Below are 575,504 nucleotides of genomic sequence, written 5' to 3'. Positions count from 1 at the left end.
TAAGCAGTACTGTAACGCAGGAGCTCTGCTCCAGGCAGGTTCACACTGGAATCAGCCAAACCAAAGAAAGACAGTGGAGCAACAGACAGGGGATTCATACCAGTTTATTACTCCAAGCAGCAGCCGGCAAGGAGAAGTGAGGAAAGACACCCGAACCCGTTAGCCAGTGCCCACTTGATTTATAAAGAAGGCATTTTGCCAAGGAGTAACTTCATAAGGTTACGTTGAGTTTTAGCATTATCATATCAATGTCACATAGCACACGCGCATTACATGTTTATGAGTATAAGCACAAATGTTTATACTTTGCAGACTTACATAATGATGTGCAAGCATAGTAAAAACTGTTTTCAGGCCAGGAGCCTGGGAAAAATTATCTGGAAAAGAATAACAAAAATCCACCTTGCACACACTAAAATCCATCTTACATACAAGTACATATTTTGTTTCTAGTGCTCTGAAGATTGGAAATGAATTTGATTTTTTCTAGGAATGAAACACAGAATGTTAGAGATGAAAGGTTGGGGATTATTTAGCCCAAATTGAAGCCCAGATGGTAAACTACCTTGTTTGCAAGTAAGTGACAGAGCCAAGACTTAAACTCAGTTATTTTGACTCCAAGTCCAGTGCTCTACTGCTTAAAATAAGCTAAACATAGGATTTATAACTTTTTCTTTTATTTTATGGAATTCAAAAAAAAATATTGGTGCTCTCAGAAAAGTATTGAAGGAAAAACAATTAGCTTGTCAGCATATTTAGAACCAGATCTTAGTTTCAGTACTTAAGACATGCCTGACCTTGGGCAATTCCCTTTAATCTTTAGTACATATTTTCTCACCTATAAAACCAGGGAGTTCACCTGGATGAGCTTTAATACCTTGCAAGCTCTAACACACTGTGATTTGTAGGAAACCATATTTACAAAGTTCTGCACTGTATCTGCAATTGAGACCTTGGGTTCATTTCTGCTGTAAATAATAGCTGTGCAATCCTGGACATGTCGTTTAATCTCTCAGTCTGTTTCTTCATCTGTCAAATGTGTATGAAACTATCTGACTTTCCTAGTTTACAGGTTTCTTGTGGAAAGAGTAACAACACAAAATATATAGAAAAAGAAGGTACTACAGATCACTTTATAAGCGTCGGTAATTATTGCTGCTGAATAAGTTTCATACAATTGACTTGCAGCTGAAACCTATGCTTGGTCTCCCCCGTTAAAATGGGAGCTCCTTGAGGAGGGGGACTGTTCTTTTTGTACCTCCAGTGCTTAGTAGGTAGTCGGTGATGCCACGTGACGCAGTGGATAAAAATATTGTACTTGGTAGATTAAGACTTAAATTCACGTTCTGCCTCAGACACTTATTGGCTGTGTGATGCTAAGTAAGTCACCTAACCTCTGGCAGCGTCAGTTTCCTCCTTTAAGGAAACCCTTGGTACCCGCAACATGCCAGACTCCAAGACCTTGTGCTTTGAGTACAGAGGTAGTGAATGGGTAGAAAAGACAAGATCTGGCCTCTGAATGGATGAGGGGGGTTAGAGCCCGCCCCCGCCGCCCCGCCTCCAACCAATGACCCAGCCCCTTTGGAGGACAACTGTCACGGCCTCTTCCCCGTGTCCTCCCCTGCGTGGCGTGATGTTCGCTTGCGGGGCGAGGAGTGGCGCGGGGAGACTCAAACTTCCTGTCCTGCTCTCGAACAGGTTCGGGCTGGAACCGGAAGGCCCGATTCTGGACAGACTCAGGGACCGAGGACTGCTGGCCGCCCAGGACGAGAAGCTGAGAGCGGGGATTGTCTGCGTCCCCTCCAGGTCAGCAAGTGGTGACTGCCGCGCGGCCGGCCCAGCCCTTGCGGAAGCGGGCGGCGCCACTCCGGGTCTCTAAAGGGAAAGTGGGAAAGGAGAGGAAACTGCCGCCCTGGAGATCCCTTTCACGGGAGTCAGCCCCGCTGTGGAGGGGCCTCTTGTCCAGGCCGCGGGGGCCGCAGCCTTAGGCCTCGGGCCTCTTCCCCCGGAGGGCCGGGGAACACCATGGAGCCCCGAGATGTCCGAAATCTCCGGCGAGGTCTCTGGGGCGACGCTGGCTTATTATCCTGATGCGCACCCGGCGTCCCCCTCCCTGGACTGAGCTCCTGGTCCGAGGGCCCTGGAAAACATGGAGGCGGGTGGCCGTCCCCGCCTGGCAGGGGCCGCGTCCAATCTGGACGTGTCATCCCAGGCTGTCCTCGACCTCCCCCCGGGTGGGGGTCCAGCGAGGGGAGATCCATGCGGGAGGGAGGGCAGGCCCATCGTAGTCATTCCGGGAACGGGAAAGGAAGGGGCAAGGGTGGCTGGAGGCTTAACCTTGCTTCCTACCTTTTGGACTCATCGCCCCCACTGATATATTTAATTTATTCCAACTCCACAGCCCGTTAGTGCGTTTTGTTCCACCTCCAACAAGAAAAAAATATGAGAGGAACTATTAATTTTGTTTTTTTAAAGAAAGTTCCCCATAGATTCCAAGGCACTAAAAATTTCAGCCCATTTTATCAGTTTCTTATTTTAGGGCTGGAAGCTAATCTTGGACAGTTTTAAATTAGGAAAGTTGAGTATCTTGGTCCTTTTTTTTTTTTTGATAGAGGTGGTTTCTTAAAATTCAAATGAATAATCCCCTTGGTGCAGTGGCCACAGCATTGGATTAGGGCTCCAGCTCCGAAGTACATTAACTGGGTGGGTAAGTCACTTAGTCTTTCTGGGCTTGTTTCCTCACCTGTAAAATGAGGGGGCAGATCAAGGTCCCTTTCTGCTCTAAAGTGATGATCCTAAAAATATCTGTGTTATGTTTACCTATGTAATAAATACGGAGAATAAAAGATAATTTCTTTAGTTTTAAAAAAGGGGCTTTTGTTTTGTGATTGAAAGAGACCATTCTACTGCCATTCTGTAGTATAATGGAAGGTCAGTGTTTTTGGACTCAAAATGCAAGCTCCTATGAACTTTTCTAGGTAATAATTAGAGTCAATGGCTTTTAGCCATTCCCCTCCCTTTTTTCATCAATAGCTTTTTTGAGTAGGTCAGATTGGAGCTCTTGTAATGGCACCCATTGTTTCCTCATATTTATCCTTCTAATTTGGGTATTGATTTTGAACTTTGCTGTCACTATCCTGTGGACTGCATACAGATGGATGATTTGGACTGATTCTCACATCTGAAACTAGTTTCTTTTTGCTAAGATAGAATAAATTTCAGTTTTTGTTATATTCTTCACTGTTTGATATAATTCAAAACCATATTAGCTTTCTTGGCTATCATATCATGCTGTTCATTTTTTGTCTAACCTTGCTGTCCACTATTTGTTTATTAAATGATCTGCTGCTATCTGGCCATGCATGCTTAATCTTATACTTGTGAAATAGAGTAGGGGTTTTTTAAACCCAAGTGTAACACTTATATTTATTCTCATTAAATTTCATCAACTGAATAAACAGTTTGATCCAGTGTTCTACCCTTTTTCAATATTTTTGAATCTGGACTGTGTCATCCAATATTATCTTTATCTCTGTAGTTTTATATCATCTGCAGATTGACAAGCTTGTCTTCTCTTCCTTTATCTAGATTATTGTCAAAAATGTTAAACTGCTCAGAGTCTAGTATAAATTCCCTAGAACATTCACTGGACACATCCTTCCAAGTTAACATTAACTTTATTTTTTATTGTTAACAATAAACATTTAATTAGCATTCTTTGGATTTGGCTATTCAGCCAGTTCTGAATCTTCCTAATTGCAGTATTATCTAGGTCCTATCTCTATTTTGTCCACAATAATAGCAGAAGAGACTTTATACTTGACTGAAATGTAAATAAACTATATTGATAGAATTCCCTTCATCTACTAGCTTAGAAACTCTGTCAGAAAAAATGAATTAAGGTTAGTCTGGCACATCTTGTCCTTGATAAAGTCATATTGGTTTTTTGTGATCATTGTTCTTTTTTAATATATTCACTAACCATCCCATTAATAACACATTCTAGGCTGGAAATATGGCAGAATGCTTTCTGGTTGACCGTTGCTATAATAATGATGCTAGAGAGGAGACAGTGGAAGAAAAGGGAGGGGAAGAGGACTATGAAGAAAAAGAGGAAGATGAGGATAACTACCTTACCTAGGAGGCTATGGCTGTGTTTCAGATACTTAAGGACATAGATTACCCCTTCCTAGAGGGCCTTTATATTGCTGCACCAAAGACAATCAAGCAGCTCTTGTGTTCCCCTTCAAATTACTGTTGGATATTGTGGAATGAATGTTCACACAAATATATCCTTCGTATAAGGAGTCATTCAGGGATGGAGCCAAGATGGTGGAGTAAAGAAAAGGACTCCCTTGAACTTTTGCCCAAACCCCCCTAAATACCTGTAAAAAATGACTCGAAACAAATTCTACAGCAGCGGTACATGCAAAAAGACAGAGTGAAAGAAATTTCCAGCCCAAGAAATTTCCAGCCGAAGACAACCTTGAAGGTCAACAGGAAAGATCTATTGCACTAGACTGAAAGAGGAGCACAGGCCAGGCCCCAGCAAACCCAGAGCAGACCTCAGTGGACTGAATCGCAGGAAGCTGTGCTGATTTCCACATGTCTCAACCCACAGATGCCAAAGACAACTTAGAAGGTCTTTAGGAAAGGTCTGTCAGACCTGGGTGAGAGAAGAGCACAGTCTAGCCAGGCCCCACTACAGCTGTGGGGCAGTGGTGGTGGGGTGGTAACAGCGGTGGTGGCTGCTTCCAAAGTTCTCAGCCCACAGATGGCAAGGAGCTTGAACAACTGATTAGAAGGAGAGTGCAATGGTCTCTTTACTGGGGCAGGATTCTGTTACTTTGCCTATACTCAGATCTGGGTGGCAGTCCTGGGGCAAGGAGGGGCACTGCCATACCAGAGCTTGTGGCAGCAATGGAGAGGGAACGCTCCTCACAGTTCCAGGGCAGAAAAGAGTGCTTATGGTCACTCAGACCTGAGCACAGGCCAGGATTAGAGTAAACATCTCTCCTTAAATCATCCAACCTTGGAAGAACTGAAAACTTACAAGTTCCTAGAAGTATCTCTGAAAACAGCTGCACAAAACCCCTGAAGCTTCGGACAATACACCCTCCACATTGTAAGCAGAGTTCTACCTTAACAAAGAATTAAAAGGTCAAGTAATATGCTGGGAAAATGAGCAAACAGTGGGAAAAAATTCAGACCAGAGACTATTACTTTGGTGACACAGAAGATCAAAACATACAACCAGAAGAAGACAACAAAGTCAAAGCTCCTATATCCAAAGCCTGCAAGAAAAACATGAATTGGTCAAGAGATCAAAAAGGAGTTTGAAAATCAAGTAAGAGAAATAGAGGAAAACTTGGGAAGAGAAATGAGAGTGACGCAAGAAAATCATGAAAAATGAGTCAACAGATTGCTAAAAGAGACCCCAAAAATACTGAAAAAAAAAATAAAACCTTAAAAAATAGACTAGACCAAATGGCAAAACAGGTCCAAAAAACCAATGAGGAGAAGAATGCCATAAAAAGTAGAGTTGGCCAAATGGAAAAGGAGGTCAAGCCAGGGTAGATACCTGCGGGATCTGCAGGGCAAACACAAACAGAAATTACAAGTATGCATTATATAGACAGGGTATGTCTTCCACACACTGCTGTTACAGATTTCCTCCTGGCACCCTCAGGTACCTGCATGCTTTAATTAGCAAAATTCCAAAGCAAACAAAAAATAAAGTTCTCTTAGGGGTGTGTTCTCCCCACACTGTCCCAGCACCCCGCTTCCAAGTCTTGAGGGGCAGCTTGGCAACAAAGCCAACAGGGTGGGGTCCTTGGGGGTCCAAGGCACTTCCTTCCACCCACCATAGACCAAACCATCCCAGGAGAAGGCAGCAAAAAAGCACACTCAGCAACTTTGCTGCAAGGTTTCCATCTTGCCCCAGGGCTGAACTCCAAGCTCCTGGGTTCCTGGTGGTCCTCGTCCTGCTGCCCATTCCTGGCTTCTGACCAAATGCTGATGCAGGCAGCTCCCTGCTCTCACCTTTCCAAAGTTCTCACGCAGGCAGTCCTCCACTCTGGCTGGGTCAGTGTGTCAGCAGCCATCTGCTTTTTCTCTTCACCAATCACTGCTGTGTAAAGGCAGTTCTCTGCACCTGTTTCAATGCTCCATATACAATTCAATCTCAGAACATTTACCCTTCGGGAACATTCAGGAGCCAGGCTAATCTGCTCAAGCCCTAGCTCTGGCCATCCCCACCTTCCTCAAGCCTCTTGTTTTCCTCCCACAGCCTCTACTCTGGCCTGTCTCCTCCAGAGTTCTAGTGCGGTAGGGAGGGGCAAGAGAAGGTTATGTCCCAGAGCCCCTGCTCTGGGCTCCTGGGTAACCGCTCCCCTCACTGCCACCCACCTATTCTCTTTCAGGCCTCTGCTGTTCCTGGGGATCCATGGAACCATAGCCACCACAAATATAAAGAGCAACTCAGTAACTGGGACCCATCCAACCACTATCTTAGTACCCTAAAACTCCATACTTTCCTTTTAATCTGAAGATCATGCCGACCATACCATTTTTATAACAACAGTGTTGCTAGCAGCTACTGTGGCTGTGTAAGACCAATAACACTAGCACACAGAAGGGCTGCCAGCACAAGTTCTTTGATCTGCTTTTCTAAGCAAAGCAACTTTGAGTTAATGATCTCAGTTTAATGAAACATACATATATCATTCAGTTGATTCAAGGGGAAAAGATCAGCCCTCTGAACTTCAAGGGAAATACAAACAAAAATTACAAGCATACATTATATAAACAGCAAATAACACAAACTAGTCTATCCATAGCAATACATAGTTACCAGAGAAGTACCAACATCTGGGTTATCGAAGGGGGGGCACACTATTTCAATGGCATGTCCAGAGTCTTTTCACCAACACTCTTTCAATGAGTGTGCCTCCAGGGGCAGCTAAGTGGCACAGTGTGTAGAGTACCAGCCCTGGAGTCAAGAGGTCCTGAGTTCAAATCCAGCCTCAGACACTTGATACACTTACTAGCTGTGTGACCTTGGGCAAGTCACTTAGCCCCAATTGCCCTGCCTTCCCCCCCAAAAAGAACCCAAACAAATATTGAGTGTGCCCCAAAAGTCAAATGCCAACTTTCCTGTACATATACCTTGTTCAGGGGAGCTGGGGCCATCTTAGGATTTACAATATGTGAAAGTTCTTCAATCACTAGCACCACATTATATACACTATTTCAAATCAATGACTTCTGATTTCCTTAGTGCTAAGAAATACTCTAACACAAAAAGATCCCACTTTACCTGCCCCGTTCAAACAAAGGCAGGGCTCATGAAAGGCACTTGATAGCCTTAGCATCCTAAAAGAGAGAACAAAAAACTCCCACTCTAATTACCCTAACAAGAAGGAGGAAGGGAGAGAATTTGGAACTCAAAGTTTTAAAAATGGATGTTAAAAATTTTTTTTACATGCAACTATGAAATAAGATATACAGGCAATTGGGTATAGAAATCTATCTTGCCTTACAGGAAAATAGAAGGGAAGAAGATAAGAGAAGGGAGGGGGGTGAGAGAAGGGAGGGCTGATTGGGGGAAGGGGTAGTCAATGTACTCTATCTTGGGGTGGGGGGAGGAGAGAGATGGGGAGAAAATTTGGAACTCAAAATGTGGAAGTGAATGTTGAAAACTAACTATAAATTTAAATTTTTTTTTATTTTGTCAATCAGAAGTATTCATTTTTTTCCCTCTCACTTATCCCCGCCCCCATTAGAAAAAGGAAAAACAACATGCTTGCAGTAAGTAAGCCTAGTAAAGCAAAACACAGTTTTGCGCTGGCCTTGTCAAAACTACATGTCTCATTCTGCTGCATATTAGTCATCCCCCCTAACCCCCTGTCAGGAGGTAGATAGCATTTATGTGCTCAGTCAAATGAAGACCTGTTGGAAAGGCCAAGGTCTCCCACTGCATCCAAGGCCATCTCCAGTCATCCTGATCTTTATCTGGCCACTGGACCCAGATGGTTCCAGAAGAGAAAGTGAGACCTCCCCCCTTAGATCCATTTCACTTGCAAATCATGGCATCACCTTCCTAATGTCATTGTCCTCTTCAAGAACAAAGGACAAACAGCAGATGAGGAAACTAAGTCAAACAGTGAAGTGACTTGCCCAGGGTCACACAGCTGGTGTGTGTCTGAGGCCAAATTTGAACTCAGGAAGATGAGTTTTCCTGACTTCAGACCCAGTGCTCTATCCATGGCACCACCTAGCTGCCCAGAGTATTTACATGACCCTGTTACTCCTTTTCTTTAACCTCTTAAGACTTATTCTGGAGAGAAACATTTACTCCAAACTTAACAGCTCATAGGGTTTTTTTTTTTCCATTTTCTCTATGAGAGTGAGGGATGGGACTAAGCAACCCCCAAAGTACCTCCTGTCTCTAAATTGATGATCCAATGAGCAACTACAGGACTGGAAGAACTTCCATAGAATGTGGAGTTGAGCTGAACTTTGAAGACAGCTAGGGATTATAGAAGACAAATGTGAGGAGGGAGTGCATTCCAGGAGTAATGGAGTCGACAGTGATCACTCAGGTGTAAATTTGAGACCCTTATGAAACTGGGAGAGGTCAAGAGTGAGGATGAGATTTTGGGTACAGGTGTGCATCTCAGCCTTGCCCCTTTGTTCTGGGTTTGCTTGTTCCCCTAAGACAAAGGATACAAGTCATAATAGGAAATCTGCTCATTAGAAAGTAAGAGTAATCTCCACCTTCTTTAAATCTTTTGCCTACATTGTATAAATTGACATTTTAAAGTTAAAAACCTCTTTTCTAAAATCAAAGTATCTAATAGCTGCTGCCTTTTTCTACCTTGATTTCTTTGTGTATGGTTCTGTATGCTGTTGACAGATTAAACCAGGCCACATTTCTACCCACTTCTGTTTTAACAGACATTAAGTCTTCACTTATCCTCTCCAGGCTAAGCTTACCTCCTTACTACCTATTTTCTCTGGTTCTTTGCTCCATCAATCATTCCCATCCCTCTCATCTTCAATTTCCCCTTCTTCTTTCCTCTATATCAACAATGATGCTTCCAGGTTTCTCTTAATCTAAAAAAAAAAAAGCCCTAGCCTTAGCTCTGATAGCCCGTCAAATTATTATTATTATTTTTTTGGCATTAACCTTCTTCCTGCATTTGACACTTTGGAAAACTCCCTTTTTCATGATACTCTCTCCTGTCTCGGTTTCTGTAATACTGCATTTTTATGGTTCTCTAGCTTTATCTTCCCATACCTTAAATGGTGTTTTCCTCCAAGTTTCTGTGCATGCACCTAATGTCTTTCTACACCCTCTCTCAGTGATCTTCAGTGACTCCCAAGTCTACATGTCTCTATTCCTAACAATATTTCCATTTGCCTGTTAAGTATCTCCAATTGGGTAAGTCATTAAACTTAATCTCATCAAATTTAATGTGTCCAGAAGTGAACTTATCACTTTATTTCTGGAACTTGCCTTTTCTAGGGATCAGGATGGCAGTAGAAAGTGGACCTGTGATTTCCTTAATATAGGGAGTTCCCACATGAGGAAAATCCTTCTAGGTGGTCACTTTATCTACAACATGTATTTCTCCCCCTAACATCCTTATACTGATGATGCCACTATTCATCCAGTTCTTCAGCCTGATAGCACTGACATTAACTTGGACTCTTTCCTCTTCTTTACCATACACGTCTATGATCAGGCACCAAATACTGACATTTCTACCTCTGTAATATTTGTTACATCTATCTGTTCCCTCCTCTTCATATACACTGCAACCACCAGTTATATCTGTCATCTTGTATTACCAGCATAAGGGTGGGGTTGCACCCTTTCCCCAATTAATGGCCCAGAGACCTCAATTGAATCAGTTAGTCAGTGGAGTGCTGGTTGTTAATAAATTTTCCTATTAATATGTGAACAAGTGCATTAATATTTTGAAATAGGAACATTTGGCTGAAAGACTCAGGCACACCTTGGGCCTATATATAAAAATAGCAGTTAAGCTGTGAGAAGGGCAGATAGGTGGCACAGTAGATAGAGTGCTGGACCAGAAGTCAGGAAGACTCATCTTGAGTTCAAATCTGGCCTCAGATGGTTACTAGCTAAGTGACTCTGGGCAAGTCACTAAGCCTTGTTTGCCTCAGTTCCTCATCCATAAAATGATCTGGAGAAGGAAAAGGCAAACCACTCCAATATCTTTGTCAACAAAACTTGAAATTCGGCATGAAGAGTCAAACACAATTGAACAAGAACTTACAAATTTAGGGGCAGCTAGCTGGTGCAATAGGTAAAGCACTGTTCCTGGAATTAGAAAGATCTGAGTTCAAACCCAGCCTCAGACATTTACTAGCTGTGTGAGCCTGGGCAAGTCACTCAACCCTGTTTGCCTCAGTACCTCATCTATAAAATGAGCTGGAAAAGGAAATGAATTGCAAACTGCTCTAGTATCTTTGCCAAGAAAGCCTCTACGGGGTAATGAAGAGTTGGACACAACTCTTCCCTAAAGAGGGAATTATGCTGAGCAAGTTAGAGAGTTTTTTCCTCCCTTGATGTTTTTCTCCCCCGACCCCTCCACTTCCCTCAAAGCTGCATCTTCAGTGACTACTCTTGCTCCAAGCTGAGTATGTTGTTCCCTACTGGTCCAGTCTCTCATCCCAGCTGGATGTACTGTCTGCTATTGTTGTAGTCTCTCTCTTTGATGGCATGGTCATTGAGGGGGAAGAGTAGAGACTGAATCCTCAGTCATTCAATCGGTAAACATTTGTTATGTGCCAAACACCACAGTAAAGAGCTAAGGCTACAAAGAGAGGCAAAAGACAGTCCCTGTCCTCAAGGAGCTTACAATAGAATGGAGGAAACTACATGCAAACAAAAACATACCACCAAGGTATATACAAGATAAAGAGGAGACAATTAACAGAGGGAAGACACTAGGATTGAGAGGGGTTAGGAAAGGCTTCCTCTAAAAGATGAGATTTTGGTTGGCACTTCAAGGAAGCCAAGGAAGGCAATAGGCACAGTTGAAGAGGGAGAGCATTCCAGGCTTGGGGGTCAAGCAGAGAAAATGTCCAGAGCCCAAAGATGGAATGTCTTGCTTGTGAAATAGCCAAGAGGCAAGTCTCACTGGACACTATCAACTATAGAAACAAAGTTCTCAAATATAGCACTCTATAGTGGCAAAGAACTGGAAACAAAAGTGCGTGCTCATCGAATGATGATCTTGGACTAAAAAATAGAGAGGAACAACAAGGGCACTCGCTAGACAAGGGAGAATCAGAAAAAATGGAACTCAATATCCCAGGGTTTGCTAAACCAGAAAACTTAAATTGCTTAGGAAAGAGCTACCTATTTGACAAAAACTGCTGGGAAAACTGGAAAGCAGTTGCACAGAATTAAGGTTAGACCAGCACCTTACACTGTATTCCACAATACATACATCTGACCTTAATATCAAAGATCATGGTATAAAGAATAAGGCAGGTGTCACAGTGGATGCAGGGCTGGGCCTGGAATAATAAATGATGTTAATACAAAGGCCACTAAGAGGAAGCATAAAAAAGTAACTGAAAAACCAAAATGTTCCCAGAGAATAAATAATGAAATACAAGCCTCTCTTTCAAGGAGAGGCAGGAGATGACAAGCAGACAATATTGTACACATGGTCAGAATGGTTATTTTTGTAGGAGTTTCCGCTGAACTTATTCTTTGTTAAAAGGGAAGGTTTAATTTGGAAGGGGGAAGATGGATGTAACAACAATGTTGCTAGCAGCTATTGTCGAGGTGAAAGACCAACAAGAGCACACAGCAGGGCTGCTGGAACAGGTCCTTTGATCTGCTTTTCTTTTTTTTTTTTAACTTTTAATCTCTTTATTGTTAACCAATGAATGTTATCCAAAATAATATATGTAATCGTAGCTTAATTGAACAACACAAAATCATGATGCTAGACTCTCACTAAGGGCAAAAAGCATAATGTAAATTTACTTTACCAAATGATTATTAATGTGTTCTCAACATGGCTGCATGAGCATGTGCTCCCAATGGCAAATGAGAAGCTATACTGCTTTGATCATTATGAAAACTCAAATTACAAATGGTTGTTCCTGTGTTAGAAAAATTCAGACAGCTTTATAAATGGATTGGATCCATCCATTTTAATTCAAATCTATATATTATAGATTATTAACTGCAACTATAACCAGTAATTTTTCAACACTGATATTAAGCTGACACATCAATGTTGGTGCATTTATTTCAAGGGGGAAAAAGAAACAGAATCCACTGGAGGCACAGTATTTCACCTGCTATGGCAAAATTTTGGAAAACTGGAATGAATGCTCATGCTTCAGTGCACCAAATTTGGGATCTATCAAGGTCCCTTTGAAGTATTCCGGTTCACACTGTAGAAAGAACACTCTCTTCCACAAAGCAAAGCTTTGAAGCATATGCACCATGTTTGCACACCAGTCATTTCAAAGTTAACCAGCTACCTTTAATCCCACAAAAGCTGAAATATATTAAATACAACTTTTCCTTATCACAATGCCTGCCCAAATTATTCCTTTTTGAAGTCAGCATAAATTAAAAAAACACAAGAGAACTTTTCAGATATAAGCTGAACTTACTGTGCATGGAAAAATGTTTAATAAAATGGCAAAATTAACAGATAAATGTAAGTTTGAGTGCATAATACCAAATGGAAGGTAGTTGAACCACCCTCAGAGAAAATAAGGCTTTTTTCCCTCCTTAACTCCAAATATGGGCACTTTACAATGTAGAAAAACAATTCAGACATGTTAGTTTTTAAGATTACTTCAAAAGGATGTAATTGGAATTAATATAAACTAAGTATAACACACAAAAACATGATTAACAATTCAAATGTTGTCATCTCATTAACAGACTTAGAAAAACAAACATAATGATTCAGATGCTAAGTATGCCTAAATGATTATGAAATAACTGTGCCAAGAAATTGAACTATAAATTTTCTTCATCTAATGCAAGGGCAGCATTTCCCCTTCATTCTCTCTCCCTCTTTCTCTCACAGATACAGACACACACACAGAGGCAGACACACACACTCTCTTCCCAAACATGCAACACCCCTCCAGTAAGAGTATACCAGTAAGAGCTTACCAACAAAAAGGCAGTTACACAATGAGCAGTACAAAATCTCCCAAAGAAAAAGGAAACCTTTTTCTGAGGAAGCCTCTTTTGTGATCTAAAAGAATCACTATGAATTATTAAACTTACAGCTTCCACACTCAACTTTATATGGTGTTTGAAAGACCAGTCATCATGTATATAGTGGTGAGGTAGTATACTACTGTCCCCTTCTTTGGGATTGATGTTTTCATATGCTCCATTGCCAGAAAGGTCCAAGTTTTTGTCAATGCAAATAAATTATTAGTAAATATATACTGTTCTTTAGTAAGCCATATCTGAAGAACAATATTATTCAAGCCTTTCAGTAGTCTATTATTTGCAGGTGGTGTTCCATCCATAAGTTCTCTTTTAGAAATACTACCTACTATGTAGACCTTTGTGAACTAGAAGGCAAGGAAAGCCATCAAAGAATGACAGGAGATAAAACACCACGCAATTTATGCAAGAAAGAAGAATTTAGTAAAAAATAAGCATATCTAACTTCTAATTATGTGAACAAAGTGGAATTGTTTAAAAAATAAACAGCTGCACACCACTCAGATATGGTCTTTTATATGACTTGTTTGCATTCTTTATACTTTGGGCCAAGGCTCCCCACTTTGTCAACTGCCCTCATTCATAAAAGATTTAAGGTCAATGATTTGTATAAAGGCAGAACTCTGGATATGTGTATAGTAGGAGGTGTAAAAGGCATCAAAGGAAAAGTGTGAGTAGATGAATGACTAGATGAGTGAAGGGATGTTGAAATACATCAGACAGTAAGGTGAAAGGGAGAGAGGAAAATGGAGTGTCCTACCTATACATTCATAAGTCCCCACTGCCAGAATTTTTTTAAATTCTCAAAGTGCTAAGATCAAACACACAAATTTGTCAGTCATTACTGTTAGTGTTAATCTTCAGATGGAAAAACAGTGAAAATGGAAAATGTGACAGGTGATGGAACATGCTTCCTCATTCCTCAGCCAAAAAGAAAGAGAGAAGAAAACAAATACCAAGCATAATGTCATACTGCCTTAATGTTGAATAGATTCTCTTAAATTTGTCTTTTTAACCACCGCAAACTGGTATAAGCGCTTTAGCAAGGTGGGATGCAATCCATCAAATCCGCAAAGGCCTGCTTTTCTCTGTTGGTGGTTCAGCTTATGAAGAACATATATGCAAAAATAACAGCTCTCACATTGCTTCAAATTCATCAATACATTGTTTTGTATTGCCTTGTCGAATCTGCCGTAGAGTCTTGTATTTGTCACGGCCTGCTTTAACATTCTCAGCATGAAGTACATCATTTTGTGTTTTCTTTGTTTCATCTCTGGCTTGGGCTAATTCTGAACTTAAAGCCTGTAACTGCTTCTTCACACGTTCATTTTTCTGTGTTTCTGTAACACGCTCTTCTTCACTTCTATGGTTCATAACACCATCATTAGACAGTTCAGCACTAGCTTCAGCATTATTCTCATCATGTTCATCATGTTCATTCTCTGTTGGAGGAATGACTGGTGGTGGGGGAGGTGGGGGAGGTGGGGGAGGGGCAGACATTACAGTTTTAAGTTCTTCTTTGGTCTTCTCCAAGTCTTCTTGGGCTGCAAAAGCTTTGTGTTGCCATTCTGAAGCTTCCTCTTCTTTTTTCTTCTTGGCTTCTTCTAGAAGTGCTATCTTGGCAGTGAATTCAGCAAGTTCTGCTGCTAGCTGCTCTTGATTTTTCATCTGGTCAGCCGCCTGCTTGGCTAGAGCAGCCTTGGCTTCCTCCGCAGCTCGGCGCTCCTTCTCCAGCCATTCTGCTTCCTCTTTTGCTCGCTTTCGTTCCTGGTCCAATTCTAGGGCTCTTCTAGTCTGTTCTTCTAGTTCTTTCTGAGCTTTCATTGTCTGTTCTTCAATTTGTCTCAGACATTCCATCAGCTCTTCCTTTTCTCACTCTATTCTCTCCTTTTCTTTTTCTGCTATTTCCCTCTTCTTTTTTTCATTTTCTAGTTGTGCCCTTTCCAACTGCTTCTGATGTTTCTCCTCTCTAGCCTGAGCCTTCATCTGTTGTACTTCGATTGTATCAGGCTTTCTTCTTCGCATGTAGAGCTCATGGTTTCCCATGCACAAAGCTAAAATCCGTTTATTGATCCTCAGACGAGGTGCATAAAATACAAAATCAGGTGCCTTCTTATCGATTGGCTTTATGACAAACTTTTTGTCATTAAATGAAATATTTCTGATTTCACTCCAGGGAAAACCAATTTTAGGCGTCAACTTGTCATCATGTTCATAAATGTTCAGACCCAGAGCATCAACACCTAGCCATAATTCTGTTCCTTTTTTATTCTTTATTTCAAAATAGTTTACACCATACATTTCCAGATCTTGTGCAATCTTTAGATATTCCATCATTGAATCTTCCCTTAACATCCCTCTGCGCTCTTCATGCCAGTTTTGTATTCTTTCTTCCCACTGTTCTTTTGTCAGTTTGTGCTGTTCCAACACCTGTTGAGGTAGGAGTCTGTCATCAGCCAGGTAGCCTGGTTTATGAATTTCCTTATTATGATCTCCATATTTAGATTGGACAGCATAGGAAGCCAAAAGAACAGCAGTTTCAGGGGGGCAATATATTTCATCATTTAAGATTGCTTCTTTAACTTGTAAGAAGAAAAGTCTCTGTGTCATTTCTTGAATTAGTTCTTCAGACACATCTTCAGGAAAAAATTTAGCTCGAAACTTGAACTGCAGAGGATTTTCTTTTCTTACATCTTGCTGTGTTACCTTTTTATTTAGCTTAAGCCAAGTTGAATAGCCTTTACTATCCACATATTGCAGCCCAAAAAACCAGACTTCATGCAGGCCAACTGTTTTCACCACCTGGTCAAATAGCTGTTTGCCAGTTGTATTGGGCTGGATAGCAAATTCCAGCTCCGCATCCATAGTAGTTACTCTTACATTGATTGGTTTCGGCATTTTTACTTCTCTTTGTATCTTCTTTTTGTCTTTAGCAGCTTTCCAAGTTCAATGGATCTGGTGCGCCCGGCGGCGCCAGAGGCGCGAGGGGAGCAAGAAGCGCGAGGGAAGCGAGGGCAGGCGGAGCGCTGCCCGGACTTCTCCGCCAAAGCTCGGCACGAAGCTCCGTAGGCTAGGCACAGACACCCTCGGTTCGGGTCCCCGGGCCGGCGGGGCTTGGGAAGGGATTGACACCAACTTCGTTTTCCCCTCCCCCTTCGCTGCTTGGGGGCGGGGGGAGGGAGGCCCGAGAAAGTCGAGGCTGGACGAGGGAGTTGCTGGTTTTGTCCCCTTCCCGCAGATGAGGGACCTGGCCACCAGAGCCCGGAGGGGGCGGCGGTCCCGGGTTTGAAATGAGTGCTGGGCTGCCGGAGAGGAGACGCTCCTCCGCCGCCACCGCAGACAGCTCCGCAATATCTTGATCTGCTTTTCTAAGGAAAGCAACTTTAAAGGGTTTACAATCTCACTTTAATTAAACATACATATATCATTCACTTAGTTCAAGAGAAAAAGCCAGCACCCTGAACTTCAGAGCAAACACAAACAAATGACAAGCATGCATTATAAACAGATTAACAGACAGATTTCTGTCTGAGCAAATCACGATAGTTACCAGAGAAACACCAACATCTGGGCTTTTCAAAGCTAGGTCGGGGGTATGGGGGTGTTGCTTCAATGACTTACCCAGAGTCTTGTCACCAACACTCTTTCTATGAGTGTACCCCCAAAAGTGAAACACAGTACATATACTGTGTTCAGGACCCTGAGGGCTAGGGTCCTACCATCCAGGGTGTGGGAAAGGTCCTCAACCACCAGCACCAGGGTCTAGGAAAGTTCCTCAATCACTAGCACCACATATACATTGTTTCCAGTCAATGACTCCAGATTGCCTTAGTGCTGAGAAACACTCCAAACCAAAAAGGAATCCACTTTACCTGCTCCATTCAAACAAAGAAGAGACTCATTAAGGGCACTTGATAGCCTGAGCATCCCCAAAGAGATTACCTGACCTGATTACCATTATAATCATCTTTAAGGTGCCTTGATTTGCTTTAAATCTGGCATCCTATAAGTGATCCAGGCTCTATCAGAGAGGCAAAGTCTCATATGAGATGAATACTAGAGCTTGCTGTTTTGGGCCCAGAAACTTGTTCACTGGCTGATGATATATACCACATTAAAAATATGTGTGTGTGTGCAACAACACAATAAAGAGCTTGGAGTCCGAGCCCAAAATCAGAAAAGGCATTTATTATTCTTTCTCATGAGAAAGGACGCCACCCAAAGGGTAGAGGTTGGGGGCGCTTTAATTATATTTTTACATTTATTCGGTCTAAATAAATGGGTTCATCCCCTGAATAGATTACAGCAGAGTACAAAGGACTCAGATGGACACCAGTTCTTTTATAGACCTGCCCTTCGAATCTTTTGCCAAGCTCTTCATTGGCCACATACAACCCCCTGACTGCTTACATCATGCCCTCCTCAAATGGCTTGTTTAAGCATGTGTACAAGCCTCTGACCTTTCACCCGACCAACGTGAAGCCTGGTTTCTGCTAGATCAGAGCTCTGATTCGAAGTAGTTCCAATCAGTAACCTGACTTACATTCTGGTAATGCTGGGGGAGGAAGGGGGAGAGGGACACCTTCAACTCTGTGGAAACAAAACTGTCCCCCCTGTTTCTTACATAAGATATTTGGAAACAGCAAAAAAGAGATTACCTACTCAAAGTCAACACATTCATCTTTCATTCCATTCTGACCAATATAGCTTAGTTAACACTAAAATCAAGGAAGGAAAGTGAGGCATAAGGTCACTTGAAACAAGGCATACCAGTCACATTGCTGTCCTAATAATGCAGTCCAGGCTTTATCGTATCTTTGTGTCATGAAAAGAATTCAAATTTCTCTTATGCCAAGGGATTTCTTGTTTTTGTTTTGATTTTTGCAGGGGTTAAGGCAGGGCAATTGGGGTTAAGTGACTTGCCCAAGGTCACACAGCTAGTAAGTGTCTCATGTGTCTGAGGTCGCATTTGAACTCAGGTCCTCCAGACTCCAGGGCCGGTGCTCTACTGACTGCACCACCTAACTGCCCCGTACCAAGGGATTTCTTTAAGGGAATTTCCCTCTAATCAAATGACCTAACTGAAAAATGCAGAGAGCACACAAGAGCATATGCATGACAGAATTCATCCCTATAAGAAATCAAGAAATATGATGACAAAACCTGTTTCCTGAAATATTCCTTCCCCATTTCACAATAGGAAGATCTCTTTATTTCTAAGGCTGATAAAACTCTTGGAATAGTTTGCTGAAATAGTGCTGTGTGTTTTCCAGAGTACTCCGGGGGAAAAGTACTCTTAGCAGCGGCAGTTTGAAGTAGAAGAAGAAGACTGACAGAACCATGAAAATAAAACATCGTTAGTGAATCACTAATACTCTTATGGAAGGCTATATTTTGGGGACCAAAAACAGGTGACATCCAGTCCTATTTTGTGTTTTAAGACTTTTTCCACCAACTATTGAAAGGTCTTCTTTGGAGACACTAATGTCTTCCCTGGCCCCATTTCCCCTCCACCCTGCCTCTCCCCTGGGTTCTCCCTTTTTATAAGAATTTCAGTTAAAATAGTTACTCCACAAATGGAAGTACTAAGCGACTGAAAACCCTAGATTGAAATTTTGACCACTAAGTGCAGTAACTAAAGCACAATATAGGAAAAGGAGGCCCAAGGACAATGTGCCTAGAGTACTCCATTCCCAGTGCATTGTGTGTGAGTGATCTAAACAGAGTTGGCAAGATCTGTGGGTGATATGGTTAAGTAGAGAGAGCAGTTATTCAAGATTAGAAAGTCTACTAAAAGTTCTTTTTAATGTGCCATAGTTGGCTATAACTGCAGGAGGTGCAGTCGGCACGGAGTTTTCTTCTTTCCACTGAGAAGTAATGGTCTTTAGCTGTGTGTAGTAGAATTGGATGCCCTAAAAGGAACAAGAGGGAAAAAAAATTAGCATCAGTTCAAGTGGTTCGTATGTGTTAAGTAATATGTGTAACTAAACCTCATTGTACTAGATGCTGCAAAATTATGAAATGTTTGTATAAAATAATCAGAACAATTGAGAGAAAGTTATTAAAAAGTGATATCTACTTCCTCCTTCTGGAAATTTGTTAAGCATGTAACTGGCCATCCAAACCCAAGAGCACTTTTGAATACTTGGTCATGGGTAGAATGTGTTTTTTGGAAAAATGAGCATATAGGGAGAGTATACTACTAGAGAGGCACAAGCTTAGAAAATACATGTGGCCCTGGCAACTAACACTTATGAAACTATAGGGCTCCCTTGTCCTTTCCCTTCTGATGCTGCTCTTGTGCTCAGTGTCTCTTACTGATCAGGTCACTCAGTGAGACTCACTGGGCTTGTGCTTCTCTGAAGCTTAACGCACAAAGTTCATGCTCATCAGAGCTCTCTTCTGCCTCTACTACCTGGGCTCCTTCCCTGCATCATGTGATATCAACTGTTAGAATAGCTCTGCTGGGCAATGGGGTATAGAAATCCATCTTGCCCTACAGGAAAATAGAAGGGAAGGAGATAAGAGAAGGGGTGGTGTTGATAAAAAAGGAAGGGTGACTGGGGTAATTAGAATGCACTCAGTCTTGGGGACAGGGGAGGGGAGAGAAGGGGAGAAACTCTGGAACTCAAAATCTTGTGGAAGTTAATATTGAAAACTAAAAAAAGTTAATTAATAAAAAGAAAATGAAATAGAATAGCTCTGCTGTAAGAGTTCAGAAGGGATTCTCCCCACAGGCAGAAAAATCCATTTCCTCTCCTCTCAGAGCAGAACTATGCCAGCAGCAGCACATGGTGTACGATGAAGTAATAAACACACACACACACACACACACACACACACACACACACACACTGGGCTAGGGGAGTCATACAGTCTGGCTATAGACTGACTTTTAATGGGGACACTGACAGCCTTTTACACAGGTTAATTGCTGAGTCCTAACTTCTCAGAAAACTACTATGATGCAATGGATTAAAGTTTTTTTATCTCCCTGTTCCTGGGTATGAAACACTAGTTCCCTAAATGCTAACCATATTGAAACATTTCTGTTCTTTCCCATGCAGACAGCAGCTGCAAATGCAAAGGCAGGTTTTCCTTGCCACGATTTCTTATCCTTAGATGGTCTTGCCTTGCGTAGACCTATCCTCAAATGGCCTTGCCTTGCAGAGGCCTAAGAGGCTGCCTTGCAGAGGTCTAAGAGGCCTAAACAGGATATAGCTGGCTCTCCACATGGCTCTCCACAGAAATGATTTCCTCTCAAGGGCTCACATTGCTCAAAGCTTTCTCTTCTCTTGATTGCTTAATTAGAATATATCTTGATTGTTAAAAATGGTCACTAGGAATGTGACTGATTGTTGGCTAGCCCAATGGTTTAGCTCCCCTCTAATTCCATCAGCAATGATCAGAAAACTTCTTCAAACCCCTAAAGGGGTAAGAAAGTATAAGTCCTGCTTTATATTTCATTTCAGATCTTAACACCTTCTACTTTCCCTGTATTGTCTGTGATTTCATCACCTGGGCTTAGGGGAAATCAGGTGTCCTGATCAACTCTCCCCTTTCTAAGCATATATGATCTCATTTAAGCACCACAACAGCCTTGTGATATAGGTACTATGTACCTGTACATCCCAAAAGTCTTAGTGCTGTTTCAAATAAGCTTTAAAATGAACTAAGACTTTTGGGACATCCTACATTATCAACCCCATTTTAAAGATGAGGACGCCACCTGCCTAGGCTGCAGTGCATCTCTGCATCTCTGGGAATAGAGTCCCATGAACAATCTCTGCTAGGCCATGGTCAGCAAAAGAGTCCAGAAGGATTCCAGGTGTTGTCAGGGGTCACAGAGATGAGCCCCAGATGCCTAGCTCAAAAGGTTGCTTAGCACAAAGCAGGAAATTCTCTTAAGAAACAAAGAAGCATTTTGTCCCAGATCTTTCTGGCTATTGCTGTAGCACTAAGGTCTATGGCGCCCTCTACTGGGGGGCTTTCAACATGGCTAGTTATTCCACTAAGCTCAAAGGCAGTCTCTTTGGGAGTCATACCAAACTGTTGGAGCCTCCCATGGAGGGGAGGCCACACACCTTTGACTGAAGCAATCAAGTAAAGTGGGGGAGATAAGGTTGGAATTGTGTGCTGGAGAAAGGGACAAATATGTTCCAACAGAAATAGGGGTGTGGTTTGAATCAGGATCAAGTGAACTTAGGGGCAGGGCTGGTCCAAGAGGCCTTGGGATTCTTTGGAGTAGCAAAAAGGAAGGAGGTGAGATATGCAGACTTAGATGTAGGAGTGGAGATTCAAAGAGGGAGGACAGAGACGAGTCTGATCATGTCAGTCCCAAGGAATCATAGAGGTTGTCAGAAGAGACAAAAAACTCTCTATAGTCTTGTGTTTAGAAGATGCAAGAAAAAAGAAAAGGGAGGGGAAGAGAAGGGATATATTAAAGGAAAATAGGGAAAAGATGGAGGAATGTGTTGACACCTAATTGGGTTGCTTAAGTAGAACCACATACAACCTTAGAAGAGACGGGGGAGCAGGCCTTCACGTTTACCTAAACTGGTCCAAAGGGGCAGAGTAAATGCACAAATAATTTGGTACAGAAATACATTCAACTCAACAGAGATACAGATAGTAATGGGGGAAAAGGTAAAAGTGGATTTAGGAATTATTTTTCTTCAATGGAATGGTAGATGAGAATGTGAGAAAATAGATTTCTGTTGTTTTTTTTAAATAGAGATGCCATTTCACAGATGCAAAATGTTCCATGCATTTTCAGGTGAAATCACTGTATTATTAATGCTTACAATAAGTAGTATTTTATAGTGCTTTATAGTTTGCAAAATAATTTACAAATATCTCATTTTATCTTCACAACAACCCTGTGAGGTAAGTGCGACTCTCATTCTTATTTAAAAATGAGGAAGGTGAGGAAGACAGAGTCACAGGGCTAGCATCTGAGGCTGAATTTGAACTCGAGTCTGCTTGCCTTCAGGTCCAGTACTCTCTCCACTGTATTTACCAGATGCCCTTTAAGTAAATTAAGTAAAACATCTATTATTTTTACTGAATTTACTTGTTTTACTTTGTTACAAAGACCTCTCATGAAGTGGGAGTAAGCTGTAAATTTAATGTAAAAACAAAACACATCAGTAAAACTTTCCTTAAAAAGCTTCAATGACTCCCTATTGCTTCTAGGATAATATACAAACTCCTCAGCTTGGCATTTAGTTCAGGTGTCTCAATTTCAGTGGCACCTGCACTGCTGTCAGTCAATTCTTTGTGCTCAATTTACCTCATGTTGTACTTTGTATAGTTGCTGAATCCCCTTAGTAGAATATAAGCTTCTTGTGGGCAGGTATTATTTTAATTTTGTCTTTCTATTAGCAGAACCAGTGCAGTTCCTTGGATATAGTAAGTAGGTGCTTAACATGTTTGCTGAATGAAATCATCTTTGAGAAATTAAATATTGAACTAAATTTATTGGTTGAGGGAACCAGAATATAATATTCGTTCTAAGTATAAAGAGAATTTGTTGGTTGGAACTGTTATTGGATGTCTTCAACAGATTTGTATGAAGTGATGCAGAGCAAATTGATAAACAGGAGAATTTTATATGTACATATGCACATATATACGTATAATTACTGTAATGATGAATAGCAAGCCCTTGTACGATTCCATCCTCCCCCCAGTGGGAGAGGGAGAATATAGATTTCTGTTACTTTAAAAAAAATAGAGGTATTGTTTCATCGATATGAATTGTTCCATGAATTTTCAGATGAAATCGCTGTATTATTAATGTTTATAATAATGACCAGCATTTATATAGCACTTTATACTTTGCAAAATGATTTACAAATATCTCATTTTATCATCACAAGAATCCTGTGAGGTAAGAATTACTCTCATTCCCATTTTACAGATGAGGAAAGGGAGGCAATAACTTGCCCAGAGTCACAGAGCTAGTGTCTGAGGTTAAATTGAAAGGTTGGGTCCGTGGGGGACTACTACTCAAGGCACTCCATATACGAAGGTACCTAAGCAGTCAATCAACAAGGAGTTATTAAGGGCTTACTAGGTGGCAGAGTCTGTGCAAAAACCAGTTCCTGCCCTCAAGAAGCTCACAGTCTAATGAGAGAGAACAAAAGCACAAACAAATAAGATACAGGCAGGATAAACTGGAGATAATCACCGAGGGAAAACATTACTAATAAGGGGATTCAGGGAAGACTCCTTGTAGATGGAGGGATTTTAGCTGAGACCTGAAGGACACTATGGAAACCAGGAGGGGGAGGGGAGGAGGAGCAGCATTCCAGGCTTGGGGGACAGTCAGAGAGAATGCCCAGAATCCCCAGATGGGATGTCTGATTCCTGGAACAGCAGAAAGGCCAGTGTCACTGGATCTTAGAGTATGTAAGGTATAAGAAGGCTAGAAAGGTAGGAGAGGGATAAATTATCAAAGACTTTAAAAGTCAAAACAGGAGATTTTATAGTTGATCCTGGAGGTCCTAGGGAGCCTCTGGTGTACATTTAGTGATTGGGGTGAAGGTGACATGATCAGAATAGCACTTTTGAAAGAACCACTTAAGATATGAGTGAAAGATGGATGGCCTGGAATGGAGGGAGACAGAGAGACCAACTAGAAACCTATTACAACAGTCCAGGCATCAGGTTATGAGGGCTTGCACCAGGGTTGTGGTTGTGATTGTTGGTCCTTTATTCTCAAAGAGGACCATGACATCAGGGAGGTGATGCCATGACTTGACAAAATATTTCCAGAAACCTGGGGCATACAGTCCCCTAAATACAGTTGGCATCAGAGGAAGAAAGGATACACAGAGGGAACTCATGTGGCTAAGACATATGGCAGCCACTCATGCTTCTGAAACTTCAGGCTTATAGGAGGACTGATGCCCTGAAACCATTTTTGCCAATCTCAGTCACATAGTCTCTGCCAGTCTCCATTGGACTCTGCTAGACATTGCTTCAATGCTTGGCTATAGTCACCCCTGCCCTCAGTTTGGGGCTGAGCAGACGTCTTGGTCTTGCATATTGCTATGCACTTTTGCAAAGAACTGGAACCCAAGGGGAGTCTTGGGGATTGTCATCTCCTGACCAGGATCTCTAGAGGCCAAACTCTGCTTCTCACACAAACATGACTTGATTTTGCAACTGGTCTCTTCTCACAGGCTATACATCGCGTATACTCCCTATGTCTACTTCCTTCTAAAATAAGCCATTGCTGTTGGGGGAATCAAATATGAAAACTAATGACCAAAGGAGGCACAGATGTTCTGTAACTGCTTTTAATTCTGAAACTACCAAAGAGCTCACATAGGTTATCTCAACCACAGTTAATTTTGAAAAATATAAAAGAGCCCTGACAATGAGAGGTAACAGCCACAATGAAGCAAGTTTGATTTACAGCAGGGCTTCATCACTGTAACATGAGTCCTGCAGGTGGTTTTCTGAGCTCAGAGACCACCTGGGGCTGGTGTGGAACAATTCTGGGATTGTGCTGCAGCAGAGTTTATCCAGAGGGTGAGAACAAAGGATTGTTGTTATGCCAACCTCAAGGCACAGCTTGCTTGCTGGGCCTTAGCTCTGGAAAAGAGGGTCTCTCCTAATAGTGATAAGAAAGGAGTAAAAAGAGAGGGGTGATCTTGACATGAGGATCCTGAGAGAGGGGAGAAGTGAAAGGAAGAAAGAGACACCTCCTAAACACCTCTTACTCACTTGCTGTACTCTCCAAGAAATACAAATGAAAAGGTGAAGAGTAAGACTAAGTTGTTCCATAGCAGACTTTCATTTACACTGATTCTGAAGCCTGATTGCTAGCAGATTCACTCCTCTTCTCTCAGTCCTTGCTGCTTAATAAGTGGATGGACAAAAGGATACTGGCATATCTATTTCCTTTGCCAGTCCTTATCAGAGTTTGCAGACTCTTTCCCAAGCAAATATATTGTTAAGCTGTGACTAGACGACTCAGGATCTGAAAAGGACTAAAGTCTTAGAACTTGGAAATGGTACCACTCCAAAAACGTAACCTTTACATCTCACTGTCTGTTACCTGCTCCTTACATCCTCTAATTTCATCAGTCAACCCAGGGGACGTGCTTGAATTCACTGGCTGCTACAAGTGTAAATTAATACAATAAAAAGCAGCAGAGCCCAGATTAATTGTAAAGCACAATTTTGGTCCCTGAGAAGAGACAATGAAACATACTCCCCTCCCCACCTCTCCTCTTGGCAGTATGTTGTCAGAATTGGCCTTCGGGTTGGTACGTTTTCCTTTACCATTTTTCTTTGTTACAATAAATGATCAGCTAGAACTTTCCCTGCAGTTTTGGGGATGGAGATGGCAGGGTTTGGGTGAAGGAAGAATTAAGTCGGTTTTACTGAGAAGTATGAAGGTATCTTAAGATTGTTTTTGTTATGATGTTAGGCTGAGGTTTGCAAACATGAATGGGGCACAGTTTGACATCTTTAAAACCTTGACTCAGTTCAAGAACAATGAGATGCCAAAAGGCAGCATGGTAGAGTGGGAAAAGCCCTGAATTTGGGGTCTGAGAGCCATGGTTCATAGCATTATAGATTCAGACCTGAAAGGTTAAGTGACTTGTTCAAGACGACACAGACGGCAAGTGGCACAGCCACTTATCAAACCCAGCTTCCACAGTGTTATTTGCCACTGCACCTGTGATGTTAGTTAAGTCTTTTATGGCCTCAGTTTCCCTGTCTGTTAAATGCAGGGGTTGGAATAGATAGGTAGATGATCGTGATAACTAGCATATATGTAGTGCTTCAAGGTTTGTAAAGCACTTTATAACTTTGATCTCCTGCTATCTTCCCATTCTTGGGAGGTAGAAACTATTATCCCCATTGTTGAGGTGAGAAAACTGAGGCAGAGATATATAGGTAGATGATTGATGAAGTGTGTTTACTATATTCCAGGCACTGTGCTAAGTGATGGAAATACAAATACAAGTAAATAAGACAGCCCCTACACTCAAGTAGTTTATATTCTATGATTCCTTCCTGGTCTAAATCATAAGAACTGAATAGGAGAGCCTGTGGGGAAGAAGGTATGTACATATTCTCCCCACTGGGGCTTCTTAGAATCCTCGAACCTGTTTTTTAAAATATTTTGATATTTAAATCAAACTGTATTAACTTTATTTCAATTTAATATGTTTTCTTTGTAACCCTATGTATTTTATTTTATCCTTTTTAACATATTCTGAGAAAGGGTCCATAGGGTTCACTAGGTTGCCAAAGGTTTCTGTGACACACAAAAAGATTAAGAACCTCTGTCCAGACACTTTAATATCTAAAAAGGAAAAACTTTTGGGTTTGCAAAGTACTTTTCAAATATTATCCCATTTGATACACACAAAGAAACCCTGGCTGGTAGGTGCTAGTGATGCTTCAGCCCTGGGAAACTCCCCACCCTGAATTTACTTGTACCTCTCCATAGGGCCAAGTCCCTGAGTTGCTTGGGACAACCAGCCCTTCCCAGTTAAGTCAACAAGCATTTGTTTGTGGTCTAAGGTCAAACCTCTAACCTAGCTCAGTCCTTCATTATCTGACTAGCTCAAGGTCTCTTGCCACCCTTAATTCCATGCAGAACCTTTCCACGCGGCCCAGGTCTCTGACCTTCCGGGTCCTTCTCTGTTACCTCCTGCATACTCGAGCCTAATGGCCCCTCCAATTCAGATCTTTCCACAAATCTTTTTTCTATAAACGGAGTTGGTCCTGCCCACCAAAGGGCGGATTCTTATAATCGCCCCCACCCAATCGGTGTTCTAATAAAACCTGAAAGAAGGCTTTGAATTCATTGGAGGGAGGATCTGCATCACCTGCCCTTGAATTTCACGTCCCAGTACCGCTAGACCTCAATCGTGTTAATTACTCGTCCATTTCACAGGTAAGAAAATCCGGGTAGAGAGAGATGGAGACTCGACCTGAGTCATAAGCGTTAAAGGTTATATTTCAATTCAGATCTTCCTGACTCCAGGTCCAGGGCTCTTTTCCACTGCCACCAAGGTGCCTTTGAAAGAGTAAGAGCTTTAAGTGGGGCTGCTAGAGCGGCTTCTTTTAGGACAGAACCAGACCCCTTCTAAGTAGGGAAAGTGTGGTGGCCCGAGGACTTTTGCGCATGCGCAGGAGGTTTAAGCTTCTGTTAGAGACCTCCGAGGTCCTCCCCCTAACGCCCCACTGTCCTCCCAAGAGGACCTTCTTCCTGGTGAGTGACCGCCTCAGCTTCGGAGTAAGGGTCGCCCAGGACCTGCGGGTAATTTAGGGGAGCGAGGGAACTAAATAACTATATTAGAGGAGGTGCAAACCCCGAAAAACGCTGTGGGGAGGAGGGGGCGCCAATACTGCTCCCCACCCCGCTCCTCTACTCCCCCCCCCCACTCCGTGTAACCTAAGGTCGGCACCACCCCCCTCATGCCTTCTGGTCCCAGGTCACTCGTCTGCCTCTATAGGTCTGCCGTGGGTATGATACTCCTAGGAACTGATTAGAACTGGAGCTGAAGGGACCTTCTAAAGACGGCCATCGCATCTAACCCTTCCCATCATTTTACCGAGGAGGACACTGAGGCTCAGAGGTTAAATAACTTGCCAGCGTCAGAGAGGTTACCCAGAATCACACTGGAATTTAATTCAGGCCTTAGGAATCCCAAATTCTTCGTTCTTTGCCCTGCAGCAAACCAAGTCAACAAGAATTCATAGAGTGCTTACCATGTGCCATGTCTTAAGTGCTGGGGCTATGTGCTTGCTCTTAAGGAGCTCACAGTGTTGTTTTGGGGGAGACAGCATGCAAAACAACTGACAACTAACAGCTAATTTTGCAGACCAAAGGCAGTACTATTTAGGAGGACTTGCAAAAGGTGGCCCTTTAGCTGAGACTTGAAGGAAGCCAGGGAAATCAGGAGGCAGAGATGAAGTTGGAGATGTGCCGGGCTTGGGGGAACAGCCCCAAAATGCAGTGGGGTGATGATAGTGTCCTGTCAGATGAACTGCTACGAGGCTAGTGTCAGTGGATGTAGGGAAGGGAGTAGAGTGTAAGAAGACTGGAAAGACAGTGACGGGGAATTCCTCAACCCCAGGGCTCCTGAAAACCTCCTAGAGAATAATTCTGCCCACCTTGATGCCTTTGATTGGTGGTCAAAACAGGAGGCCAGGCTAGAGAATCACAAGTTTAGCATCAGCTGATCATTTGCCGGCAGCCCGTCCAAGAGATACTCATGTAAGGCTTGCCACAGCCTTTGTTATTCAGTCATGTCTGACTCTCGGTGACCCTAATTGGGGCTTCTTGGCAAAAGTACTGTAGTGGTTTCCCATTTCCTTCTCCAGCTCATTTTACAGATGAGGAAACTGAAGCAAACAGGGTTAAGTGACTTGTATAGAGTCATACAGCTCTGAGAAGAACAATTTATCACCAATTAGGAGTCAAGAATTATGGAACTTCATAATGTTAGGATATTTCATTGTCAGGCTGGAAATGACTTCATGCCAGCCAGGAAACAGGCTTTTTCTTTCAAGTATGTATGATTGCCAACTTCACTCTCCACTTCCTCTCCCACAAGAAGCTGCTATAACTGGGCATGCTGGACATTGGTAGGTCAGAATCACATTGTTTATGAAGCAACAAAAAATGATTTTTACTTTTCATTTAAAACTGTTATCTCCTGTGTCAACCACACTGGAACTGAAAGCAGGCTAGAGATAGAAGAGTCAGGAAGCAAACAAAAGTTTAATTTCAAAGTGAGAGAAGTGGATTTCAAGCAGTGACACATTGTCCAAGCCTGTCCCTAGTGGGGCGAGCCTGAGTCAGTGTGTGGAGATCTTAATACTTATACCTGTGGCTTAGCAGTAAGCTGTAGCCCTGACAATGTGGGATAACAGCAACAGTGTGACAAGTTTGATTCATAGCAGGGCTTCATGACCAGAAACAGTTCTGAGATCATCCAGAGGGTGAGCACAAAGGATTGTTGTTCTGCCAAGCTCAGGGCACAGCTTGCTTGCTGGGCCTTAGCTCTGGAAAACAAGGTGTCTCTTAATATCTTGACACCTGTGTTATATACACATTATTTTATTCCTCTGCCAGTGTGAGTTTATTCAAATGGCAGAGATGGAATAAAATGGAATAAGTATCTATTAAGTGTGTACTATGTGTCAGGCAGTATGCTAAAAGCGTTTCAATTAATATTATCCCATCTGATCCTCTCAAAAATCTTGTGAAATAAGGTGCGGTTATTATCTGTATTTTACAGTTGAGGAAGCTGAGGGAGACAAGTTAAGTGCCCAGGGTCACACAGCTAGTGTCTGAGATCCCATCTGAACTGAGTTCTTCCTGACTTCAGCCCCAATCCTGTATCCACTGTGCCATCCTATCTCTAACAGAGACCTTTTAGTACCAAGCATCCACTGTACCTGATCTAAGAAATAAAAAGACTTCCAGTATACATATACCGGAAGCATACCAAGTGTACCAGCATACTTTTTCTTTAACCAATGAGGCAATATTACAAAAAGATTGAGTATTGCGTCTTCTTGGAGGAGATAATCAATATGCATCTTGGAAAAAGAAAGAAGGAGAAACTAGAGCAGAAAGCAAATTTGAAATTTCATGTGGAAGGGATAATATGGTTGTATTCTTGTCGATGCTACTGTCGCCCTTCCATGATTCAGATAATCTTGGTGTTCAAATATAACTTTTAAATCTTGATATTTGCATTATGGTTTTTTAAGTCCACATTAGCCCTGTTTGGTAGGAACTAGGTGGCACAGTGGATCGAGTGCCAGCAGTGTCAGGCCTGGAGTCAGGAAGATGCATCTTCCTGAGTTCAAATCTGGCCTTAGACACTTAGTAGATGTGTGATCCTGGGCAAGTTGCTTAACAGTGCTTGCCTTAGTTTCCTCATCTGTAAAATGGGCTGGAGACAAAAATGGCAAACCTCCAATATCTATGTCAAAAACCCGAAATGGAGTCACAAAGAATTGGACGCCATTGAAAGGACTGAACAATGAGCCTTGTTGGGTAGGTGGTGTACCCGGTTTACCATTGTTCAAAAATAACCAATAAGTCACACAAAAAAATGCATAACTTCACTTGGGATTAAAGAGATGCAAATCCACTCAACCCTAAAATATTATTATATACCTATTAAATCAGCAAAAGTAATTTTAAAAAACTCAATGTAATTGAGAATATCATTGAGTCAGAAGGTAATCTGGCAGTATGTAACAAGAGCTGTAAAACTTTTTCCTATAGTTGACTCAATAATTTTCCTTTAGGAACACATCTCAAGGAAATAACCAGAAAGGGGGAAAAAAACCATAATTAGTACAATAAAGTTCAGAATAGCGTTATTTGTAATAATAGTAGTTGATGTCATAGAGAGTGAGGACTAGATAAAAGATAATGAAATATTATCTTGCTAACAGCGCTCAGCATTCCCTTTTCAAAGTGTGAACACCTTTCTCTGAGTGAATCAGAAAGGAAATGTGATTGGCTGGGCTGGAAATGGGTCATGCCCCTGGGGGCTTTAAATAGAGTTGGCATTTCTGGAGTTCTAGCCTAAAACTTCCTCCAGAGGAAACCAGTTAGAGGAATTGGGGAGTGGGGATGATTACTGTCTATGTAGATGCATTACATAGCTATGGGGGAACTCTACAAAGAGAGACAGTATCAGGGACCTGCAGTTGTGAGTTAGTTGACCTAACCACGAGTATTTCCTACATGTGTGCCTCCTTACATTGTACTTGGACATTTCTGCCCACCCTTTCCGTTGACTCTGTGTGTGTGTTTGTGCATGCATGTGTATGTATGTCTGTGTGTGTACACACAGACACACACACATATTACTGAAAGAGTTTTAATTTGCCTACACCTTTACGTAAATGCCTTTGCTAAGAGCCAATAGCGTTTATTGGCTTACTGCTGGGAACATTCATTGGGGGTTCATAAAGTATAGTGTCTAGGTACCCTAGAACCTATGGGAATAACAGCTGCCTTTTGGGGAATCCAACCCACAAGTAACATGTTGGGGAAGTAGCCCAGACAGGGTGCAGCAGTAAAAGATTAGAAGCAATCCAGATGTCCAAAATTATGGCTTACTAGCTTATACTTTTTATTAACATTTTACATACATTCACTCATTTAACCTATAAAATAGCCCTGTGGGGTAAATAGTACTAAGTCTATTTTAAAACTTAGAAAATAGGCTCTTGGGCATTGAATGACTTGTTCAAAACTAATAAACCCTGTTTTTCCAATTTGACTTTCTCAAATGTTCTTTCCATTATCACAATGTGCCACCACACTGGATATTATATAGTTGAATCCTAGGAAAAGTAGTGTTAGGATGTGAATTGTCTTGGACAATGTGTGCTTCTGTACTAGTGCCCCAGGTTTAGTGGGGGAGTGTTTTGTAGCTCCTGTTTTTACTATGCCAAATAGTGAATGCCTTTGACCTAATTGTGATAAATGCCTTGTTGAATGCATTTAGCTCAGAAGCTCTAATTTCAGCAATGTGTACCTGCATGGTGTCTGAAGCTTGGTGTAATTGTGCCCTGGTGTTGAAGGCCAGAGCTTAACACATTGATCTTATACCTCATTTCTGATATTGGAAAACATGAAACATTCATGATAATCTGAAAGATAACAAAAGGAGGTTTAGTTCAGTCTTAGCAAGGGAGGACATTTTGAAGGACACTGTGTTGATTTAACCAAACACATCTGCCAGCAGCCGTGCCAGTGTAGGATGAAGCAATGAAGACTCACCCATGTGGAGATGCTGATAACTTTTTACACAGGTTAATTGCTGAGTCATTCTGACTTCTCAGAAAACTACAATGCAGTAATGGATCAACATAGTAAAAATTTTTTTCTCCTTGTTCCTGAATATGGAACACTTGTTCCCTCAATGCTAACCATATAGACACATTTTTGTTCTTTTCCATGCAGATAGCAGCTGCAAGGGTGGGTCCTTGCCATGTCCTCTTATGCTCAGATGGCCTTGCCTTGCATAGGCCTAAACAGGATATAGCTGGCTCTCCACACACATCTATGTTGTCCATGCTGGTCCACCAGCCAAGCATCAGAGAGCAGGGAGCACCTTATACTGGGGACACCAGGGTGCCTCATTAATGGCCTGAGCCAATTAAAAATTCAGATTAGTTGCAATACCTTAAAAAAGAAACTAGCATTACCCACAGGGAGTGGGCCTTCCGATATTGCTCTTATCACATCGTGGGGAGTACAACCTGTAAGCGTGAACCAGAGGCAAGGGAGTAGCCCCAGAGGTACTACAAATATTTAGAAACTTTCATGTGAAACAGAACATTTGTGGGGTGAGAAGAGGAGGGGGCATGTAAAACAATGCTTTTTTTTAGTTTTGGAGATTATACATGTTCATTCTCAAATGTTAGTCTTTAATAATGAAAGCTAATTATATGTAAATATATGATATAACATATATGAATATGTATACATGTATATGTGCGAGAGAGACATACAGAATGACACTGAGACCAAGTGATTCTGTTTTGGAATAATGGAATAAGCAGCAAATCCAGGGAAAAGAAGCACAAAGGAGACTTGGATGCTGCCTTCAACAAAGTTTCTAACTCTCCTCATATGCTACTGGGATCTCCCATACTGGTATCTGAGTTTGTTTATGCAGGGAAGAGGACTTACCCTCTGGGAAGACAGGATTTCCTTTTATGCAGCCCCATGCTAACTGAGGCTCACATGTGAGCCCCACTCCTGTTTATTACCTCTTGTATTTGACAATTGCCAGTGACTTGGCATTCCTCTTGCTTGTGGTGGTTGGATGGAAATGATGTGAACCCAGAAACAAGACATTCTGACATTCTCAGAGTTGATTTTCGTGTGGGGATACCTCTGAACCAAATCAGTGTCATCATCAAGTTGATTCTGCCATAGTGTTTCTTGCTTCATCCCTTTCAATGTCCATACAGGTAGCACTCTAATTTAGGCCCTCCCCACCTGTCTGCTTTAGACTCCTAATTTGTCTTTCTGCATGCAGTGTCTCCTCAGTCCAACCTCCACAAAGCTGCCAAATTGATTCCTTAAAAGTTCAAATGTGATCATTCCACTTCTCTCTGAAGACACGACAGTGGCTCCCTATTGTCTCCAGAATCAAGAACAAACTCCTCTGTTTGACATTTAATATCCTTTACTGTCTAGGTTCAGTTTACCTCTCCAGACTTCCATTAATCCTTCTTCATGAACTATCTGGCCCAACCAAACCAATCTGGCCTGTTTGTTGTCCTTCCTACACGAGATCCCATTGTCATGCCTTAGCAGAGCTGTCCCCTGTGTCCTCCATGTACTCCTTTCCTGCCTTGGCCTGGCATCAACAGTTTGCTTAAATAAACCAAGTTGGAGTTTCTTTAATTGCATGCCAATATCTTTGTTTTATTTTCTTTTTCTAGACTTACATTTATTTTGATCTTTGCTCCAACGAGTTAGGTGAAGCTGACTTTACACAGACAGCTAATTCAGATAGGAATGCAACATTTGTAACCAGTTGTTACATATCTGTTAAAATAAGCTTCACTTTTGTGATGTGCTGTGCCTGCTGACTCCGTACCCAAAGCAAGTATTCGTGGTACATAGGCATGATTTTTATAGACATTAATTTTCTAACCAGGTAGCAGGACCAGCTTCAGAAGAAAATATCATTTGGGGGTTTTCAATTGAGTAAGCTTTGAGAGGACCAAGAGCTGCAGTACCTGTTTGAGTAAATGATACATATGCTACTTAAATCCAGTTGGTAACATAGACACATTCTTAATGCATTTCTTTTATTCCTTTAATTAATCAATTTTTTCAAACTCTTCTTTGGTTTTAAATTTTTAGGAAGCTCTGAAGATAGATCTTTGTAGGCCTACTGCCTGAACGCAGTGATGCGTGTTCATAGAGTTGTACTGAATTCCCGACCTGGTATGTATTTGCTAATGATTAATGCACAGCTCTGGCTACTTGTTACTTCTTAAAGAGATAGAAGTCATAACAACAGTTATTGGCCTAAAATGCAAAAAAAAAAGGTGATAGAGAATAGTGTTATGTTAGAAAATTGTCCACAGTGGTACAGAGCCCAAAGCACATGAGCAAACATCCACAAAACTCTTCTTTGTATTCCTTGCCCTGGAATCATTTGCAGTAATTAGAATGATACTAAGTAGAATAGATTCTTTTTAATTGTTCTTTTTAAAATTTATCATTGATACTTAAAGTGTGTTTTCCCACTTCCTATAGAAAGTATCGATCTACTTCTGTACCATTTGTCTAACTTTAATCACAGAAGCTTAAGCCTAGAAGGGGTTCCAGAGGTCATCTAATTCATCCCTTCACAGGCTTTATGTATTCTATAGGCTGTCTATCAATTCATATTCTTTTATTGAGTTCTCTTTGTGGAGGAGGGAAGGCAGGGCAATTGGGGCTAAGTGACTGGCCCAAGGTCACACAGCTACTAAGTGTGTCAAGTGTCTGAGGTCAGTTCCTCCTGACTCCAGGGCCAGTGCTCTACTCACTTCAATTCATATTCTCAAAGACCTTCAGAGAAGGTTAGGTCTCTTGATGGATCAATTTTTCCTATTCTACCCTGACTGACTATAGAATAGTCACTACAGTCTTTCATGTAATAGCCTTCCTTATTGCATAGTGTCAAGAGCATTAGATTTGTAATTAGATGACCGGGTTCAAATCCTGGCTCTACCACTTTTATAACTTTGTGATCTCAGGCAAATCACTCACCTCTTGGGACCTCAGTCTCTGTGTCTATAAAATTAAGAGATTGGACTAGAATCCCCAGAAATTCTCAAAGTATGGTTTGGGGCCCCTTGAAGGGTTTCAGGTCAAAACAGTTTCCATAATAGTACTGATATGTGTTATTTTCTCATATGGTAAAAACCCATAAATATAACCCGCAAAAAAGATCTGTCAAGTTCCAAAATGTCAGTCACTAAACATATACTAAGTGCTTACTATTTGCTAGGCAATGTTCTAAGCACTGGAATACGAAACTGTGAATCTCCATTACCACTTCCTTAAAAAAAAAGCATGTAAATAATTCCATTGATTAACTTTCAAAACTGGTCTGCTTATTTGTGCTTTTTTCTGAATTTCCTCCTTTTCCCTCTTGTGCACATAAAAAAATGCTTCAATGGGCCTCCTTTTGTTGGGGCGAATGATTATGGCTAAACACCCCTAGCCCCAATGTCTTTCAACTTCTCCACTTTCCCTCAGTTCAAAATGAAGAGAGAATACAGTAGGGGAAAAAATGGACTAGTCAGGAGACCTGGGTTTGAGTCTTGGTGGTGACAGTAATTGCGTGACCTTGGTTACGTCAGTTAACTTTTCTGAATTTCTGTTTTCTCATCTGGAAAATTAGGACAATACTTTCATTACCTACTTCACAAGCTTACTATGAGTTCTTGTTATTGTTATTATACTTTGTGTTTCATCAGCAGATGCACAGAGGATGATTGGATTTATCTGTCTACATCTCACACCAAGCTTTGTATAAATTCAGTTTTTCCTCAGTTGCTTTTTGCTGTTGCACAAATTCTTCTGACATCTTCCTGTGGCATTTTGCCCATGAGTTAGCCTGACTCTCTGCTTGACAATAAAATTAACGGTTTGCTAACCAGTGTCTTTTCTGGGCTTTTTCAACCTTTGTGTTATAGGATTATTTTACTTCCATTAAATTTCTCAAAACAGAAGTCATTGTAGACAATTTTATTTTGGAGTTGCCAACTTATTTAAAAACATGGTTCATAGTTGCTGTAACCATATATACTGATTGGCCTTTAACTTTTGGCCTTTCTTCTAATTTAGTGTTTACTTTTTCATTGTTTTTTATTTTTATTTTCAATTCCAAATTTTCTCTCTACTCCACCTATTGAGAAAGTGAGACATAGGTGGTAAACTGAGAGACAAAGTTCTGATCATGATTTATTAGTGAAACCTGAATTTGTCAGTAAACAGAGTCTAAGCCTCCTTAGCTAGCTAAGACCCTGAAGGAGGGGGACAGCCCTCTTTTATAGAGAAAAAGAGGAACATCGCAGAAATAGAAGGTGGCATCATAGATGGGGAACACAATATGATTGGCTACGGAGCCTGTAGCATCATAGGCATGGAGGACAATATGCTTGGCTGGAGATTGGGAATGCAGGTCTAGAAACAACCCCTCCTTCTTCTGAAGTCCATCTGCATTCTGCAAGACTAGCTAAAGGTTTATAGATACCATGCTTTGCAGTTTGTAGTTTGCAGATACCAAACTTCAGAGAAGGGCAATGAGAGATAGCAGTACTTGCATCCTGCAAATACTGCCAGAGGCACAAAGATAATAGGTTATTTTTAATTAAGGTTATTTACAGGAAAGCTGAACTTTTAAACTCACTCAGAAGGGAAAACTGAACTTTTAATTCTATGAACTTGTGAGCTTGAAGAGTAAGAAAGTGACTTGGGTAGTTATACAAAACATAGGCAGTGTTACAGATATGGTAGCAGCCAAGGATGGTTTCCAGACTCTGAGAAATTTAGTTGATATCACTTCAGAGAGGTGAGATGGTTGGGCAGTATCTTAGTTGCAAAGGCTTAGCAAAATAGTTTTATTTTAGCAATGTCATTGAAAGAGTCAGAAAGTAAATTGTATTTTGAGAATGACTGATGGTGACCTGATGAAATGTAGCCTTGTTAAGCATGGAATCCCTGACTTCTTGGAAGGCTGAATTTTCTACTTTGATTTAAACCTCTCATGATATCCCCCCATTATGAATGTTGTTGTACTTCACTAGTTTAAGGGAGTTGATATACTGAAAAACTTATCACTGAAAAGGCTATATAATGAGGTGTTAAAATTGTCAAAAGGTGATCCCTTTATAAATTGCAAATTAGTCCCTTGAGTGAATCAGAAAGGAAGCAACAGACATATTCAGGCCTTAACTCTGAGTAACCTTAAAACTCAGTTCAGTGAGTCCAGGAGATAGATTTGAAGAGTAGCCCAGTTCCTAGGAGACATGGAGCTGGAGATGGAAGCTATGAGAAACCACATGGAGGTAGGAGAATGGAAGCAGAAACAGAAGCAGCCACCACAAAGAAGGGGACAAGGATTCTAGAGGCATTTGGGCTGCTTATCATGAGGCATGTAGGGACAGATTCTCTGTTGCTGAAACCTCTCTCTTGTTTCTTGATTCTGAGTCATGTTTTCCAACATATTTTTTGTCCATCTTCCCAATACCGAACCTTTGCACTGGAGTGGCTGCGTTTCTTTAATATGGAGAGTCTTATCAAGTTCTTTGTAGAATTTCTCAACCTTTTGAAACTGATGTTGTTGCAAAGGTACAATTATCTTCTCAGTGGTCTTTTGGGTTATGTTCCTCTTGAGCACTGGAATGGAAGATGACCAGATGTCTCCCAAAATGATGTTTCCGGTTGCCTTTTGAGGTACATTGAAACCAACTCGCTAATTTTCAGTTCTGAAAACCTGCCAGCTATCCTACTTAGGTTTAATATCCTGATAGCTGTTGGTTTCTTTTATACTTACAATAGAATTATTGATATTCATTTCCTCCAGTAGTAAAATGACTTAGTCACTGGACAAGGATTTTACATGTTAAGTGCTAACAAATTAATATTGACATGTGTGCTAAAAATCATGTTTCTTAGCATCTGCTTCCCAACCACAAATTCTTCTGTACTTCTTGTTTACTTTTAGAATTCCTCCTTTTTAAGGATTTAAACTCTCATATTTTGTATGAGAAATTATCGTCCTTATAGATAAGGATAGGAAATTTTTCCTACACACAGTTCAGTATGAGAGACAGCACTGATATAATGAATAGAAAGAAGGCGGGCCACAGAGTCAGGAAGAATTCGGTTTAAGTCTTAAATTTTAAGTCTTGAGAACTGAAACACAAACTTTTTTTTAACTTTCTAAATCCTTCTATAATTCTAAAACAGGTGGTTAGGTGGTTGAACAATGAAAGGTTTAATGATAAATGTCTGATAGCTGAGTTATGTAGGAAAATGACACAGATATATAATACCAAGAACGACTCCCCCATAGATCAGCGGTCAAAGATGTAAACAAATAATTTTCAGAAGAAATATTGCAAGGTATAATAGATCATTTGAAAACATGCTCCAAATAAACATAGAAGGAACCCAGGTGGTAGAGTCAGCAAGACCTCATTTCTAATTGTGCCTTGAATGTTTATTAGCTGTTTGACCTTGGGGCCTGTCACTTAACTTCTTAAAGCCTCAACTTGCTCTTCTGTAACATGCGGAAAATAATAACACCTTGCTCCCAAAGTTGTTGGGAGGACAAAAGGAGATATACTGTGTAAATAGCTTTTTGCAACCCTTAAATGACAATATAAATGTAGTTATTTATTATTACTAGCTTTATTATTATATAATTAGTAATCAGAGAAATTCAAATGAAAGCAGCTCTGAGGCTGAATTTCACAGCCTGCAAATTGGGGGAAGGAAGGGATAAGCATTTATATAGTACTTGGCACTGTGCTAAGCACTTTACAGATATATCATTTGATTGACTTGGAAAAGCTGACCAAAAAATGGGAAACAGTTGATTTGTGTTGGGTCTTTGGAAGACAGGCACACTAATATACTGTTTTTAGAGCTGTGAATTTGTCCAGCTATTCTGGATAACAGTTTTTAATTTTGCAAGAAAACTGTCTGTATTGTCCATGCCCTTTGACTCAGTGATCCTAATTGGGCATATATCCTATATAATCCTTTAGAAACAAAAGTTTAGTATGTCCCAAAATGTTAAATGCATCACCCTGCGGATTTCAAAGATCAGAAACAGTGAGGGCCCATCAATTGGAGAATGGTGTCGGAATATAATGAAATATTATTGTGCATTAAGAAATGATTGGTGTGTCTCTGGGCGCGTTTATAAGTTGTGGAGTGAGGATAAGGAGCTCTCAATACGTAGGTTCTTGATCTTTTAACTCAACATTTCTGAGAATGCTATTTATAAATGCATAAAATAAAATCCACAGTGTTACAAGGGAAACTCTGGTAATGGGGAATTCAGAGAAACATGGAAACGTTCATTTCATGAGCAATGTGAACTGATGCAGGACAAAATATACAGCATGAAAAGAACAGTATAAACTAGGACCACAGTGATATAGATGAAAAAATTAAAAGGAAGTTGGACAGTGAGTAATTGAAAAACCAATAAAGATTCCAGAAAACAGATAATGAAACATAGTACCCTCCTCACAGTAAAGAGGGCCTAATTTTATATATTCTCAGATGCAATCTCTCTATCAGATGTTTTTGCTTAACACAGGAGAGTTGGAGGTGGGGGTCTGGGGGATTTCCAAGAAAAGACTTTGAGGAAAATTCAATAAGTATCAATAAAACTTTGAAAAATATTTGTGACATAGGAGAGTTATGGGGTGGGGGAATTCCAAGAAATGACTGAGGTAAATACAATAAGCATCAATAAAACTTTAAAGAGATTTGTCAAAAGATTTCTGGGTCACACTGGTTGTAAAATCTGTAGTTTCAAAGGAATATTTTTGAGAATATCTGCAGCAATTCAAAAATAATTTAGTCTAAGTAGGTCTTTTAAAATTGTTAGGAAATGCAACTCAAAAACAGGCATTATTCAGTTCAATATGCACTTATTAAATGCCTTCTAAAACACTGGGGATACAGATTTTAAATAAAACAGTTCTTGTCCTCAGGGACTGCCTATAATTTAATGGGGAGGGGAGGAAGTATAATGGGGGTGCCAGAGTGAGCAACAGGGCAGCACCAGGGGGTACTTAGCGTGGAGGCATCATGATGTTCCATGGATTGGAAATTAAGCAAAGCTACTGGTAGAAAATGGAGTTAGCTTCAAAGTTCTGAGCTCTCTATAAAGGAAGGCTTTGGGAGGATATTATTGCTTTACCCTCCAGCCCTGTAATCAGAGGGGAGAGGCAAGTGAGGGAGTTGAGAAGGTGTTTTCCAAAACTGTGTCAGTTTGCCTGGTGGTGAGATATGAGTTGATCAGCTTCTTCTGGGGGAGGTATGATGTCCTATGGAGTGGAAAGCAGCAGAGCTGATAATGGGAAATGGACATTTGAAGTGAATAAGGGAATGACTGCTAAAGGGAATTGTTTAGAAAATAATAGCTAAAAGAACGATTATTCAAAAATATTTTTATTGCCTTTTCTTTATCCATCATTATTTTAGGAACACATGGTGTCCCAGTGGCAGAGAATTTCCGTATGGAAGAGGCTAATTTACCAGATAAATTGAATAAGGGACAAGTAAAAGTCCGAACTCTTTATCTCTCTGTGGATCCTTCTATGGTAAGTAGTGCTTGAGTGTCCTTGGGTTTATCAAATACTATGTTATGATGTTTGATTGTTTCTAGGTCTTGCACGTCTGAACTGTTCCACTAATTAGCTTTTCTATTTTTTACATCCAATACTAAAAGTCTTTGGATGAGTACTGCTCTGTAGTTTAAGATCTGGCACTGCTATTAACCTCTTTTCATTCCTTCTGTTTTCATTCTTTCCCTTGAGATTTTTAACCTTTTGTTCCTTCACATTTTATTGTTTTTTTCCTACTGTTTTTGTTTTTCCAGCGTATTAAATTGAATGAAGAGACTGTTATTGACTTTATGAAGCCTTTTCAGCTGTCTGAAGTGGTTGTTGGAAGAGGTGTTGGAATTATGGAAGAGAGTCAATATGAAAATTTGGCTAAAGGCGATTTTGTGACATATTTTAATTGGCCGTGGTAGACTAAGGCTATTTTAGAGGGAAATACCCTTGAGAAGGTAATTTGCAGTAAATATTGCATATATATATTTCCTATAATTCTCAATTCATTTTTTCCTTGGCATTTGATTCTGCTTAATAGCAAGATTGTCTTGATAATGAAATCTTGGTACTGAAATCATCCAGTTTCTTCTGCCTACTAAGTCATTAAATGCAGCAAAATCCATACCACCAGTTAATTGATTATTTTATCTTCCAGATTCCTTTTTATTACCTGAAAATTTATATAAAGAATAAGTTATATAAAAATTAACCATGTTTTCACTGAAAGTATAGTTAATGACTTTCATTTACTATCTGAATCACAGGTAAAAGAATTATGCTTAAAATTGTAGTCAAGGGACCTTTGTCACTTCATAGTAATAACTAGGGACTTTATGGTGGTATGATTTGAAGGTTTGGGGGAAATTCTCGCCTCCTCCTAACTTCCCACTCACCAGTTGGCCTGCTTTACGACTTGAACCTTTCATCATTAGTTAAAAGCAGCTGTTAAAATATACATATGTGTTATTACTACTAGTTTACAAGCATTAGTGTGGCACATCTCAACTAGAATTTTTTCTAACAGGTGGAGATTTCTAAAAGACTAATTTAGAAGACAGTTAAGTTTTGAAAAGAGAATACAGGAAAAAGGGTCAAGAACTTGGCCTGCTGCTGACTGGAGGATTGTTGCCGCTGAGAGCTGAGCATCTGGAAGGCATCATGGAAACAATGAATGTTTATAGTAAGGAAAGGTGTTTAAGGGGCAGTAGGGTGCAGAAAGAGCAAGGAAGAGGTCTTACAGTCATACTTCACAGTTTTGCCCAGTGCTGGCCCTTATGATAGCCACTAACAATTTTTGCATTACCTGTCTTACAGGGTTGTAAGGAAATTTCTTTCCAAACCTTAACGTGTCATTATACAAATGTGAGGAGGTATTATTATTTCATTGTGGTGATTGATCTACAAATCAGATCTTAGTTGGAAGGAACCTTGAAGGTTATTCAGTTCTCTCCCCACTTTTACAGATCACAACACTGAAACAAAGGAAGACTGAGTTACTTTCCCAAGATCACATAGCTAATTACTAGAAGAGTTATGTAGAAAAGCAGATGAACAAAAAAAGTCTTCAACAGCTAAAGCAGAGACCAAGACCTTTCACATTCATGGCACTATTTTGTTGATGAAAGAATTATCGTAGTTTCCCTTCCTTCCCTCCTCTTTTTCTCCCCACAAAAAAATAAAATCAAAACCCTTGTAACAAATATGCATAGTGAAACGAAAGAAATTCCTATATCCGCCTTGTGTATTTCGCTGTGTCTCAATGTGTGTCACTCTGTGTCACTCTGCACTCTTTTCCTGACCTTTCTGTCAGGAGGTAGATAGCATTTTTCATGATTGTTCCTCTGGAATTATGATTGGTCATTGCATTGATTAGAGTTTTTAAGTCCTCCAAAATTTTTTTCAATATTGTTATAGTTTAAATTATTATCCTGGTTCTGAACACTTCACTCCGCATGAGTTCAAGTAGTCCCAAGTTTCTCTGACATTCGTTTTTTTATCATTTCTTATAGTACAGTAGTATTTCATTATATTCATGTGCTGTAATGGGTTCAGCCATTCAAATGATGGGCACCCCTTTAGATTTCATTTCTTTACCTCTACAGAAAGTGTTACTATAAATATTTTTATACATGTAGGGCCTTTTCCTTTTTCTTTGATTTCTCTGCCACTAGTAATGGTATAGCTAGGTTAAGGGGAGTTTACAGTTTAATAACTCTGGGTATTGTTCTCAATTGCTCTACAAAATGTCTGTATCATTTGCTCTACAAGTGGCATGTCAGTGTCCCTGTTTTCCCACATTCACATCCTTTGATATTTTGGGGGTTGAACTTTGGCTTGAGGCTTTGATTAGAGATTCCGTATTCTAATGTTGCCATTTTTGTTTGATAGAATGTATGAGTATTCCAATGAGGAAAACTCCCTCTACCGATGCAGATTGGCAACTGTTTGGCCGCTGAATGTGAGAGGTTTTTGTGGTCACTGAGAGGTTACGTGACTTGCTCACAGTTACAGAGCCAATTGTGATAGGCAGAACAAGGTCTTCCTGACTTCTGGTCCCAACTCTTTTCCATACTACTTTCATTCCAACTTTATACTTTAGTTCCCTTAATGTATAGGTACTTTACCATAACAAAAATTACACAGGGTTAATTCTGTCAATGTTTCCTGTTTAACTTTTAATAGAAATCCACAGTGTGATATAAACTATGGGAATATTTTATTTTAGGTAGACCCACGACTTGTAGATGGACACCTTTCTTACTTTCTTGGTGCTATTGGTATACCAGGATTGACTTCTTTAATTGCAATTAGAGAAAAAGGTCACGTAACCATTGGTTCCAACCAGACAATGGTTGTCAGTGGAGCTGCAGGTGTTTGTGGATCATTGGCTGGCCAGGTAAACTTTTCTCATGATTATTTATTTGATTTTTAGAAAGAAACATCTGTAACTGAAGTTTCAATATAAAACTAGACAGGCACAAGTATAAGACTGAGAAGCATATGTAATGTTTTGTCTAAATATTTCTGATAGAAGTGTGGTGTATCAGTAGTCAACTATGTTACTGCTGTTATTAAAAATAAATATACTGCGATTTGGCAATTTGCTTGGGGCTAGTTCTACATTTATGAAAACTTAGAGAAAAAGACTTAGGTGTAAATGACTAGATACTTTCGTGGAAATAATGAGAAAAAAACCACCTCTCTGAGATTTCATATCCTAATGAAAAAATCTGTTAAATAACTTATCTGACTTTTAAAAATTCCAAATAAAAGGTAAGTCATTGGGGACAAGAATATAGAATTTAGGACAGACATACTCAGTTTAATGTTATTCTAAATATTGTCATTTTACAATAACATCCTACTACATTATAACCAAACAACATTACAACATTGTGAAACTGTTACACCATAATTTGGTACAAATCAAATAGCTGGTAACAATCTGTGCTGATGTTTAGTCCCCATTGGCTGTAACCTTTGAACATCAGTTGAGTTATTTCTTGTTGGTGGTGACATCAGTGATACTGTTATACACCAGGTAATTGGTGACTTCCTGCTCTTGTTTTATATATATATATGTGTGTGTGTGTGTGTGTGTGTGTGTGTGTGTGTGTGTGTGTGTGTGTGTATAATGTACATATATATACATACATACATACACACTTTGCTTTTGTTTCTTGAGGGGGGAAGGCAGGGCAATTGGGGTTAAGTAACTTGCCCAAGGTCACACAAGTGTGTCAAGTGTCTATGGCTGTATTTGAACTCGGGTCCTCCTGACTCCAGGGCTGGTGCTCTACTCACTGCACCACCTAGCTGCCCCTTACACACTTACTTTGTTACTCAGTCAGCAGTCAAAAAACAATTTTGTGAAGTTGTGTGTGTGCTCTAATAGAACAATCTGATAGTTTATTATTGTGTTCTGCAGTGTAGTCATGCTTAGGATCTAATTTGTGTCCTTTACAGAGTTACAGTAACAACAGTCAGTCAAGAAGCACTGATTAAGCACCTACTAAGTATCAGGCATTAGGGATACAAAGACAGAAGTAAAACATGTTGCCCTCCTAGTAGAGGCCACATTGCATACATTCATAAATATACACAGAATAAACACAAGGTAGTTTTGGGAGAGGGAGGGCATTAATGGCTCCTAGAATCAATTTAGTGAATCTTGTACTTTGGCTGAGTCTTGAAGGAAAATGGGAATTCCAAGAGATAGTGGGGAGAAAAGAATGCATTTCAGGCATTTGGGGGCAGCCAATGCAAAGGCAGTGGATAGAGCACCAGGCTTGGAGCCAGGAAGACTCTTCACCTTCCTGAGTTCAAATTAGGCCTCAGACAGTTATTAGCTATGTGACCCTGGGCAAATCACTTATTCTGTTTGCCTCGTCTATAAAATGTAAAATGTAAAAAATGTAAAATAAAATCCTCATCTGTAAAGTGAGCTGGAGAAGGACATAGCAAACCCCTCCAGTATCTTTACCAAGAAAACCCCATATGAGGTCACAGAGAGTTGGACAAGACTGAAAACGACTGAACAACAATGATGGAAAGTCATGGAAACAGGAGATGGAGCATTGTGTGTGAGGAGCCACAGGCAGGCCAAAATGGCTGGACCATTGAGTGTGTAGAAGACAGGAAAGGGGGGGCAGCTAGGTGGCACAGTGAGTACAGCACCGGCCCTGGAGTCAGGAGGACCTGAGTTCAAATGCAGCCTCAGACACTTGACATATGTACTAGCTGTGTGACCTTGGGCAAGTCACTTAACCCCAATTCCCCTGCCAAAAAAACAAAAACAACAACAAAAAAGAAGACAGGAAAGGTAGGAAGGGGCCATTTTGTGAAGATCATTAAGTGAAAAACTGAGGAGTTTTTATTTGATCTTGGATGTAACATGGAGCCACTGAAGGTTACTGAGTTTAGATATGGTGTTGTCAGGTGGGTGCTTTAGGAAAGTCACTTTGGCTGCTTTGTGGAAACTGGAGTGGAGAAGAGAGACACATGAGGAAGAGAGGCTGCTACAATAGTCCAGGCAGGAGGTGTTGGTGGCCTGAACTAGGATAGTAGCAATATGAATGAAAGAAATTTCTAAGAAGTAAAAATGACAAGATCTGAAACTGACTGGATATATGGGTTTGAGTGAGAAGGAGGAACGTGTAATTAGAGCAAGGCTAATGGCCTGGGATAGTACTGGGGAGTGGAGGAATTTGAGGTCATGAGGAACACGAAGAATAGGTTTAAGAAGAGTAAGGCATTGTCAGACTCTGAAAATAAGTGACCAAAGGGCCACAGGGATCATGCACCAACTGTTCGCACCCTGAAAATACCAGAGAGCTCACAGAGGTTGTACAGCAACTGTGAACTCTGACCAAAAAGCCACAGAAGGTTATAGCAAAAGCTTTATACCAAGAATCAGTCTGGAAAACAAAATAAAATAAAACCAAAGAGCTCACAGAGGTTATAGACAAAAAGCCTTCTTTATTCCAGTGGAGGAGGGAAAGTGGACATATGTGCCAGGGTCTCCTCTAAGACCAAGGCAGCAAGGCTTAGCCTGCTTACCTATAGTTGTGGCTAGACAAAGAATGAAGCAGTGAGATGCGACCACAGTAGTGAAGTGTGCCAGTGACAATGAGGTGAGCTTGCCCAGTGACAAAAAGTCTATTCATAGCAGAGCTTCATGACCAGAACATGGTTCCTTTAGGTGCTTGTCTGGGCTCACGGACCACCTGGAGCTGGTTTAAGCCAGTTCTGTGATTTAGCTGCAGCAGAGTTCATCCAGAGGGTGAATGCAAAGGATTGTTGCTATGCCAAGCTCAGGGCACATCTTACTTGCTGGGACTTGCCTCTGGAAAACAAGGTGTCTCCTAATAGTAAGAAAAGAGAACAGCAAAAATAGTCTTAGGGTGGGGCCCCTGACAGCATACAGACAGATGGAATTATAAGAGATTAGAATAAAATAGGGAAATGTCAGAGTTACTCACCATGGAAGTGGAATATTTATGGTAATGGCAAGATGAAGTCTTGTATCAAGGTCTGTATAGCTGAGGTAGAGTCAAGAAATGGCTCATGGGAGTTAAGTAGATTGAGGAACTGGGAGGTTACTCAATATCAATATGCATGTTGAATTCCTTAATATAAAGCATGAACTTGGATGGAAAAGGAGCCAAGGCACTGAATACATTGAGAAAGGAGGCATGTCCTAGGGCTTGGTACATAATAGACACCTGAAACTGAGTGATAACTATGGATAGTGACTCTCAAATGAAGACAGTTTGCTGAGTGATGGTAGAGGGAGAGTATGAAAGCATCCATGGGGAACAAGAAGTATTCCATCTCTCCTTCTGGGCCCAGTGAGTTGGGGAGTGTGAGAGAAGGTGCAACCCATCCTAGAAAGAATGCAAGTGATGAAGTATCACTGAGTGTCAGGCCTCACTGAGTGCCAGAAGACGGAAGCATCATGAGAGAAGAAGACCTAAGACAGAGTGATTTGTTAATTATATGGAACAAGAATTCTAGAGGATGAAATAGAAGAGCATATGGAGCTAGATGTTTTGTACATAGTGTTCAACATTTAGCTTTTTGCCAATCAACAAGCATTTATTAAGCCCCTACTGTCTTCCAGGCACCATGCAGAGCTAGAGATACAATGACAAAAATGAAACAGTCCTTGCCCTCAAGGGAGGCATTCTATGAAATGAGATAATCTAAACCTTTTCACATTAATTCTTCCAAGTTAATGAATTAAAGTTGTTTCATCATTAGCAGTAAGCTTTTATTGTCTCTCATGCTTGTCATAAAGGATATGGAGGATATAGTAGGAAGAAAAAAGAATTACATTTAATCATGCCATAGAGAAAGAAAGGCATACATGAGGTAGGTACAATCAAATGATGACTGATCTTGGGATGTTCTCCAGGTTTCTCAGAAAGAAACAGAATTGTCTTTGCTAGGCTTTGATTCTTTCTGTCCTACGATCACCCAATTTCTACTTACTGCTCCCAACATTTCCAGTAGGAAAGCTAGGAGAGTAAACTGAAATGACTATAAGTGGATAAACATTTTATATTTATAGAGCCTTAGTATTTCATCATTCATTATCATAATATCACTTTACTAGATACTTTAGCATAATTTCAAGTTAAGTGAATATTTGAAGATGAGCTTGTTTCCTTAGAATTACAGAATTTCATATGACATTTTCTTCCTGTTTAGCAAGTTTCACCTCCACTCTATATATCCACTTGCTTACTACTTTAAGTTCATAAATACATGTCATGGATGGAGTCTTCCCCGCCCCAGAAAAAATATCTGAGTTACTATTAATGGAATAGTAAAGGCTTTTGTTTCATTTTGGCTTCCAAGGATGATTTCATTGATACTTATTCTATGAAAACATTCATACTTTTCATAAAGCAGCTCATAAAGAAAAATCTATTTCTTCGGTGGGATAGTAATCAAGTTTCTCTAAATAGATGAATCAGAACGGCCATGTTATCCTGTGTGGCCAGATTTCTCAGTACAACAAGGGTGTCACTTATCCTCCCCTACTGCTGTCTGAAGTAGAGTCAATTCGGAAAACAAGAAACATCACAAGGTATTCTTTCTTTTCTTTATTTACTACCATATTAAAACCATTTATGCGTATACTATGTGTGTGTATAAGTATATACACATATAGATACGCTTTTTTACCTAGAGATGTTCTCCCATTCAGTGCAATCCAGTAAACATTTATTAAGTACCTACTATGTGCCAGGCATTGTGCTAAGTGCTGAGGATACAGTTAATAAAAAGAAAGACAGTTCTTTCCTTCATAGAGCATACAATCTAATAGGTGGTAGACAGCAGACAAAAGGAGGTAGGAAAGGTGGGGGAGGGGGCCTTGTATGGAACGCCAGGGAGCATCTTGTTCCCTGGAGTTGAGACTAGGCCAAGAAGCAGAGGCAAAATGAAGAGAAGAGCTGAGAGCCTAGCTTCTGCCCTCTATCAGGAAGGCACGGGGAAGCATTTGGTACTTCACCTGCCAGCCCTCCTATCAGAGAGGGGAGGAGACTGAGGGAGCTATCAGAGCTTGATTTAGCATCATGGTAGTGAGATTAGATGCAATGACTTTATCCTTGGAAGGGTATTTTGTTCCTTAGAGTTGAAACCCAGCAGAGTAATGGTATGTGTTTAAAACTACAGTAAATAGGTTTCGTTAACTCAGATAATGATTTTGGCATTGACTCCCTGATGTCTTTCATTTGCATAACATTTGTCTAAACCACATCTGGCTGAACTTAGTATGATTAAGCCATGACATTTGTTAGATGAAAAGATTTGAGAGACTTGTGAAATTATCTGATCCTACTTTTCTCCTGTTTTAGATTGCTCTCTTTTATTTTTTTATAGGGAAACATTTATGGTGTTTGATTACAAGGACAAATTTGAGTCTGGAGTTCTACAACTGAGCCAGTGGTTTAAAGAAGGAAAATTGAAGGTAGGACTTGATCCTGTGTCCTTATCAATTGATTCTTTTTATCTCATTCCTCAAATGTAGTGACCCTAAATTTCTGTGTAGTTTGAAAAATCAGATTGTTATCCTGGGTATAGTTAGTTCAGATTATATAGCTGTGATAAGTGTCTAGTTGCTTGCCACAGTTAATTTAAATAAAAACCAGTTTGATATGAAGATTATACTACTTTGTTTCTGAGGGGATTCCACAGTGCTGAGATAGGATTGGAATAAAGATCTATAGCTCATGGACTCTCAAACCACAGTCCATGGATCTCTAGGGATCGCAAAACCCTTTTAGAGTGTCCTTCAGGTCAAAATTATTTTCATAATGATACTAAAATATTATTTAACTATTAAAATGCTCCTCCATTTCCCAACCATACATCCTTTTGAGGCCAGATTTTCTTCATATACTTTAACCCAAACAATGTATCACAACGGATTGAATGTGGAAGCACAGAGGAGAGTCAAGCTGTTTTCTGTTAAGACAGATAGTAAAGAGATTTGCAAAAATATGTAAAACAATGCTGTGTTACTCTAAGTTTTTTCCTTTGGAAAAATAGTTATTTTTCATCAAAAAGGTCATGTAAGAGCTTTATTGTGATTTTTGGATGAATAAATATTTTTAAATACCCATTTTATTTCTAACTGGAAAATACTAATAACTACAGCCCAAGTAAAGAAAAGCTTTGCAATTTTTAAGAGTGTAAAGAGGCCCTGAGACCAAAAAATTTGAGAACTGGTATTTTGAGAACCAGTGTTATCAAACTCAAATAGAAGCTGATCCCTACAGGCTACATTTTCGCTTAGAAAACCAAAAATTAATATATCCATGTTGTGTTATATTTTTCCATTTTGTTAAATCTTTCCCAATTACATTTTAATCTGGTTCAGGTGAAGTGTTGGAATTGTTGTGGACCACCTGTTTGACAACTCTGATCTAGACCATCCCGTTCATCATTTCTTACAGCACAGTAGCTGTGGATCACCATTTATATACCACAACTCATTCAGCAATTATCCCATTTGATAGACAACTTCTCAGGTTCCTATCTTTGCCACTGCAAAAGGAATTATAAATATGTTTGCAGAAATTTATACTTTGTTTTTCTTAGTACTAATTTCTTTCTTAATCAACCTTTCCTCTGTTTCCTCTTCTTCCCTTTCCATCTTGTTTACAATTTAATGAAAAGCAGTACTGACAATGTGAGTGTGCATGTGTAGCCTTCCCTCCTCTGATCAATCAATACAGATGAAAGTGAGGTTCAAGTATGTAACAACAATGCTACTTTCCAGTACTTTGGCTGTGTAAGACCAATAACACCAGCACACAGGAAGGGGACTAGCACAGGTTCTTTGATCTGCTTTTCTAAGGAAAGTAACTTTAAGGGGTTTACAATCTCACTTTAATTAAACATACATATATCATTTACTTAGTTCAGGGGGAGAAGTCAGCACCCTGAACTTCAGAGAAAGTACAAACAGAAATTACAAGCAGAGGGGGGTGGAGCCAAGATGGCAGCTGGAAAGCAGGGACTTGTGTGAGCTCCCCACCAGGTCCCTCCAAAATCCTATAAAAATGACTCTGAACCAATTATAGAACTGTAGAACCCACAAAATAACACAGGGAAGCCGGGCTGTAGCCCAGGACAGCCTGGATGGCCTCTGGGCAAGGTCTAGTGCACGGAACTGGGAGCAGAGTGAAGCAAAGCCCAGTGTGAGTCGCGCCTGGACCAACCAGATGTGGAGTGGTGGTGTGGCAGAGGTGGCTGTATTGAAATAGCTCTCAAAACAGCAGCGCATCCCCTCAAGCTTGGAACAAAGTACTATGTATTCTACAAGCAGTCATACCCTGACGAAAAACTCAAGGGTCAAGTAGTTGGCTGGGAACATGGCCAGGCAGCAAAAACAGATTCAGATTCAGACTCAGAATTTGGAATCTTTCTTTGGTGACAAAGAAGACCAAAACATACAGTCAGAAGAAGTCAGCAAAGTCAAAGAGCCTACATCAAAAGCCTCCAAGAAAAACATGAACTGGTCTCAGGCCATGGAAGAGCTCAAAAAGCATTTGGAAAAGCAAGTTAGAGAAGTAGTGGAAAAATGGGGAAATGTGAATGATGTGAGAAAACCATGGAAAACAAGTCAATGACTTGCTAAAGGAGACCCAAAAAAATACTGAAGAAAACACCTTAAAAAATAGAATAACTCAAATGGCAAAAGAACTCCAAAAAGCCAATGAGGAGAAGAATGCCTTGAAAGGCAGAATTAGCCAAATGGAAAAGGAGGTCCAAAAGACCACTGAAGAAAATACTACCTTAAAAATTAGATTGGAGCAAGTGTTAGCTAGTGATTTTGTGAGAAACCAAGATATTATAAAATAGAAACAATGGAGTGAAAAAGTGGAAGACAATGTAAAATATCTCATTGGAAAAACCACTGACCTGGAAAATAGATCCAGGAGAGAGAATTTTAAAATTGTTGGACTACCTGAAAGCCATGATCAAAAAAGAGCCTAGATATCATCTTTTAAGAAATTATCAAGGAGAAGTTCCCTGATATTCTAGAGCCACAGGGCAAAATAGAAATTGAAAGAATCCACAGATCGCCTTTTGAAAAAATTCCAAAAAAGAAAACTGCTAGGAATATTGTCACCAAATTCGAGAGCTCCCAGACCAAGGAGAAAATATTGCAAGCAGCCAGAAAGAAGCAATCTGGGTATTGTGGAAACACAATCAAAATAATACAAGATCTAGCAGCTTCTACCTTAAGGGATTGAAGGGCTTGGAATATGATATTCCAGAGGTCAGTGGAGCTAGGATTAAAACCAAGAATGACCTACCCAGCAAAACTGAGTATCATGCTTCAAGGCAAAATATAGACTTTCAATGAAATAGAGGACTTTCAAGCTTTCTCAGTGAGAAGACCATAGCTGAATAGAAAATTTGACTTTCAAACACAAGAATCAAGAGAAGCATAAAAAGGTAAACAAGAAAGAGAAATCACAAGGGACTTACTAACGTTGAACTGTTTTGTTTACATTCCTACATGGAAAGATTATGTGTATGATTCATGAGACCTCATTATTAGGGTAGCTGAAGGGAATATGCATATATATGTGTGTGTGTGTGTGTATATATACATACATATATATATATATATATATATATATATATATATATATATATATAGAGAGAGAGAGAGAGAGAGAGAGAGAGAGAGAGAGAGAGAGAGAGACAGAGGGCACAGGGTGAATTGAATATGAAGGGATGGTATCTAAAGAAATAAAATAAAATTAAGGGATGAGAGAGGAATATATTGAGAGAGGGAGAAAGGGAGGGATAGAATGGGGTAAATTATCTCACATAAAAGTGGCAAGAAAAAGCAGTTTTGTAGGAAGGGAAGAGAGGGCAGGTGAGGGGGAATGAGTGAATCTTGCTCTCGTCAGATTTGATCTGAGGAGGGAATAACATACACACTCAACTGGGTATCTTACCCCAGAGGAAAGAAGAAGCAAGAAGATAAAAAAGGGGGGACAATAGAAGGGAGGGCAGATTGGTGAGGAGGTAACCAAAAACAAACACTTTTGAAAAGGGACAGGGTCAAGGGAGAAAATTTTATAAAGGTGGATGGGTTAGGAAGGAGCAAAATATAGTTAGTTTTTTACATCATGCGTATTGTGGAAGGGTTTTACATAATGATACATATGTGGCCTATGTTGAAATGCTTGCCTTATTAGGGAGGGTGTGTAGGGAAGGAAGAGGGGAGAGAATTTGGAACTCAAAATTTTAAAAGCAGATGCTCAAAAAAAAGTTTTTGCATGCAACTAGGAAATAAGATACACAGGCAATGGAGCATAGAAATTTATCTTGTCCTACAAGGAAATAAGGGAAAAGGGAATGGGAGGGAGTGGAGTGACAGAAGGGAGGGCTAACTGGGGAATGGGGCAATCAGAATATATGCCATCTTGGAGTGGGGGAGAAGAGTAGAAATAGGGAGAAAATTTGTAAAATTGTAAAAATTTCAAAAAATTGTAAAATTTCACTCTTGTGAAAATCAATGCTGAGAAGTAAATATATTAAATAAATACATAAAATTTTTTAAAAAGAAATTACAAGCAGAAATTATATAAACAGAGCAAAATAACACAAATCAACAGACAGGCTTCTAGCTATCTGTCCAAGACATTACATACATAGTTACCAGAGAGAGAAGCGCCAACATGAGTGTACCCCAAGCAAAATGCTAACCTCAGAATGTATAGATACTCCTTCAGTATCAGAGGGCTTCACAACCATGTGACTCAAACTCATGTGACTTAGGCTTTCTTGTGACTTAAGCAGGTCAGCAAAGACTCTCAATTCAATCAAAGACTCTTGATTCAAACAAAGGACTCAATCAAAGGCACTTGATTACCTTAGTGCTGAGAAGCACTCCAAAACAAAAGACAACAGAAAGTCCCACTTTATTTGCTAATACAAAGTATTAGCTGCTCTACACAAACCCAATTATGTGACTATTTGTCCATCCTCCTTCTCCTTTTCCCCACATGCTATATTTCTTTTCTCCTTCCTTTCCATTGTTCTTTTAAGATCATCTTGACTCTGTTTGCACTTCAACATTTCTTCACAGCTTTGTCTTTTCATAATGCTTGGAAATCCTCTATTTTTTGAAGGTTGATTTTTCCCCCACAACATTATAATTAGTTATGCCAGGCAAATTATTCTTGCTTCTAAGCCTGTATCATTTGACTTCTGGAATATCACTTTTCAAGCTCCTACCCCTTTGCTATGAGATAATTTTCATTTTCTTCTTTTTTTTTAGTCTTTTGACTTTGTTTCATTACTTGTTACTGACTCATGGAGTTATTAACATCTATTTGGTCCATTCTCTTTTACTGGGAATCTGTTGCATTGACAACAAATTTTATGCTACTTGTGCCAAGATTTCCCATTCTCTTTCCAATTTTTTCTTTCATAGATTTTATTTCTTTTCCAATTGTTTTCTTCAAATGCTCTCATTTATAAAAAAATATTTTGTCCTTTTTTTAAAAGCTGTAAATTAGTTTTTTCAGGAATTCTAATTGAATTTTTGCCCAAGCTGTGTTTTACTTTGAACCTCTGCTTATAGACATTTTGGAGTCATTCTTTTGTTCTGGATTTATGTCTTGAGCATCTCTGTTGTCATAATAGCTTTTTATACTGTGATTCTTTTATTGTTTGCTCATTCTTCCAGGTTGCTTCCTGACTTTATAGTTGATGTTAGAGCCAGCTTTGCCTCCTTTTGTAGGGAATGTCTGGGCTAGTCCTGCTGCTACTTTTTTGGGGACTAAGTTTTTCTAGGGTCTCAGGGACACCTCAGGTTGGGGACCTGCAAGTTTTCAGTGTTTCCTGGGTCATCATCATGATCCAGGGCAAAGTTTGATCTCTCTTTCACTTGTCCAAGCTCTGCACATTCCTTACCTGGATGTGGGCCTGAGCAACATATACATGGAGTTTCAGTAAAATACTCTTAGCCTCTCTGCACTGGAATGTTCCAGGTAGTGTGCTTCTGATCAGATCCCCAGTGTCTGTAGACCTCTGTCTGACCTGGGCTTGAAGAATGACTCACTTTACTTTTTTCTTGAATGTCCCAATCAGGATTCAGTCTGGTATATTTTCTTTTTCTTTTGTTTTTAAAAATTTTTATTATTAGTTCCAAATTTTCTTCTTCCCCTCTCTGTCCACTGAGGAGGAAAGAAAAATAAAATAGTCAAGTCTGGTATATCTTCTATGTCTCTTTAGAAGAGATAGAGGAGAGTTCTTGGGGAGCTCACTGTACTTCTTCCTCCTACTCCACCATCTTTCCTCTCCTTCTGGTAATGACCTTTTAGTTACCTTACTATACTGATAGCCCTGATACTCAGTGTGGATTGGTGACCGTTCTGGCAGTGTTCTCATCCGTGCTGTGGCCCAGATGTTTCCATCACCCAGTCTGATACTTGGTCCTTCTAAAGTAGGGAGGCAAAGCCTAGGATTTCTGATCTTTATTCTCCTTCATATTTTGCCACCTTGATACTGAATTCCTTCAGGTGGCAGTAGAAAAGGAGAGAAAGAAGTGAGTGCCAGAAAAATTTCAAAGAAAACTTAATTTCATTGCAGGATTTCTTTTTTTAAATTTCTTTTGTTTTAATATCAAATCATTTCTGAATATACCATTTACCACTCTCCTACCCAGTGAGCCATGCCTTGTAACAAAGAATAAGGAGGGAAGAAGAGAAAAGCAGTTCAATATAACCACTCAAGACCCAGTGAATATGGTGGTGTAGACAGTGTTCCACTCCCATAGTATCTATCTGTATAGTTACAGGGGGCAGGTGTGTCAAAGAAAGTATTTTAGATAGAAAAGATTTCTTAATAATCATCTAGTCCAACAATTTACTTTCAACAAACTAGAGGAGGGAAGAGAGGCCAGACGTTAGAAGGAACCTGGGTTAAAGATAAATCAGTTAATTTCTTAGCCATTTGGGAAAAAATGGCTGACTCAAAGTGTGGATACACCCCTACTTTTAAAAATTATGACTTAATGTAAAAATCCTATATTATACAATAGAAAATAAGTACATAATTATTCTTTCTAAAAGTTATCCTTACAAGGTTATAGAGCAGCCAAGTAGCAAAATAGATAAGAGGACCAGGCCTGGAGTTGGGGAGATTCATCTTCATGAGTTCATATTTGTCCTCTGACACTTACTAGGTGGGTGATCCTGGACAAGTCACTTAATCTGTTTGCCTCAGTTTCCTTGTCTGTAAAATGAACTGGAGAAGGAAATGGTAAATCACTTCAGTATCTTTACCAAGAAAACCCCAAATGTGGTCACAAAAAGTTGGGACACTGCTGAGAATGACTGAACAACAACAAAGATTATGTTTTGTTTGCAGTTGCTTTGATTTGGTAGTAAATTTTTAAATTATATTTATTTATTTAGCAGAGAATCTTGGGGGCAGAGTATGAGAGGGGGAAAGAAGCAAAACCATAATGTTAGTTGATGGAGAAAGACAGATTTCATTCATAAACGTATGATTTTATTGATCTTGCTTTTATAGATCATATGTTGCATATTAGAAGTATACCTTTATTTTTCAAGGGGAAAGTGCTAAATAGTTATACCTTGCAAAGTAAGGAAGAAAATTAATTCCAGTTATTTTGATTTGTAGGTCAGAGAGACAGTGATCGATGGCTTGGAAAACATGGGAGGTAAGATGATCAGAAATTCCTTAATAATTCAAGTGTAAGTTCTTGCTCTGAAACAGTACTTTTACAGGCATTCCTTTCTTTCTCTGTGCTACATGTCATGTTTCTATTTTTTGGGAAATGTTACAGTAATTGGAACAAAATATGAGCTTATCCAACCTCTACCAAAGATTCGATTTAAGGATACTTTAGAGGAATATCTTTCTTTACTGTGTCTCATTTTATGATCTTTCTTGAGTTCTTTAAATAGTTTGTGCACAGCTTATACATTTTACAGAATGAATGGGGAGTACTTTTCCCAGTTTATATATTGCAGAGACTGGTGAAGATTTTTAATATTTATTCCCATGAAAATACATTTTTTTGGTCCCCATTTGCATAGTTTTCAAAATTCTCTTGGGCTTTTCTTTGGTGAATATGCCCGCACATACGTAGCCATTAGAATTTTATTTAAGAGTTGCATTACTTAAACAGTTTTTATTTTTGAAAATCTTTTATTTTCCAGTATAAAAAATGAATTATATTTACCTTAGAAGAAATCCATGTTGTCAGTATTCTAAAAACAGCTACTCTTCTGAATACCACATTTACCCAAAAGCCCTTAGTCTTTTAAGTTAACAGATTTTTGTTTCATTTACTCATCTTGTGTAATTATTGTTATTTATATTCTTTATAAGGGATTATTTCAAAACTTTTTTCACTTATTTTCCCTGAACTTATAGTGAATAAATATAGTTACTCACAGATGAACATTTTACTTCAGGTACTAATGTTTAAGTCATTTCATACCTTCATTTGCACTAATCTGTGTGCTTCAAAACTGATATAATCATTTAGGACATCATTCAGAATTATAAAACTTCATTTCGCTGTATAGATATATAATGTTATTTTGAGCTATTACAACAGTTATTTATATAATTAGGGCTATTATACAACTTACACTAATTCTTCAATATGATTCATTTTTTCTTTTTTAGTTGCCTTCCAATCTATGATGACAGGTGGCAATATTGGGAAGCAAATCGTTCGTGTTTCTGAATAAAAATCTCTGTCCTTTCATTGGATTACACATGAACAAGAACATCAAACAGATTTCTTTTCAACTTGAACAAGAAGGATTTCAAAAATCTGTTAATAGATTTATAAGATCAATTAACCTAACTTTTATTTTGTCTCATTATAGTTCATAATCTGCAGCATTGGTGATAGCTTCTTAGAAGCTTTAATGGTAATTGTTTCTTTCAACTTAATATACCTTATATATAACTGATTATAGTGTAACAAAAGATCACCATGATCCATTTTTCATTTTCTTTCAGGAGCTAGCATTATATATCATATTTGTATTAGGTATTTTGAATCCACAGAAAATTTTAGTACTGTTTTTTAATATTCAGAACAAAATAACAGTTGAGAAATTACTTTGTATTAGAACCTTATCAACATCCTTCTCAGGTAATTTTTTATTCAGCTCTAATTATTGATTTTTGCATCTGTTGGGAACAAAGTTCTTGCTACTTTATAACATTATCATTTAGACTTATTGAAAATGTCAACATTGACGGTATTTAGATGGTTCATTTGTGTTTTGTCTTAAGGAAGGGAAACAAACTCAAGTCTTTAAGTCCTTTAAGAACTGTATGAAGGTGTGATTGGAGTATAAATAAAGATACTTTCCTTTTGAGCCTGATTATGTTTTGTAACAGTTGCATCTCACTAACTATACTTTACCTGGGCCCCTACGAAATTAGGGAAGCCACATTTTGCCTGTATTGTCATTAAAAAAGAAAAAAAATCTGACAGTGCACATTAATTTTAGACTAAGATTTATGACACTAATTCCTCTGCTATATCTCTTTAGCAATCATCTTGAGCTGAGGGGTTTTCAAAGTGTTTGAAATCAGGAAAAGTACATGAATTATCAATACTTCTTCTTTGGTTACATTTGGGAACAAGACACAAAACTGCATCTGTGGATAATAGAGCTTATATTTTTAATGCATGCTAAACTCAAGCTAAGGTTTTGTGATTTGGCTACAGGTCACTCAAGAACTATCTAGTGCCTTCTTCAAAAACAAATGAAATGACAGGTATTGAGAAGATAAAGGGAAAGCAGAAATACTTACATTTTCTTTCACTTCTCCCCCAGTTTGAAAAGAACTAAAAGGGCTTTTGGAAGGGGGACAGAATCTTCACAGGAACGTCTGTAAAATGTAGTGAAGTGGTATACACAAGTCTTTATGTAACACACATATAAATCTGTATCTAATCCATTTATAATTTTTACAAATTGGAAATAGTTAATTAAAATAGTTACAGGTGCACAGGTGTGACATTGTTCCCCCGTTTCTCTCTAGGTTCTCTTCCTAGGCTGGAGCTGGTTCAGTCTTCCCATTCCTACCCATTCCAGCAGGTTGGGGTGGTCCTTCCAAAGGGTTGACCATACTGTTACTGCTAATCTTCAAGGTCCTAACAATAGTCCTTCTGATGGGGAGAGGATACACTCCTACAGCTTGCTTTGCTTCTCATTTATACAAAGTCGTCAAAATGACACAGTTGAATGTTCAACACCAAATATTTACTAATCAAGAAAGCAAAGCATAAAAATATCATAAAATGATATTTTCAACAGAAGAAAAACTCATGAAAAATCAAAATATAACAGTATATCTATAAACTGGGACACATTCTTCCACCAATGCATACGATGTCCATGGGGGAAAGTGGGCACACAAGCCTCACAGTGAAGTGTTGTAAAGAAACTCATGTTCCCCGAGCAACTTAGGCCTCTGGACTGCAGATCTTAAACAGTCCGTACTTCACCTGCTATGCCTACTCCTCTTCTGGGTCTCTCGACCCTCCTGATGGATGAAGCCACTACTCTGTTACTCTTAGGCAGTAAAAGCAGCACTAAGCTTTTCTTCTGAACAGGTGCATTACACTCTCTCAGTGAAATGGCAGCCCTAACTCTATAGTCTTCAGCTTTCTAGATGTACTCCCTTATGCTGCTGTCTGGGCTCCATGCTAAAGAGTAATTCACACAAACCCAGCCAGCTCTTCATACAGCTGGATTCTGCTATCTCCAATCAGCTCCCACTGACACCTTCAGGGGCTGTTTGTCTTGTCAGCCTGAAGCTGCTGCTTTTATTTTCTGATGCCCCTCCTGCAGCTGCTTTCATGTATCAGTAGGCAGTCTCTGCCCTGCTTCTGTTTCTCTTTCTTTTATCAGCTTATCTCTTCAGGTGGATGTTGTCTTCTCATTCTTGTATCTTTCCCTCTCTTATCTCCCTCCCCCCTTCCCCTGCCTGGTGCCTCCCAAATCAAGATTCCCTCAGCAATAGTGACTCATCTCTAACTTGGGTTGGGAAACCCAAGATCCACATTGCTATTGAGTATTCAGCAAGCAATTATTGCACAATATTTCTGATATAATTTAATGGATTGTATGGTGAATATTTAATAAACACCTATCTTAAGCATATCATTTTACAATGCAGTAGGCGTGCCATACTCTTATGTCATATTACACTCTTACTCAAACAGCTTATTCATGAATAAGAGGTACTAAACCTCAAAATTCAACTTTTAAGTCACCATGTAAAATGGTGAATAATTTTCACTTTGAATTACTAACTTACATAATTACCAAGAAAGTGTAAGCTTTTGGGCAGTTCCAATATCTCTGTTTTTGTCAGTGTCTAAAAGGCATGATTCCTGCAATGTAGTAGGCTATTGGTAAATGCTTATTATTGTTGAATATAAACCCCAACATGTACTTGAATACAAAAAAAAGAAGTAATAGCTATTGAGATTCATTCTGTGCCAATCAGGGCCCAAACAATGACCAAGTAGCGTTTAGCCTGGGACCTATTGTTGGATAATCTATGATAGCCAGAGTGATTGGCCGCTAAGGCTGGTCTTTAAGAAAAAACAAGTTTCAGAGATTAAAATTGGCATTCCCTTTGGGCAGGGCACCCACAGGTAAGGGTGTGATTGATACCTTATGTGGATAGAGGGATGGGTAAGGAAAGAAGGAAGTTCCAGTTTAGTACCCAGTAGGCAGCTCGTTTTCTACTCACCCAGGTTGTTGTTTGAGGCCAGAAATAGACTTGATATGGATTAAATGAAAAAGGAGCAGTAAGAGAAGTACACATCTAAGATGACTGAGGTTTCAAATACAGGTGCCTAGGAGGGTGTTGATGCTAACAAGGGAAATACATAAGTTAGGAGGAAGTAGAAGTTCTGGGAGAATGATAACTTTTGTTTTGGATTTAATGCTGAAAGGGACTTTAGCAAAAATCTGGCTTCACATCTGTTTTATAGATGAGGAAACTGATACTGAGAGAGATTAACATTCAGGTGGAGATCCACAAAGGCAGGCCACTGGGCAAAATATAGTCCCAGTGATCCCACATTTTAATCTTACTTGACCTTAGGGTACTGTATTCAGCCAGACTGCAGGAGAAGGTGAGGTCTCCTTTAGACTAATCCCATTACCTGAAGACTATGGACAGTTCTTTTACCCTGACAGACCTCTAGTGCAATTCAAATTTGTCCTGGGCCTTAGGCCCATGGAGGAAGGGGGCTGGCACATGGTCCAAGGGCACATGGGGGCATAGGCAGACAGTGGGGGTCAGACACAGACACAGACATGTGTGGGTCTGAGACCACTACTCACATTAAAAATACACAGAGACCATTCTTGAGAAAAGGCAAAAAGAGTTTATTACTTTCTCATGAGAAAGGACACACCCCAGCGTGGCCCAAGATGATGCCAGCAACTATGTGTGTTGCATACAGCTCAAAGCAAGTTACATAGACCCTAAGGCAGAGTTCCCCCACCCCCTACTGGCTCCTCCTCATTGACTGTGTTTGGAGCTCACATTCTAAACATGGAATTTCCTCCCCAGCAACAGAGAACAAAGAACAAAAAGGCAGGAATGAGACCAGGGACTGGTATTCAGCAAAAAGGGAGTAAAGGCTAGATAAATGGGACCTTGCAGGTGTCTGTACCCTGATGTTATTTCTTATCTCCACTTTCTCAGCAGAGCAGCTTCTAAAAACATAGAAGGGGTGCAGGGTGGGGGTGAATGGTAAGAGAGGTAAGGTCTTATCCCATGCTGAAGGGACTTCACTATTTCAGCATTCCACTCAATCCTTCCTCTTCTCTTTAACCTTCTGAAGACCCCTCACAACATTATTGATAAACTTCTTCTATCATGTTTTCCTTGTCGCCTCCTTCACTCCCCTACTCTCTTTCTCAACTGAATTCTCCCCCTTAATCATCATCCCTTTAAGTAAATATGGGAAGGATTGATTGATGCATTGACAAATCAAAGGGGCAGTCCCCTTTATGTACAAAGGCCCAGAAGAAAACAATAATGCAATTGTCCCTTTAAGATTCAAAAAGTCTTTTCCTATACAGCTGTCTAGCAGGGAACATCATCAATGAAGTCCTCTGGTCCTTGCTATTTGTTCCAGCCATCTCCTGCACAGCATCTCAACATCTTCTTCTTGTCTTCTTGTAGGAACAAGCTTTCTGTTCATTCTCCTACAAAAGTGACCTTAGCACAATTTTAGACTACCATTTCTAATCCTCATAACACTGATCGTTTAGAGAAACACAAAATTGGAACCTTGGCCAATTGTCATGTTTAAGAAATTCACATCAGAACCCAGTCTCTTACACTTTACATTAATCTATTATTAATTTCCTCACCAGAAGGATGAGATTTCACTTAAAGAATTAAAAACAAGCTCCAGTACACACATAAATATATTAAATAATCAATTTTTAACACAGTACATATAAAACATTAAACTTTTAGTCATGCCATGATTCTTTTGATGGCATTTACAAAATAAACCACAAGCTATTATTCTTTTTTAGCATTATTAATTGTAACAAAACTTTAGACAAGCACGACATTAATCAAATAACAAAATACCATTCCCACAAGCCCTTGACCTAATTGTCTCCATACCATTACCAAGAATTAAAGGACCCTAACTCATACAGGAACACACACAGGAACACTAGTCCCAGTCCTATAGTAATCTAAATGTTTTATAATCAATTATTTGAGTAAATTTGTTACAAAACCTTTGATTATAGATAATTTCCACTATGAGATTAGGGACTTACAGTAAGGGAACAATATTTGCCCAATTTCCTGTCAAATCCAGGCAGAAATTATGTGAAACTGCAAACTGCATTTAGCCAGGCTTATAGTCTGCCAGGTTTCAGTTAAGGAATAGAGTCAAGAGAGTCCCACATCCGCACATGCAGAACAATGGCTCTCTCAGCCTTCCCATAAATCATACCTGCATAAATCATACTTGCCCCTCACATGGCTGCTGGCATCATGGATCAGTGGCTCAGACAGCCTTTCTTGATATTCACTCCTGGAGTTAGACTCAGACACAGTTATCAGTCCCATTAGGTCTTTGAATAACAAATTCCAATAATCAGTTTAAGATATGACTGTAGTCTCACATTGCTTAAGGAACACCTCCAAAGTGAGCCCTAACTAGCTCTCATGCATTTCCACCTTGTTCATAAGGCTTTGCTGAGTTGGTGCAAAAGTCCTTAAGTAACACAAATTCCAGAGTATTATCAAGAAACTAAATTCCTAGTTATGAGAATCCCTAAATATCACAAAGTTCCTTAGTCAAAAGATGTTGTAATAGAATCTTACATTAGTGACAGGAAGAGACTGATTACAAGAAAAATACTACTGCTCTTAGAATCCTTTTAAATGAAGGGAACATCTTAAGGTGAGTCTTAAGTAGTTTGCATAAATTTCTGCACATGTTGTAATTCTAGACAAAAATATTATTAGATTTCCCAGTAAGATAACACAAAAAAGCTCATATCTTTTACTACTTGCTCTGACCATAGAAACCTGCTATAGAAGGAAAAAGGGCAGGGACATGTGACATACCAAATATGACAGGATAAAACATCCTTCGCTTTATTTAAATTCAGATAGAGTCACAGTTCTCCAATCTTGCAGTACCTGTTTCTCCTCATAGCCAGACTCAGGAATAGTCAGGTGGGAAACATTGCTTTCCAAAGGAACACAATGTGGAAACTGAGCCAGGAGGATCCCATCCTGGTTTAAGGCTAAGGTTGTTGCCTCAGCTTTTTCAAATGCAGACCTCCACCTGTTAACAGTACAGGATCACATTCCCTCTGAGTAGCTTATCTTGTGGCATTTCTCTCAGATACTGATTTAATGCAGACAACTATACCCAAATTCAAGCTCAAAACAGATTAGTTATGGTCCCAACTGCCTTTCACCTTTGTTTCAACAATCCAGCTAGCAGCTTCTCGGGGGAGGGGGCTAAGATCCACTAACAGCCAGCACCCAGAAAGTTGCCAGCACACTGCAAAAGCACAGGTTCTTTTGATCTGCTTTAGTAAGGAAAGCAATGTTAAGGGGTTGACAAGCTTACTTTAATTCAGCATACAAATATCATTCACTTAGTTCAGGGGGAAAAACCTGCACCCTGAACTACAGAGCAAACTACAAAGTACAAACATCGACAGACCTTGTCTGATCCAAATCCCAATACAGAGTTACCAGAGTTTAACAAAGTCTCAAAATCCGGGTTTACCAGCTGGAGGGCTCCTTAGCTACAGCTGCCCAGAATCTCCACACACCACCAAGAGAGTGAGCCCTGCGCAAATGGCTCTGTCTTCTCTTCTTAAAGCACTTCAGACTTCATCAAACGTCATCTGAATGACCAGAACTTAGGCTCCTATGATTGGCTCTGGAGTTAGCACCTCCCCTCAGTTAGCCCCACCTTGGGCCCCACTTCAGTTACCAATCCACGCCCACACAGGTTTTACACCTAATAGGGGTTTGGGCCTGGGGCTTAGCACCTAGTAAGACTCAATGAAATACACTGAATTACTTAAAGGAAACAAAAGCCAAACTCTTCAAGGGTACTTGGTTGAACTAAACACTAAGAGCCCATTTTGCTTACCAACACAACCTTACACAATAAGTCTCACTAATCACAGCTTAAAGCCAGATACAGTTGCTTTTACTTTCATAGAGTTGCAATAAGCAATAAAGATTTACCAGGACTTACATATGTGAGGCACTCCATTAAACATCTTTCCCTTCTTAAACTTAAACTTATCCTGGTGTAAAAGCCAATTGTTAGAATCCTTGCTATCTATTGTACATACACTTGCAACTTCTCAGCAAGCTAAGTTCATTGTTTAGGATCTACGTAAATCAAACAAGTTCTCCTCCTGAGATGTGTGACCTTGCTCATACAGATAGTTTCCAGGGGCCTTGGCAGTTTTACAAAATAAGGAGAATTAAGATGGACCCCAGGAAGGGGTTAATACTGATGCCCTTTGCCTGCTGACTCCCTTGCATACAGGAGGACTGTTCTGAATTGGCAGAACCAACTTGATAAGGCTTTACCCAGTCTTCTTTCCACATACAGTAATCAATTAATCATTTTTGGTTTTAGCATTAAAACAATAATCAACAAAAAAAACAAACTGCTCTTAACTGTAAAAAAAAAATAAATTTCTGGATCATTAAAAAATAATGAGAATTATTTATAAAAGGATGGGCTGTCTTACCCTAAGTATAGACACTGCCTGGCAGGCTTCTCTACCTTTGGCCTCTTCTTCTACTTCCTACATTCTTCTACCAGAATGGCACTAGCTTCCACTGCCTGTACACATTCTGGCCAGCCCCATGTGACACTGAATCTAATACTTTGCTGAGGAACACCACTGGCTTCCATCACTTCCCCCACTTATTCTTTTTTTTTTAATTTTCATCCTTTTTCCAGGTGAGGGAAAATAAATCTCTCTCTCTCTAATCTAATAAATCCTTTAATCCCAGATCAGATTTTTTGATCACCAAAACCTTTCCACATAAATGAAGATAAAAAAAGAAAACTAAACATACTTTTGTAAATACTTGATTTAAGCAATAACCCCACCTTAATTAACAATCTCACAAATTTCCTAAATGATAGCAAAACAATTTTAACTGAGAATTCCCTTTAAATAAAGACAGAATTTGGTAATTTATGATTTCTTAAAATACAATACTTCAAAATATTATAATACATGGTCAAATAGAATGACTTAAAAGTTTCCTAACTCATTCACCATTTTTTACAGGGCAATTCTTAACCTGACAACATTTAGATTATAAGAGTAATTGCTTTTCTGACAGCACAGATGATACAGTTTTTTACCAAATCATGCAATAAAGGAAAATTTTAGAAATACAACAATACCATAAACAATTATCATCTATTTAAACTTTAAAACCAAAACCAGTTAATTACTGTTCTGGGGGCTTCAACCTTAGTCAGATGTGTTCCCAAATTGCCTTACACAGAGAATCATTCATCTTCTCACCATTGACATAAACTTCACATCAAAGAAAATCCACATAAAGTTAATGAATATGAAGCAATTCAACTTAAAACAGTTGACATTCAAATAGCATTTGTTTTATGCCAAGTATTGTGCCAAGCACCTTTACAATCATGTGATCTTCATAATATCCCTAGGAATGAATTCTACCACCATCCCCCTACTGAACAGTAAACTAAAGTAAATAGAACTTTCTTTGGGCTATATAGTTAATAAATTTCTTAATGCCAAATCACAATATGTACTTTAAAAATTATACAAATATACATTTCTAAGTTCAATACCCTTGGCCCTTTAAAAAGGAATATTTTCCACAAATTAATATATTTCTTCAATATTTCCATACCCCAGTCACATTCACATTTTTCCTGGGAAAGTTTTACAAACAGTTTGGAATCAGCTATTATAATAAGGTCAGTTTAAAATGTGCTGGGCCAGTATTCTAACTACTACATTTGTCCCAGGTAAAAAGGAAGGCTAAGGAATTTGTTTTTCTTAAGGATGTTATTATGAATGTTATGGTTTAGTTTATTGAACAATGATGTAAGCTGTATGGGTATTTTCAGAAATGCTGTAAGATATACTGAGTATGTTTTATTATGTCGTGAATGTTATGCTTTAGTATCCTGATTGTGATCACAAAGTATAGTGCCTCTATTTGTTCCAGGATCCATGGCCATTTAGATTTTAAAGCCAAGGATCCTGGAGGGGTGGAATGTAAGGGCAAGCAAAGTGAGACATTTTGTTATCTTTTTGTTTTGGAGTGCTTCTCAGCACTAAGGCAATGGAATGCCTCTGATTGAATCTTACCTTTGTTTGTAACATGGTCCACACCCTTTTGCTAATTAGATCATGAGAGGTGTGAAACCCTCAAGAGGTGTGAAGCCCTCAAGAGATGTGAAGTGCTCTGACATTGAAGAAGTGTATATATACTCTGAGGTCAGCATTTTGTTTGGGGCTCACTCATTGGAAGAGTGTTGGTGTGGAGACTGTGGGTAGCCATTAAGGAGCCCCATGGCTTTGAAAACCCACATTGGTGCCTCTCTCGCTCTCTCTGGTAACTGTATATGTGTTGCTATGGTCAGACAGATAGAAGCCTGTCTTTTGATTTGTGTTATTTTGTTCTGTTTATATAATTTCTGTTTGTAATTTGTATTTGTTTTGAGGTTCAGGGTGCTGACTTTTCCCCCTGAACTAAGTGCATGATATATGTATGTTTGATTAAAGTGAGATTGTAAAACCCTTTAAGTGGCTTTCCTTAGAAAAGCAGATTAAAGAAGCTGTGCTAGCATCCCTCCTGTATACTGGTGTTATTGGTCTTATACCCCCACAGCAGCTGATAGCAACAGGACCTAAACTCAGTTATTTTGACTCCAAGTCCAGTGTCTACTAGTTAAAATAAACTAACCATTGGATTTATTAGTTTGGCTACTAGTTACTTTATGGAATCCAAAAAAGTTATTAACACCCTCAGAAAAGTGTTGAAGGAAAAACAATTAGCTTGTCAGCAGATCTAGAACCAGAGCTGACTCTCAGTACTTAAGATGTTCATGACCGTGAGCAATTCATTTAAATCTTTTAGTGCCTATTTTCTCATCTGTAAAATTCTTGAGGGGGGGGCGGAGCCAAGATGGCAGCTGGTAAGCAGGGACTAGAGTGAGCTCAGTACCCGAGTCCCTCCAAAAACCTATAAAAAATGGCTCTGAACCAATTCTAGAACGGCAGAACCCACAGAACAGCAGAGGGAAGCAGGGCTCCAGCCCAGGAGAGCCTGGATAGTCTCTGGGTGAGGTCTATTCCACACGGAGCTGGGAGCTGGGAGCTGGGAACGGAGTGGAGCAGAGCCCAGCCTGAGCAGCGTGGACCATCCAGACCAGAAGCCGGGCGGAGGGGGCCCTAGCGCCCTGAATATGTGAGCTGCGGCAGTTACCAGACCCCTCGACCCACAAACACCAAAGACTGCGGAGAAGGTTAGTGGGAAAAGCTGCGGGAGTGGAAGGAGTTTGCAGTTCGGCTTCCAGCCCCGGGGGCAGCGGAGGTGGGGCAGCTACAGCTGTTGTTACTTCCGGCTCCAGGCCCACCTGGTGGGAGGAATTAAGTGGCGGATCAGAGCAGGGGTGCAACAGCCTGCTGAAGATCTAAGCCTAGTCTGGACTGGGGGTCCTTGGGGAAGGAGGAGTGCGGCTCTGACAGAGCTGGCACCTCCCCCCCAAACGTAGAACATAGAACTCGTTAGTCTACAAGCAGTCATACCCCACTGAAAAACTCAAGGGTCAAGTTAGTTGGTTGGGAATATGGCCAGGCAGCAAAAACGCGCCCAGATTCAGTCTCAGACTTTGGATTCTTTCTTTGGTGACAAAGAAGACCAAAACATACAGCCTAAAGAAGACAACAAAGTCATAGAGCCTACAACAAAAGCCTCCAAGAAAAACATGAACTGGCCCCAGGCCATAGAAGAACTCAAAAAGGATTTGGAAAAACAAGTTAGAGAAGTAGAGGAAAAATTGGGAAGAGAAATGAGAAGGATGCGAGAAAACCATGAAAAACAAGTCAATGACTTGCTAAAGGAGACTCAAAAAAATACTGAAAAATACACTGAAGAAAACAACACCTTAAAAAAACAGACTAACTCAAATGGCAAAAGAGCTCCAAAAAGCCAATGAGGAGAAGAATGCCTTGAAAGGCAGAATTAGCCAAATGGAAAAGGAGGTCCAAAAGACCACTGAAGAAAATACTACTTTAAAAATTAGATTGGAGCAAGTGGAAGCTAGTGACTTGATGAGAAATCAGGATATTATAAAACAGAACCAAAGGAATGAAAAAATGGAAGACAATGTAAAATATCTCATTGGAAAAACCACTGACCTGGAAAATAGATCCAGGAGAGATAATTTAAAAATTATTGGACTACCTGAAAGCCATGATCAAAAAAAGAGCCTAGATACCATCTTTCAAGAAATTATCAAGGAGAACTTCCCTGATATTCTAGAGCCAGAGGGCAAAATAGAAATTAAAAGAATCCATCGATCACCTCCTCAAATAGATCCCAAAAAGAAATCTCCTAGGAATATTGTTGCCAAATTCCAGAGCTCCCAGATCAAGGAGAAAATACTGCAAGCAGCCAGAAAGAAACAATTTGAGTATTGTGGAAACCCAATCAGAATAACCCAAGATCTGGCAGCTTCTACATTAAGAGATCGAAGGGCTTGGAATGCGATATTCCAGAGGTCAATGGAGCTAGGATTAAAACCTAGAATCACCTACCCAGCAAAACTGAGGATCATGTTTCCAAGGCAAAATATGGATTTTCAATAAAATAGAGGACTTTCAAGCTTTCTCAGTGAAAAGACCAGAACTGAATAGAAAATTTGACTTTCAAACACAAGAATCAAGAGAAGCATGAAAAGGTAATCAAGAAACGGAAATTGCAAGGGACTTACTAAAGTTGAACTGTTTTGTTTACATTCCTACATGGAAAGTTGATGTGTATGATTCATGAGACCTCAGTATTAGGGCAGTTGAAGGGAATATGCATATGCATATACATATATATATATATATATGTGTGTGTGTGTGTGTGTGTGTGTGTGTGTATGTTTATGTATATATATATATATAGGTGAATGTGTATGTATGTATGTATCTATTTGTATATGCATGTATGTGTATGTATGTGTATATATATATGTGTGTTTTTTTATATATATATGTGTTTATGTGTATGTGTATATATATATGTGTATGTGTATATATATATATATATGTGTGTGTGTGTGTGTGTGTGTGTAAGAGAGAGAGAGCAGACACAGGGTGAGTTGAAGATGAAGGGAAGATATCTAAAAGAAAAAAATGAAATTAAGGGATGAGAGAGCAACATAGTGAGAGAGGGAGATAGGGAGAGATAGAATGGGGTGGATTATCTTGCATAAAGGTGGCAAGAGGAAGCAGTTCTGTGGGAGGAGGGGAGAGGGCAGGTGAGGGGGGAATGAGTGAACCTTGCTCTCATCAGATTTTGCCTGAGGGGGAATACCATACATACTCAGTTGGGTATCTTACCCCACAGGAAAGAAGAGGGAGGAAGATAAAAAAAAAATAAAAGGGGGGGGATGATGGAGGGGAGGGCAGATGGGGGTGGAGGTAATCAAAACAAACACTTTGGAAAGGGGACAGGGTTAAGAGAGAAAATTCAATAAAGCGGGATGGGTTGGGAAGGAACAAAATGTAGTTAGCCTTTCACAACATGAGTATTGTGGAAGGGCTATACATAAAGATACATGTGTGGCCTAGGTTGAATTGCTCGACTTCTTAGGGAGGGTGGGTGGGAAGGGAAGAGGGGAGAGAATTTGGAACTCAAAGTTTTAAAATCAGATGTTCAAAAACAAAAAAAGTTTTTGCATGCAACTAAAAAATAAGATACACAGGCAATGGGGTGTAGAAATTTATCTTGCCCTACAAGAAAGGAAGGGAAAAGGGGATGAGAGGGGAGGGGGGGTGATAGAGGGGAGGGCTGACTGGGGAACAAGGCAACCAGAATATAAGCCATCTTGGAGTGGGGGGGAGGGTAGAAATGGGGAGAAAATTTGTAATTCAAACTGTTGTGAAAATCAATGCTGAAAACCAAATATGTTAAATAAATAAATTTAAATTAAAAAAAAAGAAATAGAAAAAAAAGAAAGATTTCCATCAAAAGAAGAAAAAAAAAACAAAAAAAATAGTATTTCAATTACAGTATTAAAATAAAATGAAAAGCAATCAAATTTAAAAAAAAATTCTTGAGGTTTCATGATGTGTTGTGATGGGAACTGTCTCACCAAATTCAGAGTCAGGCAGGCTTTTATGGAGATTGCTGCCTCTGAATGAAGTGGGCTAAGTTCCAAGAGGAACCATCAACTTCAGAGAAAGCAAGACAGATTTTTATAGGGTAAAGATGTAATTACATAAAAGAAATTATGAATGTTAAAAAGGCAGGAAGAGTTTGTTAAGGGATTAAGTATTAAGGGAAGGATCCCAGCCACAGTGGAACTGTGTATGCAATTACTCACAATGCATAGAGAAAACCCCATTTGGGTAGGTATGTACATATGATAATATGTAACAACAATGTTGCTATCAGCTGCTGTGGGGGTGCAAGACCAATTATACTGTTGAGGGTAAAAAAAAAACCAGGGATTCAGGAATCCCAAAACTAAAGTTCCCAGGACTGGAGTTCCCAGTTGAGGGGGAGTGCAGGGAGAGCTTAAATATGAGACTGGGGGTGAAACATGTCAATTAGTTGTTTAGCTGTAGGATTAGGGAATGGTTATGGGGTGGTCAGTTCTTAAAGGAACATGCACTTTCTATATCTACTATGTAGGCATATTACCCAGAGTTCACTGGGAAGTAGTTCAAGTGAGGGCAATTAGGGGGAGTGGTTTTGACTGTGAAACACCACTAAGTTAACTAGCAGTCAGGGCTTGACCAGGAATATCTAAGTGGCTTTCATCAAATGTCTTGTTAGACAAAATAAATGTAAGACAGTGTACATTTGATTATATCTAGGATACATATCAGTAAGGCCAGTAAGTAGTGAATATTGTCGTGACCCAGTGCACAGCCGATTATCAGTACACAGGGAGCAGATAGGCACAACTGCCTACAATATCAGGAGGAAAGATAAGTATTTTGCTAGGGTATGCTGCCCTTCTTTGCTAGAGAGAAACTGCTAGGGCCAATGCTTTGAAGCTAGGGAGAGATGTGATTTTAGAACTGGATGTGGTTTTAAAATTGGGGTTCAGGCACAGGCACCCAAGCAGAGGCTATTAGAATTAGGGTTCAAGCACAAGCACCCCATCAACACCAGCACACAGGAGGGCTAGCACAGGTTATTTGATCTGCTTTTCTAAGGAAAGCAACTTTAAGTGGTTTACAATGTTACTTTAATTAAACATATATATATCATTCACTTAGTTCAGGGGGGAAAAGTGAGCACCCTGAACTTCAAAGAAAGCAAAAACAGAAATTAGGAGCAGAAATTATATAAACAGAGCAAAATAACAGAAATCAGCAGACTGGCTTCCAGCCATCTACCCAAGATATTATATACATAGTTATCAGAGAGAGAAGCACCAAATCTGGGTTTTTTAAAGTGGGTGTGGGGAGGCTCCTCAATGGCTACCCAGAGTCTCCACACCAACACTCTTCCAATGAGTATGTCCCCAGTGCAAAATACTAACCTTAGAGTATATACCTTAGAGTATATATACACCCTTTTCAGGGCCCCAGGTCTTCACACCTCTCATGACCTAATTAGCCAAAGGGTGTGGGCCTTCCTACAAACAAAGGCAAGACTCAATCAAAGGCATTTGATTGTCTCAGTGCTGAGAAGCACTCCAAAATCAAAGACAACAAAAAGTCCCACTTTGCTTGCCATTATATAATGATATTATAATAAGCCTCTCTAAGTCACAAGTTCACCTAAAGGACAGCTTTTGGTATTACTGGGAAAGTGCCTACTTAGGGAAAGTCCCTTCTATTGTTTTTGGATCCACATCTTGCTTGGGCATCCTGGTGGTGCTGCTTTCTGATTGGCTGAGTGTTGTGATCCTGTCTGAGGGATGTGATTGTGGTTGAGTACATGGACACACCTGCTGTTTCTGTAGCAAATATGAGGAATGGATGTGGGGCTGGTGGGTAGCTAGAGGCATTGGCTAGCTAGAGGCAGTGGCTAGGTAGAGGCAATGGCCTGGATCCTATCACATGGACACATTTACTGTTTCTGGGAGAAATAGGAGTTTATGGACACATCCATTTTTCTAGTGACCATTGAGGCACACTTGAAGAATTTAGGATATTGGGTAGGGGGAGGAGTGGCTAGGTAGGGGCAGTGGGCCTGCTGTTCAGTGGGGCCTATAAGGAAGATAGAATATTGGGGTTGGGGGCAGCTTTATTAAGATTCCATCAGAATGAGGGAGTTCACCTGGATGAGCTTTAATACCTTGCAAGCTCTAACACACTGTGATTTGTAGGAAACCATATTCACAAAGTTCTGAACTGTATCTGCAATTGAGACCTTGGGTTCATTTCTGCTGTAAATACTTAATAGCTGTGCAATCCTGCACATGTCGTTTAATCTCTCAGTCTGTTTCTTCATCTGTCAAATGTGTATGAAACTATCTGACTTTCCTAGTTTGCAGGTTTCTTGTGGAAAGAGTAACAACACAAAATATATAGAAAAACAAGGTACTACAGATCACTTTATAAGCGTCGGTAATTATTGCTGCTGAATAAGTTTCATACAATTGACTTGCAGCTGAAACCTATGCTTGGTCTCCCCCGTTAAAATGGGAGCTCCTTGAGGAGGGGGACTGTTCTTTTTGTACCTCCAGTGCTTAGTAGGTAGTCGGTGATGCCACGTGACGCAGTGGATAAAAATATTGTACTTGGTAGATTAAGACTTAAATTCACGTTCTGCCTCAGACACTTATTGGCTGTGTGATGCTAAGTCACTTAACCTCTGGCAGCGTCAGTTTCCTCATTTAAGGAAACCCTTGGTACCCACAACATGCCAGACTCCAAGATCATGTGCTTTGAGTACAGAGGTAGTGAATGGGTAGAAAAGACAAGATCTGGCGACTGATTGGATGAGGGGGGTTAGAGCCCGCCCCCGGCGCCCCGCCTCCAACCAATGACCCAGCCCCTTTGGAGAATGACTACCAAGACGTCTTCCCCCTTTCCTCCCCTCTGTGAGGTGATGTTGTTGTCTTGATGGGGCGAGGAATGGCGGGGGCGGGGAGGCTCAAACTTTCTGTCCCGTGCTCGAACAGCTTCCGGTCTGGACAGACTTAGGCACTGAGGACTGCTGGCTGCCCAGGACGAGAAGGTGAGAGCGGTGTTTGCGTCCGCTCCAGGTCAGCACCGGGTGACTGCCCCGCGCTCTGGTACAGCACTTGCGGAGGCGGGCGGCGCCGCTCCGGATCTCTGAAGGGAAAGTGGGAGGGAGAGGGAACTGTCCCCCCGCCCCCCCGACCCCTTTCCCGGGAATGAGGCCCGCTGTGGGAGGGCCTCTTGTCCAGGCCGCGGGGGCCGCAGCCTTAGGCCTCGGGCCTCCGGGGAATGCCAAGGAGCCCCAAGATGTCTGAGGTCTCCGGCGGGGTCTCTGGGGCGACGCTGGCTTATTATCCTGGGGCACAACCGGCCTCCCCCTCCCCGGACTGAGCTCCTGGTCCGAGGGCCCTGGAAAACACGGAGGCGGGTGGCCGTCCCCGCCTGACAGAGGCCGCGTCCAATCTGGACGTGTCATCCCAGGCTGTCCTCTGCCTCCCAGTCCCGGGAGTAGGTCCAGCGACGGGAGATCCGTGCTGGAGGGAGGGCGGGTCCAACGCAGTCATTCCGTGGACAGCAAAGGAAGGGGCAAGGGTGGCTGGAGGCTTAACCTTCCTGTCTTCCTTTTGGACTCAAAGCCCCTGCTGATCCACTGCCCCTTAGTGAATTTTTGTTCCACCTCCAATAAGAAAAAAATGAGAGGTGCCGTTAATTTGTTTTTTTTTTAAAGAAAGTTCCCCATAGATTCCAAGGCACTAAAAGTTTCAGCCCATTTTATCTGTTTCTTATTTTAGGGCTGGAAGCTAATCTTGGACAGTTTTAAATTAGGAATGCTTGAAGTTAAGTATTTTGGTCGTTTTTGTTTTGTTTTGTTTTTTGATACAGGTGGTTTCTTAAAATTCAAATGAATAATCCCCTTGGTGCAGTGGCCACAGCATTGGATTAGGGCTCCAGCTCCAAAGTACATTAACTGGGTGGGTAAGTCACTTAGTCTTTCTGGGCTTGTTTCCTCACCTGTAAAATGAGGGGGCATATCAAGGTCCCTTTCTGCTCTAAAGTGATGATCCTAAAAATCTCTGTGTTGTGTTTACCTATGTAATAAAAATGGAGATTAAATTGTAATTTCTTTAGTTTTAAAAAAGGGGCGTTTGTTTTGTGATTGAAAGAGACCTTTCTACTGCCTGTCCGTAGTATAATGGAAGTTCAGTGTTTTTGGACTCAAAATGCAAGCTCCTATGAACTTTTCTAGGTAATAATCAGAGTCAATGGCTTTTAGCCATTCCCCTCCCTTTTTTCATCAATAGCTTTTTTGAATAGGTCAGATTGGAGCTCTTGTAATGGCAGGCATTGTTTCTTCACATTTATCCTTCTAATTTGGGTATTGATTTTGAACTTTGCTGTCACTATCCCATGGACTGCATACTGATGGATGATTTGGACTGATTCTCACATGTGAAACTAGTTTCTTTTTGCTAAGATAGAGCCAATTTCAGTTTTTGTTATATTCTTCACTGTTTGATATAATTCAAGACCATCTTAGCTTTTTGACTATCATATCATGCTGTTCATTTTTTGTCTAACCTTGCTGTCCGCTATTTGTTTCTTAGATGATCCGCTCTCTAGCCATGCACGCTTAATCTTATACTTGTGAAATAGAGTAGGGTTTTTTAAACCTAAGTATAACACTTAAATTTATTCTAATTAAATTTCATTAACTGAATAAACAGTTTGATCCAATGTTGTACCCTTTCTAGATATTTTTGAATCTGGACTTTGTCATCCAATATTATCTTTATCTCTGTAGCTTTGTATCATCTGCAGATTTGACAAGCTTGCCTTCTGTTCCTTTATCTAGATTACTGTCTGAAATGGAAATTGAAAATTCCCTTTAAATTAATAAGATCATTCACATAAATAGGTTCAGTTCAACTCCCGGCCATAACCGTTCTATAACCCCTGAGTGTTCTTGGCTTAACATTCCAGGAACTAGCCATTCCTAGGTCACGTCGACCCGGAGGGTTGGCTTCCCTCCCTGCGAAACGTGATGTTATTAAAGAAAACAAGTACCAAGCCTCAGGCGGATGGGACATGACTGGGCCAGATGTGTACTGAACAAACCATGAATAGCGCACGCGCCAAAAACCTCTTGGCTCCAAGCCTTCTTTGTTTAGAACAGTATAAAAATCTACGTCCTGTAAGCCCGCTGAGCCTCACCCGCGGGAAGGACGCTTCGCCTGGGAAAACTCTCTACACAATTCAAGTTTGCATGGGCTGTAACGGGGCTCCCAGCCATTGATTGACTTTGGAGGTTCCCTTGAATTGGTGATGTATTCTCTTCCTTTACCGATTATCTTGATTGGTGTTGTGTTATTGGTTATTCTCATTATTGTATGTTTTCTATGCAAATTCAAGCTATCTGTGCCTTGCCTTTTCTAAATAAATTTCCATTTTCTATTTTCCTGGTGTGTTGGGGAGTGTCATTTATAGGAGCGAATCCGAACCTCATTGAATCGTATTAACACAAAATTGGCGTCACGAACAGGATTCGCTGTATAAATGCCTCTTTTTAAAAGAAATGTCGAGCCCCGGGCTCCGGTAGAGGTCCCAGGTTGGGAAGACCCTCCGTTTTCCTCGCTCGCAAAAACATGGTCGCAATGTACAGGACCTAGTGAGGATTGGGGGAGCAGGGTGAGGAACGGAAGGCCCTCACAATTGACTGCATGTTTATCTAGTATTCCAATTGAAAAGGGGAAGGAAATGAGCGGGGTATGTAGAAGAGGGTGGGCTCTTCTGACTGCATATAGGATAGTATGTTTGGAATTAGACAAGAAAGAAGAAGAGAAGGCACAAATGGAAAAAGAAATGTCTGAATTGCAGGGTCGATTGTCTATGTTACAGTGCCAAAATTTTATATTGGGAGATCAAGCTAGGAATTATCAAAATGTAGCCGAGAAGGCTGCTGTCCGAGTGGCACAGTATAAATATAAAAATAGAAGAGGAAAGGTGAATAACAAGAAAGTGCATGCTGTAATCGCCGCAGCAAATATGAATTGGGACCCTGATACTTGGGACGGCGATATTTGGGATGAGGATGATGATAGGTGGGAGGAGGTGATAGAGGAGGACATTCCAGACGTTAAGGATGGGGAAGCTCGACCGATAGTTAGGCGAAAAGCCAAAAAGGAGGGAGCTAATCCACCTAGGGTGACTGAGATCACAGAAGATTATTCCCAGAGAGAAATCACTGACTTGCTTAGTAGATTTTCACAGCGATCGGGAGAGCCTGCAATCTTTTGGCTTGTGAGACTGAGTGACGGGGGAGCTGGAGGAGTGTGGCTAGACCCCAAAGACTGTTTAAAATTTTTGAGTTTAACCTCTAATCCTTTTGTGCAACAGGCAATACATGACCATAGTCAGGTGCCATTGGGCCAAAATGATAGTACCTCAATTTTAGAGCTGGTAGCTCAAGGGTTCAGGACCCAATATCCTGATTCCTCCATGTGGCCGAATGCAGCTCGCCCATGGTATACTCTTAAGGATGGGATCCAGAGATTAAAGGAGGAAGTTATGAAAACTGCTGTTGTAGTGGGGGAAGCTGACACATATACTGATACCCCTGTGATTGCTGTACATCGGGCTCCCATTGTCAAAACCGCCCCTCCAGCATATAAACATCTGATTTTGACTCTATTAGTAGCTGCCACGGGAGAGTCTTTAGGACAAGTAATTGACAAACTGTCCCAATTGGGAGACCTTGGAGAATTTAGGGACGTGGGAGAAACTGCTTCAAGGGACTGGGGAAAGCCCTGATCCAGTTCACAGAACAGGCTAAGCCAGAAAGAACTATTTTTAGCTCTTCTAAAGGCTGGAGTGAACAGGGAAGAAATAGATGGAATTCCCACTCCCGAATTAGCCCAGTTGTACAAGAAAAAAGTGAAAAACGCTGGTCAGGTTTCAGCTCTGAATGCCGTCACTCCTAGTGCCCCCCCCCCCCTCACTATACCCTTCATTGGACCATTTTAAAGAGGAATAGGAGAAAGGCCAAACCCTACGTGTCCATGCTTTACATACCGATTACCAGCCTCATGTTCCAATAACTATTTTCTGGAGGAATGGTTCGACCACCAAAGCAAATGCCCTAGTGGACACGGGGGCGGAGGCCACTTTAATTTATGGAAACCCCTCTAAATTTAAGAAAGGAATTCCTATAACCATATCAGGATTGGGAGGCAATGAAGTACAAGCAAAACAAGTTCAATTGGAAATGAAAGTAGGGAATTTTCCAAAAAAGGAGTACACGGTAGTCATAGTCCCTATTCCAGAATACATCGTGGGGATAGATATTTTGAAGGGGATGACTCTACATTTACCTGATGGCCAGTACCGATTTGCTATCCGGACCCTAAAAGTATATGTTACTGTAGGAAAATTGATGATACCTCCTGTTGTAGTTCCTACTCCATCTCAAATAGTAAACCTAAAACAATATAGAATTCCTGGAGGAACGGAGGAGATTAGTAAAACTATACAGGAGAATATATACAGGTTGGGGTAGTGATTCCCACTACCACTGCATGGAATAACCCAGTTTGGCCAGTCAGAAAATCTGATGGCTCATGGAGAATGACGGTGGATTATAGACAACTCAATAAATTTACTCCACCTTTACACGCTGCTGTACCAGATACGATATCCTTAATTGAAAACATACAAGCCTATCAAGGTTTCTGGTACGCGGTAATAGATCTAGCTAATGCTTTTTTCACTATACCCATAGACCCTAGACAATGGGATCAGTTTGCATTTACATGGCAAGGCAGGCAATATACCTTTACACGACTCCCACAAGGCTATGTACATAGCCCAACTATTTGCCACCGAATTGTAGCTGAACATTTAGATGAATTAAAATGGTCCGATGTGAAAATAACTCATTATATTGATGATATCCTAATACAGGCAAAGAATAAAGAAGTGGTAGAGGAAAGATTAACCCAACTAATAGAACATATGAAGGAGAAGGGATGGGAAATTAATCCCGATAAAATTCAAGGTCCAGCTCAAAGTGTGAAATTTTTAGGAATAATTTGGAATAAAGGTCATAGGGAAATCCTCCCCAAGGCCAAGCAAAAAATATTAGACTTTTCACCTCCTAGAGACAAGAGGGAAGCTCAAAAGTTCATTGGGCTGTTTGGTTTTTGGAGAAATCATATTCCCCATTTAGGCCAGGTTTTAAAGCCATTATATAAAGTTACCTGGAAGAAGTATACATTTGAATGGGGGGAAGCAGAATCGAAAGCTTTTGAGGAAGCCAAAATAGCCATTCAAACTGCCCTGGATCTTTGGCCTGTACAGCCAGGGCCAATGGAGTTGCAAGTTACAGTCTTACATGGATATGCTGATTGGAGTTTATGGCAAAAACAACAGGGCAGGAATGTTCCTTTAGGGTTTTGGTCACGGAAACTGCCACCTGCTGGCCAAAATTACACTCCCTTTGAACAACAATTATTGGCCGCATATTGGGCACTGGTAGAAACAGAACACTTAACTTTAAATCATGAAGCTATATTGAGGCCAGCCGTACCCATTATGAGTTGGATAATGGGGACCCCTGCCTCACATAAAATAGGACATGCTCAAGAATCATCAATTATTAAATGGAAGTGGTATTTGCAAAATAGAGTTAAGACAGGCAGGCCAGGTGTTTCTGACTTACATGAGAAGGTGTTAGAATTACCAAAACATTCAAATGATATCAACATACCTAAAACTTATGAACAATCGCCTGTCTCTTGGAACAGCAGGTATGATTTGCTATCCCCTGAACAAAAGAATCATGCCTGGTTTACGGATGGGTCGGCCAAATATATAGGATCCAAAAGGTGTTGGAAAGCTGTAGCCTATAATCCTTCATGCAATACTATTCTGGAAAGCTCTGGTGAAGGTCGGAGTAGCCAATGGGCCGAGTTAGTAGCTGTCCATCAAGTAATTCAAAAGGAACAAGGTGGTCAGTGTCATATATATACTGATTCCTGGGCTGTAGCCAATGGCCTAGTAGTTTGGATGCCAATTTGGAAAAAACATGAATGGAAAATCAGAGACAAAGATGTATGGGGGAAGGAACTATGGGAACAAATATGGGAATGGTGTCAATGTACTAACGTATCTGTGTTTCATGTAGATGCCCATGTAAATCAAGATTCTGTGGAACGTGAGTATAATGCTCACGCTGATGAATTGTCCAAACTTCAAGGAAAAGCTCTAAAGGTTACCCCCAGAGAGGAGGAAAGCGATAAACAATTAGGAAAATGGGTCCATATCACCGCAGGACATCTTGGCGCTCTTGCATCTTACAGGTGGGCATTAGACAGAGGGATTAATATACCTCTGGACCTATTTAAGCAGATAGTACAAGATTGCATACAATGTCAATTATTCGCCCATCGGCCTGTACCGAAAAGGATCACTGGAGAATTGGCTAGAGGGGCCTTACCTGCTCAAATTTGGCAAATAGACTATATTGGACCATTACCTGTTAGTCAAGGGTGTCAATATGCCTGCACTTGTGTGGACACCTACTCTGGGGTATTAGTTGCTTGCCCCTATAAATGGGCTACCCAGAAAAATACTTGCAAGACTTTAGATATTATTTCCCTTTATTATGGGGCTCCCCTACAAATACAGAGTGATAATGGTACACATTTTAAAGGCAAAGACATAGATGAGTATTGCAGATATAATAATATAGAATGGATTTATCATATACCATATTATCCCCAAGCTGCTGGTTTGATAGAAAGGATGAACGGATTATTAAAAGAAAAATTGAAGAAATTGAGTGAGAACTATGATTTGAAAAGATGGAAAGAAAATCTGTTTGAGGCCTTAAAGCAACTAAATAACAGGCCTCTGACGAATGAGGGTGGGACTCCTCTTTCAAGAATGATGACTCCTAACTTACAGATAAGGAGGATTTCATCTCCTTTGACTATTCAATGGTGGGCCTTAGATGAGAATGCCAGACAGCCCTGGCGTGCCTCTTTAGGCTCCGCTGGGTATGTATATGTACTCATGTATGTACACATACATACATATGTATGTATATGTAACTCATGACATCCACATTCCCCCCTTGGGTCAACAACTGTGTTCCACAGGAGTGGGAGTTAAGCTCCCTGAAGGATACTATGGACAATTGTCCTCCAGATCTGGTTTAACTCTAAAAAACCAAGTTCATGTCTTGGGTGGGGTTATAGACAGTGACTATAGAGGTGAAATTAAAGTTTGCTTACATAACTCTCATGAAAACGAACCTTTTGAATGTAAAACCGGTGAAAGAATTTGTCAGCTAGTAATATTACCCTATTTAAATGGTTCGTGACCCTATTTAAATGGTCAATGGATCTCCTGACTCCACAGGAAGAGGAGATCAGGGATTCGGGAGTTCTAATAATAATGACATTTCTTGGATACCAGAAAAGGCAATTCCTGGTACTAAAGTTTGGATCAAGAAACATCAATTTGATAGACCAAGGCCAGCTGAGCTTATAGCACAAGGAAATACTAACACTGCCATCATAGTATACCCTGGTGATGATAAATGGTATCATGTCCCACTAACCCAAATGTTTTTGCGAAATTAAGTGTTTTACAGTGCTCGCCTGCTGTATGTTGATCAAAACATGGACTCCGGGCACCCAAGTACACGATCGCCTTCAAGGGCCAGTGGTCTTGCCGATATCCTATATGTCCTGGGATTATGACTATAATGAGACATCAATGCAGGATGGCTTTAAATGTCCCCCCATATCTTGGTGCAATTATATGAATTGGTCCTACCCAGGAAACGTAGAAGTCTGGGCAGCTCCTAGCCCCATATTCCAGCTAATGAAGACCAATTTGACTACTGTCAATGTAACTGTCATTCCAGCACCAGGAGCAAATATCTCCTGCGCCATCACGAACTTGCCATTTAGTACTCACCTCTCTTTTAATCAACAATGGCCATCATTAGACACGACCAACTGGACTAATGTGTACTTTGAAGCCAGGACCTTTACTATTTACATGCCAGAAATGAACAACAAGTACCTATATTGTCATAATGCTACCCCGATATTGGATCGGCGGAATAAGAAATGGTATAATAAATTAATATGGACCAGACCAGCTGCTCCAGAGTCCCCTGGAATAGTTCGTGTTCCCAAATCATGTATTAATGCTTCTATCTCACAACACAAAATAGTGTTTCATTATAATGTGACTTTTCCCCCTTTAGCAAATTGTGTTAGAAGAAAGAGGGCCTGGTATGATACATTGCTTGGTAGCGCGGGAACTGGTTTGGGTATAGTTAATTCTGTAGACCTTGAGGCCTTGGCCAGCAGACTGCGCAGTGCTGGACAAGATGTTTCTCAAGCTGTAAATGTACAATGGTTACCCACAACGATCCTGCCACACCAAAATACACTACAGTATCAAAACCAATTTTTGCAAGTCTTCAATGATAGTACCCTTGTTAATTTAGACCTTATGGAAAACATTAGTATGTTATTTGATTGGACTGAATGTTCCTTACAAAACCTATATACCCTCATACAAAAGGAAAATGCCCAAAGATTACTACAGGAAGGTAACACTCAAATATGGAACAATATACTTGACTTGTCAAAAGTATGGAGAAAGCCAAAACCTGAAAATATCGAATGCACCCCGTATTGGTGCACTGGGACCATTGTACTTTACCGAGTTAAAACCTGGACTGTCATGTGTCAATTTCATGTAATACCTTTTGTCTTATACAAATATTTTGCTTTACCTCATATCTATGGAAACTATATAGATTGGTATAATGTAACTCATACTTTATCTGATTGTATTGTAACTGATGGAGGGATGGTTTGTGGAATGATGACTCGGCAGATGGAACCCTGCCTTCTCTCACATTCATCCAATCTGTGCGATCTGACTCTATTTCCAGTGAATAACTTTTCTATGATATGTGAAGTATCTACCCAACATATTTGTATAGCCTCCAATAATCACACTGATCTTCTATCTGTAGATGTTACTGCTATTCCATTTTCCGGTTGTCTATCTAATGTGTCCTTCCTACGTTGGCGAGGAAATAATTTCTATTTTTCACCGGACACTGATATAGTTACAAACTTTGCTTGGGTACCCCAATCTTTGCCTCTACCCCATGTGTCTCTATCCTTATATCCCCTTATAAATATCTTGAATCAGTCAGCTGAAATCAAAAAGTTATTAGAGTCCAACCAACGCGGGTTAAATGAACATCGAATACGGACTCTTATAACCGCTGGAAGACTAGTCGAAGCTTCACATTTAGTGACCTCAGATACTAATCATCATTGGTATGATTTTCTTTTTAAATCTTCTACTGCTACTATGTATTTTAATTCCTTGGCTATTCCCATACTAATACTTGCTTTGTTCTTTTTATGTCTTTGTATATGCAATTATTATATGTATATCAAAATACGCACTATATACACTCATGTCACACCTTTGCCCTTCACCTATTATTCTCATGATCTTAAGGCCAAATGAAATGGAAATTGAAAATTCTCTTTAAATTAATAAGATCATCCACATAAATAGGTTCAGTTCAACTCCCGGCCATAACCGTTCTATAACCCCTGAGTGTTCTTGGCTTAACATTCCAGGAACTAGCCATTCCTAGGTCACGTCGACCCGGAGGGTTGGCTTCCCTCCCTGCGAAACGTGATGTTATTAAAGAAAACAAGTACCAAGCCTCAGGCGGATGGGACATGACTGGGCCAGATGTGTACTGAACAAACCATGAATAGCGCACGCGCCAAAAACCTCTTGGCTCCAAGCCTTCTTTGTTTAGAACAGTATAAAAATCTACGTCCTGTAAGCCCGCTGAGCCTCACCCGCGGGAAGGACGCTTCGCCTGGGAAAACTCTCTACACAATTCAAGTTTGCATGGGCTGTAACGGGGCTCCCAGCCATTGATTGACTTTGGAGGTTCCCTTGAATTGGTGATGTATTCTCTTCCTTTACCGATTATCTTGATTGGTGTTGTGTTATTGGTTATTCTCATTATTGTATGTTTTCTATGCAAATTCAAGCTATCTGTGCCTTGCCTTTTCTAAATAAATTTCCATTTTCTATTTTCCTGGTGTGTTGGGGAGTGTCATTTATAGGAGCGAATCCGAACCTCATTGAATCGTATTAACACACTGTCAAATATGTTAAACTGCTCAGAGTCAAGTATAAATTCCCTAGAACATTCACTGGAGACATCCTTCCAAGTTAACATTAAATTTATTGTTTATTGTTGACAATAAACATTTAATTAGCATTCTTTGGATTTGGCTGTTCAGCCAGTTCTGAATCTTCCTAATTGCAGTATCATCTGGGTCCTATCTCTCTATTTTGTCCACAATAATAGCAGGAGAGACTTTATACTTGACTGAAATGTAAATGAACTATGTTGGTAGAATTACCTTCATCTACTAGCTTAGAAACTCTGTCAGAATAGATGAATTAAGGTTAATCTGGCACATCCTGTCCTTGACAAAGGCATATTGGTTTTTTGTGTTCAATGTTCTTTTTTAATATATTCACTGACTATCCCATTAATAATACATTCTAGGCCAGAAATATGGTGGAATGCTTTCTGGTTGACCATTGCTATGATAATGATGCTAGAGAGGAGACAGAGGAAGAAAAGGGAGGTAAAGAGGACTATGAAGAAAAGGAGGAAAATGAGGATAACTACCTTACTGAGGAGGCTATGGCTGTGTTTCAGATACTTAAGGACATAGATTACCCCTTCCTAGAGGGCCTTTATATTGCTGCACCAGAGACAATCAAGCAGCTCTTGTGTTCCCCTTCAATTTACTGTCAGATATTGTGGAATGAATATTCACACAAATATATCCTTCCTATAAGGAGTCATTCAGGGATGGAGCCAAGATGGTGGAGTAATGAAAAGGACTCCCTTGATCTTTCGCCCAAACCTCCCTAAATACCTGTAAAACATGACTCTAAAAAAATTCTACAGCAGTGGTACTTGCAAAAAGACAGAGTGAAAGAAATTTCCAGCCCAAGACAACCTGGAAGGTCAATAGGAAAGATCTATTGAACTAGACTAAGAGAGGAGCTCAAGCCAAGCCAGCACAGGCCAGGCCCCAGCAAACCCAGAGCAGACCTCAGAGGACTGAATCGAAGGAAGCTGTGCCAATTTCCAGACATCTCCACCCACAGATGCCAAAGACAACTTAGAAGGTCTTTAGGAAAGATCTGTCAGACCTGGGTGAGAGAAGAGCACAGTTTACCCAGGCCCCACAACAGCTGTGGAGCAGTGGTGCTGGGGTGGTAGCTGAGGTGGCGGCTGCTTCCAGAGCTCTCAGCCTACAGATGGCAAGGAACTTGAACAACTGATTAGAAGGAGAGTACGATGGTCTCTTTACTGGGGCTAGGGCAGGATTCTGTTGCTTTGCCCATACTCAGATCTGGGTGGCAGTCCTGGGGCAAGGAGGAGCACTGTTATAACAGAGCTTGTGACAGCAGTGGAGAGGGCACCCTCCTCACGGTTGCAGGGCAGAAAAGAGTGCTTATAGTCACTCAGACCTGAGCACAGGCCAGGATTAGAGTAAACATCTCTCCTTAGATCATCCAACCTTGGAAGAACTGTAAACTTACAAGTTCCTAGAAGTATCTCTGAAAACAGCTGCATAAAACCCCTGAAGCTTGGGACAGTACACCCTCCACATTGTAAGCAGAGTCCTACCTTAATGAAGAATTAAAAAGTCAAGTAATACGCTGGCAAAATGAGCAAACAGTGGGAAAAATTCAGACCATAGAATATTACTTTGGTGACACAGAAGATCAAAACATACAACCAGAAGAAGACAACAAAGTCAAAGCTCCTATATCCAAAGCCTCCAAGAAAAATATGAATTGGTCTTGGGCCAGGGAAGAGCTCAAAAAGGAGTTTGAAAATCAAGTGAAGTAGAGGAAGACTTGGGAAGAGAAATGAGAGTGACACAAGAAAATCATGAAAAGTGAGTCGACAGCTTGCTAAAACAGACCCCCAAAAATACTGGAAAAAAAATAAAACCTTAAAAAATAGACTAGACCAAATGGCAAAAGAGGTCCAAAAAGCCAATGAGGAGAAGAATGCCATAAAAACTAGAGTTTCCAAATGGAAAAGGAGGTCAAGCCAGGGGAGATCCCTGTGGGATCGGCAGGGCAAATACAAACAGAAATTACAAGCATACATTATATAAACAAGGTGTGTCTTCCCCACACTGCTCCAGGTTTCCTCCTGGCATCCTCAGGTACTTGCATGCTTTAATTAGCAAAGTTCCAAAGGAAACCAAAAATAAAGTTCTCTTAGTGGTGTGTTCTCCCCACACCGTCCCAGCACACCGCTTCCAAGTCTTGAAGGGTAGCTGGGCAACAAAGCCAACAGGGTGGGGTCCTTGGGGGGTCCAAGGCACTTCCCCCCACCCACCATAGACAACTCCACCCTCCCCCTGGGTCCCAAACCATCCCAGGAGAAGGCAGCAAAAAAGCACACCCAGCAACTTGGCTGCAAAGTCTTGCCCCAGGGCTGAACTCCAAGCTCCTGGGTTCCTGGTTGTCCACATCCTGCTGACCATTCCTGGCTTCTGCCCAAATCCTGATGCAGGCAGCTCCCTGCTCTCACCTTTCTGAAGTTCTCACGCAGGCAGTCCTCCACTCTGGCTGGGTCAGTGTGTCGGCAGCTGTCTGCTTTTTTTCTTCACCCATCACTCCTGTATAAAGGCAGTTCTCTGCACCTGTTTCAAGGCTCCATATACAATCTCAGAACATTTACCCTTCGGGAACATTCAGGAGCCAGGCTAATCTACTCAAGCCCTAGCTCTGGCCATCTCCACTTCCCTCAAGCCTCTTGTTTTCCTCCCACAACCTCTAGTCTGGCCTGTCTCCTCCAGAGTGCTAGTGGGGTAGGGAGGGGGAAGGAGAGGTTATGTTGCAGAGCCCCTGCTCTGGGCTCCCAGGAAACCACTCCCCTCACTGCCACCCACCTATTCTCTTTCAGGCCTCTGCTGCTTCTGGTGCTCCACAGAACCATAGCCACCACAAATATAAAGAGCAGCTCAGTAACTGGGACACATCCAACCACTATCTCAATCCCCTAAAACTCCATACTTTCCTTTTAATCTGCAGATCGTGCCGACTACACCATTTTTATAACAACAATGTTGTTAGCAGCTACTGTGGCTGTGCAAGACCAATAACACTAGCACACAGAAGGGCTGCCAGCACAAGTTCTTTGATCTTTTTTTCTAAGGAAAGCAACATTGAGTTTACGATCTCAGTTTAATGAAATATACATATATAATTCACTTAGTTCAGGGGGAAAAGATCAGCCTTCTGAACTTCAAGGGAAATACAAACAGAAATTACAAGCATACGTTCTTTAAACAGCAAATAACACAAACCAGTCTATCCATAGCAATACATAGTTACCAGAGAAGTACCAACATCTGGGTTATCAAAGTGGGGGGGGGGTGGCGCTATTTTAATGGCTTGTCCAGAGTCTTTTCAGCAACACTCTTTCAATGAGTGTGCCCGAAGGGGCAGCTAGGTGGTACAGTGAGTAGAGCACCAGCCCTGGAGTCAAGAGGTCCTGAGTTCAAATCCAGCCTTAGACACTTCATACACTTACTAGCTGTGTGACCTTGGGCAAGTCACTTAGCCCCAATTGCCCTGCCTTCCCCCTCAAAAAGAACCCAAACAAATATTGAGTGTGCCCCAAAAGTCAAATGCCAACTTTCCAGTACATATACCTTGTTCAGGAGGGCTGGAGCTATCTTAGGATTTACAATATGTGAAAGTTCTTCAATCACTAGCACCATATCATGTACATTATTTCAAATCAATGACTCCTCATTTCCTTAGTGCTGAGAATACTTCAAAACAAAAAGATCCCACTTTACCTGCCCCATTCAAACAAAGGCAGGGCTCATGAAAGGCACTTGATAGCCTTAGCATCCTAAAAGAGAAAACAAAGAAGTCCCACTCTAATTACCCTAACAAGAAGGAGGAAGGGAGAGAATTTGGAACTCAAAGTTTTAAAAATGGATGTTAAAAATTGTTTTTACATGCCACTGTGAAATAAGATATACAGGTAATGGGGTATGGAAATCTATCTTGCCTTACAGGAAAATACAAGGGAAGAAGATAAGAGAAGGGGTGGGGTGATAGAAGGGAGGGCTGATTGGGGGAAGGGGTAGTCAATGTACTCTATCTTGGGGTGGGGGGAGGGGAGAGATGGGGAGAAAATTTGGGACTCAAAATGTGGAAGTGAATGTTGAAAACTAAAAATAAATTTAAAATTTTTTTTTATTTTGTCAATCAGAAGTATTCATTTTTTTCCTTCTCACTTATCCCCGCCCCCATTAGAAAAAGGAAAAACAACCTGATTGCAGCAAGTAAGCCTAGTCAAGCAAAACACAGTTTTGCACTGGCCTTGTCAAAACTACGTGTCTCATTCTGCTGCATATTAAGTCATCCCCCCCACCTCCTTGTCCGGAGGTAGATAGCATTTATGTGTTCAGCCAAATGAAGACCTGTTGGAAAGGCCAAGGTCTCCCACTGCATCCAAGGCCATCTCCAGCCATCCTGATCTTTATCTGGCCGCTGGACCCAGATGGTTCCAGAAGAGAAAGTGAGGCCTCCCCCCCTTAGATCTAATTCACTTGCAAATCATGGCATCACCTTCCTAATGTCATTGTCCTCTTCAAGAACAAAGGACCAACAGCAGATGAGGAAACTAAGTCAAACAGTGAAGTGACTTGCCCAGGGTCACACAGCTAATGGGTGTCTGAGGCCAAATTTGAACTCAGGAAGATGTGTTTTCCTGACTTCAGACCCAGGGCTCTATCCATGGCACCACCTAGCTGCCCAGAGTATTTACATGACCCTGTTACTCCTTTTCTTTAACCTCTTAAGACTTATTCTGGAGAGAAAACATTTACTCCAAACTTAACAGCACATAGGGTTGTTTTTTTTTCCATTTTCTCTATGAGAGCGAGGGATGCAACTACAGGACTGGAAGAACTTCCACAGAATATGGAGTTGAGCTGAACTTTGAAGGCAGTTAGGGATTATACAAGACAAATGTGAGGAGGGAGTACATTCCAGGAGTAATGGAGTCGACAGTGATCACTCAGGTGTAAATTTGAGACCCGTATGAAACTGGGAGAGGTCAAGAGTGAGGATGAGATTTTGGGTACAGGTGTGCGTCTCAGCCTTGCCCCTTTGTTCTGGGTTTGCTTGTTCCCCTAAGACAAAGGATACAAGTCATAATAGGAAATCTGCTCATTAGAAAGTAAGAGTAATCTCCACCTTCTTTAAATCTTTTGCCTACATTGTATAAATTGACATTTTAAAGTTAAAAACCTCTTTTCTAAAATCAAAGTATCTAATAGCTGCTGCCTTTTTCTACCTTGATTTCTCTGTGTATGCTTCTGCATGCTGTTGACATTTCTACCCACTTCTGTTTTAACACATATTAAGTCTTCACTTATCTTCTCACAGGCTAACCTTACCTCCTTACCACCTATTTTCTCTGGTTCCTTGCTCCATTAATCATTCCCATCCCTCTCATCTTCAATTTTCCCTTCTTCTTTCCTCTATATCAACAATGATACTTCCAGGTTTCTCAATCTAAAAAAAAAAAAAAGCCCTAGCCTTAGCTCTGATAGCCCGTCAAATTATTTTATTATTTTTTTGGCATTAACCTTCTTCCTGCATTTGACACTTTGGAAAACTCTCTTTTTCATGATACTCTCTCCTGTCTTGGTTTCTGTAATACTGCATTTTTATGGTTCTTTAGCTTTATCTTCCCATACCTTAAATGGTGCTTTCCTCCAAGTTTCTGTGCATACACCTAATGTCTTTCTACACCCTCTCTCGGTAATCTTCAGTGACTCCCAAGTCTACATCTCTCTATTCCTGACAATATTTCCATGTCAAGTATCTCCAACTGGGTAGCTCATTAAACGTAATCTCATCAAATTTAATGTGTCCAGAAGTGAACTTATCACTTTATTTCTGAAACTTGCCTTTTCTAGGGATCAGGATAGCAGTAGAAACTGGACCTGTGATTTCCTTAATATAGGGAGCTCCCACATGAGGAAAATCCTTCTGGGTGGTAACTTTATCTACAACATGTATTTCTCCCCCTAACATCCTTATATTTGTTGATGCCACTGTTCATCCAGTTCTTCAGCCTGTTAGCACTGACACTAACTTGGACTCTTTCCTCTTCTTTACCATACATGTCTATGATCAGGCACCAAATACTGACATTTCTACCTCTGTAATATTTGTTACATCTATCTGTTCCCTCCTCTTCATATGCACTGCAACCACCAGTTATGTCTGTAATCTTGTATTACCAGCATAAGGGTGGGGTTTCTACCCTTTCCACAATTAATGGCCCAGAGACCTCAATTGAATTAGTTAATCAGTGGAGTGCTGGTTAATAAATTTTTCTATTAATATGTGAACAAGTCCATTAATATTTTGAAATAGGAAACATTTGGCTGAAAGACTCAGGCACACCTTGGGCCTATATATAAAAATAGCGGTTAAGCTGTGAGAAGGGCAGATAGGTGGCACAGTAGATAGAGTGCTGGACCAGAAGTCAGGAAGACTCATCTTGAGTTCAAATCTGGCCTCAGATGGTTACTAGCTAAGTGACTCTGGGCAAGTCACTAAGCCTTGTTTGCCTCAGTTCCTCATCCATAAAATGAGCTGGAGAAGGAGAAGGCAAACCACTCCAATATCTTTGTCAACAAAACTCGAAATTCGGCATGAAGAGTCAAACACAATTGAACAACTTACAAATTTAGGGGCAGCTAGCTGGTGCAATAGGTAAAGCACTGTTCCTGGAATTAGAAAGATCTGAGTTCAAACCCAGCCTCAGACATTTACTAGCTGTGTGAGCCTGGGCAAGTCACTCAACCCTGTTTGCCTCAGTACCTCATCTATAAAATGAGCTGGAAAAGGAAATGAATCGCAAACCGCTCTAGTATCTTTGCCAAGAAAACTCCTATGGGGTAAAGAAGAGTTGGACACAACTGAAAAAAATGCCCAAAGATGCTCAATGACCAATCTGTAAAATCAGTCCAGAGGTGGAAGTTGGAGCCATGCCCTAAAGAGGGAATTATGCTGGGCAAGTTAGAGAGTTTTTTCCTCCCTTGATGTTTTTCTCCCCCGACCCCTCCACTTCCCTCAAAGCTGCATCTTCAGTGACTACTCTTGCTCCAAGCTGAGTATGTTGTTCCCTACTGGTCCAGTCTCTCATCCCAGCTGGATGTACTGTCTGCTATTGTTCTAGTCTCTCTCTTTGATGGCATGGTCATTGAGGGGGAAGGGTAGAGACTGAATCCTCAGTCATTCAATCAGTAAACATTTGTTATGTGCCAAACACCACACTAAAGAGCTAAGGCTACAAAGAGAGGGAAAAGACAGTCCCTGTCCTCAAGGAGCTTACAATCGAATGGAGGAAACTACATGCAAACAAAAACATACCACCAAGGTATATACAGGATAAAGAGGAGACAATTAACAGAGGGAAGACACTAGGATTAAGAGGGGTTAGGAAAGGCTTCCTCTAAAAGATGAGATTTTGGTTGGCACTTCAAGGAAGCCAAGGAAGGCAATAGGCACAGTTGAAGAGGGAGAGCATTCCAGGCTTGGGGGTCAAGCAGAGAAAATGCCCAGAGCCCAAAGATGGAATGTCTTGCTTGTGAAATAGCCAAGAGGCAAGTCTCACTGGACACTATCAACTATAGAAACAAAGTTCTCAAATATAGCACTCTATAGTGGCAAAGAACTAGAAACAAAAGTGCGTGCTCATCGAATGTTGATCTTGGACTAAAAAATAGAGAGGCAGAACAAGGGAACTGGCTAGACAAGGGAGAATCAGAAAAAAATGGAACTCAATATCCCAGGGTTTGCTAAACCAGAAAACTTAAATTACTTAGGAAAGAGCTTCTTATTTGATGAAAACTGCTGGGAAAACTGGAAAGCAGTTGCACAGAATTAATGTTAGACCAGTACCTTACACTGTATTCCACAATACATATATGTTACCTTAATATCAAAGATCATACTGTAAAGAATAAGGCAGGTGTCACAGTGGATGCAGGGCTGGGCCTAGAGTCAGAAATGATGTTAATACAAAGGCCACTAAGAGGAAGTATAAAAAGTAACTGAAAAACCAAAATGTTCCCAGAGAATAGATAATGAAATACAAGCCTCTCTTTCAAGGAGAGGCAGGAGATGACAAGAAGACAATATTATACACATGGTCAGAATGGGCATTTTTGTAGGTATTTCAGCTGAACTTATTCTTTGTTAAAAGGGAAGGTTTAATTTGGAAGGGGGAAGATGGATGTAACAACTGTTGCTAGCAGCTGTTGTGGAGGTGAAAGACCAACAAGAGCACACAGGAGGGCTACTGGAACAGGTCCTTTGATCTGCTTTTCTAAGGAAAGCAGCTTTAAGGGGTTTACAATCTCACTTTAATTAAACATACATATATCAGAGCAAACTTCAGAGCAAACACCAACAAATTACAAGCATGCATTATAAGCAGATTAACAGACAGATTTCTGTCTGATCAAATCACAATGGTTACCAGAGAAACACCAACAGCTGGGCTTTTCAAAGCCAGGGCAGGGACATGGGGGTGTTGCTTCAATGACTTACCCAGAGTCTTGTCACCAACACTCTTTCAATCAGTGTACCCCCAAAAGTGAAACAGTAATCTTCCAGTACATATACTCTGTTCAGGACCCTGAGGGCTAGGATCCTACCATCCAGGGTGTGGGAAAGGTCCTCAACCACCAGCACCAGGGTCTAGGAAAGTTCCTCAATCACTAGCACCACATATACATTGTTTCCAATCAATGACTCCAGATTGCCTTAGTGCTGAGAAACACTCCAAAACAAAAAGGGATCCACTTTACCTGCTCCATTCAAACAAAGAAGAGACTCATTAAGGGCACTTGATAGCCTTAGCATCCCCAAAGAGATTACCTGACCTGATTACCGTTATAATCATCTTTAAGGTCCCTTGATTTGCTTTAAATCTGGCATCCTATAAGTGATCCAGCCTCTATCAGAGAGGCAAAGTCTCATATGAGATGAATACTACAGCTTGCTGTTTTGGGCCCAGAAACTTGTTCACTGGCTGATGATATATACCACATTAAAAATATGTGTAAGTGTGTGCAACAACACAATAAAGAGCTTGGAGTCCGAGCCCAAAATCAGAAAAGGCATTTATTATTCTTTCTCATGAGAAAGGACGCCACCCAAAGGGTAGAGGTTGGGAGCGCTTTAATTATATTTTTACATTTATTCGGTCTAAATAAATGGGTTCATCCCCTGAATAGATTACAGCAGAGTACAAAGGACTCAGATGGACGCCTATTCTTTTATAGACCTGCCCTTCGAATCTTTTGCCAAGCTCTTCATTGGCCACATACAACCCCCTGACTGCTTACATCATGCCTCCTCAAATGGCTTGTTTAAGCATGTGTACAAGCCTCTGACCTTTCACCCGACCAACGTGAAGCCTGGTTTCTGCTAGATCAGAGCTCTGATTCGAAGTAGTTCCAATCAGTAACCTGACTTACATTCTGCTAAACCTGGGGGAGGAAGGGGGAGAGGGACACCTTCAACTGTGTGGAAACAAAACTGTCCCCCCTGTTTCTTACATAAGATATTTGGAATCAGCAAAAAAGAGATTACCTACTCAAAGTCAACATGTTCATCTTTCATTCCATTCTGACCAATATAGCTTAGTTAACACTAAAATCAAGGAAGGAAAGTGAGGCATAAGGTCACTTGAAACAAGGCATACCAGTCACATTGCTGTCCTAATAATGCAGTCCAGGCTTTATCGTATCTTTGTGTCATGAAAAGAATTCAAATTTCTCTTATGCCAAGGGATTTCTTGTTTTTGTTTTGATTTTTGCAGGGGGGTAGGCAGGGTAATTGGGGTTAAGTGACTTGCCCAAGGTCACACAGTAAGTGTATCAAGCATCTGAGGCCAGATTTGAACTCAGGTTCTCCTGACTCCAGGGCCAGTGCTCTACTCACTGCACCACCTAGCTGCCCATACCAAGGGATTTCTTTAAGGGAATTTCCCTCTAATCAAATGACCTAACTGAAAAATGCAGAGAGAACACAAGAGCATATGCATGACAGAATTCATCCCTATAAGAAATCAAGAAATATGATGACAAAACCTTCCCCATTTCACAATAGGAAGATCTCTTTATTTCTAAGGCTGATACAACTCTTGGAATAGTTTGCTGAAACAGTGCTGTGTGTTTGTGGTCACTCTTCTAAACACAATAGTTGAACAAAAAAAAGATATTTTTCCAGAGTACTCCGGGGGAAAAGTACTCTTAGCAGTGGCAGTTTGAAGTAGGAGAAGAAGACTGACAGAACCATGAAAATAAAACATCATTAGTGAATCACTAATACTCTTATGGAAGGTTATATTTTGGGGACCAAAAACAGGTGACATCCAGTCCTATTTTGTGTTTTAAGACCTTTTCCACCAACTATTGAAAGGTCTTCTTTGGAGACACTAATGTCTTCCCTGGCCCCATTTCCCCTCCACCCTGCCTCTCCCCTGGGTTCTCCCTTTTTATAAGAATTTCAGTTAAAATAGTTACTCCACAAATGGAAGTACTAAGCGACTGAAAACCCTAGGTTGAAATTTTGACCACTAAGTGTAGTAACTAAAGCACAATATAGGAAAAGGAGGCCCAAGGACAATGTGCCTAGAGTACTCCATTCCCAGTGCATTGTGTGTGAGTGATCTAAACAGAGTTGGCAAGATCTGTGGGTGATATGGTTAAGTAGAGAGAGCAGTTATTCAAGATTAGAAAGTCTACTAAAAGTTCTTTTTAATGTGCCATAGTAGGCTATAACTGCAGGGGGTGCAGTCAGCACGGAGTTTTCTTCTTTCCACTGAGAAGTAATGGTCTTTAGCTGTGTGTAGAATTGGATGCCCTAAAAGGAACAAGAGGGAAAAAAAATTAGCATCAGTTCAAGTGGTTCGTATGTGTTAAGTAACATGTGTAACTAAACCTCATTGTACTAGATGCTGCAAAATTATGAAATGTTTGTATAGAATAATCAGAATAATTGAGAGAAAGTTATTAAAAAGTGATATCTACTTCCTCCTTCTGAAAATATGTTAAGCATATAACTGGCCATCCAAACCCAAGAGCACTTTTGAATACTTGGTCATGAGTAGAATGTGTCCAACTCTCTTAAAGAGAACCTGTGGTTTTTGGAAAAATGAGCATATAGGGAGAGTATACTACTAGAGAGGCACAAGCTTAGAAAATACATGTGGCCCTGGCAACTAACACTTACAAAACTACAGGGCTGCCCTTCTGATGCTGCTCTTCTTGTGCTCAGTGTCTCTTACTGATCAGGTCACTCAGTGAGACTCACTGGGCTTGTGCTTCTCTGAAGCTTAATGCACAAAGTTCATGCTCATCAGAGCTCTCTTCTGCCTCTACTACCTGGGCTCCTTCCCTGCATCATGTGATATCAACTGTTAGAATAGCTCTGCTGGGCAATGGGGTATAGAAATCTATCTTGCCCTACAGGAAAATAGAAGGGAAGGAGATAAGAGAAGGGGTGGTATTGATAAAAAAGGAAGGGAGACTGGGGTAATTAGGATGCACTCAGTCTTGGGGACAGGGGAGGGGAGAGAAGGCGAGAAACTCTGGAACTCAAAATCTTGTGGAAGTTAATATTGAAAACTAAAAATAAGTTAATTAATAAAAAGAAAACGAAATAGAATAGCTCTGCTGTAAGATTTCATGTCTGAAGGGATTCTCCCCACAGGGAGAGAAATCCACTTCCTCTCCTCCCAGAGCAGAAATATGCCAGCAGTGGTGCATGGTGTAGGATGAAGTAATTCACACACACACACACACACACACACACACACATCAGGCTAGGGGAGTCATACAGTCTGGCCATAGACTGAGTTTAAATAGGGACACTGACAGCCTTTTACACAGGTTAATTGCTGAGTCATTCTAACTTCTCAGAAAACTACTATGATGTAATGTGTTAACAAGAGTAAAAGTTTTTATCTCTCTGTTCCTGGGTATGAAACACTAGTTCCCTAAATGCTGACCATATTGAAACATTTCTGTTCTTTCGCATACTGCAGCTGCAAAGGCAAAGGCAGGTGTTCTTGCCATGTCTTGTTATCCTTAGATGGACTTGCCTTGCATAGACGTATCCTCAAATGGCCTTGCCTTGCAGAGGCCTAAAAGGATGCCTTGCAGAGGTCCAAGAGGTCTAAATAGGATATAGCTGGCTCTCCACAGAAATGATATCTTCTCAAGGGTTCACATTCCTCAAAGCCTTCTCTTCTCTTGATTGCTTAATTAAAATATATCTTGATTTTTAAAAATGGTCACTAGGAATGTGGCTGATTGTTGGCTAGCCCAATGGTTTCGCTCCCCTCTAATTCCATCAACAATGATTAGAAAACTTCTTCAAACCCCTAAAGGGGTAAGAAATTATAAGTCCTGCTTTATATTTCATTTAAGATTGTGTGAGGTAGTGAGAGAATAAAGTGTGAAGACTTCACAGGGTATATGTATATGTGTATATATATATATATATATATATATCTAAAATGTTTGAGAATCAATATTTAGAGAAGGGGGAAATGGGATAAATTTGAGTCTGTGGGAGTCTGATTATTTAGCCTTTAGGAATGTCTTTCTCCCCCTTCTTCTTTAGATTTATAGAAGTCACCTCAGCTGTGAATGGAATACAAGATTGTGAAAGCTTCCCTATGAATAACTCATGCAAGGCAATATTCACATAGAGATAGTATAAATTTAGCTAGGATGTGAACCTCACCGGGCCTAAGTTTCATTTTCCTGTAAATCATATGATTTCGGGGAAACCAGATGATATTCCCCTCCCCCCCTCCCCTAGCCTACTTACAAATGGCCATCTTAGCATTAAAGTTTTCCTATAAAGTAATTCTGTAGTTTCTGTGCTTCTATTGGGTAAAAACTTATTCCTGGCTAGATTGTGAGGCCACTCGTCTCCGCAAATGGGGACAGGGGTCCAGCCTCTCGGGTGGGATTTCTTAGAATTGTTTGTACAAGGGAAATATCTCCCTGCTTGCCTCCCCCTACCCTTGCCTCTCTTCACTGCTATCTCTGCCCTGGTAGTGAGAGATACCCAATTCTCGAGACCTGATCAAATAAAGCTTCTGTTTGTTTTCTGCCTTGAGAAACCGAGATATCTCTGTTTTTTTCACTTGAGCCAGTGGTCTTTTGTCTCACACAAGATCTTAACACCTTATACTTTCCCTGTATTGTCTATGATTTCATCACCTGGGCTTAGGGGAAATCAGGTGTCCTGATCAACTCTCCTCTTTCTAAGCATATATGATCTCATTTAAGCACCACAACAGCCTTGCGATATAGGTACTATGTACCTGTACATCCCAAAAGTCTTAGTGTGGTTTTAAATAAGCTTTAAAATGAACTAAGACTTTTGGGACTTCCTATATTATCAACCCCATTTTAAAGATGAGGACACCACCTGCCTAGGCTGCAGTGCATCTCTGCATCTCTGGGAATAGAGTCCCATGAACAATCTCTGCTAGGCCACGGTCAGCAAAAGAGTCCAGAAGGATTCCAGGCGCTGTCAGGGGTCAGAGAGATGAGCCCCAGATGCCTAGCTCAAAAGGTTGTTTAGCACAAAGCAGGAAATTCTCTTAAGAAACAAAGAAGCATTTTGTCCCAGATCTTTCTGGCTATTGCGGCAGCACTAAGGTCTATGGCGCCCTCTACTGGGGGGCTTTCAACATGGCTAGTTATTCCACTAAGCTCAAAGACAGGCAGTCTCTTTGGGAGTCATACCAAACTGTTGGAGCCTCCCATGGAGGGGAGGCCACACACCTTTGACTGAAGCAATCACGTAAAGTGGGGGAGATAAGGTTGGAATTGTGTGCTAGAGAAAGGGACAAATATGTTCCAACAGAAATAGGGGTGTGGTTTGAATCAGGATCAAGTGAACTTAGAGGCAGGGCTGGTCCAAGAGGCCTTGGGATTCTTTGGAGTAGCAAAGAGGAAGGAGCTGAGATATGCAGACTTAGATGTAGGAGTGGAGATTCAAAGAGGGAGGACAGAGACGAGTCTGATCACGTCAGTCCCAAGGAATCATAGAGGTTGCCAGATATAGTCTTGTGTTTAGAAGATGCAAGAAAAAAGAAAAGGGAGGGGAATAGAAGGGATATATTAAAGGAAAATAGAGAAAAGATGGGGGAATGTGTTGACACCTAATTGGGTTGCTTAAGTAGAACCACATACAGCCATAGAAGAGACGGGGGAGCAGGCCTTCACGTTTACCTAAACTGGTCCAAAGGGGCAGAGTAAATGCACAAATAATTTGGTACAGAAATACATTCAACTCAACAGAGATACAGATAGTAATGGGGGAAAAGGTAAAAGTGGATTTAGGAATTATTTTTCTTCAATGGAATGGTAGATGAGAATGTGAGAAAATAGATTTCTGTTATTTTTTTTAAATACAGATGCCATTTCACAGATGTGAAATGTTGCATGCACTTTCAGGCGAAATCACTGTATTATTAATGGTTATAATAAGTAGTACTTTATAGTGCTTTATAGTTTCCAAAATGATTTACAAATATCTCATTTTATCTGCACAACAACCCTGTGAGGTGCTACTCTCATTCTCATTTTACAAATGAGGAAGCTGGGGCAGACAGAAATTAAGTAACTTGCCCAGAGTCACAGGGCTAGTGTCTGAGGCTGAATTTGAACTTGAACTTGAATCTGCTTGCCTTCAGGTCCAGTACTCTGTCCACTGTATTAACTAGATGCTCTTTAAGTAAATTAAGTAAAACTTCTATTATTTTTACTTAATATACTTGTTTTACTTTGTTACAAAGACCTCTCATGAAGTGGGAGTAAGCTGTAAATGTAATGTAAAAACAAAACACATCAGTAAAACTTTTCTTAAAAATCTTCAATGGCTCCCTATTGCTTCTAGGATAATATACAAACTTCTCAGCTTGGCATTTAGTTCAGGTGTTTCAATCTCAGTGACACCTTCATGGTTGTCAGTCAATTCTTTGTCCTCAATTGACCTCATGCTGTACTTTGTATATTTGCTGCATCCCCTTAGTAGAATATAAGCTTCTTGTGGGCAGGTATTATTTTATTTTTGTCTTTCTATTAGCAGAACTAGAGAAGTTCCTTGGATATAGTAAGTAGGTGCTTAACAAATGTTTGTTGAATGAAATCACCTTTGAGAAATTAAATATTGAACTAAATTTATTGGTTGAGGGAACCAGAATATAATATTCGTTCTAAGTGTGAAGAGAATTTGTTGGTTGGAACTGTTATTGGATGTCTTCAACAGATTCGTATGAAACGATGCAGAGCAAATTGATTAACAGGAGAATTTTATATGTACGTATGCACATATATATGTATAATTACTGTAATGATGAATAGTAACCCCTTGTGCGACTCCATCCTCCCCCCCCCCCCCAGTGGGAGAGGGAGAATATAGATTTCTGTTACTTTAAAAACATACAGGTATTGTTTCATCAATGTGAAATGTTCCATGAATTTTCAGATGAAATCACTGTATTATTAATGTTTATAATAATGACCAGCATTTATATAGCACTTTATACTTTGCAAAATGATTTAAAATATCTCATTTTATCTTCACAAGAATCCTGTGAGGTAAGAATTACTCGCATTCCCATTTTACAGATGAGGAAGGTGAGGCAGTAACTTGCCCAGAGTCACAGACCTAGTGTCTGAGGTTAAATTGAAAGGTTGGGTCAGTGGGGGACAACTACTCAAGGCATTCTGTATAGGAAGCTACCTAAGCCATCAGTCAACAAGGAGTTATTAAGGGCTTACTAGGTGGCAGACTGTGCAAAAACCAGTTCCTGCCCTCAAGGAGCTCACAGTCTAATGGGAGAGAACAAAAGCACAAACAAATAAGATACAGGTAGGATAAACTGGAGATAATCACTGAGGGAAAACACTACTAATAAGGGGATTCAGGGAAGGCTCCTTGTAGATGGAGGGATTTTAGCTGAGACCTGAAGGACACTATGGAAACCAGGATGGGGAGGGGAGGAGGAGCAGCATTCCGGACTTGGGGGACAGTCAGACAGAATGCCCAGAATCCCCAGATGGGATGTCTGATTCCCAGAACAACAGAAAGGCCAGCGTCACTGGATCTTAGAGTATGTAAGGTATAAGAAGGCTAGAAAGGTAGGAGGGGGATAAATTATTAAAGACTTTAAAAGTCAAAACAGGGGATTTTATAGTTGATCCTGGAGGTCCTAGGGAGCCTCTGGTATACATTTAGTGATTGGGGTGAAGGTGACATGATCAGAACAGCACTTTTGAAAGATCCACTTAAGAGCTGACTGAAAGATGGATGGACTGGAATGGAGAGAGACAGAGAGACCAACTAGAAACCTATTACAACAGTCCAGGCATCAGGTTATGGGACTTGCACCAGGGTTGTGGTTGTGATTGTTGGTCCTTTATTCTCAAAGTGGACCATGACATCAGGGAGGTGATGCCATGACTTGACAAAATATTTCCAGAAACCTGGGCATACAGTCCCCTAAATCCCCTTGGCATCAGAGGAAGAAAGGATACACAGAGGGACCTCATGTGGCTAAGACATATGGCAGCCACTCATGCTTCTGAAACTTCAGGGCTACAGGAGGACTGATGTCCTCAAACCATTTTTGCCAATCTCAGTCACATAGTCTCTGCCAGTCTCCATTGGACTCTGCTAGATATTGCTTCAATGTTTGGCTATAGTCACCCCTGCCCTCAGTTTGGGGCTCAGCTGACATCTTTGTCTTGCATATTGCTATGCACTTTTGCAAAGAACTGGAACCCAAGGGGAGTCTTGGGGATTGTCATCTCCTGACCAGGATCTCTAGAGGCCAAACTCTGCTCTTCACACAAACATGACTTGATTTTGCAACTGGTCTCTTCTCACAGGCTATACATCGTGTTTACTCCCCATGTCTACTTGCTTCTAAAATAAGCTATTGCTGATGGGGGAATCAAATATGAAAACTAATGACCAAAGGAGGCACAGATGTTCTGTAACTGCTTTTAATTCTGAAACTACCAAAGAGTTCACATAGGCTATCTCAACCACAGTTAATTTTGAAAAATATAAAGGCATCTACACAGCTTATAATCAAAAATGCTTTCTTCATTCTGTTGGAAGAGGGAAACTAGACAGACCTGCCACAACGTCCTATAGGACGAGACCCACTTTTCTGAGGCCAACTCTCAATACATATAGCAATGGTGACAAAGGGAGCTGGAGCCCTGACAATGAAAGGTTACAGCGACAATGAAGGAAGTTTGATTTACAGCAGGGCTTCATCACTGGAACATGGGTACTGCAGGTGGTTGTCTGAGCTCAGAGACCACTTGGGGCTGGTGTTAAACAATTCTGGGATTGTGCTGCAGCAGAGTTTATCCAGAGGGTGAGCACGAAGGATTGTTGTTATGCCAACCTCAGGGCACAGCTTGCTTGCTGGGCCTTAGCTCTGGAAAACAGGGTCTCTCCTAATAGTGAAAAGAAAGGAGTAAAAAGAGAGGGGTGGTCTTGGCATGAGGATGCTGACAGAGGGGAGAAGTGAAAGGAAGAAAGAGATACCTCCTAAACACCTTCTACTCACTTGCTGTACTCTCCAAGAAATACAAAGGAAAAGGTGAAGAGTAAGTTGTTCCATAGCAGACTTTCATTTACACTGATTCTGAAGCCTGATTGCTAGCAGACTCTGTCCTCTTCTCTCAGTCCTTGCTGTTTAGTAAGTGGGTGGACAAAAGGATACTGGCATATCTATTTCCTTTGCCAGTTCTTATCAGAGTTTGCAGACTCTTTCCCAAGCAAATATATTGTTAAGCTGTGACTAGACCACTCCGGATCTGAAAAGGACTAAAGTCTTAGAACTTGAAAATGCAACCACTCCAAAAACATAACCTTTACATCTCACTGTCTGTTACCTGCCCCTTGTATCCTCTAATTTCATCAATCAACCCAGGGGACGTGCTTGAATTCACTGGCTGCTACAAGGGTAAATTAATACAATAAAAAGCAGCAGAGTCCAGATTAATTGTAAAGCACAATTTTGGTCCCTGAGAAGAGACAATGAAACGTACTCCCCTCCCAACCTCTCCTCTTGGGAATATGTTGTTAGAATTGGCCTTTGGGTTGGTACATTTTCCTTTACCATTTTTCTTTGTTACAATAAATGATCAGGTAGAACTTTCTCTGCAGTTTTGGGGATGGAGATGGCAGGGTTTGGGTGAAGGAAGAATTAAGTAGGTATTACTGAGAGGTATGATGGTATCTTAAGATTTTTTTGGTTATGATGTTAGGCTGAGATGTGCAAACATGAATGGGGCACAGTTTGACATCTTTAAAACCTTGATTCAGTTCAAGAACAATGGGATGCCAAAAGGCAGCATGGTATAGTGGGAAAAGCCCTGAATTTGGGGTCTGAGAGCAATGGTTCATAGCATTATAGATTCAGACCTGAAAGGCTAAGTGACTTGTTCAAGACGACACAGACGGCAAGTGGCACAGCCACTTATCAAACCCAGCTTCCACAGTGTTATTTGCCACTGCACCTGTGATGTTAGTTAAGTCTTTTATGGGCCTCACTTTCCCAATCTGTTAAATGCAGGGGTTGGAATAGATAGGTAGATGATCGTGATAACTAGCATATATGTACTGTTTCAAGGTTTGCAAAGCACTTTATAACTTTGATCTCCTGCTATCTTCCCATTCCTGGGAGGTAGGACCTATTATCCCCATTGTTCAGATAAGAAAACTGAGGCAGAGATATATAGGTAGATGATTTATGAAATGTGTTTAGTATATTCCAGGCACCATGCTAAGTGATGGAAATACAAATACAAGTAAATAAGACAGCCCCTACACTCAAGTAGTTTACATTCTATGATTCCTTCCAGGTCTAAATCACAAGAACTGAATAGGAGAGCCTGTGGGGAAGAAGGCATGTACATATTCTCCCCACTAGGGCTTCTCAGACTCCTCAAACCTGTTTTTAAAAATATTTTGATATTTAAATCAAACTATTAATTTTATTTCAATTTAATATGTGTCCTTTATAACCCTATGTATTTTATTTATTCCATTTTAACATATTCTGAGAAAGGGTCCATAGGCTTCACTAGGTTGCCAAAGATTTCTGTGACACCCAAAAAGTTTAAGAACCTCTGTCCCAGACACTTTAATTTAATCTAAAAGGAAAAACAATAACTAAAAAGAAAAACACTTTCGGGTTTGCAAAGTACTTTTCAAATATTATCCCATTTGATACACACAAAGAAACCTTGGCTGGTAGGTGCTAATGATGCTTCAGCCCTGGGAAACTTCCCACCCTGAACTTACTTGTACCGCTCCATAGGGCCAAGTTCCTGAGTTGCGTGGGACAACCAGCCCTTCCCAGTTAAATCAACAAGCATTTATTTGTGGTCTAAGGTCAAACCTCTAACCTAGCTCAGCCCTTCATTATCTGACTAGCTCAAGGTCTCTTGCCACCCTTAATTCCATGCAGAACCTTTCCACCCGGTCCAGCTCTCTGACCTTCCGGGTCCTTCTCTGTTACCCCTGGTCACTCCAGCCTAATTGCCACTCCAATCCAGATCTTTCCACAAATCTTTTTTTCTATAAAAGGAGTTGGTCCTGCCCACCAAAGGGCGAATTCTTAAAATCGCCCCACCCAATCGGTGTTCTAATAAAACCTTGAAAGAAGGCTTCGAATTCGTTCGAGGGACGATCTTCATCACCTGCCGTTGAATTTCGGGTCCCAGCACCGCTAGACCTCAACGCTGTTAATTACTCGTCCATTTCACAGGTAAGAAAATTGGGGCAGAGAGAGGGAGACTCGACCTGAGTCATAAGCGTTAAAGGTTATATTACAATAAAGATCCTCCTGACTCCAGGTCCAGGGCTCTTTTCCACTGTCACCAAGGTGCCTTTGAAAGAGTAACAGTTTTAAGTGGTGCTACTAGGGCGGCATCTTTTAGGACACGACCAGACCCCTTCTAAGTAGGGAAAGTGTGGTGGCCCGAAGAGTCATGCGCATGAGGTTTCAACTTCTGCTGGAGACCTCCGAGATCCTCCCCCTAACGCCCCACTGTCCTCCCAAGAGGACCTTCTTCCTGGTGGACCTTCTTCCTGGTGAGTGACCGCCTCAGCTTCGGAGTAAGGGTCGCCCAGGACCTGCGGGTAATTTAGGGGAGCGAGGGAACTGAATAACTGTATTAGAGGAGGTGCACTCTCCGGAAAACGCTGGGGGGTTGGGGGGCCCAAATACTGCCCCCCGCTCCGAGCCTCCACCTCTACTTCCCCGTCTGCCCTCTGGTCCCAGGGCACTCGTCTGCCTCCGTGGGTCGGCTGTGGGTATGATACTCCTAGGAACTGATTAGAACTGGAGCTGAAGGGACCTTTTTAAGACGGCCATCGCATCCAACCCTTCCCATCATTTTACCGAGGAGGACGCTGAGGCTCAGAGGTTAAATAACTTGCCAGCGTCAGAGAGGTTACCCAGAATCACACTGGAATTTTAATTCATGCCTTAGGAATCCCAAATTCTTCGTTCTTTGCCCTGCAGCAAACCAAGTCAACAAGAATTCATAGAGTGCTTACCATGTGCCAGGTGTTAAGTGCTGGGGCTATGTGCTTGCTCTTAAGGAGCTCACAGTGTTGTTTTGGGGGAGACAGCATGCAAAACAACTGACAACTAACAGCTAATTTTGCAGACAAAAGCAGTACTATTTAGGAGGACTTGCAAAAGGTGGCCCTTTAGCTGAGACTTGAAGGAAGCCAGGGAAATCAGGAGGCAGAGATGAAGTTGGAGATGTGCCGGGCTTGGGGGAACAGCCCCCAAAATGCAGTTGGGAGATGATAGTGTCCTATCAGAGGAACTGCTAGCAGGCTAGTGTCACTGGATGTGGGGAAGGGAGTAGAGGGTAAGAAGACTGGAAAGACAGTGATGGGGAATTCCTCAACCCCAGGGCTCCTGAAAACCTCCTAGAGAATAATTCTGCCCACCTCGGTGCCTTTGATTGGTGGACAAAACGGGAGGCCAGGCTAGAGAATCACAAGTTTAATTAGCATCAGCTGATCATTTGCAGCCCATCCAAGAGACACATATGTAGGGTTTAGCACAGCTTTTGTTGTTCAGTCATGTCTGACTCTCAGTGACCCTATTTGGGGCTTTCTTGGGAAAAGTACTGGAGTGGTTTCCCATTTCCTTCTCCACCTCCTTTTACAAATGAGGAAATTGAGGCAAACAGGGTTAAGTGACTTGTCTAGAGTCACACAGCTTTGAGAAGAACAATTTATCACCAATTAGGAATCAAGAATTATGGAACTTAATGATGTTAGGATATTTCATTGTCAGGCAGTAAATGACTTCATGCCAGCCAGGAAACAGGCTTTTTCTTTCAAGTATGTATGATTTTACAATTGAGGAAGCTGAGGGAGAGAAGTTAAGTGCCCAGGGTCACACAGCTAGTGTCTGAGATCCCATCTGAACTCAGTTCTTCCTGACTGCAGCCCCAGTCCTGTATCCAGTGTACCATCCTATGTCTAACAGGGAACTTTTAGTACCAAGTACCCACTGTACCTGATCTAAGAAATAAAAAGACTTCCAATATACATATACTGGAAATATACCTAGTGTATGAGCATATTTTTTTTAACCAATGAGGCAATATTACAAAAAGGTTGAGTATTGTGTCTTCTTGGAGGAGATAATCAATATGGTTCTTGGAAAAAGAAAGAAGGAGAAACTAGAGCAGAAAGCAAATTTGAAATTTCATGTGGAAGGGATAATATGGTTGTATTCTTGTTGATGCTACTGTCGCCCTTCCATGTTTCAGATAATCTTTGTGTTCAAATATACCTTTTAAATCTTGATATTTGCATTATGGTTTTTTTAAGTCCACATTAGCCCTGTTTGGTAGGAGCTAGATGCCACAGTGGATCGAGTGCCAGCAGTGTCAGGCCTGGAGTCAGGAAGATGCAACTTCCTGAGTTCAAATCTGGCCTTAGACACTTACTAGCTGCGTGACCCTAGGCAAGTCGCTTAACAGTGCTTGCCTTAGTTTCCTCATCTGTAAAATGGGCTGAAAACAGAAATGGCAAATCTGCAATATCTATGTCGAAAACCTGAAATGGAGTCACAAAGAATTGGATGCCATTGAAAGGACTGAACAATGAGCCTTGTTTGGTAGGTGGTGTACCCGGTTTACCATTGTTCAAAAATAACCCATAAGTCACACAGAAAAATGCATAACTTCACTTAGGATTAAAGAGATGCAAATCCACTCCACCCTAAAGTATTATTATATACCTATTAAATCAGCAAAAGCAGTTAAAAAAAAAAACCTCTCAATATTAGTGAGAATATGGTTAAGTTAGGAATGTAATCTGGCAGTATGTAACAAGAGCTGCAAAACTTTCTCCTACAGTTGACTGAATAATTTTACTTTAGGAACACATCTCAAGGAAATAACCAGAGAGGAAAAAAAACCATAATTAGTACAGTAATGTTCAGAATAGTGTTATTTGTAATAATAGTAGTTAATGTCATAGAGAGCAAGGAGTGGATAAAAGATAATGAAATATTATCTTGCTAACAGCGCTCAGCATTCCCTTTTCAAAGTGTGAACACCTTTCTCTGAGTGAATCAGAAAGGAAATGTGATTGGCTGGGCTGGAAATGGGTCATGCCCCTGGGGGCTTTAAATAGAGTTGAGCATATCTGGAGTTCTAGCCTAAAACTGCCTCAGGAGGAAACCAGTTAGGGGAATTGGGGAGTGGGGGTGATTACTGTCTATGTAGATGCATTACGTAGCTATGGCGGAACTCTACAAAGAGAGAGGGACCTGCAGTTATGAGTTAGTTGACCTAACCACAAGTATTCCCTACATGTGTGCCTCCTTACATGGTACCTGGACTTTGGTGCCCATCCTTTCCATTGACTGTCTGTGTGTGTGTGTGTGTGTATATATGTCTGTGCATATACACACGCACACACACAAACACATATACTACTGAAAGAGTTTTAATTTGCCTATGACTTTATGTAAAAGCCTTTCATTAGAGCCAATCACGTTTATTGGCTTACTGCTGGGAACATTCATTGGGGGTTCATAAAGTATAGTGTCTAGGTACCCTAGAACCTATGGGAATAACAGCTGCCTTTTGGGGAATCCAACCTACAAGTAACATGTTGGGGAAGTAGCCCAGACAGGGTGCAGCAGTAAAAGATTAGAAGCAATCCAGATGTCTAAAATTATGGCTTACTAGCTTATATTTTTTATTAACATTTTACATACATTCACTCATTTAACCTATAAAATAGCCCTGTGGGGTAAATAGTACTAAGTCTATTTTAAAACTTAGAAAATAGGCTCTTGGGCATTGAATGACTTGTTCAAAACTAATAAACCCTGTTTTTCCAATTTGACTTTCTCAAATGTTCTTTCCATTATCACAATGTGCCACCACACTGGATATTATATAGTTGAATCCTAGGAAAAGTAGTGTTAGGATGTGAATTGTCTTGGACAATGTGTGCTTCTGTACTAGTGCCCCAGGTTTAGTGGCGGAGTGTTTTGTAGCTCCTGTTTTTACTATGCCGAATAGTGAATGCCTTTGACCTAATTGCGATAAATGCCTTGTTGAATGCATTTAGCTCAGAAGCTCTAGTTTCAGCAATGTGTACCTGCATGGTGTCTGAAGCTTGGTGTAATTGTGCCCTGGTGTTGAAGGCCAGAGCTTAACACATTGATCTTATACCTCATTTCTGATATTGGAAAACATGAAACACTCATGATAATCTGAAAGATAACAAAAGGAGGTTTACTCAGTCTTAGCAAGGGAGGACATTTTGAAGGACACTGTGTTGATTTAACCAAACACATCTGCCAGCAGCCGTGCCAGTGTAGGATGAAGCAATGAAGACTCACCCATGTGGAGATGCTGATAACTTTTTACACAGGTTAATTGCTGAGTCATTCTGACTTCTCAGAAAACTACAATGCAGTAATGGATCAACATAGTAAAAATTTTTTTCTCCTTGTTCCTGAATATGGAACACTTGTTCCCTCAATGCTAACCATATAGAAACATTTTTGTTCTTTTCCATGCAGATAGCAGCTGCAAGGGTGGGTCCTTGCCATGTCCTCTTATGCTCAGATGGCCTTGCCTTGCATAGGCCTAAACAGGATATAGCTGGCTCTCCACACACATCTATGTTGTCCATGCTGGTCCACCAGCCAAGCATCAGAGAGCAGGAGCACCTTATACTGGGGACACCAGGGTGCCTCATTAATGGCCTGAGCCAATTAAAAATTGAGATTAGTTGCAATACCTTAAAAAAGAAACTAGCATTACCCGCAGGGAGTGGGCCTTCCGATATTGCCCTTATTGCATCGTGGGGAGTACAACCTGTAAGCGTCAACCAGAGGCAAGGGAGTAGCCCCAGAGGTACTACAAATATTTAGAAACTTTCATGTGAAACAGAACATTTGTGGGGTGAGAAGAGGAGGGGGCATGTAAAACAATGCTTTTTTTTTAGTTTTGGAGATTATACATGTTCATTCTCAAATGTTAGTCTTTAATAATGAAAGCTAATTATATGTAAATATATGATATAACATATATGAATATGTATACATGTATATGTGCGAGAGAGACATACAGAATGACACTGAGACCAAGTGATTCTGTTTTGGAATAATGGAATAAGCAGCAAATCCAGGGAAAAGAAGCACAAAGGAGACTTGGATGCTGCCTTCAACAAAGTTTCTAACTCTCCTCATATGCTACTGGGATCTCCCATACTGGTATCTGAGTTTGTTTATGCAGGGAAGAGGACTTACCCTCTGGGAAGACAGGGTTTCCTTTTATGCAGCCCCATGCTAACTGAGGCTCACATGTGAGCCCCACTCCTGTTTATTACCTCTTGTATTTGACAATTGCCCGTGACTTGGCATTCCTCTTGCTTGTGGTGGTTGGATGGAAATGATGTGAACCCAGAAACAAGACATTCTGACATTCTCAGAGTTGATTTTCGTGTGGGGATACCTCTGAACCAAATCAGTGTCATCATCAAGTTGATTCTGCCATAGTGTTTCTTGCTTCATCCCTTTCAATGTCCATACAGGTAGCACTCTAATTTAGGCCCTCCCCACCTGTCTGCTTTAGACTCCTAATTTGTCTTTCTGCATGCAGTGTCTCCTCAGTCCAACCTCCACAAAGCTGCCAAATTGATTCCTTAAAAGTTCAAATGTGATCATTCCACTTCTCTCTCAAGACACGACAGTGGCTCCCTATTGTCTCCAGAATCAAGAGCAAACTCCTCTGTTTGACATTTAATATCCTTTACCGTCTAGGTTCAGTTTACCTCTCCAGACTTCCATTAATCCTTCTTCATGAACTATCTGGCCCAACCAAACCAATCTGGCCTGTTTGTTGTCCTTCATACATAAGAACCCATTGTCATGCCTTAGCAGAGCTGTCCCCTGTGTCCTCCATGTACTCCTTTCCTGCCTTGGCCTGGCATCAACAGTTTGCTCAAATAAACCAAGTCGGAGTTTCTTTAATTGCATGCTAATATCTTTGTTTTATTTTCTTTTTCTAGTCTTAGATTTATTTTGATCTTTGCTCCAATAAGTTAGGTGAAGCTGACTTTACACAGACAGCTAATTCAGATAGGAATGCAACATTTGTAACCAGTTGTTACATATCTGTTAATATAAGCTTCACTTTTGTGATGTGCTGTGCCTGCTGACTCCATACCCAAAGCAAGTATTCATGGTACATAGGCATGATTTTTATAGACATTAATTTTCTAACCAGGTAGCAGGACCAGCTTCAGAAGAAAATATCATTTGGGGGTTTTCAATTGAGTAAGCTTTGAGAGGACCAAGAGCTGCACTACCTGTTTGAGTAAATGATACATATGCTACTTAAATCCAGTTGGTAACACAGACACATTCTTAATGCATTTCTTTTATTCCTTTAATTATTCAATTTTTTGAAACTCTTCTTTTGTTTTAAATTTTTAGGAAGCTCTGAAGATAGATCTTTGTAGGTCTACTGCCTGAACGCAGTGATGCGTGTTCATAGAGTTGTACTGAATTCCCGACCTGGTATGTATTTGCTTATGATTAATGCACAGCTCTGGCTTACTTCTTAAAGAGATAGAAGTCATAATAACAGTAGTTGACTTAAAATTCAAAAAAAAAGGTGATATAGAATAGTGTTATGTTAGAAAATGGTCCACAGTGGTACAGAGCCTGAAGCACATGAGCAAACATTCACAAAACTCTTCTTGTATTCCTTGCCCTGGAATCATTTGCAATAATTAGAATGATGCCAAGTAGAATAGATTCTTTTTAATTGTTCTTTTTAAAATGTATTATTGATACTTAAAATGTATTTTCCCACTTCCCACAGAAAGCATCAATCTACTTCTATGCCGTTTGTCTAACTTTAATCACAGAAGCTTAGACCTAGAAGGGGTTCCAGAGGTCATCTAATTCATCGCTTCACAGGCTTTATGTATTCTATAGGCTGTCTATCAATTCATATTCTTTTATTGAGTTCTCTTTGTGGAGGAGGGAAGGCAGGGCAATTGGGGCTAAGTGACTGGCCCAAGGTCACACAGCTACTAAGTGTGTCAAGTGTCTGAGGCCAGATTTGAACTTAGTTCCTCCTGACTCCAGGGCCAGTGCTCTACTCACTTCAATTCATATTCTTATAGACCTTCAGAGAAGGTTAGGTTCCTTGATGGATCAATTTTTCCTATTCTACCCTGACTATAGGATAGTCACTACTGTCTTTCATGTAATAGCCTTCCTTATTGCATAGTGTCAAGAGCATTAGATTTGTAATTAGATGACCGGGTTCAAATCCTGGCTCTACCACTTTTATAACTTTGTGATCTTAGGCAAATCACTCACCTCTTGGGACCTCAGTCTCTGTGTCTATAAAATTAAGAGATTGGACTAGAATCCCCAGAAATCCTCAAAGTATGGTTTGGGGCCCCCTGAAGGGTTTCAGGTCAAAACAGTTTCCATAATAGTACTGATATGTGTTATTTTCTCATATGGTAAAAACCCATAAATATAACCCGCAAAAAAGATCTGTCAAGTTCCAAAATGTCAGTCACTAAACATATACTAAGTGCTTACTATTTGCTAGGCAATGTTCTAAGCACTGGAATACGAAACTGTGAATCTCCATTACCACTTCCTTAAAAAAAAAGCATATAAATAATTCCATTGATTAACTTTCAAAACTGGTCTGCTTATTTGTGCTTTTTTCTGAATTTCCTCCTTTTCCCTCTTGTGCACATAAAAAAATGCTTCAATGGGCCTCATTTTGTTGGGGCGAATGATTATGGCTAAACACCCCTAGCCCCAATGTCTTTCAACTTCTCCCCTTTCCCTCAGTTAAAAATGAAGAGAGAATACAGTAGGGGAAAAAATGGACTAGTCAGGAGACCTGGGTTTGAATCCTGGTGGTGACAGTAATTGTATGACCTTGGTTACGTCAGTTAACTTTTCTGAATTTCTGTTTCCTCATCTGGAAAATTAGGACAATACCTTCATTACCTACTTCACAAGCTTACTATGAGTTCTTGTTACTGTTATTATACCTTGTGTTTCATCAGCAGATGCACAGAGGATGATTGGATTTATCTGTCTACATCTCACACCAAGCTTTGTATAAATTCAGTTTTTCCTCAGTTGCTTTTTGCTGTTGCACAAATTCTTCTGACATCTTCCTGTGGCATTTTACCAATGAGCTAGCCTGACTCTCTGCTTGACAATAAAATTAACGGTTTGCTAACCAGTGTCTTTTCTGGGCTTTTTCAACTTTTCTGTTATGGGATTATCTTACATCCATTAAATTTCTCAAGAAAACAGAAGTCATTGTAGACGATTTTATTTTGGAGTTGCCAACTTATTTAAAAACATGGTTTGTAGTTGCTGTAAGGATCACCAAAAACCTGGCTAGCTTTGAAAGTAATATGTTTAATTTAATATATACTTAAAAAGATGAGCAATCTGTACATGATGGAGATTCAGTTTCACATACAGTCCTGTTTTACTGCATATATGGAAGTGCTGATTTTAGAAGATGTTTGTAAAGGTCAGAATAAAAAAAATGAGGAAAAACTGCAATTGAAATCTGATATACTCTCTTCCTTCTATTCATTTCCAGGCCCATTTCATTGTCCATCTGCAGTATCTTTCCAAGATATATGTACTGATAGAGCAGCTATGTAGGTTCTCCATTCTTCTAAATATCATAGTCTTAACAATAGGCAGTCTTTTCAAAAAATAAAATGGTCATTTCCTCCTTCACTTGTACAGAAAAGTGCAGCAAAACAAAATAAATCAACATAGGGGGCATTCTTTATTTGCTTGATCTTCCTGTGAACTCTTTCCCGATTATAGATCTCATGTAGGAGACCCTGCTGTGTTCCAGGAATTGATGTAATCAGCACAAATGTCATCCATAAATAGAATTAACTAGAAGATCTTACCAAGTTGTAGGAATAAATTTCATACTCTGTATTTTAGTCAAAAGCCTTTCAGAAACAGTTTTTATTAATTTAGACTATCCTAATTTAGTATTTCTACTTAAAAGGAAACACAGCCACCTTACAACTCTGAAAATCTCAGCCAAGCAATTTGGGAGTTATAGCATTATTGTGATAATACATGTAACTCCAAAATGAGATAAAACAATGTTATAGTGCTCAGGTAAAGTTCAGTTAATATTTTGCTTCATGAAACAGAACAAGTGTTATGTAATTTTCTGCACATCCTTGAGGAATTACGTTCTTAAAATCATTTCAGCCCTCTTTGACCATTGCCTTTAAGGATTCGCCTTTTCAGCTGATCGCTGTTGTTAGGCAATCCCTCTGCACTTCTCTTATCAACTCACTATCCTACTCTCCTCAGTGACTCTTCCAAACCTTTCCATCCCGCCTTAAACCTCTCCTGGCTTCCCCTCTCCAGACACTGTTAGCTGAGAACCTTTCCTCACACTTTACTGAAAAAATTGAGGCTGTTTGTGGAGAGCTCCCTCTTCTCCCTTCCTCCTGGTATTACTCAGATGCCTTCTGCCACTACCTCTTCACCCTTGTCTCATGAAGAATTGAACCTACTCCTTGCCAAGGCAAACACCTCTGCAGGTATAAGCAATGCCATTCCATCTAGTGTCCTCTAATAAATTGCCCCCTCTGTCATTCCCCAATCTCTATCTTCAATTTCTCCCTGTCTATTGGCTCTTTCCCTGCTGTCTACAAACACTCCTGTGTCTCCTCCATCCTTAAAAAATCCTCATGTGATCCTCCTATCCCCAGCAACTCTCATTTCCTATATCCCCTGTCTTTTGTATCTAAACTCCTTGAGATGGCTGTTTACAATAGGTGCCTCCAACTTTTTTCCTCTCAGTCTCTTAATAACTCAATAATCTGGCATTCGACTTTATCTTTTCAATTTCATTTGTTGTCTTCGTCCTTCATCCCTCACTTCACCCACCTGAAATTCCTTGCTATAGTGTAAGATGATGTGCTATTCATTTCCTCCAGTAGTAAAATGACTTAGTCACTGGACAAGGATTTTACATGTTAAGTGCTAACAAATTAATGTTTACATGTGTGCTAAAACTGTGTTTCTTAGCATCTGCTTCCCAACCACAAATTCTTCTGTTCTTCTTGTTTACTTTTAGAATTCCTCCTTTTTAAGGATTTAAATTCTCATAGTTTGTATGAGCAATTATCATCCTTATAGATAAGGATAGGAAATTTTTCCTACACACAGTTCAATATGAGAGACAGCATTGATATAGTGAATAGAAAGAAGGTGGGCCACAGAGTCAGGAAGAACGGGGTTTAAGTCTTAAATTTTAAGTCTTGAGAACTGAAACACAAACCTTTTTTTTAACTTTCTAAATAATTCTATAATTTTAAAACAGGTGGTTAGGTGGTTTAACAATGAAACGTTTAATGATAAATGTTTGATAGCTGAATTATGTAGGAAAATGACACAGATATATAATACCAAGAACGACTCCCCCCTTAGATCAGTTGTCAAAGATGTAAACAAATAATTTTCAGAAGAAGTATTGCAAGGGATAATAGATCATTTGAAAACATGCTCCAAATAAACATAGAAGGAACCCAGGTGGTAGAGTCAGCAAGACCTCATTTCTAATTGTGCCTTGAATGTTTAGTAGCTGTTTGCCCTTGGGGCCTGTCACTTAACTTCTTAAAGCCTCAATTTGCTCTTCTGTAAGATGGGGAAAATAATAACACCTTGCTCCCAAAGTTGTTGGGAGGACAAAATGAGATATACTGTGTAAATAGCTTTTTGCAACCCTTAAATGACAATATAAATGTAGCTATTTATTATTATTAGCTTTATTGTTATGTACTTAGTAATCAGAGAAATTCAAACGAAAGCAACTCTGAGGCTGAATTTCACAGCCTGCAAATTGAGGGAAGGAGGGGATAAGCATTTATATAGTACTTGGCACTGTGCTAAGCACTTTACAGATATATCGTTTGATTGACTTGGAAAAGCTGACCAAAAAATTGGAAACAGTTGATTTGTGTTGGGTCTTTGGAAAACAGGCACACTAATATACTGTTTTTAGAGCTGTGAATTCATCCAGCTATTCTGGGTGACAATTTTTAATTATGCAAGAAAACTGTCTATATTGTCCATGCCCTTTGACTCAGTGATCCTAATTGGGCATATATCCTATATAATCCTTTAGAAACAAAAGTTTAGTATGTGCCAAAATATTAATTGCATCACCCTGCGGATTTCAAAGATTAGAAACAAAGTGAGTGCCCATCAATTGGAGAATGGTGTCAGAATGTAATGCAATATTATTGTGCGTTAAGAAATGATGAGTGTGTCTCTGGGCATGTTTATAAGTTGTGGAGTGAGGATAAGGAGCTCTCAATACCTAGGTTCTTGATCTTTTAACTCAGCATTTCCGATAATGCTATTTATAAATGCATAAAATAAAATCCAGAGTGTTACAAGGGAAATTCTGGTAATGGGGAATTCAGAGAAACATGGAAACGTTCATTTCATGAGCGATGTGAACTGATGCAGGACAAAATATGCAGCATGAAAACAACGGTATAAACTAAGACGACAGTGATACAGATGAGAAAATTAAAAGGAAGTTGGACAGTGAGTAATTGAAAAACCAATAAAAATTCCAGAAAATAGATAATGAAACATAGTACCCTCCTCACAGTAAAGAGGGCCTAATTTTATATGTTGTCAGATGCAATCTCACTATCAGATGTTTTTGCTTAACACAGGAGTGTTGGAGGTGGGGGTCTGGGGGATTTCCAAGAAATGACTTTGAGGTAAATTCAATAAGTATCAATAAAAATTTAAAAAATATTTGTGACACAAGAGAGTTAGGGGGTGGGGGAATTCCAAGAAATGACTGAGGTAAATACAACAAGTATCAGTAAAACTTTAAAAAACTTGGTCAAAATATTTCTGGGTAACACTGGTTGCAAAATCTGTAGTTTCAAGGAATATTTTTGAGAAAATCTGCAGCAATTCAAAAATAATTTAGTCTAAGTAGGTCACTTAAAATTATTACGAAATGCAACTCAAAAACAGGCATTATTCGGTTCAATATGCACTTATTAAATGCCTTCTAAAACAATGGGGATACAGATTTTAAATAAAAGAGTCCTTGTCCTCAGGGACTGCCTATAATTTAATGGGGAGGGGAGGAAGTATTTATTTATTTATTTATTTACTTGCTTACTTATTTATTTATTTATCTATTTATTTATTTTTTTTTAGTTTACCACACACGGTTCTACATAATTTTGAGATCTAGATTTTCTCCCCTCCCTCCCCCTTCCTCCCCAAGACGGCATGGACTCTCATATAACTACCATGTATAACTTTGCATTGAATTAATTTATATACTAGTGAAGTTGTGGAGAAGAATTATGACCAATGGAGTGAATCATGAGAAAGAAGAGACAGAACCAAAAAAAAAAACCAAAAAACCCAAAAACAAAAACAAAAGAGAAGAAAAAAGGCGAGCATGAAGTGTGCCTCAATCTGCATTCAAACTTCACAGTTCTTTCTCTGGATGCAGATAGCTCTCTCCTTCGTGAGTCCCCTGGAGTTGTCCTTGCACCTTACGTTGCTGAGAAGAGCGAAGTATGTCAGGGTTGGTCCTCACAGAATCCATATATCTGTGGTTGTGTACAATGTTCTCCTGGCTCTGCTCCGCTCACTCAGCATTATGTCGTGTAGGTTTTTCCAGGTTGTTATGATGTCCGTATCATCCCCATTTCTTATGGCACAGTAGTATTCCATTACCTTCATATACCACAGCTTGTTCAGCCATTCCCCAATTGATGGGCATCCCTTTGATTTCCATTTCTTGGCTACCACAAAAAGAGCTGCTATAAATATCCTTGTACATATGGGTCCTTTTCCCGCTTGTGTGATTTCTTTGGGATACAACCCTAGAAGTGGTATTGCTGGGTCAAAGGGTATGAACATTTTTATAGCCCTTTGGGCATAGTTCCAAATTGCTCTCCAAAATGGCTGGATCAGCTCACAACTCCACCAGCAATGTAACAATGTTCCAATTTTCCCACATCCTTTCCAGCATTTGTCATCCTCCTGTTTTGTTATTTTAGCCAATCTGACAGGAGAGATGTGGTATCTGAGAGTTGTTTTGATTTGCATTTCTCTAATCAGTAGTGATCCAGAGCATTTTTTCATATGCCTATAGATAGCTTTAATTTCTTCCTCTGAAAACTGCCTGTTCATATCCTTTGACCATTTCTCAATTGGGGAATGGCTTGTATTCCTATATATTTGGCTCAGTTCCCTGTATATTTTAGAAATGAGGCCTTTATCAGAGAAACTAGTTGCAAAGATTTTCTCCCAATTTTCTGCTTCCCTCCTAATTCTTGTTGCATTGGCTTTTTTTGTACAAAAACCTTTCAATTTAACATAATCAAAATTATCCATTTTGCATTTTGCAATGCTCTCTATCTCTTGTTGGGTCATGAATTCTTTACCTTTCCATAAATCTGATAAGTAAACTATTCCTTGCTTTCCCAAATTACTTATAGTATCAGATTTCACTCCTAAATCATGAACCCATTTTGACTTTATTTTGGTATATGGTGTGAGATATTGGTCTATGCCCAGTTTCTGCCCTACCATTTTCCAATTTTCCCAACAGTTTTTGTGGAATAGTGAATTATTAGCCCAGAAGCTGGCCTCTTTGGGTTTATCAAAGAGTAGATTGCTAAACTTGTTGATTTCTCCTACTTGTGTACCTATCCTATTCCACTGATCCACACCCCTATTTCTTAACTAGTACCAGGCAGTTTTGATGACTGCTGCTCTGTAGTACAGTTTAATATCTGGTATGGCTAGGCCACCTTCTCTAGCATTTCTTTTCATTAATACCCTAGATATTCTAGACCTCTTGTTTTTCCAGATGAATTTTGTTATTATTTTGTCCAGCTCAGTAAAATAATTTTTTGGTAGTTCAATTGGTATGGCACTGAATAGATAGATAATTTAATTCTAAAGAATGAGTGGGCCAAAGAACAAATCAGAGAAACAATTAATAACTTCATTCGAGAGAATGACAATAATGAAACAACATACCAAAACTTGTGGGATGCAGCACAAGCAGTTCTTAGGGGAAGTTTTATATCCCTAAATGCCTACATGAATAAAATAGGGAAAAAGGAGATCAATGATCTGGGCATACAGCTGAAAAAGCTAGAAAAAGAGCAAATTGAAAACCCCCAATTAAATACCAAATTAGAAATACTGAAAATCAAAGGAGAGATTAATAAAATTGAAACCAAGAAAACTATTGAATTAATAAATAAAACAAAGAGCTGGTTTTATGAAAAAACCAATAAAATTGATAAACCTTTGGCAAATTTGATTTAAAAAAAGAAAGATGAAAATCAAATTACTAGTATCAAAAATGAAAAGGGTGAGGTCACCTCTAATGAAGAGGAAATCAAAACAATAATTAGGAATTATTTTGCCCAACTGTATGCCCATAAATTTGACAACCTTAGAGATATGGATGAATATCTACAAAAACATAAACTGCCCAGGTTAACAGAAAAGGAAGTAAAATTTCTTAATAACCCCATCTCAGAAAAAGAAATTGAGCATGCCATCAATGAACTCCCTAGGAAAAAATCTCCAGGTCCAGATGGTTTTACATGTGAATTCTATCAAACATTTAAAGAACAACTAATTCCTATACTTTGTAGCCTATTTGGGAAATAGGTGAAGAAGGAGTCCTGCCAAATTCTTTTTATGACACAAATATGGTACTAATACCCAAACCAGGTAGAGTCAAAACAGAGAAAGAAAATTATAGACCAATTTCTCTAATGAATATTGATGCAAAAATTTTAAATAAAATATTAGCAAAAAGATTGCAGCAACTCATCACGAGAATAATACACTATGACCAGGTAGGATTTATTCCAGGAATGCAAGGCTGGTTCAATATTAGGAAAACTATTAGCATAATTGACCATATCGACACCAAAACTAGCAGAAACCATATGATCATCTCAATAGACGCAGAAAAAGCCTTTGACAAAATACAACACCCATTCCTATTAAAAACACTAGAAAGCATAGGAATAAATGGAATCTTCCTTAAAATTATAAATAGCATCTACCTAAAACCATCAACAAGCATTATCTGTAATGGGGATAAGCTAGATGCATTCCCAATAAGATCAGGGGTGAAACAAGGATGTCCATTATCACCCCTATTATTCAATTTGGTACTAGAAACTTTAGCTGTAGCAATAAGAGGAGAAAAAGAAATTGAAGGAATTAGAATAGGTAAAGAAGAAACTAAATTATCACTTTTTGCAGATGATATGATGATTTATTTAGAGAATCCTAGAGAATCAAGTAAAAAACTACTTGAAATAATAAACAACTTTAGCAAAGTTGCAAGATATAAAATAAACCCACATAAATCCTCAGCATTCCTATACATTACTAACAAAGCCCAACAGCAAGAGATAGAAAGAGAAATTCCATTCAAAGTTACTATAGACACTACAAAATATTTGGGAGTCTATTTGCCAAGACAAACCCAGGGCCTATATGAACATAACTATGACACACTTTTCACGTGAATAAAATCAGATCTAAATAAATGGAAAAATATCAGTTGCTCATGGTTAGGCCGAGCTAATATAATAAAAATGACAATTTTACCTAAATTAATCTATCTATTCAGAGGGGAGGAAGTATAATGGGGGTGGCAGAGAGAGCAGCAGGGCAGCACCAGGGGGTACTTAGCATGGAGGCATCATGATGTTCCATGGATTGGAAATTAAGCAAAGCTGCTGGTAGAAAATGGAGTTACCTTCAAAGTTCTGAGTTCTCTAAAAAGGAACGCATTGGGAGGATATTATTGCTTTACCCTCCAGCCCTCTAAGCAGAGGGGAGAGGCAAGTGAGGGAGTTGAGAAGGTGTTTTCCAAAACTGTGTCAGTTTGCATGGTGGTGAGATACGAGTTTATCAGCTTCTCCTGGGGGAGGTATGATGTCCTGTGAAGTGGAAAGCAGCAGTGGGAAATGGACATTTAAAGTGAATAAGGGAATGACGGCTAAAGGGAATTATTTTAGAAAATAATAGCTAAAAGAACGATTATTCAAAAATATTTTTATTGCCCTTTTGTTTATCCAACATTATTTTAGGAACACATGGTGTCCCAGTGGCAGAGAATTTCCGTATGGAAGAGGCTAATTTACCAGATAAATTGAATAAGGGACAAGTAAAAGTCCGAACTCTTTATCTCTCTGTGGATCCTTATATGGTAAGTAGTAGTTGAGTATCCTTGGGTTTATCAAATACTATGCTATGATGTTTGCTTGTTTCTGGGTCTTGCACGTCTAAACTGTTCCACTAATTAACTTCTCTATTTCCTACATCCAATACTAAAAGCTTTTGATGAGTACTGGTCTGTAGTTTAATTTAAGATCTGGCACTGCTATTAACCTCTTTTCATTCCTTCTGTTTTCATTCTTTCCCTTGAGATTTTTAACCTTTTGTTCCTTCAGATTTTATTGTTTTTTCTACTTTTGAAAAGCAATTCTTTGGTTACTTTAGTTATTTAAGTATTCTTGTGATTTTTGTTATTTTAGCCTAACTGCAAGCTTTCCCTAACCTACCTGTCTTAACCTAACCATCTTTCCAATTCTTTAGGCCTATATTTATTACTGTAAAGTGTTTTTTGATAGCTGGGCTCTCATATTTTATTCATTTGATGCTTATTTTAATAGACTTTTTCTCTTTTCTTGTTTTGTTGGTAATGTATAGGAAAGCTGATGATTTTTATGGATTTATTTAATAGTCTTGTACATCTTGAAATTGTTGATTATTGGCTGTGTAGCTTCTCTAAATAAACTATTATGTCATCAGCAAAAAGCGACAATTTTCTTTCTTTTGCCTATGATTGTTCCCTTAATTTCTTTTTTCCTATTGATATAGCTAGCATTTCTAGATGTATATAAAATAGTCTCGATAATGGACATCTTTGCTTTACCCCTGATCTTACAAGAAAAGTCTCTAATTAGAGAGCCTCTTAAAAAGAATCCACAGTTATTCTAAAAAGTTTTGGCCTACTGGCCAGATTGTAATATGCAGCTGGACATACAGCCTAGAGATTTTCCATCGGTATATGTTTGGAACAAATGCTGCAAATCAGCAGCAAATTGAACAGGGTATAACATGCTATGTTCCCTTTGAGAAACCCCACAGTATTTTTTGCCTTTTAGTTTTGTTTTTAATGGCTCCAATGTTTTCTAGGAGAAAAAGGTCAATATTTTTAAATACCGCTGAGGATACAACCATCCTTCCATTCACTTAGGTGTACAATCTCAGTGTCATTGTACATGCCTCACTCTCTTTTACCTCACATCAATCAAGTTGTCAAATCTTGTCATTTCTGAATGTACAACCTCTCTCACATTCCCCCCATTTACACAGCTACAACCCTGGTACAGGGCTTCATCCCCTCATGGTTAGACCATTGCAGTAGTTGAAAGTCTCTCCTCACTCCAGTCCATTGTTCACTTAGGCATCAAAGTAATCTTCCTAGCACTCAGATCTGATCCTTTATTCAGTCAACTCCAGTGGCTCTCCATCACCTTCAGGATTAAACATAAAGCCCTCTGTTTTTTATTTTTTTTATTCATTTTGCTCCTCTGTTCTTCATTCCAAGAAAGCATTCCCTCCTACCTCCACGTCCTGGTGTCACTGGCTTCCTTCACACTCCATCTAACACCCTACCCTCTACAGGAAGCCTTTCCTCATCCCCCTTACTGCTAGTGCCTTCCCTCTAGTAATTATCCGTAATTTGTCTCTTGCTTGTTCAATTTGGTTTTCATTTCGTCTCCCCCATGAGCCTGTGAACTCCATAAGAGCAGAGACTGCCTTACCATTCTTTGTATCTCCACTGCTTAGCATAGTGCACTAGGGCAGGGCTGTCCAACCTTAGGTTGCCTTAGGGCCTCAGTAAAATAAAATAATTATTCAAGGGCCGCACCCAGAATAAAAAATACAGTGCACTAATAGAAAGTGGGGAAATGCAGTTCATCAATAGGACAGGCGAAGGCAGGAAGGGCTAAAGCAAATACAGAACACAAAGAGACAACACAATAGCATAAAGGTAGGTGCATACTGATTAGTCTGCATTGTACAGATGGAATGCATCCCACAGATCAATTGAAAATTCCGTGTGATATGTTCCATCTGTAATAACTGCTTTAAAACACCAAAGAAAATTAACATTATATATTAGCGATGGAATTAAAAAATCTAAAACACATTCCATGTAAATTATTATTTTATTTTGTTGCTCGTGAAAATTAAAACCCACAGGCAGGCTGCATAAAATCACATTTCATTTATTTATTTGTTATATTTTAAAAGAATTTCTCTTTCTATCTCTTTCTTTTGTTTTTTTTTTTGAGGGTTTTTTTGTTTGTTTAACCTGCTTTTTACAAGACCTCCCTGCCATAATCCTCTGTTAGCTGCCTTTGTTTTCATCTACTCAGCATTTCTTTTCAGTACCCAAGTTTATAGGTGAATTCCTGTGCATAGACAACAGTCTTTTTATTGTAAGGTCCTTGAGGACAGGTACTGTCTTTTGCTCTTTTTGTATAACTAGTGCTTTAGCACACTGCCTGGCACCTAGTAGGTGCTTAATAAATTTTTATTGAATTGAATTGAATCTTTTTGGACAAATCCCATTTTAGAATCGTTTCTCTTTGGGCTGTGAGAATTTCATTCATAACTCTCTCCCTGTCCTCCTGGGCTGAAGCGTTTAACCCCATGAGATCTTACCTTTGTTTCCTGTGAACTCTTTAAACTCTGACGTTCCAATTTAGGGTACATAAAACATACTGTACAGATTTCCTCTCCTCTAACATAAACTCTCATAGGAAGTGGTCACTTCTACCTGAGGTGCCATCATTTCTACCTCAGCAACCAGTTTCTCCCTGTAAGTAAGAATTAGATTCACAATAAAAATTCTCCTTGTTGGTTCCCCCACCTTTTGAAGAATGAAATTGGCACTAAGGCAGAAAGTTATTCTTAGCTTCTCTGCTTGATAATTGAAGTCCTCCATCACTAATATATCACGTTTCTATGCCAGGCTTGTGATGTTTCCCGGGCTCCTCATCTGTCTCTTCTTTCTGTCCAGGTGGTCTCTAGTGTTCTCATACTTAAATGTTTTATGTGTTTGCATTGATTAGCCACCTCGTAACTTGTATGATCTTATGAAAATTGTTCCTCAGAGGTCATTATGATAAATAGCACTGAGCTCAACAGACAACTTAAGTAATTCCTAGTTAGGTATGTTTTATACGCCTCCTTTGGTAATGTTGCTAAAATGGAAGATCTTCATTGATTTCTGTTGAACTGCCTGATGGAACAAATCATGCAGCTTTGAGCCATTGTCGCTGACATTCTTTTCCTGTCTGTTTGAGAAAAACAAGTCTTTTATGTTTATGTATTATGGTTTGTCACATTTCAGAGAAGCAAAGAGAACCCTTGTAGCTTGTGGCTTTGGTTACCTGTATCCTTTACAGTTTTTTTTTAAATCACAAATTTCAAAACTACTTCAGAACATTGTGTTCTCTATTAGTATTTAACTTCTTTAGAAATTGTTCAGTTTGTTGGTAGAGCTGGTGGGGATATGATTCTGCCTCCTTCTGGGGACTCTTGAAGCCACCCTTTAGTTGTGGTGTTCATTGTTAACATTGATGACTTTCCCTTTAATAAGAATGACATATCAGGAAATAGCCATAGGTAATCCACTTCAACATAGCTCTTTCTAACTGTGGAACTAGCAATGGGTTCTGAATTGAAAACAGTATGTCTTAGTCAGAGGCAAAAGACTGAGTAATAGGGAAGAAGGACAAATATGAGAAAAATAAATTTTTTTTTGCATTTTTGGGGAATGGAAGCATTTATTAGATAATAATGCTTCATGGTTTCATTAGGGTTGTGACAAGGATACTAAAAATCCTCTGTATCTTTTAAACAGGCAGTTTATAATATCTCTTTAAACAGGATTTTTTTAAGCATCTTTTAAAGAGAGATATTTTTAAATAGGCACTAGCTAATAGGAGAGAAAGGAAAGAAGATAAAGTTCTCTTTTTTATCTCAGAGGAATGATTTATACTTAAGACTATTTTATTTTTGCTCAACACCATTCAATATATTTCTTTTTAATGATTTCTAGGTATATACATATATAGAGAGAAGTATTTTCAGAATTCTCTTAATCAATGTTTTTGTTTTTCCAGCGTATTAGATTGAATGAAGAGACTGGTGTTGATGCTATGAAGCCTTGGCAGCTGTCTGAAGTGGCTGATGGTGGAGGTGTTGGAGTTATAGAAGAGAGTCAATATGAAAATTTGGCTAAAGGCGATTTTGTGACATATTTTAATTGGCCCTGGCAGACTAAGGCTATTTTAGAGGGAAATACCCTTGAGAAGGTAATCTGCAATAAATAGTGCATATATATATATTTCCTATAATTCTCAATTCATTTTTTCCTTGGCATTTGATTCTGCTTAATATCAAGATTGTCTTGATAATGAAATCTTGGTAATGAAATCATCCAGTTTCCTCTTGCCTACTAAGTCATTAAATGTAGCAAAATCTATACCACCAGTTAATTGATTATTTGGTCTTCCAGATTCCTTTTTATTACTTGAAAATTTATATAAAGAATATGTTATTAAATACAAAAAAACTGAAAAAAAAGAATACGTTATATAACAATTAACTATGTTTTCACTGAAAGTATAGTTAATAACTTTAATTTACTGCCCAAATCACAGGTGAAACAATTATGCTTAAAATTGTAGTCAAGGGACATCTGTTACTTCATACTAATAACTAGGGGCTTTATGGTGGTATGATTTGAAGGTTTTGGGGGAAATTCTCACCTCCTCCTAACTTCCCACTCTCCAGTTGGCCTGCTTTATGACTTGAAACTTTCATCATTAGTTAAAAGCAGCTGTTAAAATATACATATGTGTTATTACTACCAGCTTACAAGCCTTAGTATGGCACATCTCAACTAGAATTTTTTCTAACAGATGGAGATTTCTAAAGGACTAATTTAGAAGACAGTTAAGTTTTGAAAAGAGAATACAGGAAAAAGGGTCAAGAACTTGGCCTGCTGCTGACTGGAGGAATGTTGCAGTTGAGGGCTGAGCATCTGGGAGGCAGCATGGGGACAATGAATATTTGTAGGAAGGAAAGGTGTTTAAGGGGCAGTAGGGTGCAGAAAGAGCAAGGAAGAGGTCTTAAAGTCATACTTCACAGTTTTGCCCAATGCTGGCCCTTATGATAGCCACTAACAATTTTTGCATTACCTGTCTTACTGGGTTGTAAGGAAATTTCTTTCCAAACCTTAAAGTGTCATTATACAAATGTGAGGAGGTATTATTATTTCATTGTGGTGATTGATCTACAAATCAGATCTTAGTTGGAAGGAACCTTGAAGGTTATTCAGTTCTCTCCCCACTTTTACAGATCACAACACTGAAACAAAGGAAGACTGAGTTACTTTCCCAAGATCACATAGCTAATTAGTAGAAGAGTCATATAGAAAAGCAGATAAACAAAAAAAGTCTTCAACAGCTAAAGCAGAGACCAAGACCTTTCACATTCCTGGCACTATTTTGTTGATGAAAAAATTATCGTAGTTTCCCTTCCTTCCCTTCTCCTTTTCTCCCCACAAAAAAATAAAATCAAAACCCTTGTAACAAATATGCATAGTGAAACGAAAGAAATTCCTATATCCGCCTTGTGTATTTCGCTGTGTCTCAATGTGTGTCACTCTGTGTCACTCTGCACTCTTTTCCTGACCTTTCTGTCAGGAGGTAGATAGCATTTTTCATGATTGGTCCTCTGGAATTATGATTGGTCATTGCATTGATTAGAGTTTTTCAGTCCTCCAAAATTTTTTTCAATATTGTTATAGTTTAAATTATTATCCTGGTTCTGAGCACTTCACTCTGCATGAGTTCAAGCAGTCCCAAGTTTCTCTGACATTCGTTTTTTCATCATTTCTTGTAGCACAGTAGTATTTCATTATATTCATGTGCTCTAATGGGTTCAGCCATTCAAATGATGGGCACCCCTTTAGATTTCATTTCTTTACCTCTACAGAAAGTGCTACTATAAATATTTTTATACATGTAGGACCTTTTCCTTTTTCTTTGATTTCTCTGCCACTAGTAGTGGTATGGCTAGGTTAAGGGGAGTTTACAGTTTAATAACTCTTTGGGTATTGTTCTCAATTGCTCCACCAAATGTCTGTATCATTTGCTCTACAAGTGGCATGTCAGTGTCCCTGTTTTCCCACAGTCACATCCTTTGATATTTTGGAGGTTGGACTTTGGCTTGAGGCTTTGATTAGAGATTCCATATTCTCATGTTGCCATTTTTGTTTGATAGAATGTATGAGTATTCCGATGAGGAAAACTTTCTCTACCAATGCAGATTGGCAAGTGTTTGGCTGCTGAATGTGAGGGTTTTTTGTGGTCACTGAGAGGTTACGTGACTTCCCCAGAGTTACACAGCCAATTGTGACAGGCAGAACAAGGTCTTCCTGACTTCTGGTCCCAAGTATGCTCCATACTGCTTTCATTCCAACTTTATACTTTAGTTCCCTTAACGTATAGGCACTTTACCATAACAAAAATTACACAGGGTTAATTTCTGTCAATGTTTCCTGTTTAACCTTTAATAGAAATCCACAGTGTGACGTAAACTATGGGTATATTTTATTTTAGGTAGACCCACGAGTTGTAGATGGACACCTTTCTTACTTTCTTGGTGCTATTGGTATGCCAGGATTGACTTCTTTAATTGCAATTAAAGAACAAGGTCACATAACTGTTGGTTCCAACCAGACAATGGTTGTCAGTGGAGCTGCAGGTGCTTGTGGATCATTGGCTGGCCAGGTAAACATTTCTCATGATTACTTCTTTGACTTTTAGAAAGAAACATCTATAACTGAAGTTTCAATTTAAAACTAGACAGGCACAAGTATAAGATTGAGAAGCATATGTAATGTTTTGCCTAAATATTTCTGATAGAAGTGTGGTGTATCAGTAGTCAACTATGTTACTTCTGTTATTAAACATAAATATACTGCGATTTGGCAATTTCCTTGGGGCTAATTCTACATTTATGAGAAACTTAGAAAAAAAAAAGACTTAGATGTAAATGACTGGATGATTTGGTGGAAATAATCAAAAAACCCCCACCTCTCTGAAATTTCATATTCTAATGAATAAATCTGTTAAATAACTTATCTGACTTTTAAAAATTCCAAATAAAAGGTAAGTCATTGGGGACAAAAATATAGAATTTAGTACAGACGTACTCACTTTAATGTTATTCTAAATGTTGTCATTTTACAATAACATCTTACTACATTGTAACCAAACAACATTACAACATTGTGAAACTGTTACACCATAATTTGGTACACATCAAATAGGTGGTAACAATCTGAGCTCCTTTTTAGTCCCCATTGGCTGTAACCTTTGAACATCAGTTGGGTTATTTCTGGGTTCCTAAGCATTATTTCTATGGAACTACCTGCTCCCTGGTTGTTTTACCTGATATATTTTTTCAGAACCAATGAACGGTCTTCGAGCTTGCTTTTAAACATTTCCACAGTATTTGTAGTTTACACAGGTGAATGTAATAAACATATCTTCAATATGAGAACTTGGATGTAATTTTTTCTGAATATTTTTTGGCATCTCTCAAGTTCAGAAACACAGGTTCACATGTAGCACTATGATGTGGTAATCATCTGATGATTCCTTTTATAAAATCTTATCTACGATGTCTACTTGTAAACTCAAAGACACTCCATGTTCTATTTCTGTCTTCATGATTTGTTTTAAACATCGCATTGTATCCTGTATCATTGTATCTCTTTAAGTCTTTCAGTAGCCTTTGGGCAAAAGTTTAAAAATTCTAACCTGACCTGAACTGTTGTGAATGCCAGCACCTTCTTGTAGCAGCTTACTGCTTTTCCACCATTCTAGGTACTGTTATAAAAATACCAAACCAGGGGCAGCTAGGTGGCGCAGTGAGTAGAGCACCGGCCCTGGAGTCAGGAGGACCGGAGTTCAAATCCGGCCTCAGACACTTGACACATGTACTAGCTGTGTGACCTTGGGCAAGTCACTTAACCCCAATTGCCCTGCCAAAAAGCAAAAAAAAAAAAAAAAAAAGGATCCCAAAAAAAAGAAAAAAGAAAATACCAAACCATTTAATTTTCAAACTTTTATTCTTATAGATTGGGCGTTTGGAAGGCTGTTCCAGAGTGGTGGGAATCTGTGGAACAGATGAGAAGTGCTCCTTCTTGGTCTCAGAACTGGGCTTTGATGCTGCAATTAATTATAAGAAAGGGAATGTGGCAGAACAACTCCGTAAGGTTTGCCCCTCTGGAGTGGATGTTTACTTTGACAATGTTGGTGGTGACATCACTGATACTGTTATACGCCAGGTAATAGGTGACTTCCTGCTCTTGTTTTATATATATATATAAAGACATATATATATACATATGTATATATATATGTACATATACATAGATACACATATAAACACTTACTTTGGTTTTGTTTTTTGAGGGGGGAAGGCAGGGCAATTGGGGTTAAGTAACTTGCCCAAGGTCACACAGCTAGTAAGTGTGTCAAGTGTCTGTGGCTGTATTTGAACTGAGGTCCTCCTGACTCCAGGGCTGGTGCTCTACTCACTGCACCACCTAGCTGCCCCTTACACACTTACTTTGTTACTCAGTCAGCAGTCAAAAAACAATTTTGTGAAGTTGTGTGTGTGCTCTAATAGAACAATCTGATAGTTTATTATTGTATTCTGCAGTGTAGTCATGCTTAGGATCTAATTTGTGTCCTTTACAGAGTTACAGTAACAGTCAGTCAAGAAGCACTGATTAAGCACCTACTAAGTATCAGGCATTCGGGATACAAAGACAGAAGTAAAACATGTTGCCCTCCTAGTAAAGGCCACATTGCATACATTCATAAATATATACAGAATAAACACAAGGTAGTTTTGGGAGAGGGAGGGCATTAATGGCTCCTAGAATCAATTTAGTGAATCTTGTACTTTGGCTGAGTCTTGAAGGAAAATGGGAATTCCAAGAGATAGTGGGGAGAAGAGAATGCATTTCAGGCATTTGGGGCAGCCAATGCAAAGGCAGTGGATAGAGCACCAGGCTTGGAGCCAGGAAGACTCTTCACCTTCCTGAGTTCAAATTAGGCCTCAGACAGTTATTAGCTATGTGACCCTGGGCAAATCACTTATTGTGTTTGCCTCATCTATAAAATGTAAAATGTAAAAAATGTAAAAAATTCCTCATCTCTAAAGTGAGCTGGAGAAGGACATAGCAAACCCCTCCAGTATCTTTACCAAGAAAACCCAAATGGGGTCACAGAGAGTTGGACAAGACTGAAAACGACCGAACAGCAATAATGCAAAGTAATGGAAACAGGAGATGGAGCATTGAGCGTGAGGAGCCACAGGGAGGCCGGTACGGCTGGACCACTGAGTGTATAGAAGAGAGCTCTATGTAAGAAGACAGGAATGGGGGCAGCTATGTGGCGCAGTGAGTAGAGCATCGGCCCTGGAGTCAGGAGGACCTGAGTTCAAATGCAGCCTCAGACACTTGACATATGTACTAGCTGTGTGACCTTGGGCAAGTCACTTAACCCCAATTGCCCTGCCAAAAAAACAAAAACAACAACAAAAAAAAAGACAGGACAGCTAGGAAGGGGCCATTTTGTGAAGATCATTAAGTGAAAAACAGAGGAGTTTTTATTTGATCTTGGATGTAACATGGAGCCACTGAAGGTTACTGAGTTTAGATATGGTGTTGTCAGGTGGGTGCTTTAGGAAAGTTACTTTGGCTGCTTTGTGGAGACTGGAATGGAGAAGAGAGACACTTGAGGAAGAGAGGCTGCTACAATAGTCTAGGCAGGAGGTGTTGATGGCTTGAACTAGGATAGTAGCAATATGAATGAAAGAAATATCAAAGAAGTAGAAATGACAAGATCTGCAACTGACTGGATATATGGGTTTGAGTGAGAAGGAGGAACGTGTAATTAGAGCAAGGCTAATGGCCTGGGATAGTACTGGGGAGTGGAGGAATTTGGAGGTCATGAGGAACATGAAGAATAGGTTTAAGAAGAGTAAGGCATTGTCAGACTCTGAAAATAAGTGACCAAAGAGCCACAGAGATCATGCACCAACTGTTCACACTCTGAAAATACCAGAGAGCTCACAGAGGTTGTACACCAACTGTGAACTATGACCAAAAAGCCACAGAAGGTTATAGCAAAAGCTTTATACCAAGAATCAGTCTGGAAAACAAAATAAAATAAAACCAAAGAGCTCAGAGAGGTTATAGACAAAAAGCTTTCTTTATTCCAGTGGAGGAGGGAAACTGGACACATGGGCCAGGGTCTCCTCTAAGACAAAGGCAGCAAGGCTTAGCCTCCTTACCTCTAGTTGTGGCTAGACAAAGAATGAAGCAGTGAGATGCGACCACAGTAGTGAGGTATGAGAGTGACAATGAGGTGAGCTTGCCCAGTGACAAAAGGTCTATTCATAGCAGAGCTTCATGACCAGAATATGGTTCCTTTAGGTGCTTGCCTGAGCTCAGGGACCACCTGGAGCTGGTTTAAGCCAGTTCTGTGATTTAGCTGCAGCAGAGTTCATCCAGAGGGTGAATGCAAAGGATTGTTGCTATGCCACGCACAGGGCACATCTTGCTTGCTGGGACTTGCCTTTGGAAAACAAGGTGTCTCCTAATAGTAAGAAAAGAGAACAGCAAAAATAGTCTTAGGGTGGGGGCCCTGACAGCATAAAGACAGATGGAATTATAAGAGATTAGAATAAAATAGGGAAATGTCTGAGTTACTCATCATGGAAGTGGAATATTTATGGTAATGGCAAAATGAAGTCTTGTATCAAGGTCTGTATAGCTGAGGTAGAGTCAAGAAATGGCTCATGGGAGTTAAGTAGATTGAGGGACTGGGAGGTTAGAGTATTTATGGGAATATCAATATGCATGTTGAGTTCCTTAATATAAAGCATGAACTTGGATGGAAAAGGAGCCAAGGCACTGAATACATTGAGAGAGGAGTAGTGTCCCAGGGCTTGGTAGGTAATAGACACCTGAATCTGAGTGATAACTATGGATAGTGACTCTCAAATGAAGACAGTTTGCTGAGTGATGGTAGAGGGATAGCATGAAAGCATCCATGGGGAACAAGAAGTATTCCATCTCTCCTTCTAGGCCCAGTGAGTTGGGGAGTGTGAGAGAAGGTGCAACCCATCCTAGAAAGAATGCAAGTGATGAAGTATCATTGAGTGTCAGGCCTCAGTGAGTGCCAGAAAATGGAAGCAGCATGAGAGAAGAAGACCTAAGAATCAGAGTGATTTGTTAATTGTATGGAACAAGAATTCCAGAGGACAGAATAAAAGAGGTGAAAGGATATGGAGCTAGATGTTTTGTAGATAGTGTTGAACATTTAGGTTTTTGCTAATCAATAAGCATTTATTAAGGCCCTACTTTGTTCCAGACACCATGCAGAGCTAGGGATACAATGACAAAAATGAAACAGTCCTTGCCCTCAAGGGAGGCATTCTATGAAATGAGATAATCTCATCCTTTTCACATTAATTCTTCCAAGTTAATGAATTAAAGTTGTTTCATCATAAGCAGTAAGCTTTTCTTGTCTTTTATATTCTTAAATACATGTCATGTCTCTCCCTCCCCGCCCCAAAAAATCTCTAAGTTACCATTAATGGTTTTGTTTTCTTTTGGCTTCCAAGGATTCTTTCATTGACCCTTATTCTATGAAAACATTCATACTTTTCATAAAGCAGCTCTGTATGTAGTGACTATAGAGAAAAATCTGTTTCTTTGTCAGGATAGTAATCAATTTTCTCCAAATAGATGAATCGGAACAGCCATGTTATCCTGTGTGGCCAGATTTCTCAGTACAACAATGATATGCTTCATCCTCCCCCATTGCCGCCTGAAGTAGAGTCAATTCTGAAAAAAAGAAACATCACAAGGTATTCTTTGTTTTCTTTGTTTACTACCATATTCAAACCATCTATGCATATACTATGTGTGTGTATAAGTATATACACACATAGATATGCTTCTTTACCCAGAGATGTTCCCCCATGCCAGTGCAATCCAGTAAACATTTATTAAGTGCCTACTATGTGCCAGGCATTGTGCTAAGTGCTGGGAATACAGTTAATAAAAAGAAAGATAGTTCTTTCCTTCCCGGAGCTTACACTCTAATAGGTGGTAGACAGCATACAAAAGGAGGTAGGAAAGGTGGGGGAGGGGGCCCTGTGGGGAACACCAGGGAGCATCTTGTTCCCTGGAGTTGAGACTAGGCTGAGAAGCAGAGGCAAAGTGGAGAGAAGAGCTGAGAGCCTAGCTTCTGCCCTCTATCAGGGAAGGCATGGGGAAGCATTTGGTACTTCACCTGCCAGCCCTCCTATCAAAGGGGAGAGCAGACTGAGGCAGGTCATGTCTATCAGAGCTTGATTTAGCATCATGGTAATGAGATTAGATGCAATGACTTTATCTTGGGAAGGGTATCTTGTTCCTTGGAGTTGAAACCCAACAGAGTAATGGTATGCGTTTAAAACTACATGAAGCCTAGCAAATAGGTTTTGTTAACTCAGATAATGATTTTGGCATTGATCACCTGATGTCTTTTATTTGCATAACATTTGTCTAAACCACATCTGGCTGAACTCAGTATGATTAAGCCATGACATTTGTTAGATGAAAAGATTTGAGAGACTTGTGAAATTATCTGATTTTGCTTTTCTCCTGTTATAGATTGCTCTCTTTTATTTTTCTATAGGGAAAGATTTCTGTTGTTTGCTTATACAGACAAATTTGAGTCTGGAATTGCACAACTGAGTCAGTGGTTTAAAGAAGGAAAATTAAAGGTAGGACTTGATCCTGTGTCCTTATCAATTGATTCTTTCTATCTTATTCCTCAAATGTAGTGATCCTAAATTTCCGTGTAGTTGGAAAAATCAGATTATTATCGTGGGTATAGTTAGTTCAGATTATATAGCTGGGATAAGTGTCTAGTTGCTTGCTACAGTTAATTTAAATAAAAACCAGTTTGATATGAAGATTATACTACTTTGTTTCCGAGGGAATTCCACAGTGCTGAGATAGGATTGGAATAAAAATCTGTAGCTCATGGACTCTCAAACCACAGTCCATGGATCTCTAGGGATCACCAAAACCCTTTTAGAGGGTCCTTGAGGTCAAAATTATTTTCATAATGATACTAAAATATTATTTAACTATTAAAATGCTCCTCCATTTCCCAACCATACATCCTTTTGAGGCCAGATTTTCTTCATATACTTTAACCCAAACAATGTATCACAACGGATTGAATGTGGAAGCACAGAGGAGAGTCAATCTGTTTTCTGTTAAGACAGATAGTAAAGAGATTTGCAAAAATATGTAAAACAATGCTGTATTACTCTCAAGTTTTTTCCTTTGGAAAAATAGTTATTTTTCATAAAAAAGGTCATGTAACAGCTTTATTGTGATTTTTGGATGAATAAATATTTTTAAATACCTATTTTATTTCTAACTGGAAAATATTAATAACTACAGCCCATGTAAAGAAAAGCTATTTGGGGTCCTCTGCAATTTTTAAGAGTGTAAAGAGGCCCTGAGACCAAAAAGTTTGAGAACCAGTGTTCTCAAACTCAAATAGAAGCTGATCTCTACAGGCTACATTTTTGCTTAGAAAACCAAAAATTAATATATCCATGTTGTGTTATATTTTTCCATTTTGTTAAGTCTTTCCCAATTACATTTTAATCTGGTTCAGGTGAAGTGTTGGAATTGTTGTGGACCACAAGTTTGACAACTCTGATCTAGACCATCCCGTTCATCATTTCTTACAGCACAGTAGTATGGATCACCATTTATATACCATAACTCATTCAGCAATTCTTGCATTTGATAGACAACTTCTCAGGTTCCTATCTTTGCCACTGCAAAAAGAGCTATAAATATGTTTGCGTAAATTTGTAGTTTGTTTTTCTTAGTACTAGTTTCTTTCTTAATCAACCTTTCCTCTGTTTCCTCTTCTTCCTTTTCCTTCTTCTTTACTATTTAGTGCAATGCAGTACTCGACTATGTGAGTATGCATGTGTAGCCTTCCCTCCTCTGATCAATCAATACAGATGAAAGTGAGGTTCAAGTATGTTACAACAATGCTACTTTCCAGTACTTTGGCTGTGTAAGATCAATAACACCAGCACACAGGAAGGGGGCTAGCATAGGTTCTTTGATCTGCTTTTTTAAGGAAGGCAACTTTAAGGGGTTTACAATCTCACTTTAATTAGATATACATTAACTCAGGGGGAAAAGTCAGCACCCTGAACTTCAGAGAAAGCACAAACAGAAATTACAAGCAGAGGGGGGTAGAGCCAAGATGGCAGCTGGAAAGCAGAGACTTGTGTGAGCTCCCCCCCAGGTCCCTCCAAAAACCTATAAAAATGGCTCTGAACAAATTCTAGAACTGAAGAACCCACAAAATAGCAGAGGGAAGCAGGGCTCCAGCCCAGGACAGCCTGGATGGTCGCTGGGTAAGGTCTATCGCACGGAACTGGGAGCAGAGTGGAGCAGAGCCCAGTGTGAGCTTTTATCATGCTTTTATAGATCATATGTTGCATATTAGAAGTATGCCTTTTTTTTCCAAAGGTGAAAGTGCTAAATAGTTTACCCTTGCAAAGTAAGAAAGAAAATTAATTCCAGTTATTTTGATTTGTAGGTCAGAGAGACAGTGATCGATGGCTTGGAAAACATGGGAGGTAAGATGATCAGAAATTCCTTAATAACTCAAGTGTAAGTTCTTGCTCTGAAACAGTACCTTTACAGGCATTCCTTTCTTTTTCTGTGCTATATGTTATTTTTTTTGGCGGGGGGGAAATGTTACAGTAATTTGAACAAACCATGAGCTTATCCAACCTCTACCAAAGATTCGATTTGAGGATACTTTAGAGGAACATCTTTCTTTACTGTGTCTCATTTTATGATCTTTCTTGAGTTTGTCAAATAGTTTGTGCACAGCTTACACATTTTACAGAATGAATTGGGAGTGCTTTTCCCAATTTATATATTACAAAGACTGACGAAGATTTTTAATATTTATTCCCATGAAAATAGAATTTTTGGTCCCCATTTGCATCGTTTTCAAAATTCTCTTGGGCCTTTCTTTGGTGAATATGTCCGTATGTACTTAGCCATTAGAATTTTATTTTAGAGTTGCATTAACTTAAACAGTTTTTATTTTTGAAAATCTTTTATTTTCCAGTATAAAAAATGAATTATATTTACCTTAGAAGAAATCCATGTTGTCAGGATTCCAAAAACAATTACTCTTCTGAATACCACATTTACCCAAATGCCCTTAGTCTTTTAAGTTAACAGATTTTTGTTTCATTTACTCATCTTATGTAATCATTGTTATATATATTCTTTATAAGGGATTATTTCAAAACTTTTTTTCACTTATTTTCCCTGAACTTAGAGTGAATAATATAGTTAGTCACAGATGGACATTTTCAGTTCAGGTACTAATGTTTAATGTTTCACACCTTGATTTGCACTAATCTGTGTGCTTCAAAACTGATATAATCATTTAGGACATCATTCAGAATTATAAAACTTCATTTCGCTGTATAGATATATACTGTTTTTTCGAGCAATTACCACAGTTATTTATGGCTATTATACAACTGATACTAATTCTTCAAGATAATTCATTTTTTCTTTTTTAGTTGCCTTCCAGTCTATGATGACAGGTGGCAATATTGGGAAGCAAATCGTTCGTGTTTCTGAATAAATATCTCGGTCCTTTCATTGGATTACACATGACCAAGAACATCTAGCAGATTTCTTTTCAACTTTAACAAGAGAGATTTCAAAAATCTGTTAATAGATTTATAAGATTAATTAACCTAAACTTTTATTTTGTCTCATTATAATTCATAATCTGCAGCATTGGTGATAGCTTTTTAGAAGCTTTAATGATACTTATTTCTTCCAACTTAATATACCTTATATGTAACTAATTATAGTGTAACAAAAGATCACCATGATCCATTTTTCATTTTCTTTCAGGAGTTAGCATTATATATCATGTTTGTATTAAGTATTTTGAATCCACAGAAAATTTTAGTACTATTTTTTAATATTCAGAATAAAATAATAGTTGAGAAATTACTTTGTATTAGAACCTTTTGGACATCCTTCTCAGGCAATTTTTTATTCAGCTCTAATTATTGACTTTTGCATCTGTTGGGAACAAAGTTCTTGCTACCTTATAACATTATCATTTAGACTTCCTGAAAACGTCTACCTTGACTGTATTTAGACTGTTCATCTGTGTTTTGTCTTAAAGAAAATAAACAGCCTCAAGTCTTTTAAGTCCTTTAAGAACTGTATGAAGGTCTGATAGGAGAATAAATAAAGATACTTTCCTTTTGAGCCTGATTATGTTTTGTAACAGTTGCATCTCACTAAGTATACTTTAGCTGGGCCGCTGAGAAATTAGGGAAGTGTATTATGAAGGCAGAATTTATAATTTCAAAGAGAATCATATATATGTCTGAAAGGTTCAGAACCACAGGATATAAAGAATTCTCAAGGTAGGAGGCAGAAGAATTAAAGCATGTATTTAAGCTCCAGAGTAACAGACCCACAAACCAGCATCCCCATTTTGATATTTGGATCAAAAGCCTCCAGGCCCAATAAGTCCGCCTCACAAGAGTAACTAGGAGGCCACAGAGAAGCATGATGGTATAAAGCAAAATCATATACATGCTTCCCCTCTATAGTAAAAAGATTACCCACTGGCGTCAAGTCCTTTCTCAGCACTCCTTGATGCACACGTAGGTCAGCTCTGCTACCGGCAGCTCCTGCTTCAGCTGCGGCTGTAGCTGTCTCTGGCTCCAACTGAAGCTGTTTTTAACAGTCCGGCTAGGAGCTTCTGTGTGGGTATAAGATCTGCCCACAGCTTCTGCAGGCATGCTGGGAAAGCACAGGTTCTTTCAATCTGCTTAACCAAGGGAAGCAAGGTAAAAGGGTTGACAAGCTTACTTTAATCCAACATAGGCCCTCCCTGGAGTTAGCCCTACCCCACCAAGCACCCAGGAAGGCTCAATGAGATAAACTGAGTCACTCAAAGAAAACAAAGGCCATTCTGCTTACAGAAAGCCACATTGTGCCTATACTGTCATTAAAAAAGAAAAAAAGTCTGACAATGCACATTAATTTTAGACTAAGATTTATGACACTAATTGCTCTGCTATGTCTCTTTAGCAATCATCTTGAGCTGAGGGGTTTCCAAAGTGTTTGAAATTAGGAAAAGTTCAGGAATTATCAATACTTCTTCTTGGTTACTTTTGGAAACAAGACACAGAACTGCATCTGTGGATAATAGAGCTTATATTTTTAATGTATGCTAAAGTCAAGCTAAGGTTTTTGTGATTTGGCTACAGGTCACTCAAGAACTATCTAGTGCCTTCTTCAAAACTAATGAAATGACAAGTATTAAGAAGATAAAGGGAAAGCAGAAATACTTATATTTTCTTTCACCTCTCCACCAGTTTGAAAAGAAGTAAAAGGGCTTTTGGAAGGGGGACAGAATCTTCACAGGAACGTCTATAAAATGTAGTGAAGTGGTATACACAAGTCTTTATGTAACACACATATAAATCTGTATCTAATCCATTTACAATTTTTAGAAAATGGAAATAGTTAATTAAAATAATTACAGATGCACAGGTGTGGCATTGTTCCCCCAATTCTCTCTACGCTCTCTTCCTAGGCTGGAGCTGGTTCACTCCTCCTATTCCTACCCATTCCAGCAGGTTGGGGTGCTCCTTCCAAAGGGATGGCCATACTGTTACTGCTCATTTTTAAGGTCCTAACAATAGTCCTTCTCATGGGGAGGGGGGACACTCCTACAGCTTGCTTTGCTTCTCATTTGTACAAAGTAGTCAAAATGACACAGTTGAATCTTCAACACCAAATACTTACTAATCAAGAAAGCAAAGCACTAAAAAAAAATCATAAAATAACATTTTCAAGAGAAGGAAAAATCATGAATAGTCAAAATATAACAGTATACCTTTAAACTGGGACACATTCTTCCACCAATGCATACAGTGTCCATGGGGGAAAGTGGGCACACAAGCCTAGCAGTGAAGCGTTATAAAAAAACTCATGTTCCCAGAGCAACTTAGGACTCTGGACTGCAGATCTTAAACAGTCTGTACTTCACCTGCTATGCCTACTCCTTTTCTGGGTCTCTCGACCCTCCTGCTGGATGAAGCCACTACTCTGTTACTCTTAGGCAGCAAAAGCAACACTAAGCTTTTCCTCCAAACAGGTGCATTACACTCTCTCAGTGAAACACTATAGTCTTCAGCTTTCCTGATGTGCTCCCTATGGTGCTGTCTGGGCTCCATGCTAAAGAGTAATTCAGACAAACCCAGCCAGCTCTTCATACAGCTGGATTCTCCTGTCTCCAGTCAGCAATCAGTGACACCTTGAGGTGCTGTTTGACTTCTGTCAGCCTGAAGCTGCTGTTTTTATTTTCTGATGCCACTCCTGCAGCTGCTTTCATGTATAGGTAGGCACTCTCTGCCCTGCTTCTGTTTTTCTTTCTATTGTCAGCTTATCTCTTCAGGTGGATGTTGTCTTCTCATTCTTATATCTTTCCCTCTCTTATCTCTCTTCCCCCTTCCCCTTCCTGGTGCCTCCCAAATCAAGATTCCCTCAGCAATAGTGACTCATCTCTAACTTGGGTTGAGAAACCCAAGATCCACATTGCTATTGAGTATTCAGCAAGCAATTATTGCACAATATTTCTGAAATAATTTAATGGATTATATGGTGAATATTTAATAAACACCTATCTTAAATATATCATTTTACAATGCAGTAGAAGTGCCGCACTCTTATGTAATATAACACTCTTACTCAAACAGCTTATTCATGAATAAGAGGTACTAAACCTCAAAATTCAACTTTTAAGTCACCATGTAAAATGGTGAATAATTTTCACATTGAATTACTAATTTACATAATTACCAAGAAAGTGTAAGCTTTTGGGCAGTTCCAATATTTCTGTTTTTGTCAGTATCTAAGAAGCATAATTCCTGCAATGTAGTAGGCTATTGGTAAATGCTTATTATTGTTGAATATAAACCCCAACATGTACTTGCACACAAAAAAAGATATAATAGCTATTTACATTCATTATCGGCCAATCAGGGCCCAAGCAATGATCAAGTAGGGTTTAGCCTGGGACCTAGTGTTGGACAATCTATGATAGCCAGAATGATTGGCCGCTAAGGCTGGTCTTTAAGGAAAAAAAAAGTTTCAGAGATTAAAATTGACATTCCCTTTGGGCAGGGCACCCACAGGTAAGGGTATGATTGATACCTTATGTGGATAGAGAGAAGGGGAAGGAAAGAAGGAAGTTCCAGTTTGGTACCCAGTAGGCAGTTCATTTTCTACTCCCCCAGGTTGTTGTTTGAGGTCAGAAATACACTTGATATGTATTAAATGAAAAAGGAGCAGTAAGAGAAGTACAAATCTAAGATGACTGAGGCTTCAAATATAGGTGCCTGGGAGGATGTTGATGCTAACAAGAGAAATACATAAGTTAGGAGGAAGTAGAAGTTCTGGGAGAATGATAACCTTTGTTTTGGATTTAATGCTGAAGGGAACTTTAGCAAAAATCTGGCTTAACATCAGTTTTATAGATGAGGAAACTGATACTGGGAGAGATTAACATTCAGGTGGAGATCCACGAAGTCAGGCCACTGAGCAAAATACATTCTGAGTGACCTAATACTTTAATCTTACTTGACCTTAGGGTACTGTATTCAGCCAGACTGCAGGAGAAGGTGAGGTCTCCTTTAGACTAATCCCATTACCTGAAGAGTATGGACAGTTTTTTTACCCTGGCAGACCTCTACTGTAATTCAAATTTGTCCTGGGCCTCAGGCCCATGGAGGAAAGGGTTTGGCACATAGTCAAAGGTCACATGGGGGCATAGCAGACAGTGGGGGTCAGACACAGATACAGACATGTGTGGGTCTGAGACCACTACTCACATTAAAATAGAGACCGTTCTTGAGAAAAGTCAAAAAGGAGTTTATTACTTTCTCATGAGAAAGGACAGCAAGTATGTGTGTTGCATACAGTTCAAAGCAAGTTATATAGACCCTAAGGCAAAGTTCCCCTACCCCCTACTGGCTCCTCTTGCCATTGACTAGGTTTGGAGCTCACATTCTAAACATGGAATTTCCTCCCCAGCAACAGAGAACAAAGAACAAAAAGGCAGGCATGAGACCAGGGACTGGTATTTAGCAAAAAAGGAGTACAGGCTAGATAAATGGGACCTTGCAGGTGTCTGTCCCCTGATGTAATTTCTTATCTCCACTTTCTCAGTAGAGCAGTTTCTAAAAACATAGAAGGGGTGCAGGGTGAGGATGAATGGTAGGAGAGGTAAAGTCTTATCCCATGCTGAAGGGGCTTCACTATTTCAGCATTCCATTCAATTCCTCCTCTCCTCTTTAACCTTCTGAAGACCCCTCACAACATTATTGATAAACTTCTTCTATCATGTTTCCTTGTCGCCTCCTTCACTCCCCTACTCTCTTTCTCAACTGAATTCTCCCCCTTAATCATCATCCCTTTAAGTAAATATGGGAAGGATTGCTTGATGCATTGACAAATCAAAGGGGCAGTCCCCTTATATATAAAGGCCCAAAAGCAAACAATAATGCAATTGTCCCTTTAAGATTCAAAAAGTTTTTCCTATACAGCTGTCTGGCAGGGAACATCGTCAATGAAGTCCTCTGGTCCTTGATATTTGTTCCAGCCATCTCCTGCACAGCATCTCAACATCTTCTTCTTGTCTTCTTATAGGAACCAGTTTTCTGTCCATTCTCCAACAAAAGTGACTTTAGCACAATTTTAGACTACCATTTGTAATCCTCATAACCCTGATCATTGTTACAAACTCAAATTGGAACCTTGGCCAATTGTCATGTTTAAGAAATTCACATCAGAACCCAGTCTCTTACACTTTACATTAATCTATTATTAATTTCCTCACCAGAAGGATGAGATTTCACTTAAGGAATTAATAAAAGGCTCCAGTACACACATAAATACATTAATCAATTTTTAACATAGTACATATAAAATCTTAAACTTTTAGTCATGCCATGTTTCTTTGATGGCATTACTAGTAAACCACAAGGCATTATTCTTTTTTAGAATTATTAAATGTAATAAAACTTTAGACAAGCATGACATTAATCAAACAATAAAATACCATTCCCACAAGCCCTTGACCTAATTGTCTCCATACCATTACCAAGAATTAAAGGACCCTAACTCATACAGGAACACACACAGGAACACTAGTCCCAGTCCTATAGTAACCTGAGATGTTCTATAATCAGTTATTTGTGTAAATTTGTTACAAAATCTTTCGACTATAGAAATTTTCCACTAAGAGTTTAGAGACTTACAGTAAGGGAACAATATTTCCCCAATTTCCTGTCAATCCAGGCAGAAATTATGTGAAACTGCAAACTGCATTTAGCCAGGCTGATACTCTGCCAGGTTTCACTTAAGGAATCGAGACAATAGAGTCCCACCTCCCCACATGCAGAACAATGGCTCTCTCAGCCTTCGCATAAATCATACCTGCAGTTCATACTTGCCCCTCACATGGCTGCTGGCATCATGGATCAGTGGCTCAGACAGCCTTCCTTGATATTCACTCCTGGAGTTAGACTCAGACACAGTCAGTTATCAGTCCCATTAGGTCTTTGAATAGCAAATTCCAGTAATCAGTGTAAGATATGACCATAGTCTCACATTGCTTAAGGAGCACCTCCAGGTGAGCCCTAACTACCTGTCATGCATTTCACCCTTGTTCATAAGACCTTGCTGAGTTGGTGCAAAAGTCCTTAAGTAACACAAATTCCAGAGTATTATCAAAAAACTAAATTCCTAGTATCACAGAATCCCCTAAATATCACAAAGTTCCATAGTGAAAAGTGTTGTAATAGAATCTCACATTGGTGACAGGAAGAGACTGATTACAGGAAAAAATACCACTGCTTTTAGAATCCTTTTAAATGAAGGGACATCTTCAGGTGAGTCTTAAGTAGTTTGCATAAATTTCTGCACATGTTCTAGTTTTAGATAAAAATATTATTAGATTTCCCAGTAAGATAACACAAAAGAGCTCATATCTTTTACTACTTGCTCTGACCATAGAAACCTACTATAGAAGGAAAAAGGGCAGGGACATGTGACTTACCAAATATGACAGGATAAAGTATCCTTAGCTTCGTTTAAATTCAGATAGATTCACACTTCTCCAATCTTGCAGTACCTATTTCTCCTCATAGCCAGACTCAGGAATAATCAGGTGGGAAACATTCCTTTCCAAAGGAACACAATGGGGAAGCTGAGCCAGGAGGATCCCATCCTAGTAGGAGGCTAAGATTGTCACCTCAGCTTTTCCAAATGCAGACCCTCCACCTGTTAACAGTACAGGATCACATTCCCTCTGAGTAGCTTATCTTTGTGGCATTTCTCTCAGATACTGATTTAATGCAGACAACTATACCCAAATTTAAGCTCAAACAAATTAGATATGGTCCCCACGTGCCTTTGACCTTAAACAGCAAGTCTCACTAATCACAGGTTTAAAGCCAGATACAGTTACTTTTACTTTCATGGAGTTGCAATAAGCAATAAAGATTCCCCGGGAGTTACATATATAAGGGACTCCATTAACATCTTTCCCTTCTTAAATTTTACTTGTCCTGGTGTAAATGCCAATTGTTAGATCCTTTGTATCTATTGTACATACACTTGCAACTTCTCAGCAAGCTAACTTCATTGTTTAGGATCTACGTAAATCAAACAAGTTCTTTTCCTGAGATGGGTGACCTTGCTCATACAGATAGGTTTCCAGGGGCCTTGGTAGTTTTACAAAATAAGGAGAATTAAGATGGACCCCAGGAAGGGGTTAATACTGATGCCCTTTGCCTGCTGACTCCCAAGCATACAGGAGGACTGTTCTGAATTGGCAGAACTAACTTGATAAGGCTTTACCCAGGTCTCCTTCTTTCCACATACAGTAATCAATTAACCATTTTTGGTTTTAGCATTAAAACAATAATCAACAAATAACCAAACTGCTCTGAACTGTAATAAAAATAATAAATTTCTAGATCTTTAAAAAATAATAAGAATTATTTATAAAAGGATGGGCTGTCTTACCCTAAGTATAGACACTGACTAGCAGGCTTCTCTACCTTTGGCCTCTTCCTCTACTTCCTGCATTCCTCTACCAGAATGGCACTAGCTGCCACTGCCTGTAACACATTCTGGCCAGCCCCATGTGACACTGAATGTAATACTTTGCGGAGGAACACCAATGGCTTACATCACTTCCCCCACTTATTCTTTTTTTTAAATTTTCATCCTTTTGCCTGGTGGGGGAAAATAAATCTGTCTCTCTCTATCTCATCTGCGACTAAAGGACTTATTAGAAAACCTTGGGCCTGTTTGCTATCCTTTGCCAAACCTAGGAATGAAACTTAAATAAAATTTTAAAAAATTCACAGTGGGTCTGGACATAATGTCAGCAATATCAAATTGCTGCAACAGATTTGCTTACAAATGGAAATTTAGTAGGCCTAAAAATCATGCAAAGATTTTACAAAATATTTCTTCAGAAACATATTTCCTTTTCTCAAAACAGCTTACAATCTATCCTGATATTATTATTAATTCCTAAAAACTAACAATTCTTAAATTTGATCACCAAACCCTTTCCGCACAATTGAGGAGAAGGAAAAGAAAACTAAACATACTTTTGTAAATACTTGATTTAAGCATTAACCCCAACTTAAATAACAACCTCACAAATTTCCCAAATGATAGCAAAACAATTTTAACTGAGAATTTCCTTTAAATAAAGACAGAATTTGGTAATTTATGATTCCTTAAATTACAATAATTCAAAATATTATAATATATGTTCAAATAGAATGACTTAAAAATTTCCTAATTCATTCACCATTTTTACAGGGGAATTCTTAACCTAACAACATTTAGATTATAAGAGAAATTGCTTTTCTGACAGCATAGATGATACAGTTTTTTTACCAAATCATGCAATAAAGGAAAATTTTAGAAACACAACAATGACATAAACAATTATCATCTATTTAAACTTCAAAACCAAAACCAGTTAATTACTATTCCGGTGGCTTTACCTTAGTCAGATGTGTTCCCAAATTGCCTTACACAGAGAATCATTCATCTTCTCACCATTGACATAAACTTCACATCAAAGAAAATCCACATAAAGTTAATGAATATGAAGCAATTCAACTTAAAACAGTTTACATTCACATAGCATTTGTTTTATGCCAAGCATTGTGCCAAGCACTTTTACAATCATGTGATCTTCATGAATATCCCTGGGAATGAATTCCACCACCATTCCCTTACTGAACAGTAAACTAAAGTAAGTAGAACTTTTTTTCAGACTACATAGTTAATAAATTTCTTAATGTCAAATAACAATATGGGCTTTTAGAAGTATACAAATATACATTTCTAAGTTCAATACCCTTAGCCCTTTAAAAAGGAATATTATCCACAAATTCAGTATATACATTCCAGTACCCCACTCACATTCACATTTTTCTTGGGAAAGTTTTACAGTTTGGAATCACCTGTTATAATAAGGTCAGCTTTAAATGTGCTAGGCCAGTATTCTAACTACTTTTTTTGTCCCAGGTAAAAAGGAAGGCTAAGGAATTTGTTTTTCTTAATGATGTTGCCAGGAATGTTATGGTTTAGTTTTACTGAACAATGATATAAAACTGTATGGGTATTCTCAGAAATGCTATAAGATATACTGAATATGTTTTGTTATGTTGTGAATGTTATGCTTTAGTGTCCTGATTGTGATCACAAAGTATAGTGCCCGTATTTGTTCCAGGATCCATGGCTATTTAGATTGTAACGCCAAGGATTCTGGAGGGGTGGAATGAAAGGGCAAGCAAAGTGAGACTTTTTGTTGTCTTTTGTTTTGGAGTGCTTCTCAGCACTAAGGCAATGGAATGCCTCTGATTGCATCTTGCCTTTGTTTGTAGAATGGCCCACACCCTTTTGCTAATTAGATCATGAGACATATGAAAACCTGGAGAGGTGTGAGGCCCTCGAGAGTTGTGAAGTGCTCTGACCCTGAAGAAGTGTGTACATACTCTGAGTTTAGCATTTTGTTTGGGGCTCACTCATTGGAAGGGTGTTGGTGTGGAGACTGTGGGTAGCCATTAAGGAGCCCCATTGCTTTGAAAACCCAGACTTTGGTGCCTCTCTCTCTCTCTCTCTGGTAACTGTATATGTATTGCTATGGTCAGACAGATAGAATCCTGTCTGTTGATTTGTGTTATTTTGTTCTGTTTATATAATTTCTGCTTGTAATTTGTTTGTATTTGCTTTTTCCTCTGAACTAAGTGCATGATATATGCAGGTTTGATTAAAGTGAGATTGTAAAATGCTTTAAGGTGCTTTCCTTAGAAAAGCAGATTAAAGAACCTATGCTAGCAGCCCTCCTGTGTACTGTTATTATTGGTCTTATACCCCCACAGAGCTGATAGCAACAGAACTTAAACTCAGTTATTTTGACTCCAAGTCCAGTGTCTACTATTTAAAATAAACTAAACATAGGACGTATAAGTTGGGCTACTAGTTACTTTATGGAATTCAAATAAATTATTAATGTTCTCAGAAAAGTGTAGAAGGAAAAACAATTAGCTTGTCAGCAGATCTAGAACTGGAGCTTAGTTTCAGTATTTAAGATGTTCATGACCTTGAGCAATTCACTTAAATCTTTTAGTACCTATTTTCTCATCTGTAAATTCTTGAGGTTTCATGATGCTTTGTGGTAGGAACTGTCTCACAGAATTCAGAGTCAGGCAGGCATTTATTGAGATTGCTGCCTCTGAATGAAGTGGGCTAAGTTCCAAGAGGGACCAGCGACTTCAGAGAAAGGAAGATAGATTTTTATTGGTAAAGATGTAATTACATAAAAGAAATTATGAATATTAAAAAGGCAGGAGGAGTTTGTTTAAGGGATTAGTAATAGGAGAGGGATCCCAGCTACAGTGGAACTGTGCATGCAATTACTCACAATGCATACAGAAACCCCATTTGGGTAGGTATGTACATATGATAATATGTAACAACAATGTTGCTATCAGCTGCTGTGGGGTGCAAGACCAATAACACTGTTGAGGGTAAAAAAAAGCAGGATTCAGGATTCCCAAAACTAAATTCCCAGGACTGGAGTTCGCACTTGATGGGGAGCGGCCCTCAAGGACCCGAGTATAGAGAGGGTAGGGCTGTGTGCAATGAATTCATGATCTCAAGCATTCTTTAAGTTAAGTTCACAAAGATTTGTTATGCTTTACAGCGTTCAGAGTTCTTAGGGATCTTGAAACCTTAGAGGGATATAAGGAGAGCTTAATATGAGATTTGGGGGTGAAACACGTTAATTAGTTGTTTTGGGGTGGGATTAGGGAGTGGTTAAGGATGTGTTCAGTTCTTAAAGGAACATGCACTTTCTATATCTACTGCACAGTCATATTACGCAGAGTTCACTGGGAAATAGCCCAAGGTTGGGGGCAATTGGGGATGTGGTTTTGACTGTGAAACATCACTAAGTTAACTAGTGGTTAGGGCTCGACTAGGAATATCTAGGTGGCTTCATCACAATGTCTTGTTAGACAAAATAAATGTAAGAGAGTATCCTATATCTAGGATACATATCAGTAAGGTCAGTAAGTAGTGAATATCGTCATGACCCAGTACACAGCCAACTATCAGTACACAGGATGCAGATAGGCACAGCTGCCTATAGTATCAGTGGGAGAGATAAGTATTTTGCTAGGGCATGCTGCCCTGCTTTGCTAGAGAGAAACTGCTAGGGGCCAATGCTTTGAAGCTAGGGAGAGATGTAATTTTAGAACTGGATGTGGTTTTGGAATTGGGGTTCAGGCACAGGCACCCAAGCAGAGGCTATTAGAATTAGGGTTCAAGCACAGCACCCATCAACACCAGCACACAGGAGGGCTGCTTGCACAGGTTATTTGATCTGCTTTTCTAAGGAAACAACTTTAAGTGGTTTACAATGTTACTTTAAACATACATATATCATTCACTTAGTTCAGGGGAAAAAAGTGAGCATCCTGAACTTCAAAAGAAAGCACAAACAGAAATTACGAGCAGAAATTATATAAACAGAGCAAAATAACACAAATCAGCAGACTGGCTTCTAGCCATCTACCCAAGATATTATATACACAGTTAGCAGAGAGAGAAGCACCAACATCTGGGTTTTTTAATTGGGGTGGGGGGTGGTTGGGGCTCCTAGATGGCTACCCAGAGACTCCACACCAACAGTCTTCCAATGAGTGTGTCCCCAAAGCAAATGCTAACCTTAGAGTATACATACACCCTTTCCAGGGCTGGAGAGCTTCACACCTCTCATGACCTAATTAGCAAAGGGTGTGGGCCTTCCTACAAACAAAGGCAGACTCAATTAAAAGGCATTTGATTGTCTCAGTGCTGAGAAGCACTGCAAAATCAAAGACAACAAAAGTCCCACTTTGCTTGCCATTACATAATGATAGTATAATAAGCCTCTCTAAGTCACAAGTTCACCTAAAGGACAGCTTTTGGTATTACTGGGAAAGTGCCTACTTAGGGAAAGTCCCTTCTAGTGTTTTTGGATCCCATCTTGCTTGGGCATTCCTGGTGGTGCTGCTTTCTGATTGGCTGAGTGTTGTGGTCCTGTCTGAGGGATGTGATTGTGGTTGAGTACATGCTACATTCTGTAGCAAATATGAGAAATGGGTGTGGGGGCTGGTGTGTAGCTAGAGGCATTGGCTAGCTAGAGGCAGTGGCCCGGATCCTATCACATGGACACATTTACTGTTTCTGGGAGAATAGGAGTTTATGGACACACCCATTGTTGTAGTGAGCAGTGAGGCACACTTGAAGAATTTAGGATATTGAGTAGGGGGAGGAGTGGAATAGGTAGGGGCAGTGAGCCTGCTGTTCGGTGGGGCCTATGAGGAGGACAGAATATTGGGGCTGGGGGCAGCTTTATTAGGATTCCATCAGAATGAGGGAGTTCACCTGGATGAGCTTTAATACCTTTCAAGCTCTAACACACTGTGATTTGTAGGAAACCATATTCACAAAGTTCTGAACTGTATCTGCAGTTGAGACCTTAGGTTCATTTCTGCTGTAAATACTTAATAGCTTGTGCAATCCTGCACATGTCGTTTAATCTCAGTCTGTTTCTTCATCTGTCAAATGTGTATGAACTATCTGACTTTCCTAGTTTGCAGGTTTCTTGTGGAAAGAGTAACAACACCAAATATATAGAAAAAGAAGGTACTACAGATCACTTTATAAGCGTCGGTGATTATTGCTGCTGAATAAGTTTCATACAATTGACTTGCAGGTGAAACCTATGCTTGGTCTCCCCCGTTAAAATGGGAGCTCCTTGAGGAGGGGGACTGTTCTTTTTGTACCTCCAGTGCTTAGTAGGTAGTCGGTGATGCCACGTGACGCAGTGAATAAAAATATTGTACTTGGTAGATTAAGACTTAAATTCACGTTCTGCCTCAGACACTTATTGGCTGTGTGATGTTAAGTAAGTCACATGACCTCTGCAGCGTCAGTTTCTCCTTTAAGGAAATCCTTGGTACCGCAACATGCCAGACTCCAAGATCTTGTTGCTTTGAGTACAGAGGTAAGGAATGGGTAGAAAACACAAGACCTGGCTTCTGATTGGATGAGGGGGTTTAGAGCCCGCCCCCCGCCGCCCGCCTCCAACCAATGACCCAGCTCCTTTGGAGGACGACTGTCACGGCCTCTTCCCCGTCTCCTCCCCTCCATGTCGTGATGTTGTTCGCTGGGGGAACGAGGAGTGGCGGAGGAGGCTCAAACTTCCTGTCCCGCTCTCGAAGAGCTTCCGGCGGGAGCCGGAAGCCCCGCTTCTGGACAGACTCAGGGACTGGGTACTGCTGGCCGCCCAGGACGAGAAGGTGGGAGCGGGGTTTGTTTGCGTCCGCTCCAGGTCAGTACCGGGTGACGGCCGCGCGCTCCGGCACAGCACTTGCGGAGGCGGGCGGCGCCGCTCCGGGTCTCTGAAGGGAAAGTAGGAGAGGAGAGGGAACTTGCCCCCCGAGACTCCTTTCCCGGGAGTCAGCCCCGCTGTGTGGACCTCTTGTCCAGGCCGCGGGGGCCGCAGCCTTAGGCCTCGGGCCTCTTCCCCCGGAGGGCCGGGGCGCGCCAAGGAGCCCCAAGATGTCCGAGGTCCTCCGGCGGGGTCTCTTGCGCGACGCTTTCCGTATTAACCGGGTGCTCACCCGGCCTCCCCCTCCCCGGACTGAGCTCCTGGTCCAAGGGCCCTGGAAAACATGGAGGCGGGTGGCCGTCCCCGCCTGGCAGAGGCTGGGTCCAATCTGGACGTGTCATCCCAGGCTGTCCTTGGCTTCCCCGCCCCGGGTGGGGGTCCAGCGAGGGGAAACGGGTGCGAGAGGGAGGGCGGGCCCTATCTCAGTCATTCCGGGGACGGGAAAGGAAGGGGCAAGGGTGGCTGGAGGCTTAACCTTCCTGCCTGCCTTTTGGACTCATCGCCCCCACAGCCCCTTAGTGCGTTTTGTTCCACCCCCAACAAGAAAAAAATAGAGAGGTACTGTAATTTTGTTTTTTGAAGAAAGGTCCCCATAGATTCCAAGGCACTAAAAATTCAGCCCATTTTATCAGTTTCCTACTTTAGGGCTGGAAGCTAATCTTGGACAGTTTAAATTAGGAATGCTTGAGCTGAGTAGTTGGTCCTTTTTTTTTTGATAGAGGTGGTTTCTCTTAAAATTCAATGAAGTAATCCCTTGGTGCAGTGGTCACAGCATTGGATTAGGGCACCAGCTCCAACGTACATTAACTGGTGGGCAAGTCACTTAGTCTTCAGTGCTTGTTTCCTCACCTGTAAACGAGGGGGCTGATGACCTTGAAGGTACGTTTTCTGCTCTAAATTGATGATCCCATAAATATCTGTGTTGTTTTACCTATTTCATAAGTATAGAGATTAAATTTTAATTTCTTCAGTTTTAAAAATTTTAAAATATTATTGAATAGGGACATTTGTTGTTGAAAGAGACCACTCTAGTGCTATTCTGCAGTTTAAAGGAAGGGTCAATGTTCTTGGACTCAGGAGAGCTAAATTCTAGTCCTAGTTTGCCTCTAGATTGCTGGGTGACATTTGATAGGCAGCTGCTTAATCATTTCGAGTCTTAATTTTCTTATCCGTAAAAGATCCTATTAAAAGATGATGATTGATCCGTCTCCCCAATTCTAGGTTTGTTGGACAAAACAGGATAGGTGGACTTTATGAGAGCCTTTGCAACTTTGAAATTTAGTGATTCTGACAACATGGGAGGATCAAGTACTCCATAATTATCAGTAGAATTTATTAATCTTTAAAGTACTACTCCATAGAAAGATTCAGATATTATCAATTTGCTATATTATCGTGTTTTCTTGCTTTTGAAAATATTTTGCCTGCAACGTGCACTACCATCAGTAGGATTTGTGTCTTAATCTGTTAATAAACCGTTGCTACATTCGTGTGGGCCAACAGTGTACAGAGAAGGGTGAAAGGAGCAAAGATACAGACTGGTTGTAGTGTTGGAGAATAGTCCAAGTGTCCTCTTAAATCAGGGGGCAAACTACTGGTATAGCTTCAGATTTTATGTTAGTAATTTAAGAAACACATTGCTGTATATTAATATGTGACTTAAGCAAATGTTGAAATTTATTTTTTATGTTGAGGACCATTGTTGACTTATATATTATTTTAATGCCTAATGTGTTCTGGTAGGCATTGGTGAATAGAAGATTGAGGCAGTTTCCTGTCCTCAGGAGCCCTACTTTGGTGAGGTACATTTCACACACAAGTGAATACGATGTATATACACAATAAATATAGAACACAATGGGGGAGCACTAACACTGGGATAATTAGGAGAGTTCTTGATGGAGGTGGCCCTTGAACTGGAAGTCTTGAAGGAAGCAAATGGCAACCCAAAAAGTAGGGAAGCAGAAGAATATCCCAGGGAGAGGGGGCTGCTCCTGGTATAAGGCACAGGGACAGGAGTGTGCATGCTATATATAGGATGATCAAATAGGACTCTTAGTCTGAAAAGTAGACTGTGGGAGGGAGTAGAATATCAATCTAGGAAGAGACTGGAGCCGGATAGTCAAGGAACTTGGTGGAAAAAGTGAACAAATACAAAAAATACAGAAAATAAAATGGCAGTGGAGAGCTACGAAACTTCTTGAGCCAGAAGGAATGACTTGCTCTTTAGGTTGACCTGTGCTTTAGGAATATCAGCGTGGCAAGCTATTTGGAAAATGAAGAGGAAAGAGATTAGATGTGAGAACACCAATTAAGAAGCTAAAATCATCCACAGCTGATCACAGCTGAGACTAAGATGGTTGTGGTGTAAGGGATGGGATGAGGGGAAATGAGAGCAAGAGGTAAAAAGAATTAAGGATAAAATCAACAAGACCTAGCAACTACTTGGATATGGGGGAAGGATATGTGTGAGTAGAATTGGAAAAGCTAAGAATGATTCCTATATCTTGTAAGCCAGGGTGATTGAAGAATGTGCTCTCAACAGAAAGAAGGAAATTAAGACAGAAGTGGGTTTAAAGGGAAAGATTCTGTTTTGGACATGTTGAATTTGTGATGGCTGTTGACATCTAATGTTTGACAATTGGAGAAAGGAGAAATATGAAGGCTGCATGTATAGATTTGGGAGTCATAGGTATCGGGAAGATAGATTGTTGAATCCTTGGAAGCTGTTTGAGATCACAGTGAGTGCAAAGATAGAAAGGAAGAAGTCCAGGACGACCCACAGGTGTGTCCAACATAAAGGTAATTGGACATGATGCGTAAGAAGACCCTAGAAAGATCCATTGGACAGATAGGAAGAGAAACGTAACAGAACATTTTTACAGAAATGCAGGGAGACTAGTGAGTAATGCTGTGGAGACATCAAGCAGGGGTGATATTGAGGAATTATTGAGAAAAAAGGAGGAAAAGCCTTTGAGTTTGGTAATTAATGATGATTGGTAACTTTGGAGATATAGTTAGTAATTGGAGTTCCAGTTGAGCAATGAGGCCAGAACAGAATTGCAAAGGGATTGAGAAATGAGTGAAAGTATAAGAAGGTAGAGCAATAAGTGTAAACTGTTATTTTCTGAAGTTTGCGTGTGAAAGGGACAGTAGCTTGAGAGAATGATAGTGAAAGGTAGCCAGGTGTTATCCCAGTTTTATAGAGGGGGATATAGATGTAAAGGTCACATAGCTTATTGCAAGTAGAATCTTAATCTAGATGTAGTGCTTTCCATGGCTATTGGACTCAGTTTGTAACCTTGGTTATTTGGATCATTTTAAATAAGAAATGTGCTCACTTTATTTGACCTGGTTCTAATTTTATTTTATTAACTAATTGGATTCTGCAGTATTTTATACTTTTTTTTAAATTCAGTATAACTTCAAAGTTACGATATGATACATATTACCATTTTCCAAAGGTACTGAGTGCCGCATAGAGAAATAATTTGTTCAGGTCCCAGGTCAGATTCTGGTAAGAGACCTTAGATTTTTTGGCAAAGTACTATTTTTTTTTCAGTTTACTGTTACTTGATGATAATATTGATTAAAATGAACAAGAAGCAGAATTATATTGTAGGAAAAGGATCAAGTTATCAAACTTTAGTTACTGGCCTTTAAGAGAACAGAAAAAAGTTAAGTTAGAATATGCATAGCTTTGGTCTTATATCTCTAGCAGTACTGGTATAATTTATTGGCCTTCACCATGTTTCTATTGTGTTTATAGCTATTATGGCCTTTTTGGGTGGGTGTAAAGGTAGAAAGTAGGACAGGTATTGGAATTAGGCTCAGGTGGTAGGAAAGAAGTTTATAGGTAGTACCTGTCAGCAAGCTATTAATAGCTACTCTTGAGAACTAAGCAGTAGGTGAAAAACAGCTATGTTTTAGTCATAGAAAGTGAAAAAGGAGGGAGAATGTTGTAAGTTCAACTCTCCTTGTTAAGAATCATATTGTACATAAAATTGACTACTATGTCTGGTTTAGATTCATTAATAAGTGAAGATTTTGTTATTTTGTAACTCGAACAATAGATTAAAAATTCATTGTTGTGTTATCATTGTATCAGACAGAAAGGGAGAGCATGGAGGGTTGGAATCCTGCTGACTAAGGGCATTAGAGTTGGTTGTGCCTAGCTCAGCAGATGTTTTTGGAGGAGTAGATTTCATAGTGAAAGGGCTGCCATATGGCCTTCAGTTATCTGATCAGCAGATGTATGCTTTAATTTTTCTTAAGTTCTCTCTCATTTTTAAAAAAAATATATTCATAGATGTAGGGAAAACTAAATTAAGTTGACTTAAAGATTTTGGAAGTTAGGATTGAATAATCCAATGGGTTTCTATTTCTGCTGTTTTATTCTTCTTTGAGATTCAGTTCAGCGTATATTAAGCCAACTACTGTGTAGCAGAGATATAAAGACAAAATGAAATAATCCCTGACTTTGAGGGACTTAGATTTTACTGAGTATGATAATTTGAATAGGGAGGAGAACACTGACAACTTTGGAATCTGGAAAAGGTATAAATTATAGCAAGAGTATTTTGAACTCTTCCATCTGACGCAATATCAAATGCTAGCAGTTGGAATAAGACAGGAAAAGAAAATAGAATGATAAACAACAAAATGAAGAGGTCAGAAATATCATTATTTGCAGATGACATGATAGAAAACCCAACTATCCCAAAACAACAAATTAATCAAAAATGTGTTCAATAAAGTTGCAGGCTTTAATAGATATACTGATGTTATATGTTGGGATCTGTGATGTCTGTTGTTGTGGATATTAGCTGCAGTGATGCAGATTATACCCATACATGCTTGCATTTCCTGTTGACCCTGAGAAAATACTTTCAGTACAGGTTAAGATAATTTTTAAAAATCTAATTTAAATATCTGGGAATTAAGTACACATACACACAGTGTAGTCAGTGCATTTTAAAGCTTATTAATCTAAAACTCAAATTAATAATAATGAAGATAATAGTATTGTTAATTTGAAAATCAGTTCATTTTACCCTCGTTAATTTGGCACAGCTAGCGAACACAGAAATGAGACTTTTGGGGACACCTTATAATTATGTGTGACTGAACAAGACACAACTTGTAAAACATTAATGTATTTAAGGTAATATCAAGCAAAATAGCAATGATTCTTCATAGAGATTGGATAATATGTGACAACAATTGTACACAGAAAAACTTGGTTAAGATTTTTAGGGGGTTCATGGAGGAGGTACAAAAAGCCAGTGAATATAGACTTGTACTTCTAAAATTAAGGCATTGATTAACTATATTGTACATTACCATAATGGGAAGCCATAATACATCTAAGATAGGTAAGTATGAAGAATATAAAGAAAGTTAGGAAGACCTTTATGAAATCATGCAGAGGAAAAAAAAACTAACTACCATGACAGATATGCATTGTGATCATACAAGTAGAAGAGCAAAAAATGAATATAGAAGGGGCAGCTAGGTGCACAGTGAGTAGAGCACCAGCCCTGGAGTCAGGAGGATCTGAGTTCAAATGTGGCCTCAGACACTTGACACACTTACTAGCTGTGTGACCTTGGACAAGTCACTTAACTCCAATCGCCGTGCCTTCCCCCCCTCCAAAAATAAAACGCAAACAAGAATATAGAAGACAGAAAGCTGATGAACTTAAAGGGAACTGAGAAGTTAGAAATAATTATCTCGTTATTAATTTAAATGTAAATCTCCCTAAAAAGTTTATTATGGTTCATTGAATAACGTTAAAACAGTAATTTTAAAAATCGTTATCCAATGGGCCTAGTTTATACATCTTTTTTATATTATATTTTTATATTAAAATTATATTTATATATATATTATATTATATTATATTTTTATATTAAAAGAGTTAACTTTTTAACTTTAGGATGCATATGTAATGTTAATGGAATAGGACGAATCTTTCCCATCCATTACTAGGCTTTTGTGACCTGCTTTGAACTCTGGCCCAGCTCACAGCTGTGATAACACCTAAGTCACATGGAGCCTGAGTCAAGGGGAGCCCATGGTGGGAGGAGCTTGTCCATGGAAAAGAGAGTAGGAAGGAAGAACGAGGCAGAACTGAGGGAGTGAAGCTAGTGTGAGTGAGAGAGGGAGGAATTTCCTGGGGGAAACTTGTTTTGTGGGGAGGTCTAACAGAAAGAAATGCTTGAGATGTCAGTGCTCCCTGGATTGGTGTTGTGTACAAACTTTTTTGTTACCATGGTAAATTTTGCCTTCTGGTATCTGAATAAATATTTTGGTTTTGCCTGTAATGAAGAGAGTTTTATTATATTTTGCAAATCTACCCTGGAAATACGTATGCATATTCATAGCAGCTGCTATGGGTATCGCATTGGAGTTACATTTGGTGAGGAGTATAGGATAGGAGAGAATCCTGAATCTTTTGTTGGGCTTGTGGGAGAATCTCTCGCAGTGCCTTATTCCATTGTATGCCTAAGAATTCTACTCTTTGAGCTGGTCCTTGAATCTTTGCAGGGTTAACTTCCCACCCTTTGCTTTTCATATGCTCAATTAAAAGCATCAAACTCTTCTCCACTTCTACATTTTTCCCCTGTATTATAATATCATCTGTGTAGTGGATAAGCTGTATACCAGGCAGTTCTAATTCATCCAAATGCTCAGCCCAGCCACAATCCTGTGACAGATAGTAGGGTTGCAGATATCCTTGTGGCAAGCGGTGAAAGTGTATTGTCTGCCCTGCCAAGTGAAAGCAAACTGGTCCCACTGTTTAGAATCTGTTGGGATAGTAAAGAAAGCATTGGCTAAATTGGTAACTGCATACCAAGTCCCATCATATTTCTGGATCCTTTCTATTAGGGTAACAGTATCTGGAACAGCAGCATACAAGGGAGGAGTCACTTTATTTGATTATTTATAATCCACTGTCATTCTCCACATCCCATCTGACTTTTAGACTAGCCAGACAGGATTATTCCATCAAGTGGTTGTAGGGACTAATACTCCTGCCTCAACATATTCTTTTACAGTATTGGTGATTCCATCTTGTCCACCTGGCCTGCGATACTGCTTTAAAGTAATTCAGAAGGTTCAGGTAAAGTGACTGGGTCCATTTTTATTTTATCCACTAAAACTGCATTAATTCCTGTCTTCCTTACTGCAATTGATATCTCCCCTCAGGCAAATTTAAAGTCATACCTCTCAATATATCTATCCCAACGATGTATTCAGGAATAGGTGCAATTACCACTGTATATTCTTTCTTAGTTTACTTTCTGCTGGTATATTCAGCCCCTCCCAGTTCTGTGATAGTAATAGGGTTCCCTGTTTAAATTTCAGGGTTTCTGTATAGAAGAGGTCCTGCCCGTGTCTATTAATGCCCTAGTTACACTGTTGATCTATTTTTCCAGTGTATGGTTAAACTGATATGGGATCTGTAATCCCCTCTGTGTACTTCTTTAATCTGAGCTGGGGCTTGGGCAGTTTCCTATTCTCCCTGCAGTTGGGACAACTTGGATACAATGGTTCAGGAGGATCTGTAGGGCAGTTCTTACTTCCCTATTCTGCCTAATAGTGAGTCCCTTTTCCGGTCTAATATTAAAATCCCTTTTCCATGACATTTTATATAGTTCATTAATTAGAATACCATCTATTCTTCCATAATCTATCCCTGCTCTCAATTAAAGCAGTAAACATTCTCTCCTTGTTAATCTATTCTGACTTTGAATCTGCTGGCTATTTGCTCTTCTCTCTTGAGGAAATTTATCTTTTCCCCATTCCTCTAAGTCACCTAACTGTGAAATCTTACTCAGCACCTCTGAAAGAGGGGTGCCCTATTTCCCTAATTAGTAGAGTCAGAATTATGTGTTTATAAGTGGGAGGAGCAGCCTTCACTATTATATTTCTATGAAGAACTGCTAAGGGAGTGCTGTATATGTGTCTGCATCCCCCACCATTATTACAGTTTCATTACCTCTTCCTTTAACTTTCTCAAAAAGTCTCTAAGTGAATATCAGAGTCTGTCTCCACTAGGCCACACATAGAGTCTGTGCGGTACATTTAGTATTGCATCCCTCAGGCAGCTAACTAACAAATTAGTCCCATTGTTATCTCCTTGAATATGGTAATTCCTAAAAGCTTCTTATATAAAGGATTCCGACTAATACCTATGAATGTCAAACAATCTGTGTTATCTATCCACACTCTTCTAGCCCCTTCCCTGATTCTGGCCATCCAAGATACTGAGTCTCCAATTTTTAGGGTGAATCAACTTAATATGTCTGTAACTTCCTACTGAGTAAAATCCTTAGTAACTTCCTTAAATACTGGGGGGGGGGGGGGGGGGGGGGGCGGGGGAGGATGTCCAATTTCTAGAGTATTGGAGGAGTGTCCAATTTCTAGAAGCCTCCTTATCTGAATTGGCTTCATCTTCCTCGCTTTGTCTTCCTCCCAGGTATCTGGGTCCCAATCAGGCCCTGCAGGTGCAAAGCTTGCATACACCTTCCTCTTGTTAACTTTTGTTTTTCCAGAGCTAAACTCACAGCTGCCTTTTCTGCTACCATCTGATACTTTCTAGCTTGCTCTTCTAAAGGAAAGTTCTGACACTGTAGCATATAAAGCTTCTCATGCAAATCAGCTAACTCCTTTTCCGTCTGAACTTTTTCCTCTAGCAATTTGTCTCTACTTTTACGTATAACACAGTAACTTGTTAATAACACCCATCCTCTTCTACATATCCCTGCCATTTCTTTCCCCGTTCTATTCCTTGCAAACATCTTTCTAAATTTATGGGTTCTCCCTTCTGTAGCCTCGGTTCCCCGTTTTCACAAAGTCCTGTGCTTTTAGCCCATTCTCTCACCAGGGAGGAATAAAGTAAATCCTCCCATCCCAGGATACCGATTTCCTTCCCTAGAGCCTTCCTGTCTCCAAGCAGAGGTTTTATATTTTGCGATCCCATCCTCATTGCCAAATTAACGCCAATGCTATACTTATAGCAGCTGCTATGAATATGCATACGTATTTCCAGGGTAGATTTGCAAAATATAATAAAACTCTCTTCATTACAGGCAAAACCAAAATATTTATTCAGATACCAGAAGGCAAAATTTACCATGGTAACAAAAAAGTTGTACACATCACAATCCGGGAGCACTGACATCTCAAGCATTCTTTCTGTTAGAACCTCCCCACAAACAAGTTTCCCCAGGAAAATTCCTCCCTCTCTCACTCACACTAGCTTCTCTCCCTCAGTTCTGCCTCGTTCTTCCTTCCCACTCTCTTTTCCAGTTGGACAAGCTCCTCCCACCATGGGCCTCCCCTTGACTCAGGCTCCATGTGACTTAGGTGTTATCACAGCTGTGAGCTGGGCCAGAGTTCAAAGCAGGTCACAAAAGCCTATTAATGGATGGGAAAGATCTTCCTATTCCATTAACATTATACAATATACTGGCCATTCCTCCCCAGTGTTCAGTTTTCACTAGGTGCAGAGAGTAGAAGCCTGTCCTAGAAGCCCCAAAATCAGTTTCCATTAAAACCTAATGAACAGAAAGGGTAGGAAGTGCTTCTTAAGTATCTTTTGGCCCATTTTCTGAGTTCTTTTAGGTTTGGGACTTACTCCCTTGATTTATTTAGAAGGGCTGATAATAGGAAGTAGGCAGGCAGACAGGCATGCTTAAATACCTGGAGACTCAAGATGAAGTCTAGAAAAGCACAACTGCCTATTGCTGCCAAGTAGGGACGTGTTCAGCTGTATTGGTAGAACCACTCAGTGGTCTCAGGAGCAGACTTTATTTTAGTGGTAGCTAATGAAAGAAGGAACTTGGCAGTATGTCAGGTAATACATAGGATAGGAAGTAAGTACAGGAGAAAGAGGACAAGGTAAGATAGAAGAAGCAACTGAAAGGTATGTTGCCAAGGTGGATTTTTACTTCTTTGGATTAATTTTTGTTTAGATATTGCATGCAAAGGTAAGATGGGGGGAAGAATGTGAAAGAGAGTGAGAGTGTTGTGAAAGGCAAACTCAGGGAATCATGGTTAATTTATGTGAGGAAAAAATTAAAAGTGTGTTTTTCATATCCATCTTGTAAATTGTTATTTCTACAGGTGGGAAAAATAAGCTGATTTCATAAAATAAAGTACTTTTATTCGAGTTCTCCCTTGGGATTTATATACACTGAACATTTCGCTTTTGCGGCTAATTCACACCTTTTTTCATCCTGCGTAGTGACAGGCCATTCAAACCAATATGGACTCACAGGCCCAGTCTCTGAAAGAATTTAGCCTGTAAGAAAGTAAGAATTTAAAATAATAAATTGGAGATACCGCATATAACACTCGTACTGTACTCTGTCAGGTGATCAGTGTTTACTGCTATGCCCTCATCATCATGATAGTGGGTAAATGTGGGAAGCACTAATGAAAGTTTGTGTGACTTTAGAAAAAGTGGGGAGATTTTTCAAAAGCTTGTTTGCTTTGTTGAGTTTGGTTGAGAAATTGTGATTTTGAGCGTTGTTATTTACCAGGAATTCTGAGCTGATTATGTTTTTCTTTTCTATTTTAGGTTAAATTGATTAACTGCCTGGCGAAACTTAGCTTAACTACAAGAAGATTGTTATACCTCTGTTGGGAAATATGAGAATAACAGGAGGTGGTCGTTGACTCTGAGTTGAGCTTTGTAACTCCCCTTAATGGTTATAGGATTTGGAAGCTGAATCAATGTTATCGGATGAGTTAGAGTCCAACCAGAGGTGAGCGTAATCGACTGGGTTTATCTTCCTTCTGTGGACCATGACTTACAATTAATCTCAGTTTATTTGCTTTTTTTGTTACAAGAGGATTTCTTTAGGAATTCTGAATTAGTGCTCTGGTCATGTCTCCTTCTCAAAGTATGTTTATATTTGTATAGATTGGAAATTATTGTAGGTAATTTATGATGACAAAATTTACATTGTTAAGAAGTAATCATGTTGCCAGGAACATACCATACCTTCTGTATTCCAAAAATATTTCAGGTACTACAGAAATGTACCATTTTTCTTTGTTTTTTATTGATGGGCATGGACCTGTTGTTGCGGCTGCCATCCCTTCTAACCCCGTACTTAATAAGATCCTTTCTTTTTAAATTTAGTATTTTATTTTCCCCCAGGTACATATAAAAACAATTTTTACGTTTGTTTTTAAAATTTTGAGTGCAAATTTTTTCTCGCCCCCATTGAGAACGGCAAGCAATTTGATATAGGTTATATGTGTGTAGTCATGCAAAAACATATCCATAATAGTCTGTTGTGAAAGAAAACAGACAAAAGCAAACTGAAGAAAAATAAAGTAAAAGAAATATGCTTCAATCTGTATTCACACTACCATCAGTTCTTTCTCTGGGGATGGATAGCATTTTCCATCATAATTGTCTTGGATCATTGTATTGCTGAGAATAGCTAAGTCATTCACAGCTGAGCATCTTATAATATTGCTGTTTACTTTGTATATAGTACATTTCACTTTACATCAGCCCATGCAAGTCTTCCTAGGGTTTTTCTGAGAGCATCTGCTCATCATTTCTTAAGTACAGTAGTATTCCATTGTAATCACATTCAACAATTTGTTCAGACATTCCCCAGTTGATGGGCATCCCCTCAATTCTAAATCTCTACCTTCCAGAAAAGAGCTCCTGTAAATATTTTTTCATATAGGTCCTTTCCTTTTTGTTTTTAGTCTCTTTGGGATACAGACCCTAGTAGGGGTATAGTTGGGGTCAAAGGGTATGCATGGTTTTATAGCTCTCTGGGCATAGTTCTAAATTGCACTATAGAATGGTTGAATCAGTTCACAACTTCACCAACAGTTCATTAATGTCCTCATTTTCCAACATCCTCTTCAACATTTGTCATTTGCCATTTCTGTCCTATTAGACAATCTAATAGGTATGAGGTAGTACCTCAGAATTGTTTCAGTTTGCATTTCTCCATTCACTAGTGAGGTAGAATATTTTTCCATATAGCTGTAGATAGCTTTGATTACTTGATCTGAAAACTGATTATATCTTTTGATCATTTATCAATTAGAGAATGGCTCTTATTTTTATAAATTTGACTCAGTTCTCTACATGTGTGAGAAATGAGGACTTTATCAGAGAAACTTGTTTCAAAATTTTTTCACAGTTACTATTGCTCACTATATTTCCCTCCATCTTATTCCCCTGCCTCCATTATTCTTTTTCTCTCTCTCCCTTTCACCCTGTCCCTCTTCAAAGTGTTTAACTTCTGACTACTCCCTCCTCTAATTCTGCCCTCCTTTCTATCACATCCCCCCTCCCACCCTTCTCTTCTCTACTTCCCCTTCTACTTTCCTGTAGGGTAAGATGGATTTCCATACCCAGTTGAGTGTGTATGTTACTTCCTCTTTGAGCCAATTGGATGAGAGTGAGGTTCACTCATTTCCCCTCATCTCCCTCGTCTTCCCCTCCACTATAATTGGAGGAGTTTGGGGGAGAGCTTAGGTGACTCCCTGCTTTTTACTCTGCCATTTTTGCCCCACCCCAATAAGATCTTTTCTACAACCTACCAGCTTTTCTTTGAAGACTGCAAATAAGGGGAAACCTGGGGCAGCCACTGCAACCTTTTTAGTAAAAACTATGTAATAAATACTACACATTATTTTCAATGGTACCCTGCTTTTTGTGGTTCCTTCTAAGTTTTCTTTTGTTTTTTGCTGTATACTTTTTTCTCTCTTCCCACCCAAGAAGGCTACAATTAAACACACATACACCACACACACACACACACACACACACCTGTACACCATACTATACATACTACTTTTAATCAGTTCTTCTCTGGAGTGTATAGCATCTTCTTTCATTAGTCCTTTGTAGTGTTTGTGACGTTCAAGATGAATTAATCATTCAGTTTGGTTCTTAGGACACTATTTCTGTTACTGTGTACATCGTTCTCTTGATCCTCCTTATTTCACTTTTTGTTATTTTATGTAAGTCCATGTTATGCTAAAATCAGCCAGCTCATCACTGTTTATAGCAGAGCAGTATTCCATTATAACCATATACTACAACTTGTTTAGCCATTCCCCAATGGAAGAGCATTGGTTATTTTAGCCAATCTGATAGGTGTAAGATGATACCTTAAAGTTGTTTTAATTTGTGTTTCTCTAATTAGTAATGATTTAGAGCATTTTTTCACATGACTTTATATAGTTTTGATTAGTTTTTATTAGTTTCTTTGAAATATTTGACCTTTTGTTCTTCCAGATATCTTCATTGAAAAGCTGCCTGGTTCATATCCTTGACCATTTATTAATTTAATTCCTATTCTTATAAATTTGACGAAGTTCTTTATATATTTGAGGATTAAGATCTTTATCAATGAGCCACTATCTGAAAATTTTTTCCTAATTTTCTGCTTTCCTTCTAATCTTAGCTACATTGGTTTTATTTGGACAAAACTTTTTAAATTTAATATAATCGAAATTATCCATTTTACACCTCACAATGCTCTCTATCTCTTTTTTATACATAAATTGTTCCCTAACAGGTATTCATTTTCAGTACCCCTTCATTGAATGCTTCCTCTCTCTTCTTCCCCTTCTAGCTGCTGGTCCAGTTGTTCAGAACACATCCATACCATTGGGACAGAGTCTGGTGGAATCTGAACCTAAAGACATCACTTGTCTGTCCCTGCTGCCTGTTACTGAGACCTCAGAATGCAGCCGGCTCGTGTTACCAGGTAAATTTACCATCAGAAATGGATGAACAAAATGGCCATTGGGATGACAGAATCAACTGATCTATAAGCATGTTTTAAGTCCTTAGCATATGCCTAGTGCTCGTGTTGAGGACTGGGCATTGGAATGGGCTTGTACTGTTCCAGAGTGCTCATGGACTGAATGGGTATAGTGCAAAACCTATCTCTATGTAAATGATGGATAGATAGGGGAAAATGAAGAAAGATGAAGAAGCAATTTGGACCTTTTAAGTCTGGACTTGATATTTAGATCTTTTTTTTTTGCCTTGGCACATGGCACTTTGATCACACGTACAGAAGTATGCTTGTTCTTTCTGCCCATGAGGAAGAAGAAATCTTATAGCATTAGATAGTGCCGTGTGATACAGAATCTACCTGGGAGCTCTCCAAGCTTTTTCTAGATACCATCTACTTGCTTTTGGACTCTGCCTATGACACGAAGGGGGAGGAGGCAGATAAATGGACAAGGGAGAGAAGCATTTGATAACTCACCCCCAAACTCCTCCAAATTATAGTGGAGGGAGGTGAGGGGAAATGAGTGAACCCCACTGTCATCCAAATTGGCTCAAAGAGGAAGTAACATACACAACTGGGTATGGAAATCCATTCTACCCTACAGGAAAGTAGGAGGGGAAGTAGAGAAGAGAAGGGTGGGAGGGTGGGGTGTGATAGAAAGGAGGGCAGATTAGAGGAGGGAGTAGTCAGAAGTTAAACACTTTTGAAGAGGGACAGGGTGAAAGGAGAGAGAATAAAATAATAAATGGGGGTGGGGGAATAGGATGAAGGGAAATACATTTGGTAGCTATTTCATGTTTGACACAGGAAATACCTCCTTGGAATCATAGAATGTTAGAGCTGTAGGAGTCCTCAGAGAACATGTACTCAAGGGATTCCCAGCCTTTTGGAGCAGAAGAACTTCTTTTTAACATTAAGAAAATTACATGATAATAGTTGTAGCATTACTATTTGTTGACATTACATTACATTACCAAAAAAAGGTAGTATGAATTCAATAATGCTTTTAAATGAATTTGTAGTTTATTAATCACATCTGCATACTTTAAAAATAGTAATATGTATGAAGACATTTATGTAGTCTATAGAAGATAAGTTTGCTTACTTATACTGAGTCAAGCATTATTAAGCACCTAATATATGCTAGGATCTGTGCTTAAGCATTAAGGATATGAAGAAAGGCAAAAAACATTCCCTGCCCTCAGGGAGCTCACATTTTAATGGGGGTGACAACACTCAAATGACTGTATATACCAGATAAACTCTAAAATGCTATATAAATGTTAGTAGTTGTTGTTGGCTGACCTCTGTGGTACAAACCTGACCATTGGAGACGGCGTTGATTAAATGTATGTATTACATAGACCAAGAGGAATAGCTGAATATATTGGTTGACACAGTGAAGATTCAGAGAGAACTCTACGAACTAAATTAATCAGCTCAAACTAAGTGGATAAAATGGTAATAGGGAGTAAATGTTAATTCTTGTACTCCTTGGCTTCTTAGCAGGTGTTTTAGGGGGCTTTAGTTGACAGTAAGTTTAATATAAATAATTCATAAAGTAACTTGCAACCTTAAAGCACCAGACAAATACTATGCTTTGTTGTTTTTTATCATAAATGAGCAATGTGAGATGTGACTGTCAAACTTGGGCCTGTGTGACTACATTTAGAAAAAGGGAAGTAATAATTTCATTATACTATGCATTGGTCAGATCACACTTGAGTCATTATATTCAGTCTGGGCACCACATTTTAAGAGAGACATTGACAAACTGAGTAGGTTAGAGGGTGACTAGGAAGGTAAAGGTCAGGAACCCTGGTCATGTGATTCATGGTTGAAGGATTTGAAGTATTTTAGACTGGAAAAGGCTTCTGATAGCTGTCTTCAAATAACTGAAGGCTACAATGTAAAGTATGGATTAGATTTATTCTTTGTAGCTTTAGGATCAGTGACTAGCAACTTCCAGGAAAGCAGATTCAGCCTAGTGTAAAGAATTTGCAGACATGGAAGGAAACACTGATGGAAACTCCAAGTCAGTGCATGTTTTACACAGACACTGGATAACTGTTAAGAGATGTCGTGGAGGGGGTTCCTCTGTTATTTGGGGAGGCTGATCTTTTAAGGCCCTGCTCAACTGAGCCTATGAACTTTTGTGTTTCTGATACCTGAAAATTTCCAAGCATTAATAAGTATTGATTGTATTTTGAAGTGTCAGGACTATTGCCTAAGTTTTTGTTTTGATTCTTATAAGCACTCGGTTTTTTCCTCTTAGAAGAGGAAAAAGTTCTTTCCAGCATTTAATAAAGATAAACCCTGAGGAAAGTATGTTATGCGACAGGTGGCTGTTGTGGAAATCCATTTCCTGCCACCAAAAAGATGCCCCAAGAGTAGTGATGTCTATAGCTTTTATTTACTTGTATAGGTTTAGTGAATTCAGGTTTTAACAGGGTGTCTCGATTTCATAAACTTCCATTTATTTCCTAAGCTACCACTGCCTTTTCTGGCTTCCATCTAGCAGAAGTTTATTACCTCCTTTTTAAAAACTTGGTTGAGATTTTTTGGGAGATGAGACTTTTTATGAAACGGCCTTTTGATAAGTTGATACTCATTGGACTGAATGTGTTTTGTGGGGGAATGAGCAGCACTGTTTAATTTGGAACTTTAATTGACTACATTCTGTAATAATCACGTTTTGTCATAGTTAGGGACTCTGTAAGTGCCATTTAGTCTACTCATTCTGTTAGCCATTCGTGTTTGTAGCATCATGTCTTTCCTTTTTGAGCCAATTTTCTCATTTTGTGACAGAGATGGTTCCTGTTCCTGGCCTATTCCAGAGGAGTGATTAGAGAATGTTAGATAAGAATTAAGTGTATTACAGTCCTGAGCTCCTTGGAAATAGATTCTATGTAAAGTGGTAGTATTTTCTCTTTACTAGATGATACTCCAAATCCTTCCAGCTCCTGTAAGGAGGTCCCTTCCTCTGCTGTGTTGAGAAGCCTCCAAGTGAACCTGGGCCCTGACGGAGAGGAAACAAGGGCACACACTGTACAGAAGTCCCCTGAACTTCTGTCAACTCCAGAGTCTCCTAGCTTGTTGCAAGACCTTCAGCCCAGTGACAGTACTTCTTTTATCCTTCTTAACCTAACAAGAGCAGGTACTCTTTACTCTTTCCTAGGCTGTGCTTCTAACAAAAACAAAAAGTTTTGTGAATTTTGAATATGTGTCAGATGCCACAATGAAGGAAAACTTTATTCCTACTTTGTATCTGAGAAAGCATAATCTGATTTATGGCCCACTGACTTAGCATTTAATCTTAGCCTCAACGCTGATTTTCATGTAGTTTTGGTCAACTGGTTAATAACTGTTTCAATCAAAATGGGAAAGATTTCAAGAGATTATCTTAGCCTATCCTCTAATTCTAGTTAAAGCTTCATGTGAATCACCCTAAACCTACAGAAAAATTCTGCATTTTTCCTTAGTAAGGAGTCCAGTGGTTATGTCCTTTGTTAAAAATACATCTCAGGCCCTCAAGTTTTTTAAAGGAAGGATGTTCTTATTACCTAAACAAGAGAATTTGACTTGATATAAAAAAAAGTGAAGTTTGTATTTCCTCACTGTGCTTCTAACACTTTTGTCTTTTCTAGGCCTGGGCTCCTCAGCTGAGCACTTAGTATTTGTTCAGGATGAAGCAGAGGACTCTGGGAATGACTTTCTCTCCAGTGATAGTGCTGACAGCAGCATGCCATGGTTCATCCGGGTTCAGGAGTTGGCCCATGACAGTCTGATTGCTGCTACTCGGGCACAGCTAGCAAAGAGTGCCAAAGCCAGCAGCAATGGTGAGAATTTTTTGTTTCTGGCTCCATTATACTACATACAGGGGTTTTGACTTGTGCTTTCTTAATATCAATGGACCTATAAACCAAATTATTGTATTTGTCAGATAGATGGTTTGGGGGTTAGGGTGGAGTGTGTGTATTGCATGTGTGTGTGTGAGAGAGAGAAAAAGAGAGAGAGAGAGAATGTTTTTTATTATTTTAATCCTGTCTTCTATGAGTACATTCATTGTGACAGGCTTATTTGCCAAGTCAAGTAAATGTTTTCTCCAAAGTGAATTCCAAATTTCAAAGCTATCGATAGTAAAAAGTGATATGGTTCTACTTATTAGGAACTATATATAAGAACAGTTTGTGGGTTCAGACTCTTATTAAGATAGTTGTTAATGGGAAGACTTGGTGGTTATATATTTCTCTGAGGAAGAAATGCCATATTTATCCTGAAAAAAAATAGTTTCTTTCCAACCAAAGAAACTAACTTTACATGAAAAATAGGAATGGGGAGACAGTTGAATTCCTATTAGTTTTGACCTCCAGTGTTTTCATCTTCCTTTTTTATGTAATTTTGGTCAGTGCTTTCATTACAGCTGCAGAATTAAATGCCTGAAAGCTCTGCTCTCACCTTCTACATTGTTGTTATTAGTTGTACTCTGTAGAAAATTACATGGGTTTTGCACTAATCCTGAAGCATTTTGGTACAGGGTTGTATTTTGTGAATAAAGAATACAGGCTAAAGGAAGAATAACAGTCGTCAGCTATCAGATTCAGACTATATACTTTTGAGTGAGGTAAGGAAATTGGTAGCATGAGCATGAGACGTGAATCTGTTAATAGTTAATCTGTTTCCACAGCTGTTTTGAATTAGATGAGACTATGGAAGTATCTAGTCCAACCTCTTATCTAAAATCAGAATCATATCTATAGCATTTCTCATAGTAGTCAGTCCTGGGAGGTGGTTTCAACAGTGGTAGCAGAAGCTTCAGGAGTTCTCAGCCCAGAGACAATGAGGGGTCAGAAAATTGATCAAACTGATCAAAAAGCGATCATGGGTGACCCTGAGCTGACATTGGGAGCAAGACCTTGTTGCAGCGCCAATACATAGGTCTGGGTCACAGTTGTAGGGTGGAAAAGAGCACTTCTGGTTCATTACAAGGGAGCAGTGTCCATGGTTGCCATTCCAAGGCAGAGAGGAGCAGTAGTGCTTGAGGCTGTAGGAGAGCAGGGGACCTGTTGACAATTCAAAGCCAAGAGGAGTGCTAGCACTTGGGCTTATAGGGAAGCAAGGGCCCTACCTGGGTAAAGACCAGAATGTAGACCAGAAGTACAGGGGCCACACCTCTGCATATCATACCACCTTCGAAGCACTGAAAACTTAAAGGACCCCCCACCCCCCCCCACCCCAGCTAGCTTTGAAAACAACAGCTCAAAAAAGCCTAAAGCTTGGTACATTGCCTCCCTACCCCCATGTGAACAGAGTCCAACTTTACAGAAAGTTCAAAGTCAAGAAATAGGCTGGGAAAATGAGCAAACACCAAAAAAAAAGAATTTGACTATTAAAAGCTACTATGGTGGTAGGGAAGACCAAGACACAAACTCAGAAGACAGCAATGTGAAAACAGCTACAACCAAAACCTTAAAGGAAAAAAATGTTAATTAGACACAAGCCCAATAAGAATTCTTGGAAGACTTAAAGAAAAAGATTAGTATGGTAGAGGAAAAAATGGGAAGAGAAATGAGAGTGAGGCAAGAAAATTATGAAAAGAGAATTAACCCTTGGTAAAAGAGGCACAAAAAAATACTGACAAAAATGACGTGACATCTTAAAAAACAGAATTATCCTAATGGTAAAAGACACAGAAACTTCCTGATGAAAAGAACTCCTTAAAAAGCACATTGGCCAGATGGAAAAGGAGGTTCAAAAATTCACTGAAGAAAAGAACTCCTTAGCAGAACTGGCCAAGTGGGAAAAGAGGTATTAAAAAATGGTCTTATTTGAGGTGTAACTTATTTAAGAAAATGATTCCTTAAAAATTAGATGGATAAGTGTAAGCTAATGACTCCATGAGATGTCAAGAAACAATAAAACAAAGTCAAAAAAATTTAAAAATTAATAATTAAAAAAAGGAAAATGCAAAATATCTTTTTAAAGAACAACTGACCTGAAAAATAGATTGAGGAGAGATAATTTTTAAAAATTAATTTAATTTTATTTGTTAAATATTTCCCAATTACATATAAAAATAATTTGTTTGAAATAATTTTTTAAAAGTTTCGATTTCCAAATTCTCTCTCTTACTCCCAGCTCTTCCCCCATCTTGCGAAGACAAATAATTTTGGTGTTGATGATACATAAGAGATCGGGCAAAATATTTCCATATTATCCATGTTGCCAAAGAAAACTCAAGGAAAATAAAACAATAAAAATAAAAGAAATAAAAAAAGCATGCTTCAGTCTGCATTTAGAGTTTATAAGTTCTCTCTCTCTGGAGGTGTATGGCATTGTTCTTCTTGGGTCCTTTGGAATTATCTTGCATTATTGTCTTGATCAGAGTAGCTTAGTTTCTCACAGTTGATTGTTTTCTCGTTATTCAAGACAGTTAAAAGGAGTATGTAGACTGAATGAGTATGAGTTGATTATTTGCAGATGATCTCAAAAAAAATTAAAGAGTGAGAAAGAGGAATGTACTGGGGAAAGGGGAAGGGAGAGGAAGAATGGGGAAAATTATCTCACATAAAAGAGGCATGTAAGGAAGAGTTATACAGTGGAGGGGAAAATGCAGAGGTTGGGTAATGCTTGAACTTGAACTCTTATCAGAACTGGTTCAAAGAGAGAAGAATATATACACACAGTCGGGTATAGAAATCGATAGGAGTAGAAAGGGACAATTGATAAATGGTCAAGGGATTTGAACAGGCTTCTTTCAGAAGAAATCAAAACTATCTACTGTCATGAAAAAATGCTCCAAATCACTATTGATTAGAGAAATGCAAATTAAAGCCACTCTGAGGTACTACCTCACACCTATCAGAAATGACAAATGCTGGAGGAGATGAGGAAAAATAGATATACTAATGAACTGTTGGTGGAGTTGTGAACTGGTGCAACCATTCTGGAGAACAATTTGGAACTATACCCAAAGGGGGCTATAGTGCATATACTCTTTGATCCAGCAATACCACTACTAGGTCTGTATCCCAAAGAGATTAAAAAAAAAGGAGTGTACCTATATGTATAAAAGTATTTATAGCAGTTCTTTTTATGGTGCCAAAGAATTGGAAATTCCTCATAAATTGGGAAATGACTGAACTAATTGTGGTAGATGATTGGGATGGAATATTCTTGTGTCATAAGAAATGATGAGAGTGATGTTTTCAGAAAAACCTGAGAAGACTTATATGAACAACAGAACCAGGAGATCATTGTACACAGTAACAATTATGTTGTAATGGTAATCAAATGTGAAAGACTTAGCTACTCTGATCAATGCAATGATCCAAGACAATTCCGAAGAACTCATGATAAAAAATGCTATCTACTTCCAGAGAGAGAACTGATGAATGAGTGGAAATTGTTGTATAATTTTCTCACTTTAATTTTTTTTGGTGACATGGCTAATATGGAAATAGTTTTTGTATTATTTCACATGTATAATTGATATCATATTGTGTGTTTTCTCTGTGTAGGGAAGGAACTGGAGAGAGGGAGAGAATTTGAAACTCAAAATCTTAAAAAAAAAAACCGCCATGAGGAAAGAAAAAATTTTAAGAAAAAATAGAAGTGTTTTTTTTTCTAATCTCTCCCTGAATGCCTCCACTAGCTAGGAATTTACTTTCCCATAAAGCAACTTCGTACATTAAAAAAGAATAGTTCTAATTATTAGAAAGCTATTTTATTTTGAACTGAAATTCACCTCCCAGCAACTTCTACCTTTCAGTCCTTGAGCCCCTCCCAAGTCTTTTTTTTTTTAACATCACTTTCTCCTAGTTCCTCAGCTGTTCTTTATATAATTTCTAGACCCATGACTATCCTGGTTACCTTTCTCTGAATGTGTTCCAGTTTGTCAGTGTTCCTCTTAAAATTTGGCACCTAAAACTGACTGTAGTATATTTCAGATGTTATTTGACCAATGTATATTACAGTAGGATTATTATTGCTTCTTATTCGTGACTTTTGCTATTGAACATTGTTGACTGCTATTAAAAAAAAAAGACAGCTCTACCTTTTCTTTTTTCGTACACTTCTGTTGTCATTGAGTCTTCAGGCTTCTATAGAGACAGATTATGGTCAGATTATGCGTAATCTGTTTTATGTCATGAGCAAACATAGGTATTGAGCCTGCAAAAGAAAGAAAACTGACTGTAGTCTGCTTTTTTGTTTGTTTTTTAGTAGTTTACTTTGCACTAGTTTATAGTAGTCTTGGGAAAGAGGTGGCAGAATGGTACTCTTATTTCTGATGTTGGTGGACAGGTGGGGAAAAAAAGATGGAGGTGTGATTTGAAGTGTTTCCTTGGTAATAGTGTAAACTATATGTAGAGAGATAGTATTTAAGGGGTATCAGGGATTAAAGCATCTAAGAGAAGTCCTGTTATATTTACTTTTCTTCTCTGGTTCTGTCATTTGTTTCCCTGTTGTAGGGGAAAATGTTCACCTTGGTTCAGGTGATGGGCAGTCTAAAGAATCTGGGTCCCTTCCTCACCTTCCTCAAGAGGAGAAAAGGCTCCAATGCACAGTTGAAGGCTGTGAGCGGACATTTGTGTGGCCAGCACATTCAATACCACCTAAAAACCCATAGGTAAGTAAATTTAGATAATTCACCTGAGGCCAAGGAAACAGAAGATTTTGAGTGGATGTGCTCAGCACAATATGTTACAAGCAAATATGGGCGCTAGCTGCTTCTTGCTAAATTTGTTTTGCTTTCCAGTGGAAGGGATTTCTTACTCGTTATGTATGGTGCATAAATTTTGGTTATGGAATTCAGTGTATTTTACTTTGAGTATCTATTTCAAGCTGACTAGGAAAGGCAAAGAGAACTGATAACTCAGTAAGTGGCAGAGAACAGAACTTCCATTTCCTGATTCTAGCAGATGAACCCACTTGTTTCCTTCTAAATAGGAATGGAAATCTTGGTCCTTTTTCTAGTCCTTTTCTCTGTGGATTGTACTAGGGTAGAAGACTTAAATGGTTCAGTTCTTTTTTCCATTTTAAAAAGGGGAAGACTAGTTGGCTTGGCATTCACAGTGATTGAGCACCCATTGGCTTTAGAGTCCTCTTAGAGCCACAATGGTACCAAAGATACTGCTTCCAGACTACAGACATATACATAAAAGTAGCATAAGACACCAACCCCAGATGGAAAATAAGTACAGACCAAGTGCTGAGGTGCTGGGGAACTTCCATTGGACTTCTCCAAGAGAAAAACTTCTTTGGGTGATTATTTCTAATTTTTTTTTTTCTTTTTTTTTTTTTTTCCAGAAATGACCGTTCTTTTATTTGCCCTGCTGAAGGCTGTGGGAAAAGCTTTTATGTGCTTCAGAGACTGAAAGTGCACATGAGAACTCACAATGGGGAGAAGCCCTTTGTGTGTCCTGAGCTGGGATGTGGCAAGCAGTTCACCACTGCTGGAAATCTGAAGAACCACCTTCGGATCCACACAGGTGTGTGCACCTGCCCCTTAATTGGCCCACGGGTCACCTCCTGAATGAGGCCATTGAAATCTATGGGGCCCCTTCCATTTAGGCAACTGAATATATTCAGGCAACAGTTCAGCAAATATTTACTGTGCATTTTCTGTGTGCAAGGCCATGTGGCAGATACAAAGCGATGTTATCATTATGTACTGGGAGCTGGTTGGGAAAAACTAACAGGCACTATTTGAGTCAAGCAACAGAATTCATTGAGCAAGCTTGTCTTGCATGTGCAGAAATAGAATACATAGGCCGTGCCTTTGGGGAATTTATCCTTTTTCCTCCTCTAGTTCTTTATTCGTTTTATTTTTATTTTCAGTTCTAAGTTCTCTCCCTTCCCTTACCCCTCTCCCACTCACTGAGGTACACAGAGTATCCATCACCATGTATGAATGATCATGTAAATCAAATGTCTGTATTACCTGTGTGAGGAATATCCACTTTGATGCGCTCCTCACAACTTCCCCAAGGGCACAAGAAGAGAAGTTAGATATAAGCATGGAAAGTAAGGCCCAGAGAAGAGAAGTGATGGGGCCAAGTACAGGATAGCCAGAGTTAGGTCAAAGGTTGACCTGCCCCTTGCTTAGAGGGTGACATCTCAAGCCATCTGGCTCAACATACCATCTTCTCACTGCACCTTGACCACAGGTGCCATTGTCATCTCAGTGAGATTGCTTCTCTCCCCCTTACAGCTTGCTTTCACTTTGGTTCTCCTGTAAGAGTTGCTGTTGCATCTGGTAAACAGCAGAGAGAAAAGTTAAGGAGCACTTTAAAAACTGAATTGTGGCTACTGTTGCCACTCCAGTTGGCTTCCCAGTCTCCCTTTGCTTCGTTTTGGTTCAGCATGGCAATTCAGAAAAGATAATTGATATTTTCTGAGGGCAGTTCAGACTTACCACCTTGGAAATAAGTTCTTTAAACCAAAATATTTAGAGTTATGTTCTCTATAAATGTAGTAAGTATTGGCATCTAATTATTAGCATTCCTTGATAAATTTAGTTATTGAGTGACTGCAATGTGCATGGCATTGTGCTAGGTATTGGCAGTTATAAATCCTGATCCTTAAGGAAAATATTTAGTATGGCTATATAGAGTATTACCCTGGGTGTTTGGGGGGGGTTACAGAGAAATATGGTATTCTGGTATTTGAAGAATTCTGTTAACTAGCTTGGGGTAGAAATCATATACGTATTGAAAATTAAATTATAATACCAAGGTAGTTACGTGCTAAACAGTATACTTATTGCTTTCCCCTTATTGTCTAGTGTATTCTTCTACCCTCCCGTCTCTTTCCCCTCATCAGAGCCTCAGAATAGAATCAGTCCATTCCCATAACCTTTGTTTTCTTTATTTAACTATCTTTGAATACATTAAACTTCTGAAAGAACACTTGTTCTCCCCTTTAGAATGTTAGTATTACATCATCATGCAGTTCCTTCATTTGGCACAGGGGTGGGGAACCTGGGTCCTCAGTGCCACTTGTAGCTTTTGTATGGTCAAGGCAGTATTCACAGTGCCAGTGGAGGCATAGTCTGAATCATGAAATATAACAGACTCTCTCCGTGGAAGACAGAACCCAACCAGGACGTTTATTCAAACACCAGAAAGCCAGATCCATCAAAGCAGCAAAGAAGCGTATACACATTATCACTGCAGGGAGCCCCACCATCCCCAAGTCTTCCCTCCTCTCTAACTGCTCTGACCAACTTCCTCTCAGCTCTGCTCCCCCCTTCCTGTTCCACCCAGTCAGCAAGCTCCTCCCACCACAGGCTTCATGTGACTTAAGCAGGTCACTTGGGCCTATTAATGGATGGGAAGATCTTCAGATTTACATTACTATTACAGCCTTCTAGGTCCTTGAGTGCAGCCTTTTGACTGAATCCAAGTTTTACAGAACAAATCTTTTTATTAAGGGGATTTGTTCTGTGAAGTTTGGATTCAGTCAAAGGGCTTCACTTGAGGACCTAAGAAGGCCACATGTGGCCTCGAGGCTGCAGGTTGCCCACCCCGATGGCAAAATAAGTTTGCCTTATATTTTAACATTCCTACTTAGATCAAATATTGGGGAGCCACAGTCAGGATTGCACAGGACTTAGCAGCTGCAACATTAAAGGATCGGAGGTCATAGAACATGATATTCTGGAAGGCAAAGGAGCTAGGAATACAACCAAGAATCACTTTCCTGGCAAAATTAAGCATAATACTGTGAGGGAAAAAATGGTCATTTAATGAAATAGAAGGATTTTAAGCCTTTGTAAGGAGAAGACCAGAATTAAGCCAAAAAAATTGATCTCCAATATCAAGACCCAGGAGATGCCTAAAAAAGTAAAAAGGGAAAAGAAAACATAAGGGATTCAGTGGAGCCGAATTGTTTACATTCCTGCATGGGAAGATGATACTATAATTCTTAAAAATTGTACCACTGATAGTACAACTAGAAGGAATACACATAGAGGGGATGGGTGAATTTGAGGGAATTGCATAAAAAACAAGGGATGAGAAACATGAGTATACTTGGTGCAGAAGCTTTCTCACACTCTGGGCTCTCTATATACAGTTCTAGTCGCCATCTAATTGGCTAGAGCCCACATGTCTGATTGGCTCAAGGCAGAAGCCCTTGAGATTGAGGCTGGGAAACTGAACAACACAAATACAAAAACAGCAAAAAACTGCACTTTGCTTGCCCTTACACCATAGACAGAAGCCAAACATTGTAGAGGAGGAAAAGGGTGAAAGGAGAGAGGACAAATAGGAAGAAAAATAGGATGGAGGGAAATACGCAGTAATCATAACTGAAATCTTCCATAAAATGGAAGCTGATAGAGTGGATCAAAACCCAAAATCCTACAATATGTTTTCAAGAAACACACTTGAAGCAGAGACAGAGACACAAAGTAAAGGTAAGGAGCTAGAGAAGAATATATCATTTTTTAGCTGAAGTAAAAAAGGGATAGCAATCTTGATCTCAAACAAAGCAAAAGCAAAATTAGACCTAATTAAGAGATAAGGAAACTACATCTTGCTAAAAGGTACCATAGACAATTAAGTAATATCAATACTAAACATATGCAAGTAGTGTAGCATCCATATTCTTAAAGGAGAAGTTAAGTATGTTACAGGTTCATGACCAAACAGATGGAGAGAATTATTATGAAATATAAAGTAGATAATTTTGATAATATTAAAAAGCTTTTGCACAAACAAAACCAATGCAACCAAGATTAGAAGGAAAGCAGAAAGCTGGGAAGCAGTTTTTACAGCAAGTGTCTCTGATAAAGGCCTTATTTCCCAAATATATAGAGAACAGAGTCAAATTTATAAGAATGTAAGCCATTCCCCAGTTGATAAATGTCAAAGGAGATGAAGAAATCAAAGGTATCTGCGGCTTTTTCACACAAAGAAGTGCTTTAAATAATTTTTGATTAGGAAAATGCACATTAAAACAACTTTGAGGTACCACCTCACACCTATCAGATTGGCTAATATGAGAAAAAAGGAAAATGATAAATGTTGGAGAGGATGTGGGAAAATTGGGACACTAATGCCCTGTTAGTGGAGTTGTGAAGGGATCCAACCATTCTGTAGAGCAATTTGGAACTGTGCCCAAAGGGCTATAAAAATGTGCATACCCTTTGACCTAGCGATATCACTTTTAGGTCTGTGTCCCAAAGAGATCATAAAAAAGGGAAAAGAACCCACATGTACAAAAATACCTATAGCAGCTCTTTTTGTGGTGGCCAAGAACTAGAAATTGAGGGGATGCCCATCAAGTTGTGACATATGAATGTAATGGAATACTGCTGTTCCATAAGAAATGATGATCAGGCAGTCCTCAGAAAAACCTGGAAAGACTTTTTATGACCTGATGAGTAAAGTGAGCAGAACCAGGAGAACACTGTACACAGTAACAGCCACATTGTTTGAAGACTTTGGTAGACTATAATCTCTTACAACTCAAGGATCTAAGACAACTCCAAAAGGTTCATGGTGGAAAATGCTGTCCACATCCAGAGAACAGAACTATGGAGTCCGAATGTAGATCGAAGCATATTATTTGCTCTCTTTTTTTGTTTCTTCTTTCTTGTGGTTTCTCCCGTTGATTCTAATTCTTTATAACATGACTAATGTGAAAATAGGTTTAATAAGAGTGTATGTGTAGAGCCTATATCAAATTACATGCTGTCTTGGGGGCGAGGAGAGATGGGGAGAAAATTTGCAACTCAAAATCCTATGGAAGTGAATATTGAAAACTAAAAATAAATAAATAAATTTATTTAAATGACAACAACTCTGAGGTACCACTTCACACCTATCAGATTTGCTAATATGACAAAAAAGGAAAATGATAAAATGTTGGATAGGGTGTGGGAAAATGGGGAGACAAATGCTCTGTTGGTGGAGTTGTGAAGTGATCTAACCATTCCGGAGAGCAATTTGGAAGTATGCCCAAAGGGCAACGAAACTCTGTATACCTCAATACCACTACTAGGTCTGTATCCCAAAGAAATCATAAAAAAATGGAAAAGGACCCATATGTGCAAAAATATTTATAGCAGCCCTTTTTGTGTTGGCAAAATATTGTAAATTGAGGGGATGCCCATTAGTTGGGAATGGCTGAACAAGCTATGCTATTGGAATACTATTGTGCAGTCAGAAATGAAGAACAAGCAGATTTCAGGAAAACTTGGAAAGACTTGTATGAACTGATGCAAAGTAAAATGAGCAGAACGAGGAGAATATTGTACACAATATAAGCAACATTGTATGATGATCAACAATGAATGACTCAGCTCTTCTCAGCAACACAGTGATCCAAGACAGGTACAAAGGACTTTGTACAAAGGTACAAAGGAAGGAAAAAAGCTATCCACATCCATATAAAGAATTGATGGATTCTGAATGCAGATAGAAGCATATTTTTTAAATTTTATTTATTATTTTTAGTTTTCAACTTTTTATAAGATTTTGAGTTCTAAATTTTCCTCCCTCCCTCCTCTTCCCTCTCCTGAAGACAGTATGCAATCTTATCTGGGCTACATAGGTATAGAAATTTGTAAACATATTTCCACATTAGTCAAAGAAGAATCAGAACAAAAGTGAAAAAACAAAAAACCCAGTATGCTTCGATCTGCATTCAGATTCCATAGTTCTTTCTCTGGATGTGGATAAAATTTTCCATTGTGAGTCTTTTAGAATTGTCTTAGATTGTTGCATTGTTTAGAAGAACTAAGTCTATCAAAGTTAGTCATTGCATAATATTGCTGTTACTGTGTATACTGTTCTCCTGGCTCTACTCATTTCACTCAGTATCAGTTCATGTAAGTCTTTCCGGGTTTATCTGAAATTTCTCTGATCATCATTTCTTATGGGACAGTAGTATTTTATCATTTATATACCACAGCTAATTCCCCAATTGATGGGCATCTCCTCAATTTCCAGTTCTTAGCCACCACAAAAAGAGCTGCTATAAATATTTTTGTGCATGTGGATTCTTTTCCCTTTTTTGTGATCTCTTTGGAATATAGACCTAGAAGTGGCATTGCTAGGTCGAAGAGTATGCTCATTTTTATAGCCCTTTGGGCATAGTTCCAAATTGCTCTCCAGAATGGTTGAATCAGTTCACAATTCCACCAACAGAGCATTAGTGTCCCAGTTTTCCCACATCTTCTCCAACATTTATCATTTTCCCATTTTGTCATGTTAGCCAGTCTGATAGTACATGTGATGTGATTGAAGCACTTTTTTTACTTTATGTGAAAAAAATTTTCATGGTTGTTTTTTTCCTTTTGATCTATTCTTTCACAATTGTGACTAGTATGGAAATGCATTTTACATGGTAGCATAATGTATAACCTCTGTCAAATAGCCTACCATTTTAGGGGAAGGGAGAGAGAGAGAAAAATTTGGAACTCAAACTTTTGTAAAAATGAGTGCTAAAGATTATCCTGACATGTAATTGGGGAAAAAATACTATTTTTAAAAAATAAAATAACTACAAAAAAGTAAAAAAAAAAACAAAAACCCATGCTTTTGAATTAGGTAAGGAAGGTGGATAAGGGAGCTGCTGGGAGATGATGTAATTTCTTCAAATTATGGGATTAAGACGGAAGTAGAGGCCCTGAAGAGAAGGGAAGATGTTTGGTAAAGTCACTTTAAGTAGTATAATAATGAATTCCCTAAAAGAAAATACTGAAAGCTGAGTAGCTTTGAGGAATGAATTGAAACTAAGTAGCATGAAGAAAGGCTTAAAAATGGAGCGAGTCACCTGGCAACACTGAATGGCTTAGAGAAAAGAAACATGGATAAATGTGCGTTTGTTGTGTGTGTTTTCAATGTTTGAATTTCCTTTCCTTTCCTTTCTGTAGGTGAGAAGCCATTCCTATGTGAGGCTGAAGGCTGTGGCCGTTCTTTTGCTGAGTACTCCAGCCTTCGGAAGCATCTCTTGGTTCACTCAGGTAGGGTTGTCTTTTGTATTTTGTGTAGCAGTACAAAACCTTAAGAACAGGTGGAAAATCAAAAGAACAGGTGGAGGTTAAGAGGGAAATCTGCCAGAAAAACAGCGAATGTTTTTAATGTGAATAAGTCTTTGATCTTGCCATGATGAAGTAAAGAAAGGCTTCTTAAGATGTCTTGGATTTGTCAATCAGGATGAAACATATTTCCAGAAATTTGGCTGAAATTATTGGGCCTGGCCATCTGCTCCAGACTACTCAGTGGGAAGAGGAACAGCACTAGTTGGCATTTATTCAATTGGTGTGCTATTTGTTCATACCCAGTTAGGCCTGAGTCCTGCCCTGAAGGGGCTGGTGTTCTCATTCTTCCAGTGCTTGCACACATGCACAGACTGATGTGATCAGTAGCAACAGCAATGTTACTTCCTGGTAAGGAGCAGTGTGATGTGCTAGCCTGTCAGCATTCTCGATTGCCACAGATTCTTGTGCCTCTCACAAATGGGTCTACAGGCCATATTCCAGGAGGTGTAAGATGATAAATTTGCTACTCAGTTGTCTCCCACAGGAGACAAGTCTAGAACCAATTTTATTGACCATAAACCAATAAACTGTCTCTTGTTCTGGAGCTTAAGTTCCCTCTAACCTTGTCAATTTGCTCCTTCCGTGCAGATGATCTAGTTCTCCCTGCTAAAGACATCTTTCACAGTATATGGAAATACTCTACAGCATACAGGCAGAAATGATGATTTTTTCCCCCCACCCCAGAAAAGATCTCTAAATAACTGAAAATCAGGTACAACCCAAGGGAAAAAAGTTTTCTCTCATTAGCGGGAATAATATTCCTATATTGTAACTTCTTTTACCAGAGTTTCATTGCCAGTGAACTTAGTTTATTTAACCCTTTTTCTCTGGGCCTTCATTCATTGGTCTCTACTCTAGAGTCTCTCCTGCTGTCAAAAACATAACTCCTTTCACTGTCCCACATGCTTTACCTGGTCCCTGTTTCAGGCATGAAACCCCATCAGTGCCAAGTTTGCGGAAAAACCTTCTCTCAGAGTGGGAGCCGGAATGTGCATGTGAGGAAACATCACTCAAGGATGGGAGCAACAGGAAATCGAGAGCGAGAGCAAACAGGTGAGGGCAATGGGTGTGAAGGAGCAAAGTCATTAATGTTTAAAGAGCTAAGATGCTTGCACATGTCTAACTGATTTTGTGTTTCTGATTCTCTTTTGGTTATAGCAGGCTGGTCTCATATTTGGTAGTATGACTGGAATCCACTTTATGGCTCTCATTTTACTCTGGGGTCAGGTTCCTTTTCTGTCCTTTAAATTTGCTATTCCTTTTCATGACTTTTCTCTTATCAATAACTGGGCAACACGTCTTATCCTTCATACAGTTAACACTAACAGGTATATTCCTCTGTGGTTACCGTTTGCCCAAACTTTTCATCCTTGTTTCCACTGACTGGATGAAAGGAGGATTGACATTCTTGAGGTAGATCAGCTTGTCTGTCCACATGAGAACAGAAGCTCTTTCTTCCCCAGAGGAAATGAGGAATGGACATAGCCTTGAGGGACTTGATCCATTTCCCACTGGTCTTACAGCCTTCTCTCTCCCTGCAGCTGAGCCGCTAATGGGTAGCAGTTTGCTTGAGGAAGCTTCAGTACATAGTAAAAACCTGGTGTCTTTAAACTCACAGCCCAACCTTGGGGTAGAGTCTTTGCACCTGCCAGATACTAACACCATCCTGGGAGTAGAGGAAGGTAAGACAATGAACTTTCTTGTGTCTTTTAGGGGAGAGAAGGCCGAATGGAGTTGTGTCCAAAGTGAAAAGTCTGTTCTGTGTATTGGAGGCTGTTGTGAAACAGCTGAACAGTATATACTCTTCACACTTAGGATGTGTGAGATTTGGGGGCAGGTGTAGATCTTGAGCCTGATGCAAGGTCTGCCATTGACAGTGTCACAGAAGGCTTTTTGCTTCTCCTGTGCCATGGATGAAAACCACTGAAGTAGGATGTGTATTCCGGGCATCTGGACCTGTTCTTTTTGGTTAGGCATTTCACGAATTTTATTTAGGAATAAAGCTAAGCAGACTGTGAGACTAGGATGTGTAGGTGTTCTTCAGAGGGTGGCATGGAAGGATACTATAGGCTAGAATAGATTATTCATCATTTCTCTGCCCTAGAATGATTTCAGACCTTAGTGTACTCTTGAAATAAAGTTCTATGTAAACTTTACCTCTTTCCCTTTTGGTGCAGTGACAAGAGCTCTGGATCTGGAATTAGTACCTGGCTTTATTTAAATCCTGGCTCTGCCACTTACCCGTGCAATTATAAACAAGTCTGCACCCCTCTCTGAGTCTCCATTTTCCTCATTCATAAAATGTAGCCATTGGACTAGATCTTTTAAAATGCTTTATAGCTTAAAACTTGTGATCCTTTCAACCTAGTGCTCTGCCTCCTCAGGGTTGACTTGGAAGTGGATCAGCTTTGGGGCCTGTGGAATTGAAGTGAATTTCACATAGCCCTAAATGCTCCTACATTTTAGGCTAGCTAGTATTCCCATCTTCAGCCTGTTGTGTGTGTAGAAGGTATAGTCCTTTCTGTGGTCAGTGATTTTCCTCTTTATGATTTTCTGAGTAGTTTTAGGTCATAACATTATCACTAATAATAGCTCACAAATATATAGCACTTCATAGCTTACAAAGTATTTTTCTTATAGCAGTATTGTGCTTCTAATGAAGTGGCTGCCTTCCCACCTTTTCAGGAATATAATCCCTTCACGTTTGCCAAGTTCCTGCCTTCTCTTTTTGGATATTTATAGAATGCTCTGCCTTGGACCGTCTTCTCTTCTGTGATTTCTTGATCTCTTATATCAGATCCAAAGAAAATCTTTTTCCATCTCCCCAAAGGCTTATCACACAGTCTTATACATGGCTTTCTCTCTATTTGACATCTGTTTTCAAAGCTTCCTACGATGTAAAATGATATATTCCTTGCCACTCTGCTAAAGAAAACATTCCCTTTGATCTTAGCATTATGTTTTTTAGTCAAGTACTCTTCTAATTTTATTTTTTTCATGTTTTATTATTTAATATTTTAGTTTTCAACATTGATTTCTACAGTATTTTGAGTTACAAATTTTCTCCCCATTTCTACCCTCCCCCCCGCACTCCAAAATGGCATATATTCTGATTGCCCCATTCCCCAGTCAGCCCTCCCTTCTGTCACCCCACCCCATCCCCTTTCCCCTTAATTTCTTGTAGGGCAGGATAGATTTCTATGCCCCATTCCCTGTATATCTTATTTCCCAGTTGTATGCAAAAAGAACTTTTTTTTTGAGCATCTGCTTTTAAAACTTTGAGTTCCAAATTCTCTCCCCTCTTCCCTTCCCACCCACCCTCCCTAAAAAGGCAAGTAATTCAACATAGGCCACACATGTATCATTATGCAAAACAATTCCACAATAATCATGTTGTGAAAGACTGACTATATTTCCTTCCATCCTCTCCTGTCCCTTTATTCAGTTTTCTCCCTTGACCCTGTCCCTTTTCCAAAGTGTTTGCTTCTGATTACCTCCTTCCCTATCTGCCCTCCCTTTTATTGTCCCTCCTTTTTTTATCCCTTTCCCCCTACTTTCTTGTGGGTAAGATACCCAATTGAGGTGTATATTATTCCCTCCTCAGGTCAAATCCAATGAGAGCAGATTCACTCATTCCCCCTCACCTGCCCCTTCTTCCCTTCCAACAGAACTGGTTTTCTTGCCACTTTTATGTGAGATAATTTACCCCATTCTATCTCTCCTTTTCTCCCTCTCTCATATATTCCTCTCTCATCCCTTAATATGATTTTATTTTTTTAGATATCATCCCTTCATATTCAACTCACCCTGTGCCCTCTGTCTATATATATGTATATTCCCCTTCAACTACCCTAATACTGAGAAAGGTCTCATGAATTACACACATCATCTTTCCATGTAGGAATGTAAACAGAACAGTTCAACTTTTTAGTAAGTCCCTTATAAAGTCTCTTTCTTGTTTACCTTTTCATGCTTCTCTTGATTCTTGTATTTGAAAGTCAAATTTTCTATTCGGCTCTGTTCCTTTCATTGAGAAAGCTTGAAAGTCCTCTATTTTATTGAAAGTCCATATTTTGCCTTGGAGCATTACACTCAGTTTTGCTGGGTAGGTGATTCTTGATTTTAATCTTAGCTCCATTGACCTTCAGAATGTCAAATTCCAAGCCCTTCGATCCTTTAATGTGGAAGCTGCTAGATCTTGTGTTATTTTCAATACTCCAATTGTTTCTTTCTGGCTGCTTGCAGTATTTTCTCCCTGACCTGAAAACTCTGGAATTTGGTGACAATATTCCTAGGAGTTTTATTTTTGGGATCTTTTTCAGGAGGCGATCAGTGCATTCTTTCAATTTCTATTTTACCCTCTGGCTCTAGAATATCAGGGAACTTTTCCTTGATAATTTCTTGAAATGATGTCTAGGCTCTTTTTTTGATCATAGCTTTCAGGTAGTCCAGTAATTTTCTAATTATCTCTCCTGGATCTGTTCTCCAGGTCAGTGGTTTTTCCAATGAGATATTTCACATTGTCTTCCATTTTTTCATTCCTTTGGTTCTGTTTTATGTCTTAATTTCTCATAAAGTCACTAGCTTCCACTTGCTCCAGTCTAATTTTTAAGGTGGTATTTTCTTCAGTGGTCTTTTGGACCTCTTTTTCTGTTCGGCTGATTCTGCCTTTTTAAGGCATTCTTCTCCTCATTGGCTTTTTGGAGCTCTTTTGCCATTTGAGTTAGTCTATTTTTTTAAGGTGTTTTTCCTTCAGTATTTTTTTGGGTCTCCTTTAGCAAGTTGTTGACTTGTTTTTCATAGTTTTCTTGCATCTCTCATTTCTCTTCCCAACTGTTCCTGTACTTCTCTTGCTTGCTTTTCCAAATCCATTTTGAGCTCTTCCATGGCCTGAGACCAATTCATATTTTTCTTGGAGGCTTTTGATGTAGGCTCTTTGACTTTGTTGACTTCTTTTGGCTGTATGTTTTGATCTTCTTTGTCACCAAAAAAAGATTCTATAGCCTGAGACTGAGTCCGTTTTTGCTGCCTGTTCATGTTCCCAGCCAGTCACTTGACCTTTGAGGTTTTTGTCAGGGTATGACTGCTTGTAGAGTAGAGAGTACTTTGTCCTAAACTTTAGGGGCTGTGCTGCTGTTTTCGAAACTACTTCTGCTCCACTGTCACTGTAAGCTCTGCCTCACCAGCGCTCCTCCTCCCCCAAGAACCACCAACTGGGATTGTGACCCAGATCCAAGCAGGGCAAAGCAAGAGAACCTGCCTCTGCCCCAGCAAAGCACTCCTTGCACTCCCGCTCTGATCCACCGCTTGATTCCTCCCACCGTGTGAACCAGGGACTCTGGAAGCAGCCTCAGGAGCTTCCTGCTGTTGCTGCTGCTCTGCCACCACTGCACCACCTCTGCCACCCCCAGGGCTGGGGCCAGACCCCCTCACCCAGATCCAACTTTTTTTCCACTAACCTGCTCTCTGTGGTCTTTGGCGTTTATAGTTGAGAAGTCCGGTAACTGCCACAGCTCAATGTTGCAGGGCCCTCAGGCCTCCTCTGGCCCACTCCCGATCTGTTCTGCCATGGCGTGGCCCACACTGGGCTGCGCTTCACTCCCAGCACTTTGTGAGAGACCCTTCCCAGCAACCATCTAGGCTGTCCTGGGCTGGAGACCTGCTTCCCTCTGCTACTTCGTGGGTTCCACACCTCTAGAATTTGTTCAGAGCCATTTTTTACAGGTGTTTGGAGGGATTTGGGGGAGAGCTTAAGCAAGTCCCTGCTTTCCAGCTGCCATCTTGGCTCCACCCCCTAAGTACTCTTCTTTCATATAGAAATTTTACCTAAGGTCAAAAGCCAGTTTCTCCACTCCTTGAAAAATTTATCCAGCTGCCAACAAGCATTAAGTGCCTGATGGCTGCTTACAAAATGTAGAAGACCTAGTCAAAACACTTACAGTGTAGCTGGAGAGAGCAAGACTTACATAGATAAAATGGTTTTGAGCCATATTAAATTGTGTGGTACAGGTTATGAGTCTGGGTACAGGTCAGGAGTGGGAGGTTGGTGTGAATTGCAAGAACATTAGCTGAGAATCTTTGTGTCTGACAAGCTTTAGCTACCATTTTATGTAAAAGATAGCACTTAGGTGAGGTCTCTCATGAATCTGCAGGGCATACATTGTGCCTGGCAGGTTCGGTTCCATGATGAACAAAAAGGTTTTTGGTTTCCACAAATGAGGCTGATGGATAATTAAAGCACAAAACATGGAAATTGTGTGGATATCAGTTTACCAACCACAAAAAAGGCAAAAGATTCAAGGAAGTGGAGAAAATACAGCACAAGTATTGAGGTCTGCTTAGGGTCCCTCTGAATCTTTTTAAGTGAAGTTTTCACTCCTACATAGCCCTTTAATAGAGGATATTTAGTGGTATCTTAGGTGACTTTCTTAAAGGGCCATTTCTGATGCTGATAGTGCTTATCTGGGCAGCTTTCCACAGTCTGCTCTTGGCATATGCTTTATGCTCAGCTGTATCAATTTGCATTTTAAAAATGTATCCGTCTGTTACCTAGATTTCCTATCTTTTCTATTTGGTTTATAATTAACATTGATCTAGAATTGGGATGTCATACCAGCTGCTTCATTTTACCGATGAGGAACTGAGGCCTAAAGAGAGGTTCAGGGTCTGCCTTTACTCCAAGTCCCCCGCTCTATGCACCATGCCCTGCTGCTACTTTGACATTTGTATATAATTCCAGAACTTAAGGGTTCAGTTTTCATTTAAGCACCTGCCAAGACTCAATTCTTTTTTTTTTAAGGTAGGCGTCCTTCCTGGCTTTTCCTCAGTCCTTTTCTGAATCAGGTTTATGTGTGGGTTCCATTCTTTCTCTAATAATACATTCTGTTGTTCACAGAGGTGCTTGCAGAAGGAGCTCCACGTTCCTTGTCTTCAGCACCAGAAGTGGTTCTGCCACAGTCACATCACTTGGTGCCCATGTCTACTGGGAGACAGTCATATGAGGTTTCTGCCTTATTACAGTAAATCTACAGGAGGTAAGACTGCTGAGAAGTGTGTGGTACCTATTTACCTAATTTCTTAGTATCTTGTCTGATAGATATGGATATTAGTTGGAACTCTGACTTGGTACCACCACAGAGGTACAAAAAAGTGGGGAGAACCTTGATATTTTTAAACTTCAGCCCTGGAGAGCGTGGCACACTGGACAGTCTTTTCTATCTTTGGCTAAGCAACAGCCTAGCTTTGAATAGACTCTGCCTGTCCATCTAAGAGGCAGTGTTTCCTGAAGTGGAAGGTTTGGCCAAGCAGCATTATCAGAATTGGCATTTTTCATTCTTTGAATTTAGTATTTCAGTTCTCTTGTCCTCTCACAATTCCGTATGTTGTGAATGTTTTACTTTGTACAAGAGAAAATATCCAGGGAGAAGTTGATTTATACATACCTCCAGGGAGCAGGATAGGAATAGAAGGCAGTAATTCAGAATAACCAGAATTGGTCAAGATTTTATTGGAGGGTACCCAGAAGTGTATATTTGGGGACATATTCTGACTGGTTAAATGGGTAGCTGTTACTCAAAGTAAGAGATGAGTTTATTAGGGAGGTGGTTTTAGTTCATTTTCATTTTCTTCTTTTTTTTTTTCACAGTTACTAAAGCAAGGTGGTATATCAGAAAAATGGACATCAGAACGAGTGTTGATTCTTGGAAAAACTAGCTATATGCTTGAGTCCCAAGTGCACACATTGGAGTACAGGATGCTTTTAGCTTATGGTCTGACAGAACCAAAATGAAACTGCGATGCAGGCTATGATTCTGGCCCTCATTCATCTTCCCCTTGCACACAGAATGAATGTGGGAGTGATGATTGCTTTGGGGCCTCTTCACACTTACCATCTGTTGCAGAGGAGGAATAAAGCACTGAATGTGAACTGGTGAACTGGGTAACTGTCTGTCCTCCCATTGCATTTTGGGGCTGACTTCTCCTGAAGGTGAATTTGATTTAGAAGCATCAGTTAACATGGGCTGTTACTGTTGATTGGAGGAAGACTTTTTTTTTTCCCATCCTGCCTCAGCTATCTATTTCACATGGATGAATGAATACAGTTCTGCCTATGAGACGACAAAACTTCTCCAGGAAGCTGAGATTTCGAGATGCCTTGTTGCTTTGGGGGAAGGGGTGTTATCAATTCTAAGTGACCTTCCTTTTGGTCACTTAGCAGGAGTTTTCCCCCTGCTGGGCTGCAAATATAAAATTTACTTGAATCCCCCTTGGCCCTAGGGCTGAGATGCCATCTTCTCCTACCCACCTCCACTTGGTCACTTTGCCCCATACTGTTTTCTTAGTTTCTAAAACTTATGGTAGCATGTTGAAGATTTTTAATTTAAAAATCAGATGATGAGCTTCATTTGTTTTATCTTTAAATAAACAAACCAACAGCCTAGTTCTTTTTTGTCTCCTTGTTCGGGATGATACTTATCTTCCTTCGCATGGGAATAAATGCCATAATCTAACTTCCCTTTTGGAAGGGCACACACTTAATTTATCCTCAGGGAGCAGTTCAACCAAGTAGAATCTTTGAGCGCTGAGACTTGTTTGTGAGGTCTGCATCTTAGGTTTCTAATCTGTAAAACAAGGAAACTGGATAAGATAACCCAACAGTCTCTGAACTTGGGTTGTAGAAGGAGAATTGGAGGGGACCTTAAAGGTTATCTAGTCCAACTCTCATTTTACAGCTGGGGAAATGGGCCCAGAGATACAAGATGACTTGCCTTTGCTTACCCAGGTAGTAAGTAGCAGAGCCAGAATTTGAACCCAGGTACTCTTGACTCCAATTCCAGCCCTTTTTCTGCTGAATCACTACTTCCCTTGGAAGATGTAGGGAAAGAGGCTTGGAATGATTTGTTCACAGTATCAATTCAGGGAATTTCTGAAGTTCTTCAGAGATGGCTTCTAAAAAATCAGCCATAGTATTCATATTCTCCCACTTTGATAGCATGGAGCTGAAGACCAGGTCTCTCCTGTGCCTGGAAGGGCATAAGGATGGAAAAGAAGTACCTCCCTGCTGTCTTGGGCATATAGTTGTGGATATTTCTGATATTCTAGCTCCCCGAAAAGAGAGGGCACTTGGGAGTTGTGCATATTAAGACCTGGTTTTGGGCCAGGTGTCTAGCCAAAGATGGGTCTCCAACCTTTCTTTCCCCCTTCCCCAGTTCCCTTGGCAAACATAATCATTCCAATTTCTCTTCAGGTGATTTCCATATCTGTATTTTTAGCCTTAAGCTCTCAGCAGCCTGCCTAGAGAAGGTTTAGGTTACAGATCTAACCTGCACCATTCCTAAAGTTTGCTCTCTTTTTTCTGTTACATCTGCTGCAAGTGTAAGATTGCAAACCTTTAGGCTGATGAAGGTTGAAATTGTCCTTCACACTTCCATAGGAAAAATTGCCTCTTTGATCTGTTTCAAATTACCTCCTTTGCTAATCCTGGGAGCCATGAGTTTGTGAAGACATCCATGCCCGCTACTTACCTACTGCCCCAACTTTTCTCATACAGTGCCCATGCAGGCTCTTTTCCCATTTCCTTTTTAATAGGTATCCATTATGTGTAAAGCTCTAGGCCGCTGCAAAGATAAGCAAGACAATTTGTCCCCTTGAGCTAGCAATCAAGTTGGAGAACTAAGACATTGATTTTTAGTTGTTTAACTGCATAAGAGGGGCACAAAGCACACTGAACATTTGGGGAGGAGAGAGCACTTCTAGCTGGGAAAAGGAAGTAACGTTCAGCAGGTTGAAATGGTGGGGAGATTATTGCATTTGGAATGGTATGAACTAAGACTCCAAGACAGGAAAAGTAATATGTATTCAAAGATGCAATGTACTCTTGTTTGGTTGAAGCATTAGAGTACCTGTTTAAGAAAATTATTTGAAGCTGGAAATGGATGTTACAGTCAAGAGGTGAAGGACCTTGAATATCAGTCTTACAGGGTTTAGGCATCACCTGTTGGCAATACAGGACAGCCATTAAAAGTTTTTGGTGGAGGAGCGGGATAAGATCTATGCGTTAAGAAGATTAATCTGTAAATGAGGGCTAGATTGAAGTTGAGCAGATAACGATCATAGGTTTTGAGTGTAGGCAATAGTGCTGCTCTTGGTAGAAGTAAAATCAGGAAAGGTTTTAGGAGAAAATGTTTTGGATATGTTAATTTTCTGGTATTGCTAGAGGTGTCTTTCATAAATCCTTCTTGTGTCATGGAGGTGACCTTGGGTTCTCAATGGCTGTGCCAAGAGAATATAAGTCTGGAAAGTGCTGCCATGTTGGAAGGGCTTCAGATATGATCCTGGCAGCATACTTTGTATTTCTGAGGCCCAGTCTAAGTACACAGCAGCTTACCACTAGTAGGCTGGTCAGAATTCAAAATGGCCCTCAGTCTCATGCTGCAGTTTCCTTCTGCTTTTGCAGTGATGGTGGCATTGGTAGAAAAAGGAGCAAAAGTTTCCAACAGTCAGCAACACCTTTTTTATACAAAAAAAATTTTCCTGCCCCTACCCTTTTGAAAGATAGTATTTTATTTTTTCCAATTATATGTAAAAACAATTTTTTAACATAAACTTTTACAAAATTTTGAGTTCCACATTTTTCTTCCTCCCCTCTTCCTAAAATGGTAAACAATTTGATATAGGTTATGTGCAATCATATAAAACATTTCCATATTAGTCATATTGTGAAAGAAGAAATAGACCAAAAGGAAAAAACCACAAAACTCCATCAGTTCTTTCTCTGGATGTGAATACCATTTTCCTTTGGAATTGTCTTGGATCACTGTATAGCTGAAAGGAGCTAAGTCATTCATAGTTGATCATCACAAAATGTTGCATATACTATGTATAGTGCCCTGGTTCCGCTCATTTCACTTTTCATCAATTCATGTAAATCTTTCCAGGTTTTTCTGAAAGCATACTGCTCATCATTTCTTGATTCCACTGTATTCATATACCACAGCTTATTCAGTCATTTCCCAATTGATGGGCATCCCCTCAGTTTCCAGTTCTTTGCCACCACAAAAAGAGCTGCTATAAATATTTTTTACATGTAGGTCCTTTTCCCTTTTTTAATGATCTCTTTAGGATACAGACCTAGTGGTATTACTGGATCAAAGGGTATGCACAGTTTGATTGCCCTTTGGGCATAGTTCCAAATTGCTCTCTAGAATGGTTGGATTAGTTCACAACTCCACCAGCACTGCATTAGTGTCCCAATTTTCCCATATCCCCTCCAACATTTAGCATTTTCCTTTTCTGTCATATTAGTCAATCTGATAGTTGTGAGGTGGTACTTCAGAGTTGTTATAATGTGCATTTCTCTAATCAAAAGTGACTTAGAGCATTTCTTCATATGACTATAGATACATGCCCCTTTTCATAGCACTCTATGCAAATAATTTTCTTGGCTCATATTTTGTCAAATAAAGTTAAGAATTTATTCATTTTTATAACGAATCTCAAGCATACTAATAATGTAACATTGATAAAATCATTTACGATTTTTGCAGAACATTAAAATAATATATGATAGATGGGCTTGTTTATCTGTAAAATTTTTCCAACAGTGGTATATTGATGGGTATTATTACGCAATTATTTTTCAACCAACAATCAAGACATTTTTAGCAGCTACAGCAGAAAACTTATACAAATAAAAAGTTAGGAACTGCAGTAGAATTTATATTGCTTTGCTTGATAAGCCAAAGGATTCTTTATTCAGCATAGCCAAAACTTACTATGGTTTTCAGATAAAAACCACTTAATTTCAACATTCAGAACTACTGTAAGAGAAGTCTTAACCATTTTGGGTTCAGGTGAAGAAAGACCAAATGAATCATCCTATTTGTCCATGGGCATACGGATTCCTTATCAATTTATATTTAGAAACAAAATGATTCACTTCTTGTAGATTGGTCAAGTAGTAAGCAGGTCTTAATTTTTAAAAACTGAGAAATAATGTTAACATTCAAAAATTTTTTCTTTTTGAGAGTATGAATTTAAGGACTGTGCTCTAATATTTAGAGTACAGTTTTTCAGCAGTGTCCATCAAATATTCAAGTTTCAGGTGGAAATTTTTGTTATAAAATGAATTTCTTTAATCTTTATTATTATCCCTAAGGAAAAATGGCAATTTCTTATATTAGCTCAAAAAGTCTTCTAAGTATACTTTGTAATGAGAAAGCCACCATGCTTTATGATAACACATAAATGCCCTATTATCTGATTTCATATCATCACATGATTTTACAAAAAGCCATCCTTTTGCTATACTTTTTTTTTTGGAGGGGGGGAAGGCAGGGCAATTGGGGTTAAGTGACTTGCCCAAGGTCACACAGCTACTAAGTGTGTCAAGTGTCTGAGACCAGATTTGAACTCAGGTCCTCCTGACTCCAGGGCCAGTGCTCTACTCACTGTGCCACCTAGCTGCCCCAACCTTTTTTTTTTCCATTTAAAACACAGAGTTATATTGAAATTTTATCTTGTTGTGACAGTGCTATCTGTAGATTTGTCAAGTTGCAAATCTTCTCTAATATCAGTTTCAACAATATAGGGTGCCCCCAAAGTGTCTCAGTGCAGTTTTTAAACTCTTAATAGTTTTAAAAACTGTACTAAAACGTTTGGGAGACTTATGTGTGTGTGTCTGTGTCTGTGTGTGTGTGTGTACATAATCTCCAATTAAATGACATTAACTACATCCTTTACTTCCAATGCAAAACAGACTTTGGTTTCTCAAATAATTGATGACAAAGGTCTTCAAAAATAGAGGCAATTATTCTTCTGACCCATATTCTCTGCAAGAACCATTCAAAGCTATTCAGCATATAATATGCCAAATATCATTTCAACAGCTGCAGATAGTACCAATATTTCTCCTACTCAAGGAAGTATTTTTATACTCTCTAATTCTGGAAGCAAACTTATCTGGCTTTTTAAAAAGTTTGTTTTTGCTTATTAAAAGCATCTAATTTTTTCTCTGGAAAATAATCTTGCTAATATACTTGGTATATCCGTTTTCAAGATATTTCAGTTTATTAGATTTCATTCACTTTGTAGTCAAAACATTCGTGCGAAAAGCAAATGGTGCTCTTCCCCATCAGTAACAGTACTTGTGAATCCCAGTGATAAGGAGTGTGGATTAGATTTTCTGAATTCGACCTTTTTTACTTTGTTTTTCTGTATTTTGACTATTTGTCTTTGTTGTCCTCACTCATACTAGTTTCAGCTGCTCTAGCTAATTTTCCCTTCAAATTGGTTATGCATTTATTCATCATGAAGGGATGTTTACACTTCAGAAATTAAAGACAATAAAAATTGATAGATTTAAATACTGAAATTTTCAAATGATTATAATCATTCTTGAATTACTTCAATTTGTTTTTAAGTTGCAGAGGCTCGGGTGTTTGTTTATTGAAACGAGCTTACTTGCCAAAATGAATGATGAGAAATATAGTTATTATTATGGTATGTTTCAATTTCCACATAAAGACTATTAAACTTCAATTTTACATATTTTATATTTAAATGAAACAAACAGTATGGAAACAGAACTCAACTGTGTCATGAGCATACACTGACAGTGCTGCTATCAATGATACACAATAACTCAAATTTGCCTCATTTGTGCATGAAGGATTTAATGATTACTGCACTACATTTAGTCACTTTGAACAAATTTGCTGTTACTCTTGCCTTCTGACTTTGACTCAAACTTTATTCTCACTGAAAAACGTGGATGTCCATTCCTTCACTTCCTCCCCCAGGCCAAGGCCTTGTACTCTACAATATAGAAAACCTAATTTAAAAAACATGGCAAGAGAGCCAACTAAGCAAAGTTTTTCCAAGGGCATTTAAGGATGAAAGAGGGCAACAAACAGCCAAAGGCTGGACAAGACAAAGATTTTTTATAACAAAGTCTTTCCACTGTCAGGGATGATGGAGCCATCACTATGAATTCTAACATCGCAGGCCTATCTAAAGTTACATTATGCTCATGGAGGAAATGGAACTTAAGAAACATGTCATTAAAAAACAGCTGGCCTGGACCAAGTAAGTATATACAGAAGACATCTGTGCCACAGAGGCAACAGCTTTGAGGGAATTGAGGGAGTTATTCTCAAGGTATCTGAAGAAGACTCAGGCCTTTCTACTATTAAAAGGTGTCCAAGAGAACTACCAGCCCATGTGCCTTTCCGTTCTATACAAAATTTCTTAATCAGGTACATCAAAGACATCCTTGTTGAGGCTCTCGGAAAGCCATAAGTTGGCTTTTATAAACAATATTTCACAGTAGACTATCTTTGCCGTCATGCAACTCAACGAGGCAGTGAATGACACACCATCACTGTTTGTTGTCTTTTATAAAAAACAAAAACCACTTGATTTGGCAGATCGAAACACCTTAAAGGCTCTCCAACAAGGTGCCCTCCTAAGCATATGTCAGGATTTCACAAGATTCCTTACAGCAACAGAGAGAATCGCAGGTAATGATTCTCCAATAATTTTTGTTCAGTCGTTTCAGTCATATCTAACTCTTGGTGACCCCATTTGGGGTTTTCTTGGCAGAGATCCTGGAGAGGTTTGCCATTTCCTTCTCCAGCTCATTTTACAGATGAGGAACTGAGGCAAACAGAGTTAAGTGACCTGCCCAGGGTCACCGACCTAGTAAGTGTCTAAAGCCAGATTTTAACTCAAAGATGAGTTTTGCTGACTCCAGGCCTGGCATTCTAACCACTGCACCATCTATCTGCCCCAATTATCATAACAAATGATAAAAGGGAGATGTGTACTGACCAAAAGCCTTCACCACTGGCATGAAGGTCTAGTGCAGACCAAAACAAGGAAGGATTTCCTACAGAGATGCTATAAGTGTCTGTTTGCATATGACATTGTACTGATTGTATCAAGTTCCAGAACATTGCAGTCTTCTAAAGGAGATCTGTAATCACTAAGGAGTTTGGCCTATTATGCATACGGGAAAAGCCAAGTGGTTGAAGAATGACTTTTACTTAGACAATCAAGTATTTATTAAGCGCATATTATGTGCCATGTTGTACTTGGTGCTGGAGATGTAAGTAAAAAGAATGAAGCGATCCCTAATCACAAGGAGTTTACATTCTAATGGAGGACACAAGCACATATATATAGAGCATAAACATAAGGTGACTGAACAGTTAAATGCAAGGGAGTTTGGGAGGAAGGGCATGAGCATTTGAGGGTGTCAGGAAAGGCTTTAGGCTCAAGATGGTGTTTGAGGTCTGTACGAATGGAAGACATGGGCGGTGAGGTGCCGAAGAGGGAGTATATTTCAGGTGTGTGAGATGGTCAGAAAAAACGGCACAGAGATAGGAGATGGAGTGTCACGTGAGGTTACAGAGAAGAGGCCAAGTTGGCCAGATCACAGAGGGTGGGAGGGGGATATATATATATTAGATACTGCAAATGGATGAGATTTGCCCAAAACTGGCCAGGAGAAGGAAGAGACCTTTGGGAAATAAGTAAGTTTTAATGATCTCAAGCTTCAACCTAAAACAAAAGCCCATCTTTTTAATACCAATATTCTTCTGGTGATTTTGTATGGCTGTGATTAATGGAATATGGAAAACTAGGCTCTCCACAGAACTGAAGGTGGGATGACCCAAAAGGCAGCAGAGACGTGCATGGTAGGCAACAACATGCAGCAGCATGCTAAAATGCAGAGTTATCAAGGCAAAGCATTCTAAAGGATATGATCAAAGAAACACATGGTTACAAAAGGAGAAGGCGGGGCTGCATGGTAAAAATGAAGGATAGTTCATAGGCAGACCTGTGTGCTCCCCCAGTATCTTCACAGAATCAGAAGCACTCAAAGAAAGTTCAAGTACATTGGGCAGACCCTCAGTGGAGAATTAACAGGAGGAGCCTGATGACGTGTGAACAGGAAGGCCATGCACAGATGGACTGCAAGAGCACTTGTACCAATGAGATCACACATCACTGAAGTCCCGGAGACAGACATGTTCAACGAAGTTAGAGATAAGAGTTTGGAGTTTGGAGAAAGGTTGGGGCTAATTTTAGGAGAAGAGTAATAATTAAAGCCACAGTAGTAGCTGAGTTGGTGAAGGGAGAGTATGTTACGGACAGACATGGGTTGAAGACAGAAACCTAGGGAACACTCCCATATACCAGATAAAAGGAGACACAGTCAAGGTTAGTGGGATTGGAGCAAAACCAGGAGGTTAAAGTGTCAAATGGTCTGGAGAAGGGGAAGGGAGTGTGTCAACAATATAAAATGTAGAGTTCAAGGAGAATTTGATCTGACTAAATTCAGCCAAAAAGGATGAGACTAAGAAAGGGTTAATGGATTTGCCATTTTGAAAGATGACGTTCAGAATAATTGTGGGAACAGAAACAAGATTAGAAGGGACAGAGGAATGAGTGAGTAGCAAGGAAGTGGAGGTATAAACAGAAGCATAGCTTCCAGGAATAAGAAGATGAGAATTCCACTGTCCTGTGCTCAGGTCTAGGCCCCACATTTTAAGAAAGGTAGACAGTAAGCAAAGTGGTGAGGGTCTTTGAGCCTTGAGTGTTCAAGGAAGTAGGGACGTTTAGCCTGGAGAAGAGAAGGCTCCGGGAGACAAGAAGATAGCTATTTTCCAATCATCTAAAAGGCAGTCATTTGAGAGAGTAGCCTTTTTCTGTTTGGCCCCAGAAGGCAAAACTACGAGCAATGGGTAGAAGCAGGAAAGATACAAATTTGGGTATGATGTAAGGAAAAATTTCCTTAAAATTAGAGCTGCCCCAAATTAGAATGGGCTGCTTCAAAAGGCAGTGAGTGACCCCTCCCTGGAAGTTTTCAAGCAAAGCTTATAGTGGGGATTTTCCCTCCAAGAATAGGTTGAACTGAGGGATCACTGCAATCCCTTCCAATTCTAAAATTCTGTGATTCTGTGATTTTCAGTAAGCCAAGCAGTGAGAAAAGAGGAAAAAGGTAGAATGGGGGGGTGTGGAGTGAAGTGGAAAGGTGTGGAGGTTTTGTTCAGGCTAGGAGAGATCTGAGAATGTGTGAAGGTAGAAAGGGCTGATCTGATGGAGAGGAAAAGATAAAGGACGCAAGAAAGAAAGAAGATGATGGCTCAAAGTCCAGGAAGACGAGTAAGTCATCACTAATAATGAAAAGCAGAGGTTCACATGTTGAAAAAAGGGTTAGAATAGGTGCTTTCTAAGGTGCCCCACAACCATATGATTTTAAATATCAACCCACAGGCCCACAAGTAAAACAATGCTCCAAGAGGGCTCAGTCTCTTCCTAGCCTGTCCTCTCACAAAACACCAACCTAGCAGCTTAGAATGATCAGGCACGTTGTTCGGAAGTATCTGGCGATTCAAAGGGCAGGTCCATCAAATCTTCCTCCAAGGGAGTGTGTTTCATTTCTTCCAGGGAGTCTTCTGAATCTTGCTGTGAACTACTACTAGACAGCTCCTTGCTTTCCTGGTGGCTGCAGAATAAATGTTAGCATTTAGTTGGGTTTGGGATGTTTCTTATTTTGAAGGGGTTGGGGAAAGCCATTCCCAAGGGGAAAAAATGGAAAAGAGATTATAGCTTAATATATCATGCAAAACTGGGCTTGAAGACTGCTCTTCCCCCTCCTCTTTTACAGCTAATTCAGAAATCAAACAATCAAAACAAGCCTTTTTAAAATGTCTCCCCAGTGTCCGACACTGGGGATACAGAGACCAACAATGCTCCCCTCCCAAAAAAAAAAGTCTACAATTTTTTGATTTCAGGTGAACTTCAGGACAAGTGGGGAATGGGGCTGAAACTAACTAGACAGGTACTAGGGAGATAATTTATCTTGTGTAACCTCATACAGTAAACTGGTCTGAAGGAGTTTCCTTTCTAAAACAAGTAATTCCTTTTCTCTTTTCTTTCTATACCCTTTCACTTGGTGATCTCTTCACTTCTCATGAGTTCCAGTACAATCTTTGTACATATGACTCACAGATCTCTATCCCTAGTCTTTCTCCTGAGATTCAGGCCTGCATCACCAACTGCCTACTGGACATTGTGAACTAGATTTCCTCTAATCATCTCAAATTCAGCACGCTCATTATCTTGCCTCTAAAACCCACGCTTCTTCTGAATTTCTCTCTTTGGATCAAGGGCACCGCCATCTTTGCAATCATGCATGTCTGCAGTCTTGCTGTCATTTTCAATTCCTCCCTTTCATTCACCCTACATAAGCAGTTGCCAAATCTTGGCATTTCTTTCTCCATGATAGTCTTCCTTTTTTTATGCGAACCGACAATACCCTGGATCAGGCCTTCATTGCCTCTCACTTAAGACAACTTACAACTGCTTCCTAACTGGGCCCCCTGCCTTGAGTCTTTTCACATGCTAATCTATCCTTTGCACAGCTGTCAAAGGAATTTTCCTAAGCTCCAGGTCTGACCATGTCTCTGTCTCTCTCTCAACACTCACACACATACACACACACATACTCTCTCTCACATACACACACACTCACACATACACACACACTCTCACCCCCACACCCCCACACTGTCTGTCCCTCACACCCACACCCAAACACACTCACACTCACACACACTCTCATGCACACACTCTCACATACATACACTCTCACACATACACACACACACTCTCTCTTCTCCCTCACACACACAGACACACACAGACAGACTCTTGCCCCAGTCAATAAATTACAGTGGCTCCCTATTACCTCTAGATTCAAATTTAACCCTTCCGTTTACATTTACAGCTCTTCACAACTTGACTCCTTCCTAGCTTTCCAATCTTACACATTACTCTCCTCTACACATTTTATGATCCAGCCATACTGGCCTAACTGCTGCTCCTTGTACACAATCCTCCATCTTTACTCTCTGGGCCTTCATGCTGGAATGCTTTCCCTCTTCATTTCCACCTCTTAAAGCCCCCAGCCTCCTTCAATACTCAGCTCAAATTCTACCTTGTGCATGTCTTTCCCAGCACCCCGGCTCCTACTACCTTCCCCTCTAAGACGCCTTCCCTCTCCTTGGTATACCTCCTGCATACCTGTTTGTGTATAGGTTTTCTCTCCCTTTAGAATGGAAGCTTCTTGAGAGTAGGGACTATCTACTTTTTCTTAGTATCTCTAGCATTTGGCACAGAGCCTAGCTCAGAAGCAACCACTTAATAAATGCTTCTTGACTGGCTGATCTTGGAATTAGATGTAGTCAGTTGGTTAACATGACTCAAATTTTAACTGGTTGAACCTAACCTAAAAGGGTGACACTGAACTTACGGCAGAACTTTAAAAAACAGGGCATCAGATAGATAGTTTAAAATTCTTGGAAGCGATGCCAGACAAATGAAGGTTATTAATTTCAAAATGTAACTAAGGAACTATCAAGCAGAAGTTTATACTGTATCCTAACAGTGTCAACCTCCTGGGCCACCAGGTGACAATTCAATATAAAGAAAGATTAGAAAATGGATACCTGGGGGAATCAGTTACTTCCTCTTCTTCTTCACTCCATTCCAAGTCATTGGCATCTTGTCCTTTGTTCCTCACAAAGTCCTCCTCTAAACCAACCTTCCGTAATATGTCTCGGTATCTGCGCTCTGCCTCTTTCCTGGCACAGATCTGTATAAGGAGAAATTAGATATTTGTAACTTGTGGCCCCTCCTCCCTCTCCACCTGGTGTTTCATATACTAGTCACCCTGAGTAATGGGCAGGGATATTTTGTGGATAAAAAATGCCTCTTAGACCTTAAGAGCAAAATCGTACTTGGGAGCTCTGCCCCTTTCTTGGAGAAATGGAATTTAAAGGCTACAATGGGGATTGCTACTGAATTGGTTTGAAGAATAAAATTAATTTAAAGAAGTTAAGAAATCTGAAATTGTTTTCAGTAATTTTTAGCACAGCAGGTGGGGGCTGGGGACCATAATAATATACTTTATCCAGGTTTCAATTAGCCAATTAGATACTCTTTGGGGCATGTGGGACCATCTGAGTGCCCAGCAATCTGAAACAGGCCACTGGGGAAACCCAGGTCGTATCTCAATTTCTTGGGCAAAAATGAAATCTTAAGATCTGGATAAGATCTAGCCTTTAATAATCTTAAGATGGCCAATATCATTCCTAGATTTCCCAAGAGAGTCTGGGCTGAACTCTCTGGCTTCTCCAAAATTGCTTGGAACAAATCAAGACCAGCAGAGTGGGCCTTGTAACAATCCTGTCTTGACTATCCACATACCACCTAAAATGGTTATTGCCTTGTCTGAGAAGGATTCTGCAAGATGGCTCTGGTGCTCAGGCTGCTTGAACTGATCCCGGAAAACTCCTAATCCTAGAAGAATCTTGGAGCTACATGGGGAGCAGATAACCATTGTGGAATAAGTGAAATGTCCTTGGTGCCATTTAACGTGAACTCTAGACTGTAATAAAAACACCAGTAGAGAAGTCACTATTTAAAGTGTATCTTTTTACAGTCCTCTGTGAGGGACACCATTACTAAGAAGCATGCTTGTACAAGGTATGGGGATATTATTTTTTGAATGACAGCGGGAATAAAATAAGGCCTCCCACTCACATCTTCCCCCTGAGGTTTGAGCTAATCATTTCACTGCTGACACCTAAACGTTGGAGGATCACTTAAAAACATTCCCCCAGAAGAATATCTGATCCGAGCAGATAGACAAACGGCAATCTCCTTCTTGTCAAACAGGAACTCTACCTGAGTCACTTGTTCAAAGAGATAAGGTCTATTCTGAACTCTCCTCTTCATTTCCTCCAGTTCCTTCTTATATTCTTTTGTTCTTTTTTGGTCATTGAGCCTGAAATGAACAAGGTTTTTATAAAACATTCCATTTTCTTGCAAACTAGAAAATGCTTAATTCCAATTGGTGTTTCAACAATCTGGCTAGCAGCTTCTGTGGGGGTGTAAGATCCACACACAGCCAGCACCCAGAAAGCTGCCAACAGCACAGGTTCTTTTGATCTGCTTAAGTAAGGAAAGCAAGGTGAAGGGGTTGACAAGTTTACTTTAATCCAGCATACAGACAGCATTCACTTAGTTCAGGGGAAAAAGCCAGTACGCTGAACTTCAGAACAAAATACAAACAAATTACAAATATTAACAGACAGACCCAATACAGATTCATAGTTACCAACATCTAGGTTCAGCCCGGGAGCTCAGAACAAGGGCTGGCCCAGAGTCATGCGCCACCACTGCTGTAAGGAGGAGCTCCAAAGAACAGACAGCCAACCCCTGGTTTTTATATCTTTTTCAGCGTCAGGGGTGAGTCACACATGTGACTCACCCATGTGACCTAGAATCGTCACAGAGAGGTGGACTTAAACCCACATGGTCTAAAAGCCTCTGCTGTCCCAGACATGTAAACTAGGCCCTCCCTGGAGTTAGCCCCAGTTTGGGCCCCACCTTAGTTGCCAATCCACACCCACTAAGGTTTTACACCTAATAGGGGTTTGGGCCTGGGGCTTAGCACCTAGTAAGACTCAAAGACACTGAATTAATCAAAGGAAACAAAGGCCAAACTCTTCAAGGGCACTTGTTGAACTAAGTGCTAAGGAGCCCATTTTGATTACCAACACAATTGGGTAGAACCATCACCCCTAAGTTTCTGTCTACCTTTAGCAAAATAACTCATTTTTTAATAATTCATTTTCTGATATAACTAGATTGTTATATAAAATATTCAATCATCTTGTTAATTCTACCTGGCTTTTTTCAAGACTTACTGTTGCACGTTTCCCAGTGCTGGTAGTCAGTCAGACAGTCAGTCAATAAGCATTTATTAAATGCCTACTATGTGACAGGCACTGTGCTAAGTGCAGTGGAGACTATTACTGCCAAGACACCTGTGTGCTTCCTGGGGGATACTAACCAATTCTCTTTCAGCTTTGCTTTGTACGTCTCCTTTAAGCTTTTATGGGGATCCATGGCTTTCGCTCGTGAGGTCACAGATTTATACATAGCTTGACATTTCTTCCTATGTTGCTCCAGCCAGCGGGCACTCTCATTGTCTTTATCTTTCTTTTCTTCAAGGGAGCATCTAAAGAGAGCAAGGAAGAAAGTGAGACAAAGACTGACAACTTCAATCTGCTATATATTTTATATATACACAGCCATATAGATATACACACCATGTCCCAGAAGTCTTAGGGCAGTTTTAAGCTTTAATGCAACTTTCCTCTATAATATAAATGTATGTATATATAAATGCAGCTTTTGCCTAGATCTTTGAAGGTCTTTACAGGAAAATGAATCGCTGGCTCCTATGAAAAGATATACTGGCCAAACCCTGGCATTTGTAGACTGAGTTACAAGGTCCTTTGGGACCAAATACACTGACTTATAGCTGTGAGATACCAGAGCCAGTTACTCTAAAGTAATACCCATGGCTGCAGAAACTTGGAGCAAATCTAGATTCCTGCCAAGATTCTTGCCTACTAGAAAGCAAAAGTGTTATCTTCAAAATATTCAAAACAGGAATGGGGTTGAGTCCACTGGACTTTGTAAATGCAAATGTACCCACCTAAAGAAAACAGAAATGAGGCCTCCAAGGAGGCCTGCCTCTGGGCACAGGCCTGCCTTTCATCCCTTCAGCTACACACTGGAGAGCTTCATTTAGGTCTTTTAACATTATGTGGACACCAGGCAGCACTCAGGTTATTTCTTATCCACTCTATTTCCTAGTTGGTATTTTTGACCCCGCTTCTTTTTTTTTTTAATTTTATATAATTTGTTTTCAGTTTTCAACATTCACTTCCATAAGATTTTGAATTCCAAATGTTCTCCCCAACTCTCCCCTCACCCCACCCCAGGACAGCATGCATCCCGATCACCCCTTCCCCCAATCTGTGCTCCCTTCTATCACCCTACCCCACTTCTCCCATCCCCCTGCCCTCTATTTTCCTGTAAGGCAAGATAGATTTCTGTACCCCATTGCCTGTACATCTTATTTCCCAGTTGCACACAAAAACAATTTTTTTTAACATTCATTTTTTTTAAAGCTTTGAGTTCTCCATTCTTTCCCTTCCTCCCTCCCCACCCACCCTCATTGAGAAAGCAAGCAATTTGATACAGGTCATACATGGGTAACCATGCAAAACACTTCCATAACAGTCATGTTGTGAAAAACTAAGCACATTTCCCTCTATGCTGTCCTTCCCTCCATTTATTCCATTCTCTCCCTTGACCTGTCCCCCAACAAAAGTGTTTGCTTCTGAATATCCCTTCCCCCCAATCTGCCTTCCCTTCTATTATCCCCCTTCTCTTATCCCCTTCCCCTCTGCTTTCCTGCAAGGTAAGATAGATTTCCATATCCAATCGAGTGAGTGTTATTCCCTCCTTAAGCCAAATCCGATGAAAGTAAGGCTCACTTATTTCCTCTTACCTCCCACCTGTTCCCCTCCATTGTAAAAGCTCTTTCTTGCCTCTTTTACATGAGATAATTTACTCCATTCCACCTCTCCCTTTCTGCTTCTCCCAGTACATTCCTCTCAACACTTACTTGTATTTTTTATGCATCATTCCTTCATATTCAGCTGCCCCTATGCCCTCAGGTATGCTGTGGCATTCTATGATTCATGGCTATATAGTATTATCAGGATTCTTGCCTAAATTGTACTCACCTTCACACCAATCAATCGATAAACATTTATTAACCATCTACTATGCTCCAGGTGCTGTGGGAAGTGCTGGGGATACATAAAGGAGCAAAAGACAGTCTCTGCCCTCAAGGAGCTTATAATCTAACGGGGGAGAAAACATTCAAACAAATATATATTCAACTCCCCTAAGGTTGCAGTCACCATCCCTGTGACTTTTTAAGCCAAGGCACCCCTTTGTGGCCGCCACTTCTCTATATGCTTAGTCTTCACCTTTTAGAATGTGAATTTCTTGAAGGTAGGCAGCTAGGTGGCGCTTTGGATAGAGGGTCTGGCCTGGAGTCAGGAAGACTCATCTTCCTGAGCTCAAATCTGGCCTCAGACACTTAGGAGCTGTGTGACCCTGGGCAAGTCACTTAACCCTGTTTGCCTCAGTTTCCTCATCTGTAAAATGAGCTGGATAAAGGAAATGGCAAACTGCTCCAGTATCTCTGCCACAAATGGGGTCACAAAAAGTCTGACGTGACTGAAACAGCAGAACGACAATAGCAAAAGAGACTGTCTAACTTTTGTATTTGTATCCCCAACGTTATTGGGCATATGGTAAGTACTTAATGAGTGCTTTTCCATTCATTCACATCTAACACTTTCCAAATCTCTTCTTGGAAAAAGTATTCAAGATATATAGGGATGAGGCTCCTTTTGTTCCTTAATCCTGAACCAAATTTTCCAACATATTTTTGCTGTCCTCCTCTATGCCAACCTTAGCACTGAAGTCACTGAGTATTAAGCACTTAGTGTTGCCACAGATTGGATGATCACATCGAGTTTCACCTTCCGCAGCTCGTGTTGTCATATAAGCTGCGAATATCTTCACGCGGTCTGAGCCAGTTTTTATAAGGATTTATAGTACTTTACAGGGATTATCACAAAATTATCAGATGACCAGTGATGCATAAAGCATCAAGTCTTTCCTCATGGCACATTTTAACTCACGCAGGAAGGCTCAAAGTCTACACAGGGGAGAGCAGGGGCAACAAGAGGGATTAGGGAAAAGGATACAGTCCGTTCAGTCTCATAGCGGGGTGAGGGGGTGGGATGGGAACACAACTGATTTGCAGTCACCAGAGCCTCAATGCAATGGTCTTCGAACCACAGGAGGAGGAAGATCAGAGCCAACAAAGGTACCTTCGGACTCGGCACATGTCCAACTTGACCAAGCTCTGTCCTTCCTAGTCCATGTTCGGAACAACACCTCATTCGACCCTTACAACATCCTAGAGGGCAGGTGCTATTATCGTTCCCCTTTTAAAGGTTCAGAAACAAAGTTAAATAGAGGTTAAGGGACTTCTTCAGAGTAACACAGCCACTAAGTGTCTGCGGCTGACTCCAGGTCCTACCAGCTTATCCACACTTACTGGATGAATGCCTAAGTTGTACTCACCTTCACACTCATCAATCAGTAAACATTTATTAAACACTTACTGTGTGCCAGGCACTGTGCTAAAAAGTGAGGAGATAAAAAGAAGCAAAAGACAGTACGTGTCCTCAAGGAGCTTACAATCTAATAGGAAAGACAACATGCAAACAACTATACACAAAGCAAGATACATACAGAAGAAATAGGAAATAATTAACAGAGGGGAGGCACAGAGGGGTTGGGATGGGCTTCCTGTAGAAGATGAGATTTCAGTTGGAACTTAAAGAAGCCAGGGAAGTCAGCAGGCAGAGGTGAGGAGGGAAGGCATTCCGGGTACGGGGGATGGCCAGAGAATATGCCTAGAGCCGAAAGATGGGTTTTTATTTCAAGGAACAGTCTGGGTTCACTGGAATCATTGATCAATTTCCCAGCGTAAAACTAATTTTTCTTCTGTATCAGTATCTCAGAAGCAAAGGCGTGAGGATCTGATGTTGCCATAAAGCCAAGTTTAGAGTCATGTACAAAGACTCACGGAATAGAGAACAGTAAAATTCTACCAATTCTATCTAACCTTCTAAATTTCATCTTGCTAACTGTGGCTAAGTACCCCAGCAGTACAGGCTGGGGAGTTTGGGCCATATGGGATGTTACCTCTCACCCGGCTTAGAATGTTACACTGCCCCACACAAATGCCAAAGGCTTAACTACTCACCTGACAGCAGATTCCCTTTTCCGGGTGGCATCTGTGATGTGTATTGGAAGGGTGTTAGGAGAGAGGGAGGCAAGAGCACTCAGAGAACGGCTCCTTTGTAATGGAGCCGTGGGTGACTGTGGAGGATTCTAGAAGAGATTAAACAAATGTGATTGGAACATAGTACAGGATTTGTCTCTATCCATCCCAAAATTCATTCAACAAAGATGTCCAAATTCCCAATTGGTATCTTCAGTCTCTCTAGAGCTACTCTAAACAGGGCCTTAAACACTAGGCTAAATGCCAGAAGGACCCTGGCCTCGATACCAGAATCAAGGTGGGAACAGCGAGATCCCCAAATTTCTGAGCCCCTTAATTTCTAGTGCCTGGTAAGACACGATGGAGTTAACTGCTAAATCTGACGGCCCTCTCTCAGTCCTGATGCTTCTTTCCTTTGCTTCAGCACACAACACTGCTGACCCACCAGTCCTGCTGGGCACTCTCTTCTCCTGTAGTACCTCTGACACGACTGCCTCCTGGTTTTCTTTCTGCCTTTCTGATCCCTTTTCTTCTTTCAAAGGTTTATCATCCTCCTCCTATCTGCTAAATATGAGGGTCTCTCTCTCTGGCAATTGGGGTTAAGTGACTTGCCCAAGGTCACACAGCTAGTAAGCATGTCAAGTGTCTGAGGCCAGATTTAAAGTCAGGTCCTCCTGACTCCAGGGCTGGTGCTCTACTCACTGCACCACCTAGCTGCCCCTAAATATGAGTGTCTCTCAAGCCTCTGTTGTTGGCCCTCTTCTCTTTCTAAATGCACTTAGCCAGCTCATGGATGCCTGTGGGTAGAATTATTACCCCTATCCAGATGACTTCTAAATCTGCATCTCTAGACATGGTCTCTTCCCTGAACTCCAGTGCTGTATCTCGTATCTCTCTACGTGGATATCCTTCAGGAATCAGACTCAATGTATCCCAAACATCATCTTCCTCCCTAAACCCATTTTTCTTTCCATTTCTCTGTTTCTGTCTTTCTTCCATCCACCTAATTTTGAAATCTCAAGAGTCCTGACTCTTTCTTCTCCCTCACCCTCCACATCCAATCAGTTGCGAAGTCTAATTGATGCTACCTCCATAGTATCTCTTCAATCGAGTTCATGTCCTCATCACCTCCTGTAGGACTACTGGTAAATCCTTCTAACTAGTTTCCCTATTGCTAGGCTCTTTACAATCTTACCCACTTTGCACAGCTGTCAAAATAAGCTTCTTAAAGCACATATCTGACCTCAAGCAAAGGCACAGTGGCTGCCCTGGGGTTAGGTCTTCAATAGTACTTAGAGCTAGAAAGACAAGGACCCTAGGTAAAGCCTAGAGTTGCCCCAATCAGGGCCTTAAATACTAGACTAAATGCCAGAAAGACCAGAGCCTCAGACACCAGGCCTGACACAAAAAGATATTTTCCTACTATCTCCTACTATTTTGGGATTAAACTCCTGAAACAGTGTCACATTTGAGTTTAGTAAGGATTCTAGGGCCCAGACCTTTGACTTTTACCTCCCTAATGCCCCTTCCTGCCTCCCTCTAGGTGTCACTGCTAACCCCGGAAAGTAGATGCAACCAATGGGTACCCGTGGCTAGCAAATCTGCAAGTCCTGTGTGTTGGCATTCAAAATGGGCTCTTAGCACTCAGTTCAACCAAGTGCCCTTGAAGAGTTTGGCCTTTGTTTCCTTGACTAAATTGAGAGTCCTTGGTGACCTCCTTGCCTCAGGGGAGGGCCTAGTTTACATGGGTTTGAGTGGCATGTTTGGGACATCAGAAGCTTTTAGACCACGTGGGTTTAAGTCGCTTCTTTGTGATGATTTTAGGTCACACGGGTGAGTTGCATGTGTGACTCACCCTTGACCCTGAAAAAGATATAGAACCAGGGGTTGGCTTTCTCTTTCTCAGAGCTCTGAGCCACAGGAGGAGTGGCACGTGACTCTGGGCCAGCCATTGTCGAGCTCCCCGGCTCGTGAACTCAGATGTTGATGCTTTTTGGTAACTATGAATTGTGATTTGGCCTGTTTCTAATGTATCTTTGTATTTGCTCTGAAGTTCAGGGTGCTGGCTTTTTCCCCTGAACTGAGTGATTGATATTTGTATGCTGGATTAAAGTAAACTTGTCACCCCTTAACGTTGCTTTCCTTAGTAAAGCAGATCAAAAGAACCTGGGCTTTGGCAGCATACTTGTTGTTGGGCTTGTGTTGGTCTTTCACCCCCACAGCAGCTGCTAGCCCAGGATCCATGGCTATTTAGATTATGTAAAATCACGTATCCTGGAACATCCTGCTCTTCTAATTCTAATGATTCAGAATCACCGGTCCTCAGACTGAAAGCTCTCTTCCTCTACTACCTCTTTCCATACTGTTCCACCATCTAGGGCTCTCCTATCATTCTCTAATCTCTATTAAGTCCCCTAGAATCCTGCATAATGTTAAACTTCCCTTCATTCTCCATGCCTTCTTCTCACACTTTTCCTATCTTCTGGCACCTATAAAAAGCTGGCTTTTTCTACAAGACCTAAATTCCCAACTGTTTCCACTTCTAGTTAGATTTTCTCTCCTGTCCCCTAACATAATAGGCCATGAGGAAGAGCTGGAATAGTATCTGCTCCCTGCTAACATTTCCAGACTCTCCCTTTCCCAGTGTAACTCTTTGAGGTTCACGTCTTCTGTGTCACTCAGTCCAGACTGTGGTTGCCATGATACATCAGCTTCCACATCACTCTTCTCTCCTACGTGCTTACACTTTCACCTTGGCTTCTGTTGCCTCTTTGTTGGGCCTCTGTCGGTGGTGGAGATTGGCAGTTCTCAGCTGGAATGGTTTATTTCGTGTAGCCTCTCGGGTCTCCCTTTTTTGAGCAGCTTCTTTTTGGAATGCCCTGTGAAGACCCTCAAAGTCAGGGACACTGGGATTCACCCTTGGTTGGAAATTGAAGTCTGTCTGCATGAAACTGAGTTTTTCTTGCCGTGTTCGAGTGGATATTCGAGACTTTGGATCAGTGTATCTATTAGAAGTGATGGGGGATGAGGCTGTCTGAAGGAGATCTGCAGCCCTTGTCTGGATGCGGAGTTTCCTGCACAGTTCAGCTTCTGTGGAGGGGGGGAAAGCAAATAAAAAGGCTTGTGCAGGAAGGGGCAGGACAGGAGCTTCCATGCCCAAGTTATGCACTAGAATATTAAATGCTCAGACCAGAGATAATGATTAATAAATCCCCCAGGATTCCCTGGCCCCAAGCCGAGTTAGTTACCCTGCTCCAATAAGGTAAATATTCACCCATTGGAAACAATATTTCCTTGAGTTTACGTATAGTATCCTCTTTCTAAAATGCTCAAAGTACTTCCTATGTAATTTTGCTGACTGTCATAATCTTGTGATGCAGTATGTCAGATGGCTTTCCCCATGAGTGAGGAGTACAATCAGGGCTTGATTTCATACTTCTGGATTGCAAATATATATACTCAAATATTCTGGTTCACAAGAACTTCAGCTATAGCTTTGTGAGAAAAGTACCAGCTAAGTGAGCACAGCAATTACTATAAAAACCTGTTCCTGATATAGATTCCTCTTTACTTCTCACAGTACTTTCTAGCAGCATATTTTCTATTATTATGCTGACTAGGTAAAACAGCCACGCTTACTATAGGAGGTATTCTGCTTGTACTCACTAGTAGCTCAGAGGACTGTGCTCCCTCTGACAGTGGGGAGGCCAAAGATGCTGCTACCTCATAAATAACTGAAATCCATTATAATTATTTCTCTGAGGGCGTGCCCAGATCTTTTGAATCCTGATAGTGCTGTAAGGCTCTATTCCTAAGACCTCTACATGCAGGAAAAGAGCAAGAAGCTGGGGGATCAGGAGGTGATGCAGGATCCCTTGGAAGATACTGTTTTACCTTTGAGCTTGTCACCCAGGGCTGGCTCCAAGACTGACTTAGGGATCTTCTTGGTGACTTTTTGCTTTGAAGTCTTTGCTTGAGTCATTGCTGCTGAGGCTCTCTGTCGAATGGCTTCTTTTTTCTGCTCTTCCTTCTCCAGGAAGCTAAAGGGCTTAAGGGAAGACAGGAGCAGTTCTTTCCTCTTCTGGATCCCTGCTCGTCTGCGGGCCTCATTCCGTTCCATGATTGCCTGATAGAGGGGCAGATGGACATGAGCGGGCACTGGCTGGGCCTGGAACTGCTTCTGGCACTCAGCTTCCTCCTGCTCCTGCTTCTCTGCTCGCTGTTTTCTTAGTTCAAATGAGGCACAGGATGGCAGACACCGGGACTTCTTACTTGCCTCCCGCACTGTCATGTGAAAGGGCTCGGGGGTAGTGACGAAGGGGACCCAGGCCAGGGTGCTCTTGGGTGGTGGGCAGTGGCCAGAAGCTAAGGAACTTTCTTGACCATACAAGTTTTCTTGTGTAAGGTCACTCAAGGAGCTGGACTGCTTCAGGCTGTCACATCTGAGGGGGAAAAGTCAAGGGTTAACCAGTCTGTTTTTAGAATTTGGGATAGAGGGAAGCGAGTCTCTGTCCACCCTGGAGTCAGTGCCTAAGACCCAGAGTGGAAGGCTTCCCTATGTTCTCTTTTCACCAGACTTCTAGTCTTAGGTTCTACACTCTGCATCAGTGACAAGGGACACTCTTCCCCTTAATTTCTGGTCCCTTCTCTTGGGTTATACAGGCCATCTCGGTGTACGTAATATCCTCTCACAACAAAATTGATGGCTACCATTTTTTACCCATGCTGTTTTCTCTTTTTGGGGGGTGGGGAAGTAGCAGTCTGCTTAGATGTGCTATGTTTGGGGAGAGGTATTCTTTTCTCATATCTAGTCATTTAAGTTATTATAATGTATTCAAAACCCAACTAGAACATGTGAGGAACTGAGTTACTTGAAATTGCAATATTTTAAAAGTACTTTGACACGATATGCTTTATATCTCTAAGTTCATTAAGGGATACCTTTGTCCTTTTCTGGACAATTGAGGCTAGGTTGATAAGTCTATCTAAGCTGTTACAATGCCTATTGGGATTGACTGCAATCAATCAACAAGGAGTTATTAAAATATGACGACTATGTGCCAGCCACTGTGCTAGGTGCCAGATACAAATATATAGAATGAAACAGTCCCTCCTCATGAATCTACATTCCAACAGGGAAGACAATAGGTACATATAAAATATATGTAGAATAAAAATAAAGCTAATAAATACATATATGCATATATACATGCATACGTACATATTTAACTACTTTGTGTGTATGTGTATAAATACACACTCGCAACAGTTAAATACAAAGTTGGGAGGGTAATGGTAGTGGAGGGTATTAGGAAAGGCTTCACATAGGAGCTGATGCCTGAATGACATCCTAAAAGAAGAGAAGGTAAGGAGGAGTGCATTACAGGCATTAGGGACAGCCAGTGCAAAGGCATGAATTTGGGAGATGAAAGGCCAGTCTGGCTGGATCAGAGAGCAGAGGAGAAAGAGTAATGTCCATGGAGGTTAGGGCCAGACTGTAGAGAACTCTAAAAGCTAAACATTTTCCCCTCCTTGGACTGAACTCCATTATGTCTCTAGAAAACCTCACTTTCAGGAAACTTGTCATCAGCTCGGGGACACACACTTCAACTGTACCCAGAGTATCCTCTGGCCCTCTGACTGGAGGGCTGGAGGGAGAAGCAAAGACTGCCTCTCAATGCCTCCTTCTATAGTGGGCTCCTAGGCCAGCCTTCTCTTCATTTCCTACCAATTGTACTTGTTTGGACTAGACTCCATCATGCCCCTGTGCCAGTGCCTTTTCCCCTCCCTGCCCTCTCCTTTTCAGCTTCCTTCTATGTGTTGTCTTCCCCCATTAGATTGTCAGCTCCTTGAGGGCAGAAACTGTCCTTTTTCATTTTTGTATTTCAGTGCTTAACACAGTGACTAGGCACATATTAGGCATTTAATAAATGTTTACCAAGGTTGTGTTTTATCTTGGAAGCAGTAGGAAGCCATCAGAACTGGTTAAGCAGATGAGCTGCACAGTCAAGTCTGCACTTAAGGAAAATTACGTTGGCAGCAGTGTATATGATGGATTGGAGAGAGAACAAACTGGAGACAGGGAGACCAGTGAGGAGGCAGCTGCAACAATCTAGGTAAGAGGCAATGATGGCCTGAATTGAGGTGGTACCTACATGAGTGCAGAAAAGGAGCTGGATGTGAAAATGCTGTAAAGGTAGAGAGAGCAAAGTCTGACTACTGACTGGATATGCAGTGTGAGTAAGGATGAGGAATCCAGGATAGCGCTGAGCTTATCAACCCAAGACGCGGGAAAGATGGTGGTTGGCTATGTGTGATGTGAGTAAGAATGAGGAGTCTAAGACAGCACTGAGATTATAAACCTGAGATACTGGAGAGATGGTGGTTGGCTATGTGTGACGTGAGTAAGAATGAGGAGTCCAAGACAGCGCTGAGATTATAAACCTGAGACACTGGAGAGATGGTGGTTGGCTATGTGTGACGTGAGTAAGAATGAGGAATCCAGGATAGCGCTGAGATGATCATCCTGAGACATTGGAAAGATGGTGGTTGGCTATGTGTGACGTGAGTAAGAATGAGGAGTCCAAGACAGCACTGAGATTATAAACCTGAGATACTGGAGAGATGGTGGTTGGCTATGTGTGACGTGAGTAAGAATGAGGAGTACAAGACAGCGCTGAGATTATAAACCTGAGACACTGGAGAGATGGTGGTTGGCTATGTGTGACGTGAGTAAGAATGAGGAGTCAAAGACAGCACTGAGATTATAAACCTGAGACACTGGAGAGATGGTGGTTGGCTATGTGTGACGTGAGTAAGAATGAGGAGTCCAAGACAGCACTGAGATTATAAACCTGAGATACTGGAGAGATGGTGGTTGGCTATGTGTGACGTGAGTAAGAATGAGGAGTCCAAGACAGCGCTGAGATTATAAACCTGAGACACTGGAGAGATGGTGGTTGGCTATGTGTGACGTGAGTAAGAATGAGGAGTCCAAGACAGCACTGAGATTATAAACCTGAGACACTGAAGAGATGGTGGTTGGCTATGTGTGACGTGAGTAAGAATGAGGAGTCCAAGACAGCGCTGAGATTATAAACCTGAGACACTGAAGAGATGGTGGTTGGCTATGTGTGACATGAGCAAGAATGAGGAAGCCAGGATAGCGCTGAGATGACCATCCTGAGACATTGGAGAGATGGTGGTTGGCTATGTGTGACATGAGTAAGAATGAGGAGTCCAAGACAGCACTGAGATTATAAACCTGAGATACTGGAGAGATGGTGGTTGGCTATGTGTGACGTGAGTAAGAATGAGGAGTCCAAGACAGCGCTGAGATTATAAACCTGAGACACTGGAGAGATGGTGGTTGGCTATGTGTGACGTGAGTAAGAATGAGGAATCCAGGATAGCGCTGAGATGATCATCCTGAGACATTGGAAAGATGGTGGTTGGCTATGTGTGACGTGAGTAAGAATGAGGAGTCCAAGACAGCACTGAGATTATAAACCTGAGATACTGGAGAGATGGTGGTTGGCTATGTGTGACGTGAGTAAGAATGAGGAGTACAAGACAGCGCTGAGATTATAAACCTGAGACACTGGAGAGATGGTGGTTGGCTATGTGTGACGTGAGTAAGAATGAGGAGTCCAAGACAGCACTGAGATTATAAACCTGAGACACTGGAGAGATGGTGGTTGGCTATGTGTGACGTGAGTAAGAATGAGGAGTCCAAGACAGCACTGAGATTATAAACCTGAGACACTGAAGAGATGGTGGTTGGCTATGTGTGACGTGAGTAAGAATGAGGAGTCCAAGACAGCGCTGAGATTATAAACCTGAGACACTGAAGAGATGGTGGTTGGCTATGTGTGACATGAGCAAGAATGAGGAAGCCAGGATAGCGCTGAGATGACCATCCTGAGACATTGGAGAGATGGTGGTTGGCTATGTGTGACATGAGTAAGAATGAGGAGTCCAAGACAGCACTGAGATTATAAACCTGAGATACTGGAGAGATGGTGGTTGGCTATGTGTGACGTGAGTAAGAATGAGGAGTCCAAGACAGCGCTGAGATTATAAACCTGAGACACTGGAGAGATGGTGGTTGGCTATGTGTGACGTGAGTAAGAATGAGGAGTCCAAGACAGCACTGAGATTATAAACCTGAGATACTGGAGAGATGGTGGTTGGCTATGTGTGACGTGAGTAAGAATGAGGAGTCCAAGACAGCGCTGAGATTATAAACCTGAGACACTGGAGAGATGGTGGTTGGCTATGTGTGATGTGAGTAAGAATGAGGAATCCAGGATAGTGCTGGGATTATCAACCTGAGAAATTGGAGAGATGGTGGTGCAGAAACAGGGAAGTTTGGGAAAGGTCACAAGTCAGTTTTAGATATGTTGAGTTTAAGATGTTTCTGGGACATCAAGTTTGGATTGTTGAACAGGTAATTCATGATACAGGATTGAAGCTCAGGGGACAGACAGTCAATATGGGAGTCATCTGCATTAAGATGACAGTTAAATTCATGGGAGTTTATGAGCTACCAAGAGTGAGATTGTATTACGGAGAAGGATGCCCAGGAAAGAACTGTGGGAAATACTCACAGTTAAGGGGTATGATGTGGATGATGAGTGAGCAAAGGAGATTAAGAAAGAATGGTCATACAAGTAGGAAACAAACCAGGAAGAGATTTGTGTCATGAAAACCCAGGAAGGAAAGAATATCTAGGGAGAGAGGGTGGTCAACAGTGCCAGATGCAGCAGACAGGCAGAGAAGGATGCGGGAAGACTGAGGGAAAAATCATCAGAACTGGCAATTAAGAAATCATTGGCAACTTGGGAGAGATTTGAGTTGAATGATTAGGTTGGAAAGCCAGACTGCAAAGGGGGAAGGAGTGACAGCAGGGGAAGTGGAGACAATGAGTACGGAGAACTTTCTTGAGTCTGACGGAGAAAGGAAGGAGATACAGGATTGAGGGGAGAGTAGAGTCAGTCTAGCGAAGGCTTTGTAAGGGTGGCGACTTGGGCACGTTTGAAAGCAGTAGGGAGGGAACCAGTTGATACAGAGAGGCTGAAGATTAGACAGAGAGAAGATAACTGAAGATCTAATCTGCGGGAGATGACAGCAGAGGATGGAGCCAGGTGCACGTGCAGAGGAGCTGGTCTTGGCGAAGAGAAGGGCCGGCTCTTCATCGGGGCCTGGAGGAAAAGAGGGGACAGTGGGAAATGATGTTAAGGGCTTGGGATGAAGAGAACGGAGAAAAGGAAGAGAATGGAGGAAAGGAAGCTCATGGCAAATGGAGGAAGGGAAGAAAGGAAGCATTTACAGAGTACCTACTGTGTGCCAGGCCATGTATTAAGCACTTTACAAACTGTGTCTCACAGGATCCTCACGATGACCCTGCAAGGTCAGTGCCGTCATTGTTCCCATTTTACAGCTGAGGAAACTAGGGCAAACAGAGGGAAATGACTTGTTTCAGTTCAGTAATTTTTTAGTTGTGTACAACTCTTCGTGACCCCCTTTGGGGTTTTCTTGGCAAAGACACCAGAGTGGTTTGCCATTTCCCTCAGCTCATTTACAAATGAGGAAGCTGAGGCAAACAGGGTTAAATGAGTCACTCAGGGTCAAATAGCTAATAAGGGTCTAAGGCTGAATTTGAACTCCGGTCCTCCTGACTCCAGGCCCAGGCTCTACTCACTGCCCTACTGTGCAGCCTATAAGGAGGAGATGGGGGGCAGCTGGGTGGCGCAGTGGATAGAGCACCGGCCCTGGAGTCAGGAAGACCCGAGTTCAAACCTGGCCTCAGACACTTGACAAGCTTACCAGCTACGTGACCTTGGGCAAGTCCCTTAACCTCAATTGCCCTGCCTTCCCCCCTCCAAAAAAAATGAGAGGATAGGAGGGGGTTTTAGTAGAGAATTGGCACATTTCTATCTACCTAGAAGTACAGGTCTGCGATGTGGGAGGCCAACACACATAAGTGTCACAAGCAAAATGGGGCCGTGCTGAAGAACTGGCAGATGAGCTCTGGGAAGAGGACCTGGTGTGGTGAGCCTCTACGAGGTCCCCCTTACCCGGCACTGCTCTCCCCACTCTAAAGAGCAGGCCTTACTTGACTTACATAAAAGGCTCACGACACTTGGCCTGTCGTCTCCGTCTGTTATTGTCTTGGAAAAAACACTCCAGGTCTTTATCCTCTACAGAGGATTCATCGTCCAGCTTTGCCCGATATGCTGAGCTTCTTCTCAATGAACAGCGTCTGCTTTTTTCTTTCTGTGCCTGCAAAATCTCATAAAAATAATCATCCAAGTCGGAGCTAGTCACGTCTGTCTCAGCCTCTTTGTGGAGGAAATCCTCCAGTTTTCCTGCCCTGTGCAAGGCAATTCCATTCTCCTGCGGTTCTTCCTCTGTCTCTGTGTCTGAGGATGCTTTGGGGTGGAAGACCTAAGGGGACACAAAGATGGCTGTTTAGCAAAGCCATAACCTTAATTCAGACCTAGCATGCTCTCCAAAGAATGTCTCCAAAGCCACTCTGATGTCCAGATGTCCAGCCCACTCTGTTGTTCTTTATAGTTCTGTCTCTGTTAACGTGCCCATTTAGCCCTTAATCTTTGCCTTATACCTATATAATGCCATGGGCATTGTGAAATCTTAGTTTAGCAGTTTGAGATAGAGAATAAACTTTGGCTAAACCTTTAACACCCCATTCCCTTCACCTACTTATTCCCCCTTAAGGAATGAGCTGGTCTACTCACAACTCCCAAAGGGTACCCCTGGCCTCTCCTAAGAGCTGACATTTATATAGCACTTTAAAGTCTACAAAAGGCTTCACATGCTTTATTGGATCTGATCTTCTCAACTCCCCCAGGAGGCAACTACTGCAAGTATTATTACCTCCACTTTACAGATGAGGAAACTGAGGACCATGGACCATTTGGCTAATCTACGGAAGTAAAATTCTAACTTGGTCTCTCATGACTCTGATGCTCTTTCCAGAATTGGAATGGACCTTAGAAATAATATGATAACAGTAATAATCAACATTTTATATGATGATTTTAGGTTTCAAAGTAATCACCAAAGTACAAGTACTATTCCCATTTTAAAATAGCAAAACTGAGGCTTTGAGAGGTTAAAAGACTTGGTCACTGTTTCACAGCTAGTAAGTGCCTTAGGCAGGATTTGAATTCAGGTCTCTTGACTTCTAGCCCAGCATTCTTTCCAATCCACCAGGTTAATTATTTTACCCAAAGAATCATGTAGACATTTGGAGTTGGAGAGAACCTCCAAAATGATCTTGTCCTACCTCTACCTGAACAGGAATTCCCTTTGCAACATTCTTCTCTGTTTGAAGACTTCCCATGGTCTCCCAAGGCAGCCCACTGCACTTTTGGACAGTTTTAATTATTAAAGTTTTTCCTTATGCTAAGTCTAAATGTGCCTCTGAAATTTTTGCCCCTTTGTCTGAGGTCTATTCTCAAGAGCCAAGCTGAACAAGCCTAATCCTTCTTCTCTGTGAATGCCCTACAAGCCCCTCATTTGTCACAGACCTCTAACAGGTGAGGGGAGTTGTCCAGGGTCACAAGGCTAATGAGTAACAGGGTCAGGTCCTCTAGCATCTGGTTCCTTGTGTTTTTTCCATCCTATCAGGTTTCCTTCCTATTAAGGCCATGCCCTTGGCACTGACCTTCGGTTTTACATGCCTGCTCTTCTTTTTATATAATTAAGATTTTTTATTTTTAGTTTACAATGCTCAGTTCCACATAATTTTGAGTTCCAGATTTTCTTTCCCCCCTTCCCCTCTCCCTCCCCAAGATGCATGCCTGCTCTTCTTATGCCAGCTACTTAATAATAGCTATTAAATCACTAGTATTTATAGAGTGCTTTAAGATTTGCAATGTGGCTTACAAATGTTGTTACATTTTATTCTCACAACAGCTCTGGGAGGTAGGTGCTATTAAGTAACCCTAGCTCCATTTTATAGATGAGAAATACAGGGCAGATTAAATGACTTGCCCAGGGTAACCCAGTGATTACGAGTCTGAGACCAGATTTGAACTCAGATCCTCTTGACTCCAAGTCATTGTGGCCTCCTAACTGCCTCTATTTCCTCCAAACATTTCAAATTTTCTCACATCTAGGAAATGTGAATAGAAAGATTATTAACAACATGATAAGATTTTTAATCACCATATTTATATCTGGAGAGGACTTTCGAGATCACCATTGTCAAAAGTGGATTTTTGGGAGAACCTGACTTCGTTTTATGCTGTTAATGATATTTCTTTTTCTATGTGATATTGAATGTACTGAATGTTTCCTTCAATACCTACTTTCCTCCAATCATTCTTACAGTTACAAAATAAAACTCACAGGACTTTGAACAGTTCCTAAGAACCTACCCATTTCTCTTTATTCTAGTGAATAAAGCACACAGCAGGAACTCAACACATTGTAATTAACTGACTGATAAAGAAAATACAGTTTTCTTTGGTCTAATGTAAAGAGCTTTGATGCTCAAGACCTTTGTAACAGTTTTCTTTTGCTAAAAACATACCTTTTCCTAAGTGCCCTACCTTATCTTCCCTGCTTTGTAAATCTTCCTTGTGATCTACCTGATTTTACCCAACTCTGTGTCATGTAGCTCAGGAGGCTACCACACACATACGCACACACACCATCTGTGAAATTGATACACATGAGATACACATATCCATTACTTAAAGATGAATTATGTCACACTTGTGAGTGAATAAACTGTGTCTAACCTGTGCTGGCTGATTTATGTAGTGGGAAATAGGTGCAATTCAGGGAGCAGACTGAGATATATTTTTTGGACATGCTCAAATATTTTGCTTGACCACTGCCTATTTTTTTACAAGAATTTTCTTTTTCTTTGTTTAAATGGAGGTAGAGAGACAAAATAGATTGTTGTTAATTAAAAAATTTAATTTAAAAACCAGCTGAGAGAATGATTTGCTCAAGGTCACACACAAAGGGAGTAACAAAGCCGGTATTTGGCTCCAGATCATTATTCTATAAGCAGTGTTTTTTTCAAGACACCTTTCCTCTACCACTCCAGGCTGCCTTCTTGTAAAAGATGGGAAGCAGGTGTTACAGTGGAAAACGAATCTGACTACTTCATATTTCTTCCCCCAAGTCGAATGTAATCTTTTTGAGGGAAGAGACTGTTTTTCCTTTTGTTTTTGTATCCTTAGAACTTAGCACAATCCCTCTCACACAGTATTTAATATTAAAATACTTGTCGGATTGGACTGCACTGGATGGGACCGTAAGTTAGGCAACCTGGATTGAAGCCCCAACTTTGCCACTGATAAGCAGAGTACTCCCCCTGCCCAACAATTCCCCTCCATGGGCCTTTTTTTTTCTTCCCTGTAAAATGAAGGAGGATGCTTTTGCTTGACTATGCATACTTATTAACAGGTTTTTTTTTTAAATAATTGCTTTCAGGGTTTTTTGTTTTTGGTTTTTTTTTTTACGAGACAATTGGAGTTAAGTGACATGCCCAGGGTCACACAGCTAGTAGGTGTCAAGTATCTGAGGCCGAATTTAACCTCAGGTCCTTCTGACTTAAGGGCCAGTGCTCTATATACACTGCGCCACCTAGTTGCCCCCAGGTTGTTGTTTTTTTTAACGAGTTTTTAGGATCTTTTTTTACATCACCATAATTTCCCCCAGCATCCCTCCTTCTCACAAAAGGCCATCCTATATCAAAAATAGGGTTTTTTTTTTCCAGTGGGGAGGGGGAAGGAGGAAGTAGCAAAATAGACTGTTTAATTTGAAAAAAAATTAATTAAAAAAATGAGGGGGAGTGGGTTAGATGATTCTATTCTACGACCCACAGGCAGTTTTGACAACCTATGAAATGAATCAAACTGGATCCAGTTACACCCCGCCCACCGCCCTATCAGGCCCCGCCCCTTCTCCTCGGGCCGCCCCGCCCACCGGTCTCTATGGCAACGATGAAGCTGGTCTCCTTCCCCACAAGGTTCCAGTTCCATTACCCAATGCTGGTTCCTTCCTCCCTCTGCTGTTCTTCCTCACCTGGCTGCCTCGCTCTCCGCATTCGCGGGTTGCAGCAAACCTCCCCACGGTCATCTTCTCAACGAGACGGCAGCGACGACAGGGACAGCAAGCAGCGCGGCTCGCCGTGCCAGTTACGCCAAGGTCTGGGTCCACCCTCCCTGCTTGGTACTGAAAGCCCATTGGTCAAGTCCCTCAGAGCCAATTCCCTTCTCCGTCCGACTTGTTACCCTAGTGTCATCCAATGAGCATTACCAGAGCTGCCTTCTGATTGGTTGAGCAGAAGCTACCGCTCTCCCCCACTCTTCTCTCTTCTTTCTCTTGCAGATTTTTATAAGCTAAGTTCCAGAAAAGAGTTCAGCGATTGGTGGGTGGTGTCCCGGAAGCATTCTGGGACGGCGGAAGGGGCGTGACCGCCACGGTCACAGCAATGGCGGCCTGCACTCGCTTGACCCGGGCTTTGGTTGTCCCTGGAACAACCTTGGGGGGCCCGCGGCTACCCGGGCTGAGATGGTTGAGCGGCTCGGTCGGGCCGGACCAGGCCCTCTACGATGTGGTGGTGGCCGGCGGGGGCATGGTCGGGACCGCCATGGCCTGTGCCTTGGGTAAGAGACCCCCGGGCGGTGGGGGGGGGGGCCAGGGCAGCCCGGGCAGGGAATCGGAAATACCTTCCATTGGAATGCTCAGCAAGGAATTGTTTTTGAAGCATTCCCTTCCCCCCCCCCCCGCTCCCCCCACGTACATTATCCCATTTGAGCCTTGCGAGGTAGATGGTGCAGTCGTTACAATGCCTATTTTACAGATTAGAAAACCGAGACTCGGCGAACTGCCCAGAGTGACGAGTGTCAGAGTCAGCATTAGAATCCACGTCTCCTGCTTCCTTTTCCCCATTTTGCCAATGAGGACATTGTGCTTCAGAGAGCTGCAACGTGAATTGCCCAAGAGACTCAGAGCCAGCTTTCACCCCCGATCGCTGTTCTTCCATCTCGCTGCATCACCTGCCCCTACGGTGTGCGTTGCAGAGTAACATTCAGGCCTTTCCTGGGAACGCTCTCTTTTTCAGAGTCATGAAGTCATACTTATTCAGAGCTGGAATGAACCTTAGAGGTTTTCGTTCGGCTAGATCTCATTTTATACATAAGGACACAAAGGCCTAGAACTTGTTCTTGGTCACACATACGGTTAAGTAGCAGAGTGGGCTTTGAAGGAGGACTCCATGATTTAAAATCCAGCATATTTTCCACTGTGCTATTATATCTATTTCCAATCAGCCAATCAATCAGTAAACATTTTTTATTTTTTTGAGGGGGCAAGGGAGGACAGTTGCGGTTAAGTGACTTGCCCAAGGTCACACAGCTAGTAAGTGTGTCTGAGGTCCCGATTTGAACTCAGGTCCTCCTGACTCCAAGGCCGGTGCTCTGTGCCTCTGTAAACATTTATTAAGCGCCTACTACATGCTAAGTGCTGGGGATACAAAAAAAGGCAAAAGAGTCTGCCCTCCAGGAGTTTACGATCTAATGAGGGAGACAACATGCAAACATACATAGAAAGCAAGCTATATACGGAATAAATTGGAAATAATTAACAGAGGGAAGGCATTAGAATGAAGAGTGGTTGGGATAGACTTCCTGTAAAAAATTAGATTTTGGTTGAGATTTAAAAGGAAATCAGGGAAGTCAGTAGAGAGAGGAGGGAGAACTTTCCAGGTATGGGGGACAGCCAGAGAAAATTCCCAGGTTCTCTTGAACAGCCAGGAGGCTAGTTTCACTGGATAGAAGAGTACATGTTGGGGAATGAGATGTAAGAGGACTGGAAAAATGGGAGGGGGCTAGGCTATGAAGGACTTTGAATGCTATACTGCATTTTGTATTGGGTCCCGGATCCTGAGAGTCACTGGATTTTAGTGAGTCATGACAGACCTACACTTTAGGAAAATCACTTTAGAGAATGGAGAGTAGGTTGGAGTGGGGAAGAAACTTAAGGCAGGCTCTCCATTAGCAGGCTGTTGTAATAATCCAGGTTGGAGTTGATCAGGGTCTGCACCAGAATGGTGGTGGTGTCAGAGGAGAGAAGGCAGTGTATTTGAGAGATCTTTCAGAGGTAAAAGGGACAGGCCTTGGCAACAGATTGGATGGGGAGGGGGGTGGTAGTGAGAGATACGGAGGAGTCTAGGATGACTCCTAGGTTGGGAGCCTGTGGGACTGGGAGGATGGTGTTGCCCTCTACAGGAATAGAGACGGTAGGAGGTGGGGACTATTTAGGGGGATTAACTTATGAGTTTTGTATTGGATGTAATGAATTTAAGATGTCAACTGGACATCCAGTATGAAGTGTCTGAAAGGCATTTGGAGACGAGAGATTGGAGGTGAGCAGAGAAACTGGGGCAGGCAAGGTAGATTTGAGAATCATTAGTATAAAGGTGGTAATTAAATCCATGGGAGCAGTTGAGACCATCATGTGAAGTAGTACAGTAGGAGACTAAGAGGGCCCAGGACAGGATCATGAGGGACACCCCTGCTATAGATAGTCTCTTAAGTTCCCCATCATCTCCTTTATCCAAGTAGCCTATAAATTACAATTAACTGGAATTAAAAGGCTTCCACCAAGAGTGTGTTAAAGAATGTAAGCTCCAACCAGTTTGAGATATTTCATTCTTTATACTCTTGATGGTAGCTGGCAAACAGTAGGTGCTTAATATGTATTGATTTGTTTAAGGGTGAGCTGGTAAATGTTTCAGTAACATCACTGTTATACATTTTTAAAATCAAAAATAAAAATCCATTGCTTAGTTTATCCCCTTAGCTCTGACTCAGTTAATAGCAAGTTTCTGGGAAACAAGTTGAAATCCCCTTTAGCTTTTAACAGTAGTAAAATTGGAGAATGTTGCCAATGGAGAGTTTGCAAAAAATATCACATCCCACTGAACCAATGAAAACAACTCTCCTGAGCTTGTGGCTTATGGGATTGTGTTTAGATCTGGAAGGAATCTTGGAGGCTGTCTAGTCTAACCCCCTCATTTTACAGATAAGGGAACTTCTGAATTCCAGAAATGGGAAGGAGATTGCCCACATTTACCACACAGGTGGTAAATAGCAGAACACTGATTCGAAGAAAGAATTTTTAGCTCCAAATATAGTGCTGCTTCTGCTCTACCACACTGTTTGGCCATACTGGCTGGGTCAGTACTCAATATTTTTCATCATGTGATCCTTGAAAGATGATGGGTGGGATAGATGGTGGTCTCCTTGCACTCCTCCTAAAAAAAAAAACAAAAAAAAAACAAAAAAACCCCAGCACTTTAAAAGAAAAAAAATGTGCTTTGTAGACTTCATTACTATCTGAAAGGTATTTGAAGTTCTGTAGCTCTGATTTCCTCTGAAGGATAACATATAGACCTGAACTTTAACTTCACCGTTCCACCATTTTTTTAGTTATGCAAAATGTCCCTTCATAAATATCTTGACACTTTCTTTTATTTTTCTCCTAACCCTTCCCACTTTGATCCTGTTCAAATGAATATTTCCTATCCGTTAAGAGTCTCATGATTCTTCTAGAGAAGTTCATTTCGTCTTCCAATTTAATGACAGTTTTTAGTTTTGACACTTTGTGATTCTTTGGATTGATATAGTAGAAAGAATCCTGAATTTATGGTCAAAAGACCTTGTTTGAAAAAATCTAAGTTCAAATTTCAGCTTTCCTCCTTATGTCATGTGTGACTTTGGGAAACTTGGGGAACAAGGGTCTTTTCTGAGCCTATTTCCTATTTCTAAAATGAAAGGCTTAGACTGGAATCTCCAAGGTAGCCTCCAGCTTTAAATCCTATGATCCTGTAAATGAGATAGAGCTTGAGAACCTGCGTTTGAAGAATGACCTTGCCACTTGGCTACTTGTGCAAGTCACTGGACCTCTTGAGCAAGTCACTGAACCTCAGTAGGCCTCATTTTCCTCATCTGTAAAATGAGGTTAGACAGAGTCACTTCCATTATCTCTTCCAGCTCTATCTCAGTGATCATTGTTACTCTTTTCCCTTATTTCTGCATTTCTGTGACACTAATCACCTTGGTATATATGTATTTTACATTCCACTAATTAATTTCACATTTCTCTGTAATACTAATGTACATTAAGTTTAACAAACATTTATTATGCATCTAGTCACTCAACCAACCAACAAGCATTTATTAAGTGCTTTCTGCGTGCAAGGTGTCCCCTGTCCTGGGATTATGAAGAAACACATTCCCTGCCTTCAAGGAGCTTAGATTCTAAAAGGGGAGACAACTTGTACATAAAAGGTATTTACAAGGTACATGCAGAGTAGATGGAAGGTGGCTGTTGTGTTTGTCCTTGGTTCTGGAAGAGGACCATGATATCAGGGAGATGATCACATGACTTGCAGTTGACTTTGTTGAGTGAGGGAGGGCTGTGCAAGGTCACCAGCCTCACTTACTCCTCCAGAGCCATCTGGGCCCAGTGGAAGGTAACTTTAGAGAGGAAGGGATTAGTACTGGAAAGGAGCCCTGTAGGCAGGACATATGAGCTGTGTCTTGAAGGAAGTCAGGGATTCTAAGAGGTGGAGATGAGAAGGAAAAGCATGTTAGTCATGGGGGACAGACAGCACAAAGAATATCGAGGGAGACAGAAACTGAGAAACAGCAAAGAGGTCAGTCTGGCTGGATCATAGAGTTTCTGCAAGGGAGTAATGTAGTAGGAAGCTGGCTGGAATGATGAGAAGCAGAGTTGTGAAGAGCTTTAAATGCTGGACTAGTTTATATTTGATCCTCTAGGAAATTAATTGAGAGCCTCCATAGTTAACCTGAATGGGTATGTACCTGCGTTTGATTGGGCTGATCAGAGAATGCAAATCACTTGGGCTGCTGTAAGGACTATGGCTTGAAATGGGGTGAGACTTGATGGATGGAGATCCAAGTGCTGGCTATTGTGGGTTAAATGGGAAGGAGGAGTTGAGGATGATCCTGAGGTCTAGTATATGCTGGGCCTGGAGTATGGAACACAAATTCAAATTCAGGCACTAGCTGTGTGACCCTGTTTGCCTCAGTTTCCTCTAATGTAAAATGAGACAATGATAGACCTACCTCCCAAGGTTCTTGTGAGGATCAAGTGAGCTAATGGTTATAAAAGGCTTAACACAGTGCCTGGCCCATAGTAAGCATTCTACATGTGTAGCTGTTAGTTGTTAGGTTTATATGTTGCAAAATTTCTCAACTATTTTAGACACAGAGCACTTGTGCTTGAAATATGTTGGCAGGACACAAGTTCTGGCTTGCAGTCTCTAGACATATGAAATTATCCTTGAGATAAAAGAGTGAAGGGGAAATTTTGGAGCAAAGTACTGAAAATGCTGCTTCTTTTCATAGAGGAAATTACCATACATAGTAAATATTTTGTTGCATTCATCATATTTGTACGTAGTGTACATTTTGGTACACTATTTTAGTGTGTACTGTATGCAAGGTGCTTAATAGACAAAAATGAAAAAAATTCATAGTATTTTGGAGAAATATAATGTTGACATTTTCTATGAACTCCTAGTCACATTGTTTCAAGCACAGTTTGGGAAACGTTTGTGACAGTGATTGCTTTTACTCTGAGACACGTCATTATCCTGTAGTGGAAAGGGCCTGGATGTAAACTATCTTAAGCCTTTTTTTACTGTTTACATATATGGAAATCAAAGCTATGGAAACATTAGAAGAAATTACTCTCAGCACTCTGGTGTGCTTATTTGCTTATGGAATGGCAACTCTATTAGTGGTAGTGTTGGGGTTTTTTGGGTCAGTCTTGTGATTTCATCAATTTTGACAGCTCGTAACTTGAAAACTCCCCCCACATATATATCTTCTGGATTGTAATCTTACAGAGTTTCCCAGAGTCACACAGCTACTAAGAGTCAAAGGCAGAATTTGAATTAGGGTCTGGTTCCAAAGCTCTTTAGCTACAATGCCTTGTCAATATTAAAGTGCTTTAAAAAAAAATCCTGGTTTTATAAAACTTTTGGAAGAATTTCAGACTTTAAGTAAAATTTCAGTACTAATGTTTTGGTGTTTGAGCTAGGTATCTTATATTTAACACTGGCATTTTAATTTTAGTAATTTGGGTTTTCTTCTTTATCTGATAAGAGGGAGAGTGTGGAAAGATAATTCCTTTTGTAAACTAGTTCTTAAAGTGTTTTTTAGAAGGTAAGTAAGGCTTGTTTACATAAGGCTATTTACATACAAATAATGTATATTATATTATGTATACAATAATATATAGATAATACATTTCTTACTCACATTGTGACTTTATAAACTCTAGGATTAACAAGTTTGCATTTTTCCTTAACTTTTCACATAGCTTGATCCCTTACAGTCTTGTTTTGTTCTCTCTCCTTTCCTCAGATTATAGCTCTCATTCACTCTATATCTTATATTTGAATCAGTCCCTGGTGGTCAAACATTGAATATTTCTTATTTATCTGATTCTTAAATATAAATGGTGGTAATAATTCTCTGAGGACTTGTAGTACCTGATGTCTCAATAGTTTTCCTTTCTTCTTTCTTTCTCAATGCATTCCATTTGCTAGATTGAATTTCCTATTGTTTTCTTTGAAGATGGGGGAAAAAAAGGAATTTGCTGACTTAGAAGGTTCATTACAATTGTGGGCTGGGTGGTTCAAATGGTTGAAATTTGAAATGTACATGCCTGTTACTGATGGGGATAAATGCCATCATGAATGACTTCTGCATAGAAATCAACTAGGACTTTTGTCTAGTCTTGAAGGAAAGTAATTATTCTTAATCTTCCTACATGAAATAAAATGTTGACATTTTTCAGGACACAACGTTCACTTTCATGACAAGAAAATCCTGTTACTAGAAGCAGGTCCAAACAGAGTTTTTGAGAAGTTGCCGGAAACTCACAGAAACAGGGTCAGCTCCATCACCCCTGGCTCAGCAACTCTCCTTAGCAGTGAGTACAAGATGCTTTTAGTGCTTTGGTATTGTGGTGAACTCATCCTTGCCAGGGTCCTGACACGTCGTTGGAATCATCAGAGAGATTTTATTGCTTCTTTAACTTGTTCTGAATGGGTAATACTAAAAGATTATGAAATAATTATGGTGTCAGTGTCATAAGCAAAATCTTAATTCAGCTCCGTGTGTGTGTGTGTGTGTGTGTGTGTGTGTGTGTGTGTGTGTGTAGATCAGAATCTAGGTGTATGTGTGTATATGCAGCTTTTTACTTCGGTGGCTGTGCTCTCACCAGTGGGCATTGCCATCTTCACTGCACAACATAAATAGTCCATTTATTCTCCTGTTCTTCCATAGAGGTTCTATCCAGTGTGCTAGAGGCCTCTTAAATTTTTCTACATTTTGTGGGTACTGGTACAACATTTGGGAATCCATTTGTTATCCCTCGCTCTCACTACACAGCTGGCCCAGTTAGTTTTCTGATCATACATTTCTGGAATAATGTACCTCTGTGTCCTTGAGTCTTTCTGGTGACCTTTGGGTCATATGTAACTTTGGTTCTTCAGTTTGTTGAACAGAGAATCTTCATTATTAACATCAAACTGGGCATAAAAAGAAAGATATTTTCTTGATAAAGGTGTTCGCCATTGTAGAAAGTGGCTTATGTTCAAATGGAAGGGAGATTCCTTATAGATGGCAATTTACTCCAAACTCCCCTGTTTTGGGGTGAAATCTTGAAACGTTAGGAGCCTCCTCAGTAGTACTGGTGAATACTCAAAAGCTGTTGATCTAATAAAATAGTGAGGAAAAAAACAAATGGATAGAAAATGCCTTTTGTTCAGACTTTGAAATGGAAAGTAATTCACACACATGAAATTAATTAACAAATTATATACTTCATGCCTCAAAGGAATCAGTCAGTTAATAAACATTTATTAAACCCCTACGAAACAGTCTTTTCCCAGCGGGTTTATAGTTTGAAGGAGATGGTGAAGAAAGGTGAAAAAAATGAGTTTTTTTCCTTCTTCTTCAGCATTCTTGTTTATTCCATAATTTTAAAAAAATGTCTTTTATCCTGCAATCAGCAGGGTAGGTAGCCTAGCCCTAAAAGATTGTTTTCATGTTTTTCAGGGTTTGGAAGTATGTGAGGGACACTGATGAAAACACATTCCATCTAGTTGTCAGATCAAGAAAGGATAGGAGAAAAAAGGCAACAAATGTCTATGGGTAATAGGAAGGGAAAGGGGCAGACCAGAAGGAGAATGGGACCTGGTCATTGATTGAATGTCTCTGTTCTTCACATCTTCCTTTCTTTTCTAGGTTTTGGTGCCTGGGATCACATCTGCAACATGAGATACAAACCTTTTCGGCGGATGCAGGTGCCTCAGTCACTGCCTCCGTGAGCTGGCTATATGTCTTTCATGGTATTAGTATATTGAGGAACAAATGGAATATGAACTAGTTTTGTTGCTTCCTACATTACATAAATGTTAGCTTTTAATTGGGTGGCTAGGTGGTGCAGTGGGAAGAGTGCTGGGCCTGGAGTCAGGGAAATTTATCTTTCTAAATTCAAATCTGGCCTCAGACACTTATTAGCCATGTGACCCCAGGCAAGTCACTTAGCCCTGGTTGCCTCAGTTTTCTCATCCGTAAAATAAGCTGGAGAAGGAAATAGCAAACCCCTCCAGTATCTTTGCCAAGAAAACCCCAAATGGGGTCACGAAGAGTTGTCTGCAACTGTAAAACACCTTAACAACAGCTATTAATTATAATTCTGTTAGTAATAATCAGTACTTCAAGGTTTGCAAAATGCTTTGCATACATTATTTCATTTAATCTTCACAACAAAACTCTCGTGCGGGTACTACAGATAGGATCCTTATTTTACAGATGAGGAAACAGACTTAGAGCTCATGTGACTTGCCAGTGCTTACACAGCTAGAAAGTGCCAGAAGTAGAATTCCCACTCCAAGTCTAGCACCCTTCAGTGGTATAGGTGGGCTCACAAAGGTAAGCAGTTCCAGGGGAATTTCTAGCTCATTATGTATTTCCTTACTAAGGAAGGACTTTTGAGAGGTGCATGTGGGGATAAGTATCTGTGGAACTGAGGCACTATATCTAGCATTTCTGCTTAGGGAGAAAAACTTCATTTTTATTGGCTTTGTTTTTTCTGTATATTTGCTTTTTGGTAAACGTTTTCCCTTTACCTTTCTAGGTTTGGGATGCCTGCTCAGAAGCTCTCATAATATTTGATAAAGACGGTTTGGATGATATGGGATATATAGTGGAGAATGATGTCATCATGTCTGCTCTCACCAAACAATTAGATGCTGTCCCTGGTAAGGAACTAGCTTCTTTCATATTTTCTTATGTCTGCTGGAAGGTGAACTATCTGTTACTGCTCCAACACCTGGTGGAAAAGGATTTCCTGTTAGCAAATACTACTCTCCAATTGAGTATCTCAAAGCTATCTCAGACTCAACTTGTCTAAAACACAACTTACTATCTTCCTTCCCAACCCTCTCATCTCAACTTCCCTGTTACTGGGGAGGGCACCACCATCCTTCCAGTCACGTAGGCTCACAACCTGGGTGTCCTCTTTGACGACTCCTTTTTTGTATTCAACCTGTGATCAGATCTTATCTTCACCGCATCTCTTGATCATGTCCCGTTTGCTCCACTCCCATGGCCTCTGTCCTTGTACAGGCCCTCATCATCTTCTGCCTGCACTCTGGCAGTCACCTTCTGGTCATTTGCATTCCCACTCAATTATTGTTTCTTTTATTTCTTTGATGATACTTGCTACCATGGATTCATATTTTTCTAGTCTGCGAATTGTTTCTGCCTCGAAGGCCATAAATTCTGCTTTCACGATTCTTATTTTTTTTTTACACCATTCAGGAACATCTTGCTCTCGTTCTATGCTCTCTTGGGAATCCACAGGGTCCTCTGCCACATCAGGCGTTGATTCATTTTCCTTTGCTTGCAGTATTTATTCATAGATGTCTGAAATCCATTTAGCTGATCTGGAGGCCATATTCCCTTCCATTATTAATGACTTCCCTGATGGTTTGTCTGTTCATGCTCAAGGTCTTTAACTGAATTTTCTGCTTCCTGAGATCTCTGACAATTTCAATCTCTTTTCCTCATGTTCCTCTCTTGCTCACTTTCTGACTTCTCCTATTTCATCTTCTCTTGGGGCTGGACCTCAGAGCCCTCTCAGTCCTCCCCCACAATGGGCAGTTCCCCTCATCTGCTTCCTTCTCTGCCCACAAGTGACAGCTTGGACAGACCTGCTGCTGTGGATGCTGGATTCCTTTCTTTAGTGTGGTCAGCAGTAGCATAGCTGCCCGTGCTGATGACTGGTATCTGTTCCCTCTCTACCTCAGCTTCTTAGCTGAGCTCTGTGGCAGTACAGAGTGTGGCCACACTGCTGGTCTATCCAGAGTGAGTTTCTGCCTTTTGGTTTTCCCTGGAGAGGTTGTGAGCTCATGCAGCCAGAGTGTGTTGGTGGCGGGGAAGGGAGAGGGAAGTGTTAGCAACTAGCTTTCTCTGCACTTGGTTCATCAGAGTTTTTACCCCATTAAGATTCTTAGTGTCTTTGAGCTTGGAGAGTGCTACATTTGCTTTATCTCTTGCATGTAATTCCTATTGAGATATTTGAGAGGTGATGGGAATAGGATAAAGTATCTCATGACCTGTCTTATTAGTCCTGTTATTTCAGCCTTCTACTTGGTCTCCCCACCTCGTGCTTCTTCCCACTCCAAGCCTTCCCCAACTCGGCTGCCAGAGTGGTTTTTCCTAAAATACAGATCTGACCATGTCATACCCCACTGCTCCCCCCGCCAAAAAAAATCCATTGGCTCCTTATCATTTCCAGGACTAAAAATAAAGTCTTCAGTTTAAAGCCCTTCATAACCTGGCTTTTTGCTCCTTTTCAGTCTTCTTATATTTTATTCCAAGTACTCTACAATCCAGCTACATTGGTCCTTCTTGCTATTCCTTACACAGAACACATACCTCGTTTCCCACTTCTTTGTATTCTTTGACTCACCTCTAGGCCTAGAATGCCCTCCTGCCTTACCTATGACTCATAGCTTCTCTGCCTTCCATCAGGATATTCAGCTCCAGTCTCAATCCTAGGAGCCCTGTTTTGATCATGGTGAGTTTGAGATAGCTGTGAGTCTTCCAATTTCAGATGTCTAAGATACGGTTGTTGGTAGGGGACTATCTATCTATCTATCTGTCTGTCTGTCTATATCTTGTATAGTTATTTACAGGCTGTCTCCCTCATTGGAATCGAGTACCTTGTGAGCAGGGACTGTTTTTGCCCTTTTTTGTATACCCAGAGCTTGGCAAAATGCCTGGTATATAGTGAGTACTTAATAAATGCTTCTTGATGGAACTGTCATGCCTAATTTTGTATGATCTGCAGCTTTGATAAGCATGCCATCTTATTTAATGATAGTGAATCGTTCTGACATCCATTACTTCATTTGATGCTTGTAACAACCTTGTGAAGAAGGTGTTCTTATTATCCCTGTTTATAGATGAGGAAACTGAGGTTCAGAGAAGGTAGATGACTTTTCCAGGGTCACGCATCCTTCTTACTGGTCACTTTTTCTAGATGTTTACTCCACATTCTTTTAATAATACATCCTAGGATTTTATCAGAAATCAAAGTTAGGCTTCCTGGCCTAGAATTTGCAGGCTCCTCTCTCTCCCCACTTTGGAAAATCCATAAAATATTTGCTGTTCTTTAGTTCTGCAGCCCTTCCATTTTATGTGATCTTTTGAATATCACTGACAGTGGTTCATTGACCCCATATGCCAGTTCAGTACCCTTGGATATAGTTCCAGTGGACTTAAAGACTTGGACCCATCTAGGGCAGCTAAGTGCTTTCTTACTTTCTTCCTTCATACATGGAGTATCAAAGCCTTACTAGCCATTTTTATCTTCTCCAAAAGGTTATTTTCATTTGCAGAACAAGAGTTGGGTTGTTGTGTGTTCTTCCTTCTGTACAGTTCTTCGTTGTATCTGCCGCCAGCAGTTGTCCTTTCTCTACTCTAATCTTCCTCTTTTTTCTAGTTAGCTAAAAAAAAAAAAACCAAAAAACCCCTAGCTTTCTTTGCCATCATGAACTTGCTTTGTGCCTCAGTGCTTCCGATGTTGTTCTTATGGGGCGATGCCATGTTTTTGTATTCATCCTCAGTTACTTCGCTTTGCTTGCATCTGCTGTGCATATGTCTTTACATCCATTTGGTTGAAGATTTCCTGCTGTATCCAGATTGGACTTTTTAGCCAACTCTTGCTTTTTCTCATTGGAATTAATTTCTCTTTGGCTCTCTAGAGTTTCATTCCCAAGAGCTTCTATACCTCCTGAGCTGACTCCCCCTTTAGGATTTTAGTCCATGGGATCTGATATATCCTTTCTCTTAATCTTTTGAAATTTCTCTGGAAATTTAGAGTGCAAATTAGACTTTGATTTTCTTATTCTTTACAATAGTTATAAGATGGAGCAGTCATTTCCACCCAAGGTTCCCATCATTTTTACTTCACTAACCAGTTACTTCTCTTTTAGTTATTTCTAGAGAGGCAGTTTCCTTTATTGATTGGCCTTTGGAAGGAAGAAATTATTACTAAGGCAAGCTAAGAAGTGATTAGCTTGGGTTGTGACCACTGTCTGTCTAATTGTAATCTTCTATGGCTACCATATAATGCCTTCATGCCAGGCTTGTCATCTCTTCTGAATTTGTCTGTTCTCTTTTTTTCTGTCCATACGGTTTATAGTATATTGATGGTAACAGTCTTTATTTCTCACTTCATTCAGCTATACTCATACAGTTGCCTACATACTGCTGACATCTGTTTTTTGTATTTCATTCCATGATTATATTTTCTTAATGTATAAAACTCCTCTTCCTATCTATCCCCCATCCTTTTTACCTTTGTTAACTACTGTTGAATAAGGTGTACTCTTCCAGAACCTGCAGTATTGTCATGGTTCTCATCAATTCTTGGTGATACTTTTGAGGTCATATTTGCCTTCTTGTATTAATATCTCTGGTTTGTCTCGTGTGTTACTCAAACTTTGGGAATTTGTGATCCCAGTAGATGGGCCAAGGGCCCAGCCAAACTGGGGGGACCCCACTAAGGACATTTTCTGCATCTCACAGCCACCCAGATCCTAAGGACTCAGCCCTCATTGCCCAAACCCCACCGGGGCTGAACATCCCCAGTCAGTTGAATGATGACCTCCCTTCTGTCTAGGTCATACCCACTGTACTGTACTCTGACTCCCTGAACTACTGTCTCCTTCAAAATAGTTATTGGCCAGGAACGTGGCTACTCACACTGCTTGAATGACCAGAGAGTTACCATGCACACATGCATACCTACAGACATATACATGTACATATAAAACATTATTATATATAGAAATTATGTTGTTTTCTTTTCTTTTTTTTTTTTTTTTGGCTTTTTTGGGGGTGGAGTAGGGCAATTAGGGTTAAGTGACTTGACCAAGGTCACACAGCTAGTAAGTGTGTCAAGTGTCTGAAGCTGGATTTGAACTCAGGTCCTCCTGACTCCAGGACTGGTGCTCTACTCACTGCGCCACGTAGCTGCCCCAACTATGTTGTTTTCTAAATCAATTTTCTAAGTCTGCAGGAATCCTTATGTATGGTTTAGTGGCCTTCATTTCTATTTGAGTTTGATGTCATGATCTCATTTGGGGTTTTCTTGACACCACTAGTCTAGAGTATTTACATATAAAATGTGTGTGATCCCTCTGAGCATAACAGTGCTTTTTAGATGAATTTGTCAGAGGAAGGCCTTTGCCACACTGCTGCTCCTCAGTTCTCTCTGTTTTAGCATCCTCAGCTATCCTCAAAGCTGTACAGTGCCAATGGATACTTTTTTTGGGCTGTATTACCTTAATTTCCAACTTACTGTGATACACTTAATGGACTTTCTTTTTAAAAAAAATCTTAATAGGTTTAAAAAAAAACAACAAAACCATTGTGAATCCAAATTCTCTTTTCATTATCTTTATATCCATTTGGTAGTTTGATTCAGTGCCTTCACAACTCAGAATATTCCTGGTCTTGTTTTCTGTTACCTCTGAATTAAATCCTCCAACGGTGATTTTTTTGTGTGACCAGACTCTTTTCATGACCATAGCCTTTATGGGGTCAGTCATTAATCCATAAGATATTTTTTCTAAAAACCTTATCAACAAGTCCCACGTCTCTCAGTCTTCCTGTTAGGATCCATCTTCACTTTGTAATCAAGTCACTTCCCCAAACTGGGTGAGAATACCTTTCAAGTCCTTTTACTTGTCTTCCAAGGTGTCTTTGAATTCACTACTTGGAATTTTTTTTCCTTCTGTATTTTCTTTATTCTTGGTGGCATTGGTTTTTCTTCAGCCTTTTTTTCCTCTCTCCCTTTCTTTCTCTGGTACTTCCCAACTGAAGGCAACTTTGTGGACATTTTTGGTGATGCTGTGTCCATCAGCTTCTGCTCCCTGGTTTTATTGGATGTGTCAGAGAAGGGTCTGGCTGCCAATGGCACTAGGAAACTTGGTCTGGCCCAGATTAGCCTTAGGCTCCATTATATGACACGGATGCTAGCCCCTTGCTTTAGTCCTTATAGGTGGCAGTGTAAACCTTTGGCTCTTGCCTCTTTCCCTCTACCTGGCCCTTGTGTTGCTGTGCTGTCATCTGGTAGCTCTCAGGCATGTGTCTTTCCTGGTCCATAGTTTCAATGACTTCTGTAATGTTGTTGATGCCTATGTCCCCTCATTCCCTCTTTTCTTGCCTATAGCTAAGAGTTAAATATCATGATTCTGATATCTTAGAACATTACTTTTATTTTAATTGTGGTTTTTATCTGCTTTCCTCCTCAAATCTTCACAACCACTGAGAGGGCTGTGAATGTTGTTTTTCTCCTCACATTACCTTGTATTTATTTGTCTGTGTATATTATCTGTTTCCCTTCCCTCGAGGGCAGGGGCTCTTTCATTTCAGTCTTTGTGTACGCAGCAGAAATGCTTAACATGTTTGTTGAGATCACTGTGTGCTGCTCTCCTGGTGTTTTTTATTTCTCTTTTTTCTCTCTTTCAGATCAGGTGGAGGTTATCTACAGAAGCAAAGTAATCAGCTATACCTGGCCTGGTCCGTTCTTTGATGAAGAAACCAGTCCGTGGGTTCAAATTACTTTAGCTGATGGCCGCCAGCTCCAGACCAAGTTGTTGGTAACTAAAGCTGTATTTTTCTGTAGGATTTGTACTTGTCCGTACCTTACCCTGTGGTTTTGGTTCTAAGCTGCTTACTGTGGATTAAATTGGGTTGCCAAGGATTAGAACTGAAGAGGAAATGTCAGAAGGCTGGGAAGCTTGTGCTTCCCCAGCTCTACAAGGAAGGAGATGGAGTACAGGACCCAGAAAGATGGGAAGGGGCCAGGTTTTGAAGGCTTAAAAGCCAAACAAAGGATTTTATATTTGATCCTGGAGGTAATAGGGAGTCCCTGGAGTTGACTGAATGGGAAGGTGACATGATTGGACCTGATCTTTAGGAAGATCACTTTGATAGCCCCTTGGATGATGGATTGGAGTGGGGAGATTTTTGAGGTGGGGAGACCAACAAGCAGGCCATTGCAGTAGTCCAGGAATGAGGTGATAAGAGCCTGCACCTGTGTGGTGGCAGCATCAGCAAAGAGAAGGGGGCATATAGGAGTGATGATAGGAGGTAAATATGATAGAAATTGGCACATGATCGGATGTGGGGGAAGAGACTGAGAAGTCCAGCATGACACCTACATTGGGAGCCTGGGGCACTGGGTGGTGCCCTTTGAACGTAATAGAGAAGTTAGGAAGAGCAGAGGGTTTGGAGGAGAAAGATAATGAGTTCAATTTGATTTTAAGGTTTGTATGAGACGTGAAGTTTGAATTGTGTATTAGGCGCTTTGAGATGCAAGATTAGAGGTCAGGAAAGAGGTTAGGGCTACTCAAAGCAATCTGAAAATCATGTGCATAGAGATGATAGTTGAATCTTTGGAGCTGATGAGATCAAGGAAAATAATGTAGAGGGAGAAAAGAGGACCAAGGTTAGCAGTTGTGACTTCTTCCTGCATTGCTTTTACCTGAGGGTATTTGACTATATTTGTATTAAATGTAACCTTTGTTGGAACTCTTGGATTCTGAGTGACCCATTATGTAAGATCAGCGCAGACACCCTTGAAAATGACTCGGTTGACTCTTGTTCCCATGCAGATTGGTGCAGATGGTCAAAACTCAGGGGTGCGGCGTGCTGCTGGAATCCAGAATGTGTGTTGGCCCTACAATCAGTCAGCTGTGGTGGCTACTTTGCACTTAAGTGAGGTAAAGTTTCCGAGCTGTTTTCTGGGAACTGCTTGAACTTGAGCAGTATGAAAAGTCCTTATGAGGTCTTTTTACTTCCTGTTACAGCCCACTGACAACAACGTAGCATGGCAAAGATTTCTTCCTTCTGGGCCCATTGCCTTACTGCCGGTAAGAGTCCTCATTTCTTCAGTATCTTTCAAAATTTTGCCTCCTAACTTTGCTGTAACTCCCCTCTCCCTTACATGTGTCCTTAGCCTTTTTCTGAAACTCCAGGAAATGAGCAAGAGATAACACTTTTTTTCCCTTTTCCTGTCTGTATTTTCCCTTGACGTCCCAACTTATGCTTGAGAACCCCCAGGGATTGATTGATCGACCTGTTCCTAAGCTTTTATGTTAAGTCTTGTTGTATTTGAATCAGCTCTCAGACACTTTGAGCTCCTTGGTGTGGTCCACATCCCATGAGCATGCGACAGAACTGGTCAGCATGGAGGAGGAACATTTTCTAGATGCCATTAATTCTGCCTTTGTGAGTACTGGTTTTTTGATTTTTTACTTTTGGTTGTAGTGACACCTGGTAATGAGATAGATTTTGGTCATGAGAAAAGGAGGACCCATAGTTCCCCATTTCTCTTCTGTGTGTTCTGGTGTAGTATGTAGGGGACCTCTGTTCATTTGTGGAACTTAAGAAACTTTGAATTCTAGTCATGACTTTGCAGTCTCCTGGGGCTGTGGCCTTGGTTAAATCATTTCACTTCTCCTCAGGGCTTCAGTCTTTTAATCTGTCCGAAGGTTGTTAATTGGACCAGACGATCTCCAAGGACTCTTTCAGCTTGGATGTTTTCTGTCTCTTTACTTGATGGAGAGGCAGAAATGGAAACTCAAGGCAACTTCCCTAGTAGCTGATTGGCATCAGCTTAGTGGTTCTAGTGTATTGTGTTAGGATCGTCTAATCTGAGAAGATTTCAGCACTAGCCTATTCTCATTTAAGGCTATACCATCTTACCACAGTTTTGAACATTACTGTGGTTATCTGGGTACCTGAGTCCCCGAAGCTAAATCACCTGAATGTGTCTTAAGGGGTTACCCTGATTGCCCATTATCTTCTAGACCCTATAAGGGTATTGGCATTGGATAGCATGTGACAGCCGTGAGAAGGCAGGTTTTCCTGGCGTCTGAGATTCCAAACTGAACCCACTAATGAATTCAAACCAGTTTAACAATGAAGTATCACGTAATAAAAGCAGAGAGAAGTTGGAATACATTTCAAGATGACCTCTAGGGCACCTTGCTTTTTCTTTCAGAAGGAGTTATTCTTGTACTAGGTCTAGGGTCATTTCACTGTCTTTACCTTCTAAGTGTGGCGTTTGGGATAATGACCAGTTTGGGCCTTTGTTAGGTTGTATTGGCCTCTGTGCCTAAAGATCTCGTCAAATGGCCATGGAATTTTAATGCCTTGACACTCGCTGACCAAATTCCAACCTGTGTTTATTTTGCTTTTTGCTGCTGTTCAGTGGAGTGATGCCAATCACACAGATTTCATCGACACTGCTGGATCTGTGCTACAGTATGCTTTCACACTTCTGCAGCCCACTAACTCCTCAGCCCGACAACTGCCCCCAAGTGTTGCTAAAGTGGAACCAAAAAGCCGAGCACTATTTCCACTTGGGATGGGACATGCTGTTGAGTACGTCCGACCCCGAGTGGCACTCATTGGGTAAGGATAGAAAGAACGGAACTGAAGCTCTCCCTCTCGCTGAATGAGATACTGAACCTGCTTTCTGCTTTCTGTGTAGGGATGCAGCGCACAAAGTCCATCCCCTAGCGGGGCAGGGGGTCAACATGGGATTTGGGGATATTTCCAGCTTGGTCCATCACCTCAGTACAGCAGCATTTAATGGAAAAGATCTAGGTAAGGATTCAAAGTGGTCTCCTCTGGTGTTAAGAAAGGGCGGGAGGGCAGGTAAGCCCACTGGTGTGAATTGGGTTTACTGTGGGACAGTATAGAGCATTCCATTCCACTCATTCCTTTTTCCCCTTAGGTTCCTTGAGCCACCTCACAGAATATGAAACAGAGAGACAGCGGCACAATGTCCCTCTTATTGCTGCCACAGACTTGTTAAAGAGGCTTTACTCCACCACTCTTTCTCCTCTGGTGCTTCTGAGGACGTGGGGCCTGCAGGCAACAAATGCTATTCCTCCACTCAAGGTAAGAAGTGCCACTGCTCGCACACAAAGCTCTAACTCTCTGGGGACTTGGGTAGACCTAGAGGGCTGGGTCATCTAACTGACCCGGACCCATTTTCCCATTTGTACAACGGGAAGGAGCCACTTCCATAAATTGGGTAAGGATGCTGTGCTGTTAGTGGGAGCAGATTAGGAGAGAGAAAATGTGTCCCTTTCTTCTGCTCAGTCTTATTTAGGCCAAACACACGATCAGCTACGCCTTAGAGAACAGTAACACTGGGCAGTATTTATATGGTGCTTTAAGGGTTGAAAGACACAGGTGTCTCATTTTATCCTCACCTTGACTCTGGGAGGTAGGTGCTGTTATTATTCCTATTTTACAGATAAGGAAACTGAGGCAGACACAGGTTAAGTGATTTGCCCAAGGTCACATAGCTAGGAAGCGTTCCACAGCCCCACTTGAGCTCAAGCTTTCTCCTCTCCACTTTGCTACCTAGCTACTGCTTAGGAGAGGTGAATTGGCCATTGTATAAAGCTCTTCATGGTGACCTGGAGGCAGGACTGAATGGGCTGGAAAGCCTTTGTATCCCTCTGGCCCCTATGTGCACCCCTGCATAAACAAGAGGCTGAACGATGAAAGAATCCACGCTGGCCCTTTGGTCTGCTTTCCTCATGTGGTTACATCATAGCTTTGGTTTCAGCACAGTGGGTGTGTTCTCTTTAGCTCCTGCAGGGTTATAGAAGTGTCCCTTAAGAGCATCTTTTTGTTTTTTTCTGCACACCAGGAACAGATTATGGCCTTTGCAAGCAAATGAATACCCTACCTCCTGGTCCCTGTTTGGAGGAATAAAGCAGACATAGACCAGACAGACTGCATCAATCAAATAAATTATTTTCAAAATGTAATAAACTTGCTTTTTACTAGAATTATAGTTGTTGGGCTTTTTCTTTCTTTGATGAAAATAATTTTAAGTGCAAGGAATGTTTCTGTGTGATGGCAGCTGTCTTAATAGTGGTCCTGTTAATCCAATTGGGAGTACTGGTAAGTTGCTATGAGCAGAATGAATTAGTAGAAGAAAAAAATGTCAAAATCAAATGAAGACTGGTGGAAAATAGCCTTTTATTATTAAAATAGACACCAGAGTGCTGCCCAAGTAGCTTTGTTTTTTCTGATAATCATTAGCCACGGGCAGTATTTCTGTTTTTCACACCATATTTCAGCTTGAGTTGAGAAGTGCATACATCCAGTTGACATTTTTAATAAAATTAGGAATTTGAAAATTAACATTAAAATTACATATAAATTATTTTAAATTTTGCTCTGGTTGTGCTGAACTTTCTAAAGAGAAAGCCAATTCTTGTTAATGTTGGTTATCACGTCACATCAAATTACAGCTTTATTTATGGTTCCCTCTCTGGGAAACCACATCAAAACAATAAATAATCTCATTGCACGGGTTGGAGGACCTCTTAGAACCAGGTCAAAAGGAAATTATGATTAGCAGCAAAAGTTACACTCATGTTGACGTACAACACTCCCTCAGCATCTCATGTGCAAGTATTAGAGTCTAAAGCTCCTGAGAATAGCAAGAATGAAAAAAATGCATCTTTTGTAGCCCTAGGCCCAGGTAACTACTTCCACCCTGCTTAGACCCCAAGTCAAGGGTTAAAATCACTGAAGAATTTATAAGGAAGCAACTGATGTAGTTCTTTAGTTCTCTTTTTCCTAGGGGGTGCTATTCAAAGCAAGACCCAATTAGTAGCCATAATTCCTTAGAATTAGAAAACTTTTCTATCAAGCTTTATAGATTGAAGACATTTAAAGGGTTGATTGAAGGACTGGCACAAAGTGTTTTGGGAAACCATGACAGAGAGTCAAGTAATCACTTTAAAACCTAATGATAGTATCCAAGATTTTGAGAGTCAAAGGACTAAGTTGCCACATCACTTCAGATTTTTAAAGGACCATCATTTTGTCTCTCCAAGTCATCTTGCCTGTTATAGTAAAATTGTCTGATGAAAAGATTTTAAGAGAAAAGAGAAAGGTATGTTGGCAAGTGCTAAATTTTTCTTTGAAATGACCAATATTTGTGAAAAGCTAAGTGGATGAGCTTAGCCTTTGAGGAAAGATCAATGAAACATCAAAAACAATCTTACAGGAAAGCCTTTCATTAGGTTTAAATTCAAATCTTTAGTCCACGTTCTGATATGAAACCAATTTACTTTTATCCAAAAGCCCATTATGAGAGATACAGAAAACAAATTCCTGGAAAAATGCTTTAGTTGTGTTTTAGTAATGCATGCAACAGAACCATATGCCTAATTAACATTATAGGAGGTCTAAAATGTGCCAAGGTCAAAATTAGTCAGTAGAGAGTTGTTGCAAGGAAAAAAAGGAGAATTTTTTATTTTTACGGGTTTTTTTTGTTTTTTGTAAGGGGGAAGGCAGGGCAATTGGGGTTAAGTGACTTGCCCAAGGTCACACAGCTAGTAAGTGTGTCAGGTGTCTGAGGCTGGATTTGAACTTGGGTCCTCCTGACTCTAGGGCTGGTGCTCTACTCTCTGTGCCATGTAGCTGCCCCTTAGCATTGTTTTTTAAGGGAAGAGCCAGTGTGAAAATGGACCACCTATAAAGCTGATATAATTAGAAAATTAGGTGATCCAGAAAAGAGATTGGGGAATAGTTTTCTAAGAGCAAAAAAGGAATTGTTTAAATATATGAATGGAAGAAACCAGGTAAGAATCAACGGGACTCTCTTAATGACTGTAGGGCTTAAAGAGTATACCACTATAGAATGAAAAAAAAAGATTCTTTCACCTCCACACTAAACTCATTATGTTCTAATTTGCACTATATTTACTTTAATATACATCTTATCACCCCTACTATATATAAGCTCTGTAAGGGCACAGACTCTCTTACCTTTATATCTCCCTTAGCACCTTTCTTGATGCATTACATCAGCAGTACACAGCAGATGTATAATAAATGCTTGTTGGATGAGGGAGGATGGATGAAAGACTGGTTGAATTTTTTTGAGGTATTAGGAAAATTGCTACTCCTAAACTGCTCTCTGAAATGAATAGGTTAAGTGTGCTAGATTCTATAGCTCAGCATGTTCTAAAAATGACAAAAATCAATGTAGGTATGAAGCACTGGGATCTGGTGGCGTCATTCTGAATTTTGAAAATGACAATGTTGGCCAAAATGTGTAATCTGTTGTTACAGACGACTTCTGCCATTGTACTGGATGATTGAGAGTGTGACCTCTGTTCATAAGGATGCTAGAGAGAACATAAGGAAGACCAGTGAGACTCACTTCTACCCTGGGGAAATTGGTAAAGGATGGATCACTAAACAGAATGAATTGAGGGGGAAGGCAACTTGGTTTCTATGGAAAGAAGTCATGTTAAATCTAACAGATTGTACCCATGGGTTCCCCTTTATTTGCTCATTTATCCCCCTCAATGGCAGCTAAATGGCTTTAGTGGATAGAGTGCTGGGCTTGGAGTCAAGAACTCCTGAATTCAAATCCAGCCTCAGATACATAGTAGCTGTGTGACCTTGGGTAAGTCACTTAACCCCTGCTTGCCTTAATCCACTGGAGAAGGAAATGACCACTCCAGTATCTTTGCCAAGAAAACCTCATGAAGAGTATGGTGCAGGAGGTCATGAAGAGTCAGACATGACTGAATGACTGAACAATAAAACTCCCCTCAAAGATACATCAAGTACCAAGACATAAAGGGGAACCAGTGAATTTGAGTCATCTTTCAAAAAGACTTAGACAAAGCTCCATGCCAAACGAATCATTCTAAGATTTAGAAGTGATTTTCTGACTTGAAAATTGGAATAGAGAGAGAGAAAATGGGCACTTTTCTAAATGCAGAAATGGGGGGGGGGAGAAAGAAAAGGGGAGGAATTAGGGATTGGTGATAGTATTGGTTTTAGCATCTTTGTAAGTGATTCAGAGAAGTACACAGTGTAATCTCTAAGTTTGCAAAAGAAAAGGAAGCAACTGTAGAGCAAATGAGATAATATATGGGAAGCAGTCTGCAGACCTTACAAAGGTAGCTATTGTTAATCATACATGAAGACATTAGTGGACAGAGATGTAGCTGATAGGTTTTAATGTGGACAAGTATAAGGTAGTGCACTTTTGGATAAACAGTTCAAACATACAAAAAATTAAGAAGTCTTAGCGACTGGATTACTACCCGTAAGTGGGCTGTAATGACTTGGGAGACCATAAAGATTGCTCCCTGAGAATGCTGACCCCAATGTGTTGCTGTAGCCAACAAGGCAAACGATGTCGAGAATCATTCATAAAGGTACTGAAAATCAAACAACAGACTGTCCTATCCTTCCACTAGAAAATCCATTCTGGTAACACCATAGGCAATTCTGGCTGCCGCCTCAAGAAAGACCTGGTAAAACTATAGAAGAACTGGAGAATAGCAACCAAAATAAGTGGCATGTGAAAGACTAAAAGACTGGAAGACATGATTAAAATCTATAAAAATTATGAAATGCTGTGGATGAGGTGAATACACAAGCTTGTTCACCATATATGGAAATACTAGGATAGGGTGCTATCTTTTAAAACTTTTGTGAGGTAAGTTTAGGTAACAAGCATATAGAATCAGAATTTTAGAGCTGAGACAGGAGAGAGATTATGACTCATTACTTACCCCAAATAGAAAATACAGATTTTTAAAAAGGTTTGCTCCACTGTGATGACTAACCCTGATAGACTTTGCTCTTCTCAGCAACACAAGGTGCAAAGACAGCTCCAAAGGACTCATGATGGAGAATGTCATCTACATCCAGAGAAAGAACTATGGAGTCTGAATGCAGATTGAGGCACACTTTATGCCTGCCTTTTTTTTTCCCCTGTTTTTTTTTCTTTAGTTTTTTGGGGTTTTTTTTAGTTCTGTCTCTTCTTTCTCATGATTCATTCCATTGGTCATAATTCTTTACAACTTGACTATTGTGTAAATAAGTTCAATGCAAAATTAAATGTAGAAGATATATTGGATTCCATGCTGTCTTGGGGAGGGAGAGGGGGAGGGGGAAGAAAATCTGGAACTCAAAATTATGTAGAACCGAGTGTTTGTAAACTAAAAATAAAAAATCTCAAAAAAAAAAAAGAATGCCCCCCCCCAAAAAAAGGTTTGCTCCAACGTGTGCATCATAAGAGCCATAAATATCTACTAAGAGTAACTGAAGCATCCCTAGTCTTCAAGATTAACTTTAAGGAAGAGAATGACGTCTGACAGCATGTCCCTCAAGACTGCTGTTGCCAACAAAATATTATGTTGGATGGACCAAATATAGCCATTAGGAAGTACCCTAGCTTAAAAGATGTGATGAGACAAAAGAACAATCTATCCTTGGTGCACCGCTAAGCTTTTCTTTGGAACGAACAATCAGCATCCATGAATAATCAGGTGGATGGGCTCAGCCAGAGGGAAGATAATTTCTGTGTTCCTAAATATTGCACTTTGCATGTACTGGAGAAAATCATGAGACTGCCCATGAGACTGTTTTATCACAGGAATTCCCCATTCTCCTCACTAAGATTCAGAATGGCCAACCCAAAGTACTCTGCTTGGATAGAGGTTACTGACCAGAGTTATAATGGTCAGGACTATACATGATTTCAGATATGATGGTAAAGAGATTTTTTTTTAAAGGCCTAAGGTTCTACCCCACTCCCCCCCAAGCAAAAACAAAACAAACCAAAACCCCCCAATTGTTGTTAAACATGTTATGGGATTATAAATAAATCATTTTAACATACAGAATAATTGGAGCTTTTCAATAAAGACGAGAATTCCAAAGGTTGGTTTTTCTTTTAGTTTTCTTTGGTCCCACACGGTTCTCCAGAATTTGATTCTGAAGACTAGTGCTAGGGATGCAGAGTTGACTCTTAGGGTTTGTTCCTGGGATCCCAACCCAAGGGTAAAATTCCTAATCTACCTTTTTTGTCTGATGGGGCTTTTCACAACACAGAAAGAGGTTCAAATGCTTAAGACTCTGGTAATGGCTCCAAACAATCAGAGAGGTCAGGTGACAGCTCACATTAAATGTGTATAATTAATTAAACAAATCATAAGGATCCAGGTCAAATCTCATCTACTAATTTCGCTAGCTCCTCATGGAGGTGGCTGCTTGGCTTTGGTCCATGGTATTCTAGACTCATTGAGCAACATGAATGGGCCATCAATCCTCCTGTAAAGGTCACTGATTGGCATTTGTAGACCCTGTAGGCAGTACTGGGCCTCAGTGGGAAAGGTCCAGAGACTGTAGTAGATGAAAGGTAGCACCCAGGGACCAGCCAGTCTCTATGTTATTCACTTTCTTTGTGAGCTGTGGAAAGAAGAAAAAAAATCTAAGCATTTTCCCCTCATTTTCAATTGGTAAATTTAACACTTAAGTAAAGTGCTAATTCTCAGCTAAGGAAATCCAGTTGAATTATAGTATGCTGAAAGCCAGAACAAATAGCCACTGTCTCTCTACCTTTAGAAACTGCTTTGTTTCTGAGGCTGTCCTAGTGATATACAGATGCCAATTCTGAGGCTGTCCTAGGGTTTGAATTCACTTCTTAGTAAAGGCAGGGCTGTGGTTCTTTTTGGAATCCATAAAAGGCAAACCTGGAATAGCCCCAAAACTCCAGAGAGGTCCTAAAACCAACCAGCCCCTCGAGTCATCCTGTAATGAGATTATCTACAATTGGCTTGGATTTATACCCTAGGGGCTGTTTCAGAATTAAAATGGCCTCTGGGAATAAGTATTCATTGTACCCAGTCCAAATTCTGCCCATAGTATAATCTGTAAAGAAAAATGGATCCCAGCACAGGTAGGAATGGGTAAAGTTCTTATATTAATGATCCATTAATATTAATACTATGTTCTTACTTATGAAAATAATTAATGTATTAGTTATTAACAGTTCAATAGTTTAAGGGTTTTGTCAGCGTGGGTACTTCCTGTAATGATACAAATTTAAACCCCTTAGTAGATGATCTTCCTCAGATGCTATTGCTGAAAAATTAATCGCTGGAACCCAAACCCGGGTTTTCTAACTCTGCTATGCTACAGTTGTCTCTCTTTATTGAGACAGTCGTGGGATAAAGTAGAAAGATCTGACGTATGTGTAGTCGGGCTCAAATGCTATTGGCCATGATAACATTCCTATTAGAGAACCAGTCGTATGTTCTTGTTGTTACTTATATGACATGATTTAAAGAGTCCAGGAGAGGACCCCTTCTCCAAAATATCCTTACAGATGCCTGAAATTTCACCATTAAAGAACTTTTGTTAATTTAAGTATTAAATTTGTGTTAAGCATATCAAATGCAACTAACTCCTTAAAGGGAAACACATTAAGTCACTAGAACTTTAGTATGAATAATTATATTAACTTTATTCCATGACACAATAGATATGGCACTCTTAGTGAGTCGGCAGCTGGGGCATTCACGGGAGGAAAGGCGGGGAGCAAAGGGGAGACTGAGAGCATGGAAGAGATCATTTAAGCTGATACACAGCTTACCTGTGGCCAGTTCTGACTACCAGAAAGTTTTTGGCTCCCTACTTCTCTCTACTAGTCCTTCGCCATCTGGGGGGCTCTCACCTGTAAGACAGTGCTGTCCATGAAGCCAAAGCCATCTTTTAATAAGGCTGTTATGTAACTGAGATCCATACACAGGAATGGACTGCCCGAGATAAAGTGTTCCTGGTTATCACACACTAGCAAGAAAAAGGGGGCTATTAATATTACTAGACTAGTTGATAGGCAATGTAAGTTCGCTTTTAACATTGCAAGGGTACGTTTTTATTGCATTTAGCAAAGCGCTCCTAATGAAACTTCTTAATGCTTCACTTGAAATTAAAGCAAAGATGGGAGTTCTACATATTCCATAAAACCCACATTCAAAGGGTCACTCCCCTCCCCCAACCTCCCCCTCCCATATAAAATCAAAATTCACTGAAACTGGAATCTCCTCCTGCTCAGCTAGAATTCTATCCTGATTGACTGAGCAAACCTGTGACATCTCAGTGAACCAGGCCTATCTGCTGTTAATCACACCACTATACCCTATCCCCCATAGATCCTAGTTTGATGCATCTCGCAGACTTAGTTCTAAGTTCCTCGTTTGTTACTAATGCTGGTTGGCTTCTGGCGCAAACAACCAGGCAGCTTCTTAAAGGTTCTATTTTGGAACCATTTGAAGAGGATGGATATTTTTAGTTGTTAAGAAGGAGCCTGGCATGACAAGGCCCATGTTTAGTATCAAGCATGGTGGTACAATAACAACACTGACATTCCTCACAAGAAGGGTTAAGAGTTTTTTTTAGTAGATTGTGGGCCCAACATTTTAGAGCTAGAAGGGACCTGGTAGATCATCCAGCTCGGCCTCCTCCCTCTGACACATGAAGGAAGGAGGTTAAGCAACGTGCCCAAGGCAGCACAGATGACTAAAAATGTTTTTCTTCCACAAAATCATGTTTCCCCAGATTTCCTTGCAGCTTATAAATGTCTTATAAACCTTTGAAAAAACTCATATACAAAGAGAAAATCAGTCTTCTGGTGAAAAAAGAGCTGAAATGCTCTATAATATTTGGGAACTGGGTTTGTCTTTTCTCTAAGGTTTGTTTAAGGTGTCCTATGATGACACTTACCTTCCCTGGCTTTTTTTTCAAAGTCTTTCACTTTTAAAATGCCTCCCTTTTCATAATCTGAAATGGAAGAGAAATGTAATTGAGGACAAAGAGACTTCCTATATTGGCATAGGCTCCTGTGAGGCTCCCAAAGGTCTTCTGATCATGCTCCCATATGTAGTCAAGTGGTCAGCGTGAGAAAAATGAAACACGCATACCCTGACAAAAGCATTGGGAAGAATTTCTCTCTTTCTCCTTGCCTCCCCACAATCTTCTCTCAGGGGTAATATTTTGAATGGACTTACCAATCATGCCTGTGTCAACAGCTCTATCATAATAATAAGAAAAGGCATAGAAGGAGCTTTTGCGGATCTCATCTGGCTGGTGAAGTTTTCCTTGAACCACCTGAAGCACTTCAGAATAGCAGGCCTCAAACCCTGTCTCCCCTGCCAAGATAAAAGACACAAAGGAGTAAGCTTAGAGAGATGATGAAGAAGGGACATTAGCGTAGAGAGATCTGCAGAAGCTGATGGGGAGGAAGCAGTCAAGACAAGCAGAAAGAAGGTGGAAGATGACAGCAGGGCAGCCAAAGTCCAATTTGACATCCATCAGTCTATTCAATGTCTGCATACAAGGTGCTGTGCTGGGAGGTTCCAAGGATGAGAAGATGAGTAAGAGAGTTCCTGCTCTCAAGGAGCTTATAATCCAGTAAGGAGGAATAACTACAAGGCAGAATAGGAAAGTACTTTCAGACAGGTATGATGGAGGAGGAATCGGGAAATGTTTCCAGAAGGTGGTGGCATTTGAAAGAAATGTCAAGGGAAAAGGTAACAGCAAAGACGTAGAGGCAGTGAAGTGTGGGCTATGTTTGGGGGAACAGTAAATAGTCCCATTTTGTCACAGCAGAGAGTGCAAGGGGATTTTGGAGCTGCCTTCCAAAGAAAGGTTCTTTATGGTACGTGCTTGTTCCATAATCCAGAACTGTGGAACAGACACAACTAAATTCCAACTGTTGTTTCTAGAACCATATTTCATAGTATTTATACTTAAGTACTCAGAGTACTTCCCCACTGAATCCTGTCACCCTTAAAACTAGAAGATCTGTAACTCTTCTTTGATAGATCCAAGGTCTTGACTGTTGCTCATTCCAGGTATTCAATTAACTTTAAGCCCCAGCTCTAAGAAAACACTTAATATGAATCATCCTTCCTACGCTTTCAATCTGACATGCGACCATGATTTATGTAGTTCAGCACTGACTGCATCAGGAGGCAATAGTAAGGTTTCATTTTGCTGAGCGCAGAGACCTTGCGATGACACCATCCCTGAGAGATATAGAACACTTGGCCCTAGAAATAGAATGGGCCACAGAATGAGGCCACGGGTTAGGCACACCAAGATGTGTCTAGAGTGAGGTCCTCTGCTTTAACATGTCTCTCTACAGGACGGGAGATTGGTTCTTATAGGAAAGACAAATCTAAGTCCTGGATGGCTTAACACAAAAGCCATGCTCACCTTCTCGTCTGCCACCATATTTATATTTCACTCCCCCAAAATCCCATTCGGCCTCCAGCCACCTGGGTAGACAGGAACTTCGGAACGTCTGTCCATCAGTGGCTAAAAGGAAACCAAAGGAGTTCTGAGTGAGACAGGACAGGAAAAGATGGGACGGCGAACGGCCATCAGGTTTAACAAAAAGTGGTTGCAAGATAAGTCCTGTTTCAAGAGAATCAGATTCAGTATGGCTGAGTCTTTTAAGACTCTCTGAAGGAACTAAGTATTTCTGAGTTAAATTAACAAAGGACCGTGGCAGCTAGTGGTACAGTGGGTAGAACACAAGGCCTGGACGCAAAAAGATCTGTGTTCAACTCTGGCCTCAGATACTTATTAACTATGTGGCCCTGGGGGCTGACAATTTCATGCCCCTCTGCCTCACTTAAATCCAATTTATGCTGCAGTTGAAAGGCATCACCCACAACATTTTACTACTTGTGTCCAACCTACGGCAGAACTTTCTGAGTTTGTATTGGTATGATCAGCCACAGCTGGACACACCGTACATCGATCTCAGCATTGTGATGTCATTTGGGTCCTCTTGGAGCACATGGACAACAACGTGACCCTGAGGACATCCCTTAACCTCTATCTGCCTCAGTTTCCTCATCTATAAAAGGTGTCATAACAACACCTACCTCGCCCAGGGTTGTTGTGAGGATCAAATGAGATGATGACTGTAAAGCATGTAAGGTGTCCGGCTCGCAGTAAGTGCTATATAAACGCTTATTCTTTCCCTGCTAAAAGCTTTGATGAATTCCATATACAAAGCACCACCCATTCATTCTCCAATCTTTCTACCTTTCCTCCATCACAAATCAGCCCCTAGTTTTACTATGTACGCATAAGAAAACCTCACCTATTTGTTGTTAATTATTTCCATCAAACCATGATATTAGGCAAAGCCAAGTTGTACATTCACCACTCATCTGATTTTTATCTTGGGCAACAGTCAAACAATATTAAACTAGGACTTTAAGACATTATAACTGGGTTTAATTATATTAATGACTATTGTGAAACAGCACCAGTCAGGGCAATAGTATACGATGTATTCTACACAGACTTTCAAATGCCAACCCAACATTATCCATTTGGGACAGACGATTGCCAAGATAGGGGAGGGCCAATATCAAGGAAGTTAAATGTGTATCATTCTAAACCAGCCCCAACACAGCAATGGGATCAAATCAAACCTTCCGTGTCCAGGGCTCCCAAGGTTGCAAGTCTAGCAGCTTTTAGTCCAAATCCTAAGTAACTGCCAAAGAAATGAAAATGAAAGATGAAACAATTTCTTCTCTGTATTGTCCTGTGTCTCTCTCTGCAGAACTGTTTTCTCTCACACTATATAACAAAGAGAAGAAGGTATTCTTCCCTGTCAACATGTTTTCTGGATCTTTCCTTTCGGAAAAAGAGAGAAGTTTGGTTTCTGTGGCCGATGGATCATTTCTGGACAATCAGTCTTTGAGACAGTTAGCCAGTGATGGTGACATAGGATGAGAGTTCCTGTGTGATTCGTACTTAGGGATATGCAGCAAGAACTTTTCTTTTTTTTCTTTCTCTTAAAAATACCATTCATATGCCAGTCAAAAGATGATAATGATTCTTCAAATCTCATTTATGACTCAGAATTTTTTTTTATTATTTTAGCTCTTACCTTACTACGTCCTATAATTCCAGTTTCTTAACCAAGTTGAATGCTTTACTGGATGGCCAGCTCATACTACTGGGCTGTAAATACTGGAAATATCATTCTCTAAAAACTTTATTTCTTCCCAGATACACACACTGTTATGTATGCATGAGGACAAGAAACAATTATCCTCTTAGGACCCTCTGGTTTTGCTAAGAAGCTTCTTGAATTACAGCTCATAGGCTGTATGAAGACCTCACAATACATCAAGCAAGGAGAGAATGAATAAAGGAAAAAACCCACCAACACATGTCTTGAAGCTGATCAAATGAAATAATAGATATGAAAGCATTTTGAAAATTTAAGGACATTATACAAATGTGAGATACATATAACTATTCTACCCTGTCACCTTCTTCACCTATGTGTGTAGAGCTCATACGTGCTGTTGAACATCTCAAAGGATGTGAGATAGTCACTGGGGGTTTGTTCCAGGGTTTTCTACAAATCAAAAAAGTAAAAAAAAAAAATCATTGTTCAGTATTGACTAAGTAGGGTCACTAACTTTCTCCCTCCAATCAGACGGCAGTCACAGGTTAAACTATGTATTCTATGATGAAGGCATGAGAGCAGCTAAATGTCCTGAAGAGGGACTGTGATTATGGCAAGCTCATCCAGGTCTAACTCAATCAGTTCCTCTAGGGACCCACCTTCTTCTGAGTTAGGGACACCTGAAAGTTAAGCTGCTAAGAACAGGCCTTTACCTACTTGATCCCAAAGCAAATCTATAAGAGGTGCTAATAAAAAAGAGCCATAATAAAAGCTACTCACCTTAAGTTGAGGCAGGAATGTGATTTGGGTGGAAGCACCTCCCAAGTCCAGAGTCCCAACAGTCTTTGGGTTTTGACCATATAGTTGACCTGCGGATGACAACTTACTCTGAACAACTAATCCCAGCTGGCCCCTAAAACTGCTTGCATCTTCCATCCTGCTTTCTCTATCTGACAAGCACTTGTATAGTTAATTAACTAATGAACCTTCTCTTCTTGGTACTAAAACCTGCTCTCTTGATAAGGAAGTATGGAACCTTGGAAGTAGTAATGGAAAAATACCTATATTTTAGTGCGTGATGTAGATAGAAAACAGTAATTAAGCATAGGGGAAAAAAGGGGGTTTCTTGTCAAAACCATCACTGACACTAATCTGTAGACTGCAAATGCAGACAAGACAAAGGAAGTAGCTTTCACCTGCGACCAGATTGGTGGGAACCAAGGTGGGAAACCAGTTGGAACCTTAGGGTGAGCTGTGGAACTTATTACCTGTCAGAAAATTCACAGTGACCCAGGCTAATATTCCTAAAACAAAACAAGATGATTAGACTCTAGAACACATTTTATTTTCCCCCTTTCCCTACCACTACCATTTCTATGCCAATTTCACTTTCCGAACCACATACCTCACCTCCCACTCTCCCCCATTTCCCCTTCCCTATATTCCATTTTTTCAAGTTTTTCCAATTAACTCATTTTCTCCTCTATTAAATCCCTATCGCTCTTCTTTCCAATCATATTCTTTTCTCTTTTCCTAGAATATGCACCCACACTTCTCCGCACCTTCATAGGCTCCATCCATGATGCTAACACTGTCTTCTGGGACCAGGAAAGGTGATTTTTTGAAGATCTCCTTTACCTAGGAGGACAGTAATTTGTATTTCCTGAACCAGTTAAACCGATCCCCTTATCATGTGTATTATTAATAGGCTCAGAAAAATACCCCCTCTATTTTTCCAATTTAATGAGACTTATTCTCCCCAGGAGGATGAGCTAGATAAACCAACACCATCTCCTTGGGTGAAAAAAAGGCCCATTTCATGAAGGTCCTTTATAATCTGAGACAGACTGTACTGTTTAGAGGCTTGATCATTGACTAGTCTATAGAGGTACTGCAATCTATATCAATGGAGGAGCAAGTACTCACAGTAACAAATTTAGAGATTCCTGAAGTATTAAGTACTATTAACAAGTACAGAATTGAACAATGGAAAGATTGTCAAGTTTGTTTGCAAACGTATTGCAAAAAGAGCAACAATAAAACAATAAAGAAAACATAACATGGAGGGAAAACAATTGCTTAAGAAAAAAGGGTTTCAGAAATTACTTCCCAGAGCAGAGCCTGGGCCTTGTGATCAGGCAGGAGACGAAGGCCTGCGGTAGCTTTTAACACCACTGGGGTCCTCCTCCAGTGACTCCGGGGGACGGATTCTTTGGCTATCTCTAAGAGTCTTTGAACAGTCTCAGCACCCTGCAAAAGAGAAACTCAGTCAACAGAATGTGCAGATGGATTGGCTGGGACTGGCTTCTTCTCTAGGCACTAGAGTTGGGGCACCGATACGGCTCTGGTTTGAGAATATGGGCTAAAGAAGTAGAACGAAATGCAGAACTGGGACCACTTTGAGAGGGAGAACACAAAAGGAAAATAAAGCTCCTATACTCTGCCAGGGTGCTATACTTTAACCAACCTCCATTATCATCATTACTTTTGTTATTATTAGCAACAACATGAATCTGTTTTTCTGCTACTAAGATCACTTCTGACATAGTGGCTTTCAATACATCCTAATTTTCTGGTACCTTCTCTAGTTCAGCATTGCTGGTCCACACATTTTTCCCAAACACCTTCCTTTGACTCTGGCTACCTCTTCTTGACGACAGTGAACTAGAAAAAGTAGACTCTTCTTACTCAGAACCACAAAGGGAAGGACCTAAGAAATAAATCTATTTCGGTCCACTCTTCTGTTTTACAGATTATGAAACTTTGGACCAGAGAGGTTAAGTCATGGAGATAAGAGAGTGGTAGAGCTGAAACAGGGACCTGAGTCCAGTATTATTTCAACTGAACCATGAAAAGTGAACTTCTGCCCTAAGCTTGTCATCTGAGATATGACTTCTCCAAATTCAAAGATCTTTAATATTAGATTTTTCTTTACATGGCATTTGGAGGCTACTTAAATGTTTATTTCTACTACTAAAACTTTAACTCTTGTCTTGCTGTACTTGATTTCAGTGCAGACCCTGACACTTGTGTCCCTGCCTTCAAATATGAAAATGTAACCAACGCAAACTTCTCTATTCCCCCCCCGCCCCAGCTCCTTCCATGGTTCAGGGGGATCAATGGGTTAACACTAGATGGGAACAGTCAGTCAGGAGATCTGAATTCTCACCCTTGCTCTGCCATTAACCAGCTCAGTGACTGGGGGTAAGTGGTTTCACTTTTTTGGCCTTTAGTTTCCTCATTCATAAAATGAAAGAGTTGGACGAGCTGGTCTTCATGGGCTCTTCAAGCTCTAACATTTTGTTGATTCAGTTGAGCTTCATTTACTTTAGGTTGCATGGTAATCCATGTTTAAACACGTCTTTATGTCTTTGATAAGTATGTCTATTTTTAGCTACTAAAATTAAATCAGTGACTTTGATCTTAATATATCAAATAGTAGTAATATAGGAAGCAGCTTTGACTTTCAGAGGACTTTTTCCCCCTAGCCTCTCATGTAAACCGTGCCTAAATCCTATGGAATTTGCAGTGGGGAAATAACATCCTAAGAGATTAAGTGAGAAATGAAAACCAAGTATATGTGGGATCCAATCTCAGCAACGAATAGCAGGAAATATTAAAGCAGCAGTGGTGGTTGTAAAGCTGGGAAGAATTCAGACTCCACATATTCAGGGAAAAAGGCCTCACCTGCTTTGGTTGATCTGCAAAGGCAGAAAGGCCTGGCTTCACTGACTCAAAGACTTCCCCTTCCAGTGTTGGAAGATGTTCTATAAAAACACAAATTAGGTGAGACATGGTTGATCCCAAAAGAAATGAATGCCTCCTTCGGTTCAGTTTGTGGACCATCGTATAATCTCACCTTCCCACCCATTTTCAGAGACTCTCTCTCCCTTCTTACAATCATCCTGACTAGCCTCTGACTAACCTGTCATTCCCTCAACTGGCTTCTCCAGCTTCTATTTCTCTCATTAAGCACTAGGCTCCCATTTCAAATGTAACAGTATAACCTACTTCCCTCAGGGTGGTAGTACAGTAATAGCATGACTACTCAGAAGAAATCCTTAAGCTTTAAGACAAAGCATTTCCTTCTAGATACTATGAGCCCTGGAGTGTAATATGCTTCCAGTGAAGGGACCACCAGATTATAACTGTGCTTTCTGGACATGTTTCAGATTCAGGTGGTCCAGCTCTCTCCCTCTGAATATCACAATGAAATTAGCACTAGATATAGAGCTATAATCTAAAACATTCCCTGAAGATACCATCCTGCAGTAGCCGTAAGATATAATTAAGTCTCATTCATACCTTAATTTAAATTCCTGGCAAGAGCAATGCCAATCTAGATTTATAGACTCTTTCAGCAGACAGTAGCTCCACTCACCTGATATTTTCTGCACAAAGGTGTAAACATGAATTCGAGTTCCAGTGCTTCCTGCATCAAACATGATACCATACATGGTGTCCATGCCAACGTCGAGGGGACACATGGAGGACAAAAAGACACCTTCAAACCAAGTCTGGTCTCTGTGGAAGATAGTGCCGCAAACACAGGAAACTAATACGGAAAAGGCTGCAATCAGGGACGTGGCCATTTTCTCTTCAGGATCTAGATGGAAAAGAGACCTTCAGCAAATCATAGGGACAAAGATATACATGGTTAGCAGTTAACCTTATTTTTTATAGCTGTGCAGAAAAAGCAAGCCCATAATAGAAGCCCTGCCTTTGGTACCTAAGGTGTGGCTGGAGGAAGGAGTACAGCTTATACTTCTCAGATTCTAATAACTGGCAGAGCAAGCTGGACTAGGGCCAGTGAAGGCTTTTGTACCTTTCCTTAATGACAGCTGATTCTGAAAGGGAAAGGAAGCTTAAATTGCTTCCTTTTTTGGTTTTAATTGGAGGTTGTCTCTGCTACCATGCTCTTTTCTTCCTGGGTCAAGTAGAGTTGTACTTGGCATTCTGGCAATAACTTTTATTATTTCTTTTTATGATCCCAAATGAATTTTTAAATTGGACTTCTTGTGGGTTGGTAGAGATAAATGTTTAATTTTTCAATGGTAAACTCATTTGACTTTCAATGATCTTAAAATAGGGCCATCACACTGTATTGACCCGGAATCAGAGACTGCCTATGTTTAGCATAAAAACAACCTACATTTGCACATACTTTTATAATTTCCAAAGCACTTTGACATAATATACTTCATTTTATTTTTACCAGTAGCCAAGGAGGCATTATTTTACAGATGGGTAAACAGATGCAGATTTATTGCTATGCCAAAAGCACCCTCAACAAGTAGGTGACAAATTCAAGGCTGAAAGACAACTACCTGGATTCCTGTCAGGCACACTTTCCATGATTCACACTGCCTCAGTTCATCACTGACTAAAAGCTCCCTCTAGCTTTTCATGTGTTTTTCCAGAAGGCAAAAGACTATGTTTTAAAAATAACTTGTTAATATTCTCAGAAATATTTATTTTTTATTCATTGTTTCTGTATTTGTTTCCATTGTGTTAGAAAGCAAGCTCCTTGGGGGTAGGGATGGTTTCCTTTTTTTAATCTGTATCCTGAGCATACAGCACAATGCCTGACTGGATGAAAATGCTGCCAAAATCCTGGAGTGATATGACATAGGGTCATTTTGCTATAATTACAGCTCCAGAAAGATATAGCATAAGGTGGATCACAGAATCACAAAATATTGTTAGTCACACAGTATTAGCTAGTCACACTATTACTGTACTACCACCCTGATGATACCATGAATATATCTTTTGACATGTAGAACACAGATCTGGAAGGAAGCTAGGACATTGAATTTGCATCTTTGAAACGTGGGGTTAAAACTTTGTCATAGTTCTTGGAATAATGTAATCTGTTCTACCTGGGAATTTACTAGTAATTTTTCTTATTGGTAGGACTGAATACAATAAGCGAGTATCAAAGGACCCACAACTTTTCAAGTGAGGTGTTATAGCTTGTTTGCTGCAAGATCGTTTTTGTTTTTTGTTTTTCAGTAGTTTTTAGTCAGGTCTGACTTTTTGTGAGCCCAGTGGGGTTTTCTTGGCAAAGATACTGGAATGTTTTGCCATTTACTTCTCCAGTTCATTTTACAGATGAGGAAACTGAGGCAAACAGGGTTAAATGACTTGCCCAGGGTCACACAACCAGTATCCAAGGCTAGATTTGAACTCATGAAAACGAGTCTTTCTGACTCACGGCTTGTATCCACTGTCACCTAGCTGCCCCATTGCAAGATTTAGTATGTCATTTATTCAGTCTCTAAAGGAGGATGGGGCCTATTATTGGTGATCTTTACGCCTAGTACAGTTGATGAAAGTCAGATTTCTTATTTAAGACTTAAGGATTCCACTCTTGTTATTTACACGTTTATTCTACTAGTAATACACTGTCACAGCACCTGATTCTGGTTTAATGTACAAATTGCTTTTTATATTTCTCTCCTGTGAGAATCAAGGTTATGATTTGAATTCCAATTCCATATTTTCTGCTACACAGATCTCTTTTCTTTCTACTACGGCTATTACTACGATATACAATCTGAGTCTAGCCCACTGATTTTTCAACCTTTTTTGAAGTTTGACACCCTACTTTTTATATTTAATATTAGTTTTTTAATATTCCCAACTTAAAATTTATGCACACCATGGTTTCTGCATATTTTTAAAACTGAATTGAGTTAAAGGAAATTTTGTTTTTGAATTTAATTCACATCACACTTGATAAGTGGAGGTATTTTGAGGTATCTAAACCCTTCACCAGGGATTGAAAATCATTGATGTAAACCAAGAAATCTATGACTTCTATTATGGATTTCTATCACGAAATCATGAATAAGGGCCACAGTTCACTTTTATAAAGAAAATTTCCTCTTAGGAAATATGCAACTGAAATCTATTAGCAGCTTGGAAATACTGATAACAGGAGATGCTGAACATCTAACATTTAACTCCTCTCCCTCTTCCATCCATGTTTTGTTTCTTCACTCTCTTATCATTCCCAACTCCCTTTTTCCTTTGATTGTTCAAACTGAGAAACGGCTGAAAACAGAAATTTCATTTTCAGAGTCTATTAGGTTTATTTTATATCTGATTTTTCATCAACTTGGGCCTTAGTCAGTGACTGCCAAAATGATTAAATTGAGTCACTTTTCTCCTCTTAGAAAATAGGTTTAAAAAAAAGCCACCGGGCGTCTTCCATTCACCTACTCAACCAACATTTTTTAAGCACCCTGGGGGTGCTTGGATGTGAAGAGGGAAAATTAGTGCACACACCCATTCTTCATAAGGTATCAGTCATGTTTGCAGCTCATTCTGGCTTCTGAAAAGCCTTTCTGGCTTTAAACAAACATTTCCTTTCGTTCTCAAAATGCTCCAATAAAAGCAAATGCATTCCAGGTATCAGGTATCAAGTAATGAAAATTGCACAGTCATTCACCAGGTGTTCAGTTTAAAATCAAACAACACAGCTAGCAAAAGTGAGGAACTTTTGTGACAGAATTTCCATGTCCCTTCTCTTTTCTTGCTCTATATCCTAAACTCCATTCTCCAATGCTGTTTTATTTTAAAGAATAAATAGCTACTGGGGAGTGCTTTGAAAAGTTTACTGATCTTTAGAGAAGAAACTCATGTAACTAAGTAACTCATAGAATTTTCTACCCATTTGGTAGTATTATGAGCTGATTCCCTGCCCCCCCCCACCTCAGAGAATGACAGATTAACCATCTATGACATTTAAATACTTATTACAAAAATGTCAAGGAAAGGCATGCTCCATCAAACGTCAATCCTAATAATAAGCTGAGGTGATGACTTGATCATGAAACATCTGCTTACAGGAGATAATTAAACGCTGAACTTTATCTATTCCAAACATAATTATGATTTTCTGGTAGTCATATAGTACTGTTGACAGTAACAATTAATTTGAATTAATGTATTTGTTAAAAATTTTGTAAGCACCACAAAGGATAATCTTGTTTGCTTTTATGAAACAGTTTCTATTAGAACACATAAATTCAGACTTCTAACCTGACATTCTTTTCAATAGTCTTTCTCTCCCAGTCTCCTGTTTACATCAGGAACTTCCTTTGCTTCAATTCATTTTACTTCAAACTGGCACATACTCAGGCCTCTTTTGTCTCTCCTTCTAAAGTCTTCTTAGTGTAAGCTCCTTGAGGTAAGGAACTCTCATTTCTGTACCTGTAGCACAGTGCCTGATATATATATATACATATATATATGTGTGTGTGTGTGTGTGTGTGTATAGATATATATGTATATATGTATGTGTATATATATATATATATATATATATATATATATATATATATATATATATATATATCACTTAATAGAAATGCTTACCGAGTCTCAAGTATTTATACTTCTCTAGAAGATTTCTCTGCACTCAGATTGCTCAAGATCCTGACATGCCCTTGTCTCTTGCCAATCTCTCCCAAGGCCCAGAGGACCCAAAAGCACAATCTTTACAATTAGGAGCTACTCACCCACTCTGTACGTCTGTGTCTTTCAGAACTTCTCTCTTCTATGCTGTTGCCCTTTGCTCCTGCTGTACTTCTGTTCCCCAATCACATTCACCTTTGGGCTTGTTTGCAATTCAGTACTGGCATTTTGCTAACTCATCCTGTCTTTAAGTTTTCCTCCTCTCTCCTTCTCTCTTTCTTCCACCTTTCCTCCTTCTTTACCTACCCTTTCCCTAAGTCCAGTTCAGGTATCTTTGCCATATTTATATATGTGCAACTAATAACATTTTGGCCTATGGAACAAAAGAAGCTTAAGCCTAGGAGCTGAATTCTTTTCATTTTCTGTAACATGAATTCAGAGAGCTGTGCAATAAGCAGGAGAAGTAGGTGGGAGCAAGGGTGTAGCATTAACTGAAGCCAGAGTTGTAACTTCCTGAAACTACATCTGAGGCAAATTCAGTTTGCGGGTGGGGTGAGGAGGTTGCCCCATGCAGTCGAGAGGACAATGGGAGATCAGAGAGGGCATATTGGTAAAGAGGTCAAACGGGGAGGATGGGAGAAGTGTGAAATTATGTTCTTCCAGGGACGAAAGGTGTCTCCGTAAGGCCAATATGTAAGTGAAAGATCTTTCCTGCCCACTGAATAGGCCTCAGGTGGGGCCAACAAAGGGAGGCGTGATTAGAGGAAAGCCCACACCTTGTGATGGTGATCAGGGATTAAAGACTCTTTCCACTCCCTCAATAGACCTCAGGTGGGGCCAACAAAGGGAGGCCTGATTAGAAGCAGTCCCACACCCTTTTAACTAACTAGCTGTGAGGCCCCAGGCCCCATACATTTTTGCTAAGTAGGCTCTGAGCCCTCAGGGCTCTGAACCGGGTATAGGAGCTCTGAGATTGGTGTTTTTTGCCTTTGGGGGCTCAATCATTGGAAGAGTGTTGGTGTGGAGACTCTGGGTAGCCATTAAGGAGCTCCATGGCTTTGAAAACCCAGATGTTGGTGCTTCTCTCTCTGGTAACTATGTATGTATAACTTGGGTCAGACAGCTAGAAGCCTGTCTGTTGATTTGTGTTACTTGCTCTGTTTATATTTTCTCTGCTTGTAGTATCTGTTTATATTTTCTCTGAAGTTCAGGATGCTGACTTTTCCCCTGAACTAAGTGAATGATCTTTGTATATTTAATTAAAGTAGATTGTAAACCCCTTTAAGTTGCTTTCCTTACAAAAGCAGATCGAGAACCTGTGCTAGTAGCCTTCCTGCATGCTGGTGTTATTCGCCTTACACAGCCACAGTAGCTGCAAGCAGGACTGTTGTTACAGTCTCCTAGAAGAAAAACATGCTCCACCTCATTTCTCCACGTTGGCACCCTTGGGCAAAGCCCTATTTATCCTGTACTACTTAAGAGTTATCTGACCAGTGCTGTCTCCAATCCCTACTCCACATTTATATAATCCCATGAAAAGCAACATGGAATAATAGAAAGCCAGCCTTGGAATCAGGGAGATCTGGATTCAAGTCTTGCTTCTAACATATTAGCTATGTGACCATGGGTAAGTCACTTTATCTCTCAATGCCTCAGAAGATGATCTTATAAACTGTGCAAGAATTTGCCACCTTCATTAGTAGAGGGAGTTGGCAAACTGGGAGATGAAAACACCAATGAAATCACAGTGTGGGCCAAACCTCCAACATAGCTCTAGACAAGCATTTGGTTGTGATCTATTCATCTTCCTAATTGTTATAAGCAAAGCCCACCACTTCCAGAAAAGATATAATATTGTACTGTCCTGATGAATATCTGGTCCCTGGAGCTAGATGGCTTTGGAGGAGAAAGAGGCTGGTGACTTTGCACAGCCCTCTGTCACTCAAATCCGAATCAACTGCAAGTCATGTCAGCATTTCCCTCGTGCCATGGTCCTCTTCAAAAACAAAGGACAAACACAACCTGTGAGAAGACTGAGAAGCTGCCCATTTAACTTGGGATTTACTGCCTAGATCTCTAGATCTCTCTCTCTCTCTCCTTTCCCCAAACCCAGTTCACTCTGAAGCTCATAGATGGGGCCACAATAGGCCTCTGCACAAGCTCCACTTAATGGCTGTATTTTGTGCCCTCCTGGCTTACAATGAATATCAATGGTAACTATTTCTCTTTGGAACTGCAACCCTGAGGGTCTTCCCCTCCTAGCTTGATATTTTTTTTTCTTTTTTCTAATTAAAAGGGCCATCCCTTGAGTCACTTAATTCACTGAATGGCCATTACCTCTCTTTAAGTGAGTACCTCAAAAGGCCTTAGCCTAAAAGGGCCAGGGTCTCCCATTGCATCCTAGGCCATCTTCAGTCATCCTGATGAATATCTGGTCACTTCATTATAACCTGGAAAGACTTATATGAACTGATGCTGAGTGAGGGGGGCAGAACCAGCAAAACATTATATATGATTAGACACATGGTATCTGTAAGGACTGACTTTGATAGATTTGGCTCTTCTCATCCGTGCAAGGTTCACAGACAGCTCCAAAAGACTCATGATGGAAAAAGCTGTGCATATCCAGAGAAAGAATCACGGAGTCTGAATGCAGATTGAGGCAAAGTATTTGCTCTCTTTTTTTTCCCCCTCCTTTTTAGTTTCATTTCTTCTTTCTCATGATTCATTCCATTGGTTATGATTCTTCTTTACAATTTAACTATTATGTAAATAAGTTTAATGGGAAGGCATATATAGAACCTATGTTGGATTACATGCTGTCTTAGAAAATTTGGAACTCGAAAACTTGTGGAACTCAGTGTTGTAAACTAAAAAAGAAAAAATCTGGTCACTGGATCCAGATGGCTCTGGAGGTGAAAATGAGGCTGGTGACCTTGCACAGCCCTCCCTCACTTAAATCCCTCACGTCATCATTTCCCTAATGCCAGGGTCCTCTTCTAAAACAAAGGATAAACACAATATTGTACTGTATTTCAAAATGTTGAAGTTACATTTGTCAAACAATTAGGGAATGGATAAACAAATTGTGGTATAACAATGTAATGGAATACTGTTATACCCATAAAAATGAGAAACAGGAATGATAGAAAAAAGGGAAGATTTAGATGAAAATGATGCTCAATGAAGGTAAAATCAAAACAATATTTACACTTACAACTATGTAGATAACAATAATAGCAACAAAACTTTAAAAAATTTTCAACAAAATGGGGAAGAGTTTAGAAAAAAAAACACAGAAACAAATAGGACAACCTTGTTACCAGCTTGTTGAAGTTAATACTACACATACATCTAAAAATAAACGACAACAGAAACTTATGGTCACTAGTCAATAAACAACTTTTAACCATTATTATGGTTTAATGGTTAAATTCTTTTGTATTAAGTGTTTATTGATGGCTATTAAATGCAGAATAAAAAAGAAACAAAATAAAAATATTTAGGTTAATTAACATCAAATTGGCCACAAAATTCCAAAGGCATTAATGCTGAAACTATCTGAAACCCCAGTCCCAAAGCCCATTGGTATGGGATGCTTTCCTCTCTGGGGGAGATGAATACCTTGCTTTGCATGATTGGTGGGGCAGAGTTGGTGAGCACGAGAGAGAGCTTCAGCCTTCTTCAGTCTTCTCTGGGACTCTTCACACCTGAGTTGCTTTCAGTACTCCTGGCTAAAACCTTGGAGAGGGTAGGTGGAAGATACCAATCCCACTTCTGGTTGCTGAAGGAAAAGACTCTGGGAAGAAGCTGCCATAAGTGGGGTTGGTGGTTTTATCATGTTTCTATCCCCAGTCTGCTACACTAGAAGACACTTAGAGAAGACCTAGGATTCTCTCCCTTGGTTGAGCAGTTACCTGACTCCCAATGAGAGAGCTCCTTCATTCTGTATTATTTAGTATATATTCTCCTCTGTGTATGTTTTTCGATTTGTTTTGCTATGATTTGGATAAATGAGTTTCTTTGCCATTGGCTATGTGTGTTCACTGTGGAACAGGTATTTGATGGGGAGTCAAACCTTGGATATAAAGCCTGAGGTCCATCTTCCCCGCATTTATTGAAACAGTATCAGAAGTTAGACTGAGCTTGATCATCTCCCCTGGACTAATAATATTTAAGGAAACAGACAGATATAATTCTAGGCTGGTACCACCTTTCTCTGAGGAGAGTGGTCATCCTCTGGCCCTAACCTCCTGCTTCATTAGAAATTAAAAGTCTCCCTTGGAGAGAGATGGGGGGAAAAGAGGTTAGAGATGTCAATGCTGCCTCCCTTTGAGCCACACAACACTCCCATCTACATGTGGAACAATAGGTCCTGCCACAAGTGAAGGCTTCTCCACATAATGAAACCTAAAAGCACATACTACTTGGCATATATCCCTGAATACCAAAGAAAGCTGGTTTTAATAGAGCAAAAATTAAAAATTAAACAGTTAAGTTAAAATGTAACTAAATTTTAAGTTAAAACATGGGAATAAAAGTTAGCCAAATGTTTACTAAGGGATAACATAATCAAACAAAAGCGGAAACGATTCTAATAAGGTAAATTTAAGGCAGATCCCAGCACAAAGGAACAAGTCACTACCTCTAGTCTAACTTATAATTCTAGCACACAAGATTTCCAAAGCCTTGTGATTCTTCAAGCACTGAAGAAGGCCCAAATCAGTGCTGCAATGGTGCCTGGGTTATGTCTTTCTGGCCTGGTAGTCCAGAATTGGAGGCAGGTCCTCTTGCCCAATGAAAAACTAGCTTATACTTAGGAGTCACCCCAAACCAGTTAGTGCCTGCTTCAGCTGTTGCTATATTAGCTACTTCATGGATTTATAGGGAAGCCCTTTCTATTTAGATCTACCCCAAAGAAGCTATCAAAATCATTAGATGTAGGAAAAAATAATTTAGGACCTTTAATAGGGAACAATTTTTGCCAGAGTCCCAGGGAATAGAGACAGGTTGGTATAGGGCACTAGATTTGGAGTCATGTGATCTGGGTTCAATTTACAGCTTCCCACTTACTACCTGGATGACCCTGGGCAACTTACTTGACCTCTCTAGGTCTCAGGTTCCTCTTTTATAAAAGAAGAATATTGAACTAGATGACCTTTCAGGTCTCTTCCAGTTCTAAATCTGTAAGAACCACAATGGAATGGACAGTCCTGGAAAATCAGGACAAATTTATCTTTAGACTAAGTCTGTGGTTACACCCAAAGTTAACCTTATTATTGAGGATCTATAGGTGTGGAATATTGCATATCCTGCCAGGCTCAATACATACATAGGTTGGTTGTGCAACCAATTAAAAATTGCTTTTAAAAAAACTCTTTATTACAAGCTATATCTGGAGTTATAGCAAGTTACAGTGGAAAGAAGAGGGATATATTGGGAAATGAAGATGAGGTAAAAAACAAAATATAAATAAAAACTTAAAAGAAGCAAAAAAGCCTGCAGGAAATCTCATACGCAAATGGAAGAGGCAAGAATGCTTTAGTATTTTCCACTGTACTTTTTCTTGAAATAGGTAATCCAGGCCTTTTTTTGGCAAGGAGAAAGGAGTGATATATAGCTAGCATCTAAATAAGCAGCACTTCAAGGCCTGCTTTATAGATATTATGTCATTTTATTCTTACAAACAACCCTGGGAAGTAGATACTATTATTATCCCCATTTTACAGATGAGGAAACTGAGGCAGACAGAGGTTGTAAAGCCCAGGATTATAAAGCAAGTGTCTGAGGTGGGATTTGAACTCAGATCTTCTTTACTCCAGATCCAGTGCTGTATTTATGCCCCCCACCTTGCTGACTGTCATGGTTTTCACGGAGCCCAATGATTCTTATGTTCTCTCTCCTTATTCTATTTTCTAGGCCAGTTGTTTTTTATTTTAGGTACCTAACATTTTCTTCTATTTTTCAAGTCTTTTTTTTTTTTGTTCTAATGTTCCTTGTTATCTAGTAGAACTGTTTGGTCCACTTTGATTTTTAGGGAGTCAAGATTTACTATATTCTCTTCTAGGATATATATTCTACTGATTTTTTTCTTCCAGTGCTCTTTCATTTTTTATCTTTTCACTCATTTCTTTTTCTCAGACTCTGCTTACCATTATTATGGAGTTATTCTCTTCTTCTGGATTGGACTCCTGGACATCTTTAGATCCCTAATATTCTTTTATCAGTATCTATGTCTCCTGTTTATTCATCTCCTACCTAAGTTCCTGAATTGGAATGTCAGGTCAGGGCCGGGATTTTTCCCTTCCTGCTCTCTTTGGTGGAGTGGTTGGGCCTAGTTTGGTTCTGATATTGATTACATGGGTTATTGCTGCCAGCTTCCATAACGACTGTTGTGTCTATCCTCAGAGTGTTGGTAGGTTTCACCTTGGATCATAGGGCTTCAGAACTAGATTTTCAGGGCTCTTTGGTGCATTTCAGATCAGAGTCCCAGTCTGAGTTAGGCTATCCTGGTCTGGGTGCTCCTGGACTCTAGTCCAAGCTAAAGGATTCCAACCACCTTTGTCTGTCTTCTAGTCTAGGTGTCCCTGGAACATTTCTAGTCCAAATTGAGAGGCTTCTTTCTCTTTTTTCTCTGTGTTTATTCAGGCCTTTCTGGAAAGGCCCTTTTCCAATACCGGCTGGCCCTCTGTATAATGCTGAGAGAGATGAAGGCATTTACTGTAGTGTCTCTTTGGATTTCTCAGTGTTCAGTCTGGTGCTGTTTTAGGTGTTGGAGTACTTTTGAGAAAGCTGGGTTCCTCTGCTACCCTTTACTTGGAGACCTTTTAAAAATATTTTATTTAGTCTTCTTCAATGACCAAAAATATAATATCTTTCCCTCCTATCATACTTACCTCCATTGAAAAAGTAAAAGAAAACTGTTGTAACAAATACACACAACCCTAAATAAATTCCTGCACTGTCCTTGTTAAAAATATGTGTCTTTACCTGTACCCTGTGTCCATCATCTCTCTTGATAGTTGAGAAGCATGCTTTCCTCATAAGACCTCTGGTTGGTCAATGCATTGGTCAGAGTTCTTAAGTCTTTCAAAGAAGTTTGTCTTTACAAAGTTGTTATTGCCTACGTTGTTTTCCTGCTTGTGCTCACTTCAGTCTGCATCAGCTCATACAAGTCTTGCTAGGTTTCTCTGAAACTGTACTTTTCACCATTTCTTATGGCAAAGCAAATATTCACTATATTCCTATGCCATAATTTGTTCAGCCATTCCACAATTAATGGACATTTCCCTATTTTCCAACATATAAGAGCTGATATAAATATTTTTGTACACATGGGTTCTATTCTTCTTTCACAGATCATTCAGGCCTAGTAGTGGTATTGCAGAGTCAAAGGGTATGAAAAGTTTAGAAACTTCTGGGGTGTAGTTCCAAACTGCTTTCTAGAATAGATGAACAAATTTATACCTCTACCAATATACTTAATATACCTGTTTTTCCCACAGCCCCTCCAACATTTGTCCTTTACTTTTTTGGGGGTCAACTTTGTCAATGTGATGGGTGTGAGATATAATCTCAGCTGTTTTCATTTGAATATATCTAATTATTAGTGATTTGGGGCATTTTTTCATATGGTTATTGATACCTTGGATTTCTTCATCAGAAAACTGCCTGTTTAGTATCCTTTGACTATTAACTGGGAAAATGGCTCTTATTCTTATAAATTTGAATCCATTCCATATATATCTTGGAAATGAGACCTTCATGAGAGAAACCTGCTGCAAAGATTTTTCCCTAGTTGCTCATTTTCCTTATAATTTTAGCTGCACTGAGTTTTCTGGGTAAAAAGCTTTATAATTTTATGTCATAAAATTTGTCCATTTTATCTTCTGTGATTCTCTCTATCCCTTGTTTGGTCATGGCCTCTTTTTCCTATCCATATATTTGAAAGGTAATTTTTTTCCTGCTCCTCTATGAGGTCATGTATTTTATGTAAGTCATGTATTATCCATTTGGATATCCATTTGGAGCTTAACTCAGTCGATGTTGTTTCTCTGAACCATCTTAGCTAGAAGCCTATTTCTAGGGAAGCACTATTTCTAAGCATTACCATTCTACTTTTACTTTACACAGAAGCATAATGGAAAGATCACTAGATTTGAGTCCCAGTTCTGACACCTACTAGTTGCATCATTTTGAGTAAGTCACACATATTCTTTGTAGACCTTAGGTTAATCATCAACAGATGTATAAATGGGATTAGGGTTAGACCTACAATTTCGTTATTGTAGAGAATTTCCAGGTGTGGAAACTCCTTCTACCGATGCATATGGGCACCTTTAATCTTGGAGAGTTGCCCAGAATAATGACAAGTGATTTGCCCAGGGTCATACTGCCACCACATTTCAGTGGCAAGACTCTTCTTAAGTCCTTCTTTCCATCTACTATACCATGCTGTTTCTGAATAAATAAATGTGAGATATCATTATGGTGCTGTTTCTCTATTCTTCAGACAATATTGAAACTGCAGTCATCAAGCAACTAGCACTTATTAAATACCTACTATGTGCTAGGTGCTAGGGATAAAAAGATAAAAATGAAAATTCTTCCCCTAAGGAACTGCATTTAACGGAGGGAAGGAGTGGCAGGAGACAGCACGTTCACTTTATGTACATCACAGGTACTAAAGCTACAGTCATGGTAAAATGGAAGTCCATGGCGTGGGTAAGTTATGAGTGAAACATGGCAAACTGGGGCATCTTGACACACACTTAAGTCAAAATTTTGAAAAGAACTACCTAGTGAATATTAAGTCAATCATAAAAATTGTTAACTTCTTCTCTTAAATGTCCTGAAACATGGAATCACTTGTGGTTTTCTATTTTCTATCAACTTCTCAAGGTTTTAGTTGCTTGAGTTGAAGTCATAAAAACTGAAACTCAAGAAACATCCCTCTTGGGCAAATATGAGCACAAACTCACTTGTTTCTGGTAAAGTTAGACATATTTGGGGATAGTTAGAAGGAAAATAAGCACATTTCTTGGGTCAATACCTTTAGGAAATAATACATAGAAATCTAATGAAAAAATTAAATACTGAGAAGAGGTTTAGCTAGAGCAAGTAAAATAAATCAGTCGGAAATTTCTATGACAACAGAACAGGAATTGATATGATACTTTAGGTAAAAAACTAAACTGAAATTTTAAAAATCACTCCATTTCTAGAACACATTTCTAATTACAATAGTTGCATTAATAACTTGGTACTAAAGGCATTTTTAGAAAAGGGCAAAAGAGCACTACACAGTTGCCACTGAGTTTTACAAGTTGATATAATTTTAAATTTTTTTCTTTTTATGGTGAATTCAATACTAATCAATAATCACAAACATCTCAAGAGGGGAAGAACAGAGAAGACTTCAAGAAACTGTTAAGTTCTATCACATACAGTCTTTTAAGTTTTTCAACATATATCAGTTTAACCAGACAGTAAAAAATTACTTTTGACTCCTTCTGCACCTTAAGATGGTTTTAAAAATAATTGAGAAATTCATCAATATAAACATGTTTCAAATGCCAACAAACCCGAAAACCTAACTGTGGGAACGGCTAGGTATGGGGGTGAGGAGGGAATCAAAAATAGGAGCACAAAAATCAGAGATTTAGAGGTGAAAGTGACTTTATTAGTCACCTAGTACAATACCTCCAATTTACAGATGACAAAAAGCCTCCAAAGGTGAAATGACTTGCCTGAAGTCCTATGGGTAATCAATGGCCAAGCAAGGATTCCACCCCAGTCTCTGAGTTCCAGATCCAGTGCTTTTTTCACTGCACAATACAGGATGCATTATCACCGAAGGTCAAGCTCTTTCCTACAATTAAAAGTATTTCCTTCAGTTCACATCAATTAAAACCATGGTTGGACAAATGTTAAAGAGCAATTTCCTGGGTCCTGAGAATATCTGTGTGCAGCACCGTTGGAATGAGATCTAAGAACACGTGACCTCATTCCCCATTGTTCTTGGCTTGACTCAGTAGCAGCAGCAGCAGCAGCAGCCACCACCGCTAGGCAGGAGGAGGCTGCTCCAGAATTTCGCTTGTTTCTTCACAGGTTCCATAGCCTTCTCTCAAGTCTTTACACTGCCTGCGCAAAATCTCCTACACAGATTCTATAGAAGAGGATCATAAAAATACAAGACATGTGTCAAATGATGATACTGCCTGTACCCCTAAGTTGGTACCATTTCTCATGGCATGTCTGAATGTGAACCTGAAAGAATCAGGTTCAAGTCTTGCCTCTGACACACATTAGTTAGATGACTAATGGGCAAACTGTATGTCAGTCGCTTAATTTCTGTGACCAAGCAAACTGTTCTTAGACTCTAAACTACAGGTGAGATGCTCATTTTCATTGCTGGGGAGTACTCACAATGGTGAAATCACAAGTTAAGGCCAAAAAAAAAACTGAAGGAAATCATAATGTTTTTATACTGAAAAATATACACTGTTTTGAAATTTTATGCTTAATCAGAAAAATGTGGGCAAATGAAAAAGACTGATTGGAATTACTGTCATAACATAGCCATTACACTAGTTCTGGGGGAGGCGAGGAAAGTCTGAACTAGAGCTGTGTATATTTGAGGGAATAGAAGGGGATGTGAGAATTGTGGAGGGAGAACTGACGAGAATTGGCAAATGACTTGGCTCTAGGAGGTGATGGACATAGAGGGAGGCAACATGACCCAGAGAAAAGAGTGTTATTTAGAGTTAGATGACCTTCGTTCAGATCCCGGTTCTGCTATCCACCGTCTGAAACCTTGGGCAAATTACAACCTGTCCAATCCCAGTTTCTTGCTCCCTCCAATCAGTTCTGAGCTTCACAAACATTAATCCTCCTAAAGATGTCATTTTGATCACATCACTTCCTCACTCCCCCCATACTCTGAACGGATCCTCAATACCTCCTTCATAAAGTATAAAGTCTTTAGCCTCACATTAAAGATCTTATCCTACCCTTTAGCTTTTCTTCCTCAGTTTCCTCACACAATCCCTCTGCTGCAAACTGGTATGCTCACATGAACATTTTGCTCAATAGGTTTCCCTACGAGGAAAATCTTCCCCAATTTTACTGAAATTCTGTATGTTACCCAGTTCTACCACACCCCAAGGGATAACAGAATCTTAGATTTAAGGTTGGAAGTGATCTTAAGGACTATCTAGCCCATCCTCCTCTTTATTTACAAATGAGGAAACTGAGGCCCAGAAAGCCAAAGTGATTTGTCCAAGGTTAAATAGGTAGCAACAAGGCTGGCATTCAAATCTAGGTTCTTTACCTCTAAACTTAGCGCTCTTTCCAATGACCATGTTGCTACCCACTTCCTTTGCAAAGCCTTCTTTGAATTTAAAATAGTTATTTTAACTTTTTCACTGCCGTGGTTTATTTTTAATCCCTTTTCATCTTTTTTGCTATGTTTAATAGAAGTGGCAAGAGTAGAAATCCATGTTTAAAATACATACTTAATGAGAATTCTTCTACTTTTTCTCCATCATATATGTTATTAGCTTATGGTTTCAAATATGTATTTTATCATATCATGGAAAATTCCTTCTACTCCTATATCGACATTTAAAAACATAACTTTGTATTGCGTTTTATTGAAGGTCATTTTATATAATAAAATCGTGTCTTTATTTTTTCTTGTTAACAAATTTATAGTTTTTGTGATATTAAACTACCTTTTCATTGCATTTATACATTCTACTTGGTCACAATTGCTCTTTTTATAAATATTGCTGTATCTTCCATTCCAGAAATAAATTTGGAACTATGCCTCCAGAAGCTATTAAACTGTGCATACTTTTTGATTCAGTGACACTGCTATTGGGTATATACCCCAAAAAGATCAAAGAAAGAGGAAAAGGATGCATATGTACAAAAATACTCATAGCGGCTCTTTTTGAGGTGGTAAAGAACTGGAAACTGAGAGACTACCCATCAACTGGGCTAATGGCTAAATTAGTTATGGCATATGAATATGATGAAATACTACTGTATTATAAGAAATGATAAAGGGGATGTTTTCAGAGAAATCTGGGAAGACTTATATGAACTGATGCTGAATAAAGAGAGCAGAACCCGTAGTGCAATTTATAAAATAACAACATTGTAAAGATTGTAACAGGAGTATTGTTTTTCTTGCTTTCTCAATAGGGAGAGGGAAAAAAAAAGTGAATTTTCATTTAAAAATTATTTAAAAAAAATAATGCTGTATTTCATTTGCAATTCTTTTAATATTTGTATGCCACTAACATTAATGATAATAAGCAATAATTCCTTTTTTTAGCTTTGTTCAGTTTGAGGACCAACACTCTATTCTCCTGCTAGGAGTTGGGGTAATCTGATTGTTGTAGCATTGAATTTATTTACCTTTGATATGTCTACAGGTGTTAAATCATGTTTTTTTTCCTTTTAATTGTGTGTATCCTTTCTATTATGTTTTTCTTTGACAACTTCCTGAAATATTTTTTTTAAGTTTTCTAGAATATCACAATCTACCCCTTCAGTGCTGTAAACCGGGTCTGAGTATCTTGCTCTGGCTTTGTGTACAATTTCACCTTCCACTGTATTATCTATTGTTCGTTGCTTCTTTGGATTTCTGTGAGGTTTTTCCATTGGCCATTATTTCCTCTTGTTCAATTTCTTTGAATGTGTTTTCTATACATTTGAGCGTGCCTCTCATGATATTTTGCATAGTTTCTTTTTCCATCTCCATTGCTTCTGGAACTGTAGCTAATTTGCCCACACTCTACAATTAAAATTTTAAAATATTTATTGTACCACTATTCTGTTTTCAAACCTAAATCTTGGCTGTTTGTGTTTCTGTCTGATGTTTTTATGTAGAGTCTGGCTTCCTTCAGTACTCTGACCCTGACTCTAAGTCTAGTCTTCTTCCTCCCTTTACTGCGCTTTTTGGTAAGTATCAGTCACTTAGTGCTTATCATGACAAAAACCTAGAGAGAAGAGAGTGTCCAGAAGAGGATGATTGACAGTCACAGGCTAGAGAGGTCAAGGAGGATGAGTGAGAAAAGGACATTTGATTTGGCAATTAAAAAATTGTGTTGGTAACCAAAACTGGGCTCCTTAGCACTTAGTTCAACAAATGCCCTTGAATGGTTTGGCTTTTGTTTCCTTTGAGTAATTCATTGAGCCTTACTAGGTGCTAAGCCCCAGGTCCAAACCCCTATTAGGTGTAAAACCTTAGTGGGTGTGGATTGGCAACTAAGGTGGGGCCTAAGGTGGGGCCAACTCCAGGGAGGGCCTAGTCTACACGTCTGGGAGAGCAGAGGCTTTTAGACCACGTGGGTTTAAGTCCGCCTCTTTGTGATGATTCTAGATCACGTGGGTGAGTTGCATGTGTGACTCACCCCTGACGCTGAAAAAGATATAAAAACCAGGGGTTGGCTGTCTGTTCTTTGGAGCTCTTTGGCGCAGCAGTGGTGACGCAGCAGTGGTGGCTCGAGTGACTCTGGGCCAGACCTTGTTCTGAGCTCCCGGGCTGAACCTAGATGTTGGTAACTATGAATCTGTATTGGGTCTGTTTGTTGATGTTTGTAATTTGTTTGTAATTTGCTCTGAAGTTCAGGGTGCTGGCTTTTTCCCCTGAACTAAGTGAATGATATTTGTATGCTGAATTAAAGTAAGCTTGCCAACCCCTTCACCTTGCTTTCCTTAGTTAAGCAGATCAAAAGAACCTGTGCTGTTGGCAGTTTTCTGGGTGCTGGCTGTGGGTGGATCTTACACCCCCACAGAAGCTGCTAGCCAGATTGTTGAAACAGAAATCACTGGTAACTTTGGAGAAAGCAATTTTGTTTGGATGAGGCTCCAGAAAATGAGAAGAAAGTGAGAGGAAAGGAAGTGGAGACAACCATTATAGTGAGTTTTCTCAAAGAGTTTAGTCACAAAAGGCAGGAGAGATAAGGAATGATAGCTAGTAAGTATGACCAGGTTAAGTGAGGGTTTTTTGAGGATTGGGGAGACATGGGCATGTTTGTAGGCTGTGGAGAAGCAGCCAGAAGACAGGAAGAGACTGAAGATAAGTGAAGGAGTGAGGAAGAGAGAGGGGGTAATCTGCTGAAGGAGATGGAATGGAATGGATCATGTGTACAGGTAGAGGGGTTTGCCTTGGCAAGGCCACCTCTTCATGTAAGACAGGGGTGAACAAGGAGATAGTGGGGGAAGGCATCTGAGTGATGAGATGAGGAGGATGGCAGAAGGGAGAACTCTTGTCAAATGGTCTCAGGTTTTTCAGTGAAATATGAGGCAAAGTCCTCAGCTTAAGGGAGCTTTGGAAAGGATGCTGTGGTGAGAGGTATAGAGAGTCAATTAGAGAAGAATAAAGAGGTTGCCTTGCTAGGGTGAGATCCTAGTTGAGATTATGTAACATAAATCTGTAAGGTAATCAATGACAAAAATAACTTTAAGGCACATTGCAAATGTGACATTGCAAAGAGTGACTTCACATAACACACAGATGGTGCTACTTATTCTATTTGGATTAACCTGGCTAAGAAGACAGTGGAATCTTAGAATCAATAAAGCTTCCTTTGTGCTGTTAGAGTCAAGGACTGGTGGGATTATCCCTGGTCCTACCCATAAAATCCTTGATGAGACCAGTATTAAGAAGCATCGACTCATATGTCTGAAGGGTGCATCAAGGCTGAAAGAAAGGAAAAATCAAAAGGCAAAATCACCTGAAATATCTCCTAGCCCCATCTGCCTATATAACTTTAAAGACTGCTAACAGACTGAATTCAGGGATGATACATTAGGTGAGACCAAAGTCTCTGAGATAAATCGAAAGGAAGCCATGGAAAACCTTATATAGGAAACCTAACACCATGAAACGCTCAAAAAGCAATTCATAATTAGGCACACATTTTAACATGCAAGAACTAGCTACCTGTACCAGCTCGCTGACCACTATGGTACCTTGTGCTAATGTAATTTAGAGGCCAAATGGGCATGGGTAAATACTAAAGCGTATATTTAAGAAACTGGCATAATATGTAACACGCACAGAATCCAGACATCCAGAGAGCACAGGAGTGCGTACACTATATTCCTTTAAATTAGTTAGTAGTGAGGCCATTTCACACTCAGGTACTAGCCATATAACTTGTTTGGCATTTTGTATTTATAATGTGACTTACAGTTATTTTTATGGTTACCGATCACAACAAATCCGTGAAGTAAGTTTAGTTCCTGCTGTGATCATGATCCATTTCACTTCACCCAACATTTATTAAGCACTTGCTATAAGCACCATAATAAAAACATGTAACATTGTGGGGAGGGAATGTGAAATGGGCCTTGCTCTCAAGGGACTTAATATACCACTGAAGTAGAACTTGTCTGCCTGGAGATTTTGCCCCCCTAGTCTGTCATTCACATTATCTTGCTCAGGAGCTACACAGATTGTGCAGAAAGAAAGTTACATAGAGGAGTCAATACCACATTGGGTATGTTTTGAAGTCTTAACAATGTGTACAATGAAACGAAAATTTCACTAAAAAAAGACTTCAAATAAACATAGTAACTCCTGAAATTACTACTTACTAAATAAATACGGTCTACTGATTTCCTTCTCCTGCTGGAGAGGAACCACGTCATTGTGGAAAGAGTGCTGCACTGGAGCATGGAAGCCTTGGGTCCAAATTCTGCCTTTGACACTTAAAGAGTTAGGCAAGCCGCTTAATCTGAGCCTCCACTTCCTCATCTATAAGACAAGGACAGTGATACCAATAGTATCTATCTCCCAGGGATGTTGTGAGACTTGTATTAGACGTGTGTATACACACACACACACACACACACACACACACGCACACGCAAACTTTAAAGTACTACAAGAGTGTACTGTTTTGTTCAGTGGTGTTGTTTGCACCATTTGGTTCTACGGCAGAGATATGGAAGACTTTGGGTTTGGGGCACTTTTTAAACTGGGCACATTTCTACATAGTTATAGCTGAGCTTCCTTGTCAAAATAATAATCACAAGAATTCTGTGAAGCATGATAAATAGTGTAAAACACTGTCACTGCACAGGGCAATAAGAGCTAGCAGCATTAAGGTTTACAAAGCACTTTACATACGTTGTCTTATTTGATCTGCACAACAGCCTGTGAGGCAGGCGCTATTATTATGTCCAATTCATTTACAGATAAAACTAAGACTGAGAGAAATTACATGACTTGCCCAGGGTCACGTGGCTAGAAAATATCTGCCGTAGGATTCAAACCGAGGTCTTCCTGACTTCAAGTTCACTATTCTGCTTTATATATTATGACCCTTAGCTTCCACACACATACAGACAAACATACAGAAACAGATACATACACAGAAATTCCAAAGGCATGGATTCTATATGGAGATGTCCTTCTTTTCTGTTACAATGCTCTAGAAATAACAAAAGTACATCCTAATTTGACTAATTCCAGGCAAAAGGTTGTGGGGTTCTTTGGGGCAAGTTGGATGGTTCAATGGTTGAAAATGCCCTTTGGCTGAATCCAAACTTCACAGAACAAATCCCCTTAATAAAAGGATTTGTTCTCTAAACCTTGGACTCAGTCAAAAGGTTGCACCCAAAGGACCTGGATGGCTTCATGTGGCCTTGAGGCTACAAGTTCCCCACCCCTGGTTCAACCCATAGGTCCATAGGAATGCCTGATAAAATACAGAAAAACGAACTCTGGAAAGTCAGAATGGGAGCTAATCAGGGTAACATAAGACACAATTGACAGGTTTCTCAGGGGGAAATGTAGTCATTAATATATTTCTCTAAATGCAAAAATTGAAAGATAAAAATATATATGTTAAAAAGGAAATAGGAGGTGGTTCAAAGTCAAAGTGAGCAGGTTGGAGACATAGATTAGATCTGTTTAGAAGACCAGATCTCCAAACTTTTTTGATCACGCACCCCATCCATAAAAAAAATTTGTGAGTACCACCCAATAATTAAATATAATCATAAAACTTAAAATTTAAATTTAAAAAGGATCATATGAGGGTGAAATAATATTTGATTCTAGAGTCAATAGGAGCCACGGGAGTTTATTGAGCAGGAAAATGACATGAGCAGACCTGAATTTGGGAAAAATCATTGACACCTGTGAACCTGCGGCCTTCTAGGTCCTCAGGTGCAGCCTTTTGACTGAGTCCAAGTTTTACAGAACAAATCCTTTTATTAAGGGGATTTGTTCTGTGAAGTTTGGATTCAGAGGGCCTCACTAGAGGGCTTAGAGGGCCACATGTGGCTTTGAGGCTGTAGGTTCCCCACCCCTCCATTAGAGTGGAGAAGGGTGAGGTAAAGAGACTAATAAGGAGGTGATTTACAACAGTCTAGGTGAGACAATTCCAAAGGACTCAAGATGAAACATGCCACCTACCTCCAGATGGAGAGCTAATGGACTCAAGAGTACAACTCAAATCATATTTCTTTCCTTCCTTGACAAATGCAGGAATTTGTTTTGCACGACTATACACATTTGTAATGGGTTTTATTTCTTCTCAGAGTAGGAGGAAGGAGGGAGAAAATTTGGAATTAAAAAAATTAAACTGAATTTTAAAATAGTCTAGATGAGAGAGTATGAGGGCTGAACTGTGGCAGTGGAGAAAACATGCAAGAGCTACGGAGGTAGCAAAGATAAAAAGTCAAAGATAACACCAAGATCATAAAATTGAGTGACTGGATAGGGGTGCCCATGCCAATAACAGGGAAGTTACAACTGATTTGTCACCTGCGTATGTTATGAAATTCATGAGGTTTCATCCAAAAGAACAAAGGAGTGGGGGAGATCCTACTTAGTAGTTGCTGACCTGGAAGGTGGGCTAAGAGCTGAGGGAAAAGAGTGAGTATGCTTGTGTGGGGGTGGGGGAGGGAAATAGCATCTGAAGTTTTGAAATGGCACTTGTATGGCTGACGTGCTGTGGCAACAGCACTGATAGAGGCTGGGTTATAATCACCCTGAGGGATCTGAAGCCAGGTTCATAAGTGGGTAGGCTGGTTTATTGCTCTGGGGAAGTGAAGGAGTGTTGTGGGTTAAGGGTCGGTGTTGTGTTGGCGATATATTACCACTAGTTCTGGCAGGGAAGGTGGGATGTGGCTGAACCATGTCTCTACCCTCTGATTAGAAGTATACGATTAGTTAATTAGTCATAATATGGCTCCTTCGGGATCATGCCTTGTTCCCCACTATGGAGGTCACTGGCCTAGAGGCATGAGCATTTATTACGTCCCCACTACATGCCAGGCAAAGTGGATGGAATAATGGACTTGAAATCAGGAAGACCTGAGTTCATATTCTGCCTCAGACACTTAGCTGTACGACCCTGGACAAGCCACTGTCTCTCCCTCTCAGTTTTCTTATCTGTAAAATGACGGCAGCGATGACCTCACAAGGCTGTTGTATCAAATGAGATAACATTTGTAAAGTGACTTATAAACCACAAAGTGCAATATAAATACTAGTTATCATTATTATGTGCTGGGGATATAAAGAAAAATGAAATTTTATTTGAAATCAAGACTTAAGCTAGAACAGTGTTTCAATTTTTTAGTCTAATAAATATTGGACTGGAAGTCATAATATGATAGGTCCATTAATGACTAACTAAATGACATTAGGTATGTCTTTGCCTTCCTTAAGTACCTTCGCTCAAAAATTTGGATTCTTAGTCTGTGCCATGTTTTTGGGATACATATGTAGTCCTCCTATGAACTATATTTCAGAGACATAAGGAAATGAATATACAATCTGTAAGAATTTTTTACAACTTGTGAAAGAAAGGGCTTATATAAGCACAAAGTAGTATTGTTTAAGCACGAACAAAGCCTTTATATTGAAAATCTGTGGGTTCTATGTGTTGAGTGTCCAGCATTCTGTTCAAATGCAAATGTCTGGAATATTCATTTGACCAGAAACAGCTACTAGGACTCCCTAGGTCATAGGCGCACAGGACTTAACTAGAAGTGGCCTTGGAGATCACTTAGTTGAACCACCTCATCTTATAGATCACCTCAGGAAGTTTAATAACTTTATACTGAATTTGGCTCAAGCTCCATGTCTCAGCAAGCCCAGGCCTGCCTTCAGAATTGTGATCTTACTTCTGCTGATTCAGGTCCCTACTCTTGTTCTCGATTTTGATAAAAGCGGGAGCCCTTGCAACAACCCTCTGGATTAGTCAGGAAATTCTGTTCTTCAGCTGTATGTTGAGATTAAATCAATCAACTCAAGGGAGAGAAAGTGGTATTGAGAGGCACTCACCAAACATCTGGCTGTGTGTCTCTTCTTGCCTCTGTCTCAGAGGCTCCCTTTCTTCCCTTAAGACATAGTTCAGACTCATATTTTTTTGCATCTAGCCAACGTGCAAAAATTTATTTAGCTGGACTATACGTTTCTGCTACAAGAGTCTTGTTTTTCTTTCTTTTTCAAGGCGAGGGGAAAGGGAGAGAGAAGGTGCTCCCAGGAAAAAAAAAAGATGCAATGATTTCACACATATAATTGAGAGCACATTTCTTATCTTCTCAGTGGGCGGGGGAGGGGCAGGAAGGAGAGAATTCAGAGCTCACATTTTAAAAAAAAAGAATGTTAAAAATAAATCAACAATAAATTTATTTTAAAAAGAAAAAAAAAGGTGCGACTCAGAAACTATCTTCCGCAGGAAGCCTTTCCTGATCCCCTCAATTTCCAGTACCTTCCTTCTCCTTGTACTCAACTTTGGTATGTTTGTTATGCAAAAGTATTTACGCTTTATAGGATCTTATGTGAACTTGTCTCCCTCGTTAGAACGTAGGCTCAGGGCACGCAGGGATTGTTTCATTCTTTGTGCTGGTGTTCCCGGGGATCGGGACACGGTCGGGGCTTAAGAAACTACTTATCGATTGAGCAGCACCCTCTGCACAAGCTGCCCGGCACACAGGCACGCAGCCTCTTGCTCACAAATGCCTCGATCTGGACCACGTTTGGGCAGAATGAATGGGGAGGCAGGGAGTGAGTTATCCAGGAAGCACCGCAGCCTTGCGGAGAGGCCGGAGCTATGGGGAGAAGGGCACTGCAAAGACGCCCCTAAATGCAAAGCCGGGGCACACTGATTAAGCGGGAAGCGGGGGGAGGAAGCAAGGAGGCAGGCAGGGGCTTCTGCTTGGGGACCTGGCAAATGACAGTTCAGGTGGACTAACGGACAGGGACTGGGACACACACACACATACGCTCAAATAGCGGAATCCGCTGCCTCAGAGCCCGGGTCGGGCGCTGTCCACATCCCAAGTACAAGCTGGGTCTCCCGAAGGACCACCCCCAGCCCCACCTCGGGCCGCCGACCCCACTTCCCGTCACCCCCGCACCGGCAGGCCTGGAGTCCGGGCCCCGCGAGGAGCGACCTCCCCCTCTCCAAGGCTCTCAGCCCCCTTCCCCTCCTCGGCGGCCGCAGTCACTCACCGCGTCCCAGGCTCTTCCCGCCAGGCAACCTCCAGCTCAGCGCTAGCCAGGCGCCCACCCCCCCCCCACCCCGGTGCCCCCCCTCTTTCCCCTTTCTTCCCCTCCCTCCCTCCCCCAGATCTCGCCGGCCCCGCCCCCGGAGACACCGACCCCCACCCCCACCACGGGCGGCGGAGGCGGAGGCGAGGCGGCAGCGGCGGCGTCCGAGCGCTGCGTCATCCCCCCCGCCCTCCTCGCCCGCGCCGAGCGCGTGCACGTGCGTCCGTGTGTGCGTGTGCGTGCGCGTGCGCGCCTGCGTTCGGCGCGTCCTGGGCAACTGCTCTAGGCTAAGCGCCGTTTGGCTTCCTTAGCGACAGACTAGAGTCGGCGACGTTAAGAGAGGTCCTGGTGGAGGCTCTCCTCGGAGGCCTTGTGAGGCTATATTTGGAGAAGAGCCAAGTCGACCAACATGGCGAAGGGGAGAGGGAAGCAGAGAGGCAGAGGGAAAAAAGGCAAAGAAAAGAAAGAGAAGTAAGGAGGCACCCGCGAGGCCCGCCCGACTCTGGGCCCTGCCTTTCTTGGGGTGGGAGTAGTGACAGGAGGTAGGGGCTGAGGAGGGGAAGCTTCGCTTTGAGTTCTGCTTGTCTCTCCAGGGATTCCGAGGTGGGGGGAAGTTCCCACCCTGGGGACCTGGGCACCCGCTTCAGGTAGTGGGGAGGACCTGGAGCCCGCTCGGAGCCGATCGTTAAATTTTCAGTGAGAGCATTTACACCTCGAAATCGACAGACCGCTACCAATCAGCGCTTGATTTATCGTTTTGTCGATTGTGTAGACTTAAAAAGGTGATGGAGAAAATGTTCATAGTGCGAATAAAACTTAAAAGTGCTGCCCTTTGTGGCGGGGGAGGGGTAGAGCTAGTTGTTAAATATTTACCGGCACACTCCTAAAGAAGCAGGAAGTTAGAGGAGGGGTGGTCTCTAATGTTTTCTATATTCAGAAACGACTCTTCAGAAGGTATTGGGGTGTAAGGGATTACAAATCACAAAACGTTAGAACCGGAAAAGACAGAGATAAAAACCCAAGCCCAGGTTTTTTACTTAGGCAGCTAGGTGGTGGAGTTCACATTCGCTGGTGTTCAAGTTCAGTCTCTGACACTTGCTAGCTGTGTGACCCTGGCCCGGTCACTTCCACCTCTCCTTGCCTCAGTTTCCTCACTTGTAAAGTAGGGATAATAACAGCACCTACCTCACGAGCTTGTTGTGAGGATCAAATAATGTTTGTAAAGTGCTTTGCAAACCTCAGAGCACTACAATGCTAGCTGTTTTTAATTATTGTTACAGATGAAGAAGTGACTTACCTAAGGTCACATAGTTGAATGGGACAATTCAGAACCCGAATTTTGAACTGGTGAGACGTCTTGACACTCAGTCCTGCGAAGTCATTTGCCAGGGTCCTTAACTTTTTTGAGGGGTGCCATTTTGGCAGCTTTGCAAAGCCTATAGACCCTCAAAATATTATTTCTAAACACATACTGTAAAACACATAGAATTACAAAAGGAAACCAAATGTTTTTTAAAAAGTTATCAAAATATTTTTTAAAAAAAGCTTATATCCTCCAGGTTAAGAAACCCTCCTCTTGTTATCCAAACTGAGTGAAGAGGTAATTGTTCAAATGATTTTAAAGGATCCTAAAACAATTTTTCCATTTGGACGAGGATTATCTGGCCATTTGTAGATTGGGTACTTATTTACAAATCTGCAAATTTCTGCTTGTAGGCCATAGCAACACGCATTTGATATGATCTAATAAGAGTTTACAATTATATCTCTTTAAGGTTTGCATTATCACATTTAATCCTTACATTAGTCCTGTGGGATAGGTGCTATTAGAGGCTTGAAAGTGCTTGTTAAATGACTCACCTAAGGTCACAGGGCTAGTAAATAGTAGAGGATTCAAAGAGTTTGAGTGTAGGACTTTATCTGCTCTGCCAGTCTTACCTTCCCAAACCAGGAGCTTCCATGTCATATGACGACATTTGTTTATTGATTTATTTTAAAATAAAAACAAATTTCTGAATTGGCCAGATCACATATATGTCATACACACATGTATGTGATATATGTATATACACACATTCTCACAAACATAGGTGGATGAAATAAGCATTTCTTAAATGCCTCCTATGCCAGACACTATTAATCCCTTTATAAATAATATCACATTTGATATTCAGAGCAACTCTGCGCGAGGTAGGTTCTATTATTATTCCCATCTTACATTTGAGGAAACTAAGGCAAACAGTTAAGTGACTTACATGTATGTATATGTATTGATATGTGTGTGTACACACACACATTCATGCATATACATACCTCATTCTATGCTCAGCCTTTTACCTCTTTATCATGAGATGGGTAGTATATTTCATCATTCGTTCCTTAGAATTGTAGTCTGTTGTTACTACTCTGATCATAGGTCCTAAGTCTCGGAAAGTTGTTTGTTTTTAGAAATTGTCATTGTATAAACTGTTCTGGTTCTGTTCATTTTAGTCTATATCAGTTCATGCATATCTTCTCAGGTTTCTCTGAACCGCCTGTGTGGGTCAGAGACCACTACTCACATTAAAAGTAAATAGAGATTGTTCTTGAGAAAAGGCAAAAAGGAGTTTATCGCTTTCTCATGAGAAAGGACACACCCCAATGTGGCCCAAGATGATGCCAGCAAGTGTGTGTGTCTTGCATACAGCTCAAAGCAAGTTACATAGACCTGATGTAGAGTTCCCCTACCCCCTACTGGCTCCTCTTCCTATTGACTGGATTTGGAGCTCACATTCTAAACATGGAATCTTTTCCCAGCAACAGAGAACAAAAAACAAAAAGGCAGGCATGAGGCCAGGGAAAAGGGAGTAAAAGCTAGATAAACAGGACCTTGCAGGTGTCTGTCTACTGATGTAATTTCTTATCTCTACTTTCTGAGCAGAGCAGTTTCTAAAAATATAGAAGGGGTGCAGGGTGAGGGTGGATGGTAGGAGAGGTAAGGTCTTGTCCCACACTGATGAGGGGGCTTCACTATTTCAGCATTGCATTCACATCCCTTCGTTATTCCTTATGACACAATAGTATTTCATCACATTTGTATACCATAACTTATTCAGTCATTCCCCAATTGATGAAAACCCCCTCGGATTTCAGTTCTTTGTCATCTCAAAAAAAGCTACCATTATTTTTGTAGATACTTGAGAGTTTGTTCTACTTAGGTCTGGTCCCTCCCTTAATAGACTCTTTCTCCAATTCCCCTTTCCTCAGATTCCCTCCTGTTTCTCTACTGAGTAAAATAGATACACAAATGAGTGTTATGTGTGTATTCTTTCATCCTTTGACCACTTGATAGGAGAGTGAGGTTCTAGTGTCAGCTGCTTCCCCCATTGCTTCTTTCTTATTTGTATGGACTTCTACCAGTGCATCCTGATTACAGGAGATAATTTCCCCAAACCTTCCTTTCCCTTATTCCCTTAGTGTATCCCTCTTACAGCCCCCCCTTTCCTTTCTTCATTTAAGATTACCAAGACATAACTAAAACACTGCTAGGCCTTCTGCCTAATTAGACTTCTTCTATGACTGTTATGATGGTAGATTTCATATTTCCCCATATTAGAATGCAAACCATTTATCTTGCGTTGATCATTTGTGTTTTTCTTAACTCTTGCGTTGCAATTTCAAAGTTTCTACACAACTTTTTTTTTTTATGGAATTCTTGGAAGTTCTCAGTTGTTTTTTGTTTTGTTTTTTGGCCTGTAGGATTGATTACATTCAGTTTTGCTGGGTAAGTTATTCTTGGCTGGAAACCAATGTTCTTTGCCTTCTGGAATATCATATTCTAAGCTCTCTGATCCTTTATTGAGGTGGCTGCTAAATTGTATGTGATTCTGACTGTGGCTTTGCTCAGTATTTGAATTCTTTTTTTATGACTATTTGAAGTATTTTTTTTTTTGACCTGGAAGTGCTAGATCTTGGCTATGGTGTTCTTGGGAATTTTCATTTGAGGGTTTCTTTCAGGAGGTGACCAGTGAATTTTCCCCCTACTTTGCCCTCTAGTTCTAAGCTTAGCCCCTTTTTGTCTAGCTCCCTTTTTTTTGAACATAGTTTTCTTAAATTTTTTTTCTCCTTGATCAGTTTTCCAGATCAGGTGTTTTTACTATGGATTTCTTTAATTTTTCTTCTGTTTTTTTTTTTTTTAGCCCTTTGACTTTGTTTTAATATATCTTAATGTCCCATGGAGTCATTGTTTTCTCTTTGGTCTATTTGAATTTTCAGGGAGTCTATCGCTTGGTCAAGGCTTTGTGCCAAGCTGTTAATTCCCTTTCTTGCCTAACTCTTTTATCTTTTCCAAGGTTTTTTTTCCTCTAGTGCTCTTATTTCATTGATAAAAGACATTTTTAACTTTTTATTTTAAACTCTTCATTTCTTCCATGACGTGTAGTTGAATTTGTTCCTAAGTTGTGTTTTCCCAAGGCAATATTTGTAGGTGTTTTAGAGTCATTCTCTTCTGAGTTTGTATCTTCAGTATGCCTATTGCCATAACAGCTTTTTGTGGTAGCATTCTTTTTCATTCATTCATTCATTCATGCTCATTCTCCCAGTCTTCTTTCTGATTTCAGACTTGATGTTAGGGCCAGGTTCTGTGCACTTTTGGAGGGAAGAACCAGACTGGTCCTGTTGCTGTTTTCTTGAGTATTGTATTATTCCAGACTCTCAGAGACAGATCAGGTTGGGAATTTCGTCTGATTGAGAACAAAGTCCCCATACCAGCTCCCCACACCACCCACCTTTCCCACCTCGACTCTGCAAAATCTTGACCTGGGTTTGGGTCAGAGCAACAGGGGGCTGCTGCTTTTCTCTTTACTGGTTATGGAATCTTGCATATATCATTCAGTCATTAAGCCTTGTGCCAAGCGCTATCTGGGGACACAATGATGAAAAATGACACACCTTACCTTAATACCCTTAATAAGCTTATATTCTATCTAGGTGACAGTGATAATGCACGACACATAACATAAATAAGTATATACAAGATGTATACAAAATAAATGTCAGCTTTTGGAAGAAGGGCATTAGTTGCTGGGGTATTCAGGAAAAGCTTCACCTGGAAAATCTCTCTTGAGCAGTTTTGAAGGAAATGAGGAAATATGAGGGATGGAGTTTACATAAGAGAGCATTTCAGGCATGGGGAAAGAGACCAGGGCAAAAGCTTGGGAACAGATTGGGAAGTGTCATGGGTGAGAAGCAGCAAGATGATCAATTCAGCTAGGGTGTCCAAGTTAATGTTCCTTATTTCCACAACGATGCTATCTATCTATCTCCTCCTCTGCCATCCCCTTTTCCTTTTTTCCCCCCACTATGGTTTCTTTTTTTTTTAATTTAATTTTATTTATTTAATATATTTAGTTTTCAGCATTGATTTTCACAAGAGTTTGAATTACAAATTTTCTCCCCATTTCTACCCTCCTGCCCACTCCAAGATGGCGTATATTCTGGTTGCCTCGTTCCCCAGTCAGCCCTCCGTTCTGTCACCCCATTCCCCTCCCATCCCCTTTTCCCTTCTTCTCCTGTAGGGCAAGATAAATTTCTATGTCCCATTGCCTGTGTATCTTATTTCCTAGTTGCATGCAAAAACTTTTTTTTTGAACGTCTGTTTTTAAAACTTTGAGTTCCAAATTCTCTCCTCTCTTCCCTGCCCCCCCCCCAAGAAGGCCAGCAATTCAACATAGGCTACATGTGTATCATTATGTAAAACCCTTCCACAATACTCATGTTGTGAAAGACTATGTTTTGCTCCTTCCTAACCTATCCCCCTTTATTGAATTTTCTCCCTTGACCCTGTCCCTTTTTCAAAGTGTTTGTTTTTGATTACCTCCTCCCCCTATCAGCCCTCCCTTCTATCATCCCCCCTTTTTTGTCTTCTTCCTCCTCCTTTCCTGTGGGGTAAGATACCCAATTGAATGTGTATGGTATTCCCTCCTCAGGTCAAATCCGATGAGAGCAAGATTCACTCATTCCCCCTTACCTGCCCCTTCTTCCCTTCTTACAGAACTGCTTTTTCTTCCCACTTTTATGTGAGATAATTTACCCCATTCTATCTCTCCCTTTCTCCCTCTCTCAATATGTTCCTCTCTCATCCCTTAATTTGATTTTATTTTTTTAGATAACATCCCTTCAAATTCAACTCACCCTGTGCCCTCTGTCTATACATATATACACACACCTACATATATACATACATACACACACATTTTTATATATATATATACATATATATGTACATATATACATACACATATATATGCATATTCCTTTCAGCTACTCTAATACTGAGGTCTCATGAATCATACACATCATCTTTCCATGTAGGAATGTAAACAAAACAGTTCAACTTTAGTAAGTCCCTTGTGATTTCTCTTTCTTGTTTACCTTTTCATGCTTCTCTTGATTCTTGTGTTTGAAAGTCAGATTTTCTATTCAGCTCTGGTCTTTTCACTGAGAGAGCTTGAAAGTCCTCTATTTTGTTGAAAATCCATATTTTGCCTTGGAGCATGATACTCAGTTTTGCTGAGTAGGTGATTCTTGGTTTTAATCCTAGCTCCATTGACCTCCAGAATATCATATTCCAGGCCCTTCAATCTCTTAATGTAGAAGCTGCTAGATCTTGTATTATCCTGATTGTGTTTCCACAATACTCAAATTGTTTCTTTCTGGCTGCTTGCAGTATTTTCTCCTTGACCTAGGAGCTCTGGAATTTGGTGACAATATTCCTAGGAGTTTTCTTTTTGGGATCCTTTGGAGGAGGCGATCTGTGGATTCTTTCAATTTCTGTTTTACCCTGTGGCTCTAGAATATCAGGGCAGTTCTCCTTGATCATTTCTTGAAAGATGATATCTAGGCTCTTTTTTTGATCATGGCTTTCAGGGAGTCCAATAATTTTTAAATTCTCTTTCCTGGATCTATTTTCCAGGTCAGTGGTTTTTCCAAATGAGATATTTCACATTGTTTTCCACTTTTTCATTCCTTTGGTTCTATTTTATAATATCTTGATTTCTCATCAAGTCACTAGCTTCCACTTGCTCCAATCTAATTTTTAAGGTAGTATTTTCTTCAGTGTTCTTTTGGACCTCCTTTTCCATTTGGGTAATTCTGCCTTTCAAGGCATTCTTCTCCTCATTGGCTTTTTGCAGCTTTTTTGCCGTTTGAGTTAGTCTGTTTTTTAAGGTGTTGTTTTCTTCAATATTTTTTTCAGTATTTTTTTTTGCATCTCCTTTAGCAAGTCATTGACTTGTTTTTTATTGTTTTCTCCCATCATTCTCATTTCTCTTCCCAGTTCTTCCTCCACTTCTCTAACTTGCTTTTCCAAATCCTTTTTGAGCTCTTCCATGGCCTGAGACCAGTTCATGTTTTTCTTGGAGGCTTTTTATGTAGGCTCTTTGACTTTGTTGACTTCTTCTGGCTGTATGTTTTGGTCTTCTTTGTCACCAAAGAAAGATTCCAAAGTCTGAGACTGAATCTGAATGTGTTTTCGCTGCCTGGCCATGTTCCCAGCCAATTTACTTGACCCTTGAGTTTTTTCAGCGGGGTATGACTGCTTGTAGAGTAAAGAGTACTTTGTTCCAAGCTTCAGGGGATGCGCTGTTGTTTTCAGAGCTATTTCTATACAGCCAGCTCTGCCACACCAGCCCTCCTTCTTCCCTAAGAACCACCAATCTGGACCTGACTCACATCTTAAGCAGGCTCTGCGCTCCCACTCTGATCCGCCACATAATTCCTCCCACCAGGTGGGCCTGGGGCTGTAAGCAACTGCAGCTGTAGTTCTGTGGCTGCACCATCCCCCGTGCTCCTGGGGTGGTGGCCGAACTGTGAACTCTTTTCACTCTGTCCCTGCAGCTTTTCTCACTAACCTTCTGTGTTGTCTTTGGTGTTTGTGGGTTGAGAAGTCTGGTAACTGCCACAGGTGACTGATTCAGGGTCCTAGGGCCTGTTCTGCCCGGCTCCTGGTCTGGTTGGTCGTGCCGCCGCCCACGCTGGGTTCTGCTCCCCTCCACTCCCATCTCCATGCACGATAAACCTCATCTAGCGACCATCCAGGCTGTCCTGGGCTGGATCCCTGCTTCCCTCTGTTATTTTGTGCGTTCTGCAGTTCCTTGAAATGCTTTTGTTTGATCCAAGTAAGTGCAGTCTCCTGAAGTGATTGGCTAGCTACTCTTTTCCACTGAGAAAGGATTAAGATGTCCATGGAAAGGACCCTTTTTCCTTTTACCTTTGGAATTTCCCAACATCAGGGTCTTTTCCAATGAGTCCCATCTTCTCATAATGTGTCCAAAGTATTTAAGCTTCAACTTTAGTATTTAACCTTCTAGTGAATAGCCTGAATTAATTTCTTTTCATTATTGACTGATTTGACCATAAGAACTACTATGGCAGTAGGTCAGTCATGAAGAGATGATTTTAGTAGCCAAATAACTAGAGTAGTTGGGTGGATATGAGGGATAATGTGGAGGTAGAAATGACAATATCTGACAACTGATTATATAGTAGGGCAAGAGTGAGGAGTCAAGGATGACATTGAAATTGCAAACCTGTATGACTAGAAAGATAGTAGTGTTCTGAATAGAAATAAGAAGGGGTAGTGACAGTATGATGAGTTCTCTTTTGGACATACTGAGTCTGAGATGCCCATGGGATATTCGATTTGAAATATCACATAGGCACTTGGAGATATTGGATTGGAATTCAAAATACAGGGCTTAATATGTAGGAAAATTAGGTAGTTCCTGGAAATCAAAGGAGGAGTCTTAACAATAATAACTAATAGTATTTATAATGCTTTAAGGTTACCTTGTTTGATCCTCAAAGCAACTTTGGGAAGTAGGTACTATTTTTATCCCCATTTTACAGAGGAAGAAATCTTCCTGACTATAAGTCTAATACCCAATGTGCTACACCACTTAACAGACTTCAAGGAAGGGAGGCAAACTTATCAAATATTGTAGCTATGTCAATAAATCACAAAAGATGGGGACTAAGTAAAAGGCTTTGGTAATTAGTATTAGCAGGTCACCTTCAAGAGAGCAATTTCAGTTAGATGATGGGGTAGAAGTAAAGGATTAAGGAAATGGGTGAGTGGAAAATTGAAGTGTAGCTCCTCTCACGAGCTTCCAGGGACTAATGAGAAATTCTTTGGAGAGAAAGAGTTGACAGATCAAGTTAGTTTTGGAATGAGAGGATGAGATCTTTCAGCTGAACAAAGTTTGGAGGCACTGAGATGGGCAGAGACTAAGACTACAGGTGGTATACCTGAAACCAGAGAGTAGCCCCCAGAGAACAGTAGTAGATATGCCCTCCCTTGGCTGAGAAGGTGGGCCTTTGAAGATGTCTTTCTTTTTCCTTCTCATGTTCCTCCTTTCTCTCTGCTGAAGTGGAGATTTCCCCCCTAGAGTTCTCTGCTTCCTTTTTGCAACTCTTTCAATGTCAAGGTCTGATTTGTTTAGATAGTCTCTTCTCCGTTGATTTGTTACGTATGACTGGAAATGATGGCTAAGTGTGCTAAAGACTTGGGGGTGGGGTAGGAGGGGAGATAATTCTATGAAAGCCTTTTTTATTTCACAGCTATCAATGTCTCAAGATGGCTTTGGATTCAGGTCTTCCTGACTCCAGGCCCAGCATTCTATCCACTGTGTCACCTAGCTGCTCCAAATAATAAAAACATTATTTTGGGAAGAGGTCCATGGGTTTCACCAGATTGCCAGAGATTCATAACACTTAAGATATTTAATGTAACACCAATGTTACTAGTAGCTGCAGTGGAGGTGTAAGACCAACAACACCAGCACACAGGAAGGCTGTTAGCACAGGCTCTTTGATCTGCTTTTCTGAAGGAAAGCAACATAAAGGCATTTACAATCTCTCTTTGATTAAACATACGTATATCATTCGCTTAGTTCAGGGGAAAAATTCAACACCCTGAACTTCGTAGCAAATACAAACAGAAATTACAAGCAGAGATTATATACACAGAGCAAATAACACAAATCAGCAGACAGGGCTTCTGTCTGTCCATAGCAATACATACATAGTTACCAGAGAGAGAAGCACCAGCATCTGGGTTTTCAAAGCCGGGGGAAAGGAGGGGAGCTCTTTAATGGCTACCCAACGTCTTGTCTGCCCAAATCATGTGAACACTCTTTCAGTGAGTGAGCCCCAAAGCAAAATGCTAACCTCTAAGTATATATACACTTCTTCAGGGTCAGCCCACAGAGGGCATCACAACCATGTGACTCAAACTCGTGTGACTTAGGCTTTCTTGTGACTTAAGCAGGTCATCAAAGACTCTTGATTCAAAGACTCTTGATTCAAACAAAGGCAAGACTCCATCAAAAGCACTTGATTGCCTTAATGCTAAGAAGCATTCCAAAAGAAAAAAAAATAGCAAAAAGCCCCACTTTACTTTCCATTACACTTAAAAATGCCTGGTTTAGAATGAGTTTGTAGTAGACTCAGCTGCCCATTTTTTCCTACTTTCTCCAGAAATCCTGAATTTGGATTGGAGAAAGTAGTTACAGAAGCTTGTCCAGGGTTATGAATTAGTAAGAAGGGAAAGGGACAAGAGATACAAGGGAATCAGTGAGCTGGCTGACTGGAACCAGAGGCTTTCCCTTTTAATTTCTTCTTTTTACAAATAAACTTCTTACTTGTTTCTTTAATTTTTCTCTCTCTGTGAATACATGCTCTTTTCAGACATTTTTCAAAATCTAATGACCTAATGAACAATTATATTGAAATAGTTTTAAAAATATTTTTAAAAAGCAATTTCACAGACTCTTCCCTGTTAGGCCATTTCTGCTGCCTCCTAAAACCACCATGCTCTGTAACTTTCCTTCTGTAGTTCCCCCCAGTTCAAATAGAGTGCTGCTCTCTGCCTTACTCCCACTCCTCCCATTCAGAAAGGGATAGAGTCAAAAAAACATCAGACCACATTATTTCTGCATCTTGGGCCATCTAGGGAACTTTTGAGCTTTTTGATACTTAACCTACTCTTTCAACAATCCGGCTAGCAGCTGCTGTGGGGGTGAAAAACCAACACAAGCACAACAACAAGAGTGCTGCCAGCACGCTGCCAAAGTCCAGGTTCTTTTGATCTGCTTTACTAAGGAAAGCAATTTTAAGGGGTTAACAAGTTTAATTCAGCATACAAATACCATTCACTTAGTTCAGGGGAAAAATCCAGCACCCTGAACTTCGGAACAAATACAAACAAATTACAAACATTGACAGACAGACCTTGTCTGATTCAAATCCCATTACATAGTTATCAGAGTTTAACAAAGTCCCAGCATCCGGGTTTACCAGCTGGAGGGCCCTTCGCTACAGCTGCCGGAGTCTCCGCATCAACACACCACCAAGAGTGAGAGCCCCCGAGCAAAGAGCTCTATCTTCTCTTATACCGTTTCAGAGTCATTAAATGTCATCTGAATGACCAAAACTTAGGCTTCTATGATTGGCTCTGGAGTTGGCACCTCGCCTTAGGACCCTGGAAGCTTCACACCCACATAGGCTTAGCACCTAGTAATTAGGGGTTTGGGCCTGGGGCTTAGCACCTAGTAAGACTCAAAGACACTTAATTAATCATTTTAAAACAGTAAGAAAGTCCCAACTCAATTGATGTTACAACTACGCGTTACTGGATTATATTTGCCAAGTGAGATTTTTAAAAAATTATGACCTACAGAGAAAATATACTAATTATGAATATACCATTCTCATTCAGGAAGCCGGCAAAAAGGGATGAAATAGAATTAGAGAGAGCCAGGGCTAATGCTGCCCTTTGGGAGGCCAGACTGGAAGTCTCCGAAATATCCCGGGATGGATATCGTGAGGCTGTTCGGAGATTGGCACAATGTAATGAGGACTTGAAGAGGCAGCAGTACAAAATGGAGAAAGATACAATGGCTGTATTAAGCTACATAAAGAGGCAAGATTTAGACAAAGACCTTATGGTACGTAGAAAACCTCTTGAATCTTATTTTACTGGATATACGTAGTACTTTTGCTGGTGGACTTAACTTGCATTTGCTAAAGAACTCTTCCCAGGATATACAAACACAGCTTAAATGCCATCTACTGGATAGCCCTTTCCTGATCTCCTTAGTTGTTAGGGCTTTCTCCCTTCTTCTCCAGTATGCCATAAGCATTTATTTGATAGTTTGCAGTGAAAGTTATGAAATTTTTAATGTATTTTGCCTGAATCTGTCTGTACGTTAGCCGTTCTCCACTCCACTCTGGCTGGTGAAATTGATAAATCCTTTAAAATTCTTTATTTTTAAATATAAAATACAAATTTGCTTCCTGTTATTCTTTGTTTACATAAATTTGTGAGTGTACATTTATGTTTTGCATAAGTTAGAGAAAAAGCTCTCAAAATCAAGAACCAGGTCTCAGTTCTGCACTTTTGAGGGCATCTTTTGATGTTTTTGGGGAAAGATCACAAAGCCTAAAAACACCTTGAAAATGTAGGGATAAATATTAACCACATCAATGCTGTTGTTGGATGTTGGGAAAAGAAGCCTTTTTTGTGCCTGAGTGCTGCAATGTCCTCAGCCAATTCCCATTGTTAGTAAAGTCAATTTATTATAAAAGTATTAGTAGAGGTGAAGAAGTTAGAAGAATTATAAAACTGAGATTAAATATTGACAAATTATTTAGGTAGCAACCATATAGGACATCTTCAACGAATGCAGAACTTGTACTGTTCGATTTTAAAGTGACATTTTAGATCAGCCATAAAATAATTTCTAAAATTCTTGCGAACACTCTGTGTCCTACAAAACCTTTATTTGTATACATTTACCAGTAATAATTGGATATTAGTTTATACTTATCAGTGCCAGCCACATTCCCATTTTCTTTTCTGTATCAATAGCCTTAGAAACATAAATATCTTTAGCAGATTACCGACCTTTCCCACAAACATAGATTTCCATGAAGACAGAAGAAACAAAGACTAGAAAGAAAAAGCACAGCATAGTGTATTGCATTCATCAAGATTAACTAACTTTTGTCTAGTCTTATTGGTGGTCCCATTATATCCCAGAGACAGCTTTTAAATAATCCAGAGAAAATTAGGAACTTTTCCCAAGAGTTAGGTTCTAAGAGTTAGATATGAACTATGACAAGAAAGAAATATATCTTCCTTAAGGGTAGGAAAAAAAAAAACAACAACCCCACACTAAATATTTCTGTAACCCTTCAGTATATCACTGTATTACCATGTAGTAAAATATAAAATAAAGGATAACTGAATCATTGGGAAAGGTGGTATTTTCTTCCAATTTTTTTTTTCAGTTAGCCCTTGCAATATGTGTTATTTTCTGGTTTTGGTCATTTGATGGATGTGAGCAACCTCAGAGTTGCTTTAATTTGAATTTCTCTGATTATTAGTTATTTTGAATGTTTTTATATCACTGTTAAATAGCTTGAATATATCTACCTTTGGGTATTACCTTTTGATATCCTTTGACCATTTGTCAATTAAGAAAATGGCTCTTTTTCTTATAAATTTGAATCAATTCCTTATATATCTTGGAAATGAGACTTTTATTGGAGAAACTCTCCTACTAAAATGCTGATCCTTTTTCCAAATACATATCTTTAGAAAACTGGATTTTCATCATATACTTCAACCAAAACAAGATAATGCAATAGATTAATGTAGAAGCAGATTTGAGAATCCAGTTGACTTCTTTTAACTAAGACATTTGTTGGTCCTCTTCCAATGACTTAGTGGCTTTAATTGCACTTGAAAGTTAGACTACTTAGTCAGGATACAGTATAGAGCATTTTCTTCACTTTCATAATTCTCCATTTCTATTTTAATATAGATTGAAAAACTGAAACAACAGTTATTAGATGCAAAGGACAAATCTGAGATTGATAAGGAAATTCTGGTGAGTAATTTGTACCCAGTGACTGTATTTCTCTAGTGGTAATGTTTCTGATAGTCTCCGCAGTCCAGAGCACAGTTGAGAACCTGAAATGGTAAAAAAAAAAAACAAAGAGGACATGGAACAACTCAAATGATTGTCACAAAGGCTATGCATTAAATCAAATTCATGTATTTTATGCATTCAGAAAACCTTCATTTAGATGGAGGCAGTGTATATCAGTGGAAAGGATCCTGATTTTGGATAAAAGGGTTTACTTTTAAATCCATGCTCTTCTACTTTTTACCTCTGTGACTTTAGCAAAGTCATTTAACCTCTTGGAGCTTTGGTTTCCTAATCTGTGAAATGAGAACATTGGGCTAGATGACCTCCACAATCCCATCTCTAAGTCTAGGGTCCTGTGACTCTTATTCTACTTTGTTGTTGTTGTTCATTCATTTCAGTTATGTCTGACTCTTTGTGACCCCATTTGGGGTTTTCTTAGCAAAGATGCTGAGGGTAGTTTGCCATTTCCGTCTCCAGGTCATTTTATAAATGAGGGAACTGAGGCAAACAGGGTCAAGTGACTTGCCCAAGGTCACACAGCCAGAGTGTCTGAGGCCAGATTTGAACTAGTGAAAGTTCATCTTCTGATTTCAAGTCCAGTGCTCTATCCACAATGCCGCCTCTCTGTCCCGTCTTATTCTACAGGGACTTCTGATAACGTTTATTTAGTTTGTGACCCTGCAACAGAACAGATAAGAAGTGAAAAAGTAGGAGACTAAGAGTATGCCAAAAAAGGCAGAAATAAACAAGCGGCAGCTAGAAGCAAAATAAAAGAAAAACTAGAAAAAATAAACATGAACTATGAAAGAGCAAAGAAACATGCATTCCTAAGAACAGGACAAAAATAACCCTAAATATTTCTATAACCCTTGAGTGTATTACTTTATTGCTGTATAGTAAAATATAAAATAATATGCATAATGATAATTGAATATATCCAGAAAGGGTTAAATTATGTATATCAGGGGTCCCTAACCTGCAAATCAGAATCTACCAGTTGTTTTCAAAGACCTCCATGTAAGCTGTAAGCTGATTGTTAGCACCATCCCATTCCTCCTCTTCTAATGGTTTTTTGTCAGCACTGGAATTTCTGACAGTGTAGAAATAATGCTTGTAGGCCTTAACCAGTGAGACTGCATCTAGCCATGGAGAGCTTACTGATTAGCTCGGTGATCAGAATGGGTGAATGCCTGTCCATACACCTAACAAATACCGTAAGAACCAGTATATAGAGATTCCTTCACTATCAGTAGCTTGTTATCTCCTTTATACCTCTCACCCCTGTCCTTGGTAATCTCACCACTTCCTCACAAGAAGATTAATAATCCTTGATGCATAATGTGCACTGATTCACAAGACAAGTATTCTAAAACATAGTACATTTTAGAAAAATTTCCAGCGAAAATAGTTAACATTTTTAAAAATGTCAGTGCATGTAGAAGCAAACTCCATTTGTCTGGAAAAATCACTGGAAGCAACATCTCAAGCAGTACTCACACTTAAGTATGATTGTTTTTTTTGAACTATACTTTGCCTAATCAAACATGCAGTATGATAACACAAACTAATATTAGAGATGTAGTTGAAAAATTTCAAAATTTTAATGAAAAACCCCAGAGATTTCTGCAGTATATTCTAAATTTAGTATAGATTTAATCCAATCTCCTACTAATCTCTATTAGTAATCCTACATAATGAGAATTAATAAAAACCCTATGAGAATACTGATGGTCAAGAAAAGAGTGACTCTGCTGTACTTAATGAGACATAAAAATATATTTTATTTTAACTTACTCAAACATTAAGTACCTGCACAGTACAGTTGAACTCTGCTAAACTCTGAGGGAGACCAAAAAAATTAAATAAGACAATATATGCCACCCTCATAGAGCTTAAAATTTAGTAGAAAAGATTTTCAGCACAAAGGCTAAAACAGAAGAGACTTTCAGTTTTAACTCTCAGTTAACTGGAAAATTAGAAGGATTTTCTCCATCTAACTGAATTATAATATCTTGATAGATATTCTCTCCCGTTAGACATTCAATCTCTGTCCCAGCCTCCAGGCCTAGGTTCAGCTTTTTCAGGTGCAAAAATTACCTCATGTGCCATTTTTTAGAAGTTCTTATTATACTGAGCTTCAATAAAATATGATGTGTGAACCCACTGATCTTTCTTAATACTAAACACTAACACTTTACACTAATTTTTTCTTAATTTCTTATTTGCAGCAAGAACGCTACTCTGTGAAAATTAATGAGTTGGAGGGGCAATACAATCAAAAAAACAAAGAAATTGGCTTAATTCAGATAGAACTGAAAACAATAAAGCAGTTCCAAAGGAGGAAAACTCAAATAGAGAGAGAATTAGAAGAGGTAAGATTTCCTTTTTAAAATCATAACCGTATTTTCATCATTGTTTTAAAAGTTTGATTTTATAAGGGAGCAAATGACTGTCTTTGTCACCTTAGAGGCCATCAGATTGAAAGAAAGAGAGCAATCAACTGATTTATCATTTAGCAAGCATTTATCAAGTCTCAAGGACTGTGCTAGGTTTTAGAGACATAAAGACAAAAATGAAAGCATCATTGTTTCTACGTAGAGCTTAGTGCTGGATGGAAAAGCTCTTGCTACTATTTTGCACAGATTGATGGGCCATATATTTTGTAATAACTAATATAATTTATAAAAAAAATTTAAAGTCCATACCTTTCCATATATCTGTACAGTAAAAATCATGGTTTAATCTCAGTCAGAAGTTGCACAATTCTTGAAAATTTCATAGAAGAGGCTATTTCTGAGGGGGGAATTGTGGCACCCCTATCATCCCAGCTACCAGATTGCTGAGACTGGTGGATCTTGAGTACTAGAGTTGTGAGCTGTGGTGGGCTATACTGGTGGGGTGTCCACTCTCAGTTTGGCATTAATAGGGTCAGTCCCCAGGATGTTGGGGTGGAGAACCAGGTTGTCAAAGGAGGAGAGAAGCAGCATAGGTGGGAAATAGAGGAAGTCAAAGCTCTAGTGCTGATTGGTTGGTGAGGTGGAACCTGTGAGTAGCCCTTATGCTTCAAGGCTGGGTAAGCTAGGGAGACCTGTTCTATTTTTTTGGTAAGTTTTTTTTTAATTTTAATCTTAAATAAAAAATAAGAAAAGAAAAAAAAAATTGCCAGGTACACAACAGACCATAAGAAACGATTCAATATAAAACAATAAATTTCCACTTCAAGAAAACCTATATAATAAATACTGTACATTGTTTTCAAAGTTGCCTGGCTTTTCTTTGCTTCCTTGTTGGTTTTCTTTTGTCCTCTGCTATGCACTTTTACTTTATTTTTTTCCACCTCCCTTCCCCTCCTACCCTAAAGAAGGCATCGATATACATATATATAATGTATATATACACACATAGACTTAGATATCTAAGCAGACTTATGTACACTTATATGCTTATATACGTATATGTAAGACTGTACTGTGCTCATTTCCACCTGTCATCTGTTTCTCTGAAGGCAGAGAGCATCTTCCTTCATAGGTCTGAGTCTTTTCATGTTTTTCTACATCAACCAGCTCCTCATTTACTACACTGCAGCAACATTCCCACCCAATCACATCCTACCTGAGAGATTATCCATGAAAGTTTTTTCCTATTTTTTCTGCATTCCTTCTGTTCTTGGCTACATAGGTTTTATTTATATGAGAAAATTTTAATTTAAAATAATCAAAATTATTCTTTTTGTACCTCAGCAGTGCTCTCCCTTATAATGTAGTTTAAGGTCTGACACTGCTCAATCTACTTCCTTTACATCTTTTTTTCTGGTTTCTTTGAAGTTTCTCCACAAAAAAAGACAGAACATCACCTCAGAGCAGCTAGGCCTGTGTGAAGTGCAAATACCTCCAGGCTGACTCTGGAGAATCAACAAACATCAAGCCCTAGGGGCAACTGGGTAGAGAGGCAACCTCAGCCTTAAGAACTTTCCTTTTGCAGACTGTGTTGGGGGAGGCGGGGAAGGGGGTCTGATGGCTAAGTGGGAGAAGATTGAGCAACCTTTCACTATCAAGGGAAGTCAAACACAGCTGTGCTGACCAGACTGCTAACCAGATTATTGACTGGATATGTCAGACTAAGGCTGGGGGGAGAGGGAGTTATTAGCACACGTTTGGTGGTAGTGAGGAGCAAAGAACCTGTTGTGTGGGATGAAAGACCCTCACCAATTAAAAGTTAATTTATAATAAGGAGCCATCTCAGGGTGGGAACAGAAATGAATTTTATTCCATTCTCGAGAATAGGGTGTCCTCTGCTAGCACAGAGCGGAACCAGCAAAGGAGGCAAAGTGCAAGGGACAAAGCACCAATAATTATACCTAACACAAGAGAATTCCCGCCCACTTCTGACCCTTCTCACCATTGGCTGGGAGGCAGGCTTACAATCTGAGCACAAAAAACTAGACAAAGAACCAGGAGATCGAGGCACAGAAAGTCCAATTCCCATTCCCTTAGTTAATGATTACAACTGAGGTGACATCTATAAATCTAAAGAAGGAGAATAGGATAAGGGGAGGGGGAGACCCTCTCCATTCTTTTACAGTACTTTTACAGTAAAGGAAAGCAGGTCACAATGACCCTATTCTTGCTGAGCAAATCTTTAAACCAGAACCATAAGAAAGAAACAAAAGTTTCAGGGTACACTTTGCCAGAGGCTGAGCCATCAGACTCTCATGGCCTCAGAATTTTTCCACTTCCCTATTTCCCTATTTCTTGATTTTAAATATTTCTTAGTATAGATATAGATATATATTTATACATATCTTCCCTGTGAAGTCTTCACATTTTATATACCCACACTCTGTTGACTGTGGGCACTTGAAGGAGAGCAGAGTCCCTAGCTCCAGTTCTGAGGCAGAGAGGATGGCTGTAGTTTGCAGCCACTGGAAGGGACCACAGGAAGCAGGATCATTTGTGGGACATTGTGACTGGAGCTTAAAAAAGCCACTTTTTTTCTCAATGAGAACCTTTACCCTATGTGTATCCTCCTGTTTCAAATGTGTTTCTTGTAAACAACATATTGCAGGATTATGGTTTTTAATCCATTCAGCTGTCCTCCTCCATTTTATGGGAGAGTTCATCCTGTTCACATTCACAGTTATGATTACTATTTGTGTCTTTTTCTTCATCTTAGTTCCTCCCCCTTTATTGCTTTTATTTCTCTCTTCTCCCTTCCACTCCTCACAAGAGTTTGCTTTTGACTACTGCCTTCCTCAGTTTACCCTTTCTGTTGATTTCCCTCCCTTATTTTACTCTTTTCTGTTTGCTACTTCTTCCCTCCCTTCTGACCCCCCCCCTTCTTTCCCCTTATCCCTCCTACTGCCTGGAGAACAATTTGATTTCTATACTTCTCAGAGTATGTTATTCCTTTCTTGAACAAAATCTGATGAGAGTAAAGCTCAAATATAGCTCTTCTCCTTCCCTTCTTTCCCTCTACTATACTATGTTTTTGTGCCTCTTCGTGTGATGTAATTGACCATTTTCTACTACCTCCTTACCTCTTCTCCCAGATCCATCCCTTTACCTCCCTTAATTATGTTTTTTATCATTATATCAGTTATTTTATACTGACATCCACAGTCTATGTATATTCCTTTCAATTGTCATAATAACTGTTCTATTCTCAAGATTGACATATATAACATATATAAAACAATATAATCCTATATATGGATATAAACACATTTGCTCTTATTGATTAACAAGGTTTTCCCCCCGTTTACCTTTTATGTCTCTCTTGAGTTTTGTATTTGAAGATCAAATTTTCCATTGAGCTCTGGCCTTTTCATCAGGAAGGTCTGGAATTCTCTTATTTCATTGAGTGTCCATCTCCTTACCTGAAAAATTATGCTCAATTTAGCTGGGTAGTTGATCCTTGGTTGTAGTCTAAGCTCCTTTGCCTTTCGGAATATCATATTCCAATTTCTCCTGTCATTTAATGTAGAAGCTGAAAGATCCTGCGTGATCCTGACTGTATTTCTACGATATTTGAGTTGTTTCTTTCTGGCTGCCTGCAGTATTTTCTCCTTGACTTGATAATTCTGGAATTTGGCTGTAATATTTCTTGGGAGTTTTCAATTTGGGATCTCTTTCAAGGGGTTGATTGGTGGATTATTTCGATGACTATTTTGCCCTCTGGTTCCAGGACCTCCGGGAATTTGTCCTTAATGATTTCTTGGAACATACTGTCCAGGCTCTTTTTTCACCATGGCATTCCAGTAGACCAATAATCTTAGATTGTCTCTCCTGGATCTGTTTTCCAGGTCAGTTGTTTTTCCAGTTAGATATTTCACATTTCTTTTATTTTTTCATTCTTTAGATTTTGTTTGACAGACTCTTGATGCCTCATGAGAGTCATTAGCTTCTACTTGCTCAATTCTCATTTTTAATGAATCATTGTCTTCATTTTGCTTCTAGGCCTCCTTTTCCATTTGGTTTATTTTACTTTTCAGGCTGTCATTTTCTCTAATTAGATTCTGAATCTCCTTTGCCATTTCACCAATTTTATTCTTTAAAGGTTTTCATCGGTGAATTGTTTTTTTTTTTTTCCATTTTTTCTTTTACCTCTCTAATTTGATTTTAAAATCCTCCTTGAGCTCTTCCAGGAATGCTTTTTGGGCTTGAAACCAGTTTACATTCCCTTTTAGGTTTCAGAGGTGGGTATAGTATCTATGCTGTCCTCTTCCAAATTAGTATTTTGATCTTCCTAGTCCTCAGTTTCCTAGAGTTCTTCTTCATGTTGGTTAACTTTTTCCTGGCTTTAAAGTGGATTTCTGCTTCTGGGGTTCAGGGGCTCTGTCCCAGGCTTCTTGTTCTAGGAATTGTGGGCGTAGTTATTAGCTTGTGTGTTGTTACGGCCTCTGGCTTCATGAGGTGTGGGGGAGGGGTGGTTTGGCTGCTGGAAGTCTCCTCTTCCCTTAGTGCTGTGGTATACCCTTTTCTGCACTGATGTCTAATGTCTGCCACCTCCCCTGGCTGGGTGAAGGCACCTCTGGGGTCCTGGTGTGGATGATTGCTGGCTCTGCCCCCTGAGCTCAGGAACTTCCACTGTTCTACTGAGGTTGGGCCTTCTGGATGCCTCTCTTCTGTACTAGTCTCCTTCCCCCATCACGATTAGGGCCCTCTCCCTAACTTCTCAAGCTAAAAGACTACTGAAGCCCCACTTCTGGCTCTTCTGTTTCAAAGTTTTTCCCAAAGGAGTATGTATTATCTGGGTTAGGGAGGAAGGGAGCTATGAGAGCTGTTTACCTGGCCATTACGGCTCCTGGAAGTTCAAGAAGGCATGTTTCAAAGCTTTAGACTGCTGGTTGCAAGCCTCAGGAGTAGTTGTTCTTGCAGCCTCAGGTGCTGTGCTGCTTCCTCCTGTAGCTCGGACAGACTCCCATCCTGGGCTGGGAGACCTGGGGATCACCACCAGTTTTGTGCCCAGGGTTCTCCCAGCGTGGATGGCTGGCCGATTTCCGCAGCTGCTTCAGCTTTGGTGTGGTCTGGTGCAGGTTCATGTGCTGGGCGCTCAGCCTACAGATCCTCCTGTCGACCCTGAGAACTCTCCTGGCTTGGAAATTTGCCACACTCAGTCTACTAATGGCTTCTAACTCTCTCAAAGCTGCTCAGATTCACTTTTTTAGAGGTATCTGACAGAATTTGTGTGAGAGCTCCTGTAAGATGCTGCTTTCTCGTAGCCATCTTGGCTCCCCCCACCACCACCATTTTCCTTCCTCAGTGAGTTAGTGCAGGGCTGTCCAAAATGCGGCTCTGCGATTTATGTGACCCACCTACAAGCATAGAAATTTACATAAATGCTTTAGTAAAGAAATCCTAGCTACCACAGAGCTTTCACTAAAATGGCAAATCAAAATACATTGTCTGTTGTTTCAATACAAACCTAAAGTTGGACAGGCCCTGAGTTAGTGCATTGCTGGCTCACAGTCTTTCTTTCCTTCCCAACTCCTTCCCCTTCAACGTACATATTGATACTTCCTCAAACACCCTAACTCCTAGTTCCTCAACTTACTCATCTCTCATGACCTACTGTTTCCACTCTACCTCAGCTGCTGGATAGAAATGAGCTTACCCTTGATCTTACCATCACCCACAAGTATTCTATTTCCATATTCTTGAACTCTGAATTCCTTTGATTATAATCTTTTATTGTTCCATCTTTCCCTATCTTTTTTATTAAGATTTTTTATTTTTTAGTTTACAACACTCAGTTCCACATGTTTTTGAGTTCCAGATTTTCTTCCCCCTCCTTCCCCTCCTCCCAAGACGACATGGAATCTGATATATCTTCTACATATACCTTTGCATTAAACTTATTTACATAATAGTCAAGTTGTAAAGAAGAATTATGACCAATGGAATGAATCATGAGAAAGGAGAAACAAAACCAAAAAAAAACCAAAAGAGAGCAAATAGTTTGCCTCAATCCATATTCACACTACATAGTTCTTTCTCTGGAAGTAGGTAGCTCTTTCCATCATGAGTCCCTTGGAGTTGTCTTTGGAACCTTGTGTTGCTGAGAAGAGCAAGTCTGTCAAAGTTAGTCATCATAGACTCAATATGTCTGTGGTTGTATATAATGTTCTCCTGGTTCTGCTCTGCTCACTCAGCATTATATCACATAGGTCTTTTCAGGTTATTATGAAGTCCATATCTTCCCATTTCTTATAGCCCAATGGTACTCATTACATTCATATACCACAACTTGTTCAGCTATTCCCCAATTGATAGGCATCCCCTTGATTTCCAATTCTTTGCTGCCACAAAAAGAGCCGCTATAAATATTTTTGGACATACATTTCCCTTTCTCTTAATGAAGCCTAATCCTAGGCCATCACCCCTGCACTGGCTACACTCTCCTCTCTTCCCTGTCAAGACCTGTTTGGAACCAGCTTAATTCTATATTGTCCTCTATGCGTGAATCTCTTGCCCTCTTATCCTGTTATCAGTCGTTCCCTGCCAAGCTGGGGCCTTAGACTACTCCCACCATCCGGTATTTTTGTTCTTTTTTATGTGCTGTTGAATGAGAGATCAGAAAGTAGTGCTAATTTATATTTCATAGTCTCTACTTGGACCCTCATTGTAGTAAAGCAGTCTTTTTTTTTGCATCTCTGTAATTGATTCATTATCAGACTCTTCATAACAGCTTTAAACCTTTTCATCTCTCCTCATACTTCCCTTGGTTTCTCCTTCTCCCATGCTCTCAGCTGAGAATCTTCTTTATATTTCACTAAAAAGAGGCTATTTGTTGAGAGCTTCCTCTTCTCCTTTCTTATATCACTCAGATGCCTTCTCCTACTATCTCCTCCATGGCCTATTTTACATGAAGAAGTGGTCTTTCTCAGGGCTGACCCCTCTACATGCATAAGTGATCCCATTTCTCAGAATATTGCCCCCTCTGTCATCTCCATTCTCTCATTAATCTTCAATCTCTCCCTGTTGATTGGCTGCTTTCCTATTGCCTATGAACATTCCCATATCCCCCCCATCCTTGAAAAACCCTCACTTTATCTGTTCATCCCCTACTATCATCCTATATTTTTCTTCTTTTTCATAGCTAAACTCCCTTTGAAAGTCCTCTATAGGGGCAGCTAGGTGGCACAGTGAGTAGAGCAGCAGCCCTGGAGTCAGGAGGACCTGAGTTCAAATCCAGTCTCAGACACTTGACGTACTTACTAGCTGTGTGACCTTGGGCAAATCACTTCCCTTCTCCCCTCAAAAAAAAAAAAAACACAACCCCTGTAAGCTATGCCTCCATTTCTCCCCTCCCATTCTCTTCTCTCTATAGCCTGGCTTCAAGTGTCATCATTCAACTGAAACTTCCCTCTCTAAAGTAACAATGATCTCTTAATTGACAGGTCTAATGACCTTTTCTCAGTCTTCCTGTAAACATCTTAAACTCAACATGTCCAAAACTGAACTCGGTATCTCCCCAACCTTCCGCCCTGAAGCCCTCCTTCATTTTGATCTTCCCCATTGCTGTCGAGCACACCACCATTGTCCTAGTCACCCAGGCTCACCTCATAGCCAATCAGTTTGCCACGTTCTGTTGATTTCTACCTTTCCAACATCTCTCGTAAATGTCCCCTTCTCTTCTCTGACATCACTACACCCTGGTAACAAACTTCACGACCGGACTATTGCAATAGCCTTCTGGTTAGTCTTTCTGCCTTGGGTCTTTCCTCACTCCAGTCTGTCCTCCATCGAGCTATCAAAGTGATCATGTCACCTTCCCTTTGCCCTTCAGCACCCCCCCCCCCCATTCTGTAAACTCTGTCTAGTGGCTCCTTTTACCTTCAGCATCAAAAATAAAAATTTCTGTTTGACTTTTAAAGCCCTTCATAACCTGGCCCTTCTTATCTTTCTAATTTTTTTTTACTACTTACTCCTCCCCTCCACATACTCTACAGCTGGCCTCCTTGCTGTTCTTCTCAGAAGAGACTCCATCTCTGCTCCATGCATTTTCATTAGCTGCCCCCTACAGGCCTGGAATTCTCTCCCTCTTCTCCTGGCTTCCCTAGTTTCTTTCAAGTCTCAGCTAAAATCCTGTCTTCCTCAAGGTGCTTGTCCCAGTCGCCATTAATGCCTGGTGTCTTCTATGATTGTCTCCAGTTATCCTATCTTGTATCTATCTTTTTTGTTGTTGTTATGTGCTGGAAATGATTTTTAATTAATTAATTAATTTTTAGTTTTAGTTTACAACATTCAGTTCCTCAAGTTTTTGAGTTCAGATTTTCTCTTCCTCCCTCTCTTTCCTCCTCCCCACCCAAGCGGCATGCAATCTGATATGGTTTTACATATACCTTCACACTAAACATATTTTCACAATAGTCCAATCTTGTATCTATCTTGTTTGTACATGGTTGTTTGCATGTTGTCTTTCCCAATAGAATGGGAGCTCTTTGAAGTCAGGGGCTATTTTGCATTTTTTTGTATTCTCCGGTGCTTAGCATAGATCCTGGCTCATAGTAAGTGCTTAATAAATATTTGCCTGTTTACTTGTTGACTCCTTTCAGCATTTTGAGATATAGTTCAATGACTTAAACTCCTTGAAGGCAGCTAGGTACTCCCTCTTTTAAAAATAATTTATGATATACCTTGTCAAAGTACAACTGTTTACACTAAAAATTAATTTCTCCATACAATTTTTACCTAAAGGTATACTGGTTACTCTTTGTATCAATTTTCATCCTCTTTGTTAATTTATGTATTGTTATATAGTTTTCATTTTGCGTAGTCATAGTATAGAGACAGTTCTGATTCTACTTCTTTCAAGTTTTTCTCTTTCCAAATGTCTTTATATTCTTCATATTTTAATAGCACAGTTACATTCCATTATATTGATATGCTCAAAGGGATTTGTGAGCTCATCAGTTTGGTAATTCCTTACAATTATGCGAATTGCAAGTGTTTTATGAGACTCATAGACTATGTTTTCCCCCCAAATTCACCCAGTACTATAGTAGAAGCCTTCTCACTTTCTCTTGATATTGTTAGAGTACCAGTGGTACACTATGACTATCCACTCATCATATCTCATACTATGTGACTAGCCCATCTTCTTTTGCTGTCATATGATTTCCCTGATATGGGAAGGAGAAGGAAACAGACATTTATTCCCTACTGTGTGCCAGGTTCCGTGCTAAACACTTTGCAAATATCTCATTTCATTCTCACAACTATCCTTGATAAGATATCTAATCCATTTGAGTTCCTTGTCAATTATATGTTGCAGCCTACTCATGTCTACCTCTCCATCCCCCTGTTTGATTCTTATCTTCAATTTTTCAGAGACAGGGGTGTTCAAGTCTTACTGCCATATAGCAATACCAGTAAAATGTTAGTATAGAAAAGATGGACCATTACTTTCATGGAAAGCCTTAGGTAAGTAAAAGAGCTTTTCAGTTTCTACTCTAATTGATGGAGAAGGTGGGAGGTGTCACACAATGCTGAGCATGATTTTTAAATTTGTCTTTGTTTTAGGGTTTCCCATGGCCAAGATGGCTAATTTGGTTTGCAGAAAACAGAGTTGGTTTATTGCCATTCTTAGAGTCTCTCTAGCATGGTACAACCTCTAAGAGATAGAACTCCATTAACATAGCCTTTAAAAACAAAGGGTAACCTCCATGTCATAATGAAGCACTAAGGCAGAACTTTGTATATATTGATATAACATTTTATTCAGCCATCCTCCAAGTGTTGGATGTTATGTTGTTACCATTTTTTTTTGCAATACAAGTAATACTGTATTTTTAAAATCTTTTTTTTCCTCTATAATGACAATTGTAAGATATAGTCAGTAAAAGGATGTGTTTATTTTTGTGGTTCTTGTTGGAGTACGATCATGGCAGTGTATGAATGGGGCTTAGCCTACAATCACACCAGCATTGAATCATATAACTTTTTTTTTTTTGGAGGGAGGAAGGCAGGGCAGTTGGGGTTAAGTGACTTGCACAAGGTCATTCAGCTAGTAAGTGTGTCAAGTGTCTGAGGCCAAATTAAATTGTATCACTTTTAAGTATGTTTGTAGATTTTAGATTGGAATGGTATTTCAGTATAGTTTTACGTTTATCTAATTATTAGTGGGGTAAATATTTTTTGTGATTGTTAATAATTTAGGTACTTTCTTAAGTAAATTATATATTGATATCCTTTGACATCTGAGTCTTCCCATTCTTTCCAGTTATAATTGCACCCTTCTCTCATACTTTTGACTTGTTGGTTCCAGAGGGAAAGGTGAAATATGCCTTTCTCCTCCCCAGTGCCACTTCCAGACTCTCTCTCTACTGCCATCACTCAGCAGTCTTTTCTCCTTTGAGCTTCACATGATCCAAATTTATCACCTAGTCTAGATCCTGGTAATTGTATCTACAGCCTGGACATTCTCTTACCTTTCTTAATGAATTCAGGGCCTGGCTTAAATCTCCCTCTCAATCCCAATTCTTACCCTTATACTAGGGAACATCCACATACATGTTGATATTCTCATAAGCACCCTAACCTTCCAGGTCCAAGCTAATCCAGTCTCATGACCTCTACTTTACTTTAGCTACATGCAGGTCAGACCTTTGAGTTTGCCATTGTAAACAACTGTTTTCATTCTCCTTGTCTCAATCTACACTTTGAGTCCCTATTTCATTGTGATCTTCTGGAATTGTGGTTGGTCATTGTGTCCAGAATTTCTAAGTCTTTCAAAGTTAGTCTTTAAAAGCATTGTGGTTATTGTGTAAATTGTTCTCTTGGGTCATCATCCACTCATCCTAATTATGAATTTACTCCAAGGCTTTATCAAACTAGATCCTCCTCTTTCTTATTTCACACTTTCTTACTTACTGACCTCATTATCATTTCTGTGCAAATGACTCTAAGATCTATATATCCAGATTTAATTTCTCTCCTGAGCTCCAGTCCCACATCGGTAACTGTCTATTGAATATATCAGTATGCCCCAAAAGAACTCATTATTTTTGATCCAATCCTGCCCCTTTCCTGAATTTTCCTATTTTTGTTGAGGGCGCCACCATCTGATTATCTGGGTTTGAAACTGGTGTCATCTTGATTTCTCACTTCTCATTCACCTTGTATATCTAGGCAGTTGCCATTTCTTGTTATTTTTTTCCTTTTTTTAAAATAAGGTTTTTTTTTATACTTTCTGTTTCATCATAGCATCACCATAGTTATCTCAAATAAGGCTCCTCCCCCCCTTCTAAAAGGCCATTCCATATGACAATATTTTTTAGAGAGGAAAAAAAAAGTTAGTATAACAGATAGATACATTGCAAAGTCTAAAAACATGTGCAATGTCTAATACTTGTGGACTTCCCATCTCCATGAAGATATAGTTTGGGGTGTCTTTTTATTTGGGTCTTCATCTTTACAATTTTGTTACATTTATTTTGATTTTTAAGTGTGTTGTTCTTTCTATTTACATTGTTGTAGTTACTATGTATATTATTTTCTTGCTTCTGCTTACTTCATTCTGCATCAGTTTATGTAGATCTTTCCCATGCTTCTCTGTTCATCACATACATAATTTCTTATAGCATAGTAATATTCCATTACATTCATGTACCACAATTGTTGGTACTTCCACAGTTGGTTGGTATTCCACAATTGATGGGATGGGTTCTACTTGGTTTCCAATTCTTAGCTATCACGAAATGTACTGCTATAAATATATTCAAGCATATGGGAACTTTCTTCTTATCAATGGCTTGGTTCCTTGGGATATAGCCCAGTAATGGATTCTTTGGTTCAAAGAGTATAGACATTTTGTCATTTTATTTACATAATTTCAAATTTCTTTCAAAATGGTTTTACCATTTCACAGTTCCGCAACAGTATGTTAGTTTGTGTTTCAGCTGATGCGAAAAAAAAAAAAGCAGGGATAGCAATCATGATCTCAGACAAAATTAAAGCTAAAACAGATTTAATTAAAAGAGATAAACAAGGAAATGATACTATGATAAAGATACTATAGGCACTGAAGCAATGTTAATGCTAAACCTACATGCACCCAAAATATATTATCTTAAGTTTGGGGGGGGATTTATTTAGTATTTTATTTTTCTCCAGTTACATGTAAAAACACTTTTTAACATTTGTTTTTAAAACTTTTGAGTTCCAAATTCTCTCTCTTCCTCCCCTCCTCACCTTCCCTCACCCCGCCATTGAGAAGGCAAGCAATTCTATATAGGTTACGCATGTGGAATCATGCAAAACATATCTGTAACAGTCATGTTGTGAAAGAAAACATAGACAAAAAAACTCAAGAAAAGTGCAAGAAAGTAAAAAAATTATGCTTCAATCTATATTCATTCAGACACAATCAGTTCTTTCTCTGGGATGGATAGAATTTTCCATCATAAGTCCTTCAGAATTTTTTTGGATGGTTGTATTGCTGAGAATAACTAAGTTATTCACAAGTGATCATCTTACAATATTACTCTTACTCTGTACACAGCACATTTCACTTTGTATCAACCCATGCAAGTCTTTCCAGGTTTTTTCTGAGAGCGTCCCGCTCATTATTTCTTATAGTACAATAGTATTCCATCATAATCATGTACCACAACTTATTCAGCCATTCCGAATTGATGGGCCATCTCCTCAATTTACAATTTTTTACACTCAGAAAAGAGCTGCTATACATATTTTCACACGTGTAAGTCCTTTTCCTTTTTGTTTTTTATTTATTTTGGGATACAGACCTAGTAGTTTTATAGCCCTTTGGGCATAGTTCCAAAGTGCTCTATAGAATGATTGAGTCAGTATATAACTCTACCGACAGTGCATTAATGTCTTCTTTTTCCCGTAACCCTCCAACATTTGTCATTTACCTTTTCTGTCCTATTAGCCAATCTAATAGGTATGAAGTAATACCTCAGAATTGTTTTAATTTGCATTTCTCCAATCAATAGTGAGTTAGAATTTTTTTTATATAACTACAGATAGCCCTGATTACTCATCTGAAAGTTGATTGCATCTTTTGATCATTTATCAATTGGGGAATGACCCTTATTTTTATAAATTTGAGTCAGTTCTCTATATGCTTGAGAATGAAGCATTTATCAGAGAAACTTACTCAGATTTTTTTTTCACAGTTACTGTTGCTAACTGTATTTTCCTCTATCCTATTCCTCCTACCCCATTTATTCAATTCTCTACTTTCTCCCTGTCCCTTCTCAAAGTTTACTGTTCTCCTGGCCTGTGCTCTGGCCTGGTGAGTGACCAGAAGCACTCTTTTTTGCCCGAAACTGTGAGCACGATCCCCTCTGCACTGTGGCCACAAGTTTTGCTATGCTAGTGCTTCTCCTCACACTAGGACTGCCACCTAGGACTGTGACCCAGATCTAAGTAATGGACAAAGGAACAAAGTCTTGCCTCAGTGCTAGCAAAAAGACCCCTATAAATCTCTTCTGACCAATACAACACCTTACTGTTTGTGGGCTGAGAGCTCTGGAAGCATCATCTGCTGTTGCTGATTTAGTCACTCCCAAGGCCTGCTACTGGTTTGCTGTGGCTTGGGCTGTGGTTATGTGTCCTGTGCTGAAATGGTGCTCCCTCTCACCTGGTGTGACAGACCTTCCTGCTGACCTCCTGAGTGTCTTTTCATCCAGTGATTCAGTCACCCTAAAGGCTTGCCCCAGGTTTGCTGGAGCCAGGTCTGCACTGGCGTAGCCTATGCTGGATTGCATTCCTCTGTCACCCCAGTGCAACAGACCTTTCCTACAGACCTCCAAGTGGTCTTGGGCTAGAAGTTTGTTTCACTCTGTCTTTTTGTGGCTTCTGCTGCTCTAGGATTTGTTTAGAGTCATTTTTAAAGGTATTTGGAGGGGTTGGGGGAGAGCTCAGGAGAGGCCCTTGCCTTTACTCCACCATCTGGCTGTAGAGACCTGAACATCTAACTTTTTTAAAGGAAAGTTAAATGAATTATAGGTAGAAATAGATAACAGTACTGTAATAGTGAGAGACTTTACTCTTCTCCTCTTAGAATTAGAATAATCCTAACCAAAAAATAAATAAGACGTCAAGGAAGTGAATAGAATTTTAGGTAAGCTAGGTTATGATAGATATCTGGAGAGAACTGAATGGGAATAGACAAGGAATACATCTTTTTCTCAGGATACATGGTACCTTTATGAAGACTGACCATATATTAGGTCTTGCAAATTTTATAATTAAATGTAGAAAAGCAGAAATATCAAATGTATCCTTTTTGGGTCACATTGCAATAACAATTATATTGAATAAAGGACCATGGAAATACAGAATAAAAACTAATTGGGGACTGCAACACCTTAATTTTAAAGAATGAGAGTTTTAATTATTTATTTTTTTTAGTTTACAGCATTCAGAGTTCCACAAGATTTTGAGTTTTAAATTTTCTCCTCCTCCCTCTCTCCTCCTCCCCAAGATGGCATGCAATCAGATATAGGCTCTACATATACATTCATATCAAACATATTTTCACATTAGTCATGTTGTAAAGAAGAATTATAACCAATGGAATGAACCAGGAGAAAGAAGAAAACAAAAGAAAACAAAAAAGAGAGAGAGCAAATAGTATGCTGTGATCTGCATTCAAACTCTGTAATTCTTTCTCTGGATATGGTTAGCATTTTCCATAATGAGCCTTTGGAATTATCTTACAATCTTGCATTGCTGAGAAGAGCCAAGTCCATCAAAATTAGTCATCACACAATGTGCCTGTAACTGTATACAGTGTTCTCCTGGTTTTGCTCCCCTCATCAGCATCAGTTCATATAAGTCTTTCCAGGTTTTTCTGAGTCTGCCTGCCTCATCATTTCTTATAGCCACAGTAGTATTCCATTGCATTCATTTACCACAAATTGTTCAGCCATTCTCCGGTTGATGGACATCCCCTCAATTTCCAATTCTTTGCCACCACCAAAAAGAGCTGCTATAAATATTTTTAGACAATGGGTCCTTTTCCCATTTGTATGATCTCTTTGAGATATAGCCCTGGAAGTGGAATCAGAATGGGCAATGAGGTAATAAAAATATCTCTTTTTGTAGACAGTATGATGATATATTTGGAAAACCCCTGAAGTCTCAACTAAGAATGTTGAAACAATAATTTTAGCAAAGTAGCAGGACAAAAGGAAACCCACATAAATCATCACCATTTCTATATATCACCAACAAAACCATACAAGAGAGATAATAAGAGGTGCCCCATTTAAAATAACTGTAGGCAGTATAAAATAGCTAGGAGTACAACTGCCAAAATAAACCCAGGAATTATATAAACAAAATTATTCAAAAACTTTTCATACAAATAAAATCAGATTTAAATAATTGGAGAAATATCAATAGTTGTGGGCAAGCAGGGCCAATATAATAAAAATGGCAATTTTACCTAAACTGATCTATTTATTCAATGCCATCCCAATTACCAAAAAATTATTTTGTTGAGTTAGAAATAATAAAAAAAAATTCATTTGGAAGAACAAAAGGTAAAAAGTTTAGCAGTACCAGATTATGAATAAACAAGAGATAGAGAGCATTGCAAGGTATAAAATGGATAATTTTGGTTTGCATTAAATTAAAAGGGTTTTGTACAGATAAAATCAATGTAGCTGACATCAGAAGGAAAGCTGAAAATTGGGAAGAGATTTTTATAGACAGTTTCTCAGATAAAGGTCTCATCTCAATATATATAGAACTTTGTCAAATACGGAAGATACAAGTTATTCCCCAGTTGATAAATGGTCAAAGGCCGTGAAAAGGTAGTTTTCTGATGAAGAAACCAAACTAAATATAGTCATATGAAAAAATGCTCTAAATCATTATTAATTAAAGAAATGCAAATTAAAACAACCTTTACACCTATCATACGGGCTAAAATGATACAAGGGGAAAGCAACAAATGTTGGAAGGGGTATGGAAAAATTGGAATACTAATTCACTGTTGGTGGAACTGTGAACTAATCCAACCATTTTTTTGAGAGCAATCTGGAATATGCTCAAAGAGTTATTAAATTGTTTATACTCTTGACCCAACAATAGCACTATTAGGTCTGTTTCCCAAGATGATTAGGGAAAAAGAGAAAGAACTGCTATGTTTTAAAATATTTGTAGCAGCTCCCTTTGTGGTGGCAAAGAATTGGAAATTGCAGGGATACCGGTCAACTGGGGAATGGCTGAATAAGTCATGGTATTTGATTGTGGTGGACTATGCTCTAAGAAATGATGAACTCGTTGATTTAGAAAAACATGGGAAGACTTGCATGAAATAATGAACAACAAATGAGCAGAACCAAGAGAACACTGCATACAGTAACAGTGGTATTTCTTTAAGAACAACTGTGAGCAACTAAGTCATTTTGAGTATTATAAATACTCAGATTAACTACAAAGGACCTATGAAGGAAGATGCTATCTGCCTCCAGAGAAAGAACTGATAAATAGATGTAGAATATGATTCTACATACATATAATATTTGTGTTTAATGGTAGCCATCTCTAGGCTAGGTGGGGAGGGAGGGAAGAAAAAATATAAAAAGTGAAAAGCAGAGAACAAAAGATAATTTAGAAGGAAGCATAGAAAGCAGAGTAGCTTTGAAAACAATGTGTCATACTTATTATATAACTTTTCACAATAAATAGTGTGAAATGTAAATTTATGGTTTTATAGTGAATCTTTTTATATTGTGCTGTGTACATGGAAATGTTCTTTTTTTGGTCTTTACATATTTAAGTTCTAAATAATTTGAAAAAATAAAATTTAAAAAGAATATATGTCTCTTACCCATAGCTCTTACCCAGAGCTATGATCTATTTCTCTTCTAATTATAATCATTAATAATAAGGTTGTGTACCATTTAGACTGTATTGTGCAACATGGTGTTGGTCTAAGCCTAATTCCTTCTAGAAGGAGTTTTTTCCTATGCAAATAGGGAAGGTATTAAGAGCTTCTAATGCCAAGCTGAGGATTTTTTTTTATTTGAACCCGAGATAACAGGGAACCACGAGAGTCTACGGAGTATGAAGGTGAAATGTGGGTTTTGAGAAGGTCACTCTGGCAGCCGAATGAAAGATGGCCTGGAGCAGGGAGAGATTTGATGCAGGGAAAACTACCAGAAGGCTATAGCAGTAGACCAGGCACTGGGTGGTGGGGGTGATTCAGGGTTAGAGATTGGAAAGGTAGGAGTGGCAAGAGGATCAGGTGGCAAGGGACTGAGTGTAGAATGGAACTGGTTCACCAAAGCATTAAGTCGAGAAAGGAGGAGAGTGCAGCAGTGCAGGGGTGTTAGCCTCGAGAGAACTAAAGGGTAGAGGGATTAGAGGTCATGGTGAGGATGAAGAAGAAGGTTAGGCATTGTAAGCAAAAGGAATGATGTAATGAAAAGATATTATGGTCAAATATCGGGATTTTGGAATTCATGAATGTGGAAGCAGGACACTTGTGAGTGATGTCCATTTTTGTGTGTAACTGGGTAGAATGGATATGTAGGTCGTGAAATCTGAGTAGACTGAGGAACTAGGAAGATAGGGTTTATAAGGCCATAGTAGCCTATGTATTGAAGTCTCCTAGTATGAGAGCAGGAGTTGGGGTGGAGAGAAAGATTGTGAGTCACACACTGGATTCACCGAGGAAAGAAGTAGAGTGTCATGGAGGGCAGTAGGTAATTGATGGAGTGATAAATTTGAAATGAGTCAGCCTATTTATTCAATGAACCCATTGATACTTCTAGACCTTCCTCTACCACCATCACTCAGAATTTCTCCTTTTTTCAGGTTCATTCATTCCAGGAAAATCACTTTAGTGGCTGAATGGAGGATGGATTGGAGTGGGAAGAGCCTTGAGGCAGGCAGACCCACCAGCAGCCTATTGTAGTCTAGGCATGAGATGATGAGAGCCTGCACCAGAGTTATGTCAGTGTCAGAGTAGAAAAGGGACATATTTGAGAGATGTTGCAAAGGTGAAATTGGCAGGCCTTGGCAAGATATTGGATATGGGAAGTGAGACATAGTGAGGAATCCAGTATGACTCCTAAATTAGGAGCCTGAGGATCTGGGAGGTTGGATTGCCTTCTACAGTATTAGGAAAAGTAGGAGGAGGGCAGGCTTTAGGGGAAAAGATAAGAAGTTCAGTTTTGGACATATTAAGTTTAAGATGTCTACTGGATGTCCAGTTTGAGATGTCCAGTCAGTTGGAGATGGGAAATTGGAAGACAGCAGAGAGGTCAGGGCAAGATAGGTAGATTTGAGCATCAGGTAGATTTGATAATTATTATCATAGAGGTAGTAATTAAATCCATGGAACTGATTGGACAACTAAGTAAAGTAATTTAGAGGGGAGGAGAGCAGAGGGCCCAGAACAGAACCATCTATGGTCTAACAAAGGAGTCTAGAAGGAGTGATCAGATGGGGAGAAGGAGAACCAGGAGAGAATGGTGTCCTGAAAACCTAGAGAGATAGAAGTATCAAGGAGGAGAGGATAGTCATTGTCAAAGGCTGCTGAGAGGTCAAGAAGAATGAGTATTGAGAAAAAGCCATTGGATTTGGCGAGTGAGACAAATGCCATTGGTAACTGGACAGAGCAGATTCAGTGCAATGAAAATTTCTGAAGGCAGATTGTAAGAGGTTAAGAAGAGAGTGAGAGAAGAGGTAAGTGGAGGCACTGATTGTAGGCAGCCTTTTCATACAGTTTAGCCACAAAGGGCAGAAGAGATATAGGATGATTGTCAACAGACATTGAAGGATCAATTGGCGAGTTTTCACATGAGCCTTAATGGGAATGAGCTGTAGACAGGGAGAGTTGAAAATAAGGGATTATAGAGTGGGGATGACAAGGGCCAGTCTGTTGGAGGAGATGGGATGGAATGGGATCGTTTGAGCAGGTAGCTGGGCTAACCTTGATAAGGAGTAGGACCTCCTCATCTTGTGAGACAGGGGTGAAAGAGGAGATTGTGGCAGAAGGCATGAATGATGGGAGATGAGAAAGAGGGGAGGAGAAGGAGCTCACAGCGAATGGCCAAATTTTTTTTCTGTAAAATATGAAGCAAGGTTTTCAGTGGAGAGAATGGGGTGGAGCGGGGGTGGGGGTGAGGGAGAGGGAAGGAGAGAAAGCCATAGGAAATCTGAGGAGAGATGAAAATATTTTCCAAAAATATTCAGTCCTTTAACTACTCCTTCCAAGGATTCTTCTTTCTGCCCACTCAAAGATTACTCTAGGGATACTTCTGTTAATTGAATTAGCAATCAAAGACTTCTTCCCCCCCCCTTAATCTGATATTACCCTAATCTATTTAGTAGAAGGGAGTTACTGCTCTTAAATGAAATAATCTAGGCTAGGACCTCTTGCCAAATCCAATCACCACTCTAATTCTCTTTAGGAGAGAACAGAGTTCTTCCAGAAAGATTTTGGACTTGGGTACTGAATAAGTACTGAAAGATTTTCTATTCAGACGTACCAAGAACTTTTAAATTATTGTGCTGCTTGTTGTTTGTCCTTCATTCTCGAAGGAGGACCATGACATCAGGGAGGTGATGCATGACTGCAAGTGAATTAGATTTAAGTGAGGGAGGGCTGTGCAAAGTCACCAGCATGACTGGAGATGGCCCTGGCTGCAGTGGGAAATCTTGGCCTTTTAAAGCTAAGGTCTTTAACAGGTCTCAGTTTGAGGTAATGCCTTATTCAGTGATTAAGGCTAGGTAAGTGGGGGGGGGGGGGCAGTGCCAGGGAGGTTTAGTTTCTTCTTAGCCTTTTTTCTCCAGTGTCTCTCCTAAAATGCGGTAACCGGAGCTCCATATGTGACACTCACTTACTATGAGCTAAGATCTCTCACTTAATACAAGTTCTTTTGATTGTTATAGTGCACAGTTGACTCATAGAAAACTAAATCTAGAACTCATTACACTTCTTCTCTTGATTTCCTTCAGCTTTCTTGGGCTTAGTAGCCATCTCTATGAAGCTAATTCTAAGATTGTATGTATCTAGCTCTAGTCTCTCTTCTGAGCTCCAGTCTGATATCAGCAACAGCTTACTAGACATTTTCAGTTGCATGACCTATAGGCACCTCAAACAACGTATCCAAAATAAAATTACCATCTTTCTCCCAAAATCCACCCCTTTTCCTAACTTCTCTAGTTTTGTCAAGGGTTACCACCATTCTTCCAGGCACTTAGATCACAACCTTAGACTCATTCTTGACTTTTCACTGTCTTCATTCCCCGTGTCAGTAGGCAGCATGGTGCAGTGGAAGGATAGACAATTTAGAGATAGATGACCTGGGTTTGAGCCCCCATCACAGGGGTGGGGAACCTGCAGCCTTGAGAGCACACGTGGCCTTCTAGGTTGTTGGTCATGAGGTTTTGACTGAGTCCAAATTTTACAGAACAAATCCTTTTATTAAGGGGATTTGTTTCTGTGAGATTTGGATTCAGTCAAGCCTGCACTTGAGGACCTAGAGGGCCACATGTGGTGTTGAGCCACAGGTTCCCCACCCTGCCCCATGTTATTGGTGTGTAACCTTGGGCAAGTAAGGCTCTAAGCCTCAGTTTTCTCATCTGTAAAATAAGAGATTGGAATAGATGACTTTCCCTTCAAAGCTCAGTTGGTAAGATTTATTGATTTTTCTTCCACAGCATCTCTTGTAACTGCCTCCTCTCCACTCATACCACCAACAAAAATTCAATCCTAATTGGTCATATGACTATCGATAGCTTTGATTTCTTCTTCTGAAAATTGCCTGTTCATATCCTTTGACTATTTGTTACCTACCATTTTAAAAAAGTTTGTGTTAAATTTAACACGAGTTAACAAAATTGTCCTGCTTTTTTCTGTGTCCCTTTCTGAAATTCTTTTTATTTTCTTAGGTATAAAAACATTACATTGATGTTCTTCTTTCCTTTTTTATCCCTGTCTCTAACCATCAGACCTTTACCCTGTAACCACTAATCACAAACAAAGTAAATACTGGGTCTGTGATGTTTACTCATTCTGCCTCTAGTTAATTAGCTATCTGACGAGATAGGGCACATACCTTTTATTAGTCTTCTTAAGTCATGATTGGTCAGTGCATTGATAAATGCCTTTTTACCCAGTAGTGGCCATATGTCATATGTCATGTCATACATTGGATAATAGTTTTTTTTAATCCGTTTGCTTTTTACTTCCTATTTTGTTAGGTTGATCTGTGTGATTGTCCCTGGTCTCACTGAGGAGGCCCTGTAAGTACAGTGCCTTCTGAAAGTATGGAAAATCTCACAATTTATATGGAATCCTTTTTCCATTTGGACTCTGTGCAGCTCATTCTTCATGGCAGTAGTGAGCATTATTAATGAATACATAGCTTATCTCTGTTTAATGCTTGACTCAGCATTGGAAATTTAGAGGCTCACTGAATAAAGTTACTTCAGTCATTATATCTTATCAAGGAATTGTGTGTGATCTTAGAATGTGATGGGAGGTGTGTGAAGGAGGAGGAATCTATAAGGATTCATTTATTGAGTCAAATAATTTTTCATTATAAATAAATAATAAACAAAAGGATTTTGTATTTTCTGTATTTTTAGTCACTTGTATTACTGCTAAGATGGTGATCTGTTATAGAAAATCATTTGTAAAAGTCTTCCTGTTTTCCTTTCATGTCATCAAGGACAGCTTCAATACTTGAGGTCTCATAAAGAATTTATAGACATGAAAGAAACTTAATATTAATTAGTATAGCTAGTGTCCTTGCAGTTGCCTTTTTTGGTGAAAATAACATTTGATTTTTTTCCAATAGTTTAATATTTTCCCTTTTTGGAGATATCATACAAATAGATCCATTAGTTTCAGGAAAACCCGGGAAGACATATGTGAACTGATACAAAGTTAAGTGAGCAGAACCAGGAGAACATTGTGCACAAGAACAGCAATATTGTGGGGGCAAGCTAGGAGGTACCATGGATAGAGTGCTGGCCTGGAGTAAGGAAGACTCATCTTCCTGAATTCAAATCTGGCCTTAGACACTCTGGGCAAGTCACTTAGCCCGGTTTTGTCTCAGTTTCCTCATCTGTAAAATGAGCTAGAGAAGGAAATAGCAAATCACTCTAGTATCTTCACCAAGAAAACCCCAAATGCAGTCATGAAGGGTTGGACATGACTGAAAAACTGTTGAACACAGCAACATTATAATGATGAACAACTGTGAAAGGACTGATCAAAGTGACAATTCCAAAGGACTCATGATGACAAGTATTGTCCACTGCCAGAAAGAGAATGCATGAACTTTTGAGTGCAGATTAAAGCATAATTTTTAAACTCCCTCTGTTTTTCTTGCCTTTTTGGGGGTTAATGTGGCTAATATGGAAATGTTTTGCATGATTTCATATGTATAGTTGATACCATATTGCTTGCCTTCTCAGTGGGTGAGGGAGAGGTTGGAGGGAGAGAGAGAATTTGGAACTCAAATTTTTTTAAAAAAAAAGAATGATTATAAATAAATAACGAATTTGAAATGTAAAAAAAAAAAAAAGGTAACGAAAAGAAAATAGACCCATTAGTGCTTTCAGAATTGTGCCACCTTCAACCAAGTTCTCTTCTGTGTTTAGGCGGTTCCATCCAGCCACTCTTTCGAGCTTGATTTTATTAAGTGCAATTTTCCCTTCCTTAATATGGTATATGTAGTACTGAGATATTGAGTCTAAATGTGATTGTTCCATTCTCATAGATGATGAGAACAGATCACTTTAGAAACACTGGCAGATCTATTACATTTTCTATCCAGTTGTCTTCTTTCTTTCTGTTTTATCCATAAATGTTCTTGAGATTCCCTAACTTAAGTGGATCTTATATTAGGCTTTCTGTAGACTCATTTTCCTTTCCATTGTTTGTTGCTACTTTGTGAGATAAATACTGACGTGTTGAGGAAATGTATTATTGAAAAAGCAGTAGATTGGTCATGTAGCAAGGATTAACAGATGGATAGAGACAATGCTGCATGGGTATCCAGGAAAGGTAAATGGGCCTGGAGGAAGGTCTCCAACACACTGGGTATACCTCTCTCCAGGATCTGTAGGAGTACATGAACAACAATTATAATAATAATAATTATTACTAACAGCTGACATTTATATAGTGCTTTGTACATTTTTTAAAGTACTTTGCAAATATTGCAAAATCTCATTTTATCCTTGCCACAACCCTGGAAGGGAGGTGCACATTATTCCCATTTTACAGATGCAGAAACTGACTTGCCTAGGATCACACAGATCTGAGGTTGGATTTGAACTCAACTCTTCCTGGTTATGATAGATAATAGTCGAGGGAATATCTGTGTCATCAAGATCATGTATTCACTGAGATATTGAGATTTGGAAGTGTTGCTCATACTCTTATGTTCTTCTGTCCTCCTTTCCCATAAAGCTTTGCAAATAAGTTTGCAGAGACAGGGCTATCCATGCTTGTCTTTCAACCTGGTAAGGAAATAAGTGTTTACTGGATGAAGTCATTTCTGGACTCTTTGGCTTCCTTCTTGTGTCACCTGCTCTGCATTAAAGGTGGTGTGATAAAGTGCAAAGAGTATTAGCTCTGAAGTCACAGGACCTGGGTTCAAATTTGCCTCCGATGCTTCCCACTATGTAACGTTGGACCAGTTGCTTAACCTGAGCTTAAGTTTTTCCCACATAAAATGTGGAGGTTGGATTAGACAGCCTCTGAGGTCTCTTTCAACTCTAGATCTTACAGCAAATCACAAAGCATTGTTAATTGGGACCACTGCAGATTAATGCAGTGTAATCTCAGCTGGGCCTTCACTAATGCATGCAAGTCATATTGTTTTGTTTTGTTTTTCTTAATCATGTTTTAGAGACTTCACAATTTGCCTGTCTCAACATTTCTTTGCACCTATCTTAAAGGCAGAGGAGAGGCAGAATGGTATAGTAAAAGGAGCCCTAGATCTGGAGTCAAAGGACTTGGTTCTAACCTCAGTTTTGATTCTTTGTATGACCTTGGGCAAGTCAGTCTCCTGGGTCTCTGTTATAAATACATGAGAGAGTGGGATTAAATGGCTTTTGAGGCTATTGCTAGCTATAGATCAATATTGCAAGCTCCTGTGAACTTTTCTAGGTAATAATAATCAGACAATGGCTTTTAGCCATTCCCCTCCCTTTTTTTTGTTTGAATAGGTCAGATTGGTGTTCTTGTAATGGCCATCCATTGTTTCCTCATATTTATCCTTTTAATTCAGTATTGATTTTGAACTTTGCTTTAACTAACCTATGGACTGCATACAGATGGATGGTTTGGATTGATTCTCACATCTGAAACTGCTTTCTTTTTGCTAAGGTAGAGTCAATTTCAGTTTTTGTAATATTCTTCACTGTTTGATATTATTCAAGACCATATTAGTTTTTCTTGGCTACGGTATCATACTGTTAATTTTTTCCTACCCTTGCCGTCCGCTGTTTGTTCTTTACGTGATCTGCTCTCTAGCCATGCATCCTTAATCTTGTACTTGTGAATTGTTTTTTTAAACTTGTTTTACACTTGTATTTATTCTCATTGAATTTCATTAACTGAGTAAACAGTTTGACCCAACATTCTGCCCTGTCGAAATATTTTTGAATCTTGATTCTGTCATCTGGTATTAGCTTTACCTCGTAGCTTTGTAGCATCTGCGTATTTTGACAAGCTTGCCTTCTATACCTGTATCTAGGTTATTGTCAAAAATGTTAAACTTCTCAGAGCCAAGCATAGATTCCCTAGGAACATTTACTGGAGACATCCTTCCAAGTTAACATTAACTTTATTGTTTATTGTTACCAATAATCATTTAATAGCATTCTTTGGATTTGGCTATTCGGTCAGTTCTGTATCTTCCTAATTGCAATATCATCTAGGTCCTGTCTCTCTATTTTGTCCACAAGAATAGCAGGAGAGACTTTATCAAACACTTTACTGAAATCTAAATAAACTATATTTATAGAATTCCTCTTATTTACTTAGCTCAGAAACTCTGTCAGGAAAAATGAATTAAGATTAGTCTGGCACATCCTGACCCTGATGAAGTTACGTTGCTTCTTTGTGATCACTGTTCTTTCTTAATGTGCTCACTAACTATCCCTTTAATAATGCATTCTAGGCTGGGAATATGGCCAGTGCTTTCTGGGTTGGTCGTTGCTGTGATGATGATGCTAGAGAGGAGACAGAGAAAGAAGAGGGGAGGGAAGAGGAAGTAGAAGAGAAACATAAGAAGAGAAGAGGAGTATGAAGAAAAGGAGGAAGATGAAGATTATTACCTACCCAGGAGGCTATGGCTGTGTTTGAGAGACTTAAGGACAATAGACTGCCACTTACTTGAAGGCCTTTTAAATTGTTGGACCAAAGACGATCAAGCAGCTCCCATGTACCCCCTCAATTTACTGTTAGATATTGTGGAATGAATGTTCACACAAATATAGCCTTCCTTTAAGGAGTTCATTCACCCACTTTACAGGAAAACAATAAGAGAGAGGGAAAAACTAGGTCATAAACTGATGTTGTGTGGGCCAGGAGAGTAGAATCTCATGAAGCGCTGTACCCAATGTAAAGAAGCAACTCTTACTTCTCTCATCAGTCAATGAATCTCATTAGAAGTTTGCCTCATAGAGACAATAATTTCTTCAGTATGGAGGAGAATTTTCCATGACTGTGTAAAGAAGAATGAGATGCTGTCGTTCTTCTCCCAGTTCACATCTTCAGGAGATCCTAGAACTTGAGTTAAGCCCTTTGCTCCCAAACATAGAGCCTATCCTTGGGGCAGAGGAAAACATTCACAGACCAGTCAGCCTGCCTCTGAAGTCTAAGGAGTGTATACTGGAAAAGCTTTCAAAGAAATTGAATAAAGTCACTGCGATACTGACAGAGCTTGAGGAAGAGTGTTCTGGTCATTTCTGGGAAAATGGCCAGCAAAAGCAGCAGTAACTTAGGTTGCAACTTCTGTCTGACCCTCTCAGATTTCCATCCATTGGTCACTGCCTTTTTACAGGCCTATGAGGATGAACTGTCAGGGCAGTGCTACCACATAGCCCCCTGTGTCAACCCCTGTGGCCTATTATTCCAGTCTGTGTACCAAACTGGCCCGCTGTGACCAGGAGCTCAAAGCTATCACCAAGTCATTGACCACTTCTAAGAAGATAGTGGAGACATCAAAGAGGCAACAAATAGAGAAATACCATTGGGGTAGGAACAATTGAATGATAACTTTGTTCCTAAAAATGGAAGAGCTCAAATAGAAACCAGGTTTTTCAAAGGGACTGTATGGAAGCACAGTGAGAAGAACGGCAGAAGCTAAGGGGCTTTCACAGAGCTCTTAGGACTTGACTGCTACTTCTGGATTGGAATGAGAGCGTAAAGCCTTTAGATATGAGGCAAGGTTTTTCAAACTGTCATCAAGGAATGAAAGCAGGTATAGTTGACTATAGCCACTTTTCCAGAATAATGAATGACTAATGTTGGACAAACTGGTATTTCAGTAAGCACTTTTCAAAACCATTTGCTTCCTAACCTCCCCCATTATTTCCATTCAGTTGAGGGTGCCATCCTCCTTCTAGTCACCCAGATTCACAACCTAGGAGTCCTTCTCCCCTCTTAACTTATGCCTCACATCCAGTCACTTGCCAAATTGATTCTATCTCCACAACGTTTTTTGTATCCATCCCCCTTGTATCTGCTTAAATCACAACTACCCTAGTTCTTCGATGTCACCACCTCAACTCAACTATTAAGATAGTCTTCTAATTGGTCTCTCTGCATCCAGCCCCTTCTTTCTACTTAGTCTTCCACGCAGCTACCTGACTGATATTCCTAAATTCCAAGTTTGAACATTGGACTCTTAAGCATTTAGATCCCTTCCCAGTCTGCCTCTAGGGTATATTTCCCAGCTGATTATATCTCATTCCCTTTCATGCCTACTGGGCTCCATCCAGACTGGCTTTTGTTTGGTTTGTGCACATTGCATTCTATCTTCTCTATCCAGACCTTTGCCCTGGCTATCTCCCATGCCTGAAATGCTCCCCCTACCCCACTTCCAACCTGTTGGAACCTCTAGCTTCTTGCAAGGCTCAGCTCAAGTGTCACTTTCTTCAAGGATCCTTTTCTGATTCCTCTAGTTGTTAAAACACGAATAATTTATATTTTTACATATATTTGTGTTTACTTATATATGAATATATTGTATTACTTCTCCCCCACCCTCCATAGAATGTCAGCTTCCTGTAGATAAGGGATTGTTTTATTTCTGTCTTCGTATCTCTGGAGCCTATTACAGTACCTGGCACTAGGTAACTAGGGGTTAATAAATGCTTCTTGATTTATTGATTTGTCTCCCTGGTAGCTTTCTGATGATGGATGGTATAGGTATAATTTAACAGTACTTGTCTCATCTTTTTTATTGTTATTTCACATCTTGTCTCCCTAGTTAATAGTATGTACCTCTAAGGCAGAATGTCTTTTCCTTGTATATCTCACGTGTGCTGACACACACCACATAGAGTGCCTGCCCCAGATATTAATATACAAAGCTGTTTACAGTCATGTTTTCTGTCCCCAGAACTGTTCAGACTCCCATAGACAATACAGTATTAACTAGAATAGTGTCTGGAATGACGTAAATATAACCTGCTTAGAGTTAACCTGATATACTGGTGGAGCACAACAATGCACTGGATGGTCTTTGAAAGGAAGAATATTGTCATATGACTTGCCATATCTTGGTGTCTTTCTGTTACCCAGATCATCACAAACATGTTTTTGATAAAAAGACTTCATTAAGGAGGGTAAACTGTACTATTCTTACCTGTTTAGCATTATAGGCCTATCATACATCACCATCGTCCCTCACCTATCCTGTCCCTCGTTTCCCAGGCTCACAGAGTCAAGATAATTTGCTGGACTGAGTTTAAATCCTGCCTCTGATTCCACTTTTGTGACTCTGAGCCTCATCTAAACCCCTTGAACTTTAGGGTAATTCTTTAGTGAATGGTTGCAATCAGCATAGGTGGAAGGAGTTCCCACACCAAAGAAATCAGAGATTATGTATATGTGTATGTATATACGTATACACACACGCACACACATAAAACCTCTCTTTGGCACTCTGTAAGATCCATTATCTGTTTTATATATATAGGTACCTCCCTGATACAGTATACACATTCCTTTTGTGTTTTAGTTTCCTGAAAAGCTGTAACCAAAAATACTGATGACCTGATGATGAAGCTCTCTAAAAAGTGCGGTGGGTTATGAGAGCCCCCGTAAATCGCTGGGCCTAGTCCTTTCCAGCCCTGTTGGACTCAGTAGGGCCTTGCCAGCATTTGCATTCTGATGCTGTAGCCTTCAAGGTTTAAATTTTGGTCTCAGAGATAAGGAGATGTAGTCCCTTCCTATTGTTGAAGAAGAGGTGTTGGTTTGGAATGTTGAAGATGTTGTCACATATACTTGATATGTATGTCCAGTGGCCTTGTTGGACTGCTTACCTTCCATTCCGAGGGTTTGCTCACCGGCAGGGAGGGATGTGTTAATAGGGGGATAGATTTAAGAGCTTGAAAGGACCTTAGAAACTGTCTAGTCCGACTCCCTCGCTTTTATAGGTGAAGACCCAAGGCTCAGCAAGGGTAAGTGACTTTCTGATTCCAAGTCTGAACCTTTTGTCAGTATCTCATGCATTTATAAATGACTAATATACAATTATGAAAAGCATCAATAAAACTTACAGAATGTGCAAAGTAAGTCAGTTTTGATGAAGCTCTGTGAAGGAAGAACTAGTGGAGAGTAGTGTGTGTCTAACTAGAGACAGTTAAAACTGACCAAATCTTTTTTTTTTTTTTTGCTTTTTGGCAAGGCAATTGGGGTTAAGTGACTTGCCCAAGGTCACACAGCTGGTACATGTGTCAAGTGTCTAAGGCCGGATTTGAACTCAGGTCCTCCTGACTCCAGGGCCGGTGCTCTACTCACTGTGCCACCTAGCTGCCCCCAGATCTTTTTTTAAAAAACGGTATGTGAATTGTGCTGGGAATTGAAGCAGAACTCACCAGCCCAGTCTGTTCTCTTTTTTGAAAATTTAGACAATATTTGTCCTCTAGTCATGTGGCATCTCTCCCACTTTGCAGTTTCCTCAAAGATCACTGACAGTGACTGGCTCAGCAATTACATCTACCAGTCATTTTAGTGTCCAAGGTTCAAGTTCATCCGGACCAAGTGACTCAAATTTATCAAGGACGACTGGGCGCTCTTATCTTAGATATTTGCTCTCTTATCCCCATCTCAATTCTTCCTCTCAAGAGAAAACAGAGGTTCAATAAGATTTGAACATCTCTGCCTTTATTACCTGTCATTATTCCATCTATGTAGCAGTTTTCCCCAATATAGCTTAAAACCCCACCTCCCCTCCCATCTTTTGTTATCCTTAGCTTTCCTTACCAGTTTTTATTCATTACAAAGCTTTAATATTTTGTCAATGTTTTCTTTAATTGATTGCCTTTTGTTTTTATATCACATTTTTTTTCTGACTGTGCCTATAACTTCTCTCCTATCCATTGAGCCTTCCTTTGCAACGAAGATTAACAAAGAAAAATAAAAATGAAACAGTTCAGCAAAACTAACATACTGAGACTGACTGTGTCCTGCCTTTTTTATGGAACCATGCCACAGTTTTATATTCATTTTCTGTTCCCTTCTCTTGCTTCTACTGCATATGTCAGTGGATCTGTAAGCTTATCAATGTGGGTACTCCTAATGTTTCAGATTGTAGTTCACCTATGTCCCCTTACCCTGTGCAATTCTTGTCCATGGTCTTTCCATAAATTTCCTCCCAGGAGTCCACTCAGTATACAAGGGGATTCTCTGAGTTCCCTTGTGCATCTCATATAGAGCATGCAGACTGTCCACGTTTATCTCTCATTCTGCCTCCATAACTGGCTACCTCTTTTTCTGGTCATGCATCTCTGTGATGACATTCTTTATAAAAAATAAATTGTTTCTGATATATTTTGTTTTTATATCATCTATTTTTCTCAATATATTTCTCCCCAGAGCCATGCCTTATAACAAAGAATAAAGGAGAGACAAAATTGGTTTAAACAAAACTAACCAGAATATTGAAAAAAGTCTGACATTAGGGAGTGTCCTACATCCATGGTCCCCCACCTTTGCAAAGAAGCAAGGGAGGTAACTTCTAGTTTCTTTGGGGCAAGCGTAGTCATTAAATTAACAGTGATTCAGTTTTGATCTGTTGTTGCTGTTCTTACCCTTTCCTTGGTTGTCATCATATATATTATTTCCTTGGTGCTATTTATTTCACTTTGCATCAGTTCATATATTTCTTCAAAGACTTCTCTATTCATCAATATAGCAGAGTAGAGGGGCAATAAAGCATAGTGTATAGACTGCTGGACTTGGAACTAGGAAGACCTGGGATCAGATCCTGCTTCTGTCACTTACTGTGTGACTCGGGGCAAATAATTTAATTTCTCTGAGGCTCAGTTTCTTCACCTATAAAATAAGAGGGTTGGAAAGATGACCCAGGACCTTATGACCTTCCAGGTCTAAATCTATGATCTTAATGCTTCATTATGTTCATGTCCCACAATTTATTATCCAGTCAATAACTTTTCTTCTAGTTCTTTGCTACTACAAAATAATATGCTATAAATATGTTGGTATATTTGACCTTTCTTTTTGTCATTAACTGCTTTAGGGTATATGCCTAACAGTAGTCTCAGAGTCAAGTTAGTTTCCTGTCTTTGTATAATTACAAATTGCTTTCCAAATGGTTGGACCTATTCACAGCTCCACCATCATGCATTAGTGTATTCATCTGATGACATTTTTTATGCCTCTTCTTGGCATCATTCTTGGTTGGTAATGTGTTGAAAGCTGGTGATGCCTACCCCTGTGTCATTTTGTTGCCCTTTACCTTTTATTCTTCAAAGACTGTGGCATTATACATCTTGTTGTCATATAGCATTGCCAGAAGAATACTTTAAAAAAGCAAAATAACAAGCCTTTCAGGTAGAAGCTTGGGGTCCTCAAAAGCTATACACAATTTCCAAAAGTCACCAAGCCCACTTTATATCTTGTCCAATTCAGAATATAGGCCATTGCTCATGTCAAGTATTTGTCTAAGATATATGAACTGATGGACCAACTCTATAGATTGTCTGCTCAACCAAGTATCATAGTGTGGACAGCAGGTGTTCTTTGTTATTTTCCAGTGTGCGTAATAATAAGGTTGAACTGTACTGAGTAATCATAGATCCCATTTAGGAGATGCCACATTGATCTGGGGCTTGATGCTCCAGCATATCAGTCCCAGGATATTAGCAATGTTATCATGTGCAAATGGGACCTCACTCTGTATGGGGGATCCATCTTCAATTTGGAATCTACTCTGGATTCCTTTCATGATGTTGGCAAATGTCTTCAGTGAGTACATAGCTCCATTTTGCGCCTTGATATTTGTAATTAGAGGGTCAGACAAAGTTATCTTTTGTTATGTTAAGGAATCTTATATGATTTTGGCACATGCCAAAATGAGCCCCTTAAATTTTTTTTAACTCAATCAAATGTTTCTTTATAGATAACAACCACAGTGAGATCTTGTATTCTCTACCTCTTTCAGTCAGTTGTATGACTATTCAGATGTAGTCTGTTGTATATTATTTCCGAAATCCTTCCTATTTCCTTTATCAAGAATGTTATCAATGAAGGTACAGATCATTTTCATAAAAATATTGTAGAGATGAGAAAGTAGATATATCAGTTAGTAGCCACTGATATTCTTTCAGTTGTCTATTTTTTGTGGGAGGGGTGTACAAATAAGGCCCAAGCTTTTTTATTCCCCAAGTCTTTGATATCTTCCCCTGTTAAAAATAACATGATAATGAGTCTCTCATTGGCCTTGAAACTGTGCTTGCTCCAGCTTGGATTCTCTTTGTATTTGATACAGTTTAACTGCTTTTTGTTCCTGCCTCCTTCCTTCCTCTCTTCTCCCTGGACCTTTCAAATATTTTATTTTATCGCATCATCCTCAAAATCAACAAAGATGGTAAAAGATAGGAATAATCAATATTGGAGGGATTGTGGAAAGCCACGCTCGCTAAATTCCCACTGTTTGTGGAGTTATATTCATTCTAACCATGCTTGAAGGCAGTTAGTAATTATTTGAAGAAAGTGATTAAAATATCCATATATTTTGACCCAGAGATTCCACTGATAGTCATATACCCAGCTAGGTAAAAGATAAAAATGAAAGTGCTGTATACACCAAAATACTTATAGTGGCCAAAAAAAATGGAGACAAGGTAGAGATACACATTAGTTGGTGAATGGAAAAACAAATTGTGTTACTTGACTATAATGGAATATTATTGTCTATAAAAAAAATTACGACTATGAAGAATACAGAGAAACATGAGAAGACCTATATGGAAGAAAACAAGTATTTATTAAGTGCCTGCTCTGTGCTAGCCCATGGTACCAAGCACCTTGTAAGTATTTTCTCATTTGATCTCCACAGTAACCCTGGGAGGTAGGGGCTATTATTATCCCCATATTATGGTTGAGAAAACCAAGACAGACATTGGTTAGGTGACCCAGGGTCACAGCCCTAGTAAATATCTGAATTGACCCAAAGTGAAGTAAGCAGAATCAGGAAGACAGCATATTTAATGACTACCACAATGGAAATTAAAATGACAAAAAAATCAAACCTGAACTCTAAGGAATGATGGTGACTGAGGGAGAGACATGAAAATGCCCCTCCATCCCTTCTTTATAGGTGTGAAACACTGCATGTGATATCACATTTGGATGATACATTAGGTAGTTGAGCTAAATTGATCACTATTTTCCGTTTTTCTTTGTTATATGGTTGAACCTCTTGGAAGGTAAGCGAGGGTTATATTGGGGAATGAAAGTGACATAAAAACAAAAGGTCAATAAAAGTTCTAAAAGTCATTTGGCAGTGGAAAAAGGCTGTTATGTTTTTTTTAGGTCTTTTTCATCTTTCTTTGTTCTCATTTCATCTTTAAATATCTTCCAGATATTCTCCACTTTCCTTTTAAGATGAGATACTGCTTATGTTTTCCTACAAGCCTCCTCCACAAAATTTTTCAAAAATTAACTTTGCTGATGCCTTTTGTCTTTGAAATCACATCCATTTCATGCCCATGCCCTCCAGACTGAACCCTCCATTAGGACAAAGAAAACCAAGTAAAAACATCAATGCAGAAGTTTTGTAAGATAGTTTGTATAATATTTCATCCTAGAATTCTCTCGCTTCTTGGTTGTGGTAGAGGACATATGTTTTGTTATTTCTTCTGGAACTTCTCCTCCCCTCCCCGCAATATTTAGAGTTGAACTTCCTTTCAGGGATATTTCATTTATTTTGTCATAGTTGTATACGTTCTTCTCTTGGTCCTGCTTATTTTGTTCTGCATCATTTCATTAAATCACCCCCTGTTTCTCTCAATTTGTCATTTCTTCCTGTATGCTAATTAACTTGTACTGTACACAATTACATACTATAGTTTTTTTTCCCCAGTAATTCTCCTTTTCTTAAAATTTTAGAAGTGAGTCTTTATTCCAAACCAATATTACCTTGGCTGCCATGTCTCCTTTATCAAGGAGATCCAAGTATTTGCTGGATAAGTAGGTTTTAGGTTTTTTTTTTCATCTCATTATTATGGAGATTAATTTACGTGAATTAAACTTCTCTAGGAAGTGGTAATAGTCTATGTTTCTGTATTCTTTTATCCATTTTCTTGTTTTTTGGCCTTAAGAGCTTTTAAAAATAGGTCATGCTGGAATTGCCTCATTTGTATGACACATCTTTTTATTTTTATTCTTCTGTTATGATGCTGATTTTGATGCTTGTTTTCTAGCAAGTCAGTGGTCTGACTCTGTACAGACAGCTGATTTGGACAGGACTCCTGCCTTAGTAACCAGTCAGTTGAAGGCCACTCATGTGGATGAGAGATTAAACTTAAACTTTTACTTACCTTCAGAGGGGAGCACTAGGAGCAATGTGTGGCATTTGCAGAGGTGGATTTAGGCTTGATGTAAGGGATAACATGCTAACAATCAAAGCTGTCCAAATGTGGAATGGTTTCCCTCGGGAGACAAGGCCGGACTACCACTTGATCTTGTAGACGGCATTCTTGGCTAGGTATGATTTGGATTTAAATAACTCTGAGTTCATTTTGAACTCGTACTTTCTCTGATTTTGTGATTTCTTAGGTCTCTTTCAAATTCTAAGTAAGATTCTGTGATTCAGTTTATTTCAAAGAAGCAGTTTAAAAAGATGAATATAATAACATCAGGCCATCTGAATGATCTGAAAATCTTACCATGGCTAAAAGTTACTTTTAGTCTCTAAAGCTGATAGCTCAAGCCAGTCTATGTAATGAAATCTAGAGAAAAAAAATGAATGAATGACTCAAAAGTTCTTTGAATATCATCATTGAATGCTATCTCAGGTTGAACACAGTTGCAGTACCTGATTTTTAAATTATGTACATGTTTAATACTCAACATTCAAGGGCATATTCTATATCTTTTTTATCCCAAAGTGAGATTTGTGAAATCCCAGAAGTTGTAAAAGGATATAAATGAATCTTTCCCCTTTCATATTCAGGATCAAGAAATTTTGGAGAATGTTTTAACTTCTTGAGTAAGAATTTTACAGATACTATACAGAAACCAATCCTGTTTCAAAATTGACTATTAATTTTGTTCAATTGTAGCTAAAGGACACTTTAAGAAATTCAGAGAAGAAACATCAAGAGGCTCTTCGAAGGTTAGAAGGCAGATTTTTTGAAGAAAAGGTATAGAATATTAGCATCTGTTTAAGAAATTAAAGTAGAACAAATTCCTGCTCCCTGTGTATGTACTTAGGTAACTGTTTTGTTTTAATATCTTTGTATAAATTATATCTAATATCATATAAATTTAGTAAATAAATATGTCCGGTTGATGTGTCCTGTAGAGAGCTACTGCTCTCTTTTCTTTTCTCTGTTCCTTTCCCTGCATTTCTCTTTTTTGAAAATTATTTGGTTAATGATAGAGGTCTTCCTGCCTTCTCTTCTCACCTGCTATTAAGTTATTCAATAGGTAAGAGTACTCTTGACCTGATTAGGACTGTTTTTTTCTCCTCTCCCACAGAATGGCTAGACTAATTCAGCTGCTAATTTTGTTGTACTCTGAAATTTTTTCCCCCCCAAAATCTAAAACCTTAATGTATGTTAGCATTTTTACCTACAGCTTAGTATGTAACCAACTCTTTCTTTCTGTTAGTGCGATTAGAAAAAGAGGCTGAGAAGAAGGTAGTCATGCTGGCAGAGAGAGCCCACCAGGAAGCCATTGTGTAAGAGATTGTTTTTGTCCAGCTGATTTTTCTCTCTCTTTTCCAGTTGCTTCTTATCTTTTATTTTAGTTTCGTTTTTTTTTCTAGGTCTGTCACTTTCTCATTCTTTATACTTGACTTTCTGCATGCATTTTTCTATCTGTTAATTTCTTTTGCTATTTCTCTCTCATTTTTGCCTATGACAGTCATTTATAAGGACTAGGTCAACTCGTAAGGAGTTTTAAGGTCTTCAGCTATTTAGTATTTGTAAAGACTTAAACGTTTTCTTGATATTCTTCTCTTCGCTTTGTCTGCACTGATGTCAGAGGTGAAGCAATCATTGGCCTAGTTTGGTAGCCCCTTTGTGTGCTTCTGGCTTTTCTTAAATTTATACTTAAAGATATCAAAAGATTCATGATTTCATCAGTATTCCCACTACCAATAGAGATTAAAACCCTTCATGTTTAAGGTTCATAGGTTTAGAGGTGGACTGGATCTTAGAGGCCTTCTAGTCCAACCTAGTTATTTCATAGATGAGGAAATTAGGCTCAGAGTGACTTACCCAAGGGCATACCACTAGAAAGTGGCAGTCAGGGTTAGAATTAAGGCCCACTGATTGCAGATTCAGTGGTCTATGTAATATTCTGTTCTTGTGCCTCTCCCTCCCTCTCCCCACCCCCAAAGCCTCATCATCTTATAGTCAGTCTACCAGTGATATGATTCTTCAAGCTTGTTAGGTTGGTGCTCAGAGGACAGGTGCCAGACTTCCTCTCATCCTTTCCAGCTCAGTAGGGAGAGCTTCAATCAGCAAGCATTGATTAAGTGCTTACTGTGAGCAGGGCACTATGATAAATTATACTGGGTTTACAAATACAAGTGAAGAGGAAGTCAGAGTTTATACTGCCCTGGCATAGTCTCTGTGTCCCCGAGGCTAATTCTGCTCCACAATGAGGTGTTAGTGCAGGACTTTTATGGAAATTTTCTTAAGCTACTGCCTCCGAATGGTGATGTCAGAGCAGTCCTGGATTTGATCTCATGCCTATCGATCTGTTGCAGTCAGTTGAACAATGCTGGGAGAGCTGTATTTAAAGAGAATGTTCGTCTTCAGAAGGCTCTTGCTTTCCATGTGAAGGAAGCCAACGAACTACAGATGAACGCAAAAAAGTTGCAAGAGAATCAAACTTTGCTCCTACAACAGAAGGTTCTTGCTCCTATTTATATCTCAACTTCACCTTTTATTAATAATGGGTTTATGTTACACAAGGATTCCATAACATTATCTTGGTTATTCAGCTCCATCTTCATGATAATCAGAAAACAATGATCAAACTGCAATTTGCTGTGCTAGGAATTGCACAAAGCAAGTTGGAAATATCAAATTTCAGTTCTCTAGAAGAAGGTGTTAAGCCAGGTGATAAGCCTGGATTACAAGACTAGGAAGTTTGAAAGGGATTCATGTAACATAGAATACAGGAATGTCTAGCTGTGCTAGCCAGTCCCAACTCTGGTTTTGTCACTTTGTCCCAGTGAACCCTAAATACCTGAGACTGGGGCAGCATTATTGGTAGTGGCTTCAGAAATACTGAGGAGGCTTATGTTGTTATGGGGAAGATAGCAATATAAGGTCACACCAGTCTATTGACTCTTGAACATGTAAAAGCTAAAACCTGAACTGACCTGAAGGTCAGTATGTTTGTCTACTTCCATGACACTTTGAATATACTATCACAGGATCATAGATTTAGAACTGGAAGGAGGCCAGTCCAACTCTTTCATTTTACTGATTTAGGAACCTTGAGTGGTTAAGTGATTTGCCTAGGATCACACAGCTTATGATTGACAAAGCAGGAATGTGAACTTAGGCCCTCTGAAACCAAATCTCGCAGCCTTTCCACCATAGTGTAACGCATTCAGTTCTCTTAAATTTAATATTGATTTGTAAATCTAGATGCCATTTCCCCTCTCCTATTTTTAGTATCTTTGTGCCCTGTTTATTATGGTAGGATTGCTTCTAGGTACAGGCATTTCCAGTTGGGAAAGTTATGAGACTAGGAGTTGCCAACATAGGATCTACAGAAGGGTCTTTTAGCTTTCCGATGGCTCTTGATCACTCCACCTTCCTGGTTACGGACCACCATCAAGGACTCACCCGACCTTACACAGTACATGAGACTAGCTCTTGTTCATCATTATAGAGCTTAAATAAGTCTTAGCAACTTGTAATGTGGGTATAGGTTCTTGAATTTTCATAAACATGATGAAAAAATTACTCATAATCTGGGTCAAGGTTACACAGAGAAAGGGGAAGAATTCTAGATTAGGAAGGGGAGGGAAAATCTCTATTTTCTGATGTATTGGGTAAGTTGCACAATAAGACAGCTGGCCTATAAAACTTTGAAGGTCTTTTCTGGTATTAATGTTCTAAAATGGGATGTAAGGAAATACAGTGCCTCTTTCTAGTAATTTCTTTTTCAATGTTGGCCATGTACTTAGTAGGTACTTAGCAAGTATTTATTTAAATGAATATGTTTTCCTTTGCCGGCAGGCCAGCTCAGGAGTTGTCAAGAACTTAATATATCTAGATAGCCATTACTTAATTCACAGTAAGAATTGAAGGGAAAGGAGCAGGGAAGGTTTCAGTTGCTTGTGGGGCATACATACCCAGGGATGTTTGTCATTGTGCCCAGTAGTTAAGAGTACAAAGATTTTAACTCCAAAGCCCCAACCTTATGAAGTGATGGTAACTAATGAAAGCATTTTTGTGGTAACTAATGAAAGTATTTTTGAGTTTTGGACTAATTCAGGGAAAATAAAAAACCTGAACTGTTTTTCATTCTGCTTTAGGAAACCAACGAACTGTTGGTTAGGGAAAAGATTATGCAAATTACTGAGCACAGAGACCAGATTCAGTGTCTTCAGAAGAAAGTGGAAAAACTGGAGACAACCCTGGGTTACATGACTGCTGAATTTGAGACTGAAATTAAAAAAATTCAGGAGCAAGCATTTATAGAGAACCAGGCAGGCCGGGTGGAAATCGACAAACTGGAACAGGTTCTTCAGATGAAGGACAGAGAGATGAATCGAGTGAAGAAGTTGGCCAAGAACATCCTGGATGAGCGAACCGAAGTGGAGAGGTTCTTCCTTGATGCTTTGTACCAAGTGAAGCAACAAATCAGTCTTAGCAGGAAGGATTACAAGCAGATGGCACAAGCAGCTTTTAATCTGAAAATGAGAGAGGCTTATGCAGGAAGAACGGAGTATCCCAGAATCCGGACATTTGATGGCAGAGTCCACAGCACCAATAGTGTAAACCAAGATCTTAGGGAGGCAGAGAAATGGTATGAATAATTCTTTAATATAACATCCTATGTGCTATTATATATTTGCGTACTATAGTTAAAAGATTAGAATTCTTAAAAGTCCTCTTTAATTATATCTAATTTAAGAACATGCCAGAGTAGGAAATATGTGAATACTGAAGCCTGTTGTGAATCATGTAGCAGGATTAGTTATCTTCTTGGTTGAAAATTTAAATCCTTATGCTCCCTTCCCTTTGTGATCTGTACGCCAGTTTATTAGAATGAATTTTCTTGGAGGATGGTCTTTAAAAGACTCTAAGTGTTCCAACACTAATTGTAAGAGAAAGCTTTAGAGGCTATCAGTAATCATGAGCCTAACTTTTTAGTTAGTTACTAGTATATGCCAAACTTCTTAACCAAATGTCCTTTCATATTTTATATCTGCTTCAAGTGAAAAACAGCACTGTTCTGTCACTTTGTCTTAAAGATAAGGTGGAGATCCAGGATCCCAAACATTATATAATTCTTTTACCACCTTCTAATACGTAGGAATTTGTGATGGTACTATTATTACACAACAGATTCATGGTTATATATGCCTTCCCTTTTATTGAAACAGCAATATGAAATGGTCCGTGTCTCAAGGACCTTACAATTTAGTTGGCTTCCCAGCTAAATATAAACAAAAATAAACAGCAAGGTAAGATAGCAACACATGTTACAAGATATCAGAGGCAGGCTAGGGTGCCAGAGGAAGAAGTCTTGGGTAATTAATTTTGATTTTCATGTTGTAATGTTTGCTTTTTATACTGCTTTAAAATTTTTATTATGGCATGTCAACTATTACCTCTTTTTAAAATGAACATATTTTGATTCTGTTTCCAAAACTGTTCAGATATATGAACAAGAAAGAAGATACTGAAAGCAGAAAATAACTGTGACTGTAAATGATTATACATGTAATCAATTGTATGCTTCTTTTATTTACCCAAAAGCAAAAGCCAGATTAATTTTAACAAGACAGTAGCAAAATTATCCTATGTATTTAACATGAATTTTTTTTCCTGTTTAGTGTTTTTATTTACCTTTTAGTCAGTGTATATATTATTCTCTTCATTCTGTTTTCTTCTCTCTTTATCACTTTCACATAAGTCTGACCATATTTCTTTTTATTCTACATATTTTTCATCCTCAAAGAACAGCTACTATGATCCAATAGAATCCTTATGAAAGAAAAATCAACTCCCATGGGAGGCTGAGACTAGGGAATCTTTTGAGCTCTGTAATTTTGAGCTGCAATGGGCTTTTCTAGTCTGGTGTGTGCCCTAAGTTCAGCCTTGACAGGATGTGCACCTGGGAGCTGGAGGTGACTAGGTAGCCCAAAAAATGATGGAGAGGCTCAGGTCAGAAACGGAGCAGGCCAGAGCTCCTGTGCTGACGATGGTAGAATTGGACCATGAGTAGCCCCTGTGCTTCCAGCCTGCGTAAGATAGGGAAATCTAGTCTTTTATTTTTTTAAAGAAAAAAAGCAGTCAAGAAGACCCTTCCTCCCTCCCCTCCCCCCACAAGCGTGTTGAATAAAACCCCAGTGGTAAACGTAAGGGAAATAGATGAGTAGGCTTGTGATAGTTTGTGGTCTGTTTTGGTGGAGAAAATATCCACGTTGAAGAGATCACAGGTCCATATCAATGCTTGAGTATATAGCACATTAACATTCTGTCACATTCATGTATTAAACAATTTTGCAATCATTGGACTTACCAGTTTCCAGTTTTTTGCTATTACAAATAGTACTACTAGGAATATTTTTGTGTAGACAGGACCTTTTTCTCTTATCAACAGTCCCTTCTGGTTTAAGCAGTGGATCAAAGGACATGAACATTTTCATAACTATTACTGTAATAATAATTTCATTTCGTTCCCCAAAAGATCAAAACAGTTCACAGCTCCACAGGCAGCCTATTAGAGAGTGAATTGTTTGTTTTTTTCCTAACCATACCAACATTGAATTGATCGTTTCATACTGTCTTTGCCAAGTTAATGGGTTTAAGGGGATATCTCAGGGATGTTTTGCATTTCTATGATTATTAGTGATTTTCAATACTTTTAAAAGTAGCTTGATAGTCTAATTTCTTCTTTTGAAAACTGCCTGTTCATTCTTATCTTTTGGAGATTGGATCTTTTGTAAATTTGTGCCAATTCCTTAGAGATTCTAGTTCTCAGAATTTTATCAGCAACATTTTTTAATGTAAAGATTTTTTATCTAATCTCTACCTTTGATTCTTATTCTGGAAGTATTGCTTTTAAATATGCAGAAGCATTTTATTTAATCTATTCAGATTTATCAGGTTTTGTCTCATGATTTCCTTTAGATAAAAGCTAGCTAAGCATTAGCCTTATCAAGAATTAGCCTCATAATTCACAGTTATGAAAGATATAACACTGCATTTCCATTTTAAATGTTTTATCGTGTAACTTTACATTGAGGCAGCTAGGTGGCGCAATGGATAGAGCCTAAGGCCTGGAGTCTGGAAGACCAAAATTTAAATCTGGCTCTCTACACTTTCTAGCTGTGTGACCTTGGGCAAATCATTTAACCTGCCTTTTGCCTCAGTTTCCTCATTTGTAAAATGGGGATGACAACACCTCCTTCACAAAGTTGTTGTGAGGATCAAATGAGAGAATATATCTGTTAAGAGTCTTGTAACCTTAAAGAGCTACTCTGTAAATGTGCTTGTCATTGATTTTTCTTTATATTGAGATCATTGATGTATTTAGAATTTATTATGGCATGTGAAATAAGATAATGAATAATTCTTTCACCAGAGATTTTCATGTTTTGAAGTTTATCATAAACATTTTGTTCTAAATCTTGTTTATGTAATCTGTTCTATTCAGCCGCTTTTCTGTTTATTTGTTGTTTTAAATCAAACATTGGATAATTTTGATAATTAGGACTTTAGAGTGTAATTTTAGCTCTGGCAATGCATCTCCATCCTTTCTTACCTTCCCACTCCCACCCCCTTTCCCAGCCATTATTGATAGATATTCTTTACCTTTTGTTCTTTGATGTGAATTTTGGTGGGTTTTTAATCTCATTTTGTGAAATATTCTACTGGTATTTTGATTCCTAAAAATCTTAAATCTATATATTAAATTTTTACTGTCATTTTTATTATATTACTATAATACAACCATGGACACTAAATACTTCTCCAGTAATTTAGGTTTCCTTTGTTTCTGTGAAAGTTGTTTTGTACTTATATACATGTACATATATAAGTATATGCGTATTTTGGTAAGTTAATTCCCAGATAATAGATATTGTTTATTTTAAATGGTACTACTCTTTCTGTCCCTTTTCCTGGCTTTTGTTAATGATATATGAAAATGCTGATAAATTTTGTGAGTTGGTTTTATATTGTACTATTTTACTCATTTTCTCAATTAATTTGTTTGATTTCCTTGAGTTTTCTATACAAAACAGCTTCTCTTTCACAAGATAATGTTTTAGTCTTCTCTTTTCCGGTGATTATTCTTTTAATTTATTTTTCTTGTCTTATTTTTGTAACTAACATTTCAAGAACCATATTAAATAGCAGTGGTGAGAGAAGGCTTTATATTGTGTTTTTTGTTGGAAAGCTAACATTGCTTTTGGTTTCTAATAAATGATTTTTTCAAATATGTTAAGTAGAATCCTGCCATTCTTATCCTTTTAAGTGTTTTTATGGTAAATAAGTAGTTTATTTAATCAGAGGCTTTTTCTTCCTCTCTATTATGCTAAATTATTTTTCCTAATTTTGACCCATTTTTCAGTTTCTTTATAACTGCAACTTGAAGTGTAATGAATTTTAAAACTATATGGCTGTATTCTGTCAGTATTTTATTTGATATTTTTATATCAATATTCATTAGTGATATTCTTTAGCTGATGCTTTTCCATTTTGGGCATCAGGGCTGTATTTTTCTTATAAAAAGAAGTGGATTAGAATGCTTCTCAGTTTTTGAAAAAAGTTTATATAGCATAGGAATCCTTTGTTCTTCAGCTGTTTGATACAATTTGCTTGTTAATCCCTTCTAGTTCTTTTCCCCCTCTTTTTTAAGGAATTGTTGAGGGGGAAAAGAAACCCAGGGCTGCAGGGATCCCAAACCAAAGTTCCCAGGGCCAGACCGCCTAGAATGAATTCGAGGACCCAAGCATTCTTTAAGTCAAGGAGGCAAAGATTTATTACGCTTTACAGTGGGCAAGAGTTCTTAGGGAACCTGAAACTATAAAGAGGTTCAGGGGGAATTTTTATAGAAGCTTTTAGGGGATTAAAGAGGGGAACATGTCAGTTGGGTGTTTTGGGGTGGGATTAGGGAGTGGTTAAGGCATGGTTAAGGAGTGTTTGGTTCTTAAAGGAACATGCACATTTAGTATCTACTGCGAAGACATATTACCCAGAGTTCTCTAGGAAATAGCCCACAATGGGGTAACTAAGGGCATGATTTTTACTGTGAAACGTCACTGAGTTCACTGTTGGTTGGGGCTAAAGAGGAATCTCTACATAGTTTCTCATCTAGTATCTTGTTAGACAAAATACTATGTCTGGGATACATGTTAGAAAGGTCAGTAAATAGTAAATATGGTTATGACTCAGAGTACAGTCAGTTATCAACATCTGGAATCAATCTATAATTGGGCATAGCTGCTCACTGAGGAAGAAGCACAGATAAGTTAGTTGGGGCACGCTGCCCTTTAGCTAGAGAGAGACTGCCTGGGAGAGAATATATTTTGAGAACTAGCTGTTATTTGCTAAGGCATGTTGCCCTTGAACTGGAGAGAGACTGCTAGGACCAATGCTTTGAAGCTAGGGAGAGATGTAATTTTAGAACTGGAGTTCAGGCACAGGCACCCAAGCAGAGGCTAAGGAGAAATGTGATGTTAGAATTAGGGTCCAAGCACAAGCACCCCATCAGAATAAGATCATTTATGTGGTACAATAGAAAGAGAACTGTCCCTGGAGTCATAGAACCTGGGTTACAATCCTGCCTTTGCTGTTTAATTCTGCAAATAACTATGTATGAACAAATTATAATTTCTCCTCTTGAAACTATTTCTAGTGATTACACTTTAACCTTGAGGTAGCTACATGACATAGTGGATAGAGTCCCAGGCCTGGAGTCAGGGAGACTCCTCTTCCTGAGTTCACAACTGACCTCAGACACTAGCTGTGTGACCCTGGGCAAGTCACTTCACCCTTTTTGCCTCAGTTTCCTCATCTGTAATATGAGCTGGAGAAACAAATGGCAAACCACTCTGGCATCTTTCTCAGGAAAACGCCAAATGGGTTCACAAAGAGTTAGACACAACTGAACAACAATAGTTTTTGACTGATTGACTCAAATGGAGTAATCTCTGGCCCTGAAGAATTTACACTATATTGGGGAAAACATTATGTACATAGAAAATTAAATACAAAATAATTTCCAAGGAGGGCATTAACAGCTGGGGATAATGGAGAGACTGTCTAGTAAGGAGGAAAAAGCTCAGGCTTTGGAGTTGGGAAATCCAGGGATCAAATCCTGGTTAACTTCTCCTGGCCTTATTTCTTCATCTGTAGAGTATTGGGGAATTCCTCAAACCCAGAGGTCCTGAAATCCTCCTGGAGAGTAATTTCTTCATCTTGGTCTGTTTGATTGAAGGTCAGTAAATTAAAAGGCAAGGCTAGAAGATTTAAAAGCTTAATTAGCATCAGTTGATGGGCATTTGCCTAGCGGTTAGGAACTCCAGCAGAACTAGGGGAGATATATACACACGTATCTATATATTTATCTAAAAGGATTAGGGTTAGAGTCCAACTTGTTAACCTTGTTGTCAAAGTTCAGGTTAATTCTGGTGAGGATGTTTTCTTTAGTTGATCCCATCAGAATATCCAGGTAGGACTTGAAGGACTCCTTCAAGATAGATGATAGAATCAGTGGGTTTATCTTGTTGCTGAATAAAAAATAGTTGTCTTTGTTTAGTCATGTTCCACTATCCTTGACCCTATTTGGGGATTTCTTGGCAAAGATACACCAGTGGTTTGCCATTTCCTTCTCCAGCTCATTTTACAGGTGAGGGAGGAGATTTCTAGGTTCTGGCAATAGAGAGTAAGGAATGAGACTCCAAGAGCGCAAATGGAAAGTCTTTGGCCCAGGGCAACAGGTAAAAAGGTGGGGGGGGGGGGCGCGGAAGGGGGGAGAAGAGAGAGAGAGAAATAGAGAAGGGAAGGAAAGATTGAGGAGGACCAGTGTAAGCATCTCAAGGCTGTTTCTTTATGTAAATGTTTCAGGTAACCTGGATTTTGCCTTAATCACAAAGAAGTCAGGTGTGCTAGAGATAATATAATTGTAAATTAAGGTGAAGAGCCAAACCTTTGCCTGAATGTTAGAAATTTGCCAACTAGGGGTTCAGAATGATAGTGATTTATTCCTGATTTTTCATGTAATATAAACTCTGTAAATTAGCAAAGCATAGCAGAAACAGCTAAGTAGCAATGGATAGAATACTGAGTCTGGAGTCAGGAGAACCTGATTTCAAATCCATTCTCAGACATTTACTAGCTATATGACCCTAGGCAAGTCACTTAACCTTGTTTACCTCAGTTTCCTCAACTGTAAAATTAGGTTAATAAACATATACCTCCCAGGGTTGTTATAAGGATCATTTGAGATAATTTTGTAAATGTCTACATAAATACTGGTTATTATTATTAGGATGAGAGCACTTCGACCTGAGGGACCTTTAAATTGCCTTTAGGATTAAAGCCAGCCAGTTATTCTAACCGAGTATTATTTTTGCTGTGGATAGACCATCTGGTTTTGGAATCAGAAAAACTCCTCTTCATGAGTTCAAATCTGGCCTCAGACACTAGCTTTGTGACTCTAGGCCAAGTCATGGCAAACCACTGCAGTGTCTTTGCCAAGAAAATCCCCAAAATGGGGTCATAAAGAGTCAGACACGACTGAACAACAACAACAGCATATATATCCCTCTTTTTCCTCACCTGTGAATCATGCTTATAATAAATCAATGAGAACAAAAGCAAATGACTTGAGCAGAAGTGTGACAGAGTCAGAATTAGTGTAATACATTTTTTGAAAATAAACTTTATTTTTTCAATTAGAAATGTTTATTTTTTCTCCTTCTCACCCTTGTCCCCTCCCCCCATTAGGAAAAGAAAAAGAAAAACTATATTCTTGTAGCAAATAAGCCTCCTCAAGCAAAACGTTTTGCATTGACCATGTCAAAAATTTGTATCTCATTCTGCCTATTAGTCATCCCCTCCTCTCCCCCTCCTCCTCTGCCATGTGCTCAGACAGGCCTCGACCTGTTAAAGACCTTAGCTTAAAAAAGACCAAGGTCTCCCCCTGCATCCAGGTCTGTCTCCTGATCTATATATTGCTGCTGGACTCAGATGGAGTGAGGTTGGTGACTTTGCACAGCCCTCCCTCACTTAAATCTAATTCACTTGCAAATCATGGCATCACTTTCCTGAAGTCATCATCCTCTTCAAGAACAAAGGACAAACAACAGATGAGGAAACTGAGGCAAACAGTTACGTGACTTGCCCAGGGTCAGCTACTGCGTGTCTGAGGCCAGATTTGAATTTAGGAAGATGACTTCAGGCCCAGCGCTCTATCCACGGCGCCACCTAGCTGCCCAGAGTCTATTTATACAACCCTATTATTCCTTTTCTTTGACCTCCAAGACTTCTTATTCTGGGGAGAAAACATTTCCTTCAAACTTATAGCACATAGAGTTTTTTTTTTCCATTTCCTCTTTAAATCTGTCTTTAAATCGATGACCCAATGAGCAACTACAGGATTGGATGAACTTCCATAGAATGTGGAGTTGAGCTGAACTCTGAAGGCAGCTAGGGATTGTACAGGACAAATGTGAGGAGGGAGTGCATTCCAGGAGTAATGGGATTGACAGTGATCACTCAGGTGTAAATTTGAGACCCTTATGAAACTACGGGAGAGGTCAAGAGTGAGGGTGAGATTTTACGTACAGGTGTGCGTCTCAGCCTTGCCCCTTTGTTTCCCTGAGACAAAGGATACAAGTCATAATAGGAAATCTGCTCATTAGAAAGTAAGAGTAATCCCTACCTTCTTTAAATCTTTTGCCTACATTGTATAAATTGACATTTTAAAGTTAAAAACATCTTTTCTAAAAGCAAAGTATCCTAATAGCTGATGCCCTTTTCTACCTTGATTTCTCAGTATATGCTTCTGTATGTTGCTGACAGATTAAACCAGTCCACATTTCTGCCCACTGCTTTTTTAACAGACGTTAAGACTTCACTCATCCTCTCCAGGCTAACCTTACCTCCTTACCACCTATTTCCTCTGGGACTTTGCACCATCAATCATTCCTATCCCTCTCTTATCTTCCGTTTCCCCTCTCTTACCTTCTTCCTTCCTCTGTATCAACAGTGAGGCTTCCAGGTTTCTCTTAATCTAACAAAAACCAAAAAAGCCCTATCCTTAGTCTTGATAGCCCCTCAAATTATTGCCCTTACTCCCCCTTCCCTAACTCAAGATGGTAAACGTCTAAGAGGAGTGGTTTTTATTGATTGCTTCTGTTACCACCTACTTACTTTATCAGCCTTTGCACTCCTGGCTTTTGTCTTCACCATTGTACTGACATTGCTTTCTCCAAGGTAACTAGTGACCAAGATCTGGTCTTATGTTTTTTTAGACATTAACCTTCTTCCTGCATTTGACACTGTGGAACACTCCTTTCTTCATGATCCTCACTCCTCTCTTGGTTTCTGTAATACTGCTTTTTTATGGTTCTTTAGCCTTATCTTCCCATTCCTTAAATGATGGTTCCCCCCAAGGTTCCGTTGTCTTTCTCTCTTGGTGATCTCCAGTGACCCCCAAGTCTATTCCTAACAATATTTCCATTTCCCCGTTAAGTTTCTCCAATTGGGTATCTCATTTGAATTTCAAATTTAATATGTCCATAAGTGAGCTTATCACTTTATTCCTGAAACTTGCTTTTCCTAGGGATCAGGATAGCAGTAGAAACTGGACCTGGGATTTCCTTAATATAGGGAGCTCCCACATGAGGAAAATCATATAGGTGGTCACTTTGTCTACAACATATAGTTCTCCCCTAACATCCTTATATGTTGATGATATCACTGTTCATGCAGTTCTTCAGGCTGATAACATTGACATCAACTTGGATTCTTTCCTCTTCTTTTCCATACACATCTATGATCAGGCACCAAATACTGACATTTCTACCTCTGTAACATCTCTTACATCTACCTGTTCCCTCCTCTTCACATCCACTGCGATCACCAGTTATGTCTGTCATCTTGTATTACCAGCATAAGAGTGGGGTTTCCACCATTTCCCCCATTAATGGCCCAGAGTCCTCAATTGAATCAGTTAATCAGTGGAGTACTATTTGTTAAAAATTTTCCTATTAATATGTGAATAAGTCCTTCAAGATTTTGCAATAGGTTATATAGTTTCAACCTTTGGATAAAGACAGATGATGCCACAGAGGAAACATTTGTGATTGGCTGAAAGATTCAAATTTGTGATCGGCTGAAAGACTGGGCCTATATATGTAAAAATAGCAGTTAAGCTGTGAGGTGGGCAGCTAGATAGAGTGCTGGACTAGAAGTGGGGAAGACTCATCTTTTTTTAATTATTTTTTTTTATTTTTAGTATATAACACTCAGTTCCACAAGTTTTTGAGTTCCAAATTTTCTCCTCCTCCTCCCTCCCCCCCAAGGCAGCATGTAATCCAATATAGGTTCTCCATATACTTTCACATTAAACTTATTTACACAATAGTCAAGTTGTAAAGAAGAATTATAACCAATGGAATGGATCACAAGAAAGAAGAAACAAAACCAAAAAACAAGGAAAAAAGAGAGCAAATAGTGTGCCTCAATCTGCATTCAGACTCCATAATTCTTTTTCTGGATGTGCACAGCTTTTTCCATCATGAGTCTTTTAGAGCTCTTTTAGAACCTTGCGTTGCTGAGAAGAGCCAAGTCTAACAAAATTAGTCATCACAGATACTGTGTGTCTGTAATCATGTATAATGTTCTCCTGGTTCTGCTTCCCTCACTCAGCATCAGATCACGTTAAGTCTTTCCAGGTTATTGTGAAGTCCATCTGTTTCTCATTTCTTACAGCACAATAGTATTCCATTACATTCATATACCACAATTTGTTTAGCCATTCCCCAATTGATGGGCATCCCCTTGATTTCCAATTCTTTGCCACCACAAAAAGGGCTGCTATAAATATTTTTGTACTTATGGGTCCCTTTCCCACTTGAGTGATCTCTTTGGGAAACAGCCTTAGAAGTGGTATTGCTGGGTTAAAGGGTGTGCACATTTTTATAGCCCTTTGGGCATAGTTCCAAATTGCTGTCCAGAATGGCTGCATCAGTTCACAACTCCACCAGCAATGTAACAGTGTTCCAATTTTCCCACATCCTCTGCAGCATTTATCATTTTCCTGTTTTGTCACGTTAGCCAACCTGACAGGAGAGATGTGGTACCTAAGAGTTTTTTTGATTTGTATTTCTTTAATCAATGGTGATTTAGAGAATTTTTATATGACTATAGAGAGCTTTAATTTCTTCCTCTGAAAACTGCCTGTTCATATCATTTGACCATTTTTCAGTTGGGAAGTGACTTGTATTCCTATAAATTTGACTCATTTCCCTGCATATTTTAGAGATAAGGCCTTTATCAGAGACATTGGCTGTAAAAATTCTTTCCCAATTTTCTGCAGGAAGACTCATCTTGAGGTCAAATCTGGCCTCAGATGCTTACTAGTTAAGTGACTCTGGGCAAGTCACTAAACCCTGTTTGCCTCAGTTCCTCATCTGTAAAATGAGCTGGAGAAGGAAAAGGCAAGCCACTCCAATATCTTTGCCAACAAAACCCCAAATTTGGCATGATGAGTCAAACACAATTGAACAACTTACGATGTTAGGGGCAACTAGGTGGTGCAATGCTTAGAGCGCTGGTCCTGGAATTAGGAAGACCTAAGTTCAAACCCAGCCTCACTTACTAGCCATGTGACCTTGGGCAAGTCATCTTGTTCCTCATCTGCGAAGTGAGGTAGAGAAGGAAATGGCAAACTGCTCCAGTATCTTTGCCAATAAAACTCCATATGGGGTCATGAGAAGTTGGACACAACTGAAAAAATGACCAAAGATGCTGAATGATCAATCTGTAAAATCGGTCCGGAGCCATGCCCTAAAGAGGGAATTATGCTCAAGTTAGAGAATTTTTTCCTCCCTTGATGTTTTTCTCCCCCTACACTTCCACTTCCCTCAAAGCTGTATCTTCTCCAGTGACTACTCTTGCTCCAAGCTGAGTATGTTGTTCCCTACTGGTCCAGTCTCTCATCCCAGCTGGATATACTGTCTGCTATTCTCTCTCTTTGATGGCATGGTCATTGAGGGGGAAGGGTAGAGACTGAATCCTCAGTCATTCAATCAGTGAACCTCTGTTAATGTGCCAAACACCACAGTAAAGAGCTAAGGCTACAAAGAGAGGCAACAGACAGTCCCTATCCTCAAGGAGCTTATAATGTAATGGAGGAAACTACATGCAAACAAAAATATACCACCAAGGTATGTACAGGATGAAGAGGAGATAATTAACAGAGGGAAGACACTAGGGTTAAGAGGGATTAGGAAAGGCTTCTTGTAAAAGATGAGATTTTAGTTGGCACTTCAAGGAAGCCAAGGAAGGCAATAGGCAGAGTTGAAGAGGGACAACATTCCAGGCTTGGGGGGCAACCAGAGAAAATGCCCAGAGCCCAAAGATGGATTGTGTTGCTTGTGGAATAGCCAGGAGGCCAGTCTCACTGGATCCAAGAGTATGTGTTTGGAAGTAAGGTGTAAGAAGACTGGAAAGGTAGGAGGGCACCCCTTATGAAAGGCTTTAAATGCGAAACAGAGCATTTTGTATTTGGTCCTGGAGGCAATAAGGAGCCTCTGGAGTTTATTGAGTAGAGGGGGTGACTACTTAGCTATTGAGGAATGTCTTTTGGTCTTATAATATCTGTTAATTGTTTATTATCTTGGATATTTTATAATTTTTAAGATTTTTCCATTTGATTGTTTCACTTGTTATCCCAAGCAATTTTGTTTGTGCAGAAGTTTTTCAGTCTAATATAATCAATTTTATCTGTTTTATCTTCTCCAGTTGCCTCCATTTACTTAAGAATACATGAGAGGGGGGCAGCTAGATGGCGCAGTGCGTAGAGCACTGGCCCTGGAGTCAGGAGGACCTGAGTTCACATCTGGCCTCAGACACTTGACAAGCTTACCAGCTGTGTGACCTTGGGCAAGTCACTTAACCCCAATTGCCCTGCCTTCCCCCCTCCAAAAAATAAAAAAAGAAATTAATGAATACATGAGAGGTATGTGATCTTCTCTTCTAATTATTTATTTGTTGTTGAGTTGTTTTCAGTCCTGTCCGTGCTTTGTGACCCCATTTGGTTTTTTTTTTTGGCAGAGATACTGGAGTGGCTTGCTGTTTCCTTCTCCAGCACATTTTACAGATGAGAAAACTGAGGCAAACAGGGTTAAGTGACTTGCTCAGGGTCACACAGCTAATAAGTACTTGAGGCCAGATTGGAACTCAGGAAGATGAGTTTTTCTGACTTCAGGCCCAGCACTGTATTCACTTTGCCACCTAGTTGCCCAATTTTTTTTTTAGCATGATCTTTGATATTAAGGTCACATATATGTATTGTGGAATATAGTGTAAGGTGCTGGTCTAAGCTTAATTCTGTGCAACTGCTTTCCAGTTTTCCCAGCAGTTTTCATCAAATAGGTAGCTCTTTCCTAAGTAATTTAAGTTTTCTGGTTTAGCAAACCCTGGGATATTGAGTTGAATTATTTCTGATTCTCCCTTGTCTAGCCCGTTCCATTGTTCTGCCTGTATTTTTTAAATCCAAGATTGGATGGTTTTGATGACTATTGTTTTATAATATAATTTGATGTCTGGAAGTGTGCCATTCCTGCTTTGTTCCCTACCTCTTTTTGTTGTTTCCTTTGATATTCTAGATCTTTATTTTTTACAAATTAATTTTGTTATTTTATGAGTTTTATAAAGTGTCCCTTTGATAATTTTGTTGGTACAAAATTAAAAGTATAAACTAACTTTGGTTGTATTATCACTTTTCTTATGTTGGCATAGCTCAGCCATTCCTTCTCATTCCTTAAGCTATTTAAATTGTTCTTTATGTCTTTGACAGTGAGTCTCTTAACGAGGTTAGATAATTTTTTGAGGTCATTTCCAGCCCAATGATTCTGTTTAAAACATCTGTTGATTTGTGTACACCTCATAATAAATACATTTAGCACAATGGTTATGAAATCCTTATTTTCTACTGCCTCAGTATTTTTAGAGATTTTTACATTTTTCTTCAGAAGCTTCCTTTAGCTGGTTTTACCTTGCACTAATGTTTTTATTTGTAATTATTCAGGACAAACATTAAAAAAGGAATGGATGTGGATATTGGAGACTTGACGTGGGAACAGAAGGAAAAAGTGTTGAGGTTACTCTTTGCAAAAATGAATGGTTTTTCTGCAAGGTAAGTCCCTAATGCTTCAGATAATGGTAATAGTTCAAGATCAAGTTATGTCAGCCCCTGGAAACCAAACAAGAGTAGGGAGCATGAGCTGTGTACTGTCATTTAGGGGTGAAGTTGGGGATAAAGTATCTGGGTTGTATTCAGGAGGCTTGAAAGAACTGTAACAACTTTTAACGCCCCCTCCCCGCCCCCCAAATCAGGGAGACAGAGTAAATGTACAGAAAAATTAAAAATTAAGAGAAAACTTAAGTTTAGATATTCCAAATATCTAAATATCTAAAGATGTAACTTTAATAAGAAAGGTAATAACCTTTCTTATATATTTTTCTTTCTTTTATACGTGTGTGTGTGTGTGTGTGTGTGTGTGTGTGTGTGTGTGTGTGTCTGTGTCTGTGTGTGTGTAGTAAGTCAGGATTTTTGCCCAGTTGGTAATAAAGATAAAAGACGCAAAATAACCTTAATTTTGTGTGTGCGTGTGTGTGTGTGTGCGTGTGTGTTTATTTTTTAAATAGACAAGAAAAATTAAGTTTTAGTATGGGTACTTTGTATCCTTAATTTTCACAAATTTAGTTTCTTCCAGCGTATCACTTAAATCATACGATTCTGAGGCTTAATAATCAAACATTTCTTCAGTTCTTCAATGGATCTCTGACCTTATTTATGTAGTGGTGTAATGGCAAGCAAAGTGGGACTTTTTGCTGTTTTTTCTTTTGGAGTTCTAGTTCTTCTCAGCACTAAGGAGTGCCTTTGATTGAGGCATGTCTTTGACCTGCTTAAGTCACAAGAAAGCCTAAATCACATGATTGTGACACCCTCTGACCCTGAAGAAGCCTATATATACTAGAAGGTTAGCATTTTGCTTTGGGGGCCACTCATTGGAAGAGTATTGGTTTGATTTGGCCAGATGAGACTCTGGGTAGCTGTTAAGGAGCCCCCTGCTTTGAAAACCCAGATGTTGGTGCTTCTCTTTCTGTCAACTCTGTATGTATTGCTATGGACAGACAGAAGCCTTGTCTGCTGATTTGTGTTACTTGCTCTGTTTATACAATTTCTGCTTGTAATTTCTGTTTATATTTTCTCTGAAGTTCAGGGTGCTGACTTTTTCCCCTGAACTAAGTGAATGATATATGTATGTTTAATTGAAGTGAGATTGCAAACCTTTAAAGTTGCTTTCCTTAGAAAAGCAGATCAAAGAACCTGTGCCAGCAGCCCTCCTGTGTGCTGGTGTTATTGGCCTTACAAGTCTATAGCAGCTGCTAGCAGCATTGTTGTTACAAGTGGTAACCCTACTAGTGTGATTTACAAGCCATACATATCTTCCTATCCTACGTGGTGCTTACCACTGTCTTCTCATATATCTCCTACGGATAAACTATACAATCACTAAGGACTTCCCCTCTAGGTATTTAACAATTTGGTGGCACCAAAGTAGCAGTGGGGCTGTCCATTTCTTATTCTTCCTTAGTCTTGAATCTGACTATGGGACTACCTCATTTTCCAGTCATCTTTGATGATGTCTTTCAGGCCCAAGTCAGAATAAAATGTAGTTGGGAAATGTTTAACAAAATAAATAAAAATTCAATATAACATAGATAATGTTGATTTGTGGTTTTCTAAGTCATTATGTGACCTGGACCATTTCTGTTTGAATTTGACACCACTGTTTTAGACTACTTCTTAGGTGCAAATTGTTATTAATAATATGCTGCATGGGGCAGCTAGGTGGTGCAGTGAATAGAGCACCGGCCCTGGAGTCAGGAAGACCTGAGTTCAAATCCGGCCTCAGACGATTGACACTTACTAGCTGTGTGACCTTGGGCAAGTCACTTAAACCCAATTGCCCTTCCCCCCTCCAAAAGAAAAAATTAGAGCTATAATAATATGCTGCAGCCAAAATGACTAATATGGAAATGTTTTACATGGTTGCACCTGTATAACTTATATCAGAGGCAGCCTCCTCAGCTGAGAAAATGAAGGTGAAAGCGAGATGTGGAAGCATGGATGAGAGATTTGGAACGGCAATAGAGTGTGAGATAGGTAATCAGTTGGGGAGTAATAAAAAGATTACCTTGCGACAGTGAGGCCAGTAGCCCAACAACACATATCTAAATCCAGTTCAGTTCAGCTCAACATTAAGCACCTAGTCTGTCTAAGACACTAAGCTAGGTACTGGGGATAGGAAGACATAGGATGGTCATTTCCCCCAAGGAACTTAAGTTCCACTTGAGGGATGCAGTCTGTACCCATCTGATCATTGAGTGGGCAGTTACTTTGCTGCTGAGGAGGGAACTACTTGCATTTAGTAATTAAACACAAAGATCAGTAATGGAATTATTGACTTTAATTTTTTTTAGATAACATTTTGGGGAAAACAAAACAAAAACCAGTGAAACAAAAAGCAAAACAAACTCTGAAGAAAAACATTTTTCTCTTTAGGAAGAAAGTGAGAGTGGGAGAGTAGCAAAGGATGGGAGTCTGTTTCCCAGTGCTGTTGTTAATAGCTTGAATGGCTCCAGTTCTGTATCTGTTTTGTGTGGCTTCTACAATTTGTCTGTTGTCTTTGTCTTCGCTCTCAGCCTTTGCTTGAGTGTATACATTGTGGTGTTGCCAGCTTGCCCTCCTGTCTGTGCTACTCCTGATCCAGCGCTTGGGCCCTGGTGTAAACCCCTGCTTTTCCAGGGGGTTCCCAGCATGCTCATACCCACCTCCCATGCTTGATCTAGCTTCAGACTTCTTTCATGTTATTTCCCTTTATACCCTCTTTATTTTAGCCAAAGTGGCCTATTAGCTATTCTTTGAACTTACTGTCTCTGTTCCCTTATGTGGAATCACCCTAAATGTATTTTTTTTGGCCTCAGTGATTTCTAATCCATCCTTCCCTCTCATCTCCCAGGCTCTAGTTTCACTTTTCCTACCTTCCCAAGTTCAATTGTATAATTAACCAGTTCAACTACTACACTTGAATTGCTTGTCCCTTTTCCTATCATAGCTTATTTTTTAAAATTATTTTTAGTTTTGAACATTCACTTCCATAAACTTTTGAGTTCTAAATTTTCTCCCCCTCCCTCCCCTGGTCCCTCCCCAAGAAGGTGTGCAATCTGATATAGGGTATACATATACATTCATATTAAACACTTTCAATGGCTTGTTCTTGATAAACCCCAACCATGGATTATTCCTACCATCCACCTACACACTTGCTTTTGCTGAAGTGTTAGAAGAAATCACAGAACTTCTCTCTAATTTATAGTTTCTCTTAATCTACAGAGCCTCCTCTTTTGCCTAAAAATCCATCTGCCTCCCTATCCTTAAAAAAAATCTCACACCTCAGTAGATCCTTCCATATTTTCAAGCTCTTGTCTTCTAAGATCTTCTCTCCTCCCATTCAGAGGCAATCTCTCAGAAAAAGTTATCTGCTCTTGTTGCCTCAACTTGCTGTCTTCTCAATCACTTCTCAACACCCAGCAGTCTGGCTCAAGCTTATCATTCAACTGAAACTGCTTTCCAGAATTACTAATGACATCTTTTTTTTTAATTAATTTTTTCAATTAACAAGAATTTATTTTCTCCCCCACATCTCCCTGCCATGAACAGTAACAATAAAAACCAAAAACATTGAAACATATGCATTGTCAAACAAAATAAATTTCCACATTGCCCATGCTAGAAAACATATGTATGTCTCATTTGTCCATCACCTCTTTGTTGGGAAGTGGGCAGCATTCTTCAATATCAGTCCCTTGGAATTATGATTGTTTATTGAGTCGATCAGAGTTCTTGAGCCTTTCAAAGTCGTTTATTTTTAGTGTCGATGTATTATTCTCTTTGTTCTATTCCATTGTGCATCATCCAGGCCTTCCCAGGTTTCTCTGAAAACATCTTTTTAATAATTTCTTACAGCACCAATAGTATTCTGTTACATTCATGTACACTATTTTTGTTCAGCCATTTCCCAACTGATGGGCACTGCCACCCCGCCCCCGCCCCAGTTTCAAATGGATGCTATTTTCCCAGTCTTTATCCTCTGTGCTCCATTTGACACTTTAACATCTGCTAGTTTTTTGTGGTATTTGTTTCCCTTTGTTCTTGTTTGTCTGACTCCTACTTAGGGTCCTTTGCTGGACCACCTTCCACATCCTACTCTCTTAACAATGGCTGTGTCCTGAAGGCACAGTGTTGGGACACTTTCTTATTTCTAAGCTCTCTCCGGGACCTCATCAACTCTCCAGGGTTTAATCATCTTGTGGTTACATAGATGACCCCCCCGAGCTTCAGTCTTATTTCGCCAATAGTCTATTAGACATTTCAGTGTCCCATAGGCATCTCAAACCATGTCTAAAAGAGAACTCATCATCTTCTTCCCAGCCCACATCTCTTCTGACTTTCTCTATTTCCTTCCAATCACTGAGATTTGTAACCTCAGTCTTCCTTGACTCTATTCTCATTCCATATATCCAATTAGTTGCCACACCTTGTTTATTCTTCATCCACAATCTGACCCCTTCTCTTCACTCATATGGCCATTATCCTAGTTCAGACTCTTATTACCTCTTATGTGGGCTTTTACAATAGCCTTCTTTATTGATCTCCCTGCCTTCAGTCTTTCACTTCATCCTCCAAATAGTTACTGGGGGGATATTACCAAAGCACAAGTTGAACCATGTCAGTTCTTTGCACAATAAACTCCAGTCGCTCCCTATGTCTAAAAATCAAACACAAAACTCCTGTTTGACCTTTAAAACCCTATATAACCTGTCTGTAGTCTGGCCGACCAGTCTTATTTATTTCTTACTCTACTTCACACACTCTGCATTCTAGTCAAACTAGGCTTCTTATTGCTCCTCACACGTTAACATTCTATCTCTAATCTCTACCTTTGCCCAGGCTGTACCCGGTGTCTGGAATGCACTACATCCCTCACCATCAGCTCCAGTGAAATCACAGGCAGGTCTGGTTAAAAAAAAAAACAAGAACAAAAACCCAGCTACTTGTGATTCATAACTCTAGTAGTCTGGCTGTCTGAAAATCGTGCTTCATCTAGCAGTTTGCGAATGTAGCTGAAATACAGAGCATGGAAAAAGACAATGAATACCATCTGTTTTTTTTTTCCCTTTGTAGGAAACACACAAAATCATCAGTCCCTCCAGTTCCAGACTATGTTACTCTCACCACTGAAAACAAAGACACTTTGGGGTAAGATCTTCGATGCCAGTTAGCAAGGATTTGTTTAAACTGGGTGCTGGATTGGATGAAGAAAATAGTGAAATATTCAACTGTGTTCGTATTTGAACTAAATTCTGCTGTGTTTGCTGACTTGAGTTTAACTTTATTTCAGGGATGACTGCAATGTCCAGGATCAGACCTTCATCACCCAGCAAGTTCCGCTCACAAAATCTAGTGGCCTTGTCCTTCCTGATATTCAAAAAGGACCAGATCATAGTGTATCATAATAAGGTGTCTGTAATCTGATCAATTTCATATCCTTTTAACCTTTCCTGGTGGAGGCACTCACATACATTTCTTCTTTTTCTGGACAGGGAGCTCTTATGAACCTATGCTGAGAAATAATAGCTCATTTATGGGAGCAGGGAAATTTTTTTAAGGTATGGCCACACTAAAAAAGGAACACTGTTTACATAAGATAAATTATACCTCCCTTGGTGTGACATGTAGTTTTGGCTTGGCTGTTTATTTTAAAAGACACAAATGCACACATCCTTATGTGGTAGTAAATATAAACTACAATTGGTTGAGTTAGTGCAATCTCAAGAGTCCCTGTGACTTTTTATTTAATTTCACATGAAATTTATACAGTATAACCTTCTATTATTACCCGGCCTATGAGCTGTTGGAATGAAACATATACACACCTAGATTTATGCACATTGCCAATCAAACCACACAATTTTATAAGAGGATAAAACAAGTGGCAGTCCACCTTTCCAAATATAGATCTTCATTACCCTGATTAAAAGATAGCACTTCAGAAGAGATGTTCCTATTGTGCCATATGTGTTTTTTAAAATTAAGGCTCTAGATGATTTAAAGTGATCTCATTTGGTCTGATGTTCTATTTGGTTAAGTCAGCAATAAGCCTACTATATACATGATACTTGGCATTTTACAGTATCTGCCAATCTTTAATTTACCCCAATGATTTTCGTCAAGACAGTTTAATTGGAGTAACAGAGAAATAAGTTTCTTATCTTTAAAATGAGAGGGTTAGACTAGATCATCTTTAAGGTCCCTTGATTTGCTTTAAATCTGGTTATCCTATAAGTGATCCAGCTCCTATCAATTCAAAGTCTCATATGGGATGAGTACTAGAGCTTGCTCTTTTGGGCCCTGAAACTTGTTCACTGGCTGATGATATATACCACATTGAAAGTATATATAAGACATTTGGCATCAGCAAAAAAGAGATTACCTACTCAAAGTCAACATCTTCATCTTTTAGTTCCATTTTGACCAATGTAGCTTAGCTAACACTAAAATGAAGGAAAGTGAGGCATAAGGTCACTTGAAACAAGGCATACCAGTCACATTGCTGTCCTAATAATGCAGTCCAGGCTTTATAGTATCTTTGTGTCATGAAAAGAATTGAAATTTCTCTTATGCCAAGAGATTTCTTTAAAGGAATTTCCCTCTAATCAAATGAGCTAACTGAAAAATGCAGAGAGAACATAAGAGCATATGCATGACAGAATTCATCCCTATAAGAAATCAAGAAATATGATGACAAAACCTTCCCCATTTCACAATAGGAAGATCTCTCTATTTCTAAGACTGATAAAACTCTTGGAATAGTTTGCTGAAATAGTGCTGTGTGTTTGTGGTCACTCTTCTAAACACAATAGTTGAACAAAAATGTTATTTTTCTAGAGTACTCTGGGGGAAAAGTACTCTTAGCAGTGGCAGTTTGAAGTAGAAGAAGACTGAACCATGAAAATAAAACATGGTCAGTGAATCACTAATACTGTTATGGAAGGTTATATTTTGGGGAGCAAAAAATAGATAACATCCAGTCTTATTTTGTGTTTTAAGACTTTTTCTACCAATTGTTGGAAGTCTTCTTTGGAGACACTAATGTCTCCCTGGCTCCATTCTCCTCCCCGCCCCGGGTTCTCCCTTTATATACGAATTTCACAGTTAAAATAGTTACTTCACAAATGGAAGTACTAAGCAACTAAAAACCCTAGATTGACATTTTGGCCACCAGGTGTAGTAACAAAAGCACAATATAGGAAAAGGAGGCCCAAGGGCCATGTGGCCAGAGTACTCCATTCCCAGTGCATTGTGTGTGAACTATCTAAGCACAGTTGGAAAGATCTATGGGAGACATGGTTAAGTAGAGAGAGCAGTTATTCAGGATAGAAAAAGTCTACTAAAAGTTCTTTTTAATGTCCCATAGTTGGCATCACTACAGCAGGCGCAGTTAGCATGGAGTCTTCTTCTTTCCATTGAGAAGTAATGGTCTTTAGCTGTGTATAGAATTGGATGCCCTAAAAGGAACAAGAGAAAAAATTAGCATCCGTTCAAGTGGTTCCCATGAATTAAGTAACATCTATAATTAAAACTCATTGTACTAGATGCTGCAAAATTGTGAAATATTTGTGTAGAACAGCCAGAATAATTGTAAAGAATATCACTGGCCATCGAAACCCAAGAGCACTTTTGAATACTTGGGTCATGAGTCCAACACCCTTAAAAAGAACCTATTTTAAGCAACCTTAAGATACCCCTGATAAATCTCCTATCAAATGTTATGAGACCAGCCCCTAATTTTCACGAAAAAACAAAACAAAATCCTCTGAACCTTAATTGTTTTAAGGCCCTGATAACCTGGAAAATGAGATCTAAAATTGTTAATCAGTCTATCCACATATGCTTGCCAAAGTGGTATAATCTGAACACTCTTTTCAGCCATTTCTCAGTGAATGACCAAGGGAATATCTTTTTTGATAAAGTTGGAGCCCTCAATTTAAACTATAAGAGTAAGCAGCAACTTTGTTAACATTTGCATAAATGAAATTTTTCTTAATTGAAAATAAAATAGCTGATGGATGATAACTCTAACCAAGCCAAATGAACTTTTTTCCCCTCTAACTTGTCCCCCCTTCACCCCTGCAAAAAAGCCAGTTAGTGTTTATCTGTTAAAGTACCACAAAATTGTTCCTCATCATGCTTCAGGTGAAACTTACGGTAATGTGTGTCTAATGGAATATAATCTATAATTCATTATAATACTATATTGAATCCATTTAGGAGATAAAATTATATAATCTGGGCCCCTTTCTGGAATGTACTCTATCCAACTTCCATCTGAAGTAACAAGCAGCCTGCTATAGAGTGCTGGACCTAGAACCATGCAAGAACTGGCTTCAGTCCTGCCTGAGATTCTTAGATATTAAAAATGAATTGTACCTTGATAAATCCCCTTCTAATATGATTTGGTAAAACCTGAGCCACTAATCTAAGAAAATTTAAATTTGAGCTAATTAAACGTTATTCTATATAAGGTATAAAACTATACTTTTTGAAACTATAGAAATAAGATGAATACACCTGCAGTTTCCATACAACATAAGAGTAACAATTTCCTTAGGGTAATAACCAATATGATTTTAAAATCCTGCCTTGTCTTTCTAGCCTCATTTTTCTTTATTATTAACAAGGGAAGTAGTATAGGTATAGAAGCATGCAATCCAGATGTTTAATATGTCTATCTGTGGTACTTGTGGCAGAATATTTACTCTTCTGGACAAAGTTTTTCATATATTGCTAAGGTTTATTGATTTGCAATATGGTTTTGCTAGTATCTGAATCAAATCAACATATGGGATCAGAACTAGAAGGGACCTTAGTGAGACTCTAGTCTTAGCCCTTCCATTTCATAGATGAGGAAACCAAGGTCTAGAGAGATTATATAACTTCAACAATATCACACAGGTAGCAAGCGGCAGAATTGGGATTCAAATTCAGATCCTCTGTCTCTAAATCCAGGGCTCCCTCCACCGTATTAGATTCTCTTAAAGGGATGGATTCAAATGAGCACTACTGGCTTGAAAACATATGCATTCTGGGGCAGCTAGGTGGCGCAGTGAAGTAGAGCACTGGCCCTGGATTCAGGAGGACCCGAGTTCAAATCCAGCCTCAGACACTTGACACACTTACTAGCTATGTGACCTTGGGCAAGTCACTTAACCCCAATTGCTCTGCCTTCCCCCTCCAAAAAAAAAAAAAAAAAGAAAATATACGCATTCTATTGCTACATTTAAAGTGTTATCTTTTATAAGCAACTATACCCAATCTGCTTAAAGATGACAAAGATAAAAATCAGAATCCTTTTTTCCTCAAAAAAACTGATCCCTAAGCAATAATGATCTTTGCTTGATTATAACTCTTAACTTGGGAAGTCAACCCATACTGTGAAGTTTCTTTAGCAGTCAAATTTAAGCATGAACTAGAGGGGAAGATGGCAAGTATAACTGAAAATCACACATGATTCCCAAACCTTTAGATTATGGTTTCAAATCTCCCATCTCTTAAAGTGTTTCTAAAGCTGCTAATGAACAGAAACACCAGGTGACACTGGCTACAGAAATCATCTCCTAAAGTACAGAGGGATTTTGATGTCTGTTGGTAGAGCAAGTGCCCAATAATGCTGAACTCACAGCTCCTTTAAAGTAATGTTTTAGTAACATATTTCTCCTGCCTGTAGCCTATGAATGAGCAGTGCAACAAGGCAGGAAAAAAGAATCAATTAGATCTGCATGATATATTAAAACAGGGCTGTCCAAAATGCAGGCGCAATGTGATTTATGCAGCCTACTTACAAGCATAGAAATTTACATAAATGCTTTATTAAATGAAGTCGAACTGCTGCAGAGCTCTCACTAAAATGACAAATCAAAATATATTGTCTATTGTTTCAATAAAAACCTAAGGTTGGACAGCCCTGTATTAAAGCAATAAACATTCCTTAAATAACCAAGACTGACTTCTCAGAGGTACTTAACCAAAAGCCAATACAACATCAAGCGAAAAAACTGGGTTTTCATTTCAGAATTACATTTGGCTTGTCAAAGGGGAAACATAATCACTACAAAGTAATGATTCTATTTGCTACAGAAATGGAAACCAGCAAAGAATGTGCAATTTAAGAATGAATTTACAGAATGGTACCTCTCTTTAGAAAGGATTAAGTTACTAAGGCCTAGAAGTCGTAGCAGTAATAAAAAAACTATAAATACAACCTAACATTAATGTAGGATTTTCATTTTCAAGGTACTATCATGTAATTATTAATTTCATTTTAAGAACATTCCTATCAAGCAGGTGGGAGGTTCTTCATTTTATAGAAGAGGAAACTGAAAACAGAGGTTCTGACCTTTTACTTTAGTTTAATCTGTGCTACAGTCTAAACTCTAGGCTGTCAGTGCTTTTTCCATAAAATTATACTAATTATGCCTAATGACACACAGGAGATTATCAGACTATGATTCTTATCTCTTGGGTCACACCCAAGTACAGGGAAAGTCACATAGCTTGCCATGGCAAAATCCATGCTAACTACATTTAAGTTCTTTCTAGGGGACTCACAGGTAGTAACTTTGAACTTAACCTTACTTCACATCAACTGTTGGTAGAAAATCTCTTTGCAGTAGCCTGACAAGTATGTCATTCTTCCTCTTCCATATATCCAAGAGGAGGTTCATCAAGCAAAAATATAGCAACCATTTGTAATACTTAAGTTATTTACCTGTTTGCCATAAAAATTGGTTTCTCCTCTGAAGGAAGAGCGGGAGCCCGTAAATGAGAACATTGGCAAAGGCACTGGAATAGGGACATTCACACCCACCTAACATAGAGCAAATGGTTAATCATTAAGCCAGGAAATACAGCAACTAAAATTTCTATCTAGTGAAAACTGTGAAACCCACAATGAATCCCTATTTCATGATGGAAGAGAGAAGATCAGATGTAGGACTAAAGTGGCATATCCCACTCTTTTAAGTAGGTTCCACTGACTGTTCCCTTTGTTGGCTGCCAAATCTTGGATAGAAAACAAAAACTGTTTATGAGACCCATCTAAAATATATTTCACAAACCTGCCCCACATCCACCAAGTGAGAGTATTTTCGAGCAACAGCTCCATTGGTAGTAAAGATGGCAGTTCCATTTCCATATGGATTGTCATTTACCAGCTTGATGGCTTCATCCAAACTGTCTGCCTCCATAACCACTAGAACTGGACCAAAAATCTCCTCTTTGTAACAGGTCATATTTGGCTGATAAGACAAATGAATTGGAAAAAGAATGATATGGGATACTGCATACTTTACTATCATACTATAATTCCTTTTCACATACTGCCCTCACATCAATAATTCTTCCCCAGTGAACACTGTATAAAATGCTCATCATTCACAATTCTCATTTACCACTTTTTCTCATGCATCTGAACTAATATGATCTTTGCCTATTTTAGCCCAGACAACTTGTCAAAAATTATATTACTTGATTTATACCAGGAATAAAGGAATGGCTTAACATAAGGAAAACTATTAACATAATAGATTATATCAGTAACAAAAGGAACAGAAATCATATGATTATATCAAAAGATGCAGAAAAAGCTTTTGACAAAAAACAACACTCATTCCTAATAAAAACACTTGAAAGCATGGTTATAAATGGATTTTTCCTTAAAACAATAAGAAGCTCTTAAAACCATCAACAAGCACTATTTGCAATGGGGATAAGCTAGAAACCTTCCCAGTAAGCTCAGGAGTCAAACAAGGATGCCCATTATTACCAATATCATTCAATATTGTATTAGAAATGCTAGCAATAGCAATGAGAGAAGAAAAAGAAACTGAAGGAAACAGAATTGGGCATTGAGGTAATAAAACTATCTCTTTTTACAAAAAATACAATGATATACTTGGAATATCTTAGAGATTAGTATAGAGTATGATAGACAAACTCAGGAACTACACGAACATAATTATAAAACAGTTTTTATAAAAATAAAGTCAGAAACATTAACAGTACACGGTAGTAAGTGATTATAGTAACCTTGGGTTTGATAAGTAAAGATTTAAGCTTTTGGGTTAAGAATTCATTATTTGGTTAAAAATTAAAAAAAAAAAATAAAAAAAACTGTTGGGAAAACTAGAAAGCAGTCTGACAGATATTGGGTGTAGAGCCTACACTGTCCATAGGTTCCCAAAGGGAGGAGTACTGCCCCCTGGGGAGTGCTGGAATGATCGAGGTAGTAGCCTCAGGTGCAACTGGGGGGTGTTGAATAAAAATAAGGGGGTGGTAGAAGCATAAAGAAAACAAGAAAATTTTGAAAATCCATTTGTACATGTTTCATCTGTTAAGAGTTAAAATCATAGTGATTACATTATTTTCCAAATAAAAACACAAAATGCAAGTTATAACCGATCAGTGGTCAAGTCTGCCGATAGGTCTTAACAGGTAAGTGTTGGCAGGTGAGTGTGTCACGCATTGTCAGGAAGTCCAGCATGAATCAGCAGGAATATGTGCATGTAATGACTTGCTGACGATATGATACTAAGTGGTTAACGTGACACAATATTGTGTCATCAAAATTTCAGTGCAGGAAAAAATCCACAAATTTACAATAATTAAATTTAAGATGCATCATTTTAAAAACATTTTATATATTTTTTAAATGATGCAAATTTCAGAAAAAACCATCAAAGGGTTAAAGAAAGTAGATTTCCAGGGGGATGCCGAATAATTTTTTTTTTGAAAAGGGGGTGATAGGCCAAATAAGTTTGGGAACCTTTGGTGCTGACCAATATCTTATACCATTTACCAAGGTACAGTTAAAATGGATACATGACCTAGATATAAAGGGAGATATTATAAGAAAATCAGAAGAACATGGAACATATCACTTATGGATAGGAGAAGAATTTATTAATAAACAAGAGATTTTGTACAAGTTTTTGTACAAAAACCAATGTTGTCAAGATTAGAAGAAAAGCAGAAAACTAGGGGAAAATTTTATAGAGTTTCTTGGATAAAGGTTTCATATGTCAAATACATAGAGAACTTTGTCAAATTTATAAGAATGAGTCATCCTCCAATTGATCAAAAAATTGGTCAAAGGATATGAACAGGGAGGTTTTTGATAAAGAAATCAAAGCTATATATAGTTGTATGAAAAAATGCTCTAAATTATTACTGATTAGAGAAATGCAAATTAAAACAACTTTGAGATATCTCATACCTATCAGACTGGCTAAAATGATAGAAGGGGAAAGTGACAAGTGTTGGAGGGGATGTGGAAAAATTGGGAAACTAATACACTGTTGGTAGAACTGTGAAATGATACAGCCATTTTGGAAAGCAATTTATATTATGCCCAAAGAGTTTGTATACCTTTTGGCCCAGCAATACTACTATTAGGTCTGTTTCCCAAGGTGATCAGAAAAAAAGGAAGAGAACCTATATGCTCTCAAATATTTACAGCAGCTCTCTTGGTGGTGGCAAAGAACCAGAAATTGAGGGAATGCCCATCAACTGGGCAATAGTTGAATAAGTAGTGGTGTATGATTGTGATGGAATACTACTATGCTATTAAACTGTGCTATTAAGACTTACATGAGATAATGAAGAATGAAATGAGCAGAACCAAGGGAATGTTGGATACCTAACAGTAATAGTGTTTGAAGAGTAACTGTGAACAACTAAGTTATTCTGAGTATTATAAACACTCGAATGATCTACAAAGAACCTATGAAGGAAGATGCTATCCATCTCTAGAGAAAGAACTGATAAATTGTGTGTGTGTGTGTGTGTGTGTGTGTGTGTGTGTGTGAGAGTGAGAGAGAGAGAGAGAGAGAGAGAGAGAGAGAGAGAGAGAGATGGCGGCCTTCTTTAGTGTGGGGTAGGGAGGGAGGAAGGCAGTTAGGAACTTAAAATGTAACAAAAAAATAAAAAAAATTTAAAAATTAACCTTGCTCAGTATTCTTCACTTTAGTTCAGCCACATCACCTTTAGACTAGAATATTTCAATTACCTCCTATATGAATTCCCTTTCCCCACTCCCAATTCATCGACATAACTGCCTAAGTAATTTTAAGTACAGATCTGACCTTGTGACTCCCCTACTCAACCAAAGGAATGGCTTCCTATTTCTTCTAGGAAAAAACCCCAACCCCCAAAGCTGTTTAGCTTTTAAAGCTCTATACACAACCTGGCACCACACTACTTTTCTATCCTTAATGGACATTACTCTCCCTCCTGACACTGTGATCCAGCCAAACTGGCCTTCTCTCTGTTCCTCACTCAGGTCACCCTCCTCTCCTATATCCACCCATAACTTTGCACTGCTCGTCCCCCTTCACTCCTTCTTTACCTCTGCCCCACAGAATCCCTTCCTTTAAGATGCAGCTCAGCACTACCTTCGGTACGACATCCTGACCCCACCCCCCCACTGCTAGTGCCCTCTCAAACTACCTTGTATTTAACTATTTTATGTATATACATGTATGTGTATTCACTGACTTTATATTTATGCTGTACATATATTTATATGTACTTGTTGTCTCCCCTATTAGAATAGAATGTAAGCTTGTTGTGAGCAGGGATTGTGTCATTCTTTGTAATGGTATCCTCAGTACCTAGCACATGGGAGAGTGGTGCTTAATACTTGAGTATGACCCAACCCACCAACCATAAAACTGCCTTATCACTATTTTTGATTTTTGTTGTTCACTTGTTAATAATAAATGTAAAGCTAAAGGCTGGACTAGTCAGTGGTTTCACAGCACTCAAGCACCATTACTAATGCATCTTTTTTGTTGGTTTATGACTCTGCTAATCCCATTTTGTCTAAACAAAGGGACAAAAGGTTAAATAGAGCCTACATGGTTGTAAGCAGCCAGGTGTTGTTGGGCTGGAGATCCTGGGATTATATAGACTGTCCTAGAGGGGTTTTAAGTTTCAATATATTGTATATGATCCTAAATCCACTTCTAAGATTTAAATTCTGTGCATCTGTAACTCAGCAAAATTTTATTAGATGGTTAAGATGATTATCTCTGCTTAGTTACCTTGACCTTTGAGATGATGGTTGGTCCAACAAAGTTGCCATTTTCGTAGCCTTTAATTTTAATTTTTCTTCCATCTAGAAGAATCGAGGCTCCCTCCTTTGTTCCACTCTCAATGAGATGACAAACTCGTTCTTTGGCCTGTGGGGAGATTAGAGGGCCCAAATCAGCTCCAGCCTGGTCCCCTGAAAAACAACATTTGAATCATTTAAGAGTTTTACTATGAGGATAACACAGAAATCATGACAGTAGCAAAAGATTAAACTAGAACCAGAGGCATGATGGAAAGAGAATGGTTTAATCTTTAACAGGCATGGTCTAAGTCACTGAGCCAAACATTCTCTAATCCACAGCCACTGCCTTGGACGTTGACTCCAAAGATGATCACAAATAGTTACCAGCATTAACCCGAAGCTTTTTGGCACGCTCCACAAGTTCTGGCAGCCAATTCTTTGCTTCCCCTACCAAGATGGCTGTGGACAGGGCCATGCAGCGTTGCCCTGCGGCTCCAAAAGCTGCTCCTACCAGTTGGTTCAGGGTGTTTTCCTTATTGGCATCTGGCATGACCACCCCATGGTTCTTTGCTCCCTAAGGAAACAAAGAAAGCAAACCACATTCTTCCTGAGGGTGTCAAAATGGTTGACTTAATGGAAACTGACACTTCATAAAGTGATAGTCAAAAGGAACAATAAAGCCATATTTAGATCTTAAATTAGGAAATGGAAACCAGCAAAGAGTGGTAATTAAATTAGGGGGACATAGGATCTCAGATCTCATCCCTATTTCAAGCAAATATAGTGGGGGGGAGGCCTGGAAAAGCACACTCAGTCGTGGGAGATCAACTATATCATCTCATTTTTGATATCATTAAAACCTTGGTAACATCTGTGTGAAAACCCATAATAACTCCTGTCTGTTTGGTGCTGTGACGCGTGTGAAGCGCTGTACACAAAATAAACCAGTTAAGACAGAAACCACAAATGTTATCCTCAGGTTTACAGATAAAAAGGCTGTGAGAGGTTTATGTAGCTTGTCATGGTCCCAGAGTTCAGCATACCAAATGGGATGTGACCCTAGCTCGCCTACATCACTTGGCCTCTCATGAAGGCAGTAGGACAATTTCATTCCATTCCATTCCACAAGCATTATTAAGCATCATACCTACTACTGAGCTAAACACTGTGAAGACACAACAACCCTTCTCTGGAGATGCTTACAATCTACTAGCAGATACAACATGCAAACAGACAAGTCAATATAAAATAATTTGAAGGAAAATGTACTAGAGACGAAAGGTTTCATGTAGGAAATAGGACCCGAGATGAGCCTTGAAGGAAGACAAAGGCTCTAAAAATCATGATTGAGGCATACATTTCATGCATAGGGGATAGCTTATATAATGGCAACCAGGTAGAAGAGGAAATGTTAAGTTTTAGGAAACAAAATAGGATTGTTTGGCTCACATGCAGAATACATAAAGTATGTGGAAAGGTAGGCTGGTGCCAGATTGTGGAGAGCTTTAAATGACATGCTGAGAAGTTCATATTTTATTCTTGAAGCAAAAGGGAGCCACTGAATATGGCTGAATAGGGAATGATAGGATCCGAGCTGTATTTTAGTGACATTTTTTTGTCAGCCATGTGGAGGATGGATTGGAGAGCAGACAATAAAAAACAGAGAGAGACCTTTTGGAATACTCAATAGTCCAGACAAAAGGGGATGAGGACCTTAACTAGGGAATGTGAGTGGAAATATATTGTAGAAGGAGAATCAACAAAATCTGGTAACTGATTGGCTATGGAAGAGTAAGGGAGGTTAAGGGTAAAGAATGACTTCTAGGTTTTGAACCTGAAATTGGGAAAGTTGCAGGAAGGGTATTTTGGACATGTTGAGTTTGAGATACCTATGGGATATGTATGATGAGAAGTCCAGCAAGTACGCAGGGATGTAGAATTCAGGAAAGTAATTAGGGTTGGAAATAAAAATTTAGGAATCACTTGCATAGAGATAATTGAGCTAGTGGAATCTGAAGAGATCACCAAAAGCAAGGCTTTAGAGAAAAGAAGAGGATTCTGTATAAAAGTTTGGGGGATATACCCACGGTTATGATGATTATCCAGCAAAGAATACAGTACAACAGGCTGATAGAAAGAAGAACCTGAAAAACATGGTGTCACCAAAGCCTTGGGAGAAGAGATTATCAGAACAGAAGAGGTGGTTAACAGTGTGAAAAGTGGAAGAGATGTCAAGAGTGACAGGTAAGAAACAGGCATCATATTTCATACTCATTTTCAACAGATCATTGGCTACCTTAGGGCAGTTTCAGTCAAGTAAGTGGGGTTAGCAGATATACAGCAAGGGACTGAGTAGTGAAGAAGTGAAGGTGGAGGAAGTGGAGGCAGGCAGGAGTTTGGCAGTGAAAGGGAAAACTACAGGATGACAGTTTGAGGGGACTGTGGGGCCAAATAACGTTTTTTTTAAAGGATAAAGGTTTGTGGGCAGCTGGAAAAGAGTGACAGACTGCAGATGAGAGAGAAAATGATTCAGGGGATAAGCTCCCAAAGACAGAAGATAGGATAAAGAGCGTAAGTAGTGGAGCAGTTAGGTGGCGCAAGGAGTAGCCCTGGAGTCAGGAGGACCTGAGTTCAAATTTGGCCTCAGACATTTGACACACTTACTAGCTGTAAGGCCTTAGGCAAGTCACTTAACCCCAATTGCCCTGCCATCCCCCCTCCAAAAAAAAAATTTAAGAGCATAAGTAGAGGAAGAGTTGGCCTTAGAAAGGAGAAGAACCACATCTTTTCATAAGAGATGAAAGCAAAGGAAAAGAACTTGGGATGATGAAATGGAATTCTGAAGTACAGAAGATGGGAAGAGACATGATGGATGACCTCTAGTAGAGATTTTTTTACATCAAGTAGGAGGTGACATCTTCTGAGACAAAGGGGAGAAAGGGATCTTGAGGGAAGAGAATGTTTGTAACAGCCACTGTGGGGATTGTTCGTTCGTTCTTTATTTATTCATTTTTGGGTGGGGGGATGGGACTATTTTTTTTTAACCAGACCTGATTTCATTACTATAGTAAATTCCTGGTGAGAAAACTCTCTGTACCAATGCAGGATGGCACCTGCTTTACAACTTATAATCTTAAGAGAACTGAGAGGTTAAGTGACTCACCTAGGGTATACAGTTGAATATGTGTCAAAGGAAGAACTGGAACTTAGGTTTTACTGACTCTGAGGCTGTCTATTCAACATACCATGTTGCCTTGTTTAGAGGACAAAGTTTTCTAGGCTGGTATCCAGCTAGAAGTCCATTTTTTTGTACTACCTTCCAGCAGTTTTTTTTTCCCAAAGTGAAATTTCTCTACCACCACGATAGTTTAGGCCCTGACTTCCTTTCACTTAAGCTAATGCAATATCTTCCTAAAAAGTCTCCCTACCTCCAGTCTCTCTCTGATCTAAATCATTCTATAAATCAGGACATCCTGAAAAGTCTAAGCTTTAACAAGCTTAAAACTGCACTAAGATTTTTGGGATACCCACATTTCTTTCTAATTATATATAGCTCTATCATACTCCAAAACTGAAAAATTTCCGTAATTCTGGACACGAGATACTTGATAATCTTGTTGAACAAAACTGAGAATAGCTTCAGTTAAACTGGCCAAAACAAATGGGGTTTCCAAATGTGGCTATTCCCAAGACTACTGCAAGCAGGTATATTGTTATAAATAATCTTGGCAAAGTTGTTTGGAGGAAGTGGAGGTAGACACTGAGACTTACATGGTCAGAATGAAAAGTCAGTTCATACAAGCTGTGCAATAAAACATAACACATTTATACTTCATTGCATGCACGCCACTTTCCAAAGAGGACATAGTACTTTAAGTAACCTGACTCCTGAACCTGGGGCAAGAACTTGTCTCTCAAATAAACACTGGAAAAATGGCCAGGAATAGGGCTGGAAAGATAGGCGAAAGGCAGGAAGAAGGGGATGGCGGGGGGGGGGGGAAGGATCCAAACCAGAACACTCACTGTTGATGCCACCAAAAGTCTATATATAGATGAGGAGGCATGTACCCCCTACTCCTTACTAGCAAGTTTCAGGGCAGAGGGTGAAGTTTTCATTAAGAAACTACAGTATTAATGCACGATGAGTGGGCTTTCTATCGAAGTCTTGGTTCTTATTTTTAAAGCTGATGGGATCTGGGGAGAAAGGGAAAAGGAAGTTCACCATATTTGCTTGAACTCTCTTGCCATTTCTTGACCCTCTCTCGAAGATGTACTCTCCAGCCTGGTTGGAGCCCACAAAGCTGATTGCTTTTATATCCGGATGATCACAAATAAAATTCACAGCTTTAAGGAGAAAATAAGTTATTATAACAAAAGACCTAATAGATTCTGTCTTCTCAACCTAGCAAACGTCTTGGCTGTCCACATCCCCATTGCCACAAGTTTAATCTGTTCCTACTTTAGCCTTTCCTTTCCAGATTCCCATTTCTAACTTGATTCTCATTCTTTTCTAATTTTTTAATTTCAAGACTCAATTTCTATTTTTCTTCTGTTTTGCTCTCACCCTGACTTTGAAATTTCTACCTTTAACTTGCTTCTTGTACTCTTGCCTACCTCCAAACACCTTCGATTACTCCATTTTCTTGGCATTTTTATCTTTTAGGGTATTTTATTTTATCTAATGCTCCTATGCATTAGAGGTTTTAGATAACACTGTACACAAGCCAACTGTACTTCACCATTACACATAAGTATCTTAATTTTTCCTAAGTCTATAACTTGTGAGCTATATACCTTTTTTCTTAAAACATTTTCAGTAATAAGGAAATATCTTTTTAACAGGTTCTTTGGCCCTTAACCAGTACTTCTAGTTTCACTGTGTACAGTGCTGGTCATCATCTATCAATCTTTTCAGCCATACTAACACACACATACACGGCAACATCGTCCTCAAACACTGGAGATTATGCTAACAACATTTTCCCCTGTTATTCTTTAGGCCTTTATCTCAAACTTCAATCACCTTAATACCAATTTTTCATTCCCCTATTGGTAGCAAGACTGAGATCCCTTTGTAGAGACCTTTACCTTCACGCTGCCCATGGATGATGTTTAACGTCCCTTCTGGGGCACCAGAGTCTTGCAGCAACTTGGCGAGAAACATAGCTGCTCCAGGTACTCGCTCAGATGGTTTCAGCAAGTAGGTGTTTCCACATACCATGGCCATGGGGAACATCCAGAGAGGAATCATGGCAGGAAAATTGAATGGAGCAATGCCTGCACATACACCCAAAGGCAGACGGTAGGAGAAAATGTCCATGTCTTTGGTAATGGAAGGCATGATCTCTCCCAGCAAGAGGGATGTCACACTACAGGCATGTTCAACTACCTCTGCAACAAAGAGGGACAAATCAGACCATTTTCAGATTCAAAGCCATCACCTCTCCAGCACGGGCCTTTGCTAAACTCTTCTTCCTGGTCTGATTGGCGTGGCCAAAGAACACTGACTCCTATCAGTGGTGGAGAACTGCTTGCTCCTTAGTGTATCTCAGTCTATGTGAAGGGATCATACAAAATGATATCCTCTAAAGGGGAAACAGACTGATCTGGAACACCAGTGTTAAATAAACAATGAACTTTTGGAAATAAATGAATTTCATATATCAGTGAGATGCAGTATCTCTCAATATTCGTGAGTGGCCAGGAAAATTTTCAAACGTTGATTCTATAGTGAAGAAACTGATCATTCTCAGTATCCTCTTCCTCCCTCCCTCCCAGAAGCTCCTGAAATTCTTATGAGGGACTGTCAGCTTACGAAGGCCACGGAACACATCTCCCTCAGCATCAGCCAGGGTCTTCCCTTGCTCCAAAGTGATTAGCTTAGCAATTTCTTTCTAAAAAGAAAACAAAATGAAACCAAAGCAAGAGAAGAAACCCTTTCCCACCTCACCTCCCCTGTATATTCCCCACATAGCCAAGGAAAATGAGTAATTAGGTAAATACCACTGGGGAAAACCTTTATAGCAAATATAGCTAACAAATACAGTAAACTTTAGGTTTGTGTCTGTGCTATAGATTTCAGAGTAGGTACCAAAAGAAGGAGTCATGGAATTTAAGGATGTTATCTATGTGATAGTACCAAGGATAAATGGGGAGTCCTCTAAGTCTTATTAGCAGGGAAAATATATTATCTAGGTTTTCTCACCAAGTTTTCCTTGATGAGCTGCTGATACCGCAGCAGGACCTGCTGGCGGCTCAGTACAGATGTCTCGGACCATGAGGGAAAAGTACGTTTGCAGGCCTCCACAGCTGCGTTCATTTCAGCCTCTGTGGCTTTGGGAACTCGGCCAATCAACTCATTGGTAGCCTAATGAGATAGAATGGCATATCATACTTTACCTTTGTGTCACTTTTTATCCCCTGACATAGTCTCATGACATTTCCCCAACATATTCTCAAAATTTTCGCAGTTGGTCAACGTGGCTTCCAAAGCAGCTTTTCTTACTGGGTTGTGAATGTCGATCCACTCGTCACTTTTAGATTCAACAAATTTCCCATCTATGAAAAGTTTGACTCTTGGCTGAAAAAGAACAAATAAAAACAATTATTTTAGTTGGGATTCCCCCTGTCTTTTCCACAATGTGAGGAATTCTAAATGATTCCAGAAACTTCTGTTCTCTATACAGTTTACCAGTGAGAAAAAGCTAAAATTATTTTATCACAAGAAATGGTATACCATCAATGTTTGGTATATGTTATGTGAACTCATTAAGAGCTGGTATATCTTTATTCTGAAGTGATATAATGAAAAGAAGATTTGAACTTTGGCACCCAAGTCTGAGTCCCATTACTATCACTTAATATATGACCTTGGACAAGTTACTTATGGAAGCCTCAGGTTCAGATATTATCTGTAAAATACTGTCATTATTTTCCTCACATAGCTGCTGAGAGGGCAAAATAAGACATCTGAAACACTTTGTAAATCATAAAGCACAATATAAATGTCAGTTCTTATTGTGACAGTGGAATTATTAATCATTAATACACAGCAGAATCTAATAACAGTAAAAGTAAACATACATCCACAGGAAGCTCAAAAATAATCAAAAGATTAGTCTTTTGGCAAAGGGCATTAGTTATCATGAAGCCTTGGTTCAGCTGACTTTTTGTATCATCCTGGATGAGATGTTTAGGACGCCTAGATACTGGATAAGTAAAATATTTTCTGTCTCCCCTGCAATATTGCTTGTAAGAACAAACACATGAGAAATGATATGCCAGAATAATGATAAATCCTAGAATATTCCTTCAAAAAATTTTAGTATTATCAAGTTGAAAACAATAGTGGTAAAGCAAGGAATGACACAAAAAGGAAATGGGGAAAGGAGTGAAAGGGAAGGAACTGAAGGAGCCAGTAATGGTAACTCAGACTCTTAGACAAACAGTAACAATTCAAAACTCTTGGAATATTCTGAAATTATTATTGTTCTATCAAAATTGATAAGGCTCAAAGTGACACAATTGTAGGGAGAAAAGTTTAGACTAACCAATTCCCGTTAAGTTGTTAAGACTGGAAATGGCTTAGGTTGACATACTATATAATCTCTTTTCCTAAAAATTGTTAGGAATATGATAGATCTTTGTAGTGAACACAAAAATCATTGGATCATGGAATCATATTTAGTGCTAAAAGGAGTCAAGAGTCTTATCTAATCTAGCCCACTCATTTTACATATGAAAAAACTGAGGCACAGAAAACTTAAGTGACTTGCCCAAAGTCACATAGCTATACAGTATCTGGAGAATGGATTTAAACAAAGTCTTGTGAATACTCCTGGTCAGAGAATCAAGCCCCAGTCTCTTGTGGGACAGGCAGTAATACTCACCATAAAATAAGAAAAGTATTAATTCAAGAGGTTCTTTGGAATCCTCTGATGAACTGACAGAAATGGTAGATGCTTTGAAATTATATTTTGTACTCAGGCTCTGACAAGGCTCTGTAAGTTAATCAAAATACTACTGGGAGTATACTGCTTAAATTTTTTTTGAGTAGTATTTTACTTTTTACATGAAAAAACAATTTTTAACATTCATTTTTAAAAATTTTGAGTTCTAAATTCTCTTTCTTCCCTTCCTTGTCCTTGAGAGGATAAGCAATCTGATATAGGTCATACATGTGCATTTGTGCAAAACGTTTCCATATTAGTCACGTTGTGAAAGAAAACAGTACCCCCCCTCAAAAAAACCCAACCCGCTCAGTTGTTCATCTATAGTATTGCTGTTACTATGTACAGTGTTCTCCTGATTCTGCTTACTTCATTCTGTATCAGTTTGTGTAAGACTTTCCAGATTTTTCTGAAATCATCCTGCTCGTCATTTCTTATAGAACAACAGTATATTACAATCACATACTACAACTTGTTCAGCCATTCCCCAATTGATGGACATCCCTGCAATTTTCAATTCTTTGCCACCACAAAGGGAGCTGCTATAAATATTTTTGTATAGATCCAGGTAAAGCTTTTAAGAGACAGTACACCATAGGAAAAAGAAATCCCTTTTCCTAAGGATCAGAGAGATCAGCTACCATAAACTGGCCTTTATGCCAGCATGAACTTACCACTGAAGATGAAGAAAAAAAGGATGCTGGGTACCAGGTAGGGTTTATCTTAGAAGAAACCTATGAGACCAAAAAAGAAAGAAAGAAAGAGATTCTATCATTTTTGGAGTAGAAATTCAATAGGGGGAGAAAACAGACCAGTTATATCCACAAAGCCAAATACCACATAAAGTATCAAGTATAACAGAGGAACTAGTGCTCTTAATGCAGTGATAGATTTAAGGTCATAAGTATAACTGAGACTTAGCACAATATTCAAGATTAGAATACGGGAACAGACGGGTATGCCTTATTCAGAAGGAACATATTAACTAAAAGGCAATTGTGAAAGCGCTATACATTAAGAGTATACATTTGTGTTAGGGAATCCATAAGTGAGACAAGGGGGAATAATGGTGAACATTTGGGTGAAGATCAATGGATTTAAAAAAAAAAACATTGTGATGGGAACATATTCAGGTGGAAGGATATAGATGATAAACTTGGGAAAGAGATCATAAACATGGCATGAAGGTATAGTAGTAATAGAAGACTTCACTTATCAAATGAGACTAAATATGTAAAGATATTGACAGATCTTTTAGAGTTATATAGATGTTAACTATGTTACTATCTTCGTCTAGACATATCCTAAAGAAGTCAGCTAAAAGCAAAGCAGGTGGTAAATTAAAAAAAAAAACTTTTATTGATGCTTTTAAAAATATTTTCACTTCCTTTCACTTAACTATGCCTGGTAGAACCTCATTACTGAGGTTATTGTGTTTACAATTCACCTTGTTTGCTTACTTTGTTCTCATCAGTTTTTCTGAATCTAATTGTTAAGAAAATGACTTGCCTTAAAGATAATTTCATTTTTCAAAAATGGAAGGAAGTGAAAGGAAATGCTATTCTGGATCCAATCTTGACCATTAAGGAGGATTTGGTGCCAAATTAGAAATTATGAGAATCACCCACTTCATCTTGAAATTTGTGATTGATAGAGGGAAAAGCTGGGCAGATTATGACATAACCCAGGTAAAGTTATCTTGGAAGAAACCTATGAGACAAAAAAAGAAGAAAATGTACCATCTGACTAAATTTGTCATTGTGTTGGTTAGTTTTGCTTAATTGTCTTTCTTTGTACCAAGGAAGTGCTTATTTAGCTGGAAGGGTTGGTTTACATTCGGAAATGACAAAAAGGGAAAAAAAAATCCTTCAACTGAATTGGGATATGTTTAAAGGCATGGCAGAACTTTGTCTATTTTGGACATTTCTTTAAGCTAGAGATGCTTGGATTCAGAATGTTAAATTAATAAAATGTTTCTGGCAGACTTGTCCCAAAAACACAGACTCCAGCATTATTCGCACCGCTCCCCCTCCCCCCAAATGAGATTAGGAAGGAGCTCTCTTTGGTTGCTAAAATCTAGAAGAGTCAAAGTTCCCTCAAGTCATCTTCTCTTTCCCCACCCCACCTCCTTCCCCACCAAGAACTCCAGAGTGCAGAGGGCAACCTGGGTGGAGGAAGGCAGGGCGATGAAGGTGAGGGGCTCTCCTTCAGCTGCAGGCGCACTTTGCACAGCAGCTGTTTTTGGTTTCAGGGTCAGTCTTATACAGCCTACAGACTCCTCATAAGAATGTTTTTAAAATGCATACAATAAAATACACAGGATTACAAAAGAAACCAATACTTAAATGTGGTTAACAAAGTATTTCTCCAGGGCCGCCCGCAGGTGGAACCCAGGTTCTATGCTGAGAGGCGAGTAACAGGGGCAGTGCAGTGGGCGGAGAGAGGGCAGGGCGACGGGTAAGAGCGTCAACAGGGGACCAGCCGAGCCCGGGTAGAAAAGTTCAAGGCCAGGGTTAAAAAAAAAAATCAGGTTTCGTACGCCAGAGGTTGGCTGGCCATAGGCAGGGATCAGGCCGGGGGTCGCTCAGCTCGGGAAGGGGGTGACAAAGCTGGGACAAAGGCCTGGGCTGGGAGTCAGGGGGTGGCGGGACTGGATCCCGGGGACGCAGGCCCTGGGCTGGGAAATCTCCTCGGCCTGGACGGGGCGGAGGAGTCGATTCGAGCAGGATCTTTCCAGGCGCTCGAAGTTTCCCCCTTTTTCTCACCCGAAGCATCCGGGCTCGTAAGCCCGCCGCCGCCGCCGCCGCCGCCGCCGCCGTCACCACAGCCATGGCCATCGCAGTCTGTCTCAGTCACCGGATCTCTTTGCCAGCCCAACCGCCGCCTGACCCCTCCTCCCTCGTCTTTCCATTGGCGAGGAGGAGGAGGCCCTTAGTTACGGCCAATCATTCAGCGTGGCCTTCCTCCCCCTCCCTCTTCCCCCCCGCCGAAGATCATCTGGGAAAGTATCCTATATGCCCCAAATGGAGAATTCGTTCCGCGCCCCCGTTCCCCGCCCCGCCAGCCTCCCGTCCCTCAGCGCTACTTCGATTGGTCGAGGGTGGGAAGACGCCCCCTTGTTTTCGGTTCTCCAGCAAGAAGAGCACGGAAAGAAGACGCCCCCTCACGGGGAGCGCGGATTGGCTACCGGGCGAGAGCTTGGCCCCGCCTCCTGGGGGGAGGAGGAACGTAAACAAGGACAAGCTGTTTTGGCCTCCGTAGGCTTAAGTCAGGGGGTGTGGCTAAGGGGGTGGAGGAGGAAACCCGTGGGAGGGGAAGGTATGGGGCGGTGCTAGGCAATCGGCTTCACTGATTGGGGCAGGGGAGATGGGGCGGGGACTGGATAGGTCCTAGGGGCGGGGCTTGTCTCTCACTTTCCCGCCGACGGTTAGCTGTATCACGTGACATGGGTCGGAAGATGGCGTCTCCCACAGACGGTAGGAGCCGGCTAAGAGCTTACGGTTTCCCAGCTTTTTTCTCTCCTCTCCCGGGAACCTCCTTTCCTTACAATCTAGGGCTTCCTTTCCCACCTTCAGTGCCAACTCTCGTCCATCCTCTTCCTCGCTATCTCGACTCCTTCCCTGCTTGCAGCTCTCCGGCCCCCCGCCGCGGTGGCTTTGCGGTGGTGAGGAGGGAGTAGCCGCGGTGCCGGGGGAATGGGGGCCAGACCACGGAGACACTCATGGGGAAAGAGAGACGGGGGCGAAGAGGCGGAGGAGGTCCGTCCTTTTGGATTCTCGGAATGGTCCTCCTCGGCTTGGGGAGGATGATGCTGGTGTGCCGGGGATGGGAAGGAGAGAAGCTTGACGGAGGGGGTGGGGTGGAGCGTGGAGCGTGGAGGGGGCGGGGAAAGGAGGCTCCCGCCGGCAGGATTCTTTTCTTCTTCCAGCCCTAACATGATTTAAGAACCAGCTGTTGCTAACTTATAGAAGAAAATGACGCCACTGAAAGTCTTCCTTAAGTTGGATTCGGTTGCCTTGGCACCAGCAGTTCATTAATTTCACTGGTGGAAGGAGAAGCTGTGGAGACCCTGGGCTCCATCTCTACGAGAACGGGAATTGCTTTTATAAGAACTTGTTTTGTTGTTGCTCTTCTACCCCCACCCCCACATTTTTAGTACAATCAAAAACTTCTTCCTCGGCGAGGATTAATCTCCAAGGTCCCTTACAACTTTATAGCAATGATCCTGTGAACAGGGTGGAGGGGAAGTTCTTTTTAGTAGGTCATAGGAATATCTTGGAATTCTGGAATCTTTCTCTGGATACATTATCATAAGCAACATACAGATAAACACGGGATATATACAAAATAAATATACACGGGTTACGAGGGGAGAGAGTTAACTGGGAGAATTAGGAAAGGCTTCTTGAAGTCTTTTTTTTTTAAATTATTTTTAGCATTCTTTTCAAAATATTTTTTGAGTTCTAAATTCTTTCCTTCCTCCAGTGCTCGCTCCCTAAGCAATATGACATCCATTATCCATGTGAGATTTCGCAAGACGTTTCCGTATTAGCCATATCGCCCAAACCCAAGAAAAATAAAATGGAAAAAATACGTACTTCAGTTTGCACTCAGAGTTAATCGGTTCTGGAGGTGGATAGCATGTTTCATCACAAGGCCTTCAGGTTGTCTGGATCAGAGTAGCAAATAAGAGTTGCCTCAAGGCCACAGGTTCCCCACCCCTGAATTAAGTCTTCTGCGGTTGATCATTATTAAAGTTTTGCTATTACTGTGTACAATGATCTCCCGATTCTGTTCACTTCATTCTGTATCAGTTCATATAGGTCTTCACAGGTTTTTCTGAAACCATCCTGCTGGTCATTTCTTATAGCAGAGTAGCATTCCATTATAATCATATACCACAACTTATTCAATCATTCCCCAATTTATGGGCATTTCTTCAATTTTCAATTCTTTGCTGCCACACAAAAAAAGCTGCTATAAATATTTTTGTACCTATAGGTCTTCCGACTTTATCTTTGATCTCTTTGGGTTACAGACTTAGTAGTGGTAGTACTGGGTCAAAGAATATGCACAGTTTTATAGTCTTTTGGGTGTATAGTTGCAAATTGTTCTCCAGAATAGTTGGAGCAGTTCACAAATACTCCAACAGTGTGTTACTGTCCCTAATTTTCTACATTCCCTCCAGCCATTGTCATTTTCCTTTTCTGTCATGTTAGCCAATCTGATAGATATAAAATGGTACCTCAGAGTTCTTTTAATTTGCATTTCTCTAATGAATAGTGATCTAGGACTTTTTTCATGTGACTTGACAGCTTTGATTTCTAATTCTGATAACTACTTGGCCGAATGGCTCTTATTTTTGTAAATTTAGCTCAGTTCCCCACATGGTTGAGAAATGAGGCCTTTAGCAGAGAAACTTGCTGTAAAAACTTTTGATATTACTTCATTTTCTATAATACCTTTTAGCAAAATGCAGTTTCCCTGATTATATCTTTTAATTAGGTCTGTTTTTGCTTTTACTTTGAGATTGTGTTTGCTAATCCTAGGTTTTTTTTATATGAAGCATAATAGATTCTACTCAAGCCCCTCATTTTAACTCTGTGTGTCTTTCTCTTTTAAATGTCTTTTATAAACAACATATTATTGGATTCATATTTCTAACCCATCCTGCTCTCTGCTTCTGTTTTGAGGATGAATTCATCCCATTCACATTCACAGGTATAATCACTAATTGTGTTTCCCTGGCCTCTTGAAGTCTTGAAGAGGGTTAGGGATTCCCAGAGACAGAGGTGAAGAAAGAAAATATTAGGCATAAGGGGATAGACTAGGCAGAAGTACAGAAGCAGGAGATAAAATACCCTTTATGAGGAATAGCAAGTAGGCCAAGTCAGCTGGAGCTAGGTTGTAGGATGCTGAACAGAGGTGTTTGATCTTTATCCTAAAGGCAAATTGGGAGCCACTGTACTTTTATAGCAGTGGCATGACATAGTTAGACCAGTGTCTTAGGAATATAAATTTGTCAGCGTTATGGAAGATTGATTGGAGAGGAGAGAAATAGGCAATAGGGAGACAAATTGGTCCAGGCAAATGATGATAAGGGCTTGGACTGGGGTAGTTAGGATGTGAAGAAAAAGAGGGGATGGGTATGAGAGAGGTTTTTATTGTCCTTCAGTCGCGTCTGACTCTTTGTGACCCTATTTGTGGTTTTTTGGCTGAGATAATACTTTGCTGTTTCCTTCTCCAATTCATTAAACTGAGGCAAACAGGGGTAAATGGCTTGCCCCTTGTCACACAGCTAGGAAGTGTTTGAAGCCAGATTTAAGATTTAAACTCAGGGAGATGAGTCTTCCTGACTCTATGCCTGGCACACTATCTGCTGTGCTAGGAGATAGGTTAAGGAGGTAGGATCCACAAGAATTAACAACTGATTGAATGTAACTGAATATGAAGAATTGAGGATATCTCTGAGGTTGCAGTTGAGGATGACTCTGGGTGACTAGAAGAGTGGTGGTATTCTGAAAAGAAATCTGGAAATTGGGAGGAAGGTTGGGTTTAGGTGAAAAGATCATGAGTTCTGTTTTGGACATATTGGGATTGAGATGCCTGTAGTATATCCAGGTGGTGATGTTGAGTAGGCACACATATGGGATGGAAGCTCAGGGAAGATATAATGGTTAAATACTTAGATTTGGGAATCCATTATTTACTTTGATTTTTGCTCAAATCCTTATTATCCCTTTTTTAACCTCATTTAATATTGGATTGAAATCTTTATCTTAGTCTTTCTGAAGTTTCTGCTGTAAATGTTGATGTTCTTAATTCTGTAGTGCAGTTGTTGTCTCCAGTGGTAAAAATATAAGTAACTTAAACTGACAATCCTGAGTATCTTGCTGTTAAAACTGTTTGTATACTGCTACATAAGTTTTACACTCACTCGTAGAACTTGAATTTTCCAAAATTATCTTCTTAGATTTTGTTTCTCCCAGTATTTTTTGTCAGATCCCTGTATTGCTTAATCAAAAAGTGGAAAACATCTCTCTATGTTCACTGAACTTCTAGTCTTGATTTAAAAAGTCATTCAAATTAATAATTTCATGCACTTAACTCAGCCTTATACTTAAGATCTCTCTGCCTTGGTTTAAAAAAAAAACACTTGCCGTATTTTAAATATTGTTTATTTCTGAATACATTCTTCCTCACTTTCTCTACCCAGAGAGCCATCTCTTCTAACAAATGTTAACAAAGAATGAAAAGAGGGAAAAAAAAGCATTAACAGCATACCTGTTATAGTATCTGTCACACCTGTCACACATCTGTCCCTTACCTCTACAGTGAAGGTTTTCTCTGAGGCCAAGCTTGGTCCTTGTACTCTGTGCCCCATTCCTTTTGTTTTGTTTTATTTTGGTCTTTCTCTTTCCATTGTTGTAGTTTTTGCATAGATTGTTTTCTTGGTTGGACTTTTTTTTACTTCGCATTGGTCCTAGTGTGTCTTTCCATGCTTCTGGATTTTTTCTGTTTGTCTTCAAAGGACACTAATTGTCCATTACATGTATCATAATTTGTTTAGCCATTTCTGACTTGGTGAATATCCACTTTGTTTCCAGTTCATTGCTCCCAGAAAAAGTGCTGTTATAAACATTTTGGTGTATATTGGACCTTTCTATGTTTGACCTCCCTGACATATATATTCTAGTGGTGTGATCTCAGGGTCAAAGGGTATGGACATTTTAGGCATTTTAGGATGATTACAAATCGCTTTCTGTAATGGTTAGACATATTCACAGTTCCAACAGGGGTATGTTAGTGTGCCCATCATTGTTCCCGCAGCCTCTTGAAATTGAGCCATTTCCTTATTTTGTTGTCTTTGTCAATTTGGGTGTGTGTGTGATAAAGTTGTTTTAATTTGTATTTCTTTTAATGATGGTTTAGAACAATTTAGCAAATGATGGTCAACAGTTTTCAGTTCTTTTGAGAACTATACATATCCTTTGACCACTTATCCATTGGACAATGCCTCTTAAGAATTAAGTTGTCTTCTCCTAAACTATCCAACAGTCATGCTCTCTGAAGTGTTTCATCTATCTGTTTTTAAAACCCAGTTGAAAAAAAATGTTTATTGTTTAAGTTGAAAACAGGTTTATGCCATTTACACATATCCTTTTAGTGTTAAATTGTGACGTGGTTTTGTTTGCAAAGGAAGCTGTAGGAATTCAGGTTGTACCATCTCTAATTCAGCCCATGCCATTATTCTTAGGTGTGGAGGGCCAGTGCTGTGATATGATCTGTTTCTTAAAATGGAAGTGTCACAAATGTAGCTTATGTCTGTTCTAGGGACTGACCTGGAAGCATCTTTACTGAGTTTTGAAAAACTTGATCGAGCCTCACCAGACCTCTGGCCAGAACAATGTAAGTTATTTGTTTCTTTTCATCAGATGTGATACTTGAAGGATCATTGTTACCTTCAGGGAGGCTTTGAAAATGAACTCATGGGACAGTCACTTAACTTTTCTGGGCCTTAGTTTCCTTATTTGTAAAATGAACAGGGGTTGGACTAGGTGACCTTAGAGCATGTTTGTTGTGTATACATATACACGCGCTCGCGCGCGCTCTGTGTGTGCTCACATGTATTTGTGTGTGTGTGTATATACATGCATATATACACACATGCATATGTACATCATATATACACACATACATACATATATATACACGCATGCAGAGGGAGAGGGGGAAATACCTGAAAAGATCAATTTTTTGTTTTGGCATTTTTGCTAATTTGGGATGAAGCATTGTGTTTTAAGTTAAAAGGTGGTGGTAGGTGGTATGGAATTATAATAATCTTTCTCTTTTCAGTACCAGGTGTTGCTGAATTTGCAGCCTCCTTCAAAAGTGTAAGTAAGCACTTACTTTGGTAGTAAAAATTTATCTGTGTAGTAGTTGTTTCAGAATTTATAGAATCTTATCTGTAGAATATTTGTTTGTATAACTCAAATGTACCTGATTTTAACTCTTCATAACTTTGGTACCTTCCAAGTAGTGCATAGTGTGGGTATTGGGAAATCTTTTTGCCTGTTTTTACAAAGATTGATTTCATCCATGCCGGTCATTTTCTGTTTCTTCCTTTTTTACAGTGCTTCTGCAGGTAGAGTCAGCATGGTATAGAGAGCTAACCTTAAAGTCAGGAAGGCCTTCAAGTCTTTTTTTAATGTAGACTTTGTAGTATTGTGACCTTGGTCAAGTTATTTACTTTTGCAGTGCCCTAAGCAGTGCTCTAAGACTGCAAGTTTCAGAGAAGGTGCCCCCTGTATTAAAGGAAATTTCCCCTCACCAATGAAATCATAAGAGCCATTTCCATCCTTTCTTGGGTATAAGTATAGAAACTAGTAACGTAGGCTGTTCAAGAAGTCAAAATGCCTGCATTACTGCAGTGGTTCCTTTTTGTTGTAGTGCTTTTGGTAATGTTGAGGGAGAAATGAACCCAGGGATGTAGAAATCCCAAACAAAAGTTCCCAAGGCAAGGCCACCTGGAGTGAATTTGTGGACCCAAGCATTCTTTAAGTCAGGGAGGCAAAGATTTATTATGTTTTACATAAATAAAGCAGGCAAGAGTTCTTAGGGAACCTGCAACCATACAGGGCTAAGTTTAAGTTTAAGTACAAGATTTAGGGATGAAATCTGTCAATTAGGTGTTTTGGGGTGGGATTAGGGAGTGGTTTAGGCATGATTAAGGGATGGTCAGTTCTTAAAGGAGCATGTACTTTTTGTATCTAATGTGCAAGTATCTTACCCAGAGTTCACTGGGAAATAGCCCAAGTGGGGGCTACCTGTGGGTATGGTTTTTGCTGTGAAACGTCACTAAGTCACCAAAAGTTCACGGCTGACTGGGAATATCCAGATGGATTCCATCACGTGTCTTGTTAGACAAGATTAATGTAAGGGAGTATAAGTTTGACTGTGTCTAGGATATATGTTTGACTCAGTTTATCATCTGGAAATCAATCTATAATTGGGCATAGCTGCTTACTGAGGAAGAAGCAGGGATAATTTGGGGGCATTCTGCCCTTTAGCTAGAGAGAGGCTGCCTGGGAAAGAATATATTTTGAGAACTAGTTCTTTTGGTAAGGTATGCTGCCCTTGAACTGGAGAGAGGCTGCCTGGGCCAATGCTTTGAAGCTAGGGAGAAATGTGATTTTAGAACTGGAGTTCCGGCACAGCACCCAAGCAGAGGCTAAGGAGAAATGTGATGTTAGAATTAGGGTCCAAGCACGAGCACCCCATCAGTAAGAATCTTATCTTTGGAATCAGAGGGCTAGGGTTCTCACTGATCCTTTAACCTTTGTGTCTTTGGGCAAATCCCTTCCTCTTTCTGGGCCTGAAGAGTGTACCAGATGACTTGGTGGCACTGTTTAACTCCAAATCTATGATTCTGTGAGTGTAAGAGGTACCAACTGATAATTCCGTTTATTCTTTGGACAAGGAATCTCAAAATTGCTTAGACTTATCAGATTCACATATTGGAAAAAGGAACTATATCTCCCAAGCCCTTTTGTTTTTAAAGACATTGCTCAGGAGTGCTAATAGATAAGATAATCATATAAAAGTGGATGTTACCTTAGTCCTAAGAGGCTTAAGCAAGGGGAGTAATACAAGTTTCAAAATATTGGGACAAGCTTGGGACAAACTTGGGACTAAGTCTGAGTCAAGACTGGCATTAGAAAATCCGAGTTGGGAGGCAGCTAGGTGGCGCAGTAAGTAGAGCACCAGCCCTAGAGTCAGGAGGACCTGAGTTCAAAGGTGACCTCAGACACTTGACATACTTACTAGCTGTGTGACCTTGGGCAAGTCACTTAACCCCAATTGCCCTGCCTTCTCCCCTCCAAAAAAACAACAACAAAAAAATTAAAAAAAAAAATCTGAATATTTTTTTTTCCCTCTTCCCTTCTTTCTCCTCCCTTATTTCAAAGCTGGTTTGTCTTGACTCCGGGCAGATATAGTAAAGATTTTGTGTCTCTGTTTTGGTGTACTCTGCCTTGAAAAGATAATCTTGTCTGGGAATTCTTTTCTTCCGTTTTAGTTCTTTTATTTGATGGATAAAAAAGATACTTTTAATATTAGCTCACACAGACCAATAGAAAAACAGAAATGAACAGTACGATCTATTAGTCTTACTTATAGAAGTTGCCTCTGCCTCGGCCTATACCCATGCCCATGCCTTCTTTCTGTGCTCCATTTCGATGGCTGAAGACTGCCTCCTTAACTTCGGGTTTACTGGCCAGATTTCTCTTATCAAAAACCAAGCCTTAAACCCAATACACTCTGGAGCTCATAGATTGGACAATAGGTCCCTGCCCTCCTAGATTGGACAATAGGTCCCTGCCCTCCTAGCACAGAGTCAATGTAAATACCAAATAGTATCTGTTTCTCTTTTGGCCAGGAACCCTGAAGGTCTTCCACTCCCAGTTTGATTTTTTTTTTTTTGAGTTTTGATTAAAGGGGCCATCCCTTGCTTAACTTTTAAAGAGGCCTATTCACTGAATGGGCGTTACCTCACTCAAATTGAGAACTTGAAAAGACCTTAGTCTGAAAGGGCCAGGGTCTCCCAATGCATCCTGGGCCATCTCTAGTCTTCCTGGTGAATATCAGGCCACTGGACCCAGATGGCTTTGGAGGAGAAAGTGAGGCCAGTGACCTTGTACAGCCCTCCCTCAAATCAAAGTCAACTGCAAGTCATCTTATCATTTCCCTGATGTCATGGTCCTCTTCAAGAAAAAAGGACAAACACAACAACATCTCATAGAAGTAAGGAAAAATGTATTGGTCAGCAAATTATATTCTTAAAGTATTTATTCTCCACTTATATCAGAATGAATTTGGAAGGGAGGTTTTTATTACTTGTTTCTTTAACTTTGTTCTTCTTTGTTCCAACTATCATTGGAAAAGACTTTCGATATGTTCTTATGCTGCACAGTAAAATGTCCTCAAGCATGGAATGTTTTCCATGCTTGAGGACATTTTACTATAGTAGGTACTTAATCTTTTTTTTCTTCTCAGTAAAGCATCAAAAGGCCTCAGAAAGGAAATCATCTGTTAATGCCACTGTTTAGAGCTAAAAGGGGCTATTGGCAAGCCGGATTTTGCCTCTTTTTACAGCCAGAAAGGATCATTGGGAAACTTTGAGGCTTGTCTTTAGGGTCATATGAGAGAGCAATTGATTAGGGGGTGTTTGACTACTAACTTGGGATGAGTTCTACATGATGGATATTCTGCATTATTTCACATACAAATAGTGGATGTGGGTGCTTGGCATGAGACTAGATATGAGGTAATTTATTTAGACTATTGTAATGTGTATCTGATGCAGTGGTAATTGAGTTTTTTGCCTCCTATCATTTTCATGCATGTAAAATGTTTAGCTAAGATGTTTTTTATCACCTGTATCACATTACTCTTTTGTTATTTATACAGAATGTTTACTTTAAACTAATGATAAAAATGCTGAATTTAGACAAGGGACATATCTCATGCAAAATAAACAAAGTAAACTGAAATCCTCAATTTTTTCATAGACAGTTGTGAATTTTTTCTAAGGTTGTGGAATACAAGTCGATGATTATTTAGTTCTTCCCGTTCCCCTAAAAGTTCAGGCTTCTCTGATTTTGGTATATTCTTTAAATCTTCAACTCTGTTAAAGAATAACATTTGCTGAGCTTTTCATAGAACTCAGGGCTGGAATTGGCTTCTGCTGAGTAGGCTTAACTGGGGCAGGACTCTTTTACTGCTAGTGTAACCTGTTCCATACTGCTTTATCCTTAAGCTGACAGCCTGGTTTAAAGGTGACCAGTCTTATTTTGTATGGTAGGTGTTTTTATCCAAGTAAAGGATAGTTTTTCAGTTCGCATCTTTAAAGTTAGTTCTCCCAGCAGTTTCAGTTATTCTCAGCTATAATTTAGCTCATAATTATTTAGTATGTAAGCCACATATATTTTGTTATGAAAGAATAGGATCCTTTTATGTTGTCTGTGAGCCCTTTATCTTAACTATATGTTCTTGTTTTCTGGCAGCCCATCACTAGCTCTCCACCCAAATGGATGGCTGAATTAGAACATGATGATATTGATATGCTGAAAGGTAAGAAATGGTTGTAATCTACGGACTTCAAATCAAAGTTCTCAACAATATGACCCTACTTTGTCTTTCTAGGCTCATTTCCCACTTTTCTCTCATATGAACCCTCAGACTTGTCCACTGAATATAGTTTATGCTTTTCTTCCTCTGGATTTTTGCCCGTATTATGTTTCCCTTGCCCAAAATGTGCTCTCTCTTTGTTCTACCTATTTAAATCCCTTCAAGACCCAACTGAAAAAAATTCTTCTTGGTTTATTGTGGAATACCATGAAGCTCACAGACCACACCAAATGGAAGTGATTTCTCCCTCAAACTTCTATAATACTCATTTTCTTTATTACTCAGCACCTTTTATGTGTGCGCTGTTAGTTGGTAGAAAATTAGATTTTAGGTTTTTTGAATGCAGGAGCTAATATTTTGTATTTTACATTTTGTATCCATTACCAAACCTTGCACATAGGTGGTCAGTACGTATTTATTGGTTGTGATTGTTTGAGTCCCAAACACAGAATGGAAATTTTAGTTAGAAAATTTTAATCAAGCCAGATCTTTTTATTATTTATGTCTTCCCCTTGGTGATTCTTTTGGCAATAAACATTGCATGGTTGTTAGGAAATCTTAGAATAAAATTGAAATATGACCCTGAGATTGATATAAAAATCTGCTCTTTAAGAATTGAAAATGGAATGGACACTACAGGTTTTCTAGCATAGTGGAAAGAGGACTACACCTGGACTCAAACCTGGGTTCATATCTGCCAATTATTAGGTATGGGACCTTGCAAGTCCCTTCATCTTTGAACCTCAGATTCCTCACATGCAAAATGGGAGTGGTAATGATACTACTGACTTACTGTACGGGATGGTTGTGGGAAAAGTCCTTTGTAATTACTTGGCACTAAATAATTGTAGATTATGACTACTGTCATTATTATTATTATTTCAACTTATGCTAGATTTGGACAGTTACTTTGGAAGGCTTAATGGAGGAAACAAAGCACTTTTAAGTATCTGACTGCCAACCAGTGTGTTCTTCTGGATAAAATACTTAAATGCAAAATGCTTCACTTTTCCCCTTCCATCGGAATAGGCAGAATCTAAGACTATCTTAGATTAACTTTTCTGATATTTGCAAATAGACATTTGCTTAATTTCTTCTGGTGTGTTTGGGTCTTTCATTACAAACATTAATGGTTATACATATTAAGAATCAAAGCCTAGCTCTGATGCCTTACCTTGGCACGGGGGTGTTCCTGGGAAATTAAAGGCTGTGGCACCAGGCTGCATATCTGGGAGGTTCTCCTATGGTGGAAAAACTTTGAGTACGATCTTAACAACACGCTGTTTGCTTTCTGACCACCAGCTCTACTGAATATAGAAAACGAATCATCAATAGGCTGGCCACTTGGTGATGAATTCTTTGGCTGTGGCAGTCCGTGAAACAGAGGAGTGCTATATGAAGTAGCGTAAGTCTAGTGCTGTCCACTTCTGATTGTGCAGTGATGTAGGCAGAGTGGCTGAAGGAAGGGTCAAAGTGGCTGAGAATCTCATGATTCATGAGAATCTTATATCCCTTTATAGACATTAAGTTAGCTATGGACACATTTAATTTGAGATCCGCATCCAGTGACCAGTGAGTGGACCTGCTAATAGAAGAACTGAATTGCCTCAGTCTTAATATTTATGCTGTAAGTAAAACCAGAACAGAAAATCGTTAAATGTTGCTAAATAGAGGAAGGATCATTCACAACCTTTCCTTGGCAAGTCAAATAAAGAATTTGGCTGGGTTGTTTCTATCATATATCCAGAGGCAACAAGAAGTCTTCATGCCCTGTGCCATTTGGCGTAGAGCCATTTTATATGCTAGGTTATGACAGGATTGGAACCAGGGTCACGTAGTCAGTGTGTGTCAGAGGCAGGACTGGAATCCACATCTTCATAGCCAGCTTTTTAGTCCATTTTACCATACTGCCTCTCATTCCCATGATAAGTATCTACAAAAAGAGGACGATGAACATGATTGCAGCTTATACGCCAACTTCTGATGTAGAGGATGAGGAGATGGAGAAATCCTACAAAAATCTTAAAAAGACCCTCCAAATTCAATGTACACACTTTAGTCATCAGTGACTTCGTCGCAGAAGTGGGCATTGAAGAGGATAAAAAATGTTAGAAAATATGGTTCAGAGCTAAGAAGTGAGTGACAGTAGTAGACAGCACAGAAGCCTCATTCTTACACGTTATTAGTACCGGTCTTGAGAAAGTAATCAGCAGGTACTAGATCAGGACCAAAATGATACCAAACTAGAAGAAATAAGTGCTTTTGAACATCCCCTTATGAAACAATGAGAAGCAATAGAAGAGAAATGAGTTTGAGAGACCCAATTAAACCAAATTATTCTGAAAGAATTTTAAGGATGAAATTGGAAATAGGTGAGTAAATAGAGGAACATATGGAAGAATTCTCTAAACCCATGTTAATAACACACCCTTTTCACTGTAAATGACAGTAAAGTCTCCACATTTGGATTCCCAGACCTAGCTGTGTTAGAGAGTAAAAATAGCACTAAAAACAAACCTGGGAGAAGTAGCCAGATGAGACAAGGAGTAGGCAAGGCAATTTTGAGGATATTGAGGTTTTGCTTCTCAGGGGGGTATGTAGCTGTAAATAAGAGAGAGAGATACCCTAAAGGATTGGAAAAAATTGAGCCTAATGCTTACACAAGGAAAAAAGTATAAACCTGGGGAAAATGTATGCTCACCAAAAGAGCTGGGGGAACGTGGGGAGGAGGGATGCTCCAATAAAAGCACTGCGCAATCTAACCTACTCTCCTCCTATTCAACTCTAGGTCCGGTTCATTGCTCATCTGCAGTGTCTGTCTAAGTCTCTAAGATAGTATTGACGGACCAGTTATGCGGAGTTGGCCATTCAATGGCATATCATGGTTTGGTCAACAGGCATTCTTCAATTATTTCATTTTTTCCATGTGGAGAAATAGGTTTAGCTTTTTTGATCTCTTTTGAGATCATGGATTTCACTTACATGGAACTGAAATGTTCTAGGGCTTAATATAATATGCAAAATATCATCTGCAAACAGGAATATCTAAAAGACCTCATCCTCCCAAGCTGAATCCCTGTTCAATTTGAACTCTGCACTAGAAATCATCAAAGGCAGTAGCAAACTCCTTTGGTGAGCATACAATTTCCCCAGGTTTATACTTTATTTTAAACTAGTAAATATTGAACAAAATTATGCCTACTGTCCTTTTAAAAAATCTTATATGATTTTGACATTTGCAGTGGAATCAGCTTTTTGGGATATCATTTAAAAAGTTTTCTTAAAACTTTCATCAAGGATGCCTTCAGTTCATGTATAAATAAGTCACATAAAAATGTGGTAGGCATGGGAAAGTACTCTGGGTTAGTATTGAGATTCTCTCAGTTATCTTTTTTCCTTGTGTAAGAATTAGGCTCAATTTTTTAAAAATAGGTTTAACACCAGTATTCTTCTAATGATGATGTGTGACTGCAAGTCATTGACTACTACCTTCTGAGAAGATTTAGTGCCAATCACAGGGCAAGAAGGATTGGTGTGAACAAGCTGCCTGGACTAGAAAGAATTGTGCAGGAAAGGCAACACAAATGACTTCAGAGAGTAGAATGGATGAGGAGGAAAAGAGAGCCTAGTCATGGCAGAAGGGAATGATGGACAGCTATGAACTGCTTTGGTATCCCTGCAATCTTAAGGGATCTACAGGAAGGTCCGTCCCCCGAATATTGAAAGGATCTCCTGTGGAGAATATATGAGAAGATAGGTTTGAGAATCCCCCTGCAGAATGAAAAGTTATGGCTGGGTTGCTGTCTACATTGCTGAAGAGAGTCTGTTGAAGTACAACAAGCATTTATGAACCAAGTCTGTGACTTGAAATTGGTAGAAACAAGGCCAGGTGTAAAGGTGATCTGAAAGGGAAGCTTACCTTTTTACGTACTCATGAGAACATTTTTTGAAAGCGTTGCCTTTTTTCTTCTTGATTGCCTGTTAAATTTTTCATAGTATTTGGATTTAGGGAGAAGTATTATTTTCTGCCACCACTTCTCTTTTCTCTTTTTTTTTTTTTTTTTGATCTGGACATGTGATTTCATGAGTGGCAAGGATAGGGAGAAACAAGTTCACATTATAGTCTTAAAGTACTCAAAGTACTTTAGTACTTAAAGTACTAAAGAACCTTGAGAAGATGAAAGATTTGCCCTTGGTAACAGTATGTAACAGAGGTCTTTTAGTTCTAGTTTCCATGGGAGAAGAGAGAAGGTTTTGAACTGTAAAAGGAGGATAAAATCACTCAGGTAACTTGAAAGCATTTGGATTTGTGAAATAGGGCAGAGCTGAATTTGGGGAAGAGAAATTTGGCAAAATTTGGGAGAAATTGAAGAAAATTTGGAGAACAATCTCCAGCCCCCATTCTGCTTCCAGGACATAAGAGAAGCCAGATCGAGAACAATGAAGGAGGATATAAAAGATGGAAGGAATGGAATTACAAGAGGTAGACTAGAGAAGGAAGAGGAAAAAGTAGTTGGTAAGACAAAATAAACAAGAAAATTTAAAGGAAACAAAGGGTTAAACTAATTGATAGGATAGGTTGGTAGGTGGGGCGAATTGGTTGTAAAATCTTTTAACTTTAAAAACTTCTCAAAAGTTTTGAGTGCTTAGAGTTAAGGTGTTTGTTGCTGTTCAGTCGTGTCTGACACTGTGACTCCAGTTGAGGTTATTTTGGCAAAGATATTGGAGTGGTTTGCCATTTCCTTCTCCCGCTCATTTTATAGAAAAAGAAACTGAGGCTAATAGGGTTAAGTGACTTGCCCAGGATCACACAACTAAGAAGTATCTGAAGCCAGATTTGAACTCAGGAAAATGAGCTCCGGACTCCAGGCCTGGCACTCTATACAGTGTGCTACCTAGCTGCCCCATGGTTAAGGTACAAACACTAGAAATAGTTTTGGGAGGAGAAATTGTTCAGTGCCTTGCATTGAGGGTGTGTGATGTTTGTGTTTCTGCCACAATCAGTTGACTGTTGTTACCTGTTTTCCCAGTGTAGGCTGATATCCCTCTTGAAGGAGGAGGCGAAGGAACTAGAAAGACCTAGAAGAATGTCTTTCCATATTCCGTGTTGTTAGGGACGATGAAGGGTAGAAATAAGCAAGGCTTCATGGGGGGATGTTTCAGGATGATAGAGAATGAAATCCAGGAGAAGGGAAGGAAAAAAGGCACCTATGATTTGAGGCTTTTCCCAGAGAAGAGAGAACTGTATATGGTCTGAGGAGGAAGAAGCTGCTTCTCCACTTAAAAATGACATAGGACAGACATAGAAGCCATCAGATGAGAGATGTTCGTTTAGGAAGAGTCAGAGGAGGAAGAAAAGAGTGATAGTAATTGGTGATTCCTTTGGGTTAACTTGGCAACGATACAGAAGGTATGTTGTCTTCCTGGGGCATATATCCAAGACATAACAGAAACTTTTAAGACTTATCAAAACTGTTGACAGCTACTCACTTTTGATGATTCGCCTAGGCATTTTTAGAGTCAGTAATTATAAAGTCCTGGGCAAGAAACTGGAGACCTTAGGGTAGGTTGTATTTTTAATTACTTGTATCCATTGACTGCAAGGCATGCAGGAAAGAAAATTTAATTTGAGAAATGAATAGTTGAACAATAAGTGGTATGTGAAAGTGAGACTCCTTTAACAAAGGTTGGTAAGTATTTGCCAGGTGTCTTGCAAAACTAATCAGAAGGGTTTTAAACTAAAAAGGAGAGGGAAAGAGAAGACTGTATGTATAGAAAGAGTAGCCATGGTAAAGGAATTAGGGTTAGTAACTGGGACACCCACAAATTCACAGGAGCACAACCGAAGAAAGGAATAGTAATAAAACCCATGGCCTCAAACGTCTATATAAAAATACTCTAAATTTAGGCAACAGACAAGAGAAGTTTAGAGGCTCTAATATAAGGAGGCCAATTGTACTTTGTACGTGTCTTTGAGATTGGGTGGGATGAAACCTATGACTCAGCTATGGTCCAGGATGGAAATACTTTCTAGAAAAGAAGCAGGATAAGTGAAATAGGGAAGACAACAGTTGAGCATGGCATATTAAAAAGGTGTACTTGTGAGGAAATTTAGGAAGCATGACCAAGAGTATTTGGGTAAGGGCAAAGTAGGGAAGAACAAATAATTTTGTTATTGGAGTATACTACAAACCATTGGAACAGAAAAAGGAAATAGATAAGGCGCTGGAGAGCAGATCACAAGTCTAGCAGAGAAATGTGATATATATTGATGGGGTATTTCAGTTATTCTGTAAAGGTGCTGGAGCTGTCTCTCTGCCATACAGAGTAGCTAATAACTTCTTAGCTTGATTTATTATATTTTCATCCTCCAAAACGTATAGAAATCAAAAAGGGATATTCTTTTTGGATCTGAGTCTCACTAACAGGAAGGAATGGGTTGCTGAGGTGGAAATGATGGGAACCTTAGAGGCCAGTGATCACTGCTTCTTAGAATTTGTGACAGAGGAGAAGAAGTCTGGGTATATGCCCTAGATTTTGGGAAAGCAGATTTCATAAAGTTCAGAAGAAAGATGTAAGATTCCATGGAGAAAAATGGTTAGGAGAATGAACTTTACACTGAAAGTAGCAGAACAAAAATCAGAGAATACTATCCCAAGATAAGGAAAGAGTACGAGAGCACCTAGGATAGTAGAAAAAAAGGAAATAGAGATATCAAAACAATGGAGAAGGGCAGATGCCTGAAGAGTCTGCAGACTAGAGGCTTGACTTCTTTTCCTGAGAAAAATCTAGAAAAGATCATTAAAGAGATCAAAGAAAGTATATTAGACTCTTCTTGTGCAAAAGATGGAGAACTGTGGATAATTCAGTTGGCTGGACTCAGAACAGTCCATGTGGCCAGACTCAGAGCAGTTGCTCAGTGTCAGCATAGCAGGAAGTCTGTGCTTAGACCTGGACTGTTGAACATTTTTTGTCATTGACTTGGATAATGGTATAAATGATATGCTCATCAGATTTGCAGAGAACAACAAACTGGGTGGGAGAAATAGCTAACATGGTGAATGACAAAGTAAGGACCCAAAGGATCTTGACACGCTAGAGGATTTGTCTCAATCTGTTAAGATAAAATTCTGTGGGGATAGATGTAAAGTCTTGCAATTGGATACAACAACATCATCTTCTCAAGTGTAAGATGGAAGAGGCATGGTTAGATAGACAGTAATTGTTCTGAAAATAATCTGGGGGTTTAGTAGACTGCAAGCTCAGTAGTATGATATGACAGTCACAAAAGCTCATGTCAAACACGATAACATGTACAGCATTTTGTAAGCCTTAAGGCACTATATAAATGCTATGATGATGATGTCATGGTGGGCTACATTAAGGAGGGGCATGGCTTCCAAGAATGAGGGAGTGATAATCCTCCTGTACTCTGCCCTTCTCGCACTTTGTCTGGAATTTTGACAAGCTGCATAGTGTCTAGATGAGGGCATCCAGGCTGGTGAAGGGTCTGAGTTCATGCCATAGTAAGATCACTTTAAGTAACTGTGGATATTTAACCTGGAGAAGAGAAGACTAGGGCACATAATATAGCTGTCTTAAGGTATTTGATGCAAGGCAGCTAGGTGGTGCAGTGGATAGAGCACTGGGCCTGCAGTCAGGAAGATCTGAGTTCAAATCCTGTTTCAGACATGTACTAATTGTGTGACCCTGGGCAAGTCACTCAACCCTGTTTCCTTCAGTTTCCTCATCTGTAAAATGAGCTGGAGAAGGAGATTAGCAAACCACTCCATTGTCAAGAAAACCTCCCAAATGGGTTCTTGAAGGGTCAGATGCAACTGAAATGACGGAACAACAACGAAGTATTTGAAGGGCTGTCATGAAGAGAAGGGGCTAGGCTGATTCTGCCCCAGAGGGCAGAACCAGACAGGAGCAGTGGTACATGTTGCAGAGAAGCCAATTTAGGTCAGATGCCAAGAAAAACCTCACAATTGGAGCTGTGCAAAACTTGAGTCAGTTGTTTGGAGAGGCGGCGGGTTTCTCTTTATGCTAGGGATTCCTTTGGGATGTGGGTTGATCTAGAACGGTTACTGAGCCCTCTTCCCACTCTCAAATTCTGTGATTGTGAATTTGAAGCCAAGTCTCCCTTACTTAAAGTTTGGCTTTCTATCCACTATGCCTAATTTAGAAAAGTTGGGAACTTTTATTTGCAGATTATATACTTTGTCATCAGAGGCATCACTGATTAATTAGCAGGATTATAGCAGTGCCTTCTTAGGGCATAATAGGAACACTGGTTCTTAGAAGTTTTGGCCAGTGCAATACAAAGTGTGACAAATCCTACAGCTGGAAAAACTCTGCCTATGGGCCTGGCAGCAGACTGTTGTCATAGGACGAACATCGCTAAGTTCAAAGAGGCTCACCACCAGACAGTTGGATATCAGGTGAGGCAGTTCCTGAAACTGTCTACTAAGGTGTGGACAAGTGGCCATCTTTCAGTGAAGGAAGTACGAACACCAATTAAATCATAGGTTTTTTTGAAGTAAGAACAACATATACCTGCAATGCCTCCTTTATGTTTTGTAAAATGGTCACTCCATCATATTCATTTTACAGGATGGACTGAAGAAGGCAGAAATAGCAAAATAAGTTTTATGCTATTTAAAGCGTATGAAATGTAAGTGTAGAATGTGCAGGTAGTATAAGACCATTTACATACTGACTCATTTCTCTTTCAAGTGGATGGGCTTAGCTAAGGCATGTTGCAAAAGGGAACAAATAAACTCTTAATCACCTTTTTCTCAGTTTGACAAGAACTGGGAACATGTGCTCTATTTTGACTAGTAGGGTCTAGGCAAGGTAACTTAAAATCTTGTATCTAATGGGGATAGACGTGGGGAAAATAGAAACAGTATTGAAGTTCACACTTATTCTATTTTCAGAGCTGGGCAGCCTCACCACAGCTAACCTGATGGAGAAAGTACGAGGCCTACAAAATCTAGCCTATCAACTGGGGTTGGATGAGTGTAAGTACCCAGGCCACGTTTGTTCATGCTACATGTAGTATTTTGAAATGTAGTGGTTCTTTCAAGGTCTCTCTTTTTTATAATTAAGACAGTATTTTTATTAGAAATTAGAATGGTAAGTATGTTAGAGGTAAGACAAAATGAGAAACCTTTCTGTTGGTAATCAGCATATTAGACTGCTGAGCTGACTGGTTAACGTGTTAGACTCCAGAATGGCTTTGCCTTGCAGTATGGGTGAGAAAATCTTATTTTATGTTGGGGGTGTTTCTCTTTTTAAAATTATATGCTATTCTGAATTCCTTGCCAATTTAAAAGCTATCATTATGCTTCTTTCCTCTATTATAAAATTGGAAAATGGATTGTGGAAAATTCATACTTTGTAATTAAGAGAAAAAGCTTGCTAGTGATGTAAACTAGCATATGTTAGAGATTCACCTTTTCTATAAAGCCTTTGCTGACCATTTAGTTGGGAGGTGTGCTGATAAAAATGTTTAACAGCTGGCTCTGCGGGAGAAGAAAACTGTATACAGGAAATGCTTCTAAGTTTCATCTGCTCTGTTAACATTTTCTCCATCACTTTGTTAAGCCTATGCCATCAACAAAATAATAACTCAAACTCTGATTTGTAGCATTTGCTAATTTCTGAGGTATAAGTGCTCACAATGAAAGTACAACGATTAGTACAACCCTAATTCCTATCTACAGGGATCTCACTCTCCTTTTAATTCTTTTAGCGTTAATTATTTGTCTTTAAAACTCATCTGGCACTAAGTTCCGTACTAGCTTGTATGAATGTTTATCTTGCCTGTATTTGACTTATCTCTCCAACTAGATTGTTTCTTGAGGTCAGAATCTTTATTATATCACTTTTCTATGGGCCTCAGTTTTCTCATCTGTTAAAAGAGAAGGATAGATTAAATGATTGCTACAGTTCCTTTCTGGTATAAAATTTCTGTGATAATCTTTGATATATCAAGCAGAGGGTGATAGAGGTTGAAATAATTGAACACCTTAAGTTAAATCTTCCTTTGGTTGTTAATGTCTTATGATGACCAGTTCTTTTATCTTTGTGAGTCCATTTCTTTGCAAAACAAATTTTTTGGTAGCTCCCAGATACATTTTTGGTGACAGAGTGAAACATTATTGGTGTTCAGATTAGAGCCCTTCTGCCTCTGAAACTGTCAAGCTCTCAGTTTGTTTATTTTTCTTTGTTGTACTCAAATCTATTTGGCTCAAGATAGTAATAGAGGCTCAATCTTATAACAGCTTACATTTATATTGTGCTTTAAGGTTTATTAAAAAGTGCTTTACGTACATTATTTTATCCTCATATCAACCATATGAGGTAGATGCCATTATCCTGATTTAATTGATGGACTTCCTCTAAATAAAAATTAGAATTGGTATTTACTGTTCTAAATCCATATTTTTAGTATGAGTGTTACTTTGGAGTATCAAAGAGGAGGTGTGTTTATAGAAACACAAACTGGAAGGGACCTTGAGAGAAGAGATCTCTGCTTCCTGAAAGGAATAAAACTGAACCTACACTTACTGCAATAGAAGTGATCTTTATTGCCAGCCAGTAAGTCCAGGGATCAGAACTACAGTGGTCTTTTTGGAAATTCAGTTTTATTTCAACTTCTATACTTGTGTTTAGTGGTAGATTGCCACTTTAATTGACCATTATGCTTTTTGTTAGAAACATTTTGGTGCCATGTGGAACACAGTTGCTAATTTAGAAATAATTTCACTGATGTGTATCAGATTTTCTGGAAAATGTCTTCTTTTATTTTCTTGTCCATGGTGTATTTGCATAAAAACAAGATTTTTGTTCCTTATGGATATTCATCTGCTCTAGGGGTTGGTTTTTCATTTGACACCCTAATCTGGTGTTTCGATGTCTCAATCCTCTCCCTAATATTAATTGAGAGGATGACATGGATGAAAAATAAGCAGCAGGAGCTGATGAATCCCCAGAGACCAATGATCTTGTTTTTATGCAAATGTCCTTGCTGATAAAGATAATGAGAAGGAAAAAAAAAGCCCCACAGAAAATATCTACCCAAGAAGCAGAATTGCTTATTGTTGCTTTCAAGGAGGCATTGTATGATGTTAGTTTAGGAATAATGTGGACCTTTTTGAGTTGGCACTGACAAGATTGGCTTTCTTGGGAGAGCTTTTTCCTTTTTTGGTGGTTCTTGAGTTCCAAAACATGCTTCAGATAGCTTCCCAAGTACATTTAGTCTCAGGAAACATTGGATTTTTTTTTCTTGCTAACTTGTTAAATATTTATGGCCCCTTATGTGAGAAAGACTCTTGAAACCTCCTCATCTCCACCTGCTACTTTCCCTAGCTTTTAAGTCCCAACTAAAATCCCACCTTCAACAGGAAATATTTCTTACCTCCTCTTAATTATAGTGCTTTCCCTTTCTTATTTATCCTGCATATAGTTGGTTTGTACATATTTGTTTGCTTTTTGTCTCCCATGTTAAGCATAAAATCCCACAAGCTTTTGACTTTTTTTGTATTCCCAGTGCTTAGCACATAGTAGGTGCTTAATAAATATTTATTGATTATTGATTATTGAAGGGTGCCTCTAATCTCTGAAAAGCATATGTATATTAATGGCACATTTTGAAACTACTTTACAAATCCTTTGTCTGCAGGTTAGTTCTTTTCCCACTGTGCTTAGTCTCTTATCTCTTCTTGCCAGTAGTCTTCTTGCCTCTGGGATTTGTGAACTCAAACAGATCCTTCACATTATTGCCTGATAAATTTTCTTTGACTATGTCAATAACTTAATAAAAAATATTCCCGTCCTCTCCCCCTTTCCTTTTGTTTTGTTTTGTTTTTGTTTTTGCAGGGGGAGAGCAGGGCAATTGGGGTTAAGCGACTTGCCCAAGGTCACACAGCTAGTAAGTGTGTCAAGTGTATGAGGCCAAATTTGAACTCAGGTTCTCCTGACTCCAGGGCCAGTGCTCTACTCACTGTGCCACCTAGCTGCGCCACCTACATGCCCCACCCACCCCCCTTTCCTTTTATAGCATTATTTCCTCCATAAAAACTTTACTGATGACCCATCACTCTCATTGCTAATGATCTTCTCCTTTGGACCTCCCATGGCAGTTTGTTTTGTATTAAACTCTCTAACGCATTTGTTTACTATTTATTTTAGTTAGTTATCTGGGTATCATATTACTCTTATAGACTAAGCTTCATGGAGAAAGAAGGTGTATCTAATCTACATTTTATATCTCCCACTAGAGCCTAGAATAGTACTTAGGCTCTCAATAAATGTTAGCTTATTGGTTCTGTATTTGTTAAAAGTGATTTATGGTAGAGCTAGGCACACTAATACATGGTTGGTGGAGCTATGAGGTAGTCTAACCATTTTGTAAAGTAATTTGGAATTGGGCTTTTAAAAAAAAGGATGACTAAAATGTCCACTCTTTGACCCAGAACTCCCATTCTTAGTCATATACACCAAGGGAATCAGAGACAGAAAGAAAAGTGCCATACACTCCCAGATATTCATGGTGGAAGTGGAAAAACAGAAACAAAGTCGGGGCTTATCAGCTGGGAAATGGCTAAATAAGTTGTGGCACATGATCTTAATTGAATATTACTATACTGTAAGAAATGACAAATAACAAAGAATTCAGAGAAGTGTGGGAATGCTTATGAACTGAAGAAAGCTGAAGTAGAAAAACAATACGTAGTATTATACAACATACGATATACAATGTATGATGACTACAAAAATGTAAATGAAAAGAGCAAAAAATGACACTGAATTTTTTTCATTCTAATGATTAAGCATGATCCCAGAGAAGAATTGAGGAAAAGATCTTTTCTTCTTTCCTTGCAGTGGAGGGAGGCTATGGATGTGTAATATTATATATACTTCCAGACACTATTGAGCATTGAATCATAGATTTAGAACTAGAAGAGACTTTAGAGGCCATTTTCGTCTAACCCTTTCCTTTCACAGTTAGGAAAACCAGGGCCCAGAGAAGTTTAAGTGGCTTGCCCAAGGGAGAAGGCAGCTTGATTTAATGGTTAGAGTGAGGAACACTTGAGAGTCAGGAAGGCCTGAGTTCACATCCCACCTCGGGTATTTACTAGCTAAGTGATGCTAAGTGATTCTTTGCCTCATTTCTTACCTAGCCTTAATCACTGATTGCCTTAGTCAGAGGGAGACCTGGGAAAGACCTGGGAAAGGTCAAGGTCTGTCACTGCATCTGGGGTCATCTCCAGTCATCCTGATCTGTATCTTGTCACTGGACCCACATGGCTCCAGAGAAGAAAGTGAGGCTGGTGACCTTGCACAGCCCTCCCCCACTTTGATCCAACTCACTTGCAAGTCATGGCATCACCTTCCTGATGTCATGTTCCTCTTCCAGAGCAGAAGACAAACAGTGATGTTGGGCAAGTCATTTCATCTCTCTTAATCCCCAGTTTCCTCTTCTGTAAAATGGGGTTGTGAAGACCAAATGAGGTAATTATGTAAACTGCTTTATAAAACTGAAAGGATTATGTGAATATTAGTTATAGCTACTACCCCAGATCCTGGAGATATAAGGTGACAGAGGTGAGATTTGCACCCAGGTCCTCCAAGCTGTCTTGTCTGGTTTTACTGATGTACTCTTTTTTGCTTTCTTTTAAAATCTTTCTTATAAGGGATAACTTACTGGGTAGGGAGGCAAGGAGGGATATGTTTGGAAATGAAAATGACACAAAAATGAAAGTTATCTGTAAGAAGAAAGTGATGTCTCTGTATACTTGGCCCGGAGTAGGTGGACAGACTTGGGCAAGAGATAAGTTAATATACAGCTTCCTGTTAATCATTTTTGTTCTGGCTTTAGCCTGTTATGGAATTGTGCTCTGAAGTGTGATGCTGATGCAATCTTTTGTAAGTTGTCTAGTTTTAAGAAGAAAAATATTTCTTGGTTTTATAGATTTAATAATAATAATGGTGATGATTATAATAGAATAATTGTGTTTCCTTCTGTAAAATGAGAAGGCTAGACCAGATGATCTCTAAGGTTCTGACACTGAGATCCTAAGGTCTGGAGAACTTAGGTGATTCAGAATCCTGCATCTGACTGTGACAGAACTTATATTGGAATAGTGATCTCCTCACTCCTGGTCACATCTTCTTTCTGCCATGCTAGACTTCCACTTGATAATAGGCTCTGTGTCCATAGCCCTCGTAATAACCCAGTGAGGCAGGCAAGACCAATAGTATATATACATTTTACAGATGAGACAATTGAGTCTCAGAGAGGTTAGATGACTCACTGAAGATAACATTGTAAGTAGCAGAACTAGGACTTGAACCTAGATTTTTTTTACTTCAAGTTCAGGTTCTTTTCACTCTCACAAGGTGAACAGAAATTTGTTGATTCTGTGGGATCCAGGAATTTTATCCTTATACTGGTTTTTTTCCCCTTACCTGTGAAGGATGCACATTGCAGCCTTTGGAAGAACTACTTCCACACTAGCATTTAGAATAGGTATTTTCATGGAGTATATTAGGCCTGGACCTGACTACTTTTTTTCTTTATTTAAGGCAATATGCTTTACCAGACTGAGTTGTGAAATACAAACGTCATTTGTTTGTACTGTGCGCCTCATTGTTTGGGAAGAGAAGAGGTACCATTAAAGCAGAAGCATGTAATTGAAAAAGAAGGTGGGCTAGCCACATAGTGAGGGGCTAGGGAGAACAGATGGACAACCCGAGAGCTTTCCTGGACAACCTCCACTGTCTTGGGTCAATCCTTTGGGGAAGATTTTGAGGAGATTATGGATGACACAGGAGGTGTGATTGGGTTCTGACCTGCACTGGAGGAAGGAATGCCCGCATTGTATAGATCTACTAAAGAAATTTGGACCACAAACTCAAGGTCTGTGTTAATTTGACTGACTTTTGTATTAGTTTGTGCTGAAATGCTGTGGAATGGAACGTATTATATTGAGAATGGTATAAGAGGTCTGGCCTAACAGGTAGACTTGAAGTCAGTAACACCTGGACTCAAATCTTACCTCTAGCATGTACTTACTCATTTTGTAATTGGGGATATGCCAGTTAATCTCTATTCTCATTCAAGCTTTCCAAACCTATAAACTATCGATTGGTTACGATCTGTTGGTGGAAGGACCTTCACCACTCCCACACCAAGAAAATTACAGGCCCTTGACTTCTTGTTTCCTGCACTGTGAGGGATGGTAGGCATAGCAATAAACATTTCTGCTTCAGGACACGAGCATTTCAAGTTGTACCACAGTTTTCTCCTGAAATTTGCATCTTCTACTTTTAATATTGATTTCCTAACCTCTGATTAGGACTAGATGTTCTTAGGAGACAATCAGGCATTTTCCTGGTGGCTTGTTTGGTAACTTGAGCTTTTTTGAACTTAATCAACATAGGAAGAAAGGAAAGTCATAGCTGACCTGGCATGGCTGAATAGGCCTAGGTGCCAAAAATGGGGACAGACGTCTTCCAGGGAACAACCTCTAGATGGCAGCATTAGCCTGGCTCTCGGCCATTTGCTTGTTTCATCTTTCTCTTTAAAGATCCCTACCAAGATGTGAATAAGGCCCTCTGGCTTCTCCAGAGCCTTTGCACAACTCCCATCTTCAGCCCACTCTTCAGCATTACCTTTTACTTCATCTCTCTATCTTAGGCAAAGAATTGCTGTGTTTAAACAATGTCTAGTTCTGTGGTGAACAATATTCCTTTAGTCTTGCTAGCGTTAGAAAAATAGTATTTAGTTTTTGGAGGAGGAGGCCAGCAGCGATGTTCAGGCAGGTGGAAGTGACAGTTTTATTTATGAGCTTCCATGGCCAGGTCAGAGCCCTTCAGCGTAGAGATGCACCTGCGGCGCCTCTGCTGGTGGAACTACTCCAGGAAAAGGAAGGGTCCTTGAAAATGTGCCCACTCTACCCGGGGCCTGCCCTGTCTTTGTTACCTTTCAACACTATCATCGTTGGTCATTTCATTTAGTGCCACATCGTAGAAAACACTTAGGAGCTAAAGCAGTGAACTTTTGAAAAAGGTGGTGACTTCAGTTTGGGATAAAATAATTTTCTAGCATTTTTAATGAAGGGCAAATATCTGTTCACATTTCTGAGTCATGAGACTGTGGGGAAAGAGTAGTAATAAATAATCTCTATAGCCCTGGGCAGTTTACCAGGTCCTTTCACTTAGATCCTTACTGGAACTTTGTAGTAGCCTTGGAAAGCAGGTAATTCAAGTTGTATAGATGAAGGAGGACCCTGGGTCAGTGGGTGGAGACTTGCTTCAGCTAGCATAGCTGGTAAGTGGCAGAGGCCATACCCAGTCCAATATTCTCTCCGTTGTACCTTCATTAGATGCTAACCGAGAAGTACTGTGGTTTATAAAAACTACCTATCTGTCTTTAAAAAAATCCCCCATGTTCTTTTATTTGGTATCCTTACCCTCACTTTTTTTTTAATTTAAAAAACATGGTAGGTATTGTGAAGGTTGGAGTTGTTGATAAGGAAAAAGCAGTAATCTTTCTGAGTTCAGTCAGGTCTCATGAGCAAAACAGTTGATGCTATAAAAGTGTTCAAACAGTGAATATTGAGTGACTTGATCACCAGGGAAAGGAAGTGAGTAAATGATAAAGAATTATAATAACTAGCACTCATATGGCTCTTTAAGGTTTGCAGAGCACTTTACAATTATTGCCTCTCATTTGATCCTCACTGTAGCCCTGGGAGGTAGGTGCTGATACCATCTCTACTTTACAAAGAAGAAGTTGAGACGGGCAAAGGTTATGTGACCTGCTAGGGTCATACAGCTAGTGTGTATCTGAGGGAGGATTTGAACTCGAGTCTTCTTGACTCCAGGTCCAGCACTCTCTCCATTTCAGATGTGAATTTGAGGGTTGTTGTCATACTTTGACATGTACCAAGACTTCTTAATTTAAAAAAAAATGTGCTCTGTATCTTTTTTGTCTGTGGTAATTCTTTCCTGTTCCTTTGATTGGTTACCTGAAGTTGTTAAGCATAACTGTCTTCTGCAGAGTAGGTATTAAATATTTGCTGCTTGAATAAGCATTGTAAAAAATTGGGTTTGAAAGGCAGGTGACTGACTCGTTAAAAACCTGTGTTGTTGGGAGTTTATGACCAGACCAATCTAGTGTTAACCAGAATTGGGCCTGATCAGCACTGGAGGAGAAGGCCTCCACTGGAATGAAGACTGTGCTTAGGTATATTTTAGGACTTTGGGAACTGGTGATCGAGAGGAGAAAAACAATTCTGCCCGTAAGTTGCTAGGCAGGGTTTTTGCTTTAGGCTGCCTCTGGTTCATTTCTTCACAAACCATAGCATGGCCATTGATATTTACTGACTTTGAAGACTCCTTTGTTCATTATGTCCTGTCTATGTCTAGCTTTCTAAGCTTTTATTTATTCTTGCTAGGGTACACTTAGAGTTATAATCAAGATGGCATCTTCGTATTGAGATCCTGTTTTCGTTGGCGCAGAACTTGAAATGGTTACCTTCAGAATTGGTATATAGCTGTTGTTTGGACTTTAACTAGAGGTAGTTTTTAGTATTTTGGCTTAATTTGAAGGAAATTTAATTTATCCATTTCCAGAGATTGAACATTGCAAGGGGAGAGGGTGGAGGGGGGTGGGTAGGTATAAATTGTTATTACTTTACTTGTTTTAAAAAAAATCACCAAGCCAGAGAAGGTTAGTTCAAAAGAACTGTACTTTGTTGTTGTGATCTGTGTTACCCAAATATCCAATGATATGCTTTTCCTCTCTTATAATCATTACCTTAGACTGTGGTAGGTATTCATACTATAGTCAGTGATGTGTTAAACTATGGTAGGTATTCATACTATAGTCAGTGATGTGGCATACTATTTTGGAAGTAATACAACTGAAATATTATAAAAATCCAGAATTCCCCTTATTTTCATGTGGAAGTGTTTAAAAAAACCTCAATGAAATATAGTTTAATTACCATTGTGACCTTGAACAGGACTTACTCCCAATTTCCTCATTTATAAAATGAAGTTGGTGTGCAAGTGAGGATAGAGGTGAAGATTGGATTAGATAATTTCTAAGATGTCTAGGTAATTCTGTAAAGCTGGAAATTAGCATTTTACTCTAGGAATTTTATTTTGTAAAATTTTATAATAATGGAAAATTAGTATGCCAGGATTCTTCCTTTCCCCTATTATTAATAAAGTAAGATATATACAAACTGATTAGTTTTTCAGAGCTCAAAGGAAACATTCGGTTCTTAATATACTGGTCAGTTTCATTTTCATAGAAAGAACTCTGGGGAAAAAAAACATATTATATGAAAGCAAGGTTTTTAACAGACTGCATAAAGTAGCTTCAGTTTTAAATTCTTATTTGTAGTTTTGGAGGGGGAGAAGGAAGAAGAATGTAAAATCATTTGAGTTAGGTTTGGTTAATTGATAAATTGTTCACTTTTCAATGCCTAAATTTGCATAGTCTTTTGAGTCTGGCCCTGTGATTTACCAGTATGGGGTACTCCTAGGGAGGAAGCTTACTTTGCCCATGCAGATCTGAAACTTAGGACCTTAGAGAGTTGCCTGGGGAACTGAAAAGTTAAGCATTTGCCTAGGTTCACATAGCTAGTATTTGTCACAGGTAGGACTTGAACTCAGGTTTCTCTGACTCAGAGATCAGATCTCTACCTGCTCAGTCATGTTAATGATGCATATGCAGTATTCTGTATTAGTTCACTTAAATACGTAATAGTGAAGTAGTAGTAATACAGCCCGAGGAACAAGGAGTTATTTTAGAGATTTTAACACTGTATCTTTGTTTTTACTTTAAACCTCTTTACTCTTTAATGATCTATATTTAATGAGAACGACTTAATAATCTTTATGAATAATTAATCAGTTTACTCAAGAGCAAATCATTAGTAATATGTCAGTAAGCACTAAGTGCCCACTGTTTCAGGCACTGTGTTAGGTACTGGGAATACAAATTCAAAAGTGAGATTGGCCCTGCCCTCAAGGAGCTTGCATTTTAATAATGACGGGTAAAATGGAAGTGAATGGTGGCTCATCATTTCCGTTCTTTTCCTCTTTGTATCTTCTTCGAATGGTGATAACAGTTTCCTAACAGAATACAGATTTTTTAAAAAAAAAGGAATGCTAAGCTAGTCGCAACTATATGACCAAAGATCATTTTGTTGATTAGCAAAATACTCTTTCATAAGCAAAGGTTGTGCGAGAAACCTTGTGGGTTTTTTTTAAATTGGCTGCTGATAACCTTGAGTTGTCAGATACATGGAAAGTATTTTGGATGTCAAATGGAAATACCAACTCTCATTTCTTCCCAGTTCTCTCTACTGCATAGGAGAGACTATAAATATGATCTGGAATGTAAGTAAGGAGATGGAAAGGTTGTAAATGATGATAAAGTACCTCCAGCAAAGTCTTTTTCTGGTAAAACATGATGGGTGCCTTATTATTAAATTTAACATTCTGCAAGGAAGAACAGACAGATTTAGGAAATTCTAGAGAAGTGTCCTTAGTTGGCAAATATCTATGTAAAGATTCAGTGCCCAGCTCAGTATTTTTTCGTGTAATAGGCACTTAATAAATGTTTTGATTAAATGTAATTGGTCAAGGTCTAATAAGAGCCAGTGGTGAATGTGAAAGAGAGTAATTTGAAGAGTACAGTAGAAAGAAAAAGAAAAGAAATGTTTTAGAAAGAACTGTTGAGTTTGATATATTTAAACCTAGCATTGGTAGTTAGGAAAGGGAGAATATGAGTGAAGGATTCAGCTTGAGAATTGCCCATGTAAAAGTAATAACTGAGCTTGAGAAATCAATTGATGACTTGGTGATAAGGATGCAAAGGGGGAAGAGCGAAAGTGACATTTCTCATTCAGCACTTAAAATGATCAGTGGTCTTTGTCATTTTTGTCCTAGTGAGGGTACCTACCAATACTATAACTTCTTACATAAATATCTACTGGCAGGACTTAGGCTGAATAAATTCATCCTCTCCATTTCCTGGAGCAATAAGTCCACAAGCTCATTGATTTATTGAATAAAATAAATTTTTTTAAAATATACTTTCTCTTTGTAAGTTTTTTCTTGTTTATAGATGGTCAAATTAGTAGGGGGCAGAATCATCTTTAAGTGACCTCTGTAACTTTGACTAGAAGGTGTCAGATGAGTACACAGGGACTTTCATTTGGTTTACAAAATGAAAGTATACCAAACCATAGAAGCTGGATCTAGCAATCCAGTAGAGCACTTATTTACTTTAGCTTTGAGGTAAGAAGAGGAAAGGAAGCCATTGTTAAATCAAAAAGAGTCTTGTCAAAGAGGCTGGCTGGCTATTTAGGTTGGTCCTCCACAAAGTGGCTCAGAAATTCTGTTTTATCAGTACACTCAGAAGTGTCTAGACTTGGAGAAGCTGTGCTAGCCAAACCCACAAGACTGTTAAACCTCAAAGTGAGTTTTGAAATTTACAAAGACGAATTTGACTGCTGAATGGACCTAGATTCTCCTGTGAGCTGGACAGTGTATCTTCTTTCCAATTGAAAAGCCTATTTCAAAAACTAAATTTGTAATGAAAGGCTATTTAGTGATCCTAGAATAAAGAGTAAAGGAAGTTGGATAATTTTAATGGATAATGCCTTGTCTTCATCATAGAGTCTGTATGCTTGGAATGAATATTTTTGGCACCTTCTGATCTAAATGGTACTACTCCATTTTTATCTGTCCTTACACATGGAGTAAATAGGAGAAAAAGGGAACAACACATATAAGCAAAAGGTCATTAGTAGGAAGCAGTTACTAGTGGGAAGACTTGGGATTGTTTCCAAAGCCATTGATTTCATTTGGGTTATTAATGACTTAGATCAGACTTATCCTCATAGGGCTACACAGTTTGATGAAACCAGAATTGCAAACATTGATATTTTAAGTAGATTTTTTTCCTTAGAAATATTTGAACCCATTAAAAGAAGTATCTTTGAAAGAAATAATGGTTTTTCAACACAAAAAAATATAAAATGCTATTTGGCGCTTCAATTTCTGAAATAAGGCTGGACCAAATCAATAGGAATAGTCATTAGGTTAGCTATTGCAAAAAGAAAGAAAAATATAGTTCCTGAAGGTATCTGAATGGGGAATTTTGACTGGGTATACCTTTCTGAGTGTGTTTATAGGAAAACTTTTTTTTTGTATTAATACATAAATTTTTAGTGGCAACTTCTGAAAAACTGCTTCTGTTTTGAGTTATGGACTTTTCTTTAGGAATGTAACCATGATTAATGTCAGGCATATGGCTAGTGTCTAGATGCAAAACATGTCACCTGTGTGATTGTTGGAATCATTGTGCACATTTTGAGAGTGAGTCAGAACACAATTTTCTAAAAAGAGATTTCTGAAAAGCTCTGAGGCAGGGAATCTTAGCTATATGAGAAAACAAAGAACTTAAAATTTATCTACTTTGGAGCAGAAGACATTTCTGAGAGGATGGAATATTTTATTATGATGGTTAAAAGATCCATAGTTTTACATTTTTAGACTTTTTTTGTAAAAATTAATCTGTAGAAGTGCCCATATGATAGCTCAATGCTATTTCCATTTTTTTAATAATTGAGGAAAATAAATCCTAGAGATATGATTTCCTAGGTATGATCTATTGGGGAAACAACCCCCAAAACAACCACGGATCCAGAAGTTAGAAGATCTAGGTTCTCGTCTTGACTCTTCTACTTCCTATGTGACTTAAGGCTTATCACTTTTCTGTGCCTCAGTTTCCTAATCTATAAAATAACGTCCTATGTAAGAAAATTATAAAAGTCCTTTGAAAAGTTTTTATTTAACATAATATCTTTATAGTTATTGTTATAATCAACATAATAATATCAGAATGGGGCTTTAGTGCAGTAAGGACCAAGTGACAGATTTAGATGTCTTTTGTCTGATGGCCAGTCTAATTAGGTTTGGAGAATTACATTCAGGAAGTTGATGACTAGGTGATGAATTGTGTCGAATGCTGTAACTCAGGAAAACTCTGCAAAGCACAGAGGAGTTGTGATTCTCTCCCCTTGCTGGAGGGAGAGCCCAACAGTGATGCAACTATGGATTCTACAAGCATTGAAATACAAGTGTAATATTCTGTCAAGCGCACAAGATCAAGGAAGAGTCTTGGAAGACTTCCATTCTGATGTTCTTTCTGCCATTGATGTGGTGTTTTACTGTTGTTGGTGTGAGTCTTTTCCAGTAAATCAATCTTGGGATTGATTGCTTGAGGGCTGGGTTCTAGTCCCATTTCTACCACTAACTTCCCGTGTGACCTTGGGCAACTCAGTCTACTCCTCTGGGCCTCAGTTTTCTCATCTGTAAAATTCAGGGTTGGGTTAGAGTCTAACTGTTAGATAAACCCATCCTTTTTAAAAGTTACTTCCTGGCTCAAAATGCTCCCTCATTTGAAGACAGAATTATTACTAAACACCTTTTTGCTTCTTTCTCATTTAATTTTGTGTGTGCACACACATCAGAAACTTCAGGAAGGCACATTTTTAGTACCCTTATTCAATCATTGTCAGCTTTTTTTTTCCCTGTTCAGTACTATGAATTTTTTTTGTCCAATCCTGTGAATTCATTGGACAGCTGGTGGCACAGTAGATAGAACCATGGGCTTGGGATCAGGAAGATTCATCTTCCTGAGTAAGTCTGGACTCAGACAATTGCTAGCTGTGTGATCCTAGGCAAGCCACTTAACCTTCCTCATCTGTAAAATGAGCTCGAGAAGGAAGTGGCAAACCATTCTAGTATCTTTGCCAAGAAAATCCCATATGGGGTCATGAAGAATTGGACATAACTGAGATGACTGAATAACAAAAATGAATTCATTAGTTATTGAGAACTTCCAGTGTGAAGGAGACCCTGCGTAGTACACTGGAAAGAGCCTGGGTGCTGGAATCAGAGGACTCAGGTTCAAAAACTAACTTCTATCCTAACTCCTTGTGGGACTTTGGGCAAGTCATTACTCTCCCTGGACCTCAGTTTCCTCATTTGAAAAATACGGGAGTTAAACTCCATGTTCTTCAAGGTGTCTTCCAATTTTAGATCTGTGATCCTAGCGTCATCTTAATTCCCTCTACACATGCAGACTGGCAGCTAGGTTGTAATTTATAGTCTTAGAGTTTCCTGGGGTCACCAGCAGGTTAAATGACTTGCCCATGGTCATACGACTGTGATGTGTCAGAGGCCCCAAGTACAATGCTGTTTTCTTTGACCTGATGTAATTGACAGAAAAGTGGGTTTTTTTGTTTTTTTTGGTTTTTTTAATACAAATTGCTCATCTCATGATCCTGGAATGCCAGTGGTATCGATGGTGGTATCAGTGTTGTAGTTGCTGTCATTTCCTTGATATTCTTTCCTTAATAAATATAACCTTCATATACTGGTTATATGCTATTTTGGCTATTTGATGCAAGCATTTTATCCATGTTTAGTCCCTTTTATTGTTTATTCGCATTTACCTTTTTATGTTTCTCTTCATTCTGGTGTTTGAACTTCAAAGTTTCTCTGCAACTCTGGTCTTTTTGTCAGGAATCCTTGAAGTCCTCCATTTTGTTAGAGGTCCATTTTTTTGCCTATAGGATTATACTCAGTTTTGCTGAATAAGTTATTCTTGTTGTTGTGAACCTATGAACTTTGCCTTCTGGAATATCATAATGTAAGTTCTCTACTCCTTTATTGTGGTGGCTGCAAAATCAAGTCTTCCTTGATCCCCTTTATCCAGAAATCATTTTTCCTTTCTTAGTTCTCACTTTGCATATATTATGCATTTATTTTCTGTTGTGTATCAGAATTATTTGTGTCACATCCTTTTACTAGTTTGTAAACTCTGTGAAGGTAGGGACCAAATGTTATATAATATTTGGTTTTGCCCCAGAGCCTAGCAAAATGTTTTTCACTATTATTTAATAAATATTATTTGAAATTGAATTACCAACTGATAAAAATAAACAAAGTCACTTTACTGTCTGTATCCACAGCTGATCACTGTAGTTCTTCATTGGTCTCAGGTTTCAAGACCATATGGAGGTAAAATGTTAAGAGTTGTCAGTTTTCTTTGCTCTTCCCCAGATATCTATGAAAAGCTGTGCTGACTCATGTACAGCCTTATTGCATTGTTATGTTGGACTCAGTTGTGTGGAATTAGCAGATTCTGTTTTCAGTTTTCCTGCTTCCCAGATTGGTTTTGGAATGATTATTGATAGTGTTTGTGTTGAGCCTGTTATATTTCTTGTTTCAATAAAAAGAAAAAAGCCTTAGATTTTTTTTTCCACAAAAAATTTGTAACAGCATACCCAACAGTTTGTCCCTTGTGTTTATTAGTCTTCCTTCCTTCCACCTTCACACATGGAAAGGATACCTTGGTTAAGGGGGGAATTGGAGTGGGAAGTTTCCTATGGGCAGCTTCCTGTACTCCCCTACCTCATCCTCCCCATAGAAAATAATAAAAGTTTAAAGTTCTCAAATTCGGCAAACTCACCAATGATAAGAATAAGATAACCTTCCTCTTCCCCCACCCCCAGTATTCCCACAGCCCAGTGATTGCAGTTTGAGGCACAAAGGTTTAAAAGTTATTTCCTTTTCAGTTTTCAAATGTGGATGGTCTCCTTTTCCAAAGTAAGTGGAAGCTCTACCACCAACTACTTCCTGTGCTTCCCCCCTGCTCCCATAATCTTAGAACTGACCCCTTCCCTTAAAATTAAAAGCACTCAACTCTTGGAGTTAAAAGTCAGGGGGACTGTGCTAGCAGGGAAGGTTGAGACCCATGAATCTGACCATCTCTTAGTCCCAAGAAGAAGAAAATGAGGTGGCTATAGAGTGTATGAAACATGGAGATCAAGAAAGTGGAGGAGAGAGGAGACCAGAAAAATACCTTGCTCATTAAAAGTAATCAATACAACACAGAAGATGGGCAGCCATTAGAAAGAAGGAAATTACATATTTATATATATATATATATATATATATACACACATATTATATATATATATATGATATATATTAAGTGGTTGTTAGAAGAAAATGCAAACTTAATAATTATAACCTTAATGTGAAGGGATTGAATTCCCTAAGAAAAAGAATGTAGAAATGGGTAAGAAAACAAAACCCAACAATTTGATGCATATAAGAAACATTTAATACATTAAAACACATAATGTAGTAAAAATGAGGGTCTAGAGCAAACTATGAAATGCTTTAAGGCATTTCAAAAAAGCAGGAGCTGCAATAAAAATTAATGATTAAGCAAAGACAAATTAGGAAATTATATTTGACTTAAAGATACCATAGACAATTTCATTTTTTTCATAGACAATTTGGAAAACATTATTAAGAACTGGTGTCAACAAATGGCACAAAAAACTAAGTAAAGTGTAATTGTAAAAGACAGTAGCACTAACAGTAGAAAACTTTAGAGCTGGATAAAGCTAAAAGAGAAAATGAGAAGGAATATATAAAGCTGAATGAATTATTGGTTAAACTAGATTTGACTACCCAAAGGTACCTTCTGAATGGGAATACTAAAGAATACATTTATATCTAAGCATGCCATAGTACCTCTATAAAAATGAGCATGTTCTAGGGCATAAAGGAATGATAAATGGAAAAAGGCAGATATAATAAATACATCCCTTGTAGACTGTAACAGTAAAGAATAAAGAAAATATGAACAAAAGGTACAGAACTAAAAGGAAACCAATTAATGATATACTAAGTAATAATCAGATCCGAGAACAAAGTATAGAAACAATAATTATGTCAGAGGTAATGATAACAGTGAAACAATATACCAAAGATTTTAAGATGCAGCTAAAGTAATCCTCACAGGAAATTTTATGTGAATGAAATAGAAAAAGAGAAGATCAGTGAGCCAAGTGTGCAATTTAAGGATATAAGAAAATGAAAAAATTAGCTATCCTAAAGGAATACAAAATAGAAAAGCTAAAAAGATCATAGAACCAAAAAACCAAAACTACCAGAACAAGGAGAGAGAAGAAAATCATTACCAAAACAACAACTGAGTGAGGTGAATCAACAATTGAAGGATACAAATAATTATTAGATATTACTGTTTGCAAATATATGCTAGTAAAACTGAGAATTCAAAAAGAATTTGATGAATATCTATAAAAATAAAATATCTAAACTAACAAAATAAGAAATATTAATCTTAAACCCAATCTTGGAAAAACATTGAATAAGCCATAAATAAATTGCCAAAGGGAAAAAAATTACGCTGCCAAATTGTTTTACAAAGAATGCTGTCAAACATTTAAAGAGCTATGAACACCTATACTACAAATAATTATTCTCAAGGATAAATAAAGTACTTGAACAAACTGTTTCTATGAGACAGATATGGTTTGGGTACCCAAACAAGGGAGAGACAAAGCAGAAGGTGAATTTCACACTCATTTTATTAATGAATGTTGATGCAAAAATTTTAAGTAAAATCCCAAATCTTGAGAGATTTCTTTTAATGTTTACTATTTGAGTCTAGTAATTCAACCAGGTCCATACGTACTAAGTTGTACTATCTTGTAGCTCACACCTCACCTTGTTCATAAGGTTAGCATAAAAAACTTGTCAAAATCTCTGTCGAAATATGTATACACTCTATTGTAGCAGCATGGTACAGAGAGACGAGTACTGGATTTGGACTCAGAGGTCCTGGGTTCAAATCCTATCTCTGCCAGTTAGTACTTGTGTATTAAGCAAGTTGATTTCATTCTGTGGGGCTCGTTTGTCAAATGAAGGGGTTAGGGTAGGTGATCTTTGAGGTTCCTTCAAGCTTAATTGTTGGATCCTATGTGTACCAATCTAGTTACACAGGTGAAAAAGGAAATGCTAGTGTGCCACAGTTTGGGATAACACAAAACTGTTCTTGATGAAGCCATATTAGCTTTCCATGATAATCATTTTACTTTCTCAATGCTCATGAGCATATACCTTTCATTAATACATTCTAGAATTTTGTCAGCAATCAAAATCAACTCTCTGGCCAACATTTTCAAAACCTCATCCTCATTTCCATTTTGAAAATCAAGTACTTTTCAGTTTCGTGTTCTACAGCACCTGTCCCCTTCATCTGGACTTTTAGAGACCACTGATGGGCTCAGTAAGCCTATCCACCAGTTCTTTCAGTAGCTGGGAAGATAGTATTATGTCCCTCAGTGAGTTCAGAGATTGTCTTGCTTTTCTATGTGTATCCCTAGTTCTTAGCATGGTGCTTGGCATATAAGTGCTTAATAAATACTTTTCAACTGATTCATTCATATTCATTCATTATGTTCAGAAAATAATTCAATGTGACCAAGTTGGATTTTTACTAGGAATGAAGGACAAACAAGATTTTTTTTCACAGATTGAGTAAAACCTTTGACAAGATTCAGCATCCTTTTTTTGTATTTTATTGAATTTTTTGAAAAAAGTTTTAATATTTTTCCAATTACATGTAAAACAAATTTTAACCTTCATTTTTTACAATTTTGAGTTCCAAATTATCTCTCACTCTTCCTCCTCTTCCCCTCATTGAGAAGTCAGCACTTATTTATGTTAATCTTAAAAAGCATAGACATAAAGACCCTTCTTTAATATGATCAAAAATATTTAAAACTAAACACTAGCATTGTTTACAACAGAGAAATGCTAAAACTTTGTCATTAAATCAGGTAGGGATTTGATACAAGGATGAACTTTCCCCCACTTGTTATTTGGCATAGTTCTAGATATGATAGTTATAGCATTGAGACTAGAAAACAAAGCCACAGGTATAAACATTGGTAATATTTGAGACAATAGCTACAGCAAAGTTGCAGGAAAATAGATCAACAAAAATCATCAGTATTTCTACCTAGTACCAACAAAAACCAGGGGGAAAAGCCAATAAGATAAAGTCTATCCAAAATAATTACAAAATGCACAAAGTACTTGGGAGTTAGCTTACTGAGACATAGTATGATTTATATAACTGTAACTACAAATATACTTTATAGCAATAAAGGGAGACATAAATAATTGGAAGATATTCACTGCTTAAGGTTAGACTGTGCCAATATGATAAAAATGATAATGCTGTCTAAAGTACTTAGTGCTGATCAAATCATAAAATCACAAGATTTAGGGCTAATCAGATTAGAAGTAATAAAAATAAAAGTTATTTAAAATAAAGTAACAAAGCACATTTGCACAGCATTTTAAGGTTTGCAAAGCACTTTACAAATAGGATCTCATTTGGTCCTCACAACTCTGTGAGGTGGACATCATTATAATCCCCAACTCAGATGAGGAGTAACTGAGGCAGATCAAGATTAAGTAACCAAGAACTGAAAAGTCTGGAATATCAAGGGTAAAAGAAAAAAAGTACAAACGAAAGAGATATAGCATTACCAGGATTATAAACGAAAGTAGAATTCATCAAAACTATTTGGTACTGGTAAAATAACAAATAAACCAATCCACCAGAAAGCAGATCTGTGGAACATACTTGATAAGCAAGGAACATAGGATATTTGAGAACAGTGAGTTTGGAGTTTGATAAGTCCAGTTAGTAAGCATTTTTAATCACTTGAAAACAACATGCAAATAACTTTATACATACAAGATTTATGCAGGATAAACCCATGGCAAGCCATTAACATTGCGGGGAGTGGAAGGGAGGGAGGGGCCTTTGCAGATTTGAGGTGACTTCTGAAGGAAATTAGTGAAGTGAGGAAGGAGAGCATTCCAGACTTTGGGACAAAATCAGAAGATGGAGTGTTGTATGGAAGGAACAGTGAGAAAGAAGTGTCACTGGATTGTAGAATATATGTAGAGGGAGTAAAGCGTAAGAAGCCAGGAAAGTGAAGCAGAGGGGCCAAGTGTGAAGGACTTTAAAAGCCAACTAGAGGATTTTGTATTTGATCCTGGAGGCAATAGGGAGCCATTGTAGTATATTGGGTAGGGTATGACATGATCAGACCTCTGCTTTAGAAAGATATCTTTGTCAATTTGATGGACCAGGGTGGGGAGAGACTTGAGGCAGGGAGACTAACCAGAAGGCTATTCCAGTAATCCAGGTGTGATGCGATGAAGGCCTGCACTAGGGTTGTAATTTTGTCAGAGAAGACAGGGCGACATATACAAGAGGTGTTTTGAAGGTAGAAATGACAGGATCTGGCAACAGATTTGATATGTGGGGTGAGTAAGAGTAAGGAGTTGAGGATAACACCTAGGTTGGGAAGAATGGTGGTGCCCTTGAAAGTATAAGGTAATGATATACCCCCAAACATAAATTATTAGGGGAAGGACTTGCTTTTTGATAAGAACTGCTGGGAGAACCGGAAAACAGTTTGGCAGAAATTAGGATTAGATCTGGCTTCTTAACCTTTTTGTGTTGTGTATCCCTTTGGCAGTCTAGTGAAGCCTATGGACCCCTTCTCAGAGTAATGTTGTTTATGAATAGAATAAAATGCATAGGATTCCAAAGGAAACCAATTATATTGAAATACAGTTCTAAAACCATAAAGAAACAAATTTATAAACCCTGGGATTAGGTAAACATTTTAATAATCTCAATAAATTAAAAACAAATATACAGCCTAAACATAAAAGCCCTTATCATTAGAACATTGGATTGGATATCTTTCACAACTGTGTATGGGAGAAAAATTCCTAGCCAAATGTGAGGTAGAGGAGATTATAAAAGATTAAAAAGAAAAGTTTTGGATACTCAAAATTAAAAAGCATTTGCATGAATAAAATTGGTGAACATAATTAGAAAAGAAACATTATAGTGCAAAAGATAGTTTGCATAAAATACTGATAAAACTCTGATATCTAAAATATACAGGGACTTGGCACAAATAGAAACCAAGTACCATTCCCCAGGAGATAAGTTGTCAAAGGATATGAACAGTTTTCAAAAAGATTTTTAAACTGATGAATAGAGAGCCAGTCTCAAATCCAGGAATACCTGGGTTCAAGATCTGTCTCTCATATCCACTGACTATCTGACCATCAGTAACTCTCAGTGTTCTAGGCAATTTGCTGTTAAGACTGTAACTTAGAGAAGCTGCTGGTGTGCATCGGTAGAAGGCATCATGGGTGTTGTCCTATCACCACATGACAAACCTAGTCCAAATCGTAATTGGTAAGATAAATGCAAATTAAGATGAGCCTGAGGTTTTATCTCACTCCAAACAAATTGGCGAAGATAGCAAAAGGTGAGAACTCTTTTGGGGGGAAATTGCAAGAGGATTTTGTGTCTCTGTTGGGGAGAATTGTGAGAATATATACAGATAATGTATAGTTCATGGCTCCAGGGTCCTTTATTTCAACTTGGAATTATGCAAGAACTGCCTCCACCCTTTTATCTCTAGAATAAGTGGATAGCCTAAAGAAATGAGAACCAGAAACTGAAGGTCTAGTATGTACCGGAATATTCACAGCAGCATTCTTCATAGCAAAGAACTGGAAACAATATCAGAGCCACTGATTAGGGAGCGACTGAAAAAGACTATGGTATATGCATGTAATGTGATGTTATTATGCAGTAACCAATGAGGCAATAAGAGAAATACAGAAAAATATGGAAAGATGTATGCAAACTACTACAAAGTGAAGTGAGAGCTATTGGAATGATATACACAATAACTAATCTAAATGAAAAGGTTAATAAATGTGAATTGAACTAACTCTTTGGTAATAGAAAATCCAGTGAAGAACTTGGAGAACAAATACTGAAACATATTTTCTCCCTCATGAAAGAGAAGTGGGGCCTTATTAGGGCAGAATATTGTGTGCATTCTCAAATGAGGTCACTATACTTGGCCTTTTTTTGCAGTAACTTTTAATTTGTCACAAATAAGGATTCAATCATGGGGCGAGAAAGAATTGAAATGATTGTGCTGTAAAGACAGAGCGTCAGTGAGATATGGATTTGTAGAAAAGAGATTATTTGGATATGATGGTAAGGCTTGTTGGGTGAGGTTGATTTTTAATAGCACCTGAAGACATCATGCTTCCTGTAACTTTATGCAGGTATCTACACCACTTATTAATCCAATTCACTGTTGAAAAACAAGTATCACAGAGAAGTAATTCTTTTTCTAGTTACAAATATAGTAGTCCTTTGAAATCTCCTTTGGAATGGTGACAAGAGGTAAAATGAAACTTTGAGAATGGTTATTTATTAGGGAACACGAAACCTCGAATTTCATTCAGCCATTGTAGCCCTACTTTCTCATTTTAATGCCCCCATCCGCAGTGGTGATGGTAAAAAATGTCCCTTCACCTACTGCCATCTCTGTAGGTGTAGGACATCACCTTTCTGTTTATTGCTTGTTGCAATTTGGCTTGTTTACCCACACGATTGCTCTGTGAGCGTTTCCCAGTGGAGGGGTGTGTGTCTAGAGTCAGAGCAGCAACCAGAAACAGCATTCACACATGACCTGTGAATTGGCTAATTTTGATGTGCAGTTAGTTAAGAAATGATTACAGCCTGAGGAGTCATGACCTCAACTTTTCATCAGCTCCATTGGATTGTGCCTCAGTTTGGAAATGAAGAAGGTATAGGGGAAGTTTTAATTGTACCTGTGTGATTTATCCCTAGTCAGCTCTTTAATTTCTTCTGGCTGTCTGAGGTTTCCGACATGCTGTAAATTTCCCCAACTTTTTCATTATCTGCAATTTCTTTATGACTCGTGAATCGGAGTGGAGAGAGTGTGTGGATTTACAGCGGAGATAAACATGTCCATAAAGTCTGTATCTGTGTCAGTAATTGTACTGCTGTCAGTGACTGTCCTGTTTTACAGGCCTCTCTTGGGAAAGGAACAGGCTTCACTACCAGTAGCAATGGAGAGCTTGCTTTTATTTGCATTAACTTTCCAGGAGATTAGGTTGGAATGGTTGGGACAGAAATTGAGACTGGACCTTGGCCTCTTGTTTTTTCTGGATGAATGACTGGCTAGAATAGCCAAGTTTTGGGAGAAAAGATAGCAAGTTCAAACTATGTTCACAGCCTCCTAAAATGGGAGTGCTGCTGTTATTATTGACATGCTTGTAAAAGCTTTTTTATTTCGAAGTACACGACTTTGGTTTCTTCTCTGTTCTACCCTTGTAAATAATTAGATTTGGATCATGTTGACCAATATTATTTTATCTTAGGGTTCAAGTGCATGAATTCTTCCTTCATATGCAACCAGAGAACTCACTTTCTCCAGAATGGTACTGTCTTAAGGTTGGACGAAGACTATGAGTGCCAAGTTCGCCACATTTTAAATTCTAATTATCAATGACTCTCACCTTCCTGCAAGAAAATGTGTATTCATGTGATTTTTGGTAGAGAAAAAGGAAAGCATTTTCAGTTATTTAAATGATTTTTTATTCCTGTTCTTTCTTTGGTCTCCTATACTGGCTTCCTTTAAGATGGACGATAATAGTTCCCCTTAAAATGAATGTTCCCCAAGTTTCTGTCCTTGGCTCTCTTTATTATCCCTTGGCAATGTCCTTCATTACCATAACTTCATAAGCTACCTGTAGGCTAATGACTCCTACTTCTACGTCTCTGGTCCTGACTACTCTACTGGGCATCTGACCCACATCTCCACCTGCCTAGAGAACACCAACATCCGGATGTTGCATCAACATATTCAACACTGAACTTAATGTTTTTCCATCTGAACATTCTTCTCCCCAGTTTCACTATTTCTATCTTTGACATTACTATTTACCTAGTCTCCTATGTTTGAAAATGTTGATATTTTCTTTTGACTTTTTCTTCTCTTCCACCTTTAGTACCCAATCATTTACAAAACCCTGTCCACAATCTTTCTCATTTCCGTTATGGCAGCTCTAGCACAGGCCTTCATTATTAAATACTGGCATTGTTGCAGCCCCTTTCTAACAGATCTTCCTGCTTCCAGTCCCTCCCCATCCTTCACACTGCTGCCAGTTTTATCTTCCTTATGCATAGAGACCCATGTCATAACTCTAAAATCTTTATTAGTTCGCTATTTTACCAAACATTTAGTAGTTCATGATGGTTATTGTTAGAGAAGTTCACAAAATTATTGTGAATAAAACACTTTGTAATCCTTAAAGTACTGTTTAAATAAATGAGTTATTAACAGCTATTACAGTAGTTAAATATATAATGAGAATATTTGTTAAACCTAATAAGAATAATAGTTATAGAAATTAAATATATGATAAGACTATAATAAGAACCTTAGCCTTGCATTTAAAGCCAATCTATTGCCACTCTACTTTTCCAGCTTTATATTATGCCATTTTATGTATGCAATGTTTCACCCAGTCTAATCCATTTCCATTCATGTCTTGTGTTTCCCTAACTTCATGCCTTTACTCACAGTATTCCTAATTCTTGGAATAACCACAGTCTCCTTCTGTATTTAGTTGCTTTATCTTACCAAGTCTCTTCTCTTCTTCTTTCCCTCAAACCTCCCTCCCACCCTCACATCATATAGAACTTTTTTGCATCTCTCATGCATTTATCATGTGTAATTTTGTATTAAAAATTGTTTGCGTGTATACTATATCCTCTTACTAGAGTGTCAGCTCCATGAGGGGATGAATTGTGGCTTACCTTAACCTTATATCTCCTCTTGGACTTAACAGAATGTCCTGTAGGTAGTAAATGTCTAATAAATGTTTGCTGAATTGAATACAGGAAGCACTGTAAATCTCAAACTCATCAACTTTTGATTATTTGGAGAGTCATCATCCCTTTACTTCCTTCTCCGGCCTTTTGTACATTTACTGATCATTAGCACCTCTACCAGTGAGTGGACAGAGAAGATTAAAGGACATTAGACTCAAGAACTTTCACAACTTGCTTTGCCTGTAACAGTAGTGAAAAGTTTGGTGGTAAAAGAGCTATAACTAAATTAAACTTTTGTAGTTATCTGTGAATTTCAAGGATGTATGCTCTCTCCTTTTGCCAATTTCATAGTTTTAGCTATCAAGCATATTATTAATATATATCTTGTAGGTGTCTGCAAAGGCTCTATCCTGGGTCCTCTTCTCTTTTTTCTTTATACTATCTCACTTGATGATCACCTCATCAGCTTTCATGGGTTCAGTTATCATCTCTATGCTGATGATTCTCCAATCAATTTATCTAGCCCTTATCTTTCTACTGACCTCCAGCCTGTCATCTCCAACTCTGTTGGACAACTTGATGTCCTGTGATATCTTGAACTCAGCATGTACAAAACAAAACAAAACTCATTATTTTTCTACCCCATACCCTCAACTCTTTCCAACTTTTAAGAACACCACCATCTTCCCAGTCGCCCAAGTTGCAAACTGTGGTCATGGGGGGGCCTCCTTGCACTAATAAAAGTTGTAGTCCCTCTGTACCCTGCCAAATGGTTTCATGATTGGTTGTGGTAAAAAAAAAATGATAAGCCACTTCACATTTCCCTAGACTGGTCCTCAGATAACTGTATTACTTAATGGGAAGCTTTCCAGTTAGGTTAAAACTTGTCAGAGTCTTTGAAAGCTCAGGGTTATTTCCATACCCCAATGAGGAATTGAAGTATGATCTTGGCAGCAGTTAGAATAATACTTCAATCCCACAGTCCCAGTATTAGCTTCCAAAACATATCTTACCATGTCAGATTAAAAAATAAATAACTGTCCACTGGTTTTGTTTATATAAATATTACTGCTAAACCTGCCATTTTTCTTCAGTATACCTTTGGTGACTCTTGTAGGTAAAAATTCTGGTGACAACCATTTTGATGAAAGACTTTATTTGTACATTTAAAATTTTTCAGAATCCTTTTATGTTGAAACTTTATCCCTTTGATTTCATCCTAAGCAATACAGAGTTTGTATTTGCAAGGTGTCTGCTTTCTATATTAAATTAATAGTGAGTAGGATTCCTAGTCAAGTCTAACCAGAGAAATAATGCCTTCTGATTACTCAGGATGAAAAGTTTATTACCACCAAGAATCTCCAAGGAAGTAGTTGTATACTCTGACTGGGGGAGGAGGGGTTTCCTGGTTGGAATAAAACAGTTTATGCCCATCTGCTTCTGTTTCTGCCACTACCACTTGTCAAGATCCATAGAAACAGGGATTTAATTTAGCCAACCTTTCTTTAATGTGAAACGGAAGTGTTATTTAAAAAACTAAAAATAAAAAGTCATGTGAATGCTAAATAATCTGTCTGCTCCTCTCAGAAACCGTTCCAGGCAACAGATTTGTTTGTAACTTTGTATTATGGGTCCAATATTTGGACCAAAGAGCCTGCCTCAGTCCTGTGTTACCTTCTTGAAGGAGGCCAGCTTTACTAGTCTCAGCCTCACCCATGCTTCCTAGTCAGTCAAGCTGAGAATTTAATCCATGGGTAGTCAGGCTTGAAACTGAAAGCACATCTGGAATATTGATCTAATTTTTCCCATGTAAGTATTGAACTTGTAGAGAAAGAAGTCTCCTTTTAGAAAAGGACCACCATTTTTTTTTTTGAATGAAAGAGTACCAGAATGTAAACGTATTGGCTTTTTGTTTGCATCCTCACTGCGCGGTGCTTCTTGTGTAGTAAACACTTAATAAATGTCTTTTCATTTATTCATTCTTCTGACCAGTGCAATAATTATTAACAATTTCAGATGTTCAAATGAATATTGATGATATTTAGGAGTTGAGGGGATACTTACTTATGATCAGCTTTAAAATACCATTAAATCTTTTTTAAGAATACATTTTATTGATAATTTTTGTCTCTGTAGCAAGTCCTCTCCCCTGCCAAAGACTGAATCCTGCCTAATGACAGAAAAACTATAAGCAAAAACAGCTGATTGACCAGCAATTTGTACAATATTCTCTCCTAACAGTACCCTCCCTACCTTTCTACTGAGGCAGAGGAAGAGAAAGATAAGTTTAACTGTCTTTTCTCCTGGACCTTCATTGGTTATCCATGATGCAGAATTCTACTTCCTTTTACTTATCTTTTCATTTACATTGTTGTAGTCATTATGTACATTGTTCTCCTGGTTCTCCCTATTTTGTTCTTTATCAGTTAACTTATATCTTTACATATTTCTCTGAATTATTCATAGTTATTGTTTCTTACTACACTTAACTATTTTCTATTATGTATAATGCTTTTAGCCATTCCCCAGTTAATGGGCATCCACTATGTTTCCACTCTTTTGCTACCATAAAATGTGTTGCTTTGAATAGTCTCATATATATTGGGGCTTTGTTTCTATCTTCCCTTCCTTGTGCTGTATATGCTCAGTAGACAGATCATTGGGTCAGAGGGTATGGACAATTTGATCTTTTCTCTTGCATAATTATAATTCAAAATCCAAAACCCTTGATCCATTCCACATTACTAACACATTAGTATATATTTTTTCTCATAATCTTGCTACTTCCTGGTTTTCACTGTTTGTCATCTTGGCCAGTTTGTGTGGAATGAGGTTAAGCCACAGAGGTATATTAATTTGCATTTTCTTGTTATTACTGATTTGGAGAACATTTTCATGTGGTCTCTTATAGTTCGCAATTTGTTCCCCAAAATTATTCTTATCCTTTCACTCACTTATCTATTGGGAGAATGACTCTCAGTGTTACATAAATTCCTTGTATATTTTATCAGACTTTTATTGAGAATATTTTTAAAAATTCCTTCTGTAATGTTTCTCTTTAATGCTTCTTATTGTCTATTTTTAAAAATGATCTCTTCTATCCCTTGTTTGGTTAAGAATTTTCTCCCTGGAACTGTGGGTATAGAATACTATCAGACTCAGTTGATGTATTTGTTAGTTCTTTATGAACTGCTTTTTTTTTTTAATTTCTTACAAAATATAGTTTGCTGGTTGGGGAAAAGGAGGACATATTTGGAATGAATGCGATGTGAAAACAAAATATATCAATAAAAACTAATAATTTTTAAAAATAGACAAATAAGAATCCAGTCTCTAGCTCCATACCACCTCAGCTCCAGATGTCATTCTCACTTTCTCCCTATAGGAGCTTTGTACTCCACCCTTGTAATCACCCTGGGGGTCTGATAGGTGAGCTTTGGTCTTTTATATTGCCAGGAACCAGAATAGGTCTCCATCTTAACTTCCTGGCCACCAGCTCCAAACCATGCCCATCTCTAATCCATCGGTCAACCCCGCCTCCTTGCCACCAGAAGCTGATGGGTGAGCTTTCTTAACTTGCACAGAATCAGGATTTCATCTCTCTTCCTGTCCTCTAGCTCTCCAAACCATGCCATTGCATGAATAGCCTCTTACCTCCTTACCTCTTCTAACTCCCCTTTATGTGTTACCATCCTCATTAGAGTGTCCACTTTGTGAGGGAAGGGACTACCGTGCTTACTTGTTTTTGTATATTTAGCATTTAGCACAGTGCTCACACATAGTAAGTACTAAATAAATAATCTCTATCTGTCTTTCTAAGAATTCTCTCTCTGATGTGGGGTGTGGAATACTGTTAGACTTCGTTAATATGTTTATTGATTTGGCTGGCCTGATTTTTTTGTCTTTTTAAAAATGCTCCCCCATCTTTAAAAATTCTAATTAGACCCCTCCCCCCTGCTAGCTATCATTCTATATATCTCATTCCTTTCTTAGCCAAACTACTTGAAAAAGCCATTTCTCCTCGGTACATTTACTTTCTCTGCTTCTACTTCTCTGTTGTCTAGCTTCTTGACCTCATCACTCAACTGAAGCTGCTCTCTCCAAAGTTTCCAATGATTTTATAAATGCCAAATCTGATGGCCTCTTCTCAACCCTCATATCTGTATTAAACACTCTTGACCACCTTTGCCTTCTGGATGACCTCTCCTCTCTGGATTTGTGTAATTCTTGGCTCTCTTTTGCTAAATTACCATCTGCATCCTGACCACTGCCTGGTCTTGCTTCTCTTTTCTCTCTACACTTCTTATTTGGTGACATCTTCAGCTTTAGTGGGTTAAATTATCTTCCCAATGAAATTGACTCCCTGATCTGTATATTCTGTAGACACATCAGAACAACATTTCTAAAACAAAGCTCTTTTTCCCCAAAACCTGACTGTCTTCTAAACTTGACTATTACTGTTGAGGATACCACCATCCTTCTAGTTACCCAGGTTCACAACCTGTGTCATTCACAAGCCCTCACTCTCCCTCATCCCATGTATCCAGTCAATTGCCAAATAATGTTCATTGTTGGTCTGTAATGTCTCTTGTAATGTCCTCTTCTCTTCACTCACACAGCTACTACCCTAGTTCGTCCTCATAACCCCTTGCCTGGACTTTTGCAGTGGCCTCCTGTTTGTTCTCCTTCTCTGAAATCTCCACTTCACCAATTCATCCTCCATTCAGCTGCCAAAGTGATTTTCCCAAAGCATAAGCCTGATCGTGTCATTATGAGTTTTACCTGTGGACCAAATATAAACTTCTCTTTTTGGCTTTTTAAAACTCATGCAAGGCTGTTGGAAATAGTTCAATCCTGGATAAACCCTAAAATATAAATTCTTGGGGTAAGGACTCCCTTTTTTGATTGAAAAAACTGGAAAACCATTTGGCAGAAATTAGGATTATACCAGTGGCATATACCACATACCACAGTAAGTTAACAAACAGATGGCCTCAACATCAGCTGTTACACCGTTTAAAAAAGTTAGAAGAGAAGGTGATCAGGTACTTTTCATAACTATAAGGGGAGACATTTTAAAAAATTTTTGACTGATAGCTTTTGTTTTTACATCACCTGTATTTTTGAGTATATCACCTAATGATCCTCTATCCATCATGCCATCGTTTCAAATACCATGATACAGCATTTATTAAGCTCTTACACTAAGTTGAGCACTAGTAATACAAAGAAGTTTCCATTTTAATGAGGAGAAAACATGTACATATATAAGGATATACAGGATAAATGCCAAAACAAGGTAGTTTTGAGAAGGAGGGTACTAGCAGCCAGGGAATCAGGAAGGGTATAGTAGGTAGCACTGAGCTGACATCTTTGGGGAAACCAGGGATTTCAGGAGGGAGAGACAGGAATCCCTACCAGGCATGGGGAACATAACGGTATAATGGCACAGAGATGGAAGATGAAGCATCAGGTATGCAGAGCACCAGGTAGACCAGTAGTGGTGTAAGGAAAGGAGTAATATGTAAGAAAACTGAAAGGATAGGAAGGGTTAGCTCATCTCACTTGCTACCTCGAACATGATACCTTTTCTAGGCCTCTAGCTGCTTGAGCCTCCTGTCCTCCTCCTTGCCCCTCTACCAGTTGACTTGCGTTTAGTTTTCCTATGTTTTGTACAGACTTATATATGTACATGTTATTTGATGTTAGCTCCTTATAAGGCATGAATTTTCCCCCCTTTTTTTGTCTTTGGATCACCAGGGCCTATCAGTGCCCAGCATGTAGAAAACACTCAAAAATGCTTATTGGTTGATGGTGAACTACAAGATCTTGAATTTGGGCTTCTTCCCTTGGGGTCTGTGAACTTAAAAGAAAAAACCCCACTGTATTCAGTGTTTCCTTTGTAAGCCCATCTATTTTGTATTATGCATTGAAACGCATGATTCTGGGCATTGGGCCATAGGCTTTATCCAACTGATAAAAGGATCCACGACACACAAAAGCCTGGAGACTGCCCGTTTGACCTCAGAGACTTTCCTTAAGCGTTAGGCTCCTCTGTCTCATCTCCTCCTCACTTGCTCTTCACTGGTTTGCTCTACTCTAGTTATCCTGCTTTTCTTCCAAAGAAAGAAAAATTCAACAAGCTCCCTCTCAGCCTTCATTCAGAGAATTCGTTTCTCCAGAAATTCTATCTCTAGCAATTAATAAGATATTTATTATTACATGCTTAGGAGAATACGAAAGAAGTAATTATTGCCTTAGAGGAGCTTAAGACCTTTTTTTTGAAAACTAAGACTAACAAATCTGGAACAATAAGAGACCAATGCAAGATGATGTATCATTAAATGCAACCTACTATAAAAGTTAGAAAAGAAAGAAAGTAATAAATCCTGGAGCAGCCAGGTGACGCTTCATTGAAGAGGTGGAAAGTGGAAAAATTTGAAAATGTGGACTAGAATATGTGAGAAATGACATTAATAGTCAATAAACATTTATTAAACACCTACTGTGTGCCAGGCACCATAATAAGTGGTAGAGATACAAATACAAAAAAGAAAGACAGTTTCTGCCCTCAGATGGTAGCAAAAAGAAGTTGAAAAGTAGGGGGTATGGGAGTGGTGGAAGGTACTGGTGAAGTCTGAGAATTCCCACGGTAGTGCAGCCACTTGAGTATTGAGTAGATATTCTGAGCTGAGTGTCTTTCTTAAGTGGAGGTTTTGGAGTTCATGGCTCCAACCTTCCAGTTAGACAGAGAAAGTGGTAATAAGGTAGAATACCAAGGCTGATGAGAACTTGCAGAATGATGGGGTTTTCCCGATAATGAACTTTCTGGGACACGGTAGAGAAATTAGAGAAGTCCCAAAGTAGTATAGCCAGTAAGAAAGGAGGATGTGTTAGTGAAGAGGGCAGGAACCAGATTATTAAAAAAGCCTTGAAAAGCAGATCCAGAACTTAATTCAGTTCTGCAAACATTTGTTAGAAGAATTGGCTATTTGCAAGGCATTGTGTTAGTTGGCTGAGGGTTTCTGCCCTGTCAGCTCCCAGAGAGGGAACTCTCTTTACCACTACAGAGAGATTTTATACTTTTTAGAAGCTTTGCTTGGAACTTGGAGGTTCATTGATTTGGTCAGTCACACAGCCAGTATGTGTCACAGCAGGACTTAAATCCTGGGAGGCCAGCTCCTCTTCTACTCACTAAACCATGCAACTGCTGGGCCATCGCTAGTCCTGCTCTATATCTGGCCGCTGGATTCAGGTGGCTCTGAAGGGGAAAGTGAGGCAGGTGACTTTGCACAGCCTTGCCTCACTTAAATCCAATTCAGTTTCAAGTCATGTCATCATCATCCTGATGTGATGGTTTTCTTTGAGAAAGAAGGATAAAACACAACAATTACACAAACCATGTAGCCACTACTTATATAGCATTTTGTATTGTTTCATGTAGCTAAAAGATAGCATAGTAGTTGTACATAGTCCAAGGAACATCCTTTCATTTTAAACCTCTATTCTTCGGTGTGTTTTTGTTTTTTTGTTTCAATAAAAATGGCTTTATAATCTTTGGTCAATTTATTCAGAGTAAATCATAAATAATCAATCATAGTTTCATTAGAGAATCATTAATTTAGAGCTTAAAGGAACCTCAAAGGGAGACTGAGGCTCAGATAGTTTAAATGACTCAACAAGAATTTATTAAGCACCAGGCACTTTGCTCACATGCTAGAGATACAAATACAAAGGTGAGACAGTTCTCTCAAGGAACTTACATTCTGGTTAATAATGATTAGTAAAAAGAAAGTTCATCATTTCCATCTTTTTTTCCCTAAAATCCTTATTTGTTAGTGGTATGTTTTCCTAACAGAAATACAGATTTTAAAAGGAGAGGTATACTAAGTTATTCACAGCTGTATAACAAAAGATCATTTTGTTTGTTTCATGAGCAGAGGTTGTCAAAGACATTGTCACACTCCATTTTCTGGTTTTTTCCCTGGCATATGTAGAAAAGTGAACTCTGAGCAACAGCTAGTCACAAGTAGAGAACTTGTGACTTTTGTCACCTGTAGGTCTTGAGAGGAGCAGCTGCTATATTTTCCCTTGGTTGAGAAATGAAAGAAATGGTATATTCCCTCTGTCAGTTCAGACATGGGACTGGTAATTTTTCACTTGGAACATAGCATCTCAGAGCATCAAGGAGGCATAGTAGGTGGAAATAGTGATTGTAATATTTAGATGCATAGAAATTAAACTTAGTTCCAAAGAGCTTAGACATGACAGTTTTTGCTCCTGATAAACATGGACAGTAGTGCTTTCTGTTTTGTTTTGTTTTGCTTTTTAAGTTAACTGCTGATGACCTTGAATTATTAGATATATGGAAAATGTTTTGGGTATCAAATGGAAATACTAATTTTAGTTTCTTTTTAGTTCCTCCTGTTGTGTAGGAGAAACAATAAACATGATGTGGAATGCAAGTTAGGTTAGGGGAAAGTTATAAATGATAATAAAATCCTTCTTTGGAATGGACCTGCAATTTCATTGATAGCCGGAACTCCCTCTACTGATGCATATTGGCAGTTATTTTGTAATTTATAATCTTAATGAATTGCTGGTGGCATTGAAAGGTTAAGCGACTCCCAGGATAGTAGAACTACTACATGTCAGAGGAAGGACTTGAACCCAGGTCTTCTTCCCTCTCAGGTCCTGGAGATATTAAAAAGAAATGACACAATTTCTAGTCTCGAGAAGCATATGAAGATGGGATAGCCAAGAGGAACATACAAGTGACATGATGAAAGTAATGTTTAAGAAAAATGAGTCTGATATTTGTGTTTATTCCAAAAGATGGATTAGAGGATAGAAAAACTGTGTTCAGAGAGGCCAACTAGGTTCCTGTTATAGGCATCTATTTAGGAGGCCTGTGGATTAAGACAGTGAAGAAGAAAGGCAGACTTGATAAGCCATGGCAGCTGCCTGGATAAAGGACATGAAAGAGGGAAGAAGGAAGTAGGTCTCCAAGGTCTTGTGCCAACGTGACCGGGAAAATGTTGGGGCCATTGACAGACAAAGAAGTTGAGAAGGGAAATCCTTTGATGAGAGAGAGGGGCAGGGGATGGGTTTGATGTAGAACATGTTGAGTTTGATATGGTGGTCAGAAGTATGATTCTTCCTCTTCTCTGTGCAATTTGACTAAATTCTTCACCTCAGAAGGAGGTGCTTCTCACCAGTATCAATACGTAAGACAGAATTCAGCGTACCTGGAGGCACCTTTTGGTGACAAACTAGCCCTTTTTTTCTCCTTTTTCTCCCTATCTTCCCTTCATCTTCTCGTGCTGTCTTTTCCTTTCTTTCCCTTCTATCTTGCCTGTGCCTTAATTCATTTATTAGTATTATTTAGCTCTCCTGATGACATTCAACATTAAACAGTTCTCTGAAATAATGCAAGGTTCTGTCCTGGGCCCTCTTCCCTTCTCCCTCTGTACTAATTTATTAGGTAATGTCGTCGCCTTCCATGCATCTAATTATTATCATTTCTATATTGATGATTCTCAAAACTATCTATCCTGCCCCAGCCTCTCTGCTGACCTCCAGTCTCATGTCTCCAACTACCTTTGCATGTCCATTAGACATCTTAAACTCAATATATCCAAAACTGAACTCATTATCTCTTTCTTTAGACCCTTCCCACCTCCTGCTTTCCCTATTATCGTAGAGGACAATGCCATCCTCCCAGACCCTCAGGTTTGAAACCTTAGTTGTTATCCTCACTTCCTCACTATCTCTCATCCCCTTATGATCCAGTCTGTTGCCAAGGCCTGTCAGTTTTACTTATACAGTCTGTTGTCTCTGGGGATTCTCTCTGGCTGCTCCTTATCGTGGAATATTCTCCCTCCTCCTCTGTACCTGCTATCTTTCCCAGGCTTCCTTTAAATCCTAAATCTCATTTGCTTGAAATCTTTCCCAACATCTCGTAATTCTAGTGTGTTTCCTTTGCTAATTATTTTCTGTTTATCCTGTATGTAGCTTGTTTACTTAGTATAAATATTTATTTGCTTATTGTCTTCCACATTGGATTGTGAGCTCCTTGAGAGCAGGGACTGTTTTATTCCTCCTATTGTATCCCCAGTGCTTAGCACAGTGCCTGGCACATGATTGGTGCCTAATAAATGTTTATTGGCTGGCTAACTAATTGATACAAATTCTGTCACTCTTTGTGTGCATTCAGTATCTATACTGTTGTGTGGATACTGCTTGATTTGTTCCTTTTTCTTTGTAGACATGTCATGTATTTTAGATTATAGTGTCCTAAAGGCACAGTGTTCATGACTGTTCATCTTACCTTGTGTAGCATTTAGCATGGCACATAGGTGTTTAATGAATACTTTGATAATAGAAGCACATGCATATTCACAAGTACTTTTGCAGGATGAGGAAATCCTGGCAGGGGAACTCCCTTGAGTTGTGTAAATTTGTAGCCTATGACTTAGTACTTAAGTATTAAAGAGTTTTGTGAGCTACATAGAAATTGCTTGATTTACCCAGAATTTCAAAGCTAGTAAATGTGTGAATCTTGTCTTCCTGACTCCAAACTCTGACCTATCCACCCCTCCATACTACAGGTTATGATGGGACTAATGCTCTGTGTATGGCACATATATGCATGTACATGTGTGCACATGTACGCATGTGCATACATAGACATGGCACATACTTATCAACATATGTACATAAAGGTATATTTACATATACATATGTATCTTAGAATACAATGCTAGACATTGCTGAGTGATGGCAACAGAGGGAGAATCTGGAAATAGTGATGGAGAGCAGGAAGTGTTGAGAAGCATGACAGAATATATAATCAGTACTGTAAAGGTCAGTCATGCATGCAGTGTATTCTGGAGGACCAGATGTTTATGGAAGACAGCCATACCTTCCCACAAACTGAGTCCTGGTGCTGTAGTCACAGACAGAATACTGAAGGTATGAAAGCAGAGTTCATTATGAGAGTTGTGAGTTCATGCATTGTCTGTGGTCTAAAATATGAGTGCAAGAGTAGTGGGAAATAAAAGACTGAAAAGGCAAGTTGAAGTGAGATTATTTAGGTCCTTGAATGCCAGACTAAAGAGTTTGAACTTTATTCACTTCATAGTAGGGAGTTGTTGAAGGTTTTTGAGTGAGGGAGTGATATGATCAGAGCTATAACTATAACTAATTTAAGAAAGTTTTTAATGATTGAGGTGATGCAAGCATGTTTAAAATAGTGAGAGGGAGAGGAGCAATCAGAGAGGGAGAGATTGAAGAAGGAAAGGAAGAAGGTTCCAGAAGTTCAGGAAATGATGAGATCAAGAGTGGGCTAAAGACTCACATGCATTTTTATTACACAGAAAGGTAGTTGTGGATGAGCTCGTGTTGGATGACCTAAGATGGAGCAAGGCCGTGTGGCAAAGAGTGAAAGTGACCACCAAGTAATTGATCAGTTGGTCTGAAAGCATTTTTGTTAAAGCCCTATTCTAGGCCCAGCTTCACTCAGGCAAGTCCTGATTGGAATGCAATGAAACATGTATGGCCCATAAAATTAAGTAAAAATGACTTAACTTTTAACAAAATATTAAAAGAATATAATTACTAAAAACTGACACTGGTCTCCTTAGCTTCCACGTTCACCAGGACAGAAGTGCTAGGACAGAAAGACATCCCACAGAGCAGTGGGAACTCTGCCAAACCTCAGGAATGCTAACTCATATTCTGGGCTTTTTGCACCTCTCATTCTTCAGGTCAGCCAGTGAAGATGTCCTTAAAAGGAAACCATCCCAGCTTGTGTAATTTGAGTGTTGCTCAAACCATAAGCATCTACTATGTGCTAGGCACTGTGCTGAGAATGCAAAGACAAAAAAAGCGAAAGAATCTGTGCTCTCAGCCATGGTACCTTCATGGATATAGAGCTAGAAGGGACCTTAGAAGCCATCCCTTGTTTTAAACATGAGAAAATTGAATCCCAGGTGAATTAAGTGCCTTGCCAAGGGTCACACAAACAGTAAATGACAGAAATAGCATTTGAACCAAGGTCAGCATTCTTTCTACTGACTATCATGCTGTCTGAGAATGTACAGAATAAATAAAAGTAAACAGAAACTGATCAGAGCAGGTGAACTGATAATTTCCAAAAGAAATGCAAGCTATCAATAGCTGTATGAAAAAAAGTTCCAAATCATTAATAATAAAAGACTTTAAAAGACTTGAGTTCTTTCTGATCAATGCAGTGACCAATTATGACTCCCCAAGACTAATGATGGAACATGCTTCCCACTTCTTGGCAAAGATGTATGTTAAGGATTAGAGGTACAGAATGAAGCATATATTTTCAGAAATATCCAATGTGTGGGTTTGTTTTGTTTGACTCTATTTGTTACAAGGGGAGGATTTTTATATAGTGGGGGGAACTGTAAGAGAGAATGAATGGGTGAGTAGTCATACTGATGCCCAACCCCCCAGACTATTTGCTAGAAGTTTGATTTCATATATAATCTTTTTCTGTTCTTATTTTACATAATGAAACATTGATGTTTGGCAAAATCCTATCAAAAATAAGAATATGTAAAAATAAGAAGAATGAAAAGGGCCACTTGGAGTTGAGTATTAAAGAGAGTTGAAGAGGTTTGCAATGGCCAATATGGAAAATTAAATTAGATAGGGGCCAACAATAGATGAATAAAGGATTTCTCAGCAGAATTGAGGAGCTAGCTTAGGTTGGATGGTGAAAATGTTTAGTAGAACTCAAAATTATACAGGATAACGTGATGTGGAAGGAAGGACTATTACCTACATTTGTAAAGGGAGTATCCCCACTGATGAAATAATAAACCTAACTCAAAGAATCACAGTAATTTTGTGACCTGCCTCAGGGATTCTAAACGTTGTTAGAAGACATATAGGGATAGGAAATGTACCTGTAATTTCCTTGGAACTCTCAGAGGAAAGTCTTTCTACCAGTACAGACTATAACCTTCTCTGCAATTTGCAATCTTAGTTGCCCAGAAGAAATCTTGCTTGTATACACCAAAATAATTAAAGCAGCATATTTTAGGATGGCAAAGAATGGGAAGCAAAGTGCATACCCAGTGATTGGAGAGTGGTTAAATGAAGTGTGGTACATGAATTTTACATGCTACACAAATGTTCCATGTAGTACATGGATATTACTTTCTTGTAAGAAACAATGTTATGATGAATACGAAGAAGCATGGAAAGATTTGCATGACCTGATGCACAGTGAAGTAAACAGAGCCAAGACAACAATATACACATTTACTACAACCAAATAAATGGAAATAACAATCACAAAACAACTTAAATTGAATGTTACAAAATTGTAAAGAGCAAACATGACTCCAAAGAAAGACTATGAGAAGATACCTTAATCCCCTTTCTTTGTAGAGGTGATTCCATTGGTATAGAACAGTGCATACATTTTCATACTTTCTCAAAAAATTGATTTTGCTGATTTTTTTTCCTCTTCCTATTTTTTTCTTCTTTTAAAGTATTATTTATTACATGGAATGAATGGCTCTCTAGGAGGGGGCAGGATATTGGGAGAAATTTTGGTGATATGAAAAACAAAAATTATTAATAAAGCTTTTTTTTCTCCTTAAAATAAAAAAGCCTGCCGCAAGTTTTCTACTTCTTGTCTTTCTAACGTACTTCCTCGTACTTTATGGTCCAGCCATACTGGCTTCCTTGTTTTCCTTCACACTGAAGCTCCATTTCCCCTCAATTTGCCTTTGTACGGGCCGTCTCCTCCATTCTCCCTCCTCACCTCCACCTGGCTTCCCAGTTCTCCCAGCCAGCTGCTAGTGCCTTGTTCTGTAAAGCTTATCTTCCTTTTACTCTGTATGTACCTTGTGTATACATTATATGCACATGCTCTCCCCATTACCATGTATACTTCTTGAGGATAGGCACCGTTTTTGTTTTCTTTTTGTATTCCCAGCACTTTACAGAATGTCTCACACATAAAAAGTGCATAATGAATGCTGGGTTGATTGACCTCAGAATTAGCTTAGGCAAATCTGGAGTCTCCTCACAAGGTGATATATCTTTCTCTACATCTACTAAGTTCTTATCAGTGTTGGAGGAAGTAATCACGAATGTAGAAGTATTAAACTGTCTTTAAATGATCTGCAATAAAATTCATATTTAATATTAATAATAGCTAGCATTTATATAGCAGTTTAAGTTTTACAAAGCAGTTTACATGTGTTAACTCATTTGATCCTGAAAACAACCTTGGAAGGTAGGTGCTATTATTAGCCCCATTTTACTGATGAGGAAACTGAGACTGAGAAAGGTTAGGTGACTTGCCCAGGGTCACACAGCTTATAAAGGTCTGAGGCAGGATTTGAACCCAGGTCTTTCTGACTCCAGATCCAGGGATCTATCTGCTGTGCCACCTAGCTGCCTGGATGTGTAGTTCATATATGTATATTGAAATGTATTCATAGATACTTCTATATTTTGGGTTCCCATCCTATTTTACATTCCTGTCCAGATAGGCCACCCTATATACATGGATTGTTGATACGAAGCCTTTTGTTATTTATTTGGTTTTGATGAGAGTAAATGCAGGATATTAATGTTGGTCCTCAGAGCCCTGTATGATGAGAGTCCTTAGGTGACCTTTTAGGCCAAAAAAAAGACCTATTTTCTGTCATAATTAAATTTACTTTCTGTTACCATATGTGCATTTTAAAATCCAGCTCTTAAGAACACCGTGAAGTAAAACTAGGCAGATGGCTTCATTTAGAAGCAGTTTTTGAAAACCTGGTCCATAGAAGTAGATGAAATTACTAGAGGAGATAGTTTATGCTGTTTTAAAAGGGTTAAAACAAACATTTTACTATTTAGGCTTTGAAGGGATTCCCTAAATTTCTTTGCAGTGCTTTGTTCCTAGCAGAAGATAACCCTTCTTATGGATAAGTGAGTTTGTATAGTCTTAACAGAATCAGCATTAAAGCAGCCTTCCTCACTACCTCTATTCATACTAGGGCTGCCTGGGAATGAGTCCACTTATTGGATAATATAGCTACACCTATCTTCTGTGACACTATCTTTACTGCCTCATTAACTCTTGAGCATTAGAACAAGATAAAAATGGCCTGAAGCCTCTTATCTGATGTCTGGTGTAACCTGCTGAAAGCTGGAGTGCCATTAGTTTACATTGGAAGTCAAATGCCCCTCTCCAGCGCAGGAAGTGCTGATTAAACCTGAAGTCTCCCTAGAGGCCCCTGCAGCTGTTGGGGGGGTGGTGGCTGTCCCTCACCAAGAGGGAAATAAGGCCGGAGGTCCCAGCGGGGCGGGCACTCTGAGAACCTGCACGTGGCTGCCCCAGCTGTTCTGCTTTGCCTAATGAATTGTTTTACAAGAAGAGGCTGGATATTGTCATCACAAGCTGCCTTCCTTGGGGACAGACACAGGCCTGATCAGAAGTAATGTTAGTGGTAGTAATTGAAATGTGATGGCTCTCCTGGGACCCGGGCAGCCCCAGGGCTGTCAGGCACTTGTGGATTGTCCTGTCTTACGAAGACCTGACTAGAAATGTGCTTTAATTGCTTCTCTTTCATAATATGGCCTGTGTTAGTGATTTTTGTGTCTCTCTTTTATAGACATCCATGGAGATTTAAAGAAGTAATCTTTAGGAAAGACACTGAACATGGTTTAGTGAATAAAAAGTTGACCTTAGGATCTGGAAGACCTGGGCCAAGTCCTGTTTGTCACAGACTGCGTGTGACTTGGGCAAATGTATAAAATTTTAAACTGCAGAGCAGATTCTGATCAGCGTAGGTAGGTCTTCACTAGGAGTTCTTTACATCAGTGAAACCACAGGATGGGGAAAACTTTGTTTTTAGGTGTTCAGTAGTGGCTTTGAGGTTAGAGATAATGCCCTCTTTTCCATAATTAAAGTTATTGATTTTTCAAAAGCAAAGAGGAATTTTCTTCTCAGAACTTCAGAATCCAACCTCATAGAAGGAGATATGGGTGTGTGTGTGTGTGTGTGTGTGTGTGTGTGTGTGTGTGTGGGGTAGGACTGCTTCATTATAAATTTTTAGTAGTCCTTAATTGTATATCTGTCCACCTCTGTTCTTGCTACCTCAATTGGTGCAGATGGATGTAAATGCTTATTACCAGATTTAATTTTATTAATTGTGTGCACTTTTATTCCACAGGAGGTGATTTTTCTGCTCTTCTGAAATGTTAACCTTTAATTCTGCTAGAATTATTTAAAAATAGAAATTAGGAAATTGGAATCAAAACTTATTTTTTGACACCATAAATTCAGAATTGCACAGTCATAGTAATTTGCATCTTGCTGTTTTTTAAGCTTTCAGACAGTTAAATAAGGAACATTTGTGTCCCAGATAGCTGGGGGAAAACAAGTCGCTGAAGATAGACAAGGTCCAGAGTACTGTCTGGCCGCTTCCTCCGAAGCTGAATGTTTTTTGCTAATTTTCTACTTCAGAAGTGCCAAGAATCAAGTTATGAACGCATTAGTGGACTTGGAAAATGATTTGTCAGACAGTGGAAATGAGGAATCATGTTACTTGTATAATAACTTGGCTCACAAAGCCATCTTGGGCCTCAGTAGTTGTATTCATCATGAACTTTGATGGCCTTCCTAGGAATAGCAGAGTGACCCAGCAAACTGGATTTCCAAGGGCATTTCAGGTCAACATAAAAGGAATTTACCCTCAGGCAAACTAAAATGCATCTGTTAATTGCATCTGTTTTCTGTAGGAAATATAAAGATTGAAAAAAAAATTCCTATATACATAGACATGCTCTCAAAGTGCCAAGAAGTGCCTATCAGCCCTTTTATCTGATGGAATTGAAAGGGCAGGTAGTCATTAGCCTCATGAAATTGGTCAAAACTTGGCAGCTTTAGAAGATATCCATCCTCTAGGGAATGAAACAGGGACCCAGCTCCTAACAAAACGTATGGAAAACACCTGAAACTAGAGGAAAGTAGGCCATGAGAAGCTATGTAGAGCTGGGAGGATGGGTGAACAGAGGTTACCACTTACAAAGAATGAGTGCTATAACTGGGAAGGGGAGAGCAACAGGGCGGGGCATACATATGAGGATGCTGTTGAAACCAGCTCCTGCTCCCCTCTTCCTCCAACTGTGGGCCCCAAGGCATTTATTCAGTTTTTCTTTTTTCCTGTTGGACTCCCTCATGGGCACTTTTCCTCAAATATAGGAAAAGTCTGTTTCTAAAAATTTTGTTTATCTTTATTTTAAATATTTAATTTGCCTCTTAAACTGTGGACTTACTGGGAATGCAGTTGGGAGGAAGCGTTTCATTGGAGGGGAGCTTCCCAGTTGAGAAGACAGAGGTAGGCATAAAACTGCAGGGTTTTTCAGAGTGCTGTCTTTGTGTGGGAACTTGGAGCTGAGAGGGAGAGGAAGAAGAATTCATTTATTGTCATGAATACCTTTGGTAGTCAGTCTGGAAAAAGCCTATGGACCCCTTCTCACAATAATGATTTCTTTTAAAAAAAATTCGTATTTGAAGGAAATGCTAAATTTCAGTTAGAGATTAGTGAAAATAAATTTTTTCTCATTGAAGTTCATGAATTCCCTGAATTCTATCCATGAACTCCAAGTTAAGAACCCCTAATGTAGTCAGTGAGTCAGCAGTAGAGTAGCTGCATGTAGAGGTGGCTGAAAAATCCTGCTCAACACAGTCCCCTGCCACTGATAAAAGTGGTGAGTCATATTTTATATAATACTACTTATTAGCCTCATCTTAAGTTCTATGCCAAATTCAGTGATTAAATGTTATTTTAATAGTCCTTGTAGTCTTCCTATACTAATTCTTACACCAAAACTTTTAGCCTCCATTTGACTTTGTTGGGCTTGGTGGCAGTGATTGTTTTAATTGGGGTCATTGTCTCGGGGAGAGCGTGTCTTTGGGAAGAAAGACTATAAATGGAGTTCCTCTCCTGTCAGAGACCCCTTTGGCAGTCTGGTAAAGCCTGTGGACCACTTCTCAAATAATGTTTTTAAATGTGTACAATAAATTCTATAGTAACCAATTATATTGAAATGAAGGTTTCAATTATTAAATAAATATTAAACAAACTAAAAAAAGTTCACAGGCCCCAAGCTAACACCCTCTACAGTCTGTCTCTCTAGGCCATGCCCAAGGCCTCTTGATGAAGTGCTGCTATTCCTTAGCCACAGATTAGCAAATTTGGTTCCTTGAACCAGTCTGAAGATTGCCCATCTCATAAGTGAGTCGGGCAGATTCAGGGACTGATGACAGAGATTGGATGAATTTAGAACCTACCCAGTCATTTCCTGTAGCATTCAAACAAATGAACAGGAGGGTGAATCTGCAGTAAAAATTCTTTTGCTTTAGTCAGAACCTGCAGTGTCTATACGTGTAATGCATGGAACTTTAATTGGATCAAGCATTGCTTTTGTATCTTCTAGTTACCGTACTTGGTTTCTTGTTCTGCTAAGGAAAGAATGACTGCATTTTGGCAGATGCCTTTTAGCAGAATGTGCTACAGAAATTAAATTCCCCCCTCTCTCCCAAATTCATAATTTCTTTTACATAATTATTTCAGTTAGATCCTCTGGGGAGAGTTAAGCAATAAGATTTCTTCAGTGGAATTCTCAAAATCATACAGGGCTAACCTGCACTTGCCGTATCGTATCCAAATAGTTTTTTTCATTCATGTAAAAAAACCCAAAACTTCCTATGTAATAAACATCTGATATTTTGTGGCAATTTAAAACTTAAACTTGTTGCTTTCTTGATACTTAAGTAAATCGTAGATTGTCAGAGCTGTCTCTCACTGCATATAATCCTGGGAAATTTAGATGCCTCTCCATTTTAAAAGATTTTGCGGTACCACTTGAGATGAAGTTTGATATGGTTTTGTCTTCTCAAATTTTAAATCTTCTAACTGATATGAGATGGGCAGTTTGGTGTAGTTGGTGAAGAGCTGGCTTCAACAGTCTGCAAGACTTGGTTTCAAGTTCTGCTTTTGTTTTGTTTTAATACACTATTTATTTATTTATTTATTTTTAGCTTTCAGCATTTACTTCCGCAAGATTTTGAGTTTTAAACTTTCTCCCCCTTCCTGTCCTCCCCTCTCCCTAATATGGTATGGAATCTGATGTAGACTGTACTTATACAGGCACATTAAACATATTTTCATATTAATCATGACATAAAGAAGAATTAGAACTAATGCGAGGGACCACAAGAAAGAAGAAACAAAACAAAACAGCAAAAGAAAAGGAGCACAAATAGTATGCTTCCATCTGCATTCAGGCTCCAAAGTTCTTTCACTAAACGTAGACAGCATTTCCTATCGTCAGTCTTTTGGAGTTGTCTTAGGTTCTTGCATTGCTGAGAGGAGCTTAGTCTATCAAAGTCATTGTACAATGTAGCTGTTACTGTGTACAATGTTCTCCTGGTTCTGCTCATTTCACTCAACGTCAGTTCATATAGGTCTTTCCAGGTTTTTCTGAAGTCTACCTGCTCATCATTTCTTATAGCACAGTAGTATTCCATTACATTCATATACCACAATTTGTTCAGCCATTCCCCAATTGACGGGCATGCCCTCAATTTCCAATTCTTTGCTGCCACAAAAAGAGCTTCTATAAATATTTTTGTACATGTGGGTCTTTTTGCTGTTTTTATGATCTTTTTGGGATACACCCCTAGAAGTGGTATTGCTAGATCAAAGGGTATGAATATTTTTATAGCCCTTTGGGCATAGTTCCAAATGGTTGGATCAGTTCACAACTTCACCAACAATGCATTAGTGTTCCAATTTTCCTATGTTCTCCAACATTTATCATTTTCCTGTTTTAGCATGTTAGCCATTCTGATAAGGGGTGATGTGGTACTTCAGATCATTTTGATTTGCATTTCTCTAATCAATAATGATTTAGAGCATTTTTTCATGATTGTAAATATCTTTAATTTCTTCCTCAGAAAACTGCCTATTCGTATCCTTTGACCATTTATCAATTGGGGAATGACTTGTATTCTTATAAATTTGACTCAGTTCTCTGTATATTTTAGAAGTGAGGCCTTTATCAGAGATACTGGTTGTAAAAATTCTTTCCTAATTTTCTGCTTCCCTCCTAATTTGGTTGCATTGGCTTTGTTTGTACAAAAACTTTTCAATTTAATGTAATCAAAATTATCCATTTTGCATTTCATAATGTTCTCTATCTCTTGTTTGGTCATAAATTCTTCCCTTTTCCATAGATCTGACAGGTAAACTATTCCTTGCTCTCCAAGTTTATTTATAGTATCAGCCTTTATATCTAAATCATGTACCTGTTTTGACTTATCTTGGTATAGAGTGTAAGATGTTGATTTATGCCTAGTTTCTGCCATACTATTTTCCACTTTCAAGTTCTGCTTTTAACACAGACTCTGTGAGCCTGGGTAAGTCATTTAACCTTTTTTTTTTTGCAGCGCCTCAGGCAACTTTCAGACTTTTAAAGTTGCAGAACAGTTGCTGGTCTTCATAGGTGAAGGGAATTACCTCACCTCGAGTTCCCTACATCAATGAAACCACAAGGTTGGACAAAAAAAACTCCCTGGCACATTTTCTGTGGCTCCACAATTCTTGTCTTTGTGACACTGCGTAAATCACTTGACTTCCATCTACCTCAGTTTCTTTCCCTAAAGTGGGGATATTAATAGCATCTACCTTCCAGGGTTGTTGAGAGGATTAAATGAAATAACATTTGTAAAGCCCTTGGTAAACTTTAAAGTGCTATATAAATGCTAGATAGTGGTGGTGGTGGTGGTGGTGGTGGTAGTAGTAGTAGTAGTAATAGTAATGTCAGGAAGTATGGTGGCATTTAGAGAAGGAAGAGGTCACTGTGGTCTAAGAAATATTTGTGTGGAAATATATATTAATTAAATAGGAAAAGAGAGAATTAGTAAACTGAATATTGAATTTAGAAAATAAGCAAATAAACCCCAAAGAAGAAATCTTGAAAATTTGAGGAGAAATAAATAAGTTGGAAAACAAAAAGACTTTAGAATTAACAATGCTGAAAGCTGATTCTTTGAGACTAACAAAATTGATAAGCCTTTACTTAGCCCAATTAAAAAATCAAATTAACAAAATAGAAAACAACCAAGGTGAACTCAACAGAGAAGTAAAAATAATTCTTAGGTTAGAACCTACTATAGACAGAGTTATATGCCAGCAAAACAGAATTTAGAAGAAATAGAGCATTATGCAAATGTAAAACATCCAAATTAGCAAAATATGAAGTAGAGATCTTAAAGAATCCAACTTTTAAAAAGAAAATTTAACTAGCTATAAAGGAACTACTAAAGAGGGTAAAAAACCAAATCTAGCCCAGATGGATTTGCAGGATTCTGTTAGATTTTTAATACTGTTAATACCTTTGCTACACACATTGTTTTCAAAAATTGAAAAAGAAAACACCCTACCATACTCTTATGAGACAAATATACTTATAATATTATAATACCAATTAAGTTGGGACTTTTTTACTGTTTTAGAATGATAAATTAATTCTTCGATGAGCCTTACTAGGTGCAAAGCCCCAGACCCAAACCCCTATCTATAGGTGCTAAGCCTATGTGGGCATGAAGCCCTCAAGGTCCTGAGGGGAGTTGCTAAGACCAGAGCCAATAGTAGGAGCCTAAGTTCTGGTGGCTCAGATGACATTTGATGACGTCCAAAGACTGTATAAAAAGAGAGAACAAAGCTATCTGCTTGAGGCTCTCACTCCTGGAGGCGCAGGACTCTGAGCAGCAGCTCTAAGAGTCTCCCAGCTCACCCAGATGTTGATGGTTTCTTGGTAACTATGAATTGTATTTGGTCTGTTTATAATGTGTGTTTGTAATTTGTTTGTATTTGCTCTAAAGTTCAGGGTGCTGGCTTTCCCTGAACTAAGTGAATGATATTTGTATGTTGGATTGAAATAAGCTTGTTAACCCCTTAATGTTGCTTTCCTTAGTAAAGCAGATCAAAGAACCTCTGCTGGCACGTTCTTGTTGTTGGGCTTGTGTTGCTCTTTTACCCCCACAGCAGCTGCTATCTGGATTGTTGGAACAAATATCTAAACCAAAAAAATGATAAAGTTTAAAAAACCCTTAGGTATGGGCCTATACCATTAATGAATAAAGATTCACAAATTTTAAAAGTTTTGGCCCTTCAGTTGAGAGGGAAAGGGCCATATACAGGGCAATATGGCAGTGGAGATATGCAGTTGTTGCTTAGTTGTTCAGCTGTATCCAACTCTTTGTGATCCCCCAGACCATATAATGTCTATGGGGTTTTCTTAGCAAAGATACTGGAGTGGTTTGCCATTTCCTTCTCCAGTGGATCATCTTTTGTCAGGACTCTCCACTGTGACCTGTCCATCTTGGGTTTCGTTGATTTCATTGAGCTGGGCAAGCCCCTCTGCCACAACAAGGCAGGGATCTAAGAGGAGAGATGTGCAGTAGTTTGTCCCTATCAGGTATAAGTCCCTAATGCCTAGAATGCTCTCCCTCCTCATATCCACCTCTAGCTTCCCTGGTTTCTTTCAGGTCCCAGATAAAATCCCATCTTCTAGAGGAAGCCTTTCCCATCCCTCTTAATTTTAGTGCTTTCTCTCTGCTAATTACAGTATCTCCAATTTATCCTGGATGTCTCTTTTTTGCAAATAGCTGTTTGCAGAGTTGTCTTCCCCATTGGACTGTGAGCTGCTTAATTAAGAGCAAAGACTGGTTTTTGCCTTTTTTATATCCCTAGCACTTAACACAGGGTCTGACACCTAGTAGGACCTTAATAAATGTTTGTTAATTGACACAAGGGGCAAGTGGGAGAAGCAAAAGCAACCATAGCCTTATCTTGTGTTTTCTAGGACGTGTTTAATCTAATGCTAATAATTCGCATTCACTTTAGCACTTTTTAGATATTTCAAAGAGCCCGTCTCTCAGTGGCGATTTTATTATCCCTTCTCTACAGATGAAGAAACAATTGCTCATAGGTTAAGGGGTGAATAGCTAACATGGGATTTGAATTTGAGTCTCTGGACTCAGAGTCCAGCACGTTATTCAGAATACATCCCATGGTGCCTCTCAAGGTCTGCTGTGATTTTGATGATGCCTATTTTCTGTATTAAATGTATTATCATTCACCAGAGCCTTGGAAAAATACTTGACTCTTGGATTATGGTAGTTTTTGGTTTGTGAACTGCTAAATGTTAATGGTTTATGACAAGAGGCTGTGATTGCCTGAGACAGTTTAGGATTCAGCACTGAAGCACTTTTGGTGCTGGTGAGTCACAGGGCCTAGTAGCACTTCTTTAAACAAAAATCCTTTCTGGACTATCCAGAACTGTTTCTTAAATGAGTGGTTCTCTGACTGCATAGCCAGTGGGCCATTATTTGGGGTCTGGAAATGTTTGTGGTGCAGACATTTTTCTTGTAAGGGACTTTGACCTAAAGATTCAAAGAACATCCCCTGCTAGAGGAGGGTGAGCCTCCACAGAAGACTCTTTGTGTTCTTTTTCCTATTTTCTTAATAGAGAAGAACAGCAAATCCAGTAGTTAGTGTTCTGTTTGTGTTTTAGTTTGTGCTTCTATTCTAGGCATTGATTTACTTTTTGCTTTCATAACAGATCTTTTACCTTTGGTCATTAATGTCTATTAGGGAATGATAACATGTTTGAAATTCTGTGTGTAGTTAGCATTTTATGTATCTTGCATTTTAGTGCCAGGAGAACTATACTTTGTCAATTGATTTTTTTTTTCAGTTGATTTTTAAAAAAATAAGGTTTTTTTTTTTATATCTTCTTCTTATAACATCATAGATATCCCAAGTATCTTCTTCCCACACAGCCCCCACACCACATTCCTCATAACAAATAGTACTTTTTAGAGAAGAAACACCTGTTGATGTTTGAAAATCAAGGTGGAGGTGCAGTCTTAGGCTAACATAATTATCTTTCATAACGGAATTATTACCAGGACTCTTAATAATCTTCTAACTTTTCCCCCTCTAGATCTTAACATTAGCTTCTATGTCAGGTTTTTAGCTAGACAATATAAAATTATTCTTGCCTGTTCTTGCTGATGGAGGGAAACAGTTACATAAATAAGTCAAAAACCAGTAGATTATTTAAAGCTGCTCATATTTGGCTTGTGGAATACATTATTTGATTTTTTTTTCCCTAAAGCAGCAGATTTCTCTTCCTAATTATGTTTTTTCTTAGCCTAATAATAAAGTTAGTTCATATTCTCAGCATATACTGGCTAATGAGAAGGAGGTAGCCCAGCATCTCACTGACTGGCAAGGAGAAGCCAGTCTGAGATTTAAAAAAACATTGGCCAAGGATGTAATCTACAAAAGTATAACTAGAAATTGACTTTGTTCTTCATATAGTATTGAAATATTGGCTAAGGTCTTTATGGGTTGTATATTTTCTCTTTTCTCAGAAGAATTCGCTTCTAATTACTGCCAGAATCATGATTCCAGGTTTTATGGTCTGCTTGTGTCCCTAAAACATGTTCTTTACTCGTTGTGCCTATTGGGGTGGTTAGCTTGGGTTTTAATGTTACCCTCAAGGGCCTTTATTTAATCTGTATCGGCCTTTTAATCAGCAGTGGTCTGTACCTGGGACCTTCATGGTGAATTGTTAATTGAATGGAACCATTGAAATTATAAGGCAAAGCTGGTCCATAACAGTCTGAAGATTTAAAATGGTACCCAGTTGCTATTCTGACATTTTCATTTGAGAAGCAATTGTTTAAATAATTTTGCTTCTTGTTCCAGTATGCCATTGGTGTTAGTTCTGCTAAGAATTATTGTCTTTTAACACACTAAGGTTCTCAGCTGTACTCCATTAAGGACCACTTTTCTGCCAATCAAAAGACAGCATCCCTGAGATTGATTTTTGTTCAAATGAGTAGTAATACCTGCCTCATGACAACATTTCAAACTCTTTTATGTAAACAGAAAGCAATCAATGAGTACTAATCCTAGGGATTATGTGGCTCTAAATCCAGTGGCTGGAGGAAGGATCTCAGCAGTGTATTTCCCTGGTTCCTTGCCTTCAAGTGGCAAACAAGCCTGCTCCTGTCCCTGAAAGCTTTCTTGCTGCTGCTGCCTTTCCTGATGCTCCTGAATGGAATTCAAAAAGACACTTAAATTTCCATAAATAAATTAGGAATTCAGTGGCTTCTTCGGGCTAATCAGGGCAGGCTGATAAACCTTGCTAGCTGTTTAATAAATGAATTGTGACTGATTACCTATTAATATGGACGCCTCAGGAATTCACCCTGGGGGAAGCAGAGCAGTGAAATAGAGAGGGGCACGGCCCCCTGGGAAATCAGGGCTTCATGTTTGCAGCTTAAATATCTCTGTGAAGTATCAATAAGGAGGTAATTGAATTTTGAACACAAACATGAGTGCCGGATGGATGAAAGGGGGATGGGGGGAGCTGATCCTCTCTTCTCTGCCCCTTCATTCTCCCCTCCCCTCTTCCTCGGAGACCACTCTAGTGAAGATAGATGCTAAATCCATTAAATAAAGATTAGACTCTGTCGTAGTAGAAAATGGCAGCTTAGCCAGATCCCTGGGCAAATTGGGACCTGTCGCAATACAGAAAATTAAAATATACATTTTTAACAAGGGTGCTCTGTCCCTGGCAATAATGCCTGGCCAGCTTGTGGGATTTGCTCTTCCTTCAAACCAGCGTTGTTTGGGTGGATCACTTTCCCTTATTAATGCCAGTCTTCCCTGTATTCCTAGAGCAGACGGCTAGTTTTATTTATTTATTTTTAAAGCTTCTATCCAGGCCTTTTCTCTGGCATCAAGCTTGCCTCTAATCACAGGAATGGGAAGGAGATTAGTTTCCCATGAATTGAAGGTAGATAAATGTTCTTTCCTCCTAAGTGGTGAGTCTAGGAGAGCCCCATCACTTGTATTTCATGGGTGATTGGAGGCTGTACAGGGGGACAAGAGTAAGGATTAAGAACAGAAATAAATGTTGATGTATTGGATATAATTTTACTTGGTTTTATTTCTTCCAGATAAAGCTATTAATTTTCTATTTCATCCCTCTGTTTTAAGCCAGGTGACTCATAGTAATATAGGAAGAGAAGAATTGGCCTTGTATATTCGCTGATCATAATGCTGGTCCCCTTTAGGGACAGTAATCAAAAGGTAACATCAGATATTATTGTGGCCTGTGTGAATACCCAATAGCCATAGTGATGGACTCGCCCTTAGAATCTTCAGGGTTCTAATGCTCTTTCCTTTGACTTTTTCTTTAACCTCCAATTAATCAGCCTTGTTTCCTTATTGCAAAGTGAGGAATTGGACTAGAGGAATCTTTGGTGTAGAGGAGGAAGCCCTGAAGTCACAGGTTCCATGTTGAGTCTCAGCTTTGCCACTTCTTGTGTGACCTTGGGCAAGTCACATCACCTTTCTGGACCTCAGTTTCCTTATCTGTAAAAAAGTGGGCAAGGATTAGTTAACCTCTGCTCTCCCTTCCAGCTCCAAATCTATGACGAGGTCTATAAATCCACTTCCGGCTCTGAAATTCTTTAAATTCTACGTCTTGAATAACTACCATGTGCTCAGTATTGTCCTGTGCTGTGGTAGCTATGCAGAAAAGCCAAAGATTAGCTCCCAGCTTAAAGGAACTTACAAGCTTGGTGGGGGGCAAGGAGGAGGAAAAAACCGAATTAACAATATAAAACAAGCCAGGAAATGCCACAGTAAAATAATTGAAGGCATGGAGATGGGATTGAACATGGCATATTCTTTGAAAGTCAGGAGATTCCCTTGTCTAGAGGAGATAGAGCTTAGGCTTCATTAGCCTTCCATGGCAGCAGTATTAGGAAATAGAGTTGAGTAAGTAGGGCCAACTTATGAAGGGCCTTAAGAGCCAGGCACAAAAATTTAAATTTAATGAATTTGAAAACAGTTTGCTATTAAAGATTTTTAAAAGAGACCAATGGTATATTGAAGGTGGTGTTTAAAGAATATTAGTCTGGCAGCAATATGCAGTATAGGTTAGATAGGTTGGGCCTAGACTCTAGGAATCTATTATAGTAATCCAGAAATGAAATCATATGAGCTAGGGTGGTGCCATGGAGAGAATGGGATGAATATGAGAGATTTAAAAAAATAACCAGTTGGATTTGGTGACTAGGTAGATATAGTAGGTAAAATGAGCTTTGCCATATTCATCACTAAGATCTCAAGTCTGAATAATTTAGAGAGTGGTGGTGGCATTGATGAGAAAGTTGGGTTGGGGCCCTATTTTTCTAGAGTGGATGATGATTTTAGTTCTAAGTCTAGAATATAAAACTACCGTTTTAAAAGCATCAAAGCTTGTGCATAGGAAATCCATAACCTACCTTACCTCTAGTGATTGGAAGATAATAGACCATTTTTGTGCTTATGAGCTGTTAAATAAGAGTCCATTTACAAAAATGAAAGCAACTATAAAGCTATTCCTTCAATCAATAGACATTAGGTGGTCTAAGTACTGTAGTTAGAACTGGGGTTACAAAAAGAGGCCAAAGATAGTCCCTATCCTCAAAGAGCTTACCATCTATGGAGGAAACAATATGCAATCAAGTATATACAAACAAGCTTATATATGTGTGTAAAGGATGAGATTTTAGTTGGAACTTAAAAGAAGTCAGTAGGTGAAATTGAGAAAGAGCATTCCAGGTGTGGGGGACGGTCAGAGAAAATGCCTGGAGCAAAGGGATGGAGTGTCTTGTTTGTGGAACAGCCAGGAGGCCAGTGTCACTGGATCTAAGAGTATGTGGCAGAGAGTAAGGATTTCTTTAAGAAGACTGGAAAGGTAGGAAGGTGCTAGGTTACAAAGGGCTTTGAATGCCAACAGAGCATTTTGTACTTGTTCCTGGAGGCCATAGGGAGCCACTAGAGTTTATTGAGTAGGAGTGTGATATGGTTGGACCTGTTTTTTAGGAAAATAACTTTAGTGGCTAAATAATGATGAATTAGAGTGTGGAGAGACTTGAGGCAGGCAGACCCACCATCAGGCTATTACAATAATCCAGGTGTGAGGTGATGAGGGCCTGCTTTAGTATAGTGGCAGTGTCAGAGAAGAGAAGGCAGTATATTAGATGTTGCAAATGTGAAAGCAACAGGCCTTGACAATAGATTAGATATGGGGGTGAGGGGTGAGAAATAGTGAGGAATCAAGGGTGACTTCTAGGTTTCAAACCTGAGTCACTGGGAGGATAATATATTTCTCTATAGTAATAGCGAAAGTAGGAGGTAGGGAAGGTTTAGCCGTGTTGAGTTTAAGATGTCTACTTGGACATTTAGTTTGAGGTGTCTGAAAGGCAGTTGGAGATACAAGATTGGAGGTCAGCAGAGAGATTGGGGCAGGATAGGTAGACTTGAACATAGAGATAGTGATTAAATCCATAGGAGTATAGAGGAAGAAGAGAAGAGGACTCAGGATAGAACCCTGTGGGTTAGAAGGCATGATCTAGATGAGCATACAGCAAATGAGACTGAGAGGGAGAGGAGGCAGTCAGGTAGGAGAGTAGTATCCCAAAAACCTAGAAGGAAGAGAATATCAAGGAGGGGATTGTGATCAGTAGTGTCAAAAGCTTCAGAGAGATCAAGAAGAATTAAGACTAAGAAAAGAACATTGGATTTGGCAACTAAGATTACTGGTAACTGTGGAGATAGCATTTTCAGTGTAATGATAAAGTCAGAAGCTGTATTATAAGGAGTTAAGAAGAGAGAGGAGAGAAAGTGGAGTTGTCTGTTGTGGATGGCCTTTTTGAGGAGTTTATCTAGAAAGGGCAGAAGAGATATATGATGATACTTAGCAGGGTATTTTCAATTTTTGTTTTATTTTTTAAGTTCCAAATTCCCTCCCTTCCCTATCCATTAAGAAGGTATGAAATATGTTATTAAGACAGGGGTTCTTGAGGATGGGGGAGACATGGGCATGTTTGTAGTCAGTAGAGGAGTCAATAGACAGGGAGGGATTGTAGACTAGTAAAAGAGTAGAGGTGATAGAGTATATTAGGAAGGCAGAATTTATGATTTCAAAGAGAATCTCATATGTGCCTAAAAGGTCCGGAACCGCAGGATATAAGGAATTCTCTAGGCAGAAGGCAGGAGAACTAAAGCATGTATTTACACTCCACAATAACAAGCCCACAAACCAGCGTCCCCATTTTGATATTTTCATCAAAAGCTTCCAGGACCAATAAGTCCGCCTTACAAGGGTAATCAGAAGGCCACAGAGAAGCGAGATGGTATAAGGCAAAATTGTATACATGCTTCCCCTCTACGGTAAGAAGATTACCCACTAGCCTCTAGTCAGCTCTGCTACCGGCAGCTCAGCTTCGGCTGTAGGTGTCTCTGGCTCCAACCGGAAAAGGAAAGGAGGATCTTCAAGCTGGCCTCTCCCCTCTTATAGAGTTTTTGACATCATCAAGCGCCGCCTGAACGACCAGGGCCGATTGGTTCTTGACTTGGCCCCTCCCCCAGCGTAGACCACGTTAACACACCTCCCCTCAGCCAGCGCCACGACTCATCACACAGGAAGCTCTGGTCCTGCCCCGGAAGAGCAAGCCCCCAGCGTCCAGGGAAGCTCAATGAGGCGAGCTGAGTCATTCAAAGAAAACAAAGTCCATTCTGGCTACATAGAGGAATCAATCTATTGGCAGAGATGGGATAGAATGGGGTTTCTTGAACAAGTAAAGGGGTTGGTTAGCTTTGGTAAGGAGTAAGACCACTTCATCATGTGAAACTGGTGAAGGAGGAAAAAGTGGCAGGAGGCATCTAAGTGATAGATAAGGAAGAGGGGAGAAGAGGGAGTTCATAGTGAATGGCCTCATTTTTTTTCTGTAAAATATGAAATAAGGATCTCACTAAGAGAGTGGGAGAAGGGGGAGCTATGAGAGGTTTGAGGAGGGATGAAAAAGTTTGGAAGAGCCACTGTGGAGATTGGCATAGTGAGTTGATAAGAGAGGTATATAGTAGGATTGCCAAACAGGAGGGAGGACCCAGCTCAGGTTATGTAATATAAATTTGTAGTGGACTCAGTCAGAACAGTTGTGTGATTTTCTCCACCTTTGTTCAGCAGCACACGTGTAGGAGCAAAGGCATCAAATGGTGGGAGTGATTCAGGGCAGGATATGATCAGTGATATGATTAGGGGGCTAGGGATTCAAAAGAGGACAGTGTGGAGTTGAATTGGTTCACCAAAGGGTCCAGATGGGGGAAAGAGATGAGAGTGGCTAGTGCAGGGTAAATGGCTTGGGAGAGAATTGAAAGATAAAGGGATTAGATGTCATGGTGCCAATGAAAAGTTGAGTTTTATAAGGGAAGGGAGAGAGACAGGTGAAAAGTCAATAAGTTATGGTCAGATAAGGGGATTTTGGAATTCTTAAATGTAGAGGTGGTACATTTGTGGGTGGTGGCAGGATCAGGAGTATGACCATCCTCATTTGTGGTTGAGTTGAGGTAGAGGAGAAGGTCATGGGAAGTGAGTAGCTTGAGGAATTGAGTGATTAGTGTATTTAAGGGAGAGAGTCATTAAATATGTTGAAGCCCCTTAGCATGAAGGCAGGAGTTGGGGAGGAGAAGAAAATTGTGAACCAGGTACTGAAATCATTGAGGAAGGGAGGAAGGGGAGGGACCTAAGGGTTTGTATTCACCTCATATCTTGTGCCTTTCTGTTTAAAGATGACAGGAGACATGGGGGATGAGGGCCAGTACTTTGCACAGGTGATATAGAAGAATCAAATTGAATCCCAGTTGTAAGATCAAAGTAGGAAGCATCATAGAAGTGAGTCCAGAAGGGACCTGGGAGGTCATCTCACCTGATCCTTCACTTTTCAGATGTCGAAGTAGAGACCATGAGGTGAAGTGTCCTGCCAACAGTCAGACAGGCATCCAGCTGTTTCCACTCATGTTGTGTAGGTGAAATTCACACAGAATCATAGTTCTAGACCTAGAAGAGACCTCCGAGGCCATCTAGTTCAATTTCTTTATTTTGCAATTGAGGAAACTGAAGCCCAGGGAAGTTAAATCACTTTCCCAAGGACACACAGGTCAGAAATGGGATTTCAACCCATTTTTACTCCAGCACCATTACTCTTTCTACTGTACCACTTTAGAAAACACCTCTTTTGGGATGTACCTGAGTCACTTTAACTCTTTCCTGGATCTGTTGCTATAACTGCTCTCTACACCAATGTACGTCACAATTTTTGTTCATGTCTTCCCCTGCTTCCTTTAAAAACAATCTTATGGGGATCGGTGTATCACTCAAGCTATACGTTTGTTGTGTTTCATTCTTTTTACATGACTCCTTTCTTTTCTAATCATTTTGTTGTTGTTATTCAGTTGTCTTAGTTGTGTCTGACTCTTCTTGGCTCCATATGGGATTTTCTTGGCAAAAATAATGGAGTGGATTGCCATTTCCTTTTCCAGCTCATTTTACAGGTGAAGAAACTGAGGCAAACAGGGATAAGTTACTTCCCCAGGGTAACACAGCTGGGAAATGTCTGAGGCCAGATTTGAACTCAGAAAGATGAATCTTCTTAACTTCCAGGCCTGGCACTCTCTAGCTGCCCCAATTCCTAATCATGCATATATTTAATAGTGTCTTTAATTGCCACTTTTTAAACACAAGTTGTCATTGGTAATGGGGCTGCAGCCTACTTAACAAATTCAGTTCAACAAATAGTTATTAAGTACCCACTTATTATTTTCTAGGCACTGTACTGGGGCTAGAAAAATGAAAAACAACACTGCCTTTGATCTCCAGGATATAATGGGGAGTATGGAGAACAACATATGAATATGTAAATATAATACAAGGTAGAATGTGATAGGATCAAAGGAAAGATTAATGCAATGTATTTTTAAAAAGTTTGAGGATGGAGGGAGCACTGTTTGCTGGGGGCCTTAAGGAAGACTTCCTTGTGGATGTGGCACCTGAGCTGGGTCTTTGAAGGAATGGGAAGATTTCAGCAGGTGGAGATGAGAGGGAAACACATCCTAATCATAGAAGCAGCCTCTGTGAATACATCAAAGTAGGAGAGATGATCGACTTTGTAGTGCCATTTGGCTGAAACACAGAATGCATAAAGGTTAAGACCCTCTGTCACTACCACCACCAAAGGCCCATCCCCTCTTCCTTTTTCCTCCTATGACCTATCCCCAGGCCTCACAGACCGCATCTGGTCCACTTGATGGCTCATAACCTTTAGATGAGATAGGAGTTACCAGCTCTGTTTGTTCTGGTGAAATGGAAGACCACCAGGCCTTTCCCACTGCGTAGCCACAGTGTCCCTAAGGTCATCCAGGCTTTACCATCTGCCCAGCTTTTATGCCCTCAGGACTCCCAAGTACTCTCGTCTCACCTGCTGAAGCAACCTGTGGACCCCTGCTCCTTGCTGTCAGCCTGACCTCAGTACCTTTAGCACTTCCAGGCCTTTCCATCCACTCCATGGCCATGCTTTCTTTTGTGTTGTCTCCCCCAATTAGAATGTAAGCTCCTTGAGATGAGAGCAGGGACTGTCCTTGGCACATAGTAAGCACTTAATAAATACTTTTTCATTTACTTATATAAAGTAAGACTAGAAATGCACCGTGTCTTTCCATTATCCTTGAGATTTTTTGTAGTTTTGATTTCTTCTGAAATAGTGATAGTCCATAATTTGTAGCCATCCAACATCAGCAGCATAATATTGGTATTAAAGGGATCGCTTTTTATTATAGTGAGAAGTTCATAATCATTGAGAGAAAGCATAGTACCATTTAAAAAGTGCATTTCAATCTAGTCTTTTACCAGTTCTACACCCAGCCTTTGTCTAAGATATTTTCATGTTTATTGTGACAGACTGACTTCATAGTCTTGAGAGTTCACCTGCTCGACATTTTTTTTACACTTTGTTTTTCCAGTGCAAATGATAATTCCTTATCACTTTTATATGATGCTACAGTGCCAAGTTTGTCACATTTCCTTCTTTTGCCAGGTGATCTGTAGTTTATTTCCAGCAAAACATCATTTTTTTCTGCTTCCGTTCTTACCCAAGTGCTCATCACTGTGCTTTTCACCCTGGTTTCTAGATTTCTTCAAATGATTATATGGTTTTAGAATACAGTGCTATTCCATCTCTCTCTCTCTCTCTCTCTCTCTCTCACACACACACACACACACCCCTACCTTTTTTTCCTCTTCTTTTTTTGCATAAGATTTACCCCTTCCATAGATGTGTTCATTCCTCTAAGTTTCACTGATGGTCAGTGAGGTCTCATTTACATCCTTGCCTTGAAATCTCTAGTTCACCTTATTTATTACTTATACTATCTTCAGTTTGTACACAGATATCTCCCTCTTACTTGTTATTATATCTTGTGAATTATTTGTTTTTTCTCCTGATAACCTTCCTGTGTTGTGCCTGCTACTCTTTGTGGTATCTGGCTTAGAAAATATATGCAGTCAGTTTTCTCTCTCTCTCTTTATTCTCAGTTTAAAGCCCTGTTGATCAGATTCTCGACAGTCCAGGCAAATATGTTTTATTAGCTCTTATTAAATGTACTTCTGTCTCAAAACATATCATTCTTGGGTTTTAAGCTGTGGTCTTGAGATTTGGCTCCCATTCTCATAAACCATTTTCTATATCCCCTTTTAACTTCCCCAATAGTCCTTTTTCTCCCGAAGCCCCTTATGTACAATCCGCAGTGATAGAAGACTACCAACATTCCCATTCTTATCCAGGATTTAATCACTGAAGCGCAACGGACATTTAGTAAGCACTTACTGTGTGCCAGGAACTGTGCTAGCTGGGGATTCAAAGACAAAAATAAATCAGTTCCAGCCCACAAGAGGCTTTACTTCATATTGGGGGAGATAAGATGTACATATATAAACATATACAAAATGTGATATCTGTAAGATAAAGTCACTGGGGAGTACTACCAGTGGAGGGGAGCGGGAAAGGGAAGAAAAACCTCAGGTAAAGGATGGTATTTGGGCTGAACTTTGAAGGAAACTTAAAGAGTTCTAAGAGGTAGAGGTAATGAGGGAATATATTCCAGGGGGATACAGCCTGTACAAAGCAGTGAGATGACAGATGATGGAATGTCGTGTGTGAGGAGCAGCAAGAAAGCCAGGCTGTCTGTACCCAGAGTGTGCAGAGGTGAGTGATGTGTGTGGTAAGCCTGACCAGATAGGCCGAAGCTGGATGGTGAAGGGCATTAAACGCCAGACTGAGGAGTTTGATCCTAGGGGCAAGAAAAAAACCACTGGAGTTTATTGAATTGCTAACTTGTCCAACGTCAAGCTACTCAGCTAGTAAGTGTCTGAAGTCATATTTGAACTCAGATCTTCCTGACTGGGCCTGGCACTCTATACACTGCTCCACTAGTTGCTTATATAAATTAATAAGTAAATATATACTTTAGGAAGGAGGATATGCTCAATTTTTTTTTTTTTTTACCAACACAGTTGTGTGCTCAAAAAAGTTTGGAGAGCATTGGCATGAGATAGTGAAAAGTTAAGTGACTGGTCCGGGGACACATAGCTAATGTGCGTCAGAGTCAAAACTAAAATCTAGTTCTTCCTGATTTTCTGCTCATTCTTTCAGGCTGCTTCTCATAGATGAAACACACATACACACACACGCACGCACGCACGCACGCACGCATGCACACATGTCCTACAAATTACCAAACAGTTCCCTCCTGTATGGTCAGAACTACTCATTCAGATTCACTAGACCAGTGCTCACTTGAAATGCTTCCTTTTCACCTGATATTACCTTTGTTCCACAAATATTTCTTAAGATCCTGCTAGTTAGATTGTGTTGTACTCTTCAACCTACAGTAATGTTTTTTAACTTAGTAACTGTTTGCAGGTTGGGTGTGTAAAATGCTCAAAGGACTTATAGTTCATGATTTGCCTGCTTCAAGAAGGTTCTACAGTGTTGTTACATATTATAGTTTTGAGGTTATCAGATAAAAATTACTTTTAATTGTAGTTGTTCACAATAAATGGGGAGAACTTCACTTCTGAAAAGTTCTTTTATATATATTCTTTGTCTTAATAGACATGTTGTCTTTTTTGGGGGGGTAGGGTCCCACATGTTTTTCCCATATCCTTTTATTTATTGTCTTCTAAGCACTTAATTAACTTATTCTTAGCATTTCTGTTATCATTTGGAAAAGTTAAGTTATACTCAATCTAACACTTCTGCTGTGATATTTTACCAGACATCTTTTTTTCAAAGTGATTTAAGGCAGTTTATAATCACTCTTTGCAGTCTTGAGGCCAGTTTTCAATTCATGTGACTCATATATCCTAGCCAGTTTTAATTAATTTTGCAAGGAAGATGTCAGGAGGAACTATCACATGCTTTCCTATAATCAAATTATTTTCATCTATTAGGTTTTCTTTGCCCACTAATCTTGGTATTCTGTCACAGCAAAGCACAAAAGTTTCTTTAGCATGATTGGTTCTTTAACCATGCTTATGGATTCTTAGTGTGTGTGGTCCAGCTAATTTTTTTATGTTTATATATTTTCTGATTTATCTTTCTCCATTAACTTGTATTTTAATGCCATTTTTTCCTTAAAGCAGGACATACATATTTGATGCTGCTGGTAAATGTAACAGACCAGGCAGTATCACCTGACTTGTACTTCAATAGGGATGAATTGGATGTGTTCATGATCTCATCCAATGTGGATACTAACCTGAACTTGACAGTTATTTCTTACCTTAGAATGTAAGTTCCTTACAGTGAGGGATTTTTTTTTCCTTTTACCCCAACTCCAAGCACAAATAATAGACACTTAATAAATGCTTATTGATTGACTGATTGACAGAGGATCTACATATTTAGTAGAGGCCTGGAGGCTTTCCTTTCGGTCTTTTTATAACTGCCCTTGCAATGTTTGGGCAATGTCCCTTGCTCTTGTTCCAGAACAGTCCTATCTTCTTGTCTGATCCTCCAGGTACTTGATGATGCCTTTTAGCCACTTCTCACTTGCAAGTAGATGCCAATCACATTTCCTACAGCCAACTTTTACTCATCTTATGTCTTTCTATATTGCTCTTGCTTTGCCTGTAACCTTCTTCCAAGATCATGGTATTCCACTGATTCATAGCCATCAACCATCACCTGGAGAACACTGTTGTTAAAAAAAAAAAGGCGGTCTTACCAAGATAGATTCTGAAAGGATATATGACTTAGATGTAAAAGTTGGCAAAATAAAAAAAATTTGAAGGAGCAAGGAAGAAATTACCTTTTGCAGCTACTGATAGGGGTAGAGAGGATCACAGAAAATAAAATGGACTATTTTAATTACATAAAATGAAGAAGTGTTTGCACGAACAAAATCAATGCAACTAAAATTGGAAAGGAAATGTATAACTAGAAAAAAAATCTTTGTAGTTATTCCTTAATAGAAAAAAATAGGTACTTCTCAAAGAAAGAAATCCAGTGAGCCAAATCACTAATAATTGAAGAAATGCAAATTAAAGCAACTCTAATGCTTTACTTACACACATCAGATTGGCAAAAATAGAAAAGAACTCTTGTTGGAGGGGCTACAGAAAAAATGTGCATAGTAATGTACTGTTTTTGGAGCTGTGAATTGGGTCTAGCTGTTCTGGAAAGCAGTTTGGAATCATACTCTTTGACCCAACTATACCACTCCTATGCCTATACCTCAAGGAGATCAAAGCAAAAGGACTCATATACAAAAATATTTATAGCAGCTCTTTTTGTCATAACAAAGAACTGGAAGCTAGGGAAGTATGGCTTAACAAATTGTGGTATATGCATGTAGTACATGATTTGCCATAAGAAGTGATGAAATACACTGTTTCCAAGAAACTTAGGAAGACAATGCAGTAAGCAAAATCAAGAGAACAATTTATAAGATAACAAAACCATTATTTAAAAAAAATATTTTGAAAGACTTAAGATCAATTCAGTAACCATCAGCCATCCAGAAGAATGAAGATGAAACATGCTACTCACATACTAAAAGAGGTGATTGAACACAAAATGCAAAATAAGATATATATTTACAGACTTGACCGTGGGCATTTGTGTTGCTTCACTGCATATTCGTTATAAGATAAAAGCTTGGTTTTCTTTGTTTTTGTTTGTTTGTTTGTTTCCCCAATTTTGGTTTGAAATGGGAGGCAGAAGAGGGATAAAGGAGCCAGAAAAAAAGAGTTATTGACTTGTTCTTTAAAAAAGATGCCCAGAAGGAATCACAGAGAAGTAAGACAGCTTTGAAACTTACAAGTTTAATTTATTATGTATTTTAAAAGAAAAGCAAGCCATACACACTTGAGATCCAGAATTTCACATATAATCTTTTTCTCTTCTACTATGTATTTGGAAATTCCATTTTGTTAAATGTTGAAGTTCAGAATAAAAAAATATGTAAGATGGTCGTTTCCAGTATTTAGGAGTATAAGCCAATTAACAATTCACATGATATTGCCCAGTATGTCAGTTTATTAGTATCAATGGCATATAGGTGTGCCCTGCTTTGTTGTTATTCATCCTTCATAAAACTTCATTGTTTTGCATTTAGATTTTTCCAGAGAAGTTCACTTACTTTTCCTGACTTAAAAAAAAAATTAGTAGTAAACTTAATCACTGCAAAAAGAAGCAAACATATTAGATAAGAAGCAGCACCTTACACTTCACTGCCCCCCCCCCACCCCAACAAAGCAGTGACAAAAAAATTAACAAATAGGAAACAAATAAAATATTTTTGTCTACATCCCCTTCTAGGTAATTCTGCCACCTTGGATGGTGTTTCCTTCCTTTTTTTCCTCCCTACCTCATCCTTTCCCCTCCACTGTTGTCTTGAATGTGTATATAGTTCAATCTGCATGCATAGGTTCCATTATTGCTTGGGTTGCATTTTCCATTATGTTAACATGCAGCCATTTATTTGATCATTCTCCAATTATTATAGTGAATTTTAAAAAATATATAGTCTTTTTTTAGTGAAGCAATTTTCAGAAAGTTAGAATTATTCCAATATTTACTTACCTGGTAGTTTAAAGTTTTAGGAAGACAAAAGCCTAAGTAGACCATTGATTATTAGCTGGTGCTAATTTGGCAGATATGATTTTATTTTTTGATATGGGACTGTGCATTCAGCCTTAACCCTGGGTGGTCTGTCTGGGGAGAGTTAGGTTGATGGATCTTCTTTTCTGCCAGTCTCTTATGGCATCTTTGGAACGCAGGTGTTGCTTGTATGGCACTAGCATTTGGGGAGTCAAGCATGTACCTCTGATCAGGGCTTAAATTCTAAAAATCACTCAGGCTAGCATCTCTCTTGGGGAAGATGCCATCATTGGCTGTCTATGCTAAAAATCTAATTATCAACTTACAACCAAATTTCATTTAGCCCAAATCCCTCTAGGATAAGGTATAGGTGACGAATGTTCCAAGGGTAAAGGCTGAGCTGTCACTTGACTTTTTAATGGATTGTGTATATGTAGGTATAGACATTCATACTATATTCCTTATTGTCTGGTTCACCTGAACAAATACTCAAAGAAGAAAAAAAGTGAATTAGATTTTCAAAAATCTAAAAGGTTCTTTTTGGTGGATCATATGAAGCCACTAGGAAATTAGATGGATCTTGGATTTTTTGGGGGGTGGGGAGTGCCCTTCCTCCTATCTCTAGATAGGCTAGAAGTCCAGCAACCACTTACAAACTTGACCCCCGTCCTGATTATCTTGGAACCTTTGACCTGCTCTAGTGCAGACACGTATATGGCCATGCTTTAGCCAATGGCCTATATAATCTACTAGCTTCAGCTTCTTCAGTGGCAGAGATTACAGGTGTGCTTCACCACACCTATCTTGTTTGATAGATCTTAAAGCATCTATGATTAATAGCTCCCCATGACTTATTTTTCTTTATTATGTTACTTTAGAGGTGAGAATTTGATTATATTCAATATATTTTATTCTGTTTGGTTTTCTCCCCCTAGTTAAGAAGATAGAACCTAGTGGTGGTTCCTAGGAGGTAGATTTCAACTCGATGTTTGGAAGAACTTTCTAACCACTACAACTGTCAGGCAAATGGAGTGGACTGCCTTGTTAAGGTAGTCAACTTCCTGTCACTTGTGGTAATTATTAAACAGAGGCTAGATGAACATATGCTCCTCAGAGTTGCCATCACTGAGCAAGAATTTGGATTAGATGGCCTGTTAGATCCCTTCCAACTCTTACTCCATGATTCATGATTCTTATTCCATGATATCCTTTCATTAAAAAAGCTGTAAAAGCTAGGTTAAAATTTCACCTTCTTATCTTCAGTTTGAATTCAGTTTTTAAAACTTTTCTGCTTTCTCCTGGACTTACAGCTCTGTCATTTGCATTTATTTAGATAGGTAATATAGTTAATATTTCCCTTGATTTTATAAGTGGTAAGATACAGTCAGCAAACATTAATTAGGTGTTTACTATGTGCCATGCACTGTGCTAAGTGCTGTGAATGCAAATCTAAAACAAAAAAAAATAGTCCCTATTTTGAAGGAGCTTACATTCTAATGGGAGAAGACAGTATACAAAAAGGAGCTTGAAGATTAGGAAAGGGGAGATGTACCTATGCGGGGGCACATGGATGAGAAAATCAGGAGTGGAGCCAGGAAAGGAGTGAACATGGATGGGCTTGACACTTCCTAAAATGGTGGTCCCAGGCAGGAACTAATTAATCAAAGGAGGGAGTCACAAGGCAAAGACATCCTGAGGGTGAAAAAGCTGTTGATGGAGAGGTGGAGAAGCCTGAAGAGTCAGGCATGGAGCCAGGAGAGGAGATAAAAACAAAGGGAAAATACAGTCCTTTCCTTCAATGGGGGAATAAATAACTATATATATATATATATATATATATATATACACAAGACATATGCAGAATATATGGAAAGTAATCTGAAAGGGGAGGTATAAACAACTAGGGGGAATTGGAAACCTCTCTTGCCTGAAGTAGGTTTCCAACTAAGTCTTTAAGGAAGCCATGGAATATAAACAGTATCAGTGAGGAGAGAGAGGATTCTGGGCAAAAGCACAGAAAGAGGAAATAGAGAAAACATTGACTAATTATCTTTGAACTACATTAAGACTAAAATGGAATAGATTTACTGCAGACTATGAAAAACTTAGATACACATCTGTCAAAGTCTGCAATGAAAGGGAAGAGTTTTAAGAAGAAAGGGAGTGATAATGATGGCTAAGATATTTCAGAAACTAGGACAAGGAGAATTAAAAAAGGCTCTTGTGTACATGTAAAGTTAAGGTCATCTGCTAAGAGTTGGGAAGGAGAGAGTTGACATGAAGATTGGGAGCTTAAGGAAAGCATCTGGAGTAGTTGTGGTGGTGGTACTAGAACATGTGAGAAGTAAACAAATGGGATTTTTTAGCGATTCTACTGTTGTTGTTTGAGTAGTACTACTATCCACTTCCTAGGTATTAGAATTAATTCTTTTTATTTTCGTCCCTCCAGAACAGGAAATCTCGGGTGTGCCCATTCTGTTACTCTACCAAACGATTTCTGTGAAATAAACATGTCTTGATTCCTAAATCGAGCAAGTGTAAAGCAGGGAAAGAAAAGTATAGATCTATATCACTAATAAACATGGATGCAAAATACTAAAATACTGTTAAAGAGAAAGCAAGGAGAGTTCAGCATTAGGAAAAGAATATCCAGAATAATAATGTCACAGTGGGTAGAGCGCCAGGCCTGGAGTCAGGAAGATTCATCTTCCAGATTTCAAATCTGGCCTCAGACACAAGCTGTGTGACTCTGGATAAGTCACTTACCCCTGTTTGCCTCAGTTTCCTCATCTGTAAAATGAGCTAGAGAAGGAAATGGTAGATGACTCCAGTATCTTTGCCAAGAAAACCCCAAAAGAGGTAATGAAGAGTTGGACATGACTGAAAAAATCTGAGCGCCAATGGGGTATTAATAACAAAGAGCAGCACAAATCCACAAAAGTAAGTTAATGGGGAAGGCAACAAGCTTTCACTAAGCATTTAGTATTTGCCAAGTACCTTGCTAAGCACCTGGGATGCAAACACAAGCAAAAAGAAAGACAGTCCCTACCCTTAAGGGAACATTCTAATGTTAGAAGACCACACAAAAGGGAACAGAAAAGCAGGAAAAGGAGCTACTGCGTGGTATCAAAGTGCAAAAAATCACAGGCAGAGTTGGGATGGGATTGAAGGCTGGCCCCTGGAAGACTGAGAAGGGGCGTGGCATGACAAAGAGATTTTTCTGAGGATAAGAAGGCTGTGGATTCTGAGGAAACTTGCAGGGTGAGTGAGACTGAAATCTGAGATATCATAGTGGCACAGTCCAGAAAGTCAAAGGTAGAGCCAGGAAGGGAATGAAGATAACCCTCAATAATAATTCTGTATAATATTCTGCTAATAATTGCAGAACAGACTTTGATAAAGCATTCATTTATGGTAAAAACACTATAAAGCATAGAGGTGAAAGAAACTTTCCTTGAGATGATCATTTATCTAAAACAAAGAACTAGGATTGTTTGTAATGGAGATACCTTGGATGCTTTCCCAGTATGATTAGGAGTCAAGCACGAATACCCTACTGTTAACATTATTATTTGCCATAGTACTTACACATGTTAGCTATAGCAACTAGATAGGAAAAAGAAATTAAGGGAATTAGTATTGGCTAAGAGGAGGCAAATTTATTTCTTTTTGTTGATATAATTTACTTGGCAAATGCTAGGTAATTACCAAAAATAGAGATAATTAATCACATTAGCAAAATAAATCCCCCCAAATGTTTATTGTTTCTGTATGGTAGGAATAGAAACTTCAAGGAAAAAATAAATAGCATTTAAAATAACAAAATAAATTAACTGTTTGGATATTAAATATTAACACACATGTCTAGTTAATGACAACTATATGGAAATATGAAGGGACATCTAAATTATTTTAAAAATTGACTATATCACTATGTTAAATTGCTAGGTAACTCAAATCAGTCTGCATATCTTAAAGGTATACTGAACATTACCAAGGAAGTATTTTTAATAGAATGAGATAAAAATAGACCAATGTGGAAGAACAAAAGGTTCAAGAATAATTAAGGAAATAATGTTGTTGCTTTTTTTAAAAGAATGAAGGTAAGTAAATAAATACAAAAGAATTTGAAGAGGCCACTGATAACTTGAAGGATCAAGGAGAACTTCCTATACATGTGGAGCTCTAAATTGGTCCAGTTGTTTGTATTTATTTATTTGAAATAATATTTTACTTTATCCCCATTTACATATAAAGACAATTTTTAATATTGTTTTTTGGCGGGGGGTGGGGGTGGGGCAAGAAAGGCATTTGGGGTTAAGTGACTTGCCCGGGGTCCCATAGCTAGTAAGTGTCTAAGGCCATATTTGAACTCAGGTCCTCCGGACTCCATGGCCTGTACTCTATCTACTGTGTCACCTAGCTGCCCCACTTAACATTCATTTAAAAAAATTTTTAGTTCGAAATTTTCTCTCTCCCTCCTTTACCTCCCCATACCCTAAGTCAGTAAGCAATTTGATATAGGTTATACATGTTCAGTTATGTTACCATATTAGTCATGTTATGAAAGAAGACAGACCCAAAAGAAAAAAAACACACAAAAAAATACAGAACGTGAAAAAAAAATGCTTCTGTCTGCATTCAGACTCCATCAGTTCTTTTTTTGGAGGTGGACAACATTTTTCATTGTGAGTCCTTTTGAATTGTTTTAGATCATTGTATTGCTGAAAATAGCTAAGTCATTCAAAGTTGATCATTGTACAGTATTGCTGTTTCTGTGTATTCCTGGTTCTGCTCACTTCACTTTGCATCAGTTCATATAAATCTTTCCAAGTTTTTCTAAAATCAACCTGCTCATCATTTCTTACAGCACAGTAATGTTCTATTACAATCATATACCACAACTTGTTCAACCATTCCCCAGTTGATGGGCAGCTCCTCAATTTCCAATTCTTTGCCACCACAAAAAGAGCTGCTATAAATATTTTTGTACAAATAGGTCCTTTCCCCCTCTTAAGTTCTTTTTAGGAAACAGTTTGGAATTATGCAAGAACAGTTAGAAAACTTTTCATATCTTTTGATCCAGAAATTCCATTTTTAGGCAACTCAGGGCTTAATGACAAGAAGACACCTATCTGTACAAAACTTTGCATAGCAGCACTATTTGTAATAGCAGAAAGTTGTAAACAAATCATGTGGCCAACATTGGGGAAATGGCTGACCAATTTGGGGCATATGAATGTAATGGAATGTTACTGTACTTACCATAAGGATCTACAAACATGAATAATTCATAGAAGGGTGGGAAGATCTCTGTGAAGTGATATAGGGTGTCCGAAACAGAACACATCTTTTTCCCTTCACTCCTATCCCCTGAACCTTCCCTGCTGTCAGATTTAACCAAGTTCTAACATGGGTATCGCCCGTCATTCAGCATAATTAATATGTTATTAATTCTTTCTTCCTTTTAAAAACATGACATCTTTTTTGCTATGAACTTAATGAACATCAACAAACATGGATATTTCACTATACATACAAAGAATAGAGCTGTATATGAAACAGTGAACTTGTCACATATAGTTTTTGTTAAATTTAACATGATACTAACAAAACTGCCCTGCTTGTGTCCCTCCTGAACTTTTTGTTCTTTTAAAATTTTTCATTGATTTTCTTTTCTCTCTTATTTACTTGCTTTACTACCACTACCTACCAGCTCCCCTACTCCCAAGTGGAAGTCCCTCCTTGTAACCAATATGGATAGTCAAACAAAACAAACCAACACATTAGCTATGTCTGACAGTGTTTTATTCTGTACCTCCTATACATCAGTTCTCTGCCAAGAGATAGGAAATGTTCTTCATCATTGGTCTTCTGAAGTCATGTTTGGTCATAACATTTATTGGTGTTCTGAAGTCTCTCAGAGTTGTTTTTGTTTACATCATCATAGACAGACTGAGCTTTTTGTAGAGTTGTTTTTCTGCCATATCCTTTTGGCAAAAAGATACTGGAGCAGTTCGCCATTTCCTTCTCCAACTCATTTTACAGATGAGGAAACCAAGGCAAATAGGGTGAAGTGACTTGTTAGTCACTTCAGGGTCTGAGGCCAGATTTGAACACAGGAAGAGGAGTCTTCTGACTCCAGGCCTAGCACTCCATCCACTGCACCATCTAAGCTGCCCCTAAAATTGAGCTTTTGGTTCTATTCAATTCACCCTACATTATCTTATATAATTCTTCCCATATTAATTTCTTGTAGCACAATAATACTGCATTACATTGTTATGCCATAATTTGTTTATCTATTCCCCAATTAATGGATACCTTGTTGTGTTTCCAATTACTGGTTACAACAAAAAGTGATGCTGTAAATGTTTTTGTACCTGTTGTTCCTTTTCTTCTGTCGTTGATCTCTTTGGGTGTACTCAAAAAACTGATCACCTAGTAATGATAATTGCTGAATCAAAGAGTATTCACATTTGTGGCTTTTTGGTTATAGTGCTAAATACTTTCCAGATTGGTTTGGTCAGTTCAGTTCCAACATCAAGTAATAGTGTGTCTTTCCTCTAAGAATTGCCGTTTTTCTTTTTTGTCATATTTGCCAATCTGGTGGGTGTAAAACAGCTTCATAGTTGTTTGAATTGGCATTTCTATCATCATCATCATTTTCACCTAGTTGTTGAAATGTTTATTTTCATTGTTCATCTTGAACTCCTTGAATCCTTCCTTAATCTTGTTTCCAATATTATCTTCCTTTGTATCTCCTTTTATGATTTTTAAATTGTTCTTGAAGGGGTTTGTGTTGTTCTTTCCTTCTGGAAGTTTTTTCTCCTCCTTGTCTTTTATTTTAACATTTATTCTTCCTCATATCTTGCATCTTTCTCTTAGTTTTTCTAGGAGCTTTTTTCCTGTGAGGATTTCTCTTTTCCTCTCTGCTGTGACACTCTTCTGTCTCTACCACTGTTTTTGGCACTTAATTTTATACTGTCTTATTTTTATTTACATGTTTCACATTCTAGTTTGTAAGTTTTTGGGGTGGGTGAGGTGGGGGAAAGGATTTTTTTTTGTATTCTTCACAGTACTTTGCGGTGCTGTGGCTGTCATAGGTATCAGTAAAGCTAGATGACTGTATTATGTTATTTCCTCAGACTTCTTTATGATGTATGTTCTAAGATTTCCTTAGTATAAACTTACGATAGAATCATAGATTTAGAGGTAGAAGGGACTTCAAGAGACTAATTTGTCTGATTATTCATATCTCTTTATTTTTATTCTGAACTTAAACATCAAAAAAAGAGCATTTCTATATACCAAGTAGAATTCAAAAAAAGAGGATTGATTGTATATGAAACTGTGAATCTCTGTTCCATAGTTTTTGCCTTTAAAAAAATTTAATTGATTCAGTACATCACTTTCATAACTGCCCTGTTTTTCTGGTTAAGAACTTTTCTTCTTGCAGTTAACAAAAATGTTTCTTTGTCCCTCCTCTTTTACCCACAAATTGTGGAATTATGCCACAGCCACTGCACTGTTTGCTCCCTTCCACGTTGCTTCCAGGTCTAAGCTGTGGGTTTCAGACCACATTGGGGTCTTATGGAGCCTTCTTCTGCTCTTGCTCCCTCTGCCTACAGAGCCTTGCAGACTATAGGTTTCCTTCTTATTTGCCTGTGCTTACTGTTGGCTTTTCTAAGTTCCTTAGGTGGCATAATAGGTAGATTGCTAGATTTGGAGTCAGGAAGATTTCAGTTCCTTGTGACTCTGGGCAAGTCACTTAATGTCTCTGGGCTTCAGTTTCCACCTCTGTAAAATGGGATATAATATAATTTAAAACCTAGTAATAGCTATCTGTCTAGATGTAGCAATATGAGCTCTATTAATTATCATTATTATTATTTTTAGGAAGTCCCCTTTCCATTTGCCCATGGTCTTCTGAGTGACTTTTAGTGATGTTCCAGGGTGGGGGAAGTAGTTGCTTACTGTAATTTCTCAGTTATTTCTTGATCGTTGTTTGGGCTAGTACTATTTTTAGGGAGTAGGTGTATGATAGCTGGGTAGCTTGCCTTCTCTTTTGGGAGACTGGAGGCTTCTCCCTCCTTTTGCAGATGAGGATAAACTGGCTGAGCCAGGTTAATGCTTGACCAAAGTCAAGTGGCAGAGGTAAGATTTGAACCTAGATCCTGAAACTCCCTGCCTACCTGAAAGTATCACCCATATCACTTGGCAGTTCCACCGTGCCTTTGACCCACACTTTTCAAATCCCATTAGAAAATGTTTTTGTCTTCTTGGGTAAAGGTAGACACTACCTTTCTTCAGGTTAAGTGATTTGTCCTCAATCATGAGTAAATTGGTGGTAGAATCAGGAATAAAATATCTGATCTCTTACCTCCCAGCTTTCCACTGTAGCTTCTATAGGCAAGGTTTCTTTTCTCTGTATTTAATAGTTGTAGTTCATTGTGGTACCTTGCAGCTTACTGTCTGCAGGTATGTATTTCTGTCCATCAAGTAGCCTGGATTTCAGTGGCTTTATGTTGTATATTAAAATGTTTGAATTTTAGGATCCCCTTAAATTATGACATCAGAATTTCAAAGGTAATCTATCTGTATTTGATTTTCTAGTGTTATCTTGATATTTAGGTGCAAAGATAGATACCTAGATATACCAAAAGATCAAACACATATCTCTTTTGAGATACTGTTGTAGTCACTTTGGATTGGAGAAGAGAGCACTTGGGTCTATATTAGTGAGATCCATATGCAGTCCTCTAAATAACCCATGAAAGACCCGAGAGTCCTCAAATGCCACTTTCCTCTGTTTTGGCAGTGAATTATCGAAAGAAAAAGTCGCTTGTTCATGAACTGTTCCGGCCCTAAGTTCATATCCCTTGCCATCCTAACTGAAAGTAATGAATGGGGAGGCGGGGGGCGGGGCCGGATTTCCGGTTCCCTGTTTAACGGACCATGGGCTTGCAGCCGGGGCGGGCAAGCCTTCTGGAGCTAGCGAGGATCGTGGGGCGGGCTGGGCCAGAGGGAGCCGGTGCCCACCACTCTGTGCCCACCGCTCTCTCCCCTCCCCTGATCCCGGTCCTCCATGGCTGAGGAATGGCTGGATTGCCCCTTGTTGGGTCCTGGCTGGAAGCGCCGGGAATCCTTCCGCAAATCGGGAGCCACCTTTGGTCGTTCAGACACCTATTATCAGAGCCGCGGTGGGGAGCTGATCCGGAGTAAGGGCAAGCCGACCTGCCTCTTGGGGCCTGATGGCGACCTCAGTTGCTTTGATTTCAAACGGGACGTTCTACTCTGTTGGCTGGCCAAGGCATCTTCTCAAAAGAAGAGACGAGCTCGGCCCAGGAAGGCTGCGCCATCCCGCCATCCCCGGAGCCTCAGCTGGGCCTGCCCGCCCCCTGGGGCGCTCTGGCGAAATGGTGTGAAAACCTCGGTGCCAGCTTGGGGCGGGGTGCGGCGCTGGGCGTTGGCGACTCCGAACCCGGAGAAGTGCCTTCAACTGGGAACAGAGAATGTTCCAGCGCGTGGGCTCTGGGGACCGCGCGGCCTGCCGCGTGACCGAGGACTGTGGCGTCTGCACCGCCTGTTTGGTGCAGCCTCCCTGGCCCCCCCAAAGCAGGTATGCCTGGCGCCGCTGCCTCCGTATCTTCAATAGGAGCTTCGGCTGTGGGCTCTGGTTCTGCCTGTCAAACCAAGGAGGATTGTGGGGCATGCCGGATTTGTGGGCGCAAAGGGAAACCGGGCCTCAGAAGGCCCTGGAAATGCCTTCGGTGGCGCTGAAATTCCTCAGGTTTTCCATGATAGTGCTGCTTGAATCATTATCGGATAAACAGTAAGCTCAGCTAAGGCAGGTTATATTCGAAGGCCTAGCCAAGTTTCCTTCCAAAGAAAATAATGGCATAATGTCATTGATAGTTTTTTTTTCTTAACAGTTATCTAGTCTTTAGATGCACTTATAAATTGACAGCATAATTAATAGTACTTATAATTTCCTGGGTATTGAAGTTAAACTAACTCATTTTAGGTAAAATTAAGGAAGGTTACAGCAGGAGTGCCCTTTTAAAAACCCTTGGGTCTTGCCTACTCATCTTCCACAATTTTTTTTCAAGCATTACTATTAATAGGTCCTAACCTATTCTTTCCAGCTCACCCTTTAAAAATGTATCCAAAATGAATATGAAAGAATTTATTTGCATATTTCCATTATTTACATGGCAGCATTTACCTATAATCTCTTTTAGTTTCTATCTGTATTTCTATTTTTAAGACTTTACTAAAAACGTATTATACTGACCCAAACTTGGCATCTGGAGAAGAGTTGAGAAAATGTCTCCCTCCCTTCTTTGCCAAGGTGACGAACTGTGGGAATAGACGGGTGGGGAACCATGAGGGCAAGGCTGCAGGTTCCTCACCCCTGCTATAGAATATTGACTATAATATCAACTTCTTTGTGGTGGTTGATTTTGCTGTGGTAATTTTTTTTTTTCCGTTTTAAAAATCTTTGTTATAAGAGTTGATTCAGTGGATAGGAGGAAGGAATATATTAAAAAAATGAAGGTGATACAAACTTGTATTTTCACTGTTCCTTACACAAAATACTACATCTCCAGTACTTTGTACTGTGTCCCTTATATAATGCCAAACTTCCTTCAGTGTACCTTCTATATTGGGCCTTTACTGGCCCACTCTCGTCACTCCTTACTGTTAGTACTCTTTCCTTCTTAAAATTACTTTGTATAAACTTTGTATTTACTATCTGTGTACATGTTATATCCTCTTCCCAATATTATAAGTTACTTGATGTCAGGGATTGTTTTGTTTTTGAAATTTTAGCACAGTGCTTGGCACCTAATAGGCCCTTATTAAGTGACTGCTGAATTGAATTAAAATGCTTAATGTGTGGCTCAAGTGGAGTAAAGGTTGCTTATGGGAGTATAAGAGGTTGATAAACTGGAAATCAAAGTTGTTTTTGAAGACAAGCTATACACCTAAATATAGGTTTAAGGTCTTCTAAGTATGAGAGCAAAGGAAGGTTGGAGAATGACTTGAGGACTTGTGATGGTGGGTGTAGATAAGATGATATATGAATGAGTAAACCACAGAGGAAGGAAAAATGGCTCTTGAGCGATGATGGCAGAAGGGTAGTTTTGATGTTCCAGTGAGAAGCAAAGAATGTACCTCCTCCTCCTCCTCCTGGCCTGTTGTATTGGGGAGCACTAGCACAGGTGCAATCAGTGTTTGTAAAGGTACCTAGTAATGCATTGTTTTTGGAAAGAAGCTATGTTTCAATGAGTGTAACATTTTTTAAAAAGAAGATACAAACAACTTAAGAGAAAAGGTTTTAGGGTAAAGGGAAATTTATTTTTTTAACAGATTTTATTGATATATTTTGTTTTATATCACCTAAATTTCCCCTGTTCTCCTTCCCCCTCTTAGGGAGCCATCCCTTACAAGAAAAAAAATTTTTTAAAGAATAATAGCAAAAGAGGAAGAAGAGAAAAAAAAATTAGCCAAGCACGTAGAAAAAAAATATTACATAGGCAGTGTTCCATACTTTCGGGGAACCCTCCTCTTCCTTTTATAAAAGAGAAGAGGAAATCATCTTCTCATACCTCTTCTTTGGGGCCAGACCTATACTTTATAATTTTGCTGCAATCATTTTTTATTATTTTGTGGTTCTTTCCATTTTAATTGTTACAGTGATTGTGTGTAGTGGCTTGGCACTGCTTACTTAACTTTGCATCAGCTTATATAATTCTTTCTGTGCTTCTCTGCATTAAGCATATGTGTTTTCTTTTTTTTTTAATTCCATGCTTTATTATTTAATATTTTTTAGTTTTCAGCATTGATTTCCACAAGATTTCGAGTTACAAATTTTCTCCCCATTTCTACCCTCCCCCCATTCCAAAATGGCATATATTCTGATTGCTCTTTTCCCCAGTCAGCCCTCCCTTCTGTCACCCCTCTCCCCCTCCTCCCCCATCCCTTTCCCCCTTACTTTCTTGTAGGGCAAGATAGGTTTCTATGCCCCGTTGCCTGTATATCTTATTTCCCAGTTGCATGCAAAAACAACTTGTTTTTTTTGAGCATCTGCTTTTAAAACTTTGAGTTCCAAATTCTCTCCCCTCTTCCCTCCCCACCCACTCTCTCTAAGAAGGCAAGCAATTCAACATAGGCCACACATGTATTATTATGCAAAACACTCCCATAAGTAGTCATGTTGTGAAAGACTTAACTATATTTCCCTCCCTCCTATCTTGTCCCCCTTTATTCAATTTTCTCCCTTGACCCTGTCCCTTTTCAAAAGTGTTTGCTTTTGATTACTTCTTTCCCCATCTACCTTCCCTTCTATCATCCCTCCTTTTTTATCCCCTTCCCCCTACTTTCATGTGGGGTAAGATACCCAAGTGAGTGTGTATGTTATTCCCTCCTCAGGTCAAATCTGGTGAGAGCAAGATTCATTCATTCCACCTCACCTGCCCCCTCTTCCCTCCCTACAGAACTGCTTTTTCTTGCCACTTTTATGTGAGATAATTTACCCCATTCTATCTCTCCCTTTCTCCCTCTCTCAATATATTCCTCTCTCATCCCTTAATATGATTTTATTTTTTTAGATATCATCCCTTCATATTCAACTTACCCTGTGCCCTCTGTCTATATATATATTTATATATATGTGTGTGTGTGTGTGTGTGTGTATGTATATATATGTATGTATGTATGTATGTATGTATGTATGTATGTATGTATGTATATTCCCTTCAGCTATTGTATAGGATACTGAAGTCTCATGAATTACACACATCATCTTTCCATGTAGGAATGTAAGCAAAATAGTTTAACTTTAGTAAGTCCCTTATGATTTCTCTTTCTTGTTTACCTTTTCATGTTTCTCTTGATTCTTGTATTTGAAAGTCAAATTTTCTGTTCAGCTCTGGTCTTTTCACTGAGAAAGCTTGAAAGTCCTCTATTTTATTGAAAGTCCGTATTTTGCCTTGGAGCATTATACTCAGTTTTGCTGGGTAGGTGATTCTTGGTTTTTAATCCTAACTCCTTTGACTTCCAGAATATATTCCAGGCCCTTCTATCCCTTAATGTAGAAACTGCTAGATCTTGTGTTATCCTGATTGTATTTCCACAATACTCAAATTGTTTCTTTCTGGCTGCGGGCAGTATTTTCTCTTTGACCTGGGAGCTCTGGAATTTGGCAACAGTATTCCTAGGAGCTTTCTTTTTGGGATCTTTTTGAGGAGGCAATCAGTGGATTCTTTCAATTTCTATATTACCCTCTGGCTCTAGAATATCAGGGCAGCTTTCCTTGATAATTTCTTGAAAGATGATGTCTAGGCCCTTTTTTTGATCATGGCTTTCAGGTAATCCAATAATTTTTAAATCTTCTCTCCTGGATCTATTTTCCAGGTCAGTGGTTTTTCCAATGAGATATTTCACATTGTCTTCCATTTTTTCATTCCTTTGGTTCTGTTTTATAATCTCTTGATTTCTCATAAAGTCACTAGCTTCCACTTGCTCCAGTCTGATTTTTAAGGTGGTATTTTCTTCAGTGGTCTTTTGGACCTCCTTTTCCATTTGGGTAATTCTGCCTTTCAAGGCATTCTTCTCCTCATTGGCTTTTTGGAGCTCTTTTGCCATTTGACTTAGTCTATTTTTAAGGTGTTATTTTCTTCAGTATTTTTTGGGGTCTCCTTTAGCAAGTCATTGACTTGTTTTTCATGATTTTCTTGCATCACTTTCATTTCTCTTCCCAAATTTTCTCCTACTTCTCTTACTTGCTTTTCCAAATCCTTTTTGAGCTCTTCCATGGCCTGAGACCAATTCATATTTTTCTTGGAGGCTTTTGATGTAGGCTCTTTGACTTTGTTGACTTCTTCTGGCTGTATGTTTGGATCTTCTTTGTCGCCAAAGAAAGATTCCAAAACTTGAGTCTGAATCTGAGTCCGTTTTCGCTGCGTGTTGATGTTCCCAACCAACTACTTGAACCTTGAGCTTTTTGTCAGTGTATGACTGCTTGTAGAAAGTACTTTGTCCCAAGCTTGAGGGGCTGCACTGCTGTTTTCAGAGCTTCTTCTACACAGCAAGCTCTGCCACACTAGCGCTCTTCCTCCTGCAAGAGCCACCAACCCAGACCGCAACCCAGATCCAAGCAGTCTCTGCACTTGTGCTCTGATCCCTGCTTAATTCCTCCCACCAGGTGGGCCTGGGGCCAGAAGCAACCACAGCCGGAGCTTTGGGAGCAGCCCCAGAGCTACACTGCTTCCATATCCCCAGGGCTGGGGCCGACCACGCCCTCCTTTCACTCAGATCCAGCAGATCCAGCAGTTTTTCCCAGTAACCTGCTCTGTTGTCTTTGGTGTTTGTGGGTTGAGAAGTATGGTAACTGCCAGAGCTCACTGATTCCGGGGGCTATGGCCTGTTCCGCCTGGCTCCCGGTCTGGTTGGGCCTGGCTCGGCCCACGCTGGACTGTGCTCCGCTCCGCTCCCAACTCCATGCAATAGACCCTTCCCAGGGACCACCCAGGCTTTCCTGGGCTAGAGCCCTGCTTCCCTCTGCTATTTTGTTGGTTCTGCAGCTCTAGAATTTGTTCAGAGCCATTTTTTACAGGTGTTTGGAGGAACCTGGGAGAGAGCTTAAGCAAGTCCGTACTTTCCAGCCGCCATCTTGGCTCCACCCCTGTGTTGTTTCTTACAGTAACGTTACACTGCATTCATATGCCACAGTTTGTTTTTTACATTCCCCAGTCATTCAAGTGAACTTTAAAAAACCAAAGGTAGCAGTCATGATCATAGGAAAGGTAGCAATAAAAAGACATTAATAAAAGACATAAGAAAATTTCATTATATGTAGAGGCACCAAATATAAATAAATAATAGCAGTATTTACTACAGAGGCACTTAATAGCATAGCATCTAAATACTTGAAGGAAAAGTTAATTGAATTAAGCAGCAGAAATAGATGCCAAAAGTATAAATGTTGGGGATCTTAATGTACCTCTTTCAGACCTAAACAAATCTAACAAAATGATATGTCCTAAATAGAATTTTAGAAAATTTAGCTATAATAGCTCTCTGGTAGTTACTGAATGGCAATAGAAAAAGTTTATGTATTCTGAGCTATTTGTGGCACCTTTACAAAAATTAACCATTGACTAGAAAAGGGGTGAGGAACCTGCTGCCTTGAAGCCACGTGTGGCCTTCTAGGTCCTTGGGTGTGGCCTTTTGACTGAGTCCAGGTTTTACAGAACAAATCCTTTTATTAAAAGGATTTTATTAAAAGGATTTGTTCTGTGAAGTTTAGACTCAGTCAAAGGGCTGCACTTGAGGAGCTAGAGGGCCACATGTGGCCTCGAGGCTGCAGATTCTCCACCCCTGGACTAGAACATAAAAGTCTCATGTAAGCAAATGCAGAAAAGCAGAAATTTTAAGCACATACTTTAATAAACATAACACAATAGAATTTATAACAGAGGACTTTTGAAGAAAAGTATGCCAATTAATATGGAGACTAAGTAATTTAACTAACATAGACCTTTACCTAATCTGGTTTTTTAAAGGAAAAATGAAAAGTATGAAAAATGAAAAATAAGACTGTTCAAAATGAAGAGGAAGTAAAGGAAATTATTAGAAACTCTATGGTAACACAACTGATCAATGAAAGGAATATTTACAAATTCTAAAATACGCAGATTCACAACACAAGAAATAGAGTTAAATAACCCAAATTTCACTGAATGCCAATAAAAGAAGTCATATTATCATTCCATCTTGCTCCTTGATTCCCTCTCACAATACACATCAGCTGTTCCAAATTTTCTTTTCCCTCAGAACAATCTTGTGTCTTCTCTCTCTTAGCAAAGTTCCTCACCTCCTGCTTTACTGACGCAGTAAAAGCCATCCTTTGTAATTTCCCTCTTCTCCCCCATTCAGTACTTCAGAAACCTTCATCATGCCCCAACCTCTTTGCCTTTGCTCTAGTCTTTAACAAAGGCTTCCTTGCCCAGACCAGCTTCTCTACTTGCGTCCTTGACGCCATTGTTTCCCTGCTTAGTCTCTTTGAGATTTGGTTTCCTCTTCAGTGTAATGAGGGCATTGGATTTGACCGCCTTTGTGGCTTTTTCCTTTCAGTTCTAAATCTCTATTCCTATGATCTCTTCCAGGTGCATGTCCCTTTCATCCTCCTCTCTTTTATTTTTGATCATTCTCTAACTACTTCTCTGTTGCCTACAACCATTCCCTGGTCTTCCATGCCTCTGCTGTTCTATCATTTAAGCAAAAAAAGTTCATTTGACCTGCAGTCCTCAAGCTTTCATCCTTTATCTTAGCTCCATTTTATAGCACATCTAGAAAACTCAGTCTGTACTTGTTACCTATACTTCCTCACCTTCCATTCAGTTCTCAAAGTCTTTTAATCTGGAAGCCCCCTCCAAGAGACTAGAAACCTTCTAGATTTGCCAACAACTGCCAGACAATTTTGTCAGTAAGTTTTTATTTATCCCTCCCCTTTTTTTATATCACCATAATTTCCTCTAGTATGTCTTTCTTTCCTTCTCCCTCTCCTAGAGAACTGTCCCATATAACAAAAATTTTTAAATGTATATATTGCCAAGGCAATATTCATAATAGTTACTATTGCTATGAATATGTTGACTTGGTTCTGTATCAACAAAATAGACTCTCCATATAGAAGATAGAAGCAAAACATCAGATCCCAAAACCAGTAAGTCCAATCCATCATAGCAGTAAAGAAGTTAGCGTGCATTATCACAGCGGGGAGCCATGCCATCCTGTAACTGTCCCCCGTTCTGGGACCTTCCCACTATCAAATACTCACAAATCCTAGCTGTCTCCTTTGCCTGCTGTTCTCTCCTCTGCTCTTAGCATTTCCTACCCCACCCATTCAGCAAGCTCCTCCCACCAATGAGACTTAGGCTTCCTGTGACATAAGCAGGTCACAAGGGCCTATTAATGGATGCGGAAGATCTTCAAATTTACATTACCATTACAATGTACAAGAAAGACAGATCATCATAATTGATTAATATAACAAAAATTCTGAAAATATATGCAATGTACCACACTTGTATACCTCCTACTGCTGCAAAGGTCGGGTACGGATATCTTCATATCTCCTATTTAGAACCTCTTTTTGTAGCATTTGCTTTTGATTGATTGATTTTGTGTGTGTGTGTGATGGTTTTTTCCATCTACATTGTTATCATTTTGTATATTGTTTTCTTTGCTGTTTGTTTTACTCTGCATTTAGATCTTTCCATGCTTCTCTGTCATCCATCACCTACATTATTTCTTACAGCACAATAATATTCTATCACATTCATGTACCACAGTTTGTTTATCCACTCCCCAATCAATGAGCATATACTTTGTTTTCAGTTTTTTGATATCACAAAAAGTGCTGCTACAACTATTTTACCAATGATCTTTTAATTGATAAATCCAATTACATTTCCTTATCCTCCCTGATTTCTTGGAAGCTTCTGACGTTGTTTACCTCACCTTCCTCCTGGATATTCTGCTGTTCATTTTATGTGCTCTGCTGAATCGTCATCTGTCTCCTACTGGGGATGCTCCCTGAAATTTTTCTTCTCTTTCTACAGATCTCATCAGTTCCTACCAGCTGAATTGTGCAAATGACTCCCTAATCTGTGTATCCAGCCTTTAGTCTCTTATGAACATAAGTTCTTTAACACTGTCTGCTTGCTGGAAATCTCTTAACTGTGTGTCCCGTCGGCATCTCAGACATGTCCGAAACAAAGCTTACTATAGGTTCATCAAACAGCCCACCCTTCTTTCAAACGTCTTGATTCTTATGATTTCCATTGTCCTTCTGGTTACCTAAGTTCTGAGCCTTGAAGCACTTCGTTATCCATTCTAGTGGCAAGTCTAGTTAATTTCTGTCCCCATAACATTTTTTTTGCATCTATCTACAATCTCTGTCTACTTATGGAAACATTAACATAGTACAGGCCCTCATTGCATCTCATCTGGACTCTTGTAATTTGATTAGTCTCTGTTACCTATATCTCCCTCTTTAATCCACTCTCCATATAGCCGCCAAAATAATGATCCTAAAGAGGAAGTCCATCTGTGTCACTTGCCTGCTCAGAAATCTCTAGCTGTGGGTAGCTTCCCCCCCCTCCCCACTCCTGCTCCCTCCTTCAGCTCCTTTCAGGTTGTCTTCCTCCTTCAGACTATGAGCTTCTTGAGGGATAGGACTATCTTTCTTTTGTTTTGTATCCTCAGTACAGTGCCTGGCATGTAGTAGGAGCTTAATAAATGTTTATTGACTATTACATCTCAGTTCGATTCAGCAAACATTTATTTAGGGATTACTATGTGTCACACTGTGCTAAGTGCTATGGATGCAGAGAATAAAACTAAATAGTCATTACCCTCAAGAAGCATATACTGTACTAGAGAGCAAAGGGGATAGGGATACAATTTGTACACAGATAAGTAAAAATAACATATATGCAAAATGCAAGTGATTTCAAGAGGGAGAGAGCACTAAGGATGAGGGGGACAGAAGGTATCACCTGGGCTGAATTTGAAGGAAGTTAGAGGGCAGACTCCTCATGGAAATAACATTAATAATGGGAAGGATTCCACCAAGAAAAGAGACAGCGCTCTAGATACAGGCAACAGTGTGAGCCAATGTATAAGGGCAGAAATCATTGGATGTAGTGGATGCCGAGTAACTCAGTTGGTTAACACATAATGCAGACAAAGAATATAAGTTTCATGTAAGGATGGAAAGATAAAGTGGTCCCAGACTATAGAGAACCTTTAATGTCAAATGAAGGAATCTGAATTTTTTAGTAGGTAAGAGGGAGCCATTAAATGGTACTGGTTTGTTTTTGGTGATGTTTGTTCCTTTAATAGAGTGTCGCAATGTTAATCCCCACCCCAACCTATTGAATTGATTTACTCTCCAAAGTCTTCAGGCATTCGTCCATCCATTCAACAAAATTTTTGAAAAATATGTACAAGGTACTTCACATGTTTCTGATTCAAGTAACTTTGGCACATAAAGTAAGCAACTTATTTGGTGGACTAATACACTTAGAAAACTAAAATGAAAAATTCCAAAGTAAATCTTTGCTTTTAACTCTTCTAAGAATGAAACTATATATTTAGCTCCTTTTTTTTTCAAAGAATATGTATTAATAAGTTATATCAAATGACTAGAGGGCATTTATTAAATCAGTTCTTCCTTACTAGTGTTTCAGATCATGATTTAAATTAAGTCCATCATATGCCAGAAGATAGATCTATAATGAACCTTAAGGATTTGCAAATTTATATTTTTAATTCTCAGCAAGAATTCAGCTTCAAATTAAAAACCTATACCTCAATTATATAAAGAAAGCCACTTCTATTCAAATAAACAAATAAACTAAGTTTATTCCGTGGGCTTAGAGGAAAGTTGTGCAGTGGCTGTGGGGGATGTTTGTGGCATAGAGAAAGGCTTCTTAAATCTCCAAGCAAGTCAATATACAAAGTATTATTGCAATGAAAAAATGTGGAGAGAATAATCCCTGTTCACAACTCTACACACTTGTTGTATGCCAGGCCTCAGTGTTCATTAGATTTTGTGATTTCATGTGTAAGATTTGTATTTTTTTAAGGTCAGTATTTCTGTGTGTTCTACTTGGTGTCATATCTAAGATTCTTAGGATATAAAGTTCCATTAAAAAATAATAATAATCTCAGCCCCTCCTTCCTCTATACTTCCTCCCCCTGTGCACTCATTTTGTATAATATGGTAATGATATCACCGTAGCAGTAATTACGGGTCATCTTCATTTCTTTCATCTCTGCTGGTTCTGATGGCTTCATTCCTTTGACAGAGAAGATTTGGCTCTGGGTGCTATGATTATTTTGTTAAGCGTTATTCGAATAGACAGGAGTGAGAGAAATTAATCAATCCAAATGCAATTAGCATCATGTTTAACCCAGTGATGGACGTCTCAAGGTGAAACAGCCAGGGGAGTTTCAGACATTATTATTCAATCCAGTGGCTCTTATCTAAATTATAATCAAGAGAGGTTTTTATTGGCTTCACAGAGAGGAGATGTAACTCTTTCCCAGCCTAGGGGTCAAGAGATCGGGCCTTCGTTTTTCTAGGACTCTGTCTAGCACCAGCTCTTTGAAATAGGAGACACCAAAAAAGTATCTTCTCCTAATATCCAAGTCACCTAAAATGGTCTATATTGTACTACTCTTGTTTTTCTTTGGCTCGAAGTGGTCCTTAAAAAATAAGTCTGTAGCTATATTAGGAATTGATATCTAACCTGTGGTAAAGTGGCATTACTGGTATCTGTTGTTTTATACACTTTTGTTTGTAAAGTCATTGTCACTATTCTTTTGTCTAAACCCCACAAAATGGATTATTCTAGTGGGATATTATCCCACTTTATAGATGAGGAAATTGAAGCCCTGAGAATTTGATTAGTTCAAGGTCATATAATGAATATGTCTCTGAGATTTACTACCATATAAGGGCATGGGCAGTTCCTGACAGATCTGTGGGTATTTAATAAATATTCTAGTCCGGAGAATGATAGGAATACATTGCTTGGATCACTGATTCACATTGCTCTTTATTCAGTTAATTTCTATCCTTGAAAAAAGGAAATGGATACATCTGTGAAGCAAGCTCTGAGATAAAGTGAGAAATAAATAAAATTGTGAACTTAACTCTTACTCCTTGAACACAAGTCTTATATGTATTTGGAGGGAATGGGATGGTGATTGTGAATTTGAAAACTAGTCTTATTTTGCACGTAAGAGGGCATAAGAAGCAGAGCTGATAGAAAAACACAGGCTTTCATCTGAATGTAAAAAAAATTTTGGATACCTGACAATTAAGAATTTTCCTTTTCTACCTTCTGTGTTAAAGTATCATGGTTGACATTTCACATTCCAGCTTGATGTTTTAAGAATAAATCCTATTGGAGGGATATCTTTGTCTTATTCTCTCTGTTGTAAAAGGCCAGTTAGAAGATTTTTCAATATTGGTGCAGCACAAATTTGTCTAACTGCACAGATGAACATGCTACATTCCCTGGGAGTGGGCCATATGTTGAATTTAAGGAAAATCTTTGAATGTGGATTTAGTTTCCTGATTCGCTAAGAAAATACCCTTCCCTTATCTACCTTTTAGAAGAAATTTAATTCAACATTTAAGCTCTTGCTATGTGCAAGACACCATGCCAGGTGCTAGGAATACAAAGATGAGAGAATCTCCTCTGAGGAGAGAAGTGTGTTTTATCACCACTTCCCTTGAATGAAGATTGGTTGTTACATCTACTCTGATTTCTGAAAATTTTCATTTTCATTATTGTAGTTGGATATATTCTCCTAGTTTGATTTTCTTCATTCTCTATCTATTTATACAAGTCTCTGTATATTTCTTAGTTCCTCATACTTGTCATTACTATGTCACAATAATATTTTTTGTGTGCTACAATTTGTTTAACCATTGACCACTTTTTTTTCACTGTTTGGCTACTCAAAAAAGTAGTGGTACCACTACACTACTGGAACATATTAAATTTCTTTCACATAATTTCAAGTTGTCTTCTGTACTATTTTCCAGCTCTACCACCACTACATGACTAACTTCTTACTGCTCCTCCAACATTAGCTGTTTCTGACTCTTAATATCATTGGCAGTTTGGTTGTAAGGTTGTAATTTCTTCAGAGAAATTTTATTTTACATTTTTCTTATTTTTAGTGATTTGGAGCTTTTTTCATGAAAGTGGTTGTTGATGGTTTGAATTTCTTCTTTTGAAATCTGTTCATATGATTGACCACTTATCTATTGAGGAATGACCCTGAATCTTATTTATATCAACTCCCTATTTATCTTAGATATCAAACTTTCTGAGAAGCAGCATCACATAGGGGTCTTGGACTTGGAGTTAGGAAGACCAGGGTTCAAATTGTGCTTTTTTCACTTGTCCATTTCCTGACCATGGGCAAATCTCTTAACTTCTTTGAGTCTTAAGCAACTCATTCTAGTTCTTTTGCACAGTTCTTGTTGATAATGTGTTGCAGCCTTCTCATGCCCTCTATTGCCTCCATTATTCTCTGTATGACTAGAAACTTTTTTTTTAGAGACGATGTTATTCTGTAGCAGCATCAATATTATTGTTTTTAAAAGATGGGCTTTTAGTTCAGGGAGAAGCTTGGGGTGATTAAAAGCACTGTGAGGTTTCCCAAAGGCAGTTTGGCCTGTTCTCTTTCTTTTCGTTTATGAGCCTGTGTGATGCACAGTGCACACTTATAGCTTGATTTACCATTACATATGCTAACTAATGTGATGGAAACACTAATTAGACTTACACTTCTCAATGCATGCAATCAAACTTCATCAATCAGTATGTGCAAACAACACAAATATCAGCCCCCTCTAAGAACAAATCACTAACCTGAGTCTTGTTGGTCCTGATAAGTGTCTTTCATGCTGGTAACCATGATTAGGCTTCCTCTCTGCCCCACTGGAGACCATGTGTGTGTGTTGTTTTTTCCCCCACAGTGGTGATCTGGCAAGTCCCTAAATCAACAATGCCCCTACTTGAAAATTGAGTGGTTACTTGAGTCTTAAGTTCAGGGAGTGCAGGAACCTGTCCCAGTCATGACCCAGAAATAAGCTAATGGCTAGCTCTTCTGGTGGATTTCTTATAGTTCTAGCTATCAGTGTTCCTAATTTGTTTTCCATATAACTTGATTAGTAGTTTATGATATTTTTCTCTTGGTGGTCTATTCTATCAAAGAGAGGGTCCATTAACTTGCTTATCAGTTATCTAAGACCTCACAAGTACATATCTTCCTATTGAAAAACAACTTGCTCAAAACAGCTCAGTCACAAAGTGGTGTTAGTTTTGCTAAGTTGACAAATATTTCTACTCTCTTTTTGAGGTAATGGAATATTCTCGCTATAGCCCAGCTTATGGTCCACATACATTGTCTGTCCAAGGTATTTATGTTGATGGACCAAGTCCATGGGCTGTATAACTTGTCTTGACAACAGGCATCTTCGTTGACTTGGACAGGTAGACTGAATTCCTTTAGTGCTTATGGATCTCATTTAGGAAGTTTTGCAGTATACATAGGCTTGATGCAATCATCACTTTGCTTTTTCTTTGAATTGTATTTGGTTCAGAGATCTGTGTATAGGTTATTTGAACTGAATGAATGAAATAATAACATTTATGTAGCACTTTAATAAGGTTTGCAGATTGCTTTATTTATATTGTCTCATTTGATTTTCACAATAGCCCTGTGCAGTATTTCCTGTTATTATCTCTGTTTTACAGATAAGGAAGCTCAGGCTTAAAATAGGTTAAGTGGTTTCCCAGTCATGGATCCAGCTAAGTACTGGGAATACAAATACCAAAGCCAGTGAGTCTTGGGCTTCAGGGAGCTTATATTCTAATGGGGTAGACAACACATATAGGGGAGTGGTGGCCATGGAAGTTGCAGGGATAATGAATGGAGTCATCGGGCAATTAATTGGGATGCTTTTTCCAGAAATGGTAGTTTTGATTTGGTTACTTTTCCCTAAGCCAGAAATGGAAAAGTGAGTTGGGAAGGAGGGAAGATTATGCATACAGTTGGCTGGAGAATAGCATAGTAGATCTGGGCTGGGCTAGATCTGGTGAAACTGCTAGGAGCAGGGCCCCAGGAGGAGGCTAAAGTGCTGGGTCTTGGTGGTGGATGGAGCCGGCACAGCAACATTGCAGGAAGGTGTCCAGAGAGCAGGATGGTGGGTTTGGGTTTAGATGATGCTAACTCCTACCAGTAAGGAATATAGAGCACCAAGGGATGAGGTGTAGCACCATGGCATGAAGATGTCCAGCAAAGATAAATGACACTGTTAATATCAAGCAGGTATAAAGTTGGAAAACATGGGTTTGCCAAAGGTATTCGCCAACATCCAATACAGAGGCCAAAACTGAAATGAGATTCCTTCTAAGTTTCCCTGGCTTCTTCAAGTTCCAGCAAAAATCCTACCTTCTACACAAAGCCTTTCCTGATCCCTCTTAATTCTAGGATCTTTCTTCTGTTGATTATTTCCACTTTAGCCTGTAAAGAGCTTGTTTGTATGTAGTTGTGTTTGCAAGTTGTCTCCGCTGTTAGATTGTGAACTTCTTGACAGAAGAGACCATTGTATGCCTTACTTGTATCACCAGTGTTTAGCAGTCCTGGTACACAGAGGCACTTAATAAGCATTCATTGATTGACTATAGATAGTGAAGTTCTCCATATGCTTCTATTGGTAGGTGATATACCAATTACTATGAAGCCCCCATAACGTCATGAGATGTATGAAGTATTCACAACTCTGGTGTAGGGGTTCGCTGGGCCCTTTTTAGGGCTGCGTATCCAGCTTTGGTGTCCACCTTCACCCAACTCTCACCTGTGGCTCCAAAAAGCTGTAGCTTGCACAGTGGCCACAGCCTGGTAAACCATCTCATCAGACAGCTAAACCAGGTTGAGAGTAACTGACAGGCCTCAAATGCATTGGTGAGTTGGGGGAGGGGCATCTACCCCAAGTATGCAGAAACTTTCCCTGGCAGAATGGGCAGATGAGAACAGTTTGTTCCAACTGCCATGAAAGTGACTAAAGCAGGCGCTGTGGAGCACTTAGAGCTTGGTCAGACATCAAAGACGACAAGGTTATCCACAGCGTCCCGGACCATCACCAGTCATCCTGACTTTGGCTTGCCACTGGACTTTGGTGACTCAGGAAGAGAGAGTAAGGCTGATGACTTCGCACAACTCTATCACTTAAATCTAATTCACACACAAGCTAAGACATCACCTATGATGTCATTGGCCCTCTTCAAAAACAGGACAAACAACAAATGAAATACATAAACACTCAAAAAAATTCTGAGTTTTCACATGGAAAAACCAAAATGGATGAAGAATGCCTATTGCCCAGATTATGATACACAGTTTTAGAGAGCTGAACTTTCTGTATATCTCTGTCTTGGATAGGCAGTATCACTATCTGAAAGGCATTAACATTTTAAAGAATATACTTCCACCATTCGTTACTCCATGAAGAAGCCTTTATACACAGCTATTTCTAAGTAAGTTGTCTTTATTGCCACCAGCTAGAAGGAGGGACAGTCTGTGATGATAAAGGAAGCGCAACCCTCCCCGCCCCCAATATTCAGAACATTTCTCCTAATTCTTTTGTATCTACTCATTGCCTAGTATATACTTGACACTTAGTGGCTACCTTCCTTTTCCTGTTACGGTTGAGTCTTCAAAGATGCAAAAGGTTTTTAAAAGAGTAGCCAAATGCCATAAAATTGACAAATTCCATTACTACTCCAAAGAAGCCTTCTCTGTGACTGGTCACTAAGGCATCATTTCAGGACCCAGATTTGAATTGAATAGGATTTCTAAATCTCCTTTCTGACTTCCAGCCATAAATTGCTGTCCAGTATAGCTCAGCTGAGGATGACTTCCAACTGCTGGCCTTATGACATGGTATTTGATCTTCTATTACAAATAAGGTTTCACAGATACAAGTCATTCACATTGCTCTTTGCATTATTTTTTCCTGACCGTCCACATGTCTTCTAGTGCATTTGGTTGTGGTGTTCTCAGAGATGTGGGAGAACCATTGGTAATGATCCCTTTTATCCTCATTGCATTTTTCTTTTTATTTTGTAACACTGGAAGGAGTATCAGCACCAGTAGTTTTCATTTGGGATTGAAAACCAAATGTCATGTCTCTATTTGATTAAAAAGTTACTTAACCTTTAAATTGTTCCCTACATAAAGATCCAGTGGAATTATGCTATGCAGCTGCCTAGAAGTTAAAATCTGGAAAATCTTTGTAATGAAACCCATATGTCATGGGGAAAGGATGCAAAGCCCTGGCAGAGTGGGCTGATCTTACAAGAGATTCTGTACCCAATCTTGTTAACCAGGGCGACTGCTGGTAATCCCTCATTCCCTCACTTGTAGGAAATCAATCTATACCACTGAATCTTTTTCAACCAGCCACCACAAAATTTACTGCAGAAAGCAGTTTGGGGACAGTCATCATGGAAAAGGAGCCAAAGGCAAGGCTAAATGCAGGATTGCAGGATTGGAAGTTCTAAAGAAGAGGCTATATTAAACCTTGTTCCTCCCTCTCAGCAAGAAGAGATAGAGTCCTCCCTTTGGCCCTGACCTTTTTAGGTAGATACCTGAGAAATTGGGTTTAGAGATCATGGTCCCATCATTCAACTGGCATAAGGATCTCAATTATTTATAGCTATAATGATTCCAAGTCTTTGTGTATGTGGAAGTTCTGGGACAACTGATAAGGAAGTAATAAAATTAATCTAAATTTAAAGTTTCATTGTAATTTACCCATTCAACATCTTAAAATAGTATATAGCCAGAAGCCTCTTTCCCATACTAACTGGAATAATTTATTTATTGACCCTGTGGTGACTATATCTTTTATTTGTCATTTTGCAATGTGTGTACTGCAGCTACAAAGTTCTGTAAATCATGATTTGACATGGAAGGGTCATGTTTCTGTTCTTCACAGCACAGATTGTAGCATCTGCAGATTGACACATCCTCCGTCCACAGGCATTACCATGTGGTGGTAGCATTTCTTCTTAGTTTTATTTCTCTGAACAAAAAGCCTAGAATCATAAATGTCTGCTTTAAAAGGTCAATAAATGGTACCGGCTTGAGACAAGACTAGTTTTGTTTAGGAGTATTGTGGTAGTTTGTCTTGCTTCTCCCCACCCCCACTCCCCGCCCCCACCCTCCCTCCCCTCCCCTCCCCCCCCCATAGCAAAAAAGGAAATGTAGAGATTAAGGGAGAACTGGAAAAAAAAAAACCAAATCACAAGCTTATGAGGAAGTAACCTTGCCCCCTCATAGAGAACCAGGAATACATTTTAGCTGCAATTGTTGAAAACCTGAAAGAGGAGTAGGAGTGAAACAAGAATAATAGAAACATTTTGTAAAATTTCTGTACTGTTTCCATTTCTACATGGAAAAAGAAATTTGGGGTCCTTGTTGGGAGATTTTTAGTGATATACATTTAAAAATAAAAGCGTGTGTGTGTGTGTGTGTGTGTGTGTGTGTAGAAGAAGAATACAGAATAGCAGAAGGCTGTCTCCTGTTCCTAATGGGATTTTGTAGCAGCATGTGTGTTTGTTTCAGAAGTCAGAAATGAACAGATGTTGGTATAAATTACCTCTGTGTCTGATGTCTTGCAAATTAAAAGCGCGGTTGGCATCACTAAACAATTTCCCCAGGTTGGGGGGTGGCATTTAGCGGGTGGTGATTATTGTAGCAGGTCGGTAAGAATCTTTAAGCTGCAGCAGAGCACGATAGCGTGGATAAAGAAATGAGGAATAAAAGGAGAGGTCTGTGAATTAATCAGAAATGTTAACATCTCTGATGACAAGTGAACAGGAGGGCACGTGCTCTGGAGCAACCCCCAACCCACAGTAATTTCTCTCTCTGCACAGAAGGGGCTGGTGCTTGCAATCTGATTTATAGGGCACAGCCCTCTTTTGGGGAGCGGAGGTGTCATGCATTCGTATATCTCCTATATGGGACTGGCAGGAGAGGAAACTTTCTCCTCTCCCAAGTAGATGATGATGTCTTTCGAATTGCTTCTACTTTTACAGTGGTGTCTGCCACTTCTGCAATTGGATTAGGTGGAAGGGGGAGGAATGATTGAAGGGGAAAGGATCTGTTAAATTCAAGAAGTACAAGTCACTGGGAGAGATTGGAAAGTTCATATTTTTCTTTTAAACTCTTTTGATCTCTCAATTAGATTAAATCTTTGCTCATTGTGGCTTCTTAAAATATTGACAACCTTTCATTTTGGAAAGACATTGGAAAATAGGCAGAGATCCAAAGGGACATTGAAGCAAAAAGTGCAGCAGGGTGAGTGTGTAATTAGCGAGACCAGTGGCAGTGCTCCAGGCCCAAATGCTTTTGGTTGCAGGGATCCTCGCCAACTCTGAATTTCTGCATTGCCCTATGACAACTTTGAAGAGCAGTTGAACCAGCTGTGTTCTAGAATCATTCATTCTACATGCTTTTTGAAAGTCCCCAGGCAACAAGCACCCTAAGGCAGGTGGCCCAGTAGACTGGGCCAGATTTTTTCATTCCACAAATTGGATTAGACTGTCTGCAAAAAAGCCGGAGACAGGTTTATATGATGATGCCAAGCTAGAGGAAGGAGTTTATTTGGAACTTTTGGAAACTGATGATCTCATGTCATGTGCTGCTTCAAGTCTGGGTTAAAGGCCTCTTCTACTTCCCATCCATTTCCATCAAAATATGTCAAAAACTGAGGCTCTTGAAGATCTCCTGAAGCTGTTTTGACCTCTCTGAGCCTCTGATTTCCCTCTCTGTCTGGTGAGGGAAGTTAGGCCAGCCAATCTCTAAAGTCACTTCCATTTATTTCTAAGGTTGTGATCCCATGATCTTAGTGCAAAGTCGTCAGCTGGTCTGGAGGATGGAGCCCCAGGGCCCTTTTCTTTTTTCCCTTTAGTTATGGGAACTTTGCTAAAGCAAATGAGGACCCTGAACTATAATTTTGCCCCTTATAAAGTCTATAATCAGAGAAAGCAGAAAAAAGCCATGGCCAGTTTGAGAGATCCAGCATTCTGTTCAGAAGCTGCTGGAACTTCAGGAACTCATTGTTACTGTGAGCTTTGGGGCTGTTTTCTCATCTATAAGTGAGAAATAGAGTTAATAATATTTGTATTACTTTACCTCACAGGGTTGTGAAGAAAGTGCCTTGTAAACCTTAAAGGTCCTTTAGATTGGTGTTTGTTGTTACTGCTACATTTAAATCAGTGTTTGTTGTTACTGCTACATTATTAACCCGAAAGAGTTAAGGTGGTTGGAAGTGGCTGTTGTCTTTGGAGTGTCCACATTTCTAGGCCACAAAAAGGAACTAACTCTCTGAGCCTTCTGCTTCCTGAAACTTTATGGGATTTCCATCCCAAGGAAAAGAGTGCCATTGTAAGTTCTAAGAACCTGGTTAAATAGATATGGACTGAGCATTATACAAGGATTACACTCCGGGTGGTGGTGGTGGGGCCTCTTGTCTCCTCTTTGGTAGGGGGTTTTGTTGTTATGTTCTCTTGCCTACAGAAGCGTTTGAATCTCTTCTTAGCTGTGTAACCAGTCATTGACCATGGACAAGTTACTTCATCTCTGAACCTTGGTTTCCTCATCTGTAAGATGGAAATAATGATTGTATTACTTCACAGAGTTGTGAAGATCAGATGTGAGAATATGTGTGAAGTATTTTGCAAATCCTATACGAATGCCAGCCAGCCGTAAATCTAGGAGTGGAAGTGAAAATGCATTCTTTCAGGATCTGTTTTGTATGTAGAGACTCAGTAGGGTGGCTAATACTGACAGCTGCATTATTCTTTCAGATAATTCTAATTCCTTCTCATTCCCCTAGACAGAGCCAAAACACCATTAGGAGCATCAGGGACTCAAAGGTCTTCTGCTTTAACCCCCTCATTTTAAAAAGGAGGCAGCGGAGGCCCTGGGAGATTACTTGCCAAGATCACATGTAGCGAGCATGGGTAGGACTTGAACCCAGCTCCTCTGACTCCAGAGCAATTGCTGTTCATACTGTACCAGGCTGCCCATTCTGGCTTCTGGGACTATCACTTCATACTTTTCATCAGTCCTGAAAATGGCTGAGAGAATAAAATGACAGTTAAACCACATGGGGGCCCTTTCATGCTACTTTGGGCAAAACGAGCACAACAGAGGGCTTCTAAGTAGTGGGTCTTGTAATTGAGAAATGTTACACTTTGATTCCAAAGCCTCATGTGTAAGAAAGTAGCTGTATAAACCCTGTTGTGACTACAGCACCAGAGATTGATAGTGCCGAAAGTCAGAGAGACACATAAACCCTGCCTGGCTATATTAAATATCTAGGAACTGACAATGCCAAGAGAGAGAAGACCAAAGCTCTATAAACTCTGCTTTATTATAGCATCCATAGATGAACTGCACTGAGGGAGTATAAACTGTGTTATATTATAGCACCCAGGGACTACCACTCCTGAGAGACGAGGGCAAATGAGCTCTAATTTCAGTGTGAGATTATAAACATCCAGAGGCCCAAAGTGTGGAGAGGGCCCTCTGATTTCAGTTGTATCATAAGCAAGTCCCTTGAGATAGAGAGAACATGTTAGATTATGCCATTCACAAGTTGATAATACTGAATAAAAAAGACCATTTTCTACTATGATTGAGAATTCCATTGTGATCTTTTAAGCGTAGAATGGGGAATGATAGCCTGTAGGAATTTTTTCTGACTTTATAAAGCCCCAAGTAGTTGGGCTACAAACTGGATCCATGCAAACAACTTTAGAATAACTTTGCCAAGTTTTGGATCGCTCTTGGTTTTTTAACTGTTATCATAGATATGCTTGGTATCAGAACTGAGGTCATTTTTAATTAGTTTGTCTTCTCTGATCCCATTACCAAGTGTAATGTTTACATTGACCCTTCTTTTCTTTTATAATTTCAGCTAGAGAGATGACTCGGGGAAAATTTCTCAACATTCTGGAGAAACCCAAGAAATAAGCCACAGCTTGTGAATAAGATATTCAGTGGACAACGAATGTTCTTCCTTTCTTCCAGTATAGACCTGACAGCTTACCCCCACTGCTTCCTCAGGCCTGGGGTACGCCATCAAGAATGCACTTCGCTACTGCTTCTGTGGCTCCGCTTCTTGTTGAGGACACTGGTTGGGAGAAAAGGATCTGCTCTCCATAAGGATCATCACTTACTGTTGTTCCATAAGCATTGAGACTTTGGCATTCTAAGACTAGATCACCAGAAATTCTTGCTTTATTCTAAAGAGTGAAGTCTCACTTCTGTATTTACAGAAATGATTTAGAATCTATGTGGGATCTTGCTCTGCCTCCTTATGATCCCTTCATTGGTCTGATTTAGTGGTATATCTGGTCTAAATCATACTATTTGAATTTGTTACATATTAGGTGGGCTCTTTAGTCATATTGATCTCTTAGGCTGTCTATGATGAGAAAAGATGACTGATTGGGGATTTGGAATGGGCCCATCTAGGATATTATATCTATCCTGAAGTAGCCTACTTTGTTGTAGGTCCTAAGGATCCATATCCTGAGAAATAGGAACTTCCTAACACATCATCTGATTGTAAAAATTCCTTACCTCTCATTATAGTTTCATTTGCTATCATGGCATTTACTGTTCCTTCCAGCTCTGTTTTCTGGTAAGGGGTAGAGGGATAGGAGGGAGTGATGGATTGGTCCTTCTAGAGTTAGTTTGTAATGTGAAAGCTCCACGATGGGAGCCTATATCATAAGCTATCATATCATATAGATTTCACAGCTCCGTGATAGTCTCCCAATATCAAACTACCGTAAGAGGCAAAGAGAAAGATTCCTCCTAGTTTATGTTTAGCCATGGCAGGCAGTTCTGGCCCAGCCTCATTCAATGAGTAGCCCAAAGGTGGGAGAAAGTGGTGCTATGAAAAGAGAACAGTTTGGGAGAGTCAGAAGCAGAGAATAGCTTAAAGAAGTGTCCCTGAATTGAGGGGCAGTAGCATTATCCTTGTATCCATGTTACTTCATCTGCATGAAGACTTTTTGGCTGTCTGACGGAGGAAAGATTTCCTGGTGCAGATGCAACTATTCCAAAGCTCTGTAACTGCATGTGTTAGAGAGGACAGGTTAAAACCCCATATAATGGATTCAGTATCAAATTCCCCCCCCCCCCAAGTCTGCATTTTGCCAGTTGCCATGTTAGAATTAGTAATCCTGAACTCCAGTGGGGTATCACGAGCCAGAACATGTGTTTGGTGGTAGCAAGCTGTCTTTCTTGGAGCTCAGAAGGACTCGCCAGCATTCTTTGGTCTTCATTGTCGGTAGTGGTGAGCAAAATGTTCTTAGCTCCGTGTTAAAAACTTTTTGATTAACCCTTTTTTGATGCTGGTGCCCTATTTCCTGTAGTAGAATTACTATTGGGTCTTCTCCCCAATAAGATCAAATTACTTAAAATAATTCCACCTAGTGAGAAGAGAAAGAAAATTAAAGAAAAATGAGGGATGAGGAGAATGCTCTGTTTGGTTGCCAGATTTGGCTTAGAAACTAAAACTTTTGAAGTTTCATTTTTAAGTTAAATATATTACTGACATTCCTTTATCTCACTAAATGCGGTTGAACTCTGTACATATTATGTATATGCAACCTAGCTCGCGTGTGTGTGCATGTGTGTGTGTGTGTGTGGCCCCCAAATAATTGTCCTAATATTACATTCTTTTTTTTGCTGTGTATTTTGGAAAATTGATAACCTAGGCACATTCAGTGCTTAAAAAATTTGAGTGATATTGGAACATATGCCTGGAACTCATGTCTATAATCTGAAACGCTGAAACTATGTCATTGGTTTCTTGGGCCACTTTTGTTCTTTTTGTCTTAGTTTCTTGTTCACAGCACTTAATTGTCCTCAGCAGTGCAGCAGAGTAGATGCTTTAAAATTGCAATATTTATTGGTTTTGTCATCCTTAGACGTGTTAATGATGTATTTTTATATTGATAATATAAGTCTATGTACAGTGTATGTATGTATGTACTTTATATGTGGGCAGATTATAATTTGTATATGGTGGTTGCTGTCATAACAAATGTATCTCACTTTATAGCAGGGCATGGAGTTTTTCCAAAAGGTTTCAAGTTACATATTTAAACCCTAGACATCATTGGAAAGCTCTGCATTTAATATTAAAGAACCCAGTTATTGTATTGGGGTATATTAAGTATCTAGAAATGGCTGTAACCTCCTTGGAGAATTCAGCTGTTCTTTAAATACAAGGTACTACTATAATATAGTGGAATTTTAAATAGACTCTATTTTAAAATAAATAATCCAGGGATGGGTATCCTCATTAGTTAGCATACTGCTAAACAATGGTCAATGGCAAATCGAAATTGAACCCTGCTTGTTCAGTCTGGATTAGTGTAGACTTGCACAGGGGGCCCCTGTAGTATTTTTGTGGACCCTTCTCAACATTAGTACCTAGGTCTTGCCCTAGGCGAAATTGTAAAGTGGATGATTTGTCTTTGGCATGCATAAACCCTTCCCTTTTCGGCACCTTTTGTTTCCCCCAAGTGCTATCCTACTGTTCCCTGGCCACCCAAAGAGCCCTGTCTGATTACTGTGTCCCCCGTAGGCCTGCCCTCTTCAAGCGTCCACATTATAGTTGTCATTTGTGGACTTGTCATTGCCCTTATGAGACTGTAAAACTCCTTGAGGTCAGGGATTATATTGTCTTTCATCTTTGTACCCAAATGCCTAGCACAGTGCACCAAATGTAAGAAGTGTTTAATAAATGTTTATTGAACTGAATGATACTCCCCGCTCTTGATCTTTTCTTCTCCCTACCATTCTTCTCTTCTCTCTAGCCCCCAATCAGAATTTACCTCTTACTATATTCTATCTCAGCCAGCTGTGTTACTGGAAAACAACTCTGTGAACCAAATCCAGCCAAAGCTATTACTAACATCTGCTTGTGTGGTACCCCTGCGTGGGACATCTGTGTTTTAACAATTCCTGGATGTGTAAATCCTTAATTCAAAGAAATGAATCACTGCTGGGGTATTTCAGGAACAGTTACAGGCCATTTAAAAAATATTGGGGGCCTGAGAGACTTTAAATCATAAGAAAGAGACTTGGAGCTAAGGTGGATTCCTGAATGGAGGCAGACTGTCCAGCTCTTACACACCTACTTCAGCAAAAACCTGGAACTGAATAATGATCACAGAATGCAAAGAGAAACTATAACAAGTGATTCCTTACACCCTGAAACTGCACAAAAAGTCATCTAGCAGTCCATGGGCCACTAGAAATGGGGGCTGCCAGCAAAGCCCTTGCCAGTGCAGCCAGATAAGCCAGTAGTCTCGCAATGGGAGCACAGAGGGGTCAGGAGACACATGTGGCTGCAAGGCTATTTGTATCCCCAGTGCTTAGCACAATGGCTGGTACACAGTAGGTGCTTAATAAATGTTCATGAACTGATTGACTGTATGGAGCAAGGGCAAGCCTGCTCTGAGAAATCTGGATAGTTGGGCTTCCACACTGGGAAGTTAGTCTGCAGATAATGGCAGTTGCTGGTGTATTGGGGCAGCTATTAGAGCAGCACAGATTAGGTATCTAGAGGTTCTGAGAGCCTAACACTGTCCTGAGATTTCATAAAGAGCCCTGAAAACTCAGATCTCAAAACGTCAAACATCCAGTTGGAGGAGGAGGAGGTCAGCATAGGAATCTGGGTGACCCTAGGTGAAATTATGTTGGGCTGACCAGCCCACCCAAAAGCACAACATGGGGCAGAGCCTAGCTTTTGCACAAAGATCTAATTTAATAATCAGAGCTAGAGGCATCATCATAATCACTGATCTTCATATAATGCTGTAGGGTTTGCAAAGTGCTTTACTCCTTCAAACGAGAAATTTTATGTAAAGTGATATCAACCAGCATAAAAAAATTATTGTAGCTGTCTAAAGACAAGTGAAAACAGAAACTCAGGGAAAAAATGGATTTTCCGAAAAGACTACAGCAATACCTAGATGACAGGAAGGAAGGAATTAAAAGAAAAAAAGAAAGAAAGCTCTGGAGGAAAGAACTGGAAGGAGAACAAATAACAGAATAGAAACTGGCAAACCTTCCCTGAGTAATAGCCTCTTAGATGAAAACTAGAATACATAAATCAATAGTTACTTGAGATAGCAAGAAATATTTAAATAAAATCAAAAGACTGAAAAAATATAGGGTTCAAAAACAACTAACCTAAGAAAACAGGTCAAGCAGAGAGAATTTAAGAAGTATTGGGGTCACTGAAAACCATGATTAAATGATTTAATCATGATTAAATCATAATGATTCACTGAAAGATGTGATTTAAAAAAAAATCTTAGATGCTGTATTTCAAGAAATCATAAGTGAAAACTACCCAAATCTCTAAGAACTGGAGGGCAAAATATAGAAAGAATCCATTGGTCACTTCCTGAAAGAAATCCCCCAAAGGAAAAGTGCCAGGAATGTTATAGCTAAAATGCAGAGCTCCCATGCCATTCTTTGTGCTTGTACACCAGCACCTAGCACAGTGCCTGGCACATGATTAAGTCAAGAAACTCTTAACTGTTCTGTTTGAAGCAGAAAGAGAATGCCAGGAGATTTCTGGATAACTTCAGTCCCATCACTACTACATTATACTACTGTTTCCAAGCTTTTAACCCTGAATACTGTGGAACAGCACCCAGAGACACAGCGAGATGATAAAGCCAGTGCAACGCCAAGATGCCTGTACCATGCAACTTTACAGGAGGTCTAAGACCAGCACCATTTCTGACCTCCAGATGACCTGTCAAAGAGATGGACAGAACAACCTCCCAACTGGAGATTGTGCAAGGAGGAGACCAAGATGAGTTAAGATCAACACTTGAATTTGGTTACCAGGAAATGAGGGAAGAAGCTAAACATCATAGCAGAGGATGGGGCCTAGTCCCAGCTTCTCATCCAGTACTAGAGTGGCAGTGTTATCCAGAATACAGAAAAAGACCAAACAGGGCCTGCCCACCCCAACCAAGATTGTAGAAGAAAACAGAGACTGACTCTAACATAGAGAATCAATCCAAGAAATGAGACTGGTAGTAGAAATAAACAGAAGAAAACAATATAATGAAGAAACACTATCAGTGAAAGGAAGCCCAAGAGATAAAAGAAGAGATAAATTTCATATGTATAAATACAGGGGAAAAAAAGTCTTACCCATAAGGATTCTTTTTTTTTTTTAATTTTGAGGCAATCAGGGTTAAATGACTTGCCCAGAGTCACACAGCTAATAAATGTCAAGCATCTGAGGCAACATTTTAACTCAGGTCCTCCTGATTCCAGGGCCAGTGCTCTTTCCACTGCCCCACCCATAAGGATTCTAAGGTTGCAACAAATGAAGCAAGAGATAAACTATAAAATCAGAATCTTTGAAGAAAAACTTAGAAGGAAAGTAAAGAGCTTAAGATAGGAGGTGAAAAACAATCCAAGTAATGGGAATGGGCTCCCTGAAAAATAGAATGAATAGTTCAATGATTACATTAGACAAAAAAAAAAATTCTACATTCAAAAGACTGAAAAACTAGAGGAATAAGTATAACTACTATGAGGTTAAAGAGATTTAAGAATCATCAAACTCAGAAAACTATGAAAACAAAACAAAAATCTGGATAACATTTTAAGAAATCATTTTAAAACTGCCCAGATTTACTAGAACCAATGGCAAAAGGAAATCGAATCCAGTCCTTTAAGTGAAAAACCAAAATTGAAAACTTGTGATTATGCTATAGGCTGAATCTAGAGCTCTCAGGGCAAAGACTCAGAGACACTGCAAATATCCAGGAAAAAAAAAAAGAGCTCAAATACCAGAGAACTGAATTCAGGATCACAAAAGAGCATGCTTCAACTAATATGAATAAGAAATCTTGGAAATCAGTATCGCAAAAGGTGAAAGCAAAAAGGCTCGCAATCAAAAGTAACACCCTGCAACACTGAGTATTACTCTATAGGGGGAAAATGGACTTTTATCAGAAAAGAAAACTTTAATTTTCCTGCTGAAAAGACTAGAATTGGGTAGAATCTTTGATACATAAACACAGGAGACAACAGAAACCTAAAAAGAGAAATGCATTTGAGCAATTGCGGGGGTGGGGGGCGGGGTGGCTAAATGATGATGAAGAACTTTAATGGGGAACAAGAAACAGGTGTTCTTTCAAACGATAGGATAAAGACAAATGCAAAGGCCTGGGTGTGTGTGGGGCGTGGGAGTGGGAAAGAGGGGTAGGAAGAGGGGGTGTTGTTCTGTTGTATTGTTTTTGAAAGACCAGGAGGGGAAAAGGGGGCATAGTTGGGAAGAAATATGGAAGGGGAAGAAACTATTTCTCATAACTCAAGTGTGGGAGAAAAATGTACAGAAACTGACGAGAGGGTGGAGAAGCAGGTATTTCGTGAACTTTACTCTTAGCTGAACCCCAAAAGGCTTTGTACACATACACTGAGTTTGGTATAGAAATACATTGAACTCAATGGAATTAAGCAGAAATATGCAGAGGGCAGAGAAGGGGTTTAAGACAGAAGACAGAAAATAGTCACAAGCAAAACAAATTTCAGCTAGGACTGATAGATCATAAAGCAGGGATTCAAAGGAGAAGGGGAAGGAGTGAACTGGTAAAAACCTGTGATCACGATCTAGGTTAGGTAAGGAGCAAAGGAGTTGAATCAAAACACTTCAGTTACAGATTTTTAGTGTTGATTACAGTTTTATTCTTTCTCTGCCTTCTTTGGAAAGCAGGGTTGAGGCAGGGTGCAAAGAGGAAAAATTATATGTGATTCTATAAAACAACAGCTTTGGGAAAGGAAAAAAGAAACACCTAAAAAAATCCCAGACAAAAGTTAGCATATGTAGCAGAGCAGGAAGATGACTCCCCATGTGGGACAGGGTCTGTGGGTTATCAATCTGCTAGTAGGACCAGCTGCCGAATCATCATATAACTATAATGACTAGTATTTTGTTTCCTAGTAATAACAATTTACTCCTTTACTTTAAAGAGCTATCTTGCTATTACTTCAAGCGATATAAAATAAATTGGAGAAATCGAGTTGGACTTTTAAAAATGCATTTATACTAAGGCTATAGACAGCATGATGTAATGGATAGAGAGCTAGCCTTGACACAACAAAGGCCTGGTTTCAAGTTCCGCCTCTCACATATACTGGTTGTGTGACCTTGGGCAAGTCACTTAAGCCCTCAGGGTGCTAAGCAACTCTTTAAGACTAAGTTGCACAGAAAGTGTCAACCTGGCAGAGGAAATTTCCTTACCTGGGAGTTCCTTGTATTAATGAAATCACTAGTCCAGCCCCTATGCATGTCTTTGTTATACTTATGTGATAGACATGAATTCTTGTTAGCTGCCTAGCTTCCATATAGTAATGTTAAGTTTCCTCACATGGGTTTCTAGTAGTCTAGCTATTCACCATTACCCAAATCCATTAGAAGTCTTTATATTTATGCAATATAATTTTGCATCTGGGTTATATTTTAGTAGTTTATTTGCTGATAATACTATTTCACTCCATTATCTTGAAATAGAACATTTCAACATTTCAAACAATGCAAAACAACTTGAAAAAAAAAAACTAGCTGGGCATTTAACTACATATCGTATTGAAATGACATGATTCCTGGTTAAATGTCTAGTTTCCTCATGGTAATGCTGGATTTCTCCAGTGTAGGTTTCTAGAATTCTAGCCATTTTTGCAGAAATCCAAAAAAGAAAAAAATTGAAATTAGGAGAAACCTTTCCTGTTTCCCCTTAATTCTGATGCCTTCCTTCTAAGATTAACTCCAATTTACACTGTCTTTATTTTCATGGTACATAGTTGTTCATATATCTCCCTCGTTAGACTATAAGCTCCTTGAGAACAGAGATTTCTTTTTAATTTATTTGCCTCTCTTTGTATCCCCAGTGCTTAGCACAGTGCCGTGCATATAGTAAACACTTAATACTTATCGACTTGGTTTGACTTGGAATGTTCTAAGACTCAAGACTTAAGTACAGCCATACAACCAAAAAACTTCATCAAATGTTCAAGCCTTAGCATTTGACTAATTAAGTCACAAAGAGAGCTTCATTGCCTTGTAGGGAAATTAACCTAGCCTCTATGGAGTAGGAATTGCTCTTACCACACTGCCCTGTCAACGTTGAGTCCCACACTGAGATGTGTGAAAGAAAGACAAACTTTTGAATGGAATTTAATTGATAAGTTTTGTGCAATGGAACACTTCTTCTAAGACACAAATATACTTATCTTCAAGAGCTTTTCATTGCTTTTTAGAATAATATTTGCATGGAGAACCACTTTTGTTCAAAGACAATGGTGACCATATTGAGCATTCTTCTACATGTTAATAGATTTCTTTTTCAATTTTCCAGCCCCAAACATTTTCCTTAGCCTTTAGCGTGCTAACCACCACCCTGGTAATACACCTAACCCTACCCCTAAACCCTAAACCCTAACCCTAACCTAGCTATGAGCATTGATGTCCTGCAGAAGTATGATTCTAATACCGAGAATCAGATTTTCAATTTTAATCAAAATCTTTACTATCAAAGGCCTGATTATTTTTCAACTGAGACTAAGATTTCAGATCTTGGCCTTCTGCTTCTTTGGATGGCTAGGATATTATGAGTGCTCAATGAGTATAAATGAGTATAAACTAATGATGATGTCAAGGCTTCATCTTCTGTTTTTCTTATCTTCCTTATTACCCATTGATCTTTTTTATGGATACTTTATTATTGTTCTTTTCTTGCTCAGTTACTTCTTATGACAGACCCTTTTTATTCTTGTGCTTTCAGTGGAGAGTTAGAGTAGTGCTGAATTAATTTCATGCATTACCCCTGTGACTTCATAAGGACATAGATAGTTTCACAGAAAACACAGAATGAGCTCCACAAATTTTATTTCCAGCAAAGTGCTGCTTATCATATTACTTTAGGACTTCTAATTATTAGAAGGTTAACAGCTACAGCAGGTTGTAGGAAGTTTGGATAGATCAAAATGAAGGAACCAAAGTGATATTTTAGGTTTCTAGTCAAGAAATCCCTCATTCCCTCCCACAGTGATTTATCTTTCCATCCTGTTCCTCTTAAATAATCCCCAATTTCCATGTCCTAATTTCATTTAATAAATATTTGTTAAGCATTTATGCACAGTTGTGCTAGGTTCTAGAGACCCAGAACCAAAAATGAAAGCATTCTTGCCCTCAAGGAACTTATACTTTGTTGTGGAGATACAGCCTGTATTAAAAGAATATATTCCAAGGAAAATTGAGTGAGAGAGGATCATTAAAGGTTTCACAGAAGAGATAACACATGGGCTGGGCCTCTGAAGGAAGACAAAGATTTTGAGAGACAGAGATTAGGATGGAGTACATTCTAGGAATGAGAATTGGCTTGTACAAATTCTTTTTTTTTTTCTTTTTGGAGGGGGGAAGGCAGGGCAATTGGGGTTAAGTGATTTGCCCAAGGTCACACAGCTAGTGTGTCAAGTGTGTGAGGCTGGATTTGAACTCAGGTCCTCCTGACTCCAGGGCCAGTGCTCTACTCTCTGCGTCACCTAGCTGCTCCTTGTACAAATTCTTAAAGGCAGGAGATGGAATATTAAGTTCATGCTATAGCTAGGAGTCCAGTTTGATTGGAATGTTGAATTCATGAAGGGCAGTAGTATGAAATAAGGGTAGAAAGGCAGGGGAGATCCAGATTATAGAAGCCTTAAATGCCAGGCTAAGGAGTTTGTATTTTACCTTATAGGAAATGGGGAGCCACTGAAGGTTTTTGAGAAAGAGAGTGACATGTTCAGATTTATGCTTTGTATCAGTATGGAGGATTTGGCATGTATTTTTCAGTTTCTCTTCATAATTACGAGTATTAGTCAAGTTCACAGCATTTCAGTTCAACAGGTGTTCTTTCATCTCCCTCTGGAGGACATAAATTGTTATATTGCCCAACCAATGAATTGTGCTTTGCCTAAACCCCTGTCTTCATATGGGAGTTCAGCAAGGTTATGCTTTATTTACACCCTGGAATATCAGACAGACTCTCCTAAAAGACCAGCTGCCAACTTTCTCTACTCTTTTCACAATGTTTTCTCTACTTGTGCAAGAAGATGGTCAGGCTTCCGGGCACCAGATGGACTGAGATTGTTGGTGGAAGAAGTGCTGGCCCAAGCTTGTTAATTAGCACAGCAACAACATCACCAGTGCTCCATCAGCCAGCAAAGGCAGTAGAATCTTCTCTCCTCCCATCAGTGTTTTCCCCCTAATGAGAGTTGGAAGAGGGACCCTCACAAAACAGTGCCTCAGAATAATATTGGGCTTTGTCCCTACGAATAACGAGAGCTGACAGGATCACTCCGGACATTTCTCTTCTAATTAGCACACTTCCAGCACGGTCTGAGCCAACAAACAGAGAAAAGCGATCGGACAACCGTACGGAATTGCAAACACAAAGAGGTCCATTCCCGGTAATTAGGTGAGACAATTGCTCAGTCTTTTCTCGGCTGGAGTTTGCCACTAAAGCTCTTGCTGTTTTGGTCCCAGCAACACAAGTTCCATGCCTCCCTGGGACACTAATAAGCCCCAAATTGTCTTCCCGCTTCACACAGCTCAAGCCAGACGTCTGACTTGGGGAAAACTTGACTAACGAGGAGGTCCAAGTGCTTCTCTCTGTCGCAAGCAGCCAGCCACTGAGAATCAAGAGTTGTAGCCATTGGGCCAGAGAAGGAGGAAACAGGGGGACTGAAGGCTCTGGGACTGGGCCCTCTGTCACTTGTGTATGACAAGGGCCAGAATTCTAGAGAGCTAGAATGTCTGTTACCTACAAGAGGTCAAGTCCCCGATGTTTGCCCCGTTGACTATATTAGTTGTTTTTACCTCTTGTTCCCGTATGCTTCCCCTCACTGATTCACCTGTTTCTTAACAAGCTACTGATGAGCTGCCTTCTCCTTCTTCATATACTTTGTATTTACTTATATGTGTGTTTTTACGCACTATTTCCTCCTTTCTCCAGTAGAATGTAGTGGGCAGGGACAATTGCCTTTTTAAAATTTTGTATCTCCAGCACCTGGGACAGTGTCATGCAAACAGCGGGCACTTAATAAAAGCTCACAGATTTGAATTCATATCATTTGTAAATTATTTGTTGAACACTGGTGGATTGTGGTTTTTGTTGTCTATAGCCACAGTGTTTTGCACACGGTAGGCACTTAATAAATGCTTACTGGATTAGATCCATTGCATCCATCACACCAGTTCCTGCAGCTACATGAAATGCTAATGTGCCAGTAGAATAGATACAATCGCTGCACTCAACCAACTTATGATGGAGGGGAGGGAGAGGGGAGTAACCATAGTCATACAAGAAGAAGAGGAAGAGGAGGAAGAGAGATTGGTGGGGGGAGGAAGGAAGAGAAGAGGAGGGAAAGAAGGGAAAAAAGAAAAAAGAATCAATGAATTATTTAAAAAACAGAAGAATGATGAAGGAAGTTCCATAGTGAATGTGGACAAGCAGGGTAGTGTTGGAACTACCATACTAAATTTGAATTATGCAAAGACAAACGAAAAACAAAAAGCCTCTGAGGGAAAAAATAAGTCCATAGTTTCATATATAATTCACTTTTTTCTTTGTATATTAAAATGTTCATTATTGTGGGTGTTTATTAAACCTATTTTATATGTATATGTGTATATATATACACATCTATAAAATATATATGTGTGTGTATACATATGTATGTATATACATATATATATATACACATACACACACACATATATAGATATAGATATAGATATAGATATAGATATAGATATAGATATAGATATAGATATAGGTATAGATATAGATATATGATTTCCTTGGTGGGACAAACTGTTGGTAGGTGTACAGAGTAGCATGTGAGAAACTGATATCCTCCTTCATGCCCATTTAGTGAATAAACTTTTGTTAAGTACCTACTGTGTACCAGGCACTGTGCTGAAGTGCTAGAAATTTACAGAAAATTCCCCTTGCAGGTTTCTACTAGGGTAGTACCAGACACTAAGGTCAAAAACCAGTTTCGTGGAAACACTACTGAAGGGATCTCAGCTCTGTTGTGGAAACAGAGGCACTCAGGCCTACAAGGCCTGTGGAGAGTAGGCTCTCTGACACGCAGGTTCACAATGTGGTATCCTACCACGGTGGCTGCAGCTGAACACCAGAGGAGGGAATTTAGCATGTATTCCGTAGGGGAAAGGGTGCTCATGGGTCTTTTTACTCTCACACACAAAAGAGTCCTACTTCAGACCCAAAGGACAACAATATGCATGTCCTGGGGTTGAGTCTAAAGGAAAAATCTGTTTGTGTTTAATATTAGAGGGTTTTTAAAAAAAGATTTCTTCTAAAGTAAGCACTTCAGATACAAAATAAAATATTAAAAATGGTGTGTGTGAATGATGGAGATATTTTCTTAATGTGAGCAAATTCCAAGTATCATTTCACAAAATACAAGTCGTAATAAATGAGCAAATTCCCTCCACTAAGACATTAGTAAGTGCATACATGCATGTACATATTACACATATAAAGACATGCCACATATGTGTACAGTACACATAGCACACACTATACATATCAGTTATTACATCCATTGTGTTTTGCATGCATGTATAACATACAAATATACACATTGTTTTGTACTAAGACCTAGGTGCACATTTGTTGTGCATACATGTGTGCATATTTGTTACATACAAGTATATTTATATATCGCAAATATGTGTATGCACATGTACATTGCACATATGTGTTACATGGTACTATGTGCATACATGTGCCTGTACACACATGTTCGTGCACAAAGGCCTTAGTAAAGGGAATTTGCTCATTTATTGTTTCTTGTTTTTGTGAGGTAATGCTATGTAAATACTTGGAGTTTGCCCACACTAAGAAAGGAAATATCTCAAGCATACTTATTATGTTGCCCAAAACAAATATGATCTTATGTAATTTGTAAGTACCTATTTATCCCATTTTTCCCATTAGAATGTAAGTTCTTTGAGGGCAGAGATTGTTTATGCCTGTCTTTGTACCTTCCCCACTTAGCATAGTGTTTGGCACGTAGTAAATACTTTAATAAATGTTTGCTTGCTTAATCTAAAAGGGAGAGCTAATTCCCATCTATCCTTATTCTCTTCATTAGCACTGGTACTCCACCGGCCTGTCCAGGAAGCAGAGTCCTCATCTCCTCTGTCAGTGGCTTCCTCCTAATATAACAACAACAACAACAACAAGAGGAAGAGGAAGAGGAAGAAGAGCCTTCACCAAAGAATGCCTCAGAATAAAATTCTTTCCTCTAGCAACTAGCCACCTCAATTTCCCTGCTCTCTCTAAGCCTACAAATTCCCCTCTTTTTCTCCCCATTAGAGATTCCAAGGATCTTTCTTTGCACATATACTGCATTCCCCAACTCCTACCTCTACCCCAGTAGGCTCGCCAATGCCAATCAATCAACAAGCTTTTTATCCAATACCTACTGTGTACCAGGCACTGTTCTAAGCAATGGGGAGAGATACAGATACAACCAAAGAAACCACCAGGCTGTCCTCCCCACCATAGCAACAACAGGTGTAGTAGCAAATCATTTCTGAAAAATAACTGTACCCAGCATTTTCCTCATTATCGTTTTGGGAACATGGCCTTCTACATCAGGGGAGTCACTTAGGGTTAACGGCCTGAATTCCAAGATGAGCAAGATGCAAGCCAATCATGGATTATGTTTGTAGCCAGAATAGAGGAGTTTAGGAATCTGAGGGAGGAGATAGAAAGTGTAAAAAACCAAGCTCTGGGTTAAACTAGATGAATATTTTTTTAAAATCCACATCCTTTCTTCCACTATGACCTCTAGCTGACTTCCACAAAGAAGGTGACCCTCCAGTATTGTGTTCTTGAGTATGGCACAGAGTAAAGAGTGTGGAAATTGGAACCAGGGAAAGTGGGTTCAGATTCTGGCTCTGTTCCCTGCCACCCTTAAATAATTTGAATAAGTTATTCAAGTGTGCCCTCGAATGACTCACTTTTTGGACTGGCTGATCTGCGAGATAACTTCTAGCTCTGAATTTATAATGCTATGCTGTATTTAGGAAACTCACAATTATCCAGAATCCAGATAACTAGAGAGCTCAAATAACTGATTTTTGTTTCATATTTTGCTTTTATGAGAGATAAGCATTAAGCTGTGATTGAGAATCTAGTCACTAAAGCAATGTCCAAAACTTACCATAGATTTGGCCCCATCCCCCAAAGCTTCTGCATTGACAGACTCTTATAGTGGTCCCTGATATAGTGGCTAGATGATTTGGAAGCCCTGTAAAATCCTGGAGGGCTAAGTGATTCCCAGTGGATACAATGTAAGAAAAACTTGAGTTTAAATCTAGCCTGAGACACTTATAAGCTGTGAGACCCTGGGCAGGTTGCTTAACTTCTGTTTGCCTCAGTTCTCTCATCTGTAAAATGGAGATCATAATGGCACACGCCTCACAGGGTTGTTGTGAGGGTCCAGTGAAATAATATATATGAAGTGCTTTGTAGATCTTGAAGTACTGTGTAAATGCCATTATTGTTATTATCCCGCATCATTTAAAACTGTTAAATTAGGTTTAGCACAATTTTTAATGTTGTATACTTTACTGTGATTTAGTTCTTTAAAAATTGGTGACCTTCATTTCCTACATAAATAATATCGTCTTCTTTTTTCTATAAATTGAGTTCTGTGCTTTGCCTATAGGAATCTGTGAATGTTATAACTAGGCATACAGTAGGTGCTTAATAAATATTTATTGGAGGAGACTAAAGGCATGTTATTATTCATCCTTCATTCTCAAAGAGGACCAATGACATCAAGAAGGTGATGTCTTGACTTGAAAGTGAATTGGATTTAAGTGAGGCAGGGCTGTGCAAAGTTAGCAGTCTCACCCTCTCCTCCAGGGTCATCTGAGTCCAGTGGCAAGACATAGGTCAGGACAACTGGAGATGGCCCTGGATGCAGTGGTAGATGTTAGCCTTTTTAAGCTAAGTAGAGACTGAAGGCAGAGCTTACCAAATCCTCAGAGGTGATAAGCTAAGATTCTAGCTGCAGAAGTCTCAAAACCTTGTACATGAACACCTTCTATCAAATGAACTCCTAGGATCATAGGAGTTTAGAGCCAGAAATGACTTTAGAGACCATCTGGGCAGAAATTCTTAACTTGGGGGAGACAGAGACAGACAGAGACAGACAGAGAGAGAGAGAGAGAGTTCTTACTATGTGCCAGACACTGTGTTAGGCTCTGGGGATACAAATACGAGTGAATTAAATAGTACCTACTCTCAAGGAGATCACATTCTAAAAATGAGGAACACACATAAAGGAAAGAAGGAAAAGGGGGCAGGAGGAAGGGAGAGTACCCACAAAGGGGCAAGGTTTCTGGTGAGGTTTCAACAGATTCTTCTTGCTAACTGGGTGCTAAGTTTGATTGTTTCTACCTACTGAAGAACTGAAAAGGTGCCCAGTGCCTTCTAAGACTTGAGATAAGCCAGGAGGTAGAGATGAGGAAGAAGAGCCTTCCAGGCAGAGGGGAGAAGATGCTCAGCCAAGGGGAGGAAGCATTTTTAAAGGAAGAACAGTTTACCTCGAGGATCAAATATCAAATCCTCTCTTTGGCAGTAAAACCCTTCACAATCTGACATCCCTCCCCACCTTTCCAGTCTTCTTACATTTTATACACACACACACACACACACACTTCCACCCAACATACTCATTGATCCAGTGACCCTGGCCTCCTTTCTATTCCTTGCCCAAGGCAGAGAATTTTATATTTGATCCTCAAAATGAAGTGTTCTTTCCAAGAAACACAGTGATACCCCTCACCCCCTCACTTCCCTGCCTTCTTCCTCCCACTTTTCTTCCTCCTTTTTTCCTCTCATCAAAAATTTTTTCTGTGGTGTAAACTTCCTATCATTTTTTTTAAACTGCCTTTTCTGGTCTGATGAAAGCTCCAGAAGGTGAGTCAACCCCCTTCCCACCATTTTTGCTTTTCATTTTTACCGGAATTTTCTGAATAAGTATAGTCCCTCCTCATGCAATCTGACCTCCATAGGCAGCTATCTGCCTAATTAGTATCAGCATGGGAGCTAGAGGTCAGCAACCCAAGCCCTCAGGGTAAATGGCCATTCTCAAGGACACCAGCTGTCTCAACTCAGCAGATCAGCACAAAGGAGGTCAAGGAGAAAAGTCAAGTCTGAAAATGGTGACTTTGACGGCTGTGGTTCAGTGAGAAGCTCCTGGGGCTTTAGAAGCTCATAGGACTTAAACTATAAAATCTCGCTCAGTGCTTCTCAATGTTTTTTGTTCCAAAAGCTCCTTTCAACAACAATAAAAAATATATTGTGAACCCATGGGTTATTTAGTATATTTCTCAATTCTTCTGCAATTACTTGCTGATTAAGGCACCATTAAATAATTTTTAGCACACATCTTTTAGACCATTCTCTCAAACCAGTAAATAGGAACCACCAGTCTGGTTGGTATTATCTCCCTCCTCCTCAGACTTCACATACTTATTCATTGTGTGTTGTATCATCCCAAGAGAATATAAACTCCTCAAGGTCATGGACTGTTTTTGTCTTTGTATCTACAGAAGCTCATATAATGCTCTACGTGTAACAGGATATATATAGATATAGATGGTATATGTATGCACACACACATATACATGTGTGTACACACAGATACATACAATACATATTTAATACATACACATGTATACACATACTCATATGTACACATATACATATACCCAACATGCTCATTGACCCAGTGACACTGCCCCCTGTAAAGGCAATCAGTGAATGGGAAGATCTTTCCTGCCCATTTGAGTGGGCTTTGGGGGCGGGGCTCTCAGGGTCCTGGGAAGAGTGGCTAGGACTGGAGCTAGTGGTAGGCGCCTGAGTTCTGGTCCACGTGTTAATATGAAGCCTGTGGTGGGAGGAGCTTGCTGAACGGTTAGAGCAGAGCTAAGAGGCAGTTGGTGAGAGAAGTTAAGAGCTGAAGGAGAGAGGAAGCAGTCAGCTAGCTGGAAAACAGCTTGGAGATTGCGGCAGAAGCGCCGGCGACGGTGGCAAGCACTATAAAAAAGCAGGACTGACCCTAGTGGAGACTGGAGAGTGCTGATCAGCGGCTTGAGGCCTGTGGGTGGTCTTCTTGCTGGAGAGCCCTGGTATTGGTGGTGGGGAGCACCAGTGTGGCTTGGCTTGCTGCCATAATGTTTTTCTGTGGCCTCCTGGTCACTATTGTGAGATGGGCATACTGGTTTTGGGAGGTTCTTGCCAGGATGTCAAATTGGGAACACCGGTTCGTGGGTCTGCTACTTTTGAGTTTCAATAAATGCTTTAATTCCTCTGCCTTCTACTTAGAGAATTCCTTATATCCTGTGTTTCTGGACCATTCAGGCATATTCATGGTTATCTCTGAAGTCATGAATTCTGCCTTAATGATATACCCCCCTTTCTATTCCTTACACAAGACAGAGAATTTTATATTTGATCCTCAAAATGAAGTGTTCTTCCAAGAAATACAGTGACATCTCTCACCCCCTCACTTCCCTACGTATATGTCTGTATTGGCTTTAGCTTGACCTTTATTTACATGTGAATAATCAGTCTCTGGTTATGCCAGCCCTGATGGCTGAGGTGACCAGTTGAAAAGTGACCTCAGCACCCCAATAACCATTTCAACCTTACCATGGGATCATCGGATTTAGAGCCAGAGGTGACTTAAAGTGTTATCTAATCCTACTTCATTTTACAGATGTAGAAACTGGTAAGGGGAAGGGTTTTGCTTAAGGTCACAGAACCTCAAGTAGAGTTACTTATTGGCAATTTAGACTCTGGATAGAAAAATTAGAGAAATCATCCCAACTGCACTGTGACATCTCCTTCCACCTCTACCTAGACACTACTCTCTCAACTATTCCTCCCTGAAAACCTACATTGTGCAGGGCAATGAGGATACAAAAAAATAAAAGGAAACAGTGCTTGCCTTCAAGGAGCTTCTATTCTATTGAAAAACAGTATGTCCATGGAAAATTAAATACAAGATAATTTCAGATTTCTGGAGGGAGGGCACTAGAAATGGGGTGGGAGAGATCCAGAGAGGTTTCATATTGACACTTCAACTGAACTTAAAGGAAGCTAAAAATTCTATAAAGAAGAGGTCAGGAGGCAGTGTATTTTAGGTATGGGACACAAGACGGGGGGGGGTGGGGTGGGGTTGGAATGCAATATATGGGGAATAACACAAAGCAGGTCCATTTGGCTAGTATACAAAGTAAAGGAAACCAATGTGCCAAGAAGAGCAAGCAGGGCCAGATTGTGAAGGGCTTGAAAAGCCAAACAGAGGAGTCTTTATTTTATATTAAAGGCAAGAGTCAGCCCCTGGACCTCTCTTTGGCTTTAGATATATCAGTGTCAGCTGTGTGGAGGGTGGGTCGGAGAGGGGAGAGACTGAAGCCTAGGAGACCAGGTAGGAGGCTATTGTAATAGTCCGGATAAGTGGTGATGAGTGGCTGGGTACGTCTGGAGAGGAGACAGATTTGAGATACATTTCGAGGTTAGTATTGACAAGACTTGGCAACTGATCGGCAATGTGGGGTGAATGAATAAAGAAATGAGGATTAAGCAATTACTATGTGCCAGGCACTGTGCTGGATGTAATGAAGAGAAAGTTAACCGACTGGAAGAAGAGATTCAAAATCTTAAGGAAGAAAGTAACTCCTTGAAAACTAGAATTGGGCAAGCGGAATCGAATGATGTTATAAGTCACCAGGAAATAATGAAACTAGAAAAAATAGAAGGGACTGTGAAACACCTCGATAGACAAGCAAGGAGTTAATGTTCTATTGGGGAAAACGTGTATGCATATAAACATATATAAAATATATACCAGACAAATACAAGGTAATTGGGGGGAGGGGGCAGGGGAGGGCAGTAGAAGCTAGGGGAAATAAGAAAAGACCTAGATTTGAAGGAAGCTAGAGACTCTACAAGGTGGAGATGAGGAAGATTATTTTGTATCATTTACTAGCTAAAATCTAACCCAATCAGGGTGGGTTTTAATCTGCCCAGTACCACCCCTTGAAGCCGTGTGTCCTGGTGGGTACAGGGTTGGGGTGGGGGCAACCTAAGCTTTTGCAGTCTAATTGCCCCCCTGGTGGCTGGGGGTGAGGACTGGGGGATAGGTGCTGTGATCTTTGAGGTGGCTTTTCCAGGCTTGCAACAGAGAAGAACTAACGTGGCTCATGGCTGATGACCCAAGGAGAGCACTACCTGGTGGACTGGAGACTATATCCACCTGTCTGCCCCTCGCTGTCGGAATAGTTGCTACCTAAAGGCCACGGCTGCTTCCTCTATATCAGGGTCCCAGTAATCTGCGGGCACTGGATTGATGTCATTACTCTAATCCTTGTAAAGGAAGAGAAAATAGTGAACAACAGATTCCCGGAAAGCTCACATCCTTTTGGAGTACCCAAACCCGGCCAATGTTCAGTCCCAACGTAGCCCGGATCTCGTAGCCAAATCTGATCATCTGTCTGCAAGGGAGAAGGAAATAGCACCAGGTTAGTAAATAATACAATTGTTCTAACATCTGGATTGTAGGGAAGGTGACAGTTCACAATATTTCTGATGATGGATTCAAATTGGTTTGGCTCTGACCCTGTCACATCAAAAAGGAGAATGATTCCAGCAGTGTCAGGAGCTGGGGGGTGGGGTGGTAGGGACTGCGCGGATTGGCATTTAGCTTCACATCTTCATTAATGATCTGAAAGACAGGGGTAAACAGCATGCTAATGAAATCTGCAGATGATTGGTGTTGCAAACCCCAGAGAGGACAGAGAAATAGCACAGAGGGACCTAGAGAGCATAGAAATATGAGCAGGCGATTGTCAAATGAGATTCGTCCCAGGAAAAATGAAAGCTAATGCATTGGGGTGGAATGATCAAGACTGTTATTGGGTAGAACCGTGAACCTAGAAAGCAGCAGTGGGCAGAAGTAGGACCGAAGGTTCAGTAAAGAAAGATTGGGAGTTTATGTTGCTTTGTAGAGCCGAGGCAGTGGGAGGACTAAATAGACCTTATGGAACTGCACTGGGCCTCAACTAATGATCAGAGTGGTAGTGAATGGGGGGCAGACCCTTGTCTGTAGAGCATGGCAAAAGAGCAAGTTATACTCTCCAGTTGGACTGGGCTTGGCTTCTAGGCTCCTTTCCAAAGCAGGGACCTCTGATTTTCTGTTGTGTGAAATAAATGTCTGTTTAATTAAATCAGTTTTCTATAGGACCCATGTCAAGAGAACCAAAGGTCCACAGCATGTAGGATGAATGCCTCTGAGTGGTGGAATTGTAGGAGAATATGGATGAGAGGTGTATGGGTATGTCGTAGCTTGTCATCTGCATCATTGGAGGGAGAGAGGACCTACATCAACAAATCAAATCAAAATGCAAGAGTTTTTGGCCTTAGTTACTGGGGTGATTGTGGCCTTGGCTCATGTTCAAAAGCAGTAACAATGAGGACTTGCCAGAGGGTTCTAAGAAAGCATCATATTTACAGTAAGAGTTTGTATTTTTCAGTATTATCCTTCCGAGCATCTCAACATATATTATTATAATTTATAGAGGGAACTGGAGTTCCTGGGTAAATGACTTGTGATTGGGACTAATTAATACTTGGTGATGTGATTTTGATTTGGTTATCCTTGGCTTCTCTTTTTTAAACCTAAATGTCTGGTGTTTTGTTTTGTTTTTTTAAATCTGACATTGTCTGTAACTCCCAGGGTTTGGAAAAACCATATTCTAGTTTCCTCTTACTTAAAGTCTACTCCTGACAACCAGTTGAGGCAGACAATGATGGTGGTTTCCAATGAGTAGGTTTATTCAAGATTCCTGACTTTTAACTATCCACAGGTCTCCATTAATTTCATGAAAAAACACTCAACCTCCACTGTAACACTTTGTTATGAGTCTGTCTTGTGGTTGAGAAAGAGATGTCCTTTATTGCTTCAGTGGTTTGGGCCTATGGTGGTCCTTCCTACCTTTTATAGAATTCCATTCTGTAGTGATTTAGTAGAAGGATTTGAAAGGAACCTCAGGGGCAATCTAGTCCAACCCACACCTAAACAAGAATCTTATTGACAACCTATTGGAAAAGTGGTCATTCAACCTTTGTCTGAAGACTAGAATACTTAGGTTCCCATCAAAAGCTCATCTCAGACACCCTCTTCTACAAAATGTCTTTTCTGTTCCCCCAGCTGCTAGTGGTCTCTCCAAAATTATCTTGTTTTTTGTATTCTGTATGTACTTATGTAAAGTGTGTCTGCTGTCCATGTTTTTTGTGTGTTCACATTGGTTTGTCCAGATACTGCTTGCAGAGGCATGAATAAATATCTCTACAGTTTCTACCCACCATTCTCCAAGGGAGACTGTTTCCTGCCTGGAGGAGGGCAGAATATTGAGGCCATGAAGCCAAATGTTCTGCTCTTTTCAGAGAGGAGGTACTAGACTAGAATTATACCTATCCACCCTCCCCTAATTATTGTTATTCTAGGGGTAATAATTTCTGGGTTCAAGCTATGCTCCTGGTCACTGTCCATTTAACAAGAAAGGAGTGTCCCAAGCTTTATATTCAAAGACTTGACTCCCTTCACCCCAAATGACCATCACACAGAGTGAATAATAAATAAAGCTATTTATCCAAATTTGTAGCAAACAAAAATCGGAGAAGTTATGCAGATTAGACTATAATAGATAATGCACAGAATAAAGAACACTAGATAATACTCAGAGTGAATGAGCTCTTCCATTTGGAGTGAGATAGCTCAGCTCAGCCTAAGAAGGAAAGAGTCCCTCATCTCATCCAAGAGGAAATTCCTGGGAGTCTCTAGTGTGGTAAACTGGGAACAGGGATATGATTGAGGTGCCAGCTCCTCTACATGTTGGCTTCTTCCCAGAGTCTTTCTCCAAGGACCTCTCCCTGAAGAAAACCCAGAACCATGTGGATTATCTTCTGAAGCCTGGAGAACTGGGATCTCTTCTTTCTCAAGTGGATAAGAATCCACTCTGTCCCTTAAGCAGACATGGAGCAGTGAGGAGGATGCATAGAGCATTCTTTCTCCACTAATGAGGAGAGTCTTGGGTTTTTTGTCTGTTTGTTTTAAATTTGTTTTTTATTTTTAGTTTACAATACTCAGGTCCACAAGTTTTTGAGTTCCAAATTTTCTCCCCCTCCCACTTCCACCCAAGATGGCATGTAATCCAATATAGGTTCTACATATATACCTTCACATTAAACTTATTTACACAATAGCCAAGTTGTAAAGAATTATAACCAATGGAATGAACCATGAGAAAGAAGAAACAAAACCAAAAAAGAAGAAAAAACAAGAGAGAATAAATAGTTTGCCTCAATCTGCATCCAGACTCCGTAATTCTTTCTCTGGTTATGGATGGCTTTTTCCATCATGAGTCTTTTGGAGCTGACTATTTTTTATTGCTGTGAAGAACTGAGTCTATCAAAGTTAGTCATCACAGATACCATATGTCTGTAATTGTGTACAATGTTCTCCTGGTTCTGCTCCCCTCACTCAGCATCAGATCATGTCTTTCCAGATTATTGTGAAGTCTGTCTGCTTATGAGGAGAGTCTTATGCAAATGAGCTTGAGCCCTGGGTTACATTTATATATATATATATATATATATATATATATATATGTATATGTATATGTATATATATATATGCACACGCATATGTGTATATGTGTGTGTGTGTGTGTGTGTGTGTGTGTGTATAATCTCTTCTGATATAATGGAAAGTCCTTAAGGGAAAGGTTTGTTTCTTCTTTAAGCTTTGAATCCCGGCACCTGGCACATAATAAGCACTAAACAAATGATTGGTTGGTTGAAGACAAACCCACCGCCTCCCAGGGCAACCCATTTCACTTTTGGATAACTCTAATTATTAGGGAGTATTTCCTTACATGAAGCCTAAAGTTGTCTCTTTGTAACTCCTACCCATCACTCCGGAGTCTGCCCTGTGAGGCCAAGCAGAACAAAACTAATCCCTCTTCCACATGACAGTCCTTCTAACGCATGAAGACAGCTCTCATGTCTCCCTTCATCATCCGGGCTGTCCTTCTCTGGATGCTCTCCAGCTTATCGACATCTTTCCAAAATGTGATGCCCAGAACTGAATGCAATATTCCAACTATATGCCGACCAGGGTGGAGGACGGTGGGACTATCGCCTCCTTATTCCTGCGCACTATTCCTGTCTGAACATAGTCAAAGTCATAGTAGTTCTTTCTTGCCTCTTGCCGTGCCATTGACTCATACTGTTCGCAGTCCACCAAAAAGCCCCAGTAAATACCTTTCCCATATATATTCATGAAGCTGATTTTTTTTAAATGAAGCATAGACTCTACATTTATCCTTATTCACTTAGAAGCCCTGGGAGATGCTTAAGTGAGTCTTGCCTTTGCCAAAATTAGACTGCCTTAAATTCTCTGGGTCTTAATTCCCTCATCTGGACTAGGGGGAAATATCCTTCCACCTTTGACATTTTGAGGGCCTCCCCCACCTCTACTGCTTTGGATAAATAGTAGCTATTTTCCATATCACTACCAGTAGGTGGCATTTTGATTCCCTAATTAGACACCATGCACGTAACCAGCCCTCAAAAAAATTCACTTCTGCTCTCCCCAAGACATGGAAAGACTCTAGAAAGTCCTGAATGGCCTGTTGACTTACCCAATATTCAAAAACCATCATTCTGGAATCCAAAGCAATGTCAAAGTGGATTTGGCATCTGGACATTGACAAGTTTTCATAAGATCTTGGGTTTTAGACCTCAAAGGGACCTTGGAGGTCATCTGGTCCAGTGCCCTCATGTTACAAATGAAGAAACAGGGCTCAGAGAGCTCTGGAAGTGACTTATTTGTTCAAAGTCATAGAGGTCATAAGGGGAAAAACTAGACTTTAAACTCAGGACTTCAGCCTCCAAATTTTAATGGTAACAGTCATTATACCATGTGGATTCTTTAAAGGCAAGAACCTACCCCAATTTGAAAAGCCAAATCTACATATAGCGTTCATGGATTGGATAAGATTCTTTACTTTGTTCCTTATTGAAAGTGAACTGAAAATACTCGTGACTTACTCTTCCAACGAACTCATGCTGGAGGATCTCCTCTCAGGGGACTTTGTCCTTGATCAGTCACTATTCTAGTGTCAGGATGAAGGAGGTATGGTTAAAAAGATATTTGAAAGGCTGCTGACAGTGGGAGAAGCACTGTAGGGCTTCAGCAGGATAAATATTGTCCCAGTTTTCAAAAAAGGTAGTGATTAGAGTATGCAAGCTATAGGCCAGTGAATTTGACTTTGATTCTCAGAAAAAAGTAGTAGCAAATACCAAAGGGATGATGAATAAACATTAACAAAAAGAAACACTGAAGATCCATCATATCAAGAGCAAGCCATTCCAGAAAAATATCATAATGTTACAAAATATTAAAGAGAAGAGAGTATCCAGGAGGAGGAAGCAGTCAACAGTGTCAAATGCAGTAGAGAATTCAAGACGAGGCCTGAGAAAAGGCTGTTGGATTTGGCAATTAAGAGACTTTATGACTTTAGATCACTGGTAATTTTGGAGAGAGCAGTTTCAGTTGAATGATGTTTCAATTGCAAAATAATTATAAGAGTGAGAGGAGAAGTGTAGGCACTGCGTGTGGATGGTCTTTCAAAGAGTTTAGCAGAGAAGGGAAGGAGAGTTATGGGGTGTAGGATGATAGCTAATAAGAATGCTAGGGTCAAGTAAGAGTTCTTAAGAATGGGGGAGACAAAGACAAGTCCAAAAGACTCATGATGGAAAATGCTATCCATCTCCAGAGAAAGACCTGATGGAGTCTGAACTCAGATTGAACCATTCTATTTTCACTTTCTTTATCTTTTTCATGGTTTTATCCTTCTGTTCTGTTTCTTTCTTCACAACATGACTAATATGGAAATATGTTTTACAGGATTGCACATGTATAACCTATATCAAATTGTTTACCATCTTAAGGAGGGAGGGAGAAAATTTGGAACTCAAAATTTTATATAAAAAATGAATGTTGAAATTGTCTTTACATGTAATTGGAAAAAATAAAATGTTATTTAAAGGAAAAATAAGAATGGGGGTGACTTGAATTTGTCTGTTAGCAGCCAGGAAGCAGTCAATAGATAAGGAGAAGCTGAAGATTAGAGAGAGTGGAGATGTTAGATGGAGTAATATGCTGGAGAAGCCAAGAGGGGATGGGCTCAAAGGAGCATGTAGAAGGGTCAGCCTTGGCAATGGCCACTAAAGGGTCATGTCTTCAACAGAGGATCAGAGTAAAGGGGGAAACAGTGGGTGTCAAGGGATGTGAAGGCAAGGAAAAGAGTGAGAAAAGGAAATTTACAATGAATAACCTCCATTTTAAAATGTAATTTAAAATTTAAAAATGTAGCATAAGTAGAGGTCCTCAGTTGAGAGGGTGAAGGAAAGGGGTGTCATGACAAACTTAAGCTTGAGAAGAAAAAGTTTAGAAAAGGCTGTGGTGAGATAGAGATTCAATTGGAGTCCATTTGAAGGATTTCCATACTGCATTGAGGGCCCAGTCGAGATTAGATAATATAACTTTGTAGAGGACCTAGTACCAGTGAACCCAGTCAGCCCACTTGTAGTACTTTCCCTATCTCCTTTCAGCAGTATATGATTGGAAGCAAAGAAAGTGGATGATGGGGGTGATCTAGAGTTCAGGTTTGGCTAGGTGTGTGTAGTGATAGGCCCAAGGACCGATGGATTTGAGAGTAAAGAATAATGTAGCATTGAACTGATTCACCGAGGAGTTGAGACTCAGAATAACACTAGCTAACGTTTCTATATCCCTTAAGGTTTGCAAAGTGCTTTAAAAATATTAGCTCATTTGAGCTAATTACCTTACAATGACCTTGAGGCTTGTCCAAGGGGTTTTCTTGGCAAAGATACTGGAGTGGCTTGCCATTTCCTTCTCCAATATGTCCCCATTTTACAGATGAGGAACTGAGACAAATAGGGGTTAAGTGGCTTGCCCAGAGTCACATAACTAGTAACTATCTGAGGTCAGATTTGAACTCATATCTTCCTAACTCCATGCTCAGTGCTCTATCCACTGCACCATCCAACTGCTACAGGAGTAAAATAAGTCGTGGTAACTGAATAGATTGAAGAACTGAGAAATTACAGTATTTGAGGGAACATCGACACATACTTTGAAGTCCTCTCGTATGAGGGCAGGAGTTGGGCTAGGTAGAGGGACTGTGAACCATTGAGAAAGGGAGAATAACAAGATGGTCAGTATTAGCTAATGGCCACCAAGATCTAGATTGAATGCAAAATTTGGATAGAGTAAATCTTAAAAGGAGGATCGAGGGGGAGTCTGGAATTAGCAACTGGGAGCAATTTGGAGTGGGGAGGTATGAAAGACTACAACCAATACAAGAAAGGGTGGCTCGGGACCTAGTGGCTTCCAAGGGGAGCAAGGTTGGAAGGAAGGGAGAATGGGAGGGAGAGAAGCAGCATTTTAAAAATATCTTCTTTGTGCCATGCACTCTACAACTATCTCATTTAATCATCACAACAATTGTGGGAGGAAGATGTTGTTTGTCCTTTGTTCTCCAAGAGGACCATGACTTCAGGGAGGTGATGCCATGACACACAAGTGAATTAGATTTAAGTGAGGTGGGGCTGTGCAAAGTTTAGGGAGGAAGGTGCTATTATTATCCCAGTGGAGGAAACTGAGGCAGAGATTAAGTGACCCTTGCCAGAGTCACACAGCCCACACAACTCAGATCTTCCTGACATTAGACACAGTGCTCTAACCATTGCCACACTTAGCTGCCATCTAGTCTCAGAATGTGGGAGGAATAAGAGATGAAGAGTCCTAAAATGAAATGCTCCAAATACAGAGCAGAAGATCCAGATGTCACAGCAGAAGGGGTAGACGGCTCTGGAACGGCCAATATGGCCCATCGGCACAGTATGATTGAGATGGGTGGGAAGGAAGGACTAAGCAGCTGTGACTGGAAAGTTAGGGTTTGTTCTTCAGTGCCACTGGCATGGGGACAGTAGAGGGGGGGGACACTCAGGAATGGGTTTAGACACAGATTGTAGATGCTGATGAAGGTAGATGATTAAAAGGTTTAAGGATCGGGTGCTGTGGTGTTCCCAAGGAGCTTCTGGAAGCTGGGCCTAGAGACAGAAACTGTTGCTATGTCTTAGGGGCATCCAGAAGCCCGGCCTAACGGCATTCCCAATTGGCATAGTAGATTCATGAGTCTCAGATCTATGGATCTGGGTGAAGGACCCAAACAGGGCACCAGGACCCTATGTTGTGTTTTAGTTGTATGTGCATGTACATTTGTAAGTATCTGTGCACATTTTAGTGTGTTATAATATGGTATAATGGTATATAACATATATAATATGTGTGTGTGCATGGAGGTGTTTACATGTGTGTGAGTACATATAAAGCCACCTGAAAAGCTAACTAAACAACTGTTGTTTTAGTCATTTCAGTTGCGTCTGACTCTCCACGACCACCCCATTTGGGGTTTTCTTGGCAAAGATACTGGAGTGGATTACCCTTTCCTTTTCCAGCTCACTTTACAGAGGAGGAAACAAAGGCAAACAGGGTGAAGTAACTTGCCCAGGGTCACATAACTAGTAAGTATCTAAAGCTGAATTTGAATTCAGGGAAGATGAGTCTTCCTGACTCCAAGCCCAGTGCGCTATCCACCAAGCCACCTCGCTGTTTCCAGCTAGGTGTAACTAAATCACATAATTTCAGAATTGGAAGAGATTTCAGAATCCATCCAGTCTAACCTATACCCAAACAAGAATTCTCTCTATAATATAACTAATAAATAGTTGTGTAGATTTTTTCTTATAAATCACTAGAAAGGGGATAGTGGAGGGGCAGTGAGGATTAATTACTGCCTCCTGAGGAAACTGGCTCTATTCTTGGATAGCTCTAATTGCTTAGAAGTTTTCCTTATATCACGTTTTAATGGTTTTTTTTTTGGTAGCTTTGAATTTTTTGTACCAACATTTTTCCTAGTTCTGCCTTCTAAGGGGGGGCAACAGAAAAATGCATGTTGGGTATTAATAGGCTATAGCAAGTCACCAACAGTGACGTGTACAAGAAGTGCCAGGAAAGACATTATTGAAGATGTGTATAACCAATCTATGCCAAGAAAACCCTAAATGGGGTCATGAAGAGTCGGATGGGACTGAAACGACCAAACAACAGCCATTATCAATCATCTCCCATGCTATCTTGGGATGAGACAAAGAAATTGGGTTGGGATGTGAATTCACCAGACAATGATTATTCCGGGTGTGTGTTGTCTGATCTCTCTTCATACTTGAAGTTTGAGAGAGAACACACTGATGCCACTGCTTCTGTCATCACAGGATCTTTGAAGGTGAGAGACCCAGTCAAATCAGATTCCCCTTTCCCGTGGCTAACAAACTCTCTCCTTCTCTCCTAATCCCTGTGATTTAGAGTCATCTGCTGCTTAGGAAAAAACTCTTCCCGGGCTGCCACTCTTTCTTACCTCCTCAGTCCTATCCCTACTAAGTCCCTGCCTTATTCTTCTCTCTTTTCCTTGTGCCCTCTGAAAACTCGTTCTATTGTTAACAAACTTCCCTTTGCCTTATTCCTCTTCTACTTAGACTCTTTTCATCTTTCTGTGTCAAAAGCCCCTGCTTCCTCCCGGAAGATGTTGTATCCTGAGCCACCTTTTCTAGTACTTGGAGTACCTTCCCTCAATGTGATAGAGCACTGGTTCTGAAGTCAGAGGGCCTAGGTCCAAATCCTGCTTCTGACGCTGCCCATTTGACTTTGGACAGGTCACAACCTCCCTTGGCCTCTTAACTATAAAATGAGAAGGTTAGACAATAAAGCGCCTGAGGTCCCTTCCAACTCTGGATCTCTGGTTCTGTGAACATGTCTCCTGACTCAGTGGGTTAGGATGAGGAACGGGCATACTACTACCAGGGGTGTGCTTGAGCTAACTGGGTTTATGAGAGCCTATTGTTAAAATTTCAATGTGAGCATTTACACCTCAGAAATCAGCAAACCCTACAAATAAGGGCTTGATTTATTATTTTGTTGATCTTCCAGACTAAAGAAAGTGATGAAGAACATTATAATATTGCGGATTACACTTAAGTGTGCTATGTACATTTTTTTTTTTTGGAGAACCAGCTATTGACCACTTCTCCTCAAATCCTTCCCTTATACTCCCAGAGATCCTCCCTCTGCCTTCCCCATTGAACAACTTCTTCCCTTGAGGTTCATTCTATCATCTAGTCTAAATGACTCTATCCAAATCCCGATTGCTATAATTTATCAGCTTCTGGGACCTTCTTTTTCCTCTTTTAAGATTTTACTACCCAGTCTCTACTCCAACCTTTGTCTCTTACCTGGAGATTTCCATATACATATACGTATTGATGTCCCCTCAAATACCCTGGCTTCCCATTTCATTTACTTTCATTATCTGGCATCATTGAGAGGAGAAATTCTTGTGAAGAAGGGGCCACCTTCCTTACCACCAACAGCAACAACTGCTGATCACTTGTCACCATCAGACAGACTAGCAAGAAGCCCTACAAGTGGCAGCACCTCCAGACCATTGGAGTTTTTCCTAGCCCAGTTTTCACAAGTATCATCCAAGGAAGCAACTCCTATGGAGAAGGGTTCAGCCATCCTCACCAAATGCCAACTAAACACCACACACAGGACACGAACTCCAGCCTAGATGATGCAGCAAGGCACCCTGAAGGATTGACAGGGGGCAGCATGCACCAAGCAAATCAAATCATCATCACTGCCTTGACTGCCATCTCCACTCTGACCCTGATGGAGAAAGCCCAGGACCCTGAACCCAAGAGCCTTGGGAATAACAATGGCCAGTGCCTGCCACCATCATCTCAGGAAGTAACCCCAGTGGAGAGATACAGGGTGTTCCTAAAGTCTGGACACATAGGCAAAAATGCATATTTTCAAGAAATGAAATGAATGAAATTTTCAACATTTTATTTAACTGGAATATTAACAAATAACATCTTCAATATGATTTCTATCATTTGTGATGCAAAGGTTGATGCGCTTTGCAAGATTCACATGAACTCGATGAAACAACTCCACATTTCTTATGTGTCCAGACTTTAGGAACACCCTGTAGACTGATGACTGTTTCTGCAGGTGCTGAAGTCACAGGTACTGAAGACTCAAAAAAAAAAAGATCTAGCCACCAAAGTCCTTGGCACCATCAAATAGTTGGACATCAGAAGCTGAAGTGACTTTATCAGTGGAAACGACATTAAAGGAGAGGCATTAACTTCTGCTTTGCTATTGTACCATAAGGACCATGGGACTTTTCCTTCTGACTTGCAGCTGTAATCTTCCATATGTCATCCCTTCATTGGAATTTGAGTGCCTTGAGAGTAAGGGCTATCTTACTTCTCTGTTTGTATCCCCAGTGCTTTGTACATGGTAAGCACTTAATAAGTACTTCATTGATTCATTTATACTCCATCTTTTCAATACACAGAAAATGCCATACTTTTGGTTTTACTGTAACCCAAAACTGTCTTCTATGATCCAGAACTCTCCTGACCACAACCTTCTGTCCTTTCATCTTTCCCTCCCTCTCGCTCCTCTAACATTATTCATGGTCCTCTTCATGAACTCCAGACATCTTCTGCTCATCTGGTCAATCACTCCTGGTCTGGTCTTTGTTTTCTCTTTTCACTATCTTGACCAGCTCAGCCATATACACTGTCCTCTACTTTTGAATCTCTTGATAGCTTCTTCTGTCACCATGTGTTCTCTGCAGAAATCTTTCACCTCTTCTATGCCATTGGGGACAATGGCTAATATGGATGATGGTTAATAATCATGGTGGCTAGGTCCGCTGTGAATTTTTGTTATCTAATCTGAACTAGGTATAAACTGCTGCATGGCAAACCTGTTATTCTTCCTTTGTCGACTCTCTCACTTCTCAGAGTCATTGTTTCAAGCCTTCCCCTCTCTCCTATGCCATCCCAGCCCCTCTCCCTCTCACCAGAGGATCTCACCTTCTACTTTACTGAGAAAAAAGGCAAGGAGCACTCCCAACTTTTTGACATTATCTCTCATTTTCCCCTTCACTTCAGTCTGTACAGAGCTAAGAGCTAGTCCTTTCTCTTGTCATGAACAATTGCTCTACCTCCTATCTTCTCCAGGAGTTTATTCCATCAATCATTAACTCTGTAATATTTAATGTATCCTAATCTGCTCCTTCCCCCAGCCAACAAACATGCCCATTTCTCTATTTTCTGTGTTTTTTTTAAACAAGCTTGGGTGTTGCATTTTGTCAAAAGTTTTTCCCCTCCCGAATCTATTGATTATAATCATACGATTTTGGCCTGGACTCAGGGAGACCAGTTTCAAATGCAGTCTCAAACACTTATCAGCTGTGTGACCCCAGGCAAGTCACTTGACCACTATCTGCCTCAGTTTCCACATCTGTAGAGCGGGGAAAATAATAGCACTTGCCTTCCAGGGTGGTTGTGAGGATTAAATGAAATAATATTTGTAAAGCATTTTGCAAACCTTAAAGGCTATCTACTCTTCTCATTATAACTATTATTAATATGGTCTATTATGATTATAGTTTTCCTAATATTGAACCAACCTTGCATTTCCGCTATAAATCCAACCTAGTCATCCATTCTTAAAAAACAAATTAAAAAACCCCCTTCACTTGACCCTCCCACCTCTCATCAGGCTTTTCTTGCTGTAGATTGCACCATTCCACAGCCAAACTTCTCATAAAAGCTGCCTAAACCTATTACCTTCATTTCCTACCCTCCAAATCTCTTCTCAGTATTTTGCAATCTGGCTTCCAACCCCATCACTGCTCTCTGCAAGGTGACCGTTGATCTTCAAGTGCTAAATCCAATAGTCTCTTGTCAGCCTGCCATCATTCTTGACCTCTCTGCGGCATTTGGCAATGTTGGCCACCCTCTCTTCATCCATACTCTGTTCCTTTTGCTTTCATGACAGATGTTCTCTTTCGGTTCTCCTGTGCATCTGCTTCTTCCTTCGTGGTCTCTTCTGCTACATCATTATTCGTGTCCTGTCCCCTAACTATGGGTATTCCCCAAAGCTCTGTCCCTGGGCCCTCTTCATTTCTTTCTCTGTACTCTCTTGAGATCGGGCCTGTACAATATACAGTAAAGGACCAGGGAGCCCTATTAGCTCTGTCTGAGGACAGCTTGGGGCCTGAGGATGACCTGAGGTGTAGTTACATCCTTTATATGTTTTGCAGGCTACTGGAAATCCTTTGGCAGGCCACATGTTGTGCAGGCCTACTCTAGGTGTTCACTGTCCTTCTCTCTGCACTCTCTCATAGATTAATCCCTTCTTGCCTGAGCTATTCCTAGCTGGACTCCTAGGTTCTAGTCTCTTCCTTCCAACCCATCATCCACATAGCTGCCAAAATAATCTTGCTAAAGCACAGGTCTGGTCATGGCTCTGCTTTGCTCAAGAACATTCACTAGCTCCCCATTATTACCTTTACGTTATAATACAAACTCCTCAACTTGGCATAGAAAACCTTCATAATTTAGCTCAAGTCTACGTTTTCAGGCTTATTTCACATTATTTGATGCATCGGTCAAATTGGCCTAGTTGTTATTCTCCAAATTTATCATTCCATTTCCAACCTCCGGGCCTTTGCAAAAGCTATTCTCTGTACCTGAAATGTACTCCCTCTTCACATCTATGTCTAGTTATTCGTTCTCTATTCCTCTCTAAATTATTCTTTATTCATTAATCTTCATAAATATTGTGTTCTCCCAGTAAGATGTAAGCTTCTTAAGGGCAGGGAATATTTCAGTTTTGGCTTCCTGTGCTCCTAGCACACTGTCTGGCATATAAAGTTTTGGCTAGGTAGAAAATACCAGCATTTGTGCTTAATAATATAATAATAGCATTTACATGGCATTTTGAGGTTTGCCTAGCACTTTACAAATATTATCTCATTTCATCCCTCACAACTGCCCTGGGGAGTGGGTGCTATTATTAAGATTCCTACTTCTCAGATGAGGAAACTGAGGCAGATAGATGTTGAGCAACTTGCCTAGGATCATACAGCTAGGAAGTGTCTGAGACTAGATCGGAACTCAGGTCCTCCTTATTCGAAGTCCACAGGGCCACCTAGCTCTTTCTATGGATATAGACTTCAAGAACTTGAGATCACCTCCTTCCCAATTGGAGGTGAAATACTTGGACCTTTGTGGAGGTTTGTACTTTCTTACAAAATAAAAGATATTGGGATAGTTAAATAAATTAATTAAGAATGTGAGGAAAAGAAACAAAAAATATTAAATGTAAATGGGATACTTTTTTTTTACACTAATTTTAACTTATCAGCTTCTCTCAACGTTGGCTTGTTCTCTTTTTTTCCACTGAAGGAAGAATTTTCTCTGTTTCCGGCATTTTCTATTTCAATTCTTACTTTAGCATGAGTGAGAGTCAAGCAGTCGGGTAAGTAGAAGGAGGAATAAGAGATAAAGAAAAATGTCATAGACAGAATTAGATTCTGTCTGGAGTTTTACTCATGAATTGGACTGTTTTAGGGTCTGTACTTGTCTCTTGTGGTGCTTCTGTCTTCTAAACAAGTCAGTAAACATTTATTAAATGCCTGCTATATGCCAGGCACTGTGCTAAGTGCTACAGATGCAAAGAAAGGCAAAAGATAGGTCCCTGCCCTCAAGGAGCTTATGGTCTAATGGGGGAGATAACCTACTAATAATTCTGTATAGACTTATGGATAGAGGAACAGTGTGAAGGAGATTATTTTCACTGAATTAAATTAAAAAGCTTTTGTAAAAAAAAATGTAAACAAGATAAGAAGGAAAGCAGAAAATGGAGAAAAAACCTTTTATGAACAGTTTTTTTTTCAGATAAAGGTCTGGTATCTAAAATATATACAGAACTTTGTGAAATTTATAAGAATATAAGACATTCTGCTGTTGATAAATGGACAAAGGATATGAATGGGCAGTTTTATTAATTTAATTTAAATTTATTTATTTAATTAACATATTTAGTTTTCAGCATTGATTTTCACAATAGTTTGAATTACAAATTTTCTCCCCATTTCTACCCTCTCCCCCACTCCAAGATGGCATATATTCTGGTTGCCCTGTTCCCCAGTCAGCCCTCCCCTCTATCACTCCCCTCCCCTCTCATCCCCTTTTCCCTTCCTTTCTTGTAGGGCAAGATAAATTTCTACGCCCCATTGCCTGTGTATCTTATTTTTTAGTTGCATGCAAAAACTTTTTTTTTTGTTTTTGAACATCTGATTTTAAACCTTTGAGTTCCAAATTCTCTCCCCTCTTCCCTTCCCACCCACCCTCCCTAAGAAGTCGAGCAATTCAACCTAGGCCACATGTGTATCATTATGTATAACCCTTCCACCATACTCATGTTGTGGAAGGCTAACTACATTTTGCTCCTTCCCAACCCATCCCGCTTTATTGAATTTTCTCCCTTGACCCTGTCCCCTTTCCAAAGTGAGAGGGCAGGTGAGGGGGGAATGAGTAAACCTTGCGCTCATCAGATTTGGCCTGAGGAGGGAATACCATACATACTCAGTTGGGTATCTTACCCCACAGGATAGAAGAGAGAGGAAGATAAAAAAAAATAAAAGGGGGGGGATGATGGAGGGGAGGGCAGATGGGGTTGGAGGTAATCAAAAACAGAATGGGCAGTTTTATGACGAAGGTGTTTCTTTTCTTGGAGGCAGCCATGGATGAGGTGGAAATGTGTTTTGCCTGACCTCACAGGGAGAATGGGTATCCTAATCTATGCGTTCTGGAAAGGGGAAGAGAGAGAAAGCATGGCGAAAAGCAAAGCACTTGACGTTCTACATTTCCTTTTTCCTCCTCCAGTTTTATTTTTTCCTTAACCACACGTACTATTTCTTTCACATTTTATTTTTCCAATTCCATGGAAAAAAATTCTGTATAAACAAGTTATATATAGAATAAATTGAAAATAGTCAACAGAAGGAGGGTACTAGAATTAACTTAAGTTTTTCTCCTCTTGGTCCCTGGGACCAGAGAGATTAGTAGCCAGGGAAATGCCTGGAGCTATCTACAGGTCAGTGAAAAGGAGAAACAAGGTGCTAGATCTAATTAGATAATTGAATTTCTCTTTATGGATTAGCTTTTGCTTGTGTTTATCAATGTTAGCTCATGGAAGGAAGTTGCTGTGGATTAAAGGCAGCTGAACATATAGCCAAAAAACCCACTCTAAAAAAAGCCTTATTTATGAATTCCTGGCAACATAATTTTCAGAGCAGGGAATAGGTAGATAGGTAGTTTGTCCTAGCTCTTAGCTATAAAGTTAGCCAAGAGAGCTACTCCCCAAAAGAAGACAAAGATTTGAGGCTATTACTTCAAACAAGTGCCACAGGTGAGACAAATCTTGCATAGCTTGGGTGGTGAAGCAGATAGGCCTTTTAACTCCAGGCTCAGAACTCTAAGTTCAAATCTAGCCTCAGACACTTACTAGCTTTGTGTTCCTGGTCTGCCTCAGTTTCTGCAACTGTAAAATCACAGTAGGGATCATAGTAGCACCTACCTCTCAGGGCCATTATGAGGGTTAAATGTAATATTTATAAAGTGCTTAGCACAATGTCTGGCACATAGTAGGTGCTTAACAAATACTCCCAGAGTCAATTAGTGCCTATAGATGCATAAAGTGAAAGTTGGCTTCGATTCTGGAGCAAGGCTGTCCAAAATGCAGAGGGCTATGCCACCTGCAGTGCGATTTATGTGCCCGCCTACAAGCATAGAAATTTATATAATTTATATTTATTTTATATTATATATTATGTCATTATAATCATATTATATTATATATATAATATATATTATATTATAAAATTTATATTTATATAAATGCTTTAGTAAATGAAGCTGAGCTGCCGGAGAGCTCTCACTAAAATGGCAAATCAAAATATATTGTTTATTATTTCAATAAAAACCTAAGGTTGGACAGCCCTGTTCTAGAGGAAAAGACTGGAGGAACACATGTCTATTCTCCAGTTTATCTGAGAGAAAGAAGTGTTCCTTGAAAGAATCGATGGAGTGTTTTGAGTTAAAAATGAAGTGGAGGGGGGAGGATTGAGGAGGTAGAGTGAAATTCCAACCTGTATGAGGAATTTGGAGGGTGAAAAAACGTGATGCAGAAAAAAGAAGGGAAGAAAGTCTACTGAACCTTTGGAACTATGAGATAGATTTAAGCCTTTTTCTACAGAAGCTCCTCCAGGTACCACCAGGAGAAAGAATATCCATTACTGGTCAGAAGAAGAGATGAGGGGTATCATGATTTAGTGGAAAGAGCACTTGGTTTGGAGCTAAAAGATCTGAATTCAAATCCCATGTCTGCCACTTACATGTTTGAGCTTAGGCAAGTCACTGAACTCTTCTGGGTCTCAGTTTCCTATAAAGAAGCAGGTTGGCCTGGAAGATCTCTAAAGACCCTTCCACCTCTAAGTCTCTGATCCTATGATGTTGGTTAGTGATTCCCTCCTGGCGGGTTTGGTGGTTGCTCTATGTCTACATGAGGTAATTAACAGCTTGGCATAAGAGTTTAAAACCTTGTTAAAGCAACAAACTCCCTAAAAGTTAAAATGGATTAAATAGAATCTAATGATTCCATGAAACAGGAGATATTTAAACAAAGTCAAAAGGCTGGGGAAAAAATAGAAGAAAATGTAAGATGGCAAAACCAAAATACCCCCCCCCAAAAAAAAAACCTAGAACAAAACCTGACCTGGAAAACAGAGGGAAAAAAATTAAGAATGTTAACCAAAAAAGAGTCTAAGTATAATATTTTTTAAAAAGTAAATCTTAAAACTGCCTAGATCTCCTAGAACCAGAGGACAAACTGGAAAAAGAATCCACCAATCACCTTCTGAAAGAAACCCTAAAATGAAAACTCCCAGGAACATCATAGTCAAAATCTAAAGTTTCCAGGTCAAAGAAAAAAATGCTGCAAACAGACAGAAAGAATTCAAGTACCAAGGAGCCACAGTCAAGATCACATGCAACTTAACCCTCAACACTATAAAGGAGTGAAGAGCTTGGAATGCAATATTCCAGAAGGCAAATGATATAGGTTTACAACCCAAAGTAACTTACCCAGCAAAACTGGGTATAATGCTGCTGGGGGGGGGGTGGATTTTTAAAGATATAGAGCATTTCCAAGCATGTCCTGATGCAAATGAACAGAGCTGTGGAGAAACTTTGAAGTTCAAACACAAGAGCAAAGCTAAATATAACAAGGTAAACATGAATGAACAATGATAAAAGATTAAACAAGGATAGACTGCTTATATTCAAATAGAAGAGATGGTACATGTGTTCCCTTTGAACCCTATCATAATCAGGGTTCATAGAGGGAGTCTAATTGGACAAGGCCTGGGAGTTGTTCTCGTGCTTTGATGATCTGAAGAATGGAAAGAGAGGGGAAGAGGGATATTTTTTTGGCGGGGGGAGGAAGGTCAGGGAAAATTACTTCATAATTAGAGTGCACAAAACATTTAAATAAACAAGGAGGAGGGATTGGGGAAGAGTGGATGATACTTGAACCAGGCTCTCATCTGATTGTTGTTGCGGTTGCGTTTGTCTTTCGTTTTGGAAGAGGACCATGACATCAGGGAAATGATGACATGACTTGTGGTTGACTTTGATTTGAATGACGGAACCAATCAAAAGAAGGAAGAACGCACACACACACACACACACACACAGAGGGAGGGAGGGAGGGAGGGAGGGAGAGAGGGAGAGAGGGAGAGAGAGAGAGAGAGAGAGAGAGAGAGAGAGAGAGAGAGAGAGAGAGAGAGATTGGTACAGAAATACATTTCACTCAACAAGGAAATAGAAGAAGAAGGGGAGGGGAGGAGGGGAAACTAAGAGAGGGTAGAATAAGGGAGAGATTGATCCTAAGCAAAACAAACTAAGGACATACAAAAATATTTATAGGGTTTTATTTTTTGAGGTGGTAGAAAATGGGCATTTGAGAGGGTACCCACCAATTAAGAAACGGCTGAACAAGTGATGGCATATAAATGTGGTGGGATCCTATCGTGCTGAACTCTTATCAGTGTGATGACCAACCAAGAATCCAGAGGACTTATGTTGCAACATGCTACCCACTTCCTGATAGAGAGATGAAGGACCCAGAATGCGAAATGAGACAAATATTTTTTGGACGTAGCCAGTGTGGAAATTTGCTTTGATTAACTATACTCTATGTGGTGTTTCTTTTATCCTCAACATGGGAAGGCAGGGGGAGGCTTGGGAAGAGAAGGTGAAAAAGTAGATATTGGTTGATTTAAATGAATAAAATATATTATTTAAATTTTTTCTTCAAGTGAAATGGATGGTTACAAAAGTGATGAGACTCCCAGAGCAAGGAGAAAATACTACAAGAAGTCAGAAAGAAACAATTTGAGTATTGTGGAAACACAATCAGAATAATACAAGATCTAGCAGCTTCTACATTAAAGGATCGAAGGGCTTGGAATATGATATTCCAGAGGTCAATGGAGCTAGGATTAAAACCAAGAATCACCTACCCAGCAAAACTGAGTATCATGCTCCAAGGCAAAATATGGAATTTCAATAAAATAGAGGACTTTCAAGCTTTCTCAGTGAAAAGACCAGAACTGAATAGAAAATTGGACTTTCAAACACAAGAATCAAGAGAAGCAAGAAAAGGGTTACCTTGTGAGTTCAAGAGCCAGACACCAGCCTCCAAGATGGAACAAATTTCTTCAACATCATGTTTTTGGATGAGGAAAAGGGCCACCACCAGATCGCCCTGCAGTTGCAGGACTAACACCATGCCACAGGGAGGAATGTGAGGCCTGAACCTTTCCAGCCTTGCTACTGCTGTGAGTTGTGGGAATGGTGCAGGTCCAAGATGAACTGGAAATATTTGTTCAGTAATCCCTCAAAGTGTCTTCTTTCCAGTGGGAATCTAATGAGCTTTGCAAGTGCTTTATGTTTCCGTATTCGTTCACAGGTTCTTGTGAGTCCTTTGCTACTCATATATTGTCTGTGGTGAATGAAATAAATGATATATGCATGTCAAAAGTGATGAGAAGAAAGGAGTCTATCCTATGTAAGTATTGGTGGAAGGATGGGAATTTTGGCCTGGGGAAGATAAGACTTAGTGGGGTTATGACACTTGTCTTCAAGTATTTGAAGGACAGTCATATGAAATTCTAAGATTGATTCTGCTTGGCTTTAAAGAGTAGAATGGGTGCAAGTAGCAGAAAGGCAGATTTCAGCTTCACATAAGGAAAAAAATTTCCCCAAATTAGAATTGTTCAAAAGTGAAATATGTTGCCTCTGAGGTAGTGGGTTCCTGGATACATCAGGTCTTTGAGCAGAAGTTGGATAATCAATTACTGGGATGCAATAGAGGGGATTCCTATTGATCTAAGGCATAGATTGGGTGACCTCCGAGGTCTGTTACAACTCTTAGAGTCTGGGATTCTTTAGCTTGTCAGATGGTGGTGGTGGGATCATATCTTGTTTTCCAGCATCCTGAGCTCATCGTTAGTTGCTATTTGGGGTAAGAGAAGAAGCTGAGCCCTGATGCTCCGAGGGATGAGAATACTGGATCTGCCTTGAATGGTCCAGCCTCATTTTCCCTTTGTACAGACTAGGATCATGATAGTATGAGAACTTTGTCTTTCAGGGAGACTGGGGGCAGGCTGAAGAAAGGGAAGGAGCCTCTATAGATCGGAAAACCTTTCAGGGAAAAGAGAAGACTGGTCCCTCAACTCTTGCAGAAACACACAATTATAAATACCAGTCACGGAAGCATCTTTATTTCCTCCATTACAGAAAATGTGTGACAGAGGGGCCTCGTTGGAGGCGATAAGCAAATACAGACCAATAAAGGACTCAAATAGCCAATTAGACTCCTTCCTTCTCCCCCAAATTCTGGAAGGTAAAGACACTTTCGGGGTGTTTATCCCTCTCCATTCACCTTCCACCTGTACTACTCAAGCAAATCAAGCAATACCACAGGGCAGACCCGCACAACTTGGCAGTAGGTAGGTGCCAAAATTAAAACAGGCTAAACTTCTTTGGGTCACAGACAGTTTAGTCACTAGAGACAGATGGTTGGTTGCTGCAGGTCACATAATAAACAGGAGAGAGGGCAGTGGTGGGATTCAGCCAGTTCACAGCAACGGCACCTACTTTTAGGTTTAATTCTGCAAACCAGCTGTTAGCATGGGCAGGGCCTGTGCCCGCCAGGTCAGTGGCAGGGGCAGTGCCTTGGTTGGTTCCGTGGAGAACCACTTGTTAATTCATTTGAATCCCACCATTGAGAGAATGCGCAATGGCAACCCACCCGCCAGGTTACATGATGGGCACGATAGCAACTAGTGGAAGGTGGGTTAAGTGGGGCATGGACAAAGCTGTCATTACATCTTTACTTTCTTTTATATTGTGTAGGCCTGCCATAGGGTCATAGGTTTAGAGCTGGAATCTTGTAGACGAACACCTCATTTTTAGTTGAGCAACCTGAAGCCCAGAAAGGTTAAATGATTTGTAGAGGTCATGCAGGTGGTGACAGAGAGTCAGGAATTGAACCCTGGTCCTGTATTTTTTTCTACTGTACCATGCTATTTCTCTTTTACTTTTTCATTTTTTTGGAGGGGGAAAGGCAGGGCAATTGGGGTTAAGTGACTTCCCCAAGGTCACACAGCTAGTAAACTCAAGTGTCTGAGGTCAGATTTGAACTCAGGTCCTCCTGACTCCAGGGCTGGTGCTCTACTCACTGCGCCACCTAGCTGCCCCTATTTCTCAAGCAAGATCCAGTTCTTCTGCCTGCATTTCACTTCTCAACTCCCCTTCCCAACTGCAGGGCTTTAGCTCTTCAGCTGTAAATCTGTCTTCTGATGAGGATCTTTTTCGTTATCCCAAAAAGCATGCTCTTAGGGAAATGTTCTACAAGACCTGTGCTTCATTCTTGAGCCCAAGAATCTCCTACTGGTGCCAAGAAAAGGAAAAGAAGGGCAGCAGGTAGCTAGGAACTTGCTCAGGCCACCTGGATAAACATAACTAGCCCGCCATTTGCTTCTCCTTCCAGTCCCCACATTTACATTGTATATACATTTATTTGTATTTTGTCTTCCGTATTGGAATGTGAGTCTTTTGAAGGCAGGGACTACGGTCTTCTCTTTCTTTGTATCCCTCAGTGCTTGTGCCAGTATCTGGCATGTGGTAAACACTTAATAAATGCTTGTTGATTGACTGACCAGGATGTGTCACTATCATTCCCATGTAGCTTTGAGAGAACCTGGTAGGGATGTCTGGAGCCCACCCCGTGTGTTCCTAGCTCTCTGCCATTGCTGCTGCTGCTGCCACTACTGAGTGTGCCCTGGTCAAGATCTTGCTTGCCCGCAGCTGGCTAGGGCGCAGGGGGTGGCACACAGGGAGGGAGCTGGGAAGGAGTAGGGAAGGTTGCCCATCACCTGACTCTCTTCAGCCAATTCACTGAGACAAGATGTCAAGTTAATGAGCCCTCAGGCCTGTAATTAGCTGTCAATTACCTCAAATTAATCAACTCCTCGCCTAATTAAGCATTATCGGCAGGTGGGCAAAAAACGGGCCATTGTGTGGGAGCCATGAGAAAAGCATGGCTGGCAAACTTGGTTAGGATCAACAGTTCATTCCCTGACCCACTGCTCCACAGCCACCGGGCTGGCCAGACAGGTCTTAAAGGTACACAGGCCTCTTTCCCCAATCCCTCTCACCCAGGGACCTCAGTGGGACCCATCCCTAGCCTGAATTGGCACTGTACCATCCCATTTTTTCCATTTTCTCCGGGACTTTCTGGGCACGTGGCATACTTTGGATTCTACATCTTAGTAAGATTATGGAGAGCTGGAAGAGAATCAATTAATAATTGATGGGTATTTATTAGATGTCTAATATATTCCAGGCACTGTGCAAACCACTGGTGATACAAGCATAAAGAATGAAACAACCCCTCCTCACAAAGCACCTACATCTTAATTGGGGAAAACGACTACATATGAAAAATGTAAGTGGCATAAATACAAAGTTAGTAAATAAAAATATAAACAAGGTTGTTAAATACAAGGCAGTTTGGGAGGGAGAGTAGTAGCAGTTGTGGCGGGAGGATCATGAAGAAGAGGGTTCTTGAGAGTGCCTTTGAAGGAACAGGGAGACTGTGAGGTGCGAGTAAGGGAGCAATACGTTCTCGGCATGTGAGACAGTTACCACAAGGTCCTGGGGATAGGAGATGGAATGCCATGGGTGAGGAAGAGAGAGAAGGCCAGTAAGTGGATCGATGAGTGGAAAGGGGAGAGTAAACATCTGGCCAGTGAGGGTAGAAAGATAAGTTGAGGGGCCAGGTGAAGAAGGGCTTTAGAAATGAAACAAAGGAGTTTATATTTCACCCTAGAGACAGTAGGGAGCCTGTGCAGTTGTTTGAATAGGGGAGTCACATCAAGAGATCCACGCTTAAGGAGAAATCACTTTAGAAGCAATGTATAGGAAGAACTGGACTGGGGAGAGACTTGAGGCAGGGAGACCCAGACCAAGAGCCTATTGCTATAATCTAGGCACAATGTAATGGGGGTGATGGCTGTGTGAGTAAGAAATAGGTTGAATCTAAAAGGTAGAAATGATTGGATATTGGCATGAAGCAGGTGCAAAGTCAAGGATGACGCCAAGATTACAATCCTGGAAAACTGTAACGATGGATGGTGGTGACTTTACAGAAATAGGTTAGTTTTGATGAGGGATAGTCACAGAAATTAGCCTTGTAAAGGACGGGTCTGGGGCAGAAGAGCTGTATGTTCAGGTAAATGGATCTGGAATTTTTTTTAGCATCATGTTAGTAAAGGTGGCATTTAAGAGTGGAAAGAAGGTTGATTTGGGGGTCAATAGAACAGCATCGGAGTCCTGGTGTGTGACCATGGGCAAGTCACAACTGTCTGAGCTTTAAGCAAGGTCTCAGTCATAAGAGAAGGATGGTGTGATTTATGCTGCCTACTCTGCAAGGCCGTCGAGAAGAAAGCTCCTTGTGAATTGTAAAGGATGATACAAATGGGAATTGTCATTAGGAGTAATCTTGAGGGGGGAGGGCTACCGGGTGCTGATAATTTTAAAAGAGGTTTTATTGATGCTTTTTCTTAAACGTTGCTGCTCCTGATTGACCCACTGATAGAGTCCACTCTCGTGAAAATAACGATAGCTAGCATTGACACAGAGCTTTAAGGTTTATAAAGCATTTTACAGATGTTACCTCATTTGGTCTTTACAACAACCTGGAGTGAAGGGGGTGGCGTAGGTGCTCTCTTTCGTTAATGCTGTTCAGTTGTGTGTGACTCTTTGTGACCCCATTTGGGGCTTTCTTGGCAAAGGTACTGGAGCCGTTTGCCATTTCCTTCTCCAGTTGAGGAAACTGAGGCCAACAGGGTTAAGTGACTTGCCCAGGGTCACACAGCTAGGAAGTGTCTGAGGCTGGATTCGAACTCAGGAAGAGGAGTCTTCCCGACTCCAGGCCCAGAACTCTGTGCACTATGGCGCCACCTAGATGTCCTAGGTGCTGTTATTATCCTCATTTTTCAGATGAGACAGAGGTTAAATGACTTGTCCAGGGTCACACGGCTAGTAAGTGTCTACAGCTAGATTTGAACACAGGTCTTCTGGACTCAGGTCCAGTGCTTTTTCCACTATGCCACCTACTTGCCTAACAAAGAAGTACAGTTAGACAAAATGAGCTGACACATGGCCATGGCTGACAGCATTCTGGGCCCTTGATATTGACCAAGCAAACACGGGAATGAATCTGTCCTCAGTACTGGACCTATACTATTGGTGGTAATGAGGGTGATGGCTGTGTGAGTAAGAAATAGGTTCCTCCCGCTTCCTTTCCCCAACTTTCCCTATTTTTAATTTTAAAAAAAATTTAAAATTTAAAATTTTTTAAATGTGTAAAATTCCCTATTTTAAATAAATCTATTCTTTAAGCTGCAGATCAAAACCCATCTCCTCTACGAAGCATTCTGAGTGTCCCATTCCAAATGAGCTCTCCCTCCTTTAAATCAGGGTAGTAGATGGGGCGCTGGACTTGGATTCAGAAAGACCTGAGTTCAAATCCTGCTCTGACACTTAGAGGGCCATAGGTCTAGAGCTGGAAGGGTCTTCAGAGATCATCTGGCACAGCTCCCTCGTTTTACAGATGGGTAAACTGAGGCCCAGGGAGGTGAAGCCACTTGCCCAGGGTCGCACAGAAAGGAAGCATCAAAGGCAGTGTTTGAACTTGGGTGCTCTAACTGAAGAACCAGCGCTTCCTGCTGGGCTGCTTCCTCCACTTACTAGGGGTGTGATCACCGCTGTCACTTTCCCTTTCTGTGACTCAGTTTCCTCAACTGTAAAATGAGGTTGGACTAGATGATTTCTGAGGTCCCTTCTAGCTCAACATCTATGATCCTGTGGAATCTATAGTGCTTCAGCTCCCAGCTCAGAAGAGCAGAGCCCTTCCGTTCTGTATCGCGAGAAGCAGGTTCACCAAATATGCGTGCTTCCAGGGCTGAACCCTCCTTGGAGAGTCCCCTGCCACACGCTCATAAGGTAACAATCATTTACTGAGCATCGGGCCTGGAGTCAGTTCAAATCCAGTTTGATTACTAGCTGTGTGACCCTGGACAAGTCTCTTCCCCCTGTTTGCCTCAGTTTCCTCATCTGGAAAACGGGCTGGAGAAGGAGATGGCAAACCACTCCAGTGTCTTTGCCAAGAAAACCCCAAATGGGGTCACGGAGAGTCAGACGCTACTGAAACAACTGAGCAACAACAATTGTTTAGCTTTTCAAGTGGTTTTCTATGTACCCACATGTGTATAAACACAACCATGCACACATACGTATCGTGGGGATATAAGCAGTATATTATACACGCACACTAATACGTGCACAGATACTCATGAATGTACATGCATATTTATACATGACTATCCATAAATACTCAACATGTTATGCACACAAGGTGTACGTACTCAGATGGACAAGTAGGTATATATATAGATATATAGATATAGATATATATACACAAGCACAGCTGTACCATAGGCATACACAAGTATGAGGTGAGAGGGTATGAATTAGGATGGCGCCTTGTGAATTGAGAGAAGGGGACGTATGCCATAGAGATGAAAATGACAAGATTTAATTACGAATCTGCAACAGGGGAGGGAATTCCTCACTGAGAACTCCTTATACCGATGAAATCTCAGGTTTGGCAAAATGTCTATATTTTTAAAAATCCACATATATGTGTATATATGTTACTGTTGAGTCCTTTTAGTTGTGTCCAGCTTTTCCTGACTCCGTTGGGGGTTTTCTTGGCAAGGATATTGGAGTGGCTTTCCATTTCCTTCTCCAGCTCATTTTACAGATGAGGAAACTGAGGCCAACAGGGTTAAGTGACTTGCCCAGAGTCACACAGCTAGTAAGTATTTGCGGCTGTATTTGAACTCAGGAAGATGAATCTTCTTGATTCTAGGCCTGACACTCCATCCACTGTACCACCTAGGGGTGTGTGTGTGTGTATTTTTGTATGCTGGAGAAGGAAATGGTAAACCATTCCAGTATCTTTACCACAAAAACCTCAAATGGGGTCATGAAGAGTTGGGCACAACTGAACAACAACTCTGTGTCTATTTCTGTCTCTCTCTCTCTTTCTCACATACACATACATACACACACACACACACACACACACACACACACACACGCACACACACATCAAAGTTGAATTGGCCAACAGGGGCCATCCTAAGAGGCATGCTCCAAATTGCCATTTTTGGTTTTAATTGACCAGGTGTGAGCTATGGGGCCAACTTCTGACCATATGTGAGATAATGAAGAGTCCCTTTATTGACAGCAAAGCCAATAACTGGTGACTCAGTGGATATTTGAAAGAGAGTGAATGACCCCTCCTTCAACTATCTCTTCCTTTTGGGCTGTAAATTATGTCAGAACTGTTTCAAGTTGCTTCCCAAGAGGGGATGGGGGAAAGAGTAGCTCACTCCTATCCCCACCCCAGTTTCCAGTTAGCTTTGAACACATGGTATCTAGAGCACATACTCTGCCTAGGCATGCTATAACCTGGGCTCAACCTGCCTCTTTTGTGTTTGATTTTTTTCTAAACTCAGACAAATGACTAGCTGTCCTAAGATGGAAATGTCCACGCTTGGAGATGATCTTCTGAGTTTTATAGGTCTGGAGGTCCTGGGTTTCACTGAGTCAGGGATGAATTGCAACAGAGGAAGGGTTCCCAGAAAGTACTCTTGGAGAGGACAGTCACTAATAAGAAGATGGGCCCAAATCTGTCTCTTTTACCAGAAGACACATTTCAGTACTTGTTTGGACAGTGCAGACCCAAAGTAAAATGTAAAATGCCTATCAAGTAGCCCTGCAAACTCTCGTATGTTCTGATGAGGTTTAAGTATCAGCCTCCCAAGCAGAGTATAATAGAAGCTTTTCCAATAAATGGCACAAAACAAGGATGTCTTTTTTCCTTGCTATTATTTGACATAGTTACAGCAGTAATACAAGAAAATGAAATTAAAGTCATAGTCATAAATATAGGCTGATAAGTGAGAAATCTATGCTTATTTATGGATGACACTATGGTTTACTTTTTAAAAATCCTATAGATTCAGCAAAAATGAATTGAAATCATTAGATTAAGTAAAGTTGTAGGCCACAAACTAAATCCACAGTGATCAATAGCACTGCTACATAGCAATAGTGAAATCTAGGAAGCAGTGATGGAAAGGAAAATTCCATTGGAAATAACTACAAAAGTATATGAAATACCTGGGAGTCCATCTACCAAAGTATAATCAATATGTGAATAGATATATGATTACAAAATACTCCTTAAAGAAGTAACAAAAAGCTGAAATAACTGGAGGGATGTTCAGTACATATGACAATATGACGCAAATTATAACGGTACCAAAATTAATTTATAAATTGGTGCTATATCAATAAAACCACATTTTAGGGCTAGACAAAAAAAGCAGCAAAAATATTTAGAAGAAAAAAAGATGTCAAGAGAAATAATTTTAAAAGATAAGCATGAAGATGGATTAGCGTTCTAGACTTCAAACTATGTTATGAAGTAGTAACCTTCAAAATTATTGGTACTGGTTAAAAATAGAAATGTAGATCAATGGAACAGACCAGACAAAAGAAGAATCAGAACTAATTAACACAACCCAGGGTTTTATAAGACTGAAAATATAAATTACCTAGAAAAGAACACCCTCTCTGACAAGAAAGCAGTCTGGTAGAAATTGGGTTTAGAACTACATCTTACACAATACGCTGCAATAAATTCAAAATTGATATGTGATAAAAATATTAAAGATTGTATCATTAAAAATTAGGAGGGACAGACTGTATACCTTTCACAGCTGTGAGTAGAGAATGAACTTTTAACCCAAAGAGGGATTAAAAGATAAAACAGGTAATTAGGTAATTTTCATTGCTTCTCCAGCAAAACAAAACAAAAACAAGATATTAAATCAAGTGATTTCAATTACATGAACTTAAAAAACTTTCGCAAGAATAATATTAATGTGAGTAGAATAAGAAGATAAGCTATTTCCTGGGGGAAAAAACCTTTGTATCAAATACCTCTGACTGATATTCAAGAGTAATATGTAAGACCAAATATAAGAATAATATATAAGACCAAAAACTGTTCCCCATTGATAAGAGATTGAAGGATATGAATAAACAGCTCTCAAAAAAAAACCCAACAAAAAACAAACCCTGCAAACCCTGAAAGAATGCTCGAAATCACTAATAAAAGAAATGTAAACTCTGTGGTTTCAGCTCAAACCCAAGAAATTTGTAGTTAACAAAAGATGAGATTAATCATTTTTGGAAGGGTTGTAGAAAGACAAGCATACTAATATATTGTTGGTAAAACCGAGTTGGTCCAGTCATTCTAGAAAGCAATTTGTAATTAATGTGAAGAGAGCGTAACGTCTGTACACTTTGATCCAGAGATTCACTGCAAGGCAAGAGGTCAAGGCCAAAAAGAAAGTTCTCACATATACCAAAATTTTATGGCAGCACTTTCGTAATATTGAAGAACTGAAAATAAAGTAGATGCCCATCTATTGGGCAATGGATAAACAAATTACAAAACATGACTATAATGAAATATTACTATGATGCAAAAAATGACTAATATGTGGCTACAGTGAAGTGTGAGAAGATTTTTATGAACCAATCCAAAGTGAAGTAAACCAAATCAGGAAAATAATATACATGGCAATTACACACATATATGCATATATGCATGCACACATATGTACGTGTATGTGTATATATATATATATGGAACAGCAACAAAACAATCAAAATTTAATATTTTGAAATTAAAATGGCCAGTCTTGGACCCCATGAAGAAATATAAGAAGGTACTACTCCCACTTCTTTTCAGAGGAGTGAGACCATGGACGTGGAACATTCCATTTAGTGTCAGGTGCTTTTATGTATTGATTGGTTTTATTAAACGACCCTCCCCCTGACGCTCATCAGCACCACAGCCGCCCCACTCCCTGCTCCCCGCTCCCCCCACCCCCAGCCTTTTTACAATTCTGTTACAAGACATGGCTTTCAAGGAGTGGGAGGGAGGAAGGGATGCCTTGGGAAATGGAGAAAATATAAAATCAGAAGATATCAATAAAATTTCATTTCTTAAAAAATAAGAATTTATTAAATGCCTATCTGCTTAGTAATATGCCAGGCTCTGGGAAAATAAATGGGAAAGTTGAAATAGTCCTGCCTCAAGTAGCTTACATTCTAATGGGGGGGGGCACACAATATGTTCACAGATAAGTAAATACAAGATATTTGAAAAATAATTATAAAGTGATTAAGGGGAGGTAGGGAAAAGGATGGGGCAATAATTAGGGTCAACAGGAAAGGTCTCTTCAGGGAGGTGGCCCTTGAACTCAGCTCTGAAGGGATCAAGGGATTCCAAGAAACATAGGTGAAGAGTGAGGGCATTCTGAGGGTGCGGGACAGCCTGTGCAAAGACAAAGAGGGGGGAAATGGAGGTGTAGCGTATAGAGGAAAGCCATTAGGCTAGTTTGGCTGGAGTGTGGAATGTGTAAAGGAAAAAAATACATAATCAAGCTAAAAAGATAGGCTGTGAAGGGTTACGGATGCCAAACAGAGTTTATTTCATATTCTAAGGCAATGGGGATGCCCAGAAGCTTTTCTGAGCAGGGAAATGCCATGGTCAGAACTGTGTTTTAGGAATATCAGCATTGAGGCTGTGTAAAAGATAGACTGGAGTAGGGAAAAACTGATTTCAGGGAGTCCAGTTAGGAGGCCAGTGCAACAGTTCATGTGAGAAGAGTAAGGCCCTGGACACCCTGGTGGTTGTGATGTGAGCAGAGAGAACAGGATGGATGTGAGAGATGTTGCACCTGGGGCGGGGGGAGGGGTGAGTGAAAGGGAAGAGTTGAAGATGAGTCCTAGGTTGTAAACCTTGGAAGAACAGAGGAAGTAGGAAAATTATAAGGAAGGACAGTTTTACAGGGAAAGATAATAAATTTTGTGGTAGACACAATTGAGTTTGAGAAGAATGAGGGACCCCTCTGTAGAGAGGTCCATTAGGCAGCTGGAGATGCGGATCTGAAGTTCAAGTATGAGATTAGGGTTGAATATATAAATCAAAGGCATTTAATGAAATAAGAAAATTAACAAATATTTCTCCCATATTCTTAGGACACACTTATTGTCAGCGGGATGAGCGAACAAGTAGGGAATATATGCTTAGCATAGGGCACACATGTAGGGATCATGTACAGCCAGGGTATGTACATGCATGGAGGGGGCACGATGGTGCCATATAGGTGGCACGTGTACAGTAAGGCAACTCACACTTCCAGTGCTGCAGGGTCACCAAGTATCTTCTGGTGATAGTACTGTTTTGTTGAAAGGCCCACTTCCTCATTGGTCTCCAATGGCATTCAGCTTCTGCCAAGTGTATAGTATCTGGTGGGCATAGTATCTCCCTGCTTGTCTCATCTATCTGTTCCTTGATGTTGCTTTGATGGTCCTGGGGTCAATGCTGATCACTGCCAGGTGTGACTCCACTAGGCATGAAGTTATAGGTAGGACATCTCTTGGCTTCTGATTTCAACTGGAATTCTCAGATGAGGTATCACCTACCTCTTCCCTATAGGAAGGATGCATTCTACCATTGTTCTTTTAGCTTAAGGTCCAGAGACTTTTTCTGCTGTAACTCTTTTAGAAAAGATAACATACTTTATTCCTTAGCAGGCCTGGGGTTTTTCTCTCCAGAAGGCGATTTCTTCTTCAAGGACCAAGTGCTTTGAAAAACAGATCAGAGCTGCCCCAGCTAAACTTGATTTTAATTCTATTTTTTGAACTGTAATTCCTAATCACTAAGGGTCACATATTTATCTTAGATCAGAAAGTCCATTCAACCCTCTGCTTAACTTCCAATTGCTAAACTGCATTCATTTGGGGACTAGCCTTCAAGTTCATTTCTTTCCTCCCAACCCACATTCTCAACTTCAAAACTCTGCTGATCTCCCATGCAAATGAGTGGGAAGGGGGAAACACATAGGAACAAAACTAAACCAGGCTAATCGTCTTTCCCAGGCCTAAATGAATCTTTGACCTTTCATATATGCGTTTGTGGTCAGCAAACGTTCCAGGTTTTAAATCCAAGCAATGTGGAAATAGGACTGGAGTGTTAAGGGCCAGAAGGAGAATGGTTGATTCCTTTCTTTTTCTCCCTGTTATTGTTCAGTCTTTCAGTCTGACTTCTCATGACTCCATTTGAGGTTTTCTTGGCAAAGATACTGGAGTGGTGTGCCATTTCCTTTTCTGGCTCATTCTACAGATGAGGAAATAGAGGCAAACAGGATTAAGTGACTTGCCCAGGGTCACGCAGCTAGTAAGAGTCTGAGGTCAGATTTAAACTCAGGTCCTCCTGAGTCCATACCATGTGCTCTATCCACTGGGCTGCCTGGCTGCCCCTCTTTCCTCCCTATTGTGCTCTAAAGATTTAGTTACCCCTCTTTTCATCTGAGGGTCAAGAGAAAGCCATAGAACATGGGTCTTGGGGGCTATTTCTGTTAGAAAACCTTCCTAATGACTTCCCAAGTCTTTCTGATTCTGTGGTTGTGATGTGAATGAACAAGTGTCCCATTTTGCTTTTTCTTTTGGTGTTGATAGTGCTGAGATCATGTGAAAGAACTACAGTCTTGGAATCACAAGACCTAGGTTTGAGGACTATATGACCATGGATATGTCATTTAACCTCTACAAATCTCTATTTCTTCTGGAAAACAGGGATAATGACGCCTATACTACCTACCTCACAGTTTGGTTGTGAAAAGGTACTTTGGAAAGGCTAAAGGCATAAGTATGAATTGTTATTAATATTATCAATAATAATGATGATGCTGAAAGTATGACTTTGTCCTTGTCCCCCAGAGAATCAACATTTTGCTTGGGAAGCCAACACGAATGCCTATCAAACATTTATTTAACAATTCCAGATAGCCCGAGACTATGTGATGGAGACAAAGAGTACTACTGTAGGTATTCAGAGAAGGGGCAGATCAGCATGGGTGGGAGAAGTTGGAGCCAAGCTCTAACTATGACTTCCTCTTACTCATCAAGCAAATTCAGCTGGTGGGAAGATGTCAGAGGCTTCACAGAAGATAATCTGACCGTACATGTAATTGTGCCAGTTTGGCTTTTAGCTTCCATGCGTGTTCAGGGGAAGGTTGGCCCTGGCAACTGGACCCAGGAACTAGCAACTCGGGGTAGGAGGGGTGGTATCTGTGTCACATCATTGGCACAAGGAGCGGAAGGCCATACGCTGTTTACACTGAGCATAGCTTAGCAGGAGCTACACTGTCTGTACTGTTACTTATCCTCCCAACCCTTTCTTGCCTTGAATTAGGAAAGCAGAATAAACTTAATAGGTTGTCAGTAGGAAAGGTAAACAATGAAGAAATCTAAATCTAATTTCTTACAATATGACTTATGCTGAATACTTAAAAAGGGGGAAGAAGTGCACACCCCCACCCAACATAGGCATCCTGGGACAAATTTCCCTTCACCAGCCTTAGTTATGGCTCCGGATCAGGGAAGATTTTGTGGAAAAGGAAGAACTTGAAGATGGGTAAGAAGAGGGTGGCAAGTAATTGTGGATGGGGGGGGGGAACTAGTACAAGACAGACACAGGAATGACAAAAGCATTGTGTTTCTCCTTCGTTTTCGACGAGGACCATAACATCAGGAAAATGATGACATGACTTGTAGTTGACTTTAATTTGAGTGAGGGAGGGCTGTGCAAGGTCACCACCATCGCTTTCTCCTCCAGAGCCGTCTGGGTCCACTGACCAGATATTCATCAGGATGACTGAAGAGATGGCCCAGGACACAATGGGAGATCTTAGACGTTTTAGGCTAAGGCCTTTTCAAGTTCTCACTTATGGTGTAGTAGAAAGATCACTTAATCTGAACTGAAAGCCTTGGTTCCAATCCTACCTCTCCTACTTACAACTCTTATGACCCTAGGCATGTCCTCTTAGGGTGTCAGTTTCCTTGTGAAGCAGTTGGCCTACATGACCCCTGTTTTTGGACAGAGAAATCTTTGTTTCACGTTTTTTAAAAGTTTTATCGATGTATTTATTTTTTACAGTACAAGCATTTATCTCTCACAAGTGGCTAAGTAAAACTAAAAATACAATGACTTCATCTCAAAGTGCATGCAACATTTCACACCTGGAGAACTCCACCCCCCTCCCCTGCTCCCGACCCCCTCAACCTTTCTAGTTAAAAAAAACGAACAAACAAATCTATTTCTTCCCTCTTCTACCTTCTATTTCACTGGCAGGGGGAAAAGGATAAGAAAAACAAATTTCTTGTAACAAATATGCATGATCAAGCAAAACAAATCCTCTCAAAGGCTATGTAGCACAGAGATCAATAGATATTCTTGACTCCTAGGGTCCCTTCTAGCTCTTAATCCCATGATCCAATTTGCAGCAGATAAAGAAGCAAAGTGACTACTAGAGGAAAGAGTACTGGGGTAGCTAGGTGGTGCATAGAGCATCCAGCTTGGAACCAGAAAGACATCTCCAGGAGTTCTAATCCAGCCTCAGACACTTATTAGCTGGGTGACTTAACCCATTTGCCTCAGTTTCCTCATCTGGAAAATGAGCTGGAGAAGAAAATGGCAAACCACTTCAGTATCTTTGCTGAGAAAATTCCATATGGGGTCATGAAAAGTAGGACTTTACTGAATAACAAGCGTATTCTTGGCCTGGGGTGGGGGTTGGGGTGAGAAGAGAAAGAAAAAAAAATAGAGTGAAGGGTCCCAGTTATAAAATGCAAAGCACTTTTTTGGTAGTTGAATCAGCAAAATGACCAAGCGCAGGAGTGGAAGCAGAGGGGAAGGAGCAGAATGGTATTAAAACCCACTCTCGGATTCTTTATGAGGCCTCAGAGACCAAAGCCAGGGAAGAAATTCATGGCGAGTAGTTCACAGAGAATACTTTCAATTAGAATGTGAGGTTCTTGAGGCAGGGACTACATATCTCCCATGGTGTCTAACATGGCGCCTATAGCCTACACACATAGTAGGTGCTCAGTAAATATATGCTGACTGATTGGAAGGCAAAAGGAAAGAACTGGCCAGTTTACTGAGGCAGGAGTAATGATTTTGAAAAACTGCAAGAAGAAGAGAAAGGAACTTGGAAGATAAAGTTTCGTTGGGTGTAAAAGGTGAGCTTTAGGCTAAGAAAAGGATGTGAATGCAGATGGGTTGGTTCGGGGGAGATGTAGCAAATAGAATTTCATAATAAAAGCCTTTCCATTTTATTTATCTCATGCTGAGAAGAACTGTGTTTTATGTTTCAATTTCTGAAAAGTCATGGAAGTTTAGGAGAGAAGCAAGAAAGAGGAGCACCGAATTTGCCATGTAGTGCCCTAAGAGCTGGTGAAGCTTTCATTGCTCGGTGGTAAAATGTAACCCAGAGCTCAAGCCTATTTGCACACTCTTCTCCTCTTTGGTGGAGAATGATGTTCTATGGTTCCTAAAGGTGGCAAAAGCTTAGAGAGACAATCACCCAATGGGAAGTTCCCTGAAATCTCTAGAGAGGCAAGCTTGGGTACAGAATCATGCCTGAAGCCCTTTACATGACAGCTTCTTCTTGGAGTCTTTGTCCTCATCTAGGGACCTCTGCCTGGGGAGGTCCTGGGACCGTGTGTGTCCTCTCAAAGCCAAGAGAACTAAGATCTCTCCTTTCCCAAACTCTTGCTAACTCTGCCACCAAGGACTGAGTCATCTTTCTCTACCAGGTGAGGACAGACTTATGAAAATGGTCTTGAGTCCTGGAGCAAAATAGTCAATAATAGCAGGAGTCAAAAGTTAGCATCTTGTAATGATGGTTTATAATAAATCTCATTTCTTTATCGCCATTGCCATTTTCAGTGGGAATGATATCCTAAGGCCCTGCCTTACCCAGGATAAGCTAGGTTTTCCTTAAAAAGGTTTTGAAACCACACTGTAGGTTTAATTAATGCAGATGACTAAAGACTCAGTCCATTAAGGTAGTTTCCTGTTACCTACTTTTCAAAACTCTGCCTCACTTAAATCCGATTTACAAGCATGTCAAGATATTACCTCGTGATGTCATTGGTCCTCTTGGTCATTGGTCTTCTTGGAAAATGAAGGATTAACAACAACAAAAGCCAGAACACACATAACCATGGGGCTCCTCCCTTGGGTTTTTGTTTGTTTGTTTTTTTAAAGACTGGTTCTCCTTAACTCTCCCAGAGTTAAGCACAGAGCACAGGGGTTGCTCATGGCTGATCCCACTCTGATCATTGGGGCACTTAAAGCTCCATATCCGACCTGGGCTCATCCCCTCCTCCTTATGAAAGCTAGTGGTCCCCACTCCCAGGGGTTTGCCATATTAATGCCCAACCTTGTGTGGATGCTTCATCAACTTAGCCATCTATATATAGCTCAGAGCTTAAAAAAGTCTGCCAGCCTCTGCCTCTGTGATAGCAAGCACTATAGGACGCTTCACCACGCCTGGCCTCCCTCGGCCAACTAAGCAGCGTAACCAACATTGATTGGCACTAGAAGTGGTACTTGGCTGAATCAATTCTGTATTCTAGCTGATTGTCCTTTCTCTGTTCTGAATGTTTTCCCCCTAATGCTAACTAAAACCTTTTTCTGTTCTATGAGTTTTTCATTTGGTTTCCATCTTAAACATGAGGTACCAAATCCAGCCTGGTCTATTACACCATTACAGACTGTCATAGCCCTTTCTCACTTCCATGTTCACCAAGTGTGATTTTTTTCCTTCAGAATGTACCCGTCCCTTCCTCTGTTTCCTCACTGCCACCACCCAGGCCCTTATTATTACCCACATGAGCGATTGTAACAGGCTCTATCTAGACCCTCCCTCCTCTAGTCCACTCTGGATGCTGCCTTCAGAATAATCTTTCTAAAACTATTCTTATCATCGTGCTATTTCCCTCCTTAAAAACTTTCGGTAGCTGCCTATTGCTTGCAAGAAAAATTCAGGCTGCTTAGCTTGACATCCCACAATTTGGGCCCATCCTGCATGGCCAATCTTATCTCCCACTACTCCCTGGCATGAACTGTTTGCTCCTTCCAGGCTAGTTGTATCCTATGATAAATGCACCATTCGCTGCTCCCTCTGTACTCCTGTTCATGCTGTTTCTTAGCCTAAAACATCCCTCCTCTCTGCCTGTCAAAATCCTTCAAGGCTCAGCTCACCCAGCCTCTTCCTGAAAGCCTTTCCCAACTGCTTGGCTCCCCAGTGATTGATCACTCCTTGTCAGAACTACTGTGGCCCTTAGCTCTGTCCATTCATCCGGCACCGGACGTACAGGGGCTGCTATTGGTAGTCGCACCTTCCTTCCTCTCTCCCTCTCTCTTCTTTTTTTCAGTTCCTTTCATTATTCCTCCTTCCTTCCTCCCTCCCTCCCTCCCTCCAACACATGGACAGCGTCGGCTGAGATGCCCAAGGACCCCCCACTGACGTCCCTTCTGCAGCCCACCCTTAAGGGATTCTGTCTGTCCAGTGCATCATCCTGCTGACAACAGCCAGCCTTTATACAGTCCTTTTGGGTATGCAAAGCCCTTACACGTGTGTATTATCCCCTTTGATCCTTACACCCCAAAGAAGTAGGGGCCATTATTATCCCCACTTTATAGATAAGGGAAACAAAGCTGACAAAGGTCAAGCAGTTTTTCCAGCGTCACATGTGACAGTCATGAAGTATCTGGGGCAGGATTTGAAATCAGGTCTTCCGGCTCCGGATCCAATTCTTTATCCACTATATTCTAGGGGTGGGAGAACCTGCAGCCACATGTGGCCTTGAAGCCGCGAGTTCCCCACCCACCATCCCTAGATGCCTACAAAATCTTTTACCTCTGTTGTTTCCTTTGTGTGAGCAGGAAAGGCAGAGTCAACAGATTTATTTCAAGTAATATTTCTTCAATATATGAAATGGCTTCACAATGAAATTGCTAGATACTTGAAAGGATAGCCTGGTGTAGTGAGAAAAGATTGGATTTGCATGAAGAGGGCCAGGGTTCTAATAGTTGGACTAGCTATGTAGCTAGTCTCTTGTCTCTGGGCCTCACTCACCTGTAAAATGGAGTGGGGCAGTGTGGTACAGTGGAAGGAGAACTGAACACAAAGCCGCAGGAACGGCCTCACTCTGGATCTTGGTTCCACTACTCACCATCCGGGTGATCTTGGGCAGGTCCCCAGCCCTCAGTTTCCCTATCTGCAAAATGAGGAGCTTGGATTAAAGAACTTCTCGGGTCTCTCCCAATCCTGGATCTACGATCCTGCGACTGGATAATCTCCAAGAAACCATCCAGCTTCAACTCCTATGATCCTATAAATCTCTCCAGGCCTTCACTGAGCTATATGTTCTGCTCCCTCTGGTGGCCAGTGCCGTGAGTGAACACCAAGGATAGGTGAGAGACAAAACAAACTGGGGATGGGGAATTCTGGGTCTAAAGTAGAAAAGGGAAACGTCTCTACATTTAGAAACAGTGGCCCTTTTTCAGAGTGATAATAGCTTAAAGCATTCTCTCTCCTTCACCCTTACTCTAAAGAAATAAATTTGGGAGGATGAAATTTAGGCAAATGATGGCAGGTAGAACAGCTGCCTGGGGGCGTGTGGGGATGTCCCAAAGTCCTTAAAATCATCTCTTGTAGGCAATGGCCTAGCCTGACCACGTGAAGATGAAGAGAGTCCTTAACTTAGAGTCAGAGGCCCTGAATTCAAATCCCAGCGCTTCCATTTTTTACACACGTGATTTTGGGCAAGTCAGTTTTCCTCTTTAGGCTTGTTTTCTCCTCCATAAGAGTCAAGGCATTGGATTAGTTACAATCTGGGATTTCAGTTCTAATCTATGGTCCCACATTGTTTGCTCTCCTTCATACTCAGCTTCCCATCACCACACATGAATCTAATTTGATTTGAGTCCCATTTATTTTTTAACCTCCAAGGTCGCTAATTCAAAATGAAAGTTGTATACCACATTAGTGTTGTCGTTCAGTTGGGTCTGACTCTTCGTGACCCCACCTTACCAAAGAATTTTACATTTTACAAACTGATTTTCTGGTGCAAGTGGGGCAAGGATTTTTTCGGGGGGGGGTGCAGGAGCGGGGAAGAAGAGGAGAGGGACAGAGCTGTGGTTTTACTTGCCTAGAGACCTTCCTGTACCAATGCAGATCAGTAACTGTTCTTCAATTTGTAGTTTTAGAGTTGCCTAGAGCATTGAGAGATTAAATGACTTGCCCACCTTCACACAGATTTCAGAGGCAGAACCTGAATCCAAGTCTTCCTGAGATCAGCTCTTTAACACTCCCTCCCTCCCATTGCAAATGTTATTTTTTTTTTAGACGCAATTGGGAGTAAGTGATCTGCCCAGGGTCACACATCTAGTAAGTAAGTGTCTGAAGCTAGATTTGAACACAGGTCCTCCTGACTCCAGGGCTGGTGCTCTATCCACTGCGCCATCTAGCTGCCTCTCATTGCAAACATTATTAATTCCATTTTATAGATGAGGAAACTGAGGTTTTGAGGTTAATACGTACATGATAGAAAATATGTACTAGAGCGGGGATTCAAATCCAGATTTCCTGACTCCAGTGTTCTCTCTACTATACCAATATAATTACTGAATTGAATAATTTCCAGTTTAACACCTGCATATGCTTGTGTTGACTTAGTCCATCAAGAAGTGGCTACATTATTCAGCCGTTAAGATCCTGAGTTAGCTGGCCCTCCTATTTAGATGGGGCCTCCACTTGGTAAAGGGGGGTAAAAGGAGCAATTAGTTATTCATTACCCTTGTCTGCCTGTGGGACTCTAATGGGCAGTGAGTGTACTCCAGTACCCTGCCAGCCTACAATGAGTGAGTTCTCTGGTACACAAAGGAACCGTGAGTTGTGCGAATCCAGAGACACCTCCATCCCCAATATTTAAATGGACTTTTGTGCCTGAGCTGCAGTAGAACCTTCAGAGCTCATACTGGACTGATCGTCCACAGTGGAACATAGCATACTTTGACCCCAACATCTTGATGTCATAGGTCCTCTTTGAGTACTAAGGATGGACAACCACAGCTCTGGTGCAAGGAGAAATTCTGAGCCCCTTTGGCAGTGTTCAAAAGGGCCCTCTGACCCTTTGGTTATTGCACAGGAAACAAATCTACAGCTTACAGGGCCCCACCCTGCAATGCAGCAGAGCAGAATGGATTGAATTCTGGACTTGGGGTCAGATGTGAAATTCTGTCCCAAATTACCAACTATGACCTTTGGGAGGTCACCTATTCCTTCTGAACCTCTGTTTCCTCATCTGTAAACTGGAAATGATAATACCTGTAGCTCTTACCTTACAAGCTATTGTGGGGAGCAAATGAGATTATGTGTGAAAAGCACTTTGCAAACCCTAATGCATCAGTTGTGATTATTAGTTTGAGGCCCTCCCAGAAGACCTTGCCTCAGGTCTTGATGAGAAAAAAAGGCTATTTGTTGTGAGCTCTGACTTCTCTCATTTTATATCACAAAACCCCATGACATCATCTTCCATCCTCTCCTCCTTTGCTCCAATCTCTGATGAAGGGACAGCCCCTCTTACGAGGACCAGTCCTTTCCTTAAACCCTTGATCCCATCTCCTCTCACCTCCACCAGCAGCATCCCTCTTCAGCCATCTCCTCTCTAACTTTCAATTTCTCCCTCTGTCTTTCCCTGCTACCTTCAAACATTCCCATTATTAAAAAAGACCTTTCATTTGCCATCTAACTGTTGTCCTATATCTTTCCTCCTTCTCACAGCTAAACTCCTAGAAAAAAAAAATCTGTTTACACTCCTTGACTCTACGTTGACTCCTATTGCTCACCTGTCAACCTTTTGTACTTTGACTTCTGACTCCATCATTCAACTGAAACCAAAGCTACCATTGGTCTCTTCGCTGTGAAATCCAAAAGCCTCTTCTCATTTCTTATCTTTCCTGATTCCTTTCCAGTATTGGACCATGTTGACTCCAATTCTCTCTCAGGAATGTGCTCTCTTCTCTTGAATTTTCGTGACATTGTTCTTCTCTTGGTTCTCTTCCTATTTGTCTGGCTCTTCCTTGTCTGTCTTTTACCCAGGTATATGGTTCATCTGGACCATCGACACCTAGAAGTCTCCTTACTTATCATGGGTAACAATTCCCTTTTAGTCATTTTATCTTTGTTCTGTCATTTCTAGGGCATAGGTCATTCTCTTTGGCAAAGAAAACAGAAAATTAAAACTGAATAGCTATCTTCTTGGTAGGAAACCAACCCATTATTCCTCAAGATCCTCTGGGCCTTGCCACCCACCTGCTACTTTCCCTTCCTAAGTACTACCTACTTTTCTCATCTTCCGTGAGCATAAACACAAACCCTTTTCTAAGTACTGACTTTCCAATTAGAAGGTCAGCTCCTTCAGAGCAGGGAATCTGCTTGAATTTCTCTTCATATCCTCAGAGCTTGGCACAGTGATTTGCATGCAGTAGGTGCTTAATGCTTTTTCATTCTATTCACACACTATGTTGCAGCCAAACTGGCCTACTTGCTGTTCTTGTTGTACATGATGTTACATGCACAAGCCATTCTTCTTGCCTGGAATGCCCTCTCTCCTTATCTTCATCCCTCAGGTTTCCTTCAGCTAAAGGGTCACTTCCTCTACAAGGCCTTTCCTATATATATATTCTGTATTTATTTATATGTGAACATACCATTTCTCCCAATAGAAGGTAAGCTCTCTTAGGAAAGGGAGTTTCATTTTTGCCCTTGTGTATCCAGAACCTTGGACAGCACCTGGTCCACAGTAGGAACTTAAATATCTGCTTTGAGCAGCTGGGTTGTGCAGTGGACAGAGTGCCAGGCCTGGAGTCAGGATGACTCATCTTTGTGAGTTCAAATCTGGCCTCAGATACTTACTAGTTATGTGACCCTGGGCAAGTCACTTCAACTATTTTCCTCAGTTTCCTCATCTGTAAAATGAGCTAGAGAAGAAAATGTCAAACCACTCTAGTATCTTTGCCAAGAAAACCCCAGAAGGGGTCACAAACTGAAAACGACTAAACAAATACCTGCTGAATAAATTGGGTCATATTTACACTCATGGAACATAAATGCTTGGGCTAATGATAAACACAGATGCACAGAATAACCTTTAACCCACTAGAATTCTAGAATGCTGGAGCTGCAAAGACTTAGATATTCTCTATTCTAACCTATTTTACAGAGAAGGAAATAGATTTAGAGAAAGGACTTAGCTACGATCTATCAATCAATAAACATTTATTAAGCACCTACTATGTGCAAGGCACTGCGCTAAGCACTGGGGATACAAAAAGAGGCAAACGATAGTCCCTGCCCTCAAGGAGCTCACAATCTAATGAGGGAGCCAACATGCAAACAGGGCTGGGACTAAAACCTGGGTCTCATGATCCCCAGTCAGTGCTTTTCTCATCAACAAAGAAGGCTGGACTAGGCCATGGGTACAGCCTAAATAAACTTCTCTTGTGCTTTGGATCTTGTAGACCCAAGCCTAGGGGTAAAAACTAATAACTTTAAAACTTCAAAAGATACATATAAGTCTTTTCACCAGTGGTATTGATCACATGCCCTCCATAGTGTAGCAGGAAGGAAGGAAATAAGCATTTATTAAGCACCTACTAAGTGCCAGATCCTGTGCTAAGCACTTTACAAGTATTGTCTCATTCTAGAAATAACTCTGCGATATAGGTGCTATTTGATATCAGAGGTGTATGGGGTGTTCAGAGAAGACTAGGACCTCCGGAGGGCAGCTGCTGAGCCCTTTCTCAGGGTTACTCATTCACCTTTGGTGCCTACCTGCCACCCAACTGTGGCTCCAAGAAACTGTAGCATGCACAGTGGCCACATCTAGATAAAACCATCTCGGCAGATGGGCTAAACCACGTCGAGAGGAACCAACAGGCCTCAAAGCCATCGGTGACTTAGGGAGATGTTCACCCCAAGCACGTGAAGACTTCCCCCAGTGGAATGGATGGATGAGAACAGTTTGTTCTAATGGCCATGAAGGCAGTTGAAACAGGCACTGTGGAGCACTTAGAGCTTGGTAAGACATTGAAGATGTCAAGATCAACCACTACATCCCGGGCCATTGTCAATTCTCCTGACTTTTGTCTTACTCCTGGACTTCGATGACTTTGGAAGAGAGAGTGAGGCTGTCAATTCTGTGCAACTCTGCCTCGCTTAAATCCAGTTCATGTGCAAGTCAAGATATCACCCATGATGCCACTGGTCCTCTTTGAAAATGAATGATGAATGACATTTTACATATATCTTAATTTTACAGATGAGGAAACTGAGGCAGAGGTTAAATGGTTTGCCCAGGGTCACCTAGCTAGTGTCTGAGGCCAGATTTGAACTTGGATCTTTCCAACTCCAAACTCCATTGCTCTAACCCCTGTGTCTCTAGCCGTTTAGATAGTTGCGTGAGTTGTGGTGGCCAAAGACTGTCATTGTCTGGTGGCTGGCTTCCTTTTGAGTCGAGCTGGGCTGGTCCATCAATCCATCCATCTTCAGGCCCATTTATGAAGCCTTTCCAGCTTGTTTGGTTTGTGGTTTGCTGAATACTTTTAGAGAACCCAGAGTTACCTTCATACATGAAATTATTGTTGTTCTGTTTGTCCTTCGTTTTAGAAAGGGGACTGTGACATCAGGGAAATGATGACACGAGTCACAGTTGACTTTGATTTGAGTGAGGGAGGGCTGTGCAAGGTCACCAGCCTCACTTTCTCCTCCAGAACCACCTGGATCCAGCTACCTGATATTCATCAGGATGACTGGAGATGACCCAGGATGCAATAGGAGACCCTGGACCTTTTAGGCTCAGGCCTTTTCAGGTACTCACTTAGAGTGAGGTAATACCCATTCAGTGAATAGGCCTCTTTAAGAAGTGAGTCAAGGGATGACCCCTTTAATTAGAAAAAAATCAAACTAGGAGGGGAAGACCCTCAGGGTTCCAAAGAGAATTACCATTGACATTCACTCTAAACCAGAAGGGCCCAAAATACAGCCATTAAGAGGAGCTTGGGCAGGGACCTATTGTGGTCTAATCTATGAGCTTCAGAGTGAACTGGGTTTGAGGTTTTGTGAAAGAGAGAAGGAAAGAAGGAAAGAGAGAGAGAGAGAAAGGGAGAGAGAGAGAGAGAGAGAGAGAGAGAGAAGGAGGGAAGGAGGGAAGGGGGGAGAGAGAGAGAGAGAAGGAGGGAGGGAGAGACAGGGGGAGAGAGAGAGAGAGAGAGAGAGAGAGAGAGAGAGAGAAAGAGAGAGGGGGAGAGATAGAGAGAGAAAGAGGGAGAGAGGGAGAGAGGGGGAGAGAGAGAGAGAGATAGAGAGAGAGAGAAAGGAAAGGGAGAGAGAGAGAGAGAGAGAGAGAGAGAGAAAGAGAGAAAGAAAGAGGGAAAGAAAGAAAGAAAGGAAAAATCTAGCCAGTAAACCCCAAGTTAAGAGGGCAACTTCTGGCCATCAAAATTTACCTTCCTTTGGAGAGGAGAAGAAGGAGAGAGAGAGAAGAGCTGAGTTACCCAACTAGCTGGGTCCCCTTTCAGGCAGCTCGGTCTACTCACAGATTGTGTTTGTCCCTCATTTCCAAAGAGGACCATGACATCAGGGAAATGATGACATGACTTGCAGTTGACTTTGATTTGAACGAGGGGGGGCTGTGCAAGGTCACCAGCTCCACTTTCTCCTCCAGCCACACTTGAAGTGAGGAAGTATTAAAAGAGCTTGTGAGTAGACATAAACCTAATAAGAGCTTAAAAAAATGTTTATCCATCCTGAGGTATAAAGACCTTTAGCCAGAGGAATAAAGCTATTACAGTAGAATTTCAGGCATCATGATGTCAATAAGTGGAGAATGTCTTGGGAAAACTGAAGCATCTTTAGCTCCTGAAATCACATCATGTAAAAAGCTCCTAGTACTCTCTCTGACCTTGAGGGGCAGGGTGGTACAGTGGAAGGTGTTCTGAATTTGAAGTCAGGGGACCTGGATTCAAATCCCAGCTCTGCCATTTAGTAGCTGTATGACATTGGATAAGTCATTTAACCTTTTGGGGCCTCAGTTTCTTCATCTGCAAAATGAGAGGGGCTGGACTAGATAGATGGGCTCTAAGGTCCATGCCAGCTCTAAATCAATGATCCTATGATCCTTAGACATGTGAATAAGTGTGTCTAGGTTCCTATTCCTTAAGGAACCATCATTCCCATCCTATAGCTACCTCTGGATTGGGAGGCCAAGTTAAGCTCTGTTTTTAGATGCTAGGAGATTTTCTTACCCTCAGCTTCCGCCTCTTGCCACAGCCAAGGCCCAGGCCCAGACTCCCTGGCCCATCTCGCCTTCTTCATTCTTCCTTAACATTTGCCACTAGAGGGAGCTGGAAATCGATCTGAGTGGGATGCATGTCAATCTTTCCTTTGGTCTTGATCAGAGAACAGATAGCCTGACAGGTCGGGTCCAGAGAATGCTCAGGAGATGGACTGGCATCACTCCCAAGTGCCAGACTTGGAGGGGGGAGTAAGCCAGCATCTCCCAACCTAGAAGATGTTTGGTGGCAAGTCGGCCATTCTTCCATCACTGGACCCAGGTGGCTCTGGAGGAGAAAGTGAGGCTGGTGACCCTGCACAGCCCTCCCTCACTCAAATCCAAGTCAACTGCAAGTCATGCCATCATTCCCTGATGCCAGGGTCCTCTTCAAAAACGAAGGACAAAACACAACAACAAATGGAGGTAACCAGCAGCCCCCTCCTCTACTTTCCTTTTGAAAGCAGCTGTGAAGATGAAAGGGGTGAGGCCAAATTAGGCAGCTGAAGGTGGGTCAGGCAGCTAGGCAAGATAGTGGATAACAGTGCTAGTCTTGGAGTCAAGAAGACCCGAGTTCAAATGCTGCCTCAGACACTTACCGGCTGTGGCAAGACACACAACAACAATTATAACAGCTAGCATTTATACAATATGTATAAGTTTGAAGAGCACTTCACAAATATTATTTCATTTGAGCCTCACAACAGTCCTGGGAAATAGATGCTCCTATTATCCCTATTTTACAGATAGGGAAACTGAGGCAGAGGTTAAATGACTTGTTCAGGGTCACATAGCTGATAAATGTCTGAAGGAGGATTTGAACTCAGGTCTTCCTGACTTACGTATTGCCACACCTAGATGTCTTTACTTCTCTCAGCCTCGGTTTCCTTATCTGTAAAATGGGGATAATAAAAACACCTACTTTCCAAGGTTATCGTGAGGAGGCTCAAATTAGATAACATATGGACAGCACTCTCTAAGCCTTCACATACCGTATGACAGTATCCAACATAAATGCTCCCTATAGTTCTATATCCTTTTCAGCCTCTATTTTTCCTCCTCTTCCCAAATCCTTACAAAAATCAGCAAAAACCAGCGGTGAATGTGGAATGGTTTCCACAGGCCACCAGGCCACCCTTTGCCCACGGACCTTTGACTTCGTAGGATCACGAACCATTAAAGCTGAAAAGGACCTTAGAGGTCATCTAACCCAACCTCCTCATGTTACAGATGAGGAAACTGAGGCCCAGAGAGGTTAAGTTATTCGGCCAAGGTCACACAGCTATTTCATGGAAGAGGTAGGACTCGAACCCATGTCTTCTAATTCCAAATCCAAAGCTCTTCCTTTTCCCCTGGGAATAGCAAACACCACTTTTACCCCCAATAAGATGCCCTCCCATAAATCCTTAGAATATTGCTTGGGCACAGCTAGGGGAGAAGTAGTCTTAGTATTCAAGATAAAAACACACACACACAAAAACCAATCCCGACGCACAAAGAAGGAGGTAACTAGAGGTGGTTCAGCCTCTCAGTGGTGACCTCTTAGGGATCATAGAATGCCAACCCTAATAACAGAGGGACCATCACTGTTCAAGAGCAAAAATCCTACTGGGGATGCAACTCATCAATGCAGGGTCTGGTTTCTGGAGCAATGCGGTTAACTGTTTCTTGTTACCTTGGGAATGAAGGGGAAGCCTATTATACCCTTTCAATTCCTGGCCTTGTAAGTAATCCTGTTACTCTTAGTGGTAACCCTTCCCCTGCTATCCGCCTCCAAGATTACCGTGCCTAATTTTCCTAGCCTCCCTCAGCTAACTGGAGGGAATTAGTGCGTATCTCCCCTGCCTGTCCCGTATAATAATAACAGCTCATCTTTTTATAGTGCTTTTAAGATTTACCAGGCACTTTTCTCCACATCACACCAGTATTCATTTTACATATGAGAAAGTTGAAGTTTCTAGAAGGAAAGTGATTTGTCAGAGACAACATTGAAACTCAGATTTCTTAGTCCTTCCCCCCCCCCCCCATCCCCCACCCCGTACCTTATTCAATCTCTTCTCCAACCATCACGGCATCAGATTGTAGGCACCAAAGTGACTTGGAGTCAGGAAGACCCAAGTTTGAATTCTGCCTCAGAACTTACTAGCTTGTGACCATTGACATGTCACTTAAACATTATGCCTCCGTTTCCTCAGCTGCAAATGGGGAGATTGTACTCGAGGGCCTCCAAAGTCCTTCTCCATCTTTAAATCCACGACCCCTCCCCCACCTACACTCTCAGGTAGGCCTACCAAGAATGGGTGGATCAGGGCCAGTATGCCTACGAATGCTTTGTTAGGCCTCATTTACCTGGAGACAAAGTAGGCCATTCTCCCTTCCTTCTGCCTCTGCCTCAGACAAGCCTTAGTCCATGGCATGGTGATCATAGAATGGAAAGTGCCTTAAGAATCATTTAATCCAGATCTGCACGATTTGGCAGTAGATAGGGACCAAAATTAAAACAGGCTAAACTTTGGGCCGCAGATAGGTCAGACGAGAGACAGACTGATGACGGTTGGTTGCCTCGGTTCACGTGACAAACTGGAGCATGTGCAATGGCAACCCTACATTTTTTGCCAGCTGCCTAAAATCCTTTGGTGGGCCATAAGCTCAGGGGCCGTATGTTGTGCAGGCCTGATTTAGCCCAACGCCTTTAGTTTACATGTAAATAATAAGTTCATTTACCTTGGTAGTGCACTTTCCAGGGATGTACACATTGATAATGAGGTTGATGCACAAACTGCCAGAGCTAGCTCAGTGTTTGGGAGGCCCCAAAGGAAAGTATGGGAGAGACAAGGTATTAGACTGACTACCAAACTGAAGGTCTACAGAGCTGGGGCACTGGCCTCGTTGTATGCCCGTGAAACCTGGACAGTCTACCAGCACCATGCCAGGAAACTGAATCACTTCCATTTGAATTGTCTTACGAAGATTCTGAAGATCACCTGGCAGGACAAGGTACCAGACACTGAGGTCCTTTCTCAAACTAAATTGCCAAGCATTCAAACTCTGCTTCAGAGAGCACAACTCTGATGGGCTGGCCATGTTGTTTGAATACAAAATGTACACTTGCCAAATTTTATGGAGAACTCAGATGGGGCAGGCGTTCACATGGTGGTCAGAAGAAGAGGTACAAAGACATTCTCAAGGTCTCTCTCAAGAACTTTGGAATTGATTATGTGACATAGAAGACACTGGCACAGGATCTCTCAGCATGGCATGCCCACCTCAGAGAAGGTGTTGTGCTCTATGAGCAAAGCAGAATTGAAGTAGCTCAAAGGAAACGCAGGATGCCCAAATTTAGAGAATCTACCGCGAATGCCCACATGGATATTTGTGCCTGACCTGTAGTAGAGCATTCCTAGCTTGTATTGGTCTGATCAGCTATAGCTGGACACATTGAAACTTGGCTCTAGCAGAGTGATGTCATTTTGGACCTCTTCGAGAATGAAGGACAACAACCAACCAACATGTAAGGGAGTGGCTCTTTCAGACTTAGGCAATTAAGGACAAATTCTGTCTTGCAAAGAATATGGAGCCTGTCATACTCTCTTTAAGAGCCTCATGGCTCAGACTCTTCTATGAATCTTCTTTTGAGATTAAGATAGAATATGGAAAGAATGACCATTGATCCTGGCATTTGGGAATGACAATTAATAAATGGCTACATGCCAAACTCCTCTTCCAATGGAGTCAGAGGGAACATGTATTTTTTTGCCCGTGATCCATGAAGCTCTATGAAGAATTTATATTGAGTCCCTTTTCCCTATGGAGGCAGGGAGAGGGCATGTACTTTGGATTTTTTTGTCTATGAGGGTCGACTTGGCCTACTGGGGAGAGAGGCAATTAAATGGTTCGGTTGAGAGGAACTGGAGAGATGTTTCCTATCATTGGTGGAGACAAACTGGGTAAGACAGAGATAGGAAAAATACGGGAAAAAGAAAGTCTTCTCTTCTGAGGAAGCTCCTTTCAACTTTATCTTATGAATAAGATTTAAGAGGCTTTATTTAATATTTTGAGAGACAGAGAATAATATTAAGTTTTAATATTAAAGTGAAGAGGCATCAACTACCGTTACTTTAAGGGTCTGAATGACTGGTGGCAACACTGTGCACAGCCAAAGTATTATATTTAGTTACATGATATGTATATGTATATATATTTGGCTGGTCGTTGTCCTTCATTGTTGAAGAAGACCAAAATGACATCATTATGCTAGAGTCAAGTTTCAATGTGTCCTACTGTGGCTGATCAGACCAATATGAGTCTGTGTCTTTTTTCACAACATAACTAACATGGAAATATGTTTTGTATGGCTGCACATGTATAACCCATATCAAATTGCTTGCCTTCTCAATAAGAGGGGGAGGAAAGAAGGGAGGGAGAGAATTTGGAACTCAAAAAATTTTTAAAGTGTTAAAATTGTTTTTACATGTAATTGGAGGAAAAAATAAAATATTAAATTTAAGAATTATGTCCTCTGACTATTGAAAGTAGACACATTGTGGGGCAGAGCCAAGATGGTGGCTAGAAAACAGGGACTTGCCTAAAGCTCTCCCCCAGGACCCTCCAAACACCTATAAAAATGGCTCTGAACAAATTCTAGAACTGCAGAACCCACAAAATAGCAGGGGGAAGCAGGGCTCCAACCCAGGACAGCCTGAATGGTCGCTGGGTAAGGTCTATTGCACTGTGCTGGGAGCGGAGCCCAGCATGGGCCGTGCCTGGAACAACCAGACTGGGAGTTGGGCGGAACAAGTCATAGCGCCCTGAATCAGTGAGCTGTGGCAGTTACCAGACTTCTCAACCCACAAACGCCAAAGACAACAGAGAAGGTTAGTGGGAAAAACTTCGGGGATTGAGTGAAAGGAGTTTGAGGTTGGCCACAGCCCTGGGGCGGCGGAGGTGGTGCAGCTCTGAGGCTGCTTCCAGAGCTACAGCTGCAGTTGTTTCTGGCCCCAGGCCCACCTGGTGGGAGGAATTAAGCCATGGATCAGAGCAGGAGTGCAGAGCCTGCTTAGATCTGAGTTGTGGTCTGGGTTGGTGGCTCTTGCAGGAGGAGGAACACTGGTGTGGCAGAGCTTGCTGTGTAGAAATAGCTCTGAAAACAACAGTGCAGCCCCTCAAGTTTGGGACAAAGTACTCTTTACTCTACAAGCAGTCATACCCCGATGAAAAGCTCAAGGGTCAAGTAGTTGGCCGGGAATATGAATAGGCAGCAAAAATGGACTCAGATTCAGACTCAGACTTTGGAATCTTACTTTGGTGACAAAGAAGACCAAAACAGACAGCCAGAAGAAGTCAACAAAGTCAAAGAGCCTATATAAAAAGCCTCCAAGAAAAACATGAATTGGTCTCAGGCCATGGAAGAGCTCAAAAAGGATTTGGAAAAGCAAGTTAGAGAAGTAGAGGAAAATTTGGGAAGAGAAATGAGAGTGATGTGACAAAACCATGAAAAACAAGTCAATGACTTGCTAAAGGAGACCCCCAAAAATACTGAAGAAAATAACACTTTAAAAAATAGACTAACTCAAATGGCAAAAGAGCTCCAAAAAGCCAATGAGGAGAAGAATGCCTTCAAAGGCAGAATTAGCCAAATGGAAAAGGAGGTCCAAAAGACCACTGAAGAAAATACTACCTTAAAAATTAGACTGGAGCAAGTGGAAGCTAGTGACTTTATGAGAAATCAAGATATTATAAAATAGAATCAAAGGAATGAAAAAATGGAAGACAAGGTGAAATATCTCATTGGAAAAACCACTGTCCTGCAAAATAGATCCAGGAGAGATAATTTAAAAATTACTGGACTACCTGAAAGTCATGATCAAAAAAAGAGCCCAGACATCGTCTTTCAAGAAATTATCAAGGAGAACTGCCCTGATATTCTACAGCCAGATGGTCAAATAGAAATTGAAAGAATCCACTGATCACCTCCTGAAAAGGATCGCAAAAAGAAATCTCCTAGGAATATTGTTGCCAAATTCCAGAGCTCCCAGATCAAGGAGAAAATACTGCAAGCAGCCAGAAAGAAACAATGAGTATTGTGGAAACACAATCAGGATAATACAAGATCTAGCAGCCTCTACATTAAGGGATCAAAGGGCTCAGAATATGATATTCTGGAGGTCAATGGAGCTAGGATTAAAACCAAGAATCACCTATCCAGCAAAACTGAGTATCATGCTCCAAGGCAAAATATAGACTTTCAATAAAATAGAGGACTTTCAAGCTTTCTCAGTGAAAAGACCAGAGCTGAATAGAAAATGTGACTTTCAAACACAAGAATCAAGAGAAGCATGAAAAGGTAAACAGGAAAGAGAAATCATAAGGGACTTACTAAAGTTGAAGTGTTTTGTTTACATTTCTATGTGGAAAGATGATGTGTATAATTCATGATACATCAATATTAGGGTAGCCGAAGGGAATATACATACATACATATATATATACACATATATATACACACATATATATGTATACATATGTGTATCTATCTATCTATATATATATATATATATACATATAGACATAGGGCACATGGTGAGTTGAATATGAAGGGATGATACTAAAAAAACAAAATCATATTAAGGGATGAGAGATATATTGAGAGAGGGAGAAAGGGAGAGATAGAATGGGGTAAATTATCTCACATAAAAGTGGCAAGAAAAAGCAGTTCATTGGAAGGGAAGAGGGGGAAAATGAGGGGGAATGAGTGAATCTTGCTCTCATCAGATTTGACCTGAGGAGGGAATAACATACACACTCAGTTGGGTATCGTACCCCACAGGAAAGAAGGAGGAAGGAGATAAAAAAGGGGGGATGATAGAAGAGAGGGCAGATAGGGGGAAGGAGGTAATCAAAAGCAAACACTTTTGAAAAGGGACAGGGTCAAGGGAGAAAATTGAATAAAGGGGGATGGGATAGGATAGGAAAGAGCAAAGTATAGTTAGTCTTTCACAACATGAGTATTGTGGAAGGGTTTTGCATAATGATACACATGTGGCCTATGTTGAATTGCTTGCCTTTTTAGGGAGGGTGGGTGGGGAGAGACGAGGGGAGAGAATTTGGAACTCAAAGTTTTAAAAGCAGATGTTCAAAAAAATTGTTTTTGCGTGCAACTGGGAAATAAGATATATAGGCAATGGGGCATAGAAATCCATCTTGCCCTATAAGAAAGTAAGGGAAAAGGGGATGGGGGGGAGTGGGGTGACAGAAGGGAGGGTTGACTGGGAAATGGGGCAATCAGAATATATGCCATCTTGGAGTGGGGGGAGGGTAGAAATGGGGAGAAAATCTGTAATTCAAAATCTTGTGGAAATCGAAGCTGAAAAAGAAAAATATTAAATAAATGAATAATAATAATAAAAAAAGAAAGTAGACACATTGATGGGGGCTCATGAACTATGGTTTTAGGGATTGAAGAACAACAGAGTACCTGGGGTATCTCTTCCCTAAAGGACCTACCCTGTGAGTTGGTGGTGACCTCTCACTCTAGAATATTGTACTACACTGCCACTATTTTGTGGGCAGAGAAAAACATGTCAGGGACACCAGCACCATAAGTAGAAGATGTCTGTGTGACCTGAAATGTACTCTTAGATCTGTTTTATAGCCCTCCCAGATGTGTGTGTGGTGGGAGAATAACCATACCTGAGACTGACATGGAAAGATCCCTGTTCTCCCACTGTGTGACCTTGGACAAGTTATTTAACTTTTCTGGGTCTCAGTTTCCTCTCATGTAAAATGAGGAGGTTGGACTATATGGGCTATGGCATCTCTTCCAATTCTAGAGCTATAATGCTATAATCCCACTTACTTTCTCTGGATTCCAATTCCTTTGCCTAGAAAATGAGGAGCTTGGACTAGTTGACCTTTGAGGTTCCTTTCAGCTCTAAATCCTGGATCCTATGACTATTTCACTTTTACTCTGAAAATCCCCACACAGCCCTGCCTTCTCAGAAAGATCTCTAGCTGCCCTGAGCCAATGTTGGGTCACTTCTCTCAACTCTCAGAGGAGCTCAGTTTGGCCATCGTCCTTTCTCTCTCTGTACACCTTCTGCTGTTTCTCATTTACATAAATTATCTCTTCCCAATTATCCATCCAGCTGTCCAAATGGTGATCTGTGGCTAAATTTAAAATGGAATATAATTTAATAATGGCTGATTAGAGGGAGATTAGTTGTTGCGGAAAAAAGGAAAAGCAAGAGATAGCTACTTGTCCTTAATCTGAGCCAATCCCACAGTAATTATGGAAAACATGGCTACCATCCTCCTCCTTGGACCAATCCATGCACCTCTGTATCCCCTTGTCCTAAACAATGAGAATCTCTTGCCTAACTCCCATTTCAGAAAGGGAAGACTGAAGACATGGGATAAGGAGGGTCAGCCTACCTCCAAAAGATAATCCAATATTTATTTATACCATTCTTGGGCCAGGGAAAATTTGTAGATAAGAAAATTGAGTCTGAGAGAAGAAAACATTGAGGCCCCTGGGAACACAATCAATAAGTATTTATTAAGCATTTACTATATGCCAGACCCTGGAGATACAATGACAAAAATGAAATAGTCTTTGTTTTCAAAGAGCTGACATTCAATGTTGTAATGTGGTTGTCTCAGTGTGGCTCAAAGGGAGGCAAGAATAAGCATCTCTAGCATGTCCCTCCTCCCCTTCTCCAAGGGAGACTTTGGTTTCTGCCAAGAGGGATAGCAGGAGTTTGGGATCGGCGTCTGGCTGCTACTCTGCTCTCCTCAGAGAGAAGCAGTACTATCTACTCTCTTGTATATTATTGGTCTAGGCCTACCTGTACAAAAAATTTTTATCAACTCTTTTTGTGGTAGTAAAGAACTAGAAACTGAGGAGATGGTCATCAATCAGGGAATGGCTGAACAAGTTGTGACATATGAATGTAATGGAATACTATTGTGCAATAAGAAATGACGAGTAGGTGGATTTCAGAAAAACCAGTAAAGACTTATATGGACTGATACAAAGTGAAGTAAGTAGAACCAGGAGAACAATATGCACAGTAACAGCAACATCATGTGATGATCAACTATGATTGACTTAGACCTTTTCAGCAATACAATGCTTCAGGACAATTCCCAAACACTCATGATGGAAAATGCTATCCACATCCAAAGAAAGAACTCATGGGAGTCTGAATGCAAATCAAAGCATACTATTTTTCACTTTATTTTTTTCATGGTTTTTTCCTTTTGTTCTGTTTTTTTCTTTAACAACACAACTAATATGGAAACATGTTTTATAATATTGCACATAAGTAACCTATAATGAATTGCTTACTAAGGGAGGAGGGAGAGAGAAAATTTGGAATTTAAAACTTTACTAAAAAAGAATGTTAAAATTGTTATTAAATCTAATTGGAAAAGCAAAATGCTATTACAAAAAGAAAAACTACATAGGTTACCAAAGTGGGTGATACCGGCCCCCGGGGGCACTGGAATGATCCAGGGGGCAGTAGTAGCCTCTGGTGCAATTGGGAGGCGGTGTTGAATAAAAATAAAGGTTACCCTAACCTAACCCCAGGGGGACATGGAGTAATTTCTTTTTTGAAAAGGGCCAAATAAGTTTGGGAACCTCTAGGGGACGCGATGTTTAGGTCCAAGCTAAACTCCTGATCACTATTCATTAATGGGGGAACGGGAACCTCAAGCTTTATATCTAAGGCTTGAATCCTTCCCAACAAACACCAGCTCCACAAAGAACACACATAACAAATAGCAAAGAAACCCACTTACCTAGGTTGATAGAAAAACAGAAACTAGAGAAAGTATACATAGAGAACACATAACCAGACAATATTCAGAGTAAATGAGCCCTCCCATTGGGAGTGAGGTAATAGCTCAACTAAGAGAGTCACAGATCTCACCAAAGGGAAAATTCTCTGAAGTGCATAGTGTAGTGAGCTGGGAATAAGGCACATGATTGAAGTACTACATATCAGCTTCTCTCCAGAGTCTACCTCCCCTTGGTAGCTGGAAGAGAGGTTGGAATGGTGCATCTTCTTCCTCAAAGCTGGAAGCTAAAAGAATCTGAAGAGACCAAAAGACCAAATCACTCCTCTCCCCCTCTCACCAACTCTGCCCTGCTCCTCATGTAGGGATGAGGCATTGATTTCCACCAAGGAGAAAAGAGTCCTGTCTTTACCGATGGGTTTTGGGGTTTGGGTTACAATGTAGTGTTATCTGTGGTAATTGAATTGTTGTTGACTAATTCTAGAACTCTCTCCATTATACTAGTTCTAGAGTCGTGCTTTCCTTCTCCTGTAGTGCTTGAAAAAGGTAGGTTCTAGACAAATAAAAAGGTTTTGCTTTTACACAATAGCCAGTAAGCTTGTGGGACTCACTGCTCTCTTTAATGTGATATGGATTGAAAAAAAGAAGCCAGTTTGGGAAGGATTAGAATAAATTCCTGGATGAGAGAATTATAAGAGAAACCACGTGTGTTTAGCGCACATCTTGGACCTTTAAGGTGGGACAGCCCTGGTAACTCATAGCTTTCTTCTTAGTACCATCATCAGACCTGGAATTCAAGGCCAGACAGACCACGGGATCATGTGATCAGAGAGGGAGATCTAGAAGAGACCTTTAAGGTCATCTAGGGTTGTTTCACTCTATAGTTGAGGAAACTGAAGCCTAAAGGAGTTATGGGACTTGCTTGAGGCAGAGTTGGATGTTGTTAGGTTGAAGTAGGAGGAGGAAGGACAGAGGAAGAAAGCAGAACAGAATTGGAACATCTGAGACTCACTGCCAACCTTAGGTCATCCGGATCACTTACTGTTCCTCAGCAAATGAGAAAATTAGGAACAGCTAGGTGGTGCAGTGGATAGAGTACCAGCTCTGGAATCAGAAGGACCTGAGTTCAAATTTGACCTCAGATACTAGCTGTGTGACCCTGGACAAGTCACTTAACCACAATTGCCTCAAAAAAAAAAAAGAAATTAGAATGTTTTTCTACTTCCCCTGCCACTCATCCCAGCTCTGATTCCATATTACCTTCAACCCCACCTGTTCCCCACTTTTGTCCCCTTTCCTTCAGGTCGACTATCTACTAATGGGAAGCATACGGAAGAAAGCTAAAGGGAGAGTGAGAGTAGGCTACAACGATCAGGGAAATACCAGCTCTATCACCAGCCATTGTATTGTGGGCAAATCACCTAACTTCCCTACACCCCAATTTTCTCATCTTTAAAATGGGACTAACAATATTTGCACTACCCACCTTATGAGGTAATTGTGAAGAAAGTACTCTGTGAAACTTAAATTTGATTATATATTAAATTATATTAATTTATATATTCAATTATATTATTATTATTAGAGAGAATGGGATGGCTACCAGAAGAGAGGCTGACGGGGATACAGGCAGGGAGCTATGGAGTGTCATTTGAAGGTGGGGGGCTTTAGAAAGAGTGCATCCTCTCAGCTCTACCTGGGCCCTAGGAGGGGATGATCTTCCTAATGGGCTTCTTTGGGTCTATGATTTCCCTATGGAAATTGTGGCACAGGATTTACTTCATTCTAAACCCCGTTACTCAGGTCTCCAAGTCATCTAGGCATCAAAATAAGCTAAAAACTCTGGTTTCTTGGTTGCCGTCTCTCCTACACAGTCAGGGGGAGGGATGACTCCTTACCCAGATATAGCCCAGACCCTATTTCCCTTCCCCTTCTCCAACACTTCACCCCAGCCCAAGATCTTTTCCCCTTGCCTGCCTTCATATCCTTCTACTGTGAATCTGGCCTCCTGTAAACCAGCCCACTTTTAGCTGGGCACTGCCCGGAAATTATTAATTATCCAAGTATTCATTTGCTGTCAGTCTAGTTAATCCTCAGCTAGGGACCTCAGCCTCCTCCTCCTCCTGCCCTTCCTCCTTTGAGTGTCCCTGCCAGGGCAGATCCAGGTGGCCCCCCAGGCCCCCAGAGGCCTATTTCAGTCATAATTACTCTGCAAACTGATCTTCCAGAATGGAGCCTAAGTGAAATGTTTGTCCATATTGCTTGAGGGGAGGCCTCCCCCATCCCCAGATTCAGGATAATTTGATATTCAAATCCTGGCAAAGACCTGCTACAAATTGCGGCAAATTAAGCTGATTTTGTCCCTGAATGAAGGATTTTCTCCTGCAGATCAGCTCTTCCCTGGAGTTGATGAGGTTGGGATTAGAGAAGGAGGGACCAAAAAAAGGGGAGGGGGGGAGGAGAAGGATTGCTCTTAAGAAGGAACATATACAGAGGGAGAAAGAACAATCTGAAAGAGACTGCTAGGAACCTAAAATTTCACTAATGTTGTAATTTTGCTGACTTTGTATCTAGAGTCAAATTTACCAGTGGTTTTCAAAGAGAGTCACAGGAAAAGCCAAAAAAGCCTCTTCTCCATAATCAGGGGACCTTGTGACAGAAAGAACATTGGAATGCGTAGAGTAGGAGACGCAGGCTCTAGTCCTGACTTTGTGATTCACAAGTCTCAGTTTGGGGGACCACATTTTAGAAAACTCACTAGCTTGCTGCGGAATATCCAGAAAAAACCTCCAGACTGGTAAGAGGTAAGGTCAATAAACTTAAAACATAGGTGGAGAACCATGTCACAGAAGATTGGTGACATCGGGGGTTCTTAACTTATTTTTATGGGTAATGGATCCTTTTAGCAGACTGGGGAAGCCTAATATTACTGTAGTTTGTTGCCTACATTCATAATTGAAGGAAATGGTAAATTAGTGGAAATAAAGATGTATTTTTTCCCTAAGTCTATAGATGGTACCCTTAGAGTCCCATGGACCCCCCAGGGGAAAAATTTTGGATTAAGGGAACTGAGGATATTTATCCTGAAGAAGAGAAGGGGTTAGGGCATTGTTGTTCAATTGTTTTAGTCATGTCTGACCCTCCATGACCCCATTTGGGATTTTCTTGGCAAAGATACTGGAGTGGTTTGCCATTTCCTTCTCCAGGTCATTTGACAGATGAAGAAACTGAGGCTAAAAGAATGAAGTGACTTGCCCAGGGTCACACAACTAATATCTGAGGCCAGATTTGAACTCATGTAAATGAGTCTTCCTGACTCCGGGTCTGGCATATATCTACCTAGCTGCCCTAATAAATGCTAGAGGTTTCCTTCTACTTCTAAAAATGGCAAGACAAAACCCAATTCACATGCAATCCAAGACATAACCCTCATGATGTCATCGGTCTTCTTTGAGAATGAAGGATGAACAACACCAAAAGCAATTTCTAAAATCAAATACAAACTCATCTTAGGCTTTTAAAACCCTTTGCAACTTGGCTCAAACATTTATTTCCAGGCCCCATCACACACTCTATGTTTGGGCCAGATCAAACCTCATACATAACATTGCATCCCATCTCCCCACCCCCCCACCTTGTCTGGGCTTTTGCACAGGTTGTATCCTGTGCTTGAAGGTCTCTCCTCACCTCTGCCTCATTCAGAGCTCAGCTCAAGCTGCCTCCTTCAACAAGCCTTTCCAGATCCTCCCTAGCTCCCAGTGATCCCCACTTGTGATCCCCTTGTGGTTTTTTTTTTGCATATGTTTATGTGAACAAATTGTCTCCCTTAATAGAATATAAATTCCTTGAGGGCAGTGATTGTCATATTTTTGTCTTTGTGTTCCAGGCTGCTAGCATGTACCAGGCACAGTAGTGGGTGCTTTAAAAATTATTGACTGGGCATAGGAATCTTTAAAATCTTATCTCATACTACTTGAAAGTTTTTATTTTCTGTTTATCCCTTGAGGGGCAGCATAGAACAGTGAAAGTGTTGAGTTTGGAATAGGTGAAGCAATGGATTGAGTGCTGAACCTAGAGTCAGGAAGACCCATCTCCCTGAGTTCAGATCTGGCCTTAGACACTTACTAGCTGTGTGACCCTGGGCAAGTCACTTCACCCTGTCTGCCTCTCTTTCCTCATCTGTAAATGGGCTGGAGAAAGGAATGGCAAACCACTCCAGTATCTTTGCCAAGAAAACCCTAAGTGGGGTAAAAGCATTGTATATAAAAGCATTTACATAGTGCTTTAAAGTTTGTAAAATACTTTGTCAATATTCTCACATTTAATCCTTACAACCACCCTGGGGAGTAGGAGCTATTGTTATCCCATTTTACAGGTGAGGAAACTGAGGCACACAGAGGTTAAGTGACTTGCCCAGGATCACCCAACTACTCAGTATCTGGGGCCAGATTTGCACTTGCTGACTCCTGACTTCAGACCTAGTTCTTTAACCACTGTACCACCTAGCTGCCTTGAGTGCAAATCCTGGTTCTGTCACCTACTAGTTATGTGATCACGGACAGGGCCCAAAACCCCTCTGAACCCAAGAGTAAAAAACATGGAGGATAATTTTTGCATTACACATTCATAGGGTTGTTTTAAAGAAATTGCTTTGTAAAGAAATAGTAAGGGTAAAGGGGAGGAAAGTAGCAGGGCTGATAGAAGAGAGGGCAGACTGAGGGAGGTGGCAGTCGAAGGCAAAACTCTAGTGAGGAGGGAAAAGGAGAAAGGAGAGAGAAAAGTATAAACAGTGAGGAAAATAGGATGGAGAGAAAAACATGGATAGTAATCATAATTGTGAATGGGAATGGGATGAACTCTCCCATAAAATGGAATCAGATAGCAGAGTGGATTAAGAACTATAATCCTACAATATGTTGTTTACAAGAAACACATTTGAAGCGGAGGGATACACACAGAGTAATTGTAAAAGGCTGTAGCGGAATACATTATGCTGAAGTAAAAAAAAAAAAAAAAAAAAAAAAAAAAAAAAAAAAAGCAGGGGTAGCAATCCTGATCTCAGACAAAGCAAAAATAGATCTAAGTAAAAGAGATAAGGAAGGAGACTACATTCTGCTAAAAGATACCATAGACAATGAAGTAATATCAATACTAAACATATATGCACCGAGTGGTATAGAATCTCAATTGTTAGAGTAGAAGTTAAGGGAGTTACAAGGACAAATAGATAATAAAACTATACTAGTGGGGAACCTCAACTTCCACCTCTCAGAACTAGATAAATCTAACCACAAAATGAAGAAGAAAGAAGTCAAGGAGATGAATAGAATTTTAGAAAAGTTAGATGTGGTTGGCCTCTGGAGAAAATTGAGTGGTGTTGAAAGTAATATACCTTTTTCTCAGCAGTACATGGCACCTGCACAAAAACTGACCATATATTAGGGCATAAAAATGTCACAATCTGATACAGAAAGGCAGAAATATTGCATCCTTTTTAGATCATGATTCAATTAAAATTACATGTAATAAAGGGCCATGGAAAGATAGACTAAAAATTAATTGGAAACTAAATAACCTAATCCTAAAGAATGAGTGAGTCAAACAACAAGTCATAGAAACATCAATAACTTTATCCAAGAGAATGACAATAATGAGACAACATACCCAAACTTATGGGATGCAGCGAAGGAAAGCACTTTGTAAATCTCAAAGGATTTAAAAAATGTTTATTTCTTTGTTCAGTGAACCATTATCATTACTTCTCAACAGCCATCTTCTATCTTAGACAGGACAAACTTCTTACTATTCCTTCCAACATCCATATTCATTCCTACCTCAATGCCTTCATTCATGCTGTGTCAGGGATGCCTGTTCCCTCTCTCTCCCACCTAACTAAATGTTTTCATCCTTGCACCCAGCTCAAAACCTACCATTTCCATAAAACTCTTCTTGTGAATGCTTAAAGGAAACTAGGTGGCACAGCTGATAGAGTGCTAAGCCTGAGTCAGGAAGAGCCAAGTTTGAATCCTGCCTCAGACACTAACTAGCTGTGTGACCCTGGGCAAGTTACTTAACTTCTGTTTGCCTCAGTTTCCTCAACTGTAAAATGGGGATAATGACAGCACATCATGGCAGTGGTGGTGGCTGAGTTGTATCAGTCATGTTCAACTCTTTGTGACCTCTTGGACCTCTGTCCACAGAGTTTTCTTGGCAAAGACACTGGAGTGGTTTGCCTTTTCCTTCTCCAGTGGCAAACAGAGAGGTTAAGTGACTTGCCCAAAGTCCCAAAGCTAGGAAGTTTCTGAGAACGGATTTGAATTCAGGTCTTCCTGACTCTAAGCCCAGAACTCTATCCACCGTGCCACCTAGCTACCTTCCAAGGGTTGTAATGAGGATCAAATGAGATAATTATAAAGTTCTTAGTGTGGTGCCTGACATATATATAGATATATAGATAGATAGATATGTAGTAAGCTTTCCATAAATGTAAGTTATTATTACTATTTTCCAATTGCATTTTAATCTGATTCACGTTGCACTTTACTGGCCTCAAGTTGATACTTCTGCTAGGAAGTCTCAGTATCATACTTCCACATATACTTCTGATCTCCCTCCCAGTACCTAGACCAGTGCTGAGCACATAAATACGCACTGATTGATCTTTGAGGGGTAAAAGGGACTAAGAATAGTTTGTTGAGTTCTGTGGAGAGCTCCATTCATTAGGCTGAACTGAGATTAGGATTTGGGGTGGAATGGAAGTCAGGGAAGTTGTTGATAGAACCCAAAAGAGGGTTTTGATAAAGAGATGGGTCTCTTCAGGCAGAGCCGTAACTAGCAGTTCTGGCACTAGAGGCACATTTAAGTTGTATTAGGTGGAAGGGGCGTAGGACAGTGAAAGCCTGCTCCAGCCAGCTGCAGTTATTTGGGCAGTAGGGCCCTAAGAGAATCTAGTCTGCATGTCTATATTTCATCTGATGACCCCTGACCTGCCAAACCCAAGTGGATGAGGTAGCAAGTATGGTGTGCAGTGATAGGGAAAAAATGGACCTCAGGAGAGTGATGTGACAATATAAGCAACCTGTGAGGATCGCAGTGGGTTAATTATGATGTGGTGTAGGGTAGTATATGGGACCAGACCACAAGTAACCCTGAGATAGCAAGCTAAAGAACAGCCATAAGGAAATAGCACATGGCATCTCCCCAATATCATCCAAGTCCTGGTCACCTGACTCTTGTTATTGTTATAGTACTGTCTTTGGGGAGATGGTTTTCCATGGCATGGGAGAGAGGTGAAAGACTGAAGTTTAAACCCTATCCTTTCCTGGAAGGAACCTTTGACTTTAAACTTTATGGGGCAGGGGGGAATTGTGCCAGGATAGATAAAGGGAGAGTAGGTCAGTCCATGATTCCCACCTCTCTCCCATGAAGTCATCCCCTCCCCTTAAGACATACTACACATCCCCTTTCCCTCCCTCCTCCCAGATTTTCATTTCCATCTGTTTTAATAGGAGCTATACTGTATATAGCTGGTATTTCAAATTGCACCATTAAAGATTTTATGTAGGGGATGTTAAAATTAAAAATATCTATGAGCAAATAGCCACAATGAATTTAATCAATTTGATTTAATAGAAAACAGCAAATGGAATTTATGGCTCTCAAAAAAGAGGAGGGAATTTTTTTGAATAATAAAAGTACTTTGTGGAAAACAGAGAAGGAGGGGGGATCCCCATCTGAAGAGTTTATTAGAGTCTAATCCTCCGAGAACAAGCCCAGTAGAGACTGTTTGCTTGCTAATCCGAGCTGCCATTAAAATATTAAAGATAAATCTAATCGTCTCTTTATCCAAAATAAGCGACTTTTGTGCAGAGAGAAAACATCTAACCCTTTGGGAGGAGAATTACTCCTAATGCATCAAATGGAATTCAGTTCAGGCTGGGGCAAAACAGGGTTTAGAAGCAAATGAGATGGTAATAGATTTAAAACCCAGCATAACAAATTAAAAATCCTCATTTACATGAATTAAAATGGCTCATAAAGGGTCCAATTCCTAACCCTCCAACTATCCTCCTTGTTCCCCCTTCACTCCCTTCCCTGCCCATTTTTGATCAAGCAGGAAAACCAAGGCACCAAACCTTACCTGGCCCATCCCAATAGCTCCAATCTGCAGATCTCCTAAGGCATACATTCCCTTCCTTCTCCTCGCTCTGATTCACTTTAACTTGGAATTGTTGCTGTTGGGTCATTTCAGTTATGTCTGATTATTTGTGACCTCATTTGGGGGTTTCTTGGCAAAGAAACAGCTCATTTTATGGATGAGGAAACTGAGGCAAGCAGGGCTAAAAGACTTGCTTGGATGAGTCTTCCTGATTTGAAGCCCAGTTTGCTTATCCACTGAGCCATCTAGCCTCCCCCAACTTGGGATGTCCTTCCCTAAAGGTTTTCATCCCTAGGAAGGAAGACCTCTATATCCAACAGGTGATCTTGTGAGTCATTTTAAATCAGTCTCTCATCAATTTTTCTTCTTTGCTCCTAGTTCTTTTCTGGGGGGTGGGGCAAAAAAACAAGGCATTGTGGTACAATGGAAAGGACATGGAATTTGGAGATAGAGGGCGTGGGTTCAAATTCCAGGTCTGCCACTTGTTGCCTATGTGAACTTTGAGAAAGTCACTTACCCTCTGTAGCTCCATCAGAAAGTCAACTATCACTTGAGTGTCTCAGCACTACTCATCCACTAAGTCCCGGACCATCGCCAGTCCTCTTGACTTTTTTCCTGCCACTGGATTTGGATGACTCTGGAAGAGAGAGCTGATGACTTTGTACAACTCTGACTCATTTAAATCCAATTTACTTGAAAGTCAAGACAGCAACCATGATGTCATGGGTCCTCTTCGAAAACAAAGACGAACAACTTGTTTTGTTCCTCCTCTACAAAATGAGTAAGTTGAACAAGATGGCCTTGGAGGCCCCTTTCAGCGGTAGTCTAAGGCCCTATAATTCTAAGTCTAATAATCCCTCTTCCACAAGACAGCCCAACAAACACTATGATGCCCCCTTCTAAGTCTATTCTTCATGGCAAATATTCCCTAATTCATTCACTTGATCATATATTCTATTTGGCTTCTCATCACCATTCTGCTTGCTCTTTCCCCTTCTTAAAATGGGGCATCCCAAAATAAACCAAGATCACTGACTGGAGGAGTAAAAAACAAAAAAACAACCAACTTGAGTATAAATCCTACCTTTGAGGCTTAACATCTACATGACCTTGGACAGCTCCTTTAACTTCCCCGGGCCTCAGTTTCCTCATCCATAAACTGAGAAGGGTTGTCCTAGACTGTGTCTGAGGTCCCTTCCCATTCTGGATCTATCACTGTATGGTCCTAGGACAATATTCCAGGTGTGGTCTGATTGAGGCAGAATGTAGCAGGACTCTCATTCCAGAGACAAGCTAACGCTATCCTGAAGTGAGGATCCAGGAAACCTGAGATAACTTGCTTGACTCCATTTGTGTCCAAATGGAGAAATGGCTCTTGGGGGTACAGGACTGTCTGATGAGTGTTGGGAGGGAGATTAGGTACTTGTGGTTGACTGGGTCAATTGGTAGCATCTAGGTTCTTGAGCAGCTATGTGGTACAGCGGATAGAGAGCCAGGCCTAGAGTCAGGAAGACTCATCTTCCTGAGTTCAAATCTGGCCTCAGACCCTTACTAGCTGTGTGATCCTGGACAAGTCGCTTAGCCCTGTTTGCCTCAGTTTCCTCATCTATAAAATGAGCTGGAGAAAGAAATGGCAAACCACTCCAGTTATCTTGGCCAAGAAAACCCCAAATGGGGTCATGAAGAGTCAGACACACCTGAAATGGCTCAACAATAACGAGGTTTTTGTGGGTGCTCAATAACGAATGAAGGTCTTTGCTGGGGGCAAAAAGAGGCCTGAAGGAGACAGAGGCCAAAAGAAGCTATTGTTGGGAGGCTACTCTAATTAACAAGATCAACTTTGTGAGAATGAACCTGTAGCCTGATGCCAAAGGGCATTTGTGATCACCCCTACTGCCTCATACTCTATGTCTCCCACGTGCTCCCAAAGACTTGCTCCCAATGCCTTTAACTTGTTCTAGGAGTAATCTTCCGCATAAATAAATTAGAAGGTAACCATCTTTGAACTTCAGGGGATCCCTGGAAGGTTCTTTTTCTTCCTCTACCCTTTACTCCTCCCCCCCCAATATTGGTAGATGCTTGAAATGTCATAATTAGAGTTTAGATAGTTAGCATTAGACTTTGATTCTTTTTTAAAATGGAAACATGGTCTGGGGGTTAATACATCTTTGTCAGTACCTTATGCCTGGGGGAGAATGAACTCATCAGATCCTTTCCTGTGACTATGTTTTGGTAGGCAGAGGGGAAGAGAACATGAGGGCATTGGATGCTCCAGAATATTAAGGAAGAGGCATCAGGGAAGAAGGATAAAAGAAGGTAAAAGGATGATAAACTTCTCCAGCCTCATAGTTTTGCCTTAGCCTAGCTCCATACCTCTGTTGTACATGGTGTTTGATGGGGAAGGAGAAACAACAAAATCTCCTATGGCCTGCCCTGCCTAGATGCACTAGACTTGAGGGCCCTGCTAGACTCTTCTCCTGGGACAGACAGAGCCCAGTCCCTCACCCATCCCCACCCCTATGCCCAGCAAAGCTCCTCTCAGCCCTCTTAACAAATCTATTTGAACAGGCAGCTCATGTTGACAGCATTTTATTATGGGATATAAAATGGAATTGGATTTTGAGGCTAAACCTCTCCCTGGCCTGATTTTGGCTATAAGTCAACCTCCTATCTACCACCCCCCACTCCAACCCTTAAAGATGGGAGGGAGAGCATTGAATGGACCCTGGGTTATCTCTCAAACCCTTTCTCCCTCCCCTCTTGGCCTGGAATTCCCCCATTTCTAAGTTCCAACAGCTTCCACGAAGCATTTCACAAAATAATCCAGACTTTTACAAGTCTTTCACTTAGTTCTCACAACAGTCCTAAAGTCTATCATTATTGTTGTAGAAGCCCCTGGATAAGGCTCTGGCTGGCCACAAAGACCCTCTAGCTTCTCAAAATTCCCTCAGCATGTGGAAAACACCTTTCACTCCTGTCCTGATCTCCCATAAGTATCGTCTCTCCCCAGGCTGGGGAAAAACGTAACTCCCAAGATCTTTGCAGCCAGCCCAAGTACTGTCAAAGGGGTGTTACATTCTACACATTCTACAGACGAGAAACTGAGGCCCAGTGACTAGTCAAAGGTAACTAATTAGAGGTAGAGCAAGGATCAGAATCCAGCAAAACTAGCCAAGTTGGCATTTTTTTCACAAACCCTTCCACTGTGTAGATCCCCAGGGCCTTATCTTTTGGGTTCAGAAGCTATAGAGAATTCTTGGGTACTAAGCTTACTTACCTCCATTAGGCAGCACTGAGGCAAGGTGCTGCTGTGTCCTTAAAACTTTGAGTCCCTGGGGATGGATAAAAGGGACTCTGATTGGGGAAAGAATCCTATAGAAGGAAAGGAGAGGGTGTTTGATGGGACTTGGTGAAGGGAGGTAGGACAGGTGATTATCTAAGACTCAAGTGAGCTGAAAATATTATAGGATCATTGATTTAGAACTTGGAGGGACCTCAGAGGTTCAACATTCTTATTTTTACAAATGAGAAAACAGGCTTAGAAAGGTCAAGTGACTTGTGCAGAGTCACACAGCCTATAAGTGCCCGAGTCTGGATTTGAATTCAGGTCTTCTGGAGTCAAAGTCCAGCACTCTCTGTCCACTACACCATGCCCCCTTTTATGAGGAGCATTGGACTAGTCCACGCTGGTTGGATGTTGAAGCCCAGTTGTGGAAGCCAATCACAACCGGAGCCAGCTACCAGCTCAAATCCCACCTTCTTCACAAAGCCCTAACTGACCACTTAAGCCTTCCTCAGAGCTTCTATGACAGTTATTGCCTAGGTCATTCCCTTAGGACTTGGCACATACTTATTGTTAGTTATGTTTTTGTTGGTATAAATCCTCTTCTCTATTCAGATAGACTCCTTAAAAGCAGAGACTGAGTCTCAAATGTCTTTGTATCCCCCATAGATCTGGAGGTTGTAACAGCAATGCTACTTGCAGCTGTTGTGGAGGTGTAAGACCAATAACACCAGCACACAGGAGGGCTGCTAGCACAGGTTCTTTGATCTGCTTTTCTAAAGGAAAGCAACTTTAAAGGAGTCAACAATCTTACTTTAACTAAACATATATATCATTTACTTAGTTCAGGGGAAAAGTTAGCATCCTGAACTTCAGAGAAAATACAAACAGAAATTACAAGCAGAGCAAACACAAATAGCAAAGACCAACAGAGAGAGCTTCTGTCTGAGAAATTAGCACAGATCAACAGACAGGGCTTCCAACTTTCTGACCATAGCAATACATACATAGCTACCAGAGAGAGAGAAGCACCAACATCTGGGTTTTCAAAGCTGGTGGGGTGGGGGAGGCTCCTTAATAGCTACTCAGAGACTTGTCTGGTCAAATCACATGAACACTTCCAATGAGTGAGCCTCAAAGCAAAATTCTAGCCCTAGAGTATATATACACTTCTCAGAGCCAGAGGGCATCACAACCCTCATGACCCAGTGCCTAATTAGAAATTAGAAATAGGTATGGGCTTTCCTACAAACAAGCCTCCCCTAATCAAGCTTCCTTTTAATGGGCTCCACGTGAGCCCTATCAATGGGCAGGGAAGATCTTCAAATTCCATTCTATTAACATTACAGAGGTCCAAAACATCCCACTCCTTTGTCTAGTCAGTGATCAAGAAAATCTAGTTCTAGAAAATCATTCTAGTATCTTTGCCAAGAAAACCTCAAATGGAGTCACGAAGAGTTGGACACAACTGAACATATATAGTGTATGTGTATATATGTATAAATTTGATCCTCACACCAACCCTGGGAGGAAAGTGTTATAATTATCTGTGTGAAGTGAAAAGTTTCAATGAGATGATCTCTATTTCCCTTCTGGCTCTAAATCCTATCATAGAAGTTCACATGGGCTTAGAGATTTCCTTCCACCTAACCTCATCTGACCCCGACTCTAGGTTCCCATTTCTGCCCTTGACCCATCGCCCATGTTCAGACCAGCCTTCCTGCAAGTTCCCCAGGCATACAAAAGGCAAGCTTCTCCTGTTCGTGAAGCTCAGTACTTTCCTTATTGAGTAGTATCTGTTTTTTGCTAACATGGCTCAAAATGACTATGCCACTTAAAATTTTTATTTATAAGTTTTGTTCTTACATCACCTTCATTCCTTTTCGTATCCTACCCCAGAGGGCATCCCTTGTAACAAAAATAAATTTTAAAGAAGGGGGGAAAAACAATTCAGCAAAGCCAAACAACACATTGACTGTCTAGCAGTATTTACAATATTTCATAGACATGGTTCCCCCCTCCCACCTGTGCAGATAAAAAGCCCCATTCTTAAGGGCTAGCCCTTAGCTGTTACCTCTCTAGGGCTCAATACCGACTGCCTCCGTCTTTTCCCCTACCAAAGCCAACATCCTTTATGACTCTTCCCACCTAGCAGCAGGTAAGGCTGGCATCCGCCACACCCCATCAGAACTCTGTGCCAGTCCCAAGCTCAGGCTGGCTCCACTCCCTCTGGGATGCTCTCAAAGTGACAAGTTACTTTTAAGGCTACTTCTTCCCTCCCACAGAGGACTTACCCTTTCCTAGAATCCCATCTTACTATAATATGCCAGTAATTTACCCAAGACAGTCATAGTAGAATATTTTCAACCACAATAAGAAAAGGCCATTTCATTTTTACTTCTGTTGTTCATCAGATACAGTATAAACTGCTTAGCTTGACGTTAAAGCCCCCACCCCCTTTCCAGCTTCATCCCCTACTTTTTCTCCTTCACAAGGCTGGTCAAATTAGACTGTTCCATATTGCCTGAACATATTCTATGGCTACAAAAGTCATCGTAGGACAGAGGAGAGAGACCCATTGTAGAGTCAGAGGGCTTCGGTTCAGACAGAAGGGTTCATTTTACAAGTCAGACTCTCGTAATTTATTATATATTATTATATAGTATATATATTATATACTATATAATTAATAATTTATATTTAGATTCTTATATTGGTACAGGGTTTAGGTAAAAATAAAAACAGCAAGTGGTATGTAAAAACTGAAATTCTCCGAAGTGACAGGTTTGGAAAACCAAATTTAGGAAGTTGTACTAAATTATGTTAAGTCTTGTTACTGGCAGATTTTGTCAGAATTACTTAGGAATCTCTGCAAGTGATTTGGAACCAGAGAAGCAGAGCCCGCATCAGAACTCTTCTGAGAATAAGGCCTATTCCAGAACATCCAAGAGAAGCTATTTCCAAGGACCAGATGACTACACGGGACACCTGGGACTCAAGACAAAATGTGATGATTAAATGGGCATTGGAAGGGGGTTACTAGGATACAAGGAGACGTGATGTTATTTAATATTGATGATTGTATTGCTTAGGCCTTTTTTTTCATGGTGTTTATTTACGGAGATACCTTGATTACCTTGGTGACGTGTAAATTTCCCCTCTCAAAATTAGTCCATTGTGAGCCCTCTAAGTAGTTTGATCTATAGCCTTACTTACATAACTCTGATTATGAATATATGGAAAAACCTTATAGATGAGTGCTTTATAGAGGAGGGGGCAGCCCCCTCCCACAGAAATCAAAGTGAGGAGGAAGAGTTAAGTGAACCACACTGATTCCATCTTGTGACTCAATAATGGATCTGACTCAGTTCCCTTTCTATTCAGCTATGGGTCTAGTCCAATTGCTGCCTTGTGAGAAAACTTTATTCGATTATGGGTATGTAATGGCAAATAAAGTGGGACTTTTATTGTCTTTTGTTTTGGAGTGCTTCTCAGCACTAAGATTAGAAACAATATATATGATGCGAGCTAGTGATTAAAGATCTTTCCCACACCCTTTTGCAAGTAAATTCTAAGCCTCAGGCCTACACCCTTTTGCTAAGCAGGTGCTAAACCCCAGGGCCCTAAACAGGGCATATATCTTCTGAGGTTAGCATTTTGCTTTTGGGGCTCACTCATTGGAATAGTGTTCATGTGGAGACTCTGGGTAGCTGTTAGGGAGCCCCCTGGCTTTGAAAAACCAAGATGTCGTTGCTCCTCCCTCTGGAGTTAATGTATGTAATGTCTTGGTCAGACAGCTAAAAGCCTGTCTGTTGATTTGTGTTTATTTGCTCTGTTTATATAATTTCTACTTGTAATTTCTGTTTGTGTTTTCTCTGAAATTTAGGGTGCTGACTTTTCACCCTGAACTAAGTGAATGATATATGTATGTTTAATTAAAGTGAGATTGTGAACCCTTTAAAGTTGCTTTCCTTAGAAAAGCAGATCAAAGAACCTGTGCTAGAAGCCCTCCTGTGTGCTAGTGTAGCTGCTAGCAACATTGTTGTTACAGGGCATTGTGAGAAAACTTTATTGTGTTGTTTGAACCTAGCTTTACACGGCTGACAAAGTGGATCACCTCCATCTGCTGCTTAGAGACTCTTAACTAAGGTTATGCTGATTAGAAACCCCGTCAGATCTGAAGACTGATGCAAGGCATTTTCTGACAACTATACATCTCAAGCAACCCATATGTATTATCTAAAAACTGGCCCTTGCTGGTAAGTGGTTTCCATGTTCCTTTGATCGAATAAAGACATGGCAGGGTGGGGCAGAGTGGGACACCATTTTTCCCCTTATTTTAGGGAATTGCACCTATTTGTCCTCCCTTCTCCCACCTTGGAAAACCCCTAATCTTTGCTCCAATTAAAAATTGAATAGTTTTCTCACAAGACATATTACCTAATTATACAACCTGTTTTGTATTCTGCTTATTGTTATCCTTTAATATATAAAAATCTGTCTCCCCTTCTGTTCAGGTCCAGCACCAAGCTGAAGAGGTATGGTCCTGATTTGTTAGGCAGTTAGGCAATAAGCATGCAGTGCTTAA

At 39.8% G+C, this 575,504-nt stretch overlaps 10 protein-coding genes and 1 pseudogene across 15 annotated transcripts; 7 read left to right on the top strand and 4 right to left on the bottom strand.

The window, feature by feature from the left end:
• Positions 1-14,333: 14,333 nt before the first annotated feature.
• Positions 14,334-16,317, bottom strand: LOC118827965 (radixin-like). Its single transcript, XM_036734319.1, is given in 1 exon segment — positions 14,334-16,317. A coding segment is annotated over 1 exon segment (1,761 nt). The 5' UTR covers positions 16,154-16,317; the 3' UTR covers positions 14,334-14,392.
• A 17,844-nt stretch (positions 16,318-34,161) lies between these two features.
• Positions 34,162-57,934, top strand: LOC118827964 (annotated as a pseudogene).
• A 15,538-nt stretch (positions 57,935-73,472) lies between these two features.
• On the top strand, positions 73,473-83,761 carry LOC118827963. 4 transcript variants are annotated; one of them, XM_036734317.1, is made up of 4 exons: positions 73,473-73,657; positions 74,485-74,573; positions 79,781-79,955; positions 81,244-83,761. In XM_036734317.1, the coding sequence occupies exons 3-4, from the start codon at positions 79,908-79,910 to the stop codon at positions 83,167-83,169; spliced, it is 1,974 nt and encodes a 657-aa protein (XP_036590212.1). In that variant the 5' UTR covers positions 73,473-73,657; positions 74,485-74,573; positions 79,781-79,907; the 3' UTR covers positions 83,170-83,761. The 4 variants fall into 4 exon arrangements, with proteins under 4 accessions (XP_036590212.1, XP_036590210.1, XP_036590213.1 ...); XM_036734315.1 differs by having other exon boundaries at positions 74,485-74,577; XM_036734318.1 differs by having other exon boundaries at positions 73,473-73,685; positions 74,485-74,577.
• Positions 83,762-103,298: 19,537 nt separating this feature from the next.
• LOC118827960 (prostaglandin reductase 2-like) lies at positions 103,299-136,043 on the top strand. The gene is made up of 10 exons (XM_036734311.1): positions 103,299-103,645; positions 109,874-109,957; positions 119,602-119,720; positions 123,718-123,909; positions 126,223-126,393; positions 127,749-127,958; positions 131,436-131,557; positions 132,373-132,460; positions 134,320-134,359; positions 135,329-136,043. The coding sequence occupies exons 2-10, from the start codon at positions 109,921-109,923 to the stop codon at positions 135,391-135,393; spliced, it is 1,044 nt and encodes a 347-aa protein (XP_036590206.1). The 5' UTR covers positions 103,299-103,645; positions 109,874-109,920; the 3' UTR covers positions 135,394-136,043.
• Positions 136,044-148,994: 12,951 nt separating this feature from the next.
• Positions 148,995-187,117, top strand: ZNF410 (zinc finger protein 410). The gene is given in 13 exon segments (XM_036736697.1): positions 148,995-149,220; positions 162,456-162,590; positions 165,562-165,780; positions 166,271-166,462; positions 171,095-171,227; positions 171,229-171,252; positions 171,933-172,114; positions 178,510-178,599; positions 179,605-179,730; positions 180,219-180,359; positions 185,573-185,689; positions 185,692-185,711; positions 186,323-187,117. Coding segments are annotated over 13 exon segments (1,749 nt in total). The 3' UTR covers positions 186,467-187,117.
• Positions 187,118-190,052: 2,935 nt separating this feature from the next.
• Positions 190,053-218,672, bottom strand: FAM161B (FAM161 centrosomal protein B). The gene is made up of 9 exons (XM_036734305.1): positions 218,552-218,672; positions 214,608-214,930; positions 208,376-208,923; positions 207,234-207,571; positions 204,464-204,591; positions 200,606-200,773; positions 199,435-199,534; positions 198,195-198,340; positions 190,053-196,189 (listed from the first exon to the last, which is right to left on the bottom strand). Exons 1-9 carry the CDS (start codon positions 218,603-218,605, stop codon positions 196,045-196,047), a joined length of 1,950 nt encoding a protein of 649 aa, XP_036590200.1. The 5' UTR covers positions 218,606-218,672; the 3' UTR covers positions 190,053-196,044.
• A 251-nt stretch (positions 218,673-218,923) lies between these two features.
• On the top strand, positions 218,924-237,971 carry COQ6 (coenzyme Q6, monooxygenase). The gene is made up of 12 exons (XM_036734307.1): positions 218,924-219,135; positions 225,365-225,499; positions 226,819-226,877; positions 227,714-227,837; positions 233,623-233,753; positions 234,771-234,878; positions 234,966-235,028; positions 235,279-235,386; positions 236,372-236,574; positions 236,654-236,769; positions 236,900-237,066; positions 237,830-237,971. The coding sequence occupies exons 1-12, from the start codon at positions 218,961-218,963 to the stop codon at positions 237,857-237,859; spliced, it is 1,419 nt and encodes a 472-aa protein (XP_036590202.1). The 5' UTR covers positions 218,924-218,960; the 3' UTR covers positions 237,860-237,971.
• A 174-nt stretch (positions 237,972-238,145) lies between these two features.
• Positions 238,146-277,935, bottom strand: ENTPD5 (ectonucleoside triphosphate diphosphohydrolase 5 (inactive)). Of its 3 annotated transcripts, XM_036734309.1 has the most exons (15): positions 277,869-277,935; positions 267,124-267,245; positions 253,332-253,556; positions 252,638-252,717; positions 251,057-251,200; positions 250,513-250,588; positions 250,219-250,254; positions 249,731-249,819; positions 249,321-249,400; positions 248,463-248,524; positions 247,228-247,329; positions 246,018-246,158; positions 245,734-245,790; positions 244,685-244,800; positions 238,146-243,417 (listed from the first exon to the last, which is right to left on the bottom strand). In XM_036734309.1, the coding sequence occupies exons 3-15, from the start codon at positions 253,540-253,542 to the stop codon at positions 243,331-243,333; spliced, it is 1,281 nt and encodes a 426-aa protein (XP_036590204.1). In that variant the 5' UTR covers positions 253,543-253,556; positions 267,124-267,245; positions 277,869-277,935; the 3' UTR covers positions 238,146-243,330. The 3 variants fall into 3 exon arrangements, with proteins under 3 accessions (XP_036590204.1, XP_036590203.1, XP_036590205.1); XM_036734308.1 differs by lacking the exons at positions 267,124-267,245; positions 277,869-277,935 and adding an exon at positions 257,479-257,572 and having other exon boundaries at positions 242,882-243,417; XM_036734310.1 differs by lacking the exons at positions 267,124-267,245; positions 277,869-277,935 and adding an exon at positions 257,336-257,474 and having other exon boundaries at positions 242,882-243,417.
• Positions 277,936-278,244: 309 nt separating this feature from the next.
• On the top strand, positions 278,245-352,625 carry BBOF1 (basal body orientation factor 1). Its single transcript, XM_036734314.1, has 11 exons — positions 278,245-278,378; positions 289,663-289,891; positions 291,773-291,838; positions 294,109-294,252; positions 329,158-329,238; positions 329,680-329,777; positions 330,813-330,957; positions 332,601-333,094; positions 346,565-346,672; positions 351,791-351,865; positions 352,008-352,625. Exons 1-11 carry the CDS (start codon positions 278,317-278,319, stop codon positions 352,120-352,122), a joined length of 1,617 nt encoding a protein of 538 aa, XP_036590209.1. The 5' UTR covers positions 278,245-278,316; the 3' UTR covers positions 352,123-352,625.
• On the bottom strand, positions 352,343-372,901 carry ALDH6A1 (aldehyde dehydrogenase 6 family member A1). The gene is made up of 12 exons (XM_036734306.1): positions 372,493-372,901; positions 370,402-370,461; positions 368,284-368,358; positions 367,984-368,145; positions 367,594-367,672; positions 366,867-367,169; positions 366,001-366,122; positions 362,163-362,352; positions 361,768-361,949; positions 357,784-357,963; positions 357,435-357,533; positions 352,343-354,174 (listed from the first exon to the last, which is right to left on the bottom strand). Exons 1-12 carry the CDS (start codon positions 372,562-372,564, stop codon positions 354,070-354,072), a joined length of 1,629 nt encoding a protein of 542 aa, XP_036590201.1. The 5' UTR covers positions 372,565-372,901; the 3' UTR covers positions 352,343-354,069.
• Positions 372,902-373,144: 243 nt separating this feature from the next.
• On the top strand, positions 373,145-488,198 carry LIN52 (lin-52 DREAM MuvB core complex component). Its single transcript, XM_036734312.1, has 6 exons — positions 373,145-373,203; positions 378,062-378,136; positions 378,584-378,621; positions 382,792-382,858; positions 391,858-391,941; positions 485,333-488,198. Exons 1-6 carry the CDS (start codon positions 373,173-373,175, stop codon positions 485,386-485,388), a joined length of 351 nt encoding a protein of 116 aa, XP_036590207.1. The 5' UTR covers positions 373,145-373,172; the 3' UTR covers positions 485,389-488,198.
• The last annotated feature ends 87,306 nt before the right edge of the window (positions 488,199-575,504 follow it).

The sequence above is a fragment of the Trichosurus vulpecula genome, chromosome 8, assembly GCF_011100635.1.
Source record: "Trichosurus vulpecula isolate mTriVul1 chromosome 8, mTriVul1.pri, whole genome shotgun sequence".
Classification (NCBI taxonomy): domain Eukaryota; kingdom Metazoa; phylum Chordata; class Mammalia; order Diprotodontia; family Phalangeridae; genus Trichosurus; species Trichosurus vulpecula.
The sequence above is the reverse complement of the archived record's forward strand: the minus strand, read 5'-3'. Positions and strand labels throughout refer to the sequence as shown.

Coding starts and splice junctions, on each gene's coding strand:
- BBOF1 (XM_036734314.1), top strand. CDS start 278,317: ATGGCGAAGGGGAGAGGGAAGCAGAGAGGCAGAGGGAAAAAAGGCAAA. Junction 294,253..329,157: donor TAGAGAGAGAATTAGAAGAG/GTAAGATTTCCT, acceptor GTTCAATTGTAG/CTAAAGGACACTTTAAGAAA. Junction 346,673..351,790: donor ATGAATGGTTTTTCTGCAAG/GTAAGTCCCTAA, acceptor TTCCCTTTGTAG/GAAACACACAAAATCATCAG.
- LOC118827960 (XM_036734311.1), top strand. CDS start 109,921: ATGCGTGTTCATAGAGTTGTACTGAATTCCCGACCTG. Junction 119,721..123,717: donor TCTCTGTGGATCCTTATATG/GTAAGTAGTAGT, acceptor TTGTTTTTCCAG/CGTATTAGATTGAATGAAGA. Junction 134,360..135,328: donor TGGCTTGGAAAACATGGGAG/GTAAGATGATCA, acceptor TTTCTTTTTTAG/TTGCCTTCCAGTCTATGATG.
- ALDH6A1 (XM_036734306.1), bottom strand. CDS start 372,564: ATGGCCATGGCTGTGGTGACGGCGGCGGCGGCGGCGGCGGCGGCGGCG. Junction 367,673..367,983: donor AGCTCATCAAGGAAAACTTG/GTGAGAAAACCT, acceptor TTTTCTTTTTAG/AAAGAAATTGCTAAGCTAAT. Junction 357,964..361,767: donor CCATCATCTCAAAGGTCAAG/GTAACTAAGCAG, acceptor TTGTCTTATCAG/CCAAATATGACCTGTTACAA.
- ENTPD5 (XM_036734309.1), bottom strand. CDS start 253,542: ATGGCCACGTCCCTGATTGCAGCCTTTTCCGTATTAGTTTCCTGTGTT. Junction 250,589..251,056: donor CCCAGGCTCTGCTCTGGGAA/GTAATTTCTGAA, acceptor CTGTCCTCCTAG/GTAAAGGAGATCTTCAAAAA. Junction 247,330..248,462: donor GGGAGCCCTGGACACGGAAG/GTTTGATTTGAT, acceptor GTTTCCTTTTAG/CCACTGATGGACAGACGTTC.
- LIN52 (XM_036734312.1), top strand. CDS start 373,173: ATGGGTCGGAAGATGGCGTCTCCCACAGACG. Junction 378,137..378,583: donor AGACCTCTGGCCAGAACAAT/GTAAGTTATTTG, acceptor TTCTCTTTTCAG/TACCAGGTGTTGCTGAATTT. Junction 382,859..391,857: donor TGATATTGATATGCTGAAAG/GTAAGAAATGGT, acceptor TTCTATTTTCAG/AGCTGGGCAGCCTCACCACA.
- FAM161B (XM_036734305.1), bottom strand. CDS start 218,605: ATGACCGTGGGGAGGTTTGCTGCAACCCGCGAATGCGGAGAGCGAGGC. Junction 214,931..218,551: donor GCGGAGAGCGAGGCAGCCAG/GTGAGGAAGAAC, acceptor GTGTCCCCTTAG/GTCTTCCACCCCAAAGCATC. Junction 198,341..199,434: donor TCTTTGAACAAGTGACTCAG/GTAGAGTTCCTG, acceptor CTCCTTATACAG/ATCTGTGCCAGGAAAGAGGC.
- COQ6 (XM_036734307.1), top strand. CDS start 218,961: ATGGCGGCCTGCACTCGCTTGACCCGGGCTTTGGTTGTCCCTGGAACA. Junction 234,879..234,965: donor CTACTTTGCACTTAAGTGAG/GTAAAGTTTCCG, acceptor TTCCTGTTACAG/CCCACTGACAACAACGTAGC. Junction 236,575..236,653: donor CCCCGAGTGGCACTCATTGG/GTAAGGATAGAA, acceptor CTTTCTGTGTAG/GGATGCAGCGCACAAAGTCC.
- LOC118827963 (XM_036734317.1), top strand. CDS start 79,908: ATGGGTCCATATCACCGCAGGACATCTTGGCGCTCTTGCATCTTACAG. Junction 79,956..81,243: donor GGCGCTCTTGCATCTTACAG/GTGGGCATTAGA, acceptor TGCGAAATTAAG/TGTTTTACAGTGCTCGCCTG.